The 576,716-nt window shown below is 41.8% G+C and overlaps 2 protein-coding genes and 1 pseudogene across 3 annotated transcripts; 2 read left to right on the top strand and 1 right to left on the bottom strand.

Annotated features, from left to right (window-relative positions):
• Positions 1 to 7,162: 7,162 nt before the first annotated feature.
• On the top strand, positions 7,163 to 171,075 carry LOC124722059 (dymeclin). Of its 2 annotated transcripts, none has more exons than XM_047247255.1 (14): positions 7,163 to 7,742; positions 56,702 to 56,848; positions 73,145 to 73,269; positions 73,367 to 73,451; positions 81,028 to 81,132; positions 86,847 to 86,986; positions 91,903 to 92,115; positions 115,519 to 115,700; positions 117,318 to 117,443; positions 126,460 to 126,573; positions 128,950 to 129,153; positions 149,822 to 150,004; positions 170,423 to 170,536; positions 170,694 to 171,075. In XM_047247255.1, exons 1-14 carry the CDS (start codon positions 7,603 to 7,605, stop codon positions 170,850 to 170,852), a joined length of 2,037 nt encoding a protein of 678 aa, XP_047103211.1. In that variant the 5' UTR covers positions 7,163 to 7,602; the 3' UTR covers positions 170,853 to 171,075. The 2 variants fall into 2 exon arrangements, with proteins under 2 accessions (XP_047103211.1, XP_047103210.1); XM_047247254.1 differs by having other exon boundaries at positions 73,142 to 73,269.
• A 73,603-nt stretch (positions 171,076 to 244,678) lies between these two features.
• On the bottom strand, positions 244,679 to 570,326 carry LOC124722863 (cuticlin-5). The gene is made up of 13 exons (XM_047247993.1): positions 570,154 to 570,326; positions 488,562 to 488,607; positions 378,641 to 378,784; positions 318,826 to 318,982; positions 287,823 to 287,906; positions 280,023 to 280,156; positions 276,176 to 276,312; positions 267,005 to 267,159; positions 266,012 to 266,090; positions 262,239 to 262,401; positions 251,923 to 252,070; positions 250,916 to 250,975; positions 244,679 to 245,749 (listed from the first exon to the last, which is right to left on the bottom strand). The coding sequence occupies exons 1-13, from the start codon at positions 570,177 to 570,179 to the stop codon at positions 245,592 to 245,594; spliced, it is 1,491 nt and encodes a 496-aa protein (XP_047103949.1). The 5' UTR covers positions 570,180 to 570,326; the 3' UTR covers positions 244,679 to 245,591.
• Positions 468,804 to 468,921, top strand: LOC124723835 (annotated as a pseudogene).
• Positions 570,327 to 576,716: the final 6,390 nt, after the last annotated feature.

Below are 576,716 nucleotides of genomic sequence, written 5' to 3'. Positions count from 1 at the left end.
ACCAACGAAGACTGAAGAGAATCGTTCAACGTGACAGAAGTGCAACCCTTCCGCAAATTGCTGCCGATTTCAATGGTGAACCATCAGCAAGTGTCAGCGTACGAACCATTCAACGAAACATCATCGATTTGGGCTTTCGGAGTCGAAGGCTCGCTCGTGTACCCTTGATGGCTATGCGATACAAAGTTTTACGCCTTGTCTGGGCTCGTCAACACTGACATTGGACTGTTGATGACTGGAAACATGTTGCCTGGTCGGACGAGTCTCGTTTCAGATTGCATCGATCGGATGGACGTGTACGGATATGGAGACAACCTCATGAATCCATGGAGCGTGTATGTCAGCAGGGGGCTGTTCAAGCTGGTGGAGGCTCTGTAATGGTGTGGGGCGTGTGCAGTTGGAGTGATATGGGATCCCTGATACGTCTAGATATGACTGTGACAGGTGACACGTACATAAGCATCCTGTCTGATCTCCCGCATCTGTTCATGTCTATTGTGCATTCCGACGGACTTGGGCAATTCCAGCAGGGCAATGAGACACCCCATACGTCCAGAAATGCTGCAGAGTGGCTCCAGGAACACCTCTTCTGCAAGGCATCCCAGACATGCTCAATAATGTTTATGTCTTGCGAGTTTGGTGGTCAGTGGAAGTGCTTACACTTCCGCTGGCCGCCAAATTCCCCAGACATGAACATTATTGAGCATATCTGGGATGCCTTGCAACGTGCTGTTCAGAATAGATTGCCTCCCCCTCGTACTCTTACTGATTTATGGACAGTGCTGCAGGGTTCATGGTGTCATTTCCCTCCAGCACTACTTCAGACATTAATCGAGTCCATACCACGTCGAGTTGCGGCATTTATGCGTGTTCGCGAGGGCCCTATGCGATATTTGGCAAGTGTACCAGTTTCTTTGGCTTTTCAGTGCAGAAAGGATGATGGATAAATCAGTGTTTCTGTTGCTGTCGCACTCTTAAGTAGTAATCAGTGGTCCAAATTAATCTAAGGAGAGAGGAAATGTAGTGACATGGAACTTCAGTGGCATGGAGAGCCCATCAGAACCGTAATCAGGTGACAGCCGTAGCCTGCCAGTGAGACAGAGCCACTGCCGATACGGCGATTCGGCAGAAGCCACGACTTCCATAGAGCTGCACCCACGTACCAACAGCCTAGGAATGGGTCAGCCTTCGGGAAGATTGTGCAGCTTGACGCACTACCACATAAAACAGCAGGATCCTGGTCATTGACCAACGGGTCCAGAGGTTTGAAAATGACATAGAAACACAACTATTCCACAAACTCAGCCCTGGGCAGCAGTATTTAAACCCCCAGGTCCATCTCGTCATCATAGAACAGCTGGACTATACTGTGGCACACAGCCCATGCCAGTCATCATCCAACTTATGGCATACCCACAGCCGTCGCCTCCTGGCTGTGAACTATAACTGCTGCCTGACGGCCTGAGCTCAGATGGCCAGTAATCTGCCACCACCTCATGGTCTGCACCGTGCAGCAAGTTCCAGCCAGCTCTGTCCACTGGGTGACCGTCATCACCCTCTGCCGCTCTCCAGCCTGTTCATCACCTGGGTAGCTCTGCTGGGCTCCCCAGCTACCAGCTGCCTTATTGCTGCCCGTCGTGGTGTCCCACGTTGCTTCCCCTCTGTGCCGGCGTTCTTGCACCCGAGGGACATCTCCCATGCCAATTGTCTGTCTGTTTCAGATGCGCTGCTCTGCGTATGGTTGTTAATAAAGAGTTTTGGCAACAGAGTGACTGTCTACATTGTCTGCACCTCCACCCACCTCCATCGGAGATCCTCTCATTTACACCCTCCCAAAGCTTTCCCTGTTACAAGAAAAAGAAGAGAACAAGACTCTGGTCCAGGGAATGATTTAAAATACACACATGAAAACCTGTAAAAGGAAATGCTACTCCCAGAACCTGATGGTTATATCAGCTTTAACCACATGGACAAAGAAACGTTTAATAAGTTGTTTAGAGTGACTTCACACTCTAGTTGGAAAGGAAAACACAAATCCTAAAATGAAAGCTTTCGCGACTGGATGTCATAGTTGTTGATGAGTCTTCCGGGCTGTATGGCCATGAGTGAAAAACTTTTTGGTTCACACTGTTTTCTATGACAAATTATTATCCACGACTACATAGAGAGGCCATCGAAATATGTAAGCCTAGTGATAATTTTAACAGAAATAAGAAACTATGAAACTCAATTATATGTGGACAGTGGCTCCGCAGAATCAGTAGATAAGTTTTTATCCCTGACAGGCGACGATCGATAGTTCAGTTTTATATCTGACAAAGATTAACGACGCTTATCATGTGTAAATTCGACGGCGCCCACTTTACACTGTATTTATGTCGCTCTCCGACGTCCGGCTGTTCAGTCGGCGAGACTCAGTGTCGCCAGGAGCACCTCCAAAGATGTCCAGCACAGCACTGGACGAAACGTTAGAAATCGAAAATTTTCTTCACCCACGGCCACACATCCCGGAAGACTCATCAACAACCAAGACACAAATGTTTTAAATTTTTTCCTTCTACTTGGTCCTTCAGTGTCAGTTCATTAAAATACCGGTACCACAATGTGGAAACACACAGCCTACACAGCCTGTGGAAGAACCGCAGAATTTTTTTTTTTTTTTTTTTGAACTCACGCTTGTATTGTGTGCATAGAATATTGATTTACTTCTTGACCTCTTCCTGCCTAATATATGGCTGAAAAAGGTGCGACACCTCTACGATTCTCATAATTGCCAGTGCTGTTTTTATTTTTATCCTTGACTGGAGTTTCCATAGTTGTTTAAGTTCATGATACAGTGAGATAAATTGTGATAAAATTCCTTTTCACTAATACGCCATCTTGTCAAATTTTCCGTCAATCAAAATTTCTCTCAGGCACGTCAAACCGTCTATGTTTGACATACTCGTCAAACAGTGGCATAAATGGTCAAATTTTTGACAAACCTAGTAAAGTTAACAACTTATTCGATCGTACTTGGGGTCCTTACCGGCCCACGTAAACAATCAAACTTGTTTGCTAAATTCGCTCTTATCAAGCTGCTGATTTGTCAAACAAGCTCTTGCAGATACCACGAAAGTTTGTCAGTTTAACCTCACTTTTGGAGTACACGTTCATGTACGCTGTATTTTGACTCTAATTGGGAATGTCTACAAACGCAGATAAAACGCCTCTAACACTGACTCTTTCACCGTGCTCAAAGAAGGAGAAGAAAACAAGACATTGGTCCAGAGAATGGTTTAAAACAACATAGGAATACACACACAAAACCTCTTCAAGGAAATATCGCTCTCTAAATCTGATCATTATATCAACTTTCTGCGAATGAACAGTGAAACTTTTAATAACACATTTGGGGTTACTGCGTTCTCACTTTGAAAAACAAGGGACAAGTATGCGAAAATTTATTTTCTTCTACTTGGTCCTCAAATGACAGTTCATTAAAATACTACAACGTTGGAATATATAGCCTACATTGTCCGTGAAAGAACCGGAGAACATCGATTTTTTTATTTTATTGTACTCCCGCACGTATGTTGTGCTTACAATTTTGTTTTTCTTCTTAACCTCTTCCTGCGTAATGTATGGCTAGGAAAGACGCGGCAACTCCACCATTTTGGTAACTGCCAGTGCTGTTTCGGTGTTACACTTGATCATGTGTTCTAAAGGTGTGGAAACTCGTGATACAGTGAGATAAAATGTAATAACACCATTTTTCACTAAAAGTATGTGCCGAAACATCAACACAAACAACATACACCGTCATCTCAGATTTTCTATCAATCAAAATTTCTATCTAACACAGTCTATGTTTGACAAACACATCAAACAAGACTTACACGGTTAAATGTTGCAAACATAGTAAAACTTGACAAATTGTTTGATCGTACACAGAAGTCTTAACACGTCTTATCACACAGTACACAATGGAAGACGACAATTTTACCGACATAGAATACTCGTCTTTTCGGCAGAGCACTTGTATGTATACTGGCATCTTGAGATCCGCTCTAGATGTTGGAACCGACAACGCTACGTTGCTTTTGGTGTTGCCCATTCATGTCCTTGGTCTTAAGGAAGATTTCTATGTGATCCAGTTTTAGTTGGAAGCAGATAGTAAGTTTCCTTAATTGTCATCTGTCACTGGATGCTAGGAATCTTTGCTCAAATGTAGTGTTACTGTTTTAGGTGATATAGTTAATTCCTGTGATTGTAACAGGAAGTTATTTCAATCTTCGACCTGAAGGTAGTTGTAACTGCAACAGAAGGACACTTTAAGGTTCCATTGCACTTCTCTTCAAACTCGCAGACTGTTGGTTGGACTGCTCTTTGAACAGCCTGTCACTGGCTTGCGAGTCTAGTTGTGGGCAATGTCCACTTCTTCGCCTTTAGATGATCAATAACAAACTGAGCATACATATTCTACGGAAGAGTAACAGATATCCACTATCAGTGTAAAAATAGTCGGTGGCTGACTATCCCACTGTGATCACTTTGCCTGGATGGTTGAAGTGGTCATTGGAGCAAACAGAAATCTACAGATACCAGTATTTAAATGCTGGCTGCCCTTTTGACCGGAACCGAGGTTGGATCTTCCTACATGTCGGACAGGGACCTGAAGATGGCGTAGTAAATCGCCGAAACTGGTAGCCAAATAAAATAAGTTTGAAAATTAGACTGCTGAAAGGTATTTGATTTGACATACAACAGAAAATGAGGTCTCATTAAGTTTGAGAACACATTCTTTTCCAATAGCTCTGTTTTTATTCCAATTTTGCATTCCATTTCCTTGCTTTGAGAAAGCAAACTGGTTGGTTATGTCATTCAAGTCCAATTTAGCAGATATGTAGTGTTCTATCGACAGGATAGTCTGTGTCACCTGTATTCAGCCTTATGTAGTGTTTAATCACCTCTTTAATTTGCTGAAACTGAGTTAGCAAGTGCAGACTTTAAACGGGACACCCTCCTCTAGCATTACTTTCCCTCAACAGTAGTTGTCGATACCAGTATTATTTTTCGACTTTTGGTCAGATCAATATTATTTCAGTTCCTTTTTGAAAACTTTGATATAATTTTATACACAGTATTTCAAGCTAAAATTTATGAAAAGGAATTACTTTATAAAATATTTTAGTTTCGATGTTATAATTGATAAATACTAGCTCTGAATGTACAGTTAAAATTATTTTTTTATAAACATTTGAAATTACGAATTATTTGCACACTTACAGTTTCTACTATTAATTACGCAATCCTGTACTGTTTACTATGCTTATCTCTGGATTTATTTATGAGATAATAATCGAAATTAATAATGTAACGAAAACTAGTAGGAATTCATTTGTTAAGAAAATTGTAAGTCATTTGGGATATTGTTATTTGCGCAGAGTGAGGGAGTCGTAAGTTTGCCTGTGATGTGTTCGGACGAATTTTTGTATAATAGGTGCGAACAATGTAATTTCAGCTTTGTTAATGTGAAAAATCAAAATATTGTATGATATACTAAATGCGAGACAATCAGTGGAAAATATATTTACATAAAAAAATTTGCAACAACAATCTTCCAGTTATTTAGTTCAAACCAACCGTGAGGACCTGATGTTAGATTTTCAGCTTCATGGATCAGTCCCCTAGATAAGAAGAACTGGAGCCATCTCAACATGACAAGCTAAGTAAACTTGAAAGTTTATTGTAATCTTCGCTCCTCTCAGATCTTCATAAAAGACTTGGCTTATTAATTACTTGGACTGAGCATTGTTCAATGTGGAGAATGGATGGAAGAAGGAAGGAGGGGAAGATTACAAGACCCTAGAATTGGCGTAACTGTCCTCAAAGGTCCTTCGATGTTTAAATAATTATCTCGCAACCCAAGCTTTGAGGGGGAGAGGGGGGGGGGGGACTTTTAAGATATCCAGATGGGAAGTTGTGTCGTTGCTTTTCATTAGCCAATTCTACCGAAATTAGAAAGCCACAATTTCGTTAACCAGCTCAGCTGTGCCGGTATTTCTGCTATATTTGAGACCAAAATCTGATGCATATTTTTCGAAATAAGATGCAGAGCTCTTATTTAAAGCGTTCTCGATTGGAAATTAAAGTTAAATTAAATGGTGTGTTACGGTGTGTGTCAGATCTGTTTCAAGTTTTACTCTCTGCCGGTATTCTATCAAATACTTTGAATCACTCAAACTTAAAAAGTTTTTCACTCTTGTAGCCGGTTGCCAGATATCGGATTAGATCGAAAGGCTTCGGACAAATAACACAACTGCTTCAGCGGCCGATGGCTAACCTTTGAAACCAAGCACACCGCAGCGAATCAGCAGCAAAATATCCAGTGTTGAACATGAGCTAGCTGTGTATGCGGCAACTCTATACAGTATACATCGAGCGCACTGTTGACACGGAGCCCATGTGACCCCTATTCAGTAGACAGTAGGAGTCATTTCTTTGTGATGCTACTTGCACTGAATGACACTATTATAACAGCGTACTTTTACAGTCTCAGGCCGAGTGTAGGGCATCTTCGCACAGGCAGAATCACGTAGGCCTAAATCTTACGGTTAATTCTTATATCGTCTTCTTTGTCAGTATTTGCACCCTCTCTGTGCCTACGTTCTTGGCATGGGCCTATTTTGCCACAGTCCCTTTACGGTCATACGATCGAAATATAACAGTGTTTAATACGATAGAATTGGACTCGTATTAGCGAGACGCACCATTTAAATCCACGTCCGGCCACTCTGACATAGGTTCCCATTAGTTTCCCTAAATCGCAACCGACGAATGACGGAATGCTTCTTCTAGGCAGGTACCAGTCGCTTTCTTGTCCCATCTACAGATATTTCCAATTCATGTAATTCATGTTTGTGTTTCGCATAAAATGATCTCGTTGTAGACGTGACGTTTACCTAATTTTACTTTTGTAAGATATGATCCATGCAGTCAAAATGTGCTTCCATCGACGTTTTTGCTTTACGCAACCGTAGAACTACAAAACCTGTATTAACAATCATCATTACATAAATTGATCGTATACACTTCTCCCCATCGACCACAGCCTCCTACCTACGTGCGTGGCAACATGTGGCGAGTATTGTACGTCTCTGTCCAGCTAGTCTACGTCGGCAAAGATGACTGACGCGTTTCCAAGGCTTGCCCGGAACAGATGACAAGCGTTTAAATTAAACCAGTGTGTACATAGGTAGAAGTGCCTTTTTTGTATATATTGTGGATGTTGTGGGTTAGAAAGAAATTTTATTAGTTGAGTTTTACTGTTGGTTCCCGTCAGACACGCGTTTTCTCAATGAAATGCCGTCGAGCATCGAAGTCGTACAAATTTGTGTCGGCCGGTGACGTTTCGTAGGGCTGTGTAAGAAGTTTAGTTGAAAAGAATGTGTTAGTTAACGCTAGCATTGAACTTTTCATTATTGTTGATATGTGGCAACATTCGCCGTCGGAGGAGGTGAATGTTTGGTTGGCTGTGACGCTTCGTCGCAAGAAACCAAGGTTCAAGTGAAATATTCAGTGAAAAACTCAGTGCTAACATTTGCCTGAAAACCCAATAAAATGGGAACTTCGTCAAGCAGACACGGTGATATAACGACAAACGAATATTTGCAGCGTTTTGTTGGACCGGAGAATATATCGCCAAATGATCCGTTCTGGAACAGATTCCTGTCTTTCTCATACACTCCACCAGTTTCAAGGTAAGACAATATTTGTAGAGGCAAAGAAAATTGAAACACGTTCATTTGTTGTCCTCCCCCGCCCTCCACCTATAGTACAGTGTTGACATAACAGATCGTAACAAAATACAAATTATCAGTGAGACGTGCCAAATTAATCCTTTAAACTCCATCATATGTCTGAGATTATTCGTTAGTTTAATTCTAGTTAGTGATTCAATTAAATCATGTTTTACGGATCTCTCACTAACAAATATTCCCTGAACAATAGATGATCTGAAAACAATATCAGGATTGTGTGTGCTTTCGAAAAATCTTTGAAGCCCACTTTTGCTAACAGCTAGTATCTACTTTAAAATTTCATTGACATAACTGTTTTCTATCCTGTGTTCCACAAAACTTTCTTATTGTTCATTCTATATTTGAGTGCATTACAACAAAAGATGACTGCCTTTTATTTTTAACTGTGTCAACTTGAGTATACCAGGGAAAAAACCCACTAAAAGGTAAATCAGTAAACTGTTTGCCTAGGCAGTATTTTTTTGTAAGCTTTAGTTGCAAGTAAATGATTGTAGGCCTAAAGCATAGTTTTATATAGCTGGTTCAGAAGGATTATCAAAAAATGCAGTTTGAATTGGTAATTCATGTTCAAAGCATAACACTAAATCAGAATGTTGTGCACTCTTCATGATAGCATCATTTATTAACCTATCTTTGCCAGTGACATTGTAACGTTTTTAAAAGTCTTAAGGCCATAAAATATATTTTCAAATGTAACCTGAAATTTCTCTGTCTAATAAGTAAATGAAATTATGATGACTAAAAGATAATATAGTAAACATTACCCTAACTGCATTGCACGATTATCACTCAATAAATATTTTGTAAATATGGTTGTAGTTTAATTAAACGTTATGGTCCACAGGCAGTGTTATGCTAGTCAATTTTGTTCAGTTGCTGGCTGAAAGATTGAATGGTTGCGCTGCTCACAGCCTGAGATTATACAGAGACTGTATATAGTTCGAGTTTTAAAGTGATTAACTTCAAGTTTCCTGTACTACCTTAACACGTGTTTTTCCCTTTGGAGACCAAATTTTTCAACTCCATATTTGTTCAGTTTGTTTTGAAGACCCCATCATGAAACAAATCTCACAGCTGTAGTTGTGCATAGGATTTAACAAAACGTAATTATCTTTGTGGAAAAAAAAAACACAAAGACTTTGACATTAGAGAAGGATGTTGAGAAGAAATTGTCTGTATCCATGTTAAATGAATTACTGGCATACTCATATAGTGATTTAACAAAATGACAGAAATCTTAAAACTGAATGACAGGCTGGAATGTGGATACCTCCTGCCCCCTCCGGCCGTCCTTCCCACCTATTCTGTTCATACTGTTCCTATTGCATTTCTAAAAATCAGCTAACATCATACGTTACTTTAGGAATATATAGTGGCGTGGAAAGGTGATTTGTGTTTGTGAATTCCCCCCACCCCCCCACCCCCCTCAATAAATTACCTTTTGTACACTATGTGCTTGTGACTTAGGGCATGTGGAAAGGTGATTTGTGTTTGTGAAATTCCCCCCTCCCCCCTCAATAAATTACCTTTTTTACACTATGTGCTTGTGACTTAGGGCATGTCATTAGGCTTACAGTCAAGAAAATATATACATATAATAGCATACCTAGTAAATATATATAATTGCTTGCACAGTATATTATATAAACAATGTTACATAATGCATAGCTATGAGCATTACATAATAACTTACAATACCAGAGTTGAAACAATACAATTTTGTGACATAATAGTATCTTATATTGTACACGAGTGGTCATAATTCTTATTTACTTTCTAACACTAATTTCTAATGCCAGTTTCTCGTAATGTGGTAATAAAATTTACTATTCACACGATGAATTTTTGTTCACTGTTTACTCATGTACCCATCCATGCTATAGAATTCTTCTTCTATAAGAAACTTTTGTAGGGCTGCGGGGAACATCATCTCAGTTTTGAGGTTTTTTAAGTCTCCTTGCAAAGCTTGTATTAACTTGATACTGGAGTGTTTAGGATCTCTTTAAAAAATCTGAAGTCTATGTGAAATACACCACAGTTGTTTTGTGTTTGTTGTTTTATGGGGATGAACAATCTCATTGGTCTCTAGTTTTGTGCCAACTCCTAATGCAGCCACAATGGTCTTGAATATATACAGTGATGAAAATATCAAAATATTTAGATCTTCGAAGCAATTTGTGCTAGATTCCTTTTACTTATTTTTCCATATATTCAAATCGCTTTCATGTGTGGTATGAATACTCGTTTCATTCCTGTGCCGTCCAAGTTCCCGCATACTGAGTTCCATATTGCATACACAGTTCAAAATGTCTTACTGAGGTAAGGTTTAGACAGTTTCTTGGTAAATGGTAAGAGCTTCTGCAGCCTTTGAGCTACAGAGTAAATGCCTGCTCTATAAACACACGTAGAAAAAGTTTCATCTTGTCTTCATGATGTAAAAATCCCTCTTACTTTTTTAACACAACAAATAAGATTCATAATCATTACTATTCTCTCCTTAAAATGCTTGTTTGAGAGCTGGTGGTAATATCGGCACATTTACATTACCTAATATGTGACCCAGGCCTTCACTATCATGTATTTATTATTTTCGGTAGGACAAAATACTGATGTTTGGCTCCATAATGCACATTATGTTGAAATTAATAGCAGTAAGTGAGAAACCAAGAGCTGTTGTACACCATGGTTCCATAATATCTGTATTATTAGTGTATCTGCACTATAGAGTTAATCCACAGAGTGCTGAGTCTAGTACCTAAGTTTGCCTCAGATGTTTTGTATAAAACAAATGACAATTGATAGACATAGCAGAAAACGTATGACTATTCTTTGGTATTGCTTATAGGGAAATATGGAAGCGTCCGATCCCGCCCGTCTGCTTTGACCCATGACGTCACAAATATGGCGGAAACAAAAACACACACACACACTTTCCACAAGAAGCCTAATGACACTAACGGGACAAGCGCGGCAAATGGGGTGTTTTGGGTGGGGGGCAAACTAAATATAAACAAATTTAGACGCCTTGCGTAGCTACAACGTGTAAGCAAAGACAGCCATGCATGAATACCCACCCACCTCCCCAGGGGTCGTAACCCCTGCAACCCGTAGAAGATAAAGATGCTTCAGTAGCTGATTAGTGTTTTTTGTCTTTAAAAAAAAAATCTCATGGGATAGAACGAACAGATCAGAAAGATAAATATAATAAACTAAAACAGAAATTGGAGGAAACAGATAATTAAAATAAGTAATAAGTGTTTTTAAATTTAAAAAAACCTCATGAGATAGAACGAACAGATCAGAAAAGTAAATAAAATAAAACAGAACTGGAGACAGCCACACTCAAGCCAAACTCCGCGCCGTCATGACGTCACACACGACAACACCCTTACGTCACGGGTCAAAGCCGACGCGTGGGATCGGACACTTCTGTCGACCTGCTTATAGAGCTCACAGCCACCTGATATAATCATGGATTATGAGAGTTGCAGGGAATCTTTTAATTAAAAACTTTTGGCAATGATGAACCACTCTGTATTTGAAAATTGCTACAACTGTATATCCGGAGGGTACTGAAATGCATGAGAATGACATGTATCTGTAATGAAATGAAATAAAGTCCAAGGACATATGTGGTCCCGGCATCACCATTATAGTCCAGTCAACAAAGGGAAAAAAATGGAAGGGGGGGGTCATAGTCACAAATTTTTGTACAATGCTGGGAGGGAGTGTCATGAACAACATACTAAAAATCCTGACTGGTGGGGTTTGGGCATTTAAAGGTCACTTTTTATGTTTCCCTGTAATGACTCAAAAACAGTGGCTCAAAGCAAAAATGTTTCCCAGCACAGAATTAAAGTACATTAAATTTCCTGTTAAAAAAAGGTCCTATTCATTTTTTCTCTGGGACTAATAGTTTTGGCATTGCAGTTAATGGAAAAATTGCAGATTATTAAAAATATTGTTCTAACAGTATAGCTAAAATTAATGTTTGTTCTTAAATTAGGTGGGTTAAAAACAGATATTAAACATGTGTACCACATATAAGTGCAGTAAAGCTCTGTTGAGGGATAAATTGTGTTTTGCGGATGTAACAGAATGGAGGGGGGGCAGATGCGTGGGGTAGAAGCACAAGGGAAGGTAGGTAACCAGATTGTGTTCATGCACTCACCTTCGTTATAGGTCTGCAAACTGAAGGTTGAACAACTGATTCCCCACTCCATCTACCGTACTGCATCACAAGAAGCAACTGCAGGATGTTTCACACAATCATACAGACCTTCCACACCACAATTCAGTATGCAGACATGCCCTGAGAGTGTTTATTTTGCGTAAAATGTGTTGACACTACAAGGATTGCAGATATGAGTTACTGATAACAGTAATGCATATGACAGAATCTACATAAATATCTGCACACTGTCCTACACTGCTAAATACGAAATTTCTTTTGCTTCTTAGACATGTGTTGTGTTCTTCTGGGAAAGGCAACTACTCCTACTGCAAGTGCTGTTCACTTTTCGGTTTATGGACAGACTATACCCCACTTCATTTCCTGTTCAGTTTCTTATGTGGGTACAAAAACTAACTCCGTTGAGCTTGTGTTTATATAGTGGAGTTATTTTCAGTTTATTGAGTTCTTATTTGCAGTTGTTAAGTGAGCAACTATATGAAAAAGCTCAACAGCTGGAGCTGTCGACTGTCTACCACACTGAAGAGCCTTTTCCAAGTGTAACATGCTGCCAATATATATTCAACTTTCAGAAGAGGACCAGAGGCTTAAATTGCCTCCCTCTGTAACATAAATAAGTCACTTAAGTATTATAGAATTTCAGGTATTTGAACTTAAGTCAATCAGTGCTTTACAGCAGATTACTGTTCCAGACTTGAACATGATCAGTCATATTCCATCAAACATATTAACACCCACCTTGCAAGATATGCTGTGGATGTGTGTTAAGTATCTCCACTCAGTACCGCCTACTGTAAAAGTGCCAGCAGTTCCTGAATGGAAAAGACTTGTGTAGTCTCACAATTAATGTTAAGGGAAGTGAAGTATCTTTCTGGTCATTCATTAATTCTCACCAGGTGACAACAACACAATTACACAACTTTAAAGTATGCTGTAGCAATAGACAGCAGCAAAATGCCACATTTACCAATCCAGTCCCTTTCCCACCAACACTACATAGGCCACTGACAATATCACACCCGTAAATTAAACTCACAGGAACATAGTTTATTTAATGCCTACTTGAAAACTGCAGATAAGTAGTCATTTAATAAACTGAAGATAACTCCACTATATAAACACATGCTTAGCGAAGTTGTTTTCTCTATTCACATAGGAGAGCAGGAAAAGAAGTGCTGGGGGGGGGGGGAGGGGGGGGGGGGAAGTACAGTCTGTCTGTAACCTGAAAATCGAACAGCACTCGTGCAGTAGGAAGTCACCTTTCCCAGAAGAACATTACAGCTGCCGTACAGGATGACTAAGAATCAATTTCCCCTTGAGCAGTGCAGCACAACGTGCAGATATTTACATATGTTGTGTCCATTGTGTTACTTGTGTTAGTGTTATTAGTAATTCGTATGTACTTTCCATGTAGCGTTAATACCATTTTGGACCCCCCCCCTCCCAGCTATGTTTGGTCTCTACATTGTTTCAACCCCCACTGCCGAAGCAGGCTGCAATCACTGTGTGGCACTATGGCCGGCAGTTGGTGTTTTGATCTTAAGCAAGAATCAACTAGACAAAGTAGGAGAAGCCGTGGAAAGAAGTCTTATCAAAAACAACTTGTAAAATTATCATATACACACTGGGAGGTGTGTGCTCTTGCATTGTCCTGCACAAAATAACTGTGGATATTTTCATTAGTTGCTAGTCCTCTGAAGAAAGGTTGCAGTAGTGTAGTCGCGTAATGATCAGAAGTTATGATCTGCGGAAAAAGATGGGTCTAATCATTGTGTTGCACTAATTGCACACCCATAGTCGTGCTTTCACACCATGCAGAAGCTTTTGCTGTAACTGATGAATTTTTCAGAACTCCAACATCTGTTATTCAGTGAGTTCATGAATCCCATAAACTGTAACCATATGTAAGAAAGCATTCTAGGATTAGAAACAGTTTCTGAATCGGTTAGTCCACTATGATTACTTTGTAAGGTTTCAGTTTGGAGTTTGTGCTCAGCTCTGTGGGCAGTTGGAACTTGTCTAGTTTATTAGTTGTTAAAACCTCCCATACTGGTCCAGAACCTCAAGCAATGATTGCAGCATGCTAGGAGGGTATTGGCCCAATACCAGAGACATCAGTGCATTATATGAGGAATGGTGTGTGGGTTATCAGCTATAGTGAAAAGGGAGCTTCCAGCTAAACTCTTTGTGGCAATTTGCCGCCCACTCACATGCTATTCCTCTGTATTGTGGAGGGCTTTCAGTTGTTAATGGAAGATGGATTAAATTATAAACAATTTAAGATGCAGTCACTGATACTAATAACATGGACGAATAATCTTCATAGAGCTCTTGTATTCTTGTGGAAATTTATAAGCATCAATGAAACCTGATGCAGTATCTGGTCCCACCAACAAATGTAAGTGAAGTGCAGAAGTAGCTGATGCCTTTCTAATACCACTGACGAATGTATGCAGCCACAGAGGTTCAAGAACATTTACAATCAACAAGAAAGTTCAGTTTCTGGGATCTCGTAAGTGAAAAGGATGGAAATTTTGAGTGACAATGACAGGTTTTGTTACCTTGCTCATAAACTGATTCACTATAAATTAGTTCCTATTAGGTACGTCCTGTTCCACCAAAAAATAAAGTTCTTGGACTCATTTTTGGATTTCCTCAGAGCTAAGATGAATGTATCATGGTCCACTACAAAGAACAATGACTGTAGTGGCCTTCAAAGGTTTTAGCTACAGTAAACAATAGGAATGCTATTTCTTTTGATGCTGCACTCCCACAGTCTATTATACATTCCAAACAACAGTATAAAACAAAGTAATGTGGGTCTTGTATTGCTTCTGATATACATAAATGATCATCCACTTACAGTTATAGAAGGTACAATTTTGTACTTTCTGCAGATTATACAAGTATAGGAATAACAAATTGTGTAAGTCTTTACCCCTTAATGAAATGCTTGAAAATATCAAGAGATGATCAGCACAAAGGAATTAATATTGAATTTTGACTATACGCAGTACACATAGTTCAAAAGCTATAAAATAATTTTCTCAAATAATGAAATACAAGAAGTAGAAAGTGTTAAGTTTGTGGGACTGCAGATAGATAACACACTCAATTGGGAAACCCGCTGTCTAGAATTAATGAAACACATTGGAGACTTGTTACTGCTATAAACAATTTAAAAATTAAGCTACTGGTTTGTTCTGCATGTCTCCATTCAGAAATGAGCTATGGAATCATTTCTGGGGAAATTCAAGCTGCAGGGATAGTATTTTAATACAAATGCATGTTATAAGAATTAAATCTAGTTTAAATTCTAGAACATTCTGCAAATGCTTGTTAAAAATTAAGTATTTTGGCAATTACATTAGTATAGATATACAGGGTGTTTCGAAGGCTAGGGGCAACAGATCTTTTTTTGGGGAACAACTTTTGTTGGGACAAATGTTCATTGGCATCCTTTTGCGTGTGTGGGCACACGCATAAGCATATTGTGTTTGTTGTGGCTTTAAATCCTCCAAAGACTGGTTTGATGCATCTCTACACACTAGTCTGTCACATACAAGCCTCTTCATCACCAAATAACTACTGCAACCTGTATCCATTTGAACCTGTGTGCTGCATTCATTCCGTGGCCTCCCTCTACAACTTTTACCCTCTTCGCCCCCCCCCCCCCCCCTCAGACACCCACACACAATTCCTCCAATACCATATTGACAGTTCCTCGATGCCTCAGAATGTCTCTTCTCAACTGATCCTCTCTTTTAGTCAAGTTGCACCATAAATTCTCAATACCTTCTCCTTAGTTACATGATATGGACATCTAACCTTCCTCATTCTTCTATTACAGCATTACATTTCAAAAGTGTCTGTTCTCTTCATGTCTGAACTGCATATTGTCCAAGTTTCACTTCCTTATAAGGCTACTCCCCAGACAAATACCTTCAGAAAAGGCTTCTTAAACACTAAAATGAATGTTGATTAGTTCCTTGCTGTAGCCAGTCTGAATTTTATTCCTTTCTGCTTGGCCATCATCAGTTATTTTGTTGCTCAAAGAGTAAAACTCGTCAATTACTTTTAGTGTCTCATTTCCTAATGTAATCCCTTTAACATTTCCTGATTTAATTCAACTGCATTCCATTACCCTCCTTTTCTGTTAGTTGATTCTCATCCTATTATCTTTTTCAAGTCACTATCCATCCCATTCATTTGCTCTTCCAAGTTATTTGCTGTCCCTGGTAGGATTACAATATTGTCGGCAAATATCAAGATTTGTATTTCATCTCCTTGTAGTTTAATAACTTTTCCAGATTTGGTCCCAGTGTTGTTTCCATGGTTCTCACTATTTTTTGTGAAGAGAGAAACATTGGTAATGACAAAGGGAATTTCACAAAGCATGCTTACAAAGGTGTGCTGATAAGTAATGCCTCAGAGATTTTTATGTGAAAAACATAAAGCATTTTCAATAAAACAAACATTATCAACATTCTACATCTTTCTTCTTCATGTCTGCATACTTACTTCTCAACATAGTCACCCTGATGATGAACACATTTCTCCGAACGAGAGACCAGTTTGTTGATACGGTCACTGTAGAATTTTTTATTTTGTTGATGGAGCCACAACTTCACCTCTGCTTGCACCACATCATCACTATCAAAGTGAAGTCGTCAAAGGTGTTCTTTAAGTTTTGGAAACAGACAAAAATCGAGTGTGGCCACTTCGAGAATGTATAGAGGATGATTGATGACAGTGAACCCAAGACATCAGATTGTTGTAGAGGTTGCAGGTCGTTTGTGGTGTGGCATTGTCATGTTGAAGGAGGGGGTGCTCCATGTGTGGATGAACTCTTCAAGTTTGAAACTAGATTACAGCACGCTGTTTCTCTGTCACTGACAAAGCTACATTACATGTTACCATGTTACATATTACAGTTTGGAGCCTTATAGTGATAATAGAGGGCTGTAAATATGTAGACGTGAAGAATAAAGATTTATGCTGAAGTGCCTAAAAGTCATGGGATACCTCCTAACCTTGTGTCAGACCTCCTTTGGCCCGTCATAGTGCAGCAGTTTGACATGGCATGGATTCAGCAAGTTGTTGGAAGCCTCTGCAGAAATATTGAACCATACTGTCTCTATAGCCATCCATAATTGTGAATGTGTTTCCAGGGCAGGATTTTGTGAACGAACTGATGTTTCATAAATGTTCAATTGGATTTTTGTCAGGTTATCTGGGTGACCAAATCATTCTTGCGAGTTGTCCAGAATATTCTTCAAACAACTCGTAAACAATTGTGACCCAGTGACATTGTGCATTGTCATCCATAAAAATTCCATTCTTGTGTGGGAACATGAAGTATATGAATAGCTGCAGATGGTTTCCAAATAGCCGAACATAACCATTTCCAGTCAATGATTGGTTCACACCATTATGGAGCCACCACCAGCATGCACAGTGCCGTGTTGACAACATGGGTCCACGGCTTCATGGTGTCTGCACCACACTCGAACCCTACCATCATCCCTTACCAACTGAGATCAGGACTCATCTGTCTGTTAGCACTGCTAACTCCATGCAAACGCCACTGCAGTCTGTCATTAAGGGAAAATCATTGGCCGCGCATTGTCCGTGGTGAGGGGTAATGCCTGAAATGTGGTTTCTCAGCACACTATTGACACTGTGGATCTCACTATATTGAATTCCTTAACAATTTTTGAAATCAAATGATCAATGCGTCTAGCTCAAAGTACCATTCCATGTTCAAACTCTGTTAATCCCTGTCGTGGGGCCGTAATCACATTGGGAACCTTTTCACATAAATCGTATGAGTAAAAGTGACAGCTCCACCATTGCTCTGCCCTTTTACACATTGTGTGACACTACTACTGCCATTTCTATATATGCATATTGATATCCCTGACTTTCGTCACCTCACTATAGAATGTTAATAACATTTGTTTAATTTGAAAATCTTAAAAGTTTTTACATAAAAAATTCAGAGGCATTTCTTTTCAGCATCCCTTATATAATACTGGTACCAAAAATAACCTCTACAAAGACTTCCATGGTGTTAATATTAGTCCAGAAATGAATAGGATACATGAGCACACATACATGTTAAATGTAGTGTTGATGATGAAGTGAAGTTTAAGACCGAATCAAGTACTTTCTGCCGGGCATCTCATTCTACTCCCTTAAAGAATAGATTTGTGAAAACTCGTAATTAAATGCTTTAAGTTAATTTATGACTGGAATTACACTATAATACAATAATGTTAAGCCATTTCTGTGTATTTCACTTAAGTTAAATGTACAGCTGAGACTTCCTTCACAGGATAAGAAGAGTTCAGTTCCCGACTGGACCATTCACAGTTAGGTTTTCCATGATTTTCACCAACTACTGGGTTGATTCCCTCAAAAAGGATACACCCAGTACCCTTCCCTGTTACTGTGGTCTTCAATCTGAAGACTGGTTAGACACAGCTCTTCAGGCTAGTCTGCCCTGTGGAAGCACTTCATTTCTCCATAACAGTTGCAGCCTACATTCACTTGAACCTGCTTACTGTTTTCAACCCTTGGCCTCCCTTTACAATTTTTACATCTCATATTTCCCTCATCGAATATCCTCAGGATGCAGCAGGACGTCTCTTATCAGCCAATCCCTTCATTGATTCCAGTTGTGCCATAAATTTTCTTTTTTTCAGTATCTCTTTATTAGTTATGTAACTCATCCATCTAATCTTCAGCATTCTTAATAGCATCATATATCAGAAGTTTGTATTCACTTATTGTCTGCACTATTTACTGCCTGCATTTCACTTTTGAATGTCAACTTCTTTTAGAAAAGCTTGTCTTACTGTTGGCCATCCCAATTTCATTTTGTCTTTACGTCTGACATCGTCAGGTATTCTGCAGCCCAAACGATAAAATTCATCTACTTTTTGCAGTGTCATAGTTCCTAATCCAGTACCCTGATCCAATTTTTACTTTTCGCATTTGCCTTCATTACCAAACCCCGACAATTCCTTGATGCCCCAGCATGTGTCCTACCTTTCTTTTAGTCAAGTCGTGCCATAAATTTTCCTCCCATTTCAATTCAGTATATTTTCGTTAGTTATCCAGTTTACCCATCGAACCTTAAGCATTCTTCAGGCCAGTTTACCCATCTAATCTTAAGCATTCTTCTGTAGTACCACATTTCAGGGCTTCTGTTGTCTCGTCTGAACTGTATATAGTTGTCATTTCACTTCTGTAAAAGTTACACTCCAGATAAATACATCAGAAAAACATTTAAATTTGTATCTGAAGTTAGGAAATTTCTCATTTCTAGGAACACTTCTGTTGCTGTTGACAGTCGGCATTTTATATTTTCTCTACTTCAGCATTGTCAGGTATTTTGCCGCCCAAATAGCGAAACTCATCAACTGCTTTTTTTTTTGTGGCGGTGTTCGTAGCGACAAACAATTCGCTGTAGAAACGGCTTACGAAGTCACCGCCACACTTTTAATAGCGGGCCGACCGGTCCGCTGGAACAGTGAACAGAAAGATGAAAACCCAAACACTCTGATTAAATAAAAGTCGGTACTTATCTTTATTGACGAAGATACAGAAACACAATAGTGAACTCCGTGTCTACAGAAATCTGTCTAGTTCGAGTCGGAGCGGCTAGGTCAGCGTCGGCTGACGACAAACAACAACTCTGCTGCGATGAACACGCAACTGACTAGCAAGGACACAATTCGGTGGCGAGTATACAACTGTGCGGCGAATACAGAGCTGTCCTAGCGCTCGCGACTCCAGCGCTTAAGAAGCCAGAAGCCAGCGGTGGCGCGCGCAGACTTGCGGCGATTTGCTGTCTCGCTGGCGCTGCTTATGCGGACGGCGTCCGGACTTTGATGCTGCCAACCTTTTGGCAGCGGGCTCGGGTGGCATTACTGGCTAGGACATAACACTTTTAATGTCTCATTTTCAAATAAAGTTCCGCCTGCATCATCTGAATTTATTTTATTGCATTCCATTATCCTTCTTTTACTTCTTTTGAACTTCATTTCAAGACACTATTCTTTCTGTTCTCTTAAATCTCCAAATCCTTTACTGTTTTGGAAATACTGAAAAATGTTATCAGTAAACATATTTCATTCCTTCTCCCTAAACTTTAATTCCCTTCTCTTTACTACGTACTCAATGTACACACCGGCTCAATCCCTTCTCAACTACTGCTTCCCTTTCATCTCCTTTGATTCATATAACATGGTTTCTGTACAAGTCATGAATAACCTTTCAACTCTGTGCATTATGTCCTTACTGCCTTCAGACTTTCAAAGAATGTTGTCTAGGCAACATGGTGAAAAGATTTCTCTAAATCTACAAATACTATAAATGAGGGTTAGTCTTCTTTGAATCTCACTCCTACGATAAGATAATAAGATACAATATTGCCCACATTTGTTCAGAATCCAATCCGATCTTCGCTAGGGTCAACTTTGACCAATCTTTCCATTCTTCTATAGTTAGTCAGTCACTTGTTACGTATATCATATTCCTGATTAACATTATGGTGTTGACATGGCAACAATACAAACATAGAACACCTGTATATGACTAAATAAAAAGTAATAATATTTATATTACTGCATGCAGGCCATTATAGTTTTCAGTTTTTAATAACTAATTAACTACACTTGATAATTCCTCTATTGTATAGGAGTTCTTCGGGAGAAGACTCCTTAATCTAAATTTGAAAACACTTCTATTGTATCTCTCAGATTTTATTTACATGGGTAGATTGTCAAAGAGTTTTATAGTTGCATATTTCACCCCTTTCTTTGCCAAAATTAGATTCATTTAAGGGTAATGCAGATCAGTTTCCTTTTTTGTGTTAAATGTGTGACTATCTCTGGTAGTCTCAAACTTAGAAGGATTACTGATAAAAGATTTCATAAATGAATAAATGTACTGTGAAGCAGTGGTTAATATTCCCAGCTGCATGAACTCGACAAACATTCTAATTACTCTCTTTTGTCCAATGACTACTTTTTGGCTAAGCAAGAAGTTACCCCAGAATATTATCCCATAAGAAATCAATGAATGATAATATGCTAACTTGCTTCTGTAGCCCCAAAGTTGTTATTTATTCTTATGGCAACAGTAGCCAAACCTAAACATTTTAGCAGGTCTACTACATTTTTTTTTAGTTTGTTTTCATCAATATGCACACCTAAGAACTTTCAATTTTCTACCCTGTTCATTATTTCTTGTTGGTGTATTTGGTTAGTAGTATGGGGGATATTTTTGGCAGTACAAAACTGGATGAACACCCCCCCCCCCCTTCACAGAAACATCATTTACTATAAGGGTTGATCAAAAAGTTTCTGTTCAAAGGCTATACTGTGCAGAACACGAATCTGACAAAATTTCTGTGAGCATTGTAGCAATCATCCCTCTGATAACACCAAGTTGAAGATACTCATTTGGTAAAACACCTTACCCTGCTGCATGAAAGTCTGTAACTGCCTGGTGCACGTCCTTGCCCGACAAGAATTGTCAGCTCTTCAAGACCTTTTTTTAAAGACCAAAGTTGTAATGATTGCATGAGGACAGATCACGATTATAAGGGGGGGGGGGGGGGGGATGCTAGAGTGTCTCCCACTTGTGTTGGCATCCATAATGGATGAGGCTGGCCTTCCAGATTGACTGGTGTCTTGTGTCAAATCACACCCAGCACCGCACTTGGTGCACCATTCCCCAATGGTGCTTTTCGACAGACGTGGTGCCTTCTATGCACTTTTCATTCTCCAGTGGATGTCTGCCTGTGTTTGCCCTTCAGCAGCATTACATTGGTTCTGTTTGGTCACATTTGGTAATGACATGACCATAGATGACATTTCCTTGTCTACATATTGATGCTTATATACCTGCATCAGAGTTACACTATGCTACAGCAACATCCTCAGATGGAAACGTTTTGATTGTCCCTCATACTTTCCCTGTTGATGCTTGTATCATCTGCAAACAGAACAGATTCTGCCTCCTGATTAAAATAAAACAGCATATAATGTACAAAAATAAAAACAGTAGTGGGTCCTTTGGGACACCCATTGTAATTTATTCCCTTGCAGATGATGTGGTGGCCCTCTTTCTATTACTCGAACAGCCTAAGATAACTTTCTAAATCATGTCAGTATTTTGCAGTAGTATTCACACCTGTCAGCAACTGCCTTTTGTGGAACTGAATTATTACATTGTTCTTGATATGGGAGAGTATTGGGTCTGTCTCACATATATTGCATACCAGGTGGAATAGTTTTGAAACAGTACATTTGTCCAAGGATCGTAATAATTCTGAGGGAATTTTGTCCACTTCAGTTGCCTGTTTTGACTTAGGTGTTTCACTGCTCTCTCAGCTTCTTTGTGCAGTATTATACCACCCATCTCATCTTCATTTACCTCGCAGGGGGTCCACAGCTGTGCTGTAGGTACAAATGTGGCACACATGGGGCCCAAAGCTATTGCAGCCTCCCTTCTCTCTCAAGTTGCATTCCATTTCCCCAGATCTTTCTTCCTTGGTGTTTCCATTTACAATGTGCCAGCTATTCCTTCAGTTCTTCTATTCCTTTGCGATCTTGTCTCGTGTTTCCCCCTGTCCCTTTTTTCTTGGCATTTTCTGGTCTATTTTGGGGTTTGACCTCCCTCTCTAAATTTTTTCTGTAATTTGAGCCATTTGGGGAAGAAATCCCTCCCAAATTGGGCTGTTATGTAACCATCAGGTTGAGCCCCCTGACAACACAAGCATCACACTTCTGGGACCTGAACTGTCACTGCCTTGTGTATGCCTGGCAGTGGTTGCTCATCTTTTTGGGTCATTGGAACTCCCTGCAACAACTGCTGTGCCAGTTGGCATTTGCTGCGGCTGAGTGGTGACCATGGGGTGAGCTCCCAGTCAGAGTGGGTGGTTCCAGAGCAGACTGCATATGAAGTGTGTCAAGCTCCATACTTCTGGCCACTCTTCCGCTGCTATCTCTTCAGATAGAAACGGTTCTCTCTCCCGTCCTACCTTTGCTTCCTTAACCTTTCCCTCCCTGGTCATGCTGTGGGAGGAGGACGAGGCCTGCTAGCTGAGGGTGAAACTCGCTCTTTTTTGTAGAACACATCAAAGATAAGTTTGGTGAAGCTGACTCTCTTAATAAGATGCAATATCACTCCTTGCTGATTAAAACCTTTTTCCGCCAGTCAGTTGGCTTCCCTTTGTGCTTGTGAGTGCTTATGACACATCCCGGTAAACATTACAGCTCACCAGTCCTCAAATGTGACCCAGATCATTATCTTTCCCAAGTATCTTCTTTTTCAATCTGATGAGGGAACTCGGGACTAACCTGGCATGCCATTCATTTCGTCTGGCGAGTACAGAGTGGTCCAAAGGACAGTGGCATTGATACCGCCACTTTCATCCTGGCTTTTGAGGGGCATACACTTACAGAAAAAATCAATGTTAGGGTTTATCATTGCAACGTCAAGCCCTATATTCCACTTCCCATGTGCTGTTTCCGGTGTATCTGTTTTGGTCACATTGTCATGATGTGAGGCGACTCCTATTTGCAGTGACTGTGACTGCACTGCCCAAGTGCATGAACTGTTCCGGCCCACAGTCTTCTCATTTGCCTGATTGCCCTATCTATAAAAAAGAAAGGAAGATTCTGGAATTCAGAACTCCAGACCACTTATTCCGCTCTGAGGCCCAACTGAAATCTGACTGTCTCCATCCTGTATCTTTAATATTTGTCCTTGCTTCCATTGTGTCCTTTGCTCCTCCTCTGTCCTCCTTCCTCCTTACCTCCATTCTGCCCCTCCCCCCCTTCCCTTTCCTCATACCTGGTGGTTCCCATTCACTCACTTCATAGTGCTTTCTCTGGCACCCACCGAGGGTAGGGCTCCCTCTAGGAGGCCCTCCTATCCGCCACATCCAGGACAAGAAGCCTGTTACTTACAAGTCGGACGTGGGACCCATGCTCTCTGGGCCTCAAGGTCACTCATTCTCTATCAGATCCTGATGTTTATGTTGCAACTTGCTCTCTTCTCGACCACACCTCCTCTCACCCTCCAAAAGAGAAGAAGATGCATAAGTCTCAAGTCAAAGGCCCCTCCCCCCCCCCCTACCGTCCACTGTCTCAGGGGGTGCCGCCCCCTCTCTCTCTCAATCAGGGTCCAATCTTATATTCATGGATGTCACTTTGTCCTTACCGGTGATGGACACTGACACAGCAAACGATTCTTTCTGCCACATTCAACGTCCATCCAGACTCTTTTACTACTCTCCTCCAATGAAATTGTAATGGTTATTCTCATCACCTTCCAGAACTGCAGTCTCTTCTTTCCCTCTACTCTGTATCTTACATTGTATTGCAGGACTCTCATTTAGTTGGTACTTATTTACTGACTCCTCATGGTTTTCCAAGCCTTCTGCCAGAACCGAGTCAGCCATTTGAAGGCCCCTGATGGCGTCTGCCTGTTGGTCTGTGCGGACATTGTTAGTTCCTGGGGTCCTCTTCAAACTGCACAGGAAGCGGTCGTTGTTCTGATCCGTGTAGACTCTGCAGTAATGATATGCAATCTTTATCTATGTCCATTTGGCCTCCTATGCTTCCTGCTCTTCTTGCTCTCCTTCAACAGCTCCAGGCCTTCTTTCACTCGGGGATTTTAACATGTATAACCCTCTGTGGGATGGTATTGTGACTACTGATTTCAGCAGGATTTTTGAAGACCTACTGGCGGAGCTGAATCTCTGCCTTCACAACATTGGAGCTGCGACACATTTTAGTTTGGCACACGGCACATTCTTGACCGTTGATCTTTCCATCTATAGCCCTGGATTCCTCCTCTCCCCCCCCCCCTCCCCCATTCATTGGGGGGGTTGACAACAATTTGAGTGACAGCAATAATTTTCTGTTTGTCTTATTTTTTCTTCAATGTCACTCATGTGGATGCCCGTTACTAATGCAGATTGGGATGCCTTTTCCTCAGTTACCATCCCAACTGCTCCACCACAAAGTGGCACTGATGAGTCTGTACAGAACTTAACCGACACCATCCTTTCAACAGCTTCTCCAGCGATTCTCTATTCCTCAGGTCCTCCCTGACAGAAGACTATCTCTTGGTGGACCCCCGAAATTGCTGGGGGTATTAAAGACCACCCTTGTGCTCTCCAGGGATACAAATGGTATCCATCTCTTGACCAACTTACTTACTTACTCACTCCATGGCACTATGGTCCTCTGAGGACCTTAGCCTCCTCAATCACAGACTTCCAGTTGTCTCGGTTGTCAGCATGCCTGCACCACCTCCTCACTCCCACTGCTCTCAGGTCGGCTTCCATATCTTCCAGCCGTCTCGCATGCGGTCGTCTTCTCCTTCTACCACCAGGATGTCCCATCAGCAGCTTCTTTGGGAGCCTTTCTTCTGTCATCTGTTGTACATGTCCTAACCATCTTAGCCTTCCCATTTTTACTGGGGTTACCAAATCAGGTTCTTTGTACAGAGACCTTATTTCTTCATTGGTCCTAATTCTCCACCAAGCGAGCTGGCGCAGTGGCTAGCACACTGGACTCGCACTCGGGAGGGCAATGGTTCAATCCCACGTCCGACCATCCTGATTTAGATTTTCCGTGATTTCCCTAAATCGCCCAGGCAAGTGCTGGGATGGTTCCTTTGAAAGGGCACGCCCGACTTCCATCCCCGTCCTTCCCTAATCCGATGAGACCAATGACCTTGCTGTCTGGTCTCCTCCACCAAACAACCCCAACCCCTAATTTTCCATACCTCTCCTTCTTTTACAGACCAAAAATCTTCCTCAGCACTTTCCTTTCCCAGATATTTAGCTGCTTCTTCAAAGCCTCCGTCAGTACCCATGTTGCGCTGCCATACATAAGAACTGGTTTGATCTTTGTTTTGTAAAGTGTCGACTTTAATTTCCTACTTAGGTTCTTACTTTTGGGCATGGAATATAGTGCTCTCTATATAATCTGTTGGCAACCTTAATTCGGTTTGCTATATCTGCCTCCACTTTGTTTTCTGATGTTGTTACTGAGCCTAGATATATAAAACTGTGTGTTACAAACAGAGGATCTCAGCCGAGGGTGGACTTGCTGAAAGATGAGACAGACAGTTTGATAGTTGGAAAGGAGAAAATAATGGAAATGTGGGTACAACGTTTTGAAGTATTACTGTCAGAAAGACACATCATAAGTGAAGAGAGAAATGGAGGGGATAGAGAAGAAACTGAAGAAGAACAAGATGTGAATGGAGATGATGATTTAGTAAATACAGAACCACCCTCGATAGAAGAGTTAAGAGAAATTGTAAAGCAACTTAGGAATAACAAAGCTCCTGGATATGACATCATAACGGCGGAAATGGTAAAACATGGAGGTAAAATAGTAGTACGGAGGATACATAAAATAATTACAGTGGTCTGGGAAACAGAGAAAATGCCAAAGGACTGGACGTTAGCAACCATCTGTCCTATACATAAGAAAGAATCATGCATGCAGTGTAAGAACTACTGAGGAATGCCTCTGCTGAGCATCGTCTACAAAATCCTTTCTGCTGCTATAACAAAGAGAGTAAGTAGAAGAACCGAAAGAATTCTAGGCGAGTACCAGGCAGGCTTCAGATCTGGGATGTCTACAGCTGACCATATCTTTACAGTACATATGGTGCTGGAGAAGCCCTACGAATATAATATACAATTAGAACATCTCTTTATAGATTTTAAACAGGCCTATGACAGAGTTAAAAGATCAGCACTGTGGAAAACAATGCAGACATTCAAATTTTGCAAGAAGTTAATAAAATTATCTAAGATGACCCTGGAAAACAGCAGAAGCCAAGTTAAAGTTCAGGGATGTATGTCGAGATCGTTTCCAATGGAATAAGACCTAAGACAGGGAGACCCATTATCCCTAGTACTATTTGACCTGGTATTAGAGAATACAGTAAGATCAATAACCACAAACCCAGGAGGCAATATTTACAGTAGACTTCTTCAAATTTTAGCCTATGCAGATGATGTGGTAATAAGTGCTAGAAGTACAGAGGTGCTTACATCAGCTTTCAGGGAGTTTGAAGCCGCTGCCAAGAACCTTGGTTTAGAAATTTGTGAGACAAAATCTAAGGACATGGTAACTGAGATAGTTAGGAGAAACACAGGTGATCTCCAGTTAGAAGGGTTCAGCTTCAAAAGAGTGGACAGTTTTATATATTCTCTCGACGACCTCCTGTCCTATAAATGGCTTTGTGCCGACCCAGTTATCTTCTCAACAGTCAGAAGCTGATTTGTTGGGAACAATATGTCGCGGCCATAGGGCCACACACTGTCTCTTTGCAGGTATGGGCAAAGATCAGGTGCACTTTTTCTGTCGTCCTACAGCCAGAAATTTCCCTAAATGGTTTTGTCCTCACTAGCCTATACTCTGTTGCTGAGCATTTTACTCGGCATTTCACCCAGGCCTCCCTTTATTCTTCATTCCCCATCACCTAGTTCCTTATAATGCCTAGTGTAGTGAGTGGGAATTCTCTACCGCCCGTGTTCTCTACTCCAACATGGCTGGTGGACTGGACCAGGTGCACAACCAAATGCTTCAACACTTTTCGGTGGCTAGCCGATGTCATATATATGCCTTTTTTAACCGTCTCTTGAGTGAGAGGATTCCCTTCCCAGTGGGCTATATGAATATCTTTGCCTAAGCAAAGAATAGAAGGCTTAAAGTTGGAAAAAGGAATTATAGGGAAAGGTGCCTGGTAGAATTTGGCACAAAGCAGAATTTGATCATTGGTAACAGTGATCGTGGCATCTATCTATAGGAGGACCATACAAAGGAAACCATCTTGAAAATTGTGTTACAGAAAGAGAAATGAAATGAAGATGAGATTGGTGATACGATATTGCATGTAGAAGTTGACAGAACAGTGAGATACTGGAGTGGATGACATACCCTCAGAATTATTAAGATCCTTGGGAGAATGTACAATTACAAAACTATTCCACGTGGGTTGCTATATATATGAGACAGACACAATACGCTCACACACAATGTAAACATAACAGTAAAATTTCAAATAAGGCTTGTGCCAACAGATGTGAATACTGCTGAACTGTCAGTTCATTAAGCCATGGTTGCAAAAGTACTGCCACAGATCATTTACAGAAGGGTGGAATGAATAATAGAAGCTGACCTTGGCGAAGATCAGGTTGGGCTCTGGACAGATGCAGGCGGTACAGCTTCCCATATCTTACCATAGGAGAGAGATTCGAAGAAGACACATCTCATTCATAGCTTTTGTAGATTTAGAGAGAGCTTTTCACAATGTTGTGTAGAAGACAGTCTTCGAAATTTTGAAGGTAGTAAGGAAAAAAAAAAAGGCAAGGGGGTGAATGGTTAATCACAACTTGTACAAAAGCCAGACTTCAGTTATAAAAAGTGAAGCAGTAGTTTAGAAGAGGTGATACAGGGATGTAACCTATTCACTGTGTACAGTCATAGGAGCTCACTTAAGGCAGCGAATATAACTGGCTGCCCCTCAGTATTGTGTAAGTCCAGCCATATGCACGATCTGGCAACACTGTAGGATGTGGAATTGTGTGGAGGAAGTGCTGTCAGTCTTCATGAACTATTACAATACTTGTGGTCTAGTGGTAAGCATCACGCGAAGTAGATAAACTATAACATCCTGAGATTGAATACACTACATATGCTATATTTATAAATTGTATTTCAGTTCACTGCTAAAGTTGTCAGTCTGTTGGAACTTAAAAGATAATTCGCTTCACTTTCAAACCCACATCCAGAAACAATTCCACAACACAGATTGTGGCAGCATCAAGATTTGCTTATTTTCAAGAGTGTTCTTGCTCTGCAGCAGCCACCGGCTAGCAACCACAATTAACACTCTGCCTGATGTCAGGTGCTGTCTGACCCGGCAACCATGGCGCAGTGCTGTGAGTGTATTTATCAACTGCCATTTGAAATTGTAATATTCATCTTGCAGTAATGTATTGGAGTTGCATAACTGAAACTTATGACCATTGTTAAAGTGTTATAAAACGGTCGCAAGCGGAAAAAGGTCCAACATTTGTGACATATTCTCCAATTTGGGTTCAATAGAAGGCAATGGAGGCAGCTCTAAACCTTTGTTTTGTGTGTGGGGTTAATGCTTTTATGCAAAATACGTCAGAAAAGGATTTTCTTGTTTCACAAAAGATGGTTCGGACATATATGATTTTCCACATTCAGGAAAATAAAATAACTGACGGATGATGCATTGCGACCATTTGAGTATCATGCGACATTTCATTCCATATGCAATGTTCGGAAATCGAGATTAGGAGTACTACATGCTTTAATTCAAAGCAACAAAAATCAAATTGGTGACTTTTACTGCATTTTTGCTTGCCCATTGAGCATTCCTCTGCAATATTGTTACTGGTGACGAGTTATGATGCATTTAGGTTAACTTCTTAAGAAGTAATTAATGGCTGAACTCCAACAAATGACTATTCTTGATCAAAAGACAGTGAGAACATAATATTTTGCATCTGGTGGCTCAAAAAGGGTACTGTGCGCAACAGACTCCTCCCCAGGGTTGTATCCATCGCAGCTGGTATATGTTGCCAGCAACTTGACAGTTTTTGGTCACAGTGTAAGAAAAATGACTGACAAAATGCCATCATGTGTTGCTACTACACAAAAATGCACTCTGCTGATTTAACAAACAAAACTATCCAGAAATTTGTTTGGAAGGTAAACTGTCGCACACTTACTTTTCTCGCCTCATGCCCTCAAATGTTTACCTTTCCCACTCCTTAACGTAAAAAATCAAGAAAATTCCTTTGCAGGAAAAAGTGCACTTCCAACCTGTTTTGATGACATATTTGATTCAGATCCAACAGGTTTCTACTGGCATAGAATTGGTAAACTACGTGACCATTGCCAGAATGTTCTACATAATGTGAGAGAATATATTGTTAATAATTGATTTCTCTTTGATGTTTCCTGTTGTGTTCAACAAACTAATGGAAAACTCTATTAAAATATGCACTGTACTATACAAATGAAGTATGGTGTACCACAATAGCCTTACTATGAAAGTATATTTTAATAAAACTTAAGGTATCTTAACTAGAATGAGCCAATATCGGCACAAATTAGTAAGACATTACTCACTCTGGACTCTGAAATGGTCTATGTAAACTTGCTGTACTGGGTCACTCTAATGTAGTAGACTAATGACTATGGGGAATTTCATAAGCAAAATAAATAAGATTCTCTTACTGATTTTCAGTCTGGCTGTCTGTAGCTTTGTCGCAAAATTGCGAAAAATGTTCCATTCAGTGGGATTGGAACCATAAGTCAAAGCAACCTTCATTTCACAACCTTCACTTTACAGGCAACCATGTTACCTCTGAGCTAGTGAAGTGTTACACAGTTTCCCTTTCACTTATTCCCCTCAGTGGGCTCACAATTCTTTGGTGACTTTGTGCATGGCTACCATGGGGCCCCAGCCTTTGCAGCACCTCTTCCCTTTCCGTGCTGCATGTCTGTCCTTCTGCTATTCTATTTCCTCCTCCTGGGGAACATGTCTGGGATATTTTTGGGAATGTGTTCTGAGGTTTTAATAGCCTGACTTTTACCTCATTGGTTTTTATCCCCTTGCCGCCCCCCCCCCCCCCCCCCCCTCCAATCTCATACCTTTCCTCCGCTTCGGCATTTGAGGTTCCTTTCTGTTTCTTCTTACTTCCTGTGTGCTCCTGAAGGCCAGTCCATGCATTTGGCGCATACCAGGTGACTGGTGTAACGCGTAATTCCCAGCCCTGGGTTGACACGTTTGCACGTACCCCCTGGTACAGGCCAGGCCCAGGGAGGAGTGATTGCTTGAGCTGTTACCTTCCCAAATTGCCAGTTGGTTCCTCTGTCAGACGTTCAGGAGTTGTGACCTGAGATGTGAACAATCATGTAAGGTGGGTGCGCCACCCTCTGAGCCATGTCCCCCCCCCCCCCCCTCCCCCGTCCAGTTGGACGCATTGGCAGCCATGGGGCATTTTCTCACAATGAACCAATCATCTTCTTCGCAGTCTGTGTCTACTAAACATAAATGGAATGAGGCTAATGTTTCAAAGACCCTCCCAGCTGCACCACAGTTCCTCATGGTTTCACATACTCAATATGGTCAGTCCTTTGCTACTGTAAATCGTTTTATTATTCAGAAAGGTGTTGATGCAGTTGTGCAGTTGGTGGCCCTGTGAAATCCTGCCCTTGTTTATGCAATGGCACTTTGCTTTCAGAGACTAATTGTGATTCTCAAGCAAAACAACTGCTTATCACTTCACTCCTCCACAGCTATTCTGTGCATGTAGAGGCCCATCGAATGCTGGAATGCTGAATTCTTCACGTGGTGTTATTTACACTAGGCTGCTTAATGGTCTGACCGAGGAAGAAATCTAAATGTACATCTGTGATCAGAGAATCCTGGCAGACCATCGAGTGATGAAGAAGGTAGATGCATCCTCAGTGCCCACACACTCTCTTTCTCAAATTTCATATAGTAGTGCTTCCATCAAAGATCAAATCAGGCTATGAAGTTATCACAGTCTAATCGTACATTCTGAATGCAATGCACTGCTACCAGTTTCATCATTACAACACTCAAATGTCCTGTCAACAAAAAAATGGTTCAAATGGCTCTGAGCACTATGGGACTTAACTTCTGTGGTCATCAGTCTGTCCTGTCAACATCCAGCCAAATGTGTAACATGTGGTAGGGATGCTCATGAGAGTGATTGTCTGCCCCCTTCTCCCTGCTGTATCGATTCCAATGGTGACGATGCAGCCTCCTCCCAAGATTTTCCCCTGTATCCCAATGAGAGGGCCATCCAGGAGATCTGTGTGAAGAAAGAAGTGCCTTACCTTGTCTCTTGCAAGTTGTTGGCTAGTCGGAAATCCTGTGTTTTACCATCTGGCTCTTTCAGTACTGTTCTTATTAAATCCCACTCCACGAAGGACATGGCCACGCAGACATGCGACCTCAAATTCAACACCACAATTGTAAAATCGCCCAGTGTCGCAGTAGCATCCCCGTCTCCTGCTCCTCCAACTGTGCAACAAGCCACCAAACTTTCACCTCTCAGGGCAAAGTCAGTTGCTACAGAATCGGCTTGCAGGAAAGGACAGAAGAAATACTCCCGCGGCCACTTTTTATGTCCCTCCAGCCAACAAACATCTAAATTGTCATCTGCCACCTGCAAAGCCTCCAGGAAATCAAACAAAGGCAAATGATCTTTTCCTTTCTCGACTTGTAGATCCTCTTCAATAGTGTCGCCACGTGATACCCTCACCTGGCCAACCTCTGTGTCACCGGTGTGCACTGCCAACCGTTTTTGTGCCCTGGACTCTGCAAACTGACAGAGGGAGAATGCCGACACCCCTGTACCTCTCATGGAGTAGGATCCTCCAGTCTCTGTGCCCTGTAACAGTGAGTCTTCAAAGGCTGGCACTCAGCAGCGGCCAAGGTGCCACCCTTTCATTTCTTCCGTCCTCCCCTTTCCTCATCACGAATCTCCTCAAGTGGAACGTTCGCAACTGTAGATCCAGCAAAGAGGAATTGTGGCTGCTCTTGGAATTGTAGTGTCCACGTGTTCTCTGCCACCAGGAAACAAAATTGTGTCCTCATGACCACTTTTTCTCACATTTCTTTCCGGTCTGCTTTGACCTTCTCCCCAGAGAACAACATTCTGTTAATGGGGGAGTCACACTGCTCATCTGGGATGACGTTCATAATCAAACCATCTCCCCGGCTTCAAGGCAAACTTCCTCCATCTTATTGGGAAACTCCCTCACCCCTTTCTGCTGCTTGGTGACTTTAATGTGAACCATCCCCTTTGGGGTTCTCCCAGAACCTGTCCAGTAGGTGCCCTCTTGGCTGACCTTCTCAATCAGCTTAATGACATTTGCATTAATACGGGAGCACCCACATTCTTTTCAGACTCTATGCACACGTATTCTCATTTGGACCACCCTTCTGCACTGCCCAGCTTACCCATCATCTCCAGTGGTCCATCCTCTTTTACACATACTCGAGTGACCATTTCCCATGTGCTATCCGTTTGCTGACTCTTACCCCACCTACTTGTACACCCAAGTGGCAGCTCTCTAAGGCCGACTGGAGACTTGATTCCTCCGTGGCATCCTTTGGTGAATAACGTTTTCCCAGTTGTGGTGACCAGGTACAGTATCTTACAAACATTATCTTTAACTGCTGCAGAACATTCCGTACCTCGCACTTCCTCTTTACCACACCGTGTCCTGGCCCCTTTGTGGACTGAGACAAAGTGCAACAGAATTCACATTGGAGATGCGCTCTCAGTGTTTTTAACATTTGTCCTATAATGGCGAACTGTGTTCATTATAAACTTTTATGTACACAGTATCGTCGCATTCTTTGGGATAGCAAAAAAACTAGCTGGATTTCATTTACTAGTTCTTTTAACAGCCCACGCTCCCTCTTCCGATGGCTCTATGGGACCAAGGTCCACTCCTCAGTTTCCAGCCTGACCTTAGCAGAGCAGATGATGTCATTCTGGACCCCATTGCTACCTTCAACACCTTAGGCTACTATTTTGCGGAGATTTCGAGCTCCACCCACTATCACCCTGCCTTCTTGCATCGGAAATGACTGGAGGAGGCTCAGGTGGTAGCGTTCTCCTCTCAGAATCTTGAATGCTACAGTGCCACCTGTACTATTTTCTGCCCCAGGGCTGGATGATGTTCCCATTCAGATGTTGCAGAACCTTTCTCTTGTGGGCAAGCACTTTCTCCTTGACACATACCATTGCATCTGGGCAGATAGCATGTTTCCTAGACACTGGCTTGAAGCCACTGTGGTACCCATACCCAAGCCCAGTAAAGAATAAAAACCTTGCTTCTAGCTAGTGCCCCATTTGTCTCACCAGCTGTGTTTGCGAAGTGATGAAACGTATGATTCATGCCCGGCAGGTATGGTGGCTCGAGTCTCGCAATTTACTGACCACTGCACAATGTGGATTTAGAGTGTGCTGTTCTGCAGTTGACAATCATCACTTTGTCAATCCATATAATGAATTGTTTTCTGTGAAAATACCAGCCTGTGGTAGTGTTTTTTGATTTGGAGAAAGTGTAAGACACTTGCTGGAGGACTTGTATCCACTGTACTTTCTCTATATGTGTGGCTTCTGAAGTCACCTGCCCTGTTTCCTTCAGGAATTTTTAAAAGACAGTGTTTTCAAGGTACGTGTGGGTTTTGCCGTGTTGGACACATTTATCCAGGAACAGGGATGCCTCAAGGCTCCGTCCTGAGTGTCATCCTCTTTGCTGCAGCAGTTAACCCTATTGTGGCCTGTCTCCCACCAGGCATCTCTGGCTCCGTTTTCATCGACAATTTTGCAATCTGTTGCATTTCTCCACAGACTTGTATCCTTGAGTGGCATCTTCAACAATGTCTTTACTTGTCACGCATCAACAATGGCTTTTGCTTTTCCACTGACAAAACTGTTTGTATGAATTTTTGAGGGCGCAGTGGCTTTCTTCCACTATCTTTACATCTTGGGGCTGTTGTTGTTCACTGAAACTACAAAATTCCTGGAGCTCATGGTTGACAGAAAACTTTCTTGGTCCTCCCACATTTCTTACCTGGCTGCCCACTGCACCTGGTGCCTAAATGTCCTACGTGTTCTAAGTGGTACTTCCTGAGGAGCGGAGCGGACCATCCTTCTCCATCTGTCCTCCCTGCGAGTCTGGGGGTTAGAATAGGCCCAAGATATCCCAGCTTGTTAAAAGAGACGACTAAAAGGGGTCACACTTTTCGGCCCTATAAGTTCAGATCCCATTTTATGGTTTGATTTGCCACTTTCCAAATTCTACAGAAGTGTCGGCCATATGGGGAAGGGTGCCTTACGTGGTGCATGAGTTATCATAGTGCCCTTAGAGTCGATCTCCTGAACCTCTTGTCATGGCTTTGCATCTCTACCTGCAATTCAACTATTTGTGCAAGGACACTTTCCCGGGCATGTCATCTTCTTCCATTGTCTCCTGTCCTCTTTCACCCCCATGACAGTATTGGATTTCTCTGCACCCAATATCCAGCACGGTAACCAGTCCGTTGTGGTGGGGCCATCGTGTACCCATTTGGTGGTAACCCCCTGACAACACAGGGATCACACTGCTGATGCCCGAGCTGTAAACTCCCTACGTATGCCAAGGAGTAGGTGCCTGTCTGCCTGGGGCATCAGGACTCCCGGCAACAGCCATCATACCAGGTGGCCTGTGCTGTGGCTGGGTGGTGCCCGTGGGGAGAGCCTCTGATCGGAGTGGGTGGCATCAGGGCAGATGACCCGCAATGAAGCAGACTAAGTTATCTCTTGCTGGTGACCGTATGGCACCAGCAGTCTCTAAGAAAGGCAAGATCGAATACAATGCTGACAGATATGACCCTAAATCATTTCCCTCCCTTGCTACGCCATGGAAGGAACGTACCACTACAGAAAGAAGAGAGCCATATTCGCCTTAGTGTTTAGTCTGTAGCATAATGGACAGGGACTCGTTTCTACTTATGAAGCCTCAATTTTTTGTTGAACAGGATAAGTTTGAGGACGTGACAGTGCTGTCTAAGGTGAGAAGCAGTGCAGTCTTGATTCAGACGGCATCCCCTGCCCAATCCTGGGCATTACTCGCTTGTGACCAGCTGGGTGATATTCCTGTTTCTGTCACTCCCCATAAAAGCCTCAGCATGGTCCAGGGGATTATTTTCCATCACGACCTCCTCTTGCAGTCTGACAACAAGTTCTGCGCCAATCTACAACGGTGGGGTGTTCATTTGATCCAGTGCGTTTACAGGGGACCCAAAGACAACAGGGTTGCTACCAGTGCATTCATCTTGGCCTTTGAGGGTGATTCATTTCTTCTCTGTACTGACGCCTTGATCACCCTACAAGCTATCAACCAGTACTACCCCCACTATCCTTTGGTAGCGGCCATCCAGGAGCCCATCTATGCCCTGGAATGGTCCAGTCGTTCCATGGTGTTTGTGTGAACCCAGTCCATGTTGGAATCCCAGGAAATGAACTTGCCAACAGGCTGGCCAAACAGGCTACATGGAAACTGCTTCTGGAGATCGGCATTCCTGTAACTGACCTGCGATCGTTATTACGCCACAAGGTTTTTCAGCTTTGGGAGACGGAATGGCATAATCTCAGTACACACAACAAACTGTGTGCCCTTAAGGAGACTACGAATGTGTGGAAGACCTCCATGTGGGCCTCTCGCAGGGACTCTGTGGTTCTCTGCTGGCTCCGCATTGGCCATACGTGGCTAACACATGGCTATCTCCTCCACCAAGAGGACCCATCTTGTTGTCACTGTGGCTCACATATGACTGTCATTCACATCTTGCTGGACTGCCCACTTTCTGCTGCACTGCGACGGTTTTTAACCTTCCCAGCACCCTACCTTTGGTGTTGGGCGACAATGCCTCAACAGCAGATTTAGTTTTAGGTTTTATTCGTGAGGTTTTTTTTTATCATACCACCTAAGGGTGGGCATTTAGCCTTCTCTCTGAGGTCGCCACCCTCCCTCTGTTTTAACTCTGTCGCACTTTCTTTGCACTTGTTTGTCTAGGTGGTCATCTTTTCCCTACATGTGTTCATCTCGCCTTGCCTTTTTGGGGTTGGCATTTTAATTTGTTGCAGAGTGGCTGGCTCATCTTCGTTTATTACTGTGATCAGCCAGCCAAGACTATATGCTCTATGGTTTTAATACCTTCTTCTACTTTTCCTTGTGGTGAATGCTTTCCCCGTTTTTTGTTCATTCCATTCGTTTTCTTTTTAGGCATGCTGTTGGATGTTTTTGTACCTTGAGCCTTGCTTGCATTGGGTAAAAGGGACTGATGACCCTGTAGTTTGGTCCCTTTATACCCCAAACCAACCAACCAATCTCCGTTTGTACTTATCCCTTGTCTGTTCGAAACTAGGCTGTCAGGATTTTGTTTATGCATCTGCACATCTTTCTATCTTATGCCATCTAAATACAACCCACCATTGTGAAATCTGTTTGGCCACTGGCATCTTTTACACTAGCCTGGTTGAGAGTCTTTATGCAGAAGCTGCCAAACTACTGCTGTCATACTGGCATTGATGTTTTCCTCAGTGGCTACACATGCTGTTTGTCTGCTATGTCTGGCCACCCATCCTATGCTTCCTCTTTCAGGGACTCTTTTGACGCCAGTATGGGGAATGTCCTTCTTCTCTGCTGCCTCCTGGAGTTTGCTTTCGGCTATTGCTCTGGCAGCTTAACTTCACACTACCTGCCTCTTTCCCAATGGGTATGAACCCTTCATCATATTGGCTTTGTGCGGTGGCCCGTGTTCACCTTGGACTTCGTTCACTTCCTAGGGAAACTACCCCAGATTTGATTTAACGCTGTAAGTTTCTCAACCTTTGCACAGAACTTTTTAGTGATAGTGCCTTTGTGTGCACTAATGGCTCTCAGGCTGACTGTGATGTCAGGTGTGCCTTCATCATTGGCACCAATGATTTTCAGTATTGGCTTCTGGAACACTGCTCAGTATATATAGCAGAACTCTTCGCCCTGTATGAGGCCACGCAGTACATCCGGTGACACAGCTTTACAATTGTGTCACCTGCTCAGATTCTCTCAGTGCCCATTAAAGCCTCTGTGCGCTGTACACAGCCCATCCCTTTGTGTAACGGATCCAAGAAAGCTTCCAGTTGCTCACTCTTGAGGGAGCATCTGTGATGTTTATGTGGGTTCCTGGTCATGTCAGTCTGAGGGGAAACGTGGCTGCTGTCGCTGCTGCCAAAACTGCAGTCCTCCTACCTTATCCCGCTAGTTCTTCCATTCCTTCCGATGATCTCTGCATTGCCATCTGTCAGCAGGTGGTGTCACTTTGGCATCACCACTGGTCTTCCCCTAATGGGAACAAGGCCTGGGGAATTAAACCTCACCCAGTGGCTTGGCCAACCTCCTCTCCGCCCTCTCAGTGTCATTTTAGCCATCACCATTTGTTAAGTGGTGATCCCCCACCACTTCATGCTCATTGTCATCAACCTTTGACGACATTGCCGTCAGGGAAGACATCAAGCATGAAGGTATGCAAGTGGTTCGCAGCTGTCAGTGTGTCTTCGATTACAATCACAGGTCCGGTGCAAGTGCCAGAGAACATCTCCCATAGTATAATACTGCTTCCACCAGCATGCATCTGTGGCACGCTGCACATTTCAAGCCACCGTTCAGCTCGATGACAGCGTTTCTGGAGATGACCATTGACCTAGTGTAGCAAAAATGTGATTTCACCCAAAGAGCCAACACGTTTCCATTGATCGACAGTTGAATCCTGGTGTTCCGGTGCCCACTGCAACTGTGATTGACGATGTCATTGGGTCAACATGAGAACATGTAGGGGTGGTCTCCTGTGGCGCTCCATGTTCAACAGTGTATCATGAACAGTGTGCTCCGAAATACTTGTGTGTGCACCAGCATTGTGCTGTTTTTGCTGAATGCCATAATCACCATCCATCCTACTTTAGAGAGCAGACAAGCCTCTGAACCCCACGTCCTGTGAAGAGTCGTGAATGTCCAGCCATTTAGTGCCTAAAGGTAGTTTAATTGCCCTTCTGCCACTTTTCATAGAAGTTCATAACAGTATCACATGAACATTTGACCATCTTTGCTGTTTTCGAGACACTCGTTCACAGGCTCCATGTAATAATAGGCTGCCTTTTGTCAAAGTCACTTATTTCAGTGGATATCCCCATTTACAGTTCATATCTCATCCGTGTCTGCCCCACATACGTACATTATGTGCCCGCAGTGCCATCAGGCGACATCCAACATTGCGGTGGGCACTTGATTTTGTGTGTCATTACCAATGAATAATCTTTGTGATTTTCATTTAAAATTAGACATAAGGTTATTAATTTATGGTTTTGAATCCAGGAAAGTCATTCCATGTGGGAATTGCAACTAATCTCATCTTTCACATTGGGCTTTAATCTGTCCTCTCGTACAGAAAGTGAGAGACAAACACAGCAACCATTCACTAGCTCTGGGGTAACATGGTTGCCTGTCAGACAAAGGCTGGGTTGGCTCATGTCTCAAGTCTCACAGAAGGTCATACTTCAGCCATTCTGTTACAGAGCTATAAGCAGCCATGCCAAAAATCAATAAGGAAATCTTAAGAAAACTTTACCCTCAAATATCGTCTCACTACTTCTAGTACCTCACAGTGTAAGGGTAAAAAACTTATGACGGCACAATTGATAATGACTTTTTCTGCTTCTGCTGACATAACTTCTGGTTTTTGTGAATGCACAATTTTATTTATGAAATTCCTTATACTACTAGAGTGTGACACAGAACAGCAAGTAAACACTGACTGTTTTGAAGCCCAAAGTAAAAAATATCTTCTTAATGCATGCTGATGTAGGCTCACTCATGTTACAGATACTTCATGCTTTGGTAAAATAGACATTCGTCATGAGGTTATCGTGATCACTTGTATTTCATTTGCATGTGTACACTGCATATTTTGACAGTGTTTTCCATCAATTTATTGAACACAACAGTTAATGTTAATCAATCATCAACAATATATTATTTCAAGTGACAGTGCTCACATAGTTTACCAATTCCACACCAGTTGAAACATACTGGTTCTGAGTTAAAGATGATTTGAAGTGCATTTTCATCCAGAAATGAAATTTCTTGATTGTTGTTTGATAAAGGGTGGGAAAGGTAAACATTTGAGGTCATAAGATCAGAATAATGAAAGTGTGAAGTATGACTTCCCAAACAACCTCCTGGATATTTTTGTTTTTGAAGTCAGCAGTGTGTGTTATTGTGTGGTAGCAAAATGAGATGCAGTTTTGTTCGTCGTTTTTCCTACACTGTGACCGAAAGGTGCCTCAGTTGTCAGAAACAAATATCAGCTGTGATGGATACACTTCTGGGGAGGAGTTCCTAGTACACAACACCCTTTTCCAGCCACCAGAAACAAAATATGGTCACACTGACCTTTGTTCAGTATAAGTCTCTTGTTATGGCTCAGCTATTAATTTCCTCTACAGCAGTTAACATAAAGTCATAACTCACCACCAGTAACAATAATGCATAGGAATGCTCAATGTACAAACGGATTGTGTTCAACCATTAAAAACTTGGTTTCAGATAAATCACAGTTTGAACAGAGTTTGAAAGACTTTTTGATAGGCAACTCCTACTCTATAGATGAATATCTTAACAGTGACTGTTAGACCAACTTAAATAAAAATGTCTGTTAGATTTCAGTTTTGACAGTACTTGGTCACAACAGTCAAAATTGGGTATTTTGTGTATGATAAATTTATTAAAAGTGCATAACTATATTTCATTCTGAGAGTGTATTTGTGCTGTAAATATTAGCTGTTCCACTTCTCTGCAATGTATTTACATATTTTGACAATCTCCTGACAAATGACCAGGGTAGTGAGTATTATACTGAAGTGTTTTATGTTTTTCATTTTAGATTTTCTGACTTGTTCCACACACACGAGAATCGTCTCTCTTTTTTCCGTCATGTGGAATGAAAACTTAATGTAATCTAACCTCATCTCATCTCATCTCAAGCAAAAATGCAGTAATAATTGCTGCTTTGATTTTTGTTGCTCTGTTGTACTCCTATACCTAACTTCTGAAACTTGTCTATTGAATGCAGATGTCACACAATGCTTAAATGGTTGCAGTTTGACACATACAGTTTATCAAATATGTCTGATAATGAGACTTAGTGAATGTGTAAAATCATTCATTCGAGAATGAACTTCTGTGAAACAAGAAAATCCTTTTCTGACCTGTTTTGCACAAAGATATTCACCCGCATACAATACAAAGGTTCAGAGCTCCCCCTGCTGCCTTCACCCCTCTACTATATCCAAAACGAATAATATGTTACACATGGTAGATCTTTTTCCACTTGTGAGTCTATTTTACAACTCTTGAACAACATTCATAAGTTCCAAGCATGCAAAATCCAATACGTAACTGCAAGAGAGTGCTAGTACTTCAAATACAAAAATGACAGTTGATAAATACACTCATAGCCACACATTCATCCAGCGGACAGATGGCAGGTAGCGTATGGCAGCCGACAGCCACTGCAGGGCAAGGAAACTCTTGAGCATAAACTGTTCTGGTTTTGATACAGCCACGAGCTGCTTAGCAGAATAGTTTCTGGAAGTTTTTGCTATTATAGATGGGTAAGAAAATCATGCAAATTATCTTTGAGGTTCTGTTAGATTGATAACTTTAGCAGTCAACAAAAAGGTGATTCAGAAATATAGTATGTGTAGTGTACTCGAACTCAAGACTTTATATCTATCTTGCACAATGCTTACTACTAGACCAAGAGCAGATACAACACTGTATCACTTCGTGAAGACTTACAGCACTCCCTCCATGCACTTCCATGTCCTAAAGTGTTGCCCGATTGTGCATATGACTGCATATTTTGAGAGGTGGCTGGTTATATTGGCCACATTAAGTGAGTGACTCTGACTTACAAGGAGAACATGGCAAGTGACATAACCCAATTTCCTAGAAACTTCACTCCATGGAAGAGGGGTCAAAATAAGTGAACACATCTCAATGTATCTGTATTCTTAGAAAATGATGGTCAACGTTTTAGAGGTATTTCAGGTGGCTTTTAGCAAGTAAGCTGTCCAGCTGTAGTGGTGGCACAGTGGCTAGTGTCACTGATTTGCATTTTCTCACCCCGTGTTAGTAACTGTATTATTATTTTTGTTTTTCATTTATCTTTGCTTGCCTGTAGGAGATCACTGTACAAATGTTTTATAGTGCATATTGAAATAACATTGTACTTATTCATGTACTAATTGTATGTCTGGTGAATGAATATTTTGAAAGATCAGAAAATTATTTTAAATTGTTTTCGGTGAAATTCCTGTAGTGTATCTTGATTCACAACGAATTGCAAGTGCCAGTTCTTGGTAAATTGATCCATTATGCATGGTTTTCTATTAAATTATTGCCAGTGCATGATATCTTCAGTACCACTGACAATGTTTCCTTCCCAAGTAAGAGTCGTAGGAAGACATGTCACTCGGCAAACCTGCCTTTGCACAATGTTTGTGGTGCTGGGAATTTGTATGTTTCAAATGTTTCTATGATTGGTATCATCCAAGGGAATCCACCAAACCTACCTGAAGAATAAATACAAGAATAAAATATAAGAATATGAGAATTTATTAAGATTGTAACTGAGGCCTTGAAGGATGTGGGTACTGCAATGTTTGCGTATGTCTGGTTACAATTAACCATTAATGTGTGATCATTTGGAGATACATTGAGTCAAAAGTTGAATGGAGGTTAGTGGCTTGAAGGGCAGACGAAATTGAGTGCCAAGGCAAGAGCCAAGGGAAAAAACCTCTGTGATAGTTGGGTCAGGTTGTAAGAGCAGTAGCAGTTTTCTTGCTGCCTACAACAGGTCATGCAAGGATAGGCTTTGTTAGTAGTAGGTATCATGACGTTGTGGAGAGATGTTACTTGGCGGCTGCAGCTGAGTACCAGTGTTGGCTTCTCGCTCAGCATCAGCAAACCTGTAACGAGTTGGGTTCATCATCATTTAGTGTCTGACATGTCATATATTGGATTCATAGTGTACGGTAGTGTTGTCGGTTTGTTTGTGCATTAGTGTGTGAGCTTGTCGGCTTCCCTGCTGTAGCCTGTTGGTTGGCCGTGATAGCAGCTGGCATATCCAATCAACAGTGTTGCTGATGTGCAGGGGCTTGCCAATGTTGTTGCTCACGAGTGTATGTTAGCTCGCCATAGGTGGTTATGCAATAGCTAGCAATGTCTTTAGCCACTTGTGCTTCCACCTATAATTGTGATCATAGTTTCCCAGAGTAAGGATGAAAGGGTTGTTAGAATGTCTCGAGTTCCCGCATAATCGTGTGGTGAGTTTTTTGAATACTTCCTTGAGGGTTTCAAGGCGAAATTCATTGTGAAGATCCACAGTGCAGGTGTAGAGTGAAGTGTTGCTAATTATGCATAGCACTTAGTTCTGCATGATCTGCAGGCGGTGCAGTTATGTAGGGGCTTCGTATCGCCAGATGGGAGCTATGTACATCATCAGATGTCTCATCAGTGTCATGCATATGGACCTTGACACCCTCCTGTTTAGTGTACTTCTGCTGTTGAGCGTTGGGTAGAGTTGTTTGAGCCTCATGTGCCCTCTGTTGGTAACATATTCTCTGTGGTCCCCCATGTAAGTTTCCGGTCCAGCCAGACACTGAGGTATCTGACTCTCTCTCGGAAGCATATTGGGTGTGCATGTATTGTTACCTGTCTACAGTGTTGATGTCTGCGCAGTAGGTTCGGTCTGCATGTGAACAGGACAGCTTTGCACTTGTTGATGTTAATTTCTAATATGCCATCATTCCAACCAAGGCTCTGCAGTTCTGAGTGCCATCTGTAATCGTGAATTTATGTATGACGGTTTCCAGGCTTGCGCAAGGACGGCTGTTTCATTCATGTAGATGGCTAATGTTGTGTTTTGTGTTGCTGGAAAGTCATTAATTTAGAGGTTGAACAAGATGGGCCCCAGAATGCTTCACTGGGGTACTCCAGCTTGGATAGATACCCCATTGTGTTGATTGTTTGCCCTGCATGTCAGTGCTGAAAAATCAGTTTGTGAGATATGAGTGTATGAGACATAAAAGTCCATTGGGGAAACCAGCATCACTTAGTTGTGCCAAAAGACGGTCGAAAGCTTTTTCGATGTCCAGGAATACGGCCCCTGTGGCTTTGTTTGTGTTGTAGCCGTGTGTTATATGTTGGATTGCATGGAGGGATTGTGTTGTTGAGTGGTGGTTCCTAAAGCTGACTTGTTCTGATCATAGGGTGTCATTGGTGATGCAGTGTCTAGTGATGTGTTTTAGTATTACCTTCGCAACAATCTTGCTGAACAAGCACATCAGACTGATGGTTCAGTAATTTTGTAGGATGAAGTGGTCTTTCCCTGGCTTCTACGGCTCTGTCCGTGAAATCATGGGGGACATGGTTTTGAATACCATTGGGACCAGAGGCTTTCCTAGTACTGGTGTGTTTGATAGCCCAAGTAATTTCATTTCTACTAGTGTGTCTGATTTCGTCATGCATGGGCTGAGCTACAAGTTGTGTAACCTCCTAGTTCATTTCAAGTGTGAATACTAGGTCTGAAGGAGCCAGATTCAGCATGAAGGACACTGCAAGTGTTGTTGCCTTAACCTCTGCTACCTCGTCATGGAGTATTAGGGCCATCTGGTCCTTGTAGAGTAGAAACATAATGTTTCTCCCTGATGAAGTGCCTGGCTAGCTTCCACCCATCAGGACGTGGTATTAAACCATGCGAGTTTCTGCTCCGATTGCTTGTTTCTAAATGTTTGTATTTCCTCTTGTATTACATCCTGGAGGATGTTCTCATGCGGTTTATAGAACCAGTGCCTGGTATGCTGCCAGTATCTCCTGAGGTGGTTCCTCATTGAGATAAGGCCCAGGATTTCTTGGGGGGCAGGGCTGTTGAGTGGTGTTGTGGTGTTGTATGTGGAATGGCATCAGATATTGCACCTTGGACAGCAGTAGTAAGAGGCTCCACTGCCTCATCAGTTTGTTGCATGTTGTTAATTTTGTGATTGTTTGGAATACGGCTGAACAGGGTCCAATTCACGCACTTGTAGTTCAGTATTCTGCATGGTTCTGTGTCCTGCAGTGTTTCTTCCATGTGCAGTATTACAGGCATGTGGTCGAATCCAAATCATTTTCAACTGTAAGGTTAAGTGTGCATGTGATGCTCTTGATGAGGGCTATGCCTGAGTTGGGCCTGTGCAGGCACATACATGGGGATGTGCAGCCCAAGTATAATGTAGTTTTGGCCTGGTGTATGTTCGTATAGGTTTTTGCCATTGGAGGCATGTATTCGTGAATTCCAGTTGGGGTGTTTTGCGTTTAAATCTCCAGCGACGATTACCTAGAGCACTATGTTGAGAACTGTACTGATATCCCATGTTACTATGTTTTTGGAAGATTGTCTAGTGATACCAGTGCAGTGTTAGCTCTTTGAACTTGACCCTGACAACCGTAGTCTCTAGTCGCACAAGCGCAGGGAGCTCAATGTTTGTGTGTTCTATGTCTTTGTGTGCCATGATGGTTGTGCTGCCCCCTTCCTGCCGTCCACTCGGTTGGTACGATAGATGCAATAATCTGGGATGTTTAGCTGTTTGTGAGGCATAAGTAGTGTTTCATTCACAAGGGCGATTTGGATACCCTTTCGCTCCATGAACACAACCATTTTGGTTCTTTTGTTTACAATCCCATTGGCATTCCAAAACAGGATCTATGAGTTTGTGTTGGTGTTTGCATTTTGGGGCTGTTGCAGCGTGTTATCCATGTATTGGTGTAAACACTGGTATGATAATAGTTTGCATGTTGGTCCAGTTGAGCAAGGCCGACGAACTGTGTAAAGAGTTGTGAAACACACCCCCATAATCTTCATGGCTACTTCGGTGGTTGTGAGTGCATGGAATAATGTCTCCATTATTCTTTGGAATGTTGACTTAATGTTGGGAGTGTCAGCCTATGGGTTATTGTTTGTGTTGGCAGATGCTAGTACTTTTGTTGGTGTCTGGTGTGGTCTGGCTTGTGAGTTAGCTGTTTGTGGAGTAGTTGTGGGTGCCTGTGTGGTCTCTGTGTTGAGTGGATGTTTTGTATGGGTCGTTGGATTGATTTCAGAGTTATGTATGTATGTGTATATAGGTGTCCTGTTGTCTGTGTACTTGTGGTGGTGTGATCATGTCTCCCTTTTCTGGTTGTTTCTCCTCTTCTGCCTTCTCTGGTGTTGTGGCTGTCCCTGTGTAGGTGCATTTTCTGTAACTTGTGGTGGGCTGCAATATATTGTCTCGGAGGGGAGGGGGTGGTAGGGTAGGGTAGTGGCGTTATTTGTGTCTTGTTGTGTAATCAATGCGGGTGTGGTGTTGGGTGTTAGATGTCTTGTCTATGTGTCTCTTGCTGTGGGTGCGCAGCTCTGAGTTTTCTCACCCTTCCCTGCGCTGCTGGGATGCCAGCTACCACTCCAGCAAAGAATATGCCACTTCTCACTGGCTGCGGGGGCAGTTTTGGAGCTACAGTGGCGATAGTTTTTACATGTTTAGCTATTTTGTGCCTCAGAGCCTCCTTATAGGCAATGCACTCCCTGCAGTTGGGAGGATGCGCCTCACCACAGTTGGCGCATTTGCGTGATGCTGTATGGAGGAGTTTGCAATGTTGGGTTGTGTGACCACCAACCCATTTGTGGCAGCAGGGAGCGAGACTGCATCGAATACCTGTATATGTAAAGTGCTGGCAGTTGCAGCGTTGTTGGGGGGTGCACGGCATGTTATACACCTCTGCATGTACGACATGTAAAGAAATAATTTCATCTTTAGCTGGTTGCGTGATTTGTCCACGTCGACCATCTCAACCATGTAGTTGTGCAATGGTCTCTCTGTGCCAGATTCAGTCATTTGATTTACATGATTGCGTTCCCAGCGTAGCGCAGTAAGTTCGTCGTGTATTGTTTTGGTTGGGCTTAAAGCGTTTACCCCGTCGTTGATCACTTATTGCTGTCTTTATTAAGGCGGCTCTGTACGTGAATTATTCTGAAAATAACACACACAAACACACACACACACACACACACACACACACACACACACACGTTCATTTTTTGAGTCCTTTTCCTCTGAGCAAAGCTTCTGGGAAATTGGATTAAGGCACTTGTCGTGTTCTCCTCACTAGTATCTGCAGCAGCTGGCCGGTGGCCGGGTTTTGCATCTAAGACTCTACATTTAGCAAGTAGCAGAGAGAAGAGAATTAAAGTTCAGTAAGAAGAAATAAACTTTGTTTACCAATGAAAATGTAATTCTTTCAGAAACAGCAAAGTATTTGGCTGATCATGCGAACAGATTGGATGTTGTATTGAAAAGAGGTTGGAAAGTGAATATCAGTGAAAGTAAAATGAAGGTAATGGAATATATGATTAAATTAAATCAGATGATGCTGAGAACATTGGATTAGGAAATCGGACACTAAAAGTAGTTGAGGAGTTTGCTATTTTGGCAACAAACGATGGCCAAAGACTTGAGGATATAAAATACAGACTGGCAATAGCAAGAAAAGCATTTCTGGAAAAGAGAAATTTGTTAACATCAAATATAATTTTAAGTCTTAGAAAACTTTTCTCAAGGTATTTGTATGGGTTGTGATCTTGTACAGAAATGAAACACGAATGATAGCAGGTCAAACAAGAAGAGATTAGACAAGTTTGAAATGTTGAAAATTAGATGGGTAGATCGAATAACAAATGAGGTTGTGCTGAATAGAATTAGGGGGAAAAAAAATTCATGATACAATTAGAATAAAAGAAGAGAGTGGTTGATAGGATGCATCCTAAGGCATTGAAGGCTCATCAGTTTGGTAAAGGAAGGAAGTGTGGGACTAAAAATTGTACAGGGAGGTTAAGTTTTGAATACAGTAAGCAAGTTGTTATGGATTTAGGTTGCAGGACTTGAGCAGAGATATAGATGCCTGCACAGAGTAGAATAGCATGGAGAGGTGCATCAAACCTCTCTTCAAGCTGAAAACAAAATGAATTAAAGAAGTTAACACCACAATAGCAGCCACAGGGTGACCATGATGAACTGGGAACATAATAATTTCTCAGCCCTTAGCTATGACACACCATTTACTGTAGGATGTCACTTGGTTTTTACCCAACTTGTGTGCATGAATAATACAAATAGAGTTTTCATTTGAACATGTGGACCTTAGTTATACTACAGAGAAGCAGCTGTAGTCCTGTCCACAAGATTACCTGGTCACTGTAGGTGAAGAGACAGCAGCAGTGTGAACTCTGAAAGCTTTAAATGTATTGTCTGCTCAGGTAAATTATTTTCTGTATGTACGTGACTGTGTGTTCATCATATACCTTGGCATGTATTCCAGGAGGACTAGGTACAAAGAATGCTGCAAGCATGACAAAGGTTCTGCCATGTTTTGTAATGTTTTAAATTCATGAGAATGATTTCTTTTGGCTTAGGTGATAGATATCTGGAACTAAGAATGCTTTATCAAGCTGCAGGTTAATAATTTTTTTCCTGTTACACAATACCCTGACTTATTTAGCAATTACAGATTGATAATTAGTTCCTAGAAACAGCCTCGTTGTTGCATCATCCACCTTATTTATGAGATCTGTCAGCCCTGTCTATATTCTCTTTCCTAAACTGAAAATGCACCTCAGTGGTTCAAGATTTGACTCAATGCAAGAGATCCCAAAGAATGTGTCGAACAGACTCAAGACAGTTTCTAAAGATGATTTCTAAGGCCATGAAACTGAAAAGTTGTGATTAGCAGTATTAATTTCGTTTGGATCCTATATAGAATAAATAAACTGTGAAGAATTATATTGAATTTTTTGTTTCTCTATTTTGATTGCTTATTGATCACACCAACTATGTTGATCAATGACGCAGAAATGTGGCAATTAGATTATCTAAACAGTCTCTGGGAGATAAGAAGTATAGGTGTGGTAGCACAGTAGTTAATACACTGGGTTCACATATGGGAGCAGCAGGATTCAGATCACTGCCCAGCCATCCAGATTTAAAATTTCTGTTCTTTGCCAAAATAACTAGCAGTGGATGTCCGTGTGGTTCCTCTGGAAAGACCATGACCAAATTCCTGCACCATTCTTGTTCAGTCTGATCATATGGTATGTCTGTCTATAATGACACTGTGGTCGGTGGGACATTACATCCAAATCGTCAGGGAAAGAGCAAAAAATTATTCCCTTTTTGCTGAAGTTGTTCTGACTGAAAACAGTCCTGTTCTTGTATTACTTGTTCCTCTCTATACAGCTAAGGAAGACAGAAAAATGAAACTACAGTAAATAGCGTGTAGCACAAAATCTCCATGCAGTTTAATTTTTAACATTTTTTGAATTAAGGTTCACTAGAAACTTTATTTATGTATGCACGAGTATTTTCTCGTATGAGAAAATTACAGTTAGAATGCTAAGAACAGTCCTCAATAAAAGTTAGGAATTTATGTTTTTGGAAAACCCAACTTTAAGATCAACTTTACTTTTGTGAGTGTATTAACTTCTGTTATTATTATTATATAATTGTATTGCCTTAGGACCACTTAAGTCATTCATTTGCTGGTCATCTTCTTTCATAAGGGCATGTTTCATTCCTTCTGAATTGCCTGATATCTTTTCATTCTCTCTGATCTTTTCCACCTTTCCTCGCCTGTAAATACCCAGTCCACTGTGTGTCATTTGTTTATTTTTGGTTTAAATCTTAAGTCCTTGATTTTCAGTTTTTGAAATTTTCTGTTTTGTTTTGAACGTAATCCAGGCTTCTACATCTACATTCATACGTACATTCTCCGCAAGCCACCATATTGTACATGGCAGAGGGTATCTTGTACCACTACTAGTCAGTTCCTTCCTTGTTCTATCTGCAAATGAAATGGAGTGAGGGAAACAACGATTACCTATATGCGTCTGTACAAACCCTAATTTCTCCTCTCTCTTCTTTGTGGTGCTTACACAAAATGTAAATTAGTGGTGGTAGATTCGTTCTGCACTCAGTTTCAAACGACTGTTCTCTAAATTTTCTCAGTAGTGTGCCATGAAAAGAATGTCATCTTCCTTCCAGGGATTCCCATTTGAGTTTATGACGCTTTTCTGTAAAACTTACATGTTGATATAATCTACCAATAAAAAATCTAGCAGCCTGCCTCTGAATTGCTTCGATGTCTTCCCTTAATCCGACCTGGCTGGAATCCCAAAATCTCCTGCAGTACTCAAGAATGGGTCACACTAGTATTCTGTACATGGTCTTCTTTGTAGATGACTCACATTTTCCTAAAATTTTTGCAATAAACCAAAGTTGACAATTCGCCTTCCCTACTACCATCCTTACATGGTGATTCCGACATCACGCCAACATATTCAAACTACGTACCTGTATCAAGCAGTATGCAACTAGTGCTGTATTCAAATATTACAGGATTGATTTTCCTACTCATCTGCATTAATTTTCATTTTTCTACATTTAGAATAAGCTGTCATTCACAACACCAACTAGAAATTTTGTCTAAGTCATCGTGTATTCTCCTACATTCACCCAATGATAACACCTTCCTGTACACCACAGCATCCTCAGCAAACAACTGTAAATTGCTACTCACCTTGTCTGTCAGATCATTAATGTGTATAGAGAATAAGAGCTGTCATATTACACTTCTCGTGGGCACACCTGACTGTTTTCTTGTCTCTGATGAACACTCACCATCAAGGACAATATTCTGGGTTCTATTACTTAAGAAGTCTTCAAACCACTCACATATCTGGGAACCTATTCCATATGCTCATACCTTTTTAATGGTCTGCAGTAGGGCACCATGTCAAAAGCTTTCCAGAAATGTAGGAATAAGGAATCTACCAGTTGCCCTCCATCCATGGTTTGCAGGGTATCATGTGAGAAAAGGGCAAGTTGATTTTAACATGAATGATGCTTTCTAAATTCATGCTGATGTGTAGACAAAAGCTTTTCCATGTCAAGGAAATTTATTATATTCAAACAGAGAATATGTTCAAGGATTTTCCAGCAAAGCTATGTTAAGGATACTGGACTGTAATTTTGTGGCTCCATTCTTTTATCCTCCTTTTGTATGAGAGTTGCTTGAGCTTTCTGTGAATCCCTTGGGACTTTGTGCTAGGTGAGAGATTCTCGATAAATTCCTGCTAAGTAAGGGGCAAATGAGTACTCTCTGTATAACCAAATTGGAATTTCATCTGGGCATGGCGACTTGTTTTCAGCTGCTTTAGTTGCTTCTCTGCACCAGGGTTGCCTGTTACTATGGTCTCCATATGGGATGCTGTACGGTGGTCAAATGATGGTACGTTTGTACAATCCTTCTGCATTATTGACTTCTTAAATGTGAGATTTAAAACTTCTGCTTTCCTTATGCTGTCTTCTATTACTGCAAAAGACTGGTCAGTGAGTGACTGGATAGAAGCCTTTGAATCACTTACTGATTTTACATAGGATCAGAATTTTCTCAGGTTCTTGGCAAGATCTGATGATGCTAAGGTATGATGGTAGTAGTTTTCATATGCTTTAGCATTGGCCTGTTATCATCTGTGCATTCTTTTTTTAACCAAGAGTGCAACAGTCTCTGCTTCCTCAACAATTTCTGAATTTTGTTGTTAAACCATAGTGAGTCTTTCCCATCCTTAATACACATACTTGGCACATACTTCTCCATTTAAACTTTGCCCATACTGGCTTAGTTCTAATTCTTCCATACCGTCTCCAGTTTCTTTGATCTATCCTACTTGTTTGAGATTCCCAAGTTTCTCCATAATTCGTCTTGTTGATCTGTTTTCTGGTGTCTTCATGATGTGACCAAAGAAGAAAATCCTGTATCTGTAATTGGCTCCATATCACTCTACACCACTTTAGGACTGTTGACGATTTTTAAAAAATATCGAGAATCTGACGCATTGATATTTTAAAATATCGTTATCAGTTCTCGATATATTGAAGGACAGGGGGGGGGGGGCGGGGGGGGGGGGGGGAGTAGTATCGCTACATCAACGGATAAATATCGACGTACCAGCCAGTAAAAATATTGGCTGCACATTATAAGTATACCACTGGTTTTAGAGCTGTATATTTAAATATTGATTTATATTTAAAAACAAAGATGATGTGACTTACCATACGAAAGCGCTGGCAGGTCGATAGAAACACAAACAGACACATACATACACACAAAATTCAAGCTTTCGCAACAAACTGTTGCCTCATCAGGAAAGAGGGAGGGAGAGGGAAAGACGAAAGGAAGTGGGTTATAAGGGAGAGGGTAAGGAGTCATTCCAATCCCGGGAGCGGAAAGACTTACCTTAGGGGGAAAAAAGGACGGGTATACACTCGCACACACACACATATCCATCCACACATATACAGACACAAGCAGACAAATTTAAAGACAAAGAGTTTGGGCAGAGATGTCAGTCGAGGCGGAAGTGCAGAGGCAAAGATGATGTTGAATGACAGGTGAGGTATGAGTGGCGGCAACTTGAAATTAGCGGAGATTGAGGCCTGGTGGATAACGGGAAGAGAGGATATATTGAAGAGCAAGTTCCCATCTCCGGAGTTCGGATAGGTTGGTGTTGGTGGGAACTATCCAGATAACCCGGATGGTGTAACACTGTGCCAAGATGTGCTGGCCGTGCACCAAGGCATGTTTAGCCACAGGGTGATCCTCATTACCAACAAACACTGTCTGCCTGTGTCCATTCATGCGAATGGACAGTTTGTTGCTGGTCATTCCCACATAGAATGCATCACAGTGTAGGCAGGTCAGTTGGTAAATCACATGGGTGCTTTCACATGTGACTCTGCCTTTGATCGTGTACACCTTCCGGGTTACAGGACTGGAGTAGGTGGTGGTAGGAGGGTGCATGGGACAGGTTTTACACCGGAGGCGGTTACAAGGATAGGAGCCAGAGGGTAGGGAAGGTGGTTTGGGGATTTCATAGGGATGAACTAACAGGTTACGAAGGTTAGGTGGACGGCGGAAAGACACTCTTGGTGGAGTGGGGAGGATTTCATGAAGGATGGATCTCATTTCAGGGCAGGATTTGAGGAAGTCGTATCCCTGCTGGAGAGTCACATTCAGAGTCTGGTCCAGTCCCGGAAAGTATCCTGTCACAAGTGGGGCACTTTTGTGGTTCTTCTGTGGGGGATTCTGGGTTTGAGGGGATGAGGAAGTGGCTCTGGTTATTTGCTTCTGTACCAGGGCGGGAGGGTAGTTGCGGGATGCGAAAGCTGTTGTCAGGTTGTTGGTGTAATGGTTCAGGGATTCCGGACTGGAGCAGATTCGTTTGCCACGAAGACCTAGACTGTAGGGAAGGGACCGTTTGATGTGGAATGGGTGGCAGCTGTCATAATGGAGGTACTGTTGCTTGTTGGTGGGTTTGATGTGGACGGACGTGTGAAGCTGACCATTGGACAGGTGGAGGTCCTCCGTCGCAGTGGGACCCACCTCCTCTTCCTCAAAATCACCCTCTCCAAACCTTCCAGGAATTTCTGACTTCCAGCCTTGCATCTCAATCCTTCTTAAAAAAACCTTAATCCTACTCGCAACATCACAACTGCTGAAGCCCAGGCTATCCGTGATCTGAAGGCTGACCGATCCATTGTCATTCTTCCGGCGGACAAGGGTTCCACGACCGTGGTACTTGATCGTCGGGAGTATGTGGCTGAGGGACTGCGTCAGCTTTCAGACAACACCACATACAAAGTTTGCCAAGGTAACCCCATTCCCGATGTCCAGGCGGAGCTTCAAGGAATCCTCAGAACCTTAGGCCCCCTGCAAAACCTTTCACCTGACTCCATCAACCTCCTGACCCCACCGACACCCCGCACCCCTACCTTCTACCTTCTTCCTAAAATCCACAAACCCAGTCATCCCGGCCACCCCATTGTAACTGGTTACCAAGCCCCCACAGAACGTATCTCTGCCTACGTAGATCAACACCTTCAACCCATTACATGCAGTCTCCCATCCTTCATCAAAGACACCAACCACTTTCTCGAACGCCTGGAATCCTTACCCAATGTGTTACCCCCGGACACCATCCTTGTCACCATTGATGCCACTTCCTTATACACAAATATTCCGCACGTCCAGGGCCCCGCTGTGATGGAGCATTTCCTTTCACGCCGATCACCTGCCACCCTACCTAAAACCTCTTTCCTCATCACCTTAGCCAGCTTCATCCTGACCCACAACTTCTTCACTTTTGAAGGCCAGACATACCAACAATTAAAGGGAACAGCCATGGGTACCAGGATGGCCCCCTCGTACGCCAACCTATTCATGGGTCGCTTAGAGGAAGCCTTCTTGGTTACCCAGGCCTGCCAACCCAAAGTTTGGTACAGATTTATTGATGACATCTTCATGATCTGGACTCCAGAATTTCCTCTCCAACCTCAACTTCTTTGGTTCCATCAGATTGACCTGGCCCTACTCCAAATCCCATGCCACTTTCCTTGACGTTGACCTCCACCTGTCCAATGGCCAGCTTCACACGTCCGTCCACATCAAACCCACCAACAAGCAACAGTACCTCCATTATGACAGCTGCCACCCATTCCACATCAAACGGTCCCTTCCCTACAGCCTAGGTCTTCGTGGCAAACGAATCTGCTCCAGTCCGGAATCCCTGAACCATTACACCAACAACCTGACAACAGCTTTCGCATCCCGCAACTACCCTCCCGCCCTGGTACAGAAGCAAATAACCAGAGCCACTTCCTCATCCCCTCAAACCCAGAATCCCCCACAGAAGAACCACAAAAGTGCCCCACTTGTGACAGGATACTTTCCGGGACTGGACCAGACTCTGAATGTGACTCTCCAGCAGGGATACGACTTCCTCAAATCCTGCCCTGAAATGAGATCCATCCTTCATGAAATCCTCCCCACTCCACCAAGAGTGTCTTACCGCCGTCCACCTAACCTTCGTAACCTGTTAGTTCATCCCTATGAAATCCCCAAACCACCTTCCCTACCCTCTGGCTCCTATCCTTGTAACCGCCTCCGGTGTAAAACCTGTCCCATGCACCCTCCTACCACCACCTACTCCAGTCCTGTAACCCGGAAGGTGTACACGATCAAAGGCAGAGTCACATGTGAAAGCACCCATGTGATTTACCAACTGACCTGCCTACACTGTGATGCATTCTATGTGGGAATGACCAGCAACAAACTGTCCATTCGCATGAATGGACACAGGCAGACAGTGTTTGTTGGTAATGAGAATCACCCTGTGGCTAAACATGCCTTGGTGCACGGCCAGCACATCTTGGCACAGTGTTACACCGCCCGGGTTATCTGGATACTTCCCACCAACACCAACCTATCCGAACTCCGGAGATGGGAACTTGCTCTTCAATATATCCTCTCTTCCCGTTACCCACCAGGCCTCAGTCTCCGCTAATTTCAAGTTGCCGCCACTCATACCTCACCTGTCATTCAACATCATCTTTGCCTCTGCACTTCCGCCTCGACTGACATCTCTGCCCAAACTCTTTGTCTTTAAATATGTCTGCTTGTGTCTGTATATGTGTGGATGGATATGTGTGTGTGTGCGCGAGTGTATACCCATCCTTTTTTCTCCCTAAGGTAAGTCTTTCCGCTCCCGGGATTGGAATGACTCCTTACCCTCTCCCTTAAAACCCACTTCCTTTCGTCTTTCCCTCTCCTTCCCTCTTTCCTGATGAGGCAACAGTTTGTTGCGAAAGCTTGAATTTTGTATGTATGTATGTGTCTGTCTGTGTTTCTATCAACCTGCCAGTGCTTTCGTATGGTAAGTCACATCATCTTTGTTTTTAAATATATTTTTCCCACGTGGAATGTTTCCCTCTATTATATTAAATATTGATTTATTATTATATGCTCCATACATTAACAAGCTAGCAGCGATTTATTATTATATGCTCCGTACATCAACAAGCTAGCAGCCTGCGTATCCCCCTTAGAGCAAGAATTGAAAGGAAAACTATGAACGTTCACACTTGAGGTGATAATCACGTTGCAAACAATGGTAACTGCATGTAAGTGGCTCAATAAAAGGTGTCTGATGGGGTCCGTTATTCAGTTTCATCACATATCGGATTTGTCCGGAACACTTCATTTCGACTTCCCTGTTCTTCTTTTTTTTTTCCTACCAGCTCCAGCGACCTAGCACTAGCAGGTGTAGTGCAAAATTGCGTGGTGAAGCTAAACATTGCAGTTGAGGTTGGAAGCGCTGAGCGCTAACTACATCAACATTTCCCCTCATATGTCTCTGTCTGCCACAGAGACCAAACATGTCATTTAGATATTGTTCATCACTTACAGCAACTGTTTTGAAAGAATGCTGATATGAAGAAATAGCACACTAATTGTGGTAAAAATTGTTTTTTAACACAACTGGTGTGCTATTTCTTCACATCAAAAATCTTGTTATTCCATTCACACCACCAGCGCAATTGGATTTCTTGTTTTGTGCCACCTGTACTTGTTTCACACAGTCAAAGAGAAAGTCTGGAAATGATAAAAGCTCAAAAATAAGTAAAACTCCTTCACACAGTGAAAGTAAAATTATGTTCTACTCTAGTTTCAAAAGAACAAGTTCAAACATTTACCAAAAATTGTGAAAAAATGTATTATAAAATGAAAATATTCACTCTAGATATTGTCAATTTGATACCGATATATCGGGGGAAAAGCTATTGCCAATATACATAGATATTTTTGGAAAAAATATCACTATATCAATATTTTATTGGCAGCCCTACACCACTTCATTTGGCACTGTTCTCCATTGTCTTCCTTTTCTGCCTGGTTATTTATTTTGTGGTTCTGAGAGAGAGAGAGAGAGCTCTAAAAATATTTAATTTTTGTATTTCATTAGTTTTTAATATGTTCTGTGTTGAACTAAGCTGTTTCAGAATATGTATTTGTTTCAATTACAGCTTCAAAAACCAAGTACTAGATGAGAGAATACAACCATTATGTAAGCAACTAATTATAAACAATCCACGCTCTGGCAATGTAGGTTCCTTGCTCCACGTGTTCCTGAGCCGATCAAGTGAGCTCCTGGCATCTACACAGACTGAAAAGTAAGTAGATAATGACATGTATAAAAAAATCTTATAACTGATCTTTACTACTATTTGTCAATAAGAAAAACTATATTCTGTGATGTAATTTGTCACAGTGGTGCATAGTAAAAGGGAAAATTGTAAAGCATGAAATCTAAACATTTGAACATGGGTGCATATGAGGAGAGGTATTAATGTAAGTCAGTGCAGTTTTTGTGTTTGATTTGTTGTTGTTGTTGGTGGTGGTGGTGGTGTTTTTCAGTCCGGAGACTGGTTTGATGCAGCTCTCGACAGTAGTCAAATCTGTGCAAGCTACGTCATCTCTGAAAAACTGCCGCAATCTCTGTCCATTTAAACCTGCTTACTGTGTTCATTCCTAGTTCTCCCTAGTTACAATTCTTAGCCCTCACACTTGCCTCCATTATCAATACCAAGGCTACAGTCTATTGTGCTCACATAGGTCACATTTCGGTGGCGCCAGTTGAGTCTTTCAGTAGGTCGGGTTTCACTAGGCATGGCCTGCACATCAATAGGTATGGAAAGGGGAGGCTGGCAAAGCTTATAGGTGACAGTGTAGTGAGTGGTGGTGGGATTACTCATGGAAAAATTCCTGTAGTAGTTGGTGTTAGAGCTGCACATTTTTTAGATTGAAGTCATCTGAAGGTATACTTGCTTAAACTCGCATTCGAGAGGACGACTGTTCAATCCCGCATCCGGCCATCCTGATTTAGGTTTTCCATGATTTCCCTAAATCGCTCCAGGCCAATGCCGGGATGGTTCCTTTCAAAGGGCACGGCCGACTTCCTTCCCCGTCCTTCCCTACTCCGATGAGACCGATGACCTCGCTGTCTGGTCTCCTTCCCCGAAACAACCAACCTATACTTGCGTAAAGGAAGTCTCTCTAATTAAGGGATCACCTTCAGAGGATGCCATGTTTCCAAGTAGAGAAGGAATTAGCATATTTCATCAAAATATAAGAGGTATTAGAGAGAAAGTTAATGAACTGCTTATAGACGTTGACTCTGAAATTATTGGTATATCGGAGCACCGCTTAAATAATTTGACAATTCAGAGGCTTCCTTTACCAGGATACAGATTAGCTGGCTGTTTTTCAAGGACTTCCTTGCAGAGTGGGGTAGTGGCCATGTTTGTAAAAAAGCAGTATTCCATTTGAGTCCATAGGCGTATCACAACACTGCACTGAACAGATATTTGAATGTTGTGCAGGTGCAGTTGAATTTACTGAAACTAAACTTCTAATTGTTGTTGTTTATAGGCCCCCTAACTGTGACTTAAGAGCATTTCTGCTCAAGATAGAGGCTTCTTGATTCACATTGTAGGAAGTACCAGAAATTAGTTAAATGTGGTGACTTCAATACAAATTTTGTATATGATGGTGCAAGAAACAGGATGTTGTTAGATCTCCTAAATTCATATGATCTGATGCAGACTGTGTTTTTTCCAGCTAGGGTGCAGGAGAACAATAGCACAGTCATAGACAATATTTTTATTCATTCTTCATTACTAGATGGGCATTCTGTTAGTAAAAGGGTGAATGGCGTTTCAGATCATGATGCACAAATTTTAACACTAAGTGGCTTTTGTACTCAAAAAAAGTCATATAATTACAAACTATGTAGGAAAGTTAATCCAACAGCAATAGACAGTTTTTTAAATCTCGCCAAGGAACAAAAGTGGCAGGATGTTTATAGCGCTGATAACATAAATGATAAATGTAATGCTTTCCTTAACACATTTCTCATGTTCTTTGAGAGTTGCTTACCATTAGAAGGTTCTAAACAGGGAACTGGCAGTTAAAGACAGCCTGGGTGGTTGACAAGTGGCATAAGGATATCATGTAGAACAAAGCGGCAATTATATCAAAATGTAAGAAGTAGTCACAATCAAGCCACAGTAGCCCATTACAGACAGTACTGTAAGATGCTTAAAAATGTTGTTAGGAAGGCAAAGAGTATGTGGTACACAAATAAAATAGCTAATTCAAAGGATAAATTAGAACCATATGGTCAGTTGTGAAGGAAGTGTCTGGTCAGCACCACAAGGTTGACAATATAGTGTCAGTTGTAGTAAAAATATTTCTGTTACTGATAAATCAGATATAACATCATTTTCTTGAGCATTTCCTGGTGAATTAAATAAAAATTTAGTCTCTCCAGGGAGTCATGTAACTCCTTTCTGAGATTGATGTCTGAAATACTCCTCTGTGATACAGACAAGGGGGAGATTGAGTAAATAATTAAATCACTGAACACTAAGGACTCTCATGGATATGATGGAGTGCGTAGCAGAATATTAAAGTACTGTGCTGCACACGTTAGCCCTGTACTTAGCCATATTTGTAATTTCCCCTTAGGAATGGTTGTCAGTTTCCTGAATGTTTAAAGTACTCAGTAGTAAAGCTGCGTTATAAAAAGGGAGAAAGGGATAATATAGACAAATTTAGATCTGATTCTATGCCATCAGTGTTTGCTAAAGTTATTGAAAAGGCTGTGTATGTAATGATAATTGATCATTTAATATCACACAATTTGCTATCAAATGTATATTTTGGCTTTAGAAGTTGTTTAACAACTGAAAATGCTATATTCTCTTTTCTGTATGAGGTACTGGATGGGTTAAACAAAAGATTTTGAGCACTAGGCATATTTTTTGATTTAACTAAGGTGTTTGATTGTGTTGATTACAAAATATTTCTCCAGAAGTTGAACCATTACGGAATACAGGGAGTAGCTCACAATTGGTTCACCTCTCACTTTACCAACAGACAGCAAAACGTCATTATTCACAGTGTTGAGAATGGTTGTGATGTGGGGTCTGAGTGGCGTATGGTCAAGTGGGAGGTGCCCCAGGGATCAGTGTTGGGGCCACTCCTGTTCCTTATTTATATAAATGATATGCCCTCTAGTATTACGAGTGACTCTAAAATACTTCTGTTTGCTGATGACACTAGCTAGGTGGTAAAGGATGTTGTGTGTAACATTGGCTCGGTTTCAAATTGTGCAGTTCATGACATAAGGTCATGTGTTGTAGGAAATAAACTAACCCTAAATCACAGTAAGACTCAGTTTTTACAGTTTCTAACGCACAATTCAACAAAACCTGATGTCTTAATTCCACAGAATGGACATATGTTAATGAACTGAACAGTTCAAATTTCTAGGTGTTCAGATATATAGTAAACTGTCATGGAAAGCCTACTTTCAGGATTTTGTTCAAAGACTTAATGCTACCATTTTTACTGTTCGAACAGTATCTGAAGTAAGTGATTATTTGACACAAAAATTAGTGGTTGGTTGTTTCGGGGAAGGAGACCAGACAGCGAGGTCATTGGTCTCATCGGATTAGGGAAGGAAGTCGGCCATGCCCTTTGAAAGGAACCATCCCGGCATTTGCCTGGAGCGATTTAGGGAAATCACGGAAAACCTAAATCAGGATGGCCGGACGCGGGATTGAACCGTCGTCCTCCCGAATGCGAGTCCAGTGTCTAACCACTGCGCCATCTCGCTTGGTCAAAAATTAGTGTACTTTCCTTATTTTCATTCACTTATGTCATATGGTATTATATTTTGGTGTAACTGTTCCCATTCTAAAAGGATATTTTTGGCTCAGAATCAGGTGGTTCGGGCAATAAGTGGTGTAAGTTCACGAACCTCTTGTCGACCCCTGTTCGCGAGTCTGGGTGTTTTGACACTAGCTTATTGTTTACTGTCATTTCTTGTTAATGATATCAGCTTATTGCCAAGAATAAGCTGCTTTCACTCAGTTAATACTTGGCCGAAATCAAACCTGCATTTGGGTTGGACTTCCTTAACTCTTGTGCAGAAAAGTGTGCAGTATACTGCTGCATCAGTTTTCAATAAGCTACCACAAGAATTCAAAAATCTTAGCAGTAATCCATGCGCTTTCAAATCGAAACTGAAGAGTTTCCTCATGGGTCACTCCTTCTGTTCTGTTGAGGAATTCCTTGAAGCTGATTCTTGTTGTATTGTTGATTGCATTTACTTGAACTTATGGCTTGACTTTTTTGGGTTCATAAACATTTTATTTTTATCTGTTATTACTTTTAAGTTGTAATTTGGTGTACTGACATATTCCATGACCTTGGAGATTTGCTCCTCAATTTGGTCCTATGGAACTTGAGGTGTAAATAAATAAATAAATAAATAAAATCGAGACAAAAACCTTCAGAAAAGACTTCCTGACACACAGATTCGTATTAGTTGTTAACAAATTCCTTATTTTTCAGGGATGATTTTCTTGCTATAGCATCTGCATATTGTAACATATCTACTTCGTCCATCATCAGTTATGTTGCTGCCGAAATAGCATAACTCATCTACCACTTTTTAGTGTCTCATTTCCTAATCCAGTTCCCTCAGTATCACATGATTTAGTTGAACTTCAGTCCATTACCCTAGTCTTATTTTTGTTGTTGGTCCTCCTGTAATCTTTCTTCAAGACACCATCCATTTCATTCAACTGCTCTTGCAAGTCCTTTGCCATGTCTGGCAGAATTGCAGTGTCACTGGCAAATCTCAGAGCTTTTACACTGAAGCGCCAAAGAAAATGGTATAGGCATGCATATTCAAATACAGAGATATATAAACAGGCAGAATACGTTGCTGTAGTCAGCAACGCCTATATAAGACAGCAAGTGTCTGGTGCAGTTGCTAGATCAGTTACTGCTGCTACAATGAGAGTTTATCAAGATTTAAGTGAGTTTGAATGTAGTGTTATAGTTGGCGCACAAGCGATGGGATGTAGAACCTCCAAGATAGCGATGAAGTGGGGATTTTCCTGTACGATCATTTCACGAGTGTACCGTGAATATCAGGAATCTGGTAAAACGTCAAACCTCCGACATTGCTGCGGCCGGAGAAATATCCTGCAAGAACGAGACCAATAAGAACTGCAGAGAATCATTCAGTGTGACAGAAGTGCAACCCTTCCACAAATCGCTGCAGATTTCAATACTGGGCCATTAACAAGTGACAGTGTGCAAACCATTCAATAAAACGTCATCAGTATGGTCTTTCGGAACTGTAGGCCCACTCACGTACCCTTAATGACTGCACAACACGAAGCTGTATGGACCTGTCAACACCGACATTGGGCTGTTGATGACTGGAAACACTTTCCCTGGTCAGATGAGTCTCATTTCAAATTATATCGAACGGATGGATGTGTACGAGTATGGAGACCACCACATGAATCCATGGACCCTGCATGTCGACAGGGGAGTGTTCAAGCTGGTGGAGGCTCTGTAATGGTGTGGGGTGTTTGCAGTTGGAGTGATTGCGACCCTTGATACGTCTAGATAAGACACTGACAGATGACATGTACGTAAGCATCCTGTCTGATAACCTGCATCCATTCACATCCATTGTGGATTCTGATGGACTCGGGTATTCCAGCAGAACAATGCGACATCCTACACATCCAAAATTGCTAAAGTGTGTCTCCAGGAACACTCTTCTGAGTTTAAACACTTCCGCTGACTGCCAAACACTCCAGATATGAACATTATTGAGGATATCGGGATGTCTTGCAATGTGCTATTCAGAAGAGATCTCCACCTCCTGGTATTCATATGAATTTATGGACAGCCCTGCAGGATTCATGATGTCAGTTCCCTCCAGCACTACTTTAGCCATCAGTCAAGTCCATGCCACGTCGTGCTGCGGCACTTCTGCGTGCTCGCGGGGGCCCTATGTGATATTAGGCAGGTGTACCACTTTCTATAGCTCTTCAGTGTATTTCTTCTCCCTGAATCATAATTCCTTTATGAAATTTCTCATTGTTTGCCTGTACTATTTGTTCGGTACAAATTGAATAACACAAGGACTTGGCTACAACCATGTATCATTCTCTTCTCGATTACTGCTTGTCTCAGTCTGGTTTCTTCACAAAGTTGTAAATAACGTTTGGCTCCCTGTATTTTATCATTGCTGGAACCAAAATTTCAAAGTGTGTAGTCCAGTCAGCATAGTACAAAGCTTTGACTGAACCTACAAATGCTTTCTTCAACCTGTCCTCTAAGATAAGGCATAGGGTCAGTATTGCCTCATGTATTCCTAAATTTCTGCAGAACCCAAACTGATCCCCCTCGATATCAGCTTACGTCAGTTTTTCTTTAACTATTGTATACATAGTCCACAGATCCGTGCAGTCATGATATTACTGAATGTGGAACATGCCAAGATTTTTGTTGCATATATTTTGATATACGTTTTTATTTATTCCTTGCTGTTACAACGGACTGTGATTCTGAGATAGGTAGTTATATTCTATACTTAAATATACAGGATTAGTCACAAGTACCTCCAGGGCTTTAGAAGATGACTGTGAAAAACCCAGGGCCTACAAGATAGACAGAAAAGGACCCATCAGTGGCTAGAGCAGGGTCGCACAAGGTGCATGCACCGGTGCATCGCACAGTGCAGAGTGCAGAAGACGGCTGCGCTATGTTGACGACAGTGCAGACCCCCCCACTCCTCAGCTTCGCACAACAGCACTGCCTCTCACTTCCTTAGCTTGTGTTGCTCGCGCCGCCTGTCTCGACCTGTTTCTAAGCTTTTTCCCTGTTGTCTTCGTCATTGCCAATTACTAATGTACACTAGGTGGAGAGCTTTGTTTGGCGTACCGGTACAAAAGAGATTTATATAATAACTGTAATGGTAACAATTTTAAATTTGGTTTCAACACAAATGTATCTTCCTATGTGCTCTTTATTTTATTTGCAGTTATGCTACTAAGATCTGGAACAAGAGATTGGCTGACAGCAATTCTGAGAGAATTTTTTAAATTACAATTAGAAATACTCGCACGCAATCTAGTTTTTGTACAAGACAAAACAGAAAAAAACCTTTCACATACACAAGTGGAACCAAACATAGAAATAATCTTCGCTGCTTCTCTGTGTAACTTGGGAAATTCTTCCTTCGGCAAATTCTGGTAGAATTGGAGCAAACCTTTTGTATTGTAAAACACATCCTTTCAGTGAACATCGCTTTGCAAATCAATTAGTTCGAAATGTAAATCTGAAGACGCACTTTCAATATCCATCAAAAAAGGTTTCACAGAAACATCAAGAATTGGTTGCAGGTAGGTAATTTCCTGAAACAACAACAAAGCCAATGTTAATAAATGAAAGTAATGTAAGCCGTTGTTTCGAAGTACTAAAATGCGATAGATTTTAATAAACATGTAATGTGTACTATTGGTTTTAATGTAATGTTACACTTGCATATGTAACGCAATCTCCTTTATTTAGCTGTATGTCATATACTGGCACATTACCTGGAATCGGTCATTAAACGCATTTTCATGGGATTGTAGCACCTCGACGTATTTTTCAAAGCGCGCTCCTTCATGCACAGATGCTGTCAAACAAAAACATAGTACCGTTTTGATTAGAGCGGTTATAAAAATCAGGCTGTTTTAATAAAGGTACAATTTATATCTCGCTTACCTAGTTCAGGGAGGTATTGTGTATTTTTCTCTGAAAGGTTGTTTTTGAGGAGCTTCAGTTTATACTGGAAAGCGTTTATTTTGCTGATCATATCATTGATGAGATTGTTTTCTTTTTGGAGTTTCAGACTTAAATCATTTAGGAGAGCCATAACATCTGCTAAAAATCCTAAATCAGCTACCCATTCAGGGTCATGAAAAAGTGGCTCCGGACGTCCTTTGCTCTCCAAAAATTGAGCCACAGTGTGGCGTAGTCGAAAAATTCGGGAAATCACTTTCCCTTCGCTCATCCAGCGCACCTCAGTGTGGTAGGGAATATCTGGATACTCCTCTTCAAAGGAAATCAAAAATTTTTTGAATTGACAATGAGTGAGTCCATGAGAACGAATGTAGTTCACGATATGCACCACTACCTTCATCACATCTTGAAGACCGATAACTTTCGCACAAAGAGCCTCTTGGTGTGCAAAACAATGGAAGGAAGGTAAATTCGGCATGTTAAGTTTTTTCCGCAGTAGGCCAATAAACTCTTTTGCTTTACCGCACATTGCTGGTGCCCCGTCTGTGGTTACGGAAAACAGCTTTTCCCAAGCTGCCATTTCAACAGCTGCTAAAATATCCGCCCCTGTAACAGTGTCCTTCAACGAAATAGTATCCAGGAGCTCTTCCGTTACATGTAGGTCATCGTCCACGCCACGCAAAAATATCGCTAACTGAGCTGGTCGTTAATATCCGTGGACTCATCAAGTGCGATGGAGTATGCTAGGAAGTTTTCAATTTTGGCTGCCAGTTGTTCATGCAAATTCTCAGCAATGTTGTTGGTTCTCCGATGTATTGTTATTCTGGAAAGTGGTATTCTGCTGTACGCGGGAGCTAATGTGGGATTCATTGTCTCTACTACGTCCAACATAATGTTTTTTATTAATGGCCCGTCCATAAATGGCCTCCCAGCTCTTGCTAAATGCAGAGCAACGTTGTAACTAGCTTTGAGAGTCATTTCGCAACACCCCTCATCTTCTTCACCCTAAAGTAGAGAAAAAAAGATATGTTAGAAATAATTTATGCGAAAACGAAAACTAAGGAATCTAAGCAAATGTTATTTCGTTTCACATGGCCTTTAACCAAAATATACATGCTAAAGTACTTGCAACAAACCTCGTTTGTAGATACAGAATTCTCTTCTGCAAGAGTTTGCAACTTCCGTAATTCTTCCTCTCTGGCATCCCCTGCTATATCACTATACTTTTCTGAATGCAGTTTGCTGTAGTGCCTTTCAATAGACGATTTTCTGACATACATAATTAGTGTACCGCAGATTACACATTTGGCTTTATTGTCACAACGCACAAAAAAGTAGGAGAGTTTCCATTTCGGTTTAAATTGACTTTCGGCAATTTTCCCTTTTTTTTTTTTGGAGCAGATGATTCCATTATTCTGGTAATTGTCTTGCACTTACGTATTCCAATGTTGACTAAGCCGTCTGGCAGCGCATTCGGCAGCGCACAGCGTCGGCCTCACCTAGCAAGCCGAGTTGAGGCGAAGTATGCCGAGTTGAACCTATGCACTGTGCAGGCACTCGCTGCACCTCGCTTTGCACACGTGCTGTTTTCCGTGTTTGTGCGGCCCTGGGCTAGAGCAGCTCTCCAAGATTTCAATGCGCATTACAACTGCTTGTGTGGGCATTGTTTGTGAAGTGGCAAACATCAAAATGAGCAGAAAAGCACATGGAATTCATTTAAGTCTTTTTTGCTGGTTCTGCTGCTCCCCGGGAAGGCCCAACAGCAGCTGCCCACTTAGGAACAATGTTCGTTGGCTCCCATATCTGCACGTGTAAACTAATTTCTCATGACAATGCAGAGTGGATGACTTGTCTAAAAGTTCCCACACACCTGTCTCCTAGTTGCCCTATCTGCATGTATGCCATGGTGGATAATTTGAATCGTAACTTGGAGCGATGCTATATCCACTGATGTGTGTGTCATATTTCTTTGTGTCTTGCAGTTTTCTCCCAGATGTCTTCTGAAACTATGAACAGCCGCCTTTAGTGAATTAGCAGTCTAGTTAAAAGTTGATTACTTAACTCTCTATGGTAAATTGTTGATTTCTTAGGATGGATAGAATGTATGACTGCTGTGTATGGACGCACTGGTCACTGTTAGTGAACAGCTGAACTTGCTGATGGCCACGATCAGCCGTCTTTAGGCTGCTGCCTCAGAGTGTGGTGGCAGTGGGGAGTCTGGTGCGTTGCATGGTACACCCCAGGTTTTACATGCTTCACCCACGGTCCCTGCTGTCAAGACATCTTCACGGGTACCGGGCACAGTTGGACCACCCTCTCCCCAAAGGGAGTAGCGGGTTCAATGGCATTGGCGTCGCACGAGGCAGAGGGTCAATGTGGAGGCTGGCAATGTGGTGTCGCCCGCTCTGCCTGTGAGTGGACATGCGGCCGCTCCTTCAGCAAGGTCCGAGCAGACACACGGGGGGGAGGGGCTTATTAGTGCTTGGGAGCTCCAGTGTTAGGCAGGTGATGGAGCCCCTTAGGAAAATAGCGGTCTGGGAATGAGGCCAGTGTTCACTCTGTCTGCTTGCTGGGGGGTCTCATCCAAGATGTGGAGGAGGCCCTGCCAGCGGCGATAGAGAGCGCTGGGTGCACCCAACTGCAAATTTTTGCTCATGTCGGCACCAGTGACTCCTGCCGTCTGGGTTCAGAGGTCATCCTCGGTTCATACAGGTGGTCAGCGGAGATGGTGAAGGCGGAAAGCCTCGCTCTTGGAGTGGATTCTGAGCTAACTATTTGTTGTGTCGTTCCCAGAACAGGTCGCGGTCCTCTCGTTTGGAGCTGAGTGGAAGGCTCAAACCAGAGGCTCAGACGATTCTTCGGAGATCTGGGATGTAAATTTCTCGACCTCCACTATCGGGTCGAGAAATGTAGGGTCCCCCTGAATAGGTCAGGTGTGCACTACACGCAGGAAGCGGCTACAAGGGTAGCGAAGTACGTGTGGCGTGCACATGTGGGTTTTTTTGGTTAGAGAATTTCCTCCCTATGCCCAACAAGGCATCTCCTGAGACGCAACAAGGTAGTAGTAGGCAAAACACAACAGGGAATGACAATATTAATGTGGTAATAGTAAACTGCAGGCGTGTCTATAGAAAGGTCCCAGAACTACTCTCATTAATAAATGGTCACAATGCCCACATAGTACTAGGGATGGAAAGCTGGCTGAAACCAGATGTAAACAGTAATGGAATTCTAAACTCACATTGGAATGTATACTGCAGAGACAAACTGGACGGTGAAGGAGGAGGCTTGTTTATAGCGATAAAAAGTGCAATAGTATCGAAGGAAATTGACGGAGATCCGAAATGCGAAATAATTTGGGTGAAGGTCGCAGTTAAAGCAGGCTCAAATATGGTAATTGGATGTCTCTATAGGCTCCCTGGCTCAGCAGCTGCTGTGGTAGAACACCTGAAGGAAAATTTGGAAAATATTTTGAGTAGACTTCCCGGCCATGTTATTGTTTTGGGTGGAGATTTTAATTTACCACATATAGACTGGGAGACTCAAATGTTTATAATGGGTGGCAGGGACAAAGAATTCAGTGAAATTTTTTTAAGTGCATTATCGGAAAACTACCTTGAACAGTTAAACAGAGAACCGCCTCATGGCGATAACATATTAGACCTTCTGCTGACAAACAGACCCGAACTATTTGAAACAGTGAACCCAGAACAGGGAATCAGTGATCATAAAGCGGTTACAGCATCGGTGATTTCAGCCGTAAATAGAAATACTAGAAAAGGCAGGAAGATTTTTCTCTTTAGCAAAAGTGACAAAAAGTAGATTTCAGAGTACTTGACAGCTCAACACAGAAGTTTTATCTCTAGTACAGATAGTGTTGAGGATCAGTGGACAAAGTTCAGAACCATTGTACAATATGCATTAGATGAGTATGTGCCAAGCAAGAGCGTAGGAGATGGAAAAGAGCCACCATAGTACAACAACCGAGTTAGAAAACTGCTACGGAAGCAAAGGGAACATCACAGCAAACATAAACATAGCCAAAGCCTTGCAGACAAACAAAAATTACACGAAGCGAAATGTAGTGTGAGGAGGGCTATGCAAGAGGCGTTCAACGAATTCGGAAGTACTATGGTCTGACTTGGCAGAAAATCCTAAGAAATTTTGGTCTAATGTCAAAGCGGTAGGTGGATCAAAACAAAATGTCCAGACACTCTGTGACCAAAATGGTACTGAAACAGACTAAAGGCCGAAATACTAAATGTCTTTTTCCAAAGCTTTTTCACTGAGGAAGACTGCACTGTAGTTCCTTCTGTAGATGACAGAGGGATAGAAAAACAATTAAAACCACTCAAAAGAGTGAAGGCCGCTGGATCTGATGGGATACCAGAGTACATGAAGGAACTTGCACCCTTTCTTGCAGCAGTATACCGTAGGTCTCTAGAAGAGCATAGCGTTCCAACAGATTGGAAAAGGGTACAGGTCATCCCCGTTTTCACGAAGGGACGTTGAACAGATGTGCAGAACTATAGACCTATATCTCTAATGTCGATCAGTTGTAGAATTTTGGAACACGTATTATGTTCGAGTATAATGGCTTTTCTGGAGACTAGAAATCTACTCTGTAGGAATCAGCATGGGTTTCAAAAAAGACAATCGTGTAAAACCCAGCTTGCGCTATTCGTCCACGAGACTCAGAGGGCCATATACACTGGTTCCCAGGTAGATGCCGTGTTTCTTGACTTCCGTAAGGCACTTGATACATTTCCCCAAAGTCGTTTAATGAACAAAATAAGAGCATATGGACTATCAGACCAATTGTGTGATTGGATTGAAGAGTTGCTAGGTAACAGAATGCAGCATGTCATTCTCAATGGAGAGAAGTCTTCCAAAGTAAGAGTGATTTCAGGTGTGCCGCAGGGGAATGTCGTAGGACCGTTGCTATTCACAATATATATAAATGACCTTGTGGATAACATCAGAAGTTCACTGAGATTTTTTGCGGATGTTGCTGTAGTATATCGAGAGGTTGTAACAAAGGAAAACTGTACTGAAATGCAGGAGGATCTGCAACGAATTGACACATGGTGCAGGTAATGGCAATTGACTCTCAATGTAGACAAGTGTAGTATGCTGCGAATACATAGAAAGAAGGTCCTTTATCATTTAGCTACAATATAGCAGGTCAGCAACTGGAAGCAGTTAATTCCATAAATTATCTGGGAGTAGGCATTAGGAGTGATTTAAAATGGAATGACCATATAAAATTAATCGTCGGTAAAGCAGATGCCAGACTGAGATTCATTGGAAGAATCTTAAAGAAATGCAGTCCGAAAACAAAGGAAGTAGGTTACGGTACACTTGTTCGCCAACTGCTTGAATACTGCTCACCAGTGTGGGATCCATACCAGATAGGGTTGATAGAAGAGAGAGAGAAGATCCAACGGAGAGCAGCGCACTTCTTTACAGGATCATTTAGTAATCGCGAAAGTATTACGAAGATGATAGATAAACTCCAGTGGAAGGCTTTGCGAGAGAGACGCTCAGTAGCTCGGTATGGGCTTTTGTTGAAGTTTTGAGAACATACCTTCACCGAGGAGTCAAGCAGTATATTGCTCCCTCCTACGTATATCTCGCGAAGAGACCATGAGGATAAAATTAGAGAGATTAGAACCCACACAGAGGCATACCAACTATCTTTCTTTCCACGAACAATACGAGATTGGAATAGAAGGGACAACCGATAGAGGTACTCAAGGTACCCTCCACCACACACCGTCAGGTGGCTTGCGGGTGAATATGGATGTAGATGTAGATGTAGAACAACCGTGTATTCTTACACTACAACATTAATATTGTATATTAAAACATCTACAGCTAAATTCTAGCATTATTAACATCTGTCACTATGTTGTAGCATTGGTAATCAGCAGTCTTGGAATTGCTTAAGATTGCTGATTAGGCAGTTCTGTACATCCATTTTAATATAAAACTGCTGCCAAATGATCCCAAGCGACTCAGCAACACTGAAATCTTTGGATTACCGTAAAGATCCTACCTCAAAATTTTGTCACCATGCTGTTTAAATAACTGTATAGCTGAATTGAACAAATCATAGCCGTCATCAACTTACTCATTAGTATTCTGACTCATCATCATTTCTGTCTGGACTTAGAGAACTCCATTGTTCTGTTGTTGGACCCCTTTTGAGGTGGTTTTGCTGCAGCTATTATCTTGTGTGCATATGTTCTGTGAAATTCTTTGATCTTGTTCTATTTGTTATCATGCATACTGTCCTGTAATTAGGTAATGATATCCATGTGTTCACTTTTGTAGAACTGATGCTGCACTATTCCTAATATTCTGTCTGCAGTAAAATAGCTTCCATCCTTCAGTATCTTGGTTAGTCCTATACAAGTTGATTGTAATAGAAATTACTCGACAAGACTCTCCAGATTTATATTGTAAAGCTCTAGCATCCTTTGGTCCTCACTTTTGGTTCTGAATGGTACAAACCTTAAACTTATATCTCCAACATTCTTAAACTTCCTGTCAACGTTTATTTCATTCTCTGTTATCGGCCTACACCTTGTACCACTTTGTCTTTCATCTCTTTTTCTAGCCTTCTTCCTTTCTATCGTGTATACTCTGCTTAGTACGTTAAAAATCCAATTGAAATCTGCTGTACATCTATTGAGGATATGCTGGTAATATTGAGAATCTGCCTGATCGATTTTAGAGTACAATACGGAATAGCGGGCCACTGGTAAATCGAGATGGAGTAGAAAGAGGGCAAATAATTACAGAGATAATTATTACTAACAAAATCCAAGTCTGAACCTGGAGAACAGATTAATGACTGTGCAACTGTTATTAGTGAATTATCAGTAGGTGAATACATAACATTTTTTGAAGTGTCTAAGACACACTATGATTGTACCTGGATGAACAGACTAAGAGAACCACACTTCTCACTACTGAAAAATGTCCTTATCCTGTCCACCCACACAGAACATGAAAGGTGGGCAAATGCTTTCTGTGACTGCAGAGAAACAGGGATGCCTGAACATTTTGTTCTTCGTAGCAACTTATACCAAACGGAAAGGGGAAGCACACTGCATAACTTCAACTTGTATAGGACTAACCAAGATACTGAAGGATGGAAGTTATTTTACTGCAGACAGAATATTAGGAACAGTGCAGCATCAGTTCTACAAAAGTGAACACATGGATATCATTACCTAATTACAGGACAGTATGCATGATAACAAATAGAACAAGATCAAAGAATTTCACAGAACATATGCACACAAGATAACAGCTGCAGCAAAACCACCTCAAAAGGGGTCCAACAACAGAACAATAAAGAGGATTGGTCATGGAGTTCTCTAAGTCCAGACAGAAATGATGACGAGTCAGAATGGGATACTAATGAGTAAGTTGATGACGGCTATGATTTGTTCAATTTACCAGTGGCCCGCTATTCCGTATTGTACTCGAACATCGATCAGGCAGATTCTCAATATTACCAGTATATCCTCAATAGATGTACAGCAGATTTCAGTTGGATTTTTAACGCACTAAGCAGAGTATACACGATAGAAAGGAAGAAGGCTAGAAAAAGAGATGAAAGACAAAGTGGTACAAGGTGTAGGCCGATAACAGAGACTGAAATAAATGTTGACAGGAAGTTTAAGAATGTTGGAGATATAAGTTTAAGGTTTGTACCAGTCAGAACCAAAAGTGAGGACCAAAGGATGCTAGAGCTTTACAATATAAATCTGGAGAGTCTTGTCGAGTAATTTCTACTACAATCAGCTCCGTGTACTGGTCCTGATTGTTACCAACCAGCTACCTCACCATCCTCTGTCAATAGTGTCATCTAAACACAGTGTGGAGGGGAATAGGGTCACTGCCTTCCCCATTGTTAAATTTACAAGACCTTGAAGCCCCAACTTCTCACTGAAATAATTCCTCAATTGGCATCATGAGGTTGAGTGCACTTCATTTCAGACCTTCCAGCAAGGAAAAAGCCCTTGAACCCGTAAGCCTTGCATAACAGACACATGATGACCACTTTGCTGTGGGGGCAGACTGTAGACTCATTCTGTAGTATCAGTATATTGTAGATCTGGGTTTCATATAAATATTTAATTTTTCAATTCATGAAAAGACATTGGTAAGTCATGCTTTAAAAAAGGGAAAGAGGGGGAGGGAGAGAGAGAGAGAGAGAGAGAGAGAGAGAGAGAGAGAGAGAGAGAGAGAGAGAGAGTGTGTGTGAATGAATTGAGGAATTTTACTGGTGTTAAAGTGAATAGTATTTCACAATTAACTAAATAAAAATAATTAAATATTGTCACTATGTAATAATGTGCTATATGGGTTCCCTTAAAGTACTTCATGTTAATGGTGTGTATGTCACTAGTACTTGGAATAAAATGTGACTTGTTAACAGACATTCAAAATTACTGATAACTTTTTGCATTTGCTGAAAAGCTTATGATTAGAATTTTCAAGTCTTCTCCTTGTCATAAGCCTTGTTTTTATTTAGCACTAGTATTCTGCTAATTAAACTACACACACCAAGCTAATTTCTCGTGTGGTGAAGACTCATATTCAGCCTTGCCTAGACCCAAATCTCCATCTGGCCACTCTTACATAAGTTTTCTGCAGTTTCATTGCAGAATACAACATTGTAATGCAAGTACAATAATAGCTTTGCAGAATTCTTTGGAAAAATCCAGTTAATATTTGAAATATAACACAGAAATAAAAAGTTAACAGATTTTTGTATTTTGCAGCAGTATGTTTAGCTGGCAGACATACAATGCATTGTTTATTCTACGCTGTGTCACAAAATATTTAATTGAATCTATTAAAGAAGATGATGTAATTCGTCAGTTCGAAGCTCGACCACAGGAACAAGATGGTATGTATCAGACTTTCTGGAACATAAAGTATTGTTATTGATAATGACTCCATATATATTTTCCGATAATTGTATGAATCAATGTGCACATTTTCAGGGTTGAAACAAGTGGACGAGCATGTGAGTCGCATGGAAATTTTTCTCGATTCCTTGCTTGAGATTGTTGTGGACGTACCTGTAAAGTAAGTAAATTGAAGTTATCAAGTATGTACATACTGTATACATAAATTTAATTCAGGAATTTGTTAAATTCTAAAGAGACGAATGGACTAACTAGTACTCACCCAGGGCGCACAATTCTCAGTACTGCTGACATACACAAAAACAAATTGTGACAGCACTCCTAGCTGTTGGAATTGCATATTTTTTCTTCAGTGGTAAAAGGAAAAGTAGGAGAAAGAGGACATAGTTGGGAGAGATCAGGGATGGTGATGAGAGGGAGGAAGTTGGGGTCAGTCAGAACCAATCTTTAGAGTTCTCTGAGGAAAAATGGAAGCAGAAATGAAGGAAAAAGTGTCTTAGAGTATCAGATGTTACAGATAGAAAACTGCACTTTGTCAGCTTCAGTTCAGAGATGATGGAAAGGATGGATAGAATGAGAGGTAGAGGTGGATATTCAAAAAGAAAAGACAGTGACAAGTGGAGATCACAAAAACAAACAAACAAATAAACAAGTAAGTGTTAGTGTAAAAGTGGAGAAGTGAAAACAAATTAAAAAATAAATAAAAATAAAGAATTTCAAAACAAATGTGAGTGGAAGAAGGAAAATGACGGAGAGGAGAGCTGAATGTAGGTTGAGCCAAGAAGAGTGATAGGATTAGATGATATGTTGGAGAACAAGTTCCTGTCTCTGCAGTATAGGAAGCCTTGTGTTGGTTGGGTGTAACTAAATGGCCCACAAGCCATAGCTGGCCTCAGGAGTTATGCTGCTGAGCATGCTCAATGACTGTGTAGTGGGTGTTCATATATCAGTTCAGATGCAAAACTGAGTATCATTGGTAAGCATACGGTAATTGGGACCTTATATTGACCATTGGACTCCCCTCTAGATGTTACCAAAAACTTAACTGAAAACCTCAGCTTGTTAGTGTGTATGCTCCTCAATTGTACTCTCATCATACTGTCAACAATGAAAAAGACTTTAAATCATCTAACAATACATTGAGACAATTATAGTTGTGTTAGTGGTTAGCTGGACAATACTTCCTGTGACACAAATGCTTTGTCTGAAGACCAGACAGTTCAGAAATCCACCCATGACTGAAATATATTAGAACTAATGGCAACAAATAGACTTGACTTCTTTTAGGATGACTACATTGAAACTGGTATCATCAATCATGGGAAATAGTACCAACAATGATTACCAGGGTACACAGGTTAACTAAATCAAGCAGGAAGATGTGAATTTTTAAGCAAAGTAGATGAAGAGGTGGTGTGTGAAGGCTATCAGTGGCATCAAAATCAGTGTCCAGACTAATGAATGGCACAGGAATTGAAGTTAAGATAGCAAACCAAACAAAATCAGAAATACTGAAATCCATTTTCAGATTGTTACTTTACAAAGGAAGAGAAAGGAAGTACTGCTCCAGTTTGCATCTTGCACTGCTGCAAAGATGAGTGATTGACCAGCTGCGATATAGTCGCATATATGAACAGTGATCCAATACTGTGAAATGTTTTTTATTCTAGTCTTTGATCACAATATCAATTCTTTTGACAATGAACGGTCTCAGTTAGTAATGACCATCCTCAGATCTGCAATATAAAAATATATACACCTAGTGATCAGTGTGTCTTTCAACACAATAAAGCATTACATATCACGATATGCTATCATACAACCATGGAAATGTACAGATAAAATACGGTAAAATGTACCTTTTCTACACCATGTCCTAAAATGATAAGGCTGTAATGGCATCGTCAGAACATATAAATGTACTCAGCACAGCATCGTCACATAGATCTAAAATAAGGCATAGAATAGGTCACATTGTCCACACAGTCATTTTTGCAACTGGTTACTGAAGTACAGTAGCTACCAGAAATATGTTTGGCTACATCCTACATAGATGTCGCTACTGTGGGCTTAGATGTAGTCATCATTTACGTAAGAAACATAATCTGATAAAAAAACATTGGGTAAAATACATGTAGCAGACTTTTAAATATTGATAACTATTATAGAAACCAATTGTGATACAGTAAAAGACGAATGCAGTTACCCATATAAAATTATTAAAAGGATATATATATAAAGATAATAGGTCTGACACTTTTATGATGAATTCACGATCAAAAATTAATATACGTAATACATTGCCTGTAGCAACTCATAAATTACCTGTGAAAGATAAAATGTCTGTATGACAGCTGAAGGAAAGACAGATCAATGATTAGCACCCTCTGTTGGGTCAGTCGCCAGGATGTTATGTAGGCGCGCACCGATCATAAGAACTTAACCACTAGAAGGCTTTACATACATCGTGATATGTCTCCCACAGAAAACGTGTAAACAACATATTAACGGTCAATAAATAAAATTGTCTGTTCTGGCCATACAATCCATGAATAGGTAGGACTTAATCAGTTACAGGATTAGAGCGATGAATGTATGGAAGTAAGGCAAATGCCTACTGTTCTCAACATAAATCATCAAGCAAGGCTAGGTATAAATACACGAGGCATTATTTAGTTATCATAGTACGTTCTGAAACAAAGCAAAGTAGGCGTTGGGCACAAAATCGCTTTGTCCATTGAGTACCCTAGTAGGCTCATTCTTTTTGGCCTTGTAAATCTCCAACTCCTCCAACAAGTCGAGAGCGCGACACTTCTCTGCCCTGTGTAGAATATGCATAATACAACTTTCAATATTGCCTACAGTGTGGCCAGTTTCTGCCAAACGCATTCCCAATGTAGTTTTGTTATGTGCCTGCAAATGCTCCCTGAATCTTATTTTAAAAAAAGGCCAGTTTGACCGATATAAAATTTGCCACATCTACTACAAATGCTCTTGCAAGCCCCAGAACTGTCAAATTTATCAGAATCATTACTCAAACTATGTTTTACACGGAGTTTCAGAGTATTGTTAACTTGAAAACCACATCTAACCTTAGATTTACTCAAACACTTTTCTGTTTGTTGTGACATTTTTCCGTAAAATTTCATTGGAATAGCTTTCAGGATTTCTTTATTATTTCTTTTTTCTAGATGATTGTGGATCTGCCTACAGTTTACTGTCTCTTTTTTAATCCTATTGTATGGGCACGTAATATCATTTGCTGAGAAACCGTTGGATACTGCAATTTGCTTTAATATACTAAGTTCTTGGTGTATTTCATTGTCGGCCAATGGTAACTGAACTAGTCGGTGGATTATAGAGGTGAAAAAGGCCCTTTTATATCATGGCGGATGGCATGAACTGGCTCCGATAATAGTATTTGTACATGTAGGCTTTCTAAAAATCGAAAATTTGTCATTTGTCAACCTTCTTAATAGTAATGTCTAAATAGTTGATGGAGCTCGCTTCTTCTATTTCTGTAGTAAACGCTATTTTTTGATGCATGCTGCCTATGGCTTGAGCAAATGCGGTAACCTCATTCTCGTCACCCTCTAACGGAAACAAGATGTCATCGACACTTTGTTCACTAGGTGTAAATATTTTTATATTGTAAATCTGAGGATGGTCATTATTGACTGAAACCGGTCATCGTCAAAAGAATTGATATTGTGATCAAAGAATGGAATAAAAAACATTTGACGAGTGATTGATATTAGTGTCAATGGTGATGAGAAACAGCTAAAATTGAATGAGGCCTCAGTTCCCAATGGAATCGCTATATCCGATTCTATACCAAATTTGCTACTGAGTTATCAACTATTTTAACAATAATCCACTACAGGTCATTGAATATTTCTCTGTTATTCAGCCAGGTGGTGTCATCCAACAGGAATGATGTTTTGGCAAGCCAACTTTTTGCAGTCTTCAGGCTTTCCTTATGACACTGATATCTGTTGGGATCCAGCTTCATATCTTTGCCATACCCCCCACAGCCTCCCAATGCCTACCTCCGAACGCAGAACTGGGACGATGGTGGGTGAAGTGACATCAGGAGTCGACACAGGGTCCTCAGTAGTGCCACAGTCGGCTTCAGACACGAATCTCTGCTGGTGTGATGACAGTGTGTCCTTTCTTCTTCAGTTATGACGAGAGTGGGTTTCCTTGCAGATTGCTACTGTGCTTTCATCATGCTCAAGGCTGGGTTCTGTACCTTGCTTAATTGAAAGCCAATGTTATGAAAAGGAAAGTTACTACTCACCATATAGTGGAGATGCTGAGCCGCAGATAGGCACAACAAAGAGACTGTCTCAGATAAAAGCTTTCGGCCATTAAGGCCTTTGTCAACAATAGACAACACACACACACACACACACACACACACACACACACACACACACAAACGCAACTCTCACACGACTGCAGTCTCGGGCAACTGAAATCACACTGCGAGCAGCAGCACCAGTGCTTGATGGGAGAGGCAACTGGGCGGGAGTAAGGAGGAGGCAGGGGCGGGGAGGGGGAGCAATAGTATGGTGGGGTGTGGCAGACAGTGAAGTGTTGCAGGTTAGATGCTGGACAGGGGAGAGGTGGTGAGCGAGGGGGGCAGCAGTGAAAAAGAATAGAAGTAAAAAGACTGGGTTACGGGAACATCGGATGTGTTGCAGGGAAAGTTGTCATTTGCACAATACAGAAAAGCTGATGTTGGTGGGAAGGATCTATATGGCACAGGCTGTGAAGCAGTCATTGAAATGAAGGATGTCATATTTGGTAGTGTGTTTAGCAACAGGGTGGTCCACTTGTTTCTTGGCCATGGTTTGTCGGTGGCCATTGATGCGGACAGACAGATTGTTGGTTGTCATGCCCACATAGAATGCAGCACAGTTGTTGCAGCTCAGCTTGTAAATCACATGACTGGTTTCACAGGTAGCCCGGACTTTGATGGGATAAGTGATGTTAGTGACCAGGCTGGAGTAGGTGGTGGTGGTGGTGGTGGTGGTGGTGGTGGTGGGAGGATGTATGGGACAGGTCTTGCATCTAGGTCTATTACAGGGGTATGAGCCATGAGGCAAGGGGTTGGGAACAAGGGTTGTGTAAGGATGGGCAGGTATATTGTGTAGGTTTAGTGGATGGCAGAATACCTCTGTGTTAGGGGTGGGGAGAGTAGTGGAGAGGACATTTCTCATTTCAGGGCACAATGAGAGGTTGTCAAAATCCTGGCAGAGAATGTAATTCAGTTGCTCCACTCCTGGGTGGTACTGAGTTACGAGGGGAATGCTTCTCTGTGGCCGGGCGGTGGGTCTCGAAGCACAGCAGCAGTCTATGTGGAAATCTGCTCCATTATGACGATTAAAGAAGACAAGGATGCATTGTTCCCACTCCACCAGAGATCCACATCTAGCACCGGCTGCAGCACTACAGAGGACCCTGGGTCAATTCCTGACATTGCACTTTCCCAATCATCACACCAGGTTTGTACCCAGAGGGAGCTGGAGCTGCCTGGAGGCTGCAAGATATGGGGAGAGGATTATAAAGGCTGCACCCAGAAGACATAAATCAGTGATCAGGAGTGCCTGAAGATAACAAGAAGTTGGCTTGCCAAAATACTGAGCCCTTGGACAATGCCACATGGTTGAATATCTGAAAAATATTCAAGATTTTTCAATGCTAGGGAAACCAAAAATCACATACTGTAGGTTCCTTGAATGAAAACCCATGCCCAGTTGCTGGAAGAAAGCACTGGGCACATTTTTCTACAAGTAGGGTTTCAGAAGTCGCCCATAACACTACTCTTTGATATCAGTGATATACAACCGTTGTAGAATCTTGGAACATATTCTGGCGTCAAATATAGCAAGGTATCTCGAATGGGATGATTTCCTCTTGTGCTAACTGATATGGATGCTGAAAACCTGGGTCATATAAAATCCAATTTGCCCTTTTTTCATGTGACATCTTTAAAGCTGTGGATTTGAGGTAGTCAAGTAGATGCAGTGTTTCTTGACTTCTGAAATGAATTTTACTCAGTATCCCATCAACACTCGTTAATGAAAGTGCAGTCATGTGAGGCATCAAACAAAATTTACGGCTGGATCGAGGATTTCTTGGTAAGGAAGATACAAAATTAGTGTGGTAACTTAGGAGCATGCTCCAAGAAGTGTGTTGAGACCCTTGCCATTCATATTGTCTATTAATGACCTAGCAGACATTGTCGGCGGTAATGATGTCACCACCAATTCCACTCAAAGCCCCGGTGCTGCTGATACCATTAGTTTCTTCCATTTCCTATCCTTTCTCATCTCCCCCTTCAATTCACATAATATGTATCACAGCTGGGGACTTCACGTGGTGTCTGTTATTTCAGACATTTCTGAAAGAACCAATATCACACATTCATATATGTAACAACGAACTTTTGCAGATGATGCTGTTAGCTATAATGAAGTACTAGCTGAAAGAAGTTGCAGAAATAGGCAGATCTTGATAAGATTGACAACTTGGTGTAAATGTTTAGAAATATAAATTGTGCACCTCACAGAATTAAGAAAAGAAATATTTAAGACGTCATTTTTCTCCACACTATGGACACAATTAATTAACAGTTGGTTGAAAAATATGCATTGAGATGTTCCGGTAGTTGGTGGTGGTCATTCCTACGTATAAAGCCACAAAATGAACACATCTGGTATATGCCAAGAATTTTTTTATATTGATCATGTTTTTAATGTTCTATGTTTCACTAGTAATGGGACTGGACCAGCTTAAAATTAGTCCCATGCATCCACCCACTACCACCTAAATGATCTGTATTATTGTTGCAGCTGCTGCTGCTGCTGCTGCTGCTGTTGTTGTTTCACTCGTGGCATTAATGTTCCCCAGCACAAAAGAAATCAAATTTGGATGTACAGTTGTATTTTGGACAAACTAAAAAATAATTGGGGGTAGGGGTTATTACTACAAAAGTATAGTAGAGGATTGAGAAGAACTTGTACTGAATAAACTCAAGTGGGCAGTACGAAAACAAAAACCAACATTTCAAGTTTGGAACCACAGGTTTCCTATCCAGTAAAAGAAAGGAAAGATTTGGGAGAAACTGGACTGTTCTGGGACTACATGGAATGTCACCAAGAAACAGGCCAAGGAGGTGCAGAGTAACAAGGCAGTAACAATATCACTTTGCAGATTCTTCTCATTTTTATCTGTCATCATTGTGGAATCTATATAAGCACAGGCTATTCCTGCTGATGAGCACTACTTTTGAAGCTTCAAGTAGATGTTATTTCATACACTTTCTTAATTCCGCAGTGATATGAGTGCAGGCAAATTGCTTGGGCATGCTGTAATTTTTATCTACCTACAGTTGTAACCTTCAGAAAGCATAATTTTTGTAGAAAAGTTTTTTTGTTGTGTTGTTTATTGCCTGGGAATCAGTTGTGTGTGTTATAGATCTACTTGTAATTGAACTTATCTTTTCTCACCTAATTGTTCACTGCAGGCATGTCTTATTAATAAAATGGGCACTACTGGAAATATTGACGTTTTTGGAGTTTCATTGTATTTGTGATAGAGAACAAACATTTCCAGCACTGATAATCCCTAACAAACATTCATAAGTGAAGTTCAGAAGTTTACTAATAATGGGAAATAATGTACAGGCTAATACCAACAGGTACTAACAGTTTCTTTTCTTATTTCAGAGATTTTACATATCCTCTACATCTTGAAGCAATCAACTGCCTTTTAATTCTTTTGTCAGTTCAAATGTTTTCCCAGAAACCAGCAGCCAGATCATTTATCTATAGGTAAGTATGTTTGCACACAAACTTGGGAGCATATTGTAGAACACTTTTACTTGTCGTGTGTTTCTCATTTGCTTAATATATTATGATTCTTATTGTTCTTTTGTTTATGGAAGAACAGTTTTTGTGTCATACATTTGTTCAGAAATGAAGTTTGTTCAAATTAGTAATTCATTATGATTATATTTTCAACCAGCTGTTTTTAGCTTTCTAATGTTGAAGGAAATGCAATTATTTCTGTGGAACTGTAAAGTAAGTCTTCACTCTATAATCTTTGTGCTGTAGATGCCAATGACCTCAAGTCTAGGTGTATGGTGGAATCTGCAACTAAGTAGTGAAGTGGTATGTTGTTTTATTGTTTGCAGCATTAAATTCAAAAATAGGTTTCCTTAGAATGTATTGATGTAAAGATTCTGGCTTTTACCATCTTTGAATGTTCACAAGAGTTCTGCAGCATACATCTCAAATAAATAATTTGTTAATTTTGCTATCACGTTAATATTGAAACATTCGTTCAAAATATAGAACTAAAAAATGTCTAGACATAGCAGTAAAGAAAGTAAATTTTTATCCATATGAGAAAGCGGCCGCCACTTAATGATTAACATGTTTTGCTATCTCTCTATCGAATGTAAAACTTTGTACTTCAAGTGAAAGCAGAAGTTCTTTTAAGCAAATTCTTAATTTAGTTTTAAAAATCTGAAGTGGTAAGAATGCCAGAGAGGGGAAAAGCTGTAATGGCAGTTTCATAAAACATTCCAGTGTTCATGGTTAGAGAATTTCTCAAAGAAGTAAATTGTGTATTATGTCATCAGTGTCACATTTCCACTCTACATTTGAATGATTGTATGAAATTTTTCCATGTGTTTTATTCCTGTATAATTTTCTATATTTATCATAACGAGGTCCATTGTTGTTAATGGCATAAAGTGAAGCAATTTCAGGAAAACATTTGTGCGTAATTGGCAAAATAAATAGCAGCAAAAAGGCAACTACTTGAGGAACTTCTAGCATGAACTATGTTAATACACTCATGATACATTGCAATGTACAGTGCTGTAACAAATATCAGACTTGTCAACAAACTGACAGTATACACCACAGACCTCACGTTCTTTTACTAGCTGTGAGGTGATGGTTAAATAATTAATACCGTGTGGATCTTTCCATCCAACACTGACAGATCAGAACAGCAACTAAGAACTGCTGTACAACACATACTTAATCCCACACTCAGTTTATTTATATTACTTCCACAGTTAACATACTCTTGGAACCTTCCCTGTTGTTCGAAGTGCCATCTCTATCTTGTTCTTCATATTATTCTCTCAAGAACCACTCTTTCTTGTCCTTTTCTCCTTCATTCTTGTCTTCTCTCTGCTGCCTACCAACTTCCTACCACTGTAGTCAGTTTTCATTATCAGTGTGAATATGTTTCTCCTTTGCTGTTCATACATCACCTTCTCTGTGCTCTGTTTGTCAGCTGTAGTCATTTGTCTTTTTGGTGGTGAATGGTGATCTGTATTTTCACGTACTTCTCATCTCTCCTGGCATTTAAAGCTTCAAAAAATAATACTATTGGCATTATTTACAGTTTTATCGTTATTTCAAATGTGTTGCTGGATCTTGGAGTCTTGCTTTCATTTTGTTCATAAATTTTGCACCCTTGTTTCTTCACCTCACCCTTCTATGTTCACCCAAATTTTCTTTTATTCAGTACTTCTTTGCCCCACATTTAACCTGTATGATGTCAAGATGTCTCATATTACCACTTTCAATGCCTGATGTTCCTTGATCTGCATGTGAGAGAGCTCTCTTTGATCTGTTGTTCTGTGTGAAACGTCTCTGTCAATTAAGACAAACTCTACCTCCACCTTCCTCCTTTACTGTTTCACTGAGTTATTCCTCCTTTACTGTTTCACTGAGTTAGTGCTGCTGATATTTTTTTCTTCTTGCTCACTAGTATGATGAGAGCCATTAATACTGATTCTTGTTTTATTTCATATTGTATTAAATTTACTGAATCAATTGTGTTGTTCAGTTAGTTGAAACTTAGCTAGTAGTATTGTCTTTCAGCACACCTTGATGTTTTTGTGTTTTACATGTCTAATTCTACTGGACCAAATTAAGGGACAAATCTCCATTATCATTGAATGAGTCAGTACAGGAGATTAACATCAGAATCCCATGCAGACAACAGCTGCCAATATATATTAAAAAAATCAACAATATAACACATGAATTAGCTTAATTTTTTTTTCCAGGAGCTCCCCAACAAAATTGGAGTGAGCACCTTGGAAATTCTTTAGTTTAGACTCAAAGTGTGAGGATACTGCTAAGATTTTTTAATTCTTATGGTAACTTATTGAAGATGGATGTAGCAGAATACTGCACGCCTTTCTTCACAAGAGTCAATTCAAATGCAGACTGGATTTCTGTGAAATATTAACTGTGTAAAAGCTGGTAGTTTGTGCCTATAACCTCATATTGTTGACAACATATATATATATATATATATATATATATATATATATTATATAGAGAGAGAGAGAGAGAGAGAGAGAGAGAGAGAGAGAGAGAGAGAGCGCCCAATGTCAGAATTCTCAGACTCCTGAACAGGGGTGGAAAAGAGGTTAGCTGACTTACACCACACTTTGCTCAAACTGCCCATTTTTGCACTAAAAATGCCCTTTCTGATTGGTAGCTCAGAATATGCCACATGTCATGAGTGTATGAAAATAAGCAATGTGCACTAATTTTCATGATGGGTAATCACTTGCTGCAAATATTTGTTTATTGTAAATACAGCAGCATTCAGTTTGTGAACAAGATCCTGAACATAGCCTTTCACAGCAGCTTACCATTTATGTTTCAGTATAGAAAGCATCTGAAATGTCATATTGTTTAATGGTGCTTTGATGTACCAGTAATGTCAGAGTCAACATAAACAAGCAATCCAATAACTTTTTCTCTAATACCAATTATGTTTTGACAAAGTATACTAATTCCTTCATTACTTTGATACCCAATCTTTTTGAAGGTGGTTCCTAGAGAGTCTTCTCTCAAGCAGGGATACCTGTCAGCTGACTTCAATCAAAAAAATGTGCAGCTCTTAACACCAATTACTACAAAATTTTCCCATAAGTTAACCAACCACTCCTCGTAACACTGTCACCTCTAACATGGCCTGCATCTCGATAGGTATGGGAACGGGAGGTTGATACAGGTTACAAGGGAAACTCCCATAGATGTCTTACAGAAATGAAGACAACAAATAAAGGAATTGAAGAGTAAAGACTTCCAAATGTAAACACAACTTCAAAAATATTAAAAACATACGTTTTGACAGAGCACATAGAACTGTGAGATTGTGAAACCATTGCATTCATTTTTGCAGCTTATGTGACCAACTATTACGTTTTCATCATATCTTTGGAAGGTGATCACATTCACATGCATTAGAACACCTATATCAGGCAGCGAGGCATATCTCACTCACCAGTCATACAAATTAGGTGTGTCAGTAAGAGATTCCTATCATATGACACACATACTGTCACAAATGTCGTATATGACACACCAGGTGTGTTTTCCCGGTGGACGCTTAAGCTGACTTGCCATCTTGTCATCAAATGTTTGCAGTTCCCATTTGAAAGCCACTCCGTTTTGGCTGCTGATAGATTAGTTGTGCAGGATCGGGAGGTTCTGATATGGCTTACCTGCTTAGCAGCCCAACACTGTAACCACTTAACCACGATGCATTTCTCTTCTCTGCTGCTCTGTGTTGCACTTCTTGTTCTTGGACTGTTCAATGTTTCTAGTATTTATTTATTTATTTATTTTTAGTAGAGTACACCTTAGTCCTGTTTTCATGCTTTATCTGTGTTCAGTTTTTGATGTCCTCTGGATCCGCATACTACTAAATCTGAGGGGTGTATGATAGGGAGTTTCTCTTGTAAGCTGTACAAACCTCCCCTTCCCATACCTATTGAGATGCAAGCCATGCCTAGTGAAACCTGATCTACTGATAAACTCAACTGGCACCACTGAAATGTGAGCCATAACCTTTCAAACATAACAGCTGTATTAAAAATGAGGCTGATTGTGATGCTGAAACAGCTGCACGAGATGCACATTTGTGCCTGAGTAGCTATCTTTTCCAGTTCCTCACCTATGTCATACTCCTGCCCCTATGAAGACTATTCCCAGCTCCACCACAATGATCCTCTTTTGCAAAATTCCTATGTAACTCTCCAATGCTATCAGTCATCTGAGTTCACGATGCTGGTGACCTAGTGCTCACTTCCTCAACATTTCTGTAACTGTTGGCCTACTTCTCAACCATGAGAGGTACCTAGCAACAGAACCTTCTTCTTTCTATTTGAATTTACAGCTGACTTAAGCTTCTTAACTGTTGAGGTCTGCTGCATGTTTTCTACACCTAGAGCTAAATAAGACACCTGTCCACTAAACTCTGACATTCAATCAGATCTATTGGTGATACAGGAAGTGAAACTCTCAATATTGCCTTCTCCTAGCATCCTTACTACCAACTGCCAGTTCCCATTCCACAGCCAAGGGGCTGCTCCCATCTTACCCAGTTCCTCTCTTGCATTTTCTAAATGCACCTGAAGGGCACAGGTCTTACATTCCTGCTCCTCTGTTAACGTTTCTTTTTTTCCTACATGTCCTGCACTTCCAGGAGAGTATCTCATTAGAAAGCCCACTGACTTCTCCAGATTTCAAATTTTACTCTCTAGAAAAAAATTAACTACTCTATTACTGCTGCTGCTGCTGCTACTACTACTACTACTACTACTACTACTACTACTACTACACTAATACCAAGTGAGGTGGCACAGTGATTAGCACACTGGACTTACAGTTTGGAGGACAGCAGTTCAAATTCACCTCTGGCCATCCAGATTTTGGTCTTCCACGATTTCGCTGAATTGCTTCATCTCTGATGTCGTTGTCGACATGTTGTTAAACCCTTCCTGCCTTTTTCCACCACAAATATTTGACATGATTACTTGAGAAAAACAAAAACAAAAATTCACATGTCCACTAGTAAACTCAGTGAAAACTGAATACTAGACAGTGAGCAGAATTTTCCAAAAGTTTTTTTATACAGCCATTTTACAAGAAACAGCAAGAAATACTGGTCAAAAATTAATGACAGACTACAATGCACAAACAAATTTGTAGCTTTCACTTCTACTCCAACCACGAACTACTCGTAACAAAATGTAAACCCAGCTAAAAGACTTTGGTGCAAGGCGTAAACACACTCTCAGATAACAGCTATTAGAAGCAATAACTGCACAAGATAGTTAAAGATGAATGTAAACCCACGTAATAAATTACTTTTAGAGCCAGTATTTTCACAACTCTTAAAAAAGTATTTTTAACCTCAAATTATTTAAAAACTGGAGAGCAATTTGAGTAGCAGTCCACCACTTATGCTATTAGTGCATATGTCAGTAAAGTTACTGCTACTGTGGCTCAAACACATTAATGATGATCATCATAAGCCTCTTACTGAGCAAAATTACATCAAGATGACAACTACTGAGAGTGTGTCAACCACTTTTGTTGAACTATTGACATGTTACTACATTAGATCAATCGTACCCAGTGATCACACTAAATAGTGAACATTAAATCTAATATGAAGGTGTGCTTACCATATTGTATGCCATACTCCTGTGTTGTAGGAGCCTGATGCAAGGTCGATACTCAATCCATGCACCACTGCTGGTCAAGAAACTTCTTCAGCACTTCATAAATCAAGAAAAAGCACCTCCTGGTCTGTACAACTTATCTGGTGGAGGTAGCCTGGTTGTCACTCTAGCATGTAAGTGTGTACTGTGTTTCATATTAAATATATGTTGTTCAGCAACAAAATGTTGAGTTTGCAGTTTTATGCAGCAACTTTATCTTCATTTGTGTGTGTGTGTGTGTGTGTGTGTGTGTGTGTGTGTGTGTGTGTGTGTGAGAGAGAGAGAGAGAGAGAGAGAGAGAGAGAGAGAGAGAGAGATTGAGAAACTATAAAGTGTTTATGCTGTGATCTGCATAATTTAAGCTGCATGAATGGAAGAAGGTGTTATTGTGTTTTCTTTGAACTTTGGTATTCAGGGTACTACGTTGAAGTTGAAAAGAAACATCCCTGGTTAATGCTGACTGCAAAATCCATTGAAAAAGTATTTGAGATGGAAAGAGTAACTTGTCACACTGTTTAGTTTTTTACAGTATAATTCAAATTTAGAACTTTCTTATTTTACAAAATTAACACAGTAAGATCCCCTTCATTATAATACTCCTGAAAGACTGGTTTTAGAATAGTTTAACATTATGGTGATATATTATCAGATTTGAGGAAAAAGCCACTTTTCAGATTTATTGTAATTTTCAGATGCAACAGGTAGCTGTGGCTTGATACTGCAGGAGCTCACAGACCAGCAGAATGTAATTCTTATGGAAATATTAAGTTGTTGTTTCATCTTGAAAGAATCAACTCATCATTTGAATTAAGCATTTTAGACACACCACAGACTAGCTGATTTGGGCTAATTCCTCCTCTAAAAGAAGAGGCTTGTGTCATTTTTAGTCTTGCTTTCTTGTAAGCTATGGATATTTGTTATGGATTGAATAGGAATGTTGGTATGAACCCTCAAAACCAGATCATTCCCTTATAGTGGTAAATGTGGGGCTAAAGTTATTTTCATGTATTATAATGAGAGGTGAAAAAACTAGAGGTTTTGTATGATAGTAAATAGCTCATTGGTTTTGGTATTCATTTTCGTAGCTTTTTAAAAAAAAAAATGAAAGAGGCTTATTAGTCATGAGTTTACAGTCCGACATTTAATTGCAGTGTCCATAGGATTATGCAGAAAAAATGCTGTTTCTTGAAGGTAGATGAAAAGGCATGTCAGATATTATTTATTGTTAATACCTCTAGTAGTACTGGTGTGCTGTTTAACTTTAGGCTCTGTGTGGTAATGCTGTGAAGTTTTCCTGAAATTAATTTTGCCTCAGATAGTGCACTGAGCAGACACTTCTAGTAGAACTAGATCAGTATTGCAATGTTTGCGTCAGTGTGCCACTTCAGAAAATTAGAAAACATTGCCTCGTACCACCTTTTGACATTATATTTCAATATTGTATATTTGTAATGCTCTGGAGAATCTTTAACTTTCTTCTTTCATACGAATTCACAGAATTTTCAACCTTTGTTCTTCACCCCTTGACTGAAAAAATGGTCATGTCTGCAAGGTCACTCACCCTGAAAACTTCTTATATAATTTCAGTGTTACACCCACTCTGTATTGTGCTGCTCATTTCTGCACCTTGAGAAGAAGCAGTTGTACCACAGGTCAGCTTCAGAGTTTATCCCCTATCTTTTCAGCTCTGATACTCCATATTAATGGTCAGAAAAGTGTCATACATGCACTGTGCCACACGCTTTTCAGTAGTTCCATCTCTTTTTTCAGGTCTGCAGTAGTCTACGTAATCACTACTTCCATCTCCCAGGCATGACCTCAGTCTCAAGATTTTTACTGGACAATGAAAATTGGCAGAATGCTGCTGCATGACATAAGTACCCTGCTTGTTGGTTTGTGAGGTAACAGGCAGATAGACAATCTCTCGCCCATTTTATAGTAATTTTAATTATTCTGCTTTCTCAGTTATTTTTCCAGAGTCTTCATGTAGCTGCATTTCAGCTTAGTTGTTTTTGGATGAAACAGCTTGTTTAAGAAACACAAATACCATATACTTCCTATCAAGTTTAACTGAGAGCAATAAGAGAATTGTAAAAACTGAAACAGCACAAAATGTTGTCAGTTGACAGCTTGCTAAATAAAGCAAGTTGAAAGAACACAGCAGAAGTGGCACACTGATGTTTTGCGACACAAAATAAAGAAATGGTGTCGAAGAGCTGTGTGTGTGTGTGTGTGTGTGTGTGTGTGTGTGTGTGTGTGTGTGTGTGTGTGAGAGAGAGAGAGAGAGAGAGAGAGAGAGAGAGAGAGAGAGGTATCTATTGTATTTTACAGACTGTCAGATTCAACTTAATTTTTAAGAAGTTTTTAAAAAATTACATTGTAATCATTTTTATTATTAGAGTGCAAAGCCAGTCTAAAAAAAAAATCTTAGTTTATAAAAATGAACTGACCATTAAAATCCCTCAAAACTGTCATCAGAACTTACCTTCTTCTTTTTCTTCTTCTTCTTCATCATCATCATTGTCCTGTTTGTATGTAAGATGGTCTTCCCTGCCATTTAGAGTGTTACTTGTGCCACAGTTCATGAAATATTTAACAACTCTCACTCTAGACCATGACTGTTTTATCCACTTACACGCCTGTTTGATTGTAGATCATTTTAAAACTCCCTGCACGGTGAATTCATGTTTGGTTTCATTCCTCATCCATTTGTTCAATTCCTCTCTCATATACACTTTAAATGGTTTATTTATTGAGACATCAAGAGGTTACAGTTGTGAAGTAAGTCCTCCTGCAATAACAGCCAGCTCTGTATTTTCCTGTCTCAATTTCCCTTTCACAGAATTTTACAAATGACTGCTAAACTCACCTAGCACAAGAAGAGAACTTTTCTTCGATAAAGCACCTTTACTTCTCTCCCAAACACTGTTAATCCACAATTTCATACCAGCGTCATCCATTCAACCCATGTCACGTACATGAACAACACCTGGCAATATTTTAGAAGGTTTTGGCATGTTTTGTGCTTCAAAATGATCATTTGATTAAGTTTAGTACCATCAGCATAACATAAAAGGACAACAGTGTATAGTTAGAGTTTTAGCGCCTATCATGACAACAGTTCTGTTTCTCGGCACATCAAATGCCATAGGAGTTTCATCCCTATTGACTATCTGACTTAGTTCTACACTGGTTTTATTTCGATGTTAAATAATAAAGTGATGGAAAGATAATATTTTCTCTTCATTTTCAGAGATATTTTGGTTTTGGTCCACATGTTAAGTCCATGACACTTCATAATCCTGTAGCACCAACCAACACCACCCTTAAAGTCTGTTAAGTTCCACTGTAGTGCTAGCTTCTGAGTGTGTATTTGAATAATTTTTGTATTAATTCCAATGCCATTTTGATGTTGTCATTGAATACATTTCAGTACGTTATCGTCTAGTTTCGGCCATTTTGCATTCAGTTCTCTATTTGCAAATTTAGTCTTCCTCATTTTTTTCAGTTCTTCTTTACTAGCCTGCCAATTGCTAATGGTTTTTTCTGTTGGTGGAGGGCCAAAATGCTGCTCATCTGCTCTGTTTCCATGTTATGCATATGCTACTACTTTCAATTTATAGCCCACATCATATGAATATGTTTTATTTTGTTTCCACTATGAAACTAGATACTAACAAAAATATTGTACTGTTACCAAAAATATATCACTTTCAATTTAAGTCCACTGGCACTTGAGGCTGCAATGACTCATCGTAGGCTAGACAGTGTTCTGGGTTTGTGATGGCAGGGTGGAAGGGAGACAGTGTTAGCAAGCTTATGAATCACTGCAACTCATGTTTATCGCATTGGTGCACTGCTGCTGCCAGTTGAATCCAGTGTTAGCAGATAGATATAGGTTTCCCATGGCATCGAGCATATGGCCATTTTTAAGACTGGCAGAAATTTTAAATGAGACACTGGACATTTTTATATTAATTTCGAAGAAGAAGAAGGTGCATCTTATAGTCTGTAATATACCTTCTGCACAAATGAAGATGGAAATGTGGGGTGAATTTTAACTTACATGTCAAACTACAAAGTTTTCATTTGCCATTCAGAAATGTTCATCGTGCACATCAAACATCCAGATGGTAGTCAAGCTAATGCCATACTTTTCTGAGCATGTATGGAACAGCTGCATTCACTGGTTTTTGTAGTTCTCCCAAAGTTATTGGGAGGGGAGTCACATGGAAAATGTTGTTCACAACTGCCCCCAAAAAATATGTTCTGCTGTGAAATAATGCAATCTTGCAGGCCAGTGTTGCAATGCAAGATCCATACAATTCTTACATTGTAGGAGGCCCAGTGCCATACTTTTCTCGAAAATCGTGGTGTACCATTCATTTCGGCTAAACACACTGTGGGCAATGAATGAGCAAACTAACTATGCCAGGAGACCCCCCTGGGGCAACTACATGCACCTGCAACTTACAACTGGTACCAAGGTAGACATGTAGTTTCGATGTGTGCGTGTTAAAATTCATCCCAAGTTTCTGTATTTATTTGTGTATAAGACGGAGTCTTCTGAAATTGACTGAATCTTTATGAAACACCCTGTATATAATGGTAGAAATTCATCACTGAATAGTGGAGATTTAGACTTAGGAGATGTTGACCTGCAGATGGGCACTAGAAAAAGGCTGATCAGCAGGTGAGCTACTCAAGAACGTAATTGGTCAGAGAGTTAATAAACATCCAGTCTCTCCCTCCCTCCCTCCCACCCCCACCCCCCACCACCTCCTCCTCTGCCCCTCAGCACAGTGGGTTGGGTTGGCTTAGCTTGCATAGTTGGCCCACAATGCTGGGAGTCAGTGGTTCAGTGCACATTGTGCATTTGCATATATCTACTGCACAAAAACTACTTCATTTAGTTAGTAGTGATCTATCCTCATAATTATTTTGAAACTTGGGTTTTCCATTGCAGTATAAATGTAATGAAGTAACATTTTAGAACAGAATATGGCTATGATGAATCAAACTATTTAATATTTTTTTTCTTATCTTGCAGCTGAATTGTGGAATATGATTACCTGGGGTTTGTCACGGGCATCATCCAGCAGTGAAAATGCTGAGACAGCAGTAGCTAAACAAGCTGATGTTGGAGCACCTTTAGCAAATCAGTCTGTGCTGCTCATTCTTGTGTTAGCCAATCACTGCACTAGTGATAAAAATCTTCATAATCCCTACCGCCAAGCCTTATTTTCATTCAGCAACTCGGAAGGTAAGAAATGAGCTATACTAATATCTGTTGCATGACTTGTGAACTTGCCTCCTTTGTGAGTGGTATTCAGTTGTAAGAATTTCGTGTGACAACAATAATGTAAAATTCAGGATAGTATGTGTAGTTGTAGGTGAGCCTGATGACTGGTCATCTCCAAATTGAAATTGAAGTTATTTGTGCTGTACATTCTAGGCTATGTAGTGGACCTTCTAAGTGCACTCAGCTGGTATATAGTACAGTGCATTAAATTTAGTTCTGGCTAAATAACGTTTTTTTTCAGTTTGTAACTATTCTGGCTTCAAATTGGCATAATTATTATCCCATAGTAACAGCACAGGCTATAATATTCCGTAAATAAGTTTTCCCGATCTACCCAATACTTCAGTTCCAGTTGCCATTTAATTATGAATGCAGGAAACCAACACTTAGTGGTGTCATAGTCACATTACTTCATTTTAGTGTTAGAAGACTATATACAATTGCTGATATACATGTTACACACCTTTACCTATAACTCGTTATTGGTCCTTACGAGCTGTAGGATTTAAATCACAGTCAATCATTTATTTTTATTTCACTACTCAACAAATGTTAACCCCATTCTGTTGAGTAAGCATATCATCTCATGATTTGCCTATATTTTAACATAATTATTGCTATTTCACAGTACTGTCCAATACTGCAGCATATTCCATAGCCCCTGCTTCTAACAACTTCCATCTACTAGTGTATGTAGTGGTTACTAGTACTATGTTCAGCGTGGACTCTTAATGTTGAACATAGCCCCTCTCACTGTGTAATTCTTTTCTTGACAGTTCATACATTTTTATGTTGTCCTTATCACTACTACAAAGTGATTCAGAAGGTTGCACAAATTGAGAGAGTTGATAAAGGATTCTAAATACACAGCTGGGAGAAAAATTAGTTCACCTTTTCAGAGATTTACAATTTATTGTTGCAACAGTACATATGGAGTTCATGAAATGATTACATTTAGAGAACAGTAGGACAAGCAGTTCTGTGGTACCAGATATCGAAGCACGCTGAAAAACCCATATTAGTACGTGTGTTGCCGCCACAGGTGGCAATGCAGGTGCTGACTCTGGCATCCAGTCGATCGTACAGGTGGTGTATACAATCCTGGGATACTTTATGCCACGCCTGTTCAATGTGTTTGCATAGTTTTGTAAGAGTTGTTGGTTCACAAGTTGCAAGAGTCACTTCTCATCCCATCATATCCCACATGTAATCAATTCGAGACAAATCCAGAGATTGTGCTGGTCAGGGAAGTTTCTGAACGCGTTGCAGAGCACATTGAGTTTCACGGACAGTGTATGGGTGAGCATTATCCTGTTGGAGAAACACACCACCTTCCTGTTGCAAGAATGTGTCCAACAACATTCTACAAGTACTGAAGCTGATTAATGTCCCATTCAGAAACACTAAAGTTGAATGAGAGTTGTAGCTTATTGTACCCCAGACCATAATGCATGGGTGGGATCAGTGTGTCTTGGACAAATGCACTCTACGAGACAGCGGTCACCAGGTCTACGGTGTACGCCTCAACAACCATCACTTGTGTGCAGGCAGAATCTTCTTTCATTGCTGAAGGCCATGGTGCACCATTCCATCCTCCAAGTGATCCTGTGATAGCACCAGTCAAGCCGTGCACATTGATACTGTGGCATTAGTGGAATTTAGGCTAGAGGTGTGCTTGCCCGTAGTCCCACTGCAAATAACTGATTTGCAACAATTCATGTTGACACATATGGGCTCACAAGCCCTCTTATCTGTGCTGTGGCAGCTGTATGATCTGCCACTACTGCCCTTACAATACAACGATCCTGTTGGGCATGTGTGCTGTGTGGACATCCAGGACCTTGTCTATGGGTGTGAGACTGTTCACGTGGTCCTGATACCAGCACTGTCGCACAATTCACGCAGCATGTCCAACTTATGTGGCAATTCTCCAGAAGGACCATCCCGCCAGCTCGGAAACCCTTAATTTGACCCCATTTCAAACTCGCTCAGTTGGCTGTAGGAAGCACGAGTGTGCCTCCATTGCATGGTTGCCTGCTTACTTCACATGTTTGCACCATACAGAGCCTTCTGGCTTCAGCATTCTCTATTAAAGGGTAGACATGGATGGCACCCTGGTAGCTATGCCACTACCCTATCTGTTGGCAGATGACATTGAAACCATTGTCAGTACAACCTCCCCCCCCCCCCTCCCCCCGTCATTTTACAACTACTTTGAAGTAAAAACTTATGGAAGTAATCCTGAGAAAGTGAAAGTTTTGAAATGTCAGGAACAACAAGTGCGACCCAAGCACACACACCTTAACTTCAACGAAGGCGATATATTGTTTACTCAACAATGTTGTACATTACATATAGCATTCAAAATGGCAACCACCGCAGTCAGCTCAGGCATAATAGTTTCACAGAAAACGTTGACTCTCTCTTCCAAGTACACCAGGCACCCGAAAAACTTCTTCAGACACTGCAGGTATCCTGGTGAGAAATGTTTCTTTGTCAAGAACTGGTATCACTTACATGAGCATAAAAGAGAAATCAAGAGGTGGCAGATCCCATAAAATGAAGACTTACCTGCTGAGACCATTCCCAGTGGCAAAACTGGGTTCTATGCAAACTACTTTCAATATGTGTCTTTCTAAGACTAGACAAGTGACAGAGTGCATTAGGAATAGTGAACAGTTAATGGAGATTGCTGTAACAGAGTGTTAAAATTGATAAGCATGACAATGCTGCCATTATACTCAAATGTGTATGTGGGTGATACATCACCATATTTGACTAGGAGGGTGAAGGACCAGAGACTACATTCATTTAGAAACTAACACACTCAACCAATTACCACACTGTAAGTGCAGTGTATTCCATCAGAGATAAATTTTATGGCATTTTTTGTGCTCAGGGAAGTGCACAAATTCAAACTGTTTGAGTACTTTAGAGAATACTAGTTACATTTTTGCTTTTAAATAGAGTTTCTAGATTTTTTTAAACAGTTTTATTGATTGCACAGTATATGTCACTTGCCACATCTATACTAATAATAAAACTTTAGAACGGTTGTGTCTGTCTGGACACGCCAATCTCCAAAACTACTTGACTAATTTTCATGGGGTTTTCACGGGTACTTGAGCTCAGCTTGGGGCAACATGAAGGCTTTATTTGATGAAAATTGGATTACAAAAATTAATTTAAAGTTGTAGGAGGCTATTCAGCTTAGTAGTTTGAATGTTTACCTTAGTGTTGGTGTAGTATACCAAAGAACCAATAGATTGCGCTATTAGTTTTTTTACGTCAGTGACAAAAGTATTTTCAGACATTTATGTCAGTGGCAAAATTGAGTGCTGCAACGTTATCATTATGAATACAAAGTACCATTGAATTTACTTGGCTGAGATAAACAGATGTGTACTTTGTGTATTAAAATCTTAATGGAATTGCTTTGATTCTTTTGATAGATTTCATTTATATTTGAATTCTTGGTTGACAAAAATGAATTTATTGACAAAGTGATCCTATAAGGGTTCAGTTTTTACCAATTGAGGAATGGAGCCATAAAAAGTGGCAGTATGCAAAAGCCCTTCTTTAACTTTTGTTGCAAAGCATGGGCATGTAGCTAATATTCAATAAATCTGATCACACAGTATTATGTTTTTGCTTTGTTATGATCAGCAATTCCACTTAGCAACTACACTCTTATCCTCTGCAACTTTTAACCATAGTTTCCTGTGTAAGTCATGGTGGTGATGTCTCTTGTCATGCGTATTTCACAGTGACCTGTTCTCATTACAAGACTTACAAGCATCTCCAAGTCGACAGAAGTGTGAAACACACGCAGGCACTTGCTTGCACCAACTACGTCCGACCAATTCAGACTCGCTAGGATCCATCCATCAGCCATCTCTATGTGGCCAACTTGGTTGTGTGCAGTGGACGCATGCCAATGTCTTGGGATTAGTCGGCTGCCTGTGCTCGTATACGACTGTCCAAACAGTTGCACAAATATGGTTCCAGTGGATGTTCACATGAAATGTAGACTTCACTTAGGCTTATATTTACTGATCCCTCAGTTCTAAAACCACTATCAGATGTCTGTTGAAATTTGTGAAGTTTTATGGCTCCCTCAAACATTGTTTTCTGGTTAAACCCAATCACGATCACCTTCACTGTCATAAAGGGGTCCATACAGCAAGCTGAGTTGGATATTTTTGGACGATTTGCGTCTACCTATTTTTGTCTCGGCAGACTTTCTCCCTCAACACAACAGCCCATGTGACCCCTTCCCTTTCAGGGGCTTTATTTGTTTGGTTCAGCAACTTCTTTCTTGGATGTCCAACATGATGTTCATCATGACATGTTCCTTTCCAAGTACTAAAGGGAAATCAGTTAGGCTGTCTCCATTTCATATGTCCAAACCACTTCAGTTTTGCTTATTCAGCTTTTCCTTCATGGTTACTTCTACTTGCAGGTCTTTCTTTATGTACCAGGTTCTGATCTTGTCTCTCCCAGTCTTTTGTAAAGCAGACCTAAGGAATTTCATTTTAACAAACTTGTAGTTGACTTTCATGTCTCTATGTTAGGACTCAGCTCTACAGACTATAGGACATGATGGAAACAAGGAAAGTTTTGAACAAGGGTTGCTTATCTCTCACAAGAATGTCATTGTTCACAACAAGTCTTCATACTAGATCGAAGAATTTAGATCATTTGGTTACCATGTTCAGAACCTCTAGATAGGCTCTCCCATCACTTGCCTTTCACATTCTCCATCCAAAAATAGCTTTTGTGGAGTGGGTACTCCAGTAATTCACATTGACAGTGTCTTGTTTTTGCACACAGTTAACTTGAATTCTTTGAACTTTGTGTACCTCAGATTCTACTTCTTCTATACATCCATGTTGATTTCATCCCAAATTCAGGCATCATATGCAATTGTAATAACATTAGGTCTTTCCTTTCCCCTTCTTTGATGTCCTTTATTATATTATACATGAGTGTGCCAAAGAGTAATGGAACTGCCCTATTGCACACCTACCTTTGTTCGTAACCACATAAATTTTGCATCTCCTATTTGTACACTGATCCCACAGTTGCCATACAGCATCCTAATTTTTGTAGTTGCAGAGTTGAGGACAATCTGTATTTCCAAGTAGCCCCATATGTTATACCTTAATACAATGTCATAAGCATTCTGATAATCTGGGAACATTATTATTGGGTCTTTTCTTTTTGTCCAAAATTTTTCCATTGTTTGTTGAAGTGCAAAAATATGGTAAATTGTTCCTCAGTTAGTCTTAAATTCATGCCTTGTTCTTTAACTTTAGGTTGTAAGATAAATTTCAACCTCTTTTCCAAGATCTTTAGGCAATGTGGTAGAAAGGTGATCTGTCTCTAAGTGGCACAGCAAAAACCAAACACACTACAGAGTTCCAAATAGTGGTGCAACAATGTTGTCATGCTTAATTTGACCAATATAGAACTTAATAGTGCCATAAGCTGCTGTTGTAGTATTATAAACAAAAACTAAATACTGCTTGTGTTGTATAAGGTCTTACAAACATTCTGGTGGTTTAAGATAGTACCATGTTCTTTCTGACATTAAAATGCCTTCCACGCGACTCCCGGAGTCAATGAGAAAGTGTCAGTTTGTTTCCCATTACAAACAAAATTATTTTTAAGTTGAAATTTTACGTGCCCATTTGACAGAGCGCTCCCAAATTAATCTAGTCAGATATTTGTTTTATCGATATGTATTAACATGGACAGTAAGACATGTAGAATAAACAGCAATTCAGCAGTGACTCGGTAGCACTGCATGCATGGCGGTAGCTGTCAGTGTGGAACAGGGTGGTGCTGTCGCTGCTACAGTACTTTGTATTATTAGTGTTACTGTCCCTTTAATACATATTGATAAAACAAGTATTGCCCTAGACTACTCTGGGCTGCTCTATTGAATGGGCATGTAAAATTCCACTTTAAAAATCATCTTGTTCACAACGGTAAACAAACAGACACTTTGCCGGCCGGTGTGGCCGAGTGGTTGTAGGCGCTTCAGTCTGGAACCGCGCGACCGCTACGGTCGCAGGTTCGAATCCTGCCTCGGGCATGGATGTGTGTGGTGTCGTTAGGTTAGTTAGGTTTAAGTAGTTCTAAGTTCTAGGGGACTGATGACCTCAGATGTTGAGTCCCATAGTGCTCAGAGCCATTTGAACCATTTGAGCCAAACAGACACTTTCTGTCAGTACTGGGTGTTAGTGTTTTATCCATCTTCAGCCATGGTTACTGTGTGTAGAAATAACCATCAGCCAGATGCATAAAAGAAATTTAATTTTTAATCAGTTTCTGGCACTTTTTGCTCTTCCTCAGAAAGTTATTTAAGAAAAAAAACCTTGCGCCTGAACACACCATGAAGGCTCAACGGTACCGATTGGCCACTGTGTCGTCATCAGATCATCAGCCCACGGGCGTCACTGAATGCAGATATGGAGGGGCATGTGGTCAGCACACCAGTCTTCCGGCCGTATGTCAGCTTATGAGACCAGAGCCAATACTTCTCAATCGAGTAGCTCCTCAGTTTTGCCTCACCAGGGCTGAGTGCACCCTGCTTGCCAACAGTGCTCAGCAGACTGGATGGTCAGCTATCCAAGTGCTAGCCCAGCCTAGCAGCGCTTAACTTCGATGATCTGACGGAAACCGGTTTTACCACTGCAGCAAGGCCGTTGGCTCAGAAAGTTATAACTATCACATTATTTGTGAGTGTCAACAATAGGATGCATGCAACCTACTGCTGTGGTCATGTGGTTCATAGTGAGTGTATGAAAATGATACTAGAACCACGTGACCACAGCAATGTGTTGCATTCATCTTATTGTCGATACTTGAAAATAATGTAATAGTTAAAACATTCTGAAGAAGGGCAATAAGTGCCTGAAACCGGTTAAGAAATTAGATTTCTTTTATGCATCTGGTTGCTGATTATTTCTATAAATACTGAGTGTTGCATGAAAAACTTGATGAGCACTATATGTTTGGGCTGACTCCAGCTTCACGTTGTAAATAAAATAAAATAACTGCTGAAACATCAGAAAAAATGTGCCTGATGACTCTTAGGTGGGAGAGAAAGAGAGAGAGATCGTGTATGTGTATGTGTGTGTGTGTGTGTGTGTGTGTGTGTGTGTGTGTAAGTAATATATTGTTATAAAAATATAAGATCGGTGCAGAAGTTTGTAGCCTATTTCCATAAGCTTAATAAACACAACAGATACACATGAGAGACATCAGTCATCAATAACATGTTCCCCTTTACCATTTACAACAGTCTGCCAACACTGGGGTAACTTTTCAATTCTGTGGCTGTAAAAATTGTGGTTTTGAGGTGAAAAAGTCTCAAGTTATGTTTGGAGCACATTTTCATCCAGAAAGCAATTTCCTTTGAGATTGTTCTATAGAAAAGAGAAAGAGCAAAAATCTGTGGGTGTAAGATCAGGTGAATAAGGTGTGTGCAGAATGACTTTCCAGCCCAACCCCTGTATAGAGTTTTTTGTCAATTATGCAGAATGGGGGTGGGTGTTATCGTGGTGTAGCATCACTTCATGCAGTCTTCTTGGTCATTGTTCTTCAGGGTGTATATGCCCCGGATCAAGCTGGAAGTCCAGAAAAGAAAATTAGGAATTTTTTCATCCAGGAAAAATCTAGGAAATACATTGGTAATTTTTGGGATTCCGGGAATTTTTAGTTATTTTAGTTTTCAATTAAATTCCTGTACTTTTGACTGGTGTGAACATATACTCTAACAGAGAATTTCGCTTTAGCCTGCTACTGCAAAATAATACTGCAACAGTAAAACGTAAACATGAGAATAACACCAAACTAAAGTTTTAGTCGCAAATAAAATGCACTATTTACACCACCAAAACACAGTGCGCACACAAATGTCTGCCAACAGCAAAATGTGACAAAGACTATGCAATACTTCATAACAAAAAACTTCTTTCAACGAGTATGACATCTAAACTGTTTACATTTGTCATAGGTCCTTGGAAAATATTGTAAATGGTGGTTTGAGAAGCATTACTTTCAAAGTAAATTTCCTTTTACACAAGATGAATTATGTAATGTGTGAGAATGTGCAATGAATTTCTTAAATCGTGGTGTGTTTGACTGTTTCAAAACATAACACTTTGATGGCCAGCCACTTAGAAAAATTTCAGGCGCAAACCATCAGCCATTTATACCACACCCCATTCGGCTCATAACTCTTTTGTGAATATGTGCTTGGCTACCATGGGGCCCCAGCCTTTTGCATTACTTCCTTTCCATGCTGCAAGCTAATACTTCCACAATCCCTTCCCCCTCTGCCTCTTCATCGGTTGATTTTCTTGGTACAGACTTTGCTTGGACCTGGTTTATGACAGGGGCTCAGGTTTCCCCTTCCAGCATTTTCTGCAACTTTTCATTGAACACAAGGTCCCCCATTGTTGGATTTGACCTGCCAACAATTTTCATAATTCTCTAGAAGTGTGGATCGTGCAGGGAAGGATGTCCAATGCAGTGTATGCTCCACCTTTGTGCCTTTTCATCTTCGCTTCCTTTCCTTTATTAAGGCAATATAACCTAAACCCAGCTCAGTAGCCATCCTGGTGTGGGGGAGCTCATAAAGTACCTGCAAGGTGGTAGCCCCGCTGCCCATGCAGGGTTGGTGCTTGAACTGAAAACTCTCCATATATGCCAAGGAGTATGTACCTGTTGTGACTGGGGCACGGGGACTGAGCAGTGGATTACCGTCTAGGTAGCCGTTGCTGAGGCTGGGTGGTGCTCACGGGGAGAGCCCCCGTTCAGAGTGGGTGGCACCATGGTGGATGAGGCGCAAAAGAAGCAGATGAAATTATCTCCCACTAGTGACCATATGACACTAGCAGTCTCTATGAAAAGACAGTCCTTTTTTAATGCAGAGAGATAAGACCCTAAAAGATTCACTTCCCTGCCTATCCCGTGGGAGGAACGTAGGGCTAAGCGGCAAGCGGAGCAATACTTCCTGCAGTACTTGATTTTGCACAAGGACTGGAGGTGATACTGTCTTGGCCACAAAGCTCTTATTCTTTTTGGAGAACTTAGAAGACAAGTTTGGGGAAGTGACAGCCATCTCAAAAATGAAAAATGGGTCAGTTTTGATCAAAACAGCATCCCCTGCCTAGTCACAGGCGCTGCTCGCTTGTAACAAACTGAGTGACATACCAGTGAATGTCCCTCCCCATAGTAGTCTAAATAAGGTCCAAGGCATCATTTTCGACAGAAACCTGCCCTTACAATCTGACGATGAGCTACATGCCAACTTGGATCGACAAGGAGTACTCTTTGTCTATCGTGTATGTAGGGGACCAGAGGACAATAGGGTCGCTACTGGTGCTTTCATCTTGGCCCTTGAGGGTGATTCATTGCCTGAAAAGGTCAAGATGATGGTATACCATTGCGACCTCAAACCATATGTTCCCCTCCCTATACAGTGCTTCAAGGGTCTAAAATTCAGGCACATGTCTTCGTGTTGGAACACTAAGCCCATCTGTAGACATTGTGGGCAGGTGCTACATTCCAATGCTCCTCATGCCTCTCCCCCCCATCTGTATCAGCTGTGGAAAGCACCATTCCCCCTGCTCACCAGATTGCACTGTTTTCCAGAAAGAGAAGAAAATATGAGATTACAAAACTCTGGATAAAATGACTTACCAAGAGACCAGGAAGTAGTACAAGTGGTTGCACCCAGAATGTAGAACAATATCATATTCTACAGCTATGATGACATCATCTACTTTGGCAATTGTACTCCTACCTGTTACATCTCCGACAGTGGGCCGTCCTGGCCCCCTGATGGGTGGGGATCTCCCCTCTTGCTGCTTCCCTGCACCTACTTTGGGCTCGATGACTTCACACTCTCCAGGAAATTGGTCCCCAGCTCCCAACCAAAGACAAATCACTTTCCTACAGCTTCTCTCACCAGGAAGGGGTCCCTCAGGACACTTTCTTCCAAAGTTTCCACTGGACTACAACCAGACACTAGCCAGTGCTGAAGGAGCCACTGCCTGCTGGTCACAAGGCTTCACGATCATAATCTTCATGTGAAACTTATTCAGAGAAGCCCTTGAAATAATCAAAATTCCTTAATAAGGAGAGGAAAGAGGAAAAAAGTCCTCCAAGGAGGAGGACATTGCGGTGCTTGTATGCTAAAGACTGTCATTTCTACTGTTGCACCTCTAGTGTGGGTTTCACTGAATGTCGACAACAAGATACCTTATAAAAGGCGCAGGCATGAGTCCTCATCCATGGCTTTCAGTTTTCAGCTGCCAAAATTCACATTGTGCACTTCTGTTGACATCGTATCGTTCACCCCCAACCGTAACTGTATGTCGATGACCAGCTTTTCAGTATGATGGAGACTTATCACTTTTTAGGACTGGTCTTCGATTCTTGGTTGATGCGTATTCTCCATCTTCTCTATCTTCACCAGCTTAAGCGAAAATGCTGGCTGAACCTTTACACACTTCACTACCTAAGTAACACCAGCTGGGGTGCAGATCTTACTACCCTTCTGCAACTTCACAAAGCCCTGATACAACCCCATCTTGATTATTGGAGTCTGTCATATGGTTCTGCATTGCCCTCAGCATTGTAGATACTGGATCCAATACACCACTGCAGAGTTCAGCTTGCAATGGGAGCCTTTTGAACTGGCACTATGAACAGTTTACTCGTGGAAGCTGGAGTCCCTTCTTTGTGGATCAGATGCCAACAACAGCCTGTTGATTATGCAACCCATGTTTGCAGTTTCCCGGAGCATCTGAACTACCATCTCCTCTTTCCAAACACAGAAATCCATCTCCCTCAATGGCAGCCCAGATCAGGGATTACGATTGCAATCCATGTCTGGTCCCTCCTCTCTGAACTCCAGTTGTTTTCCCTTCCACCTCTCCTCTGGGACCACTCACAAAGACCTCTGTGATGCATCCCTTGGCCACAGCTTTGTCTTGACCTATCGCAAGGTCCAAAGACTCGATCCCTCCCGAGGCCCTTCACCACAAATTTTTGTCCATCCTTGGCACATTCTGGGGCTCAGAGGTAGTCTATACTGATGGCTCAATGGTTGCTGGTCACGTTGGCTTCGTTTATCCTCATGTGGGACATACTGAACTGTGTTCCTTGCCGGATGGCTGTAGTATTTTCACTGCAGTGTTGGTAGCTCTCTCTCATGCTTTTGAGAATATCCATTCCTGCACCAGTGATTCCTTTGTCATCTGAAGAGCTGTTTTCAAGCTCTCTACCAGTTTTTGGACTCGCATTGTGGAGGACGACGGTTCAAACCTGCATCCGGCCATCCTGATTTGGGTTTTCTGTGATTTTCCTAAATTGCTTAAGGCAAATGCCAGGATGGTTCTTTCGAAAGGGCACAGCCAGTTTCCTTCCCTATCCTTCCTCAATGTAAGTTTCTACTCCATCTCTAATGCCCACACTGTCAACAGGATGTTAAACAGTAATCTCCTCCTAATCTTTGACCATTGCTATCCAAGATTCCCTGTATGCCCTCAAACAATGTGACCTTCATCTGGACCCCAGACCACTTTGGGATCCTGGGGAATGAACTTGCTGACAGCCTGGCCAAACTGGCTACCAGTTAACTGACTCTTGAGATCAGTGTTATGGAAACAGGCCTCCGATCATTATTATGCCATCAAGTTTTATGAATCTGAAATACAGAATGGCTGACTTTGATGTCACCAAACAGACTATGGGTGGTAAGGGAGACTACTAATCTGTGGAGGTCCTCCATGCAGGCCTCTCATAAGGAATCTACCACCCTTTGCCATATGAATGTGGGCAGGTCTTTAAATGGCGAGTTGCTGCTTTGTTTGGGGTCAACCATGCCTTTGTTTTCATTATGTTAGCATAAAGACACCATTTCTCATCACCAGTAACCATACAGGATAAGAATGGTCAGTGTTGTTCACAAGCCAATTAATAACAGACAAACCGGCCACTCGCTGAGTTCTGTGATTTTGGCTTAGAGCATGCGGTACCCATAACCTGACTTTTTAACCTTCCCCATTGCATGCAAATGTCGCATGATGGTAGAATGATCACATTTCATCACATTGCCAGATCTCGAGTATGTTGATGTGGATCATCATGGTTTAATGTGTTTAAATGATCTTCATCAAACCCCGAAAGCTTTCCTATCATGGAGAGTCACTAATGTCAAAACGATCCTCCTTAAAATGAGAAAACCATTTTCTTGCCATGCTCTGTCCATTGGCATTATCCCCAGTGCCACACCTCTACTGAACTCAAACAGAAGAGTATGTCATAAATGTTCCAATTTCTCCAATTGGCACTCCATTTCCTAGCACCCACAGCTCCACTCACTATCTCCAGATCCAGATGGCAATATGCAAACTCAAATAGCAGTGAACTAAAAGAGAGAGAGAGAGAGACAATTGATACATAAACCCCTACCAATATGTGAAACAGAAACACTACAAACTTATGCACCATATAGCTTTAAAATCTTTCAAAAATCCTTAGTGTTTATGTCAGAAATACAAGCCTTCAAATTCTCACAGTAGTTTTAAGATTTCAATTACAAAAACATGAATTTCATTCATCATCATCATCATCATCATCAAGAGAAGCACACCAACACACAAGCAGACGTCATGTACAATACAACGTAAATAGTTACACTTGAAAATGGGAATAAATTCTTGAAATATGTTGTTCTATGTGTGAAAAAATGTAATTGGTGCTGTGTTCTATTATTTAACCCTGCTCCTTTCCCATCGAAAGTTATTAAAAGGTACTATAATTTTAAATTTAGGTTCTGTTTTCTCATCTGCAGTTACATTTGTGCCAGGATTATATAGATTCAAAAGTACACTGGTGTGCAAAATTTAAGGATGAAAGTAACTTTCACTAGTGTATCACTGCCAAGTAACATAGCTTGAAAAAACTTGGATCATTCATAGAAATAACTGACACAGTATAGTACGAAAGATAACTGAAAAAAACATGCAGTGAAATGGACACAAATGACACTTTCATTCAGAGATGACAATAACACTGAAGTGACCACAATTCATGATATTTACAGAAAAAAAGCAGCAGATAGTCGTATGTTTTCAGAAGTTGTAAGTTTATTTACATGACCAGTTTCAGCATTTCGATTAATGCCATCTTCAGGCCCCTATACCCTCCATGTATAGAGAATTAGATACATTGATGCATGCATAATCGGAGCCATCGGTACCTGGATTCCATCAATTTTTTTGTGGAGTGTGTACCTCGAATACTTGACTTGACTTGACTTGACTTGACTTGACTTGACTTGTCCAGTTTTCAAAGTACACAATCCACAAAAAATTCACAGAATCCAGGTATTGATGGCTCTTGTTGTGCGTACATTGATATCTCCTATTCTCTATAAGGGAAGTGCATAGGGGCCTGAAGATGGCATTAATGAGGTGCCAAAACTGGTTGTGTAAATAAAATAACATCATCTGAAAATGTACAGCTGTTTGGTTATATTTCATTGTTAAATTTCTGACTAGCCACTGTCCCTTATCCATGATCAATCAGCAGAGATGTAATCTGTGGTGGTCCCCTGGAAATGACAAAAGATGGGACATGGTTCTTAATAGGGTGTGTGATCACCACAGATGGCAATGTATGCTATGCAATGTGCTCCCATGCTGGTCACAAGATTGGTAAGAAGTTCTTGTGGTTGGGTGTCCCTTTCCTCCACTAGCATGGATGACAACTGCTAGATGATTGTTGGTGCGTGTTAATATACTGCAGTACGTCTTCACAATGCACCCCACATTGGATTTAAGTTGAAGGAATGGACAGGCCAGTCCATATACCAAATATATTGTTCTGAGAATGTCGTCACGTGCACTGTTCGATGCAGTCACACATTGTCTTCCATAAAAAGTCAGGGCAGAATGCACCACTTAAGACACACACGAGGAAGGAGTACAGTGTCACAATAATGTTTAGCAGTGAGTGTACTGTGATCAAAGATTTGGAGATCATTACGTCCATGCAGCTTTATGCCTCCCCACACTATAACACACAGACTGCCAAAACAGTACTGGCCAACAGTGATCGTGGGTGCATTACATCTTCTCACCGACAGCCAGCATTGTCGAACATGATTGTTTTGGTGGTCCAGGTGTTATGGTGTGGGGAGGCATAATGTTGCATGGGCATATTGATCTCCAAATCTTTGAACACAGTACACTCACCAGTCAGTGTTATTGTGACACTGTATCTTTCCCCACGTATGTCTTTTCAGGGGTGCGTTTGGCACTGACTTCTTTTTATGGATGACAATTCGCAATTGCATCAAGCTGCACAAGTGGGGAGGAGCTCTTGGAAATAGAGGGTATTTGGCGAATGACCTGGCCTGCCCTTTCCCAGACTTAAATCCCATCGAGCATATCTAGGATGTAATGGGGAGACGTGCTGCAAGATGGTAACGTGCACCAATGACCATCCAGCAGTTATCAATCATGCTGGTGGAGGAATGGGACACCCTACCACAAGAACTACTTACCAATGTTGTGGCCAGCACAGATTCATCTGGCAGAATATACGTTGCCGTCCATGGTGATTACATACCATATGTCCCACTTTTTGTAACATGCAGGGGAACATTATACATCATGTTGACTTCAGTGTAGTTGTTGTCTTTGAATGAAAGCATCATTTCTGATCATCTTGTTGTGTGTTTGTTTCAGTTACTGTCTGTGTTATACTTTAGCAGTTCGTTCTGTGTATGTTCCAACTTTCTTTGAACTGTATTCCTTTCATACTTAAGTTTTGTTCACCAGTGTATTTCTCCTATGGGTGCCAACTTATCACTTACTCTTTGTGCTCTTCGAGCAGGCTCGTCATCAGAGGGGAACCTGTTTCTGGATCTCATAGACTCTTTGTTGCTTCACCATATGAATTATACACACCAGCCAGTAACACCAACTCATGTAGGCTTCAAGTGTTATTTGATGTAAATCTTTTCAGCTGTCACCATAAACATGTTGACCCTCTGTATTAGTCATTCTGACAACAATACTCTGAATACGATCATTCATAAGAGCTTGAAAAGAGGATTTTATAGCACTTTGAATATCTCATACCATATTAGACAAGGAGTCAGGTTTATACCACTTTCACTTGGTGCTCTTCTAGTTTGTGGAATAGGTTCTAAGGTCCACATGATATTTTCATCATTTGACTAAGCCACTTGCATGTTGCCATGTATCATTCTCCGAAGTGTCTTCTGACTCAGATGCAGGATGAATTCTGTCATTAATTGTGTGATTTTCATCTTCAGACATATTCTCCTCACAGTCAGATGCATTTACTAATACTTCCAACTGTTTCTCAGGGGAAAAAATCATTTAGTTGTGATAGCCACACAAAAATTACTGTTTGATGCAGTTCAAGCTACGTGAACTGAGTCTGCACAAACAGTTGGCGAAACATTACCGGTAGTGATAATGCTTTGATAATTTGAACATAATAAGCGACTTTCATTGTAGTGTACCTAAAGAAATTTCAACAATGAACAAGCAAAGACTTGTATTGTTATAAAACACCATTATGAATGTATCTCATGCACATAGGAATACTGATATTTGTACATGTTGAGATTTTTTTTAAACGCACAGATCATGTACACTAAGTTGTAACAAATTATGCTATAACAAGGAGGAGAGCCTTAAGATATGTAGAATGTAAAGAAAAACGAAGTCATTGAGTTTAGAGTGTTAGTGCTTAAATACAAAAATGCAATGGAAGAAATATCTCCTTTGGGTCATATTGACTCAAAGAGAACAGAAAGGTTAAATCATTATTAAAACACATGATTTGCAGCTTTCAAAAAAATAATGATGCACTATTGTGTGTTCAGATAGTTTTGAATACCTGCATGAAGTTTCTGTTGTAGTTTCATGTGGGTCTCATTTTGAAACGTTTTTCTGGGATTTACAACAAATAAGCAGTCAAACAAACCCTCTACCATGACATTTACACATAAAACGATCACAACCTCAATTCCTACAAAAACAGATCATATTGTAACTTGCCAACTAAGGAATCTCACTGTTGTGTATGTTAGGTATGTTTCATGACATTATTCCAATTCGTGAATCTACATTTAAATACACACCCTACAATGTATGATGCATAGCAGAGGGCACCCTGTGCCACTACTAGTCCTTTCCTTTCCTGTTCCACTTGCAAATAGAGCGAGGGAAAAATGACTGTCTGTATGTGTCCATATGAGCCCTTATCTCAATTATTATTATGCAAAATGTGTGTTGATACCAGTAGAATCATTCTGCAGTCAGCCTCAAATACCAGTTCTCTAAACTTTCTCAATAGTGCTCCTCAAAAAGAATGTTGCCTTTCCTCCAGTGATTCCCATTTGAGTTGCCGAAGCATCCACGTAATACTTGCATGTTGTTCTCACCTACTGTTAACAAATCTAACAGCTCGCCTCTGAATTGCTTTAATGCTTTCCTTCAATTTGACTTGGTGCAGATCCCAAACTCTCAAACAGTACTCAACAATGGGTCATAGCAGTGTCCTATACGCGGTTTCCTTTAGAGATGAAACACACTTCTCTAAAATTCTCCCAATAAACTGAAGTCAAACATTCACCTTCCCTACTACAACCCTTCATATTGTTTGCAACATTGTGCCTAGATATTTAATCGGTGTGACTGTGTCCAGAAGCACATGACTAATGCTGTGCTCGAACATTATGGGATTGTTTTACCTACTCATCTGCGTTAACTTCTATTTTTCTACATTTAGAGGTAGCTGCCGTTCATCACACCAACTAGAAATTTTGTATAAGTCATATTGTATCATCCTACACTCACTCATTGACAACCATACACCATAGCATCATCAGCAAACAGCTGCAGACAGCTGCTTACCCTGTCTACCAGATCATTTATGTATATAGAAAATAACAGCAGTCCTATCACACTTCCCTGGGCGCACTTCTGATGATACCCTTGTCTCTGATGAACACTCGCTGTCTAAGACAACATTCTGGGCCCTGTGATGTGAGAAGTCTTTGAACTACTCATGTACCTGGGAACCTATTCTGTATGCTTGTACCTTTGTACCTTTGTTAACTGTCGGCAGTGTGGCACCTTATCAAACGTGACATGGAAATCTACGAATATGGAATCTGTATGCTGCCTTTCCTGCAGACCATGGATTATTTCATGTGAGAAAACGACAAGCTGCATTTCACTCAAATGGTGCTTTCAGAAACTGTTCTGATTTGTAGACGGAAGCTCTTCCCTCTCAAGGAAATTCATTATACTCGCACTGAGAGTATGTTCAAGGATACTGCAGCAGATTGATGTTAATGATGTTGGTCAGTAATTTTGCGGGTCTGTTCTTTTACCCTTCTTATTTATGGGAGTCACCTGCGGCTCATTCCAGTCGCTTGGGGCTGTGCACAGGGCAAGAGATTTGTGATAAGTGCAAGCTAAGTAAGGGGCCAATACTGTAGAGTACTCTTTGTAAACCCTAACTGGGATTCCTCCGGATCTGACATATTACTTACTTACTCGTGTAGTTGTTTATCTGTACCAGGGATGCTTATCATTGTGTCCTCCAAATGGGAGTCTGTGCAGTTGTCCGTTGAAAGATTGCTGAATTGCTAAAATTGATTTTCAGTCCTTGAAAGTCTCCAGAAGTCAAAATGCTGATCGTCTTGATGTTGTAGATTTGTGGACATCCATTATTTTTTGACATTATGTTGAATATTAAATTACACTTATGATCTGTATTGTGTAATAGACCATATTCTGTTTAGTATAAATTACACATCACATTAATTTAGATGAAAACAAATGTTTATGGTAAATCTAACTTCTTAAAGCAAAAATAACAGCGGAAGTAGGCAACACTTTAAATGAACGGTGGTGACATTTTATCCACAACCTGACAGCGTGGTCAATGTCACAGCACCAATTGAGGATTAATGAGTTAGGTTACCTGCAAACAACTGACATTTCAAGGTTTCCTGAGGGCGTGTTTAGTTGCTTTTTAACTAAATGCCCTGACTGCAACGTTCAACAAGAAAGAGTAGTACACACATCTCTTCTAGGTCAGTATCTGGATACTTTTGATTCAGTAATATTCTAGCCTCCTGCCCTGACTTTGCACGACATAGTGATGATAAATTACATACCTGAGCCTTCCTAATGAATCAGTATTTCTATTAATGAAAACCAGGTCAAATTCCTACAATAGTTCCAGTGGTTAGCCTTCACGTACAGAAAGAAAAACTTGGCGGGAGAGTTTAATTTAATAATATGTATAGATATGTGATACTTGCTTCCATAACAGATGATCAAGTCATTCTCTGTGTAGACAGTGTAAGAAAGTGATAATTTTAATGCTTTACCTAAAGCAATTCTGAAACAAACATAGAAGTGCTGCAAAGTGGGACTGAGTTGGAACAAACATACACAGTCCAGTCACATTAGGGTGACAACCTCCTATGTTCAACATCAACATGCAGCAACTACTTATGAACAGTAGGTGGCAGCACTAGCAGTGGAGTGTATATAAAGCATATCAGGTTGGAGGACTCCAAAAACATCGCAGTCATTGTTGTAATGCATAAACAGAGTTATTCATCAGGTGTCCAAAAGGTCATAGCCATTGATTTTCTGGCCAGGGGTGGAAGCATTTCCATAAAAACTTAGTCTGTAAACTGTTTACGTGTCACTGTGGTTAGAGTATGCCATGCACAGCAAAATGGTGCTATCCAAAACTGCTGCTGAGACATCTGTGGTGCACCATAGGTCATAGATAACAGAGGCAAACAACAGCTGCAGCGATGTATAATGGTGAATAGATGTGCAACTGTTGAGTGGCTTGTGGTGGTCACTGCACTCCCCTTGATTATTGGTAATATTACTAGTGATAACCCGATCATTGGATTTTGTATGGCGCGATTGCACACGGGCGCGACAGATTGCACACAATGACCCGTATCTTGGTGCCTGGAGTTTACAACCTTCACGCTATGTTTATATTAGTAAACTTTTAAGAGTGGGAAATAATCTGCAATACTTCACACAGTAAACTATAGGATTGACTTGATTTGAGGTACACTACTTTAATTAATCTTTCCTTAACCAGGGGTCTAGTTCACACACTCAAACTTTCTTCAGCAAGGACCCTAGTGACTCTTAATACATCACACGTCATATTGGTTACATTTCACATACACTGTTACAATAAATAGTACATGAAAATTTCACATACTAATCTACAAATATCTTTTCACTAATTACTGACGCATCTACTATGCTGTGGTGACCTTTCTTTGTTTTAATCAAAGCAGTTATCTTTAATACTAAATTTTTAATCACCTTAAGGTTTCTGGTCGTTACACTTCTCAATAGTTTTGCACCCACAGCGTAGTGTTCTGAAACTTGCAATTACAGTACCTTTTGTTGTCTTCTGCTCCAAACTGCTGATTGAATTCCACAGTTATAACTTGGTGTAAATATTTAAATAGAAATTTTCAGCCTCAGTAGGACTGACCATGCTTCAGTTGTAATTTTGTTGAAACCATGACTCGTACAAAAGCCATGTATCATGTGGTAGAGGAAACAGGTTAACTATTGATAAAATTCACCGGTAATGCACTTTGATGTTAACACTGATTTAATATAAACTATTCATCGTAGCACAATATTATTACACTTGAAAATGATTACTTTTGTTGGTCTTTGTTATAAGGTGCGGATTCACACTTATGATCACAACACGTTGCTGGTAGCGTCTTATTTGAACAAACGTGGCCAAAATAGTGCACTTAATAAATTTCCTCTTAGTAGTTGTATTGACATACCAAAGCGAGGATTCCAATTACGTGGTCATTTGCAGTTGCACTAGTCATTGCATTATTAATATAGTAACTTTTAGTGCACTTAGTAATAAGTCTTGGCCTGCTTGCGTGCGATACATCCGATGCCTTGCTACCTCATGTCTCGACTGCTCATTTTCTTTCTTCCCACGGCCAGCTAGACTGTTCCGTTTTGGTTACCTGTGTGAATCCCCACCTTGCTGCTCTCGTAAAATTAACTCGTACCTTTGCTTATTTCCTGTTTACTTTCATACATTCTTTTACCATTAGTACATATTAATTATCTTTTTTTATTCATTCAATTATTATCTATATTCCTTGAACACTTTTGAATATTTACTAGGGGGATACTGGTCGTATAGTAAGGCTTGCAGTACTGTTCACCTTTTGGCCGCTAGATGACTCTCCTTGCCTGTCTCTTGTCACTCCTGCCATCTCGCGCCATTCATTTACACTAATACTACTGCTCTCAGCGCTTGTAGCATCACAGCCTGATCATTCAGATGAACCGAGCGGCCACCAATGTGTACCTCAATGACCGTTTAGCACACATTGCTCTATATGGGCCTCTGCAGCAGGTGCCTTGGTTCATGCACCCATGCTGATTGTTGTTCATCAGCGATGCAGGCTGGAATTTGCACACAACTGGATGTCCACTGGGTGACAACAGGTGACCTTTTCAGATGAATCATATTTTATGCTCCTTTGGGCAGATGACTGTTGACAAGTACTGTGTGAAATGTCGGTCGGCAAACAAGGAGGGACTGTTATAGTCTGGGGAATATTTTCCTGGCAGTCTTTGGGTCATCTCATCAGTCTGGAAGGCACAGTGAATCAACACAAGTATACATCTATCCTCAGGGACCAAGTCCACCTCTACATACAGTTAGTTTTTCTTCAGCATGATAGCATCTACCATCAGGACAGTGCAGTGTGTCATACAGCTTGCAGTGTACGTGTATGGTTTGAAGAACACCAGGATGAGTTTACTGTATTCCCCTGTCCACCAAACTCTTCAGATTTTAACCCAATCAAGAATCTGTGGGACCGCCTCATTCAGGCTGATCACAACCGTGGATCCTCAACCAGAAAACTTAGTGCAGCTGGCCACAGCACTGGGGGCAGCATCACCCGACATCACTGTTATTACCTTTCAGAATGTCACTGACTCCCTTCCTGCATGTCTCGCAGCAGTCCGCACTGCAAAAGGTGGTTATTTAGGCTTTCAGCAGGTGGTCACATTAATGTGACTGGACAGTGTAGTATAGGTAAGAACCATCAATACATTCTTTTGCATATAAATAATGCTTAAGCCTTGTGCAGTACCATAATTCAGTATTAGTTCATCCTCAACATTACTTATGACAAGTACATTTTTCATTGCTGAAATAATAGAGATGAGCCTTGTAGAGAAAATGCACAAAGGTGAAAATAGTTGTGGGATACCTCCTAATATTGTGTCGGACCTTCTTTTGCCCAGTGTAGTGTAGCAACTTGACATGACATGGGCTCAACAAGTCTTCAGAAATCTCTTGCAGAAATACTGAAGCTTGATGTCTCTATAGCCATCTGTAATTGCGCAAGTGTTGCCACTGCAGGATTTTGTGTACAAACTGACCTCTCAATTATGTACCATTAGTGTTCAATGTGATTCATATCAGGCAATCACAGTGGCCATATCAATCACCCGAATTGTCCAAAATGCTCTTTGAACCAAATGCGAACAATTGCTGCCTGGTGACATGGCACATTGCCGTCCATAAAAATTCCATCATTGTTTGGGAACACGAAATCAGTGAGTGGCTGCAAATGGTCTCCAAGTAGCCTAACATAACCATTTCCAGTCAGTGATTCCTTAAGTTGGACAAAAGGACCCAGTCCATTTTAAGTAAATGCAGCCAATGTCATAATGGAGCCACAACTAGCTTGTACAGTGCCTTGTGGACACTCTAAGGTCCATGGCTTCATGGGCTCTGTGCTACACTCAAACCCTACCATCAGCTCTTCTTACAAACTGAAATTGGGACTCATCTGACCAGGCCACAGTTTTACAGCCATCTAGGGCCCAAACAATATGGTCACAAGCCCAGGAGAGGTACTGCAAGCGACATACTGTTAGCAAAGGCACTCGTGTCGGTCACCTGCTGCCGTAGGCCGTTAACGCCATATCTTGCCACACTGTAATAACAATATGTTCGTCGTACCTCCCACATTAATTTCCACAGTTATTTCATGCAGTGTTGCTTGTCTGTTAGCACTGAGAATTCTACACCAGCACCTCTGCTCTTGGTTGTTAAGTGAAGGCCTTTGGCCACTGCGTTGTCCACGGTGAGAGGTAATGCCTTAAATATGGTATTCTTGGCACACTCTTGGTACTGTGGACGTCGGTGTACTGAATTCCCCAACAATTTTTGAAATTGCACGTCCCATGCACCTACTTCCTATTACCTTTCCACATTCAAAGCCTGTTAATTCCCGTCGTGCAGCAATAATCACATCGGAAACTTGTTCACGTGAATCGCGTGAGTACAAATGACAGCTCCACCAATGCCCTGCACTTTTATATCATGTGTAAGCAATACTACTGCGATCTGTGTGTGTGCGTATTGCTATCCCAAAACTTTCACTACCTCAGTGTATGTCTATAACATTTGAGCTGAAGGCCTAAAAAGTGAAGAGAATATGCTAAAGGATATAATCTCCCCCTCCATTCCTTTTCACCCCAGAGAGAGAGAGAGAGAGAGAGAGAGAGAGAGAGAGAGAGAGAGAGAGAGTGAGTGAGAGTGAGTTTTACACATGGTCCAGTTTATAGCTGCAGTGAGATTTCCACTGGTGTGCAACTTTTTTTCTCCTAGATGGAGAAATTGTTATTTCAAAAAGGAAAAACCTCTTTTGTTTGTTTTTCTCCATTCTCTGTGGTTTCCAAGTAGTTAATATTTCAGCTCAATTAGTGTTTTATTTATTTTTTGTATTAATAAATACCAGATTGTTTGTTATAATATAAATAAGATTTATATATGCCTAAGAGGTTTGTTTTATGTCTATTAAATATTTTGAATTTGTGGCAAATAAATAATAATAGTAATACCAAAGTTAATGACATGGTTAAATAACATAAAAGTAAGGAACAATATGTTGTCAACTGTGATATTATTATCCTAATATCAAACAAGTGAGCAATACGGCTTCTTTAGTGTACCCTATTAAATATTTACGTTTTTCTGCGACAATTAAAATCCGAGGGAAACAGTATGAAACACTTAATTCATTATTATCACAGACAACGGGATAGAGCAGTTAAATGTGTACATTCTGATTAAACTTTCTTATATGATCAGTGAAAATGTTGAGGTGTTACTCAGCTAATCCGAAAGTCGCATATTATATTTTTACTAATAAAGTTTTTGTTGTTGCAGGCAATGTAGAAATCACACCTACAAGAGCAGCTTCAACTTTCAAGATTGATATGTCCCAGTTGTATAAAACACTGAGCACAGCTGTCAGTAGTGATCAAACAACACTACTTCTTTATCTATTAGTGCATAGGAATCCTCATGTGCGGACGTACATATTAGCATGTTCTGACATTGAACAATTGGTATGGAAATGAATGTACTTTATTATTAGTATTATTTTTTATTATTATAATTGTCATATATGTAATTGCATACTGTACCATTTGGATACCAGTAAGTTGTGTTTATAGTCAAGCTGTAATTTTTAACTTGAATAATATTTGAAGATTTCTGTCTTCATTTGCTTTCCACTAACACTTGTAAAGAGGATTCTGTTGTGTAACTCATAAGTGTCCCTGATCACACTCATGAAACTCATCATTGTATCTTAACAGCTTCATGATTTCAGTTTTTCGCTGTTAATTTTTGAAGGTGTCCTTCAATTTCCTGTTTTTTTAAAAAAAAAGAGTTTCAATAGGAAAACCTCACTGAACCAGTTTTTCATCACTTTGCAAACGAATTCATACCTTAAAAACTCTGTAGTGTACTTTATACCCAAGGGTAAAGTGATCACATTTTTATGTTGTATTGTTGGTGTCTGTTATTTTATAATGCACCTCAGAGTTTGCCTGAAGGTGCAGTCACGAACTCCATTTCATCTTTGAGGCCTCCCTTTCCTACGTTGTGAGCGGCACAGTCTTCACATAGCATTTGTGGAGACATCACTAAAGAGATAATAATTGCATAATAGGACACTGCAGCTAAAAAAAGGTAGTAAACTAGAAGGTCATATAAGAACTATAACAGAAACAGAAAAAATAGGGTAGATAATGCATTCAGGAATATCTAAAACGGACATGGACACAATGGACTGAAAAGAAAGTTCATATTTAGTACACAGATTATCTTGTTGCAAAGATGAAAGTTTGTTAGGGTGTGTTCCAGAATCGATTCATCTCATCCTTAGGAGAACAGTAATAACTGCCTCGGCTGTGCTAGTGAAATGTGTTGTTGCAAATTAGCTTTTCTACACTTTGTAATGGACTATTAAGATTCTGAATGAACAGCAAGAGTATTTTAAAATTATGATGAATATGAATATATATTTCATCAGGACTGTAATTTTCCAAAAGATTCATGTGGGAATGATGCTGCTGCCAAAGCTGAGGACCAGGGAAAGATGATGCTCAGTCCCAGAAAATTATTGGTACAGAATTATCCATTGACAGCCCACTGTAATTTAGAATGTTATTCAGATACCTTTCATAAATTTATTGCTGTTCATCTGAATATCACATGATAAATAGATCCATTATTTGTATTTATATTAACTCAGGGACAGGATTCACTCTGTGGTAGTTCGCTGAGCATCCACAACCATAATGACAATTTTTTGTTCTTAGATGTTTGTTAGACTTTCATATATATGTAACTGTTCATGTAATTTTATATTTTTATGGTGTGCTATTCAATATAACCGAAATGTTAGAAAGAATTTAATTTTACACTTGTCATGTGTGCTTGACGTAGAGCATTTGTGACATTAAAATGTTGTAGGGTACTAGAACTAGGCTTTGTTAAGGCGGTGGTATTTCACTTCATATGTTGGATGATCTTTTTCCATGAAAGTCAGCAGTCAGAGCTAATGCTCACACGGCACATAGTTTTAATCCATCATAAATGGCTTATTTCATTTTGTCCCTTCTGAGTGAATTATTGACATTTTCCTATAATTGTGATTTTTCTTTTATTTTTTTCAGGTTATCCCCATTCTGAAGACTTTATACCATGCCCCCAACAGCAATTCTCATCACATATACATGTCATTAATTATTTTGCTCATTCTGAGTGAAGATGATCTTTTCAACAAGGCAGTTCATGAGATGGTAAGTTAATGTAGTTGCAAACAGTGTTTGAGGTGTACTGTAACAATTTCTAGCACACATTGCCATTATATAGTTTCGATTTGTGAAAGGAAGAAAAAGTTGGGCCACTGCAGACAAAATGACGGAAAAATTAGACTATTTGCCAATAGCAACAGATGAACCAGGCCAGAGCATGATGTCAAACAGAGGAATGGGCCACTGATTTAGGAAATGTGAGATATCAGACACTCACTCTGTGTTCACATGTGCTGTGTGTGCTAAGGATTGTTTACTTGACTGGCTGGCAGATGGTGCTGAAGATCTTCTGGTATATACGGCACAGATTATGGACCTGACTGAACATCCAAATCACAGAAACAGCACCTAGGTATCAAAAAATAAGAGGCACAGAGGCTATAAAACTTAATGCACTTATTAAGGTTCACTATCTATCATTCAGGCTTAATCAACGGGAGATAGCTGAGAATAAAAGACCTATGTTAAGTACAACTGATATTTTTTTTCTAAAACTGCTTATCTTTATCTTTTGCAACTTGAGGTTGGGACAGTTTATTTCTTGGAAATGAATTCTGGAACGCTACATCACACAGATGCGCTAGTCATTGTTTACAAACAAATTAACAACAGTCTTTAACAGGAGAAATGAGAGGGCGAAGGTGATGAGGAACATGGCAAGATGAGCTACAATGATGTTGGACCATCATGACAACAATAGCACAGGGCACTGAGCAGTGCAAGAACAATAGTGGGATACTAATTGGGTAGTATCAAACATAACAAATAAACAGACACAAACGAACGAATCTAACACAGCATGTCATTACTCATCCGCTGGGTTCAACGCGAATCCTTGACCTCCATTATCTGTAGTACTGATTGCGAATGGATGACTTTAACTGGGGAGTTGACAAAGTGGTTTATGACTTATGTCAGACATAGCATATTGACCTGAAGTTGATTTATCTCTTGTCATGCTGTTGATGTCAAAGGTATATAAAACAATTTTCTTTGATCACATGGCCTATCTTCCAATGTGAGGCTGTCAGCAGCTGCACGGAACTCAGCAAACGCCTGTAGGATGCACATTAAGTGCCTTGTCACTACACGTCACATATCTGGTATATTTATGAGGTTTTTTTTTATCCTGCATCCACGTGGCAGCATTTAAGTAGCAACAATGTTTATTGTCAAGGTTACACAAATTCACCTCACGGATGACCATAGGAATGGAAGTTGCCTGTGTATTAGAAACTGTGGTTTAGATGTCACCTCATCTCTCATTTGGAACCTCACCTTGTCACGGGTTTATTGCTAGACTCGAGTTCTGGATGTAATAACAATTTGACTTATTAGGCAAACAGCCATTCACTGTGTTATGTCTTTTTTTTAATTACTCACTAACTATGCAGAAAAACGACACAAACACTGAATGAAAATCACTGTGCCTTGGGCGAAATTTAATGTGGCATATTCCATTTTACCACCTTACTTCCATCTGCCACAGCAGGTCAGCCGGACAGACTTTTTCTCTTCATTTAGATATATATGTTTAAAAAACAAACTGATCTTGGACACATTCCTGTCATACACACCAACTAACGGCATTTGACAACTTTACATTACAGCTACCAATTATTTGTCCAAATTCAAGCACATTTCTTAAGAACTAGTTCACTCAAGAGAGAATTGTCCATGTCATGGGCAGGATTAGAATCAACAACCTTCAAAAAATTGGTCTTAGTATCTAGGCCTACACAGCCTCCACTGGCTGAATGGATATAGTTGTACAGGCACACTTAGAGTGGCAAGAAAGTTTGAATATTTCTTCTTTCAGTCTGTCACCACTGCTGCTCCTTTTGACTACAATGTCTCTCCCACCCGCACTCCCCCACCCCACCCCTCTCGGCATCAGCATAAGAATGGCAAGCACAAATCATGTTGTGGGCAGTCAGTTTCAGTAGCTCAGTGGGAGCATCCAGTTCATTACTCTAATTGAAAGAGGCAAGTTTTCAATTAAAGATGCAGGCAGGAGGTGTGGTGTACCAACTACTAGTGCAAAGGGATGGTGGAAGAATTATGTTGGACGAGGTACTATGTGTGTGGCTTTTATTTTCCTGTTAGGGTTTGATGTCTGCAAGAGTTCATCACAGATTTACATCCTAAGCCTCACAGGTTCCATGTGAGGACACGTGATTGAAGTTAGAAATAATGGAGGATTCTGACCATGACATTAGAGCACTGAAAGCATTTTATTTTTTTTACTTGTTCTTTTACTCAATTTTCTGTCAGTTAGAGCCAGTAGGTGATCACTTGGCAATGGAAAAAATATCTATCCCAAGCTAGTAAAATATGAGTTAGTTTTCCTTTACGTTACCTTTTCAATTGAAATAAGTTTCTTTTAAATATATTTTTTGAATATTACATTCCTCTTTCATTTGCTCTCTGCCTACACATGTACAAATTAATAAATTAAGAGGCACTTTCTAAGGCACTTCATCTCTCTCTGCCCGTTGTTTGATAGCCCCTGCATCCTACCAAAAGTTGCCATAGCATCCAACTGTGACCACCTCTGCAAAATACTGAATAGAGACTGCCAGGTAACTGTATGAATAGTTTTCAGTATTATATATCACAAGGAAAACTAGCAGCATTCCCAATGTCACGAAACTTGTTCTACTATTTTCAGTTAATTCAGTGGAGCCAGTAGTTGAACCAACAGTAAAATATTGTAGACTATTCAAGACCCCACATTCATAGTGTTCTGGTAGTGTTATTATTTATTCAGTAAGTGGGTAATGTGCTCCAAGGTGAAATGCTTTATTGTCATGGTGATACATCTTCTGAAACTGTAGATTTGTACCTGCATTACCAGCTTCCTATACATCTATTATGACTGGGTGTTCTCCTTTCATTCTGATGATTAAATGAGAATATGGGGTCTGGAGAAGATGCTTCCATCTTTCCAACACCACCATTTAAGAAAACAAAGGGGGGTGGTTGAAAATAAACAACAGAGAAGCTGAGTAGTATAGTTTAGAGTGATTACTTATTTCATGCAAACTTGCAGCTAATAGCTGTCAGTGTGCAACATTAATACTGTGTTAATTTGGCATCACAGATGACCAGCATATGGTTAATCTCCCCACACTGCAGCACCAACTGCCCATTAGCACTATCGCCCATCTGTGCATCGTGTAGTGAGGACTCAAGCCACGTTGTACCAGAGCTGTATTGTCAGTCATGACCATGACCTTGAGTTATTACAGTAAGTTTGGAAGAAATTGTCGGCGACATGTCTTAGGATTAGTTTTGACATCAAGGGACAAATTTAGACAGGGAAATGTATGGCAGCAATGCACTTCATTTTGGTACCAAAATATTTAATTTGTTCCTTCCCCATCACACCTAACTCTGTTGCTGAGCTATTTTTCAATTTCCTAATGACTTCTCAAGTTTTTCCAGTGACGGCATGGTGAGGTAGCTACTATCAATGCTTATTTGTGATTTTGGCTTGGCTCTATTTGTGCAACTCTAAAAGTTTTCGTTTGAAGAAGAGCCGGTGAGCTGTAATATTTGGAGAAACCTCTCTCTGTCCAAGACTTTCCTGAAGGCTTTTTTTTTTTACTGGTTTGTAATATGTTGACAATTTCAAGGGCCGCCATTTAACAAGTTGGCTTCTCTAGCAGTGATAAGCCTTTTTTTGCAGTATCTCTTCACCAAAGAGGTTTACCTAAAACGGAGGGTTATATCCAAGTAAGAAATGACAGTTTGGGTAGGGGGAAGAAGGGGTGCAGACAGGATGTAATATGGCGTGGTAGTCTCTTGTTTATCAATAGTCTGTCATTCTTGTTTATCACCTCCACGATGAGGTGACCATCTGCAGGAGAAGAAATTAAATTGTCTACAGGAAGGTGCAACATTGAGCATGTTCCTGCGAATAACTAGCACATCATTTGTCTGTGTTATGTGTCTAGTAAAGAAGTGTATGCACTCTTCGCACACTGCTGAGCCATTCTCTCACAGATAGAAAGTAAGCGTTGGCTGTAATCTGACTTAAAAGACTGCTGTTATGGAATGATGGTAGTTTTGCATAACAGGTATTATTATCTGGATGGTTTCCACATATTTCACCACCGACTTCAGTCTAAATACCCGGCCGCTGTGGCCAAGCGGTTCTAGGCACTTCAGTCCAGAACTGCGCTGCTGCTACAGTCGCAGGTTCAAATCCTGCCTTGGGCATGGATGTGTGTGGTGTCCTTAGGTTAGTTATACTTAAGTAGTTCTAAGTCTATGGGACTGATGACCTCAGATGTTAAGTCCCATAGTGCTTAGAGCCATTTGAACCATCCGCTCTGAATAGCCCTATTTGTATTCCCTAACGTAGCTGTGTGGCACTAGACATAAGTGCCACTCCAAGTTAAAACTTTTTTAATATTTTTGATTTAAGGACTTGGTTTCATAGGACCCTTCAGCAGAATCGGAGTCAAAATATTTTGATGATTACCACTAAATGAAGCAGTCTCTAATAGAAATTTTCTCATCGGTGATTCTCATATAGATATTATGGTGGCCTAGAGAAGTTGTTAATAAGAAAACATCAGGCAATAAATTAAGAAAACACTGCACTGGCAATGAGGCATTGTTTTGCAAATGTGCCCCATGCTCAGCTAGGTGAACCTCTTTTTGCTATTTCCGTCTTTCTCCGTTATAAATGTACTGCAAATGGAACAGCTTATTCATCAGAAGATTTTATCTTTTCTGAAGAAAGCATCAGCAATGATTGTTCTGTAACCATTATGGGTAGTAGCTATTTTTCATTCTTCTCATGTTATGGACTGATTGACAGTTTTACTTTAGAATGATATTTTAAAGATGGTACAGTTGGCAGATTATGTTCCTTTTTACATTCCCTGCTTTCATTTTATTTACACTGACTGCCACAATGTGATTTGTGCTTGCAACTCATATGCTGATGCCTGGTGGGGTGGGTTGGGTCTGAGGACACATTGCAGTCAGAAGGAGCAACTGTGATGACAGATTGAAACAAGACACATTCAAAACTTCTTGCCCCCTTTAAGTATGCCTGTACAGCTAGGTGGGTTCAGCTTATGGAGGCTATGTAGGTTGAGACACAGAGACTAAGGTGGTTAGCTGGAGGATGCCAGTTCAAATTTCGTGCAGTGTTTGTGTCATCTTTTGCATACTTAATGAGTAATAACGAAGATGTTAAAACACAGTAAATGGCTGTTTGCCTAGCAGTCAAATTGTTATTACAGCCAGAATTTGAGTGTAGCAATAGACACTTGACCTTGCAAGGTTCCAACTGAGACACAGGTTGATATTTAATCCACAATTCCCGATACACAGGTAACTTCCATTCCCAATTTTGGCTATAAACATTGCTGCTGCTTAATTGCTGTCAATGTGGATGCAGGATACCAAAAAACTCATAAATACGCCAGATACGTTACATGTTGTGCCAAGTCACTTCATCTGCATACTACAGGTGCTGTGCAATTGAAGATAGGCCCAGTGATCAAAGAAAATTGTTTTAAATACCTTTGACATCAACAGTATGAGAAGAGACAAATGAACATCAGGTCAATATGCTTTGTCTGACATAAGCTATGAACCTCTTTGACAGCTCCTCAGTTATAGCCATCCATTCACAATCCGCACCATAAGCATATTACAATTAATGGAGGTCAAGGGTTCGTGTTGAACTCATAGGATGAGTAATGACATGCTGTGTTAGATTCATTTGTTTGTCTCTGTTTATTTGTTACGTATGTTACTACCAATTAGTATCCTACTATTGTTCTTCCACTACACAGTGCCCTGTGCTATTGTTGTCACACTTTCGGGTAACATAGGTTTTTCATTCTAGGCTATCTCCCATTGGTTGAGCCAGACTGGTAGATAGTGAACCCTTATAAGTGCATTCCTAAAAGTTTTATAGCCTCTGTGCCTCATATTTTTTGAGATCTAGTTTATGTCACTGTAATTTAGACATTCAGTGGTGTCCATAATCTGTCGCAGCTACCAGAAAATCTTCAGCACCGTCTGCCAGCCAGTCAAGTCAGCATTCCTTAGCACACAATGTATCTGTGAATACAGAATGTGAGTGTGATATCTCACATTTCCTGAGTCAGTGATTCACTTCCTCTGTTTGACATCACACTCTGGCCTGGTTTTTCTGTTGCTATTGCCAAATGGTCCATTTTCTCTACTATTTTGTCTATAGTGTCCCATTTTATTTATTTATACATAATGTACATAAATTAATGTGTTATCAGATATTTATAGAGCTGTGTGTAATACTTAGTATGTGAACTGGCCAGTAGACATGCCACACACCAATAATTCTCCACCAGCATGTGAACTGCCTGTGATGATGCTATGCAACATTACACTCCCAACACAATACTTTCGACTGAATGTGTGTGCACTGGTTACTCATCACATACTATACTATGTATTAATAAATTTGTAGCATCTCAATAAATTCCAAAATTTTTAAAGGATCTTTTGCCTTCAATGTGAAAGATTTTATGAAATATTCAACCATATCGTAGACTTCTGTCAGTTGCCGACTTTCTCAGTTGTATTTTTTGAGTCTGCCCTAACATAAATTTAATTAGCAGTTGTCATTATACAAACAATTAATTCCTTCTGATTCAGTTTATATAAAATATCACTTCTTTTTCCTGAATGAGGGTATGAAAGGCATGATAGAAAATCTAGCTAAAAGCTTCTTGGAGGTAATTTAACTGTTAACACTCTTCCTGAAATGTGAGCAAATAGTATATTCTCCCATTAGAATCGGTTTATCTGGAAAGATAACATTGAAGAAGATGAAGAAGAACGGTCTGCCAGGTGTTCATGAGTTTATGTGAATAACTGTATTTTGGCATCACAGCAGTATTTTTGGCTATACATTTGTGTTCTTTTATATGTTGATCAAGTAAAAATTTTGTTTCTGAAATTGTGTGTTTATGAACTGCATGTTGTATGTACAAGGGTGAATCAAATATAAACTGATTTTTTGTTTTGTTTTATGCACCTTTTTGTAAATGGAGAATGATGCGCTTTCTGATCATTGTTGCTTTCGTTTCCAGTGATTGTTCTCCACAACTCGGATGAGGTCATACCTTGTCTTACGTCAGAATCACAGTGTCAAAGCAAACATACCGGTACTGTTATCTGTTGCTTAACATGTTACAATTGAGTTTCTCACAGCAGAGCACATAAAACTGTCCAAAATTTTTAAAAACTTCTGGTGCAGTTTGGGGACAACACCCTGAGAAATACTTGAGTGTACGCATGGCACAAATAGTTTTTGCAAGGACAAGAAACACTTGAGAATGGGGCTCACCAATGCATTCCAGCATAACTGAGGAGAATACTCACATTGTTAGCCAGCTTATTGAATACAATATCTGTATAACAGTTGCTTGCTGAGGTTGGTATAAGCTATGGTAATGCTCGGGTGATCATTACTGGCAATCTTAGATTTCGGAAAGTGTCCGCAAGGTGGGTACCTCGTCTTCTGCAGCAGAGCACAAATTTCGTCATCCTGAGTTATATAACAGCTACTGACATCCTTCCAAACTGAAGGTGAACATTTTTTGCACAAGACCTGTGATGAAATGTGGGTGCAACATTACACCCCAGAATCGAAAAAGGCAGAACAGAGTGGCGCAGAAAGGATGAATCTGCACCCGTCAGAGCCAGAAACTGTCTCTCCACAGGGAAGGTTCTAACAACAGTCTCTTTTTTAAAGGAGTTCTTCTCCTCAGTTTTCTCCTGAAGATCGTCCTGTGAATACTACATACTATTGCCAAATTTTGTTCTGAACAAAATATCCATATTACCAGAAAGGTGTGCATTACCAATCCGGAATGTGATTGTGTTTCATGACAGTGCTCAGCCCCACACAGCTCCCCAAACTCTAAAGAAAATTCAGGATTTGTTCTGGACCACACTAGAACATCCTCTCTACAATCCAGATTTATCACCCTGTGATTTTCATTTACCTGAACCACTGAAGGAAGCAGGTGGAGGACAGATTTGAGGATGATAGTGCTGTCGAGGTTTTCGTGTGCAACTTGATGCTGTCACAGTCACATTCCTTATACTAAAACAGGATTGAGAAACTGCCTGTCCACTGGGAAAAATGTTTTTCTGTTCAGGAGACTAAATAGAAAAATAAATTCGTGTCTGGGAATTGCTCTAAAGCTTAAATAAACTTCTAAAAATTCAGATTTATATTTGATTCACTCTTATATATTGCTAATGAGAGAGAACATCACAAAATTTATGATATATTAAATTATTGAACAGAAAATTTTCTTGTCATTTAATGAAGATGTTCTACAAGTGTGGGAAAGTTCAGTTCTACATGAAATATGTGTTGTTTAGTTCTTCTTCATTGGCATTTGTGAAAAACATATTTTGTAGCACTTCTTCAAGTAAAATATGTTATACACCAGAAACTTTTGTTCACAATATGCTATACATGGAAACTAATGAAAAATGCAACAGGAAGTACATTAAATTCAATGTGTTTCACAGTGCAGTGTAATATATGTTCGCATTATATTATGTTTGATAACTCAACTGAATCTGAAATTCTTAGCCTGTGATAATGAGACTTTAATAATAGATTTAGGGTAAAGGGAGAGTCAGAAAAAATTAAAATTATATGTAAAATTAAACTGTGGAAAGTTTAGGTTGGAAGAACAATTATATGGAAAGGATTGGTTGCTACTCACCATATACGGGAGATGTGAAAAAGGACTGCTAAAATATTAAAGTTTTTGGACAAAGTCCTTCTTCTGGAGTAGAAAGAACACACACGCACATGCACACAAGCTCTACACACGCTTGGGTACTGTCACTTTGCCTGTCTGCAACTCAGCACTACTTCTACATGGTGCGTAGCAATCCATCCTTCCCGTATTGTTGTTAAATAATATAGAATACATAGAATTAATTTCAAGAATTGAAATTACAGGTTTTGAAAGGTGTGTCTTGGTATACAGAGCGTTCTATCTCTGAGATTTCACTTGGCGGTCTTCTGGTCCTCGTTATTATAAGGACGATACAGTACAATATGTTGAAGATGAGGGTAAGTAAATCAGATAGTCAACATTTTCTGTATCATATCTAAGACTGTAGTAATTACAACTTCAGAAATGCTAATGAAATGGGGTGTCTCATTTTTGTGTGACGGAAACTACTACTGTTGCCTGTACTGTAACAAAGTGAAATGATCATCATCAATCCAAAGGTTAGTGTTGAGTACCAGAGACCATAACTGGGTATTGTCATATTGGAGATGGTGGTCCCTTGTCTTCCTCCAAGGTTGAACTGACTTCCACAGCCAAGTAAAAGGGGACCTATAGCTAAACTTGGAATCTGAACTGTACTGTTTGTACCATAGTGCCTCCTCAAACTGTAAAATGAGCCCGGCCGCTGGTGGCCGAGCGGTTCTGGCGCTACAGTCTGGAACCTCGCGACCGCTATGGTCGCAGGTTCGAATCCTGCCTCAGGCATGGATGTGTGTGTTGTCCTTGGGTTAGTTAGGTTTAAGTAGTTCTAAGTTCTAGGGGACTTATGACCTCAGCAGTTGAGTCCCATAGTGCTCAGAGCCATTTGTAAAATGAGCCAATTCATAAGCCCCAAGCTAGCCCTCGAAAACAATGTCGAGAGATCAGAAGTGTAGCTACTAGCATGGCAGTAGTGATACCTGGAGAATACTTTATGTATACTGATGACCTAAAACATCAAGACAGCTGTCCTTCCTGAGACTGAATGCCACCAGTTGATGATGTGGGCATGTGAAGCAGTAAGAAAAGTATGTAAGCAGAATAGAGATGAATGTGGAATCATTGTAGTGATATGAGGTGCAAATGAGGAAATCCAGGATGTCCATGCCTCGTCACAGAATACTCTCTAAAGCAGGATAGGTGATGACCTTTTGCAGGTCTTTAGACAGGATACAATGATGATGCAGGCACATGTATTTGAGCATACCGTTCAGGGCATTTTTTTGTACTTGGGATCAGCAACAGATGAAGCGTACTTGTTCCTGTGTCATTCCAGCGACATTGCATATTGTGATTGCAGTCAGCACGGGATCATTGAGATTGTATCATGGAAACGTGTCACCTGGTTGGATGAATCACATTTCTTGTAACACAAAGTAAATGGACATGTCCAGATATACATTCAGGCTCACAGCTGCTTGAAACATGCAGCATAGTGTGGACTCAAGCTGGTGAGGGCAGTACTGTGCTGTGGGGGACATTCACCTGGGTTTCCATGGGACCTGTGGTGGTAATCAAAGGCACCATGAGAGTGGTGGGTTACACGAACATTACTGTAGTTCCTGTAACCCTACGTGTTTAATCTCTTGCAGATGGCATTTTCCAGCAGGATAATTGTCCTTGTCACAAGTCCAGAATCATACTACAGAGGTTTGAGGATCATGATAGTGAACTCACATTGATATTTTGACCTCCAGATTCAACTGATCTGAATGCGGTGGATCACATCTGGGATGCTATCGAGTGCTAACTCTGCACCCACAAACTAACTGTCCCTAACTTAGGGAATTGTGTAGCCTTTGCATTGACATTGTATTCGAAAGGTGGACCTAGATCTATTAATGAGGTGATCATAATGTTTTAGCTCATACACCTCTTCTATAAAGTGTAATTACCTCAATGTTGATGGGATGTTAAACCCAATCCCTGTGAAGTTTCACACGAAAAGTTGTATTTTGTAATAAAGCCCTCATTGTCGTACCTGAAGGTGGATTGTAAAAAAAATTAGTGAATATGACAATCTGTCAATAAATCGTGTCCTCGGATTGAATCAGGACTTTTAAAAACATGAATGCGCAGCTGAATTCAAAAATGATTTCAAGATTATCAAGTTAAAAACTTATGATTAAACTTTATCTGTGATTACAATTAATCATCAAAGTTTGTATGCTGACTGTGATAACACTGATTTTAATGCCAACTAGAAAGATTTACACTAAGCTAGAAACAGTTTTGAATAGGTGCATTTGACTCTATCTTTGATCACAAGAAAAAGTTAAAATTAATTATGTTTTTTAAGGTAAATTTATTCCAGTATATTGATGGTTTGCCTCCTGACACAAATGTTGTAGGCAGTTTCTCTGGATATAAAACAGCAATTTTACTAGTAGTCATACAGTAGTAGAGTTCCGCTGCTGCGAGATTTTAATGCCCTTCCATTTCTTTCTGTAATTTTGACACACAGACTCCCAAAAAGGTAGTTTTGATGAAGATTCTGCTTTGTGGTGCTTTTTGGCTTAAGTCTTCACATTAATGAGTTTGTGGCTACTTAAAATGAATCTGCTACATAAATTTACTTAGTCAATGAGTGGAATGAAATGAAGCTTGAGTAAGTTACATTAAATACTGTTCTGTTCATTTTGTATCTGAACAATGTTTACTCTGTCTCTTTACAGGATAAATATCTTCACACAAATTGTTTAGCAGCATTGGCAAATATGTCAAGCCAATTTCGAAATCTGCATCCGTATGTAACACAGCGCCTGGTCAGTCTTTTTGAAACCCTAGCAAAGAAGCACATTCGTCTAGAGGAACAGCTTCATAGGAACACATCTGATGTTGCAGTCAATGTAGATGATGATGCTGCTGCAGTTGATTTGGTAATTATTTGCAAGAAATATTGTTAAGACGCTTTTTTATTTTCATTTAAAAGTATATGAGAAACTAATTGAAAATTTAGTGTCCTGTATCTTTAATAAATGTGCAATCACTAGTAGGTGCATTCAAAAATAAGTGCTTCCTGTTGAGCTTATGCAACAATAGGCTCCTTTGTCGTGGACTTGTGGGGAATAATGACTAAGATAAAAGTCGCCCAAAACTCTTTAATAAGTCACAAATCTATAAATAAGTAAGAACCTTGTCAAATAATACAGAAATGGTGAAAAACCAACCACACATGCCCAGAGACAATCTGGGGGAGTGGGGTGGTTAGAAGCAGCATTAGTGGTCTAGGCATGGGGCAGATGTAGATAAAAGAGAGGGAACTAGTGAAGATTGAGGCCAAGAGGAATGGATGTCTGTGTTTGGTGAATAATGTGCTCTGCAACCGAGCGATAAAACTTGACATAGTCCACAGTGGTGTGGTAGTTTTACATGGGTGAACATGTGGTTGGTAATTATGCCCATAAAATGCTTTGTAGTGTTTGCAGCAATGTTGAAGGAAAATATGGCTACTTTCATGCATGACGTTGCCTATAACACTACAAAATATGACATTGTCAACACTGGAATAGGCCGTACCACGCAGATGCATGTATAGTTTTGCTTGTGGTGCGTAAGATATGGATGTCCCTTGAGAAAAGGGTTTTTGGAACAGGAGTAACTTAAAAGAAGGGTATGGGTTTATAACAGGTGTAGTAGGAAGGATCTGGGGGAGGATTGCCACATTTTAGTGTATGTTGACTGAATGGCAAATATGGTCAAGAGTATTCATGGTTGGTGAGAACTAGCTCATGGTACCTGTTTGTGAAATAGAGTTTGATTGTAGTGCCTGTGTCTGAAGGTCTTCAGGAAACACTTCAGCATCTTACAATAAAAATTGCTTGTTACATCACATTGGCCATTTGCAGTTGGTAGAGATTCTCTAATGTGGAAATAGGACATATTGTTGAGGATTGGTAGAGTCGTAAGAGGAGTGGATGTTGACATCGTGGAAGTGTGGAGGATGAGGTGTCTTTGCCCTGGTTGCAGACCATAATGGAATGTACACTCCTTGACATAAAACTCGACCGACCGCTGCAGAGGCTAAGTCCATGCCGATCGTGACATGGGACAAATAAACTGGCCAACACACTAATTCTCCGGTTATCTACACAATCTGGCAACACTGTAGGATGCAGCACTTCCTGGAGGAAGACTTGTCCCATTATAGAGAAACCATACGCTGATTACGCCTGTGGTCTAGCGGTAGCGTGCGTTGTTTCTGTTCATAATGTCAGTGGATCGAGAGCAGCTGGCGCAAAATATTTTTATATCCTCTTCTGTCTGAATGCTGAAGACGTGAATGTAACGGAAGTGAAGATTCAATCTATTTCGCTTTCTCACACATTGATATCAAAATTTTATCCAGTAACCATTTTGCGGCAGATTTCCTGCAGACTGTCCTCCTCTGGACGCCGTATGCGGCAAAGCTCCGGGATCCATTTGCTGGCTACCGGCAGCGGCCGTAGTGAGAACAGTGGCGCTGCACCCCGCTGTTCTTTATTCAAAGCGCCTGCTACCGCTCATTACTTTTGATGATTTAAAACGCTTTATTATTAAATGTTGCTCCACAGAAAATTTCTAAGATTTCCGTTCACGCTCACAGGCAACGGAGACAGATGCCCTGATTAGTAGGCGGGTACTATATTACATTAATCGGCCAGAGGTGAGTATGGCCTGAAATATATTTTATAGACTGGGACAAAATTAAACCACCTCACTACATTCGATGAGTTTATAAATGATTCATACCTTGTTTCTTTTCCTTTCAAAGTCAATTATTTGTGCAACTTTTGGCCAATATTCGGATGTTTTCGTCAAGCCAGAGTGAGCGTCTGTGGTGTAAAGTGTATTACAGTTCTTGTTTCATTCCTTATGGTAAGTCTATACGATAAACTGTGTGAATACCTTGCAATGCATGCTCTGTAGCAGTGCAGGAACACTGCACATTTGGAATTCCATGTATGGATTCATGAAGTATTTAATGTTGATCGGAAGTGATAGTTAAGGTCAACAGATTTAAACTAGAAAAATTTATCGTTTTGGAGGTTTCAGAGAACGGAAAGGAATTGCTAACGCTGGTGTCAGAAAACACCTACAGTTAAATGCTATTGCAAAAATTTAGAAGAGAGAAACTATATTAATCAACATGTGCACTTCATAAACAACCTCCTGACATGTTAGACCTATATGACGAACAAAGCTCAAATTTGTATTGTTGACAATCGGTTTGAATCTTTTCAGGAACTATTTTACAGTGAAGCACCTTGGCATTTGGAAAGCAGACATCCATGATATTAACATAATTTACTAAGTCGAAATTGGATGAAGATTGATGAAAAAGGGAGTCTTCATATTTCGTATAAGGAATTTTTACTAGCAGTTTGCTACTCCATTAATTAAAATGGAAAATAAAAGTGGCTTCCATCGAGATTGGAACTGCAATCTCCTATAGCACTAGCATCGCAATGCTCAAGGGAACCACTGAGCTAACGACACGCTGACTGGCAACAGGTGGAATATAGTCCTTGCGATGTTGCCTGAGCCTCAAAACGCAACCTTACACACACAAGCAGGTGTTACTTATGTGAAGAACACTGTTCTTGGAGTCCAGAAATTAAACATATTTCGTAAGTGTCTCAGCTTACAGTGAATTATATCGTATGAGTCTTCGATGTGGAAAACGAATGTCAAGTGAATTTAGCTAGGTATGCTGCGGTACATCCAGAAGTAAATGCACTACCACAGTGTTGACAAATACTTGCTCGATGCTGCCAAATCTCGGCTCTCTTACGAGGCAGCTTTTTACCGAAATGTTTGTCGTGATTGTCCGATACGGTTCTTCAGAGTGGAGATGCGCGTGCACATTTGGTTTCTATGCGGCGTTCTCCCCTGATAGTTTCTGACGTCGCCTTGTGGGCTATGTATACATTTGAGGCATTCAATTATCATTAATCCAGAATGATACAAGTTTCAGCTTCCGGCGTGGAAGAAGGCTGTCGACGCTGACATTATATCATTTCAACGTAGGGAAAGCAAAACGGATGATTCAGTGTTTCTCATTCAGCATAAAGAATGTGAGATAATTTTCCGTAACGTTCATAATCATCTAAAAATACAAACGAAGTAAAAATATATAGGAAGCTTATTTGAATTGAATATAATGCAAGATATAAAACGCTTTACACCTCGATGTCGAATGTGTCCACGTGCAACCTTTTGCAGCATACATATAGAATGTCATGATTACCATGAGAATGAAGAAATATGTTGGTAAGGATAGAAGCAAGAAGAGATTCCTCATGGCATTCATTTCATTTGAGATGTAATAAGAGGTAAAGTGGGATATTACTTTCGTTAACACGAAAGATATGCCGCACATTTTGATAACGAGGAAGTCTGCGTCTTCATACGTTTCCTCCTTGAAATCTGTATGCTCTGTTATATACTAAATAGCCTGATCATTGTTTCAGTAATGTTACCCTCTTGTGTGGCCCCTTAATGATGAACAGATTCTAAATGCATATCTCTGCCTGAAAGTAGTTGTTTGAACCCTTCCTGCATTGTTTTTTGTGTTTTTTGCTTGGGATTCATGAAGCAGACCACTGTGCCTCCGCTCCTCAAGGGTTAGGTCTCAAAACTAAACCGCTTTTTATCCAATGGCATAATTTATTCAGACAGCATCAGTACAAGACTATCAAACAAAGCCTTCCATTTACAGTTGCAGTACTCTAACCAGCAGCTGACCGAAGGGTAATCCATGGTCATGGTCCGAAATTAGCAGCTCTCTGCTACTGTGGCAAAGTCCGTACTACACTTTCGATTGTGCAGCACCATTTTATCTGGTAACACTGTGTAGTTGTAGAGTTGTGCCAGCATGTCTGTCCTCCCACTGTCAACTTTATGTATCTCACTTCTCCTGTAGCGTTGATCACGAGCAGCCGAAGTAAATGAGTATATTCTGCATGACGTAACGTTCAGTATTCCCTTCTTTCATAGCCACTCTTCATGTGCATCGATACCAAATAGGAATGTGAAAACTCTTGCGAGTGAGAGAATGACAATAATAATCGTAACAAGAACAAGCAAATAATGAATGAAGTTTATTCGAATGCAGAACGAGAATGGCTTTAAAAATAAAAATCTATAAAAATAGGTTGATCTTTGAGTTGGCACAATGCAGATATCTTCTCAGCATTTTTTTACTGAATTTAGTTCTGGATGTTTGCAGAGAAAAAAGAAAAGTCAGTACTTCTTGCTAGTGTAATATAATGTGAACCAGCAACTACCCTTTCCTTAGAACACGACTCGAGCAGGTCTCCCAAGTAGCTACCAAGGCACTGCTGCATTCTATTCACTGACATTGCTCTGATGACGGTTAATGCAGATAGTTCCAGTTATGAAATACAAAACATATTGCAGGTTAGTTCCTAGGATAGGAATATTAAATTTGCGATGTAGACAGCACATCAATGTGACGACTATCCAGATTACTCATCAGTATAAAAAGACAATATTATGGGAATTTAGCAGGATTACTCAACATGAATTCTGAAATTGGGTGACTGACTGCACAGGTGTTAAATGTCTTCAAGAATATAGGAAGTCCCAATCGAACTAACACTATGAAGATCGTCTTAGACAGCTCGCACCTTTCACATTGCTATCTCCACCCTACTCCAGACAGCCCTCGGTGGAGTTGCACTAAGTTGCCGATGTAATGGAAGGCCTTCAAACCGACAACAGACCACATATTGATAAATACAAGTGAATTCTCTTGCAGCGTAAGCTTATTGTAACTAATCTAAAAATTATTGGAGAGCAACATTGTCCTATTCAAAAAAAGTAAAATGTTACACACTGTTGACGTCAAATGGACATTATGTACATCCTGTCTTGTGTCCTACTCATCCATAATATCAGGTGTACCATCAAAATTATTATATATAATGGTTGCTAATGTAATGCATTGACACCAGATGGTGGGTTCACAACAGTATTGATGCGAAAGTAAAACAGAAGTTCGCAAAAGTGCAGTTGTGCATTTTCGTACGTTTTCACCTCCAGATGTACCACAGATAATGCATACTAACAAACTTGGTCACTGTCCCTGTAGTTTTTTCCCCTCTTATTTCAGACCGAGTTGATTAAAAAAGTACAAATTCATGACTCTTATAGATGCTTTGAATCTGTTCAGTAATTTTGTGATTAATTTTGATGTGACTTAAGATGAGTGAGGTCTATGGTCATGGCAACCCCTGCGAACTTGCTGGGACACACTTACATGTGACAGGTAGCACGTGATTTAAAACTCACTGAAAGGAACTGATACATCTTTTGCAGCAAACCTGAAACTGCTTTCTGAGGCAACTACCATTTTATAAAGTCACTACTTTAAAACTATGCTGCCAAAGAATTCTTGCATAAACACTCTCATTGCCATAATCGCGGCTGCAGTGGATAACTGATAACTCGCAACGTGAAGGATGAGACAAGGGGTAGCTTCTGCATAACTCGAGGTTGGTCAAGATGGTATACCCAGTGATAAAACATAGCATTAGGCTTTTACCATATATATTGACCCTTAGACAATGTGTCTAATAGTGTATTTTAAATACGACAGTAAGCCATCTTAGGCACTGTATAACATTAAAACACTTGATAATGGCATTTAAGCCGAAATAATGATCGTGTAAATGTAACACTGCAAATAGAAAAAAAATAGTCTAATGGCGATACTGACTTTAAAGACACACGTAATTGCTAGAATACCTTGCTACGTCAGGTATCAGATACCGTTTATCAGACGCTCAATCTGAGCTGTTAATTTTTATTAAACCAACGTACCTGCTGTGTTAAGGAAATTGATCAGAGCAATTGGATGAGTTTAATATGTTGGTATAATGTATGAAAACCCACTTTTCCGACTTATCCTATCCTAAATAGTCGACGATTGGGTTGAGAGCAAGGTAAATAGTATGCAATGTGGATAGAATGGGAGTGAATATTGAAATGAAATTATTAGACTCATGGGAAGGCAATGACGTATCGATATGTAGTGACACGAGAGTTTTCGGAGGTAAAGGTCTGTCTCTGACATTGGAGAGACGGGGCCTAGGTTTGTCTGTATTCTTACGTTAAGCTCATCGAGTAGAAAAGTGCCGGCAGATTTCATTGTGTGCTGGGGAGAAGACAGCCAGGAGTTTCAAATGCTTGAAATTCTGGAGCCTTGATTGGCCAGGATGCACACCACCCTTGCTGTAGGCAGGGAGAGAGCGGTAGCATAGTAAGAGAAGGCACTTTCCTGGGGAAGACTGAAGCAGCCAGATGGACTGAGGAAGTGGTGGAGCAAAATGCTCTCTGCAAAGCGAAAGGAAATGGGTTATTTAAGGCTTTAATGTTCCACCTTACGTAGAAACCTTCTCTTTCAGGATAGATTTAATTTAATATAATATTTTGGAGGGAACCAAATTGTTTATAGGCAGGTAAAAGATAGGCAAATGTGAGAATACTATGTTGCGACCGTGAAGAGTAACTCGAAAGTTAACAGAATTTGATATTTCGTTTGAGTAATTCGATGAACAGTAAAGTGTTAGAATTCAATTATAAAGCAGGTACAACACAAATACGATGCATGTGATGAACTATTATAACCAAAAACTTGGCACTCACCACATGGGGCTGATGAAGAAAATGATGAAGTGTGGATGACTGAGTGCTAGGAACCATTAGTTTATAAGTAGGAATGTGTTGATTTACCATAATTCTTTTTAGTAATGGTCAATTTAAATTCATGTTTTTGGTTAGTTTGTTTCAAAATCTAATCTGGAAGTGCAGGAAAATATTACCTCGTTGCTTTAACTAATCAAGCTGCTAACAGAAATTCATGGTAGAAAGTAATGCTCTTAATTTTGATCTGAAAGAATTGGTTTTCAAAGAAGCCATTTGTAGCTTGCATGTGTTTCAGTTTGTAATTTGACGAGTTTCTGAAATTCATGGATAAAGGCAAGGTTGCTAATTTAATATGTCATAATAGGAAGTCACCTTTTGTGAAATGAGTCAGTAGAAATTTACGTGTGAAGCTGATTTTTAGAACAACGGGACTTGAAAGATACATGGGAATCAGTGGGCTTGCTTTCCTGACTTAAATAAAGGAGAAACAGCATAATAGTAATTCATGTAGCCATGCTATGCACGCTATACACGAACTGTAAGTATTCTGAAAAGTTCTATGTGTGTATTTATGTATCTTTTGGAGGGGAGATTTTGGATGGTATATTATTTAATGGTGCTGAGATATAATTAGGAAATCGGTCTAAGTAACTTGTGAAGGTTTTTTTTCTTCCAGTTTCAATAACGTGCCGCGCACGAATATGAGGGGAACGTAAATTTCGGAATCGCGACTGCACGAACTTTCCAACCACGTGAACCTTAGTTAACATCGAGGCACATCAATAAGTGAGAGGTGTTTCTGGGATCAGATAGTGATTGAAGAAGTTACAGAATTTCTCTGATTCTAGTCCGTGTGGAGATACGATAATTGCTTTGGCCAATGGTAATGAGAGTGATAGTGTGTTGCTGTGATGTTATGAATCAAGCATTGTGGGCTATCCTTCATTCCTTCCCATGGGTGAGAAAAAGGTTATCTTCATAAGAGACCATAGGAAGTAGAAATATCTTTATATGTGCTGTTACAAGATCAGCTGTTAGGCAATTTAATCCTGTATGTTACTGGTAATACCGTTATTATGTTTTGAGAGATGAAAGTAAGACAGAATGAAAAGAAATAGCTTACAGAATGGAGAAGGAGTTATTATGCAGGTCCAGTTACGATTCCGGTTACTTACGCATTTTCTTTAAACACAGTTGGGTGATTAACAGTGTACCAAATTTGGGGTTAATACTACAAAATCAAACATTTATCTGTTGCGCATACATTTGTTTGTTTATTTCTTTGAGTAAAGAATTTAATTAGTAGTTGCTATGTGTAAGAATCACGCAGTGACACATTTAATGAGAATACACAAGGACCATTTAGCTTTGGTAGGTTTCTGGAACACTTTAGGACCTCGCAACTGGTTTGACCTTTATCTTTCTTTCAATACTGTACCCATCCTCCCTCGTTTTCTATAATTGCTCAAAGGCATCTGGGAAGTGATAAGGCTAAATTCCTCGAGAAATTGTGATGATCGTTTATCTCCCACCATGTATTCTCCATATTTTCCCACACAGTTTCTGAATTCCTTGACCCAGGTGGTAACAACCTCGTAACCTCCGCCCACATATTTTCAATGGGGTTGAGGTCTGGTGATTTTGGCACGAAAGGAAGAAGTTTTATTCTCTGCTGACCTTGGAACCAGGTCTGGACAGCTCTGCTATTATGAATCAGGCTATGGTCCTGTAAAGAAATGATCATTCATTAACTTAGAAATTTCAGTACTTCTAATACTATGAATACTTAATTTCCATACTGTGAAAAAATTCGACAACTGCAGTGGCTGTGTAGTCTAAGCTACAGGTTTATAAATTATTTGGAGGATTCCACATTCCAAAATACTTTGCTGACAGCTGTTGACAAAATCCTACATTGACAAGGGGAGGGTGCTGGGACGGTGATCAGAATACAGAGCGAATGGTTATATAGTTGAGGCGCCAGTTAGAACACACAGGTAGGCCTTCTTTCAGAATATACCATCCTCCTATGCTTTGGTAATGATGAGGTGGGGTGTAAGTTGTTCAATACAGTGCAGCGGTCTCTTGAACTGTTAGACTCTGGTACATGGTTGTAAAGCTAATCTGCTTCGCTTATTCAAAACGATTGCTAATCTTCACTATAGAACTCTTTTTTTCTATCTTTCCACTCACAAAAATATAAAGAAGAAACAAATCTGTTTCATTACAAGATATTCTCTACGGACTTTACATGGGCTCGTTCACTCAATGTGTTGCATTACCGAAGGCAACCGTGGCTGTTGACGTTGCCCGTTCACACCTCGTGTCAAGGCGGCCCCGCGCTCAGAGTAAACACCTGCAGTTGAGATAAATAGCTGATTTCAGGAATGTTAATAAAATTAGTCTTCCCTTCATATTAGTGTGAACTAAATACCACTACATGTACGTATCTTTATGTAATGCTCATTGCCCAAGAACACTTCGTTTATGCAGCATTGCTGTTTTGACTAAGATCATAAAATCTGTAAATCGTAACCCAATTCATATATTTGCATGCACCTACAGGATAAACAATTTGTTTCTTTGTCATATAATTTTTAATCAAGGCAATGCGGGCAGTTGCCAGCTGATATCAAAATTGAATATAAAGGAGGAATAAAGAAAAAGATATACGAGAAACAAATCTCGAACCCATGAACAGCTGTGTACTATCCTGGAAACGTGCTGATGCAGCTATCTGACAATTTCAAAGGATGAGAAAACCATCCTTTCCACTTTTCGAGGATGACATTTCCTGACAGAAAGCACACTAGGGTGAACAGCTTTAGGTTGAGACACCAGGAACCTCAAACTACGTCACCAGTATGTTCACTCTCTGATTCCTGGCCCCATCACCACGCACTTCCCATGTCAAAGTGGCTGGTAGAAAGGAGCGCGAACGACATGGGATTAGGTGATACAGACCTCGCCTCTCCTGTTTGACAGTTATGTTATGATTCACTCATGCCAGGAGGTGAGGAAATACACTTACAAAAATGCTGAACACATTTTAATTTTACATGTGGACATTACTGCACAATTATATTCTAAGTTACGAGAAGTAACCTGGAGAAAAAGAGTGTATACCTTGGAGGATATTTTATAGATCATGATTGTAATGTTAGTAAAGTCCTGTAAAGTATATTTTATATTATGCTTAACTTTAAAAGAAAAATCAGCCAAGGCAGTCAATAGTGAAAACTACAGCATGCCTCCAAGAAACGTACGAATATCGTACAATTTTAATAAAAGGAAATATAGATCGGTTTATTGGGGCAGGCCTATTCACGAACAAAGTAAGAACAACCAAATCAGTTACAGGTTTGTATGTTCTGCTAGTTAAAAGAGAAGAAATGAACCGATAAAAAAATAATTACTTCATTTATTTAGGAATGGTTCGAAATGGAAGGTGTAATTTTACTATTATAAGAACTGGCCTGGATTGAGTTGACTAGTTCCAATTTTTGAATACATTACAGCCCAATAATCAATACAAATGGAATAAAATAGAAATATAATGTCTGGAAATGAATAAGCAAGGACGTCCTTTGTCTACATATCTGCTTCGAATATAGGGTATTAAAAACAAGTAGTCCATATTTCAAGAGCTGATAGGATGGACAGAAACAAGACAAACACATCCAGTAAACAAAAACAATGAGTCTGAAATGAATATCTTAAGAGCAATGAGCATTTCTTCGCCTTTACCACTGTGAAACACATCTGTTGTTCTATTTAAAACACTTCTCTTGTACTGAAGAAGTGCGTGTAGCTCTTACAATATGCAATTTGTCTTGTTTTAGTCCATACTACTGACTCGCAAAGTATGGAATACCACTTTCCTTAACACCGTGTGTGTGTGTGTGTGTGTGTGTGTGTGTGTGTGTGTGTGTGTGTGTGTATTACAGAAGCAACACAAACAACAGAATAGTTAACATTAAGAGTTAAATTCAATTGTGAAAAGATACGCTGCATTACATTTGTTAACAATTTCCTAATAGTTTCAGATATAGAAAACAAAATGAACAACATTTTGCAGGTGTTATCCGAAAATCGAGAAAATAATAACACTGGAATGTAAGAACAACAACAAATGGTAATGTCAATGAGAAAAAGTAATAAACATATGAACACAGCAATAAAACCTGATGCCATTACAAGTATAGCACTTCAGCCACGTCAGGACCAGAATGAAAGAGAAATAGATGCTTAACAAAAGAAAAATGAAGAACAGTGCTAGCAAAACCATTTATGTTTATGAATAATGTTCTTTCAAGTAAACATACAAGTCATATAAATATAGAAACACACTGCAAAATGGATTATGTTGAGTACTCTTTCCTTTGGAAGTGAAAGAAGGGATCTGAAAAAATGAAGTATGGTCCGCCTACAGGTAACAGGATACTGATTTTAGTGGAAAATGACCAAAACAAGGTAGAAGGAGATAGAAATGAATCACAGAGTCATATAAGAAGTAACTGTGGAGAGAAGACTAAGAAGAGAAAAGGTAAGTAGGAAAATGAAATTACCAAACTATCAGTTTAATAAGCCACTGCTGCAAAATACTAACACACATTCTTTACAGACGAATGGAAAAACTGGTAGAAGCCGACCTCAGGGAAGATCAGTTTGGATTCCGTAGAAATGTTGGAACACGTGAGGCAATACTGACCCTACGACTTATCTTAGAAAATATATTAAGGAAAGGCAAACCTATGTTTCTAGCATTTGTAGACTTAGAGAAAGTTTTTGACAATGTTGACTAGAATACTCTCTTTCAAATTCTGAAGGTGGCAGGGGTAAAATACATGGAGCGAAAGGCTATTTACAATTTGTACAGAAACCAGATGGCAGTTATAAGAGTCGAGGGGCATGGAAGGGAAGGGAGTGAGACAGGGTTGTAGCCTCTCCCCGATGTTATTCAATCTGTATACTGAGTAAGCAGTAAAGGAAACAAAAGAAAAATTTGGAGTAGGAATTAAAATCCATGGAGAAGAAATAAAAACTTTGAGGCTCGCCGATGACATTGTAATTCTGTCAGAGACAGCAAAGGACTTGGAAGAGCAGTTGAACGGAATGGACAGTGTCTTGAAAGGAGGATATAAGATGAACATCAACAAAAACAAAACGAGGATAATGGAATGTAGTCAAATTAATTCGGGTGATGCTGAGGGAATTAGATTAGGAAATGAGACACTGAAAGTAGTAAAGGAGTTTTGCTATTTGGGGAGCATAATAACTGATGATGGTCGAAACAGAGAGGATATAAAATGTAGATTGGCAATGGCAAGGAAATCATTTCTGAAGAAGAGAAATTTGTTAACATCGAGTATAGATTTAAGTGTGAGGAAGTCGTTTCTGAAAGTATTTGTATGGAGTGTAGCCATGTATGGAAGTGAAACATGAATGATAAATAGTTTAGACAAAAAGAGAATAGAAGCTTTCGAAATGAGGTGCTACAGAAGAATGCTGAAGATTAGATGGGTAGATCACATAACTAAAGAGGAGGTATTGAATAGAGTTGGAGAGAAGAGAAATTTGTGGCACAACATGACTAGAAGAAGGAATCGGTTGGTAGGGCATATTATGAGGCATCAAGGGATCACCAATTTAGTATTGGAGGGCAGCGTGGAGGGTAAAAATCGCAGAGGGAGAACAAGAGATGAATACAGTAAACAAATTCAGAAGGATGTAGGTTGCAGTACGTACTGGGAGATGAAGAACCTTGCACAGGATAAGTAGCATGGAGAGCTGCATCAAACCATCTCTGGACTGAAGACCACAACAACAACATATATCAGTTATTTATACACGGTGTCTTCCTTACACATACAATTATGGAACGAGGCACTAAGGAAGAAACTAAGGTGATGCCCAGGAAAGCTATATTTCTCGGCCATCAGTATCAAAGCAAGGTGGAGAAATCAAAATTATACAACTGACAAAGTAGAGTAGTCACTTCGATATGAAGTAGAGCTTATCAAAGTAATGAATAAAGCATAGGAAAACTGGAAATACTCTTAATTGTTCCACACGTCCACTGTTCATACCTGCAGAAGATATATTTCAGCACTAGGCTTCATAATGGAATTCAGTATGTTAATGTAGGCCTCTCCGTTGAGAATTCCCTCTATTCTCCAGAGAGGACCTGCCCAATGAGCGGAAATATAGCTCCATACAGCTACAGAGAACCGCCCACTTCTTTGACTTCCGTTAAGAGACATTGGCTGGAAGCGTTGTCCTCATGGGCAGTATACCTAACGCAAAAAACGTTTGCGTGTTAATGCAAATATTCACAAATTCAGGGGTCATATTTACTTATCAGATGAGAGATGAACTACTAAAATCATGATATAGGGAACTATTTATATCTATTATTTTGTGCCTACTACAAATGTAAAGTCACTAACAGCATAAACTAATAACTTTATGGAGAAAATTTCGTCTCACCTGAACAGGGGCGTCGCTACAGGAAGAAAATATTTTTTCATCCGAAAAGATTACTCTACTCCAGTCAAAGTCGATATATTCTGCTGCAAAAGCCATGCAGTCAATCCTCTAATAGTCGGTCAATGGCTGCTTTATAGCAGCTCTCCAACAATATAATTCAGCGTCTTTCAGTCTCCTCGCAACAGTCTTTCTGCTGCCGGGAAACTGAGATATCTCTTTCAGGCCATGGCAACTGAGGAATGGATTAGCACGTATATTCTCCAAAACATGCTGATCATCTGCTGCAGTAGACACACGGGGCCGGCCACTTCCTCTTTTCCGCCCTATATAGCCCCTTTCCTGGTATTCTTTCCACCAGCGTCTAGCTGTTCTTGCCGGTACTCCACACTTTTCTCCAGCTTCTGATGCCGAGTAGTTGCCATGCTAAATCAGTGCAACCACATGCACCCTACTCTCTCGATTCCACTGGGACTGCATTGCGACTGTTGCCCTTATGACGTTACCATTCGTTTTATAAAGAGAACCATTTACAACTCAGTAGAGAAACAAAGCCTGACAAAATAAAAGAATATCTTTTTTCAGTTATCTGACACACAAAAATATAAACTTTGTTAAAATCCGTTGTCAAGAATCACTGTTAAGAAAGAAACGACAATCATTAGGCAAGATAGTAAATGATGCTGTTTTTCATTTAAGTCAGACCACAAATAAGCGATGAAAGGTAAATTAAGGTTCCTGTCCCACTTACAATATTCATGTAATCCATTTGACTTATTACTTGAGTAACATGTTGAAAAATCACTGCGCCCCCTTGACACTCCCACTTGCAGCATGTGACGTCATGAGCAGTGTGCCCAATCACATGGTGTTTGTGCTGACGAAACACTGCGGCAGCCACTGTGATGTAGAAACAGCACTCGGTCTTGACCATGATCACATCACTCGACTACCCAAAAACTGATTCCCATTCTCAAATCCAACGGAACTAGTGAAATCTGTGTTACCCCACTTTTTATCATCACAAAAACACCCTTCCCATACACTACCAGACTCGAAATCATTCATTAAATGAGTTTTTCGAAAAGTATATAAATCACTTCTGCATCTTGTGACGTAAAACATGGGTATTGTTACTGCCCGCAGTGTTGTATTCCAGGACCTGCTGACAGCAGGCCCTGCTTCAGAAGTGGTCTTCTGTATTTTTGAATCGCTGCTCAAATGATTTGATGCTCTAAAGCAAGTCAGAGCTTTATGGGTTTCTAACTTACGCTGTGACTAACACACGATATAACGCTTTAGGAAATCTTTGAGGCTGGAAACAATGAGAAAAGTTCGAAAACATTTCAGTGCGTCAGGGAGGAATGGGATGAAATTAAAATTAGTGATGGCCGCAAGCGAAACGCTACCTAACTTAACCAGGTATTCTTTCAATTACAGGTTGGAAGTAGTTCCCATATGAGTACACTGATGCTTTTGTGTCAAGTTCATATTTTAGTCTATCAGGAACTAAATTTGACGGAAACTGGTCCAACTTCAAGGCACTTCATCATACCCTCCCCATGCTCGCTATGGTCAACTTGCTCCTCTTAATATTATTTTCTTTCATGACCCAATGAATGGTGTGTGCTGCAAATTGAAAGGCTTGTTCAGAGGTTCTGAGCGCTTTTATAAGCACAATTTTCTGATTTCATCACTGTAAACATTACATAAGATGTTATTTCTCTTTCCTTGGTGTATAGCCTTTAATAAAAGGATAATGAGCAGCAGTAAAATTAAGGAAGGCTATGCAGAGGGTATTAGGTCAGGAAATGAGACGATGGTAGTCTTAGGCGTGGTTTCCCATGTGGGCAGCAAAATAACTGCTGTGGCAGAAGTAAGAAGGATATGAAATGTTGTCTGGAAATAGAAACAATAGCTTTATTGAAGAAGAAAACCTGCTACATCCAAAAATGAATTGAAATATCAACTTCGAAAGTATTTCTCTCCGTTCCTGCTGTTATTTGATGATGTAGGTAAGCACGAACAGTGGTAATATATGGGCTTTAACCATGATACGAGTCACAGACGTGGGAATATTACTCAAAGGGTTAACAATTAGGTTTTCTGCTCTTTGTAGGCATACCGCCATATCTGTCATTTGGACTGCATTGTATCCGCATCTGTTCGTGAAGAATTCCTGCTAAGGAAACGGAATCTGCTTGCCACTAACGTAGTCAAGGACTCACAACATCGTATGCCTTTCTTGGCAACTGTGTTGGTATGAGAATGATTTGCGGCTGTGGAACTACAGTGTATCTGCTACATCCATTTAATATTTTCTTGTCATCTCAATCAAATATTGTCAATAATTATCACAGATATCACAGAAGGAGTGGTTTTGAGTTAGGGAACGTATTTCAGTTCAAAATGGTCGCTTCATGCAATGGGTGGTTGGTCGTACTCTCATGTTTCACGTTGGACGCTGTATACGTCAGCTACGATTATGGTGAGGGCAGTATTTACTACTGTGCAAACAAGGCACTGCTGCAGTGAAGTGCTCAATTTATATAACTATAGCTGTTTTTTTTCATTAGTTCCAGTTTTTCTGCAAAAGCTTGATCTTATCAATTCCTTCCACTAGTGCTCTTTTTTAAGTTCTAATCCCTAAGCGACCAAACTGCTAGGGTCATCAGTCCCTAGACGTAGAAACTACTTACACTAACTTAAACTAACTTATTCGAAGGGCAACACACACATCCATGCCCGGGACAGGACTCGAACCTCCGGCAGAAGCAGCTGTGAAATCTGTGAAACGTCGCACAAGACCTCGCAGCCACCACGCGCGGCAACCGCTATTCTAAAGGTCAAAACTGAGAGACTATTCTTAACCATCTGTATCATATGTGTTTTGAAAACCTCTCACGATTTGCGACAGTAGTATTCTTCGCGAATACCAATTTACAACAACAACAAAACAAGACTAAGTCCCTGAAGAGACTAGAATTAACTGTCAGGGACCCGAATTTGTGTTGCTTACATCATCTCGGTGTCAAACAAGACGAAAACAGTTACTGAAGCAATAAACGAGATTATTATTGCTGTATTAACTATGGCAGCTATATCCTAGTGATGTATAACAAATTTCACTTAAGATCATGAGTATAAGTACACAATTCATTCGTAGATTTCAGCGGTGTAATGTGCTATCGGGTTGGCGTCTGGCAGCACAGCTCCACAAGGGCTGACAGAAACAGGCTGTGGATAGCAGTGAGGCCTTTCTGATCTGTCCATTGCTTTACTCATATTGCTACTGTTTCCGTTACTCGTCAGACGTTTTGAAAGGGTTTGGCACGCCTGTGGTCATTCACTCTCTTTCAGGATTGGTGCCAAGGGACCATGCTCAATTCCCATAATATTGTCTTTTTATATTGATGAGTAATCTGGATAGTTGCCACGTTCATGTGCCATCTACATCACAAATTTAATACTACGATCCTAGGAACTATCCTGCAATATATTTTGTATTTCATAATCGGAACTATCTGCTTTAACCGTCACCAGAGCAATGTCAGAGAACAGAATGCAGCAGTGCCTTGGTAGCTACTCGGGGACCTACTTGAATCGTGTTCTAAGTAAAGGGTAGTTGCCGGTTCACATTGTATTACACTAGCGAGAAGTACCGAATTTTGCTTTTTCTCTGTAAACATCCAGAACTATATTCAGTAAAAAAATGCTAAGAAGATATCTGCATTGTGCCAACTCAACGATCAACCTATTTTTATAGATTTTTATTTTCACAGCCATTCTCGTTCTGCATTGCAATAAACTTCATTCATTATTTGCTTGTTCTTGTTACGATTATTTTCGCGGTTCTCTCACTCGAAAGAATTTCACATCCCTATTTGGTATCGATGGACGTGAAGAGTGGCTGTGAAAGAAGGGAATACTGAATGTTACGAAATGCAGAATACACTCGTTTACTTCGGCACCTCGTGATCAACGCTACAGGAGAAGTGAGATACATTAAGTTTACAATGGGAGGACAGATATGCTGGCACAACTCTGCAACTACTCCTGTTGATTTAACACAGTGTTACCAGATAAACTGGTGCTGCAGAATCGAAAATGTAGTACAGACTTTGTCACAGTACCAGAGAGCTGCTAATTTCGGACCACGACCGTGGATTACCCTTGGGTCAGCTGCCGGTTAGAGCGTTGCAGCTGCGAATGGAAGGCTTTGTTTGATAGTCTTGTGTTGATGCTGTCTGAATAAATGATGCCAGTTGATAAAAAAACGGTTTAGTTTTGTGACCTAACCCTCTAGGAGGTCGGGGGAGGGGGGGGGGGGGGGGGGGGGAGGAACAGCAGTCTGCTTCATGAATTCCAAATAAAAATACACAGAAAACAACGCAGGAAGGTTCGAACAATTACTTTCATGCAGAGACATGCATTTGCAATCTGTTCATCGTTTAGGGGCCAAACAAGAGGGTAACATTACTGAAACAATGATCAGGCTATTTAGTATATAATAGAGCATACAGGTTTCAAAGAGGAAACGTATGAAGACGCAGACTTCCTCGTTATCAAAATGTGCGGCATATCTTTCGTGTTAACGGAAGTAATATCCCGCTTTACCAATTCTTACATCTCAAATGAAATGAATGCCATGAGGAATCGAATATTTGTTGACTGCGTCTCTTCTTGCCGCCATCCTTAAACACATACTTCTCCATTATCGTGGTAATCGTGACATTTTATATGTATACTGCAAAAGGTTGCACGTGGACACATTCGACATCGAGGTGTAAAGCGTTTTATATCTTGCATTATATTCAATTCAAATACGCTTCCTATATATTTTTACTTCGTTTGTATTTTTAGATGATTGTGAACGTTACGGAAAATTATCTCACATTCTTTATGCTGAATGAGAAACACTGAATCATCCGTTTTGCTTTCCCTACGTTGAAATGATATAATGTCGGCGTCGACAGCCTTCTTTCACGCCGGAAGCTGAAACTTGTATCATTCTGGATTAATGATAATTGAATGCCTCAAATGTATACAAAGCCCACAAGGCGACGTCAGAAACTATCAGGGGAGAACGCCGCATAGAAACCAAATGTGCACGCGCATCTCCACTCTGAAGATCCGTATCGGACAATCACGACAAACATTTCGCTAAAAAGCTGCCTCGTAAGAGAGCCGAGATTTGGCATCGTCGAGCAAATATTTGTCAACACTGTGGTAGTGCATTTACTTCCGGATGTACCGCAGCATACCTAGCTAAATTCACTTGACATTCGTTTTCCACATCGAAGACTCACACGATATAATCCACTGTAAGATGAGACACTTACGAAGTATATTTAATTTCTGGACTCCAAGAACAGTGTTCTTCACATAAGTAACACCTGCTTGTGTGTGTAAGATTGTGTTTTGAGGCTCAGGCAACATCGCAAGGACTATATTCCGCCTGTTGCCAGTCAGCGTGTCGTTAGCTCAGTGGTTCCCTTGAGCATTGCGATGCTAGTGCTATAGGAGATTGCAGTTCCAATCTCGATGGAAGCCACTTTTATTTTCCATTTTAATTAATGGAGTAGCAAACTGCTAGTAAAAATTCCTTATACGAAATATGAAGACTCCCTTTTTCATCAATCTTCTTCCAATTTCGACTTAGTAAATTATGTTAATATCATGGATGTCTGCTTTCCAAATGCCAAGGTGCTTCACTGTAAAATAGTTCCTGAAAAGATTCAAACCGACTGTCAACAATACAAATTTGAGCTTTGTTCGTCATATAGGTCCAACATGTCAGGAGGTTGCTCATGAATTGCACATATTGGCTAATACAGTTCCTCTCTTCAAAATTTTTGCAATAGTATTTAACTGTAGACGTTTTCTGACAATGCCGTTAGCAATTCCTTTCCGTTCTCTGAAACCTCCAAAACAATAATTTTTTCTGGTATAAATCTGATGACCCTAGTTATCACTTCCTATCAACATTAAATACTTCTTGAATCCATACATGGAACTCCAAATGTGCAGTGTTCCTGCACTGCTACAGAGCATGCATTGCAAGGTATTCACACAGTTTATCGCATAGACTTACCATAAGGAATGTAACAAGAACTGTAACACACTTTACACCACAGATGCTCACTCTGGCTTGACGGAAACATCCGAATATTGGCCAAAAGTTGCACAAATAATTGACTTTGAAAAGAAAATAAACGAGGTATGAAGCAATTATAAACTCATCAAATGTAGTGAGGTGGTTTAATTTTGTCCCAGTCTATAAAATTAATCTCGGGCCATACTCAGCTCTTGCCGATTAATGTAATATAGTACCCGCCTACTAATCAGGGCGTCTGTCTCCGTTGCTTGCGAGCATGAGTGGAAATCGTAGGAATTTTCTGTGGAGCGACATTTAATATTAAAGCATTTTAAATCATCAAAAGCGATGAGCGGTAGCAGGCGCTTTCAATAAAGAACGGCGGAGTGGAGCGCCACTGTTCTCGCCACAGCCGCTGCCGGTAGCCAGCAAATGGATCCCGGAGCTTTGCTGCATACGGCGTCCAGAGGAGGACAGTCTGCAGGAAATCTGCCGCAAAATGGTTACTGGATAAAATTTTGATATCGATGTGTCAGAAAGCGAAATAGATTGAATCGACGCTACCATTACATTCACGTCTTCAGCATTCAGACAGAAGAGGCTATAAAAATATTTTGTGCCAGCTGCTCTCGATCCACAGACATTATGAACAGAAACAACGCACGCTACCGCTAGACCACAGGCGTAATCAGCCTATCGTTTCTCAATCGTGGGAAAATTCTTCCTCCAGGAAGTGCCACAGCCTACAGTGTTGCCAGATTGTGCAGATAACCGGACTTTGAGAATAAGCGAGTTGGCCATTTTATATGTCCCATGTCGCGATCAGCGCGGACTTAGCCTCTGAAGCGGCCGGCCACCGGTCGAGTTTCCTCATTGGTGGCTTTTGAACCTGTTGCCATAATCGCAGCACTATGCAATTCCTTGTTTTGTACCCCAATCTCAGCACAGAAAGGCTAACTTCAATTTCTGCTCTGCAAGCCGTGACGTTCATATCCCTCTTATTCCCTGTCCCCTTCCCACACCCGCTTCTCCTAACTAGTAAAGTGAGAGTTCTCTCTTCAACACATCCTTCAGTCCCACAATAACACTCACATCAGTCATTTTTAGTTCTTACCCTCAGACTATCCCTGTCCTCTTTATATAATTCCTGCACTCGTTCACACTCCATTCCTGTTCCCCTCCCTCCCTTCCCTTCCTCTCTCCCTTCCCTTCCTCTCTCCCCACCCTCATACTTTTCTTCTTTACTAATTACTTTCAGCATGTTCCAGATGTTTAGATATTGTTAATATGTGTGTTTTCTTTTTGTTATGAAGGCTCAAGATGTATCAGTTCTTGAAGAAGTTCTGAGAATGATTTTAGAGGTATTAAACTCGTGCCTGAGTCATCAGTTAGCCTACAATACCAACCTCATCTACACACTTTTGTACAAAAGGCATGTATTTGAACCATACCAGTCACATCAGGCCTTCCAAGATGTTGTTCAGAACATAGACACTGTAAGTACATAACTTCACATATTGTCCTGTGCATTTTATTGGTTTATGTATTGTCTGTGAAATTATGTGACTAAAACACTGGGAGTATCCTCTAGCTCAGTAGGTAGAAAAATGTGTAATTACTATCTTTGGTATGATTTTCTTATTTATTGTGTCTTTTTTAGTTGAATGAATAGTGTATCATATGCTTCAACTATTTATTTATTTATCCAGGTATCATACCACAATCTACAGGCTTTGTAAATATTTAGAAATCAGGGAGACCAATCACCAAATAGCAGAGGCATTGAGTTGTCAAGAGACGCACACAAAAGAGAATGAAAACTTTACTCTCTCTCTCTCTCTCTCTCTCTCTCTCTCTCTCTCTCTCTCACACACACACACACACACACACACACACACACACACACACACACACACTCTTGTGATCAACATTGTGGTTTAATATAAACAGAGGTATGGACGGAGATATTAGAGAGGCAAAGGTCAACGTCAAGAAAGGTGGCACATGGTGTCGAAGTGGACAAGGTGGAGCAGATAGGAGAGGGTGTGGAGATGGTGTCATCAATGAATCTAAAACAGACAATGTGTTTGGGGTTTTGGGAGGCTCTGTAATATTCCTCTCGATGGCCCATAAACTCGTTGGCATAGCAGGGTGCCATGCAGGTGCCCATGTCTGTGCCAGGGATTTGTTTGTGTATCTTCACCTCAAAAGAGAAATAGTTGTGTGCGAGGATGTACCAGTAAGGTGAAAGTGAGATTAGCTGCTGGGTGTGAGTCTGAAGGACACTGAAAGAGATAGTATTTGATAGTTGCAAGGCCTTGGTCATGTCTGATGTTGCTGTGTAGAAAACCCAGTGAATTTTTGGAAGCAAGTAGAAGGTGATTGAGTGGGGCGGGGGAGGGGATCATTCAAGTGAGGACGGAGGTGGACTCATGGTAGAAATTCTAAGATGAGCCTAAGCCTAAGGATTTCAGTAGGGACTGGAGTTTGTTGGACTTGGTGGATGGGATAACTATGGCAGAGTTTGTGGGTGGAGTAATCAGAGAGTTGGCGGAAGTCTTCTGTCGGGAAGTCACTGTGATTCATCATGACAGTGGCGGAGTCTTTGTTTGCTGGAACCGTGATTAAATCATGGTGTGTTTTGAGGTTTACAGTTGCTGTCCTTTCTTCTGTAGTTAGGTTTATGTTTGTGGGAAAGGAGGGTGAGACCAAGTTGGGGGTAAGGAATTCCTAGAAGGCGAACAAGGGGTGGTTAGGTGAGAAATGGGAGGGTCATTTTTGGATGTTGGTAAAAACTGGGAGAGGCAAGACTCAGTGTTGGGACTAGGTAGGCTTTGGTTGGAGGGATTTGTGGCAAAGCAGTGTTTACACTGAAGGGATTGGGAGAAGTTGACAAGTCCACCATGGCTCAACGTGGGTGTGGAGCTGAAGGAGAGACTTTGGGATAAGACTGAAATTTCTGCAGGATGGAGGTTTTATGGTGGAAAGCTTAACCAAAGTGTTATGGGGTTTTATAGGTTCTGAATTTTGTGGAGTGTTGGGAGGGAGTGATATGAATGGTTGGTTGGGGGCGGGGCAGGGGGGGGGGGGGTGGAGCACTGTGGGTAAGATAGGTGTGCAGATGAGTAGTGATGCTCAAAGGTGGGAGTAACCTGTCAACAGCTTTGATAATTTATGAAGTCTGTAGTGCTCTTCCAGGTGTTGGAGAACAAGGATCTCAATTTGGCAGATGTAGTGAGGGTTGTAGAGTAAAAGTATCTTGCAGAAGGTGTTCTGGGATACCTTTGCCATGGAGATGTTTCTGCAATACCAGCTTTCTGAGGGACAGGGGCTGGCAGACTTTAAAACATGAAGGTCCTTTTGGAAGGAGGGCTGGGGATCCATAGAAGGGAATTTTCATGATTATACCATTGGGGTAATTTCATGGCTTAGTCTGCATTTCAGGAACAGGATGTGAGTGTGGGTTTTGAGCACACCAACATCCATAATGCCCATGCCTTGCTGCTATCAAACGCTATGTCTCCCAATGTCTTTCAGACTCCAGACCTGTTACATCATTCCTAATATGCCTTACCAACTATATACTGCCACACTATTACTTCTCTTTTGAGGTGAACGTATACAGACAATTCGGTGGCACACCCATTAGTATCCCCATAGCATTCTCCCATGCCAACCTATTAATGGGCAAGTTGGAGGAAATGTTAGCCTCCCAAAATCCCAAACCCATTGTCTGTTTCAGGTTCATTGATGATATCTTCATGGTCTGGACTCTCGGTCAAGACACCCTATCCTCATTCCTTCACAACGTCAACATGTTCTCTCCCACTGGCTCCACCTAGTCCTCCACAACCCAATGTGCCAATTTTCCTGGACATTCACCTCTGCCTCTCTGGTGGCTGTATCCACACCTCTGTCCATATTAATCTCACCAACCGCCAACAGTACCTGCACTTTGACAGCTGTCACTCTTTCCACAACAGAAAGCTGCTCCTATACAGCCTGTCCACATGTGGACAGTGTATCAGCAATGACAAGAATTCCCTTGCCCCCCATGTGTTGGAAGGTCTCACTAAGACCTTAACAGACAGGCTCTACAGCCGCCCCCTCCCCCCCCCCCCCACCCCCCCCCCCCCCCCCCCCACACACACACACACCCCTTCCTCTGCCTGCTTTCCTCTCCGCCCCCTGCAGACTTGAGTCCGCAAACAGATCTCCCCTGCCATATTCTCATGCACACCTAATTCTCCCACCACCCCCAATAGTCAGCAACCTTGTCACCCTGTATCACTCGTGACGGGACTAAGTGAACCATATTCTACACCAGGTCTTTGATTATCTGTCATTGTGCATGAAAATGAAGGTCATTGTACTCGAGATCCTTCCAAACCCTCCTGAAGTGATGCACAGGTGTTAGAGTGGTCAAGACTTGAGATTGAGCCTCCAGGACTGATGTTGACTAATAGAAGAGGAAATATGGTCATATGCAGAGCATATGTTTCAGTGTACAGGATACACTGGCCACAAATAGGGTAGTAAGTTACGAGGTGTGGGCTAGTCTAAGAGATCGAACAAACTAAAGAAAGTGGGCAACAGGAGAGGAGGCAATTCGTGTTAATATCTGTTAGTGATCAGTCTTGTGGTGCAGAGCCAGATGCTCTGCCTCCCAAGAAATACTTCTGTTCTACTCAAGGGTCTGGATCACTAGAAAGTGTCTGCACATGTGGTGTGCATTCCACACTCGCCATAGCTAAAACTGATGGCATTAATTCGCCAGCAAATCTCAGCAGAGGTCTGAAAGAGGCTTCTTGTAAGCAGATATAACTGGAAAGAACTGTCTAGGTTTGAAAGACAGGCAGTTTGGGTCACTATGCACAGCCAAAGTTATTCTGGGAGAAAAGTTGTAAAAGACTTGAGACTTGGCTTGGGCCTTTGAAATTTCTTTTTCTCACTAATTTCCTAAAATATTCCTTGACTGGCTGACACCCTGAACATTGGTTCCTACTTCTACAGGAATGGTAACTCACATTGATTACATAAAGGCATCATCCACTTCCCAGAAAGACTGTTTGCCTATGTATGGACCTTGTATACCAAAAGGGGAGGGGGGCAGAGAAAAGGGGAATCTTTATAAATTTTTGTTTAAGTCTGAAGAGGTTTAAATGTGGTTGTATTTCAGATTTCATCAGATAAGTAAATAGTAAAATATTAAACATTAAAATGTAGTCAGAATTGTAAAATATTGATTACAGTAAAACAATGGAATGTGCTTTGATGGCTTAAAACAATGTGCTAAATGCAGTGTAGTTAAATAGTACATATTGGCCGAACTGAATCAGCATGGATGCTGTAATAGTCAACAGGGACCCTAGAAATGTATAGTTACTTGGGTTACCTTGCAAATATTAATCTCATTGCCACATAATGCAAGCAGTGCCAAAATATAAAACACAACATCAGCATAACATAATATTCAATTCTGTGGTTATGTATTTGGATCAGATACATAATAAATCAACCTCAGTGGGAAACATTAACACCTAACTTTTATTAGAACTTTATTAAGTACATTTGCAAAAGAGTAATAACAAAAGTAAAAATCTTGCTACATCCTTCCCCTATTATTCACAGGCTATAGTTGCCACAGTTCCACAGACTAAAGCACATCAAGACAGTGTCAATAAAATGCAGAATTCAGTCAGCAAGTCAGAGAGATGGTGCACCATAAAGCACATGGAAACCTTATTTACATTAACCCACATTAAAATACAGAACTACAAAATATTTTCTTATATTACATAGCACATTCTCATTCAGAGTAACAGAAACAATTTCTAATTGCCAGATTCAAGCAGGTGGGTGATTTCGTTACCCAGGATGACTTCAAAAGACAGAATACTGACTATACATTGAAAATATGGATAAAGTTAGCAGATAACCAAGCTACACAACATAATCCTCGAATTTCTAGTGTTAAAATTCCACCTTCCACTTTGACATCTGAAATTACCTCAGAAAGTAACAGCCCTTCATATCATTCCATATTCAAGTATATACAGGACAGTGAAATATTACACCTAGGTGTAAGTTGTTCAGTCATTTTAGCTGGAAAATGCTAGCATAAACTAGCCAGAGTACCTGTTAAGCTGTCATTGCCTCGACTTGAATACATCATTGATGAAGGTTGATGCAGCCAAATATTAGTGAAAATCTCAGAAAAGCAAAAAGAAAAGATATAACTATTCACTTAAAAACCATTGTATGTTACCTCGTGGGATATTAGTTCTTATGCACATCACTTGGTTAAAATTATACATACAGTTTTACAATTTAATTAAGCATAATTGAGGGAAATTAAAATTATTAAGATTGAAATGTGACAAGTTGTGGTCTGAATGTTTTCTGGTTTGCCCAACAAGTAATACAAGTTTCTTCTTCTTCTTCTTCTTCTCATGACATTGCAACTTTCCATGGGTCTTAGCCTCTAAAACAAGTTTCCTTCATTCTGCCCTCTCTGGTGCAGTTCTCTGCAATCCTCTAACTGTGAGAGGTTTTCTATCTTCTTCCACATTGTGAAATTTAAAATTTTCCTGGCGAATTGAATGTTTGAAGAGATTTTGGGATTGCAGCTGGTCGTCAGTCCACAATCTTTCAGCTTGGCACCTGCCAGTCATCTTCAGCTGCAACTCTTCGAATGTTCTTCCTTATTGTCCTATCCACCATTTTCGTGGCCTTCCTCTGTCTTCTTCCAGTTGGCCTCCATTGAGAAACTTTTTTAGTTATTCATCCAGTATCCATCATAAGGACATATCCAGGCTAGGCTATTCTTGAAATTTGTATTGTTCTTACAATGTCAGCTCCTTGTATGTGGCAATCCACCTTAGTGTTCATTCTAAATCTCCAGGAACTACTATCATCCTGAATTGTCCCATAGATCTTGCACAGAACACTGCATTCAAATATCCTGAGCCACTGCTCATCAGCACTCATTGTCCATGTTTCACATCTGTAGGTTACTACTGGCCTGATCATGACCTTATAAATTTGATGTTTCAGTTGTCTGTTTAATAACCTAGAGGCCAACAATTTCTTTAATGTGTCTAAGCATCTATTAACACTTAAGATGCACGATTTTATTTTAGTTCACATGGGATTTGTCCTGTTGTTGTAGATCCCAGAAAATTAAAGTTCTGCACATGTTCAAAATTGAAACCAGCTTCCAATAGTTTATCCAAGTTATTATTTCCCTTCATGATGAAATTCGTATATTTAGTCGTCTTTTCACTAACAGCGAGGCCTCTAGGAAGTGTCGATTCTTACAGCTCACTAGTGAAACTCTTCCTCTGTTACTAATCGCTACATCATCGGCATATGCACATATCTTGGTTGACTTCGTGCCTATGTAACCAAATATTTGAAGCTTGTGAATGTCTACTTCAAGAGTCAGATTTAAAAGCATTGTAGAAACATTGTCCGACTCATTTTTTGTTGTTGTTGTGGTCTTCAGTCCTGAGACTGGTTTGATGCAGCTCTCCATGCTACTCTATCCTGTGCAAGCTTCTTCATCTCCCAGTACCTACTACAACCTACATCCTCCTGAATCTGCTTAGTGTATCCATCTCTTGGTCTCCCTCTATGAATTTTACCCTCCACGCTGCCCTCCAATACTAAATTGATGATCCCTTGATGCCTCAGAACATGTCCTACCAACCGATCCCTTCTTCTGGTCAAGTTGTGCCACAAACTTCTCTTCTCCCCAATACTATTCAATACTTCCTCATTAGTTATGTTATCTACCCATCTAATCTTCAGCATTCTTCTGTAGCACCACATTTCGAAAGCTTCTATTCTATTCTTGTCCAAACCATTTATCGTCCATGTTTCACTGACTCATTTACTAAGGCTAAACCATTTCCTGGGTTCGCCACTCGCACTGCAGTCTTGGAAATGAGTCACTGTTGTTGGATAAGTGAAACATACTTATATGGTATACCAAGCAATAGCAAATCAATTAGCATTTATGCCCTATCAAGACTATAAAAGGCCTTATGGAAGCTCAATATTATACTCATATGCCTTTTCGTGTATTTGCCGCAGCACAAATATTTGATCTGTTGTTGACCTATTAGACTGAAATCCACACTGATATTCTCCCCGAATCTCTTTTACGTATGGCACCAGCATGTTGTTAACAATACTAAGAGAATGTTGTGGGTTGCATTCAACTGGGTAATCATCATCATCATCATCATCATCATCATTTAAGACTGATTATGCCTTTCAGTGTTCAGTCTAGAGCATAGTCCCCCTTATAAAATTCCTCCATGAACCCCTATTCAGTGCTAATATTGGTGCCTCTTCTGATGTTAAGCCTATTACTTCAAAATCATTCTTAACCGAATCCAGGTACCTTCTCCTTGGTCTACCCCGACTCCTCCTACCCTCTACTGCTGAACCCATGAGTCTCTTGGGTAACCTTGCTTCTCCCATGCGTGTAACATGACCCCACCATCTAAGCCTGTTCGCCCTGACTGCTACATCTATAGAGTTCATTCCCAGTTTTTCTTTGATTTCCTCATTGTGCACCCCCTCCTGCCATTGTTCCCATCTACTAGTACCTGCAATCCTAGCTACTTTCACATCCGTAACCTCAACCTTATTGATAAGGTAACCTGAATCCACCCAGCTTTCGCTCCCATACAACAAAGTTGGTCGAAAGATTGAACGCTGCACAGATAACTTAGTCTTGGTACTGACTTCCTTCTTGCAGAAGAAAGTAGATTGTAGCTTAGCGCTCACTGCATTAGCTTTGCTACACCTCGCTTCCAGTTCTTTCACTATGTTGCCACCCTGTGAGAATATGCATCCTAAGTACTTGAAACTATCCACCTGTTCTAACTTTGTTCCTCCTATTTGGCACTCAATCTGTTTATATCTCTTTCTCACTGACATTACTTTTGTTTTGGAGATGCTAATCTTCATACCATAGTCCTTACATTTCTGATCTAGCTCTGAAATATTACTTTGCAAACTTTCAATAGAATCTGCCATCACAACTAAGTCATCCGCATATGCGAGACTGCTTATTTTGTGTTCACCTATCTTAATCTCACCCAGCCAGTCTATTGTTTTCAACATATGATCCATAAATAATGTTAACAACAGTGGAGACAGGTTGCAGCCTTGTCTTACCCCTGAAACTACTCTGAACCATGGACTCAATTTACCGTCATCTCTAACTGCTGCCTGACTATCTATGTAAGGACCTTTAATTGCTTGCAAAAGTTTGCCTCCTATTCCATAATCACGTAGCACAGACAATAACTTCCTCCTAAGAACCCGGTCATATGCCTTTTCTAGATCTATAAGGCATAGATACAATTCCCTGTTCCACTCATAACACTTCTCCATTATTTGCCGTAAGCTAAAGATCTGGTCCTGACAACCTCTAAGAGGCCTAAACCCACACTGATTTTCATCCAATTTGTCCTCAACTAATACTCGCACTTTCCTTTCAACAATACCTGAGAAGATTTTACCCACAACGCTGATCAAAGAGATACCTCTGTAGTTGTTACAATATTTTCTGTTTCCATGTTTAAAGATTGGTGTGATTACTGCTTTCGTCCAGTCTGATGGAACCTGTCCCGACTCCCACGCCATTTCAATTATCCTGTGTAGCCATTTAAGACCTGACATTCCACTGTATTTGATGAGTTCCAAATTAATTTCATCCACCCTAGCTGCTTTATTGCACTGTAATCTATTGACCATTTTCTCCACTTCCTCAAATGTGATCCTATTTCCATCATCATTCCTGTCCCATTGTACATCGAAATCTGAAACATTACTGATCGTGTTTTCACCTACATTGAGCAACTCTTGAAAATATTCCCCCCATCTGCCCAAGGCATCAACAGGATTCACCAGCAGTTTTCCTGACCTGTCCAAAATACTTGTCATTTCCTTCTTACCTCCCTTTCGAAGACTGCTAATTACACTCCAGAATGGTTTTCCAGCAGCTTGACTCAAGATCTCCAACCTGTTTCCAGAGTCTTCCCAAGATTTCTTCTTGGATGCTGCAATTATCTGTTTGTCTTTGTTCCTTTCTTCAACATAACTTTTTCTGTCTACCTGAATTCTAGTATGTAGCCATTTTTTATATGCCTTCTTTTTCCTTTTACAGGCTGCCTTGACTGTGTCATTCCACCAAGCTGTTTGCTTCATCCTACCTTTACACACTACTGTTCCAAGACATTCTTTGGCCCCTTCTAGTACTGTGTCCCTGTACCTTGTCCATTCCTTTTCCAGTGACTGCAATTGACTACATTCAACTAACTGGTACCTTTCTGAGATCACTGTTATGTACTTGTGTCTGATTTCCTTATCCTGAAGTTTCTCCACTCATATCCTCCTACACATGGACCTGACCTCCTGCACTTTCGGCCTCACAATACCAATTTCACTGCAGATGAAATAGTGATCAGTGTCATCAAAGAATCCCCTGAATACACGTGTGTCCCTCACAGCCTTCCTGAATTCCTGATCTGTTATTATATAGTCAATGACAGATCTTGTTCCCCTGCCTTCCCAAGTATACCGGTGAATGTTCTTATGTTTAAAAAGGAATTTGTGATTACTAAGCCCATACAGAAATCCCCACAGAAATCCAAGAGTTGTTTCCCGTTCCTGTTGGCCTCTATATCCTCTCCAAATTTACCCATAACCTTTTCATACCCTTCTGTTCGACTTCCAATCCTGGCATTAAAATCACCCATGAGCAGAACACTGTCCTTGTCCTTTACTCTAACAACTACATCACTGAGTGCGTCATAAAAACTATCCATCTTATCTTGATCTGTCCCTTCACAATGCGAATGTACTGACACAATCCTAATTTTCTTCCTAGACACTGTCAAATCTATCCACATCAGTCGTTCGTTTACATACCTTATTGCAACAACGCTGGGTTCCATTTCTTTCCTGATGAAAAGCCCTACAACCCATTGTGCTATTCCTGCTTTGACTCCTGACAGGTACACCTAACAAGTCTTGTCCCCTTTCTTATGGATTGGTAGGATTACCCTCAAGATCCATTCTTCTGGAATTCTTTCCTGATTCCATATCAACTTGATAAGTTTATACATTTGCTTAAGGTGACATATTGCCCCATTTTGTAAACAGTTTTGCTGTTATTTCATCAGTTCCTGATGCTTTGTAGTTTTTTTAGAAACTACACTACCTTCTATACCTCTTCTAATGTGGATTCTTCTATCTGTGGATATGCAGTGTAATATAGTGACTGCACAATCCTGGTAGAATTGCTCCCCTGAATTCTCTTGAAGGGTTCTCTCCCTCTATCCAAAATGTGTTCTTCATCTGCCAGGCAATTTCTCTCTTTGCCCTTAAATGCTGTAATTTTCAGGCTATATTCTTGAGTTCTTCCTTCAATTTTCTTATAAAACTTTCTGCTGTATTCTGTTGATAGTGTTCTTGCATCTCTTCTATCTTTCTGCTTATGGCTCCCCCTTCTTTTTCCCTTCCTCTCCTACACACCCTTGCTGTCTCTATTCTCTTTTCATTATATAATGCCTGCAGCATGGAGAGCTGCATCAAACCAGTCTCAGGACTGAAGACCACAACAACAACAAATGCCTGATTTGATCTTGTATTTCACTGTCAGCACTTCAGTCTTGCTTCCTTTTTCTGTTCCAGTGCCTGTCTGCATTCATCATCGTACCAGTATTCATTTTTAAGGCTCTTTGTTTCCTCCGGTATTTCATGTACTGTTGTCAGAATAGCGTTTTTAACAGAGTTCCATTCTTTATATATATTGTATTCACCATCTTTTGTTTGTAATTCCTGTCTCATCTGATTCTTCAGTTGGTGTCCTCAAAGATCACATGGTGAAATTTGCTTTTGACACACAGAGTACATATTCTTTCGTTATGTGGAGTGAAAGCAATGAGAGAGCTACACACATCTTTGGCGACTATAAACCCAACTCTGTCCCCCTCATGTCTTTCATCTTCTACTGATTGATGTGGCACAATGGTTAGCTCACTAGACTCGAATTTGGGAAGACAACAGTTCAAACCGCTGTCTGGCCATCCAGATTCCATGATTCCTCAAAATCGCTCCAGGCAAATACCAGGATGGTTCCTTTGAAAGGGCACAACAAATTTCCTTCCCCATCCTTGAAACAGTCTGAGCTTGTGCTCCATCTCTAATGACTTCAATCAATATCAATGGAATGTTAAGCCCAATCTTCCTTCCTTCCTTTTATCTTTTCCTGAATAATAAGGGAGAATTTAAGTTTATGACTCTCTCCTCTCCCCTTCCCTTCCACCTGATTTCCTGAAGTGCGTAGGATCTCTTCCACAATACTGTTTGTAGCCCCCATCTGCAGCAGTGTACGAACTTTCCATGTTCAAAATTTAAGTGCCAATATACCTATATTCCTGTTTCTTGGTGCAGTTCATCTCCAGAAGGGCAATCCGGTGTTCCTTGTTAAATTATTCAAGATGACAAGCTTTTTACAAGGCAGAGGTATCAACGCTATGCTCAACCTCCAACCTGGAGGACCAGGCTTTTATTTTGGGATCAGCTCTTGTGGAAGGGTTGATGGCCTAGTGTATACAGCCCCCCTACTCCCCTAGCCCCTACCCAATGGTGTGGGATGCGCTCCTCCATTGAGGCCAGTCCAGCTTGGGTGACTCTGCCAGCAGGCCAGCAACTGTACGTCTACCAGCATAGTCCGCAGCTTCTTCAGAGCTCACAAGCCACCCAGCCTAGCACAGAAGATGTCTTCAACATGGCAGTATCCCCGGTGTAGGATAATTGGTTAACTATAATCAATATTTCTCATAAGTTACTGCTTAGGTTTCAACCTAGTATTGTCCAGTTGCAAAATAAGGATCTGGTATGACCTTAAATATTTGTGGAGTGAATGCACATAGTGTAAGAACTCGCCAGACATCATACAGGTCCAACTTAAGTTACTCATGAATTGTAGAAAAATTGCACCCCTTTGCATACTTATCGAAATCCCAGAACCACAAATTAAAATTGTCAGCATGTATGGTATAACCTCATTATATCAATTATAATAATAACATGAAATAACAAGTACTTCAAGCACAGATCTGTGGCAGGTCGTTACTGTCCATTATCTTATGTAAGTACACTGCTCACTACCTCATCAACCTACATTATTGAAAGCTATGATCTGCTGATTTGATACTACTCTAAGCCCCTTTGACAGGAAAACTCATGAACAATGACTAATTCCCTATAGGAGGCATAATGTGAAAATACACCAAGAAAGTACAAAATACAAAGTTACTGACATGGAGAAACACAAGAAAAAACCCAAGAAAAGGTAAATTAAATGTAAGCGTCCACGACAACGAAACAGCTAAAAACAGTCTGGACTTGTTCATAAAATTTTACGTAAAGCAAGGGAAAGAATGCAGTGAATTTATAATCTGTTCATAAAATATGAAAAAGTCACGGGTAGAATGTGGTTCTGTACAACAGTAGCACATGTTTGAAAATAAGCTTCTGATTGACAGGAAAAGAGCATGTTGCATGGAGGGAAAGGAGAGAGTTGAGCAAGTGGTGTCGACAAATCATAATGGTGGCTCAAATGCATGAAGGGTAGGCAGGGTACAGCACTGCATGGCACGGGAGGCACAACATGTTATGGGTGTGTAAGGTCGGGGCAAATTGGAGAGAACGCATTATTTCTAGGAAGGGGGAAGGTGAGGAGAGGAGGAGAAATGGCATGCTGTTAGTGAACGTGTGAAGGGGGCAAGAGGAAGGGTAAGCATAGCAAGGTGCAGGAGGGTGAGGAGTGAATATGCGGCAATATCGGAAAAGAGGGGATATGCAGCAGTATTGCTAAAGCAACCTTGAAGTAAGCATGTGTTTTTAAAAACACAGCTGGTGGTATGTTCCAGTGATATGACGCTAAGTATGTGTAAAAAGAGAATAATACAATGCTGTCTGAAAGCAGGTTAAACACGGAGAACAGTCTGCACAGAGTGACACCAGATTTGTACATGAAAGGATCTTAACTTTTGTATGACAGAAGACCAAACACTGTATCAGTTTCTCCAGGCTTACTCAAAAACTGTGGTAAGGCAGCAGAGTAAACGAGGCTGAAGAAGCCATAGCTCAGATTGTTAGTACAGTATGTGTTTTGATCTTGAAATAGAAATAGGATGACAGAGCACATCTCTGTGTAACATTCTTGTGTTATCTCAGTGCTCCTCCATGTTGGCTTTCAGCAAACACAAAATTCAGAAGACACTGTGTAATCATCTTATGAATTTGCTATCCGCATTAAAAGTACAACAGAGTTGCTTCAAGATGATGAAGATTCCAATACATAAGGGTCACAGTGTGATAGAACACTGCAGTTCAGAATTCATATGCATGTAAAAACATGCATGAGTGGCACCTTGAAGGAAAATAACAGAACTAAATTCTTCTGAACCAACCTTGGACTTAGCTCATCTGCAAAGCAGTGGAAAATTGGTTATGAAAATTAGATGAATATTTGAGGAATGATTGTCCATTGAACAATAAAAGATGAACAGAATGGACACTGCAAAAGAGACTGCACATTCTATATATGACAACATAATGAAATACTCAAAGAAGCAGACGTGTAAAAAGTAGTATTGTGAAAAAACTGTAGTGAGATAAACTCAATGCATTCTTTCAAAAGAAACTCCAAAACAGACAAAAAAAATCCTTGTCAACAAAAGAGATCTACAAGGAGAATACAATACAAAAACAAAATTCTGCAACAAAGCTGAATAATGCAAATTGCTTAATATTGTCTAATGACAAAAGATCTATTCAATAGATGAGAGGGGGGCATCTTTAAACAGCTCTTTCTTGCACATTCACACTACTGTGCTGGCTCTTTAAAAAGAAAACTGGATCCTTTCTCCAAAAATCTGTAATATCCATGACTATTTATAACCTTTGCAAAATACAGTGCCGGAAAAAAAATTAGTAGACTCATGTAGAGGTTTCCAGTTCACTCAAGATTTTTTATTGCAACAGTGCATATGAAGTACATGATATGATTGCATTTACAGATCAGTAACACAAGCAGTTCTGAGGTACCAGTTGTGGATCCATGCTATAACACCCATCTTAGTATGTGGTGCAGCCTCCACAGGCAGTAGTGCAGGTGCTGACTCTGCCATCCAATGAATCGTACAGGTGGGAAATACTGTCCTGGGATATGTAATGCTCGACCTGTTCCTGTAGTTTGTAAGTCATTCATTGTTCTCATCCCATCACTAAGCACATGTGCTCGACTGGAGACAGTCCATAGATTGTGGTGGCCAGGAAAGTTGCTGCATGTCTTTCAGAGCATGGTAAGTTTCACGGACAATGTATGGGCAAGCATTATTCTGTTGCAAGAACGAGTCTAACAGCATTCTGCACATACCAAGCACTGGTTATCGTTCCTTCCAAAAACATCAAAGGTGAACGAGAGTTGTAGCTTGTCACACTCCAGACCTTAAGGCATGGTATGGGGCCATTGTGTCCTGAACAACTGCGCTCTACGAGATAGTGCTCACCAGATCTATGTTGTATACATAAACAACTATCACTTGCATGCAGGCAGAATCTGCTTTCATTGCTGAAGACCACAGCGTGCCTTTCCATCTTCCAAGTAACCCTCTGATGACACCAGTCAAGTCGTGCACATCGATGTTGTGGTGGGAGTGGAAGATGGGCTAGAAGAGTGCGTGCCTCTAATCCCACTGCTAATCACTTGTCAGCAACAGTTCATGTTGACACGTCTGGGCTCACAAGCCCTCTTATCTGTGTTGTGGTAGCTGTACGCTCTCCCACTGCTGCCCTTACAGTACGATGATCATGGTGGGCGTCTGTGCTGCTTGGATATTCAGAACCTCATCTATAGGTGTGAAACTGTTCATGTGACAACTCATACTAGCACTGTTGGACTGATGACCATAGCAGTCTGGTCCCTTCAATCCCACAACCACACACTAGCACTGTTGCACAACTGATGCAGCATGTCCAACTTGTGTGCCAATTCTGTGGAAGGGCCATCCTGTCGCTTGGAAACCCACAATTTGACCCTTTTCAAACTCGCTTAGTTGGCTGTAGGAAGCACAAGTGCATTTTCCGTTGCATGGTTGCCTGCTTGCTTCGTGTGTTTGCACCACACTGAGCCTTCTGGCTGTGAGCATTCCCTATCAAAGAGTAGAGACAGATGGCGCTCTGGTAGCTATGCCACTATGCTAGCTGTTGAAACCATTATCAGTAAATCTACTATCCCCAGGAGGCATATACCGTCATCAGATCAAAATCAACATAATCTTTTCAAGTGTACTTTTTTTCAGTGTGTAATAGTCAGCTAAGCATGTACATTGTAAATAAATTATTAGTTAGAGAAAAATTGCAAGTAGGCACAGTAGACAAAATATCTTTGATCTGTCAAAAGATGATGGAAAGTCTCCCACAAAATTCATTACATACCTGGTTTTGTAATAAAAACACATTCCCATCAATGTTCAGAGGATTTAGTGCACAGACTATTTCAGTGACCTCTCAGACATGGTCCTTGAGCAGGAGGTGTTTGTGTGGTCCCTAATGCTCTCACATCTGTGGAACAAAGTTTAAGAGCCTACTCTCATTGGGGTACAGGAATAGTACGGACACAAAACAGAACAAGAAAATGCTATGAATGGCTGGGAGACTCTTGCTAGGTGCATTTCCTTGGATATTAATTGAAAACTCTCAAAAATATACCTGTAGGAACTTCTCCACATCACAACTACTAAGCATGAAATTAAATAAGTGATAGTTAACTAGACATTGCCCAGTATGAAATTTAGTAGTACAACTGACACACCTATTAAAATAAAATTGGGGAGTTGCCTAAACTTAAAACATTAATGGCTAAAGATACTACACAGTAAAATGCAATAACTAAATAACCTACAAAACTTGCTCCTATACTACATACTTTTCATTAGAATGGGGAACTATTCAGACAAGCAGCAGCACAATCTGGTAACACAAAAATTCTGTTCTGGATTGAAGTTCTAGGCACAAAATGGCACTGGTAATTGGTCTTTTAAAAAAGAAATTTCCGTAAGAATAATAATCTGCTCTAAAGGTGGGACTGTTCACTTATAAGTTGGCACTTAACAGGAGCTGCAGCTTGTAGGTAGGGGTGGTCACCAATGGTGTGGTGTGTGGGGGCAGCAGTAGATACAGTTGTGAGGTCCACAGCTCGTGGTCTAGTGGCTAGCGTTGCTACCTCTGGATCTCGGGGTCCCGGGTCAGATTCCCGGCTGGGTCGGGAATTTTCTCCACCTGGGGACGGGGGTGTTTGTGTTGTCTTCATTATCATTCGGGAAGTGACAAGATTGGAACTGGAAAGATTGGGAGCTTGTACGGGCGTTGATGACCTCAATGAGTGCCCCCCAAACCAACATCATCATCAGTTTTTTACAGCTGTGAGGGCTGTACACACATGATACCCACGTAGCAGTGATGTGCATGGTGCGGGTGGCTGGCTATATGGCAGAAAAAGTACTGAGGCCAGGACCCTCATGTTTGACTCTGTCTCTGGGCAGTGCAGTGACAGGTGGGCCATGTAACTGTGCAGCAGCAACAGCAGGGTCCATAAAGCGGATATCTCAGCCAGTAAGCAACATGGTGGCAAGGAACATGGCCAGCCATGCTGTGCTCAGTGGACGGGCAGTGCCAGTAGGCAACATGCAGCAGGGAAGCATAGCACAGACTTGTCGCATGTTTTTCCACGTCCCAGCACCTGGCTGAAGGTTAGCGCACAGTGACAGGCAATCTGCACCGGCTACAATCATAAAATGGGGCTATATGGCACACAGGTGTGCTGCAAGGCATGGTTCGGTGCTCTCCATGAGACTCGGTCCATTCTGCAGAAGTTAGTACTGTAGACTTTGCCATGGGCACTGGTACACACGGGATAACGTCTAACAAGGCAGCAAAGACGGCTCACTGCAGTACCAAGGCTTCCAGTGAAATAACGGTGGCAAATACTTACTGACTTTGAATATGAACCAAAAGTGAAGTCGACCTATGGATTGCATGGTGGGGTCGGATTGTGATTCTGACCTCGCAGGCAACTGTTCGAGTGGTGAAGACTTGGGAGTGAGCATTCAGGACTGACATTGAATTGCAGCTCAGGAAATTTCGACAGATGCAGAGCATATATTTCAGCATACGGGATACATGGAGTGTGCCTAGGGTGGGAAAGTGGGGAATGGGAGAGGAGACAGTCCATGTTAAGATCTGTTTGTGGCTGGCCATGTGGTGCTGATCCAGAGGCTCTGATTTCCTGCTTGAGGTCTGGATCACAAGAGAGTGAAGCGACTGATTTCTGCTCACCAGAACCCTCCGGTGTACACACATGGGACCCGCACCTCAAGCTCGCTGTTGGCTAAAACTGGTGATGGTAATTTGCCTGCAAACTTAATCAGAGGGCTGAAGGCATTTCCTCTCAGCAGACTTAACTGGACAAAACTCCATCAGTTCTGAAAGACAGGCAGCTTGTCGTGTAGATACAACTGAAGTACTCCAGGAGAAAACTTGCCAAGATTTTACTGGGACCTATGAAATAAAATTTCTTAAACCGGTTGTGTAAAATATTGCTCAAGTAGCTCGTCAAAGGATTAATTCTGAAACCTAGCAAAGATTTAATTTCATTTGTGTGTGTCTCTACCAATGACTCAATGCTTCTACTGTTTGGTGAGTGCTCTCTACTACTCCTTAATACTTTACATTCTGCCAAAATGTTCCTTATATAGGATTTGTCACCATAATAAAATAAACATAAATACATAGCTCAAAATATACATATGCACAGAATGCATACAAACACTTTGATGAGGATGGCACTGGTGTTCCTTTGTTGATTTGATGAAAGATCCATTCTGGCATTTGCCTGAAATGACTTACTAAAAAACCACAGAAAATCTATATCAGGATGGCCAGGCAGAGCAAACTCCATCCTCCAGAATATAATCTCAGTGTGTTAACAACTGCCCTGTCTCATTCAGTTGGTTCCTATTGTTCAGTGTTCTTTGATTTACACGCAGTTTGCTCCAGAGAGCTTGTATTATAAAAGATAGTATTGCACTTCATCACTGCACACATGCTAAGAACAGCCACTGGTGAGTCACAGATCATGAACATGGTACTATGCCCCTTGCACCAACTCTAGTGTGTTTGGAATACTGACTTCAGGCTGATAAACACGCAATATTTCCCATGCATGCATTCCTGCCCACCCCTCAGTCCATCTAAAATACTGAGGCAGCATCACCTCATGTTGAGTGAGATGTTTAGCTTCAGAGAGTGAGAAGACATTACTATCATACACTATAAATGGTGTGCCAGGAGGAGTGGTCAATATTCAGGGATATGGCCAGAATGATCATTCGAAGCAAAAAAGTGTAGCAAAGATGGGTTCTAAAATGAATTACGTCTTATGAGCTACGAGTACGTGTTCAGTGGAAGAGATGTGTTTCACAGTAGTGAAGTCAAACAAGTGCTCATAGCTTTTAAGTTAAATATTCCAGGGCCCATGTTCACTATACTTTTTTGGATTGAATGATCTTTCCTGCCTTATCAATAAATATGGACCATTCCTTCTGGGACACCCTGTAAATATTGTACATAATTTTCTTGTAAAAGCATTTCATTGTGATCATCTGTTGTAATGTGAAAGGTTGTTATAGTTATCCCGTTTCACTACTAACGAGTACTCTCAGGCCTCTAAGCAATCTTTACTTTGTGTTGTATGTATTACTTATGAAGAATGTTTCAATTGCCTTTTGAAATAGATGTATTTTAGTAACCTTTTCATTTCCTTGGGCAAATTGTTGTATAATTTTGTTCCTAGATAGAAAATGCTGTTCTGAGTTTTTTGTTTGTTTTTCCTTCGTAAAAGTAGATCCAAATTATGTGTAGAATTATTAGTGAAATATTGATTAATGTTTTGCCTGATATGCACAACAAATTGGTAGATGTACTCACTTGGTGCAGTAAGGATTGCAGTTTCCTGAATAGTTCTTTACAATGAGCTTGGCTGCTCCTTTTAACTATTTTGTGCCTTCAATCCCCGGAAAAGAATAGAATTATTGATTAGTCTCATGTCAAGAATTATGTAATAGAAGATATAAGATGATACCGTTGGGAGACAGATATCTGACAGATTAATTTGTAAGGAAGGGATCAAACAGAGGATCTGTGTGCAATATAGAGAGATTGATTTGTTCCAGAAATTCCTGCAATATATAGAAGTAACGAAATCAGTCAACAGTTACATCTAAAAAGGACACTTGTTTTTGGGATGTAAATGAGTGACTTTACACCAGCCTGCAGTGAAATAAGGGAGTGGTACCCATGTGTGCAACCTTTTAGATTTAAATATGTTACCTGTCACACAGGATCGGCAGAGTAGTAAATGACGATATTGATTAGATAGCTCTGCTGAGGCTTAACCATGCTCTCATATCATACCAAACACTCCAGGCCTTCACATGCTAGTGTATTATGGATAAAGTTGTTTGAGGCTCCATTGCCATGTGTAAGTTCCTATGACATGTAATCAGACCCTAGTGAAAAATTATTGATAGCAGTGGCCTGAGTGAAGCCAGACATTAGCTTGAGGCCTTGGGGCTCACGCCGCTATGCCAGTGTCCATGTCTTGCTACATAATATATGACTAAATAAACAATAACATGAATCTTAAAAATGCAGCTGCTTCTACGCTCTGTTCAGAGACAGAAAATTTCAGGACTTAAAAGTCCATAAAAGAGTATTGAAGGCTAAAGAAGCATTAAATAACATCAAATGGAATATAATAAGTTTAACATAAGTGTTGTAAAAGAAAAAAATACCAATTAGAATTACAGTTAGGACATATATTTAGGGAATACTTAAGTGAATTAATGAAGTAGGCTCTAGTAATTTGTGCAGCAAGAGCTGTATAAATAATGGGGACAGAATAATTTGGAAAATGAAACAGACAAAACAGCACAAATTGAGGCTGACAGAATTACTGCTAGGTAGAAATAATATGAAATAAGTGAAAGTCCTAATTGAAACTTCAAACTGAACAACTGTCTGAAACAGAGTTTCACACTTTTAGTGTAAAGAGCACCTATGGAAAATCATTGATTTCAGAAAAAAGTAAGAGAAGACAGCAGATAGTTTGCATTAGTGAATACTACATGGTTGCTGAACATATAGTTGATGACAGAGGTGATATATTAGTTATGAATAGGAGTGTGGGCATGAGAAGATTTGTCACTATGAAGTATATGATTTTCCTAATATCTGTGAATTAGAGTGACTCATAAAGAAACAGGTATGGCATCGGGACATCAAAGGCTCCTCAATCACTCCTCTTCTTCAACATGTATGAATAAGAGCTTTTTATTTTTTTGAAGTTTGGTCCCCTTGCTTCCAGGTTGGTCATAATTGTGAGGAACCATAGAGAGTCACTTTGTTTCTCTGTCTTTATAATCTGTAGAATTAATCAACAACAGATGAGGAAATGCCCAATAATTATTTTTAAGTCAGTGTTGTTCTTATCAGACAACTGGGCCAAAGTGCTAACTCAAAGGCAAATTTGAATGCATTGGAAAACTTGAATTTTTAAACAGTGAGATGTAGTAAAACAAAATAGCAAACAAACACAACGAGGAACAGGCACATGATTATTGCAAGTGTCTCCCCAAATGTGCCTGTCAACCATTCAGTGCGTCCACTATTGGCGAGTGGGTACATTTCCTCCTTTCATTATTTAGAGTGTGTTTTTATCATATTTTAAATTATTGTGCTTATTCAGTATTTTCTTTTAGGTTATCACGTACTTCTCACATAAACTGAATCAAGTTCAAAAGCATCTGAGTGTGACGGAAGTTCAGGAAACCATTCAACAAGGAGCACTTGAGTGGAATAAAGAAAAACTGCGGGTGAGAAATATTTACTATCATTTTGGCACTTTAGAACTCTTGTAGTGTATCATACACAATTTTAATATAATGCTGTGTATAGTAAATACAATAGTATTATATTTGTAACCATTCATTACACTGTTTGTTTGTCAGCACTGTCTTTTCCTCCTTGCAGAAATTTCCTGACCTGAAGTTTAAGTATGTGGAAGAAGATCAACCAGAAGACTTTTTCATTCCCTATGTGTGGTCACTTGTTTGCCAGACTTCAGGTCTGCACTGGAATCCTGCCAACAACAAGCTTTTTGTTCCAGACATGTTGAATGTACTCACTTAACTTCATCATTTGGTTCAGGGATAATTGTGCATAGTTCTCCTTTTTGTGGAGGTTGTACAATTTATTTTTTTGAAAATGTCCACATATCTGTGCAACCCAGATGTAAATGTATGCTGCCAACTCGTTTTTAGCTGGTATGCTTTGTATCATTATTCTTAAATGAAATTTGTTAATTTCATACTGTTGAAATTATGCACCTATTTATTAAAATATTGGTATTATATTTAGCAGCTTTTTACTTTGACAGTCCAGTTTCTGATATGCTCTACTCTATACAGGGTGTAGAAGAAATCTAGACCATTTTAAAATGTACACCAGACACTCTTGGCAGTACATGCAATGGTTCATAGCTTTTGGTATCTATGGAGCATGGCCTGAATCAGAATGTCGCCTCCAGAGTGGAACTGGCATAAAAATGGGAAATCTTTTACACTAATGTAACATGCTACCCAACAGAAGTTCAACTTCAGCAAAAAATTGGAAAGTTACAACACAGCAAAACAGTTTTGAATTGGATGAATTTGTAGTGACAGAATCAACCACAGGCAAGTGTGTAAGTGCTTCTCTTCACTTCCTCCTCCCTCCACCCTAAAAAAAATTCCCTTAGCAGCCAGCTGCCCATGATCCTGTTCTCTCATAACAATACGTAGAAGATATGAGGGTGGAAAGCAACACTGTGTAGTCCCCAGCAGTCCACTCATCAGCATGTGAAGGATGTTACAATTGGATTTGAATTTCACACCCGTGCACTACAAAGGAAAGACTAAAATCATGTTGCTGAGGGGAAGTGGAGAGGAAGTGGATATGACATCCCACAAAGTTTTGCAGTTTGTTCACTCCTGATATAGATCTGATTATATGATCACACATTAAAAGCCCATTCAGAAACTGCAACATCTGGTGATGCCAAAAAGTACAGGGTGTCCATAATCAAAGTTTCACTTCCAAAATGCTGTAGAAAGAGAATCACTGCTCAGAATGTTGTCAAATTTGAACAGTATATTATTGATGTAGGGCGAAACATCATGCAACAAAAAAATTTAATCAAAATTTTACCAATAAATGGCACTGTAAGCATCTTCAATTAGATGTAGTCCGTTACAAATGACATATTAATCGCATATGACTGCTATGGTTTGAGTTGCACATTACACCAGCTGTACTGTTCAATGTGTGTAACTGCGCAAGTTCAGCAGTCAACAGTTGTGGCACTGTTAGCTAGGTAAGCAAGGCCATACCACATTGGATGGGAAAAATTGATTTTTAATTGTCCTGAGGCCAGAATCCGTATAAAAATCAAAATGACTTGAGTTTTTAATTGTGAGACTGATGCAAGATGTTCAATATGCTGCCCATCATTTTCTGCCACAAGTTCAAATCGGGAAACACAATGTTCCACAACAGATCAGAGAGTTTCGGGGTCACATTTGTAATGCGTTGCACAATATGTGCCTTCAGTACCTATATTTGTAATTGGAGAACTGAACACAATATCTTTCAGACAACCCACAGCTAGAAGTCACACAGATTAACATCAAGTGATCTGGACAGCCAGGCTGTAACGAAATTACAGCTGATAATTCTAGCATTTATGAAATGACTCTGCAGCTGCTGCTCCACAGGCTGAGCAGTGCAGGAAAGAGTGCCATCTTGCACAGAAATGATCGTACCCACATATCCACTGTTGAAGGGTTGGAATGACGAGAAACCATGCCGTGCGCACGAGCACACACGCACACACGCGCACGCGCGCGCGTGCGCGCGCGCACGCACACACACACACACACACACACACACACACACACACACACACTCTCTCTGAATGAAGTGGTCCCAGTTGATGCGCGTGCGGATTTTCTGATCCCCACATTCTACAATTATGTGTGTTGACATATCCTTGGAGGTGGGAATTGGCTTCATCTGGCCACAAAATATTCCATGGCCATTCATTGTCCACTTCCGTGTGAGCAAGAAATTCCAAAGGGAACAGTTGTCTTGCTGGCAGGTCAGTAGGAAGCAACTCCTGAACATGAATGATTTTGTATGGATAACAATGAAGGATGTTTCATAGGACTTTATATATCATGCTTGCAGGCATGTCCAACATTTGGGCAATTCCCAGTGCACTGCATGTTTGCTCACCACTGCTCGATCCCTCGTGCAGTGCTGTGGCCACATCTTCGAGAGATATTAGATCAATTGCTTTCCTCCCTATGCTACACTGTGCTTCAAAAGAACTTGTCTTTTCAAACTTCATAATCCTTTTCTACAGACCCGTAGCAGACATCGAACCAATGCTTTTTTCATGCCATTGAGTGTCCGGAACTTCTGCAGGACTTCTGGTGCCCTGTCATTGTTCTTCTAAAACAGCTTTACCAGCAGCGCATGATCCTTCATGGGGACTGTCATGTTGGACATCTTTGACACAAACTGAGGAACAGCCATGTGCCACAATCTGTCGGTGTGCATATTCTAATGCTTACGGTGCCATCCAGTGGTCTTTTTTTCCCCCCATTTATCAATAATATGCTGTACAAATTTGATGCTTTTCTGAGCAGTAGTTGCCTTCCTACAGCATTGTGTTACTGGAACTTTAATTAGTGACACCAAGTTAGTCACGTCAGATACAGTCAAGATAAACAGATAAAGCATTTTCCAGTTGATTCACTGCACAGATCTCAAATCGTAAGCTTATTAAAGTTACTGTATGCAATTCAAACAATAACAATGTTTTATCAGGCCTAGAAATAAGCATTGTTGCACACTTACTACATGAAAGTGAACGTACAAAATTTCATAGTGTTCAAATGGAAAAAAATTAAAACTGGCTCAGCTCATAGATAAGTTGATAAAAGGTTATGCTAAATTATTTTCTTCCGTCATTGTCAGAAGCAGTCCGCTTTTGTAATTGCTGTTGTGTTGACCTTTAAAAGCCTGCACATAACTGGCTGACCTATCTCATCATAATATTGTGCAGAATTCAAGGAGTTTACATATGCTGTCATGGAATGCCGCTAATGATGATGATCGTTGGCCTGTCATATTGGCCTATCATATGCCTGCCACTGGTACTGAAAGGCCATCACAGTAACAGGCACAATGGAGTGTTGCTCCTGACAATGAAAATGGAGGAAATAATCACTAACTGTATGTCCTACTGAACTCTGATGCATCAAGAGTGCTGAGAATATTTTATCCAAGCATGTCCTCGTAAGAATATTTATTTCCATATTACTTATTTCTATTGGGGAACATTTCATGCAATATGTGTCAACTATAAAAATGATTTGTAGCTGTAGAGTTACTTTCTGTTCTTGCAGAGGAGATGAGGAAACTATACTGTGGTTATACATTACATAGAACTTGCTGGAATAAATGACATTTTACAGAAGACTAAACTGCAAATTTTTAAAAGAAGGGTGTGAGTTATGAACTGGATTTTAAAGCCTAACATTTGTATAACTGCCATCTCTTTTCATTTGCAGCTCTCTTACATTTTTATTTGGAATGGGTCGATGTGGCCACAGCAGCCCACCAAAGAGCTGATCTTAGAAATACAAATAAATACATTTAAGCACTTTACACAGAGACAAAAATCACCTATTAAGGCACAATACAATTTTGTCAACATATTGCATAACAATCTTGTCAAATGAACTATTTCAGGCCTCAATATAAAGACCTGAATTATGCCTCTACACCACATGCACTACGTAGTGAGAATATCAGTGGAGAGAAACAGAAGATCACAAGTTAGGTAAGACTCGCCCAAGTCAAACATCAAAAGAACACAAAACCACACACTCACACACACGTACACATGTGTGGATAGGGAGAGACTTATTATACTGTGGGAAGATGAAGAACTAACTGTGCTGCAAGTCAAAAAGTTGTACTTAATGCTACAAAGTATCATAGCAAAGTGTTACAGTTGGAGGAGGACAATACATGCAGAAGTTTAAGGTTAATCGTTTAACATGGACATGACTGAGCTACTGAGGAATTTTGTCCTACCTTATGTTGTGGTAAGCACTCTGAGTTTTTAACTACAAGAGTCTTTCTGTATTCTATACATGCTGCCCAATATTCATAAAGATGATGTTCCACTGAAATTTATTGTTACCATAATCCACTCTCTCATCTACAGGCTAGTCAAATATCTTATGAAATTATCAGTATCCATAGTTGTTCACTTCAAAACATAATATTTAAAACCTATCAGATGTTTATTGACATAATTAAACTATCAAAACTAACCAAGATGACATTAAGATCAGCCTATATGTGGTCTCTTTGTTCGCAAAAGGTTGGGTAATACGTACATGGAACATGTTAGTATGGTGACTTGCCTTTCAAAAGTAAATTATTTTTAGCAGACTTTGATGACAACTTGCTTTTTTACAAATGTAAATTTTATGGGAGGATAATCAGAAGAGTTACAAGTTCTCTATTACCTTCAGTAGTGGCCATTTTGTTTGTGGAGTATGTTGAGGGACACATCCTATCTTGCATTGTCTTGTTGATATGTTTAAGATCCAATTACACATCACTGACTTATTTCAGTAATCATGTTAATACAATCAACCTCTGTAAAAATGATTAATGATATAATGATAAACGTAGGTCCAGTGATAATTTTGTATGTTCCCAGCTGATTTCCCGTAACCTGTCATTACAATGATGATGTAATTTTAGCAACACCCTGTTATAATGAAGACAAAGTTCTGGGGATGGTACCATTTTCTGCTTCTAAGAATCTGACAGTAATGGTATGTAATGTCTGTTAAAACTCTTGACCTTCAGCACTGTTTTTTCAGAAGCTTTGCTATATACTGTGCTGATGGTAAGCTGGTAGTGAATAGTGTATAGCTGTAGGCAAACTGTGGTGAGTGTCAAATAGTTCCTGTGTTTGAACCAGTGCTAATTGTTTTAGTCTGTGCATTGTTGAGCTTGAGTTGCAGGCAGAAGTATTGTGTTGGAGTCATACACAGTTTATTTCTGCGATTTTTGCAATCTGTGAATGTTTTCACGTTGATGTAAATATGCTTTGAACTTGGCTAATGAGATTTGGACAATGGCTGGAACTCAGAAGCAGGTAAGGTTAGAGACAAAAATGGAGGTTTTCAAAGATAACAATAATGCAATGAAACAGGTAGATGTGGCGGGAAGTATAGATTTGCACAATCAACATTAGCTACATTCCTTCATCATTTCCTTTGGGCCTTTGTCCCACTTCAATGTGGGGTCGGCCTTATTACTATGGATTTGGCGGTGTTAGTGTCAGAGGGTGGCCAGATGCCCTTCCTGTCACCACCCTGACCCCCCTGGGATGGAACTAGTGTACCCCAGTGGTCTGCATCTAGTGTAAGCCATGAAATAGTGTGAATGTTTTTCTAATGTCTGTGAGTTGTGTAACTGAGGCGGGACATGTGGATCAGCTCGGTATTCACCTAGTGGGATGTGGAAAACCACCTAAAAACAACATCCAGGCTGGCCAGTACACAGGCCCTTGTTAATCCACTGGGCAGATTCGATGTGGGGCCAGTGTGCCTACCCGACTCCAGGAAGCGGCACATTAAGGCCCTCAGGTGATCTGGCGGGTGTTAGCTACATTCCTTAAAAAATGAAAAGAAATTGAAGGAAGTTTTCTAGGTGGCAAGTTCAACCTTTAAAGAAAAAGAATGAAGATGGCGGCGGCTGCTGCTGCTGCTGCTGCTGCCGCTGCTGCTGTGGACAGTGCTACACTGTGGTGGCTTAATGAGATGCGCGCACAACACATATCAATTAATGGCCTGCTGATATATTAAAAAGCCTTAGATTTCACTCAGTTGCTAGACCATTCTAATTTTAAGGCAAGTAATGGATAATAGCAAAGATATGAGCAGGGGCAGGGGATCATTTTTAAAGTGATTCCAGATGAAGAAAAATTGGTACATTTAGGTGGTGTAGAATGTTGGCAGAAAAACACCATGTGTAAACTGATGGAAAAAATACAGTCCTGAAATCATGTACAATGCAGATGAAGTGGGATTGTTTTACCAACTGATGCCAGCAAAGATGATGAGCTTTAGAGAGGAAAATTGTAAATCAGAGAAGCAATCTAAAATATGTCTTAACGATTCTTCTCTGCAGCAGTCCGTCAGGGACACACAAGTTGACACCATTGGTGTTTGGAATATCAACAAATCCCTGATGCTTAAAAACTGTAAGACGCTTACCAAGTAAGAGTATATACATTGTTTTTCCCTTTAGTTTATTAGTTGATTCAGTACCCACAACTGTAATGTTATGAGTAAACTGGAAGAGTACGTACAGTACAGTACTCTACTAGATTAATTTTGTATTTTTTTATTCTAAATCTGATTTCTTTTATTGCAGTCAATTACAAGGCTAATCAAAAAGCATGAATGATGTCTGCTCGCTTTAATGAGTGGCTGCTTCTGCTGGATAGAGAAGTGGCAAGGAAAAATAAGAAAATTGAATTGCTTGTGGATAGTTGCAGTGCGCATAACAACATGTCGCCATTGTAGAATGTAGAACTGTGTTATTTCCCCCCAAACTGTTCTTCAATCCTTCAGCTACTAGACACTAGGATAATTAAGAATTTCAAGACAAAATACCATTCATGTCTAGTTCAACACATGATCGCAAACATTGAAATAAATGTGGACAATCCCTATAGTGTCAATGTGAAGCACGCTTGGGACGTGTTAGCTGGTTCCTGGAAGTGTAGAGCTGAATGTGATTGTGAACTATTGAAAATGACGTTAGTGATAATGTTGTCGTGGATGAAAAAATGCAGGATGATGTTTAAAGTGATGTTGATGTATTCAGCAGTAACTGGTAAAACCATAGTTGTATCAATAGTTGATTACATGTCAGTGGATGATGAGGTGTTGGCATTTGAAGCATACACCGGTGAATAAATCCACAAAGAGTTAAAGTGTAATTGACCTGTTGAAGATTCTGATGATGACTGATGTGATAAGTGCAAATAATCCTCTTCTGATGGAGCTAATAGGTCAGTTGGAAACTATTCAGGAAGTAGCATCTTCAATCCCCAATGTTTCAATGGAACAGTTGATTGCAGTAGAGGAGATGAAGACAATATTTATAAGAAAATCATTGAGAAAAAGAAACAGGAAAATAAGTGAATTCTTGTGTACACAAAAGTAAGATAATCTACTAATACATGGAGTGAACAAAATGTGTTTCATTTGTCATTTAATGTTATTTCTCATCAGAAAAGTACAACAGTACTGTATATACTGACCTTTAAGGTACAGTACTTTAATAGGAACTATTAACAAAACCTCATTATAACAACCACCCTCCTATAACAATATGATTTTCACGATCCCATGAATATTGTTGTATCAAGGTTTGATTGTAGAACATATCCAGTATCAGATTAAAAGTTGAGATGGAGAGAGAAGAAAAGTTATCATTCTTAAATGTTTCATATGAATGTAAACCAGATGGAGAACCTGGCTGCAAACTGATACATATTTTCTTATAGCTCAGTGCACAGAACTTCCACTGGTCCAGAGAAGAGGGGTTTCAAATGTGTTAACACACAGTGCTATGTTGATACGAAGAACTGTCATTTGAATTTTGAGATTAGATATACAAAGGTGGTTTTAAAAGAATGGTTTGAGTACTACTTCCACTTCTCATGAAGTAGAATGGGTCCTGGATGGACAGGGTGTTAGACCGAACTTCTAATTGCCAAAGAAGGTAAGAAATGCTATGCCCAGTAAAAGACAGCCCTTGACTTAAGTTTCCCAGTATTTATAACATTATTGTGAGTGGTGAAGTGGCAGCAGCTTTATTGATCAATTCATACATAAGTTCTTGAATCTTAGGCAGAAGATAAATGGCCCAATAAAGTTCAAGATATGGACAAGCCAATGCTTGCTGAGCAAAGAATTGGAAAAAAAAATGCAAAAGTGTGTTTAGTGAAATAAAAAATCTTACCCCAAACACACACCAATTGGGATTCTGTCATAAGGGATGCTGTTGAGACTTAAATGTGCAACCACTTGAACCAAGCCAATGGAACACATGGCAAGGCCCATTAATACCTGACCTAAGCTACCTATCATCAATGATGATTATTGATTTGTTGGTGTGATTTGCAGAAGAAATTTACATATCTTTGGTGATATTTATTTTGACATTGTTGGCACCTCTTGTGGTTCTCCCTCATGATTATGTCTATGGAACACTATAGATTGATGACTGACTGAATGAAATTAATGATAAGAGGAGTAAGAATAGTAAGGTCAATGGGAGTTACAACAACCTAAAATTAAAGCAAGTTGTTACATTTAGAAAATAAGGAAAGTAACATAAACTTCCATGTAGTTAGAGGAGGAAATAATGGTGGAAATATTTCTCAAAGCAAGGGTGAATGTTGACTGTGGCAGCAGTTGAACTGAAGACAGGGAGAAGAAATTGTAGAGAGAGAGAGAGAGAGAGATATGCACAAGAGTTAGAATAATAAATTGAGAAGGGAGACAGACTGAGCCAGAGAAAGTACAGTGAGGACATGGAACAGTTAGATAGGGATGGCAGGTATGGCTCAAAGTATGAGGGCATGCTGAAAAGTAACACATCCCAATTGGTAATGTGATAACTCTGAAAGCTTTTTAAATAAAACAAATGTCATTAACATTATACATATTTTTTCTTCATCTCTACATGGTTATTTATCAACATAGTCACCCTGGTGGTGAACACGTTCCTCCCAACGAGAGACCAGTTAATTGACGTGATCACTGTAGAATCTTTGACTGTTGACAGAGCCCCCAACTTTATCTCTGCTTGCACCACTTCATCACTATCAAAGTGAAGTCCTCGAAGGTGTTCTTTAAATTTTGGAAGCAGATAAAAATCTGCAGGGGCCAAGTCAGGACTGTGTCATGCTGAAGGAAAGGGTGCTCCATGTGTGGATGAACTCTTTGAATTTAAAACTCGATCACATGCTGTTTCTCATGCACTGACATAGTTACATTACACACTGTCATGTTACGTTATACTCTATCATTTGGCACCATATAGTGGTAGGGGGCGACTGGTATGTAGACATATACAATAAAGATGTAGAATGTTAATATCATTTGTTTCATTTGAAAAGCTTCAGGAGTTTTCACATAAAAAATTCAGAGGCTCGTTTGAGGAAGTTATGTGGTTTATGTCTGAGAAGAAGGGACAAAGGAATGTCATAAAGATGAAGATGGAGTACGATGGGATGCTGTATGATCCAAGTGAGGTAAAGGAGAGATGGGAGAATACGTTGAGTGGCTGTACAAAGGGGAAGAAAGAGAAGAGACAGACCAACTTGCACTGGATGAAGGAAGTGTAGTGAATGAAAAAAGGGCTGCAATATTGTAAAGAATGAATTGGAGGCAGCTCTTACAGAGAAGGAAAAAAGGACACACCACAGGGATTGATGAGCTACTAGTCCTAGGAGAGAAGTGCACTGTAAAGAATAGAAAGATTCATGCTGTTTTTATTGATCTTTAAAAAGCTTCTGATAGGGTTCGATGGGCTAGACTTGTGCCTACACTAAGAAAGTGTGGCATTACCTGGAGAGAGAGAAAAATTGGAAGAGGAGTTAAATCTCAAGCAAAAAGAAGAATCAGAAGTAGTGGAGAACTAATGTAACAAATAGAAATAGGAAGAAGGGTCAGGCAATGATGTTGGATTTCAACCTCACTGTTTTACATACTACTGCAAAGGAGCATAGGAGAGTGCAATGATGGAATGAAACGAGAGTGTGCTAGAATCAAAAGGTTGGAGGGTGTAAATTTTGCTGGCAAAATAATGGTTTTGGTGGAGTCCATAAGGTGCTTAATGAAATGGTGGAAGATGTAAATAATGAAAGTTAAGACTTGAGAATGAAAATAAATAAGAAAAAGATCAAAAACTTTATACTGGAAAGGAAAGGAAAGGAAGCAGGCCAAAATCACAATAAATGGGCAACTAGAGCAGGTTGTAAAATTCAAGCACTTGGGAAATATTATAACAGAGGACCTAAAATGTGAAAAAGAAATAATATAAAGAGTACATATCCTCGGGAAGTATTCAATAAAAAGATGAAATGATCATATGGCCCACTGAATAAAAACCTAAGGAAAATTTTGGTCAAATGCTATACATAGATCGTAGCTACAGGTGTACAGACTTGGGCATTGTGAAAAGATGAGGAAAGGAGGCTGAGGTGCTGTTAATTTGTGTATGGAGCAAATTAGAGGGTATGAGTTGGGAAGACAGGGTGACGTATGAAGAGTTGGGGAAAATAGAGAAACCCTTTGGACACCATAAGAAAGGAAAAAAGGCTAGGTTACATATCAAGACACACCAGTGCTTATTCCAGCAAGGGACAGTATAAGGAAACAAAGGAATAGGATTATGAAGAGGATGATGCCAACTAATAGTTGGTGTTAGAGAGGAAAAAAATAACTATGTGGGGTTAAAGAGGATAGCACAAGACTGCACGAAGTACCACATCTAGACCTGCCACAGAGTAGATTATCTGCTGATGAAGATGATAAGATCTCAGAGCTTTGATATACATCACTAATGAAAACTAGTGAACAAAATCACAAACGTGTTCTGTCAAGTAAAGAAAAAGTAGGTAATAACAATTGTTGAAAGAACTACGAAAATAAATAATTTAAAAGGAACATTGTATGATGTTGAATGCACTTTCCTAGAAAGCAGCTCATAAAAGGAGGGTAAAATTTTGAATATTAGTGACATGAAAAGGAGAAGACATGTAAGAGAGTAATGCACACATAGGAAAATTACAAGAACACCATTCTGTGCTAAGCAAACACAGATTTGAGCAAAAAATTGGCATATAGTATGTGTCCCCAGTTACTTTAGAACAATTGGAATAAAGGAATTTCCAGGAAATGAGAAATATTGGATCCATTACCGGTGAGAGCCATAACTGTCAATTTTTGAGTCAAATGGAGAAATTGGGTGTGGCCAAAGGGATGGAAGAAATCATTATTTTTCCACACACAAAAAACGTGATTTGTTGGAGTTCAAACAACTGAATTATCTGCTTGATTACATACATGTGAAAGTCATTTTTTGAGATGAGATTAAGTTGTCTGAAGTATGTATATTGACAGAGGGGTATTGGAGGAACAATCAGGTTTCCATAAAGGAAATTGTATGAGAGACAGATCATATGTCCAATCTTTGATGGATTGTGGAGGGAGCATGGGAATATATAAAAGAGTATTACATCTGTTAATTTTTTTTATATTTAGATCATAAGATTCTGGGGGATCTTCATAACTCAAAGCTAGTTGGTGATGGAACGGGTCACAGTATAATTCACAGAAAGCTGACAAGACAATTAAAAAACCAAAAAAGGGGACTACAAAAAATTTTAAAAAATGAAAAGGATTTATATCAGTATATACACTACTGGCCATTAAAATTGCTACACCACGAAGATGACATGCTACAGATGCAAAATTTAACCAACAGGAAGAAGATGCTGTGATATGCAAATGGTTAGCTTTTCGGAGCATTCACACGAGGTTGGCGCTGGTGGCAACACCTACAACGTGCTGACATGAGGAAAGTTTCCAACCGATTTCTCATACACAAACAGCAGTTGACCGGCATTGCCTGGTGAAACGTTGTTGTGATGCCTTGTGTAAGGAGGAGAAATGCGTACCACCATGTTTCCAACTTTGATTAACGTCAGATTGTAGCCCATCGCGATTGCGGTTTATCATATCGCAACATTGCTGCTCGCATTGGTCGAGATCCAATGACTGTTAGCAGAATATGGAATTGGTGGGTTCAGGAGGGTAATACGGAACTCCGTGCTGGATCCCAACGGCCTCGCATCACTAGCAGTCGAGATGACAGGCATCTTATCTGCATGGCTGTAATGGATCGTGCAGCCACGTCTCGATCTCTGTGTCAACAGATAGGGATGTTTGCAAGACAACAACCATCTGTACGAACAGTTCGACGACATTTGCAGTAGCATGGACTATCTGCTCGGACACCATGGCTGCGTTTACCCTTGATGCTGCATCACAGACAGGAGCACCTGCGATGGTGTACTCAACGACAAACCTGGATGCACGAATGGCAAAACGTAATTTTTTTTGGATGAATCCAGGTTCTGTGTACAGCATCATGATGGTTGCATCCGTGTTTGGTGACATCGTGGTGAATGCACATTGGAAGCTTGTATTCGTCACCGCCATGCAAATTCAGCATTTGAAACATGTTTTAAAGTTGAGCTTTTATGAACAGTTAGTATTGGGAATCTGACACATGTTAATGTTATTTCACTATAGAAAGCTTCACTATGGGATTTCTTTTATTATTAATTATATATGTATATAATTTTTGTAAGACTTTCACCTTTAATTATTTCAAAGAGCTACTGAATGAATAACCAAATCATTTCAGCTGAAAGCTTCTTGGTCAACTACGTCATTTTATTGTGACATCATCTGATATCATTTATTTTATTTAATGCAACCAGTTGCAATTTATGTTATTTATTATTCATAATGACTAGTCAATGTCTGGTAAATTAGGCTGTAAGATCACTGGCAATTGATGTATATTACGCAGTCAAGATACTTCCTGGCATTTAAAGCTGATGTGTGTGGCTCAAACACTACAACAGCAGTGAGCCAAATATCCGATCTGACCACAAATTGCCCATTACTGGTCTTCATCATATTTTTTTCCCTATTAGTCACAAATAGTTTGTCTCATCCAGGATAGTCAAATGCAGTCTTAACTTTCCTTGTTCATACCACTCTATTAACTGTTATGTCGTAAAGGGAGGGTTTCTTGTCTGGGATTGCCCGAATGATTTTGGATATGTGGTCCGTCGAAAAGAGTCACAGAAACTTGTATGCATATGAAGTGTATCGTAAATTAGAGAAGAGAGAGTTGCGAGGCAAGTAAGAAGAAAGAAGCAGATCGCATTGTGGTTGTGGACATAAGTTTACTGCAGCTAGCAACAAGTATGCAGAAAGCTGCACAGACATCGGCAACAGCTCCAGCAGTCGGGGTGATGGCAGAAACAACTTTGGCACTTCTACCTGTGACTACAGCAACATCGCAGCAAAGGCAAAATGACAGACATGTGAAGTACTGACACTGCTAGTGTAACCGAGTGTGACTTTGCAGTGCTGACGTCAGAATTGGAGAGTGTAGTGATTAAGCAATCTTCAAAGCTTATATGTATTGAGAATGCAAATGCACCAGCAAGTCCGAAATCTCAATGAGAAACTGTAATTGGGAAAAGCATGATTTCATGGTTGAAGCAAACGTTCATGTATTTAAACTCTAGTCTTTCAAATGTAAAAACAGAAATGAATAATACAAGTTTTCTATATAGGCAACTGTGGCTTAACCTGTGCATAGGTTTTTTCCTTCTTTTTTAAAAAAAAATTTTTGTAGGAAAATCTTCTAAAAATTCTAGAATCCACTTTTTAAAAGTATTAGTAATGTTACCAACAACAAACAACACCCATTGTTGTCATATAATTTATCGTCAGTCATCAATTTCATTTGTAAAACAACTCCCAAACTTAGAAAAGTAAGGGATTGTGGTCATATACAACACCTGTGCTCTCTAACAGCATCTACTAGCTCTTGTGTGGCAGGTATGGCCCATTGCTCGTGTCAGTTTCTGCTATGACTTAATGGCTGCATCTGCACATGATGTTATCGTTTCTTCATCACAGCCACGGCAGCTGTTTTCCTAAGTACTATCAGGACTGATAAGTCATACTATATTATATATATGGAATTCTGGTGGAACAGTTTCATCTTGCTCTGCTTATCCACTCTGTTACAGGTATTGATTAGAATGTCCCTCAGTGATGGCCCATAGTGATCTAAGATTATTGATGGATCTTTCAACATTCATTGCATTTTATGATGCCAAGATATGTGCCTTGTAGAACATTGGGAAATTGTATTTTGTTAATGTCATCCAGTTAAGTGAATACTTTTCTATCCATTTCACAGAAGGGCACGATTAGTTTTTTCAGTTAACAGCCTCTAATTCATATTTACAGGTATGTTGTTGTAGATTTAACCTGAATGTGCAATTCATTATTGTGAAATTGGTTATAACTTCATTCTACAATAAACAGGGACAAGCAGCAGCTTCAAGCAGACTCTAAAATTTGTTATAAGATTTAACCACGAAAATTTTAAAAATTTAACTTAGAAATGGATAGTACGAACGCTGTTATTTCAAATGTAAAAATGGACATGAATGCTTGCATCAACAATGTCTAGGTGGGGGTAGGGAAGGGACAGTCTGAATTAAAAGACGAGCTATGAAAACATACTTGGGATTGAGAAAAAAATAACCACTGTACAAACAGAAATGCAAGAACTTACAGATTAAATGGGTGTCATATAGAGCAAAGTGAAATCAGTAGATAGATAAGTTAATATAAGAATAGGAAAATTGCAGAATAAATTGGGTGGCAGTGTGTGGGTCTGTGTACAAAGGCAGAAGTAGCTTGAGGTTGTCACTGGCAATGTTTCAACAATTTATCCAGGAGTGTTACTGAATGTAAAGGTGTTATAGACTGGTGTGAAATTGGGTGTGATGGCAACAAGTCAAGTTGCAAATATAGTTAATCTACCATGGGATGGAGTAGGTAATGCCAGGTGTTTTGCTACTGATGGTAATTATCATTCAGTGAACCTCATTGCTGCATGCAGGGTTGGAGTCGTGCCAGGTATATTGGATGATGCAAAGATCAAAATTGTGAAAAGGCTCTTAGAAGGGGAAGCACAGTGCTGGGTGAATGTTATGAGTAGTAGTTTTACTAATTATGAGGCTCTTGAAAAGGTGTACCTGAGTAAATTTTCAGAACAAATTCTTGAATGGTCCGAGTCATTGAAGTAGAGATTTAGCCATGTGGGAATTTTGTTTGTGGGAACTGGCAAAACTAGCCCACATAAGTAGGCTTTTGGATACATTACCAGAGGTAAGTATTCTTAAGAGAAGATTACCAGAATACTTGCAATGGGATTGGTAATAGTTTGACACAGTCCACTGATGAGTTTTTCTGATTTAAAAAAAAAAAATTAGAGCATGTGCTAAAATACATCAACAGAATTCCAATAATTAGCAGGAAGGTGGATACCAACAGGTGCAACATGGTGATTTTCATGGACAGAACCTGCAAATATGTCAAATAATTTTCAAATAAAAAACTTCCAAGGTGGGAATGTACGCAATCATGAAAGAGAGCAGAGATTTGAGGGGACAAAACGGCACAGACCACAATTTCTGGAGATAAATTCAAGAAACTAGATACTGCCACGTCTCACATCCATAGATGGCAATCAGACTGGGCACAATAAAGAACACAAAGATACAGAAATCAACAGAGGTATGAGAAAATGGGAAACAGGGCTGGAATCATGCAGATGAATTTAAATAAAAGTGTAAATAAGGAAAGGGTATAATGGAAAGCAACACAGAAGGAAAGGAGGAAGGGTTAGAAGTAACAAGGTGACTGGTTTAGGTGATGTAGGATTAAACAACCTATTTCATATGGAAGAGGAAGATGATTTTAAAGGAAATAATGTAGAAAAGGTGGGTGAGACAATATTAGAGTCAGTGACAGAATGAATCTGGGTCAGAGGTCAGTTTATGGCAATAATTCGACAGAAGTGGAGGAAGTTAATGTAAGTGTTTGTATCTGTGGAGGTGACATTGCAATTGACCTGTCAGTTGAAGATTGGTGTATTGACATATCATTGAAAGTAGATGATTAAACTGTAAATGGGGATGTTGATAGTGATATTTTTGTGAAAATAATGCAGTGGCTAAAATTGGTGCATCTGACGAAGGTATCTATAGATTTGTTTCCTTAAAGGCAGGTGAACCAATGATAATTGATAAGGATGTAGTGACTATGTTGGAGGTAAATGATGGAAATATAGTTGCTTGCATTGAGGAATCATGTTTTGGATATGGAATGGTATATTTAAGATGAAGGTGATTATTTACTTAAAAATTGGAGATTGTGTGGCTTAGTGACAAATACCTTGTTACTTGATTGCTGGAAATGTGAGAAATTCAAAGTGGTGAGAGGGCTGGCAGAGTGCAAGATGGATTAGGTGCGGAGAAGGCATATTATGAATTATTTAATATGACTGTGAGGTAGAAAAGTTGTCAGGAGTAAACAAATATAGTAATGATGTTGTGGAGAAAGATATTCATGTTGTTTCTACCCATGATGAGGATGACACTGAAGAGAGATACAATGATGCAAGGTATGACAAAAGGGAGAAACATTTGAATTAATCATACGATACAGGATTGGCAGTTCCATAGCCAGGCATATAGGGAGTAGAGATTTACTTGTTTGTAGGAAACTGAAATAGGTTAAATTATGAAGGAGCTGGTGAGGAGGAAAGATTAATTGGGGCTAGTGATTTAATTGAGGAATTAAACAGTAGAAAATAATGATGATAACCACTGGGCAGTAGGTGGAGAGAGAGAGAGAGAGAGAGAGAGAGAGAGAGAGAGAGAGAGAGAGAAGGGAAGAGACACTGAAAATTATTTGCTGTGGGAAAAGTACATAATCCCTTAATTTAAAACCCCAGGTTATCTCGTTTTTATTATATTGGCAGAAACTTAAAATACTGAGTATACTCGGGCAACTTAAGAACAGAGCCATGGAAAAAATAAAACTCTGCTTATATCCATTTCAGCACTGACAGTTAAGTGTTCAGTCACTAGAGAGCATCCAGCCCTACATTCATAGCCTGGCTGTCATGTTTTGGTTGAGGTGTTTGCCACTAGATATTGTGTTTACTGTGTGCAGCTTTGAATACTCAACAACGAAGTTTTGATTTCAGTCTCTGTCTTGTATTGTTAGATAGGGAATGCTTTAAAAAAGATTGGCTATTGTGATCCTGAATTTGACACTGAAATTAGCAGCTCAGAAAGTGAAGAAGAATGCAATGTTACTTCATCAGAGACTGAAAGTGTTGATAGTTTGTCAGTTGTGTCACAAAGTGCTTGCCAGTGGTACAAGATAAATACATTCACTGTGCTCCAGTCAGCTCCTCCAAGATTTATGTTCACAGAAAACCATTGTGAAATACTTGGTCAGTCTTCATATCTTCACAGGAACTAATAAATGACTTCAAGTTTCAGAATATTTTAGTCAGTCCAGTGCATGAGTATACCTGAGATTTTATTATTGGTGATATTCAAAATTTTGTTACTCATTATTTTTGAACTGTAAAAGCTGCCTTTATATGTCTATATGTAGAGGAAATCAAGAGTGAGAAACTGACAATTTTTCTAGTCATGGGAATGAAAATCAAAACCACCACAGGTGGACACAGCAAGTCATTGAAACACAAGATGCTTTTAGCATTTAGTTGTAACAGTTACAAATGTAAGTCTTTGCCAAACTGCGAGGAAAAGCGTTTAGAGTTTGTTGTGGAGGATAAAAGGCGTAAGTAAGGTTCAAGGATGTGCTCACAGAAAGAATGGACAGCTGGATTGAAGCAGGACCTATGACTGAACAAATCAGAGAGTCAGTGAAACTGGTATAAAGTATCACTATTGAGGAGAAAGATGAAGTCGGCAAGTTACTGGGGCAGTACGAGGATGTTTTCTCCAACAAACTTGGCAGAGTTGTTGATTCTAGACACACTATAAAAGTAAAACTGCACAAGCTGATATGTGTAAATCTGTACTGTATCGCAACTGCGAATAGGGAAGCACTAAGAGCAATGCTGAACCAGATGTTGAAATGGGATGTCATTGAACAATGTAGGAGTAACTATTGCAACCTGATAGTCATAGTCAAGAGAAAGGTCAATTTGGTGGGGATAGTGCTTGATGCATGGAATTTATACAAACTAATAGAAACCACAATCAGCTGGGTGCTGTGGTTGGATTTCTGCAAAACTTCAAGAATATTAAGCTGATGTCAAGCACAGACTTAACCTTAACAGGTTGCACTGGTGAAAGAAAGTATGCAAGATACTGCATTCCTGTTTGAGGGACAAAGTTACACATTTAAAGTGGTACCTTTTGGAGTCACCATATCTGTGGTGGTATTTGGGAGAGTGTTAAGTCAGGTGTTAGGAGCAGAACTGATGAGCAAAGTGAAAGTCTATATTGATGACACATTGATTGCAACAAATTCTTGTTGTGAGTGCTATGAACTAATGGAAAGGGTGCGCTTAGCTTTAAGATGAGGTGGCATGACTTTGAACCTAGGGAAATGTGAGTTCATGAGGGCTGAGGTACTATTCTTGGCAGCATAAACTGACGTCAGAAGGTATCTTTACAAGTAGTGACAAGCTTAGGGCGATCACTGAGTGCAAGCAACCAACCTTAAAAAACAGCTTAAATCATCTAGGACTATGTGGACTCTATAGGAAGTCCCTGGGGGTTAGAAGACTGAATACACCAAACTAAAAGATAGTCTGAACAACAGTAAAGTGTTGTACTAGCTCGACATGACGTTACTGTTTTGTCCAGCAACAGATAGCTCAGATTAGAATGTGAGGTCTTTGAGGAGAAAATGATGAATGGCATACTAGAGCATACAAGTATGAGCTTTGCCAGTCGTATGCTTAACAAGCATAAGAGAGGCTGTAGTATTTCAGAGGAGGAGATGCTCACTATAGTGTATAGATTCTGGAAGTTTTGCCTTGATCTGGAGAGTCGTGAGGTAGTGGTGTTTTCAGACCATAAGGCTTTGAGCATTATGCAGGACTGCAGGTGTTGAATGGTATACTGATGTGTTGGGTGATGATTCTTCAACAGTTTAGCTATGCACTCTGCCGTATCAAAGGGAGCAAGAATTACGTCGCTGATGCACTGTCCCATTTAGCCTCTGGGGATGAAGATGGAAGTGAGGAACAGGAGCAATAAGCATATCAGTTCTTATATATGAAAGAGGTAGAAGGTGTACAGGATTTACAAGATGATGCAAATATATGAGGCCCCTGTATAAAGCAATATAAACACTGTTGTGTTGAAACAGTAAATAAATGCAAGTGGATTTTTTTTTTTTTTTTTTTAAATTACAGACCTGTATCCTTACTGTCTGCAGAATTCTTGAGCATATTTGAAGTTCATATGTAATAAATTTCTGTGAGAAACCAAAGCTTCTGTCCACAAATACAGCACAGATATAGAAAGCATTGTTTGTGCAAAGCTCAGTTCTCGAAGCAATAGAGGTCAGTGTGTTCTCCTGGATGTCAAATGTTCATCAGAGAGACAGGTATTATCAGGAGTGCCCCAGGGAAATGTGATGGAGCCACTCCTGTGCTCTGTGTACATAAACAATCTGGCAGATGGGGTGAGAAACTGATTGCTGATGATTCTGTAGTGTACAGGAAAGTGTCACCACTGAGTGACTGTAGGAACTTACAGGATAACTTGGATAGAATTTATGTTTGGTGTGGTGAATGCCTGCTACACCAATGAAATACATCGGCTGACAAAAGAAGCTTGCAGAAGGTGAGGAGGAAATGAAATGAAACTACACGAGTTGATAGGGTGTGTGATGTTACTTCAGTGATTATAAAATCATTTCAAATTTATAAAGAACTTGGTGGTATGAGCTCACTTATCTGTATGAGCATTGCACCTCCTCTGACCTAAGTGCATGTATTGATTCAGTTGGGAAGTGGGTCATAAATCCATTGTATCCTCTTCTCAGGCAAGCTTCCCCACATACGTTGTAGCTGGTCCTTAATATCATGGAAACTGGCACTGGGACACAACTGACATCCAAGCTGGTCCCACACTTTCTACTGGCAACAGATCTGTGGATTTGACTGACCATGGGAGTACCTCAAAATCATGCAGACAGTTCATAGATACCAGTTGAAAAATGGCACCGTGTTATTGTCACATGATAAGTTGCACATGAGGATGCAGGACGTCCTTGATATACCATTGTGCTTACAGAGCTCCCTCAGTCACTACAAACCATGACCTGAAATCATACCCAGTGGCTCCCCACCCCCATGGCACCAGGAATAACACCACTGTGCCTCCCCAAAACATTGGTACAATGGAACCTCTCCCCAGATCTCCACCTACTCAGCAATGATGGTCATTTCATATAGTGCAAAACCATGATTCATTGCTGAAATCAAAGCAATGCAACTCATCAGTGGTGCATGCATCGCAGTCACAGCACCAAACCAAATGCAACCATTTGAGTTGTGATGTTAATAATAGCTGATTGTTGTTGTTGTTGTTGTTGTTGTTGCTGTTGTGGTCTTTAGTCCTGAGACTGGTTTGATGCAGCTCTCCTTGCTACTCTATCCTGTGCAAGCTTCTTCATCTCCCAGTACCTACTGAAACCTACATCCTTCTGAATCTGCTTAGTGTATTCATCTCTTGGTCTTCCTCTATGATTTTTACCCTCCATGCTGCCCTCCAATGCTAAATTGGTGATCCCTTGATGCCCCAGAACATGTCCTACCAACCGATCCCTTCTTCTAGTCAAGTTGTGCCACAAACTTCTCTTCTCCCCAATCCTATCAATCCTATTCAACACCTCCTCATTAGTTATGTGATCTACCCATCTAATCTTCAGCATTCTTCTGTAGCACCACATTTCGAAACCTTCTATTCTCTTCTTGTCCAAACTATTTATCGTCCATGTTTCACTTCCATACATGGCTCCACTCGATACAAATACTTTCAGAAATGACTTCCTGACACTTAAATCTATACTCGATCTTAACATTGATATACCATTGTGCTTACAGAGCTCCCTCAGTCACTACAAACCATGACCTGAAATCATACCCAGTGGCTCCCCACCCCCATGGCACCAGGAATAACACCACTGTGCCTCCCCAAAACATTGGTACAATGGAACCTCTCCCCAGATCTCCACCTACTCAGCAATGATGGTCATTTCATATAGTGCAAAACCATGATTCATTGCTGAAATCAAAGCAATGCAACTCATCAGTGGTGCATGCATCGCAGTCACAGCACCAAACCAAATGCAACCATTTGAGTTGTGATGTTAATAATAGCTGATTGTTGTTGTTGTTGTTGTTGTTGCTGTTGTGGTCTTTAGTCCTGAGACTGGTTTGATGCAGCTCTCCTTGCTACTCTATCCTGTGCAAGCTTCTTCATCTCCCAGTACCTACTGAAACCTACATCCTTCTGAATCTGCTTAGTGTATTCATCTCTTGGTCTTCCTCTATGATTTTTACCCTCCATGCTGCCCTCCAATGCTAAATTGGTGATCCCTTGATGCCCCAGAACATGTCCTACCAACCGATCCCTTCTTCTAGTCAAGTTGTGCCACAAACTTCTCTTCTCCCCAATCCTATCAATCCTATTCAACACCTCCTCATTAGTTATGTGATCTACCCATCTAATCTTCAGCATTCTTCTGTAGCACCACATTTCGAAACCTTCTATTCTCTTCTTGTCCAAACTATTTATCGTCCATGTTTCACTTCCATACATGGCTCCACTCGATACAAATACTTTCAGAAATGACTTCCTGACACTTAAATCTATACTCGATCTTAACAAAATTCTCTTCTTCAGAAACGCTTTTCTTCCCATTGCCAATCTAAATTTTATATCCTCTCTACTTCGACCATCATCAGTTATTTTGCTCCTCAAATAGTAAAACTCCTTTACTACTTTAAGTGTCTCATTTCCTAATCTAATTCCCTCAACATTACCCAACTTAATTCGACTACATTCCATCATCCTCATTTTGCTTTTGTTGATTTTCATCTTATATCCTCCTTTCAAGACATTCCATTCAACTGCTCTTCCAAGTCCTTTGCTGTCTCTGACAGAATTACAATGTCATTGGCAAACCTCAAAGTTTTCATTTCTTCTCCATGGATTTTAATACCTACTCTAAATTTTTCTTTTGTTTCCTTCACTGTTTGCTCAATATACAGATTGAATAACATCGGGGAGAGGCTACAACCCTGTCTCACTCCCTTCCCAACTACTGCTTCCCTTTCATGTCCCTCGACTCTTATAACTGCCATCTGGTTTCTGTACAAATTGTAAATAGCCTTTCGCTCCCTGTATTTTACCCCTGCCACTTTCAAAATTTGAAAGAGAGTATTCCAGTCAACATTGTCAAAACCTTTCTCTAAGTCTACAAATGCTAGGAATGTAGGTTTTCCTTTCCTTAATCTAGCTTCTAAGATAAGTCGTAGGGTCAGTATTGCCTCATGTGTTCCAGTATTTCTACAAAATCCAAACTGATCTTCCCCAAGGTCGGCTTCTACTAGTTTTTCCATTTGTCTGTAAAGAATTCACATTAGTATTTTGCAGCCGTGTATAACTGATAGTTCGGTAATTTTCATATCTGTCAACTCCTGCTTTCTTTGGGATTGGAATTATTATATTCTTCTTGAACTCTGAGGGTATTTCACCTGTCTCATACATCTTGCTCACCAGATGGTTGAGTTTTGTCAGGACTGGCTCTCCCAAGGCCATCAGTAGCTCTAATGGAATGTTGTCTACTCCTGGGGCCTTGCTTGGACTCAGGTCTTTCAGTGCTCTGTCAAACTCTTCATGCAGCATCATGTCTCCGATTTCATCTACATCCTCTTCCATTTCCATAATATTGTCCTCCAGTACATCGCCCTTGTATAGACCCTCTATATACTCCTTCCACCTTTCTGCTTTCCCTTCTTTGCTTAGAACTGGGTTTCTATCTGAGCTCTTGATGTTCATACAAGTGGTTCTCTTTTCTCCAAAGATCTCTTTAATTTTCCTGTAGTCAGTATCTATCTTACCCCTAGTGAGATAAGCCTCTACATCCTTACATTTGTCCTCTAGCCCTCCCTCATTAGCCATTTTGCGCTTCCTGTCGTTCTCATTTTTTAGACGTTTGTATTCCGTTTTGCCTGCTTCATTTACTGCATTTTTGTATTTTTCATCAATTAAATTCAATATTTCTTCTGTTACCCAAGGATTTCTACTAGCCCTCGTCTTTTTACCTACTTGATCCTCTGCTGCCTTCACTACTTCATCCCTCAAAGCTACCCATTCTTTGTCTACTGTATTTCTTTCCCCCATTCCTGTCAATTGTTCCCATATACTCTTCCTGAAACTCTGTAAAACCTCTGGTTTAGTCAGTTTATCCAGGTCCCATCTCCTTAAATTTCCACCTTTTTGCAGTTTCTTCAGTTTCAATCTACAGTTCATAACCAATAGATTGTGGTCAGAGTCCACATCTGCCCCTGGAAATATCTTACAGTTTAAAACCTTGTTCCTAAATCTCTGTCTTACCGTTATATAAACTATCTGAAACCTGTCAGTATCACCAGGCTTCTTCCATGTATACAACCTTCTTTTATGATTCTTGAACCAAGTGTTATCTGTGATTAAATTATGCTTTGTGCATAATTCTACCAGACGGCTTCCTCTTTCATTTCTTCCCCCCAATCCATATTCACCTACTACGTTTCCTTCTCTCCCTTTTCCTACTACCGAATTCCAGTCACCCATGACTATTAAATTTTCGTCTCCCTTCACTATCTGAATAATTTCTTTTATTTCATCATACATTTCTTCAATTTCTTCACCATCTGCAGAGCTAGTTGGCATATAAACTTGTACTACTGTAGTAGGCGTGGGCTTCGTGTCTATCTTGGCCACAATAATGCGTTCACTGTGCTGTTTGTAGTAGCTTACCTGCACTCCTATTTTTTTATTCATTATTAAACCTACTCCTGCATTACCACTATTTGATTTTGTATTTATAACCCTGTATTCGCCTGACCAAAAGTCTTGTTCCTCCTGCCACCGAACTTCACTAATTCCCACTATATCTAACTTTAACCTATCCATTTCCCATTTTAAATTTTCTAACCTACCTGCCCGATTAAGGGATCTGACATTCCACGCTCCGATCCGTAGAACGCCAGGTTTCTTTCTCCTGATAACGATGTCCTCTTGAGTAGTCCCCGCCCGGAGATCCGAATGGGGGACTATTTTACCTCTGGAATATTTTACCCAAGAGGACGCCGTCATTAGTTAACCATACAGTAAAGCTGCATGCCCTCGGGAAAAATTACGGCTGTAGTTTCCCCTTGCTTTCAGCCATTCACAGTACCTATATATATGAAGACAGTAACTGTTCTTGAAAGAACAGAATACTGTTGATGACCGTGCAGCTTTTCCCTGGAATAAATGATGACTAACTGAAACCCTCAGCTGCCAACAGGTGTTGTTGATTTACCTCGACGTGGCCAGCTGAAAATGTGTGCCCCGACCGGGACTCGAACCCGGGATCTCCTGCTTACATGGCAGACGCTCTATCCATCTGAGCCACTGAGGACACAGATGAATAGCGTGACTGCAGGGACGTATCCCTTGCACACTTCCCATGAGACTCACATTCCCAACTGTCCACAATTCTACATATGTAATGTACCGTATAGATATTTGCCCATCCACTCATTACTCGCGCACGCTTTGGTGATTCCCGTAAGAGTTTGGACAACCTGTGCACTTTCGCACAGACGAAGGTCAATGGCTGGGTAGCCGTTTAACTATATATATGAAGACAGTAACTGTTCTCGAAAGAACAGAATACTGTTGATGACCGTGCAGCTTTTCCCTGCTTTCCCGGTCGGGGCACACATTTTCAGCTGTCCACATCGAGGTACATTAACAACACCTGTTGGCAGCTAAGGATTTCAGTTAGTCATCATTTGTTCACAGTACCATCACAGCAAGGCCTTTTTGGTTAGTGTTACAAGGCCAGATCAGTCAGTCATTGAGGCTGTTGCCCTTGCAACTACTGAAAAGGCTGCTGCCCCTCTTCAGGATCCACACGTTTGTCTGGCCTCTCAACAGATACCCCTCCGTTGTGGTTGCACTTAAAGTACGGCTATCCATATCGCTGAGGCACGCTAGCCTCCCCACCAACGGCAAGGTCCATGGTTCATGGGGGGGGGGGGGGGGGGGAATAGCTGATTAATGGACAATAATTTTCTAGACCAGCTGCTGCTAGTCTTTAACCAGTGGTGTGGGATGACACAAAATGTTGCAGCATCTCCATTACCTGAAACTTCCTGGCAGATTAAAACTGTGTGCTTGACTGAGACTCGAACTTGGGACCCTTGCCTTTCGCGGGCAAGTGCTCTACCACCTGAGCTACCCAAGCACTACTCACGCCCCATCCTCACAGTTTTACTTCTGCCAGTACCTTGTCTCTCCATTACTTGTTCTATGATGTGAAGGGGTTATTAGGTGCTTTGTGCACAGTGCTGTGATCACCCCTTACAGTGGTGAGATGTGGTTGACTGGCACAATGACAATGAGTATGCCTGCCCTCCCCTCTCATGCTGCCTAACTTCTTGCCATTGTCACATCCAAATGGCCCACAAATTTGGATATTGCATGATTTGACCAAGTAGCCTAGTGGAAACCCACAATTAGAGCCATTTGAAATTCTGTCTGGTACTGGTAACATTGTCTTGCATGAGTACACAGCATCTCCATGTCCTTCACAGTGATCACTTAGTGCCTGACTCTGTTCACACTCCTTATATGTCCTAGCAGGCCTGGTAACAATACTAAACGCTAACAATACTGATGCATTGTAGTAACCAGTCCATCTGTCACAGAGAATTCCAACTCCCATGATTTACATACCTGCTGATGGTGTGTACATTGGCTTCCAATCATGTCTCCTGGGTGCTTCACTTTATTTGTCAGGCTGTTTATGTAGATGTATCATTGCAATGTGACATGAAATGAAGTGAGCACATAAGGAAAGTGGTTAATTTAGGTTTATTGGGAGAATTCTAATAAAGTTAGCTCATTTATAAGAGACCATGTACAGAACACTTTGCAACCATTTCTGGAATACTGGTCGAGTGTATTGGATTCCCACCAACTTGGATTGAAGGGAGGCATTGAATCCATTCAGAGGCATGCAGCTAGATTTCTAACCATTAGGTTCAAGCAACTCACAAGTACAATGGAAACACTCCATGGATTCAAATGTCGATCCCTGAAGGGGAGAGGTTATTTTTGCAAAACACTATTGTGAAAACCAGCATTTGTGACAGACTGCAGAACAATTCTACTGCCACTAGTGTACTTTTCATGTAGGGGCTGTTAAAACAAGAAATCAGGGCTCGTATGGAAGCATTTATTTGGTCAAGTATGCATCATTCCATTTGTGAGTGGAACAGGAAAAGAAATGACTAGCAGTAGTACAAGGTACCCTCCACCATGTGCCATATGGTGGCTTGTGGAATATGTATGAGATAAAGTTCACAAACACACTGCTGATTATTCTGGCTGGCTTTTTCTGAGCTAAGAATGTTATTTGTGAATGCACAGCATTGTCCCGAGATACCTCAGGAGACGGTATAGTGTAAACAAACAAACTGAACAAGGTTTTGCATTTCGTTATCAGATATGGTGGTAATTATTCTTGTAGTAAAGACAGCAGTATTTAGTTTCTGTACAAGATTCAGAATGTGATATGTGCAAGAGAGCTCTTCATCTGGCTTCAGTCATAAGAATGTAAAATATTCAGCTTGACTGATTGCTTTCTCATCCTGTAACAATACAATTTTGCTCCTAAAACAGTTTCATGAGCGAAACTGTATGCACCGTGTTTTGCTGTAATGAAGTGTCAGCATGTTTTCTGCAACCTAACACCTAACTTTATTCATAGCTCTATCTGTGAAATAGTTTAGATTACATCACACACCTTTCATGATGACAGTTGTGTCATCTTAATCTTTTTTTAAAGGGAAGGCAACGAATCCAGAATGGAGCCTTTGGCTTTACCAATAATGCTAAGATCTTCTACACTGTTTATCAAGCAACGCTGTATGTTCTTGCCTAATACAGTATCAAGTTTTCTTACTGAGCTTATACAAATTCTTTTCCACTAGTAGCACATGGTGTCAGTGACTATTTCAGGTTTACATATAAAAAGGCTGTATCTTACCTCCTTTGCCCTTATGTATATATGCTAAAGTAATGGTAATGAATGAGTCTCAATGAGATATACTTTGTTATGCATCTATACAAATGAAGCCCATAGAAATGGAAATAAAACTTCTTATCAGACAATGATGTACCAAATGAGCTCCCAAGTTTCATTCATTCTAGATGGAAATCGAATTTCAACCTGTTTGGTCTGTGGCAATAATTCAGAGTGGAGAGCCAGAAGATGTATGACTTGACAACATGGAGTTTGTAGATTCTGTGAAAGACATCAGAAAAATAATAAATACTCTGGAATGTTAGTTGAGGAACAATTTTTGGTAAGTGTGATTTTTACTATGGGAAAGGATGGCATTATGCAAGAGCAGTGAGAAATGAAAGTCAGTAACAAATCATTCAGTTGGCATAATGAATAATTTGAGCTGGCCAACTAATAATGAGGACATTCCTAGGGTGAAGTAAGGCAGAATCGCAATATTAACTAGCCTCCTTTTGATTTGCAACTTAATGTATTTTAGACTGAATCTCTCACTCTGCAGTGAAATGTCCACTGGTTTCAAATTCCCTGACCTTTAAAACTGTGCAGTGGAACATGTTTGAAACCTGGACTCTTGCCTTTTGTGGACAATGTTCTTATCTACTGAGCTATCCACACACAAACCATGGCTTGCTCTCACAGCTTCTGTTTCCAGTACCTCCCATATATGTCACAAACTTTACAGAGCATCTCCCAGTTAATATTGTGATGTACCCAATTACAATACACAGTTGCAGAAGTTAGATAATGGAGTAGACCTCAGAGGATTTTGAGTTCTACCATTGCAGTTGATTGCTAAGGGTTTTGTGAATGGAAATTTGCTATCAGGGAAGAAGCATTAAGTTACATCATATGTAACTGGGTGTATGTCACTAGGAAGGAGGATTGCAGGTTAGTAATGTGCCTACCTTTGGTAGTCCAGGGAACTACCTCCACAATTCAATAAGAGGGATTGTTAAACTTTCAGACCCAGTGTCGTATCCTTTTCCAGGGAGAAGAAGACACAACAGTCCACCATATTGTAATTTGTAAGAGAGTTGTTGATAGATGATGCAGTCAGATATCCAAATGACATTAATGACTGAACACATGTGGGGAAGGATAGCCACTGTATTTGAGGGGACTACAAACTGAGTAGCTAGTGAGACAGCCATGGTGCTTCAATGGCCTAATATTTCAAACTGATGGAAGAAGAAATATTGTGTGTGCAGCGTGACTTGTGAAATCTGTACATTCTGTTGAACCTTATAAAAGGAATTGTTACTGCATTCCCTCCTCCTCCTCCTCCTCCTCCTCGTCCTCGTCCTCGTCCTCCTCAGCGTTCACCTCACTATTTAGCTGGAACCACCCTTTTGGCTCTATCTGCTCTTGGCACAATCTTGTGCTTGGTCTTGGTGGAGACCAGCGCCCTTGACGTCTGTAAGGAGTGTTGTTAGCAATGTTGCATTAGTTAGTTACAAATATATTATTCACCAGAGTACAAGTTCTTGTCAAAAATGAGATTTTCACTCTGCAGCGGAGTGTGTGCTGATACGAAACTTCCTGGCAGATTAAAACTGTGTGCCTGACCGAGACTTGAACTCAGGACCTTTGCCTTTCGCAGGCAAGTGCTCTACCATCTGAGCTCAGATGGTAGTGCACTGGCCCATGAAAGGCAAAGGTCCCAAGTTTGAGTCTCGGTCGGGCACACAGTTTTAATCTGCCAGGAAGTCTCTTGTCAAAAAATTCGGGAACATTCATAATTTTGTGCCAATGGTGTGTTGGAGCAAAATTCAGTTGGCATCCCTGCACACACCTGTTTTTAATATGAAACTGCCAGAAGTTTCATTGTTGCATGTCTGTCAGTTAGAGAATAGAATATTGTGTCGCACAGTTTGTAAATTTCAAAATGAAAGAATTAGAGGAGTAATGTATGTGCATTAAATTTTACATCAAACTCAAGAAAACCTTTACAGAGACACATCAAATGATGCAGGAAGCCTACAGTGATAAGTGCTTCAGCCATATTCAGTGTTATGAATGGTTTAAAAAATGCCAGACGGAAGTTAAAGATAACCCTCGTTCAGGATGCCCTTCGATGTCTACCGATGACACTCACATCAGAAATGTCAATGAAATTGCACGTGCCAATCAAAGACTGACTGTCCAAGAGATGGCAGAAGAATGTAACATCTCCTTTGGCTCATATCATGAAATCCTGAAAGCACCTTGGAATGCAATATGTTGCCACCAAGTTCTTCCCACAGCTCATAGTTCAAGACCAGAAAGACCTTCACCTCACAATTTGTGAGGAGCTTTTGGATCACGCAAATGAAATGAGATATTCCTTAAGAGAATTGTAACTGGTGGTGAGACATGGCTCTACACTTATGATGTTGGATGTTAAGACCAAGATTCAATCTTTACAATGGGACAGGAAATGTGCTCCAAGATCAAAAAAAGCTCGTCAAGTAAGGTCAAATGTCAAAGCCATGCTCATAGTTTTCTTTGATTTTGAAGGATTAGTTCATATGAATTCATGCCACAGGCACAAAATGTTAATCGATGGTACTATTGGGATGTGTTGCAACACCTGCAGGAAAATGTGAGAAGGAAACAGCCAGAAATGTGGGCGATGCAATTCATGGCGCTCGCATCACGCTAACCCACCTGAACATTTATCCCTGTTGCTGCATGACTCTTGCACAAAAAACGAAATCACTGTGCTGCCTCATCCTCCATACTCTCCAGACCTGGCTCCTGTGGACTTTTTTTTTTTTTTTATTTCTGAAGTTGAAAACCCCATTGAAAGGATGAAGATTTGCATTGATAGACAAGATAAAAGAAAATTTGCAGATGGTGCTTCGCTCAGTGCAGGAAGAGGTTTACCAAGACTGCTTCCAGAAGTGGAAATGGTGTTAGGAGTGGTGTATTAATTGTGGAGGAGAGTATTCTGAAGGCATGACCATGCACAATAAGTAAAAGGTAAGCAGAGAAAAATTTTGTGGACAATGTTCTGGATTTTTTAAACAGACCTCATATCATCAACATACCATTTTTTCACCCAGCAGATGCAGGAAAACAAAATACATCACTGTAGCAATGAGACCATTAGTCTCCAGGCAAAGGTTCTTACTCAGTTATCTATCCAGTGGCTTATACACTTCCACTTCCTATAATTTTGTAAGGGAAATTTAGAAGCACCTTGTATAAGTTCACTGGACAACAAATGCAGTCACCTCCTCGATAGCATGGAACATCTGCAACCTTTTACATAAATGTGATTTTCTGCGACATGGACTACAGTAGATTCTGTAAGGCAAAAACTTCAAAATTCAACCATTCTTTCCATAAGGAATCATTTATGGAGGTGGAGTAGCCTTTGTGGATGTACCAGTTACTGCATTATGAAAAGATTTTCAGAGCACTGAGAAGCCTCCTACAGCTTGTACAACTCCAATATGGCAGTCTTCCAAAAAAATTTCTTGGGGTTGATGCTGAATGAAATACTGATGTCATTCAATATTAAAAGAAATGTTATCTGATAAAAGTACATCTTCCCAGCCCTCCTCAGTCCACTGTTGGTGCCTGTTCACTCACTGTAATTGAGGAGCTTCACGTGCGGAAGTGAACAAGTGTCTGTTACATATAACCCTGATTTTTGTTTGCAAAATACATCAAGAAAGATCAGTTTTGACCCCTTGTAACGATTCCCATCTTGTAGGACAGCAAGCCTACAATCCTGGTCCACTATGATCATCTTTTTGTCTCAGTTCTCATGGAGTCCCTCTAGACAGGGATGTAGTGTAAGCCTACAGGTCAGTATGTGACATTAGACTTGTGAATTATAAATCTTCTTACATTGGATGACCTTTCATATTCCTCAAGTCTATCATATCCTTTACCACTTTTCATATCAGTTATCTACCACATGTTCCTAATACTGAATGGGAAAGCCACAGTTTTATACCATTTTTGGATATTTTGAATGATACCCTACATGTTCCAAGCAGTTTCAAATCACTCTACCTCATTCCATACCGTATACAGGTGTCAGAAATTTCCGTTATTGTTGACATGCTAAATACCTAACTAGTGTTTCATCATCTAATGATCTTCTACACTGAATAAACTTATGATCTTGTATATTTTTATTTTTAGGTTTACCCAGTATGTCTTGTCATCTTATTTTTGCAGCTCACTTGTATTTTGATAATCTGAAGAACTCCCGAGGAAAAACTTTGTGTTTGTTAAGTTAGTTTCTCTTCCAATTAGGATGCAGTGGTTGTGCTAAATGGGCAAAATCAAACAAACTCAGACATTCTGAGCCTCATGAGAAATTTAAAAACTACTTGGGTAACATTTTCTGCAGCCTCTTATCAGTGGTAACCTCATCCCAATAAAAAAAAAAGAATCCATAATATTGAAATAATTGGAAACAGATTAAAAACAAAATGGAGAACGCATAGCCTTCTGAAATTTGTACACTTTTCTAATGACTCTGCCTTTTAAATTTATATGATACAGTGACTATCATATTCTGCTACCATCTGTCACAGTCACCACTATGGCTGTATTCATGTGCATGCACATCGAATTAGTTGTAAGAGTTCTTTAATTTTCTTGTAGCTCAGGATCATTATTTTCTTTTTTTGTGAACTTATTGATTTTTCTTTAATGTTGCAGTGTATTTGTCTGAGCATAATAAACAGCAGTTGCCATAGAAGAATAAGCCACAAAAACTTTAATAAATATCACACATTTAAACTATATATCAAATTGTTTCAGGGGACTCCAGTTTATACATAATGCAAAGTCAAGTATTTGATTTTCTCTTTCATATATAAGTTATTAGATATAGATACTGAGTAATATATCACTGCAAGTACTCTGCAATCTCTGTCCATGTTATTTGAGGCATTGGAAGACTATATTTTCACCACTTGATTAATTCAGAGAAATGTGAAGCATTCGTCACTGTTCTCTAACATAGTGTTTGAGTGATCATGTGCTCTGTACTTTCATAACATAGCTTCAATGTGATTGGGATCCTGAGGCACATTCTTTCACTCTTCAAGAAGGGCACTCTCCAAAGTTGGGAACAGTTGTTTTGGGTGATGCCAATGTGCAATGTTTTTTGCAAACATATCTCAGACATGTTCAAGAGGAATCAGGTACTGGCAGCACACAGATAACAACATTTAAGTGATGACCCTACTTCCTACCATGCTGTCCACCAATAGAGCACTATGACATCAAAGCCGAGTGGAGCCGAGTGAAAAGCTTAAACCATAGGCTCAGACGATTCTGTGGAGATCTGGGGTGCAAATTTCTTGACCTCCGCTAACGGGTAGAGAAATGTAGGATCCCCCTGAATAGGTCAGGCATGCACTACATGCAGGAAGTGGCTACAAGGGTAGCAGAATACATGTGGAGTGCACATGTGGGTTTTTTAGGTTAGAGAATTCCCTCTCTAGTTCTGACAAGATGCCTCCTGAGACGCGACAAGGTAGTAGTAGGCAAAATGCAACAGGGAATAACAATATTAATGTGGTAATAGTGAACTGCAGGAGTGTCTATAGAAAGGTCCCAGAACTGCTCTCATTAATAAACGGCCACAATGCCTAGATAGTACTAGGGACAGAAAGTTGGCTGAAACCAGATTTAAACAGTAATGAAATTCTAAACTCAGATTGGAATGTATACCGTAGAGACAGGCTGGATAGTGAAGGGGGAGGCGTGTTTATAGTGATAAAAAGTGCAATAGTATCGATGGAAATTGACGGAGATCCAAAATGTGAAATAATTTGGGTGAAGGTCACGGTTAAAGCAGGCTCAAAATGGTAATTGGATGTCTCTATAGGTCCCCTGGCTCAGCAGCTGTTGTGCCAGAGCACCTGGAGAAAAATTTGGAAAATATTTCAAGTAGATTTCCCGACCATGTTATAGTTTTGGGTGGAGATTTTAATTTACCAGATATAGACTGGTAGACTCAAATGTTTATAATGGGTGGCAGGGACAAAAAATCCAGTGAAATTTTTTAAATTGCATTATCTGAAAACTACCTTGAGCAGTTAAAAAGAGAAACGACTCATGGCAATAACATATTAGACCTTCTGGTGACAAACAGACCCGAACTATTTGAAACAGTTAACCCAGAACAGGGAATCAGCGATCATAAAGCGGTTACTACATCGATGATGTCAGATGGAAATAGAAATATTAGAAAAGGTAGGAAGATTTTTCTGTTTAACAAAAGTGACAAAAAGTAGATTTCAGAGTACTTGACGGCTCAACACAAAAGTTTTGTCTCAAGTACAGGTAGTGTTGAGGACCAGTGGACAAAGTTCAAAACCGTCGTACAATAGGCATTAGATGAGTATATGCCAAGCAAGATTGTAAAAGATGAAAAAGAGCCACTGAGGTACAACATCCGAGTTAGAAAACTGCTGCGGAAGCAAAGGGAACTTCACAGCAAACATAAACATAGCAAAAGTCTTGCAGACAAACAAAAATTACACGAAGGGAAATGTAGTGTGAGGAAGGCTATGCGAGAGGCGTTCAATGAATTCGAAAGTAATGTTCTATGTATTGACTTGGCAGAAAATCCTAAGAAGTTTTGGTCTTGTTTCAAAGCGGTAGGTGGAACAAAACAAAATGTCCAGACACTCTGTGACCAAAATGGTACTGAAACAGAGGATGACAGACTAAAGGCCGAAATACTAAATGTCTTTTTCCAAAGCTGTTTCACAGAGGAAGACTGCACTGTAGTTCCTTCTCTAGACTGTCGCACAGATGACAAAATGGTAGATATCAAAATAGATGACAGAGGGATAGAAAAACAATTAAAATAGCTCTAAAGAGGAAAGGCCACTGGACCTGATGGGATACCAGAGTACGCGAAGGAACATGCACCCCTCCTTGCAGCAGTGTACCATAGGTCTCTAGAAGAGCGTAGCATTCCAAAAGATTGGAAAAGGGCACAGGTCATCCCTGTTTTCAAGAAGGGACGTCGAACAGATGTGCAGAACTATAGACCTATATCTCTAACGTCGATCAGTTGTAGAATTTTTGAGCACGTACTGGGTTCAAGTATAATGACTTTTCTGGAGACTAGAAATCTACTCTGTAGGAATCAGCATGGGTTTCAAAAAAGACGATCATGTGAAACCCAGCTTGCGCTATTCGTCCACGAGACTCAGAGGGCCATAGACACGGGTTCCCAGGTAGATGCCGTGTTTCTTGACTTTCGCAAGGCATTCAATACAATTCCCCACAGTCGTTTAATGAACAAAATAAGAGCATATGGACTATCAGACCAATTGTGTGATTGGATTGAAGAGTTCCTAGATAACAGAATGCAGCATGTCATTCTCAATGGAGAGAAATCTTCCAAAGTAAGAGTGATTTCAGGTGTGCCACAGGGGAGTGTCGTAGGACAGTTGCTATTCACAATATATATAAATGACCTTGTGGATAACATCGGAAGTTCACTGAGGTTTTTTGCGGATGATGCTGTAGTATATCGAGAGGTTGTAACAAAGGAAAATTGTACTGAAATGCAGGAGGATCTGCAACGAATTGACACATGGTGCAGGTAATGGCAATTGACTCTCAATGTAGACAAGTGTAGTATGCTGCGAATACATAGAAAGAAGGTCCTTTATCATTTAGCTACAATATAGCAGGTCAGCAACTGGAAGCAGAATTCCATAAATTATCTGGGAGTAGGTATTAGGAGTGATTTAAAATGGAATTATCATATTAAGTTGATCGTTGGTAAAGCAGATGCCAGACTGAGATTCATTGGAAGAATCCTAAGGAAATGCAATCTGAAAACAAAGGAAGTAGGTTACAGTACACTTGTAGCCCACTGCTTGAATATTGCTCACCAGTGTGGGATCCGTGCCAGATAGGGTTGATAGAAGAGATAGAGAAGATCCAACAGAGAGCAACGCACTTCATTACAGGATCATTTGGTAATCTCGAAAGTGTTATGGAGATGATAGATAAACTCCAGTGGAAGACTCTGCAGGAGAGACTCTCAGTAGCTCAGTACGGGCTTTTGTTTAAGTTTCGAGAACATACCTTCACTGAGGAGTCAAGCAGTATATTGCTCCCTCCTACGTATATCTTGCGAAGAGACCATGAGGATAAAATCAGAGAGATTAGAGCCCACACAGAGGCATACCGACAATCTTTCTTTCCACGAACAATACGAGACTGCAGTAGAGGTACTCAAAGTAACCTCCGCCACACACCTTCAGGTGGCTTGCACAGTATGGATATAGATGTAAATGTAGAAAGCAATCCCTGGAGGGAAGACGTCATTCTTTTCACAAAAGACAGTTGAGAAAATTTAGAGGAGTAGTATTTGAATCTGACTGCAGAACAATTCTGCTGTCACCAACATACATTTCACATAAGGACCATGAAGATAAGAAAAATTAGGGCTCATTTGAAAGCATATAGAGAATCATTTAACCTCATTCTATTTGTGAGTGCAACAGGAAACAAAATGACTAGTTGTGGTACAAGGTACAATCTGGCCGCCTCCGTAGCTGAGTGCTCAATGTAACTGACTGCCATGTGGGGACCCGAGTTTGATTCCTGGCCAGGTAGGAGATTATACCAGCTCGGGGACTGGATGTTGAGTTGTTCTGATCATCATTTCATAATCATCGATGTCCTAGTTATCAAAGTGGCATCAAGTAAAAAGTCTTGCACTAGGTGGCTGAACAACCCCAGATGGGGTCTCCCAGGGAATAATGCTACATGATTATTTCATTTCAGATACCCTCCACCATGCACCATACAGTGGCTTGTGAGGTATGCATGTAGATGTAGATGCCAGGTCAAGAAATGTCATCTGTAAAGAAGAAAGCATTACATTTGGTATTTCTGTAGAGCTGAATCTTCAGTTTATAACTTTGTGCCAGTAACAAAGCATTTCAAAGTACATAGAGAACCTTTCATTTGCCAGTGCCGAATGCTTTCCATTCAGTCAGTCTACTATCATTATACTGTTATGTTTTAAAGATTAATGTGAGATTTTCTCATGTTCCACTACCATTTCGGGGTGTAAGGGCAGCAGTTGTCATGCACAGCATCACATTGTGAATTCAGAGAGCTGCATTTAGCGTACCCTCATCCTTAATGTTCCTCATTCCAGTATCTTTGACCTAAATATTTCTGTTTTTAATATGATACACAATAGTAGCCTGTGTGCATAGGGACAACTTTTATGAAGCAAACTGAAACATTTGGAGTGATGTTCTTTCCTGTGTTGCATTCTGATGTGTTTAGGCAGGAAGATATCAGCATCTGCTATCATTTTACCTGACCTTTTCTTCAATAACTACCTTAAGAGTGTATCTACTATACTTCAAGCTGAACTTAATGAGATTGTGTTGGTAATGAAGAAGTATAATGCAGTGAGATAATTCCCGTTCAGATTTTACTGCCTTAGTGCTCTTTAGAGCATTCACCATACCTTTCCAACAGACAAAAATGCAGAATATTTAGCACTGCACTCTTCATCAGCTAAATCATGAAAAATGGGACCGAGCATGTACGAATCTTGAAGACTATGTTAATTAATGCAGTTTGTTTCTGGGGCATACACAGTGACATGTGCATGCTGCTACGATTGATTGGTTGATTCGGGGAAGGGGACCCATTGGATTAGGGAAGGATGGGGAAGGAAGTCTGTCATGCCCTTTCAAAGCAACCATCCCAGCATTTGCCTGAAGCAATTTAAGGAAATCACAGAAAACCTAAATCAAGATGGCCAGAATCAGGTTTGAACTGTCATCCTTCCAAATGTGAGTCCAGCGTGCTAACCACTGTGCCATTTCGCTCAGCATGCTGCTATGTTATTGGAAAGTGTGTGGCTGGATGTTTGGAAAAAACTCCTTGTTACATTGCTATACATCAGATACGTCCCAATAAAATATGGCTCTCTCCTCTGGAGAGAGAATCCACCTAGGCACCAGTAACTCACCAATTTCAGTATGCTGCAGCTCAAATTGCATGTTGAAATAATCTTATGCATTGTGTTGAATTCCTGTGATTAATTCAATCATGTGTGATAATGACTTAAGATGCAAACAGAAACTATTTTTTAATTTTTTCATTTAATCCATACCAGTTTTGGGCACTCATGATTGGCTTCATGCATACAAAAGTGGTTATGGGTTCAACATAAATGAACTTCTGATAAATAGTGACCCTCTCCACTTTATGTAATCATAGTGCATCTTTCAATGAACGTATTTTATATTTGTATTGGAAGGAAGGTTTTCACACTGCAGTGAAAGTACAGTATACCCTGTTTTGTATAGTGATGACTTTTGAGTACTTTTCAGAGTTTTATATAGCACTTGATAGCCTAAGCTGATAGGATGAATCAGTATTTTCTGAAGATATATCTTTATTGTTCTACAGCAGCAGTGACTAAAATTTACTTACAGAAAAAAAAACAGCACCACATGCCTCACAATGTAGGCTCTAGTTCACTTTGTCATAAGTTAGTGTCTCCTACTACATCTGCATTCCATAAGGCATATTACAATATTTAGTGAAGGGTACTTTGTGTACGATGTTACTCTCCCTCTCTCTTTCCTGTTCCAGTCTGTAATGCTGTGTCTGAAGAATGACAGTTGTAAGCATCCATATCAAGTTTCTCTAATTTTCCCTTCATGGTCTTTGCATAATATTCATGTAGGAGGAAGGAATATATTGGTTGATTCCCAGGGTCTCATATTAATGAACAGTACTCACGTATTAGTAAGTGAGGGTTCTGTGAGCTGCCTTTTTCATAGGCGGACTACAGTATCTGAGGATTTTTCCAATCAGTCTCAGTCATACATCTGCCTTTTCTAAAATTAGTTTTACGTGGTTGTTCCATTTTAAATCAATTTGTATGCATACTCCCAGATGTATCAATATGTAATGGGTGTGGTTGTGTTACAGAATGTGAATCTGTCCTAAACAAAACTACAACCAAATTAAGGTGGGGAAAAAAATCTACTCTCCCAATCGGTAGCTGACTGAGAAACACATTTCCATCTTATTGCGTCCTGCTGTGTCATAGTTGAGTGTTGTTTTCTCCAAATCTTTTCTATCATTTGGTGGTTAGGACATTGCAAAAGGCAATGAGTGTAAATTTTTAGATCTCTCTCTCCATCTGCTTCCAGTTATTAAATACACAATTTTCTGACTTGATCAGCATATAGAAAAAGAATAAACAATTTTCAAAGAATTAATGGCTGAGGAGCATAAAAAGCATTAAACACAATACCTCTTGGACATATTTTAAAATTGTAATCATACATAACTCATATTTGATAATTTTGTTTTGATGGTATATGTTGCAAGTGCCACAGAGAGAACTGAACTCTTATGAAAGTAGCAATCTAAGAGAGCAGTCAAATCACAGTAACTTCTTTTTTAAAGAGTGTTGAGAACACAGTAAAATTAATTGAAATGGAGTGCTAGTTGAATAAGTGTTGCAGTACTGAAAGAACACACAGGGTCAGAAAGCTACAGAGACATGTTAGGAAGACTGACTGTCTATGCTGTGATTAGATTATACTTTACCTATGCCTAGTGTAATAAGCAAAAGAAAGTTCCCAAAGTGTCACCAAACTTCCATCAGGAATCAAGATCTTATGAAAAGCTGCTATATGTGGTTCTACTATAGCTTCTCACATAGACACAACTTTGAAATATGTAACTGAAAGAAAAGTTTTTTCCTCATTTCATCTTAAAAGAACAAGAAAGAAAATCTGTAGAAAGAAAAGTGACTCAAAGGGAATCTGACTGCCATAAAGGTAAAGCTGTCGTTTAACATGGAGATAAGTTTAAACAATGCATTGCTTTTCTAAGCATCACACTATTTGACATGGCATGCAGTTGCCTTCTAACTTTTTAACTATTGCGCCCAGCTAGCTCTATGAAAACTTAGAGTTTAATGTGAACTCTGAAACATGGTGTGTCTTGGCATTTTTTACATGTGCAAATTGATGACATAGGTAAAATAAGTAACAAGTGACAGAAAAGATGTTAGAGCTGACTTAGAATTGAGTCCCAAACATTGGGATTTGCTTACTTTGCCACCATTGTTAACATAAAAGTTGTTTCCCAAAAGCAATGAAAGAGTATATTTTTTTGTCACACCCCAAGGAGTTGCAGAACATTCAGACCATTTGAGTTAGGTGAGAGGGACGCTCAGCTTAGCAGTACACTCCAGGTCAGTTTGCACCGAACATAGGGAGCATCATAATCAGTGACATAGTGCACACCTGTTTTGAGACCACGTTAGGGTAGATACTTTCGAACAATGCAGGTTGATGAAGTTCTGGAAAAAAAAATGATTTGAATGAAGAAGTTTAAGGGGTGGAGGATGTAAAGGGACTCCACCCACCCTCTAGCATTACTTTTCCTCAACAGAAGAAATCGATACCAGAAATAATCTTCAAATTTTGGATGGGTCAATATGCAATATGATCTCAATGGTTATGTGAAAAATTTCATATAATTTTATAAACAATATGTTATATTTCAAGCTAAAAACCATGAAATTGTATTACTTTATTTTCGTTGTTACAATCAATATGTACTAGCTCTCTGTGTATGATTAAAATTATATTTTTTAGAAACCTTTGAAATTATGAAATATTTGAGACACTTAAATTTTCTATTATTAATTACACAATCTGGTACTGTTTATTATGTTTATTTCTGGATTAATTTATAAACTACTAGAAATTTATTTATGAACAAAAATTGTAAACCCTTTGGAATATTGTCATTACTGCAGTATGTGGTAGTAGTGGGCATGCCTGTGATGTGATTGGACGTGTTTTTGTATTGTGGAAGAACAATTTAATTTCTGCTTTGTTAATGTAAAAATTCAGAAGACAGTGTGATATACTAAAATCTGAAGCTAATAAATATAAAAAAATATGCACAGACATTCATCAAATTTATTTACAACAATTGGAACATGACAATGTGAAAATTTCAGCTTCAAGAATCAGACCCCTCAACATGAAATAGTGGAGCCAACTACAAGAAAAGAAAATAAGTAAAAAGTTTATTGTAAACCTTACTCCTCTCATATTTTTTGAGAAAACAGTGCAATTGGCAATGAAAATATGACTCTCGTGTGTGTGTGTGTGTGTGTGTGTGTGTGTGTGTGTGTGTGTGTGTGTGTGTGTGTGTGTGTGTGTGTAACATTACATAAATCTGAAGAATGATCCAAAATTTTTAACAAAAGCAGCTTCACAACAGTGCAGAAACATTGTTCTTTTTTGTTGCTAGCCAACTGGTTATTGTAAGAAATAGTGTCTTCTTTGCAGTTATATCATTTTTTATTGTGTGTCCCACATTTCCTCCATTCCCATTGTGAGATTTGTCACTCCAACCCAACCAATACCAAACTATTTAACTTTAAATGAGCTGGAAGCAGTGGCATTAGAGGAGTGGAAAGATGATTATGAATGAAAAGTAAATCTGTTGCATTCCCCAATAAATATAAATGCTTAGGGGAAACTAATTCAGAGGAACAACCTCAAATTACATATAAGAAATTAAAAATCTCCATAATTTACAAAATAATGCCTGTAAAATAATGCCTGTAAAATAACTCACATTGCAGTATTAAAATATGTTGTTTTATTATCACAAAATAATCTCTATGGATACAGAGAAATTTTTAACACTAATATGATCTCTTGATCACACATCAAGCATAAATGAATAGAAAATACATTTTCAGTCGCCTCCATATTAGGTTACAATAAAAACATATCGTTTCAGGACTGCTAATTTTATTAGTTACGCCGGCCGGTGTGGCCAAGCGGTTCTAGGCGCTTCAGTCTGGAAACGTGTGACCGCTACAGTCGCAGGTTCGAATCCTGCCTTGGGCATGGATGTATGTGACGTCCTTAGGTTAGTTAGGTTTAAGTAGTTCTAAGTTCTAGGGGACTGATGACCTCACATGTTAAGTTCCATAGTGCTCAGAGCCATTTGAACCCTTTCATTAGTTACAGTAGAAGGTAGATTCAACTTTGATAAACCTTCATGACATAATGTGAGTCCTACATGTATGCTTCATATAAAATATGTGAAATATGCACAGAGAACAGAAATTTTTGAGCTAGTAGATAAAATGAAAGACGTTTATAAAAAAAGTAAACTGTTGCCCAGTCTTGTATTGAAACAGTGAGAAACTATTTCAAGCCACAAAATAGATCCATGAGACCATATATATCAGTGTTTACATTTCATATTTTGTGAACAGAAGTAAATTTATCATGTTCCTTCAACCCCATGAACCCTTAAGCATTGTTATACACTCCAGGTAGATTTTAATGTTTTCCGGGGTGAACTGTATATACCATTTCATGTCTGTGAGATATGTACATAGATTGTTAGCAAACCCTTTCGAGGCATCAGCTGCTGTTGAAAGAGAAGACCACTTGCTGTCCACTGTGTTTTCTAGGCACACATACTTTTGTAGTGTTGCTATAGCTATGATGTTTCATTACAAGATATGTAACGTGATGGATGGTGAAAGTCTTAGTTATTGTGACAGTTTCTGTAGTCAGATAACACTAGAGCCCAAAAATTAAGTATAAGCAAACCTGGGAGCATATTTTCTTGAAAGGGTGTAGAAAGGGTTGCTTAACTAGTTTAAAACATTAAAAACAGTGACATGACCAAAAAATTTCTTCCACAACAGCAAGATGGTAAACAAGGGCAGTGCTTACAAATTACTTTACATGCTTATGATGAGTAAATTCACTAGCTGTAATAGCAGTCTGTCTGACACCTAAAAAAGAGTTTTGTTAATGTCTGGAACTGTCTTTGGTGATGATTAGCTCGTTGCTATTCATCTACCAATACATCACAAGTTCTACAAGATTCAGATTCAGAGTTCTCACACTATGGTGTCTGAGTGGTAGATATCTTCATCCATGAGAAATTCACCCATCAGAGTAGCTCAGTGCAGACTGGCATTAATGACTGTGAAGAGGAAGTCTGGACGAATTTTCTCTCTTACCACCAGCAAAGGTATGAAGCTTCAGGTGCCCATGAGCATAATGATTTCTCCACAATAACCTACCACTGCTTAACTTGTATTTTTCCATTATGCTCCAATTATTTTATCATTTGCATTTTCTCCAGTGCAATGTGAATCATTCTGAAAACTGAAGATGGATTCATCTATAAAGACTATATTTCTTCATTCATTGATGGCCCAGACTGTTGACTTCACTGCCATGCCATGAGAGTGAACATACTGCTGGATGTCTGCCATACATCCAACTGTTCTGAGCCTATTATACACAGTTTGTTGTGAAACACAATCCTGAGGCAGCTGTTAGTTCTGCACACAATTTGAAATATTGCAGGATGGAATATGTCCACTTTCTATGATACCATTCTTAGCATAAATACTACTTAGTATTTTTTAGATAGATTACTTTGCTACCTAACGGGTAAGTACATTTTAATAGTATATTCAAAGTACATCTTATGTCATTAATATGAAGATAGGTGTCACCATTCTGGTTCAACGACCTAAGTTATGAAATACAGCTAGAATATCTTCATAAAAATAATTTACTTATGTTCCTACAGTATTAGGTTGAAAATTAGAATTAAAAATCTGAAATAGGGAAACATAGAATGACTGAGAAAACCTCCTTGGATATATAAAAAAATTGCTACATTAATACCCCTCAAAATGGGGCAACAAGTAGTAAATTATATAAAAAAAACTTTATTCAACTTTTATCCCATCTAAATACTTTGTTTGCATTTATAACTTCTCAACTATTCATGTTAAGGGTTTTATTGCATTACTTTCATTATGTCTATTTTTTAGTGGTGACTGGCATAACTGAAGTTGAAAAAATGTTTTGAAAGTTTCATCTATTTGAGTCGGATAGGTAAAGTGTAGCCAAGAACAAATATATGACTAGATGAAAGCGGGAAATCTACATCTACATCTACATCGATACTCCACAAGCCACTGTACGGTGGTACTCCGTACCACTACTGCCAAAACCATCTTCAAACTGACTGATAGAACCAACTTTTAGCAGCCTATGACTGCACCAATGTAATCCTTGCACCCACACTTTGTCAGAGTACTGTGGAGAATACCAAAGGGAATGTGTAATTTGTAGCTTTGTGATTGCATGTGGTGCTGTGTTGCACCCATAAACTTTGAGAAGTTCCCAATCCTGAAGATCACTTTTTTTTCCTCCTTGAAGTTTCACACTTCTTTCCCTCTCTTCTAGTGTAGAAAATGGTACACTCTATCTTTTTTTCGACTGACGTGTTTTGGAATAAGTATAGGTGTATGCACCTACAACATAACATGGCTATTCTCTTCTGAGTGAAAGCCTTACACGGAAGCGACAGAGCAGACATTATTTTGGATAGATTTTCTGAAATGTTGTATCCATCTTGACTTCAGATCAGCAGCAAAACCATTGCCACACCAAGGAATAGGCATAATTTCCCTTGAATAGAGTGGCAACTAAGAAAATGGAAGATCAACAGTGATTGCTAAAGCTGCAGTATTTCTCATGCCTGTTGACATTGTTAAATCTACAGTTTTGTGGAACTGGAGACAGTGATTGCTAGAAATCTGAGAAAATGCTATAATGAATAAAAAGCCTCTATCAAAATTCCTGGAGTGGACAAGGGACCCCTAATCCCCCTACCCGCCACCCTCCACTTCCTCCTTGGGGAGGCCTACATGCAGAAGGTGGAGGTAGTGATGCATGGCAATATCAAAATGAAAATAATCGACTCATTCGGTTGCATGAAGGGTGTTCAGTAAGTAGTGCAAAACATTTTTTTTTCTACAAGCAGGTTGGTTTTATTCAGGATTTCAATATGCCATATTATTCTCCACTCTTTTGGCTACAAAATCCTATTTTTCAACATAATCTCTGTCCTTACACCACCTTACTGGGAGGGCTTGTATGCCTACATGGTACCCCTCTTCTGGTCAACATAGGAGCCAACGTCTTGCTGCAACAATGAACTCCTCATCATCCAGGTTCTGCTTCCCATGAAGTGCATCCTTCATTGGGTGAAGCAGATGGAAGTTGGAAGGAGCAAGGTGAGGCACCATTCTATAAAAAATTTCCTGCTCAGCCTCCTAACACACAAATAACTCCACACAGGTGGTCCTACATTGCTCTTTATGTTCATCTACACTACTGGCCATTAAAATTGCTACACCACGAAGATGACGGGCTACAGACGTGAAATTTAACTGACAGGAAGAAGATGCTGTGATATGCAAATGATTAGCTTTTCAGAGCATTCACACAACGTTGACGCCGGTGGCAACACCTGCAACGTGCTGACATGAGGAAAGTTTCCAACCGATTTCTCATACACAAACAACAGTTGACCGGCGTTGCCTGGTGAAACGTTGTTGTGATGCCTCGTGTAAGGAGGAGAAATGCGTACCATCACGTTTCCGACTTTGATAAAGGTCGGATTGTAGCCTATCGCAATTGCAGTTTATCGTATCACGACATTGCTGCTCGCGTTGGTAGAGATCTGATGACTGTTAGCAGAATATGGAATCGGTGGGTTCAGGAGGGAAATACGCAATGCCATGCTGGATCCCAATGGCCTCGTATCACTAGCAGTCGAGATGACAGGCATCTTATCCACATGGCTGTAACAGATCATGCAGCCACGTCTCGATCCCTGAGTCAACAGATAGGGATGTTTGCAAGAAAACAACCATCTGCACGAACAGTTCAACAATGTATGCAGCAGCATGGACTATCAGTTCGGAGATCATGGCTGCGGTTACCCTTGATGCTGCGTCACAGACAGGAGTGCCTGCGATGCTGTACTCAACGACGAACCTGGGTGCACGAATGGCAAAACGTCATTTTTTCGGATGAATCCAGGTTCTGTGTACAGCATCATGATGGTTGCATCCGTGTTTGGTGACACCGCGGTGAACGCACATTGGAAGCATGTATTCGTCATCGCCATACTGGCGTGTCACCCGGCGTGATGGTATGGGGTGCCATTGGTTACACGTCTCAGTCACCTCTTGTTCGCATTGACAGCACATTGAACAGTGGATGTTACATTTCAGATGTGTTACGACCTGTGGCTCTACCCTTTATTCGATCCCTGCGAAACCCTACATTTCAGCAGGATAATGCACGACCGCATGTTGCAGGTCCTGTACGGGCCTTTCTGGATACAGAAAATGTTCGACTGCTGCCCTGGCCAGCACTCTCTCCAGATCTCTCACCAATTGAAAACGTCTGGTCAATGGTGGCCGAGCAACTGGCTCGTCACAATACGCCAGTCACTACTCGTGATGAACTGTGGTATCGTGTTGAAGCTGCAGAGGCAGCTGTATCTGTACACACCAGTGAAGCTCTATTTGACTTAATGCCCAGGTGTACCAAGGCCGTTATTACGGCCAGAGGTGGTTGTTCTGGGTACAGATTTCTCAGGATCTATGCACCCAAATTGTGTGAAAATGTAATCACATGTCAGTTCTAGTACAATATATTTGTCCAATGAATACCTGTTTATCATCTGCATTTCTTCTTGGTGTAGCAATTTTAATGGCCAGTAGTGTATTAGGCGTTGAGGAACCCAGCAGGCGCGCACCTTTGAGAACCCCAAATAGTGGATGAGTGTGTCAGCACTACAAAGACATCCAGCTGAGCAGCAACATGTCTGATTGTCATCTGTTTATCACCTTGAATGAGTGTGTCCACATGTTCCAACATTGCTGGTGTCACAGCTGTGTGACTCACCAGCACACGGGAAATCTGAAAGGTTTGTACGACCTTGTTGCTATGATGACAAATGCCTCACCCAACAACTCACCATACTTTTGTCACTGCCAGGACCCCGTAAACATTCTGCAAGTGCCTATGAATGTCTGTGATGCTCTTGTTTTCTGCCAAAAGAAACTCAATGACAACTCTCTAACTCTCTGCTTGGAATGCATCTCCATTACAAATGCCATTTTGAAGCCTACATATAGTGCCGAATTTTTTCAGCCAAAATTGGCCAATAAAAATAAATGTGTTGCATTACTTATTGAACGCCTGTCATGGTTTACATGTGGGAGGAACTATTGATTCATTCTTTTGAGTGAAACCAGGCTATGGGAACAACTGAATGAAAACAGCCAATTCGTAAGGTTGTAGTTTTATGTTTCATTTAGATTATTATATTGCACATCTTTTATAACATTATAGAATACCTTGAATATGAATAAGTAAAATTATTTACCTATACTGATGTAAGATGATTGTATTTTTATGTAAGACTGTAAATAACTTATGTTTAAGAAATATTACAGTAACTAGCCCTGGCTATGAATTGACTACACCTGCACAATGTACATTGTTAACAGACAAATGGAGAGACTGAATTGCATTGAACTGAATTATTCACTCATTTCTTCTGAATGAAACCAGTCTGTGGGAGCAATCAAATGAAAACAATTGGTATAACCTGTTTTACTTTTTAATGTTGACTGAATTTTTCATTCTTTCTTTTCATTTGAAAACAGTCTGCAGTGTTTCTGTCAGTTAAGGCATGTATTTGTTCTTTCAACTGAAACTATTCTTTAGTGTCATGGTTGGATGAGCTATGCATTCTTTCTTCTGAGTGAAACATTATGTAGTACTTTCATTGGTCAAACTAAAGCAGTAGTCTATACCCAAGGTACATATAGGCCCTACTCCCGGGTGTACATGAAAGCATCTCATGTGGTACACCAAAGTTAAACTAAGCATGTTCAGCAGAACTAATTAAGCTGACATATAGTCAGGGGAACAAAATTGAGTATAAAAGTTCTGATAGAGTGTACATGAAGAAAAAAGGAACATTACCAAATTTTAGCAAAAGTTTGCAATCTGTTTTACTGAAAAGGTATGAAAATCTATATTAACTAAAATCATTTGAATCGAGCCCTTATAGCTTACATTTATTTAGTCATTTATGTGTGTGGAAGGTAAATATTCTGTACAGAAAATTACGTCACTGGTTAGGTATCTACAAATCACACCCATGCACATAAACCTGTTTACATTTCACAGCCAGTGAAAAGTAGCATATGTAGTATTTCACGGAATGATGAAGTACTTCTCACAGTCCCACACTGATACTTCATTTTCACATTTAAGTATATTTCTAACCAACACTGTAAGTGGGAAAATGGGAACAACAATTTTACCCCATCACATTCAATTCTGAACAAAAACAATGGATCATTTTGGTGATGTTCAATCATAATTGTTCACTACATTCTGTTATGACCTCTCATCACTATTATTGTCATTCTGATTTTTTAAATTTAATGCCAGTGCTTTTAGTTCAGTTTTTTGGCCATATTTATGAATAGTATGTGTACTCAATAGCGAACTTGGTCTCTTGATCAAAATGAAAAAATGCTGAGCTGTGCGTGAATTTTATTCAAAAACTGACAGAGGTGCTGTGGTCTACACAATTAGAATAAGGAAATACATTTCCTCAGTTTTTCCATTAGTCTTATAGCCCAATGTTAAACATTGCATATGTGGCTAATTGGTCAGAAGGTACAGTGTTAGAAATATACTTTTTTATGTATCTATCATTCAAATAAGATACATTACTTGTTTCTAAGAAAGTTAGCAACCCTAATCATGTCACATGTTTAACTGAAAATACTGAACAAAAAATCAGTCAATTGACCAGTCACTTGTTAAACCAGCTGGTTGCCTAATCACTAGTTGGAGGAAGATCACTTGGGGCTCAAAATACCGTGGGCATCAGTGCCATTGACGCGGCCCAGATAGCACCACCAAGTTGAAAGACCACCCACACCTACACAGCTGTAGACGAGAGCAGTAGAAGTCATTCGTAAGCTTTTACTTCTACCTATTACCTCATTATAGTTTTCATAGGTACTGTAATAGCTACTTCGTAGCACTAAGATTCTGGTTTCAATTATTCACATATTAAAGTATGCTTACCTCTGCTTCACTTCTGTGATGCATTAACCCAGCACATGTTAGTTTCTTTTGTAAGCTATAAGCTGGCTACCCTAGGAGAAGAAAGTGAGCTTGTGGATGCTACTAGCTGATTGCAGGCTTTCTTTCCCAGTGCCTTCCACAAAAGGGCTACCTCAAAGTGCATGATTAGTATCTGGATCAGAGTAACAGAGTGACTAACAACTAGCTGTTTGTGGGACAGCTAAACAGATGCTGCAGCAACAGCCAATCCAAGCATGGGTTTGGTCATACGTTCTGGCCATAAGACAAAAGATGTATGTAGACTGTTTATGCTCCTATCTCTGCTGTATTGACATTTGATACCAATATCTAAGTCATATGATAGAGGACAAAAAGCCAAGATTCTGTCATTACACCGAGCGAGGTGGCGCAGTGGTTAGACACTGGACTCGCATTCGGGAGGACGACGGTTCAATCCCGCGTCCGGCCATCCTGATTTAGGTTTTCCATGATTTCCCTAAATCACTCCAGGCAAATGCCGGGATGGTTCCTTTCAAAGGGCACGGCCGACTTCCTTCCCCGTCCTTCCCTAATCCGATGAGACCGATGACCTCGCTGTCTGGTCTCCTTCCCCAAAACAACCAACCAACCAATCTGTCATTACACACTATCTCAAATGGAGCCTAAAGTTACAGTTTCCCTTATTTTTAACTGAAATCAGGCATTGATTTTAACAATAGAACAACTTTTTTGATTAATACTAGCTGTCCAGCGAAGGAGTCCCTGATATCAAAATTAAATGTCTCAAAAACTAAGATCAGTAGATGAGTGCAACAAACAAAATGTTTATTGTGAAAGCTGACAGTGTCCCACTCCTGGCTCCAAGCTTCCAGTATTTGGACAACATACCACAAACAGGATTAAACATCCCAATCACAGCACACAACATAAAACAAATAGTACACAGAAAACATAACACATCCCCTGGTCATGACCACATTACCTGTTGACACCTTAAAGAATGCCTTATCTCCTTTCTAGTCACCCTCGCAACCCACATTAAAAGCCTTTTAGAAACTAATGTCTGTGGATGTTAACAAAAAGTACATTAGCAAAGAACCTGAAGCTAGTTGTATTAAATCCAAGACAAATATATAAACCATTTGCCAGTTGATTCACTACATAGATTTTAACTTTTAAGCTTGTAAAAACTTACTGTATGCAATTCCAGAACTAACAGAGCTTTACCAGTATTGCAAATAGGTATTTTTGCTCCCTTACAACATGAAAATAAATGTGCAAAATTTCTTACTGTTCGAATGGTAAATAAATAAAACTGTCTCAGCTCATTGATAAGCCGATAACAGTTCATCCTAAATTATTTTTTCCGTCATTGTCAGAAGAAGCCAACTGTCATAACTGCTTATTGTGTTGGCCTTTTCCTAAAAGTCAGTATATGATTGGCTGACCTATGTCATCATGACATTGAGCAAAAATCAAGGAGTTAACATATGCTGTTATGGAGTGATGATGTTCATTGGCCTATCATACACCAATTACTGATAATGAAAGGTCATCACAGTAACTGCCACAGTGATTAATGTTGCTCCTGACAATGACAATGGAGGAAGTAATCATTAACTGTATGTCTTACTAAAATCTGATGTACCAAGAATACTGAGAATATTTTATCCAAACATGTCAATATAAGAATGTTTATTCCCATATTACTTATGTCTGCCAGGGAACATTTCATGCAACGTGTCTCAACTGTAGAAATTAGTTATAGCTGTAGAGCTACTTTCTGTTCCTGAAACACAGTGACAATTAGGAAACTATGATGTTGTTAGACATTACATAGAACTTGCTGGAATAAATTGCATTTTACAGAAGACTACACTGCAAATTGCTAAAGAAAGGGTATGATTTACAATGTGAATCATCAAACCTGATATTTATTTGAATGCTGTCAGTTTTTATCTGTAGCTCTCTCATGTTTTATTTGGATTGGGTTAATGTGACCCCAGGAACCCATCAAAGACAGTCTTAGCAATACAAATAAATACATCAAGCACTTTGTACGGAGACAAAGGTCACCTATTAAGGCTTTACACAGTCTTGCCAACATATTGTATAATAATCTTGTCAAATGAACCATTTCGGGCCTCCATATAAAGGTTTGATTTATGCTCCTACACCTCTTTCCACCAGTGGAGAGAAGCAGAAGATCACATATTAGATAAGACTAATCCAAACTCACAGATTAGTAACAGCCAATCCTCACAAGTCAAAAACAAATGAATCATTTAATATGGAAGTGACAGAGCTCCCGAAGAATTTTGTCGTACCTGATGCCATGGTAAAGACTCTGTGAGTCTTAACTACATGAATCTTTCCCTATTCATAAAGATGATGTTCCACTGAAATTTGTTGTTACCATAATTCAGTCTCTCATCTACAGGCTAGTCAAATATCTAGTGAAGTTATCCGTATCCGTAGTTTCTCACTTCAAACATCATATGTAAAACCTATCAGATGTTTACTGACATAATTAAATTATCAAAACTAGCCCAGATGACATTAAGATCAGCCTGTATGTGGTCTCTTCATTCACAAAAGGTTAGGCAATACATACATGGAACATGTTAGTAAGGTGACTTGCCTTCCAAAACTAAATTATTTTTAGCATACTTTGATGACAACTTAGTTTTGTACAGTTGTAAATTTTATGAAAGGACTTTAAGAAGAGACACAGGTTCTCTATTACCTGCAATAGTGGCCATTTTGTTTATGGAGTATGTCAAGGGATGCATCTTACATTCATCTGTATTCTTATTCTTCCAACCTGAAACCCAGGTGTAGGTACATATACAGATGAAGTGACATAATTTCAGAGACTTGACTGGTCTTAAGCAGATATGATTTTATGTGTATAGACTGAAGCAGCAAGTGAAAATTTGCATCCAGGCTGGGAATCAAACCCGGGTCTCCTGCTTACTAGGCACATGCATTAGCCACCAAGCCACTTTGTCACAGAAGTTCACACAACTGCATGGATTATCCTGGCATGCCTCACTCCTTGATCCAAATTCTCACTGCCACTACAGTCTATTGTGCCAAGGTGGCTTAGTGGCTAACACTCCTGCCTAGTAATCAGGAGAACCGGGTTCGATTCCTGGCCTTGGTACAAATTTTGACTCACTGCTTCAATCTATATACATAAAATTACATCTGTATGAGACCAGTAAAGTCTCTGAAGTTGTGTCATTTCATTTCTTGCATTATATTGACAATGTGTTTAAGATCTGACCATACACCACTGACTCATTTCAGCAGTCCAGTAATTGTATTAATAGTACATATTCCAATATCAGGTTAAGAGTTGAGATGGAGAGAGAAGAAAAGGTATCATTCTTAAATGTTTCAGACAGATGTAAACCAGATTGACAGCTTGGTCACAAATCAATACATACTTTCTTATAGCTAAGTTCACAAGTCTTCCATTGCCTGGCCCAGGAAAGAAAGGTTTCAAATGTGTGGATGTATAGAGCTTTGTTGGTACTGACAAATACCACTAGAATTTGGAGATTAGATGTAGAAAGGGATTTTGAAAAGAATAGTATTAAAAATGTAAGGTCTAATATCAGAAATGTACAACATATGAAATACAGAAAAATTTTAATATTTTATTTCAAACTGTTGACACTCATCTAGGCTTACCTAAATGGTTATATTGTATATCATCCATTGTTTGTTCAATTAGTGTAATGATTACAGTTGGTAATACTCATGTAACATTTCTTTTTGTCACGCTTGTAAACTGACGACAGCTGGATAGCTACATGATCTAACATAAGTTAAAGAGCACAAAAAGAATTGAAAAAATAAAAAATGAATAAAAAATAGAAAAAGCCCCTTTTATCATATAATTGTGCTTTTATTTCAAGTTGTTACCACCAATTTGGGCTCACCTAAATGATTCTGTTACGTCATTTATTACATGTTCATCTAATGTAATTTGACTACATTTAGTGATACAAACATTTTATTTTGTGATGGTTGTGAACTTATTTCTTCACACTTATATTTTACTTATTACTTATATTGGTTTTTATGTTTATATTGTACTGCACCAGTTATTGGTTGCAATTGTCTTCTGTTTTAATTATTGACTAAAGACTACCTGTGTAATATCCTTTACGATGTTACCGAATGACCCACTTTTCATGCTGTTAGTATGAGTTTCTCTTCCATAAAAGTAGCATAAATTTTTTGTCAGATTTGTTCACAAGGTGCTGACATGTACTTAATTGCATTGTACAGAAGCTTGTATAGTTACTCTCCGACTTGCTTTCTATAGTCAATGCTAGCGCCACCTACTGGCCTTCATTTACCTTTTTGATAGCTCAATTGCTACACACAGTTTGGTACTGGTTCCATTCAAATAGACAACAGCACTGTCAAATATGCCTACATGAGATGAGATTTGTATTGTATTCAATCTTTGTGCTCACTTTCGTGACCTTTGTACTAAAGTTTTATTTTTATGTAAGTACAATACTATTTGAAATTTCTGTATGCTGAAACACTTAGATGCAGACTTTCTACCATTCATTTCTTGTACACTTTATTCCATAGCTTCAATCTGATGATGAAATTTTGAAATGCATAATGCTTAATAAAGAATTGTGCGATCAGGACCTTTCTATATTTCAAAGTTGTTCCAAATCTGAATGGTTGCCTGCTTCTACCGTGGAAGTATTCTACATTATGTAATGTTCTGTAAAGTAAGAAAACAAAACATGCAAAATGTATATAACAACAACTGTTGATGGAACTAAGGAAATAAAGAATATTAAAGCAACAATATGTGGTGTTCAATGCACTTTTCCAGAAATCAGCTCAAAATAAGAAGATAAAATTTGGAATATTATTGACATGAATAAGAGACGACATTTAAGAGAGTAGCATACACATACAAACATTACAAGAATGGCATTCTGTGGTAGGTGGACAATTATCTGATAGTGTGTATCACCAGTTGCTTTGGAACTATCACAAAAAGCAACTTTCAGGAAATACTAGCATTCCAGCAGAAATATTGGATCCATTACCCATGAGAGCCATAACTGCCTATTGTTGAGTCAAATGGAGAAATTAGGGGTGGCCAAAGGAATGGAAGAAATTGGTATTTGTCCAAATACAAAAAAGTGATTTGTTGAAGTGTTCAAGTACCTGAACGATCTGCTTGATTATATAAGTGTGAAAGGCCTTTTTTGATAACATGAAGTTGTCTGTAGTATGTTTATTGACTGAGGGATGTCAGAGGAACAATCAGGTTTCTAAAAGGAAAATGTCTGAGAGACAGATCAAATATCCAATCTTTGGTGGTGGATTGTAGAGAGAGCAAGGGACTATCTAAAGGAGTATTATATCTGTTCATTTTTTTATATATATTTAATTCATCAGATTCTTTCTTGCTTAGTCAAAGCTAGTTGGTGATGGAACAGGTCAAGTATAATTCACATAAAGCTGACAAGACAATTTAAAAACAAAGAAGAACACTGCGAATGGCCTTAACACAAAAATTAAAAGGTTTTGTATTGGTATGTGAAATTAATAATGTATTACAGTGCAGCTCTCTTCTTGTACAGAATGAAAGGAATATGCCACAAGAATACCATTAACCTAAGAGAAGTACAGTGGAATCTTCTCTGTTTATGTTGTGTGTTAATGACCTGGAAAAAAATATTAATAGTAACTTCAGATGTTTTGCAAATTTGCACTTATCTATAACAAAATACCGTATGGAAAAAGCTGCACAAATTTTCAATCAGATCTTGATAAGATTTCAAAGTAGTACAAAGATTGAAAAATTGCTTTAAACGTTCAGAAATGTAAAACTGTACACTTCACAAAATGCAAAATGTAGTACACTATGACTCCAGTATTACTGAGCCAACTTGTACAAATACTTGGGTGTGACAATTTGTAAGTATAAGTCCATGAACCATGAACCTTGCCATTGGTGAGGAGGCTTGCATGCCTCAGTGATCCAGATAGGTGCAACCACAGTAGAAGGGTATTTGTTGAGAGGTGAGGCAAATGTGCAGTTCCTGAAAAGGGGCAGCAGTCTGGATGATTGACTGATCTGTCCTTGTAACATCAACCACAATGACCTTGATGTGCTGGTACTGTGAATGGCTGAAAGCGAGGGGGAACTACAGCCATAATTTATCCCAAAGGCATGAAGCTGTACTGTATGATTTAATGATAATAGCGTCCTCTTGGGTAAAATATTTTTGAAGGTAAATAGTCCCCCATTAGGATCTCTGGGCAGGGACTACTCAGGAGGACATCGTTATCAGGAGAAACAAAAATGGCATTCTAGAGATCGGCGCATGGAATGTCAGATCCCTTAATCAAACAGGTAGGTTAGAAAATTTAAAAAGGGAAATGGTTAAAGTTAGATATAGTGGGAATTAGTGAAGTTTGGTGGTAGGAGGAACAGGACTTCTGGTCAGGTGAATACAGCGTTATAAATATAAAATTAAATAGAGGTAATGCAGGATTAGGTTCAATAATGAGTAAAAAAATAGGAATGTGCACAAGCTACTATGAATAGCGTAGTGAACACATTAATGTAGCCAAGATAGACATGAAGCCCACACCCACCACAGTAGTACAAGTTTATATGCCAACCAGTTCTGCAGATGAGGAGGAGATTGAGGAAATTTATGAAGAGATAAAAGAAATTATTCAGATAGTTAAGCAAGCCAAAAATTTAATAGTCGTGGGGGAACTGGCATTCAATAGACAGAAAAGTAGTAGGTGAATATGGACTGGAGGAAAAGAATAAAAGAGTTAGCTGCCTGGTAGAATTTTGCACAAAGCATAATTTAATCATAGCTAACATTTGCTTTAAGAATCACAAAAGAAAGTTGTATACCTAGAAGAGACCTGGAGACACTGGAAGGTTTCAGATTGATTATATAATGGTTAGACAGAGATTTAGGAACCAAATTTTAAATTATAAGGCAGTTCCAGGGCCACACGTAGACTCTGACCACAATTTATTGATTATGAACTGCAGATTGAAACTGAAGAAATTGCAAAAAGGCAGGAATTTAAGGAGTTGTGATCTGGATAAACTGAAAGAACCAGTGGAGAGGGTTTCAGAGGGAGCGTTAGAGAATGATTAAGAAGAACAGGGGAAAGTAATACAGTAGAAGAAGAATATGTAGCTTTGAGAGATGAAATAGTGAAGGTAGCAGAGGATCAAGTAGGTAAGAAGACGAGGGCTAGTAGAAATCCTTGGGTAACACAAGAGATATTGAATTTAATCAGTGAAAGGAGGAAATATATAAATGCAATAAGTGAAACAAGCAACAGGGAATATAAATGTCCAAAAAATGAGATCGACAGGACGTGCAAAATGGCTAAGCAGGGATGGCTAGAGGACAAATGTAAGGATGTAGAAGCATATAGCATTAGGGGTAAGATAGGTACTGCCTACAGGAAAATTAGAGAGACATTTGGAGAAAAGAGAACCACCGACATGAACATCAAGAACCCAGAAGGAAAACAAGTCCTAAGCAAAGAAGGGAAAACAGAAAGGTGGAAGGAGTATATAGAGGGTCTGTACAAGGGAGATGTACTCGAGGGTAATATTACGGAATGGGAAGAGGACATAGAGGAAGATGCGAATGGAGATATGATACTGCGTGAAGACTTTGACAAAGCACTGAAAGACTTAAACTGAAACAAGACCCTGGGAGTAGACAACATCCAATTAGAGCTACTCATAACCTTGGGAGAGCCAGCCATGAGAAAAGTCTTCCATTTGGTGGGCAAGTTGTATGAGACAGGCAAAATATCCTCAGACTTGAAGAGGAATATAATAATCCCAATTCCAAAGAGAGCAGATGCTGACAGGTGTGAAAATTACCAAACTATCAGTTTAATAAGTCATGGCTACAAAATACCATCACAAATCCTCTATAGAAGAATGAAGAAACTGTTAGAAGCAGAACTTAGGGAGGATCAGTTTGGATTCCAGAGAATTGTAGGAACACATGCGGCAACACTGACCCTACAACTTCTCATAGAGGATAGGTTAAGGAAAGACAAATCTATGTTTATAGCATGTGTAGAGTTAGAGAAAGCTTTTGACAATGTTGACTGGAATACTCTCTTTCCAATTCTAAAGGCAGCAGGGGTAAAATGCAGGGAGCAAAAGACTATTTACAATTTGTACAGAAACCAGATGGCAGCCATAAGAGTTGAGGGACACAAAAGGGTAGCAGTGATTGAGAAGTGAGTGAGACAGGGCTGTAGCCTATCTGCAATGTTATTCAATCTGTATACTGAGCAAGCAGTAAAGGTAACAAAAGGAAAATATGAAGTAGAAATTAAAGTCCAGGGAGAAGAAATAAAAACTTTGAAGTTTGCCGATGACATTGTAATTCTGTCAGAGACAACAAAGGACTTGGAAGAGCAGTTGAATGGAATGGACAGCGTTTCAAAAGGAGGATATAAGATGAACATCAACAAAATCAAAACAAGGATAATGGAATGTAGTCGAATTAAATCAGGTGATGGTGTGGGAATTAGATTAGGAAATGAGACACTTGAAATAGTAAATGAGTCTTGCTATATGGTAAGCAAAATAACTGATGAGGGTCAAAGTAGGGAAGATATAAAATGTAGACAGGTAATGGCAAGAAAAGCATATCAAAAGAAGAGAAATTTGTTAACATCAATTATAGATCTGAGTGTCAGGAAGACCTTTCTGATGGTATTTGTGCAGAATGTAAGCATGTATGGAAGTGAAACATAGACAATAAACAGTTTAGACAAGCAGTGTAGCCATGTATGGAAGTGAAACATGGATGATAAACAGTTTATACAAGAAGAGAGTAGAAGCTTTTGAAATATGGCGCTGTAGAAGAATGCTGAAGATTAGGTGGGTAGATCATGTAACTAGTGAGGAGGCACTGAATAGAATTGGGGAGAAGAGAAATTTGTAGTACAACCTGTATACAGGAAGTGATCAAATGGTAGGACACATTCTGAGGCATCAAGGTATCACCAATTTAGTACTGGAGGGAAACATGGGGGGTAAAAATCATAGAGGGATTTCAAGAGAGGAATAAAGCAAGCACATTCAGAGGAATGTAGGTTGCAATAGTTAATCAGATATGAAGAGTCTTGCACAGGATAGAGTAGCATGGTGAGCTGCATTAGCTGATTAGTCTTCAGACAGAGGACCACAATAAGAACAACAACAACAAAATGAAATGATAAACACAGGCTCAGTCAAAGGTGAAACATGTGGTAGACTTCATTTCATTTGTAGGATGCTGGAACAATTAAATGAGTGTACAAAGGAGACTGCATACAAAACACTCATGCAACACATTCTAGAATACTGTTGAAGTTGATGTTGTATCATAACACACATGCCGGAGAAGACCCACACAGCTACGTTAAAGATCATAAAATCTTGAGGACATAAAAGTATCGTTCAGCCCGTTGGCGTCAGTCCAGCCACCAGCTTGAGCAGCACCGGTGAATTCCTAATCCAGTAACTGTTAGCAAGATGATACAAAGAACTGGTCAGTGCAGGTACAAGGTGGGCAATTCCATGCTTGTTCGGTTGACAGGATGCTTGGCAAGCACTAAGAACTGAGACCAGTGAAGGCTTGTGGGTGTACATTCTGGATGTTCCCAAATTTTTAGATTCAGATAAATCTGAGTGTGTGAAATCAATAGCATCTGTTCTATAACAGTTATGCTTATCAACAAGTTTATACAACTACAACCACTGCCAATAATAATAATAACAATAATAATAATAATGATAATAATAATAATATGTATTACTTATCAGACAAAAGAAAGAACTGTTTTTGCAGAATTTTGTTGTTTTGTACATAATTAAGAACAGTTTAGGGCAATAATGGAATAATGTGTAAGCTTCCACAACTCTCCATTTTGCATTTTTGTGTAAGTGGGATTTTTGTGCTTTTCCTTTTTTAGGACAAAAATGAAAAAAATCCCTAACATATGTATTAGTTCACAAATTTACTTCTGGGCTGAAAATCAGATATTCTTACACTGCATCCACTCAACAACTTGTGCTAACTGTACACGTCCTTGTTAAATGTTCACTTGTAGTTACACTTATTTGATTTCGTCACTCTCCCAATCAAAGGATCTGTTCTCAGAGGTCCTATTTCCTTTGCAGCTAACTTTTCCTGGTAATTTACTTTTCTGTTCCCAGAATGAGATCTTCATTCTACAGCAGTGTATGCACTGAAATGAAACTCCCTGGCAGATTAAAGCTGTGTACCAGACCAAGACTCAAACTCAGGACTCTGTTTTTCATGGGCAAGTGCTCTACTGACTGAGCTAACCAAGCACAGCTCATGACCCATCCTCACGGCTTTACTTTTCTGTTAGCATTCAGTATGGATTCAACATAGTTCACATTGACACTGCACATGAAAGCCGATTCCAGTACAGTAAACAACCAACTCCAAACACAAAAGTGCTGTTTGTGGAAATGATTAACCTCAAGTGCATAGTAATGTCTACCAACATGGTCACTTGATTAAAATACAAATGAGGCACTGAGATCTGTAAGGACCTAAAGCATGCTGCCGTCAATCCCACATTTAAGTGAATGTCAGAGAAACCTGTGATACAGCTTTTTGTGAATTTTCATATGTACAATCTGGGCTTACAGCACAGATAAACCCAGCTCACCATAAGAGTAACAGATTTGAGAAGCACGAATAAATGCTACAATCTCACAATCGACAATGATGTGCTTTCGGCTCTTGTGATTCCCAGCACCTCAAATGGATTCCTGTATGATAAAATTCATAACTTAATGTACTATAAATCGTTCAGAAACCCACAAAAGAGGTTTACTGTCAGTACAGCTATAACATATACTGACATCCAATCTAATTTTACTACAGTACATAATGATTGAATTAGCATATCTGAGGAGTGTGTTATCTCGCAGGATTGATACCAAGTGAATGAGGATAAAAGTCTGCTGCTGTGTGCTACCACTTGGTGGCACTGATGTTAATTTCCAGTTGAGTGGCAAGGGCTAGCTGTGCACATCGTGAACTGTGCTTGTTGTGTATCAAATATGTATGCATCTGATCTGTAAGAAATTATGTCACATGAGTTACACATGTATGAAAGCTCCTTAAAATGTGCACAACTGAAGCTGTGCCCACAATCCTGATGACAAGGTTCAGAGAGTCTAGAGGAGCAGTAGTGTGACAGATTTAAGGGCTGTATCTTTCAGATTGCAGCACCTATGTTACGTTTAACAGCTTTCAAAGAAAAATAACCAATAAATCCACAAGGTGTTGAAAGTTACGGTGTTCACATGCTCTTGTGTTCTTACAGCAGCCACCACTGACTGAGACTTCTGTTACTTCTGAGAGTGAAGGAATATCCAAATATTAAAGACTTAGTAGTAATTCAACCACTCATCATTGAACTAATCTGAGTACACCAAAAATCACCAAGCAGTCATGATGCTTCTATTGAAATACTGATATCTGTGATACTCTAATAATATGGATGTTCACTTTTAAATGCAAGCAAATCAATTGAGAATTATATAAAGTTGAATCGTGAGTAAGCACTTTGCATAATCTTGACAGACATTGTATCGGATCATAGCATTACACTCCAGCTATCGGTTGTGAATGCTGTACATCCAAAATCTAGCTACTGTTAGTTATAATGTGGATATTGTGCATAACTGGATCAGGTCAGCATGTCCTCCACATGGACACAATCAGTTAATCCAGTATCATATTTTCCTCATTGGTTATCCATGCATTCTTTAATACTGCACTGTGTGGAAGTGCATTAGCAATTACTTATATGATGTTACTGAATGTAATACAATATGTTGTCTGGTACCATTCAAACCAGAAAGAACTGAACTTTTATGTAATGGAAGTACTTTTATTGTAATAGTATAAGGCAAAGTGTGGTGGCCCATTTCATTCAGCATTCCATTTTATTAAGCATTAGATTTAAGAAAGACTGTAAGTTGGATGTATTATAGCGAGCTTCAGCGTGGGATTTATTTTGTTGTTAATTATTTAAATAATTTCTGCAGGACCACTACCTTAATTATTTTGAACAATTGCTCAATGAGTAAACCAATCATTTCAATTAAAACCTTCTTGGTCAGCTACATCATTTAATTGTGACATCACCTGATATCATTCACCTTATTTGATGCAACGAGTTGCAATTTATGTTATTTATTATGCACAATGATTGGCCAATGTGTGGTTAATTTAATTGTAAGATCACTGGAAACTGATTTATATTATGCAGTTGACCTACTGAAGGGCATTAAAGATCACGGGCTCGGCTTTCGACAATATTGAGCCAAATATTTAACCTGAGCGACACATTGCCCAGTACTGATCTTCATAATATTCTTTCCTTCATAATATTCTTTCCTGGTTAAGTTGCAAATGTTTAAATATTCTCATTCATTTCACATTTTTCACCATTACATCACAATATGATCCATACAAAACAAGATAATGGGGGATGGTAAATGTGTACAAAGAAGGGCACCATGAAAGACCACATATTTGTTTCACCTATAGGAGAGCATCACAGAAATACTGGAAAACCTGGACTGGCAGATGCCCAAAGATAATCAACTATCCTGCAAAAGCCTATTGTGAAATTTCAAGAAACAATATTAAGTGAATAGGAATATATAATAACCAACAGTGTGGACTGCTGCAACAGGGGTGCAGAAGACAAGATTAGACTTCCTATGCTCCATACATGAAATGGATGGGAATAAAACCTAATTTGTGGTGAAATAGGAAGTACCCTCTGCCATCTACTTCACAACGGTTTCCAAACTTTGGATATAATTGTAGGTAGATTTGAAAGTCTAAAATATATTATTCAAATTTTTAAATTTTTCTGGAAGCCTATTAACAATTAAACCTGCAGATTGGTGCACTCTCACTTTCAAAGTAGTTAAAGAAATTGTAGAAATGAAAGCATGTGATATCTTAAGCTACTGTACAATGTATTCTTTATTGTACAGCAGATTAAGGTGTTACATGATATCATTTCTACAATTAATAACAGTTGTGGAATACAATCAAGAAAAAATATTTTGGTTAAAGAGATATTTATGAAAGAGCAAGTTCTTCATAGTTTGTTCTCACTCAGAATGTAGAAGTTTTTTTTGAGTTATTCCATATTATTAATCAGAAATTCAATGATGGGGTGTAATCTCAGGTAGTGCCAAGTTAGAATTCAGGAATGCTTAGAGGGATTAAGAGCAAAGCCAAACCGATGGTAAATCACATTGTGGAGGAGTATGTGTCAAATAAGTGGATTAAGGATGGAAAAGACCCACTGTTGCTTAATAATAAAATTTAGAAAATGCAGTGTGTACAGACATAGTATCATTTGACCATTACACAAACTCTCATATGGAGGGCATAGAAATAGGCATCCCTGGTGAGCTCTCAGGTCCAGATGGAATCCTTAAAACTAAATGTTTTCAGAGAGTATTCTTTTTCTTTGACATAAGCTTGCATCAGTCACAAATCTCACAACCAGAGCAAAGTCCCAAGTGACTGGAAAACAGTGCAGGTAGCCCTTTACCTAAGAAGGGTAAACAAACAGGCCTACAAAATTACAAACCAGTACCTTAAAGCCTGCAAATGCTTGAGCATATTCAAAGTTCAAATATAATAAATTTCCTTGAGAGACCAAAGCTTCTGTCCATGAATACAGCACAGATTTAGGAAACATTGTTTGTGCAAAACCCAGTTCTTGAAGATTTTTTAAGTAATAGAGCCCAGTGTGTTCTCCTGGATAACAAGTGTTTATCAGAGAGACGGATATCATCAAGAGTCCCCCAGAAATGTGATAGTCCATTCTTGTTCTCTATATACATAAATGATTTGACAGAGGGTGAGTAACTGTTTCCTGATGATGATATAGTGTACAGGAAAGTGTCATAATTGAGTGACTGTAGGAGCTTACAGGACGCTTTGGACACAATTTATATCTGATGTGATGGCTGGCAGTCACACTAATTAAATATATTGGCTGACAAAAGAAAACAAGCACACAGAAGAGGAGGAGGAAATGACATGAAACTACATGAGTTGAGAGCATATGTGATGTTATTTCAGTGATTACAAAATTGATTCAAATTTACAAAGAACTTGGCAGTATGAACCCACATATCAGTTTGGACATTGCTCCCCCTCTGAACTGGATGCATGCGCTGATTCAGTTGGGAAGGGTGTCATAAACCCTCTCCTGATGCAATCTGGCCCACAGCCGTTGTAACTCATCCTTGATATCATGGATACTGACATTGGGACAGAGTTTATGTCTAAGCTCTTCCCACACTTTCTATTAGTGACAGATCTTTGGATCTTACTGTCCATGTCATGCCGACAGTTCATAAAGAAACAGGCCATGTGTCGATGAGTGGTGTTCTGCGGAAAAATGGCATTATGTTACTGTCACATGATAAGTAACACATGAGGATGCAAGATGTCCTTGATATACCATTCTGCTTTCAGAATTCCCCCATTCACTACCAGCCATGACCTTACATCAAACCCAATGGTTTCCCATCTTCATGACACCAGAAGTAACACCACTGACCCTCCCAAAACATTGGAAGAATGGGACCTTTCACCAAGCCATCACCATACTCACCAACAATGGTAATTCGGGGTAGTGCAGAACCACGATTCACTGCTGAAATCAAAGCAATGCCATTCATTAGCGGTCCATGCATCCCAGTCTCTGAACCACACAGAATGCAGCCATTTGAGTTGTGATGTTAATGACAGCCTGTGCACACCACAGTAACTCCCTAGACTGGCTGCTGTTAGTCTTCAACCAGTGCTGAGCGATGAAGCAAAATTTTGCAGTGAATCTATTATTTATCTAAAATGTGAAGGGGTTTCTATGTGTTTGGTGCATAAAACACTGATCTTCCATTGTTGTGCCACGTGGGGTAGCCACGCAGTCTGAGGCGTATTCTCACGGTCCACGTGGCTCCCCCCATCGGGAGGTTCCAGTCCTCCCTCGGGCATGGGTGTGTGTGTTGTTCACAGCGTAAGTTAGTTTGAGTTAGATTAAGGGACCGATGACCTGAGCAGTTTGGTCCCATAAGATCTTACCACAAATTTACAGATTCCATTGTTGTGGTCAAACATCGTTGACTGGAACCTTGTCAATGAGTATGCCTGCCCTTCCACTCCCATGGAGTCCAACATGTGGTCATTGTCACATCCAAATGTCCCACAACTCTCGATACTGAACAATTTGAGCAGCCAGACAAGTGGAGAACCACAATGAGACCCATTTGAAATTCTGTAAGCTGCTGGTATTGCTGCCTTATGATATTTGCAAGAGAGCTCTTCGTCTGGCTTCAGTCCTCAGAATTTAAAATATTCAGCTTGACTGATCATTTTCTCATCTTGTAACAACAAAAGTTCACTCGTGTAACAGTTTCATAAGAGAAACTGGTTGCATTGTGTTTCGCTCTAATGAAGTATCAACCTGTTTTCTGTAACCCAACACCTAACTTCATTCATTGCTCTATTTGTTAAATGACTTAGATTATATCCCATATTTTTCATTATGATAGTTGTGTCATCATCAAACAAACACTTTTTTGAATCACCTACCAGAGTGACAGATATCTGATTTATATTAAGGAAAGCAATGAATCCAGAAACGAGCCTGTGACTTTATGAATAATGCTAAGATCTTCTTCAATGTTTACCAAGCATCTTGGGATTTTCTTGCCTAATAAAGATGGCATCAGGTCTTCTCACTGAGCTTACACAAATTCTCTTCCACTAAGAGGAAAATGTAAGAATATCATATAGTGACAGTGACTAATTCAGGGTTATTCATAACAAGGCTGTATTAGACCTCCTTTGCCTTTCATTATACATTCTGAAGTAATTGTGATGAACGATCTGAAGGAGACATACTTTGTTATGCTCCTATACAAGTGGAGCCCAAGAAACAGGAGAGAAAGCTTCTTGTCAGACAATGATGCCTCAAGTGAGCCCTCAAGAGTCATTCATTCTAGATGCATGTTGAATTTCAACTTGTTTGGTCTGTTTGTTGCAGACCAGTGGCAATAATCCAAAGTGAAGAGCCAGATGATTTACGATGTGACAACATGGAGTTTGTAGATTCTGAGAAAGAGATCGGAAAAATAATCATTACTTTGGAACATTAGCTGGAAGAAGGGTTTTTGGTAAGTGTGATTTTTACCATGGGAAAGGGGGGCATTATGCAAGAGCAGTGAGAAATGACAGTTTGTAACAAATCATGTACTTTGCATAATAAATAATTTGAGATGGCCGATTAATCATAAGGACATTTCTCGAGTGAAGTAAGAGAAAATTCCAAGTGAGATAGAGGAGACACCCCATTACAACTGTGGGGCACTATTGCAACAGCTGTTGTGAGGGAGACTTCTATAGTTAGGTTTCAAGAGTTTGGTCATGAGTGTAAGAGATGACAACTGTGCAGTCATTATATTGCTGAAAGACACCTGAGGTTTAGTCTGTCCTTGCAGTTGTCTTAACACAAGCAGTCTGCTTCCTGGAGATGCCATCTCTTGCAGACAGAGTGAAAGCTGTGAAGTGCTTGATGCCAAGTCACTGATAATGAAATGCATTAACGCACTCGTGCAAAAGTTCACCAGCTGATACTCTACCTGTCTCAAAGTGATAACTAATAGCCAAGAGAACAATGCCGACATAATTGTTAGTAAGTAATTAATAATCTTAGTGTGTGGCAGAAAGTTATTAAATATTTTTGTTCTACATTCCAGAGCCAGTGATTTAGTAACTTTGTGAAAAGTAATTACCATTAGTTTAGCTGTCGTCCACAAAAATAATTATCATATGCTTATTTTTATTCCTACAGCTGTCACACCTCATCTTTTCATTTTTATTTATTACAAAAAAATGCACTCAAGTGCAATATTTTAAAATATGTAATCAGTGTAAATTAGCTTTTTGACAAGGGTAGTATAATAAACTGATCACTACATCAAAGGCTTCCCAAAGTGAGCTTAGCACAGTTAGCTACATAAATTAGCTTCTAAATGTTGGGCTACCAAAATTATTACTTCACCCCAAAATGTATTGGAGAACATAATAAAAATATTCTCAGACATGCCTATGATACTACTGGTACTCTCTTGGTTGAAAATCTGGAAGATCTGTTACAACTGTTCTGAGTGAAAGCAGATATAAGAAAATTGTAAAAATATCAATATGAAAAGAAATGATATCATGGCCAAAGCAGCTAACAAACACATCCATCTAAGAACAAATAAAGAGAATAATCAAGTTGTTGATAGTCTTTCTTCTATGATAGATGAACATATTAATGGCCCCACAACATTAAGCACTGACTGGGGATTCATCAATATATAATAATTCAATTAAACAATATTTGGAAATGCAAATACATTGTGAAGGTACAAGAGATGTACTAGTAGAACTGAAGCTTAGTGGCTGCATGACGATTTATCCCTGAATAACATTGTCAGTAAGATCATTGGCCACAAAAGGTAAGTTCCTGTTTTTGAGGCTAGGTATGGCATATAGTTTGTATCTGTTATGAAGATTCAAAACATTTACACTTTGCAGAAGAGTGAAAGATTCATTGTTAACAGCTCCTTCACTTTAGCTAAATCATGCCTCAACATCACACGTTCTACCAGGAAATGTAGGAGATACTCTGTGAAGTTTGGGGAATACATGAGGGGTACTGGAAATTGAAGCTGTGATAACAGGCAATGGTTAGTGTGTGGATAGCTCAGTAGATAAGAACATTACCCACAAAAGGCAAGATTCCTGGTTTCAAACATGTTCCAGTGCACAGTTTTAATAGGCCAGGGAGTTTGAAACCAATGAACATTCCACTGCAGAGTGACAGATTAATTCTAAAATACATTATGGTTCAAATCAAATCGAGGCTGGTTAATATAGTGATGTACCCAACTACAATATACGGTTGTGAAAGTTGGACAATGATAGTAGACCTGAGATAATTTTGAGCTCTACAATTGCAGGTGGTTGCTAAGGATTGTGTGAATGGGAAGTCACTAACAAGTAAGCATTAGGTTAAATCATACTTACCTGGGTGTATCTCACTAGCAGTTATGCAGTGTGTGCATGTATGTGTAGCACACACCATCCCTTATCTTCTCTCATTTCAGCAGTTAGTAAGGTGACATTCCTCATCTGTTTGAAGTATTGTAGAAATATCTCTGGTGTTAAGTTAGTTTCTATTCCAGTTACGAGGGGGGTTCAATAGATAATGCAACACATTTTTTTTCTCACACAGTTTCAGTTGAAAAAATGGGAGTTTGTTGTGGGATGTCATGGAATGTTCCTGCTTCAGCCCCTATAGTTATACATTTAGCACTCAAAATGGCATCTGAAATGCAGGTACATTACCAGCAGTGAGCTGTCATTTAGTTTCTTCTGGCAGAAAATTGGAGCATCGCAGATATTTATTGGTGCTTGCACAATGCCTATAGAGAACTGGAACTGAAAAAAAAATGCATGGTGAGTCATTGGGCGAGATGTCTATCATCATAGTGACAAGATCACACAGACATTTCTGATCTCTCACATGTCAGCCAGCTGCACACAGCTATGACTCTTGTAAAGTTGAAAAATGTGGACACACTCATTTGAGGTGATGGATGGATCACAATCAAACACCTCACTGCACAACTGGACATCTCTGCTGATAGTGCTGATACACTTGTCTACCAGTTGGAGTACTCAAAGATGTGAACCACCTGGATTCCTTGCTGCCTAACAGAAGACCATAAAAAGTAACGAAGGACAACTGGTGCAGAGTTACTTGTGTAGAAACAAAACGGTGATCCACAGAGTGGTGTCGCACCACCTCTCCTCCACAGAAAAAGTTCAAAGCTACATTGATGGAGCTGTGATCAGGGCATGCACATATGACGGGCGAGTGCAGGAGCATCCATCTATGTACCATGTGATAGTGGAACAGTGTCACCACTGGAGGACATTAATTAATGTTCTTATGATAAGGTCTGCCCTCTATACACATTATGTTATGCTCTACTCTGTGCAACAACACCAGCATACCAACACTGTGGCAGCCTACCAACTCTCCCTTGGCTTGGTTCCAGGGAACGCAAAGATGGATCTGCTTGCCAACATCATGCAGGCTGAAGTCCATGATGCTATCAGGGCAGGTTCTATGAGCAAGTTGCCCAGCCCTGATGGCCTCTCACTAGAAATTTACTGGACATTTCATCCTCTAGTAGTAGTGCCGATGTGGATGGGAATTTGTTGAGACCTTATGTCACCTATCATGCAGATCCCTTATGGCTTCCTCAGCAGTCTTCTCATTCCCATCCACAAGCCTTGACATACATCACAGATGTGCGATTATTGCCCCTTGGCATTTCTTGACAGTGACACAAAGAGTTTTGCTTAGCTGTCAGCTGCATGGCTTAAATAGACAGCCTGGTATGTGGTTTCCATTGACCAAACCTCTTTGAGTGGTGCTAATAACATCCAAACTGCCCTCTGTTGCTAGTGAGACATAATTGCCCTTTCTCATGCTCATCATATGCCTGAGTTTTTGGCTGCTTTTGACTTCAACCAGGCATTTGATTGGATCGATCACTACTACCTGGAAGGAATACTCTGCAATATGGGATACCCTGATACAGCTGTCAATGTCTTAATGCATCTCTTTCATGGAGTGACGTCCTGTGTCCTCTACAATGGCCATCTCACTCCTATTTTGGGACACCATTCAGTGCATCAGGGATGCCCACTCTATGCACTGTTGTGTGCCTCCCCCATGGCACCATTCCTCTGCAGCCTCTATCAACACCCATCTGGGATGTCTCTTGATGAGAATATCTTTTGCTGCACTGCTTATGTGGACAATTCCATCCTCATTCTTCATAGCAATCCTTGGCATGTGTCACCACCTGCAGAGAAGCTTCTGGTAGCTGCCTTAACATCCACAAATAGAGCACTATAGCTATAGGTGCTTCCAGAAGACAGTGCTGCTCCATTGGAGGTAGCTGCTTCTATCAAATGCTTAGGACTCGATTTCATGGGTGATCTGTGGTGCATAATTGTCCTTAACTGCCAGTGTCTACGGCCCCAATTATGAGCTGGCCTCAATCTTCTGCAAAGACACAATATGTTAATATATATTCCATTACCCATGGGCTGCTGCATGCTATCAACATTGGGTTTGAACATTTACCACAGCTTCAAGTTACAGTATGAGACCCTCACTGTCCTGCAGTGCAGAGGCAGTTTAGGCCTGTATCATGTCCCTGAGAGAGTGATAGCCAATTTTGTCAGCTTGCAGATGGTGCTATGGCACCGTTGTCCTACATGTCTTACCAGCCTGTTACTGGAGACCATTGCACCATGCTCTCTCACAGCCACTATCCTGATTTCAGATATCCCACTGCCCTTCTTTTACTTCTGTGATTTTTTCTTCAACTAAGCTATGTCCATAATGTGCTATTGCCAATGTGCCTGATGTCCGCAAAGGCTTTCTCCAGCGGAACAGGACACCAAGTGTGGTTGAGGGGAAGCATTCCCACAAAACTGGCATTCCATACGGCAATTGGTATTTGCTTATCATATTGCTAGTGATATCCAGTCTGCATAGTACCTTACGGTCAGTGGGAAGCAAGTAAGCTGGTCACACCTTCTCAGCATTCACTTGCAGACACCCCATTGTGTGACATCTGTGATGTCCTGGACATGGACGAGAATCGTGTAGTGTGCAGATTGGTGGTAGGTGTCTGGTTCTTGGTGTGAAGGATGCTGGCCTTTGTTACCCATACGACTCCTCATCAGATACCTCCTCACCTACTCCTCTTTCTGGACTTTGGATATTTCCCACAAATGAAGACAAACTCCATGAAGTGGATTTATGGACACTCAGTTCATTGCCTGTTTGCTGAAGGTGAGAAAAATGTCCTTGAGTTTTGGCACTTTCTTAATGAATGTAATTGCACTGTTGGTAGCAATATTAACTACAGATAATTCTTATCTAAATTTCTTTGTAGTATTTTTTGTAACCTGCCTTGGAGTTGGGGAGTTATTGCTCTTCTCTGAGAAACAATGCATTGACAGTCGCACCTAGTGCGGTGAATTGACGCTCCCTTCTCCTCACTTTGTTGATTTCCTGCTACAGTTGACGCTCAGGAAAATCACTGGGGCAGGGAGTGTGGTCAGTGTGACTGACAGTCATGTTTACTTGTGGAGGGAGGGCCACAATCAATTCTGAATGGGCTGAAAATTTTATCTGCTTGGGGTCTGGATGTAGTGATCTTATTCATTCCAGTATCTTTGTCCTGAAAAAAAAAATTGAAAAGTTTGTATTGATGTTCTTTCCAGTGTTGCACTCTGGCATGTTTAGGTAGGAAGCCATTATTACCTACTATCATTTTTACCTGGCCGTGTCTTCAGTAACCACCTTCAGAATGTAATTACTATCCTTCAAGCTGAATTAATGAGGTCATGTAGGTAATAAACCAGATGTAGTGCAATTATAGGATAACATCCCCTTCAGATTTCTTTGACTTAGTGCTCATTTGAGTTTTTACTATATCTCTCCAACAGACAAAAAAGTGCAGAATATTTGTCACTGCACTCTTCATCAACTAAAACATGAAAAGGTGGGACAAAGCATGTGTGAATCTTGAATACTAAGTTAATTAATGGAATGTGCTTCCAGGGCATACACTATGAAATGCACATGCTGTTACGTCAGTGGGAAATGCGAGCTGGATGTGTAGAATCAGAAAAACATTCTTCTCTGAAAGGACTATGTACCATTGCACCAGTGGAAAAAATCTCCATGTTACATTGCTATAAATTAGATACATTCCAATAAAATATGGCTATCTCAGCTGGAGAGAGGACCCACCATGCCATCTGAAACACACCAATTTTGGCACGCTACACTTTAAAATGCATTTCGAAATGATCTTATACCTTGTGTTGAATTCCTGTGATTGTATTAATCATGGGGGATAATGGCATAAGATGCAAACAGAAACTATTTATTAATTTTTCCATTTAATCCATATTAGTTTTGAGCACTATGATTGGCTTCATGCTTACAAAGGTGGTTATGGGTTCAACATAAAACTGAACTTCTAATAAACGGTGTGTCTTGGCACATTATGTTATCATAGTACATGATTCAGTGAATGTATTTTATATTCATATTGGATGGGAGGTTTTCATCTCTCAGTAAATGTGTACCCTTTTTTGTATAGTGATGACTTTTGAGTACTTTTCAGTGTTTTATGTTGCACTTAATAACCTAAGTTCACAGGATGAATCAGTATTTTCCTCAGATGTATCTTTCTAGTTGACCTTGGCACAAGTCAAAATCTACATCTACATGCCACAGAGAAAATTGAACACTTATGAAAGTAGCTCTCTAACAGAGCAGTCAAATCTGTTTAACTTCTGTTATAAATAACGTTGAAAACACAGTAAAATTAACTGAAATGATAACTGGTTGAAGAAGCGTTGCAGCACTGAAGGAACACATAGGTCCAGAAAGCTACAGCAATGTCTTAGGATGACTGACTGTCTATGCTAAGATTATATTATACTTTATATGCCTACTGTAATAACCAAAAAATTGTTCTCAGAGTGTCACCAAACTTCCATTAGAACTCAAGATCTTTTGAAAAGCTGCTATATGTGGTTCTACTATAGCTTCTCACACAGACACAACTTTGAAATATGAAACTGAAAGAGAAGGTTTTTCGAAATTCATCTTACAAAAACAAAAAAAATAAAATTTGTGAGAAAGGGAATTCACTCACAGGGAACCTGATTGCCCTAAAGGTAAAACTGTCTTCAACCGGGACTTAAGTTTGAACGATATATTGCTTTTCTACACATCGTTCCATTTGACATGGCATACCCTTGTCTTCCTCTAAACTTTGAACTGTCTCACCTGGCTAGTTATAGGACAACTTAGAGTTCAATGTGAACTCAGAAACATGGTGTGTCTTGGCACTTTTCACATATGCAAATTGATGCCAGAGGTGAAATAAGTAATAAGTAACAGAAAAGATGTTAGAAATGACTTAAAATTGAGTCCCATACCTCAGAATTTACTCACTTTTCCACCAATGTTAACATACAAGTTGTGTCCCAAAAGCAATCAAATATTTTTTTGTTGTACCCCAAGAAGTTGCAGCATGTTCAGACCATTTTAGTTAGGTGGGAGGGATGTTTAGATTCGCAGGGCACCCTAGGTCAGTCTGTTGTGAGCTTCAGTGACACTGGGATTGGTGATTTAGTGCACACTTGTTTTGAGACCACGTTATAGTGGATACTTTCGAACAATGCTGGGTGATTAAGTTCTGTGCAAAACTCAACAAAACACTGCAAAAACTCACGAAATGATTATACAAGCCAAGAAAGAGTCTGCTCTTTCATATGTGCAAGTTACGAGTTGGATGTAGAAGAGTAAAGGATGGATGATGATCCACACTTTACGCAGCCATCAACACGCCAAACTATTGAAAATGTGGCTCATGTGTATGGACTGTTGAATGCTGACCATCAAATGATGTCCAGTTGTTAGCCAACACTCTGAACATTCTGGAAACCATTGCACATTGCACTGTTATGGAAGAATTGAATATGTGAAAGGTGTGTGCTAAGCTGGTCTCCAAACTGTTGACTGGCAAACAAAAGACCAATCGAGCGTTGATCATGAGTGAACTGAAGGAATCTGTGAAAACTGAGCCAGATTATTTGAACAATGTTATTGCCAGTGATGAAACTTAAAGAATGCAGTTTTGACTGCATTTAGGCTATCCAAGCGGCTGTGACAACAGCTTTTTAAGCTTTCAAATGAAAGGTCCTTCTTCCTAAATATAAACACAAATACACAAACAAATTTATTCACAGGATCACAAACTCACACAAACATAGCAACTGTATCTGGCTGCAAGGGCCAGCGAAAGTAGCCATTTGTGTGTACATCATGCTTGCATGAATATGGTGTGTGTGTGTTTATTTGGTATTACGGCTTTTTGTCTGAAAGTTTAAATGTTTAGCAGTCTTTTTATTGTGCGTGTTAGCAACTCAACACCTCCACTGTGTGGTGAGTAGTAATCTGTCCTTTTTGTAATATCGTTGTTATTTTACCCTGGACTTAACGGAGTCTGACTTTAATTTGTTTACTTACTTAACTTCAATTGTTTTCACTATCTTGCAGGTCTTTAACCTTTGATATATTTATCCTGTGTTCTGATTTATTTTTACATACATTTTCAGAAATTGTATTTTACAACACATGTGATTTATTTTCTACAGTATGTGACTAACTTATTATTTAATTTCTAGGACATTACATTGCCCTTTATGTTACTAGCTAACTAGTTAGTACAAAAAATGTGTGTCTTCTTTGCAGTTGTATCCTTTTCTTGTTGTGTGGCCCACATCTCCTCCACTCACATTGTGGGATTTTTCACTTAGACCCAAGTGATACCCATCTGTTTAACTTTAAATGAGACCTTTAATAAAGAAATGATGGGATTAAAAGAGTGGGAAAGATCATCATGGATGACAGGTAATCCTATTGCATTCCACAATAAATATACAGGGTGTTACAAAAAGGTACGGCCAAACTTTCAGGAAACATTCCTCACACACAAATAAAGAAAATATGTTATGTGGACATGTGTCCGGAAACGCTTACTTTCCATGTTAGAGCTCATTTTATTACTTCTCTTCAAATCACATTAATCATGGGATGGAAACACACAGCAACAGAATGTACCAGCGTGACTTCAAACACTTTGTTACAGGAAATGTTCAAAGTGTCCTCTGTTAGGGAGGATAAATGCATCCACACTCTGTCGCATGGAATCCCTGATGCACTGATGCAGCCCTGGAGAATGGCGTATTGTATCACAGCCATCCACAATACGAGCACAAAGAGTCTCTACATTTGGTACCGGGGTTGCATAGACAAGAGCTTTCAAATGCCCCCATAAATGAAAGTCAAGAGGGTTGAGGTCAGGAGAGCATGGAGGCCATGGAATTGGTCCGCCTCTACCAATCCATCGGTCAGCAAATCTGTTGTTGAGAAGCGTATGAACACTTCGACTGAAATGTGCAGGAGCTCCATCGTGCATGAACCACATGTTGTGTTGTACTTGTAAAGGCACATGTTCTAGCAGCACAGGTAGAGTATCCCGTATGAAATCATGATAACATGCTCCATTGAGCGTAGGCTGAAGAACATACTGACGAAACTAAAATGAGCTCTAACATGGAAATTAAGCGTTTCCGGACACATGTCCACATAACATATTTTCTTTCTTTGTGTGTGAGGAATGTTTCCTGAAAGTTTGGCCGTACCTTTTTGTAACACCCTGTAGGTGTTTAGGACAAACTTATTCAGAGGAACAACTTCACATTACATATAACAAATTAAAATTCTCCATAATTTATAGAATCATGTGAATGAAATAACCCACAATGACAGTATTAAAATTTGTTGTTTAATTATCACACAAAAATCTCTACAGATACAGAGAAATTTTTAAAAATTATGTTCATGTTCTCTCCATCATACATTGAGCATACATGAATAGAAAATTCATTTTCATTTGCCTTGATATTAGGTTGCAATAAGAATATTCTATTTCAAGAATGCAAATTTCATCAATTACAGTAAAATGTAAATTCAGCTTTGATAAACCTTCATGACATTATGTGACTCCTACATTTATGCTTCACGTAAAACATGTGAGGGTGAAAGATGCATGCAGAACAGAAATTTTTGAGCTAATAGATAAAATGAAAGGCTTTTTATAAAAAAGGTTAAACTATTGCCCAGTGTAGCACTGAAACAGTGAGAAACTGTTTCAAGCCACAAAATACATCCATGACACCATATATAGCAGTGTTAACATTTCATATTTTGTGAACAGAAGTAAATTCATCATGTTTCTTCAACCCCATTAGCCCTTAAGCCTTGTTATCCACTCCAAGTAGGTTTTAATGTTTTCTTTGGCCCCAGGAAGTGTAAACCCATGCCTCCAATCCAGACAGTAACAATAACCTCTACTATAAATAAGAAGGCAGATTTTTTTTTACATAATTTGTGAGCCACTAAACAAACATTTCTAGACACATCTTCAGTAACAAGGTATAGATATAGATAGGATTTGTTTGTACCCAAAGATAAATTTCAATGAAGGAGTCACAAAAATCTTTCCCATAATAACAAAAAATTCATTGTTTCGCAAATTATAACACTGCTATTTCATCACTGTGAACATTCCTATTGCCATATAACTGGACATGACAGATTGGAAACCAGAGAATTTAAACTAATTCCCTTCTGCTTCATTGTTTGTACTTGCTGCCAGTCTGTTTTCACATTCCATTAAAATAATAATGGAATGAAACACACCTTTAAGTTATGCCAAATAATGAAAAAGTGAGAAACGTGTGATGTAAGGAACTAGACTCAAACAGCAGCATACACTTATTCATATGTCACAGGATGAAGATCAATGTCTCTGATCAGTTTATCCGGCCTTTGTGGGTTACAAATGTTTTGTGTTCAAAAGATGGTAAACTTTTGTCAAGCATCACATCACGATCCTTATTAAGGCGACGCACTCGATGGCATAACAGGACAACACTTAAACTTAGCAGGCTCAGGAACGTGCAGCCAACCCCTGAAATATTAAAGTTTTGTCTTAATTTATTACTCACTCAGATGAACTTAAATTGTAGAAAAAATTGAATATCCTTTATTTTTGGAAAAAAGGTACACAAGGCAAAAAGTTTGCATAGTAATCACACAATGCACTTTTGGGGTATCTTTTTCTTGAATTCATGATATTTTGTGGAAAGAAATGCAGGCACTGTATATCCTTCCATGGAAAAATCCAGTAACAAATGTCAGTCATTCACTGTAGTAGCTAAAGAAACAATAGGTATAAACAGAAATAATAGTATTGTTAAAATATAATTATACGGTGGAAACAATTAAGTACAAGCAGTATAAGAAAAGATAGAGATCAAAATAAGGATTAAAGATTAAAATAGAAGAACGTTAAATGACCAATGCAGGCAGTAGGAAAAGAAGAGAAAAATGAATTAATGGGGAAATAAAATATTTAATGAAGTAAAAATGAAAACTAGAGGCAAGAAATGGGATGGGTTGCCTTGTATATAAATTAGGTGATGTGACAGTTATAATTCACATTTCAAGTTGTCAAAAAACTGATTGATGACTGAAACAAACATATACTTGCAGTCTCCAAAAGTGGTGGAAAATCTGGGTTGAACCATATGTACAATTTCCTGTCTGTGATATATGTACACTGATTGTTAGCACAACACTTTTGAGCCATTATCTGCTGTTGAAAGAGAAGTTCACTTGCCATCCACTATGTTTTCTAGGCACATATACTCTGACATCTCATAACAAGATATGTAACATGACAGATGGTGAAAGTCTTATACACTGAACAGTTTCTGTAGACTGGCTACATTAGTGCCCAAAAATTAAATATAAAAAATGGGAGAATATTTTCAGGAAATGTAGAAAGGATTGCAGAACTAGGTCAAAACATTAAAAACACTGACAAGACCAAAAAATCTCTTCAAATTTTGGACCATTAGCATAAGAGTGGCACTTACAGTGCCACTATGAGGATGCAAATCAGGTAATAGAGCTATGAGAAGTTGGATGAATCTTCTGTGATAGTGCAGAAAGACTTGGCAGGAATGTGGCCACTGTACATGATTGCTGGCAGCAGTGATCACGAGAATGTATGGTCACAAGAAGACCAGGCTCCAGATGGCCACATGCCACTACTGAGAGGGAAGACCATCACTTTCACTGTATGGCTCTGGCACATTGTACTGAAACTGCTGCAGTAGTTTGAGCAGCAGTTGGCACCACAGTGACACAATGAACTGTAACAAGTCAATTACTTCAAGGGCAGCTCCAAGCCAGATGCCCTGTAGCAGGCATTCCACTGACCCCAAACCACTGCCATTTCCAACTTCTGTGGTGTCAAGCAAGAGCTCATTGGAGGGCAGGGCGGAGGCCTGTAGTGCTTTCCGATGAAAGCTTGTTCTGCCTTGGTGCCAGTGATGGCTGCGTGTTGGTTAAATGGAGGCAAGTTGAGGGCCTGCAACCAGCCTGTCTGTGTCCTAGATACACTGGGCCTACGCTGGGAGTTATGGTCTGGTGTGCAATTTTGAATGAGAGCAAGACCACTTTCATGGTTACCCCACATGACCTCACTGCAAATTTATGTGTCAATCTGGTGATTCAACCTGTTGTGCTGCTGTTCATGAACAGCATTCCAGGGGTTGTTTTCCAACAGGATAATGCTCACCCACTTTCTGCTGTTGTAACCCAATGTGCTCTACAGAGTGTCAAAATGTTGCCTTGGCTTGCCCAATCACCAGATCTGTCTCCAGTCAAGCACATATGGAACATCATCGGATGACAACTCCGTCATCATCCAAAAACAGCATTAACCGCCCCTGTATTGATCGACCAAGTGCAACGAAGCAGGCAACTCCATTGCACAAATGGACATTTGATGCCTGTACAATACAATGCATCCACATCTGCATGCTTACATTCAATATTCTGGTGGTTATACCTGTTACTAATGTTCCAACATTTCACATTTAAAATGGCTTATGTCATGCTTACATTAACATGTGATCTTGCAATGTTAATCACTTAAATATGTCATGCAGAAAAATGCATTGCAAGAATTACATTACTCTATATTAATTATTTTTTGGTGTTTCGATTTTTTTCCGTTAGTGTATGTTTATGATGAGTAAATTCATTAGGTGTAATAGTAGTCACTCTAACACCTAAAAAAGAATTTTGCTTATGTCTGGAACTGTCTTTGGTGATGCTTAGCTGATTGCTGGTCATCTCCCCATACATCCCAAGTTCTACAAAATTCTGATTCAGAGTTCTCACACTATGCTTTCTAAATGATGGATATCTCCACCCATCAGAATAGCTCAATACAGACTGGCATTAGTGACTGTGAAGAGGAAGTCTGGACCAGTTGCCTCTCTTATCACCAGAAAGGATATCAAGCTCCATGTGCCCACACAGCATGATGCCTTCTCCACCATAACCTACCTCTCCCAAACTGGTCTCTTTCCATTGTGTTCCTATCATGTTACCATTTATATTTTCTCCAGACAACAGTGAAATGTGAATCATTCTGAAAACTGAAGATGGATTCATTTATAAAGACTATATTTATTCATTCATCAATGGTCCAGTCTGGATGCTACTGACTTCACTGCCATGCCCAGAGAGTGAGCCCCTGATACGCAGATTTTTGTGAAACTGCAATGCTGAGGCAGCTGTTAGCTCTGCAGGCAATTTGAAATATTGCAACATGGAATATGTCCACTTTCTCTGATACTGCTCTTCTTCTCTGATACCACACTTGTTTATTTTATCCACATGCATTATGTGCATGAAGTGCCACAATTCATTTAAAAGTTGTATTTTTATAATTCTTATTGTTCAGACTGTGATATGGACCTGACTCATGACAATGATAGAAATATTCTGTACATAGACAGTTTATTTAAGGAAACTGTCAAGATTAAATATTCAGAAGAACCACATGCATTTAAAAATTTGACCCTGTTAATAATAATTTGTTTTAAGATTAAGATATCACAATTTTAAAGCCCTGTTTCTCTTCTGTATAAAGACATTTTGTCTTCTTTAAAACTGTATAAGTTAGGAAATACATTTGTTCAAACTTATTGTTGCCATAAGAAACACAGCCGAGTTGTTAGTTCTAGTTCATGCACAATATTTTGATGACAGACCCAACTATCTTCTTCAGGTTTTGTGATCTGTGTTGTTACACATACTCACTGCCTGGTCTCCAGCCAGATTGTGATGTATTATTGGTATTACAACTCCCAAGGCTCGCTACACTCTTTGCTGCCAATTTGTTTTTCAGAGCCTCCACTGTTAGTCCATGAAATGCACATTTTTTCAGCATTTTCCAACTCTGATCAATAAGATGGCCAGCAATATCTTAATAAATTGAGTGCCAGACCCCATGCTTGTAAAAACTGAACCCTACATTACAGTTTATTAAGTTTTCTGACATCTTCATTTTGACAGAGTCCATAATTACACTATCCCAGAAATTTGGTATCTGCACCATGATACTGATCTCATTGTATTTAATTTCATGATTATATCTGAAGCATTGCTTGGCTAAAGCTGTTTGGGGGTTTTAATTGGATGTGCTGTTGATACTTATTGCGTCTCTCCTATACAATTCAGCTGCCCCCACATAGCAACTGCCACATTCACATGTAATTCAGCTTTTGGAGACCCATATCATCTTTAATGTTATGGAGACTTCTTAGCTTTGTTGACAGGAGTGAAATGCACTGGATATCATTTTTTTGTTGGAATCTACTGATCTTATCAGAGACTGGCTAGTGCCAGACAGATAAGCAATTCTTGGCATTCTTTTCTTTCTTAGTATCAAAATCTTCGCCAGATATTGCTAATTTTGACTGCAACACCTGTTCAATTTGTCAGTCTGAGTACCTGTTCCTTCAGAAAATTGTTTGTAGATTTTGTAATTGTTTGGCAAAGCACTCTTTGTCTAACAGTGTTTGAGTTATATGATAAAGAGTCTGTGGTGCTACATTTCTTTGTGACAGATAGTGATGGCTTGAGGAGTGGAGACAGAGACCTGTGTGTGTGGGGTTTCTATATACACTGTGATCCTGGGATGTGTCTGTCTTCTGTTGTAGCACACTGACAAAGGGTAGCTTGCCAACCCCCTTTTTCAAGTTCTAGTGGAATTTAATTTTAGGTTGGACAGAGTTTAAATGTTCCAAAAACTCTTCTTATTTTCACAATCCATATGGTGACATTACAAATGTGTTGTCCACGTATTTCTAGGAACAAATTGGTATGAACACAGTGGCTTCTCATGCACATTTATCTGTATGTGTTCCACATATAGGTGTGTCACAACTAGTGATAACAGGTTACCCATAGCCACATCATTGGTTTGTTCATGATATTTTCCATCAAACAGGAAATAAGTCAACATGAGAAAGTGCCTGAAGAGTTCAGTGAAATAACTGTCAAATTTTATGCAATTAGTACCAAGTGTTCAGAAAGTGAGACTCTCATAATGAGGGAGATCACATAAAAACTGACCATAGTGTCTGTATGCCATAGTTGCAATCAGGTGAGTTGATGTATAAAGTGGGCAGAGTTGTGAATATGATGTTCACACCTCTCCACATATATGGTGATAATGTACTTCAGGTATTTTGCCAACTAGTATGTAGGTATACATTGATAATGTACTTCAGGTATTTTGACAGCTAATATGTAGGTGTGCCAATACAACTAACCATAATTCTTTAGTTTGGCTTTCTCCACCTGATAGTATTTGAGGTCTATGAACAAGAGTCCCCAGTGCTAAATATCTTGGTTACTGATAGTGATAGCATGAGGAGTGGAGTTAGAGGTCTGCATGTGTGTACCTTAAGAAGCCCATACATGCTTAGAAAGGATCCTTCAAAATATCAACTATAGAAATATTAACTTCTTAACAAAAATAGTGAAAATAAATGGTTTTCATTACCACTCAGTTCATCATGAACTCATTTTCTGAAAACCAAATATTCTCTGGGACTATTTTTGTACTTTAGTATGAAAGATGCAAAGAAAGTACAGCTAGTACAGCTCTTTGATGGAAAATATGCTGTTCAGTATTTATAACTGTTCATTTGATGAGATGTATGGCTTTCAGGGGAAAAAACTGTTACTCTGACTGACTCATACTTACCTAACAATGTTGTGAAGGCTCCAGTCCTCAGACAAACTTTATTTTGGTCAGATACAGTCCCTTAAATACAAAAAATGAGATTAATATTAGTTGGTTTTAATTATTCGTTCAATAGAAAATCTTTAGAAAATTATTTAGAAGAGAGCACCTTAAAACCACAGAGTCAAAACATTTATTCTTGTGACTTATATAAGAATTTAGTGCTTGATCATGTCAAATAATACAGCACAGAAATTACATCCATATCATAATCAGCATGGAGATATTTTTGTGAATATTTCTGCTGTTATATTCAAACTATGAAAGGACTTCAAAAATTTAGTTACACACTATCATGGCAGGCCAAATAACTTTTATTGAATACTAAACTACACTTCAAAGTGATGCACATACATTTTTCAATACAGTCACCAAGTCTCTGTAAACAATGGTCGGAACATCTATCAGTCACTCACAATCCATGATGATAGAAATCCATTCCTTGGTCACTGAGCCATACAAAGACCACTGCATGAATGTCTTTATGGTTTTTAAAACCCCTTTTCCCTCAAATGTTCTTTCAGCTTGCTGAAAAGATGGAAATCGCATAGTGCAAGGTCTGGAGTTCTCAATCAGCATCACTTATATCTGTGGGGACTTGGTCAAACAGTTGGCACCATTTCACTAAGGTTGAACACAACTTGCATTTGATCCGCATATCACTAGAATTTTACCAAGGATTTTCATGCAATTTAGACATTTTGCTCACAATGATTATACTGTCAGTTCAACTTTGGTATATGTTTCAAATTGCTATGCCATTCCACTTCCACACTGTGATGCACTTATTATCTGTATATTAGCAGAAATGTGTTTGCAAGAAACCTGGAACATGTACTACTCTCTTCTAACAGTGCACCACTCTCATTGCGCAAAGGTCTTAGCATGGGATGACATGCGCATCTTATTTTCTAAAGTTCCTGCATAAGAAGTACATGAAATGACAATATATTATGAGACACACATACCATTTAATGGGCTATTTTCACTGATTTCATCATCCTGCAACACTCGAAGTGACTGGAAGAGGTTGATATTCTCTGACTGAGCAGCAGGATTTTCAGGTACTGCACGCTTACTGACTGACTTTGTATTTCTCCAATGGCAAGGTTGACTCTGTAAATACATCATAAAAGTGTTGTAATAACTAATTCTGATGATGTGCTCTTACAGGAAAAACAAAGCACAATACAATAACAACAAAGTGAAGGAGTTTTATTTCAACAGTTTTAAGAAAGCTTAGTTACCTGCATGGTGGAATTTAGATTTCTGAATAAATATAGTACTTTTTGCAAAAAGTAAAAATTTAGAAGCAATGGTATACCACACACTGTGATAAGAGGATGTGTAGAACAGCAGAACCGTAATAAGTGAATTAAATGGCAGAGAGGTGGCATGCACATAGGCCCAACAACGTCCTATTTTGTGTGACCAGACTGCCACTACACCTCGCCAACATCACATATGAGTACATTTGAACAAGGCAGAGTGATTAGTTTCCTAGAGGTGTGTCCATCGTTCCGTGATATTGTATGTCAATGCAGGGCAGACTGCTTTAACAGTGAGACATATGTGGAACCATTGGAGAGAAGATTGCCATACACAGCACTGACAGAGTACTGCATGATGCGATGAGACCACAGTGTGAGATGACTGCCATCTGGATGTAATGGACAGTACAGTTTCACCCACAGTGTTGGCATGACGTTGGAGCACTGCAATGGGTGTGGACATGTCTGCCTCAATGGTACGACACCAACTTCTACAGACTGGACTGGTGGCATGCATGTCATTGCATCGCCTTCCATTTGCCAGAAACCACAAGTGCTGGAGAGTGCAATGTGCATGTGAATGCCGACACTGGTGTGCTGAGTTGTAAAATGTAGTGTTTTTGCATGAGTCCCACTTCAGCTTGTGCTACAATGATGGCTGCATATGCACTTGATGCCACCATGGTGAAGACAATGGACAGATTGTATTGTTGAGTAGCACAGTGGACAAACACTAAGTGTGATGGTTTGGGGCGCCACTGCCTATAACACATGATCTTGCCTTCTACATCTTGAGAGCAATCTGAGTAGCTACTGCTACACGAGGTAGGCTGCTACATGAGGGAGGTTTTACATCCTGAGGCACTGCCCCTCCTGCAGGTCATTCCAAATGCCATATTTCAGAAGGACACCATTTGACTGCATGTGACAAGTGCTGTATCAGAGATCTTCACAAAAGTGATCGGCAACCCTTCGGGCACCTTGGACATTCGTGCAGCCCCTGCATGCCTCTGTGTCATAAACTAATGGATGGATATCAGGCGGTGGTACCAGTGCCAGCAAAGGCCATCACTTCCAAGGGTCCTATTCACATCTGTCACATGTGTGACCAATAAATAGTGCTGCAGTTACTCTGCCACTGGCCACTTTAAAGGTTGGTTCCAGGGCTGCACGGGTTAGTTCCTCCAGTTTTGAGAACCTCTCCTAGCCACTGGGTGGCTGCTACTAATCCCACTGTCTTAAGACGCTCTCTGAGTCCATCATAGGGACTGACACTGCTGTATTCAGCATTTTTTGTTGTTTCCCCTTGGTGCAGTCAGACTGTACCCAGGATAGACTTTCCTGTTCATTTGATGGTCTTATTCAGGGCATCTCCATCAGACTTAGAATATTTCCATACAGCTGTATTTGTCTATGAAGACCCTAACTGTATCACTTTGTCAGAATCTGGAATCACTGTACTGTCAAGTCTTCATACCTGTGAGACACTGTTATTGTGATCTTATTATTATTGTCAAAGCAGACTTTCTTTCCTTGGTCAATAAGCTCTTGTATACTTTTATCACTATTTTCCCAGTGTCAGAGCGAGTGACACATCAGTTTGGCGATGAGATAAAAGTTTGATGATGCGCGTCTTCCAATCAAGTGCTCTTACATTTCAACAGTGTCTCTCACGCAGCCTTTTCATGATGGAACAGGTAGAGTTATCAAAAGATCTGCTACTTGCTCTTCAACAGTTACAACAAAATGTTGAACTATTTTTTTGGGTGTGTAACTGCGGGTACCCCCATCTAGCCGGAACTCTCCAATCAGCTGGTAGCTTCTTTGTCCATGGTCTCTGGACTCCAATCAGCACCTCTGGCATTCGAACAGTTTGCCAAGGAGGTGTCACCTTGGACACACTACATTGCTTGGCTACAGCAGTATTTCATTGCCCTTGAAATCATAGGATTTTCCAACTCCTCAAGCAGTTAAACCTGAAGCACAACCACATTTGTTCCCCAGTGAACAACTGACATCCAGTCTTGTAGAATACTTTGACACACAGGTCCATATTGCTGCCACAAGGCACAAATTTTTCAGTTGTCACAAACAAGCCAATGAAACATGTAAAGAAGAGATTGCCCAATTGCAGGGCCTCTCCAGATATTGCCATTTCCAGTGCACTAACCACAACTGCAAACAGTGGTGTGCTGCATCTTTGGTCAGAGATATGATCCTTGTCCATGCACTGGATGACAATCTCCATCCACAACTACTCAAATTGAAGAATACTCCTCTGAAAATATGCTTCCCTATCATCTGAGCATTCAAACAATCACTCTGATATTCAAGACCTTCCAACAGTGTTCATGATGAAGCCCCAATACCCATGGAGTCAGAAACGAGATCCAACCAGAGGCAGCCTCTTAACCCTGCTGATCACCCACATCATTGATGCTTGAAGCAATTTCCCTCTTGTAATCAATGTTTCACACACCATCCATGGCAACAATGCTGAATCCGGTGAGTGAAGTGTAATGAGTGTAGCAAGACAGGATACCTAGATGAGGTCTGCGGTCAGCACACAAAATGTCAGTGAACTGTAATAGCTGGGATGAAGACAATCATGAATAAGTAGGTGATGACTCTCCCTAACCAACCACATGTTTTGTTCAGGCTTCATTGTCTCATACCATTGGTCCCATGTATCTCTCACTTCAAGTCAATGGACATCCAGTCAGTTTTCAGATTGATACAGGATCTTCGGCTACCATCATTGATTTCACCACATACTCAACTTTTGGAACACCAACTCTCCAACCATTCAGTCATTATCTATGGAGCTACATTAATAATAATAATAATAATAATAATAATAATAATAATATTAATAATGAGCGTATGGCATTGGTGGCCAGGAGACCCCTCGCTGGGCGGTACGGCCGCCGCTCCACAAGTTCTTTAACGCCACTACGGCGACTTGTGAGTGAATGAGGATGAAATGATGATGAAAGACACACAACATCCAGTCATCTTGAGGCAGAGAAAATCCCTGACCCCGCCGGGTATTGAACCCGGTACACCATGTGTGGGAAGTGAGAACGCTACTGCAAGACCACGAGACAAACTGCATCATGTGAACCTTCTGGGGATGGGTTTATTCCTCACTCTGAGACTCAAGATCCATGGTGCAGAACCTGCCATCCACTCAGTGACTACAAAATCTTACATGACATGGCTGCTGAACAAATTTGCATCTGTTTTTGAGCGTCACACCTCTGGAGTTAGGGGTTTTGCAGTGCATATAAACCTTCTTCCCACAGCCCAGCCATGCTTCTGACAGCCATCATCACTCTGGTGGCCAACAGTCAATGGGTGTTGCCCATAGTTCTGGTGGAAAAACCAAATGGTGCACTATGAGTTTGTGGAGATTTTAATTTCAAATGGTTCAAATGGCTCTGAGCACTATGGGGCTTAACTTCTGAGTCATCAGACCCCTAGAACTTATAACTAATTAAGCCTAACTAACCTAAGGACATCACACACATCCATGCCTGAGGCAGGATTCGAACCTGTGACCGTAGCGGTCGCGCGGTTCTGGGCTGTAGTGCCTAGAACCGCTCAGCCACTCCAGCTGGCAGATTTTAAGTCAACATTCAGTGCCCAATATATTGTGAATGTGTATCCAATTCCTAAGACTGGCGTTTTGATGACCCAACTGGCAGAGGTAAAATATGTGCCAAAGGTGAGATTATATGTGCCTATTTACATCTCCCTTTGGACAAATCCTCCAAATGAATTTTCGTTATTAACACCCCTTTTGGGCTATTCCCGTACAATCACTTTCCATTCAGAATTGCTAGTGCTCCTGCCATATTTCAAGGTACCTGGAGCAACAGGTCCAGCCACTTCCCGATGTAGTCAACCATCTGGATGACATACTAGTCACAGGGAAGGATGCCAAGGAGTTAGCAGACAACCTGGATGACCTCTTCACAGTGTTACAAGTGGAAAACTTCATGGCAAAGACAAGTTTCTGTTCTTTGTCTCTCAAGTCATGTACCTTGGATACTTTTTCACAGCCGTGGGTATTCATCCTACACCAGAATATGTTGACACCATGCAACATCTACTCCCTACTAATGAATACGGCTCAGTTTAAATCCATACTGGGACACCTGAGACACCTGACTGACTACAGGCATTTTATCCCACATGCAGCCGCCATTTTAGAACCACTACACTAACTACTGCAGAAAAATATTGAGTGGGAATGGACCCCAGAATGTGCCAAGGCACTCTCAATGCTCAAGCAATCACTCCTGCATCCCACATGCTTGATGGCTTACAATCCACAATATCCATTGATCCATTGGTACTGACAGCAGATGCCTCAGATTATGGTCTGGGGATGGTTCTCTCGCACATCGTCAATGTGACTGAATGGCCATTTGTGTTTGTGTACAAAACTCTGTCTTCACCACAGTGCAATTACAGTCAAATAGAAAAAGAAGCCCTGGGCATCATCTTCAGTGTAAAGAAGTTCCGTGATTACATCTACGGCTATCAATTCGCTCTCCTGACTGACCACAAACTGCTTCTGTCATTATTCATTGCTATAGCCACTATTCTCACTTGCACTGCACAGTGCTTTCAGTGGCGGGTCCTCCTACTCTGCGTCTACATATATGACATCTGGTATCGAACCTCATCACAGCATGCCAACACAGACCTCCTATCCTGACTACCTGTGGGCAATGACAAGGAGTTTGATGACAACCCTGAGGTGTGTTTTCACTTGGATACTGTGGCAGCTGAGTCTGTCATTTGCCTCCCATTTGATGCAAAACTCATCTCTCAACACACCAGTAAGGATCCCACACTTAGGGCAGTCCTCAACATGGTATGGAATGGATAGCCCCCAGACTGAAAAGGCATTGGCAATCCAAATATTCAAGAATTCTGGCATCATTGACATGGCCTCTCATTGCATGGTGTCCTCCTCATACAAGGTGATGCTGGCACAACATGCGTAGTTGTTTCAAAAATCTTACATGAATGGGTATTGCAGCTTCAACATGAAAGAGATTGGGGCATCATCCTGTCTAAATGCCTCACACACACAATGTGTATTGGAAGGGCATGGTCACAGCCATTACTGCCCTAGTCTCCTCCTGTCCTACATGCCAAAGCAAACAGGCAGGTCCCCATTGTCATTACTACCCCTGGCCTTATATCCAGGAACCTTGGTTCTGCCTACACATTGGTTTTGCTGGACCTTTCCTTGGCTCCTACTGGCTTTCTGTGGTTGAAGCAGGATGTGAATTTCCCTATGTCTCAAAACTGCCAGACACATCCTCTCACCACACCAGGCATGCCATTTCATATGTTTTTACCATTAAAGAACGTATCAAAACAATTGTCTGGACGATGGACTTCAATTCACGTCTTCGATGTTCACACAATTTTGCAAAAACATGGCATCCAACGGATACAAACAGCACCCTTTCACCCATATTTGAATGGCAAAGCAGAAAGATCTGTCAGGACATTCAAAACACAAATGACCAAACTCCATCTCCCCAGTGGAGAAGCTACATGGATGTTCTCACCAATCCCAACTCTCTCTGCTGCACCCTTGGCACCACCGCTGTGCCATTCAAGACTCTGTGTGACCCCTTAAATTCTCTCAATGTCGATGACAATGTCTACTTGCCACCATCTCCTATCTCCTTGGATGAGCTATGGTGGAAGTTACTTTGTCTGACAGTGTCACCTGCTGCAAGCACATCAATCAGCTCTGAAAATGCCTGGGTGCTGCTATGCCCAATACTGGTATAACTCCAGTTTCTGTTCCAGAGCCATTGCCTCACCTGAGCAGATGACAGAGGATGAGACAGCTTACTGGAACAGGAAAATCATGACCCAGGACCAGAACCCTGCCTCCACATGGACATGGATGCTGCCCTGGCTGAAGTTCAGCAACCAGATGAAGACACTGAGATGGGCTGCAGCCTCACATCTCTTCCTGGCAGGAAAGGGATTCTATACTGGATATCTTTGCAAAAGTGATCAGCAGCCCTTCAGGCACCTCGGGCATGCATGCAGCCTCAGGGTCACAAACTTGCCCTGTCACAGTAATGGACGGACACCAGGCAGCAGTATCAGCCCCAACAGTGGCCACAACTTCCAAGGGACCTATTCGCATCCACCACACACATGACCACAAAACTAGGACGGGTATTCTGACCGGCTGCTATCAAGGTCAGCACCAGAGTTGCACAGGTCAGTTCTTCTGGCTTCGGGTGCCTCTCCTAGCCTCTGGGCGGATGCTGCTCCCCCTGTCACCTCAGGACACTATCAAAATCCATCGTAGGGACTGGTGCCACTGTATTCAGCATTCTTTGTTGTTTCCCTCGGTGCAATCAGACTGTATTCTGGATAGACTTTTCTGTTCCTATGCTGGTGATATTCAGGACAGTTTCATCGGACTTAGAATATTTCCATACAAGTGTATTTATCTACGAAGATTCCAATTGTGTTACTTTGCCAGAATCTGCAATCACCATAGTGTCAAGTCTTCATATCTGTGAGACACTGTAATTGCAATTTTATTATTATTGTTAAATCAGACATTTCTTTTCTTGGTCAATAAACTTTTGTAAACTTTGATCACTGTTTTCCCTGTGTCGGTGTGAGCAACACATAAACGAGGAATATGCAAGCCTTCTTTGAAGAATGATGGGCACCACTGCTTCCCTCGCCTATCTGTTTGCCTGACATGTCACACGTCACACGTCTGGGATGTGGTTGGTTGGCAACTTGCTCATTCAGGCCACAGTTGATTCTTTGTGGATGTGCCTACAAACTATGTGGCAGAGTGTTCCCCAGTAACATATCCAGACACTCTTCGATTCCATGCCATGGCTTCTAGCAGCTCTGATTGGAGGACATCATGGTGCTACTCCATACTGAATTTCCACAGACACAGTCCATGTACAGGTCTGTAATGATAATCATTTGTGTAGTGTCATATCCCTGGCCTAATTGGTGGAATAAATTTCATTGCGATCTCATCTCTTAGTCTCGATGTTATTCTTTTTTCAAACAGTAGTGCATGTGACAATGGAAATGTAGGTAATTTCCAACTGTGAAATATGAGTCATTCTTCAGAAGCTGAGTGTATGAATATATCAAGTGCACACATTTTCACAGCCATATTTTGTGTAGCTTGATATTTTTCCCCACCTTTTCACCCTCAGATAAATTCATCTTTTCATTTTTATAGGTGCAGATACAAGGGGAAGGGGATGGGGGTCATGATTCCTTCTACAGAAGAATTTACTAATTTACTTGTACAATTTATAAACATTTCAGCTAACTTATGAAGAACTGTCTAGGATGAAAACTAAGAATCTTGATGAAACTTCCTGGCAGATTAAAACTGTGTGCCGGACCAAGACTCGAACTTGGGACCAAAGCCTTTCATGGCCAAGTACTCTACCATCTGAGCTACCCAAGCAGGACTCACACCCCGACCTCACAGCTTTATTTCCACCAATACCTCATCTCCTGTGATCATGGGGCGTGATTCGTGCTTGGGTAGCTCAGATGGTAGAACACTTGCCCGTGAAAGGCACTGGTCCCGAGTTCGAGTCTTGGTTTGGCACACAGTTTTAATCTGCCAGGAAGTTTCATATTAGTGCACTCTCCACTGCAGAGTGAAAATCTCATTCAAGAATCTTGATAATGGCAAGGAATTCTGCTTTTTAACTGCTTTTCCATGGATATGGGCTTGTGACATGAATGAGTACAGAAAACATTCCAACCAGCTAAAGGTGCTCATACACAGGTTGACTGCATCTGTTGTCAACAAAAAATCCAACATGTTCATGAGCCCACAGATATTGAGGAAGACAAGACAGAGAGAGAAAGATTTTTCACTATGGAGATAATAACAAAAAGACCAGTCTCTCCCAAATATAGGCAGAAGCAACTGAAACAAACAGCATCTCCCCACTTACAAGTTTCCATAGCTGCAGTCTGCAGACTGCAGACCTGTATTCAGAATCATAGTGCTAAATGAAATACTAATAATGATTAGTGCACACTTTGACTGTATATAATGTATCAATTTCATGACATACCTATGTCTCAATATTTGTGACAAGCACTTCTCAAATGATTTATTTATCTGAATTTCAATTTCTTTGAACTTATTTTATGATGATGTACTAAGTACTGATAGAAACAAATTAGTGTATTAAAACATTTTATATTCTTTATTGTTATTGTTGTTTTAATTACAATCCTAGGCATCTTGGTACGTTAAAACACGGTAATGGCCAGTTTCATTTGTGTGGAAGGGATTGGGGGTGGCGTGGTGGGGGGGTGGGAGGGGAGGAGTTCAAGGGGGAGATAAATTGTGGACATATATAATCTACAGTGAAAGTAGGCATCTGAACAACAGGATAACACTCTAGATGGTTTAGGCATTACTCTCGTCTCCCTTTCCCCAAACACAAATTCCAAAGATGAAACATATTTTGAAAATCACCCTAAATCACAAACAAACTGTGACTCCATGAAAACCAAACCCTGGATCTGCAAATGCATCTATTCCCTTTGCTGTTCCCCCATCACTATACCATATAGTCAATGTGAATTATTTGCAGAGCAAGATGGCACAGTAATTATCACACTGAACCTGCATTCACCGGATTCGCATTTGTGAGGACAACTGTTCAAACCCACATCCAGCCATCCACATTTGAGTTTTCCATGTTTGTCTAAATTGCTCTGGGCAAATGCCAGGATGGTTCCTTTGAAAAGGGAACAGCCAATTTCCATCCCACCCTTGACATAATCTGTGCTTGCGCACTGTCTCTAATGACCTCGAAGTCAATAGCATATTAAACCAAATTTCTTCTTCCTTCCTTCAATGTGAATTAACTTTCAGAGAAAAAAATTGAATAGATTTCTGATACTAAAAGTCTGACGTACAAAAGGCTGTAAAATCTACAGATTCAGACCATAGTCTTGACAATAATATTGTAAACTGAATCTGTCCACAACCCTAAATTCGCTTTGAATTCTAGTATGCTTTACTAGGTGCTGTCCTATTGGAGATGGTATGCCCTTGTTTACCTCCATTCCTTAAAGTGACTTACTCAGCTAGTCAGACTGGACCTAAGGTGTAATGTGCAACTTGGAATTTTTCACACATGAAGTAATTTCCAGAGGTGAGAGAGGCAGTAAGAGACAGAAAAGAAATCCTGAGACTCACTGATGATTGAACCCCAACCTTTGGTTCTGTGGTCTGGCACTGGTCACCATCAAGCCACCAACAACACATCATTTTCAAAATTAATGCTAAAAATAAATATCTAAAACTGAAAACTCTTTGTCAATCACTAGCAATTCTCCCTGTCTATATGGACCCTCAAGTACTGAAAAATGAAATTTTGTGTGGCTAGGGCCTCCCGTCAGGTAGACATGTCACTTGGTGCAAGTCTTCTTAGGTGACGCCACTTTGGTGACTTGCGCATCAATGGGGATGATATGATGATGAAGACAACACAACATCCAGTCCCTGAGCAGAGAAAATCTCTGACACAGCCGGGAATCAAGCCCGGGCCCCTTTGCATGGCATTCCGCCGCACTGGCCACTGAGCTATCGGGGCAGACCGTCAAGTACTGAAAGATTCAAAGCCACTGAATTCATTAATTTTAATTTCTCATTGTGCAACCCTTACAATAACTATGTTGTTTGGAAAATATCACACATGCTTGTCAACATATATACTGCACTAATCTTGAATGTTGTTTTAAGAATTAAAATATCAAAAAGTAATACTAAGAGGCCGATGTTAAATCCGGTGAAAATTATTTCTATATGTTTTTAATTCATAAACACTTATGCTGTTGCAGTACCAGCAAAAACTTTTTATATTAATTTCATTTCAAAATTCTTGAATAATTGTGGCTCATTTAGTTTCATAAAATCATTTCAGTAGGCTCAACATACTTACCGGACAGCGCCCATGGCACATTCTCACATCACACTCAATGTACAATGCTGGTGATCCCGTGAAACGAAAAGTTTTCATGTATGCAAAAACTTGTGTTTCAAATACTCCAGTTTCACTCCATGCTCCTCGAAATCTGCTTATAAGTTTTTCATCCACAGGACACCTTCAATGGACAAAAATTACACTAAGAGAGTTTTTGTATACAAGGGGCAGTCAAATGTAAATGAGACAAGTTGGGAAAAAAGCATATAAACTGTTTAATATTTCAAAAGTAATTGCCATAACTGTTCACATGGTTAATCCCAGTGACAGACAAGAGAACCAATGCCTTCATGGAAGAATGCTTGCAGTTGCCTACAGAACCATGATTGTACCTAGGTGTACACCTCTTCATCCAAAGCAAACCAACGATCACAAATGTCTTTCTTTAGAAATCATCTGGGGACAGATCAGGACTGTATGGGGGATGTGTTAGGGCTTCATGGTGAAACTTCTGCAGTGTACTCGAAACAACCATAGCAACATGTGGACTAGGCCAGTGCACCTTGACTTAAACCTATTTTTATGGGTCTTGGCTCAGAAAATTTCTTTTCTAAATTTGGCTTTTGCTTTGGTGTTGTTTAGAGTAAGTTCTAATAGTTTAATTAATTTTGGATGAAGTCCTAGATTCCACAGACTTTTTAATACTGAAGATCTGTGGAGACAATCATATGCTTTCTTAAAGTCTACAAATGGTATTGGCAGAGGCTTTTTCCGTTTCTTGCAGTATGCTGTAATTAATTTTAAACTAATAATCTACTCTGCACAGGTTCTCCATGGTCTGCTCTCTTGTATTCTCCAACTTTTGTTCTAGTTGTTCCTTGATTCTACCCCATAGGATCTTAGATGAAATCTTGTATGTGCAGTCTAGGAGAGTGATCCCTCTGTGGTTGTCTGGATCGCCGTTATTCCCTTCTTGTGTAGAGGGTGGATGATGGCCATGGTCAATGCTTGCGAATTGATCAGTTATCCAAATTTTTGTTAGAGGCATGTGCAAGGAGTTACTGAATGTGTCACTTGAATATTTCCACATTTCAAAAAATACCTGACCTTCTCCATATGCCTTAAAATTTTTTGTCCTTTAGTTGCTTTTACTATTTCTTTGAAAGTTGGAGTGTGTAATTGTTGAGTTTGGTTTTTATTAGTGAATTTACATTGTTTTGTAAGAGTTCCTCTGGTTCTCTGCAGTTCAAAAGTTTACTAAATGCTTTTGCCATGATTTCACCATTTGCTCTGTAACTGTGTGCCATTCATGTATCTTCATCTTTCAGTATTATCATAGGGTGCTCATACAGTTCTCATTGTTTCCCAAAGATTTTTTAGTAATTCCTGGGATTGGTTTTGTGATAATTATGTTCTACAGAGTTTATTATGTCTTTGTGCAATTCTCTCTTGATTCTCGTAATGTTTTTTGTGAATTTTTTACTTTGCTTTTTGAGGTTGATATCATTTTCTTCTGTTTTGTGTGTTTAAAACTTTAACCATGCTTGGTGTCTTTCTTTATGGAATTTGTCACAGTCTGGTGTCCACCATGCATTTTTTCTTCATGGGTTCAAAAGAGACAGATTCTCAGCTTGTTTTTTGAGACTTGGTACCATTTCTTCTATATCATCTGTTAAATGAATTATTTGTGTTATTTAAGATATTTGTCATTATTAATTTACTGGTGTGGGTCATAGCTCCTGTTTGTTTTATTAGTTTTTCCATTCTTTTTATTTAATTGGGTAAATCTGATCTTTAATTTAACTATATAATGGTCTGAGTCTGTGTCTACATCTCTCAGTGCTTTAACATTTTAAATTTTCTTACAAAGATTTTTTTTATATACAAACAGTGTATTTTTGTTGAAGTCTCTTGCATTTGTTGTACCAGCAAAAGAGACGATGAACCAATTTTAATACCTCTCCAGTATTCTCCTTCAAGTGCGCAAGGATCGTTTATCAACTGATATAAACAATGAATCTTAGATACTGCGATACAATGTCATTTTATTAAAACATTTTATATATTTTATTTTTACTTTTATTAAAATCCTAGGCATCTGTGCTATGTTGAACATGAATATTACAGTAAAATACATTTGGGAGGAGGGGGATAGTACACGTCTTGTGTATTCAGACAGATGAAAGTGTGCCTCATTACTAAGTAACGCCAGCACATCGTGTTGCCAAGCAACAAAACTGTGTTTACCAAGTTCTTGCACTACAGCCAACTTTTATGGGAGGAAATGGATGTTAATATGAAGAATACACCTCACAGAGTGAGCAGAAGGTTGAAGGGCAGCTATATTCTTGAGTTCCAAGTGTCAGATAGATGGCAAAACAACCCTCTTACTGTGATCTCAAACACTCAAAAAATGCTGCGGAAGTGTGCCACAATTAAATTTTCAGATTGGAATGGTGCACTGTGAAGATAGGTGAGACAGGTCAAGAGATGGTCTCATTGAAAGTGGTGGGTCAGAAAGTTAGTTTACCATCTCAGTAATTGACAATGCATTGCATGAAGGAGCAATGGATGTTTGTGTAGAGAAGTTCTTTTCTAATAGCTGCTCAGTTGTTGCCACACAACATACATTTTGTTCACATTTCAATATTTCTATCCAAAGTCTTACTCCTGCCTGGCAGTCAATTGTATCATTGGTTGACACCTTCACAGCAACTAGAAATGTGCAATGAAGAAAAACTGAGTTACCACAGCCCATGAAATCACCAATATTGAAGTGTGCACAAAATGTATGTTGTGTGGCAACAATTGAACAGCTATCAGAAAAGCACATCTCCACACAAACATCCATTCCTCCTTCAGGCAATGCATTGTCAACTGCTGAGATGGTAAACTAACTTTCTGACCCACTGCTTTGGATGAGGCCATCCCTGCTCTTGACCTGTCATCCCTACCTTCACAGTGCACCATTCCAATATGAAAATTTCATTGTGATACACTTCCATGACACCTGTTGAGTATTTGAGGTCACTCCAAAAGAAGTGTATGAAGTATGAATTTTCATTCTACATTCTGTGGGAACTTTAACTGCTCTGCAGAATTTGTGTCCTCATAACCCTACTAATTTCCACAACCTTAAGGTTTTGATAGCTGGGTGATATTCACTGTGCAGTCATATTTTTCCCAGTTATATGGAGTGCTGTTGTTTTGGAGCCCTACAATAAACTGCTCCAATACAAAAATCAAATTATATTGCATAGTTGATATAGAGTTTAACAGATATTCCTTAAGTTTCTGTTGCCTTCCCTCTGAAAATAATCCACTAAGCATTTATTCTTTTATTACTGTTATTGTGTTTTCACCAGTACATATTATTTCAGCAGACTTGTGTTAAAAATGCAGATAATTTATACAATGTAGATGACTTCATTATGGAAATAGAACTGGTAATGAACTTCAGAAAAATGCAATTGATCTCATTTGAACCGCGTAATGTATCTATTTTGTTTTGCATTTTTAAGGTAAAACTTATAACAGTAATGAAGAATTCCAAAAACATAATTTCAGTTTTTAACACTTCCACCACGTCTAAGAATAAGTACTTCCTTTGAGTGATGATGGACACTGCAACACATTTCACAGTAATTATCTGTGAAGCAAATCTGCACTGTGAGTAAACTACATTGCAAGGAAATGAATAATTGTCATCCATTATATATAATTTTACATGTATTAATTGCTTCACTTGCATCAAATGTAAATTAGTTTCTGTGACAGCAGTATTAACTTACCCATACTGATCAATTAGTTGTATTCGTTTATTTCCTCCATTGTGTGCAAAACAGTCATTTACGACAATGTCAAAACCATCTGAAAACAAAAATATTTGTATAAATATGCTGCTATCATTAGATGAATCTAATGAAAATACTGAATTCTGTGAAGAAGATGGCATCTCCATTCAGTGCAGTAATTAATGGAACAATCTTTTAAGTGCAGATCTGCTTATATACAACAAAAGTAAAACTTACTCCCTTTCCTCTCTTCTTAAGTAATTGAATACATCTAGTAAAATAAGACAATTATTCAATATCAGGAAAGCACACAATTGGTTGCAGAGGTCAGGTTCACAGGCATTACTTGGACTGCTACATCCATTAATACAGATCGAGAGTAATCCTGTATTATTATGAATATGACATGAAATATGTAAATATGATTGAGGTGAGGCTGATTTCTGCTTAATAGGAATGAATATGCATTGACACTTTTTATAGTGAGTTATTACTTAAGACCGTCACAATAGCCAAAATCGCTATTGTAACTAAATACATTTAATAACAGTCCAGAGAGAAAATGTTTTCGTTTTTCAAATTCCAAAGTTTTGTTGATACAAGTACACACAAAACAATAGAGATCTTATAAGTGGAGATTATTTAAGCTAGACATGGCATTCTGCAATAACCTGCAAAAAAACACAATCATTTTGGTTCAGCTAACAGAAGATAATGACAGCAATTTTGATAATGATAAGTTGTTGTTGCCAGCAGTTACCCCATAGTTTCATTCTGTGCATTACATTACTTCACTGAAACTTTTTAGTGTGTCTGTTGTGAGTTGTTGGTGGCTTATATACGGTTGTGTTCTCTGAAGCTGACATTTGTGCATAGATGCTCAGCAAGAGCAACTTCTCTGCAGATGGGAACCAGACGGATCACCTGTCAATAAATTTCCAACATGCTTGCTACAGTTTAACTAAAGCTAACTGTTTCATATACACTTACCATACTTGGTACGCATGTAGATAATGAGAGTAAGAGGGTCACCAACTCTAACAGGCCCCGACACGCGGTTACCAGTAGTACCATATCCATAGCGTATTTCCATGTAACATTCTGGTGGTGACAGTGTGAATACCACAGGGTTTCCCGTTGCAACCCTACAGTATACATGGAACTGAATAAGTTTCTTACATTCACAGACACAATTCTGTTTTAGTTTCAATGTTCATGGCAAAAATATATTTTATAATCAGAAGTTAATTTTTAATAACAAATTATCAAAATGCAACAAAATATTTTCCTTATGCACATGCTTATAACTTATATTCTCAGTTACTTGTTTGGTCTTGGATACATTATTATGATACTACCACTTTCAAAGTATTTCTTTGTCAGTCTGGGTCTCATGAAAGGTATCGTGTGTTCCTTTACTTCAAACATTTTCTGTAGTGGATTTGGAATAGAAAAGAAGAATTTCGCTGGTACTTGTTTAAACATAGGAAAAAATTATCTAAACACCATGCTCAGAAAGGTTAAGGTATCAGACTAACAGTAATTAATCTAATGGACAAGTTTAGCCCATGTCTAACTAAATTGGATACCTTGTTAGAAAATGATGAGCTACACATAATGGTATGACAGAGTTTTGTGCATGAGTAGCATGATATTGAATAGTGAGCATGTGTGAGCTTACAGACTTCCCATGTTTACTAAGTTTTGCAAATGTATGAAGCTTTTCGATCATAAGAAACTGCCACTTATTGGAACTGTTTTTATATTGTTGTTGCTGACATCCCCATCACCTTCTAGGGACCACATGCCAGTGTAAAAAGAGTTCAGCATGATTATGCTATCAGATTTAATCACTGAAATGATGTGAAAAAGTAATATCTCTTCCATCTGCTAATCTAAGTACTAACAATTATAGGAAAAAGAAGTATAAACTCCATTGGCAGCAACTGCACACAATAACAAACTGCTCAGTTTACACATGTGGAATAAATTTAATATTTACAATAAAAAAGTTTGTTCTAATAGGGTCACATACACACTGGCAAGATGAACAGTGGGAACAGTCTCACATAAATGGTTCCACAAGTATCTATCACCAAACCATGAATGTACACAATTAAATCTCTAGTGACTGCACATTATTGTCTCACTTGCTTGTTCAGATCTAATAAACACAGATTGTGTGACAAAGCAGATTTTTTTTCTTTCAGATATCTTCAGTAGTGTTGTTATACATATGGCACATGTGCAGTTCCAAAAATGGAACTCATCACTATGATTATTTTACCTAAAAAACCATAATAATTACAAATACTAGTAATTTCAAACTTCATTATCATTGTTCATATGTAAACATATACCCAATCACTAACTTTTGGATAAAGTAGAAAAACACATAAATATTTATAATATCTATACAGCTAATGCTGGAAATATGTTAGCAACTTCCACATTTATTTAGTTTCAGAATAATTATCATTCTTATCAAAAACATTGTTACTGAAGTAGAATCCCATATTTTGGCAAACTAGACAGCATACTCCAACAGTAGTTATTGTTTTACCAAAAGGTCCTCAGCCAAACAAATCTTATTCCTCTATTCAGTTATTTGGAAACAGAAATCTTTAAGTGTAACTTGTAAAAAGACATTGGAAAACAACAACTGAAAGTAGTTTTAATTATTGTCATCTTATCTTATAAAAGAGAGGCTGCTGGAAGCCATTTCAGTCTGTTTGTGGAAGGTTATGAAATGAATAAGATCTGCATCCAAAATTACTGGACAATGTACTCAAGATGATTTAGTACAGAATACAAATTGAAAATGTATCCCGAGTTATCTAGAATTTGTGTCTGAGAGTTTATTCAGTGACTGCTTTTAATTAACTTTATTAACTGTGCTAATTTTCAATAATGCTTACTGTGACAACAGGCTTGGACTCTGAACTGTATTATTCCTAAATTATACTTACTTGCACATCATTTTTCATACTGATATGACGGTTATACTTGAAGGACAATGTAATTAGAGAATGTGTTAACGATTTATTTTCTCCACTTAAACTTTTGGGTCACTTCAGTGTTATATTACTGCACTTTAACAATCACATTATAGGACATCAACAAAGTGTAGTATGTAACTTACTTTCTATCCATGCATAAATTACAGTAAATGAAACTATCTGATCATAAACAGTGGGTTATTTAATATCAAAGAGAAATTAAAGTGTTTTGTGTGGTAAATCTGGTGTGGACAACATCATTTGAAATAGCTTACTTTTGTCAATTACTTCTCAGCTATATCCAACAGAGGTGCAACTACTGATGGCAAATTAGCACGGGTAAATAAGGTAATGCTGCAAGTGGGATGCCTACTATAAGAGGAAATGAACTTAATAATATTAAGTGGGAGATATCAGTGGTTGTCAGAAATATGGGACAATCCTTTTCCAAAGTTCTATAGACACTCACTATGGCTTAATCCATCTTATGTATATGCTGGAGACATTGTCCTTAAGACATATTATAAATAGTGCAGTGATTCACATTTCACATTAATTTCACTGTAATAATTTCTATTAAAGAACAGAACAACAAAATCTAAAATAAAACATGACTATAAACATGAAAATCAAGTGCAAAAAGTGGGAGAAATGAAGAAATGGAAATGGAGGTAGAACATCAGTGATTGTAACAATCCTCAGTTTTTAACTAACTTTGTATGCTCAGCCACTATTGCTCTTTTTGCCTATTTTCTTTACTTCCTGTGAACTGCTTTCCATGTTACAAGAATTCATTTGTTCCCCTCTCGCCTAATATTTGCTTGTGTACAACACAGCTTGTTGACACTAACTTTGACAATACACCCAACAACATGGCATCTACAAGCCATTCTCCAGTATCTCCTGCTACAGTTGTTGCTCAGTATTTTTCCTGTTGCAACATAAAACTATAGCATTTATTTCTTCCATAGACTTCCCTCAATTACTTTGGCATTCTTTCAGTTCAAGAAATATCACTTGAGGTATAATTCACTTTAGCCGCATACAGGTTGTCCCAAATCTTTAGAGCAAAATGATACAGATGCTAGAGGAACTAGCATACAGAGATTAGTATTTAGTTTTTTATTGGTACAGGATGTCCGTAATTAAAGTTCTAGTTTCAAAATGCTAAAGGAAGAGAACTGCTGTTCAGAATGAAGTCAAATTTGAACAGCATATTACTGATGCAGGGGGAAATATCATGGGAAAGAAAGGAAATTATCAAAGATTTGACTGGCAGATGGCACTGTAAGCGTCACAATATGCACACTAACAGAAACGCTGCACTTGGCTGTTCTTGAGTGTGTGTGTGTGACACACTCAACATGACTGTCTCCATGAGTGATCATGCCCTGTTGGGAAAGCTCCTTTCAAGAACAATGACTGTACATCAGTATCCCTGCAGAAGTTCCAGACAATCAAGTGTATGAACAAAGGCACTGGTCCAATGTTTTTATTACAAAATTCGAAAAGTCCAACGTGGCAGAGGGAGGAAACATTTGATCCAACATCTCTGAAGATATATCTACAGCATTAGAAGGGGTCAAGCAATGGTGTGCAAACATACAGTGACAGGTACATAAAAAAACCTAAAAAACATCCTGCATTGCTATCCATACAAAATTACCCATGTTCAGGGGCTGCTTTCTGCTTACCTGTCAGCAAGACAAATGTTAACTCTGGAATTTCTTGCCTGCATAAAAGTGGATAATGAATAGCCATGGAACTTCCTGTGGGCAGACAAAGCCAATTTCCATCTCCATCTTCAAGGACACATCAATATGCAGAATTGCAATATAAAATCCACTAGCACAGCAACCAGTATCACTTCATTCTGCAAAGGTGACTGTGTGGTGCAAGTTGACAATACCATTTATCGTAGGGCCATATTTTTTCAAGGATATTAGTCCTGTGGGTCCTGTTACCTATGCCGTCACTGGTAAACACTACGAGAGTCTCTTGTACACCATCATTCCAACCCTTCAACAGTATAGATGTGTGGGTAGGATAATTTTTATGCAAAATGGCACTCCTCCACACATTACTCAGCCAGTGAAGTGGCTTCTGCAGAGGAATCATGGAAATGCTAGAATTATCAGCTCTCATTTCCCTACAGCCTGGCCACCCAGATCACCTGACCTTTATCTTTGTGACTCCTGGCCGTGGGGTTATCCGAAAGATTTTGTGATTAGTGCTCCAGTTATGAACATAGCTGAAATGAAGGCATGCACTGTGCATCACATTCTGAACATGACTCCTGAGACACTCCATTCTGTTGTGGAACACGCTGTTTCTTGATTTCAACCTGTGGTAGAAAATGGTGGACAGGATATTAAACATGTCTCGCGCCATCTCACAACAACTACAAACTGATGTCATTTTTCTTTTTATGCAGTTTTTAGTCTCAGGACCATTGAAAACTGATTTTTCTCACCCAATGTGGTAAAATCACACCATGGTGGATGGGCTTACCTAACTAACAGTGCAACAGTTGTTGACTCGTGAACCTGTGCAGACATGCATATTGAACGGTATGGATAGTATAATGAGCAACTGAAATCATAGCCATTATTGCAATTCATCTGTCATTCGTAGTCGACCCCATTTGCATTAAGAAGCTTAAGGCTCCAACTACTGGTAAATTCTTTGTTACTTTTTTTTCTGTGATGTTTCCCCCTGTGTCAAAATTTATTTATTTATTTATTTATTTTTTTTTTTTTTCATCAGTCTACTGAGTGGTTTGATGCGACCCGCCACGAATTCCTTTCCTGTGCTAACCTCTTCATCTCAGAGTAGCACTTGCAACCTATGTCCTCAATTATTTGCTTGACATATTCCAATCTCTGTCTTCCTCTACAGTTTTGGCCTCTACAGTTCCCTCTAGTACCATGGAAGTCATTCCCTCATGTCTTAGCAGATGTCCTATCATCCTGTCCCTTCTCCTTATCAGTGTTTTCAACATATTCCTTTCCTCTCCGATTCTGCATAGAACCTCCTCATTACTTACCTTATCAGTCCACCTAATTTTCAACATTCGTCTGTAGCACCACATCTCAAATGCTTCGATTCTCTTCTGTTCCGGTTTTCCCACAGTCCATGTTTCACTACCATACAATGCTGTACTGCAGACGTACATCCTCAGAAATTTCTTCCTCAAATTAAGGCCGGTATTTGATATTAGTAGACTTCTCTTGGCCAGAAATGCCTTTTTTGCCATAGCGAGTCTGCTTTTGATGTCCTCCTTGCTCCGTCCGTCATTGGTTATTTTACTGCCTAGGTAGCAGAATTCCTTAACTTCATTGACTTCGTGACCATCAATCCTGATGTTAAGTTTCTCGCTGTTCTCATTTCTACTACTTCTCATTACCTTCGTCTTTCTCCGATTTACTCTCAAACCATACTGTGTACTCATTAGACTTTTCATTCCATTCAGCAGATCATTTAATTCTTCTTCACTTTCACTCAGGATAGCAATGTCATCAGCGAATCATATAATTGATATCCTTTCACCTTGTATTTTAATTCCACTCCTGAACCTTTCTTTTATTTCCATCATTGCTTCCTCGATGTATAGATTGAAGAGCAGGGGCGAAAGGCTACAGCCTTGTCTTACACCCTTCTTAATATGAGCACTTCGTTCTTGATCGTCCACTCTTATTATTCCCTCTTGGTTGTTGTACATATTGTATATGACCCGTCTCTCCCTATAGCTACCCCTACTTTTTTCAGAATCTCGAACAGCTTGCACCATTTTATATTGTCAAACGCTTTTTCCAGGTCGACAAATCCTATGAAAGTGTCATGATTTTTCTTTAGCCTTGCTTCCATTATTAGCCATAACGTCAGAATTGCCTCTCTCATCCCTTTACTTTTCCTAAAGCCAAACTGATCGTCACCTAGCGCATTCTCAATTTTCTTTTCCATTCTTCTGTATATTATTCTTGTAAGCAGCTTCGATGCATGAGCTGTTAAGCTGATTGTGCGATAATTCTCGCACTTCTCAGCTCTTGCCGTCTTCGGAATTGTGTGGATGACGCTTTTCCGAAAGTCAGATGGTATATCGCCAGACTTATATATTCTACACACCAACGTGAATAGCCATTTTGTTGCCACTTCCCCCAATGATTTTAGAAATTCTGATGGAATGTTATCTATCCCTTCTGCCTTATTTGACCGTAAGTCCTCCAAAGCTCTTTTAAATTCTGATTCTAATACTGGATCCCCTATCTCTTCTAAATCGACTCCTGTTTCTTCTTCTATCACATCAGACAAATCTTCACCCTCATAGAGGCTTTCAATGTATTCTTTCCACCTATCTGCTCTCTCCTCTGCATTTAACAGTGGAATTCCCGTTGCACTCTTAATGTTACCACCGTTGCTTTTAATGTCACCAAAGGTTGTTTTGACTTTCCTGTATGCTGAGTCTGTCCTTCTGACAATCATATCTTTTTCGATGTCTTCACGATTTTCCTGCAGCCATTTCGTCTTAGCTACCCTGCACTTCCTATTTATTTCATTCCTCAGCGACTTGTATTTCTGTATTCCTGATTTTCCCGGAACATGTTTGTACTTCCTCCTTTCATCAATCAACTGAAGTATTTATTCTGTTACCCATGGTTTCTTCACAGCTACCTTCTTTGTACCTATGTTTTCCTTCCCAACTTCTGTGATGGCCCTTTTTAGAGATGTCCATTTCTCTTCGACTGTACTGCCTACTGCACTATTCCTTATTGCTGTATCTATAGCGTTAGAGAACTTCATTCTTTAGTACTTCTGTATCCCACTTCTTTGCGTATTGATTCTTCCTGACTAATGTCTTGAACTTCAGCCTACTCTTCATCACTACTATATTGTGATCGGAGTCTATATCTGCTCCTGGGTACGCCTTACAATCCAGTATCTGATTTCGGAATCTCTGTCTGACCATGATGTAATCTAATTGAAATCTTCCCATATCTCCCGGCCTTTTCCAAGTATACCTCCTCCTCTTGTGATTCTTGAACAGGGTATTCACTATTTCTAACTGAAACTTGTTACAGAACTCAATTAGTCTTTCTCCTCTTTCATTCCTTGTCCCAAGCCCATATTCTCCTGTAACCTTTTCTTCTACTCCTTCCCCTACAACTGCATTCCAGTCGCCCACAACTATTAGATTTTCGTCCCCCTTTACACACTGCATTACCCTTTCAATATCCTCATACACTTTCTCTATCTGTTCATCTTCAGCTTGCGACGTCGGCATGTATACCTGAACTATCGTTGTCGGTGTTTGTCTGCTGTCAATTCTGATTAGAACAACCCAGTCACTGAACTGTTCACAGTAACACACCCTCTGCCCTACCTTCCTATTCATCACGAATCCTACACCTGTTATACCATTTTCTGCTGCTGTTGATATTACCCGATACTCATCTGACCAGAAATCCTTGTCTTCCTTCCACTTCACTTCACTGACCCCTACTATATCTAGATTGAGCCTTTGCATTTCCCTTTTCAGATTTTCTAGTTCCTCTACCACATTCAAGCTTCTGACATTCCACACCCTGACTCGTAGAACGTTATCCTTTCATAGATTATTCAATCTTTTTCTCATGGTAACCTCCCCCTTGGCAGTCCCCTCCCGGAGATCCAAAAGGGGGACTATTCCGAAATCTTTTGCCAATGGAGAGATCATCATGACACTTCTTCAATTACTGGCCACATGTCCTGTGGATACACGTTACGTGTCTTTAATGCAGTGGTTTCCATTGCCTTCTGCATCCTCATGTCGTTGATCAGTGCTGATTCTTCCACCTTTAGGGGCAATTTCCCACCCCTAGGACAAGAGAGTGCCCTGAACCTCTATCCACTCCTCCGCCCTCTTTGACAAGGCCGTTGGCAGAATGAGGCTGACTTCTTATGCCGGAAGTCTTCGGCCGCCAGTGCTGATTATTTATCAAAATTTAGGCAGTGGTGGGGATCGAACCCGGGACCGAAGACGTTTTGATTATGAATCAAAGACGCTACCCCTAGACCAGGGGTTCATTCTAAATATATAATATACTGTTCAAATTTGATGTCATTCTGAGCAGTGCTTCTCTTTCTGCTGCATTTTGAAACTGGAACTTGACTTATTGACACCCTCTATAAACAAGTTATAGCTTACAGAAACAATGTTAGCACACAGCAGCTGTTCAAAGTGTTAGTCAGCAGTCTCAAAAATGCATTACAACTTAACCCACTTACAAAACTAAACTCGGGGTTCAAACTCAAAGTCATTTAGCACTTTTGCTTATACATATTTTTTTAATGACTGGGGTGCAATTGTTGTTCCAACAGAACACTGAACACTGTAGTCTTAAAAGTATGCATTTCATGCTCAAGCTATGGGTACTTGTTCATGAATCTCCTCCCTCATAATTAACACCATCCCCTCAAAATCTACTGTGTGAACAATTCTTTATTGAGATCTCTTTGGCTTGAATGAACCAGCATCACTTTCTAGGCACTACATCTTATTGGATCATACATTAAATTCATGTCTCAAGATTCTTGTAATGAGTAATTTTCTATTTTAGACAACTAGTCAAGTATTGTAAACATTGGTATACTTCTCTGTGGACACACCACAGATTACTGAGAACTATTTTTCAAATAGCACCACCAACACCATCAACACGGACACAGCAGGCTGTTGTTCGTTGCAAAACATGTGCCTCACATGCACTGCTCATTCAAACCCTCATGCCATCTGAAACATTCATTTTAAACCACTGGTTCCTTATCTCAGTATCCTCTACCATCCGTATAATTATGTATCTAGGTTTGGAAGACCCTGTGCTTGTGCATCTCTTTCACAAGCACTAGTAATGGACAGCTTAAAAACTTTTCTCCTAGAATATTACCTCATTTTAATGTCATGTCCTACATTTTGTGGTCAAAGAACAATGTTTGTAGAAAACTGTTGTGATGTCATATTCTGAATGTTAAAAATCTGAAATGATGAATTTAACAAAACACTTTTTGGCATATACGTCATAAAATGATAAACTTTTTAATTTCAATTTATGTATACCTGTTACAATAAAATATAAATAAGTAATTTTTATTTACTTGCTAGTTTGTACAAAATATTTTTACTCACTCAACATCAAGAAAGGGGAATGTGACAGTTTTCCAGAAGTCATAGCCATATTCACAAGTAACTTTGAAATGCTCATCCCATTCTTCCTCAATGAGAGGGTTGTACTGCACAGTTACGGTATTCCACATGAAATTTTTCTGTGGAGGAATTTGAAATTAAAACATTACATCTGGCTGTAGGCAACAATGCTAACACACAGAAAATTTTATAATTAATGGCACAGAATAAAAATATGATTCTGTAAATCACTTATTTGAAGGTTCTCAGAAGAGGAAAGAGGAAGAAAGATAATAAAATATATGTATCATTCCCCAATAATTTTAAACAGAATTATTTCATCCTTCCAATTCCATTTTTTGTACTGGAGCAAGCTACCAGTATTTAAAATTATAATTTCATTATGCATCAATATACAATAGAATAATTAAAATGTTTTCGAAAAAATGTGTATAATACACTATTAGCTTTAAAATAAAAGAAGAAAGAGAGTAGTAGCATTTTAAACTTATCAAATGTGTTATGAGATCAAATACAATGATGATGATGATGATGGTGGTGGTGGTGGTGGTAATTATGGGGAAATACAAGTACCTATGTCTATTGACATGGTCATTTGTGCCTCTTGATGTATGCAGTATTGACAGCTGACAGTTATATGAATATGGATTACTAAAACAGCATATTTTCTCTCTCTCTCTCTCTTTCTAATATTTATAAATGATTTGCCACTATATACAAAACATGGAAAAGTCACCATGCTTGCCAATGACACCACTGTATCCATTAATAGTCCTTCACAAAATATATTAGGTGAGATAGTAAATAATGCATTTGCAAAAGTGGTAAACTGGTTTAACATTAATGGTCTTCCAGTAAATCTAAAACAGACAAGTTTCATTTACTTCTCCTGTAATATTAATGTCACAGATGAAATAATTCTAAAAATAGGTGAATACAAAATTTTAAAGGTTGACCCCTCCAAGATTTTGGGTCTGCATATAGAGAGCAAACTGAAATGGATCTACCATATTCAAGATCTGTGTGAAAGATCAAGCACTGCAACATTTGCCTTGAGAATAATATGTGACACTTGGGAGAAGAGCACAACAGAAACAGTGTGCTTTGGCTATTTTCATATGCTTATGGCCTATGGTATAGCATTCTGGGGAAATTAACCACCATCAAAAAAAGTGTACTCTGCACAAAAGCATGTCATAAGAATTTTGTTTGGAGTTCATCCTAGGCACTCATGAAGCAGTCTGTTTAGAGGCCTTCCAGGCTTCACAAATACTCAATATATTCTTCCCTGATATGCTTTGTTCCTACAAATAACAACTTAACTCAAAACCAATAGTTCACACCATAATTATAACACCTGGAGGAAACTGGATAGTCACTATGATCTAAAAAAGGAAAAGATGATGGTGCAAAAGAGGGTTCTGTACAGTGGCACCAAGATTTTTAATGCCCTCCCATTAAAAATTAAAGATCTGGTTGGAAATATGCTGAAGTTTAAAGTAAAACTAAGGCAGTTACTTCTAGATGGATCTTATTATAGTATCAAAGAACATCAAACTTTTCCAGCTCATAACAGGGATGGTACACCAACCAGTAATATGCAATGAAGAAACAAAAACTCTTGGTTGAAGACGTGTAATTATTGTTTATTTAATAACTGCAACCCTGCAACCAAAACTGTTTGTTTCTTCATTGTATATTACCAGTTGCAATACATTCCCATTATAAGATGGAAAATGACAAACAGTCTTGAATGCAGGGTTGTAATTATTATTAATTTAATTATTACAACCCTGCAACTAAGACTGTTTTGTTTCTCCATAAACAAATTTATTAGGCACAATGCATATCTCCTTAGTAGGCTTAAATCTATTTTTGTGGCTTATGTGACAGAGTCATCATTCTTTGTTTATGTACAACATAACTTACACTCAAACTTATGTATATCTGTATATTTTTAGTGCAATAATGTATGGTAGCTTATATGTTACATTACATTTGAACTATTAATAAGTTTCTGTTATTCATATTGCCACATAAGCAGGTGAGTAGCATCTTGGTGTAGTGGTCATGATACTAAACTAGTGCCTGGAGGGTCATGAGTTTGAAGCTCACCTGGACTGTACAATTTTAATTTCTATATTCAGTTTGAGTACATTCTAGAAGTATCCACAAACATCAAGCATCATTGTACTGGAATGTTCTGTAGCAGTATATATACTGTATGTGTTCTGGCTGGAGGCAGTTTGTTCCATACTCTTGCATGTGCAACTGCTGAATAAACCTTCGTTAAGTGAAGTTAGTGTTCGTCATTCATCTAATTACACCTTCTTCTACGTGATATTATTATATTGTTCAGACCATCCATATTATAAGTTCTATGTACTTATGAACAACAATAGTTTTTAAAATTTGCCTCAGTCTGTATCCAATGACATGTTCACATATGGATGAATGGAACTCAGAATGAATGAATGAATGAATGAATGAATAAATAAATAAATAAATACAAGGGTTAGATGAAAATTTTATTTGCAGTATAGTTTAAAACCTTGTTTTGAACACCACAGTGTTTTACTGTGATTTCCTTGCCTGCCTCTAAGCTTAGAAAAGACTTATACACCTAGTTATAGAAGTACTTGCAGTTACATGTGGCTTCCAACCCACAGTGCAACTTGGCATAGTTTACATAGACAAATCATTGCCAGACGTGAAACGATATTAAAAAGGCTTGGACTGACTAAGTACTAATCTCTCGACCTTTAGATTTGTAGTCTGACAATGGATCAGTAAGCCACTGAATCACACACCTTTACTGATATGCAAAAGGGATTGTCTTATTGCTTGCCTTGCAAAAGGTAAAACAATAAAACAAATCTTCTGGACCAACTGGATTAAAAAAAGATATATTCAAGACAGTGACCAAATTATTTTAAAGAAAAAAAGGGATAATGCACCTGCCCACAAAGATTCTTCAGTAATAAATGATGAAGGGATTTGAAGTATGAATTGCTGGCATACCCTCTGTCTTTTGCCTTATCCCACACAGAGAAAGCAATTTTATTCTATAAAAACCCTGTCTTTCATTACTAAGCTGAGATCTTTTGACCGTAATCTCATAGACTGCAGTTTTTTTGCAACATCTTTCCTGTTCACACTTCACTAGTTTGCAATTTCAGTCATTTGACATAACAGCAGAAAAAAACAGGCTATCTCAGAAAAATTTATTATTTTATCATGATGCCCAAGCACAGTTGCAACTGAAGATTTAAGGGATATGGAAGTCCAGTAGATCATATTCATTTTGACAGTCCATGACACTGTAACTAGAAGAAATTATTCTGGGATTATCTTTGCTACCTAACACAAAATCTCTGATCTGTATGAACATCAGTGCTTTTATTATGTGGCAAATAGCCCTCCAAGGCAATAATGAATTATGTATGTGTACCATTTCTTGTTACATTTGATTTATTTGGCTGTAAGAAATGAATTGCACAATTTCTTCCACAATACAGAAAACATGAATTACATTTGAAGGGCATGTAAATATTTTGCTTTCCATGAGGCCTGCTCTGTGCAAAACTCCTCAAAGAAAATTAAGTGAGGATTTGGAAGGAATAGTTTATTTTACATTGTCTGTGGAATGATATCCTACATCACTAACAAAATACAGGCAATTATTATTCCAAATAATTTTGATAGGTCGAGGTCACCCATTCTTTCAGAATGCAGAATGTTAAATCAGTGATTGAGAAGCAGACATCTAATTACAATGCTGAAAAAAGTAAGGATAACTTTTCAAGAAAGGAAAGTAAAACACACTTACAGTAGGTATTTTTCGACTATCTTCGTGATGTGAATTCTTTCCAAGGGTACCACATCGATTAAGCTGAATATAGAATTCATAATAATCTCTGCCAGTTCCATTTATGTAAACACAGTCCCGGTCATCTGCATACCCTGTCAACAGAATCCAAGCACTTGGATGTAAATATATTAATGAAATGGCAAGTTAATTATTACTTTATCACTATTACATTAAAGTGATTTACATTTTTGTAGCTTTTGCTTGTATACATGCAGCCCAGACAGATAATTATACATGTAATAAGTTAAAATGTTGATTTAGTGCTGGTAGACCAATGAATATTCCTATATTCCTTCGCTGAACTATGAATAGGACATAATCAGTAGCTAAAACAAACTGTACTGGGTGTCTCTCGTAAGAGTCATCAAACACATTTTCTCTCGTGTTTTGGTAGATATTTTCAATTTTATTTTATTTTATTTATTTATTTATATTTTTTTTAATGTTTAGTTGGAATCAGCCAAAAGATATACATCTTTCATACAATGTTCAGTGTCAATGGAAAGTGTTTGTTTTCCATGACAAACAAAGTGAATCCCATTACAAACAAAATGATTTTTAAAGTGGAATTTTATGTACCTCTTTGTTAGAGCAGTATTTGATCTAGTGATGTGTACTGACAGGGTCAGTAAAATACAAAGAGTAACCAGTACCTCAACAGTAATAACACTGCCCTAGCCTGTACTGACTGCTACAGCCATGTAGCAGTGCTGCTCTGTTGATCCTGAAATACTGCTTATTGTTCTTATTTTATTGTCATTGTTAATACACATTGATAGCATAAATATCACACTAGTTTAATATGGGACTACTCTATTGAATGGGCACATAAAATTCCATTTTAAAAATAATTTTGTTTGTGACGGGAAACAAACAACTCTTCTGTTGATACTGAGTGTCACATAAAATATATGTTGAGCAGTATTTGTATAGATGACTCCAGCTAAACATTACAAAAAAATAAATTGCAAATATCTGTTGAAAATGTGCCTGATTATTCTTAGGAGAGTCACCTTTATATGTAAGTAAACACTAATTTCAAGATACTATGTTTACAACAGATAATTTTCTAAAAATATGATAGACCAACGTCCACCTGTTTCCAGATTGTTAGACTATTTAATAATTGATTTGGATGTATGTAACCACATTTCTTCCATGAAGAAAAATCAGACAAAATGACAAATGCTGTGGTTTCGACAAGATACTCTTCTTTCTTTGCTTTTGTTGTGACCAAATTATATGATATACCAGTATCACTCAAAGTCTTGTTATTGTGCTGTAATTTTTGGTGTTGACACAAAAAATAAAGGATCTGGACCAACTTATATTAGACACAGCCAATACCAGATTAAACTCCAGTTTTAAAGCCCCTTGAATGACAAATTAAAGTAGAATCCTGTGTCAACTATGATCAGATATAAGTGATAAGACAATAAAGGTTTGTGCACTCTATATTACTAAGGGTTCTTAATTTATTAGGTTGTGGCATAAGTTTTTAGTGTTTTTGTTTTGCATGTTAGTATTTTGGTTGCTATGGGTTTATTTATAGATTGATATTTTTCATTTTAGTACACTGTTGCTATTTGAGTTTACATATTGTCATTTTGTCATTTGGAGATACTGAGTGGACTTGTAGATGCTAGAAAATGAAGTGTAAGTGGAGAAATTGGAACACTTCCAACATATTCTCTTGCTCAAGTACAATAGATGGGTGGCAGTGGAGGAGGTAGCCACAAGCATTTGTGCTGTGTGTGGGGGTAATGCACAGCAAAAATCATGTTCTCATTTTAAGGAGGATTGTTTTGGCGTTAGTGACTCCATGTTCAGGAAGACCTTCACGATTTGATGAAGATCATTTATAGGCATTAACCACAATCATGCACATCAATGTACTTGAAAACTGGAAAAAGTGATAAACTGCAATCATTCCATCATCATGAGACATCAGCATGCAATGGGGATGGTTCAAAAATAAGTGTATGAGTACTGCATGAAAGCCAAAATCACATAAATCAGCAGGTCCCTGCTTGCTTGTCATGAATTGGCTTATGAACAACACTGACTACTCCTATCCTGTATCATTACTGATGATGATAAATTGTGTGTTTATGCTAACATAAGGAAAATAAAGGAATGGTTGAGCCCAAACAGAGCAGCAGTAGATAGACCTGCACTCATCCAAAAAGATTATGTTATGCCTCTGGTGGAACAGTGATGGTGTAGTGTAGTATGAATTGCTTCCCTGAGGTGTAACCATCACTGCTGACATTTATTTTCAACAACTGAGACACCTTGCGGACACAATCCACGAACAATGACCAGGAAGACTGCATGAAGCAATGCTACTCCACAATAATACCACCTGCATTCTGCTAGAGGAGCTGGGTTGAGAAGTCATTCTGCACCCACCTTATGCACCTGATCTTGCACCCTCAAATTTTCATCTTTTCTGCTTTCTATCAAACAACCTTAAAGGAACTTCCTTTCTAGATTAACGTGCACTTTGAACAAGGCTCAAAAACTTTCTTGCCACAAAACTAAGTGATATCTAGTTGTGGAATTGAAAAGTTACCACAGCATTGGCAGACTGTTGTAAATAGTGAAGGAGAATATATTACTGATGACTAAAGTCTCTTTTATCTGCGAACTTGTGCACCAACACAAAAGTTAGGTATTAACTTTTCAGGCACGTCTTTATCAAGACAGTCTTAAAATCTCGCTGATGAGACACGCACAAGAGAAAGGAATTAAATTAAACTAACAACTGATGGCCGTTTATGTGATCTTGAATATTTTTAGAAGGTAATTTATAATGTAGTAGCTGAGACTGGCAATGTGACTTCAGGAATGGCTCAACAGTTACTAAGCTTGTTTCTTTTTGAATGAAACAAAAGAAGACCTTGATAAAAAAAATTACAGCCATAGTTTCCCTTTCCTTCATGCATTTTGAGCTTTGGCTGTGTACATGATGATGTACTGCTCAATAAATATGGAATTATGGAATTATATCAAAGACATTCAATTAATTTGACTCTGATTTGTGCACAAGGAAGTAAATTGTTATTTTATGCTGTCAAACTTGCATCTGATTAAGGCAGTCTAACTTTTGATGTTGCTCATCATTCTATAATTGGACCATGTTTTCCAAATAAACATTAATGATGTACTACTACATTAACTGGATAGTCAAACGTTGTTTTATTAGTCATTTACCCAAGTATACTTGTTCAACACTCAGGTCAAGAACAGAATAACAATGAAAATCAGTTCCTAATTCATAACTATAATAGGGTGACTTTTAATTACATAAGAATTCAATAATTCAATTCCACACACATAATGCTGTTGGGCATGGCATTCTACTCCCTGACAATGGTGGCATAATCAGTGAAGTGGATGGTATCATATTTATAGGACTGTGGGCAAATAAGGATTTGTCATGGATGAAAGGAAGATAAAATGAAAGGTTATAGTTTCATGATCCAATAACAACATAGCCATTAGATATGGAACACTTGCTCATATTAGACAATCATAGGGAACAAATTTAGCCAATTTGTATTCAATAATACCTCTCAGCCTATCATGAAAGGTATGTACTCATGATTTTCTGCAGAAGTTGAAAACAGCAACCCTTGCAGTCTGATTATTGTATACTGTGAACATATGTAACACATTTAAGCTGGTTTACTTTGGGTACTTTTATCCATTGATGTAATAGGGAGGAACAACCAGAGACAATTGAATTCACTTACAAAGGATATTTTTAATCCAAAAGCACATTCTGATGGATAACTGTGGTATTAGTTAAGGATCCTCCTGTGGGCTACTCTTTATCAATTTCAGACTTGTGAACATGAGTCCCAAAAATAAAATCAGTGTGGGAAAAATGTCATAGATACTATTCATAAAATTGTGTTTCACTCTACAGTATACATTTCCAATAGGCTTTTGCAAGAATTAGAAGTATTCCGTGACTAACAGCATACTTTCAAGCCCAAATTGAAGGCCTTTATCTTGACAAACTCCTCCTAATCTGTGGGATAACTGTAAGTATCCCTTTAACTATCTTTTTCATTACCAAAAATTACTAAAATTTAAGGAAATATTGTTCCTATAATGAGGATGTAAGACTATTACCTGCTTTGACAACCCTTCAGTTTTATATGGTTTTCCCAGATTATCTTGAGTAAAAGCTGAGACATTTTCTAGCAGTAGTTCATGGCAACCGTCTTCCTCAATCCCTCTATATTAGCAGTAATTTAAAATGAACCTCTTAATATAGATTCAATGTATCATACAAACATCCAAACAAAAATATTAGCATATTTTGCATACTTTTACTTCTTGTGTCTTGCAACATGATCTTCTGGAATAATGCAGTTTGAGTTAATAAAATATTTGTCCCACAAAAACAGCATCTCAAATATCTCTAGAAGGCCTTGGAATTGGATTTATTTGCCAGGATATTTAAGTTTTATCATTTGTTTTTACTAGTAATAAATGACAATTTTCAGTGAACTGTGATGTAAATAACCACAAGGCAACATAAAAAAATAATTTCAGTCTGTGCTTCAAATTTCTGTCTAGGAATAATTTGAATGCTCAATAAAAGTTTCAGCTTCCCAATGATTTTCCTTACAGTTTTCCTGCGTTGAATCAACTTGAGATAGCTAGACTTCATACCACTGCCGCAGCTTAAATTACAGGTCAATTCATGGTCCCTTATTGAGCAGATTGTAATATGTTGTTGCTTATATTTCATCTATTGCATGGGGTCACTGTGCTTAGCAATCACCTTGCAAGTGCAGAAATTATATATCTTATATAATCTCCACTTAACAAAGTCATCTAAGAATACAAGTGGTCCTAGTGCCATTCTGCACAATATGAGGGGGGTTTGTAAGACAGGAATGATAAATGTAAAATTCAAATTACCCTCACTTATTAACTCTAGCGCAGGCATGCCAGCACACAGAGTGAGCCAAACTTAAATAAATACAGTATTCATCACGTTGGTAACACTGGAGACATTTGAAATTCTAGCTATTCTTTTCTTAGTGTAATGACTATTGTTGTGTGCAGTTTAGTAATTCTCAGTGCTAAATAATTTCCTCAACAGAAAATTTTGTGTACTGTTGTCAAATCTGGCACACTCAGTGGGCCATGCAACAAGTCATGTAAGTAATTTCTTCCTCAAACATAATGTTTCATTTTTGTTACATTATTCCTATGACTTGTGTTCATTAGATTTTTTATTTTAGGGCAATAAAATGTTTAACTAATGGAGCATTCAAGTGGCTTGTGAATGAAGATACAGGTTTTGTGAAAGATATTGGTAGTATGTTGGATGATGATATTGATAAGGAAGAGGGGGTAACTACTCAGAGTGACTATGACACTGGAAGTGAACAAGAGGATGAAGCGGATTGAAATGAATGTAATAGCTGTCAATCAGGCAAAAGCAAAGTGAGAAATAAAAATATTGTAATATCTTTTCCAGGACCCAAGGCTATTGCCAGCATTTAGGGATTCAGTAATCATTTGGTAAGCTACAAGTGATTCCTTTTCCTGCTATGTTGTATTTGTTTCGACGATAGAATAACCAGAGAAAAGATGAGGACTTCTGATAAGCTGGTTGCAATATGTTCAATTTTGGATGAGTTTGTGACAAATTGCAAAAATACATAAAATCTCAGTGAGTTTGTAACCACTGATGAGACACTTCAGGCTTTTCAGGGTCATTTCGGATTTGCATAATATATTCCCAACAAACTTGCCTAATATGGCATTAAGTTATTTGCACTTTGTGATGCAAAATCAGTTTCTACAAGCAGCCTCAAGGTATATTCTGGAAAGCAGTGTGAAGGACCTTAAGCAGTCTCAAATTCAGCTCAGCAACAGTTCACAGACTAGTGAGTCATGTAAGGAATGTAGTAGAAATATAATGATAAACAGTTGGTACACAAGTCGCCTCTCAAGAAAGAATAGGCAGTCTTGGTTGCAAGATGGTTTTTTATTTATTTAATTTGTGATGCATTTCACTCTCACAGGAGCATCATCAGACATTTAGGGGAAAAACAAGTTTCTTCAGTATTAATTTATGTGCCAGGAATTTCATAATTTTGAACTTCAGTTTATAAAATAAATAAGCCACTTCCTGGCTCATAAATTTGTACTGAGGAAACTTGCTTTCCCCCAGATGTCTGATGAGGCTCCTGTGAGAGTGAAACACATCACAAATTAAATAAATAAAAAACCATTTTGCCACAGAGACTGCCTATTCTTTCTTGAACATCTCATGAAGTTGCTGTATCATTAGCCAAAAGATGGAGTGGTGTGATTTTCAAGTTGCCTCTTGGCTATGTAACTATTATAGATGAGGATTATGTGTATTGTGGCTCTGAGACACAATAAACAAGAAATACCCTTGGAATTCTTACCTTAGGAAGACTGTGTACCTGATTCATCCCTATACAGATATAAGAATGATATTACATTGGTTTTGTAGGTGCCAAAAAACAACAAGATGGCTCTGATGTTGTCAACTATGCATGATTCAGATACTATCAATGAAGATTCTCAAAAGCCAGATACTGTGTAAATTACAGTGTTGATTCAGGCAACCCGATGTGTGGCACATATTCTGTGTCTTGTGTAATGAGAAGATGACCTGTGGTAATCTTTTGAAGGTATCAATGATCAGATGCTTTGTTACTAAGATGGATAAAATCATAGAGCCTCAAGAAGGATTTTTCTAAATTACCTATCTTATGATCTCATGAAACCACACCTAACAGAAAGAGACAAAATTTCAAGAATTCCTAAGAATATTTTGCTGTTCCTTGAGAGACACCAGACAACATCTGAGCAAGTGAAGGAGCCTTCTTTTAAGAAATGAGGACACTGTTATTTATGGAAGGGGAAAGACTATTAATACAACAATAAAATGTGATCTGTGTAAGAAGCATATGGCTATTGCTTACACTTGTGAAAAGAGTCAATTTGCAACTGCAGACTCAAAAGACTTATGATCTAACTCTTATCCTCTCTCAAATTACTAAGTCATGAACATGGTCTGTATGTATGCTGTTATAACACAGTTTCAGTAGACATTCAGTATGATGGTGAAAGATGATTTGTTGTCCTTTTTAGTTGTATCATTTTGATGCTCAGATTTATTATAAAAATGTCATTAACAGCCACATTGAATAATGAAACATTCTTCTGCATTGAAAGTGATCAACAGCGTATATGTGTTTCTTGATTAGATATGCAATACTATTCGTTAGTTTTTTCAACTGTGGTGATAACATATTTTTTGTATGAATTAGACAAAATATTTAATATTTTGACATTCATAGTATCAGTGCACTCAGTGAACTACGTGACTAATCCTGTACCACGAACAGGCATACCTGCTGGAGGATTAATGAATTTTGTAGTTATTAGGGCTGGTGTAATCTCAGAAGAAGGGACTAGAGTGAAAAACTGATTCACTGATTTAATTCTGGATATAACTTTTCTTTAGGAGCTTTTTATCAGTTATATCTATGCAACTTATAGTTATTAGGGCTGGTGTAATCTCAGAAGAAGGGACTAGAGTGAAAAACTGATTCACTGATTTAATTCTGGATATAACTTTTCTTTAGGAGCTTTTTATCAGTTATATCTATATGCAATTTTCCAAATTTCACAACACATTAGGATTTTTAAGCATCCATCACTGAAAAGCTTCAGTGATGCAAAACTTACCAGAAGAGTAAAGAAGTCCGTGGAATGACCCATTGAAACCAATTCGAATTTTCATGTATTCGTCTTGGCACTCTGCTTCAATATCTGCAAAATAAATAGATGATTCCTTTAATGAGCTAGAGTACACATACATACACACACCTTTACTCCTAAATTATTTACATCTGATACATATTTAGTTAGATGAATACACTCAAACTACCAAATTTACTGATTACAACAACTGACCATTGAAATGGTGTACAGGAGAGTTAGGTTCATACTAAGATCCTCAACATGTCATTACTCATGAGCAGTGGTCAATTATTGCAATACCATGGCTCATAAGACTGTGAACTGCAGACTTTATAGTATTATAACTGCACACTGACCAGTGTTGTCAGTTACTTAAGTTATAGTAGTTGGCAACTCACTGAAATGACATCTTTTGAAATTTCACAATGATTATCTCCTGTTTATTTATTTATTTTCTATTTCTAGCATAGAAAAGGTAATATCCTCTTTCTGACTGATACATCTTGGGCCATATATGAGTGTATAACTATAGTATAACAAGGCCATGTCTTTCAAAGTAAACTACAATTGCTCTGACTTGTAAAACCGAAGACAATAACAGCAAGCAACTACAAGCTCAGTTTGAGCATGGAGTAAGGTATACTCCTGTTGTGATTAAGTTGTCTAGGGATGGATGTGAATTGGAGCAGTGCCCCTTGGGAATTAGTGACAATGTTGATCACATATACTACAATGTTTATACCATGTGCAGAGGGGTGATGAATGGGGAGTGCCCTATTTTTGGATTTGCTGAGGAACTCTGTGCACTGAAGTGTCAAACCAGTCCTTTCCTGCTGCACAGTTATGACACTTACAAGGAAGTATAACAGTAAAAACTTGGTCTCTGTTTTTATACTATTCTGCAGAGGCTGATGTCCAGTGCCACTGAACTAAAAAACAACAAATGGGAAATTAAAATTATTATTGAAATTGGTATATCAAATTCAAAAGAAGATACTTCTGATTTATTTATCTAAATTTTATTTGCAAGGAGCCAGCATAATTATGGCTTTTGCAAACATCGGGCACAGTAATATGACAAAAATTGTATTTACCAAATATGGTATATACTACAATAGTTGCATCTTACTTATTTTGTTATTTTATGGCTGATATGCTTCTGGTTCATATTACAAGCACTGTCTTAGAATTCTTGTATCATGATCATGATATTCACTGTTTGCTCTGTAAATTGTATGATTATTGTTCACAAACCAAATTAGTGAAAAACTGTATTGGCATGGCAGGGTAAGGATCCTCAACTGTTTGAATAAATTTCTACCAGAGGAAGTATGGTGCATTCTACCCATAATTCTGATAACTCTCATCTGTGCAATAAGAGCTTTATTTGCACATGACTGGTTTGCCCAGAGCATGTCGCCACATGTCATAAGTGAATGGAAATATCTGAGTATGCAGCTTTGATTGTTTCCATGTCACAAACAGATGAAATTGGACGAATAGAAAATGTTGCCAAATGCAGTCTGTTACATAGGTCGATGACGTGAACTGACCGGATTAGAGTGTTGTTAATGTATAATCCTAGGAATCTGGAAGGCTCAACTCTCAGTATTTCTTTGTCAGCACATTTTATTTCAATATTTTCTTGTTTGCTGTTTGAAACTGAATTAATTGCTCCTTATTAAACTGAGGGACAGACCATTTGAAGGAAACCAATCTAGAGCTTCTTTGAATATAGTGTCTGCAGGGTTCTATAGACTGCAGTTTGGTACTTTCTCTATCATAATGGTCGTGTCATCTGCAAATAGGTTGAAGTGTGCTTTTGTGTCATACACCATGGCAGATCGTTGATAAAAATTAGGGAAAGTATGGGACCAAGCACTGAGCCCTGTGATACTCCACATTTCACAGTGTCCCAATCACTGCAGACTAGATACGATTCGAGCAACATCCCTACTTTACCATATAAGCCATAGTGCTCAGCCTTTGTAAGTATAATTTCGTGATCTACACAGTCGAATGCTGAAGCATCACAGAAGATTCCAGTTGGCCACACTTTATTGCTTATTGATCTGAGGAGTTGGTTGAAAAGTGAGAAAATCGCATGTTCAGTTGAAATATCCCTTTTGGAATCCAGACAGTCTTCTATTGTGGATGTTATGTTTATTAAGATGATCCATCATTCTCTTGATCATAAGTTTCCCTAGGACTTTAGAAAAACTTGTTATCAATAAAATTGGCCAGTAGTTGGAAACTTCAGCTTTAGCACCTTTTTTGAACAGTGGCTTAACAATCATATATTTAAGTCTATTAGGGATAATACCTTGCTTTATGGACTCCTTAAATATGTGGCAGAGAACTTCAAGAATAAATCTGCTGCAGGGCACAAGAGTGGAATCTTCATTTTTCATTTGGCTTATTACCTTTCTCAATATCATTGGTTATAAGGTAAGGTATATGCATCTAACAAATTTTGTGTTGTACTGCTTTTTGAAGAAGGTTCATGGCTTTAGTCATAAGTCTTTTACAACCAATTTGATCCACTGCTGTCAAAGAAGGGATGATGAAGATAGTAGCAATTATATCACCTTCATCTTGTGGTGCAGTTCTTCTTGTTTTGTCCGTGCTTGCTATGAAAATGGGATGAGAAGTTATGCCTTATGCAAGACACATTTTTTTCTGTTTTGTTTCACACATACAAGTTTCAACATGTTCAGTTAAACCCACTGACAATAGCACAAATGCGCTGAAACATGTATGGGTGAAACAAAGCAGAAAAAAAGGTATCTTGCATAAGGCGGAATTTCTCATCCCACTATATCACCTTCAGGTACCATGCTTCCATTATCACACACTTCGATACTGTCTGTATCTTCTGAAATTTTTCCTGTCTCCCTTTTGAAACCCTTCCAAATACACTGAAGTGCCAAGGAAACTCGTATAGGCATGCGTATATACAGAGATTGTAAACACGCAGAATGTGGCGCTTTGGTCAGCAACGCCTATTTAAGACAACAAGTGTATGGAGCAATTGTTAGATCAGTTACTGCTGCTACAATGGCAGGTTATCAACATTTACGTGAGTTTGCATGTGGTGCTATAGTTGTCGAATGAGCGATGGGACACAGCATCTCCGAGGTAGTGATGAAGTGGGGATCTTCCCGTACGACGATTTCACGAGTGTACCGTGAATATCAGGAATCCGGTAAAACATCAAATCTCCAACCTCGCTGGGGCAGGAACAAAATCTGCAAGAACAGGACTGCCGACAACTGAAGAGAATCGTTCAACATGACAGAACCACAACCCTTCCGAAAATTGCTGCAGATTTCAATGCTGTGCCATCAACAAATGTCAGCGTACAAATCCTTCAATAAAACATCAACAATATGGGCTTTCAGTGCTGATGGCCCACTTGTGTACTCTTGATAACTGCATGATACAAAGCTTTACACACTTGGGCAATTCCAGCAGGACAATGTGACATCCCACACATCCAGAACTGCTACAGAGTGGCTCCAGGAACACACTTCCACTGGCCACCAGACTCTCCAGACATGGATATTATTGAGCATATCTGGGATGCCTTGCAATGTGTTGTTCAGAAGAGATCTCCACCAGCTCGTACTCTTACAGATTTATGGAAAGCATTGCAGGATTCATGGTGACAATTTCGTCCAGCACTACTTCAGACATTAAACATGTTGTGTTGCAGCACTTACGTGTGCTTGCAGGGGCTTTACATAATATTGAGCAGATGTAATAGTTTCTTTGGCTTTTGAGTGTAGTTTTTATTTTATTATTTGAGCTGTCAATTTCAGATTTGATAAACATGCTCTTGAACTTTTTAATTACATTCTTTAGGATACTACAGTATAAATTGTAGTGCTACCTATCCTATTAATTTTTAGAATTTCTGAGTGAAACATAAATCATTATCTTTGTTTAACAGGATGTTTTGATTCCCTTAGTGACCCATTGTTGCTTGTAATCACTTAGGTTGGTACTTCTTGAAATTCTCTTGGGAAATACAGCTTCAAAAAGGGTAACAAATTTATTCAGGAACAGGTTAAATTTATCACTGACATTTTTAGCCTGATGTACTGCGTTCCACTCTAACTGCTGCAAATATCTGCTGAAGGTTTCCAGATTTTCATTGTTGATTAGTCTGAAAGATCTGTTGAAAAAACTACTCTTGTTCGCAGGACTTACATAGTGCATTTTTAACAGCTGCCCATCGTGGTCAGAAAGGCCATTTAAGATTTGTGTTACACATATGTTATCAATTGTGTTACTGTCAATCAAACTTGTGTGTTGTGAGAAAGTCAACAACTGTCTTCAGATTAAAAGAACTCATTACACTCTCAAAATCTGTTCTATCATTATTACAAGTAATAAAATTTACATTAAAGTAGCCGTACATGATTATTTCCTTGATTTTCGAGAACAGGTGAGTTAAAAGTGATTCTACTTGCCTGAGGAATATACTAAGATTTTTGGAGGGAGCTCTGTAAACAGTAATCACATAAATAGGCAAATATTAACACGGAGTTCAATGCAAGAATTTCAATCAACACAATAATTTGTTACATCTGTAGACTCGTACGCTACACGTTTTTAACATACATTATTACTCCACCTTTGTCCACTGCATTTATAGTGTAATAAGCTGCTAAGTTGTACCATTTCAGTTCTTTCCTTCAAATATTGTCCAGTAAAATATAATATACGGGCATCATTTTCTGCACTGCTATCATTAATGCAAACGGACAATTGGTCCTGTTTGTTTCTTAGACCTATTATATTCTGGTGAAAAATACAAGGTTTGTCATTTCGTAAATTGTATTTATTAATTAGTCCATCTCCTCCTTCCTCCTTTCTCGTCCATCACCTCCTCCCTCTCCTTACATCTCCTCCTCGTGTTCACCTCCTGCCCCCTCTCCGTCCATCTCGTCCCACCTCTCTCTGCCCATCTCCTCCTCTCCCCTTTTCTGTCAATATCCTCTGCCATCTCTTGTCTCCTCCTCCTCCTCCCTCCACCCCCTGTCTCTGCCCATCTCCTCCTCTCCCCTCTATCTGCCCATATCCTCTTCCCTTTCAGTCCATTTTCCCTTCCCCCTCTCTCTGTAAATTTCCTCCTGTCTGATCGATCTCCTGCTTCTCTTTCTCTCTTTGTCCATCTCCTCTTTCCTCCTCCCCCCTCCATGTTAACACCCCCACTACAATAGGAGGTTACTGATTATTATCCCCACAATATTTCTTTCCAGACAGTAAGTAATATCTGTACCAAGTTTGGTTGAAATCGATCCTGGGGCTTAGAAGGAGCTGTTTACCAGCTTATTTGCCCATGGTCACACATCTCACATATATTTAACACGTTTCATACATATTTGTACACATATTTCACCTGTTTATCTAGCGAACTATCAGTTTAATAAGTCACAGTTGCAAAATACTAACGCGAATTCTTTACAGACGAATGGAAAAACTGATAGAAGCCGACCTCGGGGAAGATCAGTTTGGATTCCGTAGAAATGTTGGAACACGTGAGGCAATACTGACCCTACGACTTATCTTGGAAGAAAGATTAAGGAAAGGCAAACCTATGTTTCTAGCATTTGTAGACTTAAAGAAAGCTTTTGACAATCTTCACTGGAATACTCTGTTTCAAATTCTGAAGGTGGCAGGGGTAAAATACAGGGAGCAAAAGGCTATTTACAATTTGTACAGAAAGCAGATGGCAGTTATAAGAGTCGAGGGGTATGAAAGGGAAGCAGTGGTTGGGAAGGGAGTGAGACAGGGTTGTAGCATATCCCCGATGTTATTCAATCTGTATATTGAGCAAGCAATAACGGACACAAAAGAAAAGTTCGGAGTAGGTATTAAAATCCATGGAGAAGAAACAAAAACTTTGAGGTTCGCCGATGACATTGTAATTCTGTCAGAGATAGCAAAGGACTTGGAAGAGCAGCTGAACGGAATGGACAGTGTCTTGAAACGAGGATATAAGATGAACATCAGCAAAAGCAAAACGAGGATAATGGAATGTAGTCAAATTAAGTCGGGTGATGCTGAGGGAATTAGATAGGAAATGAGACACTTAAAGTAGTAAAGGAGTTTTGCTATTTGGGGAGCAAAATAACTGATGATGGTCGAAGTAGAGAGGATATAAAATGTAGACTGGCAATGGCAAGGAAAGCGTTTCTGAAGAAGAAAAATTTGTTAACATCGAGTATAGATTTAAATGTCAGGAAGTCGTTTCTGAAAGTATCTGTATGGAGTGTAGCCATGTATGGAAGTGAAACGTGGACGATAAATAGTTTAGACAAGGAGAGAATAGAAGCTTTCGAAATGTGGTGCTACAGAAGAATGCTGAAGATTAGATGGGTAGACCACATAACTAATGAGGAAGTATTGAATAGAATTGGGGAGAAGAGGAGCTTGTGGCACAACTTGACTAGAAGAAGGGATCGGTTGGTAGGACATGTTCTGAGACATCGAGGGATCACCAATTTAGTATCGGAGGGCAGCGTGGAGGGTAAAAATCGTAGAGGGAGACCAAGAGATGAATACACTAAGCAGATTCAGAAGGATGTAGGCTGCAGTAGGTACTGGGAGATGAAGAAGCTTGCACAGGATAGAGTAGCATGGAGAGCCGCATCAAACCAGTCTCAGGACTGAAGACCACAACAACAACAACACCTAGCAAATTCCGCCCTGTAGTTTTTTTCAGACATAGCTCAATGTTTATGACGTCATATTTCCTGACATAATGTTGCCGGTACATCCCGAGGTGTATGAGGATGCTACACTGACGGAACATCAAAGAAGTAATTTATATACAGTAATGAAATTTCAAGAATATATTTGTCTAGGTAACATACGTAAGTGATTAAAATTTGAAGATCGCAGGTTAACATAAGTGCAAGATAAGCCATTGCAAATGTGAAATGCTGGTACATTAATAACTGGTGTATCTGCCAGAATGTTGAACGCAAGAATGCGTACATGCATGCATTGTGATGTACAGGTGCTGGATTTCAGTTTGCGGGAAGTAGTTCCATGCCTGTTGCACTTGGGCCGTCAGTACAGGGAAGTTAACACTATTTGTGAATGATTCTGGAGTTGTCGTCTGATGACGTCCTCCTTAAAACCCTGCAAGGAGAAAAGGATGACATGCGGAACGAGTTAGCAGGATAGGCTCGTCAATGTTTGTTCCGAATCGGGCGGGCGTCTGCCACACCGCCAACACGTCAAACGATGTTAAGATAATTGGCAAAATAAGCACTATAACTGGAACAGCTCGCAAGCTCCGCATGTACAGTCTGCAAGCACTGCCAAAAATCGAGGCGCGAGTGATGGGCATCTCCGTATAGATATCCAGGGAACCGCCCGAAACTTCGTGGCAGGAAAAAAATTCCACAGCTGAGTGAAGAAAGGACTCTGGGCCAATAACATGTGGCGACACTCGCAGAAAACGTGCGGCCAGTTGTCCTCCAACAACCAGATGTCCGCAACGTTTACACAGTTGAAGCGATAGTTATCACCGACACTACGTCCGCCTCCGGTAGCTTAGTGGTCAGCGCGACAGAACGCCAATCCTAAGGGCCCGGGTTCGATTCCCGGCTGGGTTGGAGATTTTCTCCGCTCAGGGACTGGGTGTTGTGTTGTCCTAATCATAATCATTTCATCCCCATCGACGCGCAAGTCAAATGAAGTCGCCGAAGTGGCGTCAAATGAAGGACCTGCACTCGGAGAACGGTCTACCCGACGGGAGCCCTAGTCACACGACATTTACATTCATCGACATTACTTAGTCGGATACTTCCCAAAGGTCGCATAATACCGAGTCGACCTGATATGCATCGGAAAGAAACTGTGATGGACGTGCCGCTAAATCACAGTCCAGCGCAACAAGAAGTACTTGAGTTCTAGACGTCAGAGGCGACGGTACGCGGGAAAAGGACGTAGAAATCCTTTGCCCGCGGCCGGCACGTTCGTGGCGAGCACAACTGAGTTCCACAATGAACACCGCGATGGGTGCAAACGCGTGCACGATGCTACCGACCGGGACCGACGGGGAGAGGAACACTGGCATAAATAAGGACGGTAAGAAAATGGTGCGTAATGAAGGCTCCGACATAGACCGGGCGCCAGTATGGCCGGTATTGCACCATCATATTTCCTTGACAAATAAATTTGATCAAATATTCGTCAAATTTCTTTTACTTCGCGCAGTATTTACCGACACAGTACTACGCCTCCTCTAAGGCGCTGCAGTCATGGACAGTGCGGCTGGTCCCGGCGTTGGTTCGAGTCCTCCCTCGGGCATGGGTGTGTGTGTGTTTGTCCTTAGGATAATTTAGGTTAAGTAGTGTGTAAGCTTAGGGACTGATGACCTTAGCAGTTAAGTCCCATAAGATTTCACACTCATTTTGAACCTGCGATCTTAAATGTGTTGTACTTTTCCGCAATAAATGTTTTAGCGAGAAGGTGTCCACGCTACTTTGCAATTTCGTCTTATTCTGTATGTAAGCTGTGGGCATTGACATAACCAACAAATCTGCTCTGGTATGTGACGAACTGTAAGTTGTTCCGTTAGATGATAACCACGCAGTAACGTCTGCCTTTTTAGAATCAGCAGTTGGAGCTTTGCTTACTTGCATTCTGGCGGGTGGCGGAAGGGGGGAGGCGATTGCGGCACCAACGCTCGCTATTGGCTGGAGGCCCCTGACGTCAAGGTGAGGCTGCGTAGCGCAGCACAGCAGTGTAATTACAAGGCAAATGCGCCGCACCACAGATGCTGTGGCGCATTAGTCGTTCATTATACTTTCGGTTTGGTTCAATACACAGTTGGACAAATAAACAAAAAAGTGGCATGGCAGATGTACTACACATTTGGACTAAATAAATGATAATTAAGCTGAAAAATAACAGACTTTTGATGGAGAAGCAGGTGTTCTTGTTTCAGATTTCTATTGTCAGTTACCAAATGAAAATGCAGGCAATATATGCCTCCTCCTTGTGGCACATCTCTTCATGGTTTACAATTCTGCTTATTTATTCAGACACTTGATACTTACAAATATTCTTGTTTAATCTAACTTAAACTAACTTACGCTAAGGGCAGCACACACACCCATGCCCGAGGGAGGACTCGAACCTCCTACAGGGGAGCTGCGCGAACCGTTTCAAGGCGCCCTAGACTACGCGGCTACCCCACGCGGCCAAATATTCTTGTTCTTACCTAAAAATGCAGGAGGATCTGCAAAGAATTGACACATGGTGCAGGGAATGGCAATTGAATCTCAATGTAGACAAGTGTAGTGTGCTGCGAATACATAGAAATAAAACTCCTTTATCATTTAGCTACAATATAGCAGGTCAGCAACTGGAAGCAGTTAATTCCATAAATTATCTGGGAGTAGGCATTAGGAGTGATTTAAAATGGAATGACCATATAAAATTAGTCGTCGGTAAAGTAGATGCCAGAGTGAGATTCATTGGAAGAATTCTAAGGAAATGCAGTCCGAAAACAAAGGAAGTAGGTTACAGTACACTTGTTCGTCCACTGCTTGAATACTGCTCACCGGTGTGGGATCCGTACCAGATAGGGTTGATAGAAGAGATCCATCGGGCAGCGCGCTTCGTTACAGGATCATATAGTAATCTCGAAAGCGTTACGGAGATGATAGATAAACTCCAGTGGAAGACTCTGCAAGAGAGACGCTCAGTATCTCGGTACGGGTTTTTGTTGAAGTTTCCAGAATATACCTTCTCCGTGGAGTCAAGCAGTATATTGCTCCCTTCTACGTATATCTCGCGAAGACGCCATGAGAATAAAATCAGAGAGATTAGAGCCCACACAGAGGCATACCGACAATCTTTCTTTCCACGAACAATACGAGACTGGAATAGAAGGGAGAACCGATAGAAGTACTCAAGGTACCCTCCGCCACACACCACCAGGTGGCTTGCAGAGTATGGATGTAGATGTAGATGTAAAGACCAATATCTGTCATGAACCTCAGGAAACTTTTGTTTCAGTATGGAGTGCAGAGACTTTACGAGATTTTCCTTTTTTTTTTTTTGGTTGCACACTCCATTTCTACACAAAGCACCAAATTATTCTTCAAACAGCAACACTTGCTGGCATGGGAAAGCACAGACCACCACGAGATATAATTGATACCAGGCTTCATTACGCTCTCCAACTTTCCTGTTTGCTGCTGGAAAACCTAATGATATATCAATAGGCACTTACCTGCAATATAGGCTGCAGTGTACTTCACTGCATGTAGAAGAACATCTGAGATTAGAGTCATCAAACACTGTTATGAAATCGTTCAATAAATTTACTTCGACATTCACAGCTTCTGGGATTTCCCGTACTGGCGATTCATAAACATTTACACAGAGCTCACTGGTAACGAAACTTAGGGACGCAGAAGAATTCGATCGGAAGTTGTACTGTATATTCTATATTTACGAAATATGTTTTATCTACATCTACACTCTGCAAACCACCGCGAAGTGCATGGCAGAGGGTACGTCCCATTGTACCATTATTAGTGTTTCTTTCCGTTACTTGCACGTATGGAGCGCGGGAACAATGGTTGTTTGAATGCCTCCGTGCGTGGAATAATTATTCTAATCTTGTCCTCACAATCCTTATGGGAGCTATACGTAGGGGGTTGTAATATATTCCTAGAGTCATCATTTAAAGCCTGTTCTTGAAACTTTCTCGCGATAGTTTACGTCTATCTTCAAGAGTCTTCCAGTTCAGTTGCTTCAGTATCTCTGTGACCCTGTTCCACGGATCAAATAAACCTGTGACCATTCGCACTGCCCTTCTCTGTATACGTTCAATATCCCCTGTTAGTCCTATTTGGTACGGGTCTCACACACTTGAGAGATATTCTAGAACTGGTCGCAGGAGTGATGTGGCAGCAATTTTCTTTGTAGACTATCTGCCCTTCCTCAGAATTCTACCAGTAAAACGAAGTTATCAACTGCTTTACGCACGACTGAGCCTATGTGATCATTCCACTATCTGTAATCGACACACAGTTCCTTCCAAACTTCTATAATTTTTCCACCCGTATCACATGTCACAGTTGCTACATATATTCACGATTCCTCAAGTACCTTAATGATACTCTGAAGCAAACTACTAGTCATAATTATGTCGAAATCATGAACTGGTTACTTCCACTCCCTACACAATCCACGGATCATGCAGACTTGAACACTGGAATGTGGATCGATACTATGTCTTCCGACTAGTCGTAACATATGTGACCATCAATATTCATTTCGATAAATGTTAAAGCTGCTAGTCTCTCTTGGGTTGTAAAAGTGTTCGACTTTGTCTTGAATAAACATGGAATATCTTAGAGAATACCCGGTTTGTATTTAACTTCCTTTGCCGTTTCTGAAGTGTTGCCCTACAAGGCAAAGTCATTTTTCGCTTTCGCAAATAAGCATATGCTCTTGCGATAGAGCTCTTCAAGTCAATGCATGGGCAACGTCCTCTGAATTCCACTTTACCCTTTTCGTTCAACAGACTTCGTATCTACACCGGTTAAACATTTTGATCAAGCATTTCTAACACTTTTGTGTAATTTGTTTTTTTCTTTCGCGTCAGATGATCTTTTTATCCACTTTAACGAAAGAACACAGAGAAAAACATTTGTTTTACTTAGTAACGCTAGATCGTATTTTTTCAGTGCTGCTGCTTTCCGTGCATTTAGATTTTTAACAGTTCAGTCTCGGCTCTCAGATCATTAATTTCTAAATTCTTATTCACTGTTTCACTGAGCTCATGAACAGGATCTGTAGCTGTGGTCTGGTCGATTTTCTTTTTCTTCGGTGACAGTTTCTAAAGTCATCAAAACTCATTTTTGCAAATTTCTTGCTTCGCGGTTCTCTAAGGAATGAATCTACTTTTATTGTCCCTGGAATTATTTACCAAGTACTCTACAACTACATTAATTTTTCATTATTAATCAGATAAATAATAGACAAAAGCGATAAAATATCAGTCACATAATTCACTACAACAGTTTATTTCGATAAGCAGAACCTCGTGCAGTTCACAGGTTTCGAACTCACAACCTTCAGCATGTCAAGTAAGAATTTTATCCATTACAAAGTAAGAATTTTATCCTCTACACTATAGAGCCACATTACCAAACATTGTTGTTATTAAGGTCCCAGTGCATCACGCGAAATGTTCAAGTATAAGAGTTGAATCGGAAGTTTTACTCCATTCTTACACTGAAAAAGTTAATAAATCTTGAGAATACGAAAAAATAATGGCTATTTCCACGGGAAATGTAGCTATAATATTCAGGAATAAAAGCTAATAAACCTGAGCAACGTAATTTATTGATTTCCTACACAATGTAACGAGTCATTCGCTGTCGTGAGTAATCCAGTACCGCATGTCCAAAAAAGCATTAAATTTATGTGAATGAATTTATTTTAAGGTAATTTTTTAGTTATAATTATTTTGAGTCTTATTTTCGCCTGCATCTCTACCTTCTGTAATTTCTTCCCCCTGTTAATTGGGAATGTTTACGCTGGGGATTGTTGTGGGTAGTAGCTTCTTTATCGAAGGTAATCATAGAAGTTCGTTACTCAAATCTCATTCATAATCTTCAGGCAGAAAAACGTACGCGACACATACTTGCAGTTGTCACATTCACTTCGTCCGCGCCTTTCCATCGAATTATCCATTCACTTCTTGGAAAACCATGATAAATAACGTTTTGTCGTTTTTCAAGCAGTATTAATGCATTGTGCCACGACGCAATTACAGAGGCTATTATTCATAACTGACGGCGTCTGTGAATTTTTTGCTTGCCTTGGGCCGGAATGGCCTATCTCCTTTTTATACATACCTTGACTTGCACAATCCACGATAATAACTGAACACGCAGGGATACTTTCACCCATAGTTTGAAGACACTGTACGTCGTTTCAAAATGGTAATCTTCAGAATTTTTACCCCTTAATGCCTTAAAAATCAGCTTACTCTGGGGAATAAAGCCAGTTTCTGCCGGTCCAACATGAAACACTTTAATTCTTTTACCCTTATCAACTGGAACTTCTAATCTAGCGTCTTCATCGCTCATTTTCTAGCACATAACCCTTTGCATGGTTCTGATTGACGGAAGTTTCATCTCCATAATAAATTCTAGACTTGGCCACTTGTCCGAAATCCTTCATTGTTTTCAAAGACAAAGTCCTTGCAGCTACAATATCGCTTAATTTCATTGGTAATTTCCTCCTGACGTTCATTTTCCGATATCTGAACAGCATGTCGTTCAGTATCTTCAACATGGTCCATTTGCTTCCGTTAAAATTTGCGGCTTCTTTCATGCGCGAAACTAATTTTTCTTCTGTCGAAAATTCGCCTTTATCATACATGCTGAATATCATGCGCTGCAAAATAGTCCAGCTTATCCACTTCTTTTTGCGGTTGTCTGCTCGCCTGGTGACTTGAAAACAGCTGAGCCGTAGGCTTGCATAGACGCATTAATTTTGACGGATATCCGCTGAATGGTCTTCAAACCAATACCACAACCACAGGCTTCAGCTCTCTGCCCCTGGCATTTGGCAACGGCACGATCCGCACCTTGTGCTGGCGTGCATTCAATACTTCGTATTGATACACATGCAACACTATTCCTCTTCCTTTTTTGTGCAGCATTTAGCGTGACTGGAAATTTTGGAAATTCGTGGTAAGTTCGTATGGGACCAAACTGCTGAAGTCATCGGTTCCTAGGCTTACACACTACTTAATCTAACTTAAATTAACTTACGCTAAAGTCAACACACACACCCATGCCCAAGGGAGGACTCAAACCTCCTACGGGGGGAGCCGCTCGAACCGTGACAAGGCGCCTTTCATCGCGCGGCTAGCATGATTGGTTACCAAAAACGGTTCAAATGGCTCTAAGCACTATGGAATTAACATCTGAGGTCATCAGCCACTAGACTTAGAACTACTTAGACCTAACTAACCTAAGGACATCACACACATCCCTGCCCGAGGCACGATTCGAACATGCGACCGTAGCTGCAGCGCGGTTCCGGACTGAAGCGCCTAGAACCGCTCGATCACAGCGGCAGGCGATTGGTTACCATCACTCTGAACACTATGAGGGTAAAATAATCAGTCAGCAAGGAATATTATGACTGACGTAAACAGTAAGCTTTACGAACAACGCACGAGCCTCACAGAACGGACACAGGAATGTCACTGAGGCGCAGTTGGCTGTGAGTCAAGTGGTGCATTTGACCTTGACCTGCCTCCATAGCAGCTTTTCACTCTAATAATCATTTTATCGATTCTCTGTCAACATTCCAAAGACGCATACGTAAATACCGAACCGTACAATTACCACACAAACTAAGTGCAAACTGCGGACAACCCTTCAACATTAACTACCAATAACTGTTGGAAAAGAAATTCTACACATATACAATAAACGTGGAATTCCTGCCCCTGGATGGAAAGGTAGAGAAATATACTTTTTTTAGAAAGCAAATAAAAAATTTACAGGAACCACACACGTACGACCTACCTTCGTAGCTGACTTACGAAAGTATGCCACGCTGTGAAGTTGTCTACGGGGTCCTAATCGCCTACGTAACTCTCTGGACTCAACAGACATGTTCCAGAATACAAAGAGACCACGCCCACACACTGCCTACACCTACGATCGCCGGAAGCAGTGGCTTTTTAGAAGGCCACCAGTAAAAGACGTACTGAGGCAGAGCAGTGCTGAAGAAACTCTAACAATACTTATTAAATGCCGCGCGGGATTAGCCGAGCGGTCAAGGCGCTGCAGTCATGGACTGTGCGGAGGGTCCTGGCGGAGGTTCGAGTCCTCCCTCGGGCATGGGTGTGTGTGTTTGTCCTTAGGATAATTTAGGTTAAGTAGTGTGTAAGCTTAGGGACTGATGACCTTAGCAGTTAAGTCCCATAAGATTTCACTCACATTTGAACTTATTAAATATCCATCTAATTCTTTGAAAAGAACATGCCAATCTTCTTCTCCTGGTAGCTGGAAACGCTTATTTTCTCTATTTTTACTTCGTTAACACTAGCTGATAATAATAACCTCGCTGATATAAATCTTATATTACTTTGCAGTTTATAAGATTGCTGGCGTCCGTCTGTAACCTGTACTTTGAAAACTGTTTGGTAGCTGTAAACATTTTGTTGCTCGCGGGAATGTGAAAATGCTGTATCAAACTGCTTAGGCACGGATGACTAACTCTGCAGAACGCTTCCTGGAAATCAACCACGTAATGCTACCTCAGAAAGATTTGTTGCCGGTAGGTTCGATCAACACGCGAGTATCGCCGAGCTTCTTCGTGAACTCAAATTGGAATCCATGTAGGAAAGGCGACTTTCTTTTCGCGAAAACACTAACGAGAAAAATTAGAAGATTGGCATTTGTAGGTAACTAGAGATCACCCTACTACCGCCAATGCACGTTTCACGTAAGGACCACAAAGATAAGAGAAATTAGGGCTCGTATACAGGTACAGGGTGTTTCAAAAATGACCGGTATATTTGAAACGGCAATAAAAACTAAACGAGCAGCGATAGAAATACACCGTTTGTTGCAATACGCTTGGGACAACAGTTCATTTTCAGGCAGAGAAACTTTCGAAATTACAGTAGTTACAATTGTCAACAACAGATGGCGCTGCTGTCTGGGAAACTCTATAGTACGATATTTTCCACATATCCACCATGCGTAGCAATAATATGGCGTAGTCTCTGAATGAAATTACCCGAAACCTTTGACAACGTGTCTGGCGGAATGGCTTCACATGCAGATGAGATGTACTGCTTCAGCTGTTCAATTGTTTCTGGATTCTGGCGGTACACCTGGTCTTTCAAGTGTCCCCACAGAAAGAAGTCACAGGGGTTCATGTCTGGCGAATAGGGAGGCCAATCCACGCCGCCTCCTGTATGTTTCGGATAGCCCAAAGCAATCACACGATCATCGAAATATTCATTCAGGAAATTAAAGACGTCGGCCGTGCGATGTGGCCGGGCACCATCTTGCATAAACCACGAGGTGTTCGCAGTGTCGTCTAAGGCAGTTTGTACCGCCACAAATTCACGAAGAATGTCCAGATAGCGTGATGCAGTAATCGTTTCGGATCTGAAAAATGGGCCAATGATTCCTTTGGAAGAAATGGCGGCCCAGACCAGTACTTTTTGAGGATGCAGGGACGATGGGACTGCAACATGGGGCTTTTCGGTTCCCCATATGCGCCAGTTCTGTTTATTGACGAAGCCGTCCAGGTAAAAATAAGCTTCGTCAGTAAACCAAATGCTGCCCACATGCATATCGCCGTCATCAATCATGTGCACTATATCGTTAGCGAATGTCTCTCGTGTAGCAATGGTAGCGACGCTGAGGGGTTGCCACGTTTGAATTTTGTATGGATAGAGGTGTAAACTCTGGCGCATGAGACGATACGAGGACATTGGCGTCATTTGGACCACAGCTGCAACACGGCGAACGGAAACCTGAGGCAGCTGTTGGATCACCTGCTGCACTAGCTGCGCGTTGCCCTCTGTGGTTGCCGTACACGGTCGCCCTACCTTTCCAGCACGTTCATCCGTCACGTTCCCAGTCCGTTGAAATTTTTCAAACAGATCCTTTATTGTATCGCTTTTCGGTCCTTTGGTTACATTAAACCTCCGTTGAAAACTTCGTCTTGTTGCAACAACACTGTGTTCTAGGCGGTGGAATTCCAACACCAGAAAAATCCTCTGTTCTAAGGAATACACCATGTTGTCCACAGCACACTTGCACGTTGTGAACAGCACACGCTTACAGCAGAAAGACGACGTACAGAATGGCGCACCCACAGACTGCGTTGACTTCTATATCTTTCACATCACTTGCAGCGCCATCTATTGTTGAAAATTGTAACTACTGTAATTTCGAAAGTTTGTCCGCCTGAAAATGTACTGTTGTTCCAAGCATATTGCATCAAACGGTGTATTTCTATCGCTGCACGTTTAGTTTTTATTGCCGTTTCAAATATACCGGTCATTTTTGAAACACCCTGTATATACACACGTAATTTTTTTCCATCGCTCTACTTGTGAGTGATACAAACTACACTCCACAATGCACCATACGATGTCTTGTAGATTGCATATCAAGTAGATGTGTTCTAAAAGCTTAGGAGTCATAACTAGAAGAGACATCGTGATCATGTGAACAACTTACAAGCTTAAAGCGATCTAGAGTTCAGACTGTCAGTACCGTCTTGCACTTACCGCGAATCTCTCGCCGTGCGCTAAGTTCCAAGCGACTGGGAAAAAGCGCAGGTGACTCCTGTAGCCGGCCGAAGTGGCCGTGCGGTTAAAGGCGCTGCAGTCTGGAACCGCGAGAACGCTACGGACGCAGGTTCGAATCCTGCCTCGGGCATGGATGTTTGTGATGTCCTTAGGTTAGTTAGGTTTAACTAGTTCTAAGTTCTAGGGGACTAATGACCTCAGCAGTTGAGTCCCATAGTGCTCAGAGCGGACCCGCAAAATTACAGACCAATATCCTTAACATTGGTTAGCGGCAGGATCTTTGAACATATTCACAGTTCGAATGCAATAAATTTCCCTGAAAGGGAAAAGTTTCTGTCCACAAATCAACATGGTTTTAGAAAGCATCTCTCGTGCGGAACTCCAATTCCCCTTTTCTCACATGAGATCCTGCGAACCATGGATGAAGGGCAACAGGCGTATTCCGTATTCCTAATTGTTCGCAAAGCATTTGTCACGGTGCCACACTGCCGATTGTTAACGAAAGTTGAGGCATACGGAATAGGTTCCCACGTATGTGAGTGGCTCGTAGTCCTCTTAAGTAATAGAATCCAGTATGTTGTCCTCGACGGCGAGTGTTAATTAGAGAGAAGGATATAATCAGGAGTGTCCCAGTGGAGTGTGACAGGACCGCTGTTATTTTCTATGTACAGGGTGGTCCATTGATAGTGACCGGGCCAAATATCTCACGAAATAAGCACCCAACGAAAAAACTACAAAGAACGAAACTTGTCTAGCTTGAAGGGGGAAACCAGATGGCGCTATGGTTGGCCCGCTACGTGGCGCTGCCATAGGTCAAACGGATATCAACTGCGTTTTTTAAAAATAGGTACCCCCATTTTTATTACATATTCGTGTAGTACGTAAAGAAATATGAATGTTTTACTTGGACCACTTTTTTCGCTTTGTGATAGATCTACATCTACATCTACATGATTACTCTGCAATTCACATTTAAGTGCTTGGCAGAGGGTTCATCGAACCATAATCATACTATCTCTCTACCATTCCACTCCCGAACAGCGCGCGAGAAAAACGAACACCTAAACCTTTCTGTTCGAGCTCTGATTTCTCTTATTTTATTTTGATGATCATTCCTACCTATGTAGGTTGGGCTCAACAAAATATTTTCGCATTCGGAAGAGAAAGTTGGTGACTGAAATTTCGTAAATAGATCTCGCCGCGACGAAAAACGTCTTTGCGTTAATGACTTCCATCCCAACTAGCGTACCATATCTGCCACACTCTCTCCCCTATTACGTGATAATACAAAACGAGCTGCCCTTTTTTGCACCCTTTCGATGTCCTCCGTGTATCCCACCTGGTAAGGATCCCACACCGCGCAGCAATATTCTAACAGAGGACGAACGAGTGTAGTGTAAGCTGTCTCTTTAGTGGACTTGTTGCATCTTCTAAGTGTCCTGCTAATGAAACGCAACCTTTGGCTCGCCTTCCCCACAATATTATCTATGTGGTCTTTCCAACTGAAGTTGTTCGTAATTTTAACACCCAGGTACTTAGTTGAATTGACAGCCTTGAGAATTGTACTGTTTATCGAGTAATCGAATTCCAACAGATTTCTTTTGGAACCCATGTGGATCACCTCACACTTTTCGTTATTTAGCGTCAACTGCCACCTGCCACACCATACAGCAATCTTTTCTAAATCGCTTTGCAACTGATACTGGTCTTCGGATGACCTTACTAGGCGGTAAATTACAGCATCATCTGAGTACAACCTAAGAGAACTGCTCAGATTGTCTCCCAGGTCATTTATATAGATCAGGAACTCCAGACGTCCCAGGACGCTTCCCTGGGGAACACCTGATATCACTTCAGTTTTACTCGATGATTTGCCGTCTATTACTACGAACTGCGACCTTCCTGACAGGAAATCACGAATCCAGTCGCACAACTGAGACGATACCCCATAGGCCCGCAGCTTGACTACAAGTCGCTTGTGAGGAACGGTGTCAAAAGCTTTCCGGAAATCTAGAAATACGGAATCAACTTGAGATCCCCTGTCGATAGCGGCCATTACTTTGTGCGAATAAAGAGCTAGCTGCGTTGCACAAGAACGATGTTTTCTGAAACCATGCTGATTACGTATCAATAGATCGTTCCCTTCGAGGTGATTCACAATGTTTGAATACAGTATATGCTCCAAAACCCTACTGCAAACCGACGTCAATGATATAGGTCTGTAGTTCGATGGATTACTCCAACTACCCTTCTTAAACACTGGTGCGACCAGCGCAATTTTCCAATCTGTAGGTGCAGATCTATCGGTGAGCGAACGGTTGTATATGATTGCTAAGCAGGGAGCAATTGTATCAGCGTAATCTGAAAGGAACCTAATCGGTGTACAATCTGGACCTGAAGACTTGCCCGTATCAAGCGATTTGAGTTGCTTCGCAACCCCTAAGGTATCTACTTCTAAGAAACTCATGCTAGCAGCTGTTCGTGTTTCAAAGTCTGGAATATTCCATTCGTCTTCCCTGGTGAAGGAATTTCGGAAAACTGCGTTCAATAACTCCGCTTTAGCGGCACAGTCGTCGGTAACAGTACCATCGGCACTGTGCAGCGAAGGTATTGACTGCGTCTTGCCGCTTGTGTACTTTACATACGACCAGAATTTCTTCGGATTTTCTACCAAATTTCGAGACAATGTTTCGTTGTGGAACCTATTAAAGGCATCTCGCATTGAAGTCCGTGCCAAATTTCGCGCGTCTGTAAATTTTAGCCAATCTTCGGGATTTTGCGTTCTTCTGAACTTCGCATGCTTTTTCCGTTGCCTCTGCAACAGTGTTCGGACCTGTTTTGTGTACCATGGGGGATCAGTTCCATCTCTTACCAATTTATGAGGTATGAATCTCTCAATTGCTGTTGCTACTATATCTTTGAATTTGAGTCACATCTCGTCTACATTTGCATAGTCAGTTCCGAAGGAATGGAGACTGTCTCTTAGGAAGGCTTCTAGTGACACTTTATCCGCTTTTTTAAATAAATGGCGCTGTAAGATTCACAAACGTATAAGTACACGGAGTTTCAAAAATGACCGGTATATTTGAAACGGCAATACAAACTAAACGAGCAGCGATAGAAATACACCGTTTGTTGCAATATGCTTGGGACAACAGTTCATTTTCAGGCAGAGAAACTTTCGAAATTACAGTAGTTACAATTGTCAACAACAGATGGCGCTGCGGTCTGGGAAACTATATAGTACGATATTTTCCACATATCCACCATGCGTAGCAATAATATGGCGTAGTCTCTGAATGAAATTACCCGAAACCTTTGACAACGTGTCTGGCGGAATGGCTTCACATGCAGATGAGATGTACTGCTTCAGCTGTTCAATTGTTTCTGGATTCTGGCGGTACACCTGGTCTTTCAAGTGTCCCCACAGAAAGAAGTCACAGGGGTTCATGTCTGGCGAATAGGGAGGCCAATCCACGGCGCCTCCTGTATGTTTCGGATAGCCCAAAGCAATCACACGGTCATCGAAATATTCATTCAGGAAATTAAAGACGTCGGCCGTGCGATGTGGCCGGGCACCATCTTGCATAAACCACGAGGTGTTCGCAGTGTCGTCTAAGGCAGTTTGTACCGCCACAAATTCACGAAGAATGTCCAGATAGCGTGATGCAGTAATCGTTTCGGATCTGAAAAATGGGCCAATGATTCCTTTGGAAGAAATGGCGGCCCAGACCAGTACTTTTTGAGGATGCAGGGACGATGGGACTGCAACATGGGGCTTTTCGGTTCCCCATATGCGCCAGTTCTGTTTATTGACGAAGCCGTCCAGGTAAAAATAAGCTTCGTCAGTAAACCAAATGCTGCCCACATGCATATCGCCGTCATCAATCATGTGCACTATATCGTTAGCGAATGTCTCTCATGCAGCAATGGTAGCGGCGCTGAGGGGTTGCCGCGTTTGAATTTTGTATGGATAGAGGTGTAAACTCTGGCGCATGAGACGATACATGGACATTGGCGTCATTTGGACCACAGCTGCAACACGGCGAACGGAAACCCGAGGCCGCTGTTGGATCACCTGCTGCACTAGCTGCGCGTTGCCCTCTGTGGTTGCCGTACACGGTCGCCCTACCTTTCCAGCACGTTCATCCGTCACGTTCCCAGTCCGTTGAAATTTTTCAAACAGATCCTTTATTGTATCGCTTTTCGGTCCTTTGGTTACATTAAACCTCCGTTGAAAACGTCGTCTTGTTGCAACAACACTGTGTTCTAGGCGGTGGAATTCCAACACCAGAAAAATCTTCTGTTCTAAGGAATACACCATGTTGTCCACAGCACACTTGCACGTTGTGAACAGCACACGCTTACAGCAGAAAGACGACGTACAGAATGGCGCACCCACAGACTGCGTTGTCTTCTATATCGTTCACATCACTTGCAGCGCCATCTGTTGTTGAAAATTGTAACTACTGTAATTTCGAAAGTTTGTCGGCCTGAAAATATACTGTTGTCCCAAGCATATTGCAACAAACGGTGTATTTCTATCGCTGCTCGTTTAGTTTTTATTGCCGTTTCAAATATACCGGTCATCTTTGAAACACCCTGTATGTGATATCACGTAACATTCCGCCAGTGAGGACGGTATTTGCTTCGTGATACATTACCCGGGTTAAAATGGACCGTTAACCAATTGCGGAAAAGGTCGATATCGTGTTGCTGTATGGCTATTGTGATCAAAATGCCCAACGGCCGTGTGCTATGTATGCTGCTCGGTATCCTGGACGACATCATCCAAGTGTCCGGACCGTTCGCCGGATAGTTACGTTATTTAAGGAAACAGGAAGTGTTCAGCCACATGTGAAACGTGAACTACGACCTGCAACAAATGATGATGCCCAAGTAGGTGTTTTAGCTGCTGTCGCGCCTAATCCGCACATCAGTAGCAGACAAATTGCGCGAGAATCGGGAATCTCAAAAACGTCGGTGCTGAGAATGCTACATCAACATCGATTGCACCCGTACCATATTTCTATGCACCAGGAATTGCATGGCGACGACTTTAAACGTCGTGTACAGTTCTGCCACTGGGCACAAGAGAAATTACGGGAAGATGACAGAATTTTTGCACGCCTTCTATTTAGCGACGAAGCGTCATTCACCAACAGCGGTAACGTAAACCGGCATAATATGCACTATTGGGAAACGGAAAATCCACGATGGCTGCGACAAGTGGAACATCAGCGACCTTGGCGGGTTAATGTATGGTGCGGCATTATAGGAGGAAGGATAAATGGCCCCCATTTTATCGATGGCAATCTAAATGGTGCAATGTATGCTGATTTCCTACGTAATGTTCTACCGATGTTACTACAAGACGTTTCACTGCATGACAGAATGGCGATGTACTTCCAATATGATGGATGTCCGGCACATAGCTCGCGTGCGGTTGAAGCAGTATTGAATAGCATATTTCATGATAGGTGGCTCGGTCGTCGAAGAGCCATACCATGGCCCGCACGTTCGCCTGATCTGACGTCCCTGGATTTCTTTCTGTGGGGAAAGTTGAGCCGCGCGGGATTAGCCGAGCGGTCTTAGGCGCTGCAGTCATGGACTGTACGGCTGATCCCCGCGGAGGTTCGAGTCCTCCCTCGGGCATGGGTGTTTGTGTTTGTCCTCAGGATAATTTAGGTTAAGTAGTGTGTAAGCTTAGGGACTGATGACCTTACCAGTTAAGTCCCATAAGATTTCACACACATTTGAATTTTTTTTTGGGAAAGTTGAAGGATATTTGCTATCGTGAGCCACCGACAACGCCTGACAACATGCATCAGCATGTATGTGCGAACATTACGGAAGGCAAACTACTTGCTGTTGAGAGGAATGTCGTTACACGTATTACCAAATGCATTGAGGTTGACGGACATCATTTTGGGCATTTATTGCATTAATGTGGTATTTACTGGTAATCACGCTGTAACAGCATGCGTTTTCAGAAATGATAAGTTCACAAAGGTTCATGTATCACATTGGAACAACCGAAATAAAATGTTCAAACGTACGTACGTTCTGTATTTTAATTTAAAGAACCTACCTGTTACCAAATGTTCGTCTAAAATTGTGAGCCATATGTTTGTGACTATTACAGCGCCATCTATCACAAAGCGAAAAAAGTGGTCCTACTAAAACATTCATATTTCTTTACATACTACACGAATATGTAATAAAAATGGAGGTTCCTACTAAAAAAAAAAAACGCAGTTGGTATCCGTTTGACCTATGGCAGCGCCATCTAGCGGGCCAACCATAGCGCCATCTGGTTTCCCCCTTCAAGCTAGACAAGCTTCGTTGTTTGTAGTTTTTTCGTTTGACGCTTATTTCGTGAGATATTTGGCCCTGTGACGATCAATGGACCACCCTGTATATAAATGGCCACTGTTCGACATGGGTTCTATTTCTGATATTAAAGTATGTGCTTCTAGACCATTTTACCGTGGGAAATTCAAATATGTAAACAAAATATCGTTGTCAGGGATACTTTTTATGTAATATGTATATATATATGTATATTCACAATTCATGGCAAACACAGAGACGTTATAGAGAAATACGGGTATGTTGCCGCATCCAGTAGTGATAGAACGTGATAATTTCTTATGCAACAGCAGGTGGGAAGAATCAGACATCATTAGGTTATCCCCCGCCACACCTATGTCATTAAGACCACCTGAAACATCTCATTAACTCGAACAGCCGGTCGCTGCCTCGGCAGTAAAGCTTCACGCCTCCTAGGGGCAGGTGCATCGAGTTTACAACAGTGGTGTTAGCCGCAATTTGTGTCAGTCTTAAAGAGTGGGTGTTTTGGCTGACAAATTACTGTCTGTCATATTTCCGAGCACGGTTGAATTTTTTAGTTCCTGTGTGTAAACTGATTCAGCCTGGTGCTGAAGGTAAAACGACAGCTTGTTTTTACACATCAACGTTCCTCTAGTTCCCTACTATTAATTTAATACAGGTGTATTACCAAAGTGGTATTTTTAAATTTGCAGAAATGCCGCATCATCGTGGATGCCGATATAAGCCGGACAACTTCTGCTACATCTGTGGGAAGTTCACTTTTGCCAGAAATAGGAAGAAAATTTCTCTAGTCATAAAGAAAGCATACAAACATTTTTTTGGAGTAGAGGTAGGAGACCAATATAAAGAATGGGCACCACATTTCTGTTGTGCTACATGTTACTGCAAACTAATTCAGTGGTGGAAAGGTAAAGAGAATGTGGCATCGTTTGCTGTTCCCATGGTGTGGAGGGAGCCTAAGGACCATGTTACTGATTGTTATTTCTGTCTAACAAAAATTCAAGGTTTTACAAACAAAAAGTCGAAGAGGCACATTGTTTACCCAGATCTGCCTTCATCGAGAATGGAAAGTATGTGCAGATTTCAAGGTAATTGCTATGGTACTGGGAATGCAACAAGACTACACAAATTATGCCTGTTTTCTTTGCGAGTGAGATAGTCGAGACCGAAATTCCCACTACGTGAAAAAGAAATGGCCTAGGCGAAGATGGAAAGTTGTCGAAAAGAATGTACAACGTGAAAGTCTGGTAGCTCCTGAATATATACTACTTCCACCGCTTCACATCAAACTTGGCCTTATGAAACAATTCGTGAAGGCCATGGATCCAACAGGCTGTGGGTTTGCATATTTAGCTACCAAATTCCCCCGTCTTTCAGCTGCAAAAATAAAGGAAGGTGTATTTGTGGGCCCACAAATCAGGGAGCTGCAGAAAGACGCAAATTTTGAAGCATGTTTAACCGATAAAGAAGAAACCGCATGGGACTGTTTCAAGATGGTGTCGGAAAACTTCCTCGGAAGAAGGAGAGCTACTAACTACAAAGCAGTGGTGAAGGATATGATGAAAGCATATCAGGATTTGGGGTGCAATATGTCTTTGAAGGTACATATGATGGACTCTCATCTGGACTACTTCACAGAGAGTTGTAGTGACGTATCGGATGAACATGGGGAAAGATTCCATAAAGACATTTCTACCATAGAAAGGCGCTATGAAGGGAAGTGGGTACCTTCTATGTTAGCAGATTATTGCTGGAATATCATTCGAGAGAAGAAAGATTCACAATACAAGAGAAAAAAGTGATGTGCATTACAAGGCAGTGGCTCATTGTTTGTCAATTTTCTGTAATTTCTCATGTCAAATAAATGCTTCAAAGTGTATACACAAAGGTTACTGTGTTATATGTTAGATCCCACCCTCCATTAATGTGATGAACTTATAACATCATAAAGATGTGCATTTGTTTGTCGAATTTCACCTCACGTTTGCTGCACTATATCAGAAACTGAAAAGAGAAATAAAATTGCGATTACTCATAAACTATCCCTGACAGAAAAAACCAAAAACAGTTTTCAATTCAGCACTCAAAATACAACTAGGTTCACAATATTTTTTATCAGAAATAGAAAAAAAGGTTTTTTTTGTAGAACAGTGTAATCTGGCGGACAGGGTAAGCAGCAATCTGCGGCTGTTTGCTGATGATGCTGTCGTGTATGGGAAGGTGTTGAGTGACTGTGGGAGAACAGAAGATGACTTGGACAAAATGTCTAGTTGGTGTGATGAATGGCAGCTAGCTCTAAATATAGGAAAAAGTAAGTTAATCCAGATGAGTAGGAAAAACAAACACATAATTTTCGAATACAGTACAGCCGTATGCTGCTTGACACAGTCACTTCGATTAAATATCTAGATGTAACGTTGCGAAGTAATGTAAAACGGAATGAGCATGTAAGGATTGTAGTAAGGAAGGCGAATAGTCGTCTTCAGTTTATTGGGAGAATTTTAGGAAAGTGTGTTTCATCCGTAAAGGAGACCGCATATAGGACACTAGTTCGACCCATTATCAGTCATAAAGTGTAAGATTTTTTCAGAATGTAAAATTCCATCATTTTATCTCTCAAACATTTGTGTAAAGCAGAAATCAACAATAAAACATTAAAATATTAATGCAACAGCATATTTCTAACAGAATTTTAAAATAGTGCCTCACATTTAAAACATAGCTTCGTGGATATAAAAACTGAGGACGTCAAATTTTGCAAAGCCAAAATTATGTATGACATTGACCATGAACCCAAAATACACGTTAGTTACCTAGATTCAGAAAAAAATGGTAATTCTTTCCTGTGACAAGCCTAGTAATAGGCAGTAAATTACGACAAGCAACCGACTTAATGGACCACAGGAATGGGTACATATTACATGAAGGAGAACATTGAAGCTCAGTACTGTAAATTGCAACAATGGTCTGAATTGTCATAATGTACCCAATACCTGGATGTACGGAAAGTGGATTGTGGAGGAGGGAAGGGGGGAGGGGGGAGAACACCAGATTCAAAACCGAGGCTATGAATGTACTGATAACTATGTGAATGAGCGAAAGTATCCAACGCATTGGCTCATTAAAAACTTTTCTAAATGTTTTTTTTCCTTTCTTTCCTATACATTTCTATTTGTTCACCTGTTTTATTCAGTATAAGTCATTCAGATCAGTATAGTGGACCTACATGAGATAATTTACAATAAGATTTCTCATACAGGATTTATGAATGCCGTTTATAAACATTTATGGTGATTTTTTACGCAAAGCTAACTGTCATATACGAAAGTATTGTGCTACAAAAATATTATTCGATCCTGAATCCAATAAAATGTTTTATTTGGTTATTAGAAACTATAATAATTTACCAGTTAAGTTCCAAATGAGAATTTCGATCCCTGTTTACATAACTGAATAACGTGTAAAAGAACTACTAGTATCTTATCATCTTTAAAACAAGCAGTTAAAATTCAGAGGAAACAAAGAAGAAAATTAATTAGGAACTGAATGCTTAATAAGTGAAACATATCATACTAAAGTCACCATAACTGCGATCGCGAAAACAACACTGCTTTTCGTACGCTTGGTATTAATACGTTTGCTTCCAAAAGTTCTGTGTCGTATATTGATATTCATGACATGCTCTACGCATTATTTAAGTAATGACGAATGTAATGTTGTGGCTTAAACCATTTTAGCCCTTACCCGTGAAGATGGTCCATGACTGAAACCGGTCGATATTTCGGTTTAAAATGGACAAATATGAATTTTATACTTTACTTGACGGCTATAGATAACCACCCTCCAGAAGTGTTGAAAACGTAGGTCATTTTCTAGTAACGAAGCAGTTCGGAAGCTTATACTAGTTAATTGTGACGCAATACGGCAGGTTTTTGTTATACGGTAGTGTACTTTGGAATAAACCAGAGCAAACAGCGAGACCGATAAATAAAATCATAAATCTTATTTCGCCGGGAACACAGAATGTCTAACGTAATGAAACAATATTGCCTGCCAAAAGCAAAATTCGAACCCTGATCCCCACACGCTAAGGTCGCGCATGTGGGCCCAGAGCCACAACGACATGAATACATGACTTGGATTGGGAATTATCTAAATCTACATCTACATCTACATTTATACTCCGCAAGCCACCCAACAGTGTGGAACGGAGGGCACTGTACGTGCCACTGTCATTACCTCCCTTTCCTGTTCCAGTCGCGTATTGTTCGCGGGAAGAACGACTGACGGAAAGTCTCCGTGCGCGCTCGAATCTCTCTAATTTTACATTCGTGATCTCCTCGGGAGGTATAAGTAGGGGGAAGCAATATATTCGATACCTCATCCAGAAACGCACCCTCTCGAAACTTGGACAGCAAGCCACACCGCAATGCAGAGCGCCTCTCTTGCAGAGTCTGCCACTTGAGTTTGCTAAACATCTCCGTAACGCTATCACGCTTACCAAATAACCCTGTGACGATACGCGCCGCTCTTCTATGGATCTTCTCTATCTCCTCTGTCAACGCGACCTGGTACGGACAGGTGCGACAGACCAATAGGCTCAACCGCTGCACGTTTGGTGAGGTACGACATCAGGTGACGTCACATGTTCAACATTTGTCATTCTCTTCTGGGGTATTTCTCGACATTTGCGACCCTATACGTCTTATGGTTCAAATGGTTCTGAGCACTATGGGACTTAACATCTGTGGTCATCAGTCCCCTAGAACTTAGAACTACTTAAACCTAAGTAACCTAAGGAGATCACACACATCCATGCCCGAGGCAGGATTCGAACCTGCGACCGTAGCGGGCACGCGGTTCCAGACTGAAGCGCCTAGAACCGCACGGCCACACCGGCCGGCTATATGTCTTATATTAAATTACTTGTCTCAGCGTCATCTACGCTTCGGAGGTTTTTAATGTTACTAATAATCGCCCTGTGTATTAATAGTGCTACAACACGTCATGAAAATAGTACCAACAGAAATCGCTAGATCGTGCGGCGATCGAAAGCTCGAGCAAAGCCCGAGATTTCTCGAGCTGTGACGTCAACTACTCGAACAGTTCGAGTCTTGTTCATGCGCAACACTATTAGTGGTTTGAGCCGTTGTTGCTGCCAGAGGTGGCACCTTTGTGTTCTACATTTCGCACCCAGTACATCCCCAAATCACCTACGAATTTAATTGTGTCTTCTGCCCGCTACACTGTATACGTACAACATATTTTGTTTTCTGCTGTCCTTCCTGGTGTTGCAGTTTTAATAGCCAGCAATGTGTTGTTCCTCCCTGTGTGGGAAAAATTTTCCAGATAGTTGTAATAGGTTGAAAAGCTCGCCCGGTTAGCCGAGCGGTCTAACGCACGGCTTTCCGGAGTGGGAAGGAGCGCCTGGTCACCGGCACGAATCCCTGGCGGACTTGTGTCGTGGTCCAGTGATCCGGCCAGTCTGTGGATTGTTTTTAGGCGGTTTTCCATCTGCCTCGGCGAATGCGGGCTGGTTCCCCTTATTCCACCTCAGCTACACTATGTCGGCGATTGCTGCGCAAACAAGTTCTCCACGTACGCGTACACCACCGTTACTCTACCACGCAAACATAGAGGTTTCACTCGTCTGGTGTGAGACGTTCCCTAGGGGCGTCCACCGGGGGCCGAACCGCACAATAACGATGGGGAGGCGGAGGGCTGGACTGCGGTAGTCGTCGTGGGGTTGTGGACCACTGCGGCTGCGGCGGGGACGGAGCCTCTCCGTCGTTTCTAGGTCCCCGGTTAAGGGGCTCCGGAAAGGCTCAAAATCATGAAAAGTTCAATTTTTACTTTTTTGCGTTTTCTGAATCTGCAGACTATTACCTTTTAATAGATATATAATTTATTCAATTCCGAAGACTACAACTATTTTTAAAAATTTTTTTGAAATGTGTTCTACATGGGCGTGACCCACTGTGGCGCTGTTAAACTGCTGTCAAATGGTGTTATTATTAACGTCCGTGTTGATCAGGTACATTTTAGTGATGTGAGATAAAGTATGTGTTGTGGCTAACCTGTGATGGTCCAATATATATCGCTGGTGTGATTGTCGATTGTTTCATGTTTATTTACTCTGTCGTTATCTCGAAAATATTCGTAATTAATTCTGTTTCTTGAGTCTCTGTTTTGTTGAAGTATAATAATGAGTAAAAGTAAAGTTATTAGAAATCCTCTGAAGGCTTTTAAGAAAAGGAGAAATGTTGGAAAGCCAAAGGTATGTGTTATTACTGTAAACAATAAAGACGATAACCAAGTGAGTGAACCTAACCTCTCAAGTACACCCGCCCATAGCAGTCAAAGTGGGAAAGAAAATACTTCACAGAAGAAGCTTGGTTCAAGGAGTGAAAACTATGAATGTTTTATGGGCGAATCGGATGTGAATGAAATATTTGATATGTCGGTTCTCAAAGGAATTTTTTCAAACTGTGTAAGATGTATTCATTGTAGTGAAGTTGGTCTGGAACTCTCCATAATAAAGCACGTAGGACTTGCTAGTGAAATACAACTGAAATGTGATAAGCGTTCATACATGACCACCTTTTGGAACAGTGTTGCAATAACTGCAACTGAAGAAAATGGTAGCAAAATCTACGAACACAACAACCAGCGATGCTTGCTTTAGACAAGGAACGCCTTCGGGCTGCAGACAGGGCTGTAAAGAATCTAGAAATACAAGCAAGAGTAAACAAGAGGAGGAACAAGAGGAAGCTGGAGGAGGAGTTTGCAGAGGATGAAGATAATCCATCCTATGGACCTGGAATGCACTAAAAAGTTAATCCAATCTTTGTCGCTCGATTCCCAAAACTTTTATTTTCTCATACTAATTACATGTTTTCTAAGGATCTTCCAAACATATTTGTTTCAAACTTTCAGTAAATGTTACACAGTACCTTCTGCATAATTTAACACAGCCTTTTTCCAAAAAACTGTATAGTTTTGAATATATAAATAAAAAATTGCAAGAAAATGTTGTGAATTTTCATTACAATTGAAAAAAAATCATCTTTAATAACTGAACCAAAATTTTGTAAAATCCCTGTGTTAAAGTTGTAGCCCATATTCCGATAAATAATCTGTAAAAAGTTCAACTTCCTACCTCAAATACTTTGTGAGGAAAGATGTAATTTATAAGCATTATTTTAACATTGCAAGTATAGGGCGTTTCGGAGCCCCTTAACATACGACACAATACAATACAATAGGTTGGAAAGTGAGGATACGCACGGTGCACCCTGGTGGCGTTGTGGTGGTGGCGGCGGTACTCGCGGTCCCAGACGTCGTCGTGCAGCCGCCAGTCCAGGTCGTCGGCGGCTAGGGGCCTCAGCGGCCGCGACCGCACGTGCGGGCCCGACACGTGGCTGCCGTCGCCCACGAACACCACCTGCAACACCGCGCCGGCCGTACAGTTCTTACAGCCCATCGGGAAAACAATGCTGATATGTAAATGCCGCAACAGATTTTCGTCTCCTGCACTGGCTAGAAGTGGGGAAGTGGATCGTAGGCTGCTATTCCTGTTCATCCGAATTTCCGTCAATAGCTTGGACTATATTACCACACTGTTGATGGCGAGTTGTCGGCCAGGTAATGTAAATCAAAATATTCTATGCTGGAAAGTAAAACCTTGAAATTTTTTATTCTCTTCTCAATTTCGGTTGAGGTTGAAGGAATGCAAGTCACGGAGACTTGCCTCCTTTCATTTTTAATTAATTCAGTCACGAGTACGGACGGATTTAATGCACGATTGTGTAAATAGGAAAACACTAGAACAGTACACTGAGATGGCAAAAGTCATGGGATAGCGATAAGCACATACACAGATGACGGTAGTACTGCGTACACTAGTTACAACGTGAAAATTATTGAACTATATGAAATAAAATCGTCATAACTTCTGAACGGTTTGCGTTAGGACGTTCAAACTGCACGGTTGGTCGCGGGGCATGATGGGAATTAGTATGCGCATACGCACGGGCCTTGTCGGCCATTTGCACGTGAAAATGCTACGGTACAGCGCGCCTGAGCGTATTGCGCTTGTGAAGGCCCACTGCGCGAGCAATAGCAGCCCAACTGCGGCTCAAAGGAAGTTTGCGACCGAGTTCACTCTGAAGACAACCGGTCCAAGTGTGCTAACAATGGAGAATTTAATTCACAAGTTTAGCAGGACGGGTATTATTCGTGATGATACTGTTAACAATGTCGATCGTCCAAAAAGGGTGAAAACGCCTGTAAACATCGAGAAGACATGCGCTGTGTTTCAAACCGGCCCCAGGAAATCGATCAGACGAGGTGCGCAACAGGTGAGATTCAACCGGGAGACACTGCGACAACTTGTTGTTGACCTGGATCTCTTCTCATACAGCCGCGCGGGGTCGCGTTTAAGGCGCCTTCCCAGAGTTCGCGCGGCTCCCCCCGTCGGAGGTTCGAGTCCTCCCTTGGGCATGGGTGTGTGTGTGTGTGTTGTCCTCAGCGTAAGTTAGTTTAAGTTAGGTTAAGTGGTGTGTAAGCCTACGGACCGATGTCCTCAGCAGTTTGGTCCCATAGGAACTTACCACAAATTTCCAGTTTTCTTCCCATACAAAATTCAAACCCATCAGCCATTAATCCCAGGACCATGGAACAGCAGTTGTGTTTCGCCAACACGATTGTCCACAGAATTGACAAACAGGACTTTGATGTCAATATGGTTTGGTTTAGTGATGAAGCCCACTTTCATTTCGATGGGTTTGTTAATAAGCAAAATTCACGCATTTGGAGGACTGAGAATCCGCAGTTCTCTTCACCCTCAACGGATGACTGTGTGGTGTGCAATGTCCAGTCACAGAATAATCAGTGCGATATTCCTTGATGGCACACTGCCTCCCGAACGTTACGTCAAGGTTTTGGAGGATGACTTCATCCCATTATCCAAAGTGACCCTGATTTCGACAATATGTGGTTCACGGAAGACGGAGCTAGATCCCTTGTTTGATGTCCTGGAGGAGCACTTTGGGGACCACATTCTGGCTCTGGGGTACCCAGAGGCCACTGGCATGGGCCTCGATTGGCCGCCATATTCTCCGGATATGAACACATATGACTCCTTTTTGCGAGGCTATATTAAAGAAAAGATGTGCAGTATTAACCCCAAAACCATTTCTGGGTTCAAAGCAGGCATTCAGGAGGTAGGTCATCGACAGCAACGATGTTCTGACAGTTCAGCGGGTCATTCAGAACTTCGCTATTCGTCTGCGCCACATCATCGCCAAAGATGGCGGGAATATCGAACATGCCATAATCTAAATCCGAATGTCTGTAGTGATGTTTACATCTTGAATAAAGTGTGTGCACGCCGTAGTTTGTAACTAATTTACGTTTTTTTTCAGATAATTCAATAATTTTCACCCTGTATAAAAGGTCAATGCATTACTGCAGCTGTCATTCGTACTCAGGTGATTCATGTGAAAAGGTATCCGACGTGATTATGGGAATTAACGGACACTGACCGCGGAATGGTAGTTGGAGCTGGACACATGAGGCATTACATTTCGGGAATCGTTAAGGAATTCAATATTACGAGATTCACAGTGTTAAGAGTGCGCCGTGAATACCAAATTTCAGGCATTAACTCCCACCAGGCATAACGCAGTGCCCCGACGACCTTCGCTTAACGACCGAGAGCAGAGACGTTTGCGTAGTGTTGCCAGTGCTAACAGACAAGCAGTTAGAACAGTGCGGCGAAATTTGGCGTTAATGGGTCATAGCAGCAGACGACCGACCCGAGTGTCTTTGCTAATAGCATGACATCGCCTGCATCGCCTGTCCTCGGCTCGTGGCCACATGGGTTGGACTTTAAACGACTGGAAAACCGTGGCCTGTTCAGATGAGTCCCGATTTCAGTTGGTAAGCGCTGATGGTAGGGTTAAAGTGTGGCGCAGTCTCCACGAAGCCATGGACCCAAGTTGTCAACGGCTCCATAATGGTGTGGGCTGTGTTTACATGGAAAGCACTGGGTTCTTTGGTCAAACTGAGCCGTTCATTGACTGGAAATGGTTACGTTCGGCTACTTTGAGGCTATTTACAGCCAAACAACGATGGAATTTTTATGGATGACAATGCGTCGTATCACTGAGCCACAACTGTTCGCGTTTGGTTAGAAGAACATTTTGGACAATTGGAAAGAATGATTTGGTCACCCAGCTCGCCCGATATGCATCTCATCGAACAATTAAGGGACATAATCGAGAGGTCAGTTCGTGCACAAAATCCTCGAGCGGCAACACTTACGCAATTAATGACTGCTATAGAGACAACATGCCAACGGCCTTGTCGCAGTGGTAACACTGGTTCCCGTCAGATCACCGAAGTTAAGCGCTTTCGCGCTGGGCTAGCACTTGGGATGGGTGACCATCCGGTCTGTCGAGCGCTGTTGGCAAGCGGGGTGCACTCAGCCCTTGGGAGGCAAACTGAGGAGCTTCTTGATTGAGAAGTAGCGGCTCCGGTCTCGGAAACTGACATACGGCCGGGAGAACGGCGTGCTGACCACGTGCCCCTCCATATCCACATCCAATGACGCCTATGGGCATAGGATGACACGGCGGCCGGTCGGTACCGTTGGGCCTTCATGGCCTGTTTGGGAGGAGTTTATAGAGACAACATGACTCAGTATTTCCGCAGGGGACTTCCAACAACTTGTTGAGTACATGCCACATCGAGTTGCTACTGCTACATTAGGCCAAGCAAAAGGAAGTCTGACGCGATATTAGGAAGTATCCCATAACATTTGTCGCCTCAGCGTATTTCAGATCAACCGAATTTGTGTCGATGGCCTGGACTGTATTATGCTTGAGACCATATCACAAAGTTGATGGCGAGCTGTCAGCTAGGTAATGTAAATCAAAATATTCTATTACAGAAATTAAGCTTTTTAGGGCGTGCTGGAAAGTAATGCCGCGGAATTTTTTATTCTCTTCTCAATACCGATGGAGGTTGAAGATGGCAGGTCATGAAGGGTTGCCTCCATTCATTTTGCAGAGTTAGCCCGGGGACGGAGTAGGTGGGAGGATCGATGCAGCACCAGTCGCCGGAGGCAGTCTATTGAGTCCGTGCAGGGGCGTGCTACATCTACATATGAAGGGCTTATTTCAATAGTGGTACAAGTTCATTTTTGTTCATATTGAGATACAGACTCCTAAAGTTAAATGAGCGCTGAAAAATCTGCAGTTGAGATACCAGAAATATTCAAGCATATGGCTTCTTGCTAGAGATGGACCTTCCTTTCTGTTTGTTTGGCTCATTAATTTCAGAAGCATTATAGACAGAAAAGTGGAGGTAATGGACTTGTACCACTACTGAAATAAACCCTTCATATATACTCCGCAAGCCACCGTATGGTGCGTAGCGGAGGGTATCATGTACCACTATTTGTCATTTACTTTCATGTTCCACTCGCAAACAGAGCGAGCCCTAATTTCTCGTATCTTATCTTCGTGGTCCTTACGCGCAAAGAATGTTGGCGGCAGTAGAAGAGTTCGGCAGTCAGCTTCAAATGCCGGGTCTCTAAATTTTCTTAATAGTGTTGCTGAAAAGAATGTCGCCTTTCCTCCAAGGATTCCCATTTCAGTTCACGAAGCATTTCGGCAACACTTACGTGTTGTTCGAACCTACCGGTAACAAATACGAGGTGCATTCAAGTTCTAAGGCCTCCGATTTTTTTTCTCCGGACTGGAAAGGGATAGAAACATGCGCATTGTTTCAAAATGAGGCCGCGTTCATTGTCAATACGTCCCAGAGATGGCAGCACCGTACGGCAGATGGAATTTTACCGCCAGCGGCGAGAATGAGAACTGTTTTAAATACTTAAAATGGCGACATTTTCCTTACTTGAACAGCGTGCAATCATTCGTTTTCTGAATTTGCGTGGTGTGAAACCAATTGAAATTCATCGACAGTTGAAGGAGACATGTGGTGATGGAGTTATGGATGTGTCGAAAGTGCGTTCGTGGGTGCGATAGTTTAATAAAGGCAGAACATCGTGTGACAACAAACCGAAACAACGTCGGGCTCGCACAAGCCGGTCTGACGACATGATCGAGAAAGTGGAGAGAATTGTTTTGGGGGATCGTCGAATGACTGTTGAACAGATCGCCTCCAGAGTTGGCATTTCTGTGGGTTCTGTGCACACGATCCTGCATGACGACCTGAAAATGCGAAAAGTGTCATCCAGGTGGGTGCCACGAATGCTGACGGATGACCACACGGCTGCCCGTGTGGCATGTTGCCAAGCAATGTTGATGCGCAACGACAGCACGAATGGGACTTTCTTTTTGTCGGCTGTGACAATGGATGAGACGTGGATGCCATTTTTCAATCCAGAAACAAAGCGCCAGTCAGCTCAATGGAAGCACACAGATTCACCGCCGCCAAAAAAATTTCTGGTATACACCAGTGCTGATAAAATGATGGTGTCCATGTTCTGGGACAGCGAGGGCGTAATCCTTACCCATTGCGTTCCAAAGGGCACTACGGTAACAGGTGCATCCTACGAAAATGTTTTGAAGAACAAATTCCTTCCTGAACTGCAACAAAAACGTCCGGGAAGGGCTGCGCGTGTGCTGTTTCACCAAGACAACGCACCCGCACATCGAGCTAACGTTACGCAACAGTTTCTTCGTGATAACAACTTTGAAGTGATTCCTCATGCTCCCTACTCACCTGACCTGGCTCCTAGTGACTTTTGGCTTTTTCCAACAATGAAAGACACTCTCCGTGGCCGCACATTCACCAGCCGTGCTGCTATTGCCACAGCGATTTTCCAGGGGTCAAAACAGACTCCTAAAGAAGCCTTCGCCGCTGCCATGGAATCATGGTGTCAGCGTTGTCAAAAATGTGTACGTCTGCAGGGCGATTACGTCGAGAAGTAACGCCAGTTTCATCGATTTCGGGTGAGTAGTTAATTAGAAAAAAAATCGGAGGCCTTAGAACTTGAATGCACCTCGTACAGCAGCCCGCCTTTGAATTGCTACGATGTCTTCATTCAGTCCGACCTGGTATGGATCACAACCACTCGAACAGTACTCCAGAATATGTGGCACCAGCGTCCTATATGCGGTCTCCTTTACAAGTGAACTACTCTTTCCCAAAATTCTCCCAATAAACCGAAGTCGACCATTCGTCTCCCCTACCACAGTTCTCACATGCCCGTTCCACCTCATACCGTTCTGCAACGTTACGCCCAGATATTTAAACGACTTGGCTGTGTGAAGCAAGACACTAGTAATACTGTATCCGAAACATTACAGGTTTGATCTTCCTACTCAACCGCATTAAACTTACATTTTTCCAGATTTAGGACTAGCTACCATTCATCACACCACCTGGAAATTTTGTCCAAGTCGTCTTGTATCTTCCTACAGTCACTCAACTTCGACACCTTACCGTAGACCACGGCATTATCAGCAAACAACCGCAAATTGCTGCCCACCCTGTCAGCCAGCGGCGGATTTACGGCGGCGAGCACGGAGCTACTCAGGAGAGGCGGCACCTGTGCAGCCCTGCACGTCAGGAATTTTCCAGGAGATCTGTTACCCACTAGAGCGTGTTCTTTCGACCACCAGCAGCAGCTGTTTAGTTGATGGATGTACCGTACTCTTCAAGTTTAGTCTTTCGCACTCACTATTGCTCAATGTAGAAACAATCAGACAGCGTTACTATTGATACTCTAAAACGGAAAGCGTCGCGCACAGAGCTCCAGCACTTCGTGCCAGCTTGGACAACCTCATTAGTGAAACTTCCTGGCAGATTAAAACTGTGTGCCGGACCGAGACTCGAACTCGATTTCGAGTCTCGGTCCGGCACACAGTTTTAATCTGCCAGGAAGTTTCATATCAGCGCACACTCCGCTGCAGAGTGAAAATCTCCTTCTGGAAACACCCCCCAGGCTCCGGCTAACCCATGTCTCCACAATATCCTTTCTTTCAGGAGTGCTAGTTCCCCAAGGTTCGCAGGAGAGCTTCTGTAAAGTTCGGAAGGTAGGAGACGAGGTACTGGCAGAAGTAAAGCTGTGAGGACGGGGCGTGAGTCGTGCTTGGGTACCTCAGTTGGTAGAGCACTTGCCCGCGAAAGTCAAAGGTCCCGAGTTCGAGTCTCGGTCCAGCACACAGTTTTCATCTGCCAGGGAGTTTCATATCAGCGCACACTCCGCTGCAGAGTGAAAATCTCATTCTGGAAACACCCCCCCCAGGCTCTGGCTAACCCATGTCTCCACAATATCCTTTCTTTCAGGAGTGTTAGTTCCGCAAGGTTCGCAGGAGAGCTTCTGTAAAGTTCGGAAGGTAGGAGACGAGGTACTGGCAGAAGTAAAGCTGTGAGGACGGACTGTGAGTCGTGCTTGGGTACCTCAGTTGGTAAAGCACTTGCCCGCGAAAGTCAAAGGTCCCGAGTTCGAGTCTCGGTCCGGCACACAGTTTTAATCTGCCAGGGAGTTTCATATCAGCGCACATTCCACTGCAGAGTGAAAAATCTCATTCTGGAAACATCATTAGTACTTATATGAATTTCATACATAGGTGTATCAACGCCATACGTGCTTTTTTGTTTTTGTGTTTAAATGTCAAATTACATCGACTATTTATTCAATTTGTACAGAAACAACATGGCAGTTATAAGAGTCGAGGGGCATGAAATGGAAGCAGTGGCTGGGAAGGGAGAGAGACAGGATTGTAGCCTCTTCTCGATGTTATTCGATCTGTATACTGAGCAAGCAGTAAAGGAAACAAAAGAAAAATTCGGAGTAGGAATTAAAATCCATGGAGAAGAAATAAAAACTATGAGGTTCGCCGATGACATTGCAAATCTGTCAGAGACAGCAAAGGACTTGGAAGAGCAGTTGAACGGAATGGACAGTGTCTTGAGAAGAGGATATAAGATGAACATCAACAAAAGCAAAACGAGGATAGTGGAATGTAGTCGAATTAAGTCGGGTGATGCTGAGGGAATTAGATTAGGAAATGAGACACTTAAAGTAGTAAAGGAGTTTTACTATATGGGGAGCAAAATAACTAATGATGGTCGAAGTAGAGAAGATATCAAATGTAGACTGGCAATGGCAAGGAAAGCGTTTCTGAAGAAGAGAAATTTGTTAACATCGAGTATAGATTTCAGTGTCAGGAAGTCGTTTCTGAGAGTATTTGTATGGAGTGTAGCCATGTACGGAAGTGAAACATGGACGATGAATAGTTTGATCAAGAAGAGAATAGAAGCTTTCAAAATGTGGTGCTACAGAAGAATGCTGAAGATTAGATGGGTAGATCACATAACTAATGAGGAGGTACTGAATAGAATTTGGGAGAAGAGGAGTTTGTGGCACAACTTGACTAGAAGAAGGTATCGGTTGGTAGTACATGTTCTGAGGCATCAAGGGATCACCAGTTTATTATTGGAGGGCAGCGTGGAGGGTAAAAATCGTAGAGGGAGACCAAGAGATGAATACACTAAACAGATTCAGAAGGATGTAGGTTGCAGTAGGTACTGGGAGATGAAGAAGCTTGCACAGGATAGAGTAGCATGGAGAGCTGCATCAAACCAGTCTCAGGACTGAAGACCACAACAACAACAACATTTATTCAATAAATCCATTGTCACGACGAATAACCTTTCATTTCGTATAAATTAGTGTATCTTATTCATTTAAGAAATTTTGTTTTTTTTTCTGTGGGATATTAGAAGATATTTATTATTTTATCACAAGTTTTCCAACTTAGGATTCAGCACTGGGGCCACACAATTCATTAATTCGCGTTTGTGTACTCCACTGCGTACAGATTACAGTAGTGTTTCCTAAGGGTGGTTCTGTGTCGAGGATTATTCCGGGGCAGAAAATAATCACAGGCAATTCCCGCATTACCGTACCGCCGGGAATCTTGCAAGGTATGTGATGCACATTACATAAATGTCATGCATATCTCTCGGTCGACTTTCCCGTATCGCTGACGCAAGCAGCAAACCTCTGCCACTAGAGGACTCCGCATTGGAGTGTGTAACTGGGCGGTCGGCGTTGAACTACGTCGGTGCGTGAGAAACAACGTGCTCTGATCGAGTTTCGAGTTGGAAGAGTTCTTCCACACATGGAGCACCCCTCCTTCAGCTTGACAACACCAGACTACGCACGAGCGCTGTACATTAGCAACAATCCGACGCACTGGATTCACTGTCATCCATCACCCTGAACACAGTCCCGACTTGATCCCACCGGATTTTCATCTGTTTCCAAAACTGGAAGAACACCTTCGAACACTTCACATTGATAGTGATGAAGCGGTGCGAGCAGAGGTGAGGTTGTGACTCCGTCAACAAGTTTAAACACTCTTCAGTAACGGTATCAACAAACTGGTGTCTCGTTGTGGAAAAGTGTGTTCGTCGCCTGGGTGACTATGTTGAGAAATAAACATATAGACTTGAAGAATAAAGATGTACAATGTTAATAACGTTTGTTTTATTTAAGAAGTTTTAAGAGTTCTCACATTAGAAATTCGGAGGCTTTACTTTTCGGCACGCCCTCGTAGTTCAGCGCATGCCTGGTTTAATTTCTGGTTTAAAAACTGGATGCTGAAAATTGCTTCAGAACGTTCGAGTGATACAAATATGGACGTCACATCATTTGTACGGGGAGAAAACATAAGCGTTGTGCAGGGTTCGATCGTAGGCCCATTGCTGTGCTTATTCAATGTTAACAATCTACCGTTTTATATGATACAAGCATTATTGTCAAACAGCATACAGAGGCATTACCTGGGAAAATAGTAAATGATGATTTTGTTTGAATTATTAACTGCTTTCGTACTAATGAATTATTCCTAAAACATCCCATCCAGTTTAGTATTATCAAAAATAATCCACATGGTTTTAATGTAGTGTACCAACACAAATGCCCGCCTCTGTAACTGGGCGGTCGACGTTTCTGATTGCTATGCGAAGGACCCTGGTTCAATCCCCGGTACTGCCAGGGGTTTTTCTTTCGTGGGAGGACTATAACGGGCTGCACTCAACGTCGTCGTCCCATTTGAGGTGTTATTTGAATGAGAAGTAGGGGTTCAAGGTCTACAAAGCTGATAACGCCTGGGAGACCACTATGCTGGTATGCTAGCCTTGTGCCTCCCCATACCGCTTCGAAATGACACCAATGGCAGAGAAGGATCCGGCGGCCAGTCGGCACCCAAAAGTCCACACGGGGGACGCAGAGTCAAAATATTTTAAACAGGATGGGAAATTCGAAGTTCTTGCGTTTGCATAATGATGAAAACTAAAACTGGAAAAAGACATACAGTAGATATGCTAAACTTTTAGGTTCAGATAGTATTGCCATAAGAACAATAACAAGCTTACAGAACACAAGAATCATTAAGCTAATATATTTTTTATATTTTCGTTCACTGTTGTCCTATGGGATTATTTTCTGGGGTAAATCCCCATTTAGCCTAAAAGTATTCTTTGTTCAAAATCAAGTAATTAGAATTATGTAAAGGGATCATACTCGTCCATGTTCAGACGCCTGTTTAAGCAGTTGTGAATATTAACCACAGAAAATTTATTTGCTACTAAAATATGCTGTCAAAAATCCAGCTTGAGATTAACATTGATATTGATAATTACAACATTAGAAGGAAAAATGGTCTGCACTTCCCTCTAATTTATCTATCTTTGGCACAAAAGGGAGTGGAATACGTAACTACAAAACTCTTGGCAATATGCGCATGGAAATGAAAAGTTAAAGAGGTATCACAGGTGTTCCCAAATACAGATTAAAGTGGTTTATCGTTGCAAATACTTCTGTACCATCACGAAATTCTCGAGTAGAAGTAAACGGTCAGTTGCAAACATGTAAATGCAATTAGCAATATAAACATGTTTTTAATTACCTTTGTTGTTCAGCTGACATATTCCTCATCATAACGTTTACGTGCATATGATCTACGGAACGTGGAATTGACCAACTAAAGACATTAAGAGGTTTCTGCACTGGTTTTCACTTTCTCTATTTAATATCAACAATATTGCTATTATCAACAAAAAACGCTTGATTTTAGTGTAAACATGAATATTGCTTTCAGGCGTGCTATAATAACGAAAGATCATACGCCAGTTGCGTGTCATTTCATTTGAAAATATGGCTTTCTTAAGAGATAATTGTACCAAGGAATGGTGTTGCGGCGATATGAACAAATAAAATCTCTTCGTGCTTCCAGCCGCATGAAGTGTATGTACACCATGTGATCAGAAGTATCTGGGCATCTCTACAGGGTGGAGAAAAATTGTGTCACGAATTTTTAACCCAGGATAGCTGATGCCAGTACGAACCAAAATTACTAATGTTGTGTAGGTCGACAACGCATAATTTTTAAACTACGGAAACTTGGCGCCACGCGATCCGACTAGCCGAGGGATTGCTCTGTTGCCAGATGCTCTGGACAACGCGTGACCGCGAATGCTTTGCCTGCCGGAGATTGCGACGTATCCAAGGCACGCTCGGTGGTAGCGCGCTAGCCTTCCACTCTTGGGACCTGGGGCCGAATCCGCCGGGCTCCGACACATCCACTGTAGATTCATGATAAGACATACCGGGAACAAACCCACCAACAGCTGTTAGTTCGCGTACAGAAAGTCTTTTACAAATCATGTCGGCCCTGAAAAGGGCCTTCTTTGTATCTAGGACTTCGGTTACTTAAGCAAGTGCTCGAACTGGCGACCCTCTGATGCGACGCAAGCTTGGTAATGGACGTACGCCAGTACCACATTTGTGTACACTTCCACTCCCCCGTACACGAAATACAGTCTGTGATGACTATTAGTAAGCGGTCGTGTGCTCACCAAGTCCCTAATGGTTATTACCTGGCAAAGCGAACTGGTAACCTGGCCAAGATGACAGCACCATCGTGTTTATCTGGCAAGCAAGGGAGGAGGGGGGGGATGTGGCAAGAATGTACAGGGGGTAGAGAAATTAATGTGAACACCATGCAATATAATACATCTTGTTGCAAGCTGGGACCGCGTGTAAATCTTGCGACACGGCTACAGTGCACAGCTGACGTGACAAGTCTTGGAGGGTACTTTCCAGTGTATTTTACATTTTGTTCTGCAACAGTGAACACAAGCGATCATTGAACTGTGTGATCTTTCACACTTCCAAAAAGGGCAACCCGTTGATGTACGGTTAACGGGAGCATTTGAGACGAGAACGGCTCAACTGTTTAACGTTTCACGGGTGACGTATCCACGGTAGTGACAGGATACACGAAACATGGTAAAAACATCGCTGGCGAAGAGAAATAGTCGACGAAAGTCGGGAGTAACTGCCTGTGACCGACGACAATGCAAAAGGATTGTGACCAGACAATACAAAACTAGTGACTGCAGAACTGATCACTCACGTGAGCGATGCTGTGTCGAAAAAAGCAATACCACGGGAGATTCACGAGGCTAACAATCATGGGAGTGATACAATTGAGAAATCCTTATTGTCGGAAGCCAAAGCAATGCTGCGAAAGAAATAGCGTCACGATCATAAAACCTGGGAACATGATGCCTGGAAGAATGTGGTATGGTCCGCTGAACCATCGTTAACATTGTTTCCCACGAACGGCTGGATTTATTTATGGAGAACACCAAAAGAAGCCTACGATCCGGCCTGCCTGCTTCCTACAGTCAAGCATAGGAGCAATTCCGTTACGATTTGCCGGCTACGTCGTGGTATTCAGCTGGTCCTACCATTACCCTCACCGTCCGGATTAGTGCGAATGAATATCTCGACATCCTCGACAATGAAGTGCTAGGTATGACTAGCATATTGCTGCCAGACATTGCCATACTCCAAGATGATAATGCGCCCATAAACACGGCCAAAACGGTTCAGGTATCATTTGTGGAGCATCACAATATCATCAAACATCTTCCCTGGCCCGCACAATCGCCAGACCTCAACATCATTGAAAAGTTAGAGGGAGTTTTAGAGCACAGACTGAGGACCAGATGTGCAGCCCCAACATCGTTCAAGCAGTTGGCGCATATTTTGGTACAAGAATGAGTGAAGCTATTCCGCGAAGAGTTGCAGCTGTTCTCAAAGCCAATGGTGGCCCAACTCCTTATTAATAAGTAAACATTGTGTATATGTCAGGTGTTCATAATATTTTGCCCACCTCCCTCCTGCACATGCAAGTAACCTTACGAAGGAGCGCTGTCTCACTGTACACCGCTGTCTTTCTCTCTATACATTTTTCAGTTATTTCTGTCCATTTCTACATGATAGTTCGAGGTTATCCTGTAATAGTCGTAGAGGAGGAGTGAACACGTTACGAAACTCTGCACTCACAACAATGAGTCGTTGCCGAGCATTGTTGCTTGACAGTACTCTTCGCACGGTGTCGTTTTGCAGCATTTATTCACAGTGTAGTGTGCACGAATCCACAGTTCGTCCAAATAAACCACTGGGCACTTCAACCCCGATGCTTCGTTTTTTCGCAAAAACTCTAAAGTAATATGCTGTTCCTGCAAGTATGTTTTCTCTTCTGCACATAATCACTAGTTTATTCTGTTACCTTTTAAAATAAAATCCCACAGCTGGAAGTTTTTCTCAGAGTTTTTTGCTATCCTAGAAGTCCAGTTCTGAATGATAAATGATGTGAAGACTTTGTAAAAATTGTATTTCCTTGTGTTGTTCATAACATCGTAGAAATCGCTGTCTAATAACAAATTTTTCCACAATATTAATGAATTATTTATTGTGCCCATTTTACTTATTCTGCTTCGGAGCAGATTCTTATCTCAAACTCCACTTAGCATCGTATCCCTGCTTCCATAACTTGAACACTATTGACCTGCTTAGCTTTCGCTTGCCAACATTTGCTTGCCCCTGCCGTCGCCTTCTCTATCAGAACTATCTCAGCTTTCTCATTCTCACTGCCAGTAAAATTAATGACGTTAACAGCAGGTTTTGGCGGCTGCCCGCTAAGGTATTTTCCGGAATCACTTTTCACGCTCGCACTGAAAAGTAGCAACGGCCGCTACTTTAAATTGAAATGTGGCTGTACCTAGTCACGTTATCAATTTAGTTCCCCCTAGAGCTGGGTCTTCTCGAGTACTACTTAAACGGATGATGTTGCGTGTACGTAAGGCAATGAAGTGAGACCTGTCATCACAAGCAATGAAATGAATCACGTGCCAACATTACCTTCGGTGAAAGGGAGCACAAACACTAGCGTTGGACCTAAGAACTATAACTTAAACAGACGTAACTAAGAGGGTATTCTGAACATTCCACATAACAGAAAAGGATTCCGTGAGCTGTACTAGTACGTTCCGTTACTGTGTGTTTCTGATTATTAATTTACTATGAAGAGTTGCAGAAAATTAGTTCTAATGCGTAAATTATGCATTTCTGGACTTTTTTCTTACTTCTCAGGAATGTGTCCTGATAGTTTGGCCGCAACTCTTTGTTGCACCTTGTGTAGCTGCATTGCCCTAGGACCTTACGCCAATGGAGAAGGGAAGAAAGCTGTCAGTATTGTCACAAAGCACTGTACACTATGCAATGTACAGTGTGATTTTGCTAAATGGGGATAAACTATAGAAAATGATACCTGAGAGGGTAAAGATGAAAAAAGGTCGGATGGACATTTGGCCGGAAATGGCGGTCCAAGGGAGGTACACTCACTTGAAGGTGGAGATAAAAGATCTTTGACAGTGACCCTGCTATCACCAAAATGGAGGTGGCCTTCCAGTATAGGGTAAGCCAAACGACCGTGTGGAACATTGTCCATGACCAATGCCAATACCTGTATCGCTTGTAAAGTGTGCAAACCTTGTTACCTATGGACTAGTTTTGCAGCGACAGTTTTGTCGCTGGTTTGTCGCACAGGCTATCACGGTGCTGGGATTTCTGTCATCCATCCTATTCACAGATGAGGCTTCCTTTATCTCCAACGACGGCACCGTCAACCATTACAGCACCGCCGTGCGGTCTGAGGCGCCTTGGACACAGTTCGCGCTGCTGCCCCCGTCGGAGGTTCGAGTCCTCCCTCGGGCATGCGTGTGTTCTCTTTAGCATAAGTTAGTTTAAGTTAGATTAAGTAGTGTGTAAGCTTAGGAGCCGATGACCTCAGCAATTTGGTCCCATAGGACTTACCACAAATTTCCAATTTCCATCACAGCACCCGCCTGTGGGCTACGGTGTATCCCCGAAGTGTAACGGCAGCGAACCGTCACCACCAGTTCAGCTTCAGTGTGTGGGCGGGCACTGTTAGCGACCGCCTCGTGTAATATCTACAGTTCTTGCGGGTGACCGTGCCTGGGTTGGAAGACGCTTCTTTGGCGGTACGAACGGTAATGGGCTGCTATATGATGGTGCTGCACCTCAGTGCCGTCTGGAGCTAGAAGACTAGTACAGACAGAACAGTCCCACTTGTCTGCTGTGTTCTCATGTGTGCCTTCAATCACTGAAACTTACGCTGTCAAAGATCCTCACTTGGAGTGCATTGCCAGCCATATGTTCATATGATATTCTTGTTCCTTTTCCTCTCTGGCATTGTTTCCTGCAGATTACCCCATTTAGCTTGTGGAGAATTTTTTGTAAAAAAAGTGTCCCAAATTCTTACATCAGATAATACTGGTCGAAATCTTGTCCTCTGACTCTAATATTATTGTCAGACGTAGCACTAACAACTGTCTTCTTCATCAGCCATTCCGTAGATATCGTTCTGAGGCTGTACTGGGATCAAAACAACAAACTTAGTCATTACTTGGAGTTTACACAACATAAATAGTGAGACTTAATCTTATTACACTACAAGGAAAACGGCAGAAATGGTATTCTGCTATAGTTCAGCCAGTGGCGTTAATCGGCTGGTGCGTGCCATGTACGCCGAATGTCATCCTAAACGCCGCATTCCAGTGGGTTGCTCCAGCGATTTGAATGCACGGATCACTCGCAACAAGGACAAGAGATCGGATATGTAGGAGCGAGTGCGGTGGCGAGTAAATGATGATCCTCAAACATGTGTGGGAAGAACCAGAGCTGTTGATGGCATACACCCACGTTACCGTATAGTCAATTCAGCACCAACAGTTACTTTAACCATATGACTTACAGCGCATGCAAGCTCTTAGGCTAAAAGACCACAATTCCTCACTGTAGTCCCGCCCCTGGATTCTAAGGCTGGATGATGATCTTCTTTCAGTTTTTGTTTGTTTTTGTTTTTAGGTGCCGTGTCTCAGTCGGTAGAAACGGAACCCTTATAGTATCACTTTGTTACCCGTTTGTCTGTCTGTCTAAATGTTTCGACCCCTCTCAGGAACGGGTAGAGATATTAACTTGAAATTTACGTCACACTCCAAGGTCTTCAGTCCCTTGGCAGTGTAAATAATTCAAGCCTTTAAGCCAATGCAGTCAAAAGATACGATCGTTTGTAAAACCCCCTTTTTCTCAGGAACGGGTAGTGGTATCATGGTATCATGTTGAAATTTATGTCAAATACTAAAGTCTATGGTCACTTGACGGTGCGAAACATTTAAGCTTCTATGTCAATGTAATCAAAAGATACGGCCATATAATGGTTCAAATGGCTCTCAGCACTATATAGTTCTAAGTCCCCTAGAACTTAGAACTGCTTAAACCTAGCTAACCTAAGGACATCACACACATCCATGCCCGAGGCAGGATTCGAACCTGCGACCGCAGCAGTCCCGCGGTTCCAGACTGAAGCGCCTACAACCTACGGGCATATATGTAACATATTTTGATACACGCCAACTCACTCACCAGAACCTATAGATCAACTACCCATACAGGGTGGTCCATTGATAGTGACCGAACCAAAAATCTCACGAAATAAGCATCAAACGAAAAAACTACAAAGAACGAAACTCGTCTAGCTTGAAGGGGCAAAACCAAATGGCGCTATGGTTGGCACGCTAGATGGCGCTGCCATAGGTCAAACGGATATCAACTGCGTTTTTTAAAATAGGAACCCCCATTTTTTATTACATATTCGTGTAGTACGTAAAGAAATATGAATGTTTTAATTGGACCACTTCTTTCGCTTTGTGATAGATGGCGCTGTAATAGTCACACACGTATAAATACGTGGTATCACGTAACATTCCGCCAAAGTGGACGGTATTTGCTTCGTGATACATTACCCGTGTTAAAATGGACCGTTTACCAATTGCGGAAAAGGTCGATATCGTGTTGATGTATGGCTATTGTGATCAAAATGCCCAACGGCCGTGTGCTATGTATGCTGCTCGGTATCCTGGACGACATCATCTAAGTGTCCGGACCGTTCGCCAGATAGTTACGTTATTGAAGGAAACAGGAAGCGTTCAGCCACATGTGAAACGTCAACCACGACCTGCAACAAATGATGATGCCCAAGTAGGTGTTTTAGCTGCTGTCGCGGCTAATCTGCACATCAGTAGCAGACAAATTGCGCGAAAATCGGGAATCTCAAAAACGTCGGTGTTGAGAATGCTACATCAACATCGATTGCACCCGCACCATATTTCTATGCACCAGGAATTTCATGGCTACGATTTTGAACGTCGTGTATAGTTCTGCCATGGGCACAAAAGAAATTACTGGACGATTACAGATATTTTGCACGCGTTGTATTTAGCGACGACGCGTCATTCATCAACAGCGGTAACGTAAACCGGCATAATATGCACTATTGGGCAACGGAAAATCCACGATGGCTGCGACAAGTGGAACATCAGCGACCTTGGCGGGTTAATGTATGGTGCGGCATTATGGGAGGAAGGATAATTGGCCCCCATTTTATCGATGGCAATCTAAATGGTGCAATGTATGCTGATTTCCTACGTAATGTTCTACCGATGTTAATACAAGATGTTTCACTGCATGACAGAATGGCGTTTTACTTCCAACATGATGGATGTCCGGTACATTGCTCGCGTGCGGTTGAAGCGGTATTGAATGGCGTATTTCATGACAGGTGGATTGGTCGTCGAAGCACCATACCATGGCCCGCACGTTCACCGGATCTGACGCCCCGGATTTCCTTCTGTGAGGAAAGTTGAAGGATATTTGCTATCGTGATCCACAGACAACGCCTGACAACATGCGTCAGCGCATTGTCAATGCATGTGCGAACATTACGGAAGGCGAACTACTCGCTGTTGAGAGGAATGTCATTACACGTATTGCCAAATGCATTGAGGTTGAGGCCGAAGTGGCCGTGCGGTTAAAGGCGCTGCAGTCTGGAACCGCAAGACCGCTAAGGTCGCAGGTTCGAATCCTGCCTCGGGCATGGATGTTTGTGATGTCCTTAGGTTAGTTAGGTTTAACTAGTTCTAAGTTCTAGGGGACTAATGACCTCAGGAGTTGAGTCCCATAGTGCTCAGAGCCAGCCATTGAGGTTGACGGACATCATTTATTGCATTAATGTGGTATTTACAGGTAATCACGCTGTAACAGCATGTACAAAGGTACATGTATCACATTGGAACAACCGAAATAAAACGTTCAAACCGACCTACGTTCGCCGGCCGCGGTGGTCTAGCGGTTCTAGGTGCTCAGTCCGGAGCCGCGCGACTGCTATGGTCGCAGGTTCGAATCCTGCCTCGGGCATGGATGTGTGTAATGTCCTTAGGTTAGTTAGGTTTAAGTAGTTCTAAGTTCTAGGGGACTGATGACCATAGATGTTAAGTCCCATAGTGCTCAGAGCCATTTGAACCATTTGAACCTACCTACGTGCTGTATTTTAATTTAAAAATCCTATCTGTTACCAACTGTTCGTCTGAAATTGTGAGCCGTGTTTGTGACTATTACAGCGGCATCTATCACAAAGCGAAAAAAGTGGTCCAACTAAAACATTCATATTTCTTTACGTACTACTCGAACATGTAACAAAAAGTGGGGGTTCCTATTTAAAAAAACGCAGTTGATATCCGTTTGACCTATGGCAGCGCCATCTAGCGGGCCAACCATAGCGCCATCTGGATCCCCCTTCAAGCTAGACAAGTTTCGTTCTTTGAAGTTTTTTCTTTTGACGCTTATTTCGTGAGATATTTGACCCGTTCACGATCAATGGACCATCCTGTATTCTCGCACATGGCGGGACTGACCTCAACAGAATCCCGAAACAGCGATATGTGATGACAACCTTCGATTAACCGCGCTGCTGCTACGGTCGCAGTTTCGGATCCTGTCTCGGGCATGGATGTGTGTGATGTCCTTAGCTTAGTTAGGATTAAGTAGTTCTAAGTCTAGGGGACTGATGACCTCAGATGTTGAGTCCCACAGTGCTTAGAGCCACTTGAACATTTGAACACAACATTGTTTCGTACGTCTCGCACGACAGTACCTAACGCAAACATTTAACGATAAATGGATGGGTCGAGGGGTTCCATAGTATGACGCCTCGGTTCAACAAACCTTAATTCCTCATATTTCTGCCTATAGGAACATTTAGAGGCAGTCTCTTGCGGTAATCAGCCAGAACATTGTGACCATCGACCCACTACCGATATAAACCCGTCCAGGCGATAGCGTCATCTGACAAGAAATGACTGCTAGCCAGACACACGCACGGTGCGTGTGTTATCAGTGTGCGTACAGTCCATGTGTAGAATGGGAAAGGCGCGAGATCTATCTGAGTTTGACCGAGGGCAGATTGTGATGGTCCGGAGGCTCAGCACGAGCATCTCGGAAACTGCACGGAGTGTCTTCAAACGTGGCGAAGCCAAAGTGAAACCTCTTCCAGAGGTCGTGAGGTTGGGCGCCCACATCTCATTACAGATGTCGGACGTCGTAGGCTGGGCAGACTGGTGAAACAGGACAGGCGGTGAACTGTAGCGGAAGTAACATCATATTTGAATGCTGGGCAGAATACAGGTGTGTCTGAACACACAGAGCACCGAACGCTCCTAACGACGGGACTCCGCAGCCAACGACCCATGCAAGTGCCAATGTTAACACCACGACATCGGCAACTACGACTAAGAGGGGCACGTGACCATCGCCACTGGACTTTGGAACAGTGGCAGAGCTTTGCATGGTCTGATGAATCCCGATACCTTCTTCATCATGACTATGGGAGGGCGTGAATCCATCGTCTTCCAGGGGAACAGCTCGGAGACACCTGTGCTGTGGGACGGAGACAAGCTGGTGGCGGCTGCATTATGCTATGGGGAACATTGAAGAAGGCATCCATGGGTCCAGTGGAGCTCGTGCAATGCACCACAACGGCCGAGGAGTATCGTACACTGATAGCAGACCACGTAAACCCCTTCATGACGGTCATATGTCCCAAAAGCCGTGGTATTTTTCAACAAGGTAAAGCGCCATGTCACAAGGCCAGAAGTGTGATGGAGTGGTTCGAGGACACATTAGGAGTTCCAGTTGATATTCTGGCCCTCCAACTCGCCGGATTTGAAGCCATTCGAACACATTAGGATGTGATTGAACGTGGCGTCAAAGTTCATTGGCCTCCTCCCCGAAATTTATGGGAACTGGGTGACTTGTGCTGGCAGATGTGGTACCAACTCCCTACAGCGACCTACCACGGTGTCATTGATTCCATGCCACGACGCATCGCCTCTTTTATCTGTACCGAAAGTGGGCATACCGGCTATCAGGTAGGTGGTCATAATGTTCTGGCGGATCAGAGTATTCCATATCTTTTGTCAACGTGCACACTTTACAGGAAAGTGTGTATGATACGTGTGACCAAATCCAAGGGCACTCAGATGTCCTCGTGTGAGTTTCTAATTCTTTGCGAAAGAGGGCTGAAGGTTGTGTCAGTATAACTAGTAGCCACACTGAGCAGATATAATAGCGTCAACAGACAGATGGTTATCAAGGACAGAATAGCTCACACTTGAATAAGTATTTGTTTCTAGACATGTATTTATAGGAATTTTTATATACGAAGATCAATAGAAGTTTTTCATCACCACAGTTCCCGGAACTCCTGAAGATAGATGTTAACTGTGGATATTGTATCACAGACACAGTCCCTTTAACTGTTCAGAGATGTCACTAAACCCGCCCAAAGATGTAAACAACCATGCATGAGCAGCGCCTATTAGACGGAGGGGGTCCGACAGCCGATCAGTTCCAGTCATTCCACAAGGAAGGAAGTACCCGGCTCACGTTGTCCGTAGTTCAACCATGCCTAGACGGTCAATACCGCGGTTAGATCGCATCCACATTGTTACTTTGTGCCAGGGAGGGCTCTCAAGAAGGGAAGTGTCCAGGCGTCTCGGAGTGAACCAAAACGATGTTGTTCGGACGTTGAGGAGATACAGAGAGACAGAAACTGTCGATGACATGCCTTGCTCAGGCCGCCCAAGGACTACTACTGCAATGAATGACCGCTACCTAGGGATAAGGCTCGGAGGAACGCTGACAGCAACGCCACCATGTTGAATAATGCTTTTCGTGCAGGCACAGGAGGTCGTGTTACGACTCAAACTGTGCGCAATAGGCTGCATGATGCGTAACTTCACTCCCGACGTCCATGGCGAGGTCCATCTTTTCAACCACGACACCATGCAGCGCGGTACAGATGGACCCAACAACATGCCGAATGGACCGCTCAGGATTGGCATTACGTTCTCTTCACTGATGAGTGTCGCATATGCCTTTAACTAGGCAATCGTCGGAGATGTGTTTGGAGGCAACCCCTGACCACCTTAGACACACTGTCCAGCGAGTGCAGCAAGGTGGAGGTTCCTTGATGTTTTGGGGTGGCATTATGTGGGGTCGACATATGCCGATGGTGGTCATGGGAGGGGCCGCAACGGCTGTACGATACGTGAATGGCATCCTCCGACTGGTACTGCAACCATATCGGCAGCATATTGGCGAGGCATTCGTCTTCATGGACATCAATTCGCGACCCCATCGTGCACATCTTGTGAATGACTTCCTTCAGGATAACGACATCGGTCGACTAGAGTGGTCCACATGTTCTCCAGACATGAACCCTATCGAACATACCTGGGATAGACTGAAAAGGGCTCTTTATGGACGATGTGACCCACCAACCACTCTGAGGAATCTACGCCGAATCGCCTTTGAGGAGTGGTACAATCTGCCTTGATGAACTTGTGTATAGTATGCCACGACGAATACAGGCATGTATCAATGCAAGAGGACGTGCTACTGGGTACTGGTGTGTACAGTAATCTGGACCACCACCTCTGAGGGTCTCGCTGTATGGTGGTACAACATGCAATGTGTGGTTTTCATGAGCAATAAAAAGGGCGGAAATAATGTTTATGTTTATCTCTATTCCAATTTTCCGTACAGGTTCCGGAACTCTCGGAACCGAGGTGATACAAAACTTTTTTTGATGTGTATAGTTTTGGCCAGTCTTGCCTCCTGTAAGAACATGGAAGATCTTTTTGAAACATCCTGTATAAGGACACTGCCTAACAAAAAGCTTGAAGCACCGATAAGACATTGTTGGATATCAATGTAACTTTATACACGTTCACATCCTCGGCAGGAATGTAAATAATTCTCTGTGACAGGTAGAATAGCCATCAGAGTGCATTACTTTCTGTTTATTGTTGTTACCAGGCCTGGTTGCATATTTAAGGGCGTGACCGGCGTCATATGTTGAGTGATCAATGTGAAGGACACGGAGATAATTATTACTCGTGTGAGACAGCGTCATCAGCACCTGACAGTGTTTGAGAGATGTGTCATTGTGCGTCACCGTTTGGTCAGCTGGTTCAGTCGTGCAAACTCCAGATTTGGGGAGCATTCGAATGTGACACTGGCCTGATGTTGGACTGCTTAGTAATGTGAGGGCAGGCATACTCGTCGTCGACGACGTCCAACTACCACAAGGGATGATCTCCGTATTGTACGTCAAGCACGTCGTAACCCCTCCACATCTGCGCCTACCATCTCAGAACAAGTAACGGACTCCCTGTAACCATCTTCTTTTTCTTTTTTTAAATCTTATGGGACTTAACTGCTAAGGTCATCAGTCCCTAAGCTTACACACTACTTAACCTAAATTATTCTAAGGACGAACACACATACCCATGCCTGAGGGAGGACTCGAACCTCCGCCGGGACCAGCCACACAGTCCATGACTGCAGCGCCTCAGACCGCTCAGCTAATCCCGTGCGTCTGTTACCATCTGTGTCGCCCCACACCATTGGGCGGAGATTAACATGAGTCGGACTAGGAAATTACCGTCTCATGTGTAGGCTGCCATCAACACCATTACCGAGTCTGATGTGTTGCCGTGAAAGGGGAGCATGTACTGCTGATAAATGACATGGAATTGTGTCCAGTGATGAGTCGAGGTTCCGCACTACCTCAGATGGCCATCGTCGGCGAGTACAGCAGCGACCTGTGGAAAAGTCTTATTCTTCGAATGTTTTGGACAGGCACTATGGTATTCGTCTTGGCGTCACGGTGTGGGGAGCCACTGGGTATGAGTTCAGGACATGGCTGGTTGTGATTGAGGGTACTTCACGAGACATCACCGAAGTTAAGCACTGTCGGTTTTGGCTCAAACCCGGATGGGTGACCGTTCAGGTCTGCCGAGCGCTGTTGGCAAGCGGGGTGCACACAACCCTTGTGAGACCAGTTGAGGAGCTACTTGACTGAGAAGTAGCGGCTCCGGTCACGAAAGCTGACAAAGACAAGGAGAGCGGTTTGCCGACCACGCGGCCCTCCATATCCGCATCAAGTGACGCCCTCGGCTGAGGATGACACGGTGGTCGGTCGGCACCGTTGGGCCTTCCGAGGCCTGTTCGGATGGAGTGTAGATGTATCCTCCAACACCGCTCCACGCCTTTTGCTGGCAGTGCCCAGTTCAGCCGCACGTCAATGGCAGACTCAGAACCTCAGCTTTCAGTAGCACCGTCTCCATATCTTCTCACCGCCACTGCCCACAGTGTTGCGGGGGATTTCGATTTAATTCTTTCCTCAGTGATATTACTGCGGTAATAAAACTTTTAGTCTTTAATGGGAAAAAACGCTGTGGATAACGGTGTGACACACAGCTTTAACATTTTAGCTACGGTCGCAGGTTCGAATCCTGCCTCGGTCATGGATGTGTGTGATGTCCTTAGGTTAGTTAGGTTTAAGTAGTTCTAAGTTCTAGGGGACTGATGACCTCAGATGTTAAGTCCCATAGTGCTCAGAGCCATTTCAACCATTTTTTTTTTTACTTTTTACAAATATTCAACAGCCAGTAATCTATATTTCTCTCTTGAATTCAGGCACATTATAACAAGGTCGCACAACAGAAAATTTCTCAGCTTAATGTGCACAAAACGTTTGTGGCAATTGTTGCACCGACTGAGTACTTCAAAACGCTGTACGCTTACTGACAGCGGCGCACGTCAGAGTCACTACGAACCACGTTAGGTCGGCACTCCAATAGCAGGGACGAAGAGCAGATTGGCAAATATTTGGTCAGGAGGAAGTAGTTCATCCTTTTCAGGAGCGAGAGCTCTTGTCAGGTAAGAGAAACCGTGAAGATGGCTTCAGATAAGCGCAGGCTACGTAATAGCGGGCCAGCGTTACGGAGCGTAAAGGAAACACTGGCGTGGCTCAGCTAGGTGGGCGGGGACTGGGTACTAGGCAGCCACTACGTACAGGAATGAACGCAAGGGCTACTGCTGCGACTAGACAGCTGTAAAGCAGTGACATTGTCAAGCACAAAACGCATGTGGCAAGGCCACACCATCTGTCTAGATCAGTCCTCACCACCGAGGAAGAGTGAGTAATAAAATTAATCCTTTACTTCTGATCACGTGACACAATACTGACCCTACGACTTATCTTAGAAGATTGATTAAGGAAAGGCAAACCTGCATTTCTAGCATTTGTGGACTTAGAAATAGCTCTTGACAATGTTGACTGGAATACTCTGTTTCAAATTCTGAATGTGGCAGGGGTAAAATACAGGGAGCGACAGGCTATTTACAATTTGTACAGAAACCAGATGGCAGTTATAAGAGTCGAAGGGCACGAAAGGGAAGCAGTGGTTGGGAAGGGAGTGAGACAGGGTTGTAGCCTCTTCCCGATGTTATTCAATCTGTGTATTGAGCAAGCATTAAAGGAAACAAAAGAAAAATTCGGAGTAGGTATTAAAATCCATGGAGAAGAAATAAAAACTTTGAGGTTCGCCGATGACATTGTAATTCTGTCAGAAACAGCAAGGGACTTGGAAGAGCAGTTGAACGGAATGGAGCCGGCCGGGGTGGCCGAGCGGTTCTAGGCGCTACAGTCTGGAACCGCGCGACCGCTACGGTCGCAGGTTCGAATCCTGCCTCGGGCATGGATGTGTGTGATGTCCTTAGGTTAGTTAGGTTTAAGTAGTTCTAAGTTCTAGGGGACTGATGACTTCAGAAGTTAAGTCCCATAGTGCTCAGAGCCATTTGAACCATTTTTGAAAGGAATGGACAGTGTCTTGAAAGGAGGATATAAGATGAACATCAACAAAAGCAAAACGAGGATAATGGAATTAAGTCGGGTGGTGCTGAGGGAATTAGATTAGGAAATGAGACACTTAAAGTAGTAAAGGAGTTTTGCTATTTGGGGAGCAAAATAACTGATGATGGTCGAAGTAGAGAGGATATAAAATGTAGACTGGCAATGGCAAGGAAAGAGTGTCTGAAGAAGAGAAATTTATTGACATCGAGTATAGACTTAAGTGTCAGGAAGTCGTTTCTGAAAGTATTTGTGTGGAGTGTAGCCATATATGGAAGTGAAACATGGACGATAAATAGTTTAGACAAGAAGAGAATACAAGCTTTCGAAATGTGGTGCTATAGAAGAATGCTGAAGATTAGATGGGTAGAGCACATAACTAATGAGGAGGTACTGAATAGAATTGGGGAGAAGAGAAATTTGTGGCACAACTTGACTAGAAGAAGGTATCGGTTGGTAGGACATGTTCTGAGGCATCAAGGGAGCACCAATTTAGTGTTGGAGGGCAACGTGGAGGGTAAAAATCGTAGAGGGAGACCAAGAGATGAATACACTAAACAGATTCAGAAGGATGTAGGTTGCAGTAGGTACTGGGAGATGAAGCTTGCACAGGATAGGGTAGCATCGAGAGCTGCATTAAACCAGTCTCAGGACTGAAGACCACAATGACAACAACAATTCTGATCACGGAATCGAACTCCAAATAAAATTCCGAGTAAACAGATAACTAACTCATACCAATCGATTAATTAATTATCAATTCGTAAACTTAATTACTGAATTGATACTACTAAAGTTTTCCAAGTCCAAAGATACTATCGAGGTATTACCTACATGGAGGGCCATCGCTCGGAGAGTTAAGGACAAATTTAACATTCCCCGTTTAATTAATGTAGAAAACGCCCAATATGGAGAAATCTAGCTTGGTCTTCTGGCCGTTATAGTCGTTGAAGCCACGCGGTGGCGGAGGCAAGCACAGTTCTCTCGTGTTCTGAGAATTCGCGCCAGTTCTGGTCTTCTGGCCATTATTTCGAATAGTCGTTGAAGCCACGCGGTGACGGAGGCAAGCACAGTTCTCTCGTGTTCTGAGAATTCGCGCCAGTTCTGGCCATCTCTGCTACGTAGGCTACAAGGACCCATTCGTGTACCGCGGAAGTGCTCTGTATCTCATCGAGCGAGTCTTTAAATAACCTGGGGATCAGCTCGACAGCCCATTCCATTGCAATTTCTAGAGGTATCAAGTCGCGAGATTCATTGTACGGCAGTTATCGCCGTTTACTGCCTAGTGCTTCCAATTACCTTTTTAACAGCCTAGGCTAGCCGTCCCCGGATCACTCGTGATAGAGTTACTAAGCACATCGCAATTACACGTTATATCATTAATGTACTCTCTCTGGACACTGTCTATTATGAAGACGGTTTTGTTGTGTAAACTTGTGTACTTTCAGCTTGTCGTACAGCAAGTCTATTGCTAGTCAGCAGCTACAGTCTGTACGTGATAATTTGTGGAAACTTGTGACAGAGCTACCTCTCATTGATGTGATCACTTTTGAATATATTTTTCTCCAGATTATCTCGACTTTTATTGTCTGTAGCTTCCCTACTGCTCCTTTTTTTAAAATTAGTTCCTTACTAGACGATAAAACACGTGCTGTAAGAAACGAAGTCCGACACCTGAGACAGAAGATCCGCCTATGAGTGATCTGCAAGGAAACGATGTTAATCGAAGGTTCTTTACTAACCTGCTGCAGTTACATCCACCGACACACAAAGACTACCTAGTGATTGGCAACTATCAGGGTACAAGCACCAGCAACTTACAATTAACTTTGGTGTTACTCGACTGACTGGTCCATATTCCCATATCTATAATTATAGACGTACTCGATGTCAGATGGGCAGATCGAATAACTAATGAAGAAGTTTTTTTTTTTTGGTCATCAGTCTACTGACTGGTTTGATGCGGCCAGCCACGAATTCCTTTCCTGTGCTAACCTCTTCATCTCAGAGTAGCACTTGCAACCTACGTCCTCAATTATTTGCTTGACGTATTCCAATCTCTGTCTTCTTCTACAGCTCCCTCTAGTGCCATGGAAGTCATTCCCTCATGTCTTAGCAGATGTCCTATCATCCTGTCCCTAGGTGAACCGAATTAGGGTGAAAGAAATTTGCGGTACAATTCGGTTAAAAGAAGAGATCGGTTGATAGGACAGATCATGAGGAATCAACGAACCGTCAGTTTGGTAATGGAGGGAAGTGTGTGTGTGTGTGTATGTGTAGAGGGGGCGGAGGGGGGGCGTTAAATTTATTGTAGAGGGAGACCAAGGCAAGGCTCCAGCACAGTAAGCTGGTTCAGATGGATTTAGAACGTGGCAGTTATGAATACATGAATAGACTTGCTCAGGATAGACTAGCGTCATAGACCACAACAACGACGATGATGACGAAGTCAGGGTGAAGACTTGTCGGCCTGGTACAGAGACAGCCTTGATGTTATTGAAATTTTTGTTTTTGTGTAGGTATGATTTGCGAAGTGACGTTGGTCATTGTCAGTTTGATCTGCGAAATGTTATGGTAATTACGACTTTCTTAAAGTTCTAGTATGTAATGCATTTTTTAATGTCGTGTGACGAGGGCCTCCCGTCGGGTAGACCCCTTGCCTGGTGCAAGTCTTTCGATTTGACGCCACTTCAGCTACTTGCGCGTCGATGGGGATGAAATGATGATGATTAGGACAACACAACAAACACTCCCTGAGTGGAGAAAATCTCCGACCCAGCCGGGAATCGAACCCGGGTCCTTAGGATTGACAGTCTGCCGCGCTGACCACTCAGCTACCGGGGGCGGACATGTAATGCATTAAAATAGATAAAGTGAAACATCGTGTCGTTGCGTTTTGGGTGATTTATCGGCAAAGGAAATTCTTATGTAGTGGTGAAGGTGTATGAGGACAGAAGTTTGTTTATGTGCCGCCGTTACTTCACGCTAACTTCATTATGATTATAAACTTAATATTTGGGGTCCGCCTCTGCGACTAAATAAAGAGTCTTAGCTCATCTACCATATACGTTTCGCTTCTTTTATTTGCGAACCCTCAACTGTGGAGATGGTGTGTCGTCCGACTGTCACATGTGTGACTCGGTGGAACTGTATTTTGTCGTTCTATACAGTCCAGTATTTATAAAAAGAACATTTTCGCCATGGACTGCACTATTAGTTATATTTTCACAATTGCAGTTTCGACTTTTAAGTCATTTTCAAGTGGCTAAGGTGCTGAAAACACAGTAGCGTTAAGATTAGTAAAATAAGTAGAACGGATGTTACATACCGATGGTGAATGTGACGAGTGCTCATATGAGCCGTACAAATTCACATTCTTTCCAATTATTTTGTTGATGTTGACCACTGCTGTGTTTCCAACACATTCACTTAAGAATGACTTAAAAATCGAAACGGCAATAGAGGCAAATATAACAAATAATGCACTCCATCGTGAAAATGTCGTTTAAAAATTCAGCGAGGATGCGAAACTAAAACAAAAAAAATTGTGTAAAGTAATACACTACGTCCTGTCATTTCAAAATTTACATTTCAAGTTTTAATTGTTCATTTGTAGCGCAATCTCAAGTACGGGAAATCAGTGAGGTTCTTGGGCCTTGCACATGATGAGAAACGTATAGTTACCACACCTGCATGATCTGAAGGTAAGTTGCCAAAAAGTCAAACACATTTCAAAGATACACCGCGGTGTTCTAGGGCTTCGTTGAGTCGCCGTTGGATTACGATTGCGTTCTATGCCAGATAACAATGACATTGGGGAAAGGAAAGGTTAGTATATAACTTTCCGTCGTCAACGTGGAAAATAGAGTCAGTGCACAATGTCGCACAGGACAACCCACATGGAAACAAATCGGCTATGTTCTCTTCAAAGGAACTATCTCGGTATTCGTCTTACGTGATTTAGGGAAACCATGGTAAACCTAATTCTCACTGGACGCATATTTGAACTGTTCTCTGGTAGTTCAACGTCTTAGCCATTGCACCATTTTACTCGATCAGTGAATAATACGGGCATCAGTTTAGTTAAAAGACTTTTAGGCCTGACTAGCCCATTGAAGAGGCTGTAAACCAACCATACAACTAGCTATTCGACGACAGCTGCTCGTGGTCCCAAATGTAGGCAAGCGCGGTGTACACACACACTGCCATCTGCTTTAGTTTTACTGTTCGCTCAGACCTAGGTGCATGTGAGCCGACCGCCCACGAGATATACGAATGTATGGAGTCCGAGCAAAGTCAGATGTGATTCAAATTACGCTGTCCCGGTACAGGATCGGAAAAATTCTGATTTTGGTTATTTAGAAGACCGTTGCTGATTTTAGATTTGATTGTGTGTAGAAAGTCCTCTCGTCCATCTTTTTAAAATCGAAATTCATAAAGTCTTAAGTAAGAAACGCAATTTTAATTTAATGTCCACTAATAGGCTCAAATAAAATGACAGTCAGCTGCAACATCATTTTCCCTGTTTTTCTCGTATGTAAATGATAAAATACTTTACGCGGTTCTGAGGGCATATGAGCATGTGCAAACAACCCTCATGAGTCAATTACCTGTGCACTTTCCATGCCATTCAGCAACTGCTCTCAAGGGATGAATCGTTCGAGAACATTCAAATGGCTCTGAGCACTATGGGACTTAACATCTGAGGTCATCAGTCCCCTAGAACTTAGAACTACTTAAACCTAACTAACCTAAGGACATCACACACATCCATGCCCGAGGCAGGATTCGAACCTGCGACAGTAGCAGTCGCGCGGTTCCGGACTGAAGGGCCACAGCGGCCGGCACCCTTGTTTTAAATGGCTCTGAGCACTATGGGACTCAACTGCTGAGGTCATTAGTCCCCTAGAACTTAGAACTAGTTAAACCTAACTAACCTAAGGACATCACACACATCCATGCCCGAGGCAGGATTCGAACCTGCGACCGTAGAGGTCTTGCGGTTCCAGACTGCAGCGCCTTTAACCGCACGGCCACTTCGGCCGGCCCACCCTTGTTTTAAAGAGAGGGCAAGGTGTCGTATCAAGCCATGGAAGCATGTAGCTCAAACTGTTTAATTCGCTGCGCTAGGCCTCTACAAGCTACGGAATCGCTGTTGAGAAAATGTGTCATGCGTCAGGTGGGATTGAGGTAGTTGATAGAAAGCTGTGGCGTGTGAAGCCGTATACGCGTCTCTCTCTCTCTCTCTCTCTCTCTCTCTCTGTGCGTGTGTGTGTGTGTGTGTGTGTGTGTGTGTGTGTGTGTGTGTATGTGTGCGTGTAACCAGATCGTTATCATGAAGGTACTCTTCCCAAACAGTATGTAGTACTTCTGATATAGCACACTCAATACGTCGAATTTTGAATAATATTACTTTTAATTGCTGGCAATGTATAATTCCCTACCTTGTTACTGTGGAAGTTTGGCGCATATCGAGTTCTTGTTACATTATAGTTTTCATTTTTAAAACTAGTAGTCTGAAAGCCAAACAGGTACGAAAAAACAGTTTTAACACCTCCAGTCGACCAGTACTCGTTTGGCTATAATATATGACTCTACTGTCAACTGGGAGAGATCCCGTAACTACGTCTTGCCAACAAATAAGAGCAATGATTAGGGTGGATTCCACCGTCGAAAGAAAATGTTCACGCTTTGCAACTGTTGGAATCTGTCTTGATAGATCGCTTTGTGAGGAACAATTTTGGGCTGTGTGGTCATCAAACAACAGCACCAAAGTGTCTGCAACCACTTAGACTTGAATGACTATATGTAAGACAATGACTGCTACGTAAATGATGAAAGAAGAAAGTATTTATGAACTGTGCTTCGGGGAACAGTCAAAAATTTTGTAGTTATGAAGAAGGCAAAATACACTGACAAAAAAAAAGTGGAGAATCCAGCAAGGGAGGTGAACACGAAAAGAAAGTTCACAGGTTGAGAGGTTATGTGCTGTCATTTCATTGCTTACAAAATCGAGTCCAATTTACAAAAAACCGAGCGAGGTGGCGCAGTGGTTAGACACTGGACTCGCATTCGTGAGGACGACGGTTCAATCCCGCGTCCGGCCATCCTGATTTAGGTTTTCCGTGATTTCCCTAAATCTCTCCAGGCAAATGCCGGGATGGTTCCTTTCAAAGGGCACGGCCGACTTCCTCCCCCGTCCTTCCCTAATCCGATGAGACCGATGACCTCGCTGTCTGGTCTCCTTCCCCAAACCAACCAACCAACCAATTTACAAATGTATGAGAGCCCTTATCAATTTGGCGGTGCACCTGGTCTGGCCGGGATGCATGTGATGATTCGGTTGAGAAGGCTGCCACAAAGGGTCGTATCACCTCCTGAGACAAGCTGGCCTATAACTGTTGTATCTGGCCCTTTATATCATGGATACTAGCACTGGTACAGAATTGACGTCAGAGCTGATCCACGCATGTTCTCTCTGAAACAGATCTGAGGATCTTTCTGGCCATGGGAGTACATGAACATCACACAGACAGTCGACAGAGACACGTAGTGTGCACAAGCATTGTTCTACTGAAAAATAATACCACCGTAATGTCCCACGAGATGAACATGGGACGGAGTTGACATCCGAGGTGGTCCACACATGTTCTCTCCGCAGTACATGTGGGGGTCTTTCTGGCCATGGGAGTACATTAGCATCACGCAGAAAGTTGACAGAGACACGTAGTGAGAACGAGCATTGTCCTGCTGAAAAATTACACCGCTATACTGTCGAATGATGTTTAACACTTGGTTCAATGGTTCTGAGCACTATGCGACTTAACTTCTGAGGTCATCAGTCGCCTAGAACTTAGAACTAATTAAACCTAACTAACCTAAGGACATCACACACATCCACGCCCGAGGCAGGATTCGAACCTGCGACCGGAGCGGTCACGCGGTTCCAGACTGAAGCGCCTTTAACCGCACGGCCACACCGGCCGGCTGTTTAACACTTGGGGACGCAGGATGTCCGTGATGTACTTTTGTGCCGTCGGAATACCCCGAATTACTACCAGCTGTGACCCAAAATCATACACGATAGCTCCAACACGACAGCGCCAGGCGTAACACCACAGTGTTTCTCCAAAAAGGTGGAAGAGGGACCTGTCCCAAGGTCGCGGCCATTCTGGCCGACTATGGTCATTCGGGATAGCACAGAACCGAGATTCATCGCTGAAAAGAATGGGATGCCATTCATCAGCAGTCCATGTTTCCCAGCCACGGCACAACTCCAATCCAGCTGTTTGTGTTAAAGTGTTAACGGCAGACTACGCATGAGACAATAATTCTCAATTTCGATTGCTGATAGTCTCCAACAAATGGTGCGGTATGACTCAGAATATTGCAGGGAGTCCGTTACTTGTTCCCGGATGGCAGGAGCGGATGTGAAGGGATTTCGAAGTGATTGGGGCACAGTAGGGCGACCATCCATTGTGGTGGTCAGAGGTGATTGGCCAGAAACTTGACGACGAGAACACGTGCGCTCACGTTCCCATGCATTCGAACACTGGGCTACTGCCACATCCGAATGCCAATCAAATCTGGATATTGCACGATTCGACCAGGGGGCCAGTTGGAGATCCACAATGAGACTACTTTCAAACACTCTAAGATGCTGACGACACTGTCTCACACTAGTGCAAAGCATCTCTGTGACCTTCATAGTGATCACTCAACATGTGACGCTGTTTACGTCTATTACATACCTTACACGGCGTGGTAACAACAGTTAGCACAAACAACACCAATACATTCTGGTGGCCGTTCTATCACCGATAATGGCAACTCTAATCATTCACATAGCCGGCCGTGTTGTGTATGCGTGCGAAGGTACAGTGACATCTGACCCCGTCTTCTGGATGCTTCACTTTTTCTGCCAGGCAGTGTACGAGGGTTGAATGAAAAGTAATGCCTCCACCTTCGTTAATTGGGTTTGGATGGGAATGTTTTAATAAACCAAACACAGAAATAATCCTTAGAATGTGATCTTTAATTACCAATATTCACTTTTACACATAATCACCAGTCAATTGGATACATTTGCCAACTATGAACAAGTTTTCTGAAGCCGTCACGGAAGAAGTCGACACTCTGTTTCCGCAACCACAGTCTCACAGTTCTTTCAACGTCTTCATCAGAAGCGTACTGATATACCCACAGATCGTCTTTCATTATCGGGAACAGATGGAAGTCAGACGGTGCCAAATCTGGACTGTACAGAGGATGCTGTACAGTGGTGAGATTCAGTCTCTGAAGTAAGGAGTCAGCATCTGGGGTACCCATCGTGCACAGATCTTTCAATAGCCAAGCAAAGCAAAAATGTGTCCCACACGTTCTTGTGAAATACCGATTGTGCTTGCAATTTCTCTCTGAGTGATACGACGATCGTCCTGAATCAATATGTCAACATTTTGCTTTTGAAACTCGGTGGTTGCCGTCACAGGACGTCCAACTCTGTTTGTCACGCGGGTCAGATGTTCCCGCCTCAATATCTTCACACTCACTCGCCCAACGACGCAAAGTACTTACATCAACACAATCGCCATAAACTGCTTTCATTCTCTGATGAATCTCCTTTGGGATGACATCTTCTGCTGTCAAGAATTCAATGACTGCACGTTGTTTAAATCGCATTGACCGACCGTCTGAACAAGGTTCCATACTTTACACTGTAACAACACAACCGTTAAATGCTAAGGTTTACCGATAACTAGAGCTGTAGAGGAGAGGCTACGGAACAAGCCAGTACCTGCAGTATACCAATGCTGCCAACTGTTGAAGAGTTACGAAGGTGGAGCCATTACTTTTCAGTCAACCCTCGTACAAGCAAATTTCAAACAGGACAAGGCAGCCAGTAGACAGGAGGCCAGAGAATTACTGAAACGGAAATAGGAACATGAAATAATATTCTAAACTAAACAAGACTATTCTGAAACATATTCTTGCGGCGATTCATAAGTTAAGGTGAAAGATGGCACGTAACTAAGAGTAGAGAAAAGATCGTACATCATATCTTCGTTTTGTAGATAACGCTATTGTGTATTTTTGTGTATTGAACCGGGGATCTAGAAACGAAGGGGGAGAGGCTTCGTCCTGCCGTAGCCCTCAGTGGTACACAACCCCAAAACAGGCCACAGCAGTCCACCCACCCCACCGCCGCCCCATACCGAACACAGGGTTACAGATAACGCTATACATCTTGACATTAGAGAAAAAAATTGCTTCACCAACAAACGGAGGAACTTAATAGGCCGAGGTATAAAATAGGCTTAGAAGTAAATTCTAATAAGACCAAGATACTGTATAGTCATCACATCGAAAATAAGTTAGTACGAATTAAAAATGAAGTACCGGAGCAGTTGAGTTTTTGTATTGAGGACAATAACTGGATGGACAGAAAACGAAATAATCTGAAGTGTTGTAACGACGTGGGGTGCTATTAGGGAACTAAACAATGTTTTCATAACCAACCAGCGTTGTTGTTGTAGTGGTCTTCAGTCCTGAGACTGGTTTGATGCAGCTCTCCATGCTAATCTATCCCGTGCAAGCTCCTAAATCTCCCAGTACCTACTGCAACCTACATCCTTCTGAATCTGCTTAGTGTATTCATCTCTTGGTCTCCCTCTACGATTTTTACCCTCCACACTGCCCTCCAATGCTAAATTTGTGATCCCTTGATGCCTCAGGACATGTCCTACCAACCGATCCCTTCTTCTAGTCAAGTTGTGCCACAAACTTCTCTTCTACCCAATCCTATCCAATACCTCCTCATTAGTTACGTGATCTACCCACCTAATCTTCAACATTCTTCTGTAGCACCACATTTCAAAAGCTTCTATTCTCTTCTTGTCCAAACTATTTATTGTCCATGTTTCACTTCCATACATGACTACACTCCATACAAATACTTTCAGAAACGACTTCGTGACACTTAAATCTATACTCGATGTTAAAAAATTTCTCTTCTTCAGAAACACTTTCCTTGCCATTGCCAGTCTACGTTTTATATCCTCTCTACTTCGACCATCATCAGATATTTTGCTCCCCAAATAGCAAAACTCCTTTACTACTTTAAGTGTCTCATTTCCTAATCTAATTCCCTCAGCATCACCCGACTTAATTCGACTACATTCCATTATCCTCGTTTTGCTTTTGTTGATGTTCATCTTATATCCTCCTTTCAAGACACTGTGCATTCCGTTCAACTGCTCTTCCAAGTCCTTTGCTGTCTCTGACAGAATTACAATGTCATCGGCGAACCTCAAAGTTTTTATTTCTTCTCCCTGGATTTTAATACCTACTCCAAATTTTTCTTTTGTTTCCTTTACTGCTTGCTCAATATACAGATTGAATAACATCGGGGAGAGGCTACAACCCTGTCTCACTCCCTTCCCAACCACTGCTTCCCTTTCATGCCCCTCGACTCCTATAACTTCCATCTGGTTTCTGTACAGATTGTAAACAGCCTTTCGCTCCCTGTATTTTACCCCTGCCACCTTTAGAATTTGAAAGAGAGTATTCCAGTCAACATTGTCAAAAGCTTTCTCTAAGTCTACAAATGCTAGAAACGTAGGTTTGCCTTTCCTTAATCTTGCTTCTAAGATAAGTCGTAAGGTCAGTATTGCCTCACGTATTCTAACATTTCTACGGAATCCAAACTGATCTTCCCCGAGGTCGGCTTCTACCAGTTTTTCCATTCGTCTGTAGAGAATTCGCGTTAGTATTTTACAGCTGTGACTTATTAACCTGATAGTTCGGTAATTTTCACATCTGTCAACACCTGCTTTCTTTGGGATTGGAATTATTATACTCTTCTTGAAGTCTGAGGATATTTCGCCTGTCTCGTGGATCTTGCTCACCAGATGATAGAGTTTTGTCAGGACTGGCTCTCCCAAGGCCGTCAGTAGTTCTAATGGAATGTTGTCTACTCCCGTGGCCTTGTTTCGACTCGAGTCTTTCAGTGCTCTGTCAAACTCTTCACGCAGTATCGTATCACCCATTTCATCTCCATCTCCATCCTCTTCCATTTCCGTAATATTGTCCTCAAGTACATCGCCCTTGTATAGACCCTCTATATACCCCTTCCACCTTTCTGCTTTCCCCTCTTTGCTTAGAACTGGGTTTCCATCTGAGCTCTTGATATTCATATAAAAGTGGCTCTCTTTTCTCCAAAGGTCTCTTTAATTTTCCTGTAGGCTGTATCTATCTTACCCCTAGTGAGATAAGCCTCTACATCCTTACATTTGTCCTCTAGCCATGCCTGCTTAGCCATTTTGCACTTCCTGTCGATCTCATTTTTGAGACGCTTGTATTCCTTTTTGCCTGCTTCATCTACTGCATTCTTGTATTTTCTCCTTTCCTCAATTAAAATCAATATTTCTTCTGTTACCCAAGGATTTCTACTAGCCCTCGTCTTTTTACCTACTTGATCCTCTGCTGCCTTCACTACTTCATCCCTCAGAGCTACCCATTCTTCTTCTACTGTATTTCTTTCCCCCATTCCTGTCAATTGTTCCCTTACGCTCTCCTTGAAACTCTGTACAACCTCGGGTTCTTTCAGTTTATCCAGGTCTCATCTCCTTAGATTGCCACCTTTTTGCAGTTTCTTCAGTTTTAATCTACAGTTCATAACCAATAGATTGTGGTCAGAGTCCACATCTGCCCCTGGAAATGTCCTACAATTTAAAAACTGGTTCCTAAATCTCTGTCTTACCATTATATAACCTATCTGATACTTTTTAGTATCTCCAGGATTCTTCCATGTATACAGCCTTCTTTTATGATTCTTGAACCAAGTGTTAGCTATGATTAAGTTACGCTCTGTGCAGAATTCTACCAGACGGCTTCCTCTTTCATTTCTTAGCCCCAATCCATATTCACCTACTATGTTTCCTTCTCTAACTTTTCCTACTGTCGAATTCCAGTCACCCATGACTATTAACTTTTCGTCTCCCTTCACTACCTGAATAATTTATTTTATCTCATCATACATTTCTTCAATTTCTTCGTCATCTGCAGAGCTAGTTGGCATATAAACTTGTACTACTGTAGTAGGCATGGGCTTCGTGTCTATCTTGGCCACTATAATACGTCCACTATGCTGTTTGTAGTAGCTTACCCGCACTCCTATTTTTTTATTCATTATTAAACCTACTCGTGCATTACCCCTATTTGATTTTGTATTTATAACCCTGTATTCACCTGACCAGAAGTCTTGTTCCTCCTGCCACCGAACTTCACTAATTCCCACTATATCTAACTTTAACCTATCCATTTCCCTTTTTAAATTTTCTAACCTACCTGCCCGATTAAGGGATCTGACATTTCACTCTCCGATCCGTAGAATGCCAGTTTTCTTTCTCCTGATAATGACGTCCTCCTGAGTAGTCCCCGCCCGGAGATCCGAATGGGGGACTATTTTACCTCTGGAATATTTTACCCAATAGGACGCCATCATCATTTAACCATACAGTAAAGCTGCATGCCCTCGGGAAAAATTACGGCTGTAGTTTCCCCTTGCTTTCAGCCGTTCGCAGTACCATAACAGCAAGGCCGTTTTGGTTAATGTTACAAGGCCAGATCAGTCAATCATCCAGACTGTTGCCCCTGCAACTACTGAAAAGGCTGCTGCCCCTCTTCAGGAACCACACGTTTGTCTGGCCTCTCAACAGATACCCCTCCGTTGTGGTTGCACCTACGGTACGGCTATCTGTATCATTGAGGCACGCAAGCCTCCCCACCAACGGCAAGGTCCATGATTCATGGAGGGGACCTACCATCGTATGGGTTTGAAATGGAATGCCTACAATCATTAAATCATTATGTGTTACACGATTTGGACTTACGTCAGGGGAATATGGAATTTCAATGTGAAAAATATTTTAAAAAACCAAAAAGAGAAATAAATGATCGGAACTGTAGCAGCGATAAGAAGGTAAACAAATGGACCAGGGAAGAAACCGGAATAAACGACATAATAACTACTGTAATGAAAATGGAGTTGGGCAGAGCATCTAACGAGATCAACAAAAATATTGTACAAGAGCTAATAAAAAGTTAGTGTCTTTGACACAAAAACCAAACACCCTGTTCTCTAGGCCCAATGAACAATTTCATGAACACTGGAAGGGTGCTGCTTTTGTGCTGTGGCCTTAACATAGGCTCTCGTGGCGGGCTTCCGTTTCCACATTCCGTAGAATAAACGCCTCAATGTTCTTCTTGGAAACGCATCAGATGCTTCCTTCTTGCGACTCTGAAGCCACGTTATCTAATCCGGTTCTTTGGGACAGCTCTCAGGCATTCGTCGCTGGTCGCGAAGCAGCGGTTGTAGATCACAAAGGCTTCAGCTGAGCGTTCCTGGTACTCACGCGATACCGTGCTTCCAAGAACTAGAACTGACCGCGCGGCTACAGAGATAGAACGTCCCATACGTGTGGCATCCACTGCCACCTCAGTTCCAAGTACTGACGAGAGGAAAAATCCTCGGCCTGGCACTGTTAGAATGTGTTGCCTTCCTCTAAAATTCAGTTATTCTAGGACTTAACCTGCTTTTAGGGAATTTCACTTTGTTCAACAAAGTGCAATTCTGAAAGGTGTACAAATATCCGACTAAGGCTATCATAGCCTGTTAAAAGCACTCAGTAAGTTTTCCTGCAACAAATTTCTTTAGATTTCGAAATAAATGAGTCTGAGGGTGACAAATGTGATGAATAGGTTGGATTTTTCAACAATTTCCACGCAGTTGTTTTACCCTTTGTAAGGTAATAAAAATATAAAGAATTCACTTGGCATCACAGAAAAAGCTGACAATAATCTTTCCAAAAGACTAAAGCGAGTTCACCGTCTCCAGTAGCCCAGCACTGGCTTGCACCTACTGACTTCAACATGTGAGTTGACAACGCGTGAACAATTGTTCATCAAATGTCGCCCACGGTATCTGAAGATGGCCACTGTAGGCCGGAACCGGTTGTGATTATGTTGTGGGTTGGCAGGAGAGCCAACACCGTGGTATTAGAGGAAGCCGAAAGGCACGCGTTTTAGCTCACGCAGGCTGGCGTGAGGTCTGGAACAGGTCAAGGAAATTAGACTTTAGCAAAAAACGGACGTAGCTGGTGGAATACTTAACTTTAATCCATAAATGGTGAACATCGCTCTTGACTGTACATGACTCAGTATCAATAGTAACTGGTAATGGCGCCTTGCTAGGTCGTAGCAAATGACGTAGCTGAAGGCTATGCTAACTATCGTCTCGGCAAATGAGAGCGTATTTTGTCAGTGAACCATCGCTATCAAAGTCGGTTGTACACCTGGGGCGAGTGCTAGGAAGTCTCTCTAGACCTGCCGTGTGGCGGCGCTCGGTCTGTAATCACTGATAGTGGCGACACGCGGGTCCGACGTATACTAACGGACCGCGGCCGATTTAAAGGCTACCACCTAGAAAGTGTGGTGTCTGGCGGTGACACCACAGATTACATCATTAAAAAAGTGTCTGTTTCGTTTCTTGCATGAAATAGTAGACCCCCGTGTGTACCACAGTAGCAAATAGTTGTACAAAATCAGTTGAACTGTTTTCAGAGCGGGCAAAAGTTGGCGAGCATTTATTTTTCACGTGTGATTTTGATCGGCATTCAGCAAATACGGCAACGATCTTTCACAAAACTTCATTTTAGTTCATCTTTCATGTGAAACATCTTAGTCTTTCTTCTGATATGCCTATGACATAACCTTCGATCGTCGATAGTTCAACACTACAATGTGTTCTTTCTCGCCGCCATAATGCGATCTTTCTCGATGTTTTCACCAGTGGTTACAACTTTTGGCTGCCCTTCAACTGGCTCATCTTCTTGATAACCGCAGCAATATTTCGGCAACCATTTCTTCAAACGATAATTAATTGAAACCCTCAGCTACCGACAAGTGTTGTTGATATACCTCGATGGGGACAGCTGAAAATGTGTGTCCCGACCTGGACTCGAACCCGGGATCTCCTGCTTACATGGCAGACGCTCTATCCATGTGAGCCACCGAGGACACACATGAATAGTGCGACTGCAGGGACTTATCCCTTGCACGCTTCCCGTGAGACCCACATTCCCAACTGTCCACAATCTACATACGTAATGTACCTAATAGGTATTTGCCCATCCACTCACTACTCGCGAACACTAAGGTGACGACTCCCGTAAGAGTTCGGGCAACCTGCGCGCATTCGCACAGACGAAGGTCAATGGCTGGGTAGCCTTTAACTATATATATGAAGATAATAACTGTTCTCGAAAGAACAGATACCATTGATGACCGTGCAGCTTCTCTAGAATAAATGATAATTAATTGAGACACTCAGCTGCCAAAAGGTGTTGTTGATATACCTCGATGGGGAGAGCTGAAACGTTGAAAGTGAAGGAGGGGAATCCTTACGCATCATCATAAGCTGTAAATGAATTTCCGTTAATGATAAAAATAAATTTTGATTGAAATCGACGCTAATTCTGCATAAGATCGAAAAATTTCCACGCATCTGTCGTTCGTTCACGTCCTCATACCGTAAGTATCATTCTGCGTGTTCGTGGAGTATTTACAGACAATTTAGTGTCGCCTACGATTAGAAGCGACATACTAATTTGGTGACGCCAATCCTCCGTCAATGTTTTTATCCTTTCGTAAGAAAGATGTAGTTGTAAGCGTAGTAAGTGAATTATAAAATGAAGGCAGCCTGTAGCATCCTACCTGAGTGTGGTTAATTGCGAAAAATTCCTGTGAAGTGTGATCAATGAAAGGTTCGCGCTTAGTACGAGGGAATGCTGAAAAGTAATGCCTCCGACTCTTTTACGTGCAAACAGTTACAGTTTATTTGAATTAAATGAACGTTATTAACGTTCTACATCTTTAGTCTTGATGTCTACATATTTGCAACCCTCTACCACTACAGGGCTCCGAATTGTGGTGTGTAACGTAGCTATGTCTGCAAGAGAACCAGCGTGCTGTAATCGTGTTTCGAATTCAAAGAGTTTGTTCACGTATGGAGCATTCTCTCCTTCAGCGTGACAATACCAGATACACATGCGCTGCAATATCTGCACCTATCCGACGCCTTGGGTTCACTTCACGGATCATCTTCCATACAATCCCGCCTTGGCACTATCCGATTTTCATCTGTTTCAAATCTTAAAGGACTTGGAGGACTTCACTTTGATAGAGCAAGGAGAGGTCATGATGTGGCTCCGTCAACAAAGTCAAACATTCGACAGTGACGGTATCAACAAACTGTTCTCTCGTTGGGAGAAATGTGTTCATGGCCAAGGTGGCTGTTGAGAACTGAATATGTAGCCATGAAGAATAAAGGTGTAGAATGTTAATAACGTTTGTTTTATTTAAAAATCTTTAAAGAGTTTTCACATAATAAATTGGGAGGCGTTACTTTTCAGCACGCCTACATACGCTGGTTACTTATCTATCCACGTGTAATACAAGCGTCAGTAATTTATTAGTTTAGTTCATTATGGCTGTGCTTCTTTCTGGAGTTTCTTTTTAGTTCGGAAGGGAACATGAGCAGAAGGATGTTCGACTAAGAAACATGAAATTTTTTAAGTTTGGAATAAGCTGGAATAATTCTCAAATAAGAGTAGGTGGAAAGCTTCTAAAATTTCAGGTTCAGCTTGCGCCGCAAATGATTGCCAGGGTTTTTCTAAGCTCACAGGAAAAAATGTGTCAGCACTTTAAAAGAGCATACGGGCCACTTTGGAGCTTTTTGGATTGCGCAGAACTACACTCATGCTCATAAATTAAGGATAATGCTGATACATGGTGAAACAACGCTCTGGTGGGCGGTTTGCGGGTTTAAATCACCTCAGGGTATGACCATGCGGTGCATTTGACCTGCAGTTGCCGCACAGTGGCGCTAGCAGCAGTCCACATACGCAGAGGTGTGTTGGTGCATGTCAGAGTACGGTGCAGCGAGTAAATGTGCAGACGTTTTTAGACGTGCTAATGGTGACTGTGTATTGATAATGGCTCAAAGAATACATAATGATTAACGCACGGCCCCACGGAGCTGCCATCGTGGATGAGTACCTTGAAACAGAAGATATCAGGTGAATGGAGTGGCCTGCCTGTTCTCCAGACCTGAACACCATCGAGCCCGTCTGGGATGCTCTCGGTCGACGTATCCTGCACGTCTTCAAACCCCTACGGCACTTCAGAAGTTCCGACAGGCACTGGTGCAAGAATGGGAGGCTATACCCCAGCAGCTGTTCGACCACCTGATCCAGAGTATGCCAACCCGTTCTGTGGCCTGTGTACGTGTACATGGTGATCATATCCCACATTGATGTCAAGGTACATGCGCAGGAAACAGTGGCATTTTGTAGCACATGTGTTTCGGAGCGGTTTTCTCAACTTATCACCAGTACCGTGGAATTAAAGATCTGTGTCGTGTGTGTTCCCTATGTGCCTATGCTATTAGCGCCAATTTTGTGTAGTGTCACGTTGTGTGGCACCACATTCTATTATCCTTAATTTATGAGCATGAGTGTAGTACTATGGGGTCGCGTGACCCTCCACCGCTAAGTCATGGCAGTGAAGCGGTGTGTATGTGCCAGCTGGTTGTATGGAATCGTTACAAAACATGGGTTGACGTGGACACTTGACACTACGGAATAGGAGCTATTGCGTTTTCACAGGTCCAAGACCACACCCTGAATGAAGTTGCCCGATTCATTGGAATATCAACGCGTACTGTCCAACATGTCTATAAAGCTTGGTGTCCCATTGGTAGCCATGTACATTACATGTAGCGACCAAAATGTTTCCGTTCTGAGGCCGTATAGTCCAGACTCCATACCCCAATCAGGCAAAATCGCCTTGAGCACTGAGGCAATCATCCAATCGACGCCCCAGGTTGAGGATACCCGTCTGGTAAAACAATGTGTCCTGCTGCTGAAGAAGCCCGTGCTGCCTGCTGCAAATCCCCGTTCAACGGGAATCGTCGACCCTTTTTTAAGGGCTCGAAGAGCTGATAATCGCACGGAGAGAGATCAAGACTACAGGGCGGATGCTCGAGTGTCTCCAGCTTGATTTGGCGTGACTTCTGCGTTACATTTGCGATATGAGGACGTGCGTTTTCATGAAGCAGCAGTACATCTTGTCGCTGGTTTCAACAGGCATGCTGCTCCAAACACATTTTTCATTCCCCGATGGATATCTTCCAATGTTTGTCCTTCGGCAGCTAAGAAAAGAAAAACAGCGCGTTGGTCCTGTTTGGACGCATTTGGTAATAACGTCGCCGTAGTTCAGGTTTCCAAATTTATCGCACGCACGTCGTAAAGACACTAATGCCACAGTAATCCCTTGCGTACGTATCAGTGGTTATACACCCGCATCTGAGGCGCGGTACGTTGCATATACGCCGTAGCAGTGCCCTTGAACTGAAACTTTTTGGTCGCCTTATAACATGGTATAACAACAGGGGTCGGGAAAGACAGGATTCGGAGACGAGTGTCACGCCTTGTCCATTGAGAATTTGAAATCCGTCCAGAACCACTGCTGTCGGTGAATGCAGATCCATCTAAATCATTTTACAAGCGAACATGGCGAAGTTAACCACAGGTAGCGGACAACAGGGAGCGGGCCACTGCTCACAGAGGCTCATAAGGGTTCAGGTCTTCAAAGCACCAAACAATATAAATGTTGTTGTATGTTAACCGGGAGCCTAGAAACGACGGAGAGGCTCCGTCCCCGCCGCAGCCGCAGTGGTCCACAACCCCACGACGACTACCGCAGTCCACTTCAACCCTCCGCCGCCCCACACCGAACCCAGGGTTATTGTGCGGTTCGGTCCCCGGTGGACCCCCCAGGGAACGTCTCACACCAGACGAGTGTAACCCCTATGTTTGCATGGTAGAGTAATGGTGGTCTACGCGTACGTGGAGAACTTGTTTGCGCAGCAGTCACCGACATAGCGTAACTGAGGCGGAATAAGGGGAACCAGCCCGCATTCGCCGAGGCAGATGGAAAACCGCCTAAAAACCATCCACAGACTGGCCGGCTCACCGGACCTCCACACAAGTTCGCTCGGCGGATTCGTGCCGGGGACCAGGCGCTCCTTCCCACACCGGAAAGCCGTGCGTCAGAACGCTCGGCTAACTGGGCGGGCCAAACAATATAGATACTGGAAAGTAGGTGGCCGGAAACGTGTAGCGTGGACCGACAAGTAGCGTTGTTGGCTATTTTCACGTGATGAAAGGCATCATGTACACCGACGGCCAAACGAGACATTTAAACCTTAATTTATAGACGGTATAGTTCAGGCGACAGTTGGTTCTATGATGTTTTGGTGTATTTCTCGTACCCTAACTTGGGCCGACTGATCTAGGACTTTTTGTTTCAACATTCTCGAGAAATGAAGTGTTTCCTCTACATCTTTATGATGAATGCGCTGTGTAGGACACGCCCATCTTAGAAGATGATAACAGCCGTGTTCAGAGCTGCACGCTTAAGTTCCTGGTTTGACGAACACTCAGGTACCCTATGGCTCGTCGAATGACCAGCTAAATCAGAAGATGAAACGTAGCAATCAGCATCCTCCTAATCTGGTGGCTATGCGGGATATGATCATCAATGAACGGCTCAGCTGTATGTGGCTTACCTGAAGAAATGTTTGGATTTTCTTCCTCGCTGAATCGAGGCCATTATTACGCTAGAGCCAGTATTACAGGGTATTAGCGTGATGTCTACTAGGGTGACTTTTTTTTTTTTCGTTGTGATTCTGCCTATCGTGGCCTCAATATTAATATCCTAAGCTTCTTAATTTCAATGGCTGAACAGGTACATGACGCTCCAATTTACGTATCATGTCTGTGGCACTATCTCCACGATTTCGCGATAGTACAAAACGAGCCGCGCTTCTTTGAACTTTCTCGATGTCATCCGTCAGTCTCACCTGATGCGGATCCCCCACCGCACAGCAATACTCCAGAATAGGGCGTGGTGTAAGCAGTCTCTTTAGTAGGCCTGTTGCATCTTCTAAGTGTTCTGCCAATGAATCGCAGTCTTTGGTTTGCTCTACCCACAATATTATCTATGTGATCGTTCCAATTTAGGTTATTTGTAATTGTGATCCCTAAGTATTTAGCTGAATTTACAGCCTTCAGATTTGTGTGACTTATTGTGTAATCGATATTTAGCTGATTTCTTTTAGTACTCATGTGAATAACTTCACACTTTTCTTTGTTCAGGGTCTACTACGAACTGTGACCTTTCTGACAGGAAATCACGAATCCAGTCGCACAACTGAGGCGATACTCCGTAGGCACGCAGTTTGGTTAGAAGACGCTTGTGAGGAACGGTGTCGAAAGTCTTCTAATCTAAAAATATGGAATCAACTTGACATCCCCTGTCGATAGCTCTCATTACTTCGTGAGTATAAAGAGCTAGTTGTGTTTCACAAGAACGATATTTTCTGAATCCGTGCTGACTATGTGTCAATAAATCGTTTTCTTCGAGGTACTTCGTAATGTTCGAATACAGTATATGCTCCAAAACCTTACTGCAAATCGACGTTAGTGATATAGGCCTGTAATTCAGAATGGTATGCCACCGCTGTACAGAGCGTCTACAGACACGTTCTCGCTGGACATCGAGGCTGAATTAGAAGCGGGTCTCATCACTCAAGACAATTCTACTCCAGTCAATGAGATTCCAGGCCGAAGACGTATCTGGAGATGCCCCGGACAGCGCTGGGATAACAACCTGACTGTTGCCCGTCATACAGCCCGACAACGAAGAGTGACGGTCTGGGGCGCCACTTCTTATCATAGCAGGACCCTTTTCGTTGTCACCCTTAGAGCGTAGCGGTACGTCGACGATATCGTACGCCCCGTTTTGTTGGCCTTCATCCCAAGCCATCTTGGGCTTACATTTCAGCAAGATAATGGCCGCCCGCACACAACGATGGTTTCTACTGTTTGTCTTCACGCTTCTCAAACTGTAACCTGGCCAGTAAGGTCGTCAGATCTCTCTCCAATTGAGAAAGTTAGTAGCGTTATGGGTAGGATCATCCAACAAGCTCGGGATTTTGATGATGTGACGCGTCAAATGGACAGAATTAGGCACGAAATGCCTCAGGAAGGCACCCAACAACTTAATCAGTATCAAGCCGAATAACGGCTTGCATAGGGCCAGAGGTGGACCAATTCGCCGGCCGGTGTGGCGGAGCGGTTCTAGGCGCTTCAGTCTGGAACCGCGCGACCGCTACGGTCGCAGGTTCGAATCATGCCTCGGGCATGGATGTGTGATGTTCTTAGGTTAGTTAGGTTTAAGTCGTTCTAAGTTCTAGGGGACTGATGACCACAGATATTAAGTCCCATAGTGCTCAGAGCCATTTGAACCTTTTTTTTTTTTTTTTTTTTTTTGACCAATGCTTTACTGACTCGCTCAATTTATTAATACTTCTCTCTTGAAAAAAAAAATCACACAATTTTCTGAAACTGTCATCATTTGTTTGTCTGTACATATACATCTCATCTACCGATTACTATCCCATTCGTATAATTCCTTCGTGGTGCGTCTTTTTTTTGTCTTAGAGTGTAATTACTGTCTCGCAATAAATTATTATCACATTTTCACTCAGCATACGGATGAATTGCGATTACATTATTTTAAGTGCTTGTTGCTCTAGCATGGAAGCGGGACGTTATGGTATATCACTTTTTATTACAATCCGTACATACTTGGTCGGCATTAAAAGCACACATTCTAATAGAAAACAAAAACACGCTATATAGTGAGTTAGATCCTTCGAATTCTGAAGCTGGGAGAGATCATTTTAAACGCAGCCACTCTGCTATAGGATTTGCAAGTAATAACAAATGCGTATCTTCGAGGAGAAAAAAGGTGAGCATAATTACCAAGCACAAACAATCACATGAATACTTTACTACTATGAAGCCACATCACTCTTGAATGCAAATGCAGTATTCCATGTACGTTGCTCGTTTTCTTCTCATTGCCCTAAACGCCCTGCTGCATCATTATCGTGAATTAGTAAAATTTACAAGTTTACTTGTTTATCCGTCGTTAATTACTATTCGTTCCGTATTCCCGAACGGCACTGGTCGAAACTAATGAGGATGTGTTTCGCATCTTTCGAGGCTGGAGTAGATCACTGACGCTACGAACTCATCATATTTTTTCTTACTCACGTTTGTAACAGCCACGTCGCTAATTATTTTTCAATGAAGCCTTCTGTGCATGGCCACCAGTCTAAAATCTAACATCCTCTGCTGAGATAAATACAGAGTCTTTCACGTGTGACGCAAGCGTTGTCTTCGGTATTGTGTGGGAAGCAATACATACAGGGTGTTTCAAAAAAGACCGGTATATTTGAAACAGCAATAAAAACTAAACGAGCAGCGATAGAAATACACCGTTTGTTGCAATATGCTTGGGACAACAGTACATTTTCAGGCGGACAAACTTTCGAAATTACAGTAGTTACAATTTTCAACAACAGATGGCGCTGCAAGTGATGTGAAAGATATAGAAGACAACGCAGTCTGTGGGTGCGCCATTCTGTACGTCGTCTTTCTGCTGTAAGCGTGTGCTGTTCACAACGTGCAAGTGTGCTGTAGACAACATGGTTTATTCCTTAGAACAGAGGATTTTTCTGGTGTTGGAATTCCACCGCCTAGAACACAGTGTTGTTGCAACAAGACGAAGTTTTCAACGGAGGTTTAATGTAACCAAAGGACCGAAAAGCGATACAATAAAGGATCTGTTTGAGAAATTTCAACGGACTGGGAACGTGACAGATGAACGTGCTGGAAAGGTAGGGCAACCGCGTACGGCAACCACAGAGGGCAACACGCAGCTAGAGCAGCAGGTGATCCAACAACGGCCTCGGGTTTCCATTTGCCGTGTTGCAGCTGCGGTCCAAATGACGCCAACGTCCACGTATCGTCTCATGCGCCAGAGTTTACACCTCTATCCATACAAAATTCTAATGCGGCAACCCCTCAGCGCCGTTACCATTGCTGCACGAGAGACATTCGTTAACGATATAGTGCACAGGATTGATGACGGCGATATGCATGTGGGCAGCATTTGGTTTATTGACGAAGCTTATTTTTACCTGGACGGCTTCGTCAATAAACAGAACTGGCGCATATGGGGAACCGAAAAGCCCCATGTTGCAGTCCCATCGTCCCTGCATCCTCAATAAGTACTGGTCTGGGCCGCCATTTCTTCCAAAGGAATCATTAGCCCATTTTTCAGATCCGAAACGATTACTGCATCACGCTATCTGGACATTCTTCGTGAATTTGTGGCGGTACAAACTGCCTTAGACGACACTGCGAACACCTCGTGGTTTATGCAAGATGGTGCCCGGCCACATCGCACGGCCGACGTCTTTAATTTCCTGAATGAATATTTCGATGATCGTGTGATTGCTTTGGGCTATCCGAAACATACAGGAGGCGGCGTGGATTGGCCTCCCTATTCGCCAGACATGAACCCCTGTGACTTCTTTCAGTGGGGACACTTGAAAGACCAGGTGTACCGCCAGAATCCAGAAACAATTGAACAGCTGAAGCAGTACATCTCATCTGAATGTGAAGCCATTCGGCCAGACACGTTGTCAAAGGTTTCAGGTAATTTCATTCAGAGACTACGCCATATTATTGCTACGCATGGTGGATATGTGGAAAATATCGTACTATAGAGTTTCCCAGACCGCAGCGCCATCTGTTGTTGAAAATTGTAACTACTGTAATTTCGAAAGTTTGTCTGCCTGAAAATGTACTGTTGTCCCAAGCATATTGCAACAAACGGTGTATTTCTACCGCTGCTCGTTTAGTTTTTATTGCCGTTTCAAATATACCGGTCATTTTTGAAACACCCTGTATGTAGGCTACCGTCCATAACTCCACACGTTCCGGGCCGTTGCACGGAGTTGTGAGATTGGCAAGGGAATGATTCAATACGTCATGTCGAAACCCATCCTGAAATTAATTTATGCTGGAAGTACACAACGAACGAAATTCACTGTCAAAATTTTAGCTGCTAAGACGCACTGCAAGTATTTTTTCTTTAATTGTTGAAGTTACTCGTTTTTGTTACACGAGGAATCGTTTGCGACGGCGGTTTGTACAGCTCTTGCTGCCTAGCACACGATAGGCCGTGACAGGAGAGCATAGCGACGCCAAGCCCTAATACACAATGTGATCAAAAGTGACCGGACACCGCCCAAAAGCATAAGTTTTTCATATCAGGTGCACTGTGATGCCACCTGCTGCCAGGTACTTCATATCAGCGACATCAGTAGTCATTAGACATAGTGAGAGAGCAGAATGGGGCGCTCCACGGAACTCACGGACTTCGAACGTGGTCAGGTGATTGGGTGTCACTTGTGTCATACGCCTGTACGCGAGATTTTCACATTCCTGAACATCCCTAGGTCCACTGTTTTGGATGTGATAGTGAAGTGGAAACGTGAAGGGACACGTACAGCACAAAAGCGTCCCGGCCTACCTCGTCTGTTGACTGACAGACTGCCGACTGATGAAGAGGGTCGTAATATGTAATAGGCAGACATCTATCCAGACCATCACACAGGAATTCCAAACTGCATCAGGATCCACTGCAAGTACTGTAACATGTGGGAGGTGAGAAAACGTGGATTTCATGGTCGAGCGGCTGATCATAAGCCACACATCGCGCCAGTAAATGCCAAACGACGCCTCGCTTGGTGTAAGGAGAGTAAACAATCGACGATTGAATAGTGGAAAAACGTTGTGTGGAGTAACGAATCACGGTACACAATGTGGCGATCCGATAGCAGGGTGTGGGTACGGTTAATGCCCGGTGAACGTCATTTTCCAGTGTGTGTAGTGTCAACAGTAAAATTCTGAGGCGGTGGTGTTATGGTGTGGTCGTGTTTTTCATGGAGGGGGCTTGCACCCCTTGTTTTGCGTGGCACTACCACAGCACAGGCCCACATTGTTGTTTTAAGCACCTTCTTGCTTCCCGCTGTTGAAGAACACTTCGGGGATGGCGATTGCAACACGATCGAGCACTTTTTCATAATGCACGGCCTGTGGCGGAGTGGTTACACGACAATATCATCCCCGTAATGGACTGGCCTGCACAGAGTCCTCACCTGAATCCTATAGAACACCTATGGGATGTTTTGGCTAGCGGACTTCGTGTCAGGCCTCACCGACCGACATCAATACCTCTCCTCAGTGCAGCACTCCGTGATGAATGGGCTGCCATTCCCCAAGAAACCTTCCAGCACCTGACTGAACTTATGCCTGCGCGAGTGGAAGCTGTCATCAAGGCTAAGGGTGGGCCAACACCACACTGAATTCCAGCATTACCGATGAAGGGCGCCACGAACTTGTAAGTCATTTTGCCGGCCGAAGTGGCCGTGCGGTTCTAGGCGCTACAGTCTGGAGCCGAGCGACCGCTACGGTCGCGGTTCGAATCCTGCCTCGGGCATGGATGTGTGTGATGTCCTTAGGTTAGTTAGGTTTAATTAGTTCTAAGTTCTAGGCGACTAATGACCTCAGAAGTTAAGTCCCATAGTGCTCAGAGCCATTTGAACCATTTTGTAAGTCATTTTCAGCCAGGTGTCCGGATACTTTTGATCACATAGCGTATATGGAGTGACACAACCGAATTTGAAGCACCTATACCATACAAAAATGTGTCATATCATTTATGTTTCGGATAAGAGACAGTTCGTATCGACAGTCATATTGCTACGCGCGTAATTCTTACAAAGTTGATTAGCAGAGGAAAATAAATCAAGGCAGTGTTTGATGTTACATTACAGACGATTTCCATCAATCGTGATTTTAATTTACTGTAATGAAATATTTCTTACACGTACGTCATTTAATAACAATTTCCGTAGCACAGTCCTTATCATTAGTTTTAAATAATGTACAATTTAGTAACAATGACACAGTTCCTTGTTTATTCCCCATAGTCTTGACAATAATCCGACGTGTCATTTGAATGACGGAAACAAACATTTTCCTTACACCAGGTACACCAGACGAAAGAAAAATGAATGAATTCAGGAACGTCACATAATTACTAGCTTTATTTAGACAGAATTGCAATGGAGTGAGAAACTGTCCTGGCCATTTCTCTTCTTATAGTGCTACGTAGCGAGCATACTTCAAGCAATTCTTAAAACGAGTTGACACAAACTGATAACCCACAAATGACTGAAATTTAAGAATACTGTTCTGATAAATCTCAAATGACACGAAGCTACAGGAAATGACACTGAACAGCCAAAACATTATGACCACTGCTCACCTCGACGTTGGATGCCGCCTAGGCCACACCGTCGCTCTGGCAAGTCGCTCGATATAGTACTTCTTGAGCTTGGACAGTTCACTGTTTCTATTTTGTTTCTTTTTTCACAGTTCAGTGTAACTTCTTTCTTTTTTTCATGCTTGATCTGTGCTCAGTTTTTGACGTGATATCCACTAGGCCATTTTACCACTAAATCTGAGGGGGTTGCGATAGGGAGTTGCCCTTGTTAGCACCTAAAATTTTGACAGGGTCTTTCTTTCGACGTATTCTTCCTGTATAAAAAATTTAAGCTCATGATCCGACATGTCGGACTGGACCGTCTCCTTGTGAGTGAACGACATTCCAGACCTTGTCACGGTATAAAAGTTAGCGTAAGGAGGGCTATGCGTTAAGCGTTCAGTGAATTCGAAAGTAAAATTCTATGTACCGACTTGACAGAAAATCCTAGGAAGTTCTGGTCTTACGTTAAATCAGTAAGTGGCTCGAAACAGCACATCCAGACACTCCGGGGTGATGATGGCATTGAAACCGAGGATGACACGCGTAAACCTGAAATACTAAACACCTTTTTCCAAAGCTGTTTCAAAGAGGAAGACCGCACTGCAGTTCCTTCTCTAAATCCTCGCACAAACGAAAAAATGGCTGACATCGAAATAAGTGTCCAAGGAATAGAAAAGCAACTGGAATCACTCAACAGAGGAAAGTCCACTGGACCTGACGGGATACCAATTCGATTCCACACAGAGTACGCGAAAGAACTTGGCCCCCTTCTAACAGCCGTGTGCCGCAAGTCTCTAGAGGAACGGAAGGTTCCAAATGATTGAAGTAGTCCCAGTCTTCAAGAAGGGTCGTCGAGCAGATGCGCAAAACTATAGGCCTATATCTCTGACGTCGATCTGTTGTAGAATTTTAGAACATGTTTTTTGCTCGAGTATCATGTCGTTTTTGGAAACCCAGAATCTACTATGTAGGAATCAACATGGATTCCGGAAACAGCGATCGTGTGAGACCCAACTCGCTTTATTTGTTCATGAGACCCAGAAAATATTAGATACAGGCTCCCAGGTAGATGCTATTTTTCTTGACTTCCGGAAGGCGTTCGATACAGTTCCGCACTGTCGCCTGATAAACAAAGTAAGAGCCTACGGAATATCAGACCAGCTGTGTGGCTGGATTGAAGAGTTTTTAGCAAAGAGAACACAGCATGTTATTATCAATGGAGAGACGTCTACAGACGTTAAAGTAACCTCTGGCGTGCCACAGGGGAGTGTTATGGGACCATTGCTTTTCACAATATATATAAATGACCTAGTAGATAGTGTCGGAAGTCCCATGCGGCTTTTGGCGGGTGATGCTGTAGTATACAGAGAAGTTGCAGCATTAGAAAATTGTAGCGAAATGCAGGAAGATCTGCAGCGGATAGGCACTTGGTGCAGGGAGTGGCAACTGACCCTTAACATAGACAAATGTAATGTACTGAGAATACATAGAAAGAAGGATCATTTATTGTATGATTATATGATAGCGGAACAAACACTGGTAGCAGTTACTTCTGTAAAATATCTGGGAGTATGCGTGCGCAACGATTTGAAGTGGAATGATCATAAAAAATTAATTGTTGGTAAGGCAGGTACCAGGTTGAGATTCATTGGGAGAGTCCTTAGAAAATGTAGTCCATCAACAAAGGAGGTGGCTTACAAAACACTCTTTCGACCTATACTTGAGTATTGCTCATCAGTGTGGGATCCGTACCAGATCGGGTTGACGGAGGAGATAGAGAAGATCCAAAGAAGAGCGGCGCGTTTCGTCACAGGGTTATTTGGTAGCCGTGATAGCGTTACGGAGATGTTTAACAAACTCAAGTGGCAGACTCTGCAAGAGAGGCGCTCTGCATCGCGGTGTAGCTTGCTCGCCAGGTTTCGAGAGGGTGCGTTTCTGGATGAGGTATCGAATATATTGCTTCCCCCTACTTATACCTCCCGAGGAGATCACAAATGTAAAATTAGAGAGATTCGAGCGCGCACGGAGGCTTTCAGACAGTCGTTCTTCCCGCGAACCATACGCGACTGGAACAGGAAAGGGAGGTAATGACAGTGGCACGTAAAGTGCCCTCCGCCACACACCGTTGGGTGGCTTGCGGAGTATAAATGTAGATGTAGAATCGAACTTCCAATCTCCAGCATCGTTGACTACTACACCATGGCAGTGCCGTGTTTTTTTGGGTTCCAGCCGACATGAAGAGTCTATTTTTGCACGCGATATTTCGACGACTGACTGACCAGTCGTCATCTTCACGTCGTGCGAGCGGTGTGCTCGCTGCCTGGACTCCAACGAGACTGTGAAGCCTTGTTGGTGTGGCATTCATAGCCAGGTCTCTGCATCGTCTTCTGGTGCTTATTTGTTTTTGTGCCCATATAGTTATCCACAAAATGTACAACAACACGGTCATAAGAAATCAAGTGAAAGAATACGACCCCCGGGGGCGAACCATCAAGAAAAGTATGGAGCTCCCTCAACTTTCCCAGAACCGGCCATAAAGCAACGCTACGCAAGTGAGGAAATACCGATGAGTACCAGTGAGAATACGGATCTTCGGAACAAACACTGGAGAAGATTTTGCATCACTGCCCAAAAACGAAATTCATGGTCACCTGGAAAGACTTCATAGACGCAACACTTGCGGCTAGGGTCACGCCCGCATCTCGTGGTCGTGCGGTAGCGTTCTCGCTTCACGCGCCCGGGTTCCCGGGTTCGATTCCCGGCTGGGTCAGGGATTTTCTCTGCCTCATGATGGCTGGGTGTTGTGTGCTGTCCTTAGGTTAGTTGGGTTTAAGGAGTTCTAAGTTCTAGGGGACTGATGACCATAGATGTTAAGTCCCATAGTGCTCAGAGCCATTAGCTAGGGTCACTGCATATTCAACTACTATGGGAAATGGATTTCTCATTTTTCTTTATCTACTGCCGGTTCTAGAGCTTTCATTATTATCTACAGGGTGTTTCAAAAATGACCGGTATATTTGAAACGGCAATAAAAACTAAACGAGCAGCGATAGAAATACACCGTTTGTTGCAATATGCTTGGGGCAACAGTACATTTTCAGGCGGACAAACTTTCGAAATTACAGTAGTTACAATTTTCAACAACAGATGGCGCTGCAAGTGATGTGAAAGATATAGAAGACAACGCAGTCTGTGGGTGCGCCATTCTGTACGTCGTCTTTCTGCTGTAAGCGTGTGCTGTTCACAACGTGCAAGTGTGCTGTAGACAACATGGTTTATTCCTTAGAACAGAGGATTTTTCTGGTGTTGGAATTCCACCGCCTAGAACACAGTGTTGTTGCAACAAGACGAAGTTTTCAACGGAGGTTTAATGTAACCAAAGGACCGAAAAGCGATACAATAAAGGATCTGTTTGAAAAATTTCAACGGACTGGGAACATGACGGATAAACGTGCTGGAAAGGTAGGGCGACCGCGTACGGCAACCGCAGAGGGCAACGCGCAGCTAGTGCAGCAGGTGATCCAACAGCGGCCTCAGGTTTCCGTTCGCCGTGTTGCAGCTGCGGTCCAAATGACGCCAACGTCCACGTATCGTCTCATGCGCCAGAGTTTACACCTCTATCCATACAAAATTCTAATGCGGCAACCGCTCAGCGCCGCTACCATTGCTGCACGAGAGACATTCGCTAACGATATAGTGCACAGGATTGATGACGGCGATATGCATGTGGGCAGCATTTGGTTTACTAACGAAGCTTATTTTTACCTGGACGGCATCGTCAATAAACAGAACTGGCGCATATGGGGAACCGAAAAGCCCCATGTTGCAGTCCCATCGTCCCTGCATCCTCAAAAAGTACTGGCCTGGGCCGCCATTTCTTCCAAAGGAATCATTGGCCCATTTTTCAGATCCGAAACGATTACTGCATCACACTATCTGGACATTCTTCGTGAATTTGTGGCGGTACAAACTGCCTTAGACGACACTGCGAACACCTCGTGGTTTATGCAAGATGGTGCCCGGCCACATCGCACGGCCGACGTCTTTAATTTCCTGAATGAATATTTCGATGATCGTGTGATTGCTTTGGGCTATCCGAAACATACAGGAGGCGGCGTGGATTGGCCTCCCTATTCGCCAGACATGAACCCCTGTGACTTCTTTCAGTGGGGACACCTGAAAGACCAGGTGTACCGCCAGAATACAGAAACAATTGAACAGCTGAAGCAGTACATCTCATCTGCATGTGAAGCCATTCCGCCAGACACGTTGTCAAAGGTTTCGGGTAATTTCATTCAGAGACTACGCCATATTATTGCTACGCATGGTGGATATGTGGAAAATATCGTACTATAGAGTTTCCCAGACCGCAGCGCCATCTGTTGTTGAAAATTGTAACTACTGTAATTTCGAAAGCTTGTCTGCCTGAAAATATACTGTTGTCCCAAGCATATTGCAACAAACGGTGTATTTCTATCGCTGCTCGTTTAGTTTTTATTGCCGTTTCAAATATACCGGTCATTTTTGAAACACCCTGTATATATGCATATACCATATATTAATATATCTGTTTGTACTGATGCATATCATTTTATCTTATCTCGTACCAACTTAACCATATGAACTTGTACAATATACGAGTTATTCTTTAAGCCCTACGCTAAATTAATAAAACGACTATGTTTAACTGCTCTGATGGGTAAGATGACCGCCGACATCTTTATATCGAACCGAGTGCGTATTTCGAGATTTGCTTAATATGAAAAGTTCGATTCTAAAGTTTTCCGAATTCCTTATTTCAATAAACTGAAATATTACGTGATTTGTCCTTTTTACACATATGTTATGGTTTCACATCTAGGTTATAGATTTAATAACAGTTCCTTAACATTTTTTTATGAAATGGAAAGGTACTTACACGTAACTTCAAATTCACTGCATCTAGGCAAACTGCTTTTTCTCATCTGCCAACCAGGTGGACATCTTACAGTTCACCGTTAACGTTACACATCACTGCAACTGCAATCTTTTTTAAATCTATAACCTAGATGTGAAACCATAACCTATGTGTAAAAAGGACAAATCATGTAATATTTCAGGACACCCACTGAAGATGCCTTGTAAAAGAGGCGAAACGCGTCTGGGTGCATAAATAAAGATACAAATTTCGATGTGCAGCATGAAAAAAAGGCATTTTCTTTGAAACAACTGCAATTTATATACAGCTGCTGCGAAAATGGCCACTACAAGAAACGTAAAATATATTTTAATTTCCACACGAGATGATTACGTTCCTTACTTGCATCCTCAACAGCCTGAAACGGCACTAGAGGTATCATTTCACAATTAACCGCAGCGCTTTTCGAATGTTCAGCTGCCGTGACACAGGTCGCGCACTGCTTGTAGATCGCACATTGCGTCCAGCGTTCTCAGTCACAGCAACAGTAACTTCCTTAACAATTTGTGGCGCAGTTGGTTGTCACCCTCCTCCAGGAGCAATTTCCAAATCGCCAGTTAATTCGAACTTCCGAATCATGTTCTTCGAAATCGGTGCGAAAGGAGGACCTCTCCGTATTCCTTCAATGCGTCGATACTCGCGAAGAGCAGCAGCACTATCGCTGTTGTTTCGATACTTTACGAGCAAATCGTCCTGCATTGTCCATACCAATGTGGACAGCCTACAGCTGTAATGCCCAGTGATGCTTGTTTTTCAACCCAACGTCGCTGTACCAGTAGCGCCGCTAACAGCAAGTCATAACACTACCACTACTAACAACGCAAATCCTGCAGTGCACAGTCTGAACGTCATTCCTATGAAGCTGGGTGGTCCGTCTACACTGACTGAAGTAGCGAAAGTTTATTTATAATCTCCCTGTACACTAATTTGTCTGGAGAATTTTTTATTATAGCTCAGATAAGCGATCCGTTTCCTCATTTCTTCGATAGACGTTGTTGACACTTCACAAGAAACGCTAAAATGTTAAATATTGAGATAAGTGGTTGTGGAACAGAAAGTCAACGAAAAACGCTCAATAGAATAATGTGCATTGTTTGCTGAGAAATATACCGTTTTATTTCTTCTTCTTCTTGGCTTCTTCTCGTTTCTCTACTGAGTCAACACTGTTATAAGGCTTTTGGCAATGTTAGTGACAATTGATGGCCGGAAGCGCCAGCACTCCTAATGAAATATCTGTTCCCGATCTGTTTGCGTCTAGAGTAAATCTAATTTCGAAGGGTGGGCACATTTTCTAAATGTTTATGTAGCGAATGTATCTGAGCGGAATGTTGGTACAAGGCCAGTATTTATCTACACACATCAAAAAAAGTTTTGCATCGCCTCGGTTCCGAGAGTTCCGGAACCTGTACAGAAAATTGGAATAGAGATCAACATAAACATCATTTCCGTCCTTTTTATTGCTCATGAAAACCACACATTACATGCATATACCGAGACCTTCAATGGTGGTGGTTCAGATTGTTGTACACACTGGTACCTGTAATACCCATTAGCACGTCCTCTTGCATCGATGCATGCCTGTATTCGTCGTGGCATACTATTAACAGGTTCATCAAGCCACTGTTGGTCCAGATTGCCCCACTCCTCAACGGCGATTCGGTGTAGATCCCTCAGAGTGGCTGGTGCATCACGTCGTCCATAAACACTCCTTTTCAATATATCACGGGCATGTTCGACAGGGTTCTCTAATCTGGTCGTAGGTTTTGGCTGGCTCTGAGCACTATGGGACTTAAATGCTGAGGTCATCAGCCCCCTAGAACTTAGAACTACTTAAACCTAACTAACCTAAGGATATCACACACATCCATGCCCGAGGCAGGATTCGAACCTGCGACCGTAGCGGTGACGTGATGACACTTTCTGCAGGACCTGACCATCATTTTGCAGGACAATGCTCAAGCATGTACAGTGCAAGCTGTTACTGATTTGTTTGACTGATGGGGCTGGTAAGTGCTTACCACCTTCTGCACCCTCCTGACTTAATCCCTTGTGAGTTCAACTCGATTTCTAAACTGAAGGAAACACTTCACGACATTCGCTTCAGAACTGCTACAAATTCGTCTGGCAATAGACCGCGCCGCTCGAACTGTCAACACAACTGGCACTGCTAAGAGTATCGTACGACTTCCATATCCCTAGCAACGGGCTATACACAATGCTGGTGACTACTCTGAAGGTCAGTAAAACTTTGAAACACGTATCTATTTTGTACGAGCTGTAAATAAATAGTTGCCACTATTAAAGTTCCAATCCTCGTACATAAAACAAACGTTGTTAACGTTCTACATCTTTATTCTGCATTTCTACATATTTGCAGCACTCTGCCGCTAGAGGGCTCCGAATTGTAGCGTGTAACATGGCGGCGTGTAACGTAAGTACGTCGGCGCGCGAGAAACAGTGTGCTGTGATCGAGTGTCGAATTCGAAGAGTTCGTCCACGCATGGACTCCTTCAGTATGACAATGCCACACCATACACGAGAGCTGCGACGTCTGCAATAATCTGACGCCTTGGGTTCACTGTCGTTGATCACCTTCCATACTGTTCCGACTTGGCCTCATCCGATTTTGATCTGTTTCCAAAACGTAAAGAATATCTTCGAGGACTTCACCTTGATAGTGATGAAGCAGTGCAGTTGTAGCCATGAACAATAAAGATCTAGGGTGTTAATAATTTTTATTTTATTTAAATACCTCTAAAAGTTATCACATAAAAAATTCGGAGGCATTACTTTTCAGCACGCGCTCGTAGATAACAGTCTAGAAAATTTTCGCTAGGGGGTCCTTTCTTCTCACAGACGATTGTGTCGGATGTAATTCGGTAATGGAAAGATGCTTAACGAGTTCTATTTGGCCGAAGGACGGCAATGGAGAGGCACATTTGACGAAGTAGTATCATTATTTTAAATTCTCCAATGCTCTCGCCGAGGTTTATGTTGTGACCATCGTAAGGGTCACCGCTGGGAAATGAATACATCTCTATAGGTGAGGGGTGAGCATTCCCGATTGACACCCATGGAACTTGAGTTCTGTGCCTAGTTTTTTCAAGGATTTCTTTCTCAGTTCGTAGGACAAGGTTTACTTAATATGAAACTACTATAAGATTGGGTATCGCCCGTCTACCTGATCGGGGACTCAGATATAGCGCAGTAGACCTGCTATCATATTTTAAGGCTAAATACTTTCACTTAGTCTTCTTACCGGTCGATGGTGGCTTGCGTCGTGCGCGAGCGCGGCCCTGTCTGAGCCGTTGGCGGCGCCGGCGGTGATGACGTCGACGGCATCATACAGTTCCGTGGGCACGCTCCCAGAGCCATCAACCAGCTCCTGCGACCGCAGCCCGCTCTGCAAAGGAAAATTCGCAAGTCTTGTAACGTCCACAGTAAAATATTCTTCATCTTCACTACTGGCCTTTAAAATTGCTACACCAAGAAGAAATGCAGATGATAAACGGGTATTCATTGGACAAATATATTATACTAGAACTGACATGTGATTACATTTTCACGCAATTTGGGTGCATAGATCCTGAGAAATCAGTACCCAGAACAACCATCTCTGGCCGTAATAACGGCCTTGATACTCCTGGGCATTGAGTCAAACAGAGCTTGGATGGCGTGTACAGATACAGCTGCCCATGCAGCTTCAACACGATACCACAGTTCATCAATAGTAGTGACTGGCGTATTGTGACGAGCCAGTTGCTCGGCCACCATTGACCAGACGTTTTCAATTGGTGAGAAATCTGGAGAATGTGCTGGCCAGGGCAGCAGTAGAACATTTTCTGTATCCAGAAAGGCCCGTACAGGACCTGCAACATGCGGTCGTGCATTATCCTGCTGAAATGTAGGGTTTCGCAGGGATCGAATGAAGGGTAGAGCCACGGGTCGTAACATATCTGAAATGTAACATCCACTGTTCAAAGTGCCGTCAATATGAACAAGAGGTGACCGAGACGTGTAACCACCCCATACCATCACGCCGGGTGATACGCCAGTAGGGCGATGACGAATACACGCTTCCAACGTACGTTCACCGCGATGTCGTTAAACACGGATGCGACCATCATGATGCTGTAAACAGAACCTGGATTCATCCGAAAAAATGACGTTTTGCCATTCGTGCACCCAGGTTCGTCGTTGAGTACACCATCGCAGGCGCTCCGGTCTGTGATGCAGCGTCAAGGGTAACCGCTGCCACGGTCTCCGAGCTGATAGTCCATGCTGCTGCAAACGTCGTCGAACTGTTCGTGCAGATGGTTGTTGTATTGCAAACGTCCCCATCTGTTGACTCAGAGATCGAGACGTGGCTGCACGATCCGTTACAGCCATGCGGATAAGATGCATGTCATCTCGACTGCTAGTAATATTGGCCGTTGGGATCCAGCTCGGCGTTCCGTATTACCCTCCTGAACCCACCGATTCCATATTCTGCTAACAGTCATTGGACCTCGACCAACGCGAGCAGCAATGTCGTGATACGACAAAGCGCAATAGAGATAGGCTACAATCCAACCTTTATCAAAGTCGGAAACGTGATGGTACGGATTTCTCCTCCTTACACGAAGCATTACAACAACGTTTCACCAAGCAACGCCGGTCAACTGCTGTTTGTGTATGAGAAATCGTTTGGAAACTTTCCTCATGTCAGCAAGTTGTAGGTGTCGCCAGCGACGACAACCTTGTGTGAATGCTCTGAAAAGCTAATAATTTGCAGATCACAGCATCTTCTTCCTGTCGGGAATTTTCGCATCTGTAGCACGTCATCTTCGTGTATAGCAATTTTAATGGCCAGTAGTGTGTTTTTAATTGCTATGTGCACTCTAATAACATTTCTGATCCACGATATAAGTAATATCATGTATCTAAAACGCTGTAATAAAATCGATGGCATCGTTTACGACAGACGTCATCTCTGATTGTAAGCTCATTCCAGTGAAAATGGAAATGAAATCAAGTAGTATCATCGTCTATTTATGGTTAACTGTGCTTTTATATCCGTTATCTCTTTAAGAAACTACAAAGTTACTGCTAATAGTAGAAAGAAATTTAACTGGAAGGAAAGGGTAGCAGTATCTGCAGTAGGAAATGGTAAGCTGTGAAAAACCAACTGTAAAAGGGCCAAAGTGAACGTAAGCTTGTCAAGAACTTAAAGCTGATTCGACACAAGAGCGTGCACATCATGGAATGGCAGCTAATTCCTACATGACTCCACAGCTAATTTGCTTATTTACTAGCCAGTATAACAATGAAATGTAATAATGGCACCGTTGCTTTGTGGGTTAGCTGTTTTGTCGTTCATTTACTTAAGTAACTTCTCAAAGAATTAAATTTGGAGGACGTGATATGTCAGCTTAGCAGAATATCAAAAATAAACCAAAGATGCTGGAATACTGGAATGTAGATCTAGTCACAAATAGTCAGTGCGAATTCAGGAAGTATCGTTCTTCTGAAACACAACTAGGTCTTTATTTATACGAAGTAATGATTGCTGTCGACAGGATATCTCAGACTGATGCCATATTTCTAAATTTCCAGAAGGATTTTGATACCGCCACTCACAAGCGACTTCTAATCAAATTGCGTGCGTATGGAGTATCGTCTCAGTTGTGCGACTGGATTCGTTATTTCCTGTCAGAAAGATCACAGTGCGTTGTGACTGAATCAAAGTCACCAAACAAAACAGAAATGAAATCTGGTGCTCCCCGAGGAAGTGTTATAGACCCTCTGCTGATCCTAATCTATATAATCGATTTTGGACACAATCTGAGTAGCCATTTTAATACTATTTGCAGATGATGTCATTTAGCGTCTCGTGAAGTCATAAAAAGATCAAAACAAACTACAGAACAATTTACACAAGATATCTGTATGATGCGAAAAGTGGCAACTGACTCTAAATAATAACTATCTAATTGCGCTTTTGCGTCCTTCTTCTTCTGGAGTACTGATGTGCCACATGGAATCACATCGGATGGAATTGACGGGGAATATCGAAAAAGTTCATGAAACTAGAAGCTTGTTTTTTATCAACGCGAAATAGAGGAGAAAGTGTTACGGATATGAAACGCGAGTTGGGGTGGCAATCATTAAAACAAAGGCGTTTTTAGTTTCGGCGAGACCTTTTCACGAAATTTCTGTTACCAACTTTCTCCCTCAAATGAGAAAATATTTTGTAAACGCCCAACTATATAAGGAGGAAAGGTTATCGCAAGAAAAATAAGAGATATCACAGACTGCACGGAAAGATTTAAGTGTTTTTGGCCGCGCGCGTTGTTCGAGGGTGTAACGATTGAGAAATAGCTTGAAGCTGGTTCGATGAACCCTCTACCAGACACTTAATTCCGAATAGCAGAGTAGTCACGTAGGTGTAGATGGACTAGACACGTATTAATATGTGTCTCTAACGTACTATATGTACATTTATAACTACCTCCCAATCAAGTTGTTCAAGTCTGTAGATATGAACTAGTGAGAGTTTTTGCGCTAATGTGATAGTTTCTTATTTAACAGAGTAGTAGCAACTAATTTATTTCAATAAGCCTGTTATGGTATACAAATACTCAAGGATTCACGTTGTTCATTTTCAAATAATTTGTTAGGGCAAACTTATTGTTAGATACCTATCCAGCTGGGTTATATAACGTTTTACTCGTATTCTATCTCTATTCTTGCCATTGACGTTTGAAATGCGTGTTTGTGTTTGTATCTGTATGTGTATGTATGACGAATGAGACAGTTTCCCCTGGCCCTCTATCATGGGTTTCACCGACTGGTGATGACGTGTTTATTGACTTCTGGAAAGTCTTCGAAGTAGTTACTTATCGTTGTTTAGTTCCCGAAATTTATGCTTACGGAATAACGGGATATACGAATAGATTGACACCTTCCTAGCTAACAAACCAAGGTCATTGTTCCTAAAGGGTATACGTCGTCAAAAGTTAAAATATCTTTCATTGTACCTTAAGGAATTATGACAGAACTGTTATTGTCCACGATATTTATATGCGACCAGTCTGCCAACTATTTAGCTCTCTGAAGTTGCTAGTAGACGACATGAGCGTATAAAAAAACTGGAGACATCGTTAGGTACTGTGAGCTGTTTTCCAGTACATATTTCTAGTGTTAGTCTGAAAGGAAGGTCACTAGCGTCTGTCTCACAAAGTGTGCCGAGTACGATATCCCTGCCATTTTTATGATAGTGTATTGCCGGCATTATTACATGGATATCCACATCTTATCCTTGAAATGTGTTACGGAGAGGCTCTGTATGTGTCAGTGATTTTTTAGTTATCTTGGAAGGGTATACCGCTGCATAGTGCGCCTTTACAGTGAAAGTGCATTACGAGAAACGCGAGGAGCTTGGTCGTAAACTCCGAACAATACTGGGGCATCATGTAGCACCGAATGAGCCAGTTATGAGCAAGACTATTAAGAAATTTGAAGCAACGGGTCCCACTGTGAACATCAAAAGCTCTAGGCGTCCATGAAATTGTCAATCCGCGGTTAACAACGACTTATGCGTGAGTATGTTAGCGTACATTCACAGATGTCGATTTATCTTCGTTCTCAGCAGTTGGGTTTGTCGGTAGCCAACGTAGAGTGTATTTCGACGAAATATCTTCATTTCCATGCATATAAACTTCAGATAAGTCCAGAACTGAAAACAATCAACCAACCACTCTAAAAGGAAGTAATACGTTGTTTAATTTATGACGAGGCAACAAGCCGATGAGAAGACTGCACGTAGAATAATTTTCAGTGACGGCGAACTTGTATGTTAATACAAACTGAATTAACGCGAATGGGAACAGAAGATTTTACAGTCATTCATGCTTTAAAAAAAGTGTGATAGTGATGATCTGATGTGATGGCATCAACGGAACGGACTTTTTTGAGAATGATAACGAAAAAGTCACTAACATTAACAGAACATCCTCACTACATATTTCTAAAATCACAGATGTCGATATTTAGATACCAATTATGGCGAAACAAGAGTTACGCTGAATGGAACTTGTTATTTTGAAATGACATCTCAGTCTTAGTGGCCGCATTTTGATTAACGGACACTCTGAATAAACAGTTTCAGCAATACTCATGTTGTTGTCTGGACAATTCCTATACTGCATGAAGTGTTCGCTGGTCGACTCACGTCACTCTATATGGACACCACAACTTTCCAGTTACATCCTTACGTTTTAATACCTTGTGATTTTTCCTAGTAGGTAACGTTAAACTGCATATGTCTGAGGGAAACATCAAACTTTGCTGTACTTCGGCGGGGAACTCAATGTATTATTTTCGAAATCTTTGGACAAGTATGAGAAAGACTGCTGGTAAATTTGATGGAAGGAACACGGAAACTAGTAAGATCACTGGCCAGATTTTGTTTAACATTGTAGTGTGTTGTTGAGAATAGCGTATTATGTTTAGCATTTCCTCTAAAATTAAACTTATTTAAAACACCTACAAAGCCGGAATCACTCCCATGGCACTGCGTCACGTAAAACAGCGTTCAGCACAAAAGTCTTGAACATTTAAAATCAGAAGTTTTACTGTCACAGTTCATTTCCCATGCATTTTTATCGACACCACTTTAAACAACAGAGTAAACACGCGAGGAGCGTAATCGAATTACGGAAGCTGAAAACGACGCTCGTTATGCGCTGCGCCTTCCCCGCTATCATTTAGTCACGGCTGCTGACGCATTACGAAGCTCATACCTTCTCTTCCTTAACAATCCAAGATATGAAACACGGTCCTAATTGCGCCACTGTTTTACGACTCACAGTTACGGTAAACAGATTACACTCTAGTAAAACTCTGTTACTGTGGGACAGGGGTAATTTTAATGAACACTAGCTACAGCTGTTAAGCTGCAAACAGTGCTTAAGACATGCCTAAATATTTCATACGCACAGAAGTCTCTATATGGAGGAGTAACTGTAGTAGTATTTATAATGTTAAAATTAGCACTGGAAGAATCTTAGTAAGTCAAAAAGATATTGCAAAGTAGATTATGTTAAAAATGGATAGCGTAGTTCTTCAATTTCGACTTAGTTGATCAGTCCTCGGAAAGTAGCTAGGGAAGAGGTAACAGCTGCTTTTTGGTCGTCGCAAGTGAGATGGTGTAGTAGCTTAGACAATGGAATCGTAGTAATAGGGTGGCGAGTGGAGTGCAAATTCCATCTTTTCATCTTCGTTTAGATTTTCCGTTATTTCCTCAGACCACTTGAGATGGATGTCAAAAGCAACCCTTCAACAAGATGATAGTTGTTGCACGTCCAAATTTTGGCCAAGAGACCAGCTGCTCTGTCTACAATGTCGACAAGAAGTTGAACTACATCCTTTCATCCTCCTTTCCTTGCTCCCCCCTTTTTTTTTTGGTCATCAGTCGTCTGACTGGTTTGATGCAGCCCGCCACTAATCCCTCTCCTGTTCTAACCTCTTCATTTCAGAGTAGCACTTGCAACCTACGTTCTCAATTATTTGCAGGATATATTCCAATCTCTGCCTTCCTCTACAGTTTTTGCCCTCTACAGCTCCCTCTAGCATCATGGAAGTCATTCCCTCATGTCTTAACAGATGTCCTATCATGCTGTCCCTTCTTCTTATCAGTGTTTTCCACATATTCCTTTCCTCTCCTATTCTGCGTAGAACTTCCTCATTCATTACCTCATCAGTCCACCTAATTTACAACATTCGTCTGTAGCACCACATCTCAAATGCTTCGATTCTCTCCTGTTCCGGTTTTCCCACAGTCCATGTTTCACTACCATACAATGCTGTGCTCCAAACGCACATTCTCAGAAATTTCTTCCTCAAATTAAGGCCGATATTTGATGTTAGTAGACTTCTCTTGGCCAGGAATGCCTTTTTTACCATAGCTAGTCTGCTTTTGATGTCCTCCTTGCTCCGTCCGTTATTGGTTATTTTACTGCCTAGGAAGTAGAATTCCTTAATTTCATCTACTTCGTGACCATCAATCCTGATGGTAAGTTTCTCGCTGTCCTCATTTCTACTACTTCTCATTACCTTCGTCTTTCTCCGATTTACTCTCAACCTATATTGTGTACTCATTAGACTGTTCATTCCGTTCAGCAGATCATGTAATTCTTCTTCACTTTCACTCAGGATAGCAATGTCAATAGTGAATCGTATCACTGATATCGTTTCACCTTGAATTTTAATTCAACTCCTGAACCTTTATTTCCATCATTGCTTCCTCGATGTACAGATTGAACAGTAGGGGAGAAAGGCTACATCCTTGTCTTACACCTTTTTGAATACGAGCACTTCGTTCTTCGTCGTCCACTCTTATTATTCCATCTTGGCTGTTGTACATGTTGTATATGACCCGTCTTTCCCTATAGCTTACCCCCTACGTTTTTCAGAATTTCGAACCTCTTGCACAATTTTACATTGTCGAAAGCTTTTTTCAGGTCGACAAATCCTATGAACGTGTCCTGATTTTTCTTTAGTCTTGCTTCCATTATTAACCGCAATGTCAGAATAGCCTCCCTCGTTCCTTTACTTTTCCTAAAGCGAAACTGATCGTCATATATCGCATCCTCAATTTTCTTTTCCATTCTTCTGTGTATTATTCTTGTAAGCAACTTAGATGCATGAGCTGTTAAGTTAATGGTGCCATACTTCTTGCCCTTGTCAGCTCTTGCCGTCTTCGGAATTGTGTGGATGATGTTTTTCCGAAAATCAGATGGTGTCGCGAAACTTATCCATTCCACACACCAACGTGAATAGACGTTTTGTTGCCACTTCCCCCAATGATTTTAGAAATTCTGATGGAATGTTATTTATCCCTTCTGCCTTATTCGACCTTAAGTCCTCCAAAACTCTTTTAAATTCCGATTCTAATACCGGATCCCCTATCTCTTCTACATCGACTCCTGTTTCTTCATCTATCGCATCAGACAAATCTTCCCCCTCATAGAGGCTTTCAATGTATTCTTTCCACCTATCTGCTCTCTCCTCTACATTTAACAGTGGAATTCCCGTTGCACACATAATGATACCACCCTTGCTTTTAATATTACCGAAGGTTGTTTTGACTTTCCTGTATGCTGAGTTTTTCCTTCCAATTATCATTTTTTTTTTTTTTTTTGATGTCTTCACATTTTCCTGCAGCCATTTCGTCTTAACTTCCTTGCACTTCCTATTTACTTCATTCCTCAGCGACTTGTATTTCTGTATTCCTGAGTTTCCCGGAACAATTTTGTTCTTCCTCCTTTCATCAATCAACTGAAGTATTTCTGCTGTTACCCATAGTTTCTTCGCAGTTACCTTCTTTGTACCTATGTTTTCCTTCCCAACTTCTGTGATGGCCCTTTTTAGTGATGTCCATTCCTCTTCAACTATACTGCCTACTGAGCTATTCCTTTTTATAGCCTTAGAGAACTTCAAGCGTACCTCGTCATTCCTTAGTACTTCCGTATCCCACTTCTTTGCGTATTGATTCTTCCTGACTAATGTCTGAAACTTCAGCCTACTCTTCAACGCTACTATACTGCGATCTGAGTGTATATCTGCTCCTGGGTACGCCTTACAATCCAGTATCTGATTTCGGAATTTCTGTCTGACCATGATGTAATCTAACTGAAATCTTCCCGTATCACACGGCCCTTTCCAAGTATACCTCCTCCTCTTCTGAGTCTTGAGCAGAGTATTCGCTATTACTAGCTGAAACTTGTTACAGAACTCAATTAGTTTTTCTCCTCTCTCATTCCTTGTCCCAAGACCATATTCTCCTGTAATCTTTTCTTCTTCTCCTTCCCCTACAACTGCATTCCAGTCCCCCATGACGATTAGATTTTCATCACCCTTACATAGTGTATTACCCTTTCAATATCCTCATCACTTTATCTCTTCATCTTCAGCTTGCGACGTCGGCATGTATACCAGAACTATCTTTGACGGTGTTGGTTTGCTATCCGTTCTGATACGAACGACCCTGTCACTGAATTGTTCGCCGAGCGGTTCTAGGCACTTCAGTCCGGAACCGCGCGACTGCTAAGGTCGCAGGTGCGAATCCTGCCTCGGGCATGGATGTGTGTGATGTCCTTAGGTTAGCAAGGTTTAAGTAGTCCTAAGTTCTAGGGCACTGATGACCTCAGACGTTGAGTCCCATAGTGCTCAGAGCCATTTGGCCATTTGAACAGTTCACAAAAACACACTCTCTGCCCTACCTTCCTATTCATAACGAATCCTACTCCTGTTATACCATTTTCTGCTGCTGTTGGTATCACCCGATACTCATCTGACCAGAAATTCTTGTCTTCTTTTCACTTCGCTTCACTGACCCCTACTACGTCTAGATTGAACCTTTGCATTTCCCTTTTCAGATTTTCTGGTTTCCCTACCAACTTCAAGCTTCTGACATTCCACGCCCCGACTCGTAGAACTTTATCCTTCCATTGATTATTCAATCTTTTTCTCATGGTAACCGTCCCCTTGGCAGTCCCCTCCCGGAGATCCGAATGGGGGACTATTCCGGTTCAAATGGCTCTGAGCACTATGGGACTCAACTTCTGAGGTCATCAGTCCCCTAGAACTTAGAACTACTTAAACCTAACTAACGTAAGGACATCACACACATCCATGCCCGAGGCAGGATTCGAACCTGCGACCATAGCGGTCTCGCGGTTCCAGACTGCAGCGCCTAGAGCCGCACGACCACTTCGGCCGGCGACTATTCCGGAATCTTTTGCCAATGGAGAGATCATCATGACACTACGTGTTTATAATGCAGTGGTTTCCATTCCCTTCTGCATCCTCATGCCGTTGATCATTGCTGATTCTTCCACCTTTAGGGGCAGTTTCCCACCCCTAGGACAAGGGAGTGCCCTGAACCTCTGTCCGCTCCTCCGCCCTCTTTGACAAGGCCGTTGGCAGGATGAGGGTGACTTCTTATGCCGGAAGTCTTCCGCCGCCAATGCTGATTATAATCCAAATTCAAGCAGCTGCGGGATTCGAACCGGGGACCGAGGAAGTTTCGGTTATGAATCAAAGATGCTACCTGCGTCAACAGCGACAAGATCAAACATCAAACTAGACATACGTGTGCAAGACTAAGTAACATAAATCTCTTTGTGTAGACACCTCATTTCCGGAGTTGCAGCAGTTTTACGTATTACACTGACATTCACTTTTAAATATTCCTATAACATATCTGGAACGGTTCTGAGCTGCCATTACGTCTGTCGATATTGAGTTGATCTACCGTCGTATCGGACATAACTGACTTTCAACGAGGGAAAATTGTCGGTGGCTGCTTAGCTGAGGCATCACTGACAACAAGAATAAATGTATCAATGGTATCTGCTTATACTGTACCTAGTGCAACTATAGCAAACAGAATTGACTGCTACACGATAGAGTGAGAAAAACAAAACTCACTGGTTAGGAAAGGAGAACATGAAAAAGGCTTCCAACCCTTCATAAGCAGGCCAGAGCCTCGATAGTGTCTACGGAAATAAGAAAATAGCAGCTCAAAAACAATTCACGTATGTGACAAACCTCTTATAAAGCAGAGGCTTTGGTGGTACAAATAGCATAAAATATGGTTCCATTTTTTTAGTCATCAGTCTGCTGACTGGTTCGACATGGCAAGCCAAGAATTCTTCTCTCTTGTACTAATCTCGTTATTTCATAGTAACAGTTGCCCCCTACGTTCTCAATTATTTTTGGTTCGACATATTCCAGTCTCTGGACATCCCGTACAGCTTTTACACTCTACTCCTCCATCTAATACTATGGAAGATATACCCTCATGTCTTAACACATGGCCCATCATCTCGTCCTTTCTTCATGTCATTCTGTACCATATTTTTCGCCGATTCTTCGGAGAATCTCCTCAATCGTTATTTTATCAGTCCACACAATTTTCCAACATCCATCTATAGCACCACATCTCAAACGCATCTATTCTTTCTTTACCCGTTTTCCGACAGTCCTTGATTCACTACCATACAATGCCAAACGCATATTCTCTGAAAGTTCTTCCTTAAATTAAGGCCGGATGTTCGTCGTTCTGGCGCTTTGAATTCGCGCGCCCCCTGCCTCAGGGCGAACTTGAGTGGCGCTGGCCTACAACTCACCTCTACGTCGTCGCCGGATTGCTGCCTATGAGAAGCCTGGAATAACTGGGTTAAGCAAATAGCGGTAGTTGGCTCTGGGAATTACTTATCGTAACATCTCCTGCTTGTGAGTCGCCGGTAAGGTGTACGGCAGTACGACTTCCTAGTATGAACCGCTAAATGTTTTTCTTTTGGGAACACAGCCTTGGCAGACAGTAGTGAACTGCGGATTCCACCTAGTTCTTTGAACTATCCATCTAAGCGAATTGTTTTATTATGTCTGTGGTACTGATAATGCAGACGCGGATATTACGTGTTGAAAGATAGTTTTTTTTTAATGTTATAGCTGTGTGGTGATTTATACTGTCTGTAGGTGAGATTTCTTAACGATCTTGTGGCAGTCGGTCGGATTAGCCCAGGCAAGCCTTCTAGGGTGATACTGGGTGATGCATACTACATTGTGATCCGTTACTGAAATCTTTAGTTTCACTGTGTCTTAGAATGTTCACTTTTGATTTAGAGCCGGCCAGTGTGGCCGAGCGGTTGTAGGCGCTACAGTCTGGAACCGCGCGACCACTACGGTCGCAGGTTCGAATCCTGCCTCGGGCATGGCTGTGTGTGATGTCCTTAGGTTAGTTAGGTTTAAGTAGTTCTAAGTTCTAGGGGACTGATGACCTCAGAAGTTAAGTCCCATAGTGCTCAGAGCCATTTTGATTTAGAATCGGGATCGGTAGTGCAAGGTGGTCTTATTGTATTACCGACAGCCAACGTTGAAAACTGAGTAAAGTGCTGGACAATCGGCACTACAAAACAAATACCACTGGGCTTTACGGCTTTTTTGCACCTCTGATTGGCGCGGAATGAGGTTAGTATTGAGTCTGATGCTAAGTGGTATCACGAAGTGTGGCCCTTCTAGCTGTTCCCAGCGTTATCGTGTCACTTTCTGCTACTGTTCTGGTTTGCCGAAGTTAAGGAAAGTTGTGGTTTGTTCATTTTTTCTATTTTGCTCGTTGCGGTAAGGGCCAGCAGTGTTGCTTTACACCTTTACATGAGAATGTGGTTACACATATCTTCCCGATGCGGATCTGTGCCGAGGGCTATCCAATTTTGGTAAATTATTGAAGCGTTTGCATGTGGCCCCCACATGGGCGATGCTGTGAAAGTTTTCCCTGTAATCATAAAATTGGTTAAGGTGTTATATGCCGTAAATATTAGGGGTTAAACATTACGGATTTGATAGTGGTGTCCCGCATGATTCTACCACAGTAAATTAATTTATTGTTTATTTTTTTGGTTCAGTATAGTTTAAATCAGAAGTAGCGCTGTTAAGCAAGAATTCTTTAGCATAACTTTATCTTAAGCTGCGCTCAGCCATCAAATACCGCCGCGCGATATGTCTGGGTGGTGATGTTTGGGAACTAAAGGGTTAAAGCGCAATGCTGCGTGACAAGCCGGTGCAGTGGGCATTAGTATTTGTTGTACGTGTGTGGTTTGTATTGGTTGATGTCCAGTGTGTTTGTCCATTGTATTTGGTTTACGTGTATTGTGTGTGATTCTTGTCCACGGGACCAAAGTAATTAAACTCTGATGTCATTTCTTATCAGTTCTATTGCTTTATGGAGTAAAACTTTTATTAATGAATGGATATGCTTTAAAGACACTATGTTCAACCAGTCTGTCAGGATCGATGTATTAAAAAAAATTTATCTGAGTTATTGAGAGCTTAAAGTAAGTGAAATTGGTTTTATTTGAATTCAATTTTAACTATCCGCAGTACTTTCATAGTCTGTATCGCCGCTGGATTAGTGACTGTTCATTGTGGTTAAAGGCTCTGGGAACATTGTAAGCGGGCTGTTGGCCTATACCTGTCTTAGTTGCAGGTTGAGATCGGCGCTTATGACTGGAGAAACCGGGATGCCCAGCGTGTGCCCCTCAGACAATGTCCCTGCAAGTGCGCGGCCGGCAGCCTTGTAGCCAGCCAAGAGTGCTAGCTGCACCTAAAGGATGTTTTTGTCAATAAATAGTCTTCAGGTCAGTCGCATAAGTTAATTACTCCAGCCCTCCACTCCCAATCGCGAAAAATTCTGCACACTAATAGACATCTTTTGGCCTGGAATGCCCTGTACGCCTGTGCGTATCTGTATCGTTCATAAAGTGCTTTTCTTCCTAGGCAGCAGAATTCATTAACTTTGCTTAGTTCGTGGGCCGTCAATTTTAAGTTTATCGCTAATCTCATTTCTACTAGTCCTCATTACTTCCGAATTTCACGCATTCTCAATCCATATGCAGTGTTTATTAGACTATTCATTCCATTCAACATATCCCGTAATTCTTCACTTTCACTGAGAATACAAACGTCATCAGTGATTTTATCACTGATACCTTTTCTTCTTGAATTTTAATCTCACTCTTGAAACTTTCATTTCCATTTGCTTCTTCGATGTATAGACTGAATGGTAGTGGCGAAAGGCTAAATCTGACTCACACACGTCTTAATCAGAGCACTTTGTTCTTGATCAAACTTTATTATTGTTCTCTCTTGGTTTTTGTACATATTATATGCTACCCGCCTTTTCTTATAGCTTACTCCTATTTCTTTCATAGTTTAGAACATCTTGCTGCATTTTACATTGTCTGTTTTTCTAGGTCGACAAATCCTACGAAAATGTCTTGATTTTTCTTTAGCCTTATTTCCATAATCAATCACAACGTCATAACTGCCTCTCTCGTACCTTTCCATTTCCGAAAGCCGAACTGATCATCTAACGGTTCTTCAAATTTTTCATCCTTTTGTATATTATTTTTGCTGACAACTTGGAGGCATGAGCTGTTAAGCTGATTATGCGGTATTTCTCGCACTTTTCTGCCCTTCCTTCAGGATTTTATCTTTTCCGAAAGTCTAATGCTATGTCTCCAGTCTCATAGATCAAAGCTTACCAGTTGAGTTGTCATTTAGTTGCCACTCCTCGCAGTGATTACACAAATTCCGGAGTGATTTTATTTATCCCTTCTGCTTTATTTTATGCCAACTCTTCTAAAGCTCTGTTAAACTCTGATTCCAATATTGGATCCCCCACCCCATGTCTTCTATATCGACTACCTTTTATTTTTATATAAACTCATCAGACAGCTCCTTCCCGTTGGAGAAGCCTACCTTCTTATTCTTAACGAACCTTTCTCCCGTTATTATACAATTTTCCGCTGCTGTTATTATCCTATATTCGTCTGCCAGAAATCATGATCTTTCCATTTCACTTCACTGACTTCCGCTGTATCTGGATTGAGACGTTGCAGCGTTCTTTCACTGTTCTTTAGCTTCCTTACCACGATCAAACTTCTGACATCTCACGCCCCAACTCGGAGAATGTTGCCATTTCCTTGGTTGTTTAGTACACTATGTGATCAAAAGTAGCCGGACACCCCCAAAAACATACGTTTTTCATATTAGATGCATTCTGCTGCTACCTACTGCCAGGTACTCCGTATCAGCAATCTCAGTAGTCATTAGACATCGCGAGAGAGCAGAATGGGGCGCTCCGCGGAACGGACTTCGAATTTGGTCAGTTGATTGGGTGTCACTTGTCATACGTCTGTACGCGAGATTTCCACACTCCTAAACGTCCATAGGTCCACTGTTTCCGATGTAATAGTGAAGTTGAAACATGAAGGGACACGTATAGCACAAAAGCGTACAGGCTGACCTCGTCTGTTGACTGACAGACCGCAGACAGTTGAAAAGAGTAGACGTCTATCCAGACTATCAAACCGGAATCCCAAACGGCATTCGGATCCACTACAAGTACTATGACAGTTAGGCGGAAGGTGAGAAAACTTGGATTTCATGGTCGAGTGGCTGCTCATAAGCCACACATCACGCCGGCAAATGCCAAACGACGCCTCCCTTGGTGTTAGGAGCGTAAACATTGGACGACTGAACATTGGAAAAACGTTGTGTGGAGTGTCGAATCATGGTACACAATGTGGCGATCCGATGGCTGGGTGTGGATATGGCGAATGCTAGGTGAACGTCATCTGTCAGCGCGTGTAGTGCCAACAGTAAAATTCGGAGGCAGTGGTGTTATGGTCTGGTCGTGTTTTCAATGGAGGGGGTTTGCACCCCTTGTTGTTTTGCGTAGCACTATCACAGCACAGGCCTACGCTGATGTTTTAAGCACCTTCTTGCTTCCCACTGTCGAAGAGCAATTCGGGAATGGCGATTGAATCTTTCAACACGATCGAGCACCTGTTCATAATGCACTGCCTGTGGCGGAGTGTTTACACGACAATAATATCCGTGTAATGGACTGGCCTGCACAGAGTCCTGACCTGAATCCTATAGAACACCTTTGGGATGTTTTGGAACGCCGACTTCGTGCCAGACCTCACCGACCCACATTGATACGTCTCCTCAGTGCAGCACTCCGTGAAGAACGGGTTGCCATTCTCCAAGAAACCTTCCAGCACTTAATTGAATGTATGCCTGCGAGACTGGAAGCTGTCGTCGAGGCTAAGAGAGGGTCAACACCATACTGAATTCCAGCATTACCGATGGAGGGCGCCACGAACTTGTAAGTCATTTTCAGCCAGGTGTCCGGATACTTTGATCACATAGTGTATTTTTCCATGTTTACCTCCCCTTAGACAGTCCCTTCCAGGATATACGAATGGGGGAATAATCTAGAATCTATTGCCAATGGAAAATTTATCATGACAAACTTTCAATTGCAGGCTACATATCCTGTGAATACACATAATATCTACACTCCTGGAAATGGAAAAAAGAACACATTGACAGCGGTGTGTCAGACCCACCATACTTGCTCCGGACACTGCGAGAGGGCTGTACAAGCAATGATCACACGCACGGCACAGCGGACACACCAGGAACCGCGGTGTTGGCGCAGCATTTGTGCACCGCCGCCGTCAGTGTCAGCCAGTTTGCTGTGGCATACGGAGCTCCATCGCAGTCTTTAACACTGGTAGCATGCCGCGACAGCGTGGACGTGAACCGTATGTGCAGTTGACGGACTTTGAGCGAGGGCGTATAGTGGGCATGCGGGAGGCCGGGTGGACGTACCGCCGAATTGCTCAACACGTGGGGCGTGAGGTCTCCACAGTACATCGATGTTGTCGCCAGTGGTCGGCGGAAGGTGCACGTGCCCGTCGACCTGGGACCGGACCGCAGCGACGCACGGATGCACGCCAAGACCGTAGGATCCTACGCAGTGCCGTAGGGGACCGCACCGCCACTTCCCAGCAAATTAGGGACACTGTTGCTCCTGGGGTATCGGCGAGGACCATTCGCAACCGTCTCCATGAAGCTGGGCTACGGTCCCGCACACCGTTAGGCCGTCTTCCGCTCACGCCCCAACATCGTGCAGCCTGCCTCTAGTGGTGTCGCGACAGGCGTGAATGGAGGGACGAATGGAGACGTGTTGTCTTCAGCGATGAGAGTCGCTTCTGCCTTGGTGCCAATGATGGTCGTATGCGTGTTTGGCGCCGTGCAGGTGAGCGCCACAATCAGGACTGCATATGACCGAGGCACACAGGGCCAACACCCAGCATCATGGTGTGGGGAGCGATCTCCTACACTGGCCGTACACCACTGGTGATCGTCGAGGGGACACTGAATAGTGCACGGTACATCCAAACCGTCATCGAACCCATCGTTCTACCATTCCTAGACCGGCAAGGGAACTTGCTGTTCCAACAGGACAATGCACGTCCGCATGTATCCCGTGCCACCCAACGTGCTCTAGAAGGTGTAAGTCAACTACCCTGGCCAGCAAGATCTCCGGATCTGTCCCCCATTGAGCATGTTTGGGACTGGATGAAGCGTCGTCTCACGCGGTCTGCACGTCCAGCACGAACGCTGGTCCAACTGAGGCGCCAGGTGGAAATGGCATGGCAAGCCGTTCCACAGGACTACATCCAGCATCTCTACGATCGTCTCCATGGGAGAATAGCAGCCTGCATTGCTGCGAAAGGTGGATATACACTGTACTAGTGCCGACATTATGCATGCTCTGTTGCCTGTGTCTATGTGCCTGTGATTCTGTCAGTGTGATCAGGTGATGTATCTGACCCCAGGAATGTGTCAATAAAGTTTCCCCTTCCTGGGACAATGAATTGACGGTGTTCTTATTTCAATTTTCAGGAGTGTATTCGGAAACACTTTCGGCGAAGCATCCGTGGATATTGTGTAGCGCCCAACATACCGCTCCAGTATCATGAGGACAATACTAGATTAATCACATTTTGCACGAAACAAATAAGTCATCTGGGAATGAAGTGGACAGGAATTTTTGTGTACAATGACAGTTTCACTGCCATGCACAGAGGTCATCAGTCGTCCATTATTTCTGATATACACTGAGGTGACAAGTCCTGGAATGCCTCCTAATATCGTGTCGGACGTCCTTTTGCCTGGCGTAGTGTATCAACTCGACGTGGTATGGACTGAACAAGTCGTTGGAAGTATCTGCCGAAATATTGAGCCATGCTGCCTCTATAGACGACCATAACTGCGGAAGTGTTGCCGGTGCAGCTGACCTCTCGATTATGTCCCATAAATGTTTAATGGGATTCATGTCGGGCGGTCTGTAATGCCAAAGCATTTGGTTGAATTGTCCAGAATGTTCTCAGACCAATAGCGAATAACTGTGACATGGCGCATTACAATCCATAAAAATTTTATCGCTGAATGACTGCAAATGGTCTCCAAGTTGCCGAACATAACTATTTCCAGTCGATGATCGGTTCAGTTGGACCAGAGAATCAGTTCCATGTAAACACAGTCCACACTATTATGGAACCGTCACCAGCTTGCACAGTGCCTTGACAACTTGGGTCCATGGATTTGTGGGTCTGGCCACACTCGAACCCCACCATTAGCACTTACCAACTGGCCATAGACACGGGTTCACAGGTAGATGCCGTGTTTCTTGACTTCCGCAAGGCGTTCGATACAGTTCCCCATAGTCGTTTAATGAACAAAGTAAGAGCATATGGACTATCAGACCAATTGTGTGATTGGATTGAGGAGTTCCTAGATAACAGGACGCAGCATGTCATTCTCGATGGAGAGAAGTCTTCCGAAGTAAGAGTGATTTCAGGTGTGCCGCAGGGGAGTGTCATAGGACCGTTGCTATTCACAATATACATAAATGACCTGGTGGATGACATCGGAAGTTCACTGAGGCTTTCTGCAGATGATGCTGTGGTGTATCGAGAGGTTGTAACAATGGAAAATTGTACTGAAATGCAGGAGGATCTGCAGCGAATTGACGCATGGTGCAGGGAATGGCAATTGAATCTCAATGTAGACAAGTGTAATGTGCTGCGAATACACAGAAAGATAGGTCCTTTATCATTTAGCTACAAAATAGCAGGTCAGCAACTGGAAGCAGTTAATACCATAAATTATCTGGGAGTACGCATTAGGAGTGATTTAAAATGGAATGATCATGTAATGTTGATCGTCGGTAAAGCAGATGCCAGACTGAGATTCATTGGAAGAATCCTAAGGAAATGCAATCCGAAAACAAAGGAAGTAGGTTACAGTACGCTTGTTCGCCCACTGCTTGAATACTGCTCAGCAGTGTGGGATCCGTACCAGATAGGGTTGATAGATATAGAGAAGATCCAACGGAGAGCAGCGCGCTTCGTTACAGGATCATTTAGTAATCGCGAAAGCGTTACGGAGATGATAGATACACTCCAGTGGAAGACTCTGCAGGAGAGACGCTCAGCAGCTCGGTACGGGCTTTTGTCAAAGCTTCGAGAACATGCCTTCACCGAAGAGTCAAGCAGTATATTGCTACCTCCTACGTATATCTCGCGAAGAGACCATGAGGATAAAATCAGAGAGATTAGAGCCCACACAGAGGCATACCGACAATCCTTCTTTCCACGAACAATACGAGACTGGAATAGAAGGGAGAACCGATAGAGGTACTCAAGGTACCCTCCGCCACACACCGTCAGGTGGCTTGCGGAGTATGGATGTAGATGTAGATGTATAAATCGGGACCACATCACGGTTTTCCAGTCGTCTAGGGTCCAATCGATATTGTCACAAGGCTAAGGGTGGCGTTACAGACGATGTCGTGCTGTCAGCAAAGACACTGCCATCGGTCTTCTGCTGCCGTAGCCCATCAAGGTCAAATTTCGTCGTACTGTCCTAACGGATACGTTCATCGTACGTTGCACATTGATTTCTGTGGTTATTTCACGCAGCGTTGCTTGTCTGTTATCACTGACAACTCTAAGCAATCGCCGGTGCTCTCGGTCGTTTGGCACAGCGTTATCCGTATTGAGAGGTAATGCCTGAAATTTGGTACTGTCGGCACACTCTTGATACTGTGAATATCGGTATATTGAATTCCCTAACGATTTCCGAAATGGAATGTTCCATGTGTCTAGCTCCAACTACCATTCCGTGTTCAATGCTTAATTTCCGTCGTGCGGCAATAACCACATCGGAAACCTTTTCAAGGTTCGCAGGAGAGCTTCTGTAAAGTTTGGAAGGTAGGAGACGAGGTACTGGCAGAAGTAAAGCTGTCAGTATCGGGCGTGAGTCGTGCTTCGGTAGCTCAGATGGTAGAGCACTTGCCCGCGAAAGGCAAAGGTCCCGAGTTCGAGCCTCGGTCGGACACACAGTTTTAATCTGCCAGGAAGTTTCATATCAGCGCACACTCCGCTGCAGAGTGAAAATCTCATTCTGGTATAATAAACTTTCTTGAGACTGAGACGCTTATGTCCACGAATCAGCATGGTTTCCAAAAGCATCGCTCGTACGAAACTCAGCTGGCCCTTTTCTCACATGATATCCTGCGAGCTGTGGATGAAGGGAAGCATTTGATACGGTGCCCCACAGCAGGCTGTTAACGAAGGTTCGAGCTTGTGAAATAAGTTCGCAGATATGTGAGTGGTTCGAAGACTTCTTAAATAGTAGAACCCAATATGCTGTCTTCGACGGAGAGTGTTCATCGGAGACAAGGGTATCGTCAGGAGCGCCCCAGAGAAGTGTGACAGGACTGTTGCTCTACACAGGGTGTTACATAAAGGTACGGCCAAACTTTCAGGAAACATTCCTCACACACAAATAAAGAAAAGATGTTATGTGGACATGTGTCCGGAAACGCTTAATTTCCATGTTAGAGCTCATTTTAGTTTCGTCAGTATGTACTGTACTTCCTCGATTCACCGCCATGATTTCATACGGGATACACTACCTGTGCTGCTAGAACATGTGCCTTTACAAGTACGACACAACATGTGGTTCATGCACGATGGAGCTCCTATGCATTTCAGTCGAAGTGTTCGTACGCTTCTCAACAACAGATTCGGTGACCGATGGATTGGTAGAGGCGGACCAATTCCGTGTCTCCACGCTCTCCTGACCTCAACCCTCTTGACTTTCATTTATGGGGCCATTTGAAAGCTCTCGTCTACGCAACCCCGGTACCAAATGTAGAGACTCTTCGTGCTCGTATTGTGGACGGCTGTGATACAATACGCCATTCTCCAGGGCTGCATCAGCGCATCAGGGATTCCATGCGACGGAGGGTGGATGCCTGTATCCTCGCTAACGGAGGATATTTTGAACATTTCCTGTAACAAAGTGTTTGAAGTCACGCTGGTACGTTCTGTTGCTGTGTGTTTCCGTTCCATGATTAATGTGATTTGAAGAGAAGTAATAAAATGAGCTCTAACATGGAAAGTAAGCGTTTCCGGACACATGTCCACATAACATATTTTCTTTATTTGTGTGTGAGGAATGTTTCCTGAAAGTTTGGCCGTACCTTTTTGTAACAGCCTGTATACATAAATGATTTGGCGGACAGGCTGGGCAGCAATCAGCGGTTGTTTGCTGATGATGCCGTGGTGTACGGTAAGATGTCGAAGTAGGGAGGTAAAAGACGACTTAGACAAAATTTCCAGTTGGTGTGATGAATTGCAGTTAGCCCTAAACGTGGAGAAATGTAAGTTAAGTAGGATGAGCAAACCTGTGTAAGGTGGCAGCTTGAATGAATGTTAATTTCGCATGTTACATAAGATTTTATGTTGTAACAAGTAGATGGGTATGTCACCTGACATTCTTCGATGATAGTGAGCAGATTTGCCTATCAAAATGTACAGTAGGTAATGCCAAAAGGGGTGACACTCGATTCGATGGTATTAGCACACCGAACCCAAATCCTGCATGTCAATGAGCAAAAGGTGAAAAAAACTGCTGTTAGTTTGGGGGGCAGACGCGAGTTGCACCGTCACGGCCCACATACAACGAAGGGCTTCTCACAGGGGTTGGTGACCCGCGGCGAGAGACAACGAACGCGCCGGGCGATACATCGAGGGGAGCAGGTAGCGGCCCAGCGATGCTCGCAATGGAGAAATTATTTAGGAAACTGCGTTGAGGAATTTCCAGATGCCTACAAACAGACCAGGAACGCAGTTAATGATCACGTGAAAGGTCTGTGGTGCCCTCGTTACGTACGTGTGTAGCTTTTAGGCGTCAGGAGCGGGTACAAAATGTCAGATTGGCTAAAATAAACTCGGAAAGAGTGGAAGTGGCGATATTTCGACGCGGTTTAAAGGTAGGCCCTTTGCGGTCGGCAGGGGTAGTTTCCACGAGATGAAAGGAATGCTCTCATTGGTCTGAAAAAGCCGTGACGTGAAGCAGGAAAGGATACAGGTGGGGGACAGTTTGCTACAAAACACAGAATACCAAAAACTTGGGGAACTCTCCTCTGAACCAGCGTCAAGTGTAGAACAGAGCGCATCTCGCTCTGTGCGACGCCAAAGGAAGAATTTTGTGTGAACACTGCGTTCACTTTGGCTGACATTCAGCTAGAAATTAGTTGAAGAGTCGTTGAGCACCGATAGCGGAGAAACGAAACAGCTACGTAGTTAATTGTTCTTGCAGAAATTGAGAGGGCATTTAAGTATACACGCTGCTCCATCTATGCACGTGTATATAGCCATATTTTCCAGACTTGGGATGAGTGTATGTTTTCTCGCCTAATGAGAAACAAGGGACAGTTTTAGCTGATAAAATCGGTAAAGATTTTGATTAGTTTTTTTTATAGAGTTTTCAGAGGGCAAGAGCAGCCATGCAGCCGACAGCACGAGGCAGCTAATGGTAAATGCCACTGGCAGAGGCGTAAAATTGTCGGATCACCAGCTTGCGTCCACTGCGAACATGAGCAACCTTGAGCAGTCTTTAGCTCATCTTGTCAGAAAAATCAACCATCCTCCATAGACTTCAAATGGCTCAGAGCACTATGGGACTTAACTTCTGAGGTCATCAGTCCCCTAGAACTGAGAATTACTTAAACCAACTAACCTAAGGACATCACACACATCCATGCCCGAGGCAGGATTCGAACCTGCGACCGTAGCGGTCGCGCGGTTCCAGACTGTAGCGCCTGGAACCGCTCGGCCACTCCGGCCGGCTCTCCATAGACTTGATTGTCATCCTAAATAGTACCGAACTTAGAACCAGAATCTGATGATTTGTCGTAATATTGGCCAACTCACAGTGCTTCACTGTCTAGCCGTAAGAAAAATCTTGTAGAGAAATTTCTATTTAAATTTGATATTGTTGTGTTCAGTGTTAGTTCTGCTAATCAGGACGTTATCTTGACAACTGTACTGAAATTGTCATGTCACAACCTATGTAAACCTGTGTGTTTCTTTGAGAACAATACAAAAATTAAATTTTGTACAGCTCTGTCACAGAATAAGGGTCAACTCCTACCCCAGTAATTTATTCTAGTGACACTAACGCACTCACAGGGTGTTTCTGCTGATGTCTGGCGAATGTGAAAAGTAGCAGAGTGTCAGAATTGTAATGTTCTGATACAGTAATACTATTGCCCATCTTGACACAGTCAAGTCGTTTAAATATCTGGGCATAACGTTGCAAAGTGATATGAGGTGGAACGAGCATGTGAGAAATGTGGTAGGGAAGGCGAATGGTCGACTTCGCTTTATTGAGGGAATTTTAGGAATGAGTGGCTCGCCTGTAAAGGAGACCGCATATAGGATGCTGGTACGACCTGCTCTTGAGTACTGCTCTAGTGCTGGGGATCCATACCAGGTAGGACTGAAGGAAGACGTCGAAGCAATTCAGAGACGGTCTGCTAGATTTGTTAGTGGTAGGTTCGAACAACACGTAAGCGTTACGGAGATGCTTCAGGAACTCAAATGGGAATCCCTGGAGGTGACGTTTATAAGGGAAACACTGTTAAGAAAATTTACATATGAATCTCACAGCCGAACGATTCTACTGCCGCCGACATACTGCGCGTGATGACCATGAAGGTAAATTAGGGCTCATACGGAGGCATATAGAAAGTTTTTTCCCCTCGATCTATTTGCGAGTGGAACAGGACAGGAGATGAGTAGTAGTGTGATACAGGGAACCCTCCGCCACGCACTTTACAGTGGCTTGCGGAGTATCTATGTAGATGTAGAAATGATAGCTCCGCCAGTGCATTGCCCTTTTATACCTTGTGCACGTGATACTACCGCCATGTTTATATCGTTATCCCATGAATTTTTTCACATCAGTACATTATCCTGAGTCAAGTGGCAACTTGATAAAATGGTTCAAATGGCTCTAAGCACTATGGGACTTAACTTCTGAGGTAATCAGTCCCCTAGAACTTAGAACTGCTTAAACCTAACTAACCTAAGGACATCACAAACATCCATGCCCGAGGCAGGATTCGAACCTGCGACCGTAGCGGTCGCGCGGTTCGAGACTGTAGCGACTAGAGCCGCTCGGCCACTCCAGCCGGCCGGCAACTAGATATGCGAAATAGTTTTGCGCATACTGATTTTTACGGAAGACGTGTTTGTTTCGCTCAGATGAATAAAATTTGGAAAGTTTGGTAAGTTCCTATGGGAACAAACTGCTGAGGTCATCGGACCCTAGGCTTACACACTACTTATTCTAACTTAAAACTAACTTACACTAAGGACAACGCACACACACATGCCCGAGGGAGTACTCGAACCTCCGACGGGAGGAGTCGCGCGAACCGTGGCAAGGCGCCCAGACCACGCGGCGCTCAGATGAATAAACTGGAATATTGTACAGTCATAAAATTAATCATTTCGACCAGCGCAGACAGAGTGCATTAACGCGTCACTTCTGGGTTTCGGGGAGGTGAGCCTGCCCCGGATCGAATCAGCCTCGCGGACTAACGGTGATGGCTGGTGAACCGGCTAGTCCTCTAGGTGAACACGGTGCTCGTACCCAAGTCCCGCCTCCGGTGTTTGAGCCGAATAATTTAGCAACGCAGGTACCGAATTTAATGAGTTCTAACAAAAGTAATTGTAAAATGGAAACATACACGGTTGCCGTGGTCTAAGGGATTTCACTTCAGAACCCGGCGTTTCGTCCCCATCTGCGGAGGATATTTTCAAGTGGAATCGTAACTTTGTTGAATGTCCGATTCACAGCATGGCTCGCTACTAGCTACAGCAAAATTCCGCTTCCGCGAGCTTCCGCGCAGTGGCGTGACGTCACATGTTTTGATCAGATGCCCACGAGAAAGACAGGCCGCGGCGCGTACGTCACGATGGTAGTCCTGTATTCGCTCACTCGCTCACCTCAGCAGACAAAATGCGTTTCTAAACATGTCAACTCGCAGCTGGGCGTGTAAGTACTAACGAGAATCGCATCTTCCACTGGAATCTGCTATTATGAAGTCTTACTGATTAATAGTACTACAGCAAAATTTAATTTAAGATCAATACTCGTTATAAATGGTACAACGGCTTGTTTATCGCATTTAGTCTCGTCTACTGTTACTATCATCCCATGGTTAACGACTAGTACACATCTTCTTCAGCACCGGAACTGTTCAAATGCTGCCTCACAACCACGTATTTCAAATGGAACGAAGAGTTCTACGAACAGACGGATCGTGTAGTTATTAGGAGCCCCTTAAGCCCAGATATAGCGAATTTCTTTATGGAAATATTCGAGGAGCAGGCATTGGAAATTGCGAACAAGAAACCGAATATTTGGTTCCGGTACAAGGATGATACGTTTACTTTGCGGCGGCATGGCAGGGAGGAACTGGATCGTTTTCACAAACATCTGAACGTGATCAATCCGAAGATTGTTTACGAAGGAGGAGGAGGAGGCAGGCTGAAGATTAAATTTTCTTGCTGTACCAGTTTCCAAGAAAGATGATGGTAGCTTGGGCCACACGGTTATTGAAAACCCACGCACGCAGACCGTTACCTACACCGGGATTCGAACCACCACTCACAACAAAAGCGAGGCGCCATAAAAACGTTGGTGGATAGAGCAAGGAAAATCTGTGAACCAGAGCTGCTTGACACAGAGTTAAAACATCTCACCACAGCATTGCTCGACGATGGTTATTCGTTCGCTGATGCGAAAAGAGCGTTAAGGCCACCATGTAGAAATCATAGTGATGCTCTAGCGCCGGAGAAATCTGAAGTTTTCCTGCCATTAATTAAGGACGTGACTGACCGCATAGGAAAAAATCTCGAGAAAGCGGAACATCGCAGTAATTTACACACCCACACGCAAGTTACAAGATAATCTAAAATCGGCCAAGGATGCTCGCCACCCGCTGAAAAAAGCTGGAATTTATAGGGTTCCGTGTAGTTGTGGGGAGGTGTACGTGGGTACTACAAAAAGAACTGTCAGAAAACGACTCGAAGAGCACAAAGGCAATTGCAGAAAAGGGGAGACTGACAGATCAGCAGGAGACCGCCATATTGATTTTGACCGGACTCAAGTACTCGCAGCTACAAACGGATACCACGAAAGGCTATACAGAGAATTTTAATAGGAAGGAGGAGGGCGTGAAATTGAATGAAATTTGGATTACTGTGCCGAAGAAGATGTGAATCAGTCTTCCACCATGGGATGATAGTAACAGCGGACGACGTCAGTCGACAACGGCCAGTTGCGCTCGCTTATTCAAAACGTGTGACGTCACGCCACTTCGCGGAAGCGGAATTTTGCTGCAGTCAGTAGCGAGCCAGGGTGTGAATCGGAAATTCAACAAAGCTACGATACCCTTTGAAAATGTCCTCCGCAGATAGGAACGAAACGTCGGGTTCTGAAGTGAAATCCCTTAGACCACTGCATAATAGCCTGGAATATTTTACTAATTGTAACAAAAGTAAATCAGGAAATGTATGTCTCAGCAAGAACAGAAATCAACTGATCGTGTGCGTTAGTTTGCTACCGTGTACGAGACTCCGTCCACCACTACAACCCAGAAACAAAATTGCAATTAAAGCGGTATGTAGGAGACGTGGCTCTGCACAAAAAAGACGTCAGATTCATCTGCCGGAAAGGATATCAAATTTTTCTGCGGTTATCTGCGGTAGTCTTATCAAATTTTTTTTTTTTTTAGTTTTCCATGTCTAATATAAGAAATAAACGTGAATCAGTGATTCTTCTTTCCCCTTACTCCAGTGTGTTTACGTTACAGGAACATTTCTTACACGCTACCTTCGACGTAAGGAAATCTGTAAGAACTTTCTTTGTAACTGTGGCAATACATTTCGTTCGTTAGACGAATAATTTCCGCCGACGCAGATTAAAAAAAAATTGACGATGTCCTAATGCCATTTGTAAGTGTCCTAATACTTTTTCGTTCCACAAATCAAAGATTATTTACTATGTTGCTTTCACTACGCAGCGCGCACTGCATTCCCTGCATTCCTAACTTTTGTAGACTGCAGAAGATCACCCAACGTTAGCAAATGTGAGAACGCCATAGTCCAGCCTCTGTACTGAAAATCACTAACTCCTTGAGAGTAATATTACCATTCATCGATGATTTTTTTATTGTTATTTTGAGCTTTCACTGGGGAAGTATACCCGACGCTGTAAATTCCGTATTTTCCTTGTAGACATCGAAACCCCTAAATTTTATGTTCAATAAAATTCGACTTCGATCAAAGATAATAAAAAAAACGAAGACTTTTTCTCTGACATGAAAGTAGATCGAGAACATGATAGCTACGCAGTTACATATTGAAGATGAAAAGCAAAATATCATAATTCATAAAAAACGTTAAGGTCATGGGAAATGTAATTAAGTAGTGTCCATACAAAGAACAAATGTATATCTATATTAATGATTTGATTTTACTCATGTACTACTTGAAAACTACCCATGCTCTAAACTAGTAGCGGAAATAAAATCACTTAAAAAGAACTTGCACTCTGATTGAACACACATGTAAAAATGTATTTCATACAATTTATTGAAGCTGCAGAACAAAATATACAAAATACATTTCAAAAAATTAGTTTTCAAAGGTCACAAACAATAACACATTTATTTTGTAGATTAACTGATCTGAGGCAAATCAATCAGGTACTTGTTAATGAGCGTTGGCAACAATGCAGCAATATCGAATTCCTGACCTGGACAGTGTCCTGGTGAAGTTTGTTCCCCTCCTTCGACACATTATGAAGCGTCAGGTGTGGCTATGATGAGCGTTTATATAGCATAGTGTAATGTTGTTTTTATTGTTGTAAAAAGTGTGAAATGGAAGGTGTGTGTATGGGGAGGAGGGGTAAACACGCACAGACCACCGCTGATAGTGCTCCAGTCTTACTTGTTTGGAAACTGTGGACAGGTTTGGGATTTAGCCCACGACACTCGCACGTAAAGTCAGCTGTTGTGAAGTTTTGTGCCACGAACTCTTCGCTCCCTGAAAGCGAAATACCAGCTATAAAAATTGTATTTCCTCACTAGTACTGGAATCTGTTATTCCACAACGTAAACCACCGCACTAGCTGGTGGTAGCAATTCTATTGCGGAGAAGTGCCATTTATTCATAACCACAAAATGTTGCAAACAACTTAGGACTCACTTTTAGATGACCATACACGAGTTCTTTTACATAAAGATATTTAGTAAATTCGTGTAGATTACCCTTTTGTTGTTAACATAAGGCGTTTTTAAGAAGTTGAACAGCTGATATTACATGTACGCTTTCCTGGCCTTTTTGATGACCTCGTGTTGCACGGTAGCGATCAAATAAATATGTAGTGCCTCTGATCCTTATCGAATGAAAGGTGGACGTGTTGAACACAGTTCACAAAACTCGAAACACGTGCACCACGTGGTGAGAAATGAACTAGTATGTTACCAGCAGGACAGTTGAAAACCACAAGGCTGAGAGTGTCTCGTGTTAAACATCTACACATACATTTATGGAACCAGGACACGAGACAATAGCGATAGTGACGCATTATCCTGAACTGTGCATTAAACTTGTCGGCCATCTGAATGCCAATAGCAAAAATACGCTAGGTGCCTGTGAGTGTTTTCTTACTCTTCCTCATTTCTCCAATGTTCAACAAAACCAATCAAACTCAGGGACCACCTGTTGCGTAATTCCACTTCTGTGTTATACTTGAGACATACTACACAGAATCTTAAAACATACCTAATAAAGAGACACTGATAAAAGTGTTTGATAACCTGTTCCTTTCTTTTTTTATACGGCAGTTTTGAAGAGGAAAAGTATATATTTCGAGAGTGGTGTATACTCATTTCTCAGTAGAGATACAATTAAAGTTTTTGTAGCACACTTCTCACGCGTGCGGAAGTGTGAAGGGCAGATACCGCTAGATTCTTGACTGTTGTGACTGATTTCAGTGAGTTTAAAAAACTGTCACATATCTTTATAAACCTGGAATGTATCGACGCGATATTTATAGTTTTATTTTCAAATTAAACGTCTTCTATGGAATAACGTAGATGTAGACGGTTAACTAAATAATGGATACCTGATTGAAATCTGTGTTGTAACGAATTTCGTCACAGTAGTGCAGTTCTCAACGCAAGCTTCTTCTGAACGAGCAAATTAACAAAATGTAGAGGAGTTCAATAGTTGGCAGAACGTAGTCGTGCAACAGGTATACGAAAAATTTCAGTACATATCGACAATCACATACAAACGTACGGCGAATGAAATGGGTTGTATTGTTCTTATCAGAAAGCGCAATATATTCACAAAGGTAATGAAGCCCAGTGTTAGAAAATTGATCAGTGGACGTTATTCGCCGATTCACTCCATACCGTTCACTGATGAAACTCCTACAGCATTAACATTCGCGGTGAAGATCGACGTACCACACTGGGAACATGAAGGAAAGGAAATTTGGGTTAAGCTCCCATGGAGGATAAAATCATTAGTGATAAATCACTTATTCCGATTGCAGAGGGATGGGGAAGAAAAACAGCTATGTTCTTTTCGAAGGAGACACACCGGAATTTACTTTAAGTGATTTCGGGAAACCACAGAAAACAAACTGGGTGGCTGGAAGAGGATCTGAACCTCGTTCTTCACGAATACGAAGCCAGTGTGTTAACGCTGAGACACCTCATTTGGTATTCTGCGCTGGAGAGACATTTTAAACGTCGCATGTACATAAATGTTGAGTGCGTTGTGAATGTTAATTGAGCCTGTTGTTCTATAACACCACTGTATGGCGAATTCCTACAAAATGAACGTCCACCGTTATCAACATAGCCTGCAAAATTTGGCATTATCTTTCAGCATGATGGTGTCCTGCGCATCCTACACAATTAGCATGTTACATAAATCAATAGATCTTTGTTAGTGGGGTTCGATATACGAGATGTGATAAAAGAAATGAGACTGACAACACACAGCAATCTGGCAACGCTGTGTTGTTCTACTTGTGTAGACCGGCATGTTTATCCCTTCCAGATGCTCAGTCAGTTTCAGCTTTGTACAGCCATCACGTTACTTTTTAGAGCGCCATCAGTCAAGTTGTGTTTTTGTTGTTACAAAAATGGAGCAGCGGAATTTAGAGCAACGTTATGCCCTCAAGTTTTGTTAAACTTGGGGAATCTGCAAGCGTGACCTTCGAAAAGTTGGAACGGGTCTAAAGAGAACATTCCGTATCAGGAGCACAAGTTATTTGCTGGCACAGATCATTTTTGGAGGGCCGAGAACACTTTTAAGACATTTTTCACGGAAACCTACGTGCCCTTGTGATTTTGTTCCTCTAGAACAAAATATCAACCAAGTGTTTTACAAAGATGTCCGTGAACGGCTCATGAAAAGGATGAATCGAGTGAGACCATTGCAGACAATTGGATGCTACATCATGATAAAGGCCCATATCACAAGACTGCTTCAGTCACGGAATTTTTGACCTCAAAAGGCATTACTGTTGTTCCACAACCCCCTATTCACCAGTCCCTCTAACTTTTTCTTTTCCCGAAATTGAAAAAGGTCTTAAAAAGACGTCATTTTGGGACTATGGAGAACATTAAAAAAATTGACATGTTACAGGCCCTACCAGCTGAAGCCTTCCAGCACTGCTAGGAACAACCTCTCCGCCGGTGAATAGCTGCCGAAGGGAACTACTTTGAAGGGGACAATATTGTTGTTTGAAAAAAATAAAAACTTTGGTTGATAAAAAATCTCATTACTTTTCTCACACACCTCGAACAGCGAAGTCTACAGAGAGAAGGTACACATGAGAGAAGAGTTAAGTCACTCGTATTACTAAAAATGTTAATTTCACAGCCAGCCTGTGTGGCTAAGCGGTTCTAGGCGCTTCAGCCTGGAACCGCGCGACCGCTACGGTCGCAGATTCGAATCCTGCCTCGGGCATGGATGTGTGTGATGTCCTTAGGTTAGTTAGGTTTAAGTAGTTCTAAGTTCTAGGGGACTGATGACCTCAGATGTTAAGTCCCATAGTGCTCAGAGCCATTTGAAACATTTTTTTTTAATTTCACAGAAGCATAACAAGACACCTCGAGAAGTAAAATAAACGCTTTCGCAGTTGCGAATATGAACAACAATCAGCTATATAATGGAATGATGACAGTGAAAATTTGTGCCAGACCAGGACTCGAAGCCGAATTTCCCACTTATCGCGAGCTGTCGCCTTACCATTTGGCTATCAGGGTATAACACACGGCCAAACACAAACTTTCATATCTCATCAGCCATGTGTCTACAACCTTACTCTTACATCCATTACGTATATTTCCGTACAGCGGATACATTTTATTTGAAAGTAGCTTGCCCAGGGTCGGCGGGTAAATACGATAGTGCAGTGTCTGTGTTATTCCAAAATGCGATGCAATGTTCCTTCGGACATACATGCATGGATGTATATATGTCCGAAGGAACTTCGCATCGTAATTCAGAATAACACAAGCACTGCAATATCGTATATATACATCGAGAAGTGTTAAGAGCGATGTCCGAAACATATGTGAAATGTCTATCAAAATCGCTTGTGATATATTTTATACTTTTAACTCAAACTGCTGTAAATTATTAGTGTGGTTTTTCATCAGTAGTTTAGCACTCTGGGTTGCTGCACACTACGTAGCCAGCCAAGCATAACAGGACAGCTGTCTGGCCGTCAGGATGTCAAGTATGGGTGACCTTTGGGAAAAGGTAATGGCGAGTCTGTGGCGACAGCGTAGTCAGAGGAAGCTCTCAAGATAGTTTTTATTGGCAGCCCGTTCTACACAGCAAAGTCTGGCTGGGAACTGCTGAGGCAGCAGCATGCGACAGCAGTGCTGACAAAGCCGTCTGGGGCGGCCTTGCTGAGATAGGTATTATCAGCACAAATGGACAACAGCAAGAGCTGCTAGCAGACCGCGAGACAGCAAGCTGGCCCTGGTCGACCAAGGATCACCGTAGACGACGGAGTTGTTGCCACACTATTAACAGTGCAGTAGGTCAGCGCCACTTGTGGTTTCAGTCTTCCATCGAACGGTGAATTGACGTGTGTCCAGAAGTGAGCAGAATGCAGGAGAAATGGCATACGTGTAGTGCTACTCTAGTAGATGTGCGTAAAGGACGAAAAGACTTTCGAAAACTATCTAAAATCGTCGTCTCGAATGTACAGAAGTTTTTTTAATGATCTGGCTAACAGTGAAGAAACCAGGAATAATATGAATGTCGCGCAAGACCATAAAATGGCAACAAAAGGTTGTGGCATTTCGGAACCTACTGTATTCCATATTAACAGTGCAGTAAACTCGACAGAATCACTAGACGTGAGCATCTGTTTTGGTTTTCCAAGCATGAATATAAATGAAAACGTAAATCTACGGAATTTGACGATTCTGACAAAAAGTTAGTTCTTAGAATGGTACTCAGGTACTACAACAGTTGGGAGTATCTGACGGCTAGAAAAATACAGGGTGATCTCGATGAAAAAATTATTCTGGCTCTCCTTTGTCTTCTCCGCTCACCTGGACTGTGATTAGGAAGTGTAATAGTGGTAACAATTTTTACTGGAATGCCGAAACATAGCAGCAAGGACGAAGTGTTGTGTACAGTGTACGTATTGCGTACTGAGGACCATAGTCTAATTTAGTATACATCGGTAAAATTTGGGTTTCACAAAACCAATACACAAACAATTTTGCTCGACTTCAACGGAACTAGTGGCATGAAAGTATCTACAGGTACTTTTGTATAGTGTATATCGGGGATCTGGGTGATGGGTGCAGTGACGAAAGGTCAGTAAGAGCTGCAAATAAAAAAAAATCTAGAGGTAAGGAATATTCTCGGTCGTCATAAGGCGAGCAGTCAGCGAGTGCCTCGCAAATAAAATGCGTTCATACGAGACACGATACAATGATGTTTCAGATGTTACCAAAATTAATTTTATAGTTTTACGAACAATTTTCTCTACACGGTCCAACACAAGTCAAATTCATCAGCGAAGACATTTTTCGTTACACGTTGGGAACAGTTGCACACCTCTTACAGTATTTAATTTTTTATCTCGGAATATTTTTATGTTTTCACGATAAAATATGTATCACATGCACCTATAAAGTTTCAGAATGTTCATATTTTTTCAGTCCAAATATGTCAATGGTTCTCTTTTACCACAAGGTAGAAGTAAATATTTTCTTCAAAATTTCTAGAAACGCCAGTTTTTATCTTCTTCTGGCACGAACTTTCTTTCTGAAAGTACCTACATCATATTCCAGACTATAAAGAGAGATGTCTAATTTTTTTTTAAATTTTTACTACACATTTAGAATTACTTCTAATTGGCAATGCTGTAAGATAGTGAGATGAGGTGCCTATTTTCGTGGCGGCCGCTATAGCTGGCGCTAGCAGGTCTGTGACTGCGATAAGGGTAGCTAGTGCAGACTTACGAGGCAGCCGGTTGGCGCTGAGACTGTATCGGGGCAGATCTGGAGTCGAAGTCAGAACCGAGGTTGAGGCATAGCACGGCGCCGCGCCGGCAGTACACAGGACAGAAGTCCATTCTGACGTCAGGACAGGACACATCAGATCTAACGTCGAGTGACGAGAGACAAATCCTCACTGCAAGTGAGCTTCGTCTGGGCTGGAGGGCCAGATATACTCGTCCGGCCGGTTTTGTGACAAAAAGCCCCATCTGTTGTTATGTATGCTTGTGAAGCGTTGCCCCCAGGCATTGGCGTGAAGCAGAATGGCTCATTGTAGGACAGCATGCGGCGTGTAGAATGGTTCAAATGGCTCTGAGCACTATGGGACTTAACTTCTGAGGTCATCAGTCCCCTAGAACTTAGAACTACTTAAACCTAACTAACCTAAGGACATCACACACATCCATGCCCGAGGCAGGATTCGAACCTGAGACCGCAGAGGTCGCGGGGTTCCAGACTGTAGCGCCTAGAACCGCTCGTCCACTTCGGCCGGTGGCGTGTAGAATGCTGAGGTAGCAATATTACAGTGCCTGCCACTGGAATTTCGTAACTGGCGGCCCAGTTATCCTCCTACCGTCGCCCCCTCGAGCCGATATCGCAACAGTAGTGTTTCAGTTAATTTCCGTCTCCGTGATTATTTTTGTGTGATCTGCTTTTATGCACGAAATTGTAACAGTTGACTGCGATAAGGGTAGCTAGTGCAGACTTACGAGGCAGCCGGTTGGCGCTGAGACTGTATCGGAGCAGAGCTGGAGTCAGTAGACATACGTCCATATAAATAAATACACGGAACCATGAAACATTCGCCATTCCTGCTGAAATATACCGTATACCTCTTTTGCACCTAACATGTAGGGCAGTTATAAAGGGAGCAGAAATTGACATTAGACCATATCGGAAGAATAAATTTCTCAATATCAGTCATATATATTCCTGGGTGGCGGACGAAACTAGAGCTCAGCTTTCGATAAACTGTCCCATTAGATTCAAGATATTTTAAAACTCGTTAATTTGTGAGCAGCTTAATATAGTAGGACGTTTGTATTGATTATTCACCAAGGTTGTGCTCAGTTTCCGAGAGTATTCTCAGTGGATAATTTTTAATAATCGGGTAGCCAGTTCAACATTAACTGCACTTCCGGCTCTGATATGCAACTTGCAGCTGTTACTAATATCTCAACATGCTTTGACAGATAAAGATTATAATTTATATAGGAACTGTCTAGCGATTCTCTTCTAGTTTTTAGTCGTTTCCAAGAGACTAGAGAATTTTTAATCTCGTCATATCAGTCACCAGTGACGGATTAGTTTGCCGATGAGAGAAGGACGGGAATGGAAAGAGTCACGGTATTTTTAAGTCGGCACCAAAGCATATCCCTGAAAATATTTAGAAAAACATGCGAAACCTAGATCAGGAGACCTGACAGGAATGTGAGCGTTGCTCTTCCGGAAAATGACAGCATGGCGATAACCACTTTGTCACATTACTCGATCAGCTACGCTTCAACATCTCTAGAAGCTAAAGGCGGTTTTAATGAATGTTCGAGATTCATGCTTCGCTGTAATTTCAGTTCATGCATATATTTAGCCCCATACAATTATAGAATTGACACAGGTGTTTTTTGAAATTAGAGAAATGTTTGTAACACTAATAAAAATACAGAATATCATTTCTTCTTCATCGGTAAGATATCTTCCACAGTTTAGGGAAAGATGTTGTGTACTCTAACAATCTCACTTAACTAAAAGAAGAAAGTGTGATAGCAGCAGGTCTGTGATTTTGCTTACATTATCAGCCTACAATATCGAACCATCGATTTGCCAATCAGTTGTCCGCCAGAAGTGATTGGATAATAATTTAGGGATACTGAAAACAATTATGATTAGGAGCTGAGAAAGGCTTAAACCACAATTTCTCTTACATTTAGATTTTCGTGAACTTTCAACATATCCATGGTATAAACCATAAATAAATACTTCGTCTCCAGAGAATAAAAAAATCTCTCTTAATTCAACCGGACATATCGTTAACCCATCACAGTGTAAAATTAAGAGTGTCAAGTTAATGAGAACAATCCATAGAAAATATGGCGAACAGTGACAGCTTTCAAATGGCTCTGAGCACTATGGGACTTAACATCTGTGGTCATCAGTCCCGTAGCCTTAGAACTACTTAAACCTAACTAACCTAAGGTCATCACACACATCCATGCCCGAGGCAGGATTCAAACCTGCGACCGTAGCAGCAGCGCGGTTCCAGACTGAAGCGCCTAGAACCGCTCGGCCACCGCGGCCGGAGCTTTCAAATGAAACTGTATTTTGAGACCGCGCGGGATTAGCTGAGTGGTCTTTTGCGCTGCAGTCATGGACTGTGCGGGTGTCCCCGGCGGAGGTTCGAGTCCTCCCTCGGGCATGGGTGTGTTTTTGTCCTTAGGGTAATTTAGGTTAAGTAGTGGGTAAGCTTAGGGACTGATGACCTTAGCAGTTAAGTCCCATAAGATTTCACACACATTTGAACATTTTTTTAATTTTGAGACACGTATCGATGTAACCTAGTCGTCCAATAGAATATTCAAATTAAGAATTATTATAATTAGGACCACAATAAGAACTATAGTGAAGGTAACATACTGGAGAGATTAATTTTACTGTAAATAAAATGTAATGCTAGAAGCACTTTAATCATTGGCAGCGGAATTACAGACAGCGATCTACTAGCGAGCAGCACCTCATTTCGCCCTGTTGACTGCGATGACGTGTCATGGCTAGTAATGTACGGAGGTGGTTTGAGTTCGCCCAGCAGTTATCTCGTGGCCTGGCCTCTTCGGTACACAGGTAATCCCAGCTGGATTGCCGGACTGCGGAGTCAGCGCCGCCGGGTTGACAACGCGCAGGTCCACCGCTTCCCCGAACCGCTAGGCTGTCGCCTCTTCTTCGTTCCGTTCAGAGTCCGTCTGTACTTCCCCTCTGTTACTGTTATTTTGCTCAACTGTGCAGGAGAGGCTAAAGGCGATTTTAATTAATGTTCGAGCATCATGCTTCGCTGTAGTTTCAGTTCATGCATATACATACATCAAAAAAAGTTTTGCATCACCTCGGTTGCGAGAGTTCCGGAAACTCTACAGAAAATAGATATAAACATAAACATCATTTCCGCCCTTTTTATTGCTTATGAAAACCACACATCGCATTTTGTACCACCATACAGAGAGACCTTCAAAGGTGGTGGTCTAGACTGCTGTACACACCAGTACCTCCAATACCCACTTGCATTGATACATGCCTGTATTCGTCGTGACATACTATCCACAAGTTCATCAAGGCACTGTTGGTCCAGATTGTCCCACTCCTCAACGGCGATTCGGTGTAGATCCCACAGAGTGGTTGGTGGGTAACGTCGTCCATAAGCAGCCCTTTTCAATCTATCCCAGGCATGTTCGATAGTGTTCATGTCTGGAGAACATGCTGGACACTCTAGTCAAGCAATATCGTTAGCCTGAAGGAAGTCATTCACTTGATGTGCACGACGGGGGGCGCGAATTGTCCATGAAGACGAATGCCTCGCCAATATGCTACCGATATGGTTGCACTGTCGGTCGGAGGATGGCCGTTACGGCGCCTTCCATGACCACCAGCGGCTTGCGTCAGCCCCACATAATGCCACCCGAAAACAGCAGGGAACCTCCACCTTGCTGCACTCGCTGGACAGTGTGTCTAAGGCTTTCAGCTTGACAGGGTTGTCTCCAAACACTTCTCAGACAATTGTCTGGTTGAAGGCATATGCGACACTCATCACTGAAGAGAACGTGATGCCAATCCTGAGCTGTCCATTCGGTATGCTGTTGGGCCCATCAGTACCGCGCTGCATTGTGTCGTGGTTGCAAAAATGGACCTCGCCATGGATGTCGGGAGTGAAGTTGCGCACCATGCAGCCTATTGCGCATAGTTTAAATCGTAACAAAACGTTCTGTGGCTGCACGAAAGGCGTTATTCAACATGGTGGCGTTGCTGTCAGGGTTCCTCCGAGCCATAATCCATAGGTAGCGGTCATCCACTGTAGTAGTAGCCCTTGGACGGCCTGAATGAGGCATGTCATCAACAGTTCTTGTCTATCTGTATCTCCTCCCCGTCTGAACAACATCGCTTTGGTTGACTTCGAGGCGCCTGGACACTTCCCTTGTTGAGAGCCCTTTCTGGCACAAAGTAATAATGCGGACACGATCGAACCGTCGTATTGACCGTCTAGGCATGGCTGAACTACAGACAACACGTGCCGTGTACCTCTTTCCTGGTGGAATGACTTGAACTGATCGGCAATCGGACCCACTCCGTCTAATAGGCGCTGCTCATGCATGGTTGTTTACATCTTTGGACGCGTTTAATGACATCTCTGAACAGTAAAAGGGACTGGTGATAAAGTATCCGCAATCAACGCCTGTCTTGAGATCTGGGTACCGGGGTGATGCAAAACATTTTTTGATGTGTGTATTTAGCCCTATACAGTTACAGAATTGATATAGGTGTTTTTTTTAATTAGAGAAGTGTTTGTAACACTAATAAAAATTACAGAATATCATTTCTTTTTCAGATTGTTACACTACACAACACGTGATCAAAATTATCCGGAAACTCCTATGTAATGTCGAAATGATGTGACAGGAGGCGGCCCTGCCAATTGAATAGAAGGCGGGCAGCCCTGTGTTGAACCAGTAGCAGCAGGAGGGCTGGATCAAGAGAGCTCAGTGATTTCCAATGTGGACTAGTCACTGGCTGTTACCTGAGCAACAAATCCATGAGGGGCATTTCGACAGTTCTAAAGCTGCACAAGTCGACTATTTATAACACGACTAAACTAGAAATGAGAAGAAACAACAACAGCCAAACCAAGACCAGGCAGACATCACGTACTGACAGAGAGAAATCGTTGAGCATTGCGGAGGGTTGTAAAACAATTGTATGAAATCAGCAGAAGGAATCACTCGTGAATTTCATGGTGGTGCCAACAGTCCAACTAGCACAATGACTGTGCGCTGCCGGCCGGAGTGGCCGAGCGGTTCTAGGCGCTACAGTCTGGAACCGAGCGACCGCTACGGTCGCAGGTTCGAATCCTGCCTCGGGCATGGATGTGTGTGATGTCCTCAGGTTAGTTAGATTTAAGTAGTTCTAAGTTCTAGGGGACTGGTGACCTCAGAAGTTAAGTCTCACAGTGCTCAGAGCCATTTGAACCATTTGACTGTGCGCAGGGAGCTGAAAATAATGGTGTACAATGGTCGAGCAGCTGCTCGTAAACCATAAATTTCTGTAGGCAATGCAAAGTGACGTTCGCGGCGGTGTAAAGAGCGTCGCCATTGGACAGTGTGTGACTGGAAACGAATGATTTGAGGTGATGATTCACGATATACCCTGTGGAAATACGATGGAAGGGTTTAGTTTTAGCGAATACCTGCAGAACGTTACGTGCCATCATGTACAAAGCCAACAGTGAAGTACGAAGGAGGTGGTGTTACGATATGGAGGTGTCTTCCGTGGTTAGGGTGTTGATGATTGGTTTGTAGTGTGCTCAATCGTGCGGTCATCAGCGCCCATACTAAGTCTCAATTTTGACACAGTCCAATTTTTACACAATCTAATCTAGCCACTGTCACGGATGATGATGATGATGATGATAACACAAACACCTGGTCCCCGGGCAGAGAAAATCAATCCGGCCGGGAATCGAAGCCGGGGCCCCGTGATCCAGTGGCAGCAACACTAGCCACTAGACCACGGGCTTCGGACCGTGGTTAGTGTGTGGTCTCCTTATTGCGCTTAAGAAATTGTCAAATGTGGAAGGATCTGAACGCGTTTTACAGAACTGTACTGCATACAGTAGAGGAACAGTTCAGAGACGATGACTGTATAAAAAAAAAAAAAAAAAAAAAAAAAAAAAAAAAAAAAAAAAAAAAGAAAGTTCAAATGGCTCTGAGCACTATGGGACTTAACATCTATGGTCATCAGTCCCCTAGACTTAGAACTACTTAAACCTAACTAAACTAAGGACATCACACACATCCATGCCCGAGGCAGGATTCGAACCTGGGACCATAGCAGCAGTGTGGTTCCGGACTGAAGCGCCTAGAACCGCTCGACCACCTCGGCCGGCGATGACTGTATCAGCCTGATAATGAACTTGTCAAAAAGCAGCGTCTGTGAGGGAATGTTCTGTGGACAATGAAATACCTGAAATGATCTGACCTACCTAGAGTTTCGATTGAACCCAATGGAACACCTCTGAGATGAATTAGAAAGGCGACAGCGCTCCAGAAACCGTCGTGCAAGGTCACTACTTTCTCTGGTTTCGGCTCTTGAGGAAGAGTGGGCTGCCATTTCAGACACCTCACTGACGTTTCAGCGGAGTTCAAGCCGTCAAAAACACGAAAGGTGGACAGACCAGATATTAATGTCCACTAACAGATTTCCGGTTACTTTTCGCCATATACGGTAATGTATAGTACATGTTAATTTCCCAAATATAGCAATTCAGACGTACGTTGACGGAATTACAGACACTGCGTCTTAATAAGACGTTGCTATCAGACGCAAGGCAGCGCATAGTACAGTGGATGTGCGGGCGCGCTGAATGTCGCCAGCAGAGCACACAGCGCAGCGGCTGAGTTGACAGGCAGGCGGGCTGGCCTGCTAGCTCTCTCTCTGTGGCTGTACTCTGCTCGCAAGCCGGGTGGGCTGGTGCGTCACCCATACGGACTAACGCCAGAGACGAGGGCAGCATAGGCTGCAACCTGCACCGCGAACGACTCTAGTCAACGTGCGGACTTTACGAGATACCGAAAGCGTCTGGCTTTCTCTGTACCTCATGTATAACCGCTAAACTTTCAATTTCATCTCAATCGTGGCGTCCCAGTTTTGCTCTGAATAGGAATGTTCATAGGAGGGGGCGGGGAGGGGGCAGTGTCTGCAGCAGCGCATGAGCATTAGGAATAAGATAGGTAGCTAATGACTGGTTTCGATCATACCTAGCAGATACGGTACAAAGTGTAGAGATAACACATACTTCAAATAGATCAAATAGACATTTGGTAAAACACTTAACAGAACCAAAATACATTAACATAAGCCGGCTGCTGTGACCGAGCGGTTCTAGCGCTTCGGTCCGGAACCGCGCTGCTGCTACGGTCGCAGGTTCGAATCCTACCTCGGGTATAGATGTGTGTGATCTCCTTAGGATCGTTAGGTTTAAGTAGTTCTAAGTCTAGGGGACTGATGACCTCAGATGTTAAGTCTCATAGTGCTTAGAGCCATTTGAACCATTACAATAACAGATGAAAAATTGACAGTATCCTCAAAACGTTTAGAAAACTATTCTTGTAGTTCTTTCAACACCACAATGAATTCTTCAAAATTCGCATTTTAACATCAGCGAGGATAGGAAACTGGACGTTTTTTTCCGGAAGTTGTCCCTTCGACAATATGGTTTTCTTTTTAAATACAACCTCATTGAATCAGAAATAACTGGTTTCTCACCTTGCAACATCTTACGGTGGGTAGTGTGTAGTTATGTCCACTTTAAATGCGACGTTTGCAATCCAATCCGGACATTTTAATTCTCATTCCTGCTTTCCATTCTCCTTCAGTAATTCAACAATAACGGCCCTTAATTCGAAAAATCCATGCAGGTATGCCGCTTGATATGACTAAAAGTACTTTCCATTTATATATTGTTTAGTCTCCATACTCTTCATTATATGCCATCAAAAACTGTTGCAATTGACGGTATAATAATGAGTGCGACATTAGAAAATGTACTAATTGTACCGCTAATTTTCATAATGTGCTCCATGCTTGCAACTTTAGCACAAAGTGCTGTTTCATGTAGAAATGATGTATTGCTCTTTCACCGCCAACTAAATTTTTAATTTCTTTTTGCATGGTGTTCTAACACCTTTCCATAGCAATTCTGCGGTACCCGTAGATTATGCGAATGCATAACAGATTTTCAGAATATTCATCCTTCTCTTCTGTGATATCCACTAAGTTGTAAAGGCTCGTGACAACAGATCGCTAGGCTGCCTCTTATCGTGCATCCAGTGGACCTATGAACTTCCTCTATACCACGAACAGATAGCGAAGGAAAGCAGCGCTGACACCACGATCACGCCGAACTGAAGAAAGTCGTGCAGATCGAAAAGTACCAAACCAAATGCTGGAATAAATACCGTCGCATTACGCGGTTAAAAGCAATGTCGCGCTGTACCGAGCAAAGCAGAGATGTGCTGAGACAGTCCATGCCTCGGACCCCACGTGTGCATGCGTGCAGTTTTGCATGCTTTGGCTGACCCTGATCCACAAAGAACGGTATTTACAGTCCTTTATTGTTGTTTCGATTAACTATGCAGAGCAGATTGGCAGTTATTTCATTGTACACTCGAAGACAAAAAAAAGAAGCACAAAGAAGAAATCACCGGAATGGAACGGAAATCCGTAGATGTTATGTACATGTGCAGACAAGCAAATGACTAAAATTTCAGAAATATTGGGTGATTTATTCAAGTCAGTAACGCGTTGGTCTACCTCTGGCCCTCATGCAAGCAGTTACTCGGCTTGGCATTGGTTGATAGAGTTGTTGGACGTCTTCCTGAGATATATCGTAGCATATTCTGTCCACTTGGGGCGTTGAATGGTCAAAACACAACGTGGTTGGATGGTCCTGCCCATAATGCTCCAAATGGTCTCAATTGGGGAGAGATCTGGCGACCGTGCTGGCCAAGGTAGGGTTTGAAAAGCAGTAGAACCTCTTGCCGTGTGTGAGCAGATATTACATTCCGAAATGTAAGCCCAGGTTGGCTTACCATGAAGGGCAATAAAATGAGGCGTAGCATATCGTCGACGTAGCGCTGTGCTGTAATGGTGCCGTGGATGACAACCAAAGGGGCCTGCTGTGAAAAGAAATGGCACCCCGACCATCACTCCTAGTTTTCGGACTGTATGGAGGGTGGCAGTCGGGTTGGTATCCAGTGTGTCTCCAGACGCATCTTTGCTGGTCATTGGGGTTCAGTTGGTTTACGGTTGAAGGTTAGTGTAATAAGATATTGTAAATGGGGAGAAAGAAATCCTGGGAGCAGTAACTGCAGATGGTTCAGACAGTCATTACTGAATGGATTTTGGAGGGACTGATCTTGAGAAGCACTGGTTATATCAGGAGGCAAACTGGTTGAGGTGGAGTTAAAAGTATCATCGAGGGTTCAGGCGAGTGGAGTATAGAGGGCTTCGGAGGCCGTGTCGCTGGCATATTGGAGCAGCTCAACAAGAGGAGGCGTGTGTGTGTGTGTGTGTGTGTGTGTGTGTGTGTGTGTGTGTGTGTGTAATCTTATAGTTCTTAACTGCTAAGGTCATCAGTCCCTAAGCTTACACACCACTTAACTTAAATTATTCTAAGGACAACACACACACCCATGCCCGAGGAGGGAGGACTCGAACCTCCGCCGGGACCAGCCGCACAGTCTATGAGTGCAGCGGAGGTTCGAGTCCTCCCTCGGGCATGGGTGTCTGTGTTTGTTCTTAGGATAATTTAGGTTAAGTAGTGTGTAAGCTTAGGGACTGATGACCTTAGCAGTTAAGTCCAATAAGACTTCACACACATTTGAACATTTTTGACTGCAGCGCCATAGACCGCTTGGCTAATCCCGCGCGGTCCATCAGCGGTGTACAGGATATAAGAAGTGGAGAATGGGCATAGCTTTGACTTCACACACATTTGGACATTTTTGACTGCAGCGCCATAGACCGCTTGGTTAATCCTGCGCGGCCCATCAGCGGTGTACAGGATATAAAAAGTGGAGAATGGGCATAGCTCTGGGGAGCATCTGCAGTGGAATAGTAGACGCGGGAACTAGTGCTGTTTATGATTATATAAAATGGTCGGTTTGTTGAAATGGATGCTAAGTGAGAATTGCTCGTACAACGGCTTGCTCCATAGATTTTTATGGCAGTGATCAACATTATCGCCATCAGCGATGTCTACAAAAAACCAGAGCTAGTTTATGTTTTTCTTGTTTATATTTCGTGAATGTCGTAATTTTATTAGTGTTTTTATTATAGCCTCCTACATCACAACAGTCGATGCTTTAATCTCTTGGTGCAAAGCAAGTAAGCAAGGAAGGAGCAAAATGGTTTAATGTCCCGTCGACGCAAAGGTCATTCGAGACAGAGCACGAGCTTGGATAGGGAAAGGATGGAGAAGCAAAGGGTCCGTCCCGGCATTTGACGTGTAATTCAGGACAATAACGGAGAGTCTAAATCCGGATGGCCAGATAGGAATATGAACCGCTGTCCCTCCGAATAATTTCTTATTTAGTCTTCGACTGTTTTGTTTTTTCGAGGTTTTATGTAGTTGTACGTTGCAGGCAATGGATAACGACTGTGCTCATTGTGAGCGGACTTAAGGTGAACTGATTGCTGTCCATAAATAGCTAGGAGCTAAGTTGGCCTTGGTTGACAGACTTGAGGTTTCTGCCCTAAGCTATGACGACGTTGGGGCACCTGTGGTGTAAACTGTGACACCTCTGGCGCCGCTGAAATACCGCGGAAACCGGCTGCTCTATTACGATCAGTAAAAGATTCCAAGTGTTGCCCGAATGTTCATAACACATCTGGAACAGCACGGGATGTCTCGTCTATTGGTGCAGTGGTCGACTAGACCGGACAAGCACAGAGGGTGGGTATTTTGGTCAGACCGTCAAACGGGGTGATTTCGGACGGTTTTGTCGTTATTTTCATTGTAACTTTCGTATATATTGTTAGATTAAATTGATTGTTATGGAAGTGGTGGGGTATATGTGTAACGAATAAAATATCCCAGAACCAGAAAGTGTATGTGTAGGTATATTTATCTGAGGCAGTTAAAGTATCCGAAGTCACCCCATGGATTGGGGTGATTTCGGACACGTGTGTTTTTTAAATCTCTGTCCGAAGTTACAGTATATCGAGGGTGAATTCGGACATTTACTGCCTTTTTAAAAATTCTACATGCTTTTTATATGATTTTGGTGACATTTTAGATTTTGATCATGTTGCTAGGGCCGGCCGGGGTGGCCGAGCGGTTCTAGGCGCTACAGTCTGGAAACGCACGACCGCTACGGTCGCAGGTTCGAATCCTGCCGCGGGCATGGGTGTGTGTGTGTGTGTGTGTGTGATGTTCTTAGGTTAGTTAGGTTTAAGTAGTTCTAAGTTCTAGGGGACTGATGACCTCAGAAGTTAAGTCCCATAGTGCACACAGCCATTTGAACCATGTTGCTAGGTGGGAGATTTTCCAGCTTTGCCTTGATATTGGAGAAAAACATCTTAACAGTCTCTTTGTTCACTTCTGCACGAGCTCGTTTAATATTTTCGCTTAAGCGAACGGAAAGATCTTCTGACTGTCGTTTGAGGAATAAATGCACCCATTCTTCTCCTGGCAAATTATTACGAAATTTCTTCTCTTTTCGGCCAGATTTATCAAGGTAGCCTTTAACTAAATATCTAATATCCAATTTAGTGCAGGGAAATCCCCAATGTGTAGCCCTCAATATACCTTGCTTCAACATTTCTTCTTCTTCTTCTTCTTCTTCTTCTTCTTGATTTAGCACTGGCTGTCCTCCCATTTTTTTTTCGGATGTGCTTCCTGCACTTTGTGTTGTAGGGTTGATTTAGGTATACCATACGAATCACACGCTTTTCTGTACGATAATTTACCACTCTGAGTATCACGAACAGCTTTATCTAAAAGTTCCGGGTCATTATTACACCGTACTGTAGCACCTCCCCTGCTCGTATACGTTCTTGGCATTGTCCGAAATCACCCCCACAGTACACAGTTTTACAAAAACCGTCGTTATTTTATAACCTTGCACGAGAAACTAGACAAACTTGTACAGAAATTGTCTCAATGCTGTTAGCTACTGAGCGCGTCGACAATTGCGGTTACAATAACTTCACGCTCGGCGCAACAATAGAAAGTTTCCACTTTACGATAATGCATGGATTTTTAACACTGAGACTGTTTTTTTTTAAAATTCTTTATTCAAGTTATTTCATACATTGTAACCCACCACCTAATACATTAGTGGGTCTTAGATCTACATTACATTTTATTGATATTAGCAGCATTGTTAACTTCTATTTCTAGTGTTAATGAACTTACTTGCTACAGGAAATGAGGAGTTAGCTTCTTATTGGGTAAGATCTAGTTCTACTCTCAGCTAACTAATCTAAGGGCTACTTCCTGCAGCGTTACAGGCGTGCCAGTTGTTAAACATAAACCTACTGTGTGGCCGTGCCCACTGAGCTAACCCCAGTGAGCATGCTCCTAGCACTGGGCTGGCCTTAAAGAAAATCGCTGCAGGTTCTGTTAGGGGTCTTCTATCTCCTATCTACTAAGTGGTTAAATTAATACTAAGTCACAATCGGTGCGCAGTTGTCAAATTCGGGTGTTGGCGCTCCCTCCCCCTTGTTCCAGGGCGTGGCGGATTCCTACCGTCACGGCGATTGGCCAGTCCACGCCCCGGCGGAATGGGATGGGTCGCCTTCAATTATGTCATGTTTGGTGGTTCATATACACTCCTGGAAATTGAAATAAGAACACCGTGAATTCATTTTCCCAGGAAGGGGAAACTTTATTGACACATTCCTGGGGTCAGATACATCACATGATCACACTGACAGAACCACAGGCACAGACACAGGCAACAGAGCATGCACAATGTCGGCACTAGTACAGTGTATATCCACCCTTCGCAGCAATGCAGGCTGCTATTCTCCCATGGAGACGATCGTAGAGATGCTGGATGTAGTCCTGTGAAACGGCTTGCCATGCCATTTCCACCTGGCGCCTCAGTTGGACCAGCGTTCGTGCTAGACGTGCAGACCGCGTGAGACGACGCTTCATCCAGTCCTAAACATGCTCAATGGGGGACAGATCCGGAGATCTTGCTGGCCAGGGTAGTTGACTTACACCTTCTAGAGCACGTTGGGTGGCACGGGATACATGCGGACGTGCATTGTCCTGTTGGAACAGCAAGTTCCCTTGCCGGTCTAGGAATGGTAGAACGATGGGTTCGATGACGGTTTGGATGTACCGTGCACTATTCAGTGTCCCCTCGACGATCACCAGTGGTGTACGGCCAGTGTAGGAGATCGCTCTCCACACCATGATGCCGGGTGTTGGCCCTGTGTGCCTCGGTCGTATGCAGTCCTGATTGTGGCGCTCACCTGCACAGCGCCAAACACGCATACGACCATCATTGGCACCATGGCAGAAGCGACTCTCATCGCTGAAGACGACACGTCTCCATTCGTCCTTCCATTCACGCCTGTCGCGACACCACTGAAGGCGGGCTGCACGATGTTGGGGCGTGAGCGGAAGACGGCCTAACGGTGTGCGGGACCGTAGCCCAGCTTCATGGAGACGGTTGCGAATGGTCCTCGCCGATACCCCAGGAGCAACAGTGTCCCTAATTTGCTGGGAAGTGGCGTTGCGGTCCCCTACGGCACTGCGTAGGATCCTACGGTCTTGGCGTGCATCCGTGCGTCGCTGCGGTCCGGTTCCAGGTCGACGGGCACGTGCACCTTCCGCCGACCACTGGCGACAACATCGATGTACTGTGGAGACCTCACGCCCCACGTGTTGAGCAATTCGGCGGTACGTCCACCCGGCCTCCCGCATGCCCACTATACGCCCTCGCTCAAAGTCCGTCAACTGCACATACGGTTCACGTCCACGCTGTCGCGGCATGCTACCAGTGTTAAAGACTGCGATGGAGCTCCGTATGCCACGGCAAACTGGCTGACACTGACGGCGGCGGTGCACAAACGCTGCGCAGCTAGCGCCATTCGACGGCCAACACCGCGGTTCCTGGTGTGTCCGCTGTGCCGTGCGTGTTATCATTGCTTGTACAGCCCTCTCGCAGTGTCCGGAGCAAGTATGGTGGGTCTGACACACCGGTGTCAATGTGTTCTTTTTTCCATTTCCAGGAGTGTATTTTCCCTGAGGTATTCTTGCAGGACTTTTGCTGACACCTCGCTGGCAAGGCGGTTTAATATGGTGAATGTAGTAGGGTCTCTACTTAACTGGTACGTGTTGTTGTGAGGCAGCTGGTTTCTTAAGTCACCGGCTACGTCATCAAAGACAGGGCACTCATAGATCACGTGATCCGGAGTGCCCCATTCAGCTCCGCAGTCTCACGAGGGGGTAGCCCTTTTCCCGAATCGGCAGAGATATGCCGGATACGGTCCATGCCCTGTGAGGAAGTGCACCAGTCCCTTGCTTGGTTGAAAATGCGAGAGTTGGAGGCGTTCTTTGATGTTTGGGAGCAGCTGGTAAGTCCTTCGGCCTGTTGTCTCTGCGTCCCAGAGTTCTTGCCATAGCTCTTCTCCTCTCCTCTTAATTGCAAACTTGTCCCCCACCCGCACTCCCAAGATACTCTCGGTCTTTTCTACATCTCCCCTTTTCACCCAGCACCAGGCTACCTGTTCCCGGATTTTGATGTCCAGGGGACACACCTTAAAAAATGAGCTCGCTTCCTGGGCTATCGTACATGCGAAGCTCGAGGGGCGAGTTGAAGAACTGCAGAAGGAAAATGAAAGGCTGCGCAAGCAGCCAACAAAATCATGGGCACATGGTCAAGATCGCCGCAATTATGGCAACGAGGTACCACCAAAAAGTCCCGCACGTTGATGGCGTGAAAGCCAATGTAGATCCTACCCATTGAGGTTAGTCTCTTCCACATATGGCCAGAGACTTTCGCTACATGATGTCTCTGTGTCTGGCGTGAGGTCAGTCGTTTGACGGCGCGTTTCGGCACGGGCCCGCCCGTTGCCAGCGCGCCGTAGGGCACGGAAGCTCGCACTGGGGCGTATCGCTTTCCAGTCGGGTGTGCCGCGGCAGTCCTCACAGGGGAAGTGATGCGTCTCTTATAGCCTCTCCTTCCCAAGTGGCTCTTTCCGCCTTCCCGTGGTGCCAGACGTTGAGCTCGGCATTCTGCCTTGCGACAAAAGGGAGAGCTGCGACCCAACCCGATGCGAAAGCGAAGGCGAAGGGTGCGTGGCACAGGGGGAGCTGTGTCGAGGGACCGAACATCAGTCCCGTTCTGTTCGCAGGGTACAGACCAGCAGGTGCTCTGCATGTCGGGGACCTCGTTTGTCGGCGTGGGATCGCGGCGCGACTCGGCAAGGGTGCTTCGCCGCGCCCCTGGGTAACCGGGGCGTGTTCTGCCAAACCCAGGAGGTGGTGACATCGCCTGGGCCAGGTTAGATGGGTCCAGACCGCTGAACGACTGGGTGACCGACCCACCACCTGAGTAGGAGTGGGTCCTTGGCCGACAGGTGGAAGCTCGGGCAAGTAGGCGGCGAAGGGCGAGAGGTGCATCCGCCTCTCCGGAGTGCGGGGTGCACTTGCCGAGACGCGGGTGAAATCGACGATGACGGAGCCACCGAAGAGGACCAGTGTACATACTGTCTGAATAATGGCCCAAAGTTTCGAGCGGGAACGATAGCTGGGGATCATATCTTGTAAGTACACTTTTACTCTTCACAATATGAGCTCAAGTTGTTGTTTCCTTGTTATATATACACCGGTGTCCAAAATTAAAGCAACAAATCGCCATTTCCCCGCTCTGTGTCTAATTCACGATATGATCATACAAACTGAGACTGTTTGTCAGTTATTCACCTAGGGAAACAACTGACGCAAAATAAAAGCTGTGGATAGCAATAAATGCAATCTTGCGCGTAAAATAACTGGCGCACGGACGTTAAAATAAGTAACTCTTTGTTTCTATGTAGTGGCAAAGAGCAAATAATCCATACTGTCCAAATTCGCCCCTGTGTCCAAAATTACCCCGTTTGACGGTACTCCTTTAATATTATTCTAGCAATATTTTGATAATGATATTTTGCAACTGTATACGCATCTCAAAATCGAAATAAATAAATCTAAGTAAATGAAAAATTATCATGAAATGAATTTTCAGTTTACAATATAATGATGCCAAAAACGTTGAAGAATAGCGTACTTGCTGCAAATGTACTTTACTTTGTGTCATCTTTACAAGGCAAAGAAAATAATACACAACAGCGACGTTAAAATTACTCGTAAATAGCGCTGCGCTACCTCTTTAATGACACACCCATTCTTTTACACTGCAACGTAAAAATGGTCAAAGCAAAGAGATATATGGCACCAGTTACAGGTTATAAACAGCGCACTTTGACACAATGAACAAAACATGTAACCAATGTCAACACATTATTTCGCAAACCTCTTACTCGGTCCATCGTACAGTACTTCGCGCTCAACCAACAAGCGGCTGCAGTAGGACGGAGCGAGTGGCAAACAGTCGGTGCGCGAAATTTAGAAGCTTTACATTCAGAAGGTCATAACTACATACTGTCTGAATAATGGCCCAAAGTTTCGAGCGGGAACGATAGCTGGGGATCATATCTTGTAAGTATACTTTTACTCTTCACAATATGAGCTCAAGTTGTTGTTTCCTTGTTATATATACACCGGTGTCCAAAATTAAAGCAACAAATCGCTATTTCCCCGCTCTGCGTCTAATTCACGATATGATCATACAAACTGTCAATATGTACGTTTCATCGTGTTCTGCACGGAAGTTGGCAGTCCGGTCAACGGATAACGACACCAACGATGACGTCAGGGCATCTATCAAACGAAGTAGTGTTTGCAGGGTAGTCCCACATGCACAACTGCTGTGTACAGAGCCACAGACGGTGCAGTAGCCGGCCGCGGTGGTCTCGCGGTTCTAGGCGCGCAGTCCGGAACCGTGCGACTGCTGCGGTCGCAGGTTCGAATCCTGCCTCGGGCATGGATGTGTGTGCTGTCCTTAGGTTAGTTAGGTTTAAGTAGTTCTAAGTTCTAGGAGACTGATGACCACAGCAGTTGAGTCCCATAGTGCTCAGAGCCATTTGAACCATTTTTTTTTTTTTTTTTTTTGAACGGTGAAGTATGGCACAGAGAAGACGCCTGCCATACTCTGCATTGGAGGGTCGTAGGAAGAATGCGAGCAGGACATTCGCAAACTGAAGTGGCCCTATGGCTTAATGTGAATCGTTCTGCTATTTCTCGGATGTGGCGACAGTTTATAAAGATCGAAACAGTATCCCGAAGACCAAGGCACGACCGACCATTTGTAACATCAGGAGGAGAGGACAGTTATTTGGCTCTAAGGACACGACGGTATTACCTTAGTACTGCACAGCAACTGGCATCTGATTCCGCAGCATCCACCGGACATTTTGTATCGAGGCAAACGGTGTACAGAAGGCTTCGGCAGAATGGCGTTTATTGACAGAGATCTGCCGTACGTGTACCTCTGACGCGTCTTCACAGAAGGGAACGTCCAGAGTGGAGTCGACAACATGTCACCTAGACAGTCGAACAGTGAGCCAATGTTCTTTTCACAGATGAGTCTAGAGAGTGATTCTCGATGTATTTGCATCTGGAGGGAACGTGGAACTAGGTTTCCGGACCCAAACACTGTGGAAAGAGAACTATATCGAGGAGGATCCCTAATGGTGTGGGCAGGCATTATGTTAACCATACGAACACCTCTTTACGAAATTGTATGGGTGGATCGGCAATGTTTAACTGCAGTCAGGTATTGTGACGAGACCTTGGGACTCATGTGAGGTTTTTGCGAGGTACTGTGGACCAAGACTTCGTATTGATGGACGATAATGGTCGACTTTATAGAGCACGGCTGGTTGATGGTTTCCTGGAAACAGAAGATACAGCACCCATGCCGTGGCCTGCTTGCTCTCCCGATTTAAATCCCATAAAGCATGTCTGGGTTGCGCGGGAAGGCGGGTTGCATCACGTCAGCATCCACCAACCACTCTCAAAGACTTGCGTGCAGCTCTGCAGGAGGAACGGACGTTATTGCGTCAATAATGAGATTGATGATATAATTCACAGCATGCCCCATCGTTGTCACGCCTGTATTGCTGCCAGAGGTGATCACACACCATAATGACAAGGGAACCTCCCCACCGCACCCCCCTCAGATTTAGTTATAAGTTGGCACAGTCGATAGGCGTTGAAAAAGTGAACACAGATCAATCGAGAAAACAGGAAGAAGTTGTGTGGAACTATGAAAAAATAAGCAAAATATACAAACTGAGTAGTCCATGTGAAGATAGGCAACATCAAGGATAACCTGAACTCAGGAGCGCCGTGGGCCCGTGGTTAGCGTGAGCAGCTGCGGAACGAGAGGTCGTTGGTTCAAATCTCCCCTCGAGTGAAAAGTTTTTCTTTATTTTCGCAAAGTTATGATCTGTTCATTCGTTCATTGACGTCTCTGTTCACTGTAATAAGTTTAGTGTCTGTGTTTTGCGACCGCACCGCAAGACCGTGCGATTAGTAGACGAAAGGACGTGCCTCTCCAATGGGAGCCGAGAACATTTGATCGCAAGGTCACAGGTCAACCGATTCCTCCACAGGAAAACACGTCTGATACATTCTATACGACACTGGTGAGGGCATGTGCGTCACATGACAGAAATATGTTGTCGACCCACCTAACTTGTACACTTGGCGAATGGGTAAAAAGATTCTACATTGCCCGATTTAGGTTTTCTTGTGGATGTGAGAATTACTCCCAAAAAAGTGATGAAAACATAAGAGTTTGTCACATAAACTACAACAAATGAATCCAACAGTTTCACAGTCGCACACTTTTCCCTGTGCTCTGTCAAAAGATATGTTTTTAACGTTTTCAAATTTTTCCGTGTGTAGACCGTCAAATCCTGCATATGTCCAAGCAAATCTGAACATGTCCTGGAATTTTGGAGAGCGAAGTTGAATATGTCTGAGTTCCTGAACATTGATAATTGTCTGAAAATAAAAAAATAAAATTTTACGCTCGAAGGAAGACTTGAAACAAGGACCTCTCGTTCCGCAGCTGCCGACGCTAACCACGGGACCACGGTGCTGCTGAGCTGAAGTTGTCCTTGATGTTGCCTATGTTCGCATGGACTACTCAGTTTGTATATTTTGCTTTTTTTTCATAGTTCCACACAACTTCTTCCTGTTTTTTCGATTGATCTGTGTTCAGTTTTTCAAGGCCTATACACTGTGCCAACTTATAACTAAATCTGAGGGGGGGGGGGGTGCGATGGGGAGGTTCCCCTGTGAGCACTTTAACCAGCTGTCAAAATGTGTGTGCAGATCCGTTAAGCTGGAAAACACGAAAATTTTTGTCTATCGTTATGCATGTTGCACGTGTTTTCGTTTCTGTATTCTTTACATTGTTTCTAGTTTACTGTCACTTGTGTATACTCTTTTGTGGCAAAATAAATGCAACCTTGCAAAATTTCCGTTTATTGCTTTAATTTTGGCTGTCCGCGCATACTTACCGGCTGACCCAAATTCTCAGTTTAGCGCACACTACGAAGTAGCATACCTGTCCATTTACCTCATTTGCTCACAGCGTTTCCTGTATGCCCGCAAGAGTTTCGCGCCCTGTTGTGCATCAGCACTGAGAATATCGCAGCAGTCAAGCTTACATATACACTATACACGTGTGGTGTCTATCTGTTACTGTATAAAAGTCCCACGAGATTTCGAGAACTACTAGGGGTTCTGCTTGTCACTGATGTTCAACGTAGTCGCCCTGAAGTGACGCCAACGAATGAATGTTTAATACCTCGTCGGCGCCAGTATCATTACAGAAAATCACCAGTTTAGTTTCAAAAGTGTGGTGGAAGGAATTGGCTGAGGCTTTTTAATGCAACCATCCTGCGATTCTCTTGAATTACTTTAGAGGAAAAGTCATGGACTGTGCGGCTGGTCCCGGTGGAGGTTCGAGTCCTCCCTCGGGCATGGGTGTGTGTGTTTGTCCTTAGGATAACTTAGGTTAAGTAGTGTGTAAGTTTAGGGACTGATGACCTTAGCAGTTAAGTCCCATAAGATTTCACACACATTTGAATTTTTTTTTAAAGGAAAAAAACTGAAAATCAAGATTGGAGGGCCGGGATTTCTCCCGAAATCGATCCACAGTTCAGCTACGCATAAACACGGACGGGAAGGGTAAGTGTTCCACAGAGAACACCTTCACCGAACGCTGTCAACTTATACTTACGTATTTCCATGCCTGCGAGATTTGTTCATTAAATTTGCATCCTTGTACGAGCTTGTTTTCAGTACAGAAAACAGTCATTCCTGCAGATGAACAGTGTGAGTGCATGGAAAATATTGCTTGTCTCTAACGCTTAAGGTGGACATCGCAACACAGCACGCCCAGAGGACGATTGGGTGCAGCTTATTGCCATCTTTTCTTCTCAGGCAGTGTCACCACGAACCTAGTGGTGACGAGGTGGACTCAGAACATCAGAGCGGGAAGTAAAATAGGCACGAGTACTTTCAGAAGGACTTTATAGTACCAGAAGATTGTAGGACTGATCGACTGGATCTTATGAATAGATGGATAACAAAAGCTAAATTCGGACAGAGGTTGCAGGCAGTGTCTCACCACGATTACTGGAAGCTGGGTGGATATCTCACGTTTCCATACGTCGTTTACAGCTGACACGAGACCACAGACAACAGAGGCTTTCATGGTGGTGAACCAGAGTCAATTGGAACGCGCACTGGCATTCTGTGGTGTTCAGCGAAGGGTCTAGCTTCTTTTTCTGGCGATCAGATCGACGTCAACCTTGTGCGTACACGACCTGGCAAATGGTCACAGGAAACGGTGATTGTCGACACTCGTCTTCCTCCAATTCCTGGAATCATGGTGTGGATAGCTATTGGATATGATGACAGGACTGATTTGGTAACTGTTGAAAGGTAAGGAACGAAGATTATGGTTTAACGTTCCACCGAGAATGAGGAAAAGGTGATTGTCGACACTCGTCTCCCTCCAATTCCTGGAATCATGGTGTGGATAGCTATTGGATATGATGACAGGACTGATTTGGTAACTGTTGAAAGGTAAGGAACGAAGATTATGGTTTAACGTTCCATCGAGAATGAGGTCTTTAGAGACGGAGCACAAGGATGGGAAGGAAATCGGCCGTGCCATTTCAAGCGATCCAAACCGGTTCAGGGAAATCACGGAAAACCTAAATCTGGGTGGCCGGGCACGTATTCCAACTGTCATTCTCCCGAATACGAGACCAGTTTGATAACCACTGCAACGCCACACTCGGCACAGTAATTGTTGGCCGGCCGATGTGGCCGAGAGGTTCTAGGCGCTTCAGTCTGGAACCGCGCGACAACTACGGTCGCAGGTTCGAATCCTGCCTCGGGCATGGATGTGTGTGATGTCCTTGGGTTAGTTAGGTTTAAGTAGTTCTAAGTTCTAGGGGACTGATGACCTCAGATGTTAAATCCCATAATGCTCAGAGCCATTTGAACCATTTTTTGAGTAATTGTTGAAAGAAGGCAGAATGCTCACCAGTGTGAGGTAAGAATGATACAGACTGTTGTCATACCCTTCTCAGTCAGGGTACGAAATGGAATATTCCAAGACGATAATGAATAGCAATACAGTGCAGTTCCCACCACAAACGCCTTGAGGGATGTACGGATTCTCGACTGGGTTGCCTGACCCCTGATTTTCGCCCATAAAATGTATCTTGCGTGCGACTGGAAGTCACATACTTTCATACGATGATTCAGCCACTATCTGCGTGAACTGATACAGCTGTTGTTTCAGGCATGGCGAGAAATTCTTCAAGAAGATATTCAGAAACTGTTTGCTTCCGTGTCACAACACATACAAGAATGTATTCGTACCCGTGGGGGCCACACATACAGATATTGGTGATAAACATCAGTTTGAACGGAATGCAAGTATAATTATTTAACACCCGTTATGTTATGGACATCTCTACAAAGCTGTTATGAGTGTATGAGAGAGAAGGTAAATTTGCTGCATAATGTGTTGAAGGTTCCTGGAAATTACTGCAACCAGACGCCTTTTGTACCATTCTTCATTTTTTATTCGCTATGACAGGTTTCGAATAGTCTATCCACTCATCTTCAGAAGGTACATATTTACTGCATGTTCGCAGTATTGTGGTGGTCACGTAGCAGTGGCAAGATGTAAACACGAAACTTCTCGCCACATTCAGAGCTTAACTGTGAATGATTCTCGCCACACTCTATACTTACATGTTTCGTTTTTACATCTTGCTACAGCTACAATACCCCCACAAAGCTGCAAACATGCAATAAATATTTACCGTCCGATGGTGAATCGCTAGGCGATTCGAAACCGGTCACAGTAAATAAAAATTGAAGAATAAACAAAATTGGACTGGTGGCACTAATTTCTGGAAGCCTTCAATCATCACAGTTGCAATGTTTCACATCCATAATGGATAACCGCGCGGGATTAGCCGAGCGGTCTGTGGCGCTGCAGTCATGTACTGTGCGGCGGGCCCAGGCGGAAGTTCGAGTCCGCCATCGGGCGTGGGTGTGTGTGTGTTTGTCCTTAGGATAATTTAGGTTAAGTAGTGTATAAGCTTAGGGACTGATGACCTTAGAAGTTAGGTCCCATAAGATTTCACACACATTTGAACATTTTTTGAACATAATGGATAAAAGTTTTACGCTATATATTTCTCCATTTCGTAACTATATTATAACGGAAAGAAAAAATACTTTATATCATCACACACTATTTAAGATGATCTGTATCTCCACATTTTGTTCTTTTGTCAGCACATGTAATTGTTCAACAGAGCAGTTGCTGGATTCAGAAGGACAAACTGATGCACACTGTGTTCTCTATCTCAGAAACTGACAAAAGATAGCAGCGCGCACACTACCAAGTAATCGCTATATAGATCGCTTGTACGAGATATGGTTGCTGAACAATAGCGGTAACGACTGCCTACGGCTCTAGTGCACTCGAGGGAAACAATCAGTAAGAAGTCCGGTATTTGTCACCCCCTGAAGCACATTATCGTGCTTCTAAATTCTTGAATTCCTCCAATAAGTTATGGATATGCAATCTTCCAGGTAAGTATAACTAAACGGTAATCAGCTATTTCAAACTACGTCCTCATTTCAATGAACAATATTAACGTAATTTCAAGATCTTCGTCTCCAATATTTCCAGTTATTCTTTCCAAAAGAGCTCCAGTAATTATCTCTTCATTACTGAAAGTTGCTGGGAACTACAGTTTCCTGTACTTAACAGCCATTCCAAATTCATAAAATCATTTGGAATCCAGGCAAGCTTTTGTCACACATACGGGGGTGATTCAAAAGTAATGCCTCCACCTCTGTAACTCTTCAACAGTTGGCAGCATTGGTACGCGGCAGGTACTGGCTTGTTCCGTAGCCTCTTCTCTACAGCTCCAGTTGGTTCAAATGGCTCTGAGCACTATGGTACTTAACATCTGAGGTCATCAGTCCCCTAGAACTTAGAACTACTTGAACCTAACTAACCTAAGGACATCACACACATCCATGCCCGAGGCAGGATTCAAACCTGCGACCGTAGCGGTCGCGTGGTTCCAGACTGTAACGCCTAGAACCGCTCGGTCACTCCGGCCGGCAGCTCCAGTTGGCGGGAAGCCTTAGCATTGAATGGTTGTGTTGTTACAGTGTAAAGTATGGAACCCTGCGCAGAAGGTCGGGCAATGCGATTTAAACGACGTGCAGTCATTGAATGCCTGACAGCAGAAGGTGTCACCCCAAAGGAGATTCATCAGAGAATGAAAGCAGTTCATGGTGATTGTGTTGATGTGATTACTGTGTGTCGTTGGGCGAGTAAGTTTCAAGATGTTGTGGCGGAAACGTCTGACCTGCCTTTCAGACAGAGTGGGACGTCCTGTGACAGCAACCACCGAGTTTCACAAGCAAAATGTTGACAGTTTGATTCAGGACGATCGTCGTATCACTCAGAGAGAAATTGGAAGCACAATCGGCATTTCACAAGAGCGTGTGGGTTACATTATTGCTTTGCTTGACTATCGGAAGATCTGTGCACGATGGGTACTCGAGATGCTGACTCCTGAAATGAAAGTGCACAGACTTGAAATTTGCCAGGAACTCCTCTAGCGTCACGAGGATGGCAATGCTGCCTTTCTCCATTCAGTTGTGACAGGAGACGAAACGTGGGTACACCATTACGACCCGGAGACGAAACGTCAGTCGACGGAATATTGACACAAAGACTCGCCCCAGAAAAAGCATTTCAAGACGCAGCCCTCAGTGGAAAACTCGTTGCCACAGTGTTCTGGGACGCAGATGGTGTCATTCATGTTGATTTCCTTGATCGTGGAACAACAATAAATTCAGAGCGTTACATCACAACGCTGCGAAATCTGAAACGACGACAAACAAGGGTCCGGATGGAAAAGGGAAAGGTTTTCCTGCAACATGACACTGCCAAACCACACACTTCACGTGCCACCACGGCAGAACTTCAGAGACTGAATCTCACCACCGTACAGCATTCTCCACAAAGTCCAGATTTAGCACCGTCTGACTTCCACCTGTTCCCGATAATGAAAGACTATCTGCGGGGACGACATTACGCTTCTGATGAAGACGTTGACAGAACTGTGAGACTGTGGTCGTGGAAACCATGTGTCGACTCCTTCCGTGACGGCTTCAGAAAACTTGTTCATAGTTGGCAGAAATATACCCAACTTGATGGTGATTATGTGGAAAAGTGAATATTGGTAATTAAATATCACATTCTAACGATTATTTCTGCGTGTTTAATTAAAATATTCCATCCAAACCCAATTAACGAAGGTGGAGGCATTACTTTTCATTCACCCCTCGTAAAATCTGTTCCGGCGTAACAACAAGCGACGGCACGAAGATGAAGAACGTAAGAGCAGAGAAGGCTGTGAGACGTCACCCAGTCGTTCGCTGACTAGGACCGCAACACGACAGGAGCGCCCTCTACAAGAAGAGAATATAAGCGCAGCTCCTGCCACCTCCGGATGGACATTAGCAGCGGACACTGTTGGAGCAGTTATCAGTGATATATATCAATTGCTTACATGGACCTTGTATATACTGAAGGACACTGACTTATTTACATGTCGCCCATCGCTTGCGACAACTCGTTGTAAATCCAAAGTATAGTCAATCTTCTTTATTGTAATAAAAACGCTTAATGTGATTTGCTTGAATCGTTGCATAGTTATCCAAGAAATCAGCATCCTTTAGGCACCCTATACGAGACGAGTAAACAAGACCCCACACAATACATTATTATTCAGTATGGTCCATTTAGAAAAGAAATATTGATAATTCCTTGTTATTTCCAAAAGGAAACAGAATGCGGATTTAACGTATAGCTGACGCCGAAGTCATCAGCATTTACTTTAAACGTTAAGGAGACTTAACTGTGGATGCCCAGATCGAAATTTGAGTCCAGATCTCCCCGAGTATCAGTCCAGTGTCTTAAAGGGTGAGCCACTTCATATGGTCAGGAATAAGGAATGGCTGCCCAACACTTTCATTGGCTCATGGAGATTTTGCTACAGCGTGTTGCCGCTATTTTCAGGCCGGAACTGGATGCTGCACACTCCTAGCCAAATGCAAGTTCAATATTTGATGATTTTATAGTGCACTTTTATGCTAGTGTCCTGCGCTAGAGTCTATTGACATTATCAGACGTACTTTTGGGAGTTGATTCTAAAAGCAACCTGGAAGCTGTAGATAAGCTAGTATCCCACTACAGTCTCTCTCTTAGATGTATTTATATGTAAGCTATATAGGAGAGCGCCTGTGGAGTTGAGAAACTGTGGGGACAGAAATTGTCAAATTGTAGCTTTTAGTTCATATGTGAAGCTTATTGAGTTCATTACCCCAGAAAAGCAATGACCTGGGTCCACACTCATACATCGGGATGGTTTAAATGCAACTGTGCTGATCATATGAAAGCTAATTATCAGAGAAAGGTCTCCTATGGGACTTTCTACAAAAAATGATTCAAATGGATCTGAGCACTATGGGACTTAACTTCTGAGGTCATCACTCCCCTAGAACTTAGAACTACTTAAACCTAACTAACCTAAGGACATCACACACATCCATGCCCGAGGCAGGATTCGAACCTGCGACCGTAGCGGACGCGCAGTTCCAGACGGGACTTTCTAACAGATCAAATCTATGCGAGGAACCAAGGCTCTAATCTGAAACGTTGCCTTCGTGAGCAGTAGTCTTGGGGTCAGAGATTTCCACAGCTTGACTCCAGAAAGCCTCCATGAGTTATGGGCGGCTGCTGAGCTGTCTTAGATCAATGGAGGCTGAAGGGGAATAAACCTCCCGTCGGCGCCTTGCCACGGTTCGCACAGCTTCCCCCGTCGGAGGTTAGAGTCCTCCCTACGGCATGGGTGTGTGTTACCCTTAACATAAGTTAAAGTTAGATTAAGTAGTGTGTAAGCCTAGAGACCGATGACCTCAGCAGTTTGGTCCCATTGAAACTTACCACAAATTTCCAATATTTTTCCAAACGACCCGTCGATGACAAGGACATTAAGAAGAGGGAAAGAGCTAGGAGCAGGAAAGATTGAGAAAGGAAATCAGCCGTGTCCTTTTCAGCGGAACCATCGCAGCATTTTCCTTACGCGATGTAGGGAAACCACGGAAAACCTATACTAGGATGACCGAATGTCGAACTCCACTTACCGTGAATGCGAGTACTGTGTTAACCATGCGCACCCGGTTAGCCGTGCAGTCCAACGCACGGCTTTCCGGATTGGGAAGGAGTGCCTTGTCCCGGGCACGAATCCGTCCGGGGGACTTCTGTCAAGGTCCGGTGAGCCGGCCAGTCTGTGGATGGTTTTTAGGCGGTTTTCCATCTTTCTCGACGAATGCGGGCTGGTTCCCCTTATTCCACCTCAGGTACACTATGTCGGCGATTGCTGCGCAAGCAAGTTCTCCACGTACGCCTACACCACCTTTACTCTACCACGCAAACATAGGGGTTACACTCGTCTGGTGTGAGACGTCCCCTGGAGGGGTCCACCGGGGGTCGAACCGCACAATAACCCTGAAAGAGTGGTTCGGAATAGTGGGAGGAGGGGTGAAGTGGACTGTGGTAGTCGTCGTGGGGTTGTGGACCACTGCAGCCGCGGCGGGGACTGAGCCTCTCCGTCGTTTCTAGGCCCCCCGGTTAACATAAAATACTGTCTTAATCACTTCGCCATCACACACTGTAGGTAACATATAGATCATACGCAAAAACTAACTACAGATGACTCATTTCACCGACAAAAATTAACTAAGTTCCTTTACTGGGCTGAATTTTCCGCTCAGATCTCTTACTTGTTGTGTCCTTATGCAAAGACTTTCACAAAAAAAAGTTACGGTTCCTGGGGCTGAGTTTCTAAGCACGAAATCTGGCAATTACCTGCACCGACGTAAGGTTCGCTGGAAGTCAGACTTGTGAGACGACGCATAATGAAACTTCGACAGCACTGCTGTGTTTCGCTTGCATGCTACAGTCTGCAGGTAGAAAATGACATCTGACGCGCCTCCGTAGCCAAGGTTGCTAACGCACGTCTGTGCGGTGGCGCTTGAGTCAGAAATAAGCCAGTTCGAATCCTGATGATGGGTAGAGTTTTTACTGGCGTTATTTGGACAGCAAGAGGAGGAGAGGTGGTACCGTTTTAAGTTCCTGATAACCAGTCTTTGCGCCAGTGTTCTGGATTAAATTCCAAACCTCTCCGCACCCGTAGGTAAGTGGTCAGCGTGTCAGTCATGCGGCAGGTCCGGGTTCGATTCACGGCCGGGTTGGAGATTTTCTTCCCTCGGGCAGTGGATGTTGCGCTGTTCTCATCATCGATACTAAAGTCGCCTAAATGTGGCGTCATCTGAATAGACTTGCAACTCGGCGGCCGAACTTCCCCATGTGGGTACTCCTGCTCATCAGTGCCATACCATTTCAATTCCAAATCTCTCCACAGTGTTTCATTAAGCGAGGACATGTGACACCGCTGATGGTGACACGGCCCCCTTGGTACCATTCAAGAGGAGTAGGCTATGTGCTGACATCGGGTTTCATCCTCTCCCTTCTATCATCATCATCATCATCATCATCATCCAACGTAAACATAACACTATACAACAAAAGCATCCATTAGTGACCTACACTCTTCAAATACAGATACACCACAACTCTGCAAGCAAAGGGGCCAATGTGTGCGGAGGAAGAACTCTCTTTGTGACAGTTGGCTCACGCCCCGTGTGATATCCCAGCCAACAACGCCACACTAAATTTACATTTTTAAATGAAATGAGTGTATACTATGTACTGTTGCATGTGGTTAATCACAATGTAAAGTAACAGGTGATCAAAAAGTCAGTATAAATTTGAAATCTGAATAAATCACGGAATAATGTAGATAGAGAGGTACACATTGACACACATGCTTGGAATGACATGGGGTTTTATTAGAACCAGAAAAATACAAAAGTTCAAAAAATGTCCGACAGATGGCGCTTCATCTGATCAGAATAGCAATAATTAGCATAACAAAGTAAGACAAAGCAAAGATGATGTTCTTTACAGGAAATGCTCAATATGTCCACCATCATTCCTCAACAACAGCTGTAGTCGAGCAATAATTTTGTGAACAGCACTGTAAAGCATGTCCGGGGTTATGATGAGGCATTGGCGTCGGATGTTGTCTTTCAGCATCCCTAGAGATGTCGGTCTATCACGATACACTCGCAACTTCAGGTAAGCCCAAAGCCAATAATCGCACGGACTGAGGTCTGGGGACCTCGGAGGCCAAGCATGACGAAAGTGGCGGCTGAGCACACGATCATCACCAAACGACGCGCGCAAGAGATCTTTCATGTATCTAGCAACACTTTGTTGTTATTTTCAGTTCTAATAAAACCCCATGTCATTCCAAACATGTCTGTCAATTTTTACCTCTCTATCTACATTATTCCGTGGTTTATTAAGTTTTCAAATTTATACTGACTTTTTGATCACCTGGTACCTACGAGGAGCTTAATATTCGAGCGCAAGTTGTTGCAGGAAATTGAGAGAGGTCGTATTACGGGACTGTATTAGTATGACGGACGACGCTCTGAATTGGCTCAACAAGGAACACTGTGATTATACTAGCAGTTTGTGGGTAGAATTTTGTAAGAGTAGACTAGGTTTATATGGGAGGATAAAAGTGTCACTTTTTGTTTTAATGACGGAGCAATGTTGAAGAAACACGTCAATCTGTCTATCAGAAACGCACAAATAGACTCAGTGACTTCGATAGTTATCGTCGAGTTTTAATTTAAGGTTTATTCGTCCTCTGACAGGATCATGTCTCAAATAAAGCTACGTAACTTGGTAGAGCCAAGCACTACGGTTTTTCATCTTACGTATGATTTTTACGAAATTTGTGAAACAAGTTGGAGGTGGGAGACCAAGATGCCAGTCCAATTTCGGTTCTGGAAGGAAGGTTTTAGAGTGATGTACCGTCGATGTCACTGTCTGTAGAGATGGAGCACAAGCTCAAATTGGAATATTTGGAATCGCGAATACGACGATAGTTTGTTGACCACTGCGCCATCTTATTCAGTACGAATAGTCTGCATGAGCGTCGAAAACTGCTTGAAAACAGAAATAAGTTCAAACCACCTGGCGGGACAAATTTCAACCTCCTCCAGCTTGTAGAACCCGGACGCTATCCCTTCCATCCCCCTATCACAGTAACAAAATAATACCTCAATATTTGTGTTTTGGAATTTACTTCGGAATACACGAAGAAACAGTCTCCTTTTTTCAGCATCGTTAGATATGATGAAGATATAGGCAGTCTTATCTTATAAAGAAGGATAGGAGCACAGCAATCAGTTGCAATCCCACTGATTTTTTACTATTGTTGCATATCCAGATTTCAGCCATAAATAGCCATCTTCAGTAAATTTGAGTGAGTTATAATTCAACAAGATCCCAGAAGTACATGTCACCATACGACTTTACTGGCGTACAGGCAGAAGGAAGGATGGAAAGAAGGAAGGAAGGAAGGCAATTCTGACATATACAGATAGGAGGCTTATAACTCACTCAAATGCAGTAAGGGTGGCCATTTATAGCTGAAATTTGGGGTACTGCGACTGACTGCTGTGTTCTTGTCCTTCATTAGAATAATATACGGTTCCGTATTGAATCAAAGTTGGCGACGTCTTTAATCTTTCTATAAGAAATCCACTCGTAGCTTCATTTACAACAGAGTGAATACTTGTAAAATCTTTGTATGCATCTTGTGCTTTTCAAGACAGTGGGACCATTACAGAAAAGTAACTTCACATCACTACTGCATCACATACATAAAAAACTCAAAATCAATACTTTCCCGAAAGTTAGAGCCAAGACAGGTGCTGACCCCCTTTGTGTATTTTGAACTGCCTTGGCTTTATCTGTGCGAGTAAAAAAACGAGAATTGGCCTTGGAATTTCGTCAAACATGCAGAACAGGTATGTGAGTCGCATATTCATGTCAGCAGGGCGAGTGCGCCCACTGTGTAGCGCTTACTTAAGTCTCGTCTTCTACTTTCCTTCCGGACTGCCGTAATATCTCGCTGCCCGTTGCGCACACACTCTGCGCTGTAAGTGATACACGTTGAGCAGGCTCCCCGAGAAGCCTAGGTAACTAAGGGCTTGTACTTGTACCAATCGCTGCATCATCATGCGGATATAATGTGTGATTTATGGATAAAGAAAGGAAGACTGGAGTTCAACGTCCAGAGGACGGCGAGGTCATTACAGTTCGTAATGGACAAGGATGGGATGCGAAACCGACAGCGGCCTTCTCAAAGGAAACATCTCGTCACTCGACTGACACGGTTCAGGAAACCACAAGAAATTTAAATGTCGATAGTCAGACGTGGATTGTAACACGTCTGCTAGCGAATGCGAGTCTAGTGCCTTAATCACAGCTTCGCCCAGCGAAGTGTATTGACTGTCAATCGTAAGAACTCTGAAACGAGAAAAGGTGTCGTAAGGTTAGTGTCCGTGAAAGGAACGTGCGAAATGGATGTAAGACAAAGCTTGGGACAATTTATCTTACCTCGTGGTTCTGCAGAGCAATATTTCCAACAACTCAGGTAATAAACTGAATTTGTGTTGTTGCGGAACCAAATTCGATTGCAATTTCCATTATTATGTCACAGGTTTTCCTTAGTTTCTTTAAATCGTTTCAGTCTATCCTTCCCTCCATTTGTACTAAATCTCAGGCAGAGCTAATGTTTTTATAGTTGCGAAAACAAAAAGAACTGATAAGGACCATCAGTCAAAAGCTAGGTTAGTTAATAGCTGACATATACTTCTCTGTCTGAAAAAAGATTTGAACATCTACCATCACTCCATTTCAGTTCCCAAACTAACAGTTCTTAAAGCGATTAAACACTTTGCTCTCAAAATAGTAAAATTAACTTACTCGGGAAGATATTAAAAGCAAGATTAGAACTAAACGCCAAAGTCATTAGAGATATAGCTCAGTTGCAAGGAAGAAGCGGGAAAGAATAGATAATAATCCTGTCATAGAAACAATTCCAACGCTCACCTTAAATGATTACAGGAAAATACAGAAAATCTAAAATTGGTTAGTCAGACAGGGATTTAAAACTGTCCATCTTGACGGGTCCAGTGTCGTAATCTTTCTACCACATCGTACGCCTGGTGAAACATGGGAAGTTGTAAAAGTCTCACCTTAATCGTGCTTATACTTAATAGTTCTGTCCGACCGACCGCCATGTCATCCTCTGCCAGTGGAGTCATCGGATGCGGTACAGAGGGGCATGTGGTCAGCACACAGTTCTCTCGTTCGTTGTTGGGTTTCTTCACCTTGGAACCGATACTAATCGGTCGAATAGATCTTCAGTTGGCTTCATGAGGCTGAGTCCTGCCACCAAGGAAAAAATTCCTGTTACTACCGGGAACCGAAGCCGCGTCTCCCACATGGCAGTCAACCACGGTGACTCACTTATGGAGAGCGACAAACATATTTGCGATGATGCATAAATCAATTACAGAGGAGTTCACAGCATCTTCATAGAACTGGTAGACCGTGCCTTATCTTACACAAGGACTGTAGATGGAGAAACAGCTTTTAAGCAAAGTTAACACCATTTATGCAATGTACGCTTAATGCTTCAGCGTAGGCAGCCGACTACATTTCAACAAAGTCATTCTGTGAAATGAGGTCGCTTTAACCTTTGGAGGAGTCCAGTGAACCTAATGTGTAGCTAAACAGTACAATATGTATATACAACCCGCTTCGTCTTTACGGCCATCATCACTCCTCAAAACAGAATATGTGCAGAGAACGCGAAGCAGTAGGTGTGCTACTTGCCTGTTCAAAGAAACAACAGTGTGACTGTGGTGTCACCGCCGGACACCACACTTGCTAGGTGGTAGCCTTTAAATCGGCCGCGGTCCGTTAGTATACGTCGGACCCGCGTGTCGCCACTGTCAGTGATTGCAGACCGAGCGCCGCCACACGGCAGGTCTAGAGAGACTTCCTAGCACTCGCCCCAGTTGTACAGCCGACTCTGCTAGCGATGGTTCACTGACAAATTACGCTCTCATTTGCCGAGACAATAGTTAGCATAGCCTTCAGCTACGTCATTTGCTACGACCTAGCAAGGCGCCATTATCATTTGCTATTTATCTTGTGATGCATGTACCGTCAAGAGCGATGGTCACCAATTATAGATTAACGTTAAGTATTCCAGAAGCCACGTACCTTTTTTACTAGTCTCACCTCCTTTAACTGTTCCAGACCTCACGCCAGCCTGCGTGAGCTTAAACGCGTGCCTTTCGGCTACCCGTCACAGTGGATTGGCTGTCTTGCCAGTCCACAAAAGTGACCGCAAATGTAAATTCTACAGTTTATTTGAAATTATTTTTGGTATTTGACCACGTCTTGTTTAAATACAGCAATCAATCATTTAGCACCTGCTGCACGCTGTTTTCGCCAGGGATACAACCTGTGACGCGTAGTCGCAGTTATAAATGTTCTACTGAGTCCCAATTCCTCCAGTTGTCACATGGCAGGACCACATTTCTCTCCTATGAGTTAACTGGGTGATAAGATCAAGGAGAAGAGAGACCTAGTGATTATTTTTGAAAAAATCAGAGGTAATGTAATCCTTCATTAAGTTGTAACACATAGGATTCACACACGGCCGTGCCGTGTGACAACTGGATAAGTAAGACTCACTGACATATTTACAACTACGATACATCACCAGTAGTCACCCTGACGAACGCTGCCTGAATCAGCAGAGGAAACGTTGATAACTTTTCACACCCTAATGAAGTTAGACACACAAAATGACTTTATTGAAACAAGTTCAGTAATGGGTCACAGCAGACCTACAGAAACGAGTAGGTGAGACCAGGTCTAGTTGGTGCCTTTCTTTTATTATAAGCTCGAGCCCTAGTATCGCCACAGTCAAACAATTTAAAGACTTACAATCTTCCTTTGTAGTTCCATTGTGGCGAGACTTGCCAGACAGGAAGGGCGAAAATTTTCCTTATTACCAGCCACGTTCCTATTGTCTTTCACACAAAGTTTCTGTTATTTTGTGAAACTCAGGAATATGTCGAAAAGTTTTAAACGGCTGTGATCATAGAGGTGTCAGTAACAACCGTGTGTTAGTGCTGAACTGAATCATGAAACGTTTGCGAAACTGATAGGCAGCCGTCTTGTCCTGTTGTAGCAAGTTGTCATCTTAGTTTGACAATGGTATCATAAAGCATGAGACGTATGGAAAACTTACTCGTCACTCCCATTTTTTTGTACTTAGATATTTGTTGACGAATTGTAACTAGTTTTTCCATTGCAGCTTTCACACGAGGAATTACAGAAAAGCAATTCTGAAAAAAACGAAGCATACTATTCAGATGATGTAAGTAATGGGACTCCTCGTTATAATACACCCACCTCATCTCCCGTGTTACACCTACTTCAAGAACACCAGCATCGAGGCGAAGTGCGACGCTGGATGATATTCACCCTTTTCTAAAAGCAGGGCCAAGAAAGAAGACAGACCACAGCAGGAAAAGAGATCCAAACACTATTTTGACACTCTCCTATCAAAAATGTACTGGGATTAGATAGATGAAAAATAAAGGAAGCTGCATTTAGTAGACCTATTTCAGATAGATTAAAACTGAAGAAACTGCAAAAAGGTGGGAATTTAAGGAGACCTGGATAAACTGACTAAACCAGAGGTGGTATAGAGTTTCAGGGAGAGCATAAGGGAAAGATTGACAAGAATGGGGGAAAGAAATACAGTAGAAGACGAATGGGTAGCTCTGAGGGATGAAGTAGTGGAGGCAGCAGAGAATGAAGTAGATAAAAAGTCGAGGGCTGATAGAAATCCTTGAGTAACAGAAGAAATATTGAATTTAATTGATGAAAGGAGAAAATATAAAAATGCAGTAAAAGAAGCAGGCAAAACGGAATACAAACGTCTCAAAAATGAGATCGACAGGAAGTGCAAAATGGCTAAGCAGGGATGGCTAGCGGACAGATCTAAGGATGTAGAGGCTTATCTCACTAGGGGCAAGATAGATACTGCCTATAGGAAAATTAAAGAAACCTTTGGAGAAAAGAGAGCCACTTGTATGAATATCAAGAGCTCAGACGGAAACCCAGTACTAAGCAAAGAAGGGAAAGCAGAAAGGTGGAAGGAGTACATACAGGGTCTATACAAGGGCGATGTACTTGAGGACAATATTATGGAAATGGAAAAGGAGGTAGATGAAGATGAAATGGGAGTTACGATACTGCGTGAAGAGTTTGACAGAGCACTGAAAGACCTGAGTCGAAACAAGGCCCCGGGAGTAGACAACATTCCATTAGAACTACTGACGGCCTTGGGAGAGCCAGTCCTGACAACACTCTACCAACTGGTGAGCAAGATGCACGAGACAGGCAAAATACCCTCAGACTTCAAGAAGAATATAGTAATTCCAATCCCAAAGAAAGCAGCTGTTGACAGATGTGAAAATTACCGAACTATCAGTTTAATAAGTCACAGCTGCAAAATACTAACGCGAATTCTTTACAGACGAATGGAAAAACTGGTAGAAGCCGACCTCGGGGAAGATCAGTTTGGATTCCATAGAAATGTTGGAACACGTGAGGCAATACTGACCTTACGACTCATATTAGAAGAAAGACTTAGAGAAAGCTTTTGACAATGTTGACTGGAATACTCTCTTTCAAATTCTGGAGGTGGCAGGGATAAGATACAGGGAGCGAAAGGCTATTTACAATTTGTACAGAAACCAGATGGCAGTTATAAGAGTCGAGGGACATGAAAGGGAAGCAGTGGTTGGGAATGGAGTGATCCAGGGTTGTAGCCTCTCCCCGATGTTATTCAATCTGTATATTGAGCAAGCAGTAAAGGAAACAAAAGAAAAATTCGGAATAGGTATTAAAATCCATGGAGAAGAAATAAAAACTTTGAGGTTCGCTGATGACATTGTAATTCTGTCAGAGACAGCAAAGGACTTGGAAGAGCAGTTGAACGGAATGGACAGTGTCTTGAAAGGAGGATATAAGATGAACATCAACAAAAGCAAAACGAGGATAATGGAATGTAATCGAATTAAGTCGGGTGATGCTGAAGGAATTAGATTAGGAAATGAGACACTTGAAGAAGTAAAGGAGTTTTGCTGTTTGGGGAGCAAAATAACTGATGATGGCCGAGGTAGAGAGGATATATAATGTAGACTGACAATGGCAAGGAAAGCGTTTCTGAAGAAAAGAAATTTGTTGACATTAATTACAGATTTAAGTGTCAGGAAGTTGTTTCTGAAAGTATTTGTATGGAGTGTAGCCACGTATGGAAGTGAAACATGGACGGTAAGTAGTCTGGACAAGAAGAGAATAGAAGCTTTCGAAATGTGGTGCTACAAGAGAATGCTGAATATTAGATGGGCAGATCACATAACTAATGAGGAGGTACTGAATAGAATTGGGGAGAAGTGGAGTTTGTCGCACAACCTGACAAGAAGAAGGGACCGGTTGGTAGGACATGTTCTGAGGCATCAGGGGATCACAAATTTAGCACTGGAGGGCAGCGTGGAGGGTAAAAATCGTAGAGGGAGACCAAGAGATGAATATATTAAGCAGATTCAGAAGGATGTAGCTTGCAGTAGGTACCGGGAGATGAAGAAGCTAGCACAGGATAGAGTAGCATGGAGAGCTGCATCAAACCAGTCTCAGGACTGAAGACCACAACAACAACAACATTTCAGATAACTTAGAACTACTTAAACCTAACTAAAATAAGGACATCACACACATCCATGCCCGAGGCAGGATTCGAACCTGCGACCGTAGCTTTTGCACGGTTCCAGACTGTAGCGCCTAGAACCGCTCGGCCACGCCGGCACAACATATTCCTGTCTTGTGAAGCACATGCTGTCGCCAGTGTCGTATAGAATATATCAGACGTGTTTTCTGTGAAGAAATCGGTTGATCTATGACCTTGCGATCAAATGTTTTCGGTTCCCATTGGAGAGGCACGTCCTTTCGTATACTAATCGCACGGTTTTGTGGCGCGGTCGCAAAACACAGACACTAAACTTATTACAGTGAACAGAGACGTCAATGAACGAACGGACAGATCATAAATCCGAAAATAAAGAAATTAAACTTTTCACTCGTGGGAGGACTTGAACGAAGGGTCCCTCGTTCCGCAGCTGCTCACGCTAACCACAGGGCCACGGCGCTCCTGAGCTCACATCAACTTTGATGTTGCATATCTTGCCATGGACTACTCAGTTTGTGTATTTTGCTTATTTTTTTCATAGTTCTACACAACTTCTTCCTATTTTCTCGATTGATCCGTGTTCAGTTTTTCAAGGCCCATCCACTGTGCCAACTTATAACTAAATCTGAGGGGGGTGCGATGGGGAGGTTCCCTTGTGAGTATGGGGCCCTGCAGCAGGCACTAGGTTCGTGCACCCCTGCCAACAGCTGTTCATAGGCGACTTAAGTTGGAATTTGCACGCCGATACCGCAACTGGACGATCACTAAGAGGCGACAGTTGGCCTTTTCAGATGAATTACGATTTTATGTTCCATCAAACTGACGGCCATTTGCGTGACGCCCTGCAACAATCGTCGGAAGGGTCCAGGCCGGGAGAGGGAGCATTATGGTCTGAACCATGGACCTTGCCGTTGGTGGGGAGGCTTGCGTGCTTCAGCGATACAGATAGCCGTACCGTAGGTACAACCACAACGGAGGGGTATCTGTTGAGAGGCCAGACAAACGTGTGGTTCGTGAAGAGGGGCAGCAGCCTTTTCAGTAGTTGCAAGGGCAACAGTCTGGATGATTGACTGATCTGGCCTTGTAACAATAACCAAAACGGCCTTGCTGTGCTGGTACTGCAAACGGCTGAAAGCAAGGGGAAACTACGGCCGTAATTTTTCCCGAGGGCATGCAGCTTTACTGTATGATTACATGATGATGGCGTCCTCTTGGGTAAAATATTCCGGAGGTAAAATAGTCCCCCATTCGGATCTCCGGGCGGGGACTACTCAAGAGGATGTCGTTATCAGGAGAAAGAAAACTGGCGTTCTAAGGATCGGAGCGTGGAATGTCAGATCCCTTAATCGGGCAGGTAGGTTAGAAAATTTAAAAAGGGAAATGGATAGGTTAAAGTTAGACATTGTGGGAATTAGTGAAGTTCGGTGGCAGGAGGAACAAGACTTCTGGTCAGGTGACTACAGGGTTATAAACACAAAGTCAAATAGGGGTAATGCAGGAGTAGGTTTAATAATGAATAGGAAAATAGGAATTCGGGTAAGCTACTACAAACAGCATAGTGAACGCATTATTGTGGCCAAGATAGATACGAATCCCACACCTACTACAGTAGTACAAGTTTATATGCCAACTACCTCTGCAGATGACGAAGAAATTGAAGAAATGTATGATGCAATAAAAGAAATTATTCAGATAGTGAAGGGAGACGAAAATTTAATAGTCATGGGTGACTGGAATTCGAGTGTAGGAAAAGGGAGAGAAGGAAACGTAGTAGGTGAATATGGATTGGGGCTAAGAAATGAAAGAGGAAGCCGCCTGGTAGAATTTTGCACAGAGCACAACATAATCATAACTAACACTTGGTTTAAGAATCATGATAGAAGGTTGTATACATGGAAGAACCCTGGAGATACTAAAAGGTATCAGATAGATTATATAATGGTAAGACAGAGATTTAGGAACCAGGTTTTAAATTGTAAGACGTTTCCAGGGGCAGATGTGGACTCTGACCACAATCTATTGGTTATGACCTGTAGATTAAAACTGAAGAAACTGCAAAAAGGTGGGAATTTAAGGAGATGGGACCTGGATAAACTGAAAGAACCAGAGGTTGTACAGAGTTTCAGGGAGAGCATAAGGGAACAATTGAAAGGAATGGGGGAAAGAAATACAGTAGAAGAAGAATGGGTAGCTCTGAGGGATGAAGTAGTGAAGGCAGCAGACGATCAAGTAGGTAAAAAGAAGAGGGTTAGTAGAAATCCTTGGGTAACAGAGGAAATATTGAATTTAATTGATGAAAGGAGAAAATATAAAAATGCAGTAAATGAAGCAGGCAAAAAGGAATACAAACGTCTCAAAAATGATATCGACAGGAAGTGCAAAATGGCTAAGCAGGGATGGCTAGAGGACAAATGTAAGGATGTAGAGGCCTATCTCACTAGGGGTAAGATAGATACCGCCTACAGGAAAATTAAAGAGACCTTTGGAGATAAGAGAACGACTTGTATGAATATCAAGAGCTCAGATGGAAACCCAGTTCTAAGCAAAGAAGGGAAAGCAGAAAGGTGGAAGGAGTATATAGAGGGTCTATACAAGGGCGATGTACTTGAGGACAATATTATGGAAATGGAAGAGGATGTAGATGAAGATGAAATGGGAGATACGATACTGCGTGAAGAGTTTGACAGAGCACTGAAAGACCTGAGTCGAAACAAGGCCCCCGGAGTAGACAATATTCCATTGGAACTACTGACGGCCGTGGGAGAGCCAGTCCTGACAAAACTCTACCATCTGGTGAGCAAGATGTATGAAACAGGCGAAATACCCACAGACTTCAAGAAGAATATAATAATTCCAATCCCAAAGAAATCAGGTGTTGACAGATGTGAAAATTACCGAACTATCAGCTTAATAAGTCACAGCTGCAAAATACTAACACGAATTCTTTACAGACGAATGGAAAAACTAGTAGAAGCCAACTTCGGGGAAGATCAGTTTGGATTCCGTAGAAACACTGGAACACGTGAGGCAATACTGACCTTACGACTTATCTTAGAAGAAAGATTAAGGAAAGGCAAACCTACGTTTCTAGCATTTGTAGACTTAGAGAAAGCTTTTGACAATGTTGACTGGAATACTCTCTTTCAAATTCTAAAGGTGGCAGGGGTAAAATACAGGGAGCGAAAGGCTATTTACAATTTGTACAGAAACCAGATGGCAGTTATAAGAGTCGAGGGACGTGAAAGGGAAGCAGTGGTTGGGAAGGGAGTAAGACAGGGTTGTAGCCTCTCCCCGATGTTGTTCAATCTGTATATTGAGCAAACAGTAAAGGAAACAAAAGAAAAATTCGGAGTAGGTATTAAAATTCATGGAGAAGAAATAAAAACTTTGAGGTTCGCCGATGACATTGTAATTCTGTCAGAGACAGCAAAGGACTTGGAAGAGCAGTTGAATGGAATGGACAGTGTCTTGAAAGGAGGATATAAGATGAACAACAACAAAAGCAAAACGAAGATAATGGAATGTAGTCGAATTAAGTCGGGTGATGCTGAGGGAATTAGATTAGGAAATGAGACACTTAAAGTAGTAAAGGAGTTTTGCTATTTGGGCAGCAAAATAACTGATGATGGACGAAGTAGAGAGGATATAAAATGTAGACTGGCAATGGCAAGGAAAGCGTTTCTGAAGAAGAGAAATTTGTTAACATCGAGTATAGATTTAAGTGTCAGGAAGTTATTTCTGAAAGTATTTGTATGGAGTGTAGCCATGTATGGAAGTGAAACATGGACGGTAAATAGTTTGGACAAGAAGAGAATAGAAGCTTTTGAAATGTGGTGCTACAGAAGAATGCTGAAGATTAGATGGGTAGATCACATAACTAATGAGGAAGTATTGAATAGGATTGGGGAGAAGAGAAGTTTGTGGCACAACTTGACCAGAAGAAGGGATCGGTTGGTAGGACATATTCTCAGGCATCAAGGGATCACCAATTTAGTATTGGAGGGCAGCGTGGAGGGTAAAAATCATAGGGGGAGACCAAGAGATGAATACACTAAGCAGATTCAGAAGGATGTAGGTTGCAGTAGGTACTGGGAGATGAAGAAGCTTGCACAGGATAGAGTAGCATGGAGAGCTGCATCAAACCAGTCTCAGGACTGAAGACCACAACAACAAACAAACAACAATGTGTCAGGTGATCTCGTCAGTATGTAAGGCACAATGGATCCCCGCAAGTATGTATCCATCATTGGGCACCATGTTCACCCTACATGCAAATACACTACTGGCCATTAAAATTGCTACACCGAGAAGAAATGCAGATGATAAACGGGTATTCATTGGACAAACATATTATACTAGAACTGACATGTGATTACATTTTCACGCAGTTTGGGTGCATACATCCTGAGAAATCAGTACCCAGAACAACCACATATGGCCGTAATAACGGCCTTGATACGCTTGGGCATTGAGTCAAACAGAGCTTGGATGGCGTGTGCACGTACAGCTGACCATGCAGCGTCAACACGATACCACAGTTCATCAAGAGTAGTGACTGGCGTATTGTGACGAGCCAGTTGCTCGGCCACCATTGACCAGACGTTTTCAATTGGTGAGAGATCTGGAGAATGTGCTGGCCAGGGCAGCAGTCGAACATTTTCTGTATCCAGGAAGGCCCGTACAGGACCTGCAACATTCGGTCGTGCATTATCGTGCTGAAATGTAGAGTTTCGCAGGGATCGAATGAAGGGTAGAGCCACGGGTAGTAACACATCTGAAATGTAACGTCCAATATTCAAAGCGCGGTCAGTGCGAACAAAAGGGGACTGAGACGTGCCACCAATGGCACCCCATACCATCACACCGGGTGATATGCCAGTATGGCGATGGCGATTACACGTTTCCAATGTGCGTTCACCACGTTGTCGCCAAACACGGATGCAAAAAATAGTTCAAATGGCTCTGAGCACTATGGGACTTAACATCTGAGGTCATCAGTCTCCTAGAACTTAGAACTACTTAAACCTAACTAACCTAAGGACATCACACACATCCATGCCCGAGGCAGGATTCGAACCTGCGACAGTAGCAGTCGCGCGGTTCCGGACTGAAGCGCCTAGAACCGCTCGGCCACCACGGCCGGCAAACACGGATGCGACCATCATGATGCTGTAAACAGAACCTGGATTCATCCGAAAAATTGACGTTTTGCCATTCGTGCATCCAGGTTCGTTTTTGAGTACACCACCGCGGGCGCTCCTGTCTGTGATGCAGCGTCGAGGGTAACCGCAGCCATGGTCTCCGAGCTGATAGTCCATGCTGCTGCAAATGTCGTCGAACTGTTCGTGCATATGGTTGTTGTCTTGCAAACGTCCTCATCTCTTGACTCAGGGATCGAGAGGTGGCTGCACGATCCGTTACAGCCGTGCAGATAAGACGCCTGTCATCTCGACTGCTAGTGATACGAGGCCGTTGGGATCCAGCACGGCGTTCCGTATTACCCTCCTGAGCCCACGGATTCCATATTCTGCTAACAGTCATTGGATCTCGACCAACGCGAGCAGCAGTGTCCCGATACGATAGACCGCAATTGCGATAGGCTACAGTCCGACCTTTATCAAAGTCGGAAACGTGATGGTACGCAATTCTCCTCCTCACACGAGGCATCACATCAACGTTTCACCAGGCAACGCCGGTCAATTGCTGTTTGTGTATGAGAAATCGGTTGGAAACTTTCCTCGTGTTAGCACGTTGTAGGTGTCGCCACCAGCGCCAACCTTGTGTGAATGTTCTGAACAGCTAATCATTTGCATATCGGTTAAATTTCGCGTATGTAGCACGTCATCTTCGTGATGTAGCAATTTTAATGGCCAGTAGTGTAGTTGTTCCTCAGCACGACGGCATATACCAGCAGGACAATGCAACGTATCTCACAGCTGGCTGTGAACGTGATTGGTTCGAAGAGCGCCAGGATGAGTTTACCGTACTCCTCTGGCCACCAGCTCCCCCTCCCCCCCCCCCCTCCTTCCAATTGAAAACCAATCAAGTATCTGTGAGGCCACCTCGATCGGGTTGTTCATTCTGTGGATCCTCAACCATGAAATCTAGCGCAACTGCCCATGACACTGGAGTGGGCATGGATCCACATTCTTGTCTGTATCTCCCAGGATCTCACTGACTCCTTTCCTGCTCGTCCGCGCTGCAAAAGATGGTTATTCAAACTTTCGGCAGCTGATCATATTAATGTGTCTGAACTGTGTAGTTGTGGACTATAGCTTTAGACGGGCTTACCGCCATCGGATATAAGACAGACATGTCGTGACAGGACGCAGTGAATTTCTACTGATGTACATTGATGAGCCAAAGCGTTATGACCATCATCTTAGTAGCGTGTTCGTCCGCCTTTGGAGCGAATTCACGAGCGATTCTGCAGGACATAGAGTCGACAATCCCTTGGTCTATTTCCGGAGGTATGTGGCACCAGGTGCCTACGAACAGGTCTCCCAATGCCTGCAGATCATGGGTCAGTGGTGTTTGGGTGCGGAGCTGGCGCCCCATGGTGCCCCACCTGAGTTCCATCGGGTTCAGACCAGACGAAATTGGTAACTGTCAGGGGTCCTTCGGTCACTACCACAGATCCCACGGAAGCCCAAACAGATGTCCCCCATAGTATAATACTGCCCTCACCGCCATGTGTCCATGGCGTGGCGCATGTTTCCAACAGCCGTTCGTCTTTATGGTGGCGTGTCTGGACACGACCATCATCATAGTGTAACACGAAATCTATTGGACGACATCCTCTCTGTCACGGATTCGAGGAGTGCACTGGGAAATATGAAAAAGCAGCAATGGGGCTCCAACCGCCATGGGCTCGGTTTAATTAAGTTAATCTACCAGTGTGGAAGTCAACGTAAATGTGTCCAGTTATTATGGATCAGTGGACACACTGGTATCTTATGTAATTAGTTGGCAGACCACATGGCGAAACTGTGTGTGATTGATGGTCAGCCTTCCTACACTTGCCTTCCACAAACAGTTTTTGTTGCAGCTGTAAAGAAATAGGTCCATTAGGAATGATAGCAGATGTGGGCGATCTCACAACAAACCAAAGGAAGACATAACGCCGAAATACAGCCAAGGATTCCGTGAGAAACCTAGTTCTCCCAAATCAAGCTATCTTGAGGTCATACCACTATTGTAACAGGCATCCGACGGCTGTAGTGTTGTAGGAGTATGCTAGCTTTTTTTCTTATTATTTATTTTAATGATTCGATGACCAAGCTTCAATTCAGTTATTATACTCTGGTCGCTTATACGACCACAGATTAAGAACCAACACCTCGCTTCAAGAAGACACAGCTTGTTTAAATTTAATTTAAATATAGTCACTGCGTGCGATACTAATGAATCGTTTATTACACACGCTACGGAACAGACTGCGTCGACGTAATTATCTGGCCTGCTCTATTGATTCTGATTTTTAATTATAGGTTTGCAAAGTTTATTGTCTTTTCTATTTTATTGTTCTTTAGATTGGCCAATGAAAATTCTTTGATAAGTTATCAAAACGTTCCACCTAGCTCAAAGCTTACATCCGACCAGAGATTGGTTCAAATGGCTCTGAGCACTATGGGACTTAACATCTGAGGTCATCAGTCCCCTAGAACTTAGAACTACTTACGCCTAACTAACCTAAGGACATCACACACATCCATGTCCGAGGCGGGATTCGAACCTGCGACCGCAACAGTCGAGCGGTTCCGGACTGAAGCGCCTAGAACCGCTCCGTCACCGCGGCCGGCGATCAGAGATTATAACAGTCTGCAGTACTGAAATTTTATACTAACACTAGAATGTTAATATCGATACTGTTATTAAATGAAACAACAAGTTTACTGTTACCAGTCACCGTTTTATTTATTTCCACGACGCGTTTCGAAGGTTTAAACCTCCATCATCGGCTGGATTTACATTAGTTAGTATGGCATTTGTGTGTGTGTTGTGTTACGATTTTTTGGAGGAACTTGTGGCACTGCCTCCAGTGGTCACAGGTTCCTTCTGCTGTCGTAACACATCACATGTGCCACAAGTTCCTCCAAAAAATCGTAACACAACACACACACAAATGCCGTACTAACTAATGTAAATCCACCCGATGATGAAGGTTTAAACCTTCGAAACGCGTCGTGGAAATAAATAAAACGGTGACTGGTAACAGTAAACTTGTTGTTTCATTTACTGTCAGTAACAGTCACGGTAAAGCCTAACCTAAAAATGTTCGCATTTAAAGAAAATCGATACTGTTAACTTTTGCAAATATTCGCACTATAATGCAGCTAATTTCACGTTTTGCTTTTCGCTTGATAATCCCATTTAACGTCAAATAACACAAATCTTCAGTTCTAATCAATGAAGAATCTATCTTTCTCTCTCTCCAAAAAATTGAAGTCTCTGAAACTATATCTCCGAATGATGAAAATTACGCCGACTTGGCGCAAATAGTACTTGTCTAAAATGATAGGTACATTTTTTTAAAATAACTTGGTATATTTTCAGTAGTTCAACTCGCAATATAAGGAATCGCAACAAAAGCAATAACAGAAGTCACAGGACAGGTATCGGGACAGCAATCGGAATACTAATCGGAATGGTAATGAGCCAGCAATGATGGTTATGTGCATATACAGGCAAAAGCAGACTAAGGTATTACACATTGTTCTCTTATAACTTTATGTTCTTAGTCATTTTAATTTCTTTTAATTAAACTTTTTACTTAAATATTTCAAATGATAATTAAAAATTATTACGAAAGAAAGAGTTACTGAAAAGTTTCCCCAACACTGACGGAAATACGAGAGTGGTTATAACGAGAGCCGACCAACTTCGCCTTTTCCGAGATGTTCGTTCCCAGCCATTTGTCAAAGCCGCGTATGTCAGTGTATTTCTCCATTTTCGGCCTGTACTGTCGCTAGAATGATTCTGCATTCGTCCCCACTCCGCTTCCATACTTTTCTTACCGCGTCACGTGTCCACAACATCACCCGTTGGAATTCAGTTTCATGGTGCACATTCTCTGCAAGGCACTTAAGCGTGAAATGCAGATTAATCATTTACTGTAGATGTGGATAACACATTTGTTACGCTAGTTACGAGTTCTCAATGTGCGATTATGGTAATGACACAAAAGCTGAAAAACCTCACCTCACCTGTGTCATACCAATCAGGCCTCTATTGCCGTGGAAACGCTTAGTTTAGTAATATTGTTACAAATAGTCCGCATCGGGCATAAAATGTAGGACGTTTTTCTGAGTCCGAATAATCTAATTCACTGGTACTTAGCCACTTAGTGTTCTTTCAGTACAACAAGAGACTGTTCCTCAGTCGTTGTTGCTCGGTCCGCCTAACATGAACTTTGCTGTAGCGATAAGAACGGAAGTGGTTTCCACATAGCTACAAACCCTCCTCAGACTGGGAAATGCAAATAACTGATTATTGTCCCTCCGAAGAGTGGCTTTCCTTTTCGTTGAAGCAGTCTGACTTGAGAGTCAGATCTCCAAGGCTATCTAGGAATAATAACAAGCAAGCCGAAGGAACAATCGCCATTCTTCCCCAGAGAGGGCTTGTACAGATCAGCAATTCTTGCCAGACGGACGTAACAAGACAGGGTCAAAATGCTTGGAACATCTTACGAGTACGATGGCCTCGCAGCCCAAAATCGTGCATAAATACGTTTAGTTACGAAGTCGCAAATTTTTCCTGGCGTTTTACTCGATGAACATTCAACAATATGAGTTTCGTATGTACTGCTCGTGAACGCGGAACTGTTTTTTTTTTAATTAAAATGACGATCCGGTGGTGTCTGCATTAGCGATGACATTGCGTATGTCCTCGAGTTGTACGGCCTCCCTGGAGCGTCCTGTTGGAACAAAATGCGGATGCTGCTTCATAAGAAATTACTTGCCGGGCATTATGAAAGGAAGGCAGATAGCAGGCGACAGCCGAGGAGCCGCCAAGGACGACCGGACAATGGGAGGCCTTCCTGCACGATAACGCAACAGCCTCCGTCTCACAAGTGGGACGGACCACTGCGGAAACATACGTTAATGTCATACGTGCGGTACTTCCATGTGCCGTGACAGCTACTGAAACAATAAGTACTACAGTCCCATTAGCTTACTGCCATTCTATGTAATGCATAAGAGTATATTTGTTATCTCCCTTGTACCGAGTAATTGGTATCCATATGTACTTTTTGACATAAATTAGAGCCCATGTGAAGTTTTAACTGACATTTTGCTTTTATTGTAAAGTGAATATTGTTAATACGAGCCCTTTATTTGCCTCATATCTCTATGCTTGTACCACTCTCCAGTATGTAATAATCATTAATTAGTAAATTAAGACTGATAAGTTACATTTTCGTTGCACGACAAATCACACAAATCTAAAGGCTGTCAATTCAACTTAGTAACTAGGTACTACAATTACGAACATCTTAAATTCGAATGATCACATAGCAAATGTTGTGGGGACGGTGAACAGAAGACTGTGTCTTATTGACGGAACACTTCGAAGACGCAACAGATCGACTACAGAGACTGCTTACACTACACTTGTCCATCCCCTTTGCTGCTTACCAGATAGGAGTGACAGATGACATCGAATAGGTTCAAACAAGGGCAGCTCATTTTGTGTTATCACTAATTAGACGAGAGAGTGTCACAGATATTATTTACGTCTTGGGGTGGCAATAATAAAACCAAAGCCGTTTTTCACGAAATTTCAATCACTGACTTTCTCCTCCAGATATGAATCTATTTTGTTGACGCGCACCTACATAGGCATCATCGTAATGAAATAAGAGAAATCACAGCTCGCACGGAAAGATTTAAGTGTTTGTTTTTCCGCGACTGCAACGGTAGAGATATAATTTGATGGTGGTTCGATTAACCCTCTGCCAGGCACTTAAGCGTGAATTGCAGATTAATCACGCAGATGTGCATAACACATTTTTACGCTAGTTAAGAGTTCTCAATGTGAGATTTCTTGCCTATGTTATGACCAAAGAATCTGTGCACTTCCTAAGACCGTTAACTTTCAAAATTTGGTTTTCTAGAAGACTTGCACCTGTTCCCATTTCCAGGAAAACCATTACAGTCGGAAAAAAGTCCAAAGACATGTAACAATCCACACGAAAATGAGGGCGGACTAGGAAATAATTTGCTCAGAAATTTACACATCGGTTCATAAAAAGGTATGTTTGTCCTTCATTAATTGGGGACTATGTTTTTGCCTAGGACTTGTTGGTATGAACAGCTGGGAGTTGTAGCATATATGTTAAGACTCTATGAACCGCTATCAAATGGTAATTAAGGCGGGGTGGGAGGAGAGAATACCTTTTTTGTTTTGCAAATGTCTGTTTGAAGATACATTACAGTCGGTAATCTGCTCGCTTGTTTGGTAGCTAGGGTTTAAGAGCAGCTCCATTTCTCACTTTAAGAAATACAGCAACCATCCACTTTTTATGTACTTATTTTTACTCATACAACACGCGTTTTGGGCTTTCCTCCATCTACAATTGGCGTAACACATATTTCAATCTTTATTTAACACATCGCTAAAAACATCGAGAGCCGGCCGCAGTGGCCGAGCGGTTCTAGGCGCTTCAGTCCGGAACTGCGCTGCTGCTACGGTCGTAGGTTCGAATCCTGCCTCGGGCATGGATGTGTGTGATGTCCTTAGGTTAGCTAGGTTTAAGTTGTTCTAAGTCTAGGGGACTAGATGTTAAGTCCCATAGTGCTTGGAGCCATTTGAATTTGAAAAACATCGACAGCAATTTGGGTGCTGAAGCTGCCATTTTGTTGTACATTTATAAGCGTGGCACAAACAGTTTCTCTTTGTGTGTTGCACAAAAATAGCGGAGCATCCGCCATGTTGCCGACTGGCATCTCTCTCTCTCTCTCTCTCTCTCTCTCAACATGTTTGTGCGGCACACAGGACTTTAATGGTATGGTTCATACTCAGTCGCGTTCTCCATACCCATTTCCTGTCATCGTTCACCTGCATTTCTGACAATCGCTTCCGCTCATGAGTCCTTTCCAAACTTCTGTAAAGAAGTACTTTCATACTGTCTATGTTGCTTACAAGTATGCCTGTACTTCGTTATCTTAAATTGTCCATGTAACGAGCTTATGTCTTGGTGCGCGCGTCATCCAACGTAATCAACGATTTCTTATATGTAATCGTCCGACCAAACTAGAGTTAACTAATCCCCATAAGGAGTCCACAAGTCAGTAGCTAGCTTGCCTTCGTACAGTGTATATTTGGTCGGCGTGTTTAGCTCCTTTTTAATAAGAGGTTCCAGTAGCTGTACAGATTTATTATTCACTATTAGTAGCATCTACTACGTTAAATAAAAGCAATTTAGACTGTGTGGTTACTTCTAAATATTTATGTTCTTGTTAGCTAGGTTTTGTATGGTCTCTTCCCTGGACTACGCACATGTACATTTTTTAACTTTACATAGAGTTCGTTTTGGCTAATCTAAGGGGTAATTATTGTTGAGGCATTCTTTAGCCTTGTGTGAGGTATAGAGCCTATCACTGAATACAAAAACGATTTTCTTTGATGAATTCGTCAAGGTAACATCTGATACTGCACACATTTCATTAATTTAAATACTTAGCAACAGTAAGGTGTACGGGAACACAGCATTAGTAACGTTAATTTTTGATTTTTTATTTAATATATACGTCTCGTAGGCCCTAGTAAAAAATAAAAACAAGAATTACAGTTTTACGATTCATCGACAACTGGTAATGAGAAATGGAGCACTGTTCAGTTGGAGATGGTTGTGAGAAGAGACTAACTATGGTTGTACTAAGAGAAGCATCTTGTTTTCCCTGAAGTGAGTCAAGGAAATCACAGCTACCAATGGTTGGTTGGTTGATTTGGGTGAGGGGACCAAACAGCGAGGTTCAAAAAATGTTCAAATGGGTGTGAAATCTTGTAGGACTTAACTGCTAAGGTCATCAATCCCTAAGCTTACACACTACTTAACCTAAATTATTCTAAGGACAAACACACACATCCATGGAGGACTCGAACCTCCGCCGGGACCAGCCGCACAGTCCATGACTGCAGCGCCTGAGACCGCTCGGCTAATCCCGCGCGGCCAAACAGCGAGGTCATCGGTCCCATCGGATTAGGGAAGGATGGGGAAGAAAGGCGGCCGTATCATTTCAAAGGAATCAGCCCGGGATTTGCCATAAGCAATTTAGGGAAATCATGGAAAATCTAAATCAGGATGACCGGGCGCGGATTTGAACCGTCGTCCTCCAGAATACAAGTGTAGTGTGTGAGCTACCAACGATTTAGCATTTCGAGCTGGTATGAGTTTCCACTATAGACCTTAGAAATGCTTTTTCCGCATTGAAAAATACTGCTTCCGATTTCAATAAATTGAAATTCTTTCAAACATATTTTGTTATACTTAAGAATTGAGTTTCCTCCAAAACCTAGTCTGGTGGTTTCCCCTGCAATTTGCTATTCGTGTATGCAGATCTGCATTACCCGTTCAAAAGACTTTCATAGTAGAGCTCAAAGTGCAATTATTAAGTACGAGGTGTGAGACGGAGGGAACGAAGTATATGCGTAGATTCCGCAACGAAAACTTGTAGCGTGACTCCAGTGTGGGTATATAAGCACCGACGTGTCGGCAAGGGATCGGTGTGTTATTCGTGTCATTCCGACGTGCGTGTGGTAAAAGCAGAAACTGAACTTTGACGACGTTATTACTAAATGAGTCCAGACGGGACCAACGTTCTGTTGTTCTTTTCTTGGCTGCCAAAGGACAAACACCGGTAGGCATCCACCTGAGAATGAAGAACGTGTGTGGGGCAGCATATCTGTCAAAAAACACCGTTGCACCGTTGCGGAATGATGCGCCAAGGGCTGCAGCTACTTCATGATAACGCACGTCCCCATATCGCAAATGTCGTAACGCAGAACTTATGCCGTCTCAAGTGGGAGACACTAAAGCACCTGCCCTATAGTCCTGATCTTTTCGCATGCGATTATCACGCATTTGGTCCCTTAAAAAAGGGCTCGAAGGGTCGTCGATTCCTGTCGGACGATGATCTGCAGCAGGCAGTTACGGACTTCCTCAGGCAACAGACACGGAATTTCATCAAATCGGCATCTTTAACGCTGGATGAGTGTCTCAGTGCTCACGACGATTCTGTCTGATTGGCATATAGCTTTTGGACCGTACGGTCTTCGAATCGAATCATATACGCTGCAGCAGCGACCTCAAACAGAAGCTTTTGATCGCCCTTTATAATTTGAATTGCACCCCAAAAAGGGGCATAGAATTATTTTGTAAGAAATATCTTTCGTCGACTAACAGCCCCTACTCAGCGTCCTGCTAATCAGCAGCTACAGCTTGACATTACGCTTCATACATCCTCGCATTTTTACTCTCGGAATTGTAGCCATCTGCAGTTGCAACTCTTAACGGAGCTGCAAGAGTTGCTGCATAACATTACGTAACTGTTCCATGTTTATTTATGTACAGTCTCTTTACATAATCTGTAAGACAAATGTGGATTTGTCGGACCTGCGCTTACATGGCTGGCATGAACTTTCATTGTCCGGGATACATTACAGCAGTGACTGTGGCAGCATATTTTCCTAAATAAGAGATGTAAGGATGAGGGGAGTATGTTCGGTCTCATGCAGGGAACGGTGCAGCTTTTTCGTAGTGCATCAGGAAGTGTAACCACCACGCGCGGAATGATAAGCAACGTCGGTGCGACGCAACACGAGATAAAATAAAGACAAGCCGCTCTTCCGCAGCACATGACAAGGAAGTCATGTCCAAGATTTCTGACGACCATCGCTGTAGTTTTCCCAAAAGGATTATCATCTTTAATGTGACGAACCTGTGAAGAAGAGATAACACGGACTGAACGTTCTTAGAATTATGTAGTGCTCTTCATGTCCTTTCCTTCTTGTGGCCACATAGAGCCACTTAAAGCAACGACCCACCAGGGCAGCTGCACACAAAGAACATTGGCACCTGAAAACTGCCCAGTGCCTCAGAAACTGGTGACACAGATCAGGTGTGGTTCAAAATGGCTCTGAGCACTATGAGACTTAACTTCTGAGGTCATCAGTCCCCTAGAACTTAGAACTACTTAAACCTAACTAACCTAAGGACATCACACACATCAATGCCCGAGTGAGGATTCGAACCTGCGACCGAAGCGGTCGCGCGGTTCCAGACTGTAGCGCCTAGAACCGCTCGGCCACCTCGGCCGGCATCAGGCGTGGAAGTGACTGCCGGCCGGGGTAAATTTCTTTACATTTTTCCTCTTCCTCATTGTCCAAATCGAAAATATGTATTGACCATTTTAAATTTTAGTGAAACGTACGATTTTGACTGGCAAATAGTGTTAGAGCTATATCCTTACTTTGACTCTTCGGCAGTTATGTTATGTGCTGGAGTACATTAACAGTAGACGTAAATAAATAAGTAAAAAGTACTTGCGACACGTGAAATGCAGAATATTCTTATGCGTAACTTCACAATTCCTAATTAGTTCGCATTCGGGAGGACGACGGTTCAATCCCGCGTCCGGCCATCGTGATTTAAGTTTTCCGTGATTTCCCTAAATCACTCCAGGCAAATGCCGGGATGGTTCCTTTGAAATGGCACGGTCGACTTCCTTCCCCGTCCTTCCCAAATCCAATGAGACCGATGACCTCGCTGTTTGGTCTCTTCCCCCAAAACAATCCAATCCAATCCTAATTAGTTAGAGAAAGGACCAGTAAAATCTGTAGCAAACGGTACTTTTTCCCAATAAGTACACTACTGGCCATTAAAATTGCTACACCACGAAGATGACGTGCTACAAACGCGAAATTTAACCGACAGGAAGAAGATGCTGTGATATGCAAATGATTAGCTCTTCAGAGCATTCACACAAGGCTGGCGCCGGTGCCGACACCTACAACGTGCTGACATGAGGAAAGTTTCCAATCGATTTCTCATACACAAACAGCAGTTGACTGGCGTTGCCTGGTGAAACGTTGTTGTGATGCCTCGTGTAAGGAGGAGAAATGCGTACCATCACGTTTCCCGACTTTGATAAAGGTCGGATTGTAGCCTATCGCGACTGCGGTTTATCGTATCGCGACATTGCTGCTCGCGTTGGTCGAGATCCAATGACTGTTAGCAGAATATGGAATCGTTGGGTTCAGGAGGGTAATACGGAACGCCGTGCTGGATCCCAACGGCCTCGTATCACTAGCAGTCGAGATGACAGGCATCTTATCCGCATGGCTGTAACGGATCGTGCAGCCACCTCTCGATCCCTGAGTCAACAGATGGGGACGTTTGCAAGACAACCATCTGCACTAACAAAAATGGCTCTGAGCACTATGGGACTTAACATATATGGTCATCAGTCGCCTAGAACTTAGAACTACTTAAACCTAACTAACCTAAGGACATCACACAACACCCAGTCATCACGAGGCAGAGAAAATCCCTGACCCCGCCGGGAAACTGCACTAACAGTTCCACAACGTTTGCAGCAGCATGGACTATCAGCTCGGAGACCATGGCTTCAGTTACCCTTCATGCTGCATCACAGACAAGATCGCCTGCGATGGTGTACCCAACGACGAACCTGGGTGCACGAATGGCAAAACTTCATTTTTTCGGATGAATCCAGGTTCTATTTACAGCACCATGATGGTCGCATCCGTGTTTGGCGACATCGCGGTGAACGCACATCGGAAGCGTGTATTCGTCATAGCCATACTGGCGTATCACCTGGCGTGATGGTATGGGGTGCCATTGGTTACACGTATCGGTCACCTCTTGTTCGCATTGACGGCACTTTGAACAGTGGACGTTACATTTCAAATGTGTTACGACCCGTGGCTCTACCCTTCATTCGATCCCTGCGAAACCCTACATTTCAGCAGGATAATGCACGACCGCATGTTGCAGGTCCTGTACGGGCCTTTGTGGATACAGAAAATGTTCGACTGCTACCCTGGCCATCACATTCTCCAGATCTCTCACAAATTGAAAACGTCTGGTCAATGGTGTCCGAGCAACTGGCTCGTCACAATACGCCAGTCACTACTCTTGATGAACTGTGGTATCGTGTTTAAGCTGCATGGGCAGCTGTACCTGTTCACGCTGTCCAAGCTCTGTTTGACTCAATGCCCAGGCTTATCAATGCCGTTATTACGGCCAGAGATGGTTGTTCTAGGTACTGAATTCTCAGGATGTATGCACCCAAATTGCGTGCAAAAGTAATCACATGTCAGTTCTAGTATAATATATTTGTTCAATGAATACCCATTTATCATCTGCATTTCTTCTCGGTGTAGCAATTTTAATGGCCAGTAGTGTATTTTCGCGTATTGTATAAACACGAATTATAATCTGTACAGATATGTTTTGCTCTTTTAATAGACCTGCTTCAACTGTCAAGACCGGTTAGGGTGGCGCGGTAATTAGTGCATTGGACTTTTGTTGGAGAGAATTGGGTTACAAATCCCTGTTTGAAAAACACAAGTTTAGTTTTTCCGTAGCTACCTTAAACAACTGAAGGACCATATCTGGAGTTAATTTTATAATATCATGGCCGAATTAAAGCCGCCATTTATGCAGATTAAGTTTGTGCCCTGTCTCCAATGACCTCGCCATCAGGAAAAAATTGAACAGTAATCTTCCGTCGTTCATGGCTGACATGGCCCATACGTCGTGATGCTTAATCATGGGGTATGTAGCTACAGCGCTTCTGGTAAAGAATCTAACGTAGAGTTCATGCCATCTGACAGATAGCCAATTTCAAAAAATGGTTCAAATTGCTCTGAGCACTATGCGACTTAACTTCTGAGGTCATCAGTCGCTTAGAACTTAGAACTAATTAAACCTAACTAACCTAAGGACATCACACACATCCATGCCCGAGGCAGGATTCGAACCTGGGACCGTAGCGGTTGCTCGGTTCCAGACTGTAGCGCCCAGAACCGCACGGCCACTCCGAGCGGCTTCGCCAATTTCCTGCGTTAATTTTTAAGTGCATCACGACATCTAAAAAATTCTGACAACCACAAAAAAGGGAACGCCATACTAATTAACTGTGTCTTCGTAGATCTGTAACAAATCAATATAAAGTAACCACTATTTAGTTTGACCTGCAGCAGTTCGTACCATCTCGTTCAGAAAAAAAACGTCTCAGTAATTAGTTGACAATTTGATTATGCTGTAACTAACGTTTCCATTAGTATTTGTATCAAGAAAAGCAGATATTTAACGGTAAAATGGGGACTCCTTAATGTCTAGCGTAAGTTGAATCATTGTCATACAGGTTTCGATAGAGTTGGTTCAAATGGCTCTGAGCACTATGGGACTTAACAGCTGTGGTCATCAGTCCCCTAGAACTTAGAACTACTTAAACCTAACTAACCGAAGGACATCACACACATCCATGCCCGAGGCAGGATTCGAACCTGCGACCGTAGCAGTCGCGCGGTTCCGGACTGCGCGCCTAGAACCGCTAGACCCTCGCGGCCGGCTTCGATAGAGTACAGACTCGAAAATAGCAGTATCACTTCTTCACGAATTATTGCTCGTTCTGATGATTTTACTTGTGGTTGAAGTAATAACTAAATATCACCGACGAAATTCTGTACACAGGAAATAAGAACGATAAATTGTCCTATATTGTGACAAGATCGAATTTCGCGACAGGTAGAGTAGCATTCGCTGTGAGCTGATCCTACCAGAAGGCAGAGCATTGCTTCCTTGATGTGCATGCAATCAAGCTCGGCGTCTTAGGGTTTACTGTGTTCAACGCTACATCAAGGTCACGGTCGTCATTGAAGGAGAGTTTCTGTCAAAGCAAAGCAACGTGCAGGTGAATTAGGATGAAAACGCACCTGGTATGAGAAAGTCTCGATATTTCATGCGACGAAACTCCGTCTTCACTTTTTTGCCGCTCTCATCGCAGCCAAATTTCAGCCAGCCTTTATTGGCAAGGCAACTGTCCACACTTAACAAAATTTATTTTACTTATTAGTTCTGTACCTTATAACATTAAGTTTGCTCCTCTTTTTATGTTATATTTTAACTACAAATTGTTGTAATGAAATCAAAGTCCCGAGGCAAATGTCGTGTTTACATGGTATGTTAATTTAAATGAAATCTAAGGAATAATTTGGCTTGTTTATTTGGAACTGTTACAGACAAACTAAATTAATTTAGTTGGGCCAATTTTTGAACAACATACCTATCGCAAAATTGGACAGTGAATTTTCATTGAGCTATGCCGTTTTGAAGATATCACCTTCGTAGCTATGCGGTTATCGTACTTCGACAGGAAGAGTGTAATTTCTATTCTGAGCATGTTCTGACGAGTCAGAAAGAAGACACTGACTTTTAATCAGTTTTCAATGTCAAACCGACAGTGCCATTATTGAATATGGAGTACCAACGACGGCAGCTTATGATGGGATCAGGACTTGGTAATTGTAGGAAGTATTGTAACATTTAATTAGAGTACAGCGGAAAACGACATAGATAACCCAAACCAAGAATTCCGGGACAGACTGTCGCGGCGCGAGACTAGTGCTCTCAACAGCACTATTCTTTTCGGTACAGTGTATCATGCTTGTAAATTTGTCTACAAGTATTCAGCAAGACGCCTAAATGGTATCGAACTTATTGTTCAGTTGTTCGTACCGTCTTATTCAGTAATTAACTGACGAAAATGGAGTTAACAATTTGATCATGTAGTCTGTATCAGATAGACAACAGTACGAGCATCCGTGTGCTCTTTATTGTGTGTTCTCTAGCAACGAGCCACTATATCCGAGAACTACGCAACCGATCCAGTATCAACTGATTTCACCGCTCAAAGTCCTACATAATTGATTTCTGGAAATCAAAATAAACAGGAATATTCGATACGTTCTTTTATATTCAGTTCTTATTAACGTTCCGAAGATCAATATCATCCTACAATATATGCCTTTTTTTAAAAAAAAAAAGTCTAGTTAGAAACTTGTTTCTAGTGTAATTCGAAAATGTAGTGAGAACCAACATCCTCTGGCGGTATCCAACATTCCTTAAAGTTTCAGCATTTTAAGGTAGGCCTGCAAGATGGGCATTTCCTCATACTGGCACACAGGCGTGTATTGAGCTTTTCCGGGTGGGAAAGACTAACATAAAATAAATTGTTGGACATTAATAGCTGCTGTGGTGATGGGAAAGATGAAGCTGTCGGTACAGTACGGAATAAAAGAGTGTCAGAAATAGTGAGCAAAAAACTTCAATGAAAGTAAATAAATACTGGATTATTCTAGTAGAGTACAATAATTTGTTACGGAGCACTGTCTGCTGCCTACATCGGACGCGTTATGTTAAACAACATCGTAAACTGTACAGAAATATTGGGTGATAATCAACGTGTTTAGATCGGCAGTGGCGGGGCATGGCACGTTTGAAATGCATCGAGTCCGTTTTCATTTTCAGAGCTACATTTCAAAACACAGTTCAGTTTATTTTTTGTCCTTGCGTTACCCTTAGGCATTTTTATGCAATTACATTGCGATTATTGCTTAAGGCCGCACTGGTCGGTATTCAGGATGTGAAACACGTGCCAAGGAACTACCGGCAGTGCACCGTTTCACGCTCCGCGTTAAATATCTTGCGTCTAATTGCAGGGATGGCAACGGTCTTGCCACAGCGGTTACACCGGTTCCCGTGAGGTCACCGAAGTTAAGCGCCGTCGGGCGTGGTTCGCACTTGGATGGGTGACCATCCTGGCCGCCATGCACTGTTGCCATTTTTCGGGGTGCACTCAGCCTCTCGATGCCAATTGAGGAGCTACTCGACCGAATAGTAGCGGCTTCGGTCAAGAATACCATCATAACGATCGGGAGATCTGTGTGCTGACCCCACGCCCCTCCTATCCGCATCCTCAGCTGAGGATGACACGGCGGTCGGGTGGTCCCGGTAGGCCACTCGTGGCCTGAAAACGGAATGCTTTAAATGTAGGTATGCAAATTTCAAATCAGAGCTAAACATTTCGGAATCGTGTTTGACATGCGTTTTAACACACAATATAACAACGACCGTCATCTACTCTTTTTATGACGAGGATGATAGGAAACTTTGCCTTTTACATGATGCTGCAGTTTTAAACGTCCCTTCTTTTGTCTGGTGTCGGGAGAGAGAGAGAGAGAGAGAGAGAGAGAGAGAGAGAGAGAGAGAGAACTAACCGGGAATGATCTAACAGAACGTCTAGACAGCACAGAACATTCAATCTAACTGCTTCGACTCGCAATTAACTCGTACCCTACGACATGTCAGAATCGATGCAAGTAACCTGACCCCTGAAGTCGATAAATGAAACTATGTTACCGAATTTGTAGCCGTTTTAATTGAAACGAGTTTCACTGCAAAACATTTGATGTCAAAGAAGCTCAGTCTTTTAAGTTATATATCTAATTCTGCCAACTAGGAAAGACCTGTGCTTTGTGAAAGCTTTGTTGTCGTTCCTAAAAGATCGTACGTACATATAAAATTTCGATAAAAATTCTCCATACCAGGTAATTCCTTTGTTGGTGTGTAAATACCACTTCGCGCGCCCTGCCTCGTATTCCCTTTTTTATCATTTTATAGAGCTTCACAATGCATGTTCGTGGACACTGTCTGATCTTAGCCGAGGACTACTTCATGCACAGTATGTCACCAACACGACTTCGTAGAAACCGTCAGCACAGATATTGCCTAATATTGTGCCAGTGACAAGGTTACTAGAGAGTCATCGAGCGAAGTGCCATAGTGGTACGGACCGTATTACACTGTAACAGATCTTTATCGAATATCTGTTTTGAAAGACTTTTTATAAAATCTTTACTGGGGTAATTTTACGAGGATCACTCCAAAAGAAATGCACACTATTTTTGTAAAAATACAGTTTTCATTCTGCATGCGTGAAAGTTTTCCAGTGTGTAGATACATCCTTCCCGCTTGTTTTCAAACTTAGTTCAACCTGATTCCGTGAATGGCGCCGTCACAGCATATCTTCAAGATGGCTGCTATACTTGACGTTCGTCAGAAGCAACGTGATGTCATAGAATTCCTGTGCTGTGAAAACGAGACTGGGAAACATCCACAAGAGGTTGAAAAAGGTGTATGGAGATGCTGCTGTCGATCGCAGTACAGTTAGTCGGTGAGAAAGCAGGTTACGTGATGAAAGCAGACACGGCAATATTGAGGACTGTCCCCGCAGTGGCAGGCCTCGTACTGCACACACTCCAGACAATGTGCAGAGAGTTAACGAATTGGTGACTGCTAACAGATGCATCGCAGTGAACGAATTGTCACGCTACGTTGGGATAGGGGAAGGAAGTATTTGCAGAATACTGAAAGTGTTGGCGTTAAAAAAGGTCTGTGCCAGGTGGGTTCCCAGGATGTTGACAGTGGCTCACAAAGAAACAAGAAAAATGATATGCAGCGAACTTTTGGAACAGTACGAGAATGGCGGAGATGAATTTCTTGGAAGAATTGTGACAGGTGATGAAACGTGGCTCCATCATTTTTCACCAGAGACGAAGAGGCAATCAATGGAGTGGCATTCAAAACCACACCTTCTGCTGGAAAAATTATGGCTACGGTGTTTTTCGATTGCGGAGGACTCTTGCTTGTGGACATCATGCCAAGTGGAACCACCATAAATTCTGATGCATATGAGACGACACTGAAGAAACTTTAAGCTCGACTGAGTCGTGTTCGACTACATCGGCAAAAGCAGGATGTTTTGCTGTTGCACGACAATGCACGGCCCCATGTCAGTCAAAAAACCATGGAAGCGAACACAAAATTGGGATGGACAACTCTGAAACACCCGCCTTACAGTCCTGACCTGGCTCCATGTCACTATCATCTCTTTGGGAAACTGAAAGACTCTCTTTGTGGAACAAGGTTTGAAGATGATGACTCCCTTGTGCACGCTGCCAAACAGTGGTTCCAACAGGTTGTCCCAGAATTTTACCGTGCGGGTGTACAGGCGCTGGTTCCAAGATGGCGTAAGGTAGTTGATAGGGATGGAAATTATGTGGAGAAAAGAAAATATTGTTCCTAAAGGATGTATCTACACACTGTAAAACTATCAAACATGTAGAATAAAAGATGGATTTAAAAAAAAATGGTGTGAATTTATTTTGGAGTGACCCTCGTAGCTCATATTTTATAACGACTAACTTTACCTTTATGCACGTGCTCATTGTGGGGAAAAGATATTTTTCTCGAAAGATAAGGAAAAAAGAGAGTGCAAAAGTAAAGTATTGTAAATATCTCATCATCTGTAGAGCAACGAACACATGACGAAAGTCACCCTAGCTGCCAGCATTCGGCGCGGCTGACAAGAGTATGTTTGTATAGACTCCCTCAGGGAAACATCTAATAGGAATATTAATAAACTCTTCGTTATTGAGGTTGAGTAAGTGATCCGACGAACTATCCGTGCCAAATCTCATTTATACGGATAGCCTGCACAGAGCTACCGTTCCCGTCTTAGACTACGGTAACATTGTCTCTGTGAAATTACTTTCCTAAAAGTATTAACTGGCAAATACAAGAAATACTTTATGAAGGTGTAAAATAACTGCAGCCGACCTGAAAAACAATTTCTTGTTAATTCCCACGCGAATATCCGTAATCGCTTGTATCCATCTGGAGACTTTCTAAAAAGAATAGTGTCTGTTATGAGAAGGACTTACATACAGTGTCAACATAGACGGTATAGACTAGACCAGGGGTTCCCAACAAAATTTTCTTGAGGACCCCCTCATCGAGCGTCACTGGTACCTTGTCATATCACAGTATCAAGTACCTAAAAAAGCCAAATTGAGACTTTTTATACGTTTTCTATTTTTGTTTCTTGGAAAAAACATTGACATATTCATTACTGAAAAACTATCGAGCTTAAAACTTTTTCAATTTAGCCATCATTGTTATTGTTAAATTTTTGATTATTGCTCAAAATCTTTGTCTTCAAATCTGGGTGTTTAATATAACAAACTCCTTAAAAAAATAAAAATTGAGAATGAACTGAAAATGACAGGAAAAAATTAAAACTGAGTGTATTGATCTTTCAAGTGTACCACACTTGAGATTGCATTAAGCAGACATGTGTGAAAAATAAGAAAACACTCATTTCATACAAGGTATTATTTATTTCAAAAAATACAGTTACAATAGAGTACTCCATCAGTATACAGTTAGTTTTAATTTTTAGTTCTTAATGAGATGAGTTCAATCTGACCTTTGAGTCCATTATTTCTGAAATATTAGGTTCCGAACTTGAAACTTTCACTCTGAAATCCGACCGCATGTCGAGCCGATTCCTATATTTGTTTTTCATGAAACATGTGGAAGAAAATGCTTGCTCACACCGATATGTGGTTGCAAATGGAAGGATCTTTTTCATTGCCTCAACTCCAAGTTTCTTGTAGTCCTTCCGTGCTGATGCCCAGAAGTCTGTAATTTTATCGCCGATGAAAATGTTTATCATCGTACCACAGCTGGACAGATCCACAAGTTGATCTTGCTCTTCTTCAGTGAGGCCTTGGATTCTGTCTATTTCTTCACAGCTGAAGGGATTTCGAATGCATCTGTCGTCAGGGTCAGGTTCAGGGAAATACTCTCTAAAAGTGGTGGCCAGGCTGCGTAGATCCTCGGCTACATTGATCTTGATCTGGTCAGGCAAACTCCTCTGATGACCCCAAGAATTGTTTTAAAGTTGAAAAGTTAGTTCGTGACTCGTTTTTTATCCTTGACGCCCAGATCTGACACTTTTTTACTATAGCACTAATCTTATCCTCAACTTTGAACACGTCTACATTTTTTTCCCTTGTAAACTCAAGTTTAACACATTCAAGTGTTCAAACATATCAGCTAAGTACGCAACTAGGAAAAGCCAAGAGAAGTTAGTGAGAAAATCCGCGTACTTTGTGCCAAGAAGGAAGACACGAACCTTGTCTCTAAGTTCAAAAAATCTTGACAAAATTCCACCTCGAGAAATCCATCTTGCTTGCGTATGAATAAGAAGTTGCTCATGCTCACTGCCGATCTATTTACACCCTAGGAAGACGCTAGACGCAGAAGTTAGCGTTCGCTAAAGCTCTGCTCATGCGGGAAGCGGCCAAAACAAAAAATCTGTTGTCATACGAAATATATTTAATGTATTTTTTATTCTAATAGCATCTTGCGGACCACTCTGGCATAGCTCACGGACCCCTGGGGGTCCGCGGACCACCTGTTGGGAACCACTGGACTAGACAATGGAGAAGTTAATAACAGGAAGGGAGTGTATAGTAAAATGCCAAGAAAAGAACAATGACTGAAATTTCAATGCAGGTCTAACACGGAAGTTGGTAAGAGAGTAAATTAGATGTACAATAAGGGAATTAATGTCGGGAAGACGTGTAGGTGGACCTACCGCAAGATCATCTAGTCTCCAAGAATGTGGTCTATCATAAGAACAACAATATTCTGTAGGCTATACAAGGCGCGAGAGGAAAACTTTTGTTTTCTTATATATTGAGCTGAATAGTTCTACCAGTAAAAGGCATCTGGTTTTACTAGGAAGATAAGACTCATTCATTTCCCTTCTTCTCAGCGTCGACTGGGAACTGCGGTACATTTATAAACGTTCTGGTTCGTGAAGACTAACTGTGCGGAACCTGAATTCCTGCATAAGGATTTAGTTCATCAGGAACATCTGGATCTGTTATCAACATATCTACTCAAATTCGTTACACCTGATTGTAAATTAAATATGTGCGAACCATAAATAAACGGAGAATAGCGCTAAAAATGTTCATATTTCCATGATTTCACAGAGACCATTTTATCTGGAATTTGTGCTCAGATATTTTCTCCTAAATGAGCAAAAAATTAAAGTCTGGTCGCCTTACGGTAGTTATCTGTAGGACTCTAATTTTTATACGCGTGTAAACAAAATTTTCAACTGTCCAGCGTTCTGCCATGGTAAATAACTTGTCTGCCACATTTATAAAACTTTTTTCACGCCCTACTGTGTATACAGTACTATATCAAAAATGTATGAACTGAAAGATTGTACCGCGACAAGATGAAAAGTTCTTTCCTTCGCAGTAAAAGACTGTACCTCCTAAGTAAAAATAAAAGAGAACTTATTTTTCAATATAACCTGTTCTTGGGTCAATGTACTTTGTATAAATGTTTCCCAATGAGTAGACCTTATTCCTAAAGTGCGATTTTAGACGCTCTACAAACTAATCCTCTGTCATGAAAAAATGTTTCAGTCACAGATATGTTCACATCTGGGAGTAGGTGGAAACTAACACATCTAGAATAACGTAAATGAGATGAATAGTTCGTATTTCAAATACATACTTTCCCACTGCCAAAGCAGCTTTCGGAACAGACTAGTCGAGAGAAAAATCGATATTTTGCTTAGCAATCTGTGCCGTTTCTCACGCTTTTAGAAGATGTTTTCGCGAATTATCACTTTACTCCTTGCAAAGTAATTAATGAGGAAAGTCTCACACGCGAGATGTGTGGTGCACCATGTCTCATCCCCACTAACAAATCAGCACAAAAAAATTGGATACATGATTAAACAGTACAAATTGTGTTAAAAAGTTGGTTTCCTAATTTGATTTTACCCAGCGTCCTTAGCTGGTGGAAATGAAGGTCCAGATTCCTTATAATCCGCCATCAACTTTAGAAGAATTTACACTGGTTATAAACTGTAGAAAACTAAGAATTTTCCATCGAACGAAATATGCTATGTATACAAAACTGGGAATATTTCGCAATTCGAGTTGACGCTTGATATACGTTCTGACATAACATGTGCCAACATTAAGAAAGCCTGATACCAACTCCATCTCTCTCCATCTTGTCTCCGTATACTAGAGAAGTAGTTATACTGTCCTTGTATTGTTGAGGAAGGACTTTCATGTTAACCCATTTACAAAACTTCAACGCTTAGAATAAGGAACAAGTGAAATGGATACGCGCAATGAGAGGAACGACACGTGAGGTTAAATTCCAAACTGATAAACAGATAATTGTCAAAGTGGAGTAGACTGACGATTTAGATTTGTTTCGTAACTGAACATCAGCCTTTTGAACGTCGATACTACACACAGAGAATTACGACTTTTTCTATATTTCGCAAGTTTTCAGAAAGAAATTACCTTCTCATAAAATTCATTTGACGTATTAACGATCTCACGTAGACACGTGTACGATACACCTGAAAATCTATGCCATGCTTAAGCAACACATTTATGTCAGTGCTTCAGCTTTTCGAATAATTATCCAGCACCTCCTAGTTTACTGACGAAAATGGATCAGTGCGTCTCCATTTAGGGAGGGTAAATGAAACTCTGATGTCTAATCGACGATGACGTCATTAGAGACTCCGTCGGACTAAGTTGAGTCCTTTTCAAAGAAAATGTTCCAACATTTGCCTTAAAGGAATTAGGGAAATCATGGGAAACCTGGATCTGGGTGACCGGACGCGGGTTTCAACTTAATCACTGCGCTAGGTCGTTTAACCCCAGTCGATAAGTCATCAGTTAGCGGACGAATAATACCGTAAAACTGCATACTAGATACTGCCAATTTCAATCTTGCACTAATTCCAGAGCAAAGGAATCAGTTCGTACAATACATTCTCCAATGAGATTACAGAGATTACTGAAACAAACTTATTTTAAAAGACAATTAAAAAGTATCTATTAAGTAATACATACTATGCTTAGGTAACAAAGAGTAGGGGTTGGTAAGAAAATGTAACACAGATACGTAATAATAACAAAACTTCTCTATTAAAAATCATTACACTTCCGCACTAAACTGTGGAAAATTTTACTCCGAAGCTAAGGTCTACAATGGATAATATACTCAGCTCATCTTCATTCTGAGCTCAACATCTCGCTCATTATGGAGCGATGCTGACTCACTTTTACAGTCAACCAAATGGTAAAATGCGGTACACAAAATGGAACTCAAACAATGTCACTATAGTCCTGACGTCAGCTGGTGGAAAGTGTGTAGTGTTACATTACGAAATTACTTGTATGTAGTGTGTCTTGTGATCGCCATTGAGAAATGAATGTATACTGTTCACTAGCTTTTTACATTATCCAATAACATCTTTGTAGAACAATACAGTACACTAGGGATAAACCACGTGAAATTGCGTGAGGATGGATTCCCCAGTCTCCATCGCGTCATGCTGATTTGGGTTTTCCGCGGATTCCGTAAAATACTTCGGGCAAATGTCGGGATGGTTCTTAATACAAGTCGACGGCGGGCTATCTGCCCGGCTCTTTTCAGACTAGACCTGTTAGAATGGAAATGGCTCTTTATATGAATTATGCTTTTTTTTCTTAACGAGTAATACCGTGGTGTGTCCTCTACCCTTGTAGAAGTTATCCACGGATGAATGAAGCTACGATACGTTAATAACGTTCTTGTAGTGTTATAGTAAATATTCCTCCTGTTGCTACTGGGATGTTTAGTAGCATTTATATAATTTATTTTATTCGCTGCTGCTCATATGTGCGCCTTTAGTTGGCTGAAATTTGGAAATTTGTGGTAAGGTCTTATGGGACCAAACTGCCGAGGTCATCGCTCCATAAGCCTGCACACTATTTAATTTAAACTAACTTACGCTATGGACAACACACACACCCATGCCCGAGGAAGGACTCGAACCTCCGACGGGGGGAGCCGCACGGATCGTGACAAGACGCCCAGTTGGCTAATATGATGAACCAGGTGATTCAGTAACAATCAGCAGCCATACAAGAAATAATTTTAGCTGACACAGTTTTTGTTGCTGAGACCAATATGAATAATAATTATAAATAAGAATGTTGAGAGTCAGACGCCCGGTTAGCCGTGCGCTCCAACGCACTACATTCCGGGCGGGAAAGCGTGGCGGTCCCCGGCACGAATCCGCCCGGCAGATTAGTGTCGAGGTCCGGTGTGCCGGCCAGTCTGTGGATGGTTTCTAAGGCGGTTTTCCATCTGCCTCGGCGAATGCGGGCTGGTTCCCCCATTCCGCCTCAGTTAAACTATGTCGGCGATTGCTGCGCAAACAATTTCTCCACGTACGCGTACACCATAATTACTCTACTACGCAAACATTGAGGTTACACTCGTCTGGTGTGAGACGTTTCCGGGGGGTCCACTGGGGACCGAACGGCACGGTAACCCTGGGTTCGGTGTGGGGCGGCGGTGGGGTGAGTGGACTGCTGTAGCCTGTTGTGGCGTTTTGATCCATTGAGGGCTACGGCGGGGACGAAGCCTCTCCGTCGTTTCTAGGTCCCCAGTTCAATACAATACAATGTTGAGAGTCAATTGTGCCGTCGGCGTGGCACTGTAAGGCGTGTTGCAAGCGCAAAAATAATGAAAAGCTGTAAATGATGAAAAGCAGTTTTTGTAGTCACTTGAGCCTTGTCGTGGACTGAGCAGGATGAGGTGAAACCAGGGTGGTACGCTTCCCTTAGCTTTGTCGGCTGAGCTGTTTCCTGTATCGTAACTGAGTGTTGGTTGCCAAACAATGTAAAAGTAAACTCACTGGAATTTTATAATACTCAAGAGTTACCTTGGAAGATAATTTTCATTTTTCGAAATACTTACGCAGCAAAGATCAAACCTCGATAATATAAATTTCGCTGAGAGTTTAATAATTAACAGGAAGTAACATTAAATCGTGCCACGTGATGAAATTATTGGCAGCAGCTTCTTACCTGAATTCGCATAAAGTGTGAACTGGCTGAATTATAACGCACCTTACTGCTCCATAGTCTCGAACCGCACTTCGGCTCTACAAGCTGCTGCTGAGACTTCCGTCTTGCTTAAAGTCGTTGCAAAATATTTAAAGACTTCATAAAATTCCTAAATGTGTTGCCGTAACTTTCTCGCATTTTCTGCTATCAGAAAGAACACTGTTTATTGTGCAACAACGACCAGTTATGCTTCATGACTTTGCTCAGGCGTCCAGTGGCTGTTGCAGTTAGTTTACAGTCACTGATAACACATGTTTCGTGTCGTCCTGTCCGTTTGTTAGTTTTACTAACAAGCCTTGTTGGGTTTGAAACGGAGGACGAGTTGAGCTCATTGCTAGTCCAGAGACAACGACACTCAATGGAGACAGTTGTTCATTCTTTGGATTTTTCATATTTGAACGTGATAACACCTCAAGGATAGTCTCAAATCACGAAGATTTTTAATGCATTCGCCCACAAAAATTAGTATTTGCCTAGCGTAAACATCTACATCCACATCATACTCCGCAAGCCAACTAATGGTATGGGCGGAGGGTACTTTTTGCTCCACTAATTGAGTCCTCCAACCCTGTTCCACTAGCGAGCAGCGCGTGGGAAGTATGATTGTCCGTAAACCTCTGTATTGGCCCTAATTTCTCGAATTTTCTCCTCATGGTCATTACGCAATACGTATGTGGTGGGAAGCAATATATCGTCTGACTCTTCCCGGAAACTATCTCACAAAATTTGAATAGCAAATCTCTCTGTGATGCCCAACGTCTCTCTTGTAACGTCTAACAATGGAGTTTATTGAGCATCTCTGTAACGATCCAGTGACGAAACGTGCCGCTCTTCGTTCGATCTTCTCTATCTCTTCTATCAGTCCTATCTAGTAGGGATCCCAGGTAGATGAACAATACTCAAGAATCGGTCGAACAAGCGCCTTATAAGCCACTTCTTTTGTGAATGAGTTACATTTCCTTAAGATTCTTCCTATGAATCTGGGTCTGGCATCTGCTTTTCCTGCTATTTGTTTCATCATTCCACTGAAGGTTGCTCTGGATAGTTACTCCTACGTATTTTACATCAGATACTGTTTCTAGCGGTTTGTCAACAGTGTAGGCATACAATAGAAGATTTCTTTTCCTATGTATGCGCAATATGTTACATTTACACTAATGGCCATTAAAATTGCTACACCACGAAGATGACGTGCTACAAACGAAATTTAACCGACAGGAAGAAGATGCTGTGATATGCAAATGATTAGCTTTTCAGACCATTCACACAAGGCTGGCGCCGGTGGCGACACCTACAACGTTCTGACATAAGGACAGTTTCCAACCGATTTCTCATACACAAACAGCAGTTGACTGGCGTTGCCTGGTGAAACGTTGTTGTGTTGTTTCGTGTAAGGAGAAGAAATGCGTACCATCACGTTTCCGACTTTGATAAAGGTCAGATTGTAGCCTATCACGATTGCGGTGTATCGTATCATGACATTGCTGTTCGCGTCGGTCGAGATCCAATGACTGTTGGCAGAATATGGAATCGGTGGGTTCGGGAGCGTAATACGGAACGCCGTGCTGGATCCCAACGGCCTCGTATCACTAGCAATCGAGATGACAGGCATCTTATCCGCATGGCTGTAACGGATCGTGCAGCCACGTCTCGATTCCTGAGTCAGCAGATGGGGACGTTTGCATGACAACAACCATCTGCACGAACAGTTCTGTTTATAGCATCATGATGGTCGCATCCGTGTTTGGCGACATCGCGGTGAACGCACACTGGAAGCGTGTATTCGTCATCGCGATACTGGCGTATCACCTGCCGTGATGGTATTGCGTGCCATTGGTTACAGGTCTCGGTCACCTCTTGTTCGCATTGACGGCACTTTGAAAAGGGGACGTTACATTTCAGATGTGTTAAGACCCGTGGCTCTACCCTTCATTCGATCCCTGCGAAACCCTAAATTTCAACAGGATAATGCACGACTGCATGTTGCAGGTACTGTACGGACCTTTCTGGATATAGAAAATATTCGACTGCTGCCCTGGCCAGCACATTCTCCAGATGTCTCACCAATTGAAAACGGCTGGTCAATGGTGGCCGAGCAACTGGCTCGTCACAATACGCCAGTCACTACTCTTGATGAACTGTGATATCGTGTTGAAGCTGCATGGGCAGCTGTACCTGTGCACGCCATCCAAGCTCTGTTTGACTCAATGCCCAGGCGTATCAAGGCCGATATTACGGCCAGAGGTGGTTGTTCTGGGTACTGATTTCTCAGGATCTATGCACCCAAACTGCGTGAAAATGTAATCACATGTCAGTTCTAGTATAATATGTTTGTCCAATGAATACCCGTTTATCATATGCATTTCTTCTTGGTGTAGCAATTTTAATGGCCAGTAGTGTACTTACATTTAGGGTCAACTGCCAGAGCCTGCACCATTCATCAGTTTTCTGGGGGTCATTCTGCATATCGTTACTACCATCTGGCGTTACTAGTTTGTTATAGACACTGCATCATCTGCGAACAGCCTTAGAGAGCATCCGACGCTTTCTACTAGATCATTTAGTATATTGTAAACAATGGTACCTCTGTCGATTTTGTTCCATTAAGAGCAACGTGTTGAGTTCTGTCTGTGAGGAAATCTTGAATCGAGTCGCAAATCTGATCCGACACTCGATGAACTCGTATTTTTTTCATTAAACGGCATGCAGGACGGTGTCAAATGACTTCCGTCGGACAAGCGACACGGCATCAACCTGAGCGCCGTTGTCTAAGGCGCTGTGGATCTCATAGAGGAACAGAGCGAGCTGAGTTTCGCAGGATCTCTGTTTGCGGAATCCATCTTGATTTTATAGAGGAGATTTTACTTCTCCAAGACCGTCATAATTCTTGAGCATCAAACATGTTCCATAATTCTACAACAGATTGACACCAACGATATCGTTCTATAATTGTGTGCATCTGCCCTACGGCTCTTCTGAAAAACGGGAATGACCTGCGCTTTCTTCAAGTCGCTAGGTACCCTTGGTTGCTCAAGCGACCTAGATAAATTACTGCTAGCAGGGGAGCAAGTTGTTTCACATAATCTTAGTAGAATCTTGTAGGTATCGCATCTGGTCCTGACGCCTTTTAACTACTAAGTGATTGTAGTTGTTTTTCTATTCCGCGATCAGCTATCTCAATATCTGCTATTTCGACGTTCGTACGACGATTGAAAGAAGGGACCACGTTACAATCTTCCGCGATGAAGCAGTTTCGGAAGACCGAATTCAGTATTTCGGCCGTCACTCTTATCTTCTGCTCCGTTGCCGGTATGGTCACTGAGTGAATTAACAGATGATTTTGATCCACTTACAGATTTTACATACTACCATACATACTACTCTTTGGGTTTTTACTCAGATCGGTTGACAAAGTTTTACTTTCAGAGTCGCTGAATACTTCTCTCATTGCTCTCCTTAGGCACATTTTCGCTTCGTTCAGCTTTTGTTTGTCAGCTAGGTTTTTACTTCACTTCGATCTGAGGTGAAGTTCTCTTTGTTTACGTAGCAGTTTTCCAACACAGCTATTAAACTATGGTGGGTCTTTCCCATCCCTTAAGACCTTACTCGGAACATACTTGTCTAGGGCATATTGCGCGATTCCTTTGAAATTTTTCAATTTATTTTCGACACCTTCGTCCTCATCGCCGAATATTTTATGCTGACTGTTCATATACTCTGAAATTTGTATCCTGTCACTCTTGCTAAGCATAAATATCTTCATACCTTTCTTGTCATTCTTTGTCAGACCCGTTTTCATAGATTCTAGCATAGGTTTATGATCACTGATACCTTCCTCTACGTTAACTGGTAAGTTCGTCTATTTGTTGCCAGGAGGTCTAAGACGTTACCCTCACGATTTGGTTCTCTATCTGCTCAAAGTAAACTTCGGACAAGACATGCAGAACAATGACACTCGAACACCTATCTCTGGCAAAAGTTTTGACAGCATTACACTCCCAACCTATACCTGGCAAGCTGAAGTCACCCTCTATAAGAACGGCATGATCAGGAAAACTATTACCGATATTCTGCAAGTTCTGTCTGAAGCGCTATATCACTAGAGCTCCTAACGTCTCGTATAAAGCTTCGTAAATCCTTCGCCACTGGAATTAAAAAAGACTGCTGGCCTGAAGACTATAATCCTCTTTGGTAGGTTAATCAACTGCTTACTGATTTCCCAGGGGCTTATTTAAATCACGCCTACTGTAAGGAGTTCGTGAGGCGCTTTCCGGAACCTTTCTGTAAAGAAAGGCACTGAACTAGATCAGAGAATTGCATTAGGGGAGTTAGAAACTCACATGTTATCGACATTTGAAGTCACTAAAGACAGCATTATGGCGCGAGCATCAGAGTATCCTTTCAAAGTGAATTACGAATCCTACATCACAATGCTCGCACTGGAACGCTATTTTGAAATAAACTATGCTTTGGATCAGCGAAAAAAAGGACAACTGAGATGTCACTAAATGACTACAGATTAATAACCATATCGCTGTCGAAAGTATTTTAAAAAATCTTGCGGAGTATTGACAGCCATATTCAAACAGAGCACTGCATTTATACGGTATACCCTTTATAATTCCCCTCACGTGATCCAGCGTACCATCTATAAGCAAATCTAAATCAGTATCTGGATTTGAACACGACTCTTCAATATACTGTTTCCAGATATCAGTGGTTTATAACTACACGGATTGGGTTAATATTTTGAAACGCCAAGAACACATTACCATGGCTAAAGCGGTGTAGGAAGCCCATTGGCATGTAAAATAGCTTCCATTCATCTCAGAATGGATAAATATACACTCCTGGAAATGGAAAAAAGAACACATTGACACCGGTGTGTCAGACCCACCATACTTGCTCCGGACACTGCGAGAGGGCTGTACAAGCAATGATCACACGCACGGCACAGCGGACACACCAGGAACCGCAGTGTTGGCCGTCGAATGGCGCTAGCTGCGCAGCATTTGTGCACCGCCGCCGTCAGTGTCAGCCAGTTTGCCGTGGCATACGGAGCTCCATCGCAGTCTTTAACACTGGTAGCATGCCGCGACAGCGTGGACGTGAACCGTATGTGCAGTTGACGGACTTTGAGCGAGGGCGTATAGTGGGCATGCGGGAGGCCGGGTGGACGTACCGCCGAATTGCTCAACACGTGGGGCGTGAGGTCTCCACAGTACATCAATGTTGTCGCCAGTGGTCGGCGGAAGGTGCACGTGCCCGTCGACCTGGGACCGGACCGCAGAGACGCACGGATGCACGCCAAGACCGTAGGATCCTACGCAGTGCCGTAGGGGACCGCACCGCCACTTCCCAGCAAATTAGGGACACTGTTGCTCCTGGGGTATCGGCGAGGACCATTCGCAACCGTCTCCATGAAGCTGGGCTACGGTCCCGCACACCGTTAGGCCGTCTTCCGCTCACGCCCCAACATCGTGCAGCCCGCCTCCAGTGGTGTCGCGACAGGGGTGAATGGAGGGACGAATGGAGACGTGTCGTCTTCAGCGATGAGAGTCGCTTCTGCCTCGGTGCCAATGATGGTCGTATGCGTGTTTGGCGCCGTGCAGGTGAGCGCCACAATCAGGGCTGCATACGACCGAGGCACACAGGGCCAACACCCGGCATCGAACCCATCGTTCTACCATTCCTAGACCGGCAAGGGAACTTGCTGTTCCAACAGGACAATGCACGTCCGCATGTATCCCGTGCCACCCAACGTGCTCTAGAAGGTGTAAGTCAACTACCCTGGCCAGCAAGATCTCCGGATCTGTCCCCCACTGAGCATGTTTGGGACTGGATGAAGCGTCGTCTCACGCGGTCTGCACGTCCAGCACGAACGCTGGTCCAACTGAGGCGCCAGGTGGAAATGGCATGGCAAGCCGTTCCACAGGACTACATCCAGCATCTCTACGATCGTCTCCATGGGAGAATAGCAGCCTGCATTGCTGCGAAAGGTGGATATACACTGTACTAGTGCCGACATTGTGCATGCTCTGTTGCCTGTGTCTATGTGCCTGTGGTTCTGTCAGTGTGATCATGTGATGTATCTGACCCCAGGAATGTGTCAATAAAGTTTCTCCTTCCTGGGACAATGAATTCACGGTGTTCTTATTTCAATTTCCAGGAGTGTAGTTCATGTATGGTTTTCAAAGGAATCTTACACCATTCTTCCTGCAAAATAGTGGAAGATGGAGTTGGATAGGTATTACGCACCCTTCTCTTCAAAGTAGACTACAAAGGTTAAATAATGTTGGGGCCTGGTGATTGTTGACCAGAGGAGACCCGACAACTCATCCTCGTCATCACAAAACCAATCCTGGACTATACGAGCTGTATTTACATCTACATCTAAATCTACAGCTATACTCTGCAAACGACTGAGATGCATGGCAGAGGGTACGTCCCTTTCTTCCAGTTATTAGGGTTTCTTCCTGTTCCATTCAAGTATGGAGCAGGGAAGAATGACTGAATGCCTCTGGGTGTGCCGTAATTATTCTAACCTTATCCCCACGATCCCTGTGTGAGCGATACGTAGGGGATAGTAGTATATTCCTAGAGTCATCATTTAAAGCTGGTTCTTGCAACTTTGTTAATAGACTTTCTCAGGATAGTTTACGTCTATCTTCAATAGTCATCCAGTTCTGTTCCTTCAGTATATCTGTGACCCTCTCCCACGGATCGAACAAACCTGTGACCATTCATGCTGCCCTTTTCTGTATACTTTCAGTATCCCCTGTGCCGCGCGGGATTAGCCGAGCGGTATCAAGCGCTGCAGTCATGGACTGTGCGGCTGGTCCCGGCGGACGTTCGAGTCCTCCCTCGGGCATGGGTGTGTGTGTTTGTCCTTAGGATAATTTAGGTTAAGTAGTGTATAAGCTTAGGGACTGATGACCTTAGCAATTAAGTCCCATAAGATTTCACACACATTTGAACATTTGAATATCCCATGTTAGTGTTGTGTGGTACGGGTCCCACACACTTGAGTAACATTCTAGACCCGGTCACACAAGTGACTCTTAAGCAAACTCCTTTGTAGACTCTTTGCACTTTCGCAGTATTCTACCAAATTCTACAGGGGCCCTGTCGTCTTGCAACACAGCATCACCACTGGCGAACAGCCATTGTACTATGAGATGGACCTGATCATCCGAAAAGGTCACATAATCCTTGATAGTAATGCGACCTTCCGCAAGTGCGCAAGGGACCGATGGAATACCACGATATGGCTGCCCAAATCATTACCGAACTCCAGAATGAGATTTTCACTCTGCAGCCGAGTGTGCGCTGTAATGAAACTTCCTGGCAGATTAAAACTGTGTGCCGGACCGAGACTCGAACTCGGGACCTTTTCCTTTCGCGGGCAAGTGCTCTACCATCTGAGCTACCCAAGCGTGAGTCGTGCTTGGGTAGCTCAGATGGTAGAGCACTTTCCCGCGAAAGGCAAAGGTCCCGAGTTCAAGTCTCGGTCCGGCACACAGTTTTAATCTGCCAGGAAGTTTCATTACCGAACTCTCGCAATGTTTCACTGTTCGTATGTAGACCTAGCCAGAAGTTGGAAACAGTGCGAAACAAGATTCATCCGACTAAATGACTTTCTTCCACTGCTCCATAGATCAGGTTTTATGGCTTTGGTGCCACGTTTTCCTGCTACGGGCATTTGCATCACTTATGTATGGTTTTGGAATTGCAGCTCGCCGTGCAATTCCCTGCTTATGAAGCTCCCTTCGTTTCAATAGGTTTCTTGTGCTGCCAGAAATCACGGTTATAAAATGAAAAATGCAAACTTTCAACCAGCTTGCCACCAGAGAGAAAGCTGTTTGGCTCAGAAATAATGAGTTAGACAATGTTCTGACATCCACTGAAGATGCCTTGTAATTAAGATGAAACGCGTCTGAGTACACAAGACAAATAAAAAAAATTAATGGGTAGCATGCAAAAGGCGTTTTCTTTTGAACCAATTCGTTTTGTTTTGGTGTTGACAGGATTCGCGCGTGCAACATTCAGTTCTGCAGTGACTTTTGCAGCTATCATCCTCCAGTTTTGTCACACTCCTCGCCAATGACCGTCTGTCACGATAACTCGACTCACACTTCCGTGCGCGCTGTGACTCAGGGGATGATGCTTTGCTGCTTTCCCCATATGCGATATAAATCTTCGATACTGCACCTCCTGAAACACCAAACACTTCAGTTACCTTGGTTATGAAAGCAACAGCAATTAGCTCACGTTCGAATTCACTTAGCCCCAACATACTGGATTTACAACAACACAGAACGCTGTTCTGACCATAACTGACATTTGCAACGTATTGAGAACATTGCACATGTGTCGTTCGTGGTCAAGTGCAACAGTAAAATCTGCAACCTTTGCTAGCATCTGCATTTCTCGCAATGTTTCCATATTTTTGTGCAACCCTTGTATTTGCTTAATAATGTCAATAACAGGGGAATCCTTTTCGTGCTTCTCACTTTCATCCACATTCCTTTCTCGTTTCAGACGAAAAATGTTTGTCCAAGGAAGGGAAAGACATCAACCTCATCTTCGAAAATTCTTCTTCTCCTTTTGCTTGGGCCTTTGTACCGCAGTTGTCGCAGGGTCGGCATTGTTACAATCGGATTTGGCATGGTTAGTTGGAAGGGATGGCCAGATGCCCTCCTGCTGCCACCCCCGTACACCCGAGGACGGAATCAGTGTACCCCAGTTGTCTGTGTCTAGTGTAAATCAGGAAATAGTGCGAACATGTTTCAAATGTCTGCGAGCCCTGTAACTGAAACGGAATGTGGGGACCAGCCCAGTATTCACCTACTGGGATGTGGAAAACCGCCTAAAAACCACATCAAGGCTGGCCGGCATACCGGTCCTCGTCGTTAATCCGCCTGGCGGATTCGATCCGGGGCCGGCGCGCCTACCCGAGCCCAGGGAGCAGCGCATTAGCGCTGTCGGCTAACCTGGCGGGTTAACCTCAACCTCGAAAATATAACTGCATAATTTGATTTTGTCCATTATAAATGGTTTTCTTGAAAGCCTGCGACTGTGAAAACAATGAGTTTCTTCATAAATAACTTTCTGCTACCAGTCACGATTTTCTTTTACGTATGTTTTAAACGACACGTTTCGGGAAATGATTCCCATTTCCAAGTGCGTGGTAAACATCACTCACGATTTTCAGTGCACAATACACATCGAGAATAACTTACATAAGTTATTCTCTTACTTACATAAGTTATTCTGGACGTGTACTGTGCACTGAAACTTGTGAGTGATGTTTAACATGTGTGAGAGTCTGCACAAATGGATCATAAGAAAACTTAAAGGCAACAAAACAAAGCATAACCACAAACCGTCAAAAACATTACGAAAAAATGTCTTCGTAAATAACTCTACAAATTATGAAGTAAAGGGCAATCCTAAACGGGAACTGTGGAATAGACACCTGTACTTGGTTTATCCCAAGTTGTGCATTCATTGTATCATTGGAGTGCCAGTAGCAGATTGCTGATTACACTCAGTTCTTTTTTCTTCACTTATGTCGAAATTCATATGAGCTATATTCAGTAGGCACAAAGTATTATAGTAATTGTCATGGTAAGAAGTCAACTGAGCTGTTAGTCCACACAGTCTCCCCCACTTAAGTGCAACGTACAGGACGTCTACACAACCATGTGAAACTCTCAGAAAAGTCATTCTTTGGGATGTTATTCAACTCGCGCGTCACATTGGGTTATGTGTCAGTTATGCCGTTAAAGCGTTCGCCATTCGTGTGAATTTCTGCACTTTGTCGCTTTGTGGTTGTTCCGTGCGGATAAAATCGCGTCTCGTCACCAATAACGATTTTTTCCAGAAAAGGATTGACTGCGTTATGAATTTTAGTCAAGTCGCGGCAAACGTCCATGTGTCGTTCTTTTTTATTTCCGGGAGTAAAGATGTACGGGACAAACTTCACACACACTTTTTTCTTCTTCAAAACATTATGGGGAGTGTCTTAAACGCTAGATTTAGAGATATTGCTCCATTGCCATTTGTGCCACAAGAACATTGACACACAACGGCTGCACGTTCAGTACTTAACACTGCCTCCTCACACCCGACTGGTCGAATGCACATCTGTTATTTACAGTTCTTTGTTCCAGCTGCCACTGTTATTCCTACGCGGCATCGTTTATAGGCCAGGTATAAAAATCAGTCTCGGAACTTTTTGGACGGACGGTGTATACGTCGTCACATAGCGACATGGTTCATGGTCACAGAAAAGAAGATTGTGCTGATTCTTTTTATCTGCTCATATTTGAACAGCCTGGCTATTCATTTTCCTCCGACTTCTTAACAACTATATCCTCCGCAAGCAAAATCTGTAAGGCTCTACTGTGCGAAAGCGAATCTTTTTAGAGTAAGTGTTCAAGCTGGTTCTCCTGAGACCGCCTGTCATGATATATTTAATAGTTTTTCCTGTTTCTACGTGCGTTTTGAATAAGAACATATAGTGCAATATTAGCTCACGAAATTATAAAATTTGTACATATTTTAATTCGTGTATGAGAACCGTAATCAATACATGCAGAATAAATAGTTATTATCATACCAGCAGAGCAGCGTACACGACGACGATCCAGCGAGCACTCCTTAACCTGAAAGCAAAAGACTCATTTGTAATTTTATGCAAATAACATTATTTCTTCTGTATGTAACTGCTGCAATACTAAGCATTTGCCCCAAACTGATGAACAAGGCGCTGTTTGCTTGGGAAGAAATTAAGGAAGCACCTAATTGGCCAACAATTTTACGATATATACAAATATTTTGTGTGACAAACAATTATTTTCGCATGCAGTTGTAGTTTCAGAATACGTTTACATAGTATATATTGACACAGGGAGAACCAAAATTCGTTCACTCTGACAACACCATACAATTCCTTGCATATTGACAGTACAAAAATGTCTGTACCAAATTTCGTCCCATGCATATTTTGGGTAGGAACCAGAGTTAAGGGAAGGCAATTTGAAAACACCGTAATCACATGTGATTATCCTCATTCACTGCGTAGCTGTTCAGTGCAACTAGGGCAGTCCTGCGCTAACTGAACTCACCAGTAATTGACAATTTCGGAAGAGCTTTGTGTCTGACGCTTCCATAGGAAGCCTACCCTAACCCTAGAATAAACTGTATTGTTGTCTTCAATCCAGAGAGTGGTTTGATGCAGCTCTCCATGCTGCTCTATCCTGTGCGAGCTTCTTCATCTCCCAGTACCTACTGCAACCTACATCCCTCTGAATCTGCTTAGTGTATTCATCTCCTGGTCTCCCTCTACTATTTTTACCGTCCACGCTGCCCTCCAATACTAAACTGGTGATCCCTTGATGCCTCAGAACATGTCCTACCAACCGATCCCTTCTTCTAGTTAAGTTGTGCCACAAGTTCCTCTTCTCCCCAGTTCTATTCAGTCCCTCCTCATTAGTTATGTGATCTACCCATCTACTCTTCAATATTCTTCTGTAGCACCACATTTCGAAAGCATCTATTCTCTTCTTGTCGAAACTATTTAGCGTCCATGTTTCACTTCCATACATGGCTACACTCCATACAAATACTTTCAGAAACGACTTAAATCTATACTCGATGTTAACAAATTTCTCTTCTTCAGAAATGCTTTCCTTGCCATTGCCAGTCTACATTTTATATCCTCTCTACTTCGACCGCCATCAGTTATTTTGCTCCCCAAATAGCAAAACTCATTTACTACTTTGTGTCTCACTTCCTAATCTAATTCCCTCAGCATCACCCGACTTAATACGACTACATTCCATTATCCTCGTTTTGCTTTTGTTGATGTTCATCTTCTATTCTTCTTCCAAGACACTGTCCATTCCGTTCAACTGCTCTTCCAGGTCCTTTGCTGTCTCTGACAGAATTACAATGTCATCGGCGAACCTCAAAGTTTTTATTTCTTCTACATGGATTTTAATTCCTACTTCCAATTTTTCTTTTGTTTCCTTTACTGCTTGCTCAATATACAGATTGAATAACATCGGGGAGAGGCGACAACCCTGTCTCACTCCCCAACCACTGCTTCCCTTTCACGTCCCTCGACTCTTATAACTGCCATCTGGTTTCTGTACAAATCGTAAATAGCCTTTCGCTCCCTGTATTTTACCCCTGCCACCTTCAAAATTTGAAAGAGAGTATTCGACTCAACTTTGTCAAAAGCTTTCTCTAAGTCTACAACTGCTAGAAACCTAGGTTTGCCTTTCCTTACTCTATCTTCTAAGACAAGTCGTAAGGTCAGTATTGCCTCACGTGTTCCAACATTTCTACGGAATCCAAACTGTTCTTCCCTGAGGTCGGGTTTTACCAGTTTTTCCATTCGTCTGTAAATAATTCTTGTTAGTATTTTGGAGCCGTGACTTATTAAACTGATAGTCCGGTAATTTTCACATCTGTCAACATAGAATAAACTATGGTATTTATATAGCTAATCCCTTTGATTTCGTTTCAGCCTCGGTAAAATTCGAACCAGTTCCAATATAGATCCGAGTTGTGTCTATTTATAATGCTAACTACCACTAATCACAGTTACAGAATTTTTCCTACTATCTTGTGTTGTTAATGGTCGTTATGCGAAAACTAACTGCTACCTGCGGCTGCGGGTTTTGGTTTGCTGAGAGCTGGTAAGTAAGCTGTTGTACGTGCAATAATGTCAGCTGCTCTCTCATGTCTGCTTATTCCGGTATTCATGGCTAGCGACATGCGTCTTCCCTTCCCTCACTGTCATCTCCCACCGCCCTCCATCGCTCAGTTGCCCCAAGCATCTGCGCATCGTGCTACTGAAGTTGCTATACATCATACAACGTTGTCATAATGCAAAAAATTTAATAATTTTATAACATAGTTTATATCCACCGATCTGGAAAAAGATGTTCCATTCCCTATTTCACAGACTAAGAAGTCGATTTTATTGTTTTATTTACTTTATAAAGCAGCCTATGTTTTTTCTTAGGGTTCAAGCTAACTCCATAACAAATTTCAAGGAAATCGGTTCAGCAGTTTTGTTGTGAAAAAGAAACATATAGTGTTACTTTCGCATTTAATAATATCAGTATGAAAGTCCGGACTAAACACATTGAGGCTTGTATAAGCACTACCTTAAATGTATTCGCAATTGCGAATAATTACAACCATCAGCTGTAGAATGGAATGACGACAATGAAAATTTATGCCGGATCGGGACTCGAACCAGAATTTCCTGTTTATCGCGAGCGATCGCCTTACCATTTTTTTTTTTTACCAGGGTCTTAGACCGCTTTTTTTGTGGGAAATGGATCAGGTAGTGGGGTGGCGGAGGCAAGGTGGGCAGGGGTCGCAACCAGAAGCCTAGATACCATGTCTCCTCCCTCCCACCCTGGGGATGTGGTACAAAGGATGCAATGGGTGTATTATTGTGAATTTTGTTGTTTTATTTTTTTAATTTTTTTAACAGTAAGTAGCTGAAACTAGTACGTACGCTCGTTGCGTCGAGTTGGGGACGCACATAACTGAAAACATGCTTATAGTTGCAGCATAGGGCATAAAGAAAGAGAGCGAAGTGTGGGGCTAAGGAAGCCATGAAACGAAACCTACGGGTCGAATCCATACCACCATATACCGGTGCTACATCTTGCACCGGATGGGAAACAAAAACTGTGAAGAACTTTCCGCACCGGGGACAAATGGTTCAAATGGCTCTGAGCACTATGGGACATAACAGCTGAGGTCATCAGTCCCCTAGAACTTAGAACTACTTAAACCTAACTAACCTAAGGACATCACACACATCCATGCCCGAGGCAGGATTCGAACCTGCGACCGCAGCGGTCGCGCGGTTCCAGACTGCAGCGCCTAGAACCGCTCGGCCACACCGGCCGGCGCGCACCGGGGACAAAAAGAGGAAATGGGGCAAATATTGCTACAGAGTGCGAGGGGTCTCGATGAAACTCTCCATCTGCTGTATCATCCAGGTATGACTTCTCGCAATGACCAAAGTTGATACGTAGAACATATCTATCAATAAAAGCATTTTCACAAATTACGTCGCGTTATATTGTTCGAATGAGATAGGAATTTAAATTGCGATATCTTTTTTTTCCTGATACGATTGTGATGAAATGAAACCTATACTTTGCTCCAAGCTACATACAAGTTAACTGTGAAAACCCCATGAAAATTCGTCTAGTATTGTCGGAGATTAGCGTCTTCAAACAGACAGACGCGACGGGTTTGCAGTTTTTATTGTTAGTATAGAAGAAGATATTGGTATAGAAGATTATTGCTTAAGCATCAGACAATAATAGAAAGTAACGATCAGGGCAATCGCAGTGGATACTCATCTTTTTATATCACGAAAGGTAATCATCCTTAGTTTAAATCGTCACTGTAAATGAACTCAATCCATTTATTCATAACATGACTATAAAAATTGTTTTTACTTATAGACTTTCAGATTAGAATGCCTAGCCTAATTAAATAAATACATAAATAGATAAATAATATTAATCATGATTAAATCAATAGCGATAACAATATTTACAACATTTCAGCTTCTGAATGCAAGTACAGCTAGCCGTAACACGCAGACGCCTCCAGATGGCTATCACGACACATGCCGTGGAGCGTATTCTTACTTCACAATATAAAGCAAACGTAATAGTTTAGACACTGGGCTCGTAGGCTGTAAGAGCGGGGTTCAGATTCCCAGCCAGCCATCCTCATTTCAGTTTTCTGCGCCCAAGCTGCTTGAGGTGAATGATTAAACTGTCTTGCAGACAGAGCCACGTAGGATTTCCTGCTACATCTCTCTCCATTCGGAGCTTGTGCTTCGCTTCTGGATATCGACAGAAAATGAAACTAGATGGTTTCTCCGTTTTTACGATACAATCTTCACCTCTCATTATCGACAGGTCTCAAATAAACGAAATTATTGCTTGGTCGCTTCGTCGACAAATGCTACACTACAAATCCGTAGGTAGCGACTACGATCAACGATCCATTAGAGGATGATTTTCTACCATTCATCACGAGGGACCAGTGAATTTGACAACTGAATATACATTTCTGTAGCACAAAAAGTGCCATACACGGAATAAAGATCAAAGAAACGGCAATACTTCTGTACATAAAGCAGATAAACCATAATCTACACATATCAGAAAAAGGTTTGCACCACCTCGTTTCCGAGAGTTCCGGAACCTTTACATAAAATTGGAATGGAGATCAACGTAAACATCATTTCCGCCCTTTTTATTGCTCATGAAAATCACACGCTGCATGTTGTACCACCATGCAGCGAGACCTTCAGAGGTGGTGGTCCAGACTGTTGGACACACCGGTACCTCTAATACCCAGTTGCATATCCACTTGCATTGATGCAGGCCTGTATTTATCGTGGCATACTATCCACAAGTTCATCAAGGCACTGTTGGTCCAGATTGTCCCACTTCTCAACGGCGGTTCGGCGTAGATCCCTCAGTGTGGTTGATGAGTCACGTCGCCCGTAAACAGCCCTTTTCAATCTATCCCAGGCATGTTCGATAGGGTTTATTTCTGGAGAACATGCTGGTCACTAGTCGAGCGATGTCGTTATCCTGGAGGAAGTTATTCACAAGATGTGCACGATGGGGGCGCGAATTGTCGTCCATGAAGACGAATGCCTCGCCAATATGCTGCTGATATGTTTGCACTGTCCGTCGGAGGATGGCATTCACGTATCGTACAGCGGTTACGGCCCCTTCCATGACCATCAGCGGAGTACGTCGGCCCCACATAATGCCACCCTAAAACAGCAGGGAACATCCACCATGCTGAACTCGCTGGACAGTGTGTCTAAGGCATTCAGCCTGACCGGGTTACCTCGAAAAACGTCTCCGACGATTGTCCGGTTGAAGGCATATGCGGCGCGACACTCATCGGTGAAGAGAACGTAATGCCAATCCTGAGCGGTCGATTCGGCATATTGTAGGGCCCATCTGTATGGCGCTGCATGGTGTCGTAGTAGCAAAGATGAACCTCGCCATGGACGTCGGGAGTGAAGTTGCGCATCATGCAGCCTAGTGTGCACAGTTTGAGTCGTAACACGACGTCCTGTGGCTGCACGAAAAGCATTGTTCATCATGGTGGCGTTGCTGTCAGGGTTCGTCCGAGCCATAAGCCGTAGGTAGCGGTCATCCACTGCAGTAGTAGCCCTTGGGCGACCTGAGTGAGGCATGTCATCGACAGTTTCTGTCTCTCTGTATCTCCTGCATGTTCGAACAACATCGTTTTGGTTCACTCCGAGACGCCTGGACACTTCCCTTGTCGAGATCCCTTCCTGGTACAAAGTAACAATGCGGACGCGATCGAACCACGGTATTGACCGTCTACGCATGGTGAACTACAGACGACACGAGCCCTGTTCCTCCGCCCTGATGGAATGATTGGAATTGATCGGCTGTCGGACCCCCTCCGTCTAATAGGCGCTGCTCATGCATGGTTATTTACATCTTTGGGCGGGTTTAGTGACATCTCTGAACAGTCAAAGGGACTGTGTCTGTGGTACAATATCCACAGTCAACGTCTATCTTCAGCAGTTCTGAGAACCGGGGTGATGCCAAACTTTTTTGATATGTGTAAATGTAATAGGATACTGCTGACATTAGCTGTTTAGTCTTCTCAATGAGCTACTCCGCATCAGTATCAGCAGTCAACGAAGGACGCAGCAAATACTCAGAGAGTCGTTTGTACTTTATACAGGGTGTACACGGTATAAGCTGCCAAAATTATACAGACCTTAACTCTCGGTATGTCTGACAAAAAGGTCTAATGAAATATCATTGTATAATGTTCTTTACTTTCGTATTTCTAAAAGTTTTTTGTAGCATTGATAGTGGACGCGATTCTGTTTATTATTGTCAACTGACGGTACACGACCTTGCTTGTGTATTACCGGCATCGACACAGCAGCCAGAGCAAGGTAACGGACGAACCACAACAATGCAAACATTGGATGTGTACAGCGACGCGGCGCGGAGCGGCGGTCGGGTGCTACCGAAACAAGCAATGTAATCAGTCATTGGGTTGTCGTGAACGTTTAATTCGTTTTATGTAAACAATGAATTAAGTACAACCAGAGGTTTTCTCTCTTACAAGATTACCATAACGAAGGTCGTTATAGTGAAGAAAATCTAAGATCAAATAAAATGTGTTTCCCTTAGTACAACATCAACCAATTACCACGTAATGCGTTGTGCATTAATTACGGTCACTTGTTTCCTCTTTCTGCAACTATTCCTAAATGAAAATTAAATTCAGATTATTTTCCTTCTGTACAACAGTACCGTAACGAAAATGAAACCCACATTTCTTTGTTCCCTCTTACACCAGTAAGTGTTCAAAATGTCCCCCAGTCCATTCGACACATGCTCCATTACGGCGAAACCACTCTCGTCTCACTCGATCACACACAAGCACATTTGTCTTTATGGTATGGAAGCATCGAAAATCCTCTGCGCAAGTTCTTCCACATTATTTACTTGCTGAGCATAAATAAGTTTCTTCGTATGGCCCCCAAAAAAAAAGCCAGTGGATTTTAATCAGGACTGCGTGGTGGGCATCGCCGTGGACCAAAACGTCCTACCCATTGTCCTGGAAAGCGTCTGTACAAAAACATTCGTACTCTGTGACCAATGTGGAATGGATCAGTATCGTGGAGGAACCACATCGGAGAGCAATGAGATATACGGGCCCTGCCACGAACTTGTAACGTCACACTATTCGGCTTGTCCGCCACACTTCGCGAACGGCCCACAGGAACTCAATACTTAATTGGAAAGGTACGCACTAAAGGGCTTAATTTTGTTGTGTGCTGTCGAGAACTTGCATTTAAACAGGCAGTTAAGGATTAATAAACTCGTCTTAAATAATTTATCTCTCCTCGTTAGAGACGGCTGCTGGCACTCGTAAGACCTGCAGGGTCACGTACTGTGAGGTAAGCGCCACGATCTGTCTTTCTCATGGACCTCGAAACACATGTTATGACGTACGGCTAACGGAATATCTTCTAATAAAGTTGGTAGCAATGTTTCCTGTAGAAAGGTTCGGTAATTCAAATGTTCAAATGTATGTGAATTTCTAAGGGACCAAACTGCGTAGGTCATCGGTCCCTAGACTCACACACTACTTAAACTAACTTATGCTAAGAACAACACACAAACCCGTGCCCAAGGGAGGACTCGAAACTCCGGCGGGAGGGGCCGCGCAGTCCGTGACATGACGCCTCAAACCGCACGGCCACTCCGAGCGGCGTTCGGTAATCGTTACCAGTCAATCGTGCAGGTGAAACGTGATGCCCAATAATGTAATCATTGATTATACTCGCCCATACATTTGCGGGACGCGGCATTGAAAACGTGGCGCGGACTGTGTACACTTCACGTGTGCATGTTACGGAAATTAGTTATTCCGTCGCGAGTAAAACAAGCTTCATTTGTGACGAGTATTTTGTTAACAAAATCATGCTGTTCACTTTGTAACAAAATAAACTGAGAATTCTCGTCGCAGAGGGAAATCTTGCTCTTCCAGTGCTTGTACGAGCTGAATGTGGTAAGGCCGCAGACGCTTCTCTTACGAAGTGGGATGAACGACAGTGTGCGATACACCCAACTGGCGGGCGATGCTTCTAGTACTCTGAGTAGGATCTTCGTGGATGCGGTCCAGAATTTATTCCTCAGCTTCCAATGTACGTTCTTCGCGTTGTGAGCCTCTGCTTTATGCTCGGGGCCGTAAACAGCCCGTATCTCTCAATCTATGCAAATTAAATACGTACTCCTAAGTTGCATACTGTTGTGATTTATTTAATAATAAAATGAAAGCGTATCAGAACAGACAATACGTAAAAAGGTAAAGACAGCTACTGTACTTCGTTACGAATGAATTGCAAAATAATCGAGTAAAAGTAGAGAATTATGATGATACAAACCATTGGTGAACAGCAACAAATGTCGATCGCGCAAGAACTTTTCGTTCCTGGTCGCTGTGGCCGAGCGGTTCTAGGCGCTTCAGTCCGGAACCGCGCTGCTGCTACGGCCGCAGGTTCGCTCTGCCTCGGGCATGGATGTGTGTGATGTCCTTAGGTTAATTAGGTTTAAGCAGATCTAAGTCTATGGGACTGATGACCTTAGATGTTAAGTCGTATAGTGCTTAGAGCCATTTGAGCCCTTTGAACTCTTCGTTGTGGGAAGCGTTCACGATAAATTCGTACAGCTGCCCTCACCATAAATTAATTGAATATCGCATAGTTCGGCGACAATAAATCTCCCTTCCATCCTAATGTTTAACGGAATTGCAATAACATCTGCACAGGTAATGTGACGACTGTCGACGATCGGCGTGTTACAATGACTCTACCTCGTAGGCCGTAGATGCCTGTGGGTCTGCGACTCACGCTCGCGATGCCAACCAACACCGACTCAAAGCAAGGCCTCGGCGCTTGTTCGTGACGTCACGTCAGCTAGGCACGGCGAACGCCAGATCTGTTGCAGGCAGAAACGCCTGGGCGCGTTTATCAATATAAATCTCTTATTTTTGGACAAAATGTTTGGTATTCTTTTGGATTCTGCAGTTTTATTTATATGAAAGATGTTCTTACTATCGTAAAGCTACAAATGAAGATCATAGTTCTGTATTACTGAATCCTGTCGAAACAAACGTAGATCAATATGAGAAGATGCTTTGCCCCATTGCAAGCTTCGGAAATTTTACATTCAAGTAACTATATTTACTTGATCCATTTTGTTATCGAAACTTACCCCTACCTCCTTACAATGAACTCGTTTCTTTTATTTATTTATTTTCGTTTGACATCGTCACTGGAAATGTGAACTAATTTACATGTGTAAATGTCCAACTGTTGCCAGTCATTAGATTACAGTCGTTTTCAACGAAAGGAATTCTAAACAGGAAACAAAATAGCTTCATACATCGAAAATACTGCTGAGCTTAAACTTTTTTAAACATGCACATTAGAAAAGATAAACATTCCCCTCTTGCAACTGAAAGGAGAAACTTTACAAGATAAAAAAATTTTATTTGATAAAACAAGTATCTCTTTTGCCTCTTCTTCTGTCCCCCACCCCCTCCCCCAACATGCACAATCGCAAGATATTTCATTAACATTCAGTGCTCCTCACCCCATAGTCAACCAAGATACCTACAGAAGAGCACCAATATGTTCACAGTTTCTTGTAAAAGCAACCCAGTACAAACGTAACTTCCTCAGATTTATAAATAAGGTAAAGAAGCACGAATTATGTTCCTGCTGGACCATGAAGTTGTTTTTGTGTGTCAATCCTTAAAACAGGTGGAAAATTAAGTTCCGGAGTACACTATTTGTTAAGAAGTGTAGTGAATTGCACAATTAATTGATTGCAGAAATCTCTCAGAACAATGTGTGTTGGTCAACTACCGCCAATAGTTTCACATTTTCCTGTGTCAGAGAGGGAGACACCAGCATTATGAGTGTGCTTGCAACAGACCTGGCGTTCGCCTTGCCTAGCTGACGTGACGTCACGAACAAGCGCCGAGGCCTTCCTTTGAGTCGGTGTTGTGCCAACACGCGCAGCGGTAAATAATAAGAACCGACTGCTTGCTTAAATAAGTGACATAAGTGCACCTGTGTTGGAAGAGGGGCGAAGCAGGTACCCCGTAGTATTTTGATCCTGTTTAATGAATTTTCCCAGTCTTCTGTGCATAATGTTTATACAAGTCACGTGTAATACGGGTGCACTGTCCAGTGTCTACTTGTCAAAACATTGTCCCGAGATAATCTGTTTTCTTTCTTTTTGGGAAAATCGTAGGAAATAAACAAAGATGTTAGTAGACGTTTTAAATCGATTACTTGCGTTCTACTGAGAGTTTTTTTTCCAGCTTATACCGTTTACAGCCTGTATTTTCCGTGTGATATTTGTGCACCGGCGAACCTCAAAGTTTTCATTTCTTCTCCATGGATTTTAATACCTATTCCAAATTTTTCTTTTGTTTCCTTTACTGCTTGCTCAATATACAGATTGAATAAAATCGGGGAGAGGCGACAACCCAGTCTCACTCCCTTCCCAACCACTGCTTCCCTTTCATGCCCCTCAACTCATAACTGCAATCTGGTTTCTGTACAAATTGTAAATAGCCTTTCGCTCCCTGTATTTTACCCCTGCCACCTTTTGCCGTAATGGTCACGTAAATAAACAGCCATTACACGATGGCACGAGCTGGTTTTCCTCTGGCACTTGGTAGAGCAGTTTTGGCAATTTGACAGTGATCCCGGTAGCTGAGGCTTTTCGGGGTTGTCTTCGTTTCCTTTTTGTGCGATCCACGGAGGTGGTAGCACGACAGTTAGTCCAGCGAGCGCGGCGGAACAGGAACCCGTTAGCTGAGGCCGGCGAACCCGGCGGAAGGAAGCGCAGCGCAGCTTCACACGCCTGGACCGCCGCTTCCCTTGTCTCCGGAACGGCTCGGCGATCACGTCGTCCTACGCGCCAGGGACATATTCAACTCTACAGTGGCAACGCGCAGCTTTACACGCCCGTGGAGGGTGCCGAATTTCTGGAAGCGTTCAATCCTTCACGCGTGGTAGTTTCCTCTGTGTCAAGCTGCTTATCGAGAGGTCCACGGTTCAGTCCCAGGACAGACATAAGGTTTTTTTCCTAAATTTTAAGGGAATTTCACTTCTGCAAATGCTTTGCGTATGTGAAAAACATCAGTGTGAAGTATGGTTCGCCTTTCACGTTAAACTGTAGTTCTCCCTGAAAATGATCCTGTGTGCCGATTCTCAGGTCAGAGGAAAACCAGCTCGTGCCATCGTGTAATGGCTGTTTATTTACGTGACCATTACGGCAAAAGGTGGCAGGGGTAAAATACAGGGAGCGAAAGGCTATTTACAATTTGTACAGAAACCAGATTGCAGTTATAAGAGTTGAGGGGCATGAAAGGGAAGCAGTGGTTGGGAAGGGAGTGAGACTGGGTTGTCGCCTCTCCCCGATTTTATTCAATCTGTATATTGAGCAAGCAGTAAAAGAAAAAAAATGGCTCTGAGCACTATGGGACTCAACATCTGTGGTCATCAGTCCCCTAGAACTTAGAACTACTTAAAGCTAACTAACCTAAGGACATCACACACATCCATGCCCGAGGCAGGATTCGAACCTGCGACCGTAGCAGTCGCGTGGTTCCGGACTGAGCGCCTAGAACCGCTAGACCACCGCGGCCGGCAGTAAAAGAAACAAAACAAAAATTTGGGGTAGGTATTAAAATCCATGGAGAAGAAATAAAAACTTTGAGGTTCGCCGGTGACATTGTAATCATACCAGAGACAGCAAAGGACTTACAAGAGCAGTTGAACGGAATTGACAGTGTCTTGAAAGGAGGATGTAAGATGAACAACAAAAGCAAAACGAGGATAATGGAATGTAGTCGAATTAAGTCGGGTGATGCTGAGGGAATTAGATTACGAAATGAGACACTTAAAGTAGTAAAGGAGTTTTGCTATCTGGGGAGCAAAATAACTGATGGTCGAAGTAGAGAGAATAAAATGTAGACTGGCAATGGCAAGGAAAGCGTTTCTGAAGAAGAAAAATTTGTTAACATCGAGTACAGATTTAAGTGTCAGGAAGTCGTTTCTGAAAGTATTTGTATGGAGTGTAGCCATGTATGGAAGTGAAACGTGGACGATAAATAGTTTGGACAAGAAGAGAATAGAAGCTTTCGAAATGTGGTGCTACAGAAGAATCTGAAGATTAGATGGGTAGATCACATAACTAATGATGAAGTATTGAATAGAATTGGGGAGAAGAGGAGTTTGTAGCACAACTTGACAAAAAGAAGGGACCGGTTAATAGGACATGTTCTGAGGCATCAAGGGATCACAAATTTAGCATTAGAGGGCAGCGTGGAGGGTAAAATTCGTAGAGGGAGACCAAGAGATGAATACACTAAGCAGATTCAGAAGGATGTAGGTTGCAGTAGGTACTGGGAGATGAAGAAGCTTGCACAGGATAGGGTAGCATGGAGAGCTGCATCAAACCAGTCTCAGGACTGAAGGTCACAACAACAACAAAAATGGTTCAAATGGCTCTGAGCACTATGGGACTTAACATCTATGGTCATCAGTCCCCTAGAACTTAGAACTACTTAAACCTAACTAACCTAAGGACAGCACACAACACCCAGCCATCACGAGGCAGAGAAAATCCCTGACCCCGCCGGGAATCGAACCCGGGAACCCGGGCAACAACAACAACAACAGCAACAACAACGGTACTCCAACCCCAGTTCTCGATACCAGTAATATCGTACTACTTTTCTGCGAAATAACAGACATATTTTTGTGACACTATTCACTTTTGGTTTTATTAATGTATAGGTACTCTGATGTATCGATATATTACAGTGATATGGTTCTTGTGTGTATTCATTTCTGTGAGACTGTCATAATCTTTGATTTATTTGTAACCGTTTTGGTGCGAATGCGCACAGAGCAGTCTTTGTTTCACTTTGCAGAAGTTAAGTTGTTATTTCGCTTTGTAAAAGAACAGTCAAGTCCTGTGTTTGGTTAAAGTGGAAATTAAATATATGAAGATTGATACAAAACTGTTTCTTGATGGTGTGACAATTAAGAAGTAGTATATGTGAATTTACAAGAAGTTTATTAAAAATGTAGATCGTGAACACCAAGTCAAAAATTATTTCTACCATACCATTGTTCTGATCTGGGATTGTTTGATCATTAAGAATTTCCTGAAAAACGCGTTTGTTAGGTATTCAAATCTTGCTAAAATACAGATCTGGACCTTCTAGCAGTCAAAGTGAAATCACCCTAGAATCAACAAGATGAGCCATAACAACTTCGACGAAATCTACGTGGGACACCAAGATAAGTGCCAAAATTAATGACTTTCTTTTTTGACTTGTCGGTGAGACAAGTATTGGTAGGCCTACTGCTTCTTCTAATGACATTCTTTTACCATGCAGCGAGATCTTCAGAGGTGGTGGTCCGGATTGCTGTACACATCGGTACCTCTAATACCCATCAGCACGTCCTCTAGCATTTATGCATGCCTGTATTCGTCGTGGCTTACTATCCACAAGTTCATCAAGGCACTGTTGATCCAGATTGTCCCACTCCTCAACGGCGATTCTGCATAGATCCCTCAGGGTGGTTGATGAGTTACTTTGTCTATAAACAGCCGTTTCAATCTGTCCCAGGCATATTCGATAGGGTTCATGTCTGGAGAACATGCTGGCCACTCTAGTCGAGCGATGTCGTTATTCTGGAGGAACTCATTCACAAGATGTGCACGATGGGGGAGCGAATTGTCCATGAAGACGAATGCCTCGCCAATATGCTACCGATATGGTTTCACTATCGGCCAGAGGATGGAATTCACGTATCGTACAGTGGTTAGAGGCGCCATCCATGACCACCAGCGGGGTACGTCGGCCTCACATAATGCCACCTCAAAACAGCAGGGAACCTCCACCTTGCTGCACTCGCTGGACAGTGCATCTAAGGCGTTCAGCCTGACCGGGTTGCCTCCAAACACGTCTCCGACGATTGTCTGCTTGAAGGTATATGCGACACTTATAGGGGAAGAGAACGTGATGCCGTTCTTGACAGTCCAGTCGGCATGTTGTTAGCACCGTCTGTACCGCGCTGCATGGTGTCGTCGTTGCAAAGATAGACCTCGCCATGGACGTCGGGAGTGAAGTTGCGCATCATGCAGCCTAGTGCGCACAGTTTGAGTCGTAACACGACGTCCTGTTGCTGCACGAAAAGCATTATTCAACATGGTGGTGTTGCTGTCATGGTTCCTCCGAGCCATAATCCCTTGGGCGGCCTGAGCGAGACAGCCATCGACAGTTCCTGTCTCTCTGTATCTCCTCCATGTCCGAACACCATCGCTTTGGTTCACTTCGAGACGCCTGGACACTTCCCTTGTTGAGAGCCCTTCCAGGCACAAAGGAACAATGCGGACGCGATCGTACCGCGGTATTGACCCTCTAGGCATGATTGAACAACGGACAACACGAGCCGTGTACCTCCTTCCTGGTGGAATGTCTGGAACTGATCGGCTGTCGGTCCCCCTCCGTCTATTAGGTGCTGCTAATGCATGGTTGTCTATATCTTTGGTAGGGTTTAGTGACATCCCTGAACAGTCAAAGAGGCTGTGTCTGCGATGTAATATCCATAGTCAACGTTTCTCTTCAGGAGTTCTGGGAACTGGGATGCAAAACTTTTTTTGATGTGTGTAGATGTAGATGAATTTTAGTATCGTAGACGCATGGTACAAAGCACATGTTTGGTGAGTGGGCTATGTGAGGAAGACGATGTTTCTACATTCGTATCACTTGCTATAACCTCCACCTCATTGCGTCACACGTTTATGATAGTATTTTAAAAAATATGTAATTATTGGTAACGTATAGTCTTACGAAATAGTGATAATAGTAACACTTTTTCAAAGACAGGGTAGTTTCGTAACCGAAACACGACTGAAACCTTTTTTTAACTCTCAGAAAATTGCATTTCACCCTGAGGGGTAATAACGTCAGGCTGAGTACCACTGCTTTACAGCAATGTCCACAAATCTTCTTCTTCAGAGAATGTAAGACAGTTTAGTGTACGATTTTCTTGTCTACATTCCGTCCGGTTCCCTGAAAATATAGCTAATGATGCGAAATAAAATATCTATTCAAAAATGGTTCAAATGGCTCTGAGCACTATGGGACTTAACATCCATGGCCATCAGTCCCCTAGAACTTAGAACTACTTAAACCTAACTAACCTAAGGACAACACAGAACACCCAGTCATTACGAGGCAGAGAAAATCCCTGACCCCGCCGGGAATCGAACCCGGGAACCCGGGCGTGGGAAGCGAGAACGCTACCGCACGACCATGAGCTGCGGACAAAATATCTATTACAAGAGCTCAGAGGAATCTTGTCCACAGCATCTGATAATCGAGACATTTATGTCGTTGGTAAATCTGAGTGTGGTACTTCAAACCTTCTTGTGAAAACCAACATGTTCTTCACATACGTTCAACACTGACTTAACTGTTTTACTACGTGAGCGCAAAATATACGAGTAAACACGATCAGCTGTTATAAAAATTATCATCCTACAGAGCAACAGTGCTGTGTTGATGGTTCAAATGGTTCAAATGGCTCTGAGCACTATGGGACTTAACTTCTAAGGTCACAGTCCCCTAGAACTTAGAACTAATTAAACCTAACTAACCTAAGGACATCACACACACCCATGTCCGAGGCAGGATTCGAACCTGCGACCGGAGCGGTCGCGCGGTTCCAGACTGTAGCGCTTAGAACCGCTCGGCCACCCTGGCCGGTGCTGCGTTGATCATTTATAATTTGTACATTGGCAGGATGTATCTACTTGCAATCTTTTCTTTCTTGTGTGTTTTCTGTCGTTCTTGCTTCCAGTTTTATAGCATATTTGAGAACTGATTGCCTCAGGTTCTAAGGAATTTCAAGTGAGTTGTAAAGCGTCTAAATGGAGAAAAATGAGATATTTGCGTTAATGGAACCTGTACAACTTTAAGTGCCGTAATATTTTCAGTGCCAAAGCAGCCAGATAAAAGTTAGTTGTTTTTCTTCGTGGTTTAGGTGATAGTTCAAGTACTAAAATGGAAAATGGAATAGATAAACATCCTAAATATAAATATAAAGGAAATGAAATCCACTACACTTTTTTCTGGCGTGCAGTAAAAAAATTACTTTATGGACCAATTTAAATTTCAATTAAAGAGCTGGTAAAACACGGAAGCACTAAGATAATAAATTTTAAAAACTGAAACACTTCGAGACGGAGTTTATTAGCAGACAGTGTCGTTAGCGCAGTAAAATAGAATATATAGTAACAGTGATACTATTCTGAACCAGCATTTAACTAAGTCCATGTACCGTCTAGCCGACATACCCCTTTATAGAGCATTTACTTTCGAATGTCTTCACACAAGTACGAAAAATACACTGAAGAGCCAAAGAAACTGGTACACCTTCCTAATATCGTGTAGGGCCCCCGCCAGCACGCAGAAGTGCCACAGCACGACGTGGAATGGCCTCGACTAATGTCTAAGGTAGTGCTGGAGGAAACTGACACCATGAATCCTGCAGAACTGTCCATAAATCCGTAAGATTTCGAGGGTTGGAGAGCTCTTCTGAACAGCACGTTGAAAAGCGTCCCAGATATGCCCAATAATGTTCATGTCTGGGGAGTTTGGTGGCCAGCGGAGGTGTTTAAAGTCAGAAGAGTGTTCCTGGAGCCACTCTGTATTAATTTTGGACTGTGGGGTGTCGCACTGTCCAGCTGGAATTGTCCAAGCCCGTCGGAATGCACAATGGACATGAATGGATGCAGGTGATCAGACAGGATGCTTACGTACGTGTCACCTGTCGGAGTCGTATCTAGACGCACCAGGAGTCCCATATCACTCCAACTGCACACGCCTTATGGATTCATGAGGTTGTCTCCGTACCCGTACACCTCCATCTGCTCGATACAATTTGAAACGAGACTCGCCCGATCAGGCAACGTATTTCCAATCATCAACAGTCCAATGTTGGTGTTGACGGGCCCAGACGAGGCGTAAAGCTTTGTGTCGTGCAGTTGTCAAGGGTACACGAGTGGGCCTTCGGCTCCGAAAGCCCATATCCATGATGTTTCGTTGAATGGTTCGCACGCTGACAGTTGTTGAGGGCCCAGCATTGAAATCTGCATCAATTTGAGGAAGGACTGCACTTCTGTTACGTTGAACGATTCTCTCATGTCGTCGTTGGTCCCGTTCTTGCAGGATCTTTTTCCGGCCGCAGAGATGTTGGAGATTTCATGTTTTATCGGATTTATGATATTCACGGTACACTCGTGAAATGGTCGTACGGAAAAATGCCCCTCCACGCTGAGACAGTGTGGCATCGTGGTGGGGGGAAACGTGAATCGAGGCTGAATGCTTTGGCACTCGGCCCGAGCAGGGCCCGCAAGCCGAAATTTTGGCCACACCTGAAGTACAGGCTCAGATTTACCAGGCTTCTGTAATCCGTGATGTGTCTGTTGAACGCACCATGATTCATGAAGGTTGATGCTTCTGAGAACAATAGGTTACGAAAAGACTCTTAATTTGTTTCTTTTTGATTGCAAGCCCATTGACAAAACGTATGGTAATTATCACATCATCCCCGTCGTGTTCGTCATATAGTGAAATACGATGGAAATGAAATTCGTGACACCATAACATTCTCAGAACACCAGTTTGCGATATACTAGAGTAACGAGTAACAACTCGGGAACTTATCTGAGGATTTACAACAGCAGCTGCTAATCCTGCAGTCTCAATATTTTTCCCTTTAACAGTTTTCGCACAGCCTTTTCCTTAGGTCTTCACTTCCACTAGTAAAAATGGTTCAAATGGCTCTGAGCGCTATGGGACTTAACATCTTAGGTCATCAGTCCCCTAGAACTACTTAAACCTAACGACATCACACACATCCATGCCCGAGGCAGGATTCGAACCTGCGACCATAGCAGCAGTGTGGTTCCGGACTGAAGCGCCTAGAACCGCTCGGCCACAACGACCGGTCACTTCCACTACTAGCGAAGTTTCTCAGAATGTGGTGATGGTGGTATTCTGGCCAGAAAGCATTGTGCATAAAGGGTGATACCATTTGTGATATTTGTTTAGGATTCACCATAAATTAAATCACTTCATGATTTTTGAAAACAAAAAGTCTTAAGGGGGTGTGCGACGTTATTGTCACTAAGCGGTACAACAGTTGTCTTGATCGTCAATATCAGCAAGAGCCATACAAACATCATACATGGTTTGTAGTCTGGTTTAAAAGACTATAAAATCTAATAGAGCTACCGTCTACAAGTTAAAATGTGGATCTTGCCAAAACTGCTATACAGTGCAGACGGGATGTGATCTCAAAACGTGTTTCAGAGAGCATGCTTATGCAAGTAATATGAATGCGCTAAGCTGCTAACTTAGAGACAATAACCATGTATTACAGTCTATTAACAAAAGTACGGAAATTTTGCAGTCGGTACCGAGAGGTGCCACACATGATCCCCTCGAAGAAATTGAGATTTTTTTCACGCTACAAAAAACAGCCAAATCGAGTTGTGAATAAAGAATGTAGCTTCAGCAAAAAATGTTTTTTATTCCTAATCGATGACCTTTTGGACTATCTCGGGTCCTCTGTTGCTTAATTAAATAATACGGTGTTGGATTATTCACTTGTCATACAATTATGACACCAATGATACATTTTACTACACACGTTTTTTACTTTGGCTCTTGCCCTTACTAAGTTCTTTTCATGTCATAAGAAACACCTCTATTTTTAATATCTTTGCTTTCATGTTACAGATACAGTTTTCACTTTATAAATTATCTGTCTTTTCAAACTGTAAAAATATGAATTATTATTTAAATGTTTTAAAACATCTGTTGATTGCACTGTATATTCGGCACTATGTGCTGTAAACCTCAATTTTCATAAATTCACATCCGCCACTCTACGTTTTTTGGTTTAAAATGGGGGTACAATATCCCACTGGCATATTATAACTGTAGTGACTGATGATCTCGATGTTTTGTCTTTTAATTGCAGTCACTGATGATATCGATGTTATAAGTGCAACCTGTTACTAGGCCATAAATGTCAGTGGTTCCTTTCACTTCTATTAAATGTCCCTGCTTTCCCCTTCCTACCAAATGTTTTAATATCTATGTTTATTGAACTTTTGATAGCTTTGTTTTTACTATGTACTACAGTTTTTAAATTTTTTTTATATTTATGTGTTGAGCTATTTCCCTCTGCTCCGCCTTCCTATCTTCGAACTTCATCAGCTTGAAGCGCTGCAGCTAGGTCTTGTTGGTAGAAATTCGAGCCCTTTTGTTAACAATTGTTGTTGTTGTGGTCTTCAGTCCTGAGACTGGTTTGATGCAGCTCTCCATGCTACTCTATGCTGTGCAAGCTTCTTCATCTCCCAGTACCTACTGCAACCTACATCCTTCTGTATCTGTTTAGTGTATTCATCTCTTGGTCTCCCTCTACGAATTTTACCCTCCACACTGCCCTCCAATACTAAATTGATGATCCCTTGATGCCTCAGAACATGTCCTACCAACCGATCCCTTCTTCTGGTCAAGTTGTGCCACAACCTTCTCTTCTCCCCAATCCTATTCAATACTTCCACATTAGTTATGTGATCTACCCATCTAATCTTCAGCATTATTCTATAGCACCACATTTCGAAAGCTTCTATTCTCTTCTTGTCCAAACTATTTATCGTCTATGTTTCACTTCCATACATGGCTACACTCCATACAAATACTTTCAGAAACGACTTCCTGACACTTAAATCTATACTCGATGTTAACAAATTTCTCTTCTTCAGAAACACTTTCCTTGCCATTGCCAGTCTACATTTTATATCCTCTCGACTTCGACCATCATCAGTTATTTTGCTCCCCAAGTAGCAGAACTCCTTGACTACTTTAAGCGTCTCATTTCCTAATCTAATACCTTCAGTATCACCCGACTTAATTCGACTACATTCCATTATCCTTGTTTTGCTTTTGTTGATGTTCATCTTATATCCTCCTTTCAAGACACTATCCATTCCATTCAACTGCTCTTCCAAGTCTTTTGCTGTCTCTGAGAGAATTACAATGTCATCGGCGAACCTCAAAGTTTTTATTTCTTCTCCATGGATTTTAATACCTATTCCGAATTTTTCTTTTGTTTCCTTTACTGCTTGCTCAATATACAGATTGAACAACATCGGGGAGATGCTACAACCCTGTATCACTCCCTTCCCAACCACTGCTTCCCTTTCATGTCCCTCGACCCTTATAACTGCCATCTGGTTTCTGTACAAAGTGTAAATAGCTTTTCGCTCCCTGTATTTTACCCCTGCCACCTTCAGAATTTGAAAGAGAGTATTCCAGTCAACATTGTCAAAAGCTTTCTCTAAGTCTACAAATGCTAGAAACGTAGGTTTGCCTTTCCTTAATCTTTCTTCTAAGATAAGTCGTAGGGTCAGTATTGCCTCACGTGTTCCAGTGTTTCTACGGAATCCAAACTGATCTTCCCCGAGGTCGGCTTCTACTAGTTTTTCCATTCGTCTGTAAAGAATTCGTGTTAGTATTTTGCAGCTGTGACTTATTAAGCTGATAGTTCGGTAATTTTCACATCTGTCAACACCTGCTTTCTTTGAGATTGGAATTATTATATTCTTCTTGAAGTCTGAGGGTATTTCGCCTGTCTCATACATCTTGCTCGCCAGATGGTAGAGTTTTGTCAGGACTGGCTCTCCCAAGGCTGTCAGTAGTTCTAATGGAATGTTGTCTACTCCCGGAGCTTTTTTGCGACTCAGGTCTTTCAGCGCTCTGTCAAACTCTTCACGCAGTATCATATCTCCCATTTCATCTTCATCTACATCCTCTTCCATTTCCATAATATTGTCCTCAAGAACATCGCTCTTGTATAGACCCTGTATATACTCCTTCCACCTTTCTGCTTTCCCTTCTTTGCCTAGAACTGGGTTTCCATCTGAGCTCTTGATATTCATACAAGTGGCTCTCTTTTCTCCAAAGGTATCTTTAATTTTCCTGTAGGCAGTATCTATCTTACCCCTAGTGTTAACAATTATCTTTCTTATATATAGAATTCGAATGACCTATGTAGTTTTTAATGAACATTCGTCATGCAATGATTGTGCCTGGTATCATAGACGTTACTTCCTCTGACGCCACCTACTGGCGCACTTTTGTCAGTTCGACACTGCTAGTATTATGGATTAGCAAGTTACAAGATACTCTGGATTGTTTTCAGTAAGTTTATTTTGCACTGATTGTTGCTAAATTACTCTTTTATATCTAGTCTTGTATTTAACATTTCATGCGACAATTCTAACGTTGCTGTTCTCCCACAGCGTGTCATGCGGTAATAAATGAAACTATTTTGGCGACCAAGAACTATTTCGCTTCCTTCTTCAACAAAATTTACTCACTAATGAAACTATTGATACCTGTTAAAAATTAATCACACACAAGAAAGCAACAGAAAGAATAACTGAAAGGCAACTTTATGACGGCGTTCTACAACACAGGATGAATATAGACACAGAACACCTATTTTTACAATAATGGGGCCTGTAATGAATGTCCACCAACACCGCAATACTGCTACACAAGCTGCAATGAATATAAAATCGGTATGACCAACATTCATAACGCCTTGCTCGATACCTCGAAGAAAACGGTCTATAGACACACAGTCAACATGGGTTTAGAAAACATCGTTCCTGTGAAACACAACTAGCTCTTTATTCACATGAAGTGTTGAGTGTTGAGTATTATTGACAATGGATTTCAGATCGATTCCGTATTTCTGGATTTCCGGAAGGCTTTTGACACTGTACCACACAAGCGGCTCGTAGTGAAATTGCGTGGTTATGGAATATCGTCTCAGGTATGTGACTGGATTTGTGATTTGCTGTCAGAGAGGTCACAGTTTGTAGTAATTGACGGAAAGTCATCGAGTAAAACAGAAGTGATTTCTGGCGTTCCCCAAGGTAGTGTTATAGACCCTTTGCTGTTCCTTATCTATATAAAAGATGTGGGAGACAATATGAGCAGCCGTCTTAGGTTGTTCGCGGATGACGCTGTCGTTTATCGACTAATAAAGTCATCAGAAGATCAAAACAAACTCCAAAACGATTTAGAAAAGATATCCGACATGTGCGAAAATTGGCAGTTGACACTAAGTAACGAAAAGTGTGAGGTGATTCACATGAGTGCTAAAAGGAACTCGTTAAACTTCGGTTACACGATAAATCATTCTAATCTAAAAGCTGTAAATTCAGCTAAATACCTAGGTATTACAATTACGAACAACTTAAATTGGAAGGAACATATAGAAAAGTTGTGGGGAAGGGTAACCAAAGACTGCGTTTTATTGGCAGGACACTTAGAAAATGTAACAGACCTACTAAGGAGATTGCCTACACTACGCTTGTCCGTCCTCTTTTAGAATACTGCTGCGCGGTGTGGGATTCTTACCAGATAGGACTGACTGAGTACATCGAAAAAGTCCAAAGAAGGGCAGCACGTTTTGTAGTATCGCGAAATATGGGAGAGAGTGTCACAGAAATGATACAGGATTTGGGCTGGACCTAAAAGAAAGGCGTTTTTCGTTGCGACGGAATCTTCTCACGAAATTCCAATCACCAACTTTGTCCTCCGAACGCGAAAATATTTTGTTGACATCGACCTACATAGGTAGAAACGATCGCCACAATAAAATAAGGGAAATCAGAGCTCGTACGGAAAGATATAGGTGTTAATTCTTCCCGCGCGTTATACGTGATTGGAATAATAGAGAATTGTGAAGGTGGTTCGATGAACCCTCTGCCAGGCTCTTAAATGTGATTTTCAGAGTATCCATGTAGATGTACTGTTATTTACACGAGCATAAACCCTCCCCCGGGCTAGCTGTGGTACACAAGGTGTAACCACCCACTTAAACTCTGTATTTACGTTCTTACTTGCAACTATTCAGTTAAAAATAGAGGTTTCCGTTATAAAGAAAAGGAGTTTTCGTGTTTTATTTCACCAGTCATCTAGTAGAATACGGCTATGTGACTAGTGCCATCTTGAGGCCGCTTTCATTTCATACTGTTTTTTCGTAGGATGCATAGTTCTTGAGGTATTTTGATGCGTTAACAGGAATACTCAGACCGTCACACGGGACACTAAGTCTTCGTCAGTACACAGAGTGGAATCTAGGAACTTGGGTCCGTTAGCATGCTGCTGTAAGAACGAGACTGTGAACCACTCTCTGTGAAAAGTTTTTAGAAGACAAGTGATTGTACCTTCTAGTTTCGATATTACTCAAAAAATGAGCAAAAATAGGTAATCTGAGACGTAAACTGCTATGGATCTTTATAAAAGGCATTAAAGCAAACGAAACAATGCTACGCTAGATTACTAGCCCACAAGCAGCACAGAATGAAAGTAGCACAACTATCTCGTCCTGTAGGATGTGCCAGCTCGGCCCTGACCGTGAGTGCAACGGATGAGGTAATAGCGCCAGCCGCACCGACCCTGAAAGCTTTGAGTCTCTTCTTAAGGCGTTCACTTTCTTCTATTGTTTTTTCCGTTAATTTCTAGGGGCTGTATCTGGAATCAAAGTATACAGCCCCTTCGACTATCAATAACAACTTGTAATTTTCCTTTTCTGCATAATCTTTCAGAAATAGAGGAACACCCTGGCTGCCAAGTACGTCAGATGTTGAGTAACGAAGGCCAGTTGTAAAAATTATTGATCTGTAGAAACATGTACAATTATTCACTCCTAAGTCTGTGTTTCTTGCCTTCCTTGGAAAATTATCCAGGTAGCCGTAGCACAAAAAAAAATGGATGCTGGAACATTAAAGCCTGCTAATGTCGATGTTATTGTAGATGGACCGTAGGCGCACTTATTGAAGAAAAAGGAGAATGGGTGGGGGCAACATGTTGTAAGCTCTGCTCGACACCCACTTGAAGGGACATGTCGAAACCACGGGTAGCTTACAACAGCGCACGAGATTTACGCCGAACAGCTATAGAATACAATCCCAGGGACTTATACAGTGAGCCACCCCGTTCTATAGACACTATACATGATCTTTTGTAGCTGGCGACAATATGTTGGACTCAAGAAAAGAGAGAGTTGTCTAGTGGCAGACGATGCTAAAACTATACTTCATACGGAAGATATTACAACTGCCATTCCATGTATTTGGTTTCAAATATGGGATGTATCGATCCTCCGCCTTTATCAGAACTTGAACTTTCTTTGGGGCACTTTCAATGAGTTTTCTGAATGTCTGTAGCCAAATGGCAGCCTATTCTTCCATAAGAAACGAAACCTGAGAAGGTAGTGATCACAGACGCTGGGATCTGAAGCGAAGTCGACGTACTAACTCACTCCAAAGATGTTCCATTAGGTTCAGGTCGACACTTTGGACAGGCCACTCCATTTCAGCAATGTTATTGTCCACAAACGATTCCTTTACGGACGCATGTTATGTTATGTCATGTTAACCGGGAACCTAGAAACGACGGAGAGGCTCCGTTCCTGCCGCAGCCGCAGTGGACAGCAAACCCACGACGACTACCGCAGTCCACTTCACCCCTCCACCGCCCCACATCGAATCCAGGGTTACTGTGCGGCTCGGCCCCCGGTAGACCCCCCAGGGAACGTCTCACACCAGACTAGTGTAACCCCTATGTTTGCGTGGTAGAGTAATGGTGGTGTACGCGTACGTGGAGAACTTGTTTGCGCAGCAATCGCCGACATACTGTAGCTGAGGCGGAATAAGGGGAACCAGCCCACATTCGCCGAGGCAGATGGAAAACCGCCTAAAAACCATCCACAGACTGGCCGGCTCACCGGACCTCGACACTAATCCGTCGGGGACCGGCGCTCCTTCACTCCCGGAAAGCCGTGCGTCAGACCGCACGGCCAACCGAGCGGACTGTCCGTCAGTACATAAGGTCTGCCTGATGTGGTTTAGCTGCGGTTGTTCTTTCACGTTTCCGCTTCACCATCACATCACCAACAGCCGATTTGGGCAGCTTTAAACATATGGAAACGTGCCTGGTGGATGAGTTACTTACGTGACATCCAATGACTAGTCCGCATTCGGAGTCACTGAAGTCTCCCGACTGACACATTGTGCTTCACTACTAATAGCACAATACTCCATGTCTCCTTTTATACTAGCGGGTTCGTCTATTTTGACATATAGTGGTCCATTCCGATACATTCGATCAGGTAGTTTCGCGGTTACAATTACAATAGAGTTAAAAAATCAACTATTCCCAAAGTATATCAATGAACCCTTGCTGTTCTTCTCAAAGACATCAGGCATATAGCCAAAGGGTGCAGGATTTTCGATCGCTAGCACTATGTCGTTTAATCTCCGTAGAAAAATTCTCACTGCGTTCTGATTCACAGCAGGCATTGTTTTCCTTTCTTTCTGAAGTTAGGTGGACATTATTGTTTGGTATATGGGCGAATCGATTGAAGACATAACCTACGCCCTTGTCATTCCAAAGATACTCTATGGGGGTCAGGTTTGTAAGGCAGTTCAGCAGATCTCAATCGGACAGAGAACTTGTCTATAATGTTAACATCCCACGCCTGCACGTATAAAATTCGGATGCAAACCCCATGTCAAACAAAGGCCGTTCGCCGCGAGAGGTAGCCGCGCGGCCTGTAGCGTATTGTCACGGTCCGCGCGGCTCCCCCCGTCGGAGGTTCGTGTCTTCTCTCGGCTAAGGGTGTGTGTGTTGTGCATAGCGTAAGTTAGTTTAAGTTAGATTAAGTAGTGTGTAAGCTTAGAGACCGATGACCCATGCAGTTTGCTCCCGTAAGATCTTACCACAATTTTACAAAGGCCGTTCATTGTGGTGTTTTGACACTTTGGGCCACATAATGGTTTGGTAACATTATGATAAGAACACACAAAAATTGAATACCAGATTTCCTATTAACCCTGTTGTTGTCGTTGTGGTCTTCAGTCTAGAGACTGGTTTGATGCATCTCTCCATGCTATTCTATCCTGTGCAAGCTACTTCATCGCCGAGTAACTACTGCAACCTACATCCTCCTGAATCTGCTTAGTGTATTCATGTCTTGATCTGCCTCTACGATTTTTACCCTCTACGATTCCCTCCAGTACTAAACTGGTGACCCCTTCGTCATCGCGTCCGGATTGTTACTTTGTGCCAGGAAGGGCTCTCAACAAGGGAAGTGTGCAGGCGTCTCGGAATGAACCAAAGCGATGTCGTTGGCACATGGAGGAGATACAGAGAGACAGGAACTGTCGATGTCATGCCTCGCTCAGGCCGTCCAAGGGCTACTACTGCAGTGGATGACCGCTACCGACGGAAGAACCCTGACGCAACGCCACCATGTTGAATAATGCTTTTCGTGCAGCCACAGGACGTCGTGTTACGACTCAAACTGTGTACAATAGGCTGCATGATGCGCGACTTCGCTCCCGACGTCCATGGCGAGATCCACCTTTGCATCACGACACCATGTAGAGCGGTGCAGATGGTCCCTACAATATGCTGAATGGACAGCTCACGATTGGCATCACGTTCTCTTCACCGTTGAGCGTCTCATATACCTTCAACCAGGCAATCGTCGGAGACGGGTTTGAGGGCAACCCGGTCAGGCTGAACGCCTTAGACACACTGTCCAGCGAGTGCAGCAAGTTGGAGGTTCCCTCGTGTTTTGGGGTGGCGTTATGTTGGGCCAACGTACGTCACTGGTGGTCATGGAAGGCGCCGTAACGGCTGTACGATACGTGAATGTCATCCTCCGACCGATAGTGCAACCATATCAGCAGCATATCGGCGAGACTATCGTCTTCATGGATAACAATTTGCGTCCCCATCGTGCACATCTTGTAAAGGACTTCCTTCAGGATAATGACATCGCTCGACTAGTGTGGCCAGCATGTTCTCCAGACATAAACGCCATCGAACATGCCTGGAACAGATTGAAAAGGGCTGTTTATGGACGACGTGATTCACCAACCACTATGAGGGATCTACGCCAAATCGCCGTTGATGGGTGGGACTGTGCTACTGGGTATTGGAGATATTGGTGTGTACAGCAATCTAGACCACCACCTCTGAAGGTCTCGCTGTATGGCTGTACAACACGCATGAGCAGTAAAAAGGTCGGAAATGATGTTTATGTTGATCTCTATTTCAATTTTCTGTACAGGTTCCGGAACCGAGGTGATGCAAAACTTTTTTCTGGCGTGTGTGCGTAACATATTATTGGTGTTTTAATAAATGTAATTAAGTAGTGTATAACCTATAAATTATGACTTCTTTTTTTAAAAAAAATTGGCGTGGTGAAATTTACTATGGTTTAGTATTAATGTAACATTTTCGCCCCTTTAGTGTTCTCGGGTTAAGAAGTAGTGGACTGACACGTACGTCACTCACGTAAGTTTAGTCAAGGTAGTGTGCTATCGGTGAAAATGTAACAACTGCTACGATATAAATCGTCAACGGACGAGATTAAGAAATAAAATCATGGATTGCTGTTGATTCGAACGTTTCATGTGTGAAATGTCCCGAAAAATTCATACGTTTTTGCTACGGCAAAACGTAAGTACAAAGAAGCTATAAAACCTAACCTTCGACCACAAATGCCAAAAGAACGACAGCTAGACACTATAGACGTAGTGCGAAATTATGATCGATGTGAGTGGCGTATCGGACTGGTAATAGAGTTCATACAATTTGTCAGCAGGTGTCAAGATGTCTATTCCATCGCATGACGAAATTGTCATATTGACGACAATGAGTTCATCAGAGAGTAGTTTATTTGAAGATGAATAATCTTAGTATTCGTTCAGAGAAGTCACAGATGTCCTAAATCAGAACGATCAGACGGATATTTGAAACTGGTTTATCCTGAATACGAGTCTTTTGTTTCAACACTGCGTCTTCTGGCTGGATAAATAAAGGTAAGCTTTAGCGCGTTAATCAATCCAGTGGATTGTAAACTGATAAAGGAAATTCACGTGGACAGAATAATGATCCTTCATACTTGCGCTATAATGGGTCTATAATGTCCCACGTAATCGCTATCTGCCTGAATGCACTCTTACCAAAGGGAAATTTGGCCGAAGAGGCAATTGCTAAGTACCTGCTTTTGGTAGAATCATTTTGTTTCACTGGCTTTTATTAATGGAATTACGTAGGTGGACGCTAGGCAGTACTGAAGTCTCTGCCACACACACACACACACACACTGAGAATAAATTAAAACTGGCAGTTTTCATTTTTATCGTGACAATGCTCCATTTCATACAGAGAAATATATCGAACGACTGGTCTATGATTCTTATGAGAGCAGACGAAATGAGCTACTCTGCGATCAGCTGCGTTCTGGTTCATAACTCTACCAGTAGATCTCCTGAGACCTACATACGCGGAGCATACTTTTCCAGAAGTAAAATCATCTTAAAATTTTGTAACTTCATGTACTCCACTACACTGGGGCAAAAAAGGCACGTTTTCTGCTGCGTGTCCTCTTGACTAATAATTAGTCTTTCTATTAGAAAAAAATACACTCATGTTCAGAAAAAAAAGAACACTTTGAATGACTGAAGATAGGGCGTTCATATTCACAGGACATATACGGTAGCATGTTCTACAGAAATAAGAATTTCAGTCACTTCGGTTCAGCATTTGTCCTATTGCCTAGTAGGCACACGGTCCGCCATGGGCCCTCATAACTTTTTCCATGCGTGATGGCATCGGCGCGTATAAAGGGCAAATGGCGTTCTGTCATCCAAGCTGCATTCCCCTGGTCCCAAATTTCATCTGTGGTGGTTGGCAATGGGTCACAGCGCAGCACCTGCCCTTTCACCATATCCCATTCGACTGGTGACAAGTCTGGTGACCTGGCGGTCCAGGGCAAAAGGCCGACATCCTGTGACACCAAGAAGGCACGCGTTTGTGCAGCAACATGTGGTCGCGTATTGTCTTGCTGAAAAATGGAGTCTGGGGTGTTGTGCAGAAAGGGTATGGCTGCGGATCGCTGGGATTGTACCAAACAGTATCCCATACCATAAGGCCTTGAGCTGGAGCTGTATGTCTTGTGCGAATGCAGTCGCTGTGATGCCACTCCCCTGTCTGCGGCGAAACAAAATGCAGCCATCATTTTCAAAGAAACAGAACCTGGCTTCGTCCTAAAACACTGTCTGATGCCATTCCTGTCCCCAGTGGCGTCGTTCCATTCACCATTACCACCTAGCATGTCTCTGCACAATTGTCAAAGGTAGGCGGAGAAGTGAAGGACGAGCATGCAACTCACGCCATAATAAACGGCGGTGGAATGTCACTACTGACAGTTACATGTCACACTGTCCCGCTGTTGCGCCAGAGCCGAGGAGAACGCAGATCTGTTCTGCAATGCCATTCGGATGACGTGTCGAACTTCTCGGGGTGGTGGTCAGCGTGGTGCGACCTGAGCCATCTCGTCGTGCTCTACGACCTTCCGTGGATCTTTCGGCACACACCCGTTGCACTGCCGAAACACTTCGTCCCACATGAGCAGCAATTTCCCGGATGGATACATCACATTCTGTCATGCCAATAATGCGCCCTATTTCAAACTCACTGATTTGACGGTACGATTCGCGCATACGTCTGCTCAAGTCACACTGATCCATTACCTTCGTTTATAAAGACAACGAGAGCCGCCGGCACATTTTAGCGGTAGGTGGTGTTGCGCAACTATATCAGTGTTGGCCTTGAACCCTCTGGCCGACATAGTTCAAACCTACAGTTCAGCAGGATAATGCGCGACCGCATGTTGCAGGTCCTGTACGGGCCTTTGTGGATACAGAAAATGTTAGACTGCTGCCCTGGCCAGCACATTCTCCAGATCTCTCACCAACTGAAAACGTCTGGTCAATGGTGGCCGAGCAACTGGCTCGTCACAATACGCCAGTCACTACTCTTGATGAGCTGTGGTATCGTGTTGAAGCTGCATGGGCAGCTGTACCTGTACACGCCATCCAAGCTCTGTTTGACTCAATGCCCAGGCGTATCAAGGCCATTATTATGGCCAGAGGTGGTTGTTCTGGGTACTGATTTCTCAAGATCTGTGCACCCGAATTACGTGAAAATGTAATCACATGTCACTTCTAGTATAATATATTTGTCCAATGAATACCCGTTTATCATCTTGGTGTAGCAATTTTAATGGCCAGTAGTGTACATGTCCTGTGAATATGAACATCCTATGTCTAGTCGTTCAAGGTGTCCTTTTTTTCTGAAAATGAGTATTTATTAGAATTTAATGTCCCGTTGACAACCAGGGTAGTAGAGACGAAGCAAATGCCCCATAAGTGACAACGATAGAGAGGGAAATAGGCTGCTCTTTTTCAAAGAAACTATCCCCGCATTTGGATTAAACGATTTAAGTAACTACGCAAAACCTAAATCTGCATGACCAGAAGGGAGTTTGACCCCTTCTCCAGCTAAATACGTGTTCACTCTGCTCATTATTTCCAGCAAGAACGTGAAGCCATTAGCTTATAATAACTAACATTATGCAACATAGCAAGCAGTATTCTGCGTAACTGCAAGTGAGACGAATTCTTCGACACAGATAAGCGTTCACCGACACGAAACTGGTGTCATTTACAGTTCATACTCAAAAAGTTAACAGATACGAACACTATTGACGTATGAATTCAATTCTCTCCCACAACATTTTCAAAATGAGCTGGCGTTCCGTCTATAATCGCTTCATTATACACGGAAAATGTTAAATCTGCCCCTCCCTTTTGTGTAATTAGGTGCTGCTTCACGTAACTACGGATATCTGCCGGTTTTATATGCTCAGTTAATAGCCGAGTACTTTTTAGAGAATGCCAATATCTGCCCAAGGGCAAGAATATCATAAGTAATTTCGACCAGTTACAGAATCTGCAGTTAAGAAAGTAGAAAGTAGTTCACAAAGCTAAGAAATGCTACCACTCTTGCCAACTAATCAGAAAAACGTTCAGATAAAATTTTGCTACGTCGGCAGACCAAGACGCAAACAGCTCTTCTGGCACTGCAGGCCGTGAAGCGGTTGCCGCACTGAAACAAAACGCAATGTACTTATGTCGCCGTTTGGAAGACTCGTTTAACGTATGGCGGAACCTGTGGCTATAGTTTTCTTAATAGTTCCCATACAAATATGGGTAAATTTCGCCTTTCTTATCTCTCCTTATATTCTATACTTACGGAGATGTATGTCCCACGTAGTATGAAAATACGGACTATTCCCTAAATGGTCCAAAACGTGAAAAGATATTTTCAGAAAATGATACTGCGAAAATTGGCGGACTCCTATGCATTGTGGGTTATACGCTTAGTCTTATCTTCCGAGATACATTAGGAGACATTTTCTTGTAAACAGAGCGTTATACGTATTTTAGTAACTGTGAAGAGCGCTCTACAGTTATACAGGTTTAAACGGTAGCTGTTTACAACGTACCACATGGGTGTACAGCTGTGGTTCCCCATCTGTGGGTAATTACCCCCTGAAGGGTAAAATGAAATTTTCTAAGGGGTAAAAACTCAACATTCGAAGAGATTTCTGGATTGCAGCCAGTCCTAAAATCTCTTCGAACATTTAACTTGCCGGTAAAATTTTAAATCTCATAAAAACTAAACGACTCGATTCTGTTTCAGTCACGAAACTAAATTATTTTCAAAATATCATTAGTATTATCACAATTGTGTAAGACATATTGATCATACAAGTTATCAAATATTACTTTTTCTCAGTTAGGAGCATTAATGTGGTGGAGGTTACAGGTTCTTCACATAGTCCAGTCACTACACACGTATGTTGTACTTTGTCCCGTACATCGCTTATGATAAAAGTGAGATACATACATAACAAATTTTAAATATCTCAAGAAAATATCTTCTCAACGTTGTGGATAGTACCTGCAGTAGTCCAGAAACTGCATCATGACTCGCTTCGGAACAGATAAATGAATTACTTGACAGCACGACACAACAGTATCTACATAAGGAATACCATAATGCTGTAAACAGCTTCATTATTATTATTAGAGTGCTTAGACACAAAGAAGCCTGAAGTCATTCAATTTTTGCCAGTTCTGAAGTAAGGAGAGCAGCTATGACGTGATTTACAAGCATAAAGTACAGTGCACACATCTTAACTTGTTTGATTTTGATTTTAAATGGGGTTGCAGCGTGCAGATCAAGCAGGTGCCGCAATGGAGAGAAGTAATGCAGGGAAGTATGTTTTGTAACAAGTGTGTCCTCACTGTGGATAGCTAGCTTTCTTTTCTGAGAAGGAGTCGTGAGTAGCAGTTGCCTTGCACCGCAAGTTTCTTCGTCATTCATTCTAAAACACACACACACACACACACACACACACACACACACACACACACACAGGCATGCACACACGGAAACTAAATATCATTCATTTTTCATCATTTTAAAAATTAAAGTATTCCAAGAATGGTCTTTCATTCTACAGTTTATTTAGATGCTAAAGTTGGTGATAAAGTGGGGGAGGGCACAGAATGGCAGGGGGTGGGGCAGGGCGAGGGTACTAGCTAATGTCTGATTGCACTCAGGGGTAGTGGCCTAAGAAAGGCTGGGAACCACTGGTGTAGAGGAAGCATGAACAATTTGATATGAGAAACTTGTGGCCCATCAAGTCGGGAAACTACCTCAAACTGAACTCCAAAAAATGGTTCAAATGGCTCTGAGCACTATGGGACTTAACATCTATGGTCATCAGTCCCCTAGAACTTAGAACTACTTAAACCTAACTAACCTAAGGACATCACACAACACCCAGTCATCACGAGGCAGAGAAAATCCCTGACCCCGCCGGGAATCGAACCCCGGAAAGCGGGTGTGGGAAGCGAGAACGCTACCGCACGACCACGAGCTGCAGACAAACTGAACTACAAACGCCACCTAAGTTACAGCGCCTGCGCGCCGCATGAGATTTTGAATATCCTCTCGTCCTCTTTGCCACCGGCGTAGTCGGATCTTATTTCGTTAACATTAGTAATTTAAATTCTCCCGTGAGGGTAATGTAATAAAAGACTTTCGTAAACGTTATGCAAAAACTAATTGTCTTTACAATGCGATCTGAACTTAACCCGTCTAACCACAGTAGTCTCATAGTAAGAATGCCAGAGAAACAAAACGATTTAATGTTAATTTTACACTATTAAAATTCACAAAATTTTGAGGTAAAATTAACACAAGTGTCAATTTTAAAGTTTGTAAGTGCAAGAACAGTGTATGTTTAACATTCAAGGACGATTTTAGCGAGGAAAAGAAATGAGCTTCAAACGGTTAAGAGTGACCTAGCCGGCGATATGAGAGGGGAAGAGGATAATCAATACCACGGGCGGCACTTGCCCCGTAGCTTAGGTGTGTTTTGCACGCCTGTTCGGGGCTGTTTCCCGAACTGATAGACCTCATGTTTCCCGTGTTAAATGGTTCGTCTCGACTTCCCCTACACTACAGTTACCGTTAACATTCCGTATATTTTCATTCACCCATTTATTTTACCTGGGTAAGATTAGCCTTCATGTCCGCCCTTGCGTCTAATCAGACATGCTTAGAGAGTCCCTTTAAAGTAAAAATAACACATAATAACAATAATATAACAGATATTATAATGAGCTTAATGTTATTAAAATAATGTCAGTTCAGTTAATACAATGATAAGTGCAATTATCATAGTATAACATTCCTGTCAAATGGGAAAAATGGAATCATCCGAAAAGCTGTAGTAAGAAAAGAATCAAATCTCCTGCAGAATTTAACTGTTCCGAGGAAGACAGAGAAATAACTGAGGCAATTCATCTGAAGAGACAATTAATGAAAATGCAATGGGGAAGAAGGGAAAAAGAAAGAGGTAGTAGTAGGGACGAGGAAAAATAGGAAGTTGTTGACACTGCGATAGGGATATCGACTCGCACTAGGACAGGAAGATTACAGCCGGCAGATACGGGGAAGGAACCTATGTTCCTCTTCAATACAGTATCGTTTTGCGTCAGGTGCAGATTACTCGCTAGTTTGTTCCACAAATGTAGGACCACAATTGAGAAGATAGCGGAAAAAAACAGCCGACACACTAGAGATATCTAGTTTCGTAGTATTTTCTAGAATGATGACATCTATTTGAGGAATAGAAGTTTAAGGAAACCGGTGACAACACTGTCAATGTTTACAGCGAAATCGTAAAATGTGCTCAGTGATAGTCCAAAAACTGCCAGCAGAGCGCGTTTTAAGTCCTGTTCATAAGGGGTTGTCCATTAATTACGTGAGTCATTTTTGGCGTTTTTTCGACTCCCCCTCCTCCTCTCTTGGTGAGATGTCATGAGATTTGGCTCGACTCCCTCTGCCCCTTCTCCCCCCCCCCCCCCCCTTCCCCGAAATCTTACATGACATTTTTCAAAATACATATTTGTTGTGTAAATATGTGCTTGATTGAGGTTGGATTTATTCAAGAAACATAATTCCTTTAATTATTTTTATTGAAAACTAATATTTAAATCAGAACGAAGTCTAGAATCACAGCGAGATAATCGATCAATAAAATACTTAAATAAAAGGAACTACTAAAATCGTAAAAGAATGTTCATTATAATTCAGTCCATAGGGACTCGTGTGGTCTCAAGAATGACTACTGGAACCAAAATGTCCATGAGATTTTCAGTATAATCATCTGCTCCTTCAACCTCGCTCTGATTTAGCCACTCTAAACCGTTGTCGCTTGCACACAGAAGCTTAGTACCGCGACGTGTGATACTCAGTGACGGTCGCCCATGTGCAACAATGGAGTTCTTGCTGCTACTCCACTACGGTATTGTAGCAATAACAGAGTCAAGGAGTCTTAAGGCAATATTAAATAATTCATGTCAGTTGCTGTCGTGTCGCGCCTTTCGTTAGTGTGTTAACATTTTCAATCCTGTTATTAATCGTGTGCTTCTGTACGCGTATTACGGTTTAAAATTAGGATTGAACTTTTTTTCCCAAAATGTTCGACTCCGGAAGCGAGAGTGATGAAGAAATAGGCACGAGAAAAAGCTGTGGAATTCCGCAAAAAAAGAAGAAGCGGCGAAAGCTCAACGAAACCGCTACGCAGAAACCACACGTACCGAAAAGATTGGGAACAAAACCCAGAATTCTGTGATTGGATTGGACCTGTTAAAGACGATGATTTTTTTGGGCAGTGTGTGTTGTGCAAATCTATTTTCGAAGATCTGCCGGTGGTGGAAACTCACCCAAAATGTGCTGGAGTATGCCCCCTCCGTACCGCGATCTCAAGGTGTCTTGTGTGTAAAATAGAAAGAAACACACGTTATCAAGGAATGCTAAAGTAGACCGGGGCTTCCTCTCCGCCGATTCTCTGAAGGAGGTGTTCGACTTCAAGCTAAACTTGCAACACCAAGCCTTTCTTTTCGGGAAACTCTGCATCTCTGCAATCCATGACTTGGTCACTTCTTCCCGGCAGCACTTATTCGTCCTGTAGACGTATTTTTTCATGTATGCAACATAAAAATCGTGATAACTCATTGTGAATGAGTGACAGCGTTGATGGTGCTGTCGAGTATCGGATCACTTACGGGCGTAAAAACAGCGCGTCGCTGCCACTCGGCTCGTTCGCCGCATCGTTCGTTTTGTCGCCCGTTTGGCTGGTCGCTGGCGGTTAAACAATCGAGGGGCTACAGTGCTACTTCGCAAAACCTTGATAAATATTATTGTATAGGATTTATCCATAGTTTAGTGGGGAAATCCAATTTTCTCGCAATTTTACACTGTTTCTTGCGGAAAAAAATTTACGCGATATTTCACGAGACCCCCTCTCTCCCCCCCCCCCCCCCCTGAGATTGGGTGAGATTCGGCTAGACTCCCTCCCCCCTCCCTAAGCCCCTGAAATAAGTAATAGGCACTCCCTGAGGACACAGAAGTGAAAATTCGGTATACTGGAAGATTTCGACACAAAACTTACTCTATTCCTACGCTACGTTCGTTAACGTTTTCATTGTCAACGCATATGTATTTTATATTACAGTACTCATTTCCTCATGATATACTGAAAGTAGTTAAAAAAAAGGTACATCATTCCACTTAGCCGCGCGGTCTATAGTGCCTTGTCGCGGTTCGCGCGGCTCCCTCCGTCGGAGGTTCGAGTCCTCCCTCGGGCATGGGTGTGTGCGTTGTCCTTATCACAATTTAGAGTAAGTAGTGTGTAAGCCTAGGGACCGATGACCTCAGCAGTTTGGTCCCATAGGAACTTACCACAAATTTCTAAATTTCAAATTCCACTTAAAAATTCATACTTGCTTATAGTTACGAAAGTTAAACACTTCTTTGTGTACCACAAGTGGGGAAAGTCTCGTTTCGATATCTTGAGCCGTTTATAAAATATTAGAGGATACACGGTGCTTGGCACGCCCCATGTAGTGCTAAGCCATATTTTATAGAAACTACTTTCGTACCTAAGAGATATCAATATTACTATCGACGATAGGATAGATTAGGGGAAGCTTCCATCGAGATTAGTCCGCAGCTCGTGGTCTCGCGGTCGCATCTCCCTTCCTGAGATCGGGGTCCCGGGTTCGATTACCGGCGGGGTCAGGGATTTTCGCCTGTCTCGAGATGACTGGATGTTTGTGTTATCATTTCATCATCATTCATGAAAGTGGCAGCCGGCCGTTGTGGCCGAGCGGTTCTAGGCGCTACAGTCCGGAACCGCGCTGCTGCTACGGTCGCGGGTTGGAATCCTGCCTCGGGCATGGATGTGTGTGATGTCCTTAGGTTAGTTAGGTTTAAGTAGCTCTAAGTTCTAGGGGACTGATGACCTCAGATGTTAAGTCCCACAGCGCTTAGAGCCATTTGAACCATTTGAAAGTGGCGAGATTGGACTGAGCAAAGATTGGGCATTTGTGCGGGCGCTTATAACCGCGCAATTGAGCGCCTCACAAACCAAACATCATCATCATCATCCTTCGAGATTAACGATGTTGTATTGCTCATCAGAAGGAGAATTATTTTTACATACGTATCTTAAGATGAAAGACAGAGCATCACGAGTCATCACTGAATTACGACATCACCAACCGTTAAACGCATCCTGTAGTCACATACAAAGGGGAAGACAAAAATATGGGAACACAACATATTACCACGTCTAATACGGTGTAGGAAAACTGTTGGCATTCAAATTAGCTTCCAGTCGTCTCAGAAGGGATAAATACAGGTTCTGCATGGTTTTCAAGAGAATCTTATACTATTCTTGCTGCAGAATAGTGGCATGTTCAGGTAATGATAATGGAGGTGGGTTGCGATCACGTACCCCGCTGTCCAAAGTAGAACACAAAGACTCAATAAATATTGAGATCTGGTGATTGTGGTAACCAGGTGAGGTGCGACAAATCATCCTCGTGCTCACAAAACTAGTCTTTGACGCTGCGAGCTGTGTGACCAGAGGCCATGTAATCTTGGAACACAGCATCACCATTGGGGAACAAATATTGTATCATCGCATGGACCTGATCGGCCGAAATGGCCACATGGTCCTTCTCAGTAATGAGAACTTTGAGAGTAAATCTGGAGCTCATGGAGTACCACGATATGGCTGCCCAAATCATCACCGATCTCTCGCAATGTTTCACTGTTCGTACGTAGACCCGACCAAATGGTTCAAATGGCTCTGAGCACTATGGGACTTAACTTCTGAGGTCATCAGTTCCGTAGAACTTAGAACTACTTAAACCTAACTAACCAAAGGACATCACACATATTCATGCCCGAGGCAGGATTCGAACCTGCGACCGCAGCGGTTGTGCGGTTCCAGACTGTAGCGCCTAGAACCGCTCGGCCACTCCGGCCGGCAGACGCGACCAGAAGTTGGAAACAGTGTGAAACTAGATTCATCCGACTAAATGACTTTCTTCCACTGCTCCATAGTTCAGGTTTTACGGCTTCGGTGCCACGTTTTCCTGCTACGGGCATTTGCATCACTTACGTACGGCTTTGGAATTGCAGCTCGCCGTGCAATTGCCTGCTTATGGAGCTCCCTTCGTTTCAACAGGTTTCTTGTGCTGCCAGAAAAAACAGTTATAAAAAGAAAAATAACCCAACGCAGTTTCAGTCGATGTGACCTATAAAGTTCTGCTTACACATGAAAGAGGTAGACAGGCTTTCTTACGGCTTTATAACGAGAAACATAAAATTTATGAATTTGTTATATTTTTCCTAACTAATTTACTCATTTCTGTTGTCATACATCATAAATTAAAATTTCTGTGGCTTAATCAGGGCGAGAAAATTTATCTCAAATGCAACTAGTAAAGGAAAGAAGAATAGTGACACAAAAACTATTGTTACGTTTTTGCATCAGTTGCAGTGCAAGCAATGTGAGAATTTTTATCTGGTAGAGATGAGGCCGCATAGCAATGCTCTTGCCATAGGAGCAGAACTCATTTTCTCGACTGACAAATCTTAATGAATTTCCTTCATCAGTGTTCAGTATCACACAACACTTTAACAACTAATAAAAACTAACACTAAACTTCGCCCGAACAGGCCATGAAGGTCCAACGGTACCGACCGGCCACCGTGTCATCCTCAGACTGTAGGCATCACTGGAACGGGATATGGAGGGGTATGTGGTCAGCACACCGTTCTCCCGGCCGTATGTCAGTTTACGGGACCGGAGCCGCTACTTCTCAAGTGCACCCCGCTTGCCAGCAGCGCTCGGCAGACCGGTTGGTCACCCATCCAAGTGCTAGCCCAGCCCGATAGCGCATAACTTCGGTGATCTGACGGGAACCGGTGTTACCACTGCGGCAAGGCCGTTGGCTTAACAACACTAAATTAAACAATCAAGTTCTGTAACCATTATGTAAGAAACTTCCTGGCAGATTAAAACTGTGTGCCCGACCGAGACTCGAACTCGGGACCTTTGCCTTTCGCGGGCAAGTGCTCTACCAACTGAGCTACCGAAGCACGACTCACGCCCGGCACTCACAGCTTTACTTCTGCCAGTACCTCGTCTCCTACCTTCCAAACTTTACAGAAGCTCTCCTGCGAACCTTGCAGAACTAGCACTCCTGAAAGAAAGGATATTGCGGAGACATGGCTTAGCCACAGCCTGGGGGATGTTTCCAGAATGAGATTTTCACTCTGCAGCGGAGTGTGCGCTGATATCAGTTAAGCCATCCTTAGTAAGTCTCTCGAGACCTGCCGTGTGGTGGCGCTCGGTCTGCAATCACTGAAAGTGGCGACACGCGGGTCCGACATGTACTAATGGACCGCGGCCGATTTAAAGCTACCACCTACCAAGTGTGGTGTCTGGCGGTGACACCACAAAAACAAACCAGACCTCCCTTGCAGTAGCAAACACCCCTCACTGCGCTAGCAGACAACCCAGGCAAACAGCCCTCTATTATTACCCCAGACGTGAATAAGCCGGCAATTTCGCATAGAGCTTTCTGGACTCAAAAACATGAATTGTTTACCTTTATGTCACCGCTGATGTGACAATCATTCGGGATGTTTATCGAAATAACAAAAAATGTTATTAGCGAGTAAATTTAGTAGGGTAATTCTGCACCACCCCAGGAAATAAACGGTGACGTAGGATTTCGTCACGTAAATCGGTAAATATGGAGCCCTACTAGTCTAACTTTCTTGACCGTCTGTCTACCCAACCCTTAAAACCCGTTTACCTCGAGTACGGGTGGACATAATAAGCGGAAATATATCGCACTTCCTGTGGTATACGGTCCCTTGGTGGCGTAAAAAATTGAGCTTTGTCAACGCAATCTAGAGACACAACCCCGTTTATGTAAAGAAAATTTATGCGAAAGGTCAAAACATGGCTCTAAGAACTATGCCACCAAACTGCTTAGGTCATTAGTCCTCTAGATCTAGAACTACTTCAACCTACCTAACATAACACACATCCAGGCCCGGGGAAGGATTCGAACTGACGGCGCAAGGAGCCGCGTGGTCCACGATATGACGCCATTGAGCACACGGCTAACCCGCGCCGGCAAGCTCTTAATATCATCTGGCGTTGCTAAAAAGTTATTCACTTCTGGTGAATGATTTCTGCGCAGCTCATTTAAGAAAGAATAACTAAAATATATTTGATGTTACAGAAGAGGAAGGACGCCTAATTCATTTCTCCTTGTCTTATCCATGATGTTAGATTCGCAATCTGAGCATACGTACTATCCATAACCACACTTAAGATTCAAGTCATAGTCACAGATATTTGAAACAACACATTGGCTTATACTTGAGGTATTTCGTTTCTCACCAAGTGATGGCAGATGATGCTGTGGCGTCTTAGAAGCGCGAGTTTCTCCATTGCTAGCTATCTCAGCATCTCAGCACATCAGCTGAGCGAACTTGCATAGTATGTTGGTAGCACTTCGTCGCCTTGCCTGTTATACTGTGTAGCAGACTTTAAAGCTGTGCGGAACAGCATAACGAAAAGGCGAGGGCTCTCGCTCGTTTTGTCCACGACTGTACATATACAGATGTCGGTAGTATCGAGTAAAGAAGGTATAAAAGGGCAGTATATTGACGGAGCTGTAATGTGTACGCAGGTGATTCCTGTAAAAAGGTGGCCGCACACAAATTAACAGACATTGAAAGCGGTGTGGTAGCTGGAGCTAGACGCATGGGACGTTCTATTTCGGTAATTGTTAGGGAATTCAATATTCCCATATCTACAGTGTCAAGAGAGGGCCGAGAATTTAGAATTTCAGGCATTACCTTTCACTACGAACAACACAGTGGCCGACGGTCTTCTCTTAAAGACCGAGAGCAGCGGCAGTTGCATAGAATTGTCATTGCTAACAGAGAAGCAGCGTTAAATAACCACAGAAATCAATGTGGTACGTACGACGAACGCATCTGTAATGCTGCGAAATTTGGCGTTAACGAGCTATGGCATCAGACGACCAGCGCGAGTGCCGTTGCTAACAGAACGACAACGCCTGCATAGCCTCTCCTGGCCTCGTGGCCATATCGGTTGGACCCTAGACGACTGGAAAACCGTGACCTTGTCAGATAAGTCCCGACTTCAGTTGGTAAGAACTGTTAGTAGGATCCGATTGTGGCCGTGACGGCGAGTATGACTGCCGTCTCGTTCTCAATATTTCAACATCAGGCCACTTTCAATCCGAATGCCCCACCAATGTGTATACCGCACGATCCGACCAGCCAGCAAAATGGAGACCCACAATCAGGCCCCTTTCAAACTATCTCCGCTGCTGATAACACTGTCTCACACGTGTATGTGGCATCTCCTTTTCCCTCACAGTGATCATTTAACATCTGGCGCTCTTCACACACCTTACGTATCCTACCAGGCCTGGAAACAGCATTAAACACAAACAACATTAATGCACTCTGGGGGCCGGCCAGATTGGCCCAGTGGTTCTAAGCGCTTCAGTCTGGAACCGCGCGACCGCTACGGTCGCAGGTTCGAATCCTGCCTCGGGCATGGACGTGTGTGATGTCCTTAGGTTAGTTAGGTTTAAGTAGTTGTAAGTTCTAGGGGACTGATGACCTCAGAAGTTAAGTCCCATAGTACTCAGAGCCATTTGAACCATTTACATCTGTTATTTACAAATAAATAAATACACTGACATGCCGAAACATTATGACCACTGCCCACCGCGACGTTGGATGCCGCCTGGTGGCGTTGCGGGCACACGACGCGGTAACAGAAGTATGGAAGCGTAGCAGACACGGACCGGGGATCACCCTAGCGAAGATATGGGCTGCAAATGAGGAAATCCATTGGGATGAGCGACACTGACAGTGAGCAGGTTATTATTACGCATAGCCTGTGAACGGGTATCCCGAAAACGGCGAAGCTGGTCGAATGTTCACGTGCTACTGTCGTGAGCATCTACGGCTAGAGGTAGAAGGGCACTGAAGTTACCAATACGCGCGAAGTGGATGGACGTCCACGACTCTTCACAGACCGGGAGATTCGGAGGCTTGTCTGCTCTGTGATCTCTAGTGAAAGAGCACAATTTTGGTGCACGCACAAGTATTTCGGAGCACACTGTTCATCGTACGTATTTCGACATGGAGTTCCGCAGCAGACCAACCTTACGTGTTCACATGTTGAGCCACTACTACTGCAGTGCACACGGGACCATCAGAATTCGACCGTCGATCAACGGAAACGTGTCGGGTCTTCGGATGAATCACATGTTTGCTACACTAGGTGTCTGGTCGTCTCCACAAACGCCGTCATCGAGGTGAACTGCGGCTCGAAACGTGCAGTGTCCACGTACGCAGTATTTATCTATGGGAGACATTCTCCTGCGCTTGGATGGGACCTGTGGTAGCAATCGAAGACACGCTGACAACTGCGAACCACCTGTATCCCTTCATGCTTGATGTCTTCACCGACGGCGATGTCACCTTTCAGCAGCATAATTATCTGTGTCTCGGAGCCAGAACCGTGCTACATTGGTTGAGGAGCATTATGGTGAACTCACGTTCATGTTTCGGCGACTAAATTCGCCTGACGTAAGTCGTATGGAACCCATCTGGGTCGCTAACGGGTGCCATCATCGCATACGCAAATCAGCGGCCCGTTATTTACGCGTATTACATGACCTGTGCGTAGACATCCGATGCCATATACCTCCATAAACCTACCAACTAGCTGTCAGATTCCTGACACGCAGAATCAGTGATATATTTCGTTCCAAAGACGGACAAACAAGCTGTAAAGCAGGCGGTCATGATGTTTTGGCTCATCAGTGTATGTGCTTCGTACATCAACGACAATGCGCCACATTCGATCCTTTCTTTTAACAGTACTTTCAATTTTCTTTCACATCACAAGCTTAAACATCACATCATTCTGGTTTGCAAGCGCTCGGTGTTTGTACTATCAGAGAAGCTGCACATTTCCCCTCAATGAAAACATCAAGTACATCTACGTCTCTACTCTATGGTGTGTGCATTTTCGACGGTAGTTTATACAATATACCGGGGATTCTTTGTGTTCTATTCACGAGATGTGTCGCAGGAAAAATGATAGTTAATTTTCCCACACAGATTTTATTTTCACAGTCTATACAGAATCGATGTGTGGGGAAATAGGCTATAGAATATTGCCAGATCCCCCTATAGAGACTTTTTCTTGAAGTTCTCTAAGAATGCGTCTGCGAGATGTTACGTGTCTTTCTTCGAGTGCTTACCAGGAGAGTCTTTTCAGGATATCTCTTACACTGTCTCTCGATGTAAAAAAGTATGTGACTGTGCATTGCCGTCCTTCGTATGGACCGGTTTTCCTTGTTTATGCGACCTCTTCTGTATGCGACACACATGACAGCATCCACGTAAAAGCAGTACAAATGTTTTGTAAAGTCTCTTTTTGTAGACAGGCTGCCGTTTCACAGTATCCTACCAATAAACTAGAGCCTGACATTTACTTAACCTACAACGGAGTCTATGTGGTCGTTCTACTTAAAGTGTTACTCCCAGACATTAGTATGACGTGAATGACTCATCTTTTACCTTATTAATATTGTAGTCAAAAGATTCTACACAATCACATTTCGTGAAAACTTTAGTTTTGCCGGCCGCAGTGGCCGAGCTGTTCTAGGCGCTGCAGTCTGGAACCGCGCGACCGCTACGGTCGCAGGTTCGAATCCTGCCACGGGCATGGTTGTGTGTGATGTCCTTAGGTTAGTTAGGTTTAAGCAGTTCTAAGTTCTAGGGGACTGATGACCAAAGAAGTTAAGTCCCATAGTGCTCAGAGCCATTTGAACCATTTGACTACAGTGATACTTTGCTTCGATGTGTCAGGATAATACTACAGTTTTTCGGATAGCATAGATAGCAGTAACATTAGCGAAAACTCTAAGATCATAACATGTAAGGCGCGGCAGTCATGGACTGTGCGGCTGGTCCTGGCGGAGGTTCGAGTCCTCCCTCGGGCATGGGTGTGTGTGCTTGTCCTTACGATAATTTAGGTTAAGTAGTGCGTAAGCTTAGGGACTGATGACCTTAGCAGTTAAGTCCCATAAGATTTCACACACATTTGAACATGTTTTTTGAGATCATAACAAAATCATTAATAAGTAACGTGAGAAGTAATGTCTGCGTAACGATAGGTCACCCGTTCCTCGTTTTTGAACCACTGTACCCGGCTAAATCTAATGTCCCATAATTCGTTACAAAGGCAGTTTGGCACGTTTTGCACATTTTTTTTCAATTACCGTTCTCAGCTTTCTTTCTATTATAAGTGTTGTTTTGCACTACAATTATACAAAGCAAAAAATAGTTTGTATTGTTTTGTTAACCGGGGACCTAGAAACGACGGAGAGGCTCCGCCCCCGCCGCAGCCTCTGTGGTCCACTTCAGCCCTCCGCCGCCCCACACCGGACCCAGGGTTATTGTGCCGTTCGGCCCCCGGTGGGCCCCCCCAGGGAACGTCTCACACCAGACGAGTGTAACCCTTACGTTTGCGTGGTAGAGTAATGCTAGTGTACGCGTACGTGGAGAACTTGTTTGCGCAGTAATCACCGACATAGTGTAACTGAGGTGGAATAAGGGGAACAAGCCATCATTCACCGAGGCAGATAGAAAACCGCCTAAAAACCATCCACAGACTGGCCGGTTCACCGGACCTCGACACAAATCCGCCGGGCGGATTCGTGCCGGGGACCAGTCGCTCCTTCCCGCCCGGAAAGCCGTGCATTAGACCGCACGGCCAACCTTTTTTTTTTTTAAAAAAAAAAAAGAAAAAAGTTTCTCAAAGCCAAAATCAATTTCTTTTCCCTTAATGAAAAATTATGAGGAATAAATAAGGAAAAGTTTTTTTTTTTCAAAAGAAAACAAAGACTCCAATTATACTTGTTTCTCCTTCCAGTAATCAAAAATGAGTCTCCTTCGTCTTGTTGGCGAAGAAGCAATCTTTTGGAACAAAAAAAGAAAAAAAAAGTTTCTCAAAGCCAAAATCAAATTTCTTTTTCCTTTAAGAACAAAGTATGAGGAATAAATAAGGAGAAAAGATTTTTTTTTTAATAAAAGTCGTCGTGGGACTTGTAATTAAAGTCCAGTTCTGACAGGAGCTCCTGAAGTGTATCCACCTACAGCATGCCAGCTCGTCCAAACGTGTTCCAACCGGGCAGGCTGGACTACAGTGATACTTTGTTTCGATGTGTCAGGATAACACTACAATTTTTCGGATAACATACATAGCAGTAACATTAGCGATAAGTCCGAGATCATAACAAAATCATTAATAAGTAACGTGAACAGTAATGTCTGCGTAACGGTAGGTCACCCGTTACTCGTTTTTGAACCACTGCACCGGCTAAATCTAATATCCCATAATTCGTTACAGCGACAGTTCGGCACTTTTTACACATTTTTTTTTCAATTGCCGTTCTCATCTTTCTTTCTGTTATAAGTGTTGTTTTGTACTACAGCTGCTACAAAGCAAAAAATAGTTTACTCTCACGTACTGTGTTTTAATGAAATTGCAGGTGTCTCATCCGGGGAAGGAAGTAAGTGAAAATAAGCGAAGAAATACATAAGTGGACACTAACTGTGTATTCCTATATATACGACGGGCGCTGAGTAAATAATGCAACCCATTTTTTTCTGAAAGCAGGATGGTGGTATTCAGGTTTCCATTACACCATATTACTCGCCACTCTTTTTCAACGTAGTCTCCGTTCAATGGGACGGCCTTGGACCACCTTACTGGGAGGGCCTGTATACCCGCATAGTACCACTCTACTGGTCGACGTCTGAGCCAACGTCTTGCTGCATCAATTACCTCCACATCATCAAATGGTGCAAATGGCTCTGAGCACTATGGGACTTAACTTCTAAGGTCATCAGTCCCCTAGATCATAGAACTACTTAAACCTAACTAACCTAAGGACACCACACGCATCGATGCCCGAGGCAGGATTCGAACCTGCGATCGAAGCGGTCGCGCGGTTGCAGACTGAAGCGCCTAGATCCGTTCGGCCACTTCGGCGGGCTCCACATCACCCACATACTGCTTCCCGCGGGGTGCATCCTTCATTGGGTCAAACAGAAGGAAGTCGGAAGGTGCGAGTTCCGGGCTGCAGGGTGGTTGAGGAAGAACATTTCAATGAAGTTTTCTGAGTTTCTCTCGGGTGCGCTGATTTGTGTGAGGTTTTGCGTTGTCATGGAGAAGTTCGCTTGCATTTTTGTGGCGACCAACACACTGCATTTGAGAGTTGTAGCATCGCGTTTTAGTACCTGAATAGTGTAAAATCGCGTAGTCTCCTTCCGCCGCCGAGCAGTGTGTCAGCAGTGCGCAAGTAGCAGCATTACTGCATTTACTAGGCAATCTTGTATTTTAATAACCGTTTAAATTTTGTATCGATTTGTTTGCGCTCTCTATAGATTAGTTCAGACGTTCTTTGCACAACAGTTTTTAGCATGGATAGGGACTGCAACTGCTGTGTTCGGATGCAGGCTGAGTTGGCATCCCTTCGCTCCCAGCTTCAGGCAGTGTTGGCTTCGGTCACACAGCTTGAGGCTGTTGCCAATGGGCATCACTGTGGGGGTCGGGATGGGGGTTTGTCGGGGACGGCCAGCTCGTCCCACGCATCCCCTGATCGGACTACGACTGTGGTTGCCCGGGATACTGCCCGCATTGAGGCTGATCCCTCACCTGTGGTAGAGTGGGAGGTCGTTTCAAGGTGTGGCAGGGGGCGAAAGACATTCCGGAGGGCTGAACGGAAAGCCTCTCCAGTTTGTCTGACGAACCGGTTTCAGGCTCTGTCTCAGGCTGATACTGATCTTCGGCCTGACATGGCTGCTTGTCCTGTTCCAGAGGTTGCCCCTCCGTCTGCAAGATCCGGGCAGTCGCAGAGGGTGGGCTTACTGGTAGTTGGGAGCTCCAACGTCAGGCGCGTAATGGGGCCCCTTAGGGAAATGGCAGCAAGAAAGGGGAAGAAAACCAATGTGCACTCCGTGTGCATACCGGGGGGAGTCATTCCAGATGTGGAAAGGGTCCTTCCGGATGCCATGAAGGGTACAGGGTGCACCCATCTGCAGGTGGTCGCTCATGTCGGCACCAATGATGTGTGTCGCTATGGATCGGAGGAAATCCTCTCTGGCTTTCGGCGGCTATCTGATTTGGTGAAGACTGCCAGTCTCGCTAGCGGGATGAAAGCAGAGCTCACCATCTGCAGCATCGTCGACAGGACTGACTGCGGACCTTTGGTACAGAGCCGAGTGGAGGGTCTGAATCAGAGGCTGAGACGGTTCTGCGACCGTGTGGGCTGCAGATTCCTCGACTCGCGCCATAGGGTGGTGGGGTTTCGGGTTCCGCTGGATAGGTCAGGAGTCCACTACACGCAACAAGCGGCTACACGGGTAGCAGGGGTTGTGTGGCGTGGGCTGGGCGGTTTTTTAGGTTAGATGGCCTTGGGCAAGTACAGAAAGGGCAACAGCCTCAACGGGTGCGGGGCAAAGTCAGGACATGCGGGGACCAAGCAGCAATCGGTATTGTAATTGTCAACTGTCGAAGCTGCGTTGGTAAAGTACCGGAACTTCAAGCGCTGATAGAAAGCACCGAAGCTGAAATCGTTATAGGTACAGAAAGCTGGCTTAAGCCAGAGATAAATTCTGCCGAAATTTTTACAAAGGTACAGACGGTGTTTAGAAAGGATAGATTGCATGCAACCGGTGGTGGAGTGTTCATCGCTGTTAGTAGTAGTTTATCCTGTAGTGAAGTAGAAGTGGATAGTTCCTGTGAATTATTATGGGTGGAGGTTACACTAAACAACCGAACTAGGTTAATAATTGGCTCCTTTTACCGATCTCCCGACTCAGCAGCGTTAGTGGCAGAACAACTGAGAGAAAATTTGGAATACATTTCACATAAATTTTCTCAGCATGTTATAGTCTTAGGTGGAGACTTCAATTTACCAGATATAGACTGGGACACTCAGATGTTTAGGACGGGTGGTAGGGACAGAGCATCGAGTGACATTATACTGAGTGCACTATCCGAAAATTACCTCGAGCAATTAAACAGAGAACCGACTCGTGGAGATAACATATTGGACCTACTGATAACAAACAGACCCGAACTTTTCGAATCTGTATGTACAGAACAGGGAATCAGTGATCATAAGGCCGTTGCAGCATCCCTGAATATGGAAGTTAATAGGAATATAAAAAAAGGGAGGAAGGTTTATCTGTTTAGCAAGAGTAATAGAAGGCAGATTTCAGACTACCTAACAGATCAAAACGAAAATTTCTGTTCCGACACTGACAATGTTGAGTGTTTATGGAAAAAGTTCAAGGCAATCGTAAAATGCGTTTTAGACAGGTACGTGCCGAGTAAAACTGTGAGGGACGGGAAAAACCCACCGTGGTACAACAACAAAGTTAGGAAACTACTGCGAAAGCAAAGAGAGCTCCACTCCAAGTTTAAACGCAGCCAAAACCTCTCAGACAAACAGAAGCTAATCGATGTCAAAGTTAGCGTAAGGAGGGCTATGCGTGAAGCGTTCATTGAATTCGAAAGTAAAATTCTATGTACCGACTTGACAGAAAATCCTAGGAAGTTCTGGTCTTACGTTAAATCAGTAAGTGGCTCGAAACAGCATATCCAGACACTACGGGATGATGATGGCATTGAAACAGAGGATGACACGCGTAAAGCTGAAATACTAAACACCTTTTTCCAAAGCTGTTTCACAGAGGAAGACCGCACTGCAGTTCCTTCTCTAAATCCTCGCACAAACGAAAAAATGGCTGACATCGAAATAAGTGTCCAAGGAATAGAAAAGCAACTGGAATCACTCAATAGAGGAAAGTCCACTGGACCTGACGGGATACCAATTCGATTCTACACAGAGTACGCGAAAGAACTTGCCCCCCTTCTAACAGCCGTGTACCGCAAGTCTCTAGAGGAACGGAGGGTTCCAAATGATTGGAAAAGAGCACAGATAGTCCCAGTCTTCAAGAAGGGTCGTCGAGCAGATGCGCAAAACTATAGACCTATATCTCTTACGTCGATCTCTTGTAGAATTTTAGAACATGTTTTTTGCTCGCGTATCATGTCATTTCTGGAAACCCAGAATCTACTATGTAGGAATCAACATGGATTCCGGAAACAGCGATCGTGTGAGACCCAACTCGCCTTATTTGTTCATGAGACCCAGAAAATATTAGATACAGGCTCCCAGGTGGATGCTATTTTTCTTGACTTCCGGAAGGCGTTCGATACAGTTCCGCACTGTCGCCTGATAAACAAAGTAAGAGCCTACGGAATATCAGACCAGCTGTGTGGCTGGATTGAAGAGTTTTTAGCAAACAGAACACAGCATGTTGTTATCAATGGAGAGACGTCTACAGACGTTAAAGTAACCTCTGGCGTGCCACAGGGGAGTGTTATGGGACCATTGCTTTTCACAATATATATAAATGACTTAGTAGATAGTGTCGGAAGTTCCATGCGGCTTTTCGCGGATGATGCTGTAGTATACAGAGAAGTTACTGCATTAGAAAATTGTAGCGAAATACAGGAAGATCTGCAGCGGATAGGCACTTGGTGCAGGGAGTGGCAACTGACCCTTAACATAGACAAATGTAATGTATTGCGAATACATAGAAAGAAGGATCCTTTATTGTATGATTATATGATAGCGGAGCAAACACTGGTAGCAGTTGCTTCTGTGAAATATCTGGGAGTATGCGTACGGAACGATTTGAAGTGGAATGATCATATAAAATTAATTGTTGGTAAGGCGGGTACCAGGTTGAGATTCATTGGGAGAGTGCTTAGAAAATGTAGTCCATCAACAAAGGAGGTGGCTTACAAAACACTCGTTCGACCTATACTAGAGTATTGCTCATCAGTGTGGGATCCGTACCAGGTCGGGTTGACGGAGGAGATAGAGAAGATCCAAAGAAGAGCGGCGCGTTTCGTCACTGGGTTATTTGGTAACCGTGATAGCGTTACGGAGATGTTTAGCAAACTCATGTGGCAGACTCTGCAAGAGAGGCGCTCTGCATCGCGGTGTAGCTTGCTCGCCAGGTTTCGAGAGGGTGCGTTTCTGGATGAGGTATCGAATATATTGCTTCCCCCTACTTATACTTCCCGAGGAGATCACGAATGTAAAATTAGAGAGATTAGAGCGCGCACGGAGGCTTTCAGACAGTCGTTCTTCCCGCGAACCATACGCGACTGGAACAGGAAAGGGAGGTAATGACAGTGGCACGTAAAGTGCCCTCCGCCACACACCGTTGGGTGGCTTGCGGAGTATCAATGTAGATGTAGATGTAGATGCATGAGACACAGTTGTGTGCGGCCGGCCGGCACACGGGATATTGGACAGATTTGCGCGACGTTGTTGCGCAGACGCCCCGCCCAAAGACTCGCCTCGCTTTCGTTCACTGCCAGGTCTCTTCAGACGTTCTGCAAGCATCTACGAAAATCTGCGATGCTCTGGTTTTCCGCCAAAAGAAACTCAATGACAGCTCTCCGCTTCGAACGCACCTCCATTACAGATGCCATTTTGAAAGCTACGTATAGTGCTGCCACCTATCGGAACGTCATGAAAGTGTAGGGGCTGAAGCGGAAATATTCCATGGGATCCCACAACGAAATATGCACTTTTCTAACCGAAACCGGCAGAGAAAAAAAGTGGCACTACTTGACTTCAACAAGGCGTTCGATACAGTTCCCCACAGTAGTTTAATGAACAAAGTAAAAGCATATGGACTATCAGACCAATTGTGTGATTGAACTGAAGAGTTCCTAGATAACAGAAGGCGGCATGTCGTTCTCAATGGAGAGAAGTCTTCCGAAGTAAGAGTGATTTTAGTTGTGCCGCAGGGGAGTGTCGTAGGACCATTGCAATTCACAATATACATAAATGACCTTGTGGATAACATCGGAAGTTCACTGAAGCATTTTACGGATGATACTGTAGTATATCGAGAGGTTGTAACAATGGAAAATTGTTCTGAAATGCAGGAGGATCCGCAACGAATTGACGCATGGTGCAGGGAATGGCAATTGAATCTCAATGTAGACAAGTGTAATGTGCTGCGAATACATAGAAAGAAAGATCCTTTATCATTTAGCTACAATATAGCAGGTCAGCAACTGGAAGCAGTTAATTCCATAAATTATCTGCGAGTCCTCATTAGGAGTGATTTAAGATGGGATGATCATATAAAGTTGATCGTCGGTAAAGCACATGCCAGACTGAGATTCATTGGAAGAATCCTAAGGAAATGTAATCCGAAAACAAAGGAAGTAGGTTACAGTACACTTGTTCGCCCACTGCTCGAATACTGCTCACCAGTGTGGGATCCGTACCAGATAGGGTTGATAGAAGAGAGAGAGAAGATCAAACGGAGAGCAGCGCGCTTCGTTACAGGATCATTTAGTAATCGTGAAAGCGTTATGGAGATGATAGATAAACTCCAGTGGAAGACTCTGCAGGAGAGACGCTCAGTAGCTCGGTACGGGCTTTTGTTGAAGTTTCGAGAACATACCTTCACCGAGGAGTCAAGCACTATATTGCTCCCTCCTACGTGTATCTCGCGAAGAGACCATGAAGATAAAATCAGAGAGATTAGAGCCCACACAGAGGCATACCGACAATCCTTCTTTCCACGAACAATACGAGACTGGAATAGAAGGGAGAACCGATAGAGGTACTCAAGGCACCCTCCACCACACACCGTCAGGTGGCTTGCGCAGTATGGATGTAGATGTAGATGTAGATGTAGATTCAACGCCCCTCGTATTTTCTGAAGTGTTAACATGACCAAAAATTCAAATCTTTCGTCTTATTAGCGGTGAACCATCATAATGGACTCATGTTACTAAAACTATGATCCTCACGAGTTAAGCTAATTTGGTAATTCTCATACGCAAAGCGTCAACGGCACAGTGCAGCAAGGAAGAGGTACCTCAAAGGTGCGATGCACCAGTTAAGACGATAGTGCTTTTAATTGTAGAGTACTGCTCCGCCGTTAGGAGTTCTTATCGAGTAGCCGGGCGCGGTTGCCGTGCGGTTCTAGGCGCTGCAGTCCGGAACCGCGGGACTGCTACGGTCGCAGGTTCGAATCCTGCCTCGGGCATGGATGTGTGTGATGTCCTTATGTTAGTTAGGTTTAAGTAGTTCTAAGTTCTAGGGAACTGATGACCTAAGATGTTAAGTCCCATAGTGCTCAGAGCCATTTGAACCATTTTTCTTATCGAATACACATGACTGTAGACAGCGAACGAATTCAGAAATGAGCTACTAGGATCGTAATAGGCGGGTCGGTCCATACACAGGGGTAACAGAAATGTTCGGAGAATTCGAATGGACGTCCGTGGGAGAAAAGCGATGTTGTTCTCGCGAAACTGTATTGGGTAAATTATTGGTAAATTGAACTGAGGAAGAGTGAGCGTTAAATTCGTTGCACCAACGTATTTCTCGCGTAGGGACTGAAATAATAAGACATTAGGTTAGGGTACGTGCAGAGGAATATATATAGTCGTTTTTCCCTCGCTCAATACGAGAATGGAGTAAGACTGAAAATAGTTAGTTAAATAGTCAGATGTCCAATGTATCATTTTAGCTATTCTTTTATCGAAATAATGTGCAATGCGTGAATTTAGAGGCTATGTATACATGATAATTGTTAACTTTAATGAACACATTACTACTTTTAGTGCTATTCATGCAAGTAAATTTAAGTTTTTTTTCCTGGCGACCAGTTTGTAAGTAGAAATTCATCAATGGAACAACAGGAGTTGTCCAGGAGAAATGATTTTAACTTGCATTTAAAACTTGCTTCACTATCTGTAATTTGTGTTACTGGGCAAATGATCAAAAATTTTTGTTGCTTCATATTAATCTCATTTCTGAACCACTGACAGCTTTAACAATGGATAATAAAGGTTACTTTTCCCTCTAGTGTTTTAGGTGTGTACATCACTGTTCTTTACACATTGTGATGGATTATTTATGACGAATTTCATTAGCGAATAGATGTATTATGGCGGAGCAGTTAAAATGTCTATCTCTTTGAAGAGGTACCTACATGACGTCCGGGGTGAACACCACATATTAGTCTCACTGTTTGCCTTTGGGCAGTCAGTACTTTCTGTCTATGTTATGAGCTACCCCAGAGAATTATCCTGTATGACATTATTGAGTGGAAATATGCAAAATACGTCAGGAGGTTGATACGCTTGTTTCCAAGATTAGCAATTGTACTAGGAGCAAAAGCAGAAGGACTTTACTGTTTGAGAAGATCAGTAATATGCTTCTTCCAGTTCTAGTTTTCACCAGTATCTACAGCCAAAAATGTGGACCATTCCACCCTATTTTCTGACTTCTGCTCTTGTGCTACATTAATTGTTGGTATGATTCTATTTGTTGTCAGAACTGAATGTAGTGTGTTTTTGCGAAATTTACGGAGAGTTCGTTTTCAGAGAAACACTTAATAATTCTTTGGAAAACATCATTTACCAAATCTTCTGTTACTTGCTTCCTAATACAAAATATCCTACGCCAAGCAACGTACAATGGGTTGCGGAGTATATCTGTACATGTACACTACTGGCCATTAAAATTGCTACACCAAGAAGAAATGCAGATGATAAACTGGTATTCATTGGACAAATATATTATACTAGAACATACATGTGATTACATTTTCACGCAATTTGAGTGCATAGATCCTGAGAAATCAGTACCCAGAACAACCACCTCTGGCCGTAATAACGGCCTCGATACGCCTAGACATTGAGTCAAACAGAGCTTGGATGGCGTATACAGGTACAGCTGCCCATGCAGCTTCAACACGATACCACAGTTCATCAAGAGTAGTGACTGGCGTATTGTGACGAGCCAGTTGCTCGGCCACCATTGACCAGACGTTTTCCATTGGTGAGAGATCTGGAGAATGTGCTGGCCAGGGCAGCAGTCAAACATTTTCTGTATCCGTACAGGACCTGCAACATGCGGTCGTGCATTATCCTGCTGAAATCTAGGGTTTCGCAGGGATCGAATGAAGGGTAGAGCCACGGGTCGTAACACATCTGAAATGTAACGTCCACTGTTCAAAGTGCCGTCAATGCGAACAAGAGGTGACCGAGATGTGTAACCAATAGCACCCCATACCATCACGCCGGGTGACACGCCAGTATGGCGATGACGAATACACGCTTCCAATGTGCGTTCACCGCGATGTCGCCAAACACGGATGCGACCATCATGACGCTGTAAACAGAACTTGGATTCATCCGTACACGAATATGTTGATTCAGGGGGCTGAGGAAGTATTGAAACAGCAGACCATCTAAGACGCTGTTATCACAGAAACGTTCTTAGACAGTGGCGCGTGACATTGACCTCGCTAATCAATACTGAATTCTGCCGAGCACATCGATCACGCCAGCCGTCAGGAAACCGCAGGGCGTCACGCTCGAGCTCCGGTTAGACGGTGAGCTACCGTCTTTACAAGTTTCTTGCTGCCATCTCTCCAGTCTCCCGTCTTTCGAATATTCCACATTTCCATAGTCAGACGTCTGACTCTTGCAGCCTGTCAAAGAAGGCGCAAATGCAATGCTGCTGCGGCTGAGCAGGTTCGCGCTAGAACAAAGGAAGACAGCCACCTGCGTCCCGACCCAGTGGGCTGACGCCTGTGCGGAACGCGCTCCAGCTATTTGGCGCGCTTCATTTGCCTAGCTGCTGGCAGGTGCCGATCGAACTGCGCGGAAGGGCAGCCATGCGCATTCGCCGTGACCGCGACCCCGTGGCTGACGCGCCGTGTCCAGGTCAAGACCTTAGCGACGGCTCGAGAGCAAAACCACTGGGCGCCTACCCGCTCTACGTAATTTTCAGGAGGGATGAAGTCAGTTACATCTAACGCCAACATCATTACCATAAGGAGCGTTCAAAATAAAACGAGCCGGAATCTGGAATGCGCACACCAGTGACAGTCCTTCACCAAAGAAGACGAAATAAATCTTCCTGAATTCCAATCAAGAACAAATACCTCGGTGTCGCAAAGCAGCTTAAATCACTTAATAAAAGCAAGGCTTCCGGACCATATTGGATACCAGTCACGTTCCTCTCGGCGTATGCCGATACTATAGCTCCATATTTACACTACTGGCCATTAAAATTGCTACACCACGAAGATGACGTGCTACAGACGCGAAATTTAACCGACAGGAAGAAGATGCTGTGAGATGCAAATGATTAGCTTTTCATTCACACAAGGTTGGCGCCGGTGGCGACACCTACATCGTGCTGACATGAGGAATGTTTCCAACCGATTTCTCATACACAAACAGCAGTTGACCGGCGTTGTGATGCCTCGTGTAAGGAGGAGAAATGCGTACCATCACGTTTCCGACTTTGATAAAGGTCGGATTGTAGCCTATCACGATTGCGGTTTATCGTATCGCGACATTGCTGCTCGTGTTCGTCGAGATCCAATGACTGTTAGCAGAATATGGAATCGATGGGTTCAGGAGAGTAATACGGAACGCCGTGCTGGATCCCAATGGCCTCGTATCACTAGCAGTGGAGATGATAGGCATCTTATCCGCATGGCTGCAACGGATCGCGCAGCCACGAGTCGATCCCTGAGTCAACAGATGGGGACGTTTGCAAGACAACAACCATCTGCAAGAACAGTTCGACGACGTTTGCAGCAGCAAGGACTATCAGCTCCGACACCATGGTTGCGGTTACTCTTGACGCTGCATCACAGACAGGAGCGCCTGCTATAGTGTACTCAACGACGAACCTGGGAGCACGAAGGGCAAAACGTTATTTTTCCGGATGAATCCAGGTTCTGTTTACAGCATCATGATGGTCGCATCCGTGTTTGGCGACATCGCGGTGAACGCACATTGGAAGCGTGTATTCGTCATCGCCGTACTGGCGTATCACCTGGTGTGATGGTATGAGGTGCCATTGGTTGCACGTCTCGGTCACCTCTTGTTCGCATTGACGCCACTTTGAACAGTGGACGTTACATTTCAGATGTGTTAGGACCCGTAGCTCTACCCTTCATTCGATCCCTGCGAAACCCTACATTTCAGCAGGATAATGCACGACCGCATGTTGCAGGTCCTGTACGGGCCTTTCTGGATACAGAAAATGTTCGACTGCTGCCCTGGCCAGCACACTCTCCAGATCTCTCACCAATTGAAAACGTCTGGTCAATGGTGGCCGAGCAACTGGCTCGTCACAATACGCCAGTCACTACTCTTGATGAACTGTGGTATCGTGTTGAAGCTGCATGGGCAGCTGTACCTGTATACGCCATCCAAGCTCTGTTTGACTCAATGCCCAGACGTAACAAGACCGTTATTACGGCCAGAGGTGGTTGTTCTGGGTACTGATTTCTCAGGATCTATGCACCAGAAATTGCGTGAAAATGTAATCACATGTCAGTTCTAGTATATTTGTCCAATGAATACCCGTTTATCATCTGCATTTCTTCTTGGTGTAGCAATTTTAATGGCCAGTAGTGTAGCAATTATATACAACCGCTCGCTCACAGAAAGATCCGTACCTAAAGACTGGAAAATTGCTCAAGTCACACCAATACCCAAAAAGGGAAGTAGGAGTAATCCGTTGAATTACAGGCCCATATCACTAAAGTTGATTTGCAGTAGGGTTTTGGAACATATATTGTGTTCGAACATTATGAAGTACTTCGAAGAAAACGATTTATTGATACATTGTCAGCAGGGATTCAGAAAATATCGTTCTTGCGAAACACAACCAGCTCTTTAGTCAAATTGATTCCACATTTTTAGAATTCCAGAAGGCTTTCGACACCGTTCCTCACAAGCGTCTTCTAATCAAACTGCGTGCCTATGGAATATCGCCACAGTTGTGCGACTGGATTTGCGATGTCCTGTCAGAAAGGTCACAGATCGTAGTAACAGACGGAAAGTCATCGAGTAAAGACGGAAAGTCATCGAGTAAAACAGAAGTAATATCCGACGTTCCGCACGGAAGTGTTATAGGCCCTCTATTGTTCCTGATCTGTATTAACGACGTAGGAGACGATATCAATAGCCGTCTTAGATTGTTTTCAGATGATGCTGTCATTTACCGTCTTGTAAAGTCATCAGATGACCAAAAAGAATTGCGAAATGATGTAGATAGGATATCTGTATGGTGCGAAAAGTGGCAATTGACCCTGAATAAAGAAACGTGTGAAGTTATTCACGTGAGTACTAAAAGAAATCCGTTAAATTTCGATTACGCGATAAGTCACACAAATCTGAAGGCTGTAAATTCAACTAAATACTTAGGGATTACAATTACAAATTGCCTAAATTGGAACGATCACATAGACAATGTTGTGGGTAGAGCCAACCAAAGCCTGCGATTCATTGGCAGAACACTTAGAAGATGCAACAGGTCTACTAAAGAGACTCCTTACACGACGCTTGCCCGCCCTATTCTGGAGTACTGCTGTGCGGTGTGGGATCCGCATCAAATGGGACTGACGGGTGACATCGAATAAGTACGAAGAAGGGCAGCTCGTTTTGTATTATCGCGAAGTAGGGGAAATAGTGCCACAGACATGATACGTGAATTCGAGTGGCAATCATTAAAACAAAGGCGTTTTTCATTGGGACGGGATCTTCTCATGAAATTCCAGTCACCATTTTTTCCTCCGATTGAGAAAACATTCTGTTTGTAAGTATGCTGTTTAGGCTGGACGTGTGTCCATCAGACAGTAAATTTGTAAGACTGGATGTCATGAACTGCTATATATATTATGACTTTTTAACACTATTAAGGTAAATACATTGTTTGTTCTCTATCAAAATCTTTCATTTGCTAACTATGCCTATCAGTAGTTAGTGTCTTCAGTAGTTTGAATCTTTTATTTAGCTCGCAGTAGTGGCGCTCGCTGTATTGCAGTAGTTCGAGTAACGAAGATTTTTGTGAGGTAAGTGATTTGTGGAAGGTATAGGTTGGTGTTAGTCAGGGCCATTCTTTTGTAGGGATTATTGAAAGTCAGATTGCGTTGCGCTAAAAATATTGTGTGTCAGTTGATCAGAATAGGTAAAGAGCGAAATGTCTGATTACGTTCAGTTCTGCTCAGCTGTTTGAAAATCAAATAATGTAAGAGGTTTATCAGCACAGTAATTCATTAATTTTTCTAAGGGGACGTTTGATGTTGGCACCCACCTACATAGGGAGAAATTATCATCACGATAAAATAAGAGAAATCAGGGCTCGAACAGAAAGATTCAAGTGCTCGTTTTTCACGCGCGCCGTTCTAGAGTGGAACGGTAGACAGCTTCAAGGTGGTCCATTCAACCCTTTGCCAGGCACTTTATTGTGAATAGCAGAGTAGTAACGTAGATGCAGATGTAAGTATTACTGGATATACACATTGAGCAACCATGAAATGGATATGATGAGCCCGTTCTGTGGTCAGCGTAGTCATCACATGTGATACCGATTGACTTCTGCTGCTGGGTTCATGTAAAAGACCAACCGAGTTTGTTAGCCTACAGGCGAAACTCGGACCAATCTGTTTGCTATGATTGTTACGGGCATTGAAATTGTACACCAGTGTGTACAATAATCGGTCCTGTGTAGTTGTACATACTGTACTGGTCACAAAGTTCGAAATCATAAACAACTGGTGTAAAATAATGAGTTGTACAAAATAACAGGACATGAACCGAGCAGTTCTGCAACAAAAGTGTATGTACGAGGGCATTCAATAAATAATGCAACACCATTTTTTTCTAGCCCAGTTGCTGTGGAAAAAACACGGATTTGTTGAGGGACATGGTGAAATACTTCTGTTTAAGCCCCTGTAGCTTCATGAAGTTTCAGTAGATGGCTGTGCCATACGTAGCCTTCAAAATGAAGTCGGTAACGGAGGAGCATTCCAAGCAGAGACACGTCATAGAGTTTCTTTTGGTGGAAAACTAGACCATCGCAGATATTCATAGGCGCTTGCAGAATGTATACAGAACCCTCACAGTGAAAAAAAGCACGGTGAGTCGTAGGGTGAGGCAGCAGAAGCCTGTCCGATGTCGATCGCAAACAAACACCTCGCCGCAACTGGACGACTCTGTTGGTAGTGCTGGTACACTCCACCAGTTTGGATACTCAAAGACGTTTGCGCTCTGCGTGCCTAGCCTCCTAACAGAAGACCATAAGGAGCAACAAAGGACAAACTGTGCGTAGTTGGTTGCACGTTATGAGGCTGATCGTAATTTTTTTTTTTTTTTTTTTTTTTTTTTTTTTTTTTTTTTTTTTTTTTGTCTGGCATCGTTACTGGCGATGAAACATGGGTTCATCAGTTAGAACCGGAAACAAAACGGCATCCGCCACACCACCTCTCCCCCGAAGAAAAAGTTCGTAGCAGTACCCTCATCGGGTAAAGTAATGGCGACGATCTTCTGGGACTCTGAAGGGGTTGATCAATTTGATTTCCTGCTTCATGCTGCAACGATCAAATCTGAAATGTATTATTCCATCCTCAGCAAACTGCAGAAACGACTTCCGCATATTCGCGATCACAAAAATAAAAATGGTTCAAATGGCTCTGAGCACAATGGGATTTAACACCTGAGGTCATCAGTCCCCTAGAACTTAGAACTACTTAAACCTAACTAACCTAAGGGCATCACACACATCCATGCCCGAGGCAGGATTGGAACCTGCGACCGTAGCTGTCGCGCGGTTCCAGACTGAAGCGCCTAGAACCGCTCGGCCACACCGGCCGGCCGATCACAAAAATACAAACGAACTTCTCGCTATCCATGGCAACCAAGGCCGCACACGAGCCTGCTCAACCGACAGGAGGTCGCAAAACTTCATTAGACTGTTCTTTCTCAACCACCCTACAGGCCGAATCTCGCACCTTCCGACTTCCATCTGTAGGATCCAATGAAGGACGCACTCCGCGAGAAGCAGTACGTTGATGACTGGTAGGTTATTGATGCAGCATGACGTTTGCTGCAACCTCCCTTTCCTGTTCCAGTCGCGTATGGTTCGCGGGAAGAACGACTGCCGGAAAGCCTCCGTGCGCGCTCGAATCTCTCTAATTTTACATTGTTGATCCCCTCGGGAGGTATAAGTAGGTGGAAGCAATATATTCGATACCCCATCCAGAAACGCATCCTCTCGAAACCTGGACAGCAAGCTACACCGCGATGCAGAGCGCCTCTCTTGCAGAGTCTGCCACTTGAGTTTGCTAAACATCTCCGTAACGCTATCACGGTTACCAAATAACCCTGTGACGAAACGCACCGCTCTTCTTTGGATCTTCTCTATCTCCTCCGTCAACCCGACCTGGTACGGATCCCACACTGATGAGCAATACTCAAGTATAGGTCGAACGAGTGTTTTGTAAGCCACCTTCTTTGTTGATGGGCTACATTTTCTAAGGACTCTCCCAATGAATCTCAACCTCGCACCCGCCTTACCAACAATTAATTTTATATGATCATTCCGCTTCAGATCGTTCTGTACGCATACTCCCAGATATTTTACAGAAGTAACTGCTACCAGTGTTTGGTCTGCTATCATATAATCATACCGAGCGAGGTGGCGCAGTGGTTAGCACACTGGACTCGTATTCGGGAGGACGACGGTTCAATCCCGCGTCCGGCCATCCTGATTTAGGTTTTCCGTGATTTCCCTAAATCGCTTCAGGCAAATGCCGGGATGGTTCCTTAGAAAGGGCACGGCCGATTTCCTTCCCCATCCTTCCCTAATCCGAGCTTGTGCTCCGTCTCTAATGACCTCGTTGTCGACGGGACGTTAAACAATAATCTCCTCCTCCTCCATATAATCATACAATAAAGGATCCTTCTGTCTGCTGTTGCATTACTCGTGTAATGTGTTTTATGCTTTTATCGGTATCTCTTATGGTACATGCGACATTACAGTAGTCATAACATCATAAGTAGATGATTTATTTGTGTGTAATACTAAAAGCCATTAGTAACATTTCAGTAAATATCCATACATTTTACCAAATAAAAGTCTCCGCCACTTTTTTCTGTCTGTATGTGAAGGCTAACCTCAGGAAGTGCTGTAGGGGCTTTGATACGGTTTTCACTAATACACAGACTGATCGACGAGGAAGGTTTGCGTATATACGTGCGCATGCTGAAAAGTAATGTCTCAGATATTTTTATGTGAAATTAACATAACATTATTAACATTCTGCATCTTTATTCTTCGTGTCTACATATTTACAGCCCTCTGCCGCTGGAGGGCTCCGAATTGTAGCATGTAACATGACGCGTGTAACGTAACTATGTCGGTGCGTGAGAACCGGCGTGCTGTAATCGAGTTTCCAACCGCAGAAAACATTCGCCCACACATGGAGCATCCTCTCAATCAGCATGGCAATGCCAGACCACACAAGAGCGCTGCGACATCTGCATCAAACCGACGCCTTGGGTTCACTGACATCGATTATCGTCCATACAGTCCTCCCTTCGCCCCATCCGACTTTCATCTGTTTCCAAACCTTCAAGGACACCTTTGAGGACTTCACTTTGATAGTGATGAAGCGGTGCAAGAACAGGCGAGGTTGTGGCTCCGTCAGCAAAGTCAAACATTTTACAGTGACGCTATCAACAAACTGGTTTCTCGTTGCGAGACATGTGTTCGTTACCAGGGTAAATATGTTGGGAAATAAATATGTAGACATGAAGAATAAAGATGTAGAATGTTAATACAGTTTGTTTTATTTAAAAAGCTTTACGCGTTTTCACATTAAAAACTTAGGAGACATTCCCTTTCAGCACGCGCGCGAACAATGGAAGAGACTTTCGAAGGTGCCAAAAAAATTAGCTGCTCAACAGAAATTAAATTTTACTGATATAAACGTGATCTTTGTGCCTGGCCAAGAATTTCCTTCTTGTCGTAAGACGTCAGTGACGATGTGCTGTAGGTCTGACACTAGGAGGCGGTAGTACACTTGAAGGTTTATACACTGAAGAGCCAAAGAAACTGGTACATCTGCATAAAATCGGGTAGGACCCCACGAGCACGCAGAAGTGCCGAAGTACAACGTGGCACGGCCTCGACTAATATCTGAAGTAGTGCTGGAGGGAACTGACACCATGAATCCTGCAGGGCTGTCCATAAATCCGTAAGAGTACGAGGGCGTGAAAATCTCTTCTGAACAGCACGTTTCAAGTCATCCCAGATATACTCAATAACGTTCACGCCTGGGGAGTTTGGTGGCCAGCGGATGTGTTTAAACTACTAAGAGTGTTGCTGGAGCCACTCTGTAGCGATTCCGGACTGCGGGGTGTCGCATTGTCCTGCTGGAATTGCTCAGTCTCTCGGAATGCACAATGGACACAAATGGATGCAGGTGATCAGACAGGATGCTTACGTACGCGTCACCTGTCAGACCCTTATCTAGACGTATCAAGGGTTCCATATCACTCCACATGCACATGTCCCACACCATTACGGAGCCTCCACCAGTTTGAATAGTCGCCTGCTGACATGGCTGCAACACTAAGAGAAAGGATGATTTTCACTACTCAAGGTTAAATCTAACTTTGGCTCAGAACGGGGTAAAATATGCGGCCACAAAAGCCTTTGGTCACTTACCTAAGAGCATAAAAAGTCTGACAGATAGCCATATAGCCACTGGAGCCACTCTGTAGCGATTCTGGACTGCGAGGTGTCGCATTGTCCTGCTGGAATTGCTCAGTCTCTCGGAATGCACAATGGACACAAATGGATGCAGGTGATCAGCATTTAAAAGGACATTAAAAGAATTTCTAAATGGCAACTCATTCTACTCATTAGATGAATTTTTGGATACAGTAAGTGGGTAATCCCCCCCTTCCCAAAAAAAATTAAGTGTCATGTAATATTTTGTGTAATGTAATATCTTGTATAGACACCTTTTATTAACCTGATACGTTCCACATCATTACGAAGTGTCGTATTCATGATCTATGGAACAAGTACTAATCTATTCTAATCTAACCTACATGCAGGGTCCATGGATTCATGAGGTTGTCTCCATACCAGTACACGTCCATCCGCTCTATACAATTTGAAACGAGACTCGTCCGACCAGGCAACATGTTTCCAGTCATCAACAGTCCAATGTCGGTGTTGACGGGCCCAGGCGAGGCGTAAATCTTTGTGTCGTGCAGTCATCAAGGGTACACGAATGGGCCTTTGGCTCTGAAAGCCCATATAGATTATGCTTCGTTGAATGGTTGTTGATAGACCAGAACCTGCAGAAAATTGCGGAAGGGTTTCACTTCTGTCACGTTGAACGACTCTCTTCATTCGTCGTCGGTCCTCTTGGTTCAAATGGCTCGGAGCACTATGGGACTTAACTTCTAGGGTCATCAGTCCCCTAGAACTTAGAACTACTTAAACGTAACTAACCTAAAGATATCACACACATCCATGCCCAAGGCAGGATTAGAACCTGCGACAGTAGCGGTAGCGCGGTTCCAGACTGTAGCGCCTAGAACCGCTCGGCCACCCCGGCCGGCTCGGTCTCCTTCCTGCAGGATATTTTCCGGCAGCAGCGATGTCGGAGATTTGGTGTTTTACCGGATTCCTGATATTCGCGGTACACTCGTGAAACAGTCGTACGGGAAAGTCCCCACTTCATCGCTACCTCGGAGATGCTGTGTCACATCGCTCGTGCGCCGACTATTACACCACGTTCAAACTCACTTAAATCTTAATAACCTGCCACTGGAGCAGCAGTAACCGATCTAACAACTGTACCAGACACTTGTTGCCTTATATGGGCGTTGCCGACCGCAGCGCCGTATTCTGCCTGTTTAGATATTTCAGTATTTGAATAGGCATGCATATACCAATTTCTTTGGCGCTGCAGTGTACTTGTTGGTATGAGTGCGTGGTGACGCGTTTTGGCAGTGTATGACGTGAGGAGTGCCGTGCGGTGTGTGCGCAAGCCGGCGCGGTCCTGGCTCGTACAGAAGGCTGGTGGCGGCCCCTCGCGAACCGGAAGAGGCCGCTACATTTCCACTCCGGCGCCCCCGGGCATGGCCTTGCCGAACGGTCTGCAGCTCCCGCCAGGAAGTTTGCCCTTTCCTGGCCACGCACCAGCTCCTGCTTCCAAGCCTTCTTCTTTCCATACACACTACTGGCCATTAAAATTGCTGCACCACGAAGATGACGTGCTACAGACGCGAAATATAACCGACAGGAAGAAGATGCTGTGATTTGCAAATGATTAGCTTTTCAGAGCATTCACACAAGGTTGGCGCCGGTGGCGACACCTACAACGTGCTGACATGAGGAAAGTTTCCAACCGGTTTCTCATACACAAACAGCAGTTGACCGGCGTTGGCCGGCCGAAGTGGCCGTGCGGTTCTAGGCGCTGCAGTATGTAACCGCGAAACCGCTACGGTCGCAGGTTCGAATCCTGCCTCGGGCATGGATGTGTGTGATGTCCTTAGGTTAGTTAGGTTTAACTAGTTCTACGTTCTAGGGGACTAATGACCTCAGAAGTTGAGTCCCATAGTGCTCAGAGCCATGTGTGTGTGTGACCGGTGTTGCCTGGTGAAACGTTGTTGTGATGCCTCGTGTAAGGAGGAGAAATGCGTACCATCACGTTTCCGACTTTGATAAAGGTCGGATTGTAGCCTATTGCGATTGCGATTTATTGTATCGCGACATTGTTACTCGCGTTGGTCGAGATCCAATGACTGTTACCAGAATATGGAATCGGTGGGTTCAGGAGGGTAATACGGAACGCCGTGCTGGATCCCAACGGCCTCGTATCACTAGCAGTCGAGATGACAGACATCTTATCACCATGACTGTAACGGATAGTGCAGCCACGTCTCGATCCCTGAATCAACAGATGGGGACGTTTGCAAGACAACAACCATCCGCACGAACAGTTCGACGACGTTTGCAGCGGCATGGACTATCAACTCGGAGACCATGGATGCGGTTACCCTTGACGCTGCATCACATTCAGGAGCGCCTGCGATGTTCTACTCAACGACGAACCTGGGTGCACGAATGGCAAAACGTTATTTTCTCGGATGAATCCAGGTTCTGTTTACAGCATCATGATGGTCGCATCCGTGTTTGGCGACATCGCGGTGAACGCACATTGGAAGCGTGTATTCGTCATCGCGGTACTGGCGTATCACCCGGCGTGATGGTATGGGGTGCCATTGGTTGCACGTCTCGGTCACCTCTTGTTCGCATTGACGCCACTTTGAACAGTGGACATTACATTTCAGATATGTTACGACCCGTAGGTCTACCCTTCATTCGATCCCTGCGAAACCCTACATTTCAGCAGGATAATGCACGACCGCATGTTGCAGCTCCTGTACGGGCCTTTCTGGATACAGAAAATGTTCGACTGCTGCCTGGCCAGCACATTCTCCAGATCTCTCACCAATTGTAACGTCTGGTCAATGGTGGCCGAGCAAGTGGCTCGTCACATTACGCCAGTCACTACTCTTGAACTATGGTATCGTGTTGAAGCTGCATGGCCAGCTGAAACTGTACACGCCATCCGAGTTCTGTTTGACTCAATGCCCAGGCGTATCAAGGTCGTTATTACGGCCAGAGGTGGTTGTTCTGGGTACTGATTTCTCAGGATCTATGCACCCAAATTGCATGAAAAAGTAATCACATGTCCAATGAATACCCGTTTATCATATGCATTTCATCTTGGTGTAACAGCTTTAATGGCCAGTAGTGTACTTCTTCTCCGTTCAATACGAATATGGAATACGAGGCTTGTAATTCCAACACAAGCATCTCACTGCAGGCTGTTTACTGATCGGAGGCACCTCACGTGATGACGTCTGATAATACTAAACAGTGACCAGCCAGTACGTGTAGCTAACTGCTTAATCGCTACCGTCGAAATTGAGGCGGCAACCGAGGCAATGTATCGGCCTGCAACAGCAGGGTCGTTCAAAAAGTTTCATCCGATTTCCGAAGGCTATAGATCATACTTTAATTAATATTGGTTGGTTGTTTGATTTGTGGGAAGGCACCAAACAGCAAGGTCAGCGGTCCTATCGAATTAGGGAAGAATGGGGAAGGAAGTCCGGCCGAGCCTTTCCGAAGGAATCATCGCGTCATTGGCTGATGCCATCAAGGGAAATCACGGAACCAGGATGGCCGGACGTGGGCTTGAGCCGTTATCCTCCCGAAAGCGAGTCCAGTGTGCTAACCACTGCGCCACCTCGCTTGGTGTTAATTAAGCTACAAACCTGGGGTGCATTTTAACTTGTGCATAAGAATACGAAGATTTTGTTTTCAAAAGAACCATCCGACTTTTGGATATATCTTTTACGTGCACACACGTACAACCTTGTGGTTCTTTCTGCAATTACATTTACGATCAAAGTTTTAAAAAAATGGCTCTAAGCACTATAGGACTTAACTGCTGAGGTCATCAGTCCCCTAGAACTTAGAACTACTTAAACCTAACTAACCTAAGGACATCACACACCTCCATGCCCGAGGCAGGATTCGAACCTGCGACCGTAGCGGTTGCGCGGTTCCAGATTGCAGCGCTTAGAACCGCTCGGCCACACTGGCCGACTCAAAGTTTTCATTTACCTTTCACAAACGTCGGATTCGTCATCCGCATGCAACGTGAAACGCGGCGGTTGCATTTGCACAAAACTACCTAGCTTTACCGCAGACTTCCCATTTTCATTACTGCAAAATTGGACATATGTTTACCACAAAATATTAGGAAACACTACCGCAAATATAAAGTGTAAAACAGCTTACCTTTAAAACTGGCAGCGAGGCACATCGCTTGCCCTAGTAAAGTATTTGTCCTAGAGTGGGATAGGCTGGAACCGATGTGTAATTCTTTTTACGTACGCCAGTAACGATAATTCACCACGTTGATATTTGTCCCACAGTTCAGTAGCGCTGGCCGTTGTGGCCGAGCGGTTCTAGGCTCTTCAGTCTGGAACCGCGCGACCGCTATGGTCGCAGGTTCGAATCCTGCCTCGGGCATGGATGTGTGTGATGTCATTACGTTAGTTAGATTTAAGTAGTTCCAAGTTCTAGGGGACTGATGACCTCAGATGTTAAGTCCCACAGTGTTCAGAGCCATTTGTACCAAAGTTCAGTAGCAAAACGATGATTTTCACGTTCTCGTCTATTTATTTTTATTTTATAATGCACTAAGTTAAAGGATTGATTATTTTTACTTTGCAGTTGCTTTGGAGCTCCCACATACTCGTGGGTAGAAGGATGGCGTTTGTAAATTTTTTCTTTTAAATCTCGATGAAACGACTCGGCTGAATTCGTAGTTCTGACTTCCTCTATTGGTATACTGGCCCCTAAATTCTCATTGGGGACTGATATACGCAGGACGAAGCCGGAATTCGACTACCTTTCGTTACCATGCCTAACTTTAATGATAAATGTCTTCCATCCGGTGTTCAAGATGTATAGAACAGACGAAATATCCTCAGACTCCTAGAAAAATATAATAATTCCAGTTCCAATGAAAGCAAGTGCTCACAGGTGGGAGTATTACCGAACTATCAGTTCAGTAAGTCATGGTTGCAAAATACTAATATCAAATCCCAATTCCTTAAAGATGAATGGAAAAATTGGTAGAAGCCGACCCCAGGAAAGATCAGTTGGGATTCCGAGGAAATGTAGGAACACGTGAGGTAACACTGACCCTACGAATTCTCTTAGAAGATAGACAGGGGAAAGGTAAAACTACGTTTATAGCATTTGTAGGCTTCGAGAAAGCTTTTGACAATGTTGGCTGGTATACTCTCTTTGAAATGGGGAAAATATCAGGGGTAAAATACAGGGGCGAAAGACTATTTACACCTTTTACAGTAACCAGACGGCAGTTATGAGTCGAGGGGCATGAAAGGCAACCAGTGGTCGAGAAGGGAGTGAGACAGGGTTGTAGCCTATCGCTAACGTCATTCAGTCTGCTCACTGAGCAAGCAGTAAAGGAAATCGAAGAAAATTTTGGATCAGAGACTACGGTTCAAGGATAGAAATAAAACCTTTGAGGTTTGCCGGTGACATTGTAATTATGTCAGAGGCGGAAAAAGACTTCGAAGAGCAGTTGAACGGAATGGACAGTGTCTTGAAAGGACGGCGTAAGATAAACATCAAGAAAAGTGAAACAAGGATAATGGAATGTAGTCGAATTAAATCAGGTGACGCTTAGGAAATCAGATTAGAAAATGAGACATTTAAGCATTAGATGAGTTTTGCTATTTGGGCAGCAAAATAACTAATGGTGGCCTAAGTAGAGAAGATATAAAATATAGGCTGGTAATGGCAAGAAAAATGTTTCTCAACAAGAGCAGTTTGTTAACATCGCATATAGTTTTCAATGTCAGGAAGTCTTTTATGAAAGTATTCGTATGGTGTATACCCATGTATGGAAGTGAAACATGGACGACAAACAATTTAAACAGAAAGAGAATACAAGTTTTTGAAAAGTGGTGCTACAGAAGAATTCTGAAGATTAGACGGGTAGATAACCTAATTAATGGGGAGGTACTGAACAGAATTGGGGAGAAAAGAAATTTGTGGCGCACCTGACTGGGAGAAGAGATAGATTGACAGGACACTTTCTGAGATATGAAGCTATCACCACTTTAGCGCTAGAGTGAAGTGTGTGTGTGGAGGGCGGGGGGGGGAAGGGGGGGGGAAGCAGGGGGAGGGGGGGGGCTACAAATTGTAGAGGGAGACCAAGAAGTGAATACAGTAAGCAGATTCAGAAAAATTTAGGTTGAAGTAATTATTCGGAGATGAAGAGACTTGCACAGGATACAGTATTATGGAGAGCCGCTTCAAACCAGTCTTAGGACTGAAGACCACAATGACGACAACACTTTCTGTGCAACTTCAAAAACTAAGACTGTATGTATGCAGCATGTAAAGCTGATGAGTGTTTTGGTGAAACGTAAAATTTCCTATCTGCTAATACAGATCGCATACTACTACACAGAAATGGTCGATTTTGATCACAAGTGAAAAACATTGTATTATTTTCCAATTCGATATGTTAAAATATCTAAACTGTTTAACTGCTATAATGCCTCCTTTACAGTACGAGGGTGAATGGACATCTGTTTCCTTCGGGCTCAGTAGAACGGTAGTGATGCAATAAGCCTAGAGCTTTTGTTTCCACGATCATGAATGTCTCTTAAAAACACTGTTTCACTCATTTTTCGCTTATTTCTTTCAAGAAAAGCGTGTGAAGAACTAATTTCACAATTTAGTAAAACAATACGAGCAGAATTATCAGTGTCAGCTAGCTACGAAATACAGAAAAACGAGACTCTTATTTTTGTTTAACGTACAGTGAGGCATGGCGACAACGTGAGGTCAATGGTGCACTGTGAGATCAGTGCGCTCCTTAAGGCCGATCAATAGTCGAGGCAGCTCACTGGTAAGCAGTGCTCTTATATGCAAGTGCCCAGTGCCAGCGCAGAAGTTAGCCTGTATGAAAAATGAAACGACTGGCACGGTCTCGCAATTATGGTAACAGCTAAATCTCACGGGTACGTGATCCTGTAACCATCTTTTCCGCAAAAAGGAATGGGCCGTAAATCGTTTCTCGGGAAACGGCGCAAAACACGTGAAGCTTTGAAGAATCTCACTCTTGCTTCACAACGGTATGTGACGGCTAAGTTTCGTTGTGGCAGCCCGCTTTTTCACTAGAATTTGGCATCATTACAAACACTAAAAGTGAGAGGAAAATATTATTTTTCTTCTCCATGACCAGAATGAATTCACAAAACTCTATGTTCACTGTCGCCACTATGAAAAGCTTGTAGCAGTTGATTCATGTATGATTAGAAACATAAACGTCCTCGGAAAACCCGGCAGATAGACCCACGAAGAATGGCTAAGTCTTGGCTGGAAAGACGATTAGACTTCAGTGGGCTATGTACAAAGCTCTGTCGAATGCGTTCTGCGTCCTGAACGAACAGGCGGGTGCGACCTGTGATTTCTCCTTACATAAACAACTTGTGTTGTGAAACTGATGGAGCCATCGTCGAATGCTTTGAGCTGTAAGAGGAGCATTTTTTTATATATATCTTGAACTTTAAAGCCCCAAACACCTGAGGTCATAAGCTCTTGCACTTTAGACTAAACTCACTCCCTACAGTTGTAACTGAACAGTACCTGTTGAAATGGAGAACTAAAAACTCCTTTTGTTGCTCTGTTATCGCAATCTCGACTCGATGGACATTGGGTAATGAACAAGAGAGCGAACGAGCTAACCAGGGAGGTCTCTACCGACAACTTACCACAGACACCAAGATAAACTTGCAGTTTCGACGCGTAAGTTAAAAGTCACCTGAAGTTTGTATCTTAATTCACTTAGAAAAATTAATCTGCTAAAATCGGATGAACAGTTTTGAAACACAATGAATTCCACAGGCAACAGTATGGCGAATGCTTAACAACAACTATCTGTGAGCCTAGGCCTGGGAAATACTCGATTCTTCTCGATACCAACAAAGATTTGCGTCAGTGTTCTCGAAGTAGCTCCACTGTGTCATAAATCAGAGCTCGTGGGTCGAGTCCTGCCTCAGGAAGTGACTAGGTATTCCATGTATCATTACTGTATGTCTTATGAAGACATTAGAATTCCATTCATACAGCACACTGTATTCGAATTTAATGTGTTATGTACATACTATAATGTAATTCATATAAGGTCTACAACTTTGGTTCCGACGTTTCTTTCTCGAAGTTCTATTCTTTACTGTGAAAAACTCTTAAAAACTTTACAATCCAAAGTACTGGCCAACCCTGGCCATTACTTTCTCTTATCTATCGGGTAGCATACGAATCCTGTGGTGGAAGTACTGGGCGTCTTTTGAGAAATTCTATGAATAGATCCAATTTTGTACTTGTTCATATGACCGAAGGTGCTGGTCAACCAGGCCGTGTGCAGCCGATCGAATAAGATGGTAGTCAGAGGGAGCAATATCTGGAGAATACGGCGGGTGAGGTAGGACTTCCAATTTCAACGTTCCCAAGTGTGTTCTGACGGGTTTTGCATTATCGGGTCGAGAACTGTCATGCTGTATCTAACGCTGTATTGTGGCCGTTTGGTGCTCGATCAAACGCATGATCTGCTTTCGATAACGATCTCACAGTGATCGTTTGAATAGCTTCGAAAACCTTCTCTCTTCCACCGCCATGTCGGTCTTACACGTCAGAATCACACTTCTCGAAGCGTTGAAACCATTCTCTGTACGTTCTTTCACTAAGAAGTGCTTCACCATATGTCTTACCCAGCATTTCATGAGTCTCAGCAGCACATTTCTTCACGTTAAAGCAGAAAATTAAAAGTTCCCGCAAATGACGAGAACTGCGCTCGTAAGCTGACATTTTTAATGCAGAACAATTTTATGATGTAATCACAAATCGACTAATATTTTGATGGTGTTATGTTTAGAATTGCCTAAGCTTATTGAATGACACTTTCGATCTGCACCACCACTTGCCGCCACTGCCATCTATTGCAAAACAGTGGAAGCAACGTTGTTGACCTAATACAATACATTTGATTCGAACTTCGATTGTTGAAGCCTAGTTGAATCGATGACGCCAAATTTAAGAAAAAGTATTGTTACTATTTTCACGTTATTGGAATCCGATCGCCTGCAAAACATGCTGTACTAGACAGACAATACTAAGAAACCAGAGATGCGAAAATAGCTGCGTATCCGGACATCGATTTTGTCCGTTAATTAGAAGCCTGTACAAGAAGCAGAGAATATTCTCGAAAAGGAAAGGTTTCACTTTAACATCGCATCGACATCGAGATAACTGGAGTTGGAACACATGTTGGGAATGGACGAGAATGCGAAAGGTAATTGCTGAGTACTTGTTTTCTCATTCGCCTGACATGATTCAAGGAAATTTAAGTCAGGATAGGATCGGAACACGGCTTCTCCAAAAGAACCACCCGGTGACTTAAACAATGTGAACCCTACACTGGTACTATTCTGAAGAGATAGTAAAATTAGAAACAGTTATCTTTTTAAGACATATTACTACTTAAAATCTTAACTTTTATTTGTGTTACTCTTGCGTTCTTTATTAACATTATCACTAACAATTTCAAAAATTACTGTCGTGATCAGTTAGCCATCTGATGATGACATTAATTGCCGTAACCAGCAGTGGTATTATTAATTAAAAAAACACTATTGTGACTGATAAATGGAAGTGAATACTCAAAGCAACTGACAAATGTTAAAGCTTTAGCCTTTCGATAGCAAATGTAAATCAAATCTCATTTTCTTGCAGTATTTTGTCTAGGTCATCTACGATCCCTAAAATCTGTTCCTCGTTGTTGACCACTGCCTAGCGATTGAAGTCTCTAAGATCAACACTACAGTCCTGAACATCGCATGCGGACTGGATGTCACTGCTGCTGAAACCTGTGTCACTACGTTTTTCATCTGTTGCCTTTTCTTCAATGGGAAACTTGCTATAGCAATTTCTAATAGTGGTTACACTAATGCTTTGTCACTCAAGGTCTACTGAATAAGCGATGGTCTTCAGATTTACAGATTTCAAGAACATTTCACCATCTGAATTTACTACTGAAGTGAGCAGTTTACGGCAATGAGCCTCAAATGCTCGTATGATCTCCTGATCCAGCGGCTGAATTCATGCTGTTGTGTCTCAGGCATAAACAATTTTTTTTATTGTTTCGTATTCTGACTGGAACGCATCAGCATGTGGATGAGCTGGGAGGTGGACAAGGATCAGCAGAACTTCTTTTCCCAGTTTAAAAGATCGCACGTGCTTCCTCACTGACTGAACAAACGCTTCTTGAAACCACTTTTTTGAAGATGACGGATTTCATACAGTCATTCTTTGAATGCATGTAAGTGGACTGTAATGATGACATACGTATTTCCACGTTTAAAAGATCCCTGGCTATTACTTTTACCAATACAAAGAGATTATAATGAGATGAACACCCCTAGCTGCATACAAGCGTTGATATAAGTCAACGGGAACAGTTGAAAATGTGTGCGCCGGCCTGGACTCGAACCCGGGATTTCCTGCTTACATGTCAGACACACTGTCCATCTGAACCACCGAGGACACAGAGGATAGTGCGACTGCAGGGACTTATCTCTGGCATGCCTCCCGCGAGACCCACGTTCGCAACTTATTGTCCCGCACTATATTCATAGTGCCCTTGCCCATTATACTCATCACTCGCGGCTTTACTGCCGATTCCCGTGAGAGTTCGGGCACTGTTCATGCATCCGCATAGAAGAAGATGATCAATGGAATGGCCGGTGAGCCTTATAAACAGGGTGTCCCAGCTATCTTGTCCACCCAAAATATCTGTGGAACAATAACAGCTATTGGAAAATGCCTTTTCCGGTATCAATGTAGGGCTGGGGACCATGAATGTACATATTTGGAAACATTCTAAAACGAAAGCATATGTGTTTTTTAACACAAACTTATGTTTTTTTAAATGGACCTCCTATATTTTTTCTTCAGCAATCCATAGCATGACAAAACACATATACAATGGCGTTGATTGCTTCGCAATATTCCCATTACATCCCGAGATATTAAGACGCGAAGTTGACGCTTGAAACACCCGACATGCGCTGCTAGCGCACGTCCTGAGGCTCAGGCGTGAACCCCATGCTGCCCGTAATCGCGATGTGATTGACATGCGTAATCATACTTCCATACTTATCAAGAGGTCCGAAACGAATAATACGGTCTGCTGCCATGCTGCTGCGATTACGGGCAGCACGGGGTTCACGCCTGAGCCTCAGGACGTGCGCTAGCAGCGCATGTCGGGTGTTTCAAGCGTCAACTTCGCGTCTCAATATCTCGGGATGTAATTGGAATATTGCGATGCAATCAACGCCATTGTGTATGTGCTTTGTCATGCTATGGATTGCTGAAGAAAAAATATAGGAGGTCCATTTAAAAAAACATAAGTTTGTGTTAAAAAACACATATGCTTTCGATTTAGAATGTTTCTAAATATGTACATTCATGAGCCCCAGCCCTACATTGATACCGGTGAAAGTCGTTTTCCAATAGCTGTTATTGTTCCAGAGATATTTTGGGTGGACAAGATAGCTGGGAGACCCTATATATATATATATATATATATATATATATATATATATATATATATATATATATATATGTGTGTGTGTGTGTGTGTGTGTTTTGATTACCCTATTTATTTGTAACAAAGAGGAGGGTGATTATCTATTTCTTCATTTTCAAACCCGTTTTATTTCATGAATTTTTTACATCGAGAGTTTTGATTGGAAGCAGTTGACTTTAAAGCGCCATTATATTACCGTTATACCCGATCCAGTCATACTAATGTGACCATTGCCTATGTTCGACATCAACGTGCAATGACCACTCACAGACGGCATGTGGCAGCCCTGGCAGTGGAGAGTATATAAAATGTGTCGAGGGAGACGCGGAAAACAGTGCAGTCGTTGTCGTAATGCGAAAACGGAGCGATTTACTTGACGTCCAAAAGGGCACGCTCATTAGCTTTCGGACCAACGGTGGAAGCATTTCCGAAACGGCTAAGTTTGTGAACTGTTCGTGTGCCGCCGTGGTTAAAGCATACAGTGCACTGCAAAATGGTGCTATCCAAAACCGGCACCGAGGATGTCGTGGTGTACCATGGGCCATAAATAACAGAGGTGAACGACGGCTGCGCAGATGGATACGGGCGAATAGACGTGCAGCTGTTGAGCAACTGACCGCTCAGATGGACTAAGGGGCTACCAACGATGTCTCCTCAACCACGGTTCAGTTAACGTGGCTTCGTATGGGTCTCCGCAGCAGGCGCCTGGTTCGTACACCCAAGCTGACAGCTGTTTATGGGCGACGAAGACTGGAATTTGTACGCAGGTACCCCCAGTGGACGGTCACTGAATGGCGGCAGGTGGCCTTTTCAGATGAATCACATCTTACGCGTGTACGTCTGAAAGCAAACACCATGCAATAATTGTCGGTAGGGTCCAGAAAGTTTTCGTCGCAAACTGTGTCTGATCTCGGCATTCTGAAAGGCACAATGGATCATCAGAAGTATGCATCTGTCCTTGGAGACCATGTCCACCCCTACATGCCGCTTGTTTTTGATCGGCACTATAGCATCTACCAGAGGGACAATGCAACGTACCACACAGCTCGCATTGTACGTGCTTGGTTCGAAGATCACCAGGATGCGTTTACCCTACTTCTCTGGCCACCAAGCTCCCCGGCTTTAAGCACAATCGAGAATCCGTGGGACCACCTCGATAGTGCCATAGATTCTCAACCGAGAAACCTATCCCAGCTGGCCACGGCGCTAAAGTCGGCATGGCTCAAAATCACTCTCGGCACCTTTGCACAGCCTTGTTGACTCTCTCTGCACATCCTGCAGCGATCCGCGCTGCGAAGGTTGTTATAAAGGCTTTTGACAGGTGGCCACGGTAAAGTGACTGGACAGTGTACATTCGATGATTATTTAAGTATCCATCTTTCAGAAAACCGTGAAGCGGATTCACTGTCGGAAGTTCTCGAGTCTTCTTCAATGCTCGTTTGGATAACTCCATGGCAACGTTTGAGAAACATTCGTCGGAAACAACAGCCTTTGTTGACATATAAATCAAAGTGAAATTTAGCAGCTGGGGCTTTAATAATTAGACCGAAAAGTGGCACATCTTCAATTTGTGTTATTAAAAACCACCTACAAAGACATTCGTCAGGTTCACTGTCTTTGATTATTCCCGTCCATTTTCTATCCATTTTCACATCACTTTCAACTGTGTTTACAAGTGTTTTAAGTATATTCTATTCTGGGCAATCATCCCCTGATCATTTCTTCAGATACACCACATATACTTTCTTAAGTTGCTTTTATATCATCATTCTTCACACGATCAAAAATCTTTGGTTTATCACTCACAGAATATGCTTTTTGTTTCTGCAACATTGTAACCACCACACAGAAATATAGACTCTCAATTAATAATACATGATGCACATTGTGGCTGTGCTCATTTAGACTATTGTCACTTTGTTAACTTTGTCACAATGTCAACCGCGACACATGTATTCAGGATTCTGTCCAATGACATTATAGATATAATGATAATAAGACAAATCCAACATTGAACATTGTTAACCCTATCTCTTCCGACTACTGTTGTAAGTAGGCTGTTTCGGTTTTTATATTGGTAACGCCACGTAGCGCTCTGTATGAAAATCACTGGCTGTGCTGTATGCAGTCTGTGGCTGGTTTGCATTGTTGTTTGCTATTGTAGTGTTGGGCAGCTGGATGAGACAGCGCGTAGCGTTGCGCAGTTGGAGGTGAGCCGCCAGCAGTGGTGGATGTGGGGAGAGAGATGGCGGAGTTTTGAGAGCGGATGATCTGGACGTGTGTCCATCAGATAGAGTAAATTTGTAATACTGGATATCATGAACTATATATATATATATATATATAATGACTTTTGAACACTATTAAGGTAAATACATAGTTTGTTCTCTATCAAAATCTTTCATTTGCTAACTATGCCTATCAGTAGTTAGTGCCTTCAGTAGTTAGAATCTTTTATTTATCTGGCAGTAGTGGCGCTCGCTGCATTGCAGTAGTTCGAGTAACGAAGAATTTTGTGAGGTAAGTGATTCATGAAAGGTATAGGTTATTGTTAGTCAGGGCCATTCTTTTGTAGGGATTTTTGAAAGTCAGATTTCGTTGGGCTAGAAATATTGTGTGTCAGTTTAAGCACAGTCATTTATAATTTTTCTAAGGGGATGTTTCACTGTTCTCAAGCCTTGATGGATACAGGGATAAATGATACCTCAGAAATGCAATATGCAGACAGTAATAAGATAATTACACCGCGTTATATACGAATCTGTGGTATATCGTGTTTTTACTGTATTAAATTCTTTTATTTCTGTTCCAGAGCCTACGGATATGTCAAAATGGAGAAAAACGGTTGTGCTTCGGTTCAAATTCGATGTTTTTGGATTCTACGGCCAGAGGTATAAAACACACTGTTAATCCGTTTTGACAAGGTTCATACAAAGAAAAGATCACAGATTCGATTTTAAATTGCAGAAAATGTTTGTGTGAAACACTTAAGAAAATTTGACTCACGATCGTTTATGCCAGCTGCATCACGATATACTGCTTTTCATTCCTTCAACTGCCTCATAACTGTCGATATAAGGCACACCGTACCTGTCCCCTACAGCAGCTGAAAAGGAGGAGGGGGAAATGAACCAGGCCATGCTGAATTCCAATAAACGAAGTATCGACCTCATCTAAGTATTCATTTCCGTATAGGTGTGGGTGTATGCCAAAGTGTTTCCTCATTTCTCCCTTAATTAATAGCCGAAAGAAATCAAGAAACACAACAGTAGGCCCAGTTGCTTTACACGATGAATAGGGACGCGCCACTAACAGTTTTGGACAACTACAGTGAAAAATTGCCATTTCTGTCGGATGATGAAGTCAAGGATGGAAATATCACAACGGACTAGCCAATTTTATTACGCGGAATCAGTGAAAACGAAGATCCATATTCGTCAATTAAATGTTGGAATCCCCCACTGATTTCCTGTGTCGACGAGTGTTACACAAATGTGTAGCTGTAGTTTGTAAAAGACTCGTTTTTCAAGCCATTAACTGGAGAGTCTTTTTCCATATGTGGACTCTCATACATTTCCTTATAGTGAGACTGCGGACCTTAACGTCTTCATCAGAAGATCGTCTCACCATTTTTAGCGTCACTAGCCCTCACGCCATGAGACATTGCGGAGAGGATTGAGACTTCGGACACAACTCTGGCTCATAATCTGATAATCAAGTATGTCACATCTTTACCTCCCCTTGCAGACAAAATCTTGGTGACGATAATCCTTCCACCACCGGTATTGGAATCATCTCTATCCGGATCGAGTGCCGTCACACTGGCCTATGTTATCAATCTGAGATACGAAAGCTAGTTTTATGTCTGATATGAGAGCTTATCCAACGTAGTGTTATTTTTGTGTCGTATGGAATAAAGGAATCTTCTCCTCTTGAAAAGAACAGACGTGCCGCCGACTTTAATGTCGTCATCTGGCCGACACATGATCACTATAATTATCTTACGCCATCCATACGCAATATTCTGCGAAGAGATGCTGATCCATAGTTTCACCTTAAATAAAGTCACCATCCGGAATAGAATGAATCAAAACAAGGTAGAAAAACAATCAGAATTTCAGAAACTAATTACTTCTTTCAGCAATGTTCAGCGCACTACTTTTGTTTTAATCCTTATGCGCTGTTCAAATTATCGCATATAGCAGGTACTACCGTAATAGAAATCATGAGGTCCAAGAAGTGGTACTCAGGATGAACCAGTGCTACGCAAGTCCTTAAAAGGAAACGCCTAACATACAGTTCTGAGCGTATACTTTTCAGTCAATTAGAAAATGCCGAAACGGAAAAGGAGTGACAGCAAATTTACAGAAAAGAAAAACTGTTATCGTTCGAAACTCTGCACTTGATCATTGTATGAAAATGACAGAAATTTAAATAACAAAATGTAAGTAGTAACAGGCGTCGTATATAGGACACTAAGCTGTCAATACAGAAACCTAGGGACAACTGCAAAAGCGGAGAAGATTTGACCTCACCTGGGCAGATACTGCAATACAGTGGAGATGAAGCAACAAAGCCTGCAGGGAAGCGTGCAGAAATATGTGCAGTCGTACAGCGTAACTATGGCAGCTTAATTAGCCAGATACGAACTTATATCAAGGCTTCCCAACACTCGCTCTTCTCGCACGTCATGTGAGACTGGGGCAGGAACAAAGGTATACCAAGCACCCTCCGCCCCACACTGTAAGGTGACTTGCAGAGTATAGATGTAGATGTAGAAGGCATTAAAAAGATTAGGAGAGAGACGCTCGACATCTTATTTGCTCTTCTTTTCTTCCTGCTGAACCCTGCCCATTGATGGTCAGACTACTTTGCAGTTAGAGTAACTTGGTTATTTTCGCAATACTGCAAAATGCCCAAACAGAGATATTTCCTTGCTCAGACTACTGCAGATTTTCCTCAAGACTTGCCCGGAACCTGCCATAAGCTGCTGTAATGTGACTGCTTTTCTCTCCATTCATAAGGTATAAGATATTAAGCGAATCATGTAATATCCCATTACAACGAGGCTGCTGACATGAATTGCAGCAACAATTGGGAATAACAAGGTTACACCTGCGTCCCTGATTAACAATGAAGTGCTTTAGATGCTACATAGGCTTCTTTCCACCCTGAACCGTGCATCGTCCTGTAATTTTTATGTTGTAATTCAGCCGACAGCGTATTCACTACTGCCAAATTAAACTTACTACTTTATCCTGGCGTTGATGGTACGAGAACAACTCTCGTGTGCTCGGTCGGATCTCGGAGCAGATGGTAAACATATTTCACCAAAATACCACTTTGTCATGAACTGCCAGTTGCTCTCCTGAACTGAGGTGGTCCATGGCGAAATAATGTGCTTGTTGGAAACCGAGATCTGACCCTGCGTATTGGAATTATTCTGTCACTCATTATTTCTTATTCCTATTTGTTCCTCTTACTTTGTTTGTGATCAAATTTACCCGATTACACATACGTTTGAAGTATAGAGCGCACACACAGAAACGACTCATTCAAAAATAACACAAATATACGAGACGAAACTCGAACTCTCGATCTTCCCTTCAAAAAGCAGCGACGATACCCCATTACCATGGACGCTTGCAGGTATATGCTACGATGAACTCTTCAGTAGATCGAGGGATGCTACAGTGATTAAGGCATATGACTCGTACTCATATTCGGAAAGAGAAGGGCAACAAATTGCTGTCCAAAAATCCTGGATCCTTTTTTTCGTAAATCACTTGAGGTGAATTTTGAAATGGTTTCTTGTATAGTACCACTGCCAATTCTTTCCTCCATCATTGGCCAGTTAAGTAGGTACTCTGTCTCTAATTACTTCGACGTCTACTAGACGTTAAATTTTAACCTTACTATTTTATTTGTTGGAAGATAGCTCCCGTTGAGTTAGCTTAAAGATATGATAAATTTCGTTTGACTAAAAGAAAAACATTGACCTATGTGATAGTAAGAAAAATCACGACGTGAATTCAATGACAGTGACAGATATACATCGAATCACGAGCTGTTTCCGCGGTTCCAGCAAGAGCGTGTACTTCACATCCTCACTGTTTTCTGCCTGCCTTTAAAAGCAGAACAGAAATTACCCTCATCCACTTAATATTTCAGAGCAATAGATCATTTTTTTAAAATTCCATATTCAATTCTTAACCTACTATTGTTGTTGCAACACAACAGTGACGTACATCATTGACACACGACAAAGCGCAAGGCCTTCAGAAACGAGATTTATTGAAGGTACGATCGCTCTCTCATGGTTCAGTCTCACTACAAATCTTCACTTACAGATCCAAAGACAATCCAAGGTAAGTCTGTATAATTACTCGTGCTAAATTTTAGTTTTCCCACATGTTCGGCAAACGTGCAGTTTTGACTAAATGTGGAAGAAAGCGACCCACTCCATTGGTAACGAACGACATAAATAGTATTTTATAAATAAACCACGATGTAAACACACACCACATGTCGTAGCGGCTTCCAGTTGGTTCAACATTAACGTTTGCCGGTATGACGCTACTGATGAACTGAAAATTTAACGTCTAACGTATGCGGTGGCTTGTATACTAAAGGCAGTTTGTCTCAGAAAACGTGTACCAGTCGCCTGGTGCTCTCTACACCTTCTAAATGGCATGCAGAGTTCTGCATAGGAACAGTTTGAGACAACACATCGTGAATTCATGTCAGTGCAAAAAAGATTATCTTGCAATGTAACGTATATCTGGATTGTCCGCGACTACGTAACTGACGTGAACCACGTCTTAAAAAATGCAAAGGAAAGAGAGAAAACCAACATTATTTATAGCAAATATTATCGAGGTAAATTTATATAGTTAGTGACGGAGTAGTTTGTTAGAGTGCTAGAAGGTTACACTTATCTGTGGGCAAGTATGCGTTATCGCTTGTAAAAGGAAAATGTTCGATATAAAAGATCCCTTCAGCCTACAAATATCCATGGACGCATCCTGAAACTTATTGAGAAACGAAAGGTTTATGTTGAAACAAGCACACTCAGCGCACAACAGATATGAATCCCTTCTAACTCATACTCAGAAAGTCAAAATTATCACGGATCACAAAAGTGAAAATATTGAAAAAGCGCTGACGGTAAAAAAAAAAAAAAAAAAAAAAATACCTGAATGCCTGAGAGAAGAAGTAAGTAATAGGGGAATTGCGGTGTACACTTTTTCGGAAAGTACAAGAATAGAAGATTGCATATTACTTACACGATCCATCTACGAAGAGTCAGCATCTTTGAATGGTTCTCCGTAGATGTTCTGAGATACAACACAACTCGAGCCAACAGCTGTGCGCGACGCAGGAAGAGAAGGTGCGATGCCCCCAACAATGAGTCGACTAGCAGCGTTGAGCGTGCTACGAAACCATCTTCCGAGCAACTCCCGTGAGGAAAGCGAGCACACTGACAGCGGCAGCCGCCCCCGCGCCACAGCTTTTCATGTAACAGTCTCGCGCCGTCCATTGGCCGCGGCGAAGGCCCGGGGAACGCCAGAGCCAACCGCGCCGCTGTCTTGCCCCCTACCACAGGACCTTGGTTGTTCGCCGCTGCAAAGAATAGTTTCACGCAACGCTGCTCAACTGCAAAAGCAGATCTGCATCGCATTCTTCAATAATGCCTTCTGAATCCGACGTGCGAACGTGGAAACGCCAAGCGAATACGAATACCTCTAATTGTTCTAATTGTTTAAAGCTCACTGTTCGATGGGCATGATCTTTCAACCTCACAAAAAATAGTAAGATCGCGTAATGAGAGTTATTTAGACCTCTCTCTCTCTCTCTCTCTCTCTCTCTCTCTCTCTCTCTCTGAACTGCTACTCTTTTTTAACAGTCCGAAGACTGGTTTGACGTAGCTATCCATGTTACTCTATCCTGTGGAAGCCTTTTCATCTCCGAATAACTAGTGCAACTTACATCCTTCTGATTCTGCTTACTTTATTCAACTATTTGTCTCCCTCTACAATTTTTATTCCCCCACACGTCCTTCCAGTAAAAATTGGAGACAGCTTGATATCTAGTTACGTGATCTGCCACCGAATCTTCAACTTTCTTCTGTAACACCACATTTCGAAAGCTTCTATCGTCTCCTTGTCCAAACTGCTTATCATCCACGTTTCACATCCATGCATGGCTACACAGAAAAAGACTTCCTAACACTTAAATCTATAATCGATGTTAATAAATTTCTCTTTTTCAGAAACGCTTTTCTTGCTATTACCAGTCTACATTTTATATCCTTTCTACGGCGGCCATCATCTGTTATTCTACTGCCCAAATAATAAAACTCATCTAATACTTCAAGTGTCTCATTTCCTAATCTAATTCCCTCAAATGGTTCAAATGGCTCTGAGCACTATGGGACTTAACATCTGTGGTCATCAGTCCCCTAGAACTTAGAACTACTTAAACCTAACTAACCTAAGGACACCACACACATCCATGCCCGAGGCAGGATTCGAACCTGCGACCGTAGCAGTCCCTAATTCCCTCAGAAACATCTGATTTAATGCAACTGCATTCCATTACACTTGTTTTGCTTTTGTTGACGTTCATCTTATATTCATTCCGTTCTTATATACTTTCTGTTCAGCTGCTCTTCCAAGTCCTTTTCCGTCTGTAACAGAATCACAATGTCATCGGCAAACCTCAAACTTTTTTTTCTTCTCTTTGAACCTTAGTTCCTACTCCAAATTTTTGCTCTGTTTCCTTCACTGCTTGCTCAATGTACAGACTGAATAACAGTGGGGATAGGCTAAAACCCTGTCTCACTCCCTTCTCCACCACTGCTTGCCCTTCATGCCCCTTGACTGCTATCTGGTTACTGTACAAGTTGTAAATAACCTTTAGCTCCCTGTATTTTACCCCTGCTGTATTCAGAATTTCAAAGAGAGCATTCCACTGAACACTGTCAAAAGCTTTCTCTAAGTCTACAAATGCTATAAATGTAGGTTTACCATTCCTTAATCTATCTTCTAAGATAAGTCGCAGACTCAGTATTGCCTTGCGTGTTCACACATATCTCCGAAATCCAAAATTATCTTCCCTGAAGTCGGCTTCTACCGGCTTTTTCATACTTCTTTGGGATTGGAACACTTCGTTCTTCTTGAAGTAAGGGTTTTCACCTGTCTCATACATCCTGCATAAAAGGCGGTAGGCATAAATTAGTAAATGGTAGTCGAAACTCGTAATTATTTAAACACAATGGAACATGTATATACAGGGTAAACCCGAACTTCCCGACAATATTTCGGTTGTTGTTCAGGGACATGTTCTGCGTATTTTGTTACTAGGGAGCAGTGAGACAGAGTAATAATGTAAAAAATATTTGTTCTGTTTCCGGCCGGTGTGGCCGTCGGTTCTAGGCGCTACAGTCTGGAACCGCGTGACCGCTACGGTCGCAGGTTCGAATCCTGCCTCGGGCATGGATGTGTGTACTGTCCTTAGGTTAGTTAGGTTTAAGTAGTTCTAGGGGACTGATGACCACAGATGTTAAGTCCCATAGTGCTCAGAGCCATTTGAACCATTTTTTTAAATTCTGTTTGCTACCTCAACTGCCTTTGTTTCTGTAGAGATAACTTCACAGCAGTGAAAAACATGTAATATGCAATCACCAAAATGTAAAACACAAAACAAAGTAGTGCAACAACCCTCGGATGATGCTCGCAATCTTATCACAGTGTGTTCAATTTGTTCTGTCAGTGTACGCCATTGTGCGTCTCTTCGACTGCATTCAGTGAAGCCATGCAAGAGGTGCATATCGGTCAACTCTTCATCAGTAAACCTATCCATACTGCGGTGTATCAATGTTAACGTAAATCTTAACATTTCCGTAAAAGCAAACCCGAAACAGAACCGACCAGCACTGAATGTAAGCTTAAGGGCGAAAAGTATAGTGAGTATTACTGTTTTCAGCAGGAAGCTCCATGAATGAGTGGAGCGAGACTGTTTACAAATAAGACAAACGGCGCACACACTCGACAATTGTACTGTTCTGCAGATACTTTCAGTGCAATAGAGATACAAAGATAAACTGGGTAAGAAATCAAACGAAATGTAGTTACTCCGTATCAAGCCACCGGAGACCAAGGAACCGTTGTACCAAAATAATCTGAAAATGTAGCAGAACAACCTCCGAAATGTCAGTAGAGATCGAAACCATTTTTTGTATTTATTGGATTAGTAGTGACATTTCAGCGTGAGTATTAGTATAAATACAGAAATGTAGTTATAATGTATTGTTTTAATGGACTGCCGTTTTGGTGTTTTATTTTAAATATTTAGTGTGACATTTATGTACACTACCGGTTGTGGAAATTGCAACACCAAGAAGGACACGCATGAATTCAATTAATTTAATACCACGGGTTAGGTACATGACAAGTAACAAATTATTACCTTTTCAAATCTGTACATGCCCTTTGAGCCCTATTATTCAGTATGTCGTGTGGTCACAATGCGCTGCAATTAGAGCTGCTATACGCCGTAGCATTGTTCAAATGTCTGTGAAATCTTATGGGACTTAACTGCTAAGGTCATCAGTCCCTAAGCTTACTCACTACTTAACCTAAATTATCCTAAGGAGAAACACACACACCCATGCCCGAGGGAGGACTCGAACCTCCGCCGGGACCAGCCGCACAGTCCATGACTGCAGCGCGTTAGACCGCTCGGCTAATCCTGCGCGGCCCGTAGCATTGAATCAATAAGGTTCTGAATACGTTCTTGAGGGACTTCCCTCCACGCAGTTTGTATCTGAGCCCACAAATCCGCGACACCAGTTACTGTAGGACGGTGACGCACCAGGTGCCGACCAACCATATCCCAGACATGTTCCATGGGCGACATGTCTGGCGAACGTGCAGGCCAGGGTAGCAATGGTACCCGTCACTCTTCGAAGAAGGCCTGTACTTTCCTGGCAATATGTGGCCGGGCATTGTCCTGTTGAAATGTGGCCTGTGGAGATGCCTGAAGGAGGGGGGGGGGGGAGGTCCCCCAGGCTCCACAACCTCCGTTAGGTACCGGTTGCTGTTCAAAGTGCCGCAATACGTACGAGGCGAGATCGGTTGTTGTAACCAATGGCGCCCCAAACCATCACACCTGGTGTTTGTCCGCTATGGCGCTCTACAACGCAGCCCTCCAGGTTGCGCTCACCACGGTACCGCCGGACACGTATGCGGCCATCACTGTAGGGCGATCAGCCGAAAAGATTACATGTTGCCACTCAGCACCCCAGTGACGGTGTTCACGTGCCCATTGCACTCGGAGGAGCTTGTGGTTTCTCGACAATGGAAGCTGACGTAATGGCATGCGTGCAACCAGTCCAACCTGCAGCAGACGGCGACGAACAGTCGATGCAGACAAGTTCACACCTGTTGCAGTGCCCTAGCAACGAGCCAACACTGTGGATGACGCTGTATGGTCCGTAATGGCTATGCGGACAAAATGGTTCAAATGGCTCTGAGCACTATGGGACTCAACTGCTGAGGTCATTAGTCCCCTAGAACATAGAACTAGTTAAACCTAACTAACCTAAGGACATCACAAACATCCATTCCCGAGGCAGGATTCGAACCTGCGACCGTAGCGGTCTTGCGGTTCCAGACTGCAGCGCCGTTAACCGCACGGGCTATGCGGACAAGATGACGGTCATCCCGTGCTGTGGTGAAGTTTCGTGGTCCAGTTCCGGCTCGTCGCTGCGTACGACCTTTCTATATCCACTGCTTCCACACAAGCATCACTGTCGTAGCAGCATGCCCTCTCCGAGCCGAAATGTCACGGTATGACAACCCCGATCCCGGAGACCGATCATTCTACCCCGTTCGAACTCGCTCACATGCCGATATGGTCCTTTGATATCGACAAAGCATCCTGGCACACACTGTATTGTTTCCATCTTGTGTGACAGCTCTGTACCGACTACACTAGGCCCAACGCCGACCCTATCGGATCGACATGAGAGAGCTCTGCTCGGCCTACGTGTACCCTATCTCGCTACAAAACGTATCACGTATTGCTTACACACCTGTCGCCACTTCCACCAAGTGTGACGGTATTCGGGTAATTCCTTCTCGGTGTTGCACTTTTCACAAACGGCAGTGTATCTTCATGTTTCCGCGGCACAATAGCTGATCCATTAAATTTCGGGAGTGCATCCGAATAAACTTTATTTCTTCTTCAAATATTTCGGCCATATACCTTTCGCCCTTCTCCAGACTGAGCCGACAGACTGAGGCTACAATACTCGTTCTGCCATTTTAAATTTGTACACAGTCTTTGCCGCCGATCATTATCCCTTGCGCTTGTAAATCTGTTGTTTAAAGCGATGGAATGAGTGATGAAGCTTTAGTTTGTCATTTCACTCTGAAAATGTGAGAAAGGTGTATGGTCGAAATGACTCCGTCCGAACAGGCCTCTAAGGTCCAACGGTACCGACCGACCGCCGTGTCATCCTCAGACCACAGGCGTCACTGGATGCGGCATGTGGTCACCACACAGCTCTCCCGATCGTTGTCAGTTTTCGTGACCGTAGCCGCTACGTTCCAATCAAGTAGTTCCTCAATTGGCTTCACAGGGGATGAGTGAACCCCGTTTGCCAACAGCGCTCGGCAGACCGGATGGTCGCCCATCCAAGTGCTAACCAAGCCCGACAGTGCTTAACTTCGGTGCCCTGCCGGCAAGGCCGTTGGCATATGGCCGAAAAAAGTTTACGCGACTGCACTACCGATATTTTAATGAATTACTTATGTACGTTACCAGCGGCCTTGCCGCGATGGATATACCGGTTCCCGTCAGTTAGGCACGGTCGGTCGTGGCTAGTACTCGAGTGGGTGACCGTCCAGGTCTGTCGTGCATTGTTGGTAAGCAGGATGTCACTCAGCAGTTGTGAGGAGCTACTTGATTGAGAAGTAGCTGCTGCAGGTCACAAAACCTGACGGCGGCCACGAGAGCGGTGTACTGACCTCACAACCTCCAATCCGCATCCGATGCTCCTTTAGGCTAAGGATGACACGGCGGTCGGTCGACACTGTCTGACTTTCCGAGGCCTGTTCGGAGTGAGAGAGTATTATGTAGGTTTCCTCTATGAGCTATTGTATATTTATGTTTTTTACCTTCTGAAGATTATTCCTTATTTTATCATCTCATTTACTGGGTAACTGAACAATTTGAATTACATCTTTAAAAAAGTCATTGTTATTAGCTTTGTATAAATGATATGCTTACTGTGAAAGGTTCCAAAAATTGTTACTAGTAACATGCCTTGGTCACGGATTAATGAGAATATTATAGTTATTGACCTGACTTTGAGTGACTTAGAAAACTGATTTTTGCTTTAATGTCAAATAGTCACTGCTGCGCTGTTTCTTTTTTGTGAATAGAGCCCAGACTTCTTTTCAAACAAGGGAACCGCGTCTACTCGTCATTGGACCTGGACGGAAATGAAAGTGACGCAAGTGGGAGGTCCAGATGGCCAAGGGTTTAGAAAAAATAGCATTTTTGGCACGGGCCGGTCGAGGCATGAGCCATTTATGTTAAGACAGATACGAAGCAGCAGCTATGGCAGCGAAAAGGGGACTGAACGGTAATAGGACGGTCGTGGGATCGAGTCCCTATTTCGAAACCGCTTTCATTTTCAATTTTTACGTTACTTACACTGCAAACAAACCCAAATAATGCTCAGTATATTGTATTTATTGATATTTTCGGATAAGGCATGAGAAGAAAAGGCAAAGGAAAGTTTAGTATTGTAAATAAATGTCCAGGAAGAGATTATAAG

The sequence above is a fragment of the Schistocerca piceifrons genome, chromosome X, assembly GCF_021461385.2.
Source record: "Schistocerca piceifrons isolate TAMUIC-IGC-003096 chromosome X, iqSchPice1.1, whole genome shotgun sequence".
Lineage (NCBI taxonomy): Eukaryota > Metazoa > Arthropoda > Insecta > Orthoptera > Acrididae > Schistocerca > Schistocerca piceifrons.
The sequence above is the reverse complement of the archived record's forward strand: the minus strand, read 5'-3'. Positions and strand labels throughout refer to the sequence as shown.

Excerpts from the sequence above, each read along its gene's own strand:
- LOC124722863 (XM_047247993.1), bottom strand. The coding sequence starts at position 570,179 with ATGCTGACTCTTCGTAGATGGATCGT. Across the intron at positions 378,785-488,561 it reads TCGTGTACGCTGCTCTGCTG|AGCGGGCTGCGGTCGCAGGA; the intron begins GTATGATAATAA and ends TTTCCTTTGCAG. Across the intron at positions 318,983-378,640 it reads ACGCAAGCCACCATCGACCG|GTGGTGTTCGTGGGCGACGG; the intron begins GTAAGAAGACTA and ends GCGGTGTTGCAG.
- LOC124722059 (XM_047247254.1), top strand. The coding sequence starts at position 7,603 with ATGGGAACTTCGTCAAGCAGACACGGTGATATAACGACAAACGAATAT. Across the intron at positions 117,444-126,459 it reads ACAAGGCAGTTCATGAGATG|GTTTTGAAAGGTGTGTCTTG; the intron begins GTAAGTTAATGT and ends TTGAAATTACAG. Across the intron at positions 150,005-170,422 it reads TTGTTCAGAACATAGACACT|GTTATCACGTACTTCTCACA; the intron begins GTAAGTACATAA and ends ATTTTCTTTTAG.